This window comes from Chrysemys picta, chromosome 12, assembly GCF_011386835.1.
Source record: "Chrysemys picta bellii isolate R12L10 chromosome 12, ASM1138683v2, whole genome shotgun sequence".
In the NCBI taxonomy this organism is placed as follows: domain Eukaryota; kingdom Metazoa; phylum Chordata; order Testudines; family Emydidae; genus Chrysemys; species Chrysemys picta.
Genome location: NC_088802.1, coordinates 33,066,693 through 33,643,408, shown reverse-complemented (window position 1 = coordinate 33,643,408; position 576,716 = coordinate 33,066,693). Strand labels below are relative to the sequence as shown.

The window sequence follows — 576,716 nt, the reverse complement described above, 5'->3', positions numbered from 1 at the left end:
GGGACCAAGCTAGAATATTCTGACCCTCCCCTGTGCTGGGGGCTGGATCACCTCCACCCTGCCCCCGAGGGTTAGAGCAGCCTTGGGGCTGCCCCAAAGTTGCTCCCTGCACTACCAGAGGTTTTGCAGAAGGGATAATAGCAAGGGTATAGGATTGCACTTGGCCAGCCCTCCGCCTGCCCCTTCCCTTCCCTTCAGTGTCCTGATTGGCACCCTGCAGAGGTGAGACTCACAGACTTTTGGCCTGCCTGCACCAGCATAGTGTGACACGGCCGTGTAGGGATGATGAATTGGGCCATTGTCTTCAACTCCACCATGTCCCAGTGGGCTGCTGCCCAAAAGCTTCTCCATCGTAGCTGAAATCCCGCAGAGAAGGGGAAGCTCAGTTCTCAGGCTCCTGAGCTGACAACATCTTTCCCAAAACATTTAATTGTGTGGACAAACCAGCAGCACCTTGGGCCAGTCTGTTGACAAGAGAGGAGCTATCATTAGATTCCTGCGCTGCTCCCCTTTGGTGCACTTCTCGCCGGAGCTCCCCAGGCACCTTCACGCTTCCAAATCCCATTCTCTGTGGCTGCTCAGAATGGAGACTAAGTCAATTTCAAGGGCTTTCAACGACCATTTGCAATTAATTTGGTGAAGCCTCGCCTGTCAATTAGAGCTTGGAGAGGTTCCCGGCTCCCTGGGCCGCCTGCTCTCCCCGCAATCAGACTTCGGCTCAGTTTAGTTTATTTTCCTTTCATTGGGGCGGGTTGCTGTAAACAAGTAAGTGGCCAAGGCTTTTAATTTAAAGTGAAGTGACATTAAATGTGTGGCTGTAATTAGTTATTACAGTTTGTTAGTGGCTCATCTCCTTTGGCAGAGAGGAGCTTTACTTGGTATTTAGTAGCATTAGTACAGTGGGAAATCAGAGTGTGACATCTAAGCGCTGTGGATGTTTATAGCCAGGGGAGAACAGCTCTCTTCTCTCCTGCTCTTAAAGAGACATTTTCTACCATGCGCTATGCATTCATTTCTACTTTTATAAAAACTATGTATTGGTCGATCAATCAATTGATACAGGCATTCCTAGAGAGACAGGGAGAGGGAGCCTTGATTGCATGGGGGTGGCGTGGCGGACGGAGAGATGGGGACAGATAGACAGAAGGGTTGGGTCCGGGGATAGATATCTAGACTGAGGGGTGTTGTGTCTGGGGATAGATAGATGTTATTGCTATGACCATTTAATTTCTACCTACTCTAATAGGCTATGATTTTCAAATCACCTAGATAATAGAGCCCCCAAATTCAACCAAATTCCCACAGGTTCTTTTGAAAATCCCAACCCCAAACAGTCCCTTAAACTACATTTCTATGAACCATCTATTATCCAGTACATTCTGGGTTCCGCACCCCACTTTGGCTGCTCAGGTGCTCCCTGTAGCCCCACAGTCCTGAGCTTGTTCACATAGGACTCTTAGAAGGGCCACTGCCGTTTGTCCAGGACCCTTTGCTATTAATTTCCCTTTTGGAAGCTTTTTGAGCACCATCATCATTATCCGGATCTCCTTCCCCAGCAATATTCTCAGCTTCACTCTCCATTGCCTGAGTGAACGAGTCACCTGGCATTTCACCACTCTGCTTCATTGCAGCTTGGGAGGTAGAGAAAGGTTTCTTCTGCTCCCCCGTTCCATCAGCTCCTCCAAATACAGGCGGTGGGAAGGGCCGAGCTTTGTCATTTTCTATTCATCTTCTAGGCGTGCGGCAATTCTTCAAAAAGGGCCATATTTTTGGAGTTTAATGTACCCCCCCTCCACACACCCACCTCATACATCACTTGAAAGCTAACTTTATGTATGTTTAAATGAGGTAGGATGTGGAGCTGTCATCTGGTGCCATAAGCCTGTAGGCGAGCTCAAACAATGGTACCCAGAATGAGAGCGTGTGTCATTTCTTGCACAGTTCCAGAAACATTGCGACATGATTATGATTACAGTTTGTATTGTCTAAGTTCAGTTCAACACCTTATTGTGGTGTTTATTGGTCAAAGCTACCGAATGACAATGTTTTAAAAGATGCGTATTGGTTTTGCATAGGCAGGCATTTTTTTTTTCAGATGAAGCTGTTCAGCATGTGGCAACAATGGCAAATATCAACATTTTGCAATATACTAACATCCCATATTCTTAATTGTCAGCCTGCCTCACAAGTGATTATGATAGTTTTCTATATTTTCAATTGAAATTTGCTGACCAGATCAGTCTCCCATGGAAGGTGCACTAGAAACAGTAGATTGCATGCCCACAGTTTCTACTGCATGTCATTAAAGAGCTTGATGATGCATATGCTACCATTACTGGAGGAATTTCATACATGGATGTATGCCCAGCCTCCTACATTCATGTTCAAGGATCATTTTCACCAGGTTATGCAGATACTACTTCTAAATATCCATGCAGAGTGAGAGGCTGATTGGAAACTTCACCTACACATATAACGTGCCATGCTTCCATACTTCTTTACTGCAAACTGACCCAACTATGCCAGGTAGATACCCATCTACATTCTCAATACGTTATATCTCCCCAAAGAAGTACACAGTGCCTTTGAATCTGGGGAATCTATTTTCTGTGCATCAGACTCCTGGGACTTTCAATAGGATTTGGAGTGACATGGGAATAGAGGAAGCTGTCATCAAAGAGTCAAAGTCCAGCATTGGGACGGTAGGGTTGACTAGAAAGAATCCAGCCCTTGTCAGGTGACCCTCACAAGCCATGTCGTGAGTGAATATGCAAAAGCTCTGAGAGAAAGCAGTGGCCTAACAAGAAGTAGTGAAGACAAAGTCCATAAACAAGTCTTGGCCTCTGCATTGAAGAGGGATGAAGAGCATATTATAGCTCTTCCCAACCATGTCATCAACAATCTGGCAAACCCATTCTACCCTGAATTACATCCAGAAGTGTTTATCAACATATCTACTGGACTGCATGTAATATCAGTGTACAAGAGTCTCTGCTGAAAATAGAAAATGGGGGTGAAGAGCAAATGGAGAGATTTGTAAGAGGTACATTTGATTTTGATGGGACATGTAGCTTCTTCAGCCCAGTCAAGAAATCTGGCATTAAAACATTTACTGACATGGCCAAAATGACCAAATTTAGGTCTGGCAAGGGAGGGACAATCACAGCAGCTATCAGCCCAGAAATTGTTTTCCGCAGAGCCCTGTCCTTTTCAAGATGCAGAGATGATGTTTCTATGGCAACTGTTTTTAGTCACCCAATAGGACCTATGCCTATGTCCCTCTTATATGCTGATGGAACAATGAGAAGAACAGACAAAGGTGAATTAGGCCATCAGATGGAAGTTCAAGCTGAAAGAATCTATTAGTTAAGCGCATGCAACAAAGAACCCACAGTAGGCATCAGAGATTTCATGGCTGTCGTACAAATGATGGCTGGAGACAAACTCCACACATTTGATGAATTGGCTGCTGAGTACTTGAGGCAGGTCCTAAAAGGATTTGACAAAGCTAATTTGGTGATTGAAGCCTTTGACAGATGTGACAACAGTAACTGAAAACTGCAGAAAGATAGCACCAGACAGGATCTAAGATTGCATGCAAGAAATACCAGGTGATTAGTGGATGCCCTGTGCCTCCATGGAAAAAGCTTCTAAACGTGGAATCCAACAAGCAGTCACTTAAGTATATGGTTCAAAATGCACCTGAGCATGTCGGAGCACACCCAGCACAGACACTCCTTCTTGCTGGAGGCTTTTCCAGTGGTGAAGTAGCAAAGATCATCAGTACAGGTATTAAAGAAGCCCAAGACTTGTCCAGTACTCAAGAGGAAGCAGCCACAAGGATGCTTTTGCACATGCCGATATGGCTTTGGGTCTCTTGGTGTCAAAGGAACCAGAGTAATTATGTCACCTGATACAGATGTTTTGAACCTTGCTTTCATAGCTTTCCAAAAATGGAACACATAGATAACATGTCAATTGAAACAGGCACCATGACCAGCACAACTGACAGGTGTCGCTTCATACCTGCGCATGCAATTTGTGATGCATTCCCTCCTAACTTCTGCAAGATACTTCCTGCTCTACAGGCACTAACAGGATGTGACTCTGCGTCATCCCTAGTTGATATAGCAGAAAGAATCTGTGTTTAATGTCAGAACAAAGGGATTGCAGTGCATACTAGACTCTCCCATCTAAAGCATGAGAGACCTATTGTGCTAATGCACTGAGAAGATTTCTGCCTCATTTGGGGCCTGATCCTGCTACCACTGAAGGCAGTGGCAAAGGTCCTATGGACTTTCAATGGGAGAAAGAGTGGGAAAGCTTCCAGTCCCTGCCCAGTGATAATAGGGAAGATGGGGACTTGGGACAATTCGGACCATAGAATCATAGAATCATAGATTATAGGACTGGAAGGGACCTCGAGAGGTCATCGAGTCCAGTCCCCTGCCCGCATGGCAGGACCAAATACTGTCTAGACCATCCCTGATAGACATTTATCTAACCTACTCTTAAATATCTCCAGAGACGGAGATTCCACAACCTCCCTAGGCAATTTATTCCAGTGTTTAACCACCCTGACAGTTAGGAACTTTTTCCTAATGTCCAACCTAGACCTCCCTTGCTGCAGTTTAAACCCATTGTTTCTGGTTCTATCCTTAGAGGCTAAGGTGAACAAGTTCTCTCCCTCCTCCTCATGACACCCTTTTAGATACCTGTAAACTGCTATCATGTCCCCTCTCAGTCTTCTCTTCTCCAAACTAAACAAACCCAGTTCTTTCAGCCTTCCTTCATAGGTCATGTTCTCAAGACCTTTAATCATTCTTGTTGCTCTTCTTTGGACCCTTTCCAATTTCTCCACATCTTTTTTAAAATGCGGCGCCCAGAACTGGACACAATACTCCAGCTGAGGCCTAACCAGAGCAGAGTAGAGCGGAAGAATGACTTCTTGTGTCTTGCTCACAACACACCTGTTAATGCATCCCAGAATCATGTTTGCTTTTTTTGCAACAGCATCACACTGTTGACTCATATTTAGCTTGTGGTCCACTATAACCCCTAGATCCCTTTCTGCCGTACTCCTTCCTAGACAGTCTTTTCCCATTCTGTATGTGTGAAATTGATTTTTCCTTCCTAAGTGGAGCACTTTGCATTTGTCTTTGTTAAACTTCATCCTGTTTAACTCAGACCATTTCTCCAATTTGTCCAGATCATTTTGAATTATGACCCTGTCCTCCAAAGTAGTTGCAATCCCTCCCAGTTTGGTATCATCCGCAAACTTACTAAGCGTACTTTCTATGCCAATATCTAAGTCGTTGATGAAGATATTGAACAGAGCCGGTCCCAAAACAGACCCCTGCGGAACCCCACTCGTTACGCCTTTCCAGCAGGATTGGGAACCATTAATAACAACTCTCTGAGTACGGTTATCCAGCCAGTTATGCACCCACCTTATAGTAGCCCCATCTAATTTGTATTTGCCTAGTTTATCGATAAGAATATCATGCAAGACCGTATCAAATGCCTTACTAAAGTCTAGGTATACCACATCCACCGCTTCACCCTTATCCACAAGGCTCGTTATTCTATCAAAGAAAGCTATCAGATTGGTTTGACATGATTTGTTCTTCACAAATCCATGCTGGCTGTTCCCTATCACCTTACCACCTTCCAAGTGTTTGCAGATGATTTCCTTAATTACTTGCTCCATTATCTTCCCTGGCACAGAAGTTAAACTAACTGGTCTGTAGTTACCTGGGTTGTTTTTATTTCCCTTTTTATAGATGGGCACTATATCTGCCCTTTTCCAGTCTTCTGGAATCTCTCCCGTCTCCCATGACTTTCCAAAGATAATAGCTAGAGGCTCAGATACCTCCTCTATTAGCTCCTTGAGTATTCTAGGATGCATTTCATCAGGCCCGGGTGACTTGCAGGCATCTAACTTTTCTAAGTGATTTTTAACTTGTTCTTTTTTTATTTTATCCGCTAAACCTACCCCCTTCCCATTAGCATTCACTATGGGCTGGTCTACACTTAGTCCGGACTTCGGACTAAGGTACGCAAATTCAGCTACGTTAATAACGTAGCTGAATTCGAAGTACCTTAGTCCGGACTTACCGCGGTCCAGACGCGGCCGGAAGTCTCCCCCCGTCGACGCCGCGTACTCCTCTCGGCGAGCTGGAGTACTGGCGTCGATTGTGAGCACTTCCGGGATCGATCCGGGATCGATTTATCGCGTCTTAACCAGACGCGATAAATCGATCCCAGAACATCGATGGCGTGCCTCCGGACCAGCCGGTAAGTGTAGACTAGGCCTATGTTAGGCATTGCTTCAGACTTCTCGGTGAAGACCGAAACAAAGAAGTCATTAAGCATCTCTGCCATTTCCAAGTTTCCTGTTACTGTTTCTCCCTCTTCACTAAGCAGTGGGCCTACCCTGTCTTTGGTCTTCCTCTTGCTTCTAATGTATTGATAAAAAGTCTTCTTGTTTCCTTTTATTCCTGTAGCTAGTTTGAGCTCATTTTGGGCCTTTGCCTTTCTAATCTTGCCCCTGCATTCCTGTGTTGTTTGCCTATATTCCTCCTTTGTAATCTGTCCTAGTTTCCATTTTTTATATGACTCCTTTTTATTTTTTAGATCGTGCAAGATCTCATGGTTAAGCCAAGGTGGTCTTTTGCCACATTTTCTATCTTTCCTAACCAGCGGAATAGCTTGCTTTTGGGCCCTTAATAGGATCAAGTGGGTCCTGATTCAGAGGGCTGCTCAGCTGCTGTATGTGGAGCACTTAAGTTGTCATTTCTCTGTGGATGAACCAGCAGATGCAATCATGTCATGTATCTGGGCAGTAAAGCCTAAGCACTGAAATACATCGGGCCAAACAAACCCCTCAAAGAAAGAGAGAAATAAACAGAAGGAGCGGGAGATAATCAAATGAACAGCGTTTCAGCAATGTTTAAAAAACCAGTCCCCATCTACAGTTTCCCTTCCACAAACCCCTTCTAACGTCTGTGTGCACCTAACCTTCTGCTGGCATAATTCACTGAGGCCAGGCATGAATGGGGTAACAACCTGGGGCTGCAAGGTCTGAATTCTGGTCATTAAAGCTGGAAAGAGCTGTTAGGTCTCATCTAGTCCATTCCCAGGGCCGGTGCATGAACATCTCCAACAGCAGATTGTCTAATGTGTGTTTAAATGATTCCCCTAAGGGAAATTCCAGCACTTCCCAGGGGCAGGGGAGGCTATTGTGTAACCTCTTGGTGAGTGTACATTACAGGATCTTTCTCTGGGCCCAATCCACCGAGGACATGAGTCTGTTACAACGCCAGCTAAGAAGCTTTAGGCCAACTGGAAGTCCCTGGTTTAGTCAGCCAAGATGACAGCCAACGTACTTGCCCAGGATCCTAAAAGTGGGGTGAATTTTTCAGTGATTCCTTTTTTGAAAAAGTTTCCCTCGCTGAAATTGCAAATCATCAGCTATTTAGGGAGGGTTCCAGGGAGCAGCAGGGTGAACCCAGTCCATGGCAAGAGCTGGATGAGAATATTTACCTGCAAAAATTGGTATTTCGTCAGGATTTCTAATTTTATCGAGGGCCTTTATGTTGCTGTTTTCACTGACAAACATGTTTCTGTGGTGAAATCCTGCTTGCTTGACATGACTGTGACTATGCCTCTGGCACAAACGCAGCATGCACAACAAGCAAACTTCTCCCAAATATTTCGGCTGCTACATGGTGATTTTCTAATGGTGGAAACTGCCTTTCAGAATATTTTCCTAAGCCTCTTACTGTGACCGTTCTACCTTCAGACACAAAGAAGCATTTGCTGCTTTCTGGCCTATGGGACTGGAATGCTGCTGTGCCAGAACTCAGGGAGCTGGTGAGCCGTGGTTTGCAATGGCTTTTGAAGAACGTGGGCTGTACTGTGAATCCCTGTCCTCTACTGGATGGAGTCAGACCTGTGCATACGCACGCACAATGCACTCACACATGTACATTCAGACACACACTCCTGCATTCATACACACATGCATTCATGCACACACATATGCTTGTACACACACACACGAGCTGGTTGAATATTAAAAAGGCTAATTCACAAATATTTTCCTGAGTAAAACTGCTGAGTTCAGTTGTCCTGGCTTGTGAGGTCTGAGGAACATAGGAATTGCCAGGTTGAATCAGACCCAAGCACCTGTACTACCCTATAGTGTGTCTCTGACAGTGGCCAGCATCTGGCACTTCAGAGGAAGACATAAGAATGCTATAGCAGACAGAGGTGGGATAACCTGCCCCCCACTTTAGGTCTCATCCTGGTTTCTGATAGCCAGAGTCAGCTTAAACCTTGAAACCCAAGGTTTCAAATATTTGTTAAACCTTGAAACCCAAGGTTTAACATCCCTGCCAAAATTTTTGTTGTCATTAATTATGACAAATCTGAACATTCCTGATATCAATATAAATGTCCAATCCCTAACTGAATCATGGCTTAAATTCTTGGCCTCAATGACTTCCTGTGGCAGTGAGTTCCACAGTCTACCTGCACATTGTCATGCTATAGCAATACACCATGAATGGTGTGCATTAAAAACACTATTGGTCCATATATGGGGGGTGTGTGAGTCTGGGGAATTACATCAAGAGGACACTAATTACTTGGGCATCTTTTCTTGAGTTTCAATTTTATGTCAAGGGTGCTCTGATGTGTACTTTTTGGAGTGGAGTTTGAAATCTAAATAAATAAACTACTCCCTATGCTCTAGCTCATTGCTATCACAGCATGGTACATTCATTTTATGTTTAATTGAAACTTGTTAACCTGTTTTGTGGACCATTATGCACAGTATCTTTCCCCTTGGAAAATGTATTTCCTAGTAAAATAATGAGAGAAAAGTTTAGAAACACCAATTGGTAGAATTATTAATATCTTTTATTGTCTAACACACTTTTGCTTTAAAGATGGCCTGAAATAATGACAAACAGAACATTATTTGTCCAAACTATCCAGAAAATGATCATGAGTAATAAATACATTCAAAGGAAATTGAGTTTGTGAATGATTCGTTAAGCAACAGAGGAGATAAATTCATAATGAATATTATTCAGAAGGGCTAGTTCAGGGGTTCTCAAAGTGGGGGTCGGAACCGCTCAGGGGGGCATGAGGTTATTACATGGGGAGTTGCGAGCTGTCAGCCTCCACCCCAAACCCCACTTTGCCTCCAGCATTTATAATAGTGTTAAAAATGTACAAACATGTTTTTAATTTATAAGGGGGGTTGCACACACAGGCTTGCTGTGTGAAAGGGGTCACCAGTACTAAAGTTTGAGAACCACTGGGTTAGTTTGACCAGCTTGCTTGCACACTTCTGCCCCTTACTGGATGGAACCAGACATGCTCTCATGTTTATAGGATCTTCCTCTAGGAGTATGCTGGGTTTTTTGATGGGTGGTTTTGAGAGCCCCAGCTATGATCGTGATCATTGATACCTTAGGAATGTAGCTCACAGATGACGAAGGGGCAGGAAGTCATGGATGGCTACAAGTGCAAGAAACAGTGTAGATCTCAATAAGAACTGGAACCAGAGTGCATTATTAAATTACAGTCTCAGATTCCACTACACAGAGCAGAGCTCAGTGTTTACGATGCTCCATTAGACTGTCTCTGTGTGATCTGTCAGGGTCAGTTTACAGGGATATTACTTACTGAACAAGGGCAAAGACTTAAATATTTAAAGCCAGTAAACAAGAAAAATATTAGTGTCAGCTTCTGCTTAGCTGACACATTTGCCCTGGTGTGAACTGAGTGCTAAGTCAGGGTGAGTGTCCTGGCAGCTAACTGGGCTGTTCACAGTCCAGTCCAGCAATAATGGAGTGGGCTCTAACTCTCCATTCCTAGCTCTGCCTCGGGCTCAAGGCACCTTCGCTTCCACAGCAGCTGGGTGCCAACACGCGCAACCTGGGGATCAGACCTCAGTGAACTTGGAAACAGTCTAAACTAGTATTAGTCAGCAAGAAGTACTCAGCTAGTAGGAAACATTCCAGGGCAGAGCTGAACTGGGTCATCAGCACAATGGGCGTGGACCTCAGGCTCCGGGGCCGGTCACATAATGACGGGGGAATCCCAGCTCTCTTTTACAAATAACTCCTGTTTCCATCCCATGTGGTCTTGGAGCAAAGCCTGAAAATGAGCTCCAAGTGTAACAGATGCCTGCCTGAATCTGCAGGCAACCTGAAATGCTGGACTGAGAGGGATGAACTGCTCCATGCCTCTTTATGGGTTGTTAACTCTGAAATATGGTGGTCAGTAGGGGCCACCTCAGCAGAGGGATCTGTGTGTGAGGTGGCCCATCATGGCTGCACTGGGACTGTTTATGGTTACTTCTAGATTAATGCAAATACCCCAGATCCAGTAGTCTCTACCCATAAGCTGTCTTGATCTGAGTTCTACTGGCTGCAGTGCGGTTGGCCACAGAACTAAGGGATACTGGTACCTGGTCTGTGGGTGGTGTGTGAATGTTATTGCATATTCTTCTATAAACTGGGAAAACGTGACACTATCGAAACCAGTGAAGAGAAGAGTTTTACTTCAGAGCAGGAATAACTGTTGTGAAAGTTGCTGTAGAGAGCAGCGAAATGCAAATATTGTCCTTGTCTCTGCTAACGCTGCACATTCAGCACACAGTCCTTTTGTGCCCTTCAAATCTCCACCTCGCTGTTTATTTTCACTCTAGGCTCTTAGAAAACTATTTCTTCCTTTTATCGAGTTTCGTTTTTTAAAAAACTATTCTGCTCCCTCAGTCAAATCCCCAAACATCTCCCCACCCTGGTTGCCATGCACTATTTGGAAGCTCGATCCGATCCATAAACACGCACACTCGGTTCAGGTGTAAAGTGCTGCGTGTCTTAAAAACTGTGGGCTCCAAGGACCATTTTATATCAGATTTATGCTCCTCAGACACAGGAGAGATCACTCACAACCTAACAGAAGAGAAACCATGACTTTTGCCTGTGTGAGGTGGATTTCGGTGCAACATCAGCAGAAAGTAAATTAGCTCCCAAGTGACAGTTCCTAGAGCCTCTAGCTGGCATTTTCATAAAGTTTTGGACTGCTCTTGCATCTTTTCTATTAGAGGCAGGGATAGCTGCTCTACGGTCTCTGGTCAGCACCAGATATGTCAGCCACTGGGGTGGGAAATAATATGCGCTCCTGATAAAGTACCTGTTCTCTTTTCCTAGCTCTCATTAAGAGTAAAGAGCCATCTGAGCTCCAGTGCTGAGAATCAGGCATTCAAAGAATTCTTAGGAGTAAGGTCAGCTAAATAAAAGAAAACAGACCAAAAATACCAGCTGCATTTGTCATGGTGGGACACTTCCCGGGGGTACCCAGGACTGGAAGGCACCTCCCTATCACCTGCCTTAGCATGAGGAAGCCTGGTCTGTGCCTGCTAGGGTCAGCTCCCCAAATCCCGCAGCCACAGGCAACACAAGCATTGCCCACCAGGCCTCTGCAGGCCCTGCAATCTCTCTATTGATTAGTGATTGGTGCACCCAAATCCTCTGAGCATCTCCCTGGAGTGTCCAGCCTCTGGGCCACTGGACACTTGCAGAATTCCCAGATCCACGACGACAAAGAAAAGGACACCCCCAGCTTACCAGCTACCCCGCAGATCGCCACTCCGCTTAACACACATACCTGATTTCACTATAACCCAGTCTCGGTCCTGAGTTTATTTAACAAAGCATGGTGGTTCGAAGTAGTAGCAAGTAGAAATATTGAAATAAATGGTTACAAATAAAACAAAATCATAATACACATTCTAGAGCATAGACTTAACTGACAAGATACTCCCATCTCTTATAGAATATTGCTCACCCAAAATCTTTGCTACGTTTTACAGCCAGGCTGGCTATAACCATGCTTTCATAAGACAACCATGTTCTCAGCTTGCCTCCTTGGTAAAGGATTCTGTGTGTTTCTTGTACCCCCAGAGGTACCCTAACAACCCTTTGTCTTTAGTCAGAAACAGGACACCCTTCTGCTGTTTTATTTCTTCCTATAGATTTTCTCTCTTGTAGATTTTGAAATCTTTCAATTGGCTTCTGGCTTACTGTGCAAAGAAGCCTCCATTGTGAGATATACATGGCAAAATACACGCATGACCAGACATGGATAGAGGCATTTGTTATCTCCTGCCTCAAAGGAACGTCTCTAATGTACATCACCTCCTGGTGACCTGCCTGAACACCAAGACCTTAAGAACATAATTTCCAGTATAGATACAGAGCTCCTTACATGATGATGATGACCAGCGGGCAACTGGCTCTTTGCAGAGACCTCAGATGCCACCGTTTGGTGAACTATTATGCATATATCTGGGATGCCTGTGTAAACCAATGCACCCCCTGTGCCTTCTGCCAGTTGGCAGCAAGTGGTCTCTGGATCACACGTGCCCAAAATGGTTTTCAGAGCATAGTAAGGTAAGACAAGAAGTAATGGGCTTAATTTGCAGCAATGGGACTTTAGATTAGATACTAGGGACACTGTTCTAGCTATAAGGGTAGCTAAGCACTGGAACAAGTCATTGAGGGAGGTTGTGGAATCTCTGTCAATGGAGGGTTTTAAGGACAGGATGGACAAGCACCGGTCAGAGACTGACTAGGTATATTTGGTCCTAACTCCTCTCGAGGTCCCTTCTAGCCCTGTGTTTCTCTGATTACAATGACAGCACTAGCTCCTTTTCTTCAAGGGTCTCTGAGTGTTTTACAGGCATTAATGAGCAAAGCCTCACAAGACCACTACATTATCCCCATTTTGCTGACCAGATACTAAGGCACAGAGAGGTTAAGTGATGAGCCCAAGGTCAGACAATGAGTCCATGACAGCAACAGCAAGTGAACCCAGGAGTCCTGACTCCCAAACCTTACCTCACACTACCCAACCATCCTCCCTCATGGTCTCATTTTGTTGTATGTCAAAAAATAGCAAGCACTGTCCCATCATGTCCCCCTTGGGGGCCGAATGCTATCACACTGAGTTGGCAAGAAGCAGTTCCCGGGCAGGAAGACAAGTCAAGCCAAACAGGCAGTACACGCACCAGGCAGGGATGATTTCCATACTTTGGGGTACTGAGTTGAGCAATTTGCAGAGCCATTGAATGGGGATGTCATTCACTTGGTACTGATGGGGCTGCATTCCTATCAGTAAGTAGGGTAAAAGACTTACTATCCCCAGTTCTGACTGGCTGAGAGCCCCATTTCTCTGCTGTTTGTAGCTCAGTGGAAGTTACAACTCCCAGACAAAGGGGGAAGTCAGACACTGCCCTGTGGGGTGGGATTGGGTTTGGTTGTCCCATCGCATCCCCTGGAAGTCACTGCTTCTCATTCTTCTCCAATTAGATCTTGTTCCCAGCCAGCAATAGCTAAAGTGGGAGATGCAGGCTATTTTTCTGTGTCACCAGCCTGGGCTATGAAAACAAAAACAAAAACACAAAACATCTCCCTCCCTCCCTCCCAAATGATGGTCTCTCCAGCAGGCACAACAGCAGGCTAAGCCATCCGGCACCTCTCATCCCAGCTGAGACAACATAGTGGGGAGAAGTCATGTGCTGTTCTATAGGGACCTCTCAGCAAGGGACAGGAAGCCAGATGCTGGAGACCTGGTTTGATGACATTGTCCGTGCTGGGAAGTAAGGATCTCCTTTCTCCTGGCTCTAGCAGTGTGCGTGTCTCCAATCCCATCATCTGGACTCGAAGGAGTGGGTTTAGCACTCTTTTTCCTCCTGACTGTCCCCATCTTCCACCCAGCAGCGATGGATAGCTGAGCATTGAGAAATCTGCCTTCCAGAGCAGCCAGGATTTTGTATTCACTCTCAGTATTCTTTAAAATTTGACTTTTCTAGAGTGAGTGCTGGTTTAAAAAAAGTAATGTATTAGGGCCCATGCCAAAACTCATTGACATCTGGGGGAATAATTCCATTGACTTCTATGGGCTTTGGACCAGGCCAGGAGAGAGGTTATTTTTAAGTTCCGTTTTTATTAGGTTCAATGTGCAGCAGCAGTCAAAAAAGCGAACAGAATGTTAGGAACTATTAGGAACGGGATAGATAATAAGACAGAAAATATCATGCCGCTATATAAATCCATGGTTCACCCACATCTTGAATACTGAGTGCAGTTCTGGTTGCTCCAGCTCAAAAAAGATATATTAGACTTGTAAAAGGTACAGAGAAGGGTGACAAAAACAATTAGGATTCTGGAACAAAGCTTTCTTCTGAGGAGAGATTAAAAAGTCTGGGACTGTTCAGCTTAGAAAAGTGACGACTGAGGGGGGATATGATAGATGTGTATACCATCATGAATGGTGTGGAGAAAGTGAATAAGGAAGTGTTATTTACTCCTTCACAGAACACAAAAACCTGGGGTCAGATGATGAAATTAATAGGCAGCAGGTTTAAAACAAAAGGCAGTACTTCTTCACTCAGTGCACAGTCAACCTGTGGAACTTGTTACTAGGGGATGTTGTGAAGGCCAAAATGTGAGTGGGTTCAAAAAAGAATTAGATAAGTCCATGGAGGACAGGTCCATCAATGGCTATTAGCTAAGGTGGTCAGGACACAACCGCATGCTCTGGGTATCCCTAAGCCTCTCACTGCTAGAAGCTGGGTCTGGACAACAGGGGTGGATCACTCAATAATTGCCCTGTTCTGCTCATTCCCTCTGAAACATCTGGCACTGGCCTTTGTCAGAAGGCAGGATGCTTGGCTAGATGGACCATGGGTCCGACCCAGTACGGCCGTTCTTATATTCAATATTTTAAAGGCTTGTCAGAAAAAGTCAGTTGGCACATTTAACCTCTACTGAACATGTGCATACTGTAGTTTTCAAAGGCTTATAATTTGACCAGATTTGGCCAAATTTGGCCATCCCTGACTCCAAAGTGACCACCCTGCCAAATTTCAAATCCCAGCTCCAACACAGTGAGGTGCTAGAGCTTTTCAACAAAATGATCAATTTAGGTGAAACAATGTATTTTTTCCTAATTTCAATTTTGAAAACAGCAAATCCATTTTAGCAGAAACTTTCTAAATAAAATTCAACTTGAGGAAGACACTGGAAAATTTCAGTCTGGATATTTGAAGTCTGGCAAAATTATAAGGGGCTAAAAACAGGATCTCACAATGGAAAGTGGTGGGCAACCAACTATGGGCTGGTAGTGATGCCTATGATTAAGGTTGCCCAACACTTCCCATTATAAGACCATGTTTTCAGTTGCTGATAGCTTTGCCAAACTTTAATAATTTGGGGAGACCGGGATTGGCTAGGCAAGGAGAGTAGGAACCGATGAGAATAGGGAATTTGGTTTAGGGTGCGGGGTGACTGGAGGCCAGCTGAGTGGAGAGAGGAGCTAAGAGGTGGTAAAGTGGGACTGGTTGGACAAAGAAACTGGGAGTGGGATAAGAACCCTGTGGAGTGGAGTCTGTGTCTGGCCAGGTGAGGTGAATGGGACTGGGACTAGGAGCCAGGACTGGGTTACAGACAGGACTGGGACAGGTTGAATTGGATGGAGCACAAGGGGTAAAGCTTGCGGGGAGTGGAATGGTCAAAAGAGGCTATGCCCACTACAGCATACTCCCCTTCAGAACTTGGAATGGAACCCAAGATTCCTGAATCTCACTATTCCTCTGCTGTCAGCAAAAATCTGTGAAACCCATTGGCAAGGTGTACGTCTCATTCCCCTCAAATACTGGGCCACATGGAGGATGACAAGTTACTACTGAGATCAGTTACTCCCTGCTCAGATGGCAGATGTCTGTGCAGTAGGTCTAAAGTTTCCAACCCTGCTGATGATCCACATGTGTGTCAGCACGTGAGGGAATTTCTGTTTTTACAAAAAGCCTAAGAAATGTTAAACACACACAAACTATATTAAAAGAACATTATTGTTAAGGTTGACAATTCAAGCAATAAAAAGTTAGGAAATGCCAGAATTAAGGATGCCAATATAATCTTAATGTGGCTCCCTTATGCACATGCATCTTGATACAGTCTTTAATTATGTGATCACATTATTTCTTTCTACAGGCTCCCTCATTTTTATCATACATATACTATTGTATATACACTAAGAAACTGAAATCTATTTTCATAACATGAGGGGGAAAGGAGTCACAGAATATCAGGGTTGGAAGGGACCTCAGGAGATAATCTAGTCTAACCCCCTGCTCAAAGCAGGACCACTCCCCAGGCAGACTTTTGCCCCAGATCCCTAAATGGCCCCTCAAGGATTGAACTCACAACCCTGGGTTTAGCAGGCCAATGCTCAAACTACTGAGCTATCCCTCCTACGTCATGGATTATCTGCCCTTCCAGACCCCAGAGGTGTCTCTACCTGGCTGGACAGGAGTCCAACCACACCAGTAGCCTTATAGCAGATTGCTCTAGCATGCTGCAGAAATAATTTCCCTACTGGCTACTGTTTCTGAGTGCCTCAGGTTTTGGGTGATTAACCTGAGACTACTTGAACATGCCCCAAATTGGGCAACCAAAATCAAAGGCACAAAAATCTGTGACCACTTTTGGAAGTTGGGCTGAGAGGTCTTTTTGGAGTTGCACTTACCTATAATGACACCTCACTGTTGGCTATGGTGTTCTTTTTTCCTTCTATGTTCCTTTGCATAGTTTAATAGTTGCCACAGTTGACCACAGAGGTGGCTGCATTTCAGTGGTGACTGACGTGATTTCCCCGTAGAATCTGTGCAACCAGTGAAGACTGTAAAGCACTTTGGAAGCCTGCTGGATGAAAGGCAATGTATGCGCATGCAAAATTATCATCGGCTGATCTTGAAACACTACCATTCTGACCATTCTGTTATAGAAATGGGATTTCATTCTTAGCACTAACGCACTGTATTAATTACAATGATTTAATCCACCATCTTTTCCAGCAAATATCAGCAAGAACAAAGACTGGTCATCCACACAAGAAAGTAATCATGACACTTATTTTACTCAGTCCAACTACACTGTCTGCCATTAAAAAGTCAGTGTTTGCCAATGGTTGTTTCTGATGCCACATTTACAGAGAAACAGTGGAATCTTATGTCCCATTGTACAGTAACTTGGCAAAGCCTATCTTTTCAGCAGGACCACTGTGAATACTAGTGGGGTGAAAAGGATGAAGTGGGGTGTTCTGGGTTTTTTGCAGTTTTTTGGATCTTGTTTGAAAGTCATTCCTAAATCAAGACTTTGATGTGTGAACTTTTGCACTTAGCTGCTGCTGGTAAAGACCCAGTGGAAAAACAGACACAGGGTCTACTGATAGATTGGGAGAGCTCATATCCATGTCCCAGAACCAGCCAAGGACAATTCTGTATGCAGATAAAAGGAAATCAAGGAAGAACATACAAAAAGTGAATTAATCTCTGAAAGTGCCTTGCCTTAGACAGCTTTTCAGTGCCTCCCCCTTTAGATTTAGATGATATCATGTCTAAATTAAGGAAACTAATTAAACACTCATCAGCTAGTTTGCAAACTGCAGGCAATTAACTCCAAATACACAAACATTGCTTGAGTCAATTCCACAGCAGCAGAGAGAGAGAGCGTCTTGGACAATATGAGCATGTCAGATATTCTAAGAGTTACAATTGTGGCTTTTAAGCCCCAGCCTGTAGTTATGGAGGGACTGCATGACTCCTGGGAGATCCCAGAGGAATGTGCTACCCCTAAACTAATGCCCTGCTTCTGCAGACCTGTGTGAAATGGGAAGTAGCCCTCACCTTCCTGCCATCCCCTCCACTCCTTGGGATGAGCTTTGAGTTTTACTGAAAGACAAACCCAGCTGAGTGGCAGAAATAAATGACCTCCCTCATCTCCGCTTGTCAGTGATGCACTTTTGGGAGTCATGAAAGCCCCATGGGAAACTCTTCAGCAGTGTACAGCATGAGGTCAGTTGGTGCTTCAGAGAGAAATTTGTAGAGCAGTAGTTCTCAAATTGTGGGTCGGGACCCCAAAGTGGGTCATGACCCAATTTTAATGGGGTCACCAGGGCTGGAGTTAGACTTGCTGGGGCCCGGGGCCAAAGTCTGAGCCCCACTGCTCGGGGCCGAAGCCCTCAGGCTTCAGCCCTGGGTGGCAGGGCTCAAGTTACAGGCCCCCCACCTGGGGCTGAGCCCTTCGGCTTTGGCTTTGCCTCCCACTCCCCCTCCCAGGGCAGCCAGGCTTGAGCTGGCTCAGGCTTCAGTCCCCACTCCTGCATCATGTAGTAATTTTTGTTGTCAGAAGGGGGGTGCAGTGCAAAGAAGAGAAAGAGTAGCCCGTCGAATGGAGACTCGCTACTCACAACTGGCTATTGCACATCAGAGAAACTAATCCAGGCAGCCAAGAGGAAATTCCGATCATCCCCGTGAAAGACTTGCAACTGACCTTGCAGTGATGGACTGAGGTGGAATTTAGGAATCCACAGTGGCTGGGGTAACCATTCTGAGTTCCAAAACTTCCTATGGTTGTGTTGTTTTTTGAAGGTTTCTTTCCCTTCACTAATTGATAAATAGTTACATCCTAATTCCCTTTAACAGAGTTTTCCTTTTGCCTGGGAAGCAGCTGCAGACACACCCTTGACAACTTTCCTTTTAACCTAATTTCCAGTGCTGTGCTCCTGTTTAACCATAAAGCGCACACATCATTTACTGTTATTCTGTAAGTAACACTCTGTGATTCAACTCAGATTTATTCAATTTCACGCTGGAGCAAGCTATTTATTCCCAACTCTATTTTCTTACACGTATAAATCAAAATGTATCAAGGTTAAGCATTCTTTTAATTTAGAATAAAACACGGGGGGAAACAGTCTGAAAGAAGCATGATCTGGCTACAGAGAATTATCCTCTGAGTTTGGGCTCTAGGTATTTTGTGTAATTTGAAGTACTATTCACCTGGGGACTGGTTGCAAAGGGGGATGTCCTACAGCAGCTCAGGCTTCCCTGGAGTAGTGATCTGAGATGCCGTAGCAGGATCTGAGTTGAAACATTGCAGTTATTATTTACTTTGCTGTGATGACATGGGACTTGAGCTGGGCATGAAAGGCTAAATCCGCCAGACCAAGTAACAGCCACAAAGGGCCCTAATGCAGTGGAATAGGTAGCAGTATGCAGGAACCCTACAGATGGAATCTGCAGCCCATTGGAGCCCAGTTCCCTCTGCCTTAGCATGGAGGAAAACTCTGGCGGCAGTTGGGGGGAAAGCTGGGCCTGGGGGGGTCCACAGCTATATGAATTCACCAGCCAACCCCCCACTCCAGCAAATAAAAACCTCCCAAGTATTTATTTTTAAAATCTTATACTATATTGGGGACTGTGTCATGATTTCAGAGCTGGATTAACTTTTTGTGGGCCCGGCGCCAAACATATTTGTGGGTCCCCCTGGGGAATGAAGGGGCCAGGGGCAAGAGCACAGCGGGCAGGGTGGATTTGATTTAAATCATGATTTAAATCACTAGTCAGGAAGACTCGATTTAATCATGGTTTTCTACATAAAAGTGCATTCTTGTTGGTTGTTATAACCTTAATACATATTCTTCCCAACTCAGAGGTAGATGTAGGTTTAATTTTTAGAAGGTACACACTATACATTTTTAAACAGTGATTTATTTTGAAAACTTTTCAGATGAGTTTTACAGCTATATCAGAAAATGAATGATTGTTTGGTTATTTCATTTACCAAAGATACTTGAAGCAGATATTTATGAAGTCATTGGGAGGTGAACTATCTCCAATTCAACAGGTTAATCATTAATATTTGGAGGATTTTCTTGCCAGACTGTATTAGGAGGAGAATACCACCAGACAGACATTTAAATTGTTTTATTTAACTAAAACAACAACGTTAAGTATTCTGGAATTTTTTCTTCAACAGCAAACATAATATTTTAACAAAAAAGCACATGTCCCTCGTGTCTCACATTTATCTCCACACTTCTTCTCCTTGTCCAGATCTATTCCGCCCCCAACAATCTTCTATTCATTGAACTTTCTGAAACTTTTCACTTTTAAAGAGAGGTAAGGCATTGACTCTGTGTACTCAAATTTGCAGAGGCACAATAGAGCTAAGGTCTGTTATGTCTCATCTGTATATATTATTTATTTATTAAAAACATTTTTGCTATTAACAAGCATGTTACCTCTGGAGACACAAATCCACAGTTTGAGAACTCCAAAACTTTATCTTCTAGACTGAGCACTGAGTCCCATTGGACAGATAGAAAGATTAGCCTAAATAATCTTTACAGAAGCCTGTGGAACCCCATAAGATTGGGTCCCTATCCATGAACTATTAGAACTCATTTTTCTTAAACATTACATGAATATATTGTCTCATACAATAGAATTAGAATGTATAATTCCTATTCCATGATGAGATATAATGCATCTTAGTTAAAACTATCTGATTTAAATACAAAAAATCCAATTTTTAATTTTTTTTTAAAAAGTCATTGATTTTTATCCACCCTGACAGCGAGGCATGGTGTGGGGGAAGGACTGGTCCCCAGCTGGAGTGAGGCAGGGGCCAGGGGCAAGATGAGCACAGTGGGGCATGGGGGGAGGATTAGTCCCTGCTGACTGGAGCAAGGCAGAGGCTGGGGGTAAACTGCAAGCGCAGCAAGACTGGGGAGGGGGTAAACAGGATACCCCCCCCGCCCCTGCCCACATAGAGCAGGTACTTACCTTCTCCCTGGTTCTAGCCCATTCTCTTCATCTCTCTCTGCACCAAGCTGAAGGTGGGGGTGCACTGAGATCAGGGCTGGGGGTGCAGGGTCTGGGAGGGAGTTAGGGTGCAGGACCAGGCTGGGGGATGGGGTGCAGGGTCTGGTCAGAAGCTAGAATGAGGGAGGGGGCTCAGGGTTGGGGCAGGAGGTTGGGGTGTGGAGCGCTTACCTGGGACCACTCTCATTCAGTGCGAGGGATGCAGGTGGGAATGTGTGTGGGGGGTGCAGGAGTCAGGGCATGGGGTGGGGGGGGGCTGGGTATGTGTGGGGGGTGCAGGTGTCAGGACTAGGGTCGTAGGGGTGTGTAGCAGGTGCAGGAGTCAGTGCAGGGAGCTGGAGGTGAGTGAGGCAGTGCAGGAGTCCGGGTAGGGGGCTGAGGGTATGTGTGGAAGGTGCAGGAGTCAGGGCTGGGGTCGTGGGGGTGTATGGGGTGCAGGAGTCAGGGCAGGGGCTGGGGGGGTGGGAGGCAGTGCAGGAGTCCGGGTAGGGGGCTGAGGGAATGTGTGGAGGGTGCAGGAGTCAGGGAAGGGGGCTGGAGGTGTGTGAGGGGAGTGCAGGAGTCAGAGCAGGGGGCTGGGGTGTGGGCTGGGGTTGTGGGGGTGCTCCCAGCCCCCTGCTCTGAGCGGCTCGGGGTAGGGGGTTGGAGAGGGTATGCCCTGATTCCATCCCCTTCCCCAAGGCCCCTCCCCCGCCTCTTCTCCGCTTCCTCCCCGGAGCGGCAAGTGCACTGCGGCTCCGCTCCTCCCCCTCCCTCGCGCCAGCAAGCAGCTGTTCGGTGTCAGGGAGAGGGAGGGAGAGGGGCAGGAACACAGCACACTGGGGGAAGAGGCGGAGTAGGAGCTTTGCTGCAGCAGGACAGAGCCCCAGGAGCTGGTAGCACCGAGCTTCTGCCCCCGCAGGAGAGAGCAGAGGGCAGAGAAGAGCGGGCTGGGCCCGGGCCCCTTTGGAGCGTGGGACTGGTGCCATGGCGCACTGTTCTTGAACACTTGGTATTGGCAACACTCAATGTATTCCAGGCCCTCAGACTGTACAGATGAGATAGCTCATGGGGGCAGTGAATGGTTTAGGGTGAGCACTCAGACAGGGGGAGCCGTTTAAGGTGAGCACTTGAGTAGAGTGAATGGATTAGGGTGAGCACTTCAGGGAGTGATTTAGGGAGAGCACTTGGTGGGTGTAATGGGGTTTACAAGCCCCATACTGAGCATAGGCAGAAGAGAGGGGCACTTACAGGCAATCAGACTGACCACACCCCAGTGCAGCTGACAGAACTGTCAATCATGGAGGCACGCACCCATGGCTGTGACCAGTAAGGAAAACTTAAAGGGTGAGTGGTTCAGGGAGAGCCTACAGGTGGGGAGCATGCTAGGGGGAGCATTTAGGTGGACACACAGTTCAGGGAGAGTACTCAGGTGGATGGAGCGGATTAGTGTGAACAGTAAGGTGAGGCTGTGATTTAGGGTAAGCACTTGGGTAGAGGAGAATTTTAGGGTGAGCATTGAGGTGGGGGAGCTGTTTAGGGAGTGCACTCAGGCTGGCGTGTTTTGGAGGAGCATTTGGGTAGAGTGAGCCGATTAGGGTGAGCACTGGGGTCGGGGAAGCAGGTGAGATGAGGAATGGGCCAGGGTGAGAATTTGTATGGGGGGTAGCGGTTGAGAGGGGCACATAAGTTTGGGAGTGGTTTGAGGGCAGTGCTCAGGCAAGGGAGTGGTTTAGGGTTCACCTTTCATGTATGAGGAGTGGTTTAGGTTGAGTACTCAGGTCAGGGAATCATTCAGGGTGAGAAATCAACTGGGGGGAGCAGTTCAGGGAGAGCCCTGCAGGGAGGGGAACAACAGGGTCTTTGGGAAAAGGTTGGAGTGGGGTGTGACACACATGGCAGAGGCCTCATTGCTTGCTGCAGATGAGGCCCAGCTGTCCAGGCAGGCAGTGGCACCTGCCATTGTCAGCATGTGCTGTAACTCCAGTGCCAGGCATGTGAACCCAACCATGGGGGCGTTGGGTACTTACATTTCCCTGCATTAGCACATGAATGGGATGAGCGATGGCGATGCCTGAAGCAGGCACATTTAATGCTTGCATGTGTTGTTATTATTCATCAATGTTTTCCTTGCAGTGGGTTGGTTTGATCCTATGCGATAGCTCTGGTGATCTCTTTGTCACTGGGCATGTAGTTTTCCGAATGCGCATGACACTGCGGGAGAGTGTCTGGAGAAGAGAGAAGGAGCCCAGAGCCCAGTGGGGTGTAATATGGGAAAGCTGTGAAGGTTAACTGAAGTTTGCTTAATGGAATCTTGCCAAAGAGAGAGAGAGGCCAGAAAAACAACTTTATTTACCGTGAGACATGCAGCTGCAATACAGAACCAAGTGCCACACAAGGAACGACATGCGTCACAGAGGCTGTAGTGATGGGGCATCCATCACCTGTGGGTTCCTGCTCTCTCGTACAAGGCAAAGGTGGTATAGTGTGGGAATGAGGATCCGGGAGCAGATGAAAATGGGAAAGTGCAATAAGCACTGGTCCTGCTCTGTACCGTGCAGGAGCCGGTGGAGGGTCAAACTACAATTTGTCTATGGTTCTGTGGATGCTCCCCTGAGGATTTGTGCTTCCTAAGCCTTCTCTCGCTCTCTCATAACCAATGTTTCCATCATGCTTTTTCTGCCTTCTTGCTGATGGACCCAGCAATAAAACCCAGGGCTCCTGTACTGCAATCCCATGCACTGCCACAAGAGTGCTCCCTCATGGCGACAGTCTTTCTCAGTGAATAACTCTAATGCTTTCAATGAAGGGCCCAACCAGCCTGCTTTGTGACTACAACATTGTGTCCGAACAGGATTGAAATTCAGACACAAATGCTCATTTGAAGCCAGTTCTCCTGAGAAAAGCTGCTGGCAATAGAGGAAGAGCAAAGAAGGGTCTCTGCCTTGTGTAATGGCTATGGACTTGGAGAACAAGCTCCTGAAGTTGAAGATTGCTTTGGTTTTGCATATGATGGTAGGCAAAGCATTAGAACACATTCCCTTTTGAGACTAAGATTGAAAGAAATAGTGTGATGGATACTGCACCCTGAAAAAGAATGGAGCCTAATAAGGGAACCTAAGACAGTCCTTTCCTCGTCTCCAACAACAAGAGGAGACAATAGAATGACATATAACAGTCCTTAAATCTACTAGTGAAATTTGAAGACGGGGAACTGTCACAGTATAAAATGCTCACCTACCGCCCGGTGCCACATACACCTTTGTTATTTATTAATAACTAACAGCAGTTCTGCTGAAAGACAAGATTGTTTCTGCCATCAATAACAACATTGTGAAGGGGCAGTTGTTAAGAGTTATGCAATTGTTAAGCCTTAACATTAACTAATGCCGGAGATATCTGCAGAGCAGCAAATAAAAGTCCTGGTAAATCAGGAGGAGAATAGAGAAGCAGCTGGTGCGGAAGTTATTAAGACAACAACTCCTAGAAAGACTGCATTTCATGAAACATTAGCAGTAACAGTGAGGGAAGGGAAAATGGGCTTGGCAAGATGTGCTACTGAGCAGCCCGGGCATATGAAAAATGACAGAAGCTGCAACAGAAAGAACCCTAGTGTGACGCAATCAGCATGCACATGATCACAGCAATGGGTGATGCAAACATTGCTCTTGGCAAGCTGATTATTAGAACAGGCCCCCAGGTCAGAATTGAGGACATTGAAGAATGAAAAATAACTGGGGAATTGAATAGAGACTGTCCCAACTTAATCTGATACAAGAATCCAAGGCAATATGCTGCCAGAAGATATATACCAGGAAAATCAGAGCGCATCCACTGGATGGGGCCACAGAGGTGAGATGTCGCTCGGGGTAACACCTTGTCTGAGTCTCCTGCCAGGGCTTAGGTGTGAGTGAGGGCTCTGAGCGGCTCGCTAGCTATGGAGTAGCATCATCACTCAGGCAGCCTTGCATGGGCCCGTCAACGGAACCGTAGGCACCAGCAGGTAAGGTGGCAGCTGAGCAGAGGTTTTGTGAATGTCAGTAGTGCCTAAATGGTGCTTATGCAAGGCTCTTGGGAATTGAATCAGTGATTGGAGGGTGTAGCCTCATCTCACCTCACCTACTAGGTTCCACAGCTAAGAGAAGATGTCTCCTGCTGGGATATGTGCACATCCCCTGAGGGGCATGACCAGTTCATGGCCAGAAGGGAAGCCCCTGGGATTAAATAATGGTCTGAGTAAAGCTTCTGGGTGCAGTACTCTGGCATCCACTTCCCCACTTCATCTGACAGTGCCCTGACGTATTGCCCTGCATGGCACATGACAAAGGCTGTTTATTTGGGGGACAAGGGGGTTAAGCTGGGAGGGCCCCTTCCTACATGTCAATGGAGATGTATTTTTGTGTTTTTTATTCTTTTGTGAGTTACAGCGCAAGAGTTGGAGAGAAGCACAACACACATTGAATGCATAACACTAGATTTTATAGAGAATATATAAAGCAAGATCCTGTCTCCATTAAAGAAATGACTGATGTTCGGTTGGAATTATTATCTTGCTTTTCAAAGGGGAGATGCAGAAGAGAAGCATAAAGACGTGGTGTGAGCAGGAGAGCGAGTGGTGACAATGTTCAGTTGCTTGATGGGTAACTCATGCTCACAATACAGCAGCCTCAGCCAGGACTGGACAGGGACATTAACATCCCTACTCTTATGACAAGGGCCACAGCTCCTTAAGGAAGCCATGTGCTCAGGACCTTGCTTTTATGTCTCCTCCCAAAAGGAGCAGGAGCTTTGGAGTAATGTTTTGCCAGCTCCCCCACTGGGCCTGCATTCTCTCTCCCCAATTCAAAGATCTGCTCCTTCTCTAGAGCTTTAGCTTGGTACAAGGAGCCGTCACTGTATATGCCCCAGAGATGTTCTAAGGCATGGCTCCTGCATTCACCCCGGAGCGCATTCAGATGCCATGGTCAGTGAGCACCAGCCCTACACAGCGTTCGTTTTCAGAATCACGGCTCATAAATGATGCAGGCTGTAAGTAGCAGTGGCTCTGATAAGGTGTCTGCATATGACCAAAGGGACAGGATTCTGACCCATCCCGCCCCAAGGCGGGCTCTGTGCTCCTAGGAGATAATGAAGAATGCGTCCTGCATGCGCTCTCACCCCTGCAGGTTGGCCTGTCAGCTCAGGGTGAGGCAAATTGGTAGGAGGTGAAGAAATGCAGGTCCCTGATCTGAGATAAATAAATGCATTCAATTTCCAGAACAGTCCCTGTGGACTCTTAAACCAGCACTGAACTCATCTGATGAATGTGATCGCCAGAAGCTGTGCTCTCTCTTTACACTCAGGGATCAAGTTCCTTTGCTTCTCTGTGGCTCCCATCCCCCTGTGGAATAAAAACAGGGCAGTAATCTCTGTCTGCCTCATAGTAAGTGGTGTACGGTCTTCACCACGGCTAGATTAACGAGTGCCAGATGGTGTAGGGGTGGGATGGAACCCAGGCCCTACTGCCTCACCTCTGTGCTCCTTCCTCAGTGAAAAGGGGGCACTTTGGAGGGATGACAATATTGACAAAGAGGATGTGTTTTACCAGCTCCTGGATTTATCATGCCTGGTTCACGGCAATTCAGTAGCCTGGGCCTGGGGAACTACAAACCTAAAATAGCTTCACAGTACAGACCTTAGCCGTGTTTTCTATTGCACACACCCAGGCAAATGTTCATATAGTCATAACTCCTCTTTTACAGTACAGTATCCTGAAACATGGCAAAGAGGGTTTTTACATTACAGACTATGTTCATGGCAGATTTCACATTCATGACCTCCACAAGTCTTGATCTTGTTCTCTGACATGCCACCACCCCCAAAATTTTAAAAGGCCAAAACATTGAACAGCTGAAGGATCTTTATTTTTCAGCCTGATTACAACACTGTTGGAGGAGATTTTGCTCAAACTTTCCAGATAGAATCACCTTAGCACAGAGACTAAAGGTAGAAAATTTCAGCCGCCAGATGAAAGTTTTAGAAACTTGTATGTGTAAGAAAAAAAGCAGTTATAATGGAAGCTAGTTTTGGACTCTCAGTTCTAGAGGGCACTACTATCAACCAAGAAATCACAATGTAAATTGTATGAATACAGTTGCTCACAATCCTTTTGTTTGCTTTAAAGACACACAACCAATGTAGGAACAACATTTTTGGCCTTTTTTTCCAGACAAAACTTTTGCAAAAAGTTGTCAGTTTTCTTAAAAATCTTCCCATTTTCACTGAAACCATTTTTTAAAAAAATGTTGTTGTTCTGTTTTTTTCCCTTTTTCCTAATTTTTTCTCCTCCAACCCTCTCTTTGCCAATGAATGTGATAGAATGAACCATGTCTAGGTTTAGGGGAAGGGGATTTACTGATATTTTTCCTTTTTCCTTTTTCCTTTTCATTCTCTGTAGCTTTCCCAAAAGTGACGGAGCACTAAAAGGAACGCCGAAGCCTTGTAACTCTGACACTTTTCCAAAGTTGGAGAAGTCTTCAACATAAAAAAAGGAAAAATTAAAAAGTGGGGAACCCCCCTAATACCAAATTGTAGACATTCTTAATTGTATTGTACTTGGAGGGGGACAAAAGGGGGAAACCAAAATTAAAACTGGGGGGAGGTTTTGGAGAAAAAATCATGAAAAATTTTGGAAAAAATAATAATTTGTTCTATTTTAAAACCCGCAAAAGGGAATCAAATTTAAAAAATGTTCACAATATTGTTTTGTCACTTTTTGAAATATCTCTGTGTCATTTCCTGCAGTGCTTTGTCTTCCTGCAAAATACAAGCACTCCTGTTGGAGTCAGTGGGGGATACCCATTGTATCCTGGGAGTGGGATTGTTGCACTGCAGAATGCCTGGGAAAATCAGCCATGTGGGATGTGGTTAATGTGGTTTATTTGTGAATGACTGAAGTCACTGGATGTGTCCCAATAGCTAGTCTAGTAGCAATGATGCATCAGCAGAGGGTTTCTGAAAGACAGGTTTGGCAGGGAGTTATGGTTTAAAAGGTCACCATTTTCAATCAATCTGGTTTAAAGCTTAAAATGGATATTGGAGAAGCACAGATGGATGGAGAGATATTTGTTTAGCACAACTGCCTGGCAAGTCAGTATTTTTCTTGAGCTGCCATGAGATGGGTAGAGACTTCCCTGTTCAAAGCTGTTCCAGCCAGCTGTGGGTTGGGGGGTGCTGGCATTGGGTAGGTAAGCGGCAGGTTCCAGGCACCAGGGCTACCAAGCCAGTGCCTTTCTCCAGCACTCAAGCCACAGCTGAAGTTTATAGCTACAAGCCGATTATTTGGAAATATGAAATAAGCTCATTAAATTATTTGCCTAAAATATCCATGTGGTGCTGCACAAAGCTTGGCAGCACCACTCCTTTGGATCCATCACCTTGTCCTTGGTGCTGAATCAGGAGTAGCCACCCTGCCCCACTGGGAAAATTTGAACGGACTGGGAGAGTTCTCTCTTCATCCGTGACATGACAGTGACCATGTGCAGCTTGCAGTTTCTTTACCTATGCAGAATAATACCCTGGCCTAGTGTGTGAAAGCCGCTCCCAACACCTGTCCAGATTATTAGTTTCCCAGTCCTTAGTGCAGGTAGCTAGGGCTTGGGGCTTTTCTTTTGAAGGTTGTAAGTTCAAATCTTGCTGAGAAGCATAGTGTCTATTTGGCTCCGGTTTGTTTGGAAAGCTGGCGTGGGACCTGTTTGGATTCTGACATTCTAACTAGTCAAGTCACCTAGCAGGAGTTCATTGCTGCTGAAAATTAAGCTACTTACTGAGATGCTAAATGTGGCTTTAGGCACCTCGCTGGAGCCCCCAAGTTCTGAACAGCTTTGTCTCTATATTCAGGTCCACAGTGGAAAATGTTCGACATTTAGCGAAAGGCCCATATGGGATAGAGAGAGAAATCACTGGGAAGAAATCAAAGAACCCAGGATGACGGCAGGCGTCGGAGTTATTTTAAAAGTTGAAAGGGATGTTTGCGGCTCCCTCAGTGAGGGGTCTCTAGCACCATACTTTCAGCATCATTACTCTCATCTCCCGCAATTAAATTTGTTCCTTTTTGATCCACTCTTTCAATGGGATCAGAACAAAAGAGGCAAGTATAAATGATCCAGAAGTATTTAGTCAGCACCCTGTTCAAAGGCTTCGCTTCCTCCCTGAACTGATGCTAAGTGAGCCAATAAAACATGCACAGCAATTAATAAGAAGAAAAATAAGAGCTTAAAACAGCAACAAAATCATGGATGCAGTTCTTGTGCTCTGGCCTGATACCCGTTAGCATTGAAAGGCTAAGAAGATTTAAACCCCAGAAATGGCAGAATTCGGCACTTTAAACAGCAATAGAAAACAAGTACGTTCTCCTTTGAACAAGAAGAAATGCTGAGCCCCCATCAGCTTCCCCGCTTTTTGTGTTAAGCCAGAGAAGTCAAAATTGCCTGCATCCTGCTAATCCCACTGCACTCAACTGGGAGGCAAGACTGGGATAGTTGGGAGACATACAGGTCCTCAAGGAATCCATTTTGAAGCACTTGGAGGAGAAGAAGGTGATCAGGAACAGTCAACATGGATTCACCAAGGGCAAGTCATGCCTGACCAACCCGATTGTCTTCTATGATGAGATAACTGGCTCTGGGGATATGGGGAAAGCGGTGGATGTGATCTATCTTGACTTTAGCAAAGCTTTTGGTACAGTCTCCCACACTATTCTTGCCAGCAAGAATACTGAAGTATGGATTGATGAATGGACTATAAGGTGGATAGAAAGCTGGCTAGATCGCCGGGCTCAACGGGTAGTGATTGATGGCTCAATGCCTAGTTGGCAGCCTGTATCAAACAGGGTGCCCCAGGGGTTGGTCCTGAGCCCAGTTTTGTTCAACATCTTCATTAATGATCTAGATGATGGGATAGATTGCACTCTCAGTAAGTTCGTGGATGACACTAAACTGGGGGAAGAGGTAGATATGCTGGAGGGTAGGGGTAGGGCCCAGAGTGACCTAGACAAATTGGAGGATTGGGCCAAAAGAAATTTGATAAGGTTCAACAAGGACAGGTGCAGAATCCTGCACTTAGGATGGAAGAATCCCATGCACTACTACAGGCTGGGGACTGACTGGCTAGGCAGCAGTTCTGCAGAAAAGGACCTGGGGATTACAGTGGACAAGAAGCTGGATGTGAGTCAACAGTGTGCCCTTGTTGCCAAAAAGACTAAAGTCATATTGGGCTGCATTAGTAGGAACATTGCCAGCAGACTGAGGGAAGCGATTATTCCCCGCTATTCGGCACTGGTGAGGCCATATCTGAAGTATTTCATCCAGTTTTGGGAGCCCCACTACAGAAAGGATGTGGACAAATTCGAGAGAGTCCAGCGGAGGGCAAAGAAAATGATGAGGGGCTGGGGCACATGACTTATGGGGAAAGGCTGAGGGAACTGTCCTTATTTAGTCTGCAGAAGAGAATAGTGAGGGAGGGATTCAATGCAGCCTTCAACCTACCTGAAGGGGGGGTTCTAAAGAGGACGGAGCTAGGCTGTTCTCAGTGGTGGCAGATAACAGAACAAGGAGCAGTGGTCTCAAGTTGCAGTGGGGGAGGTTTAGGCTGGATATTAGGAAGAACTATTTCACTAGGAGGGTGGTGAAGCACTGGAATGGGTTACCTAGGGAGGTGGAGGAATGTCCATCCTTAGAGGTTTCTAAGGCCCAGCTTGACAAAGCCCTGGCTGGGATGATTTAGCTGGGGGTGGTCCTGCATTGAGCAGGGGGTTGGACTAGATGACCTCCCGAGGTTTCTTCCAACCCTAATCTTCTATGATTCTATGAAATCACAAGTGACATACATGTATTTGTTAAATTGCTGTTCAGTTCTACACTGCAGCTGGAAGAGTGCAGTCCAGCTAGGGTAGACACACCATGCTAGTTCCGATTGACCTAGCATGCTAATAACACAATGCAGCAGCAGCTGCACTGGTGGCAGGAAGGGCTGGGCTCCCGATCAGAGTCCTGTGTGAAATCCTAGGTACCTACTCAGGGCAGCTAGCCCCTCTGGTTGCTTGTGCCACCATGGCTACACTTCCAATTTAAGTGGCTCGCTCAGAGCTGTTGCATGCCCATCTGAGGTGGAAATTATATTTGCAGCTCCAGAGCAGACACCTTCTTACTGACAATTAGCCATGACCTGCCTTCCCCTACAGCTGGGCTCAAATGGCCCATGTTACTTGTGATCTGGCAGTGCCCCCAGAAAAGAACAACTATAGAAAATGTTAGCTCTGCCTGGTATGGTTTTGGCATTCCCAGGGCTCAAAGGCCAGCCAAGGATGGGGCTGCTCTGAAATGTACAATGAGGAAGTGTATGAGTCTGTTACTAAGTCTGTTCAAAAGTGCATGAACTAGGGGAAACCAGTGAGAAAAACTATCTGCTATATTACAAGGTGCGAAGAGCCCGGTCCTGAGGGAATGATGGGAGCTTTCTGGGCACCTCTCAGGAATGGGAGGTCATGGCCAGGAGGTATAATCTACAGAGAAGAGGTGGAAAGGTAGTAAGGTGTTTACAAAGCTGGGAGCTAGAATCTGAGAGTGAAGAGGATGGATGAGAACTTTGAATCAGGATAAAAGGAATGAAGGAAGAGAGAAACAGCTATGGGCATTACTGCGGAGCACAGACTTGGGGTGAGGTGCCTATGTTACACTGAATGAAGCAACATATGGGCCATCTAAGAGTACCTGGGCAGTAACAGTAACTTTATGTCCCAGACAGTTGAGACTCCAATGAGAGGAGGATCCATCCCAGACCTACTTATTGCTAAGAGAGGACTGACTGAGATGTGAGACTAATAGGGGGACTTCGGCCCAGTGACTGTGAGCTACTCACATTCAGCATAGCAAGGGACACCGCAGTGCAAGGGCATCAGATTCCAGGGAATCAAATATCAAAGGAGCTAAGAAATCTAGTGAGTCCCAGGCAATGGGTGGGTGAATTAAGACCCCTCGGCAACAAAGAAGGGAGGGGAATCCTGAAAGATGCTATAATTAAGACTTTGATCCTGAGAAAAAGGAGCACCCAAGAAATAAGAAATAACCAACGTGACTGCTGAAAAGACCCAAGAGTGGACCCTCTGAGCAGGAGATGGAAAATGGGGAGACAGACAGAATATTGGTCACTCCCGGCTTGCAGGAAAAAGAGAATGGCTGCAAGCCCGCAGCCTGGCCATGCCACATGGAAATGTGGGCACGACAATCTAAATAACTATCCAGAAGGCACAGACGCCAAGCAGGGAGAGGGGATACCTGGCAGGGCACCAGGGCATCATTCACACCAATGGACTGAAGTTCAGAAAGGGAAATCTCAGGCTGAATCTAGGGTGTTCAGAACTATACTGGCCAAAGCACTCGGTGGTATCCCAGAGGGATCAATCCACAATTGGCGAGGAGAGGCCCTGGAGAAGCTAACTGGTCAGTTCCATCTCTAGCTTCTCTGGACTCTACCCCGATGAGGCTGGGACTGGGAGCACTGGCTGTGCAGTCCTGCAGAGCGTCGACAGGGCAATGCCTGGGAGGGAGGAGAGGAGTCTCAGGAGATGCTAGGAGAGCCCCCATTGTGAACAACCACCAGGCCGAGCATTTGACAATCAGCCCCTCTTGGCTAGTGAGTTACAAGGGGAAGGGCTCACAGTGACACTCACAGGGCTCAAACACAGTCAGATGGGCCAGTGGGCTAATTGCCCAGGAGCCATCAGTTCAGTATTCCAGCTCAGGGGAAAGCCAGAGGCGAGTGTATCTCCGAGAGGGCCCAGGTGTCCCTGTATTTAACAGGCTATTTGGGGGGTGTCTAGCAGCCGCTGTGCACAGGCAGGAGGGAAGGTTTGATTGTAACAGGAGGAGGGCAGGGTGCTGGAGGGAAGAGGCTCATGTGAGATGCTCAGGCATCTGCAACATGTCTGGTCCCAGGCAGGTGATAATTGCCACATACAGCAGATTTCGGACCCGATCCAGAGCCCAGGCACAGAGGTTGCTCGGGCAAAGCCCATTAGTTAGTTGCCCCCCCCCCCCCCCCCCCGGCACAGAGGGGAAGGAGCTGGAGGACATTAATAACATGCAGAGCAGGGACCTGGCAGCTGAAGTTGCAGAACAGCTTTTGCTGTAACCCCGTCCTCAGCCACCTTGCACTTTTGGAACAATGTATCAGAGGGGTAGCCGTGTTAGTCTGGATCTGTACAAAGCAACGGAGAGTCCTGTGGCACCTTTAAGACTAACAGATGTTTTGAACCATAAGCTTTCGTGGGTGAATGCCCACTTCGTCGGATGCATGTCAAGCTGCGAAACGTGAGGAAAGCGAAGCGAAAGGGGGCTGGGGCATGCATCCGACGAAGTGGGCATTCACCCACGAAAGCTTATGCTCCAATACATCTGTTAGTCTTAAAGGTGCCACAGACTCTCTGTTGCTTTTTGGAACAATGTTGTTCTGAGGTGAGATTTGCCAGCTTTGGTCTCTGCCCAGCGGGGAACTTGTGTGGAAGGTCTGAGCAGGAAGGGCTCCACTGGCTGGGAGTGAGAGGAGGGTGGGGAGAATGCATCCTGCCCCGTCTCCGAGCATCCTTGGGATGTTCCATGAGCAGGTTCCTGACGCAGCTGAGAGCTGACAGTCGCAATGTGGCCTGGGAGGAGCCCTTGCTGTGAAGCAGCTCCTCCTTCAGAGCAGACAGAGCCAGGTTGGAATAGGCCAAGTGACCAGCAGGGTGGTGATCCCATGCAGAGGCCAGCACAAGGTCGAGGCAGTGCATAGGCCCTCAAGCAGAGTGTGAATGGGAGCCAAGCAGGGCCTAGGCTGCATGCTGCCCCCTGCCCTGGGAATGGTAACATTAGCCCAAGCTACATACAGTGGCTTCCGGAGCATGCCCGCTAGGGTCTGAATGTCAGTTCCAGGCTGCACAGCTTGGGTCCGACAGGGCTGTCATAGCTGTACATTTGCAAACTCCCTAAGGGAGGACTGCCCAGTGTCCAGGCCCCGCTCCCTGCATGTCCGGGAAGTTCCACACACTACGATTTGCTAGCAGCGGGACTCAGCTAATAGAGGCGCTTCTCTCACATTTTCTTTTCTCTGAGTTGTTTGCGGTTTGTGGAGTCAGCCTCGTTCTCCCCCCTCTCCCGTCTCAGCAGGAGTGTTCCAGAGAGGGAACGGGCACTGGGAGAAGGAGAGCTGAAACTGTGCTAACTGTGACACTTTAGAAAGGAAAGGTTCAAAATTTGTCCCTCATCAGACAGCCGCATGTGATTACAGTGTTTATCCGCCTCTGCCACAGCACCGAGCTGTTGCAGCTTATAAAGAGTGACACACTCAGCGCACAAAATAACAGGGTTGCCAAACATATCTTGGGTGGAAACAATACTCAGAGGCAGCTTGACAAGTGGATTGAGAACACACAAGGAGACCAGGCAGCTGGAGTCCAGTATAATTACTATGGCAGCGTCTGCAAAAGTGTGTTCATTGCTGTGCCAAACCAAGCCACAGCACTCGCTGAATGACAGCTTCCCGTGATATCGGCAACCCCACAATAGTGTGAGCGGCGCTTAGACAGCTCTTAATGATTGAATATGTTGTGGGCAGGGCTGGAGTCTTACCCCATCTACTGGGGGTTGACCTTGCTGAAGAACACAGCCAAGATTCCTCGCTGTTAGTGGTAAGTCCCAGGGACACAGTGTACAATCCCCAGCCCCCTTCCGCTTCGCTTTCCTCACGTTTCATAGCATATAAGGCCAGGAAGAGCCATCTGATCATCTAGTCTGACCTGCTGCCTGTCACAGGCCACCACCACTGCCTAGAGACCCCTGTATTAAGACCCAAAACTTTAGTTAAAGCAGAACATTTCAGTCCTCAGGAAACTAAACAGCGCGCCCCAGGCAGAGCGCGGGAGGTACCCTGCAATGGCAGGGAATTGACCAGGTCAGACATGCCCAGCAGATCCCAGCTGGTGCCTCAGTCCCCTGCTGCAGAGGAAGGTAAAAAAAAAAAAAAAAAAAAAAACCAGCCAAGGTCCTTGCTAATCTGACCTGTGGGGAGATAGGTTGGGGGGCAGGATTCCTTCCCAATTAGCTAACATTTGAAAAGGCGCTAAATGGAACCAGAGCATTCAGCAGAGATGCCCACCGGCCACGTGGCAGGTGACACAAGGCGGATCCCTTGCCTGTTCTGCAGTCTGTGCCCTCCCCATCTGAAGATCTGTTGAGCAATGAGCCAACCCCAGCCTGCTCCTGGCAGGTGCAGAAGCAGGTCTAGCCAGAAGGCAGCCCATTTTCTCCAGGGTCAGCACTAAGACCCTCAGTGATGTGACCGTGTAATGGTGATGCTCTGGGAGAACACTGTCTCCACTCCCATAATATAATAATAAATAGAGATATACCTATCTCATAGAACTGGAAGGGACACTGAAAGGTCATCAAGTCCAGCCCACTGCCTTCACTAGCAGGACCAAGTACTGATTTTGCCCCAGATCCCTAAGTGGCTCCCTCAAGGAGTGTGCTCACAACCCTGGGTTTAGCAAGCCAATGCTCAAACCACTGAGCTATCCCTCCCCCATCTAGCACAGCTGCTCTCCCTTAGACCTGGGATGGGAGATGGTCGGAGGCAGACGCTGCACCCTACACTCCAGCCCCCCCCCCAAAAAAGTGGGAGCCAACCCTCCCCTCAGGCTCAAGAACCATCACTCTAGTTTCACTTGCTTTCCCAGGCGTCTCTGCACAGCCTGATTCTGGCTGGGGCCAGCGAACCAAACCCTCCCCAGAAAGGCTGCTCCCCCTGGGCAAAGGGGACTAGTATTCCTGGGGATCCCCCAGCTCCCCATTCTGTCTGCAGTCTGTGGGTGCAGTCTGACTGCGGTCATACAGCAATATGGGAAGGAGTAAGAGGCCCACATCCCCTGCATGATCTCCAGGCCTCTAACCGCAAGTTCATGGGGGAAGATGAGGCTAGGGTGGGCTACCAAGTGCAGGCTGGCTGGAGTGGGGGGGGAAGGTATCGCCATGGGCTGTGGCAGGAGCAGGTTACTGCCAGCAGGAAGGCAGGGTAGGGATTGTGCCTGCTCTGGGCTCCATGCTGCCAGTGCACAGGCCCCTCTCACACTCAGCTGCTCCTCATTCCCCCCTGCCACGGGCCCGCAGGTGGGCTTTGAGTATGGGCAGGGGGAGCCGCACAGGTCTACATGCAGCCCAGCGACAGACTGGCCTCAGGGGCCACCATTTCCCTCTTCCCTGTCCCCGCTAATCCCCGGGGTAGGACTCTACTACCCTCCCCTGTCCCTAGCTCAGCTGTGCTGCCCAGCCTGCTGGGGAAAGTGAGCTTGGATGGGGAAGGGGAGGGGGTGTCACAGACCCACTCACTGTAGGCCCAGGGGCAATCGGGCCCCAAATGACCAGTGGCTGAGAGCCCCCAGGCTGGGTCCAGTGCAGAGTAAGATGCTAGGCAGTGGCAGGGCAGGGGCCCAAGAGCCCAATTGTGTGACACCTGCTGGTGACTGAAGAGAAGCTGATGAGCCCGCCCAGGGCTCAGCGATGGGGTGATGGATGCATCACTCAGCCTGCAGTGCCCATCACCAGGCAGAGACACTGACAGAGCCCTCTGGGGCCCCAGTCACCACTGCCCCTGGGCCCCCGCTGGTCTCTGGTTTGGGGGAGGGGCCCTGCGAAGTAACCCTTGCCCCAGCTGCAGAGTCACCATAGTGTCATCTCCATGGTGGGGCATGGCCTGGGTCACTATGAGGTTTCTCCCAGGCTCCAAGGGGCACAACACGTCTTTTGGAGGCCAGAGAAACATCATTAATGATACATAACCAGACACAAATGCAGAACCCAACCGAGTCAAACCATCGGCCTTCACCATAGTCGGGCCATGTATATTATGCTGTTGGGTTTGTCAAGCTGTCCTGCAGTGGCTTAGAAGTGTGAGTACAACTTCAGGGCAAACTGTTAAGAAGCAGGGCACCACCCCAATTTGGCTGTGAATTCTCTACTTAGATTTCACCATCCAATTATCAAGTGTAAACTTTCCAGGCTCTATAACAGCCTGACAATGGAGTCACAGACCATCCCCTTGAGTACTCCAATTTATCTTGCCACCCAGGGGCGTGTACCTTGTGATAGATGGTCCCTTACACCAAGGATCACAGCAGTATTCAGTACCAAAGGACCAGGTTCTCACCCCAGGGCATTTGCACCTTAAATCTCACACCAAAGACAATGCTTGTAACCAATCCTATAATAAACTATCTAAAGATTTATTAATTAGGAAAAGGAAGCAAGAGAGTTATTTACAAGGTTAAACCAGGTAAACATATATACACACAAATGAGTTCCAATCTTCAGTTTCAAGAAGTAATAGAAGCTTCTGTAATAAGTAAGCTCCGTATGTCCTTTAGGCCAAGCACTGGGGGTCTTTTGCTTATGCCTAGTAATCCTTGCCCCTCAGAGCCCAAGCAGCATAAAGTTACAGTTCCTTCTTGTTAGGGCTTTGTATTCCCTTCCCCACTTGCATTTTGAGCTGTACACTCAGCTGCTGTTAGGAACTTGCCTGCAGGACTCCTCTGCACTGCATGGTGGAAAGCAATCCACAAAGTCTTTTGTCCTCTTTGATGTTCCACAATAGTTCATCTGGTGTCAATGGGCCTTCTTTGTGGGGCAGGACATAATGCCTTCTCTTGGGGATCAGCCTTTCACACTAATTAATGTCTCTCCTGTCTGATGATTTGCAGATGGTTATAATACAAATACTTAAATATCACCTTACAATATGGGATACAGATGTGATAAGTGTGATTAATGCATGTAGCAATTTACAAGCATTCAATAAAGTCTAAATGCTAAACACATTTTTATAATTCTGACACCTATTTTAACAATACTAACACACAGGTGAGCCAGACTGGTTCCAGCTGTGTATTTGTCAGTGTTCCCCTGAGGCATGGGGGCCTTGATATGAGCTGTCACCTGGTCTGCCAGCATTACAGGGTTGTCCTGCCAGCTGGATTGCAAGCATGGCACGGCTCAGCACAGTGTGGCATGACATGGCTTAGTACGGCATGGCTCGGCACAGCATGGCACGGTGCTATTTCTTACAAGGTCAAAACAATGACCTGCTTCTTCCCAGTTAGAAAGTGTTGTGTACTCTCCATTGCCCTGTGCCCCGCAGCCTGCTCACACTCGGGGCGTAAGACCCTTACTGGAAAACTAGTCACGGCTGGCACTGCCCATTGGCACTTTCTGGCTTGTCACTCTAAACACTGCGGAGGAGCCTTGTCAGACTGCCTCTCTCTGCTGGTCAGCAGCTGCTCCTGGAAGGGCAGATTAAAGGCAGCAACAGGGCTGGAAATGGAGCCAGCCCCAAACCACCAGCCTCCCCCAGCTCCCAAGAGCATCTCACTGGAGCAGACATGAAAAGTCACTGCATTCTGCCCAGCATTACCCACTATCCCCACCCACAACAGAGCCAGAGTCAGACCCCCTCCCTGCTAAGGGGTCCCCTAACTGCCTGTACCGTAGAGACACATAACACCCTGTCTTGTTTCTCTTCACTTGGGTTATTTTCTGCCCCACTGTCTCTTTCCTCCTACGCTATCTCACTCTCTTGGCTTCTCCTTGAGTCCTGAAATCAACTATACTGCACCCATCCAAGTCTGCCTTGGCTAAAGAGAAAGGGTCCAACCAGATCATGTCTCTGACCAGATTGTGACCCCCAAAACTAAGCCCACAGACAGGCCATGCAGCACGCCCCTTCTCTGACACAGACACCCTAGGGTCTCCGGAAGCACCCACCACCACTGCAGGGACCAGCCCAGAGGTCAATGTCACAGAGAGCATTTTGCACAAAGGCTAGTGGAGCACAGGGTCGGGAAAGTTTGCAAGACCCTTGGCCACAGCATTACTGGCTGGGCACTGGGATCTGAGTCCTTTCCATTAATCAGCATCTAATCCCCTCCAAATGTAATAGATAAATAAACAACAAAATCCAGTCCCTGATTTGCTGACAGTAACTCTCGCTCCACCCCCCACTCTGGTATTTGGGAAAGAGAAACAGGTTTTTTTTCAAACTCTGAGGATCACCAAGTGCCTCCCCCCAGCTGCTGAGTACAGTGCAGGGACTTCCCAGCAAACTCCAGCTGCAGAGGCAGAGCAGTGGTTGTGGGATTGCTCTGGCAGCCTCTCTGTACCCAGCACCCTTGGGCCCAATCTGCTGCTGTGGGGAAATGTGCATCCGGTACTGCTGGGATGGTCCCAAGAACTGACCTCATTGTCTCTTCAACAGTTCGAGGAACCCATTGCTGGCGTTCTGGAAGGTTTCTGCCCCACCACACATACACACACACACACCCCACCACAAACACACAATCTGCTGTTTCTCACAGGCCCATGTGGGGATGAGGAACTGCTCCAGGGCAAAGAAGCTCTTCTGAACACAGGGCCTGTCCTGTTAACTCCCATCCCTGCCCTAAGGTTGCCAATTTTGGTTGGATGTATTCCTGGAGATTTCATCACATGACAATCTTTAATTAAGGATTAATCTTTAATTCCTGCAGACTCCAGGCCAATCCTGGAGGGCTGGCAACCCTACCCTGCCCAGCGGTATCTGGAGGTTTGAATCAGCAGCTGGGACAGGCCTGAGCAGTAACTCCCCACCCCCACCCCCACCACCAGGCAGGCCTGGAACTTTGATTCGGATTGTAGCAGGATGCGTGGGACTGGAGACAGAGGGCCAGGTCTCAGGAAGGACCTAATTTGGTGTCATACCAGGGGCTCAGGGCTGCAACCTGGGGCTGGCTTTAGAACCCCAGCTTCCCCTGGTGGTGCAGCAGCACTGTACATTGCCAGGAGCCATGTTTCCCTAGTCCTTTCTACTGGCCTTGGAGCGGGTTTCACAGAACTGTCCCTGCTGAGTGAAGCGTAGCTTCTTCTGAGCTGAGTCCCACGCAGGGGAGTATGCACAGCTCCCCATAAGGTCAGCAGCCATGCATGGGGCACTTACACCACAGGCCGGGAGGTTCAGCAACTTAGGGGAATCAGGCCCTCAGCTCCCACTGAGCTGTGCCCTCACTCCCTTCACTCCTTTGAAAAGGCCAGCCTTTGGCCTCATCCACACCCCCTGCTCCAAAGGTCAGCTTCCCTGGGGCCCAGCCTAGTGTGGACGCTCTGCTTTCAGTCTGGGAGAAGCTTACAGCAATGTAGCTCCAATTGATTTCTTACCAACTGGAGCAAACTGAAAGAAGCTGGCTCAGACCGAAAGGCGAGTGTCCACACAGGCCTTCGCGCTGGTTTCTCTGTACAGATTGCAGTGAAGCTGGTGACTCTTGCTGGCACAGAAAAGGCCTCAAGAGCCCAATTTTCAAAGGTATTTAGGCATCTAAAGATGCAGAGAGGCACCTACGGCACCAAGACATTTCTGACAACCCCACTAGGCTCCTAACTAGGATCCTAATGGGCAGGCACCCCACGGCCTTTGAAAATCCAGTTCTCCAGCCCCTAGGCCACAGAATGCACCTTTTGAGATGGGATCCTGCAGGGAATTGTGGTTTCTTCCTAGAGCAGAAAGAGACCAGAATCCTGTTATAGCTACTCCGGCTGCAGCGAAGCTCAATAACAGCGATTTGTCCTCCTGGCCCAACAAATCAGCATAGAGCAACACTGACTGCTCGTCCACTGTGGCTATGAATGAAGGTTTCTGATTGGCTGGTAGAGTTGAGCAAATAACTGATTTTTTTGGCTTGCCATCTGACCCCACCCCCCAAAAAAAAATCAAAACCAAAACCAATTTCAGTTTAAACAAAATGTTTCATTCAACCCAAAACAAAATGTTTTGTTCCATTTGCGAGGTTTTTAAACCTTTCTTTTTAAATACAATTGAAGTAAATTTTAAAAAGGAAAAGCAGTTTTGAATTTAAAAATCTGACATTTTTCTGATTTTCTCTGATTTTTTTGTTCTGACTCCACCGATTCAGCGAATTCAACATGAATTCAGTCAGTTCGAATCTGCATGTTTTGGTGAAAAGAAGTTTTGACCAAAATAGTTTGCCCAGCTCTATGGCCTGGTTAAAGATGAATTTATGAAGCCAGTCTATCCTGAGGCCAGGTTCCTGGAGCTCTCAGGAAGGTAGCTGGGGCCAAACACTCAACTGAGGAAATTAGTAACAGTTCAGAGATGTAAGCCACACCCGCTCTATGGGGCGCTCTGTCCCCAGCTAGGGGTGGCTGAGCCACACAGAGGCCAATGAGCCTATTACAGCTTAGGTAACAGAGGAGGATATTTTAGCTCAGGTGGTAGCAGCTCCTGCTTTAAGATTCAGAAGTCCCAGGTTTGCTCCCCACTGCTGACAGCACACCCAGTGGCGTTACACAAATTTTAAGGCCAGACGGGACAATTAGATCATCTAGTGTGACACGGGTCTCTGTACTTCAGTCTAAAAACCACAGACAAAAACGTGCAGAAATAGAGTTGTGGCCATATTTATGACTCCTCAAATCATGCAATTGCCGAGAGCTCCCCTGCCGCCTGCTTTCAGTGGAAATTGAAGTACAAGCCGCTGCCTGTTTCCACAGCCTGAGCGTCCGCTGGCATCCAGTGCAGCAAACCCAGCAGCAGGCCGCACTGCCCAGAGGAATGGCAGTCTGAGCTGCAAGGGATGCAGATGTGCACAGGTCTGGCTGTGACTGGTGCTGTGCCCTGTAATTCTTGGGGCTGCTCAGTGCTGGAGAACACCAAGGCCCTAAGGTGCCAGCCAGTAGCATGCCACGTGCACCACGACTCAGACACAAGCACTGTGGGTGCTTCAGCAGCTAGTTCTTGTAGGCGCCAGCCCTGGTGGGTCCCACACCCGCTCAGACACCTGGCTAAGCGGAAGGGTATTTATTAGGGCTGGCAGGAAGGGGAAAGCTGCAGGTACCCTGGCTCCGGAAGCTTAACCAGTTCCAGTTCCAGGTGAGCAATAGTGGCTTCTGTTTGGTCCCTGGGTCGGTCCAAGTGAGAGTCAGGGCTTGTGCCTGGGCACCCTCTCCAGGCCAGTCTCTATTCAAGAAACCAGGCGCTTGCAGGTTTCCAGGCCAGGCTCAGTTAGTGTCTCTCATTTGGCCCCTCTACACTGGCTCCCTGTACAGCTGTGCTCACACAGACCCACCTCCAGCTGTAGTGTCCGGCAGTCACAGCCTGTTGCACACACGGATCTGCACAGTTCCTGGGCATTCCATCCTGCATCAGGCTTCCCTGTAGCTCCTAGCTAGCCATGCAGCTGCTGCTTCCCAACATAGCCTGGCCACTTTCTGGTTCAGGACCCTTCTTACCTGGCCAGGGGTGTGCAGTGGGCTGATGGGAGTTGTAGTTCCCTGCTTAGCAGATCCGTCACAGTCCACTCAGATCTCAGCATGTACGGGGCAGTTTACAAAATGGTGCTTGTGCCATCCCCAGAGGCTTTGCAGTACACACTCGAATAGGCGGGAATGGACTGGGAGTAAAAGTTGAGACCCTCTCAGTGGGCAGTGTGGGACTCCCACCTCAGCTGCGCAGCTCAGAGCCATCAGAACGAACTCCAGGGTGGCAGTCCCTTCCCACGGCCACCTTCCCCGGATACATACAAGCAAGTTTGGCTTCACCAGAAGGCCCAGGCTGCTCTTCATGACCCCAGGGGACCAGCACAGCACCGCAGAATCAGGAAGAGGAAGCCCCTTTCACAACCCATATCTCAGGAGCTGCTTCAGGTGCAAAAAATCTGGACTGCGCCCAGTGCAGCATGTGGCTACATTAATGTCACTGCAGGCCCAGACTTGAATTCCCTGGCTTTGGTGTGTTTAATGCCACAGAAAGATTGACTGTTTGCAGCTGGGTTTGACATTCAGTGAGCTTTATTTATGTATAGAGGAAAAACAGAAACAAAAAAGTTTCAGTCTAAAAGGAAAATCAATCTCATCCATCCATTCATGTCAATGCACATCTCTCTATCTGTCATGTCTCTATGGTATCTCAGTGCCAAAGTGTTCGGAGCCCAGAAATGAGGGACCTAGAATGGAAACGTTTACCTGATCCAGGGCAGTTTGCGAAGCCTGCAGTTCTGCTTTCCAGTCCCTGGACTCCAACCACACACGTCCTCTGCAGACTTTAAACAGACAGTGCTGGGGCCCCACAATGCACTGCATCCTGCACACAGCATAGTGAAAACAATTTGTTAAAGAGTGCTCAGCACAGCACCACCTAATGAGTCATTTAAAAATATGTATTTGGAGTTCTCCCCTGATTAGGTGGCGTTGGTAGTAAACGGTGACACTTGTGTAATTAACATACTATTAGTGCACCTAATGGTTCATTTTGTCTGCTGGATTCTGACGCATCTCAGGATAAAATATGCCCCGCGGTTCTGGAATAGCAAACACCCAGTGCCTGATCCTCTCCCTGTGTACTGCGTGATGACACTGGGGAAACTGTCAGTGACCCCAAGGGAAATGCAGGGTGTGCCACTGGTAGACCAGGTGCCAGCTCATGCTAAGGCCCCAGGCCTCACTGAACACTGACAAATGCATAGCTGGAAACCAGCCTGGCTCACCTGTGAGTTAGTATAGTTAAAACAGGTATTAGTGTGGTAAGAGTGTGTTCAGTGTTTAGACTTGATGTAATGCTTATAGGATGCTGCATGTATTAATTGTATTTATCATATCTGTATACCATGGTATGAAGTTATACTGAGCATTTGCATTTTGAACCATGGTAACTGTGCATCCGAAGAAGTGGGCTGTAGTCCACGAAAGCTTATGCTCTAATAAATTTGTTAGTCTCTAAGGTGCCACAAGTACTCCTGTTCTTCTTTTTGCGGATACAGACTAACACGGCTGCTACTCTGAAACATGGTAACTGTGTAACTCGCCAAATGGGAAAAGCAGCATTAATTAAGGTAAAGTGCTCATCCTGCACACAAGGTGGCCCACTGAAGGCAAATGAGGCATTGTGCAGCATCAAAGGACAGAGACCTTGTTGACTGCATTCCTGGCTCCCTCCAGGAAGGGGAGCCCTATGCATGACCTCATCCCATCAGATGGATTCTGGGGGCAAGGGGATAAAAATCCATGCAAAGGAGAAACTGGGTCTCTTTATGCCATCTGGACTCTGAGGGGCAAAGATTCCTAACCATAAGCAAGAGCTCCCCATGCTACTTGGCCTGGGTCAGCCCTAAAGGACATACCCATCAGCTTATTAGAGAACAGTCTCCTACTTTTTTGGGGGGATAGCTCAGTGGTATGAGCATTGGCTTGCTAAACCCAAGGTTGTGAGTTCAATCCTTGCAAGGGCCATTTAGGGATCTGGGGCAAAAATCTGTCTGGGGATTAGTCCTGCTTTAAGCAGGGGGTTGGATTAAATGACCTCCTGAGGGCCCTTCCAACACTGATATTCTATGATTCTAAATCTGAAACCATAACTCATTTGTGTATGTTTCCCATTTTAACCTTGTACATAATGCTCATTTCTTTTCTTGGTTAATAAATCTTTAGTTAATTACAGGATTAGCTACTGGCATTGTCTTCAGTTTGAGATCTGAGTAGAATTGACTTGGGGTAAGTGACTGGTCCTTTGGGACTGGGCGTATCCTGAATATTGTTGTGATTTTTGGTGTAAAGTGACCATCTATCACATAGTCCAACTTGCCTGGATGGCAAACGAGACCGGAGAGCTCAAGGGGACTATCTGTGATTCCATGGTAAGGCTGTTACAGTGCTTTAGAAGTTTACACTTGTTACAGGGTTGATGAAAACTAACTATAGAACACATCACCAGTTTGGGATGTCTGCCCTGTGTTTGAGAGTCTGCCCTGAGGCTGGCACGCAGGGTCATGCGTCACTTCAGACAATGGGACACAGGGTAATTCCATCGCCTCAGTTGGGTTACACCATGGGAGGGAAGAGCAGAATTTGTCCCTAGGGCTCATAACTCCCACTTCCATGCCCTCTCCACTGCCCCATGCCCCTCCCTGGAATTTGCAGCCATGTGTGAAAGACAGACAGACTTTACCTCTGGGCCTACCTGTTCATCCTCACAATAAACTTCAGCAAGAACCTCTGGGCTCACTCTGCCCTCAGTCTCAGGGTCACTATCTGAACACTGGCAGCCCCCTCCTCATTAATGGGGTAGGGGAGGCGTTTCTGGATGGAGCTGGGCAGGGACAGGCTCTGCCATCAGGGACGTGTCTGGTAGGTGTAAGTCTCACCACCCGCAGCATAGCAAGGAGAGCCATTCCCTGTCCAGCCCATAGATCCGCTGGGTGTTTGCGTGCCAGCTGGCCCCTCTTCCTGCTCTGTGCCTGGTCTGCTCTGAGAATCTCACCTGGGTGTCTCAGCACTTCAGCTGGGCACTGATTGGGAAGACAAGAGCAAAGTGGTGACCTGAACTGGGCGTGAATCAATGCATCAGGCATGGTCCCCTCCTCAGATAGATAAATACCAAATTTACATGAGGCAATGTAGCCTATGGGGGAGGGCTAGTTCTGCCTCTGCCACTGGCCTACCGGGTGGCCTTGGACAAGTCAGTTTAACCACTACATGCCTCAGTTTCCCCATTTGTAAAGTGGCGATAATGATCCTGACCTCCTTTGTGAAGCGCTTGGAGCTCTGTGTGTGAACTGTGCTGGTTCAGAGCTTGGTATTATTAATAAGCAAAGTCCAGTTCAGTATTTCTGATGCAGTCACAGATCATGCATGAGGAGTATTGTGTCCAGTTCTGGGCACCGCATTTTAAAAAAGATGTGGAGAAATTGGAAAGGGTCCAGAGAAGAGCAACAAGAATGATTAAAGGTCTTGAGAACATGACCTATGAAGGAAGGCTGAAAGAATTGGGTTTGTTTAGCTTGGAAAAGAGAAGACTGAGAGGGGACATGATAGCAGTTTTCAGGTATTTAAAAGGGTGTCATAAGGAGGAGGGAGAAAACTTGTTCACCTTAGCCTCTAAGGATAGAACCAGAAGCAATGGGTTTAAACTGCAGCAAGGGAGGTCTAGGTTGGACATTAGGAAAAAGTTCCTAACTGTCAGGGTGGTTAAACACTGGAATAAATTGCCTAGGGAGGTTGTGGAATCTCCATCTCTGGAGATATTTAAGAGTAGGTTAGATAAATGTCTATCAGGGATGGTCTAGACAGTATTTGGTCCTGCCATGCGGGCAGGGGACTGGACTCGATGACCTCTCGAGGTCCCTTCCAGTCCTAGAATCTATGAATCTATGAATCTATAAAACCATCATGTTTCCTCCAAGAGATCATTCCTCTTTGCTGAGCAGAGGCAGAATTCAGGACTTGCAGCTCAGCTTCTCATGTGGAGCAGAAATCGGGGCTCCAAAGCCAGGTTTTTCCTTACTGCTGTTCCTGTATTAACACGATGTGCACATGCCCTGTTCTTTGGACAGCCATGGGAACAGATTGCGCTCAGGCATCTCCCTCATGCAGACACCTCAGGTCAGACATTACTGCCCCGGACCCAGAAGCAGCTGCCGTGGGCCTCTCTCTGTCTCTAGGGTCATACCCATTACTCATACAAATGATAAATCCAACCGCTTGTCAACTCTGCCCTCAGTTCCACCTGTGCAGATAAGGCCAGATTCTGATCTCAGTGACAGTGCTACACATTCACAGTGACCCCACTGAGTTCGATGGATGGGCACCGCTGTACAGTAATGTAGTGCAGAGACAGGGCCTGAGCCACTCCAGTGTTATACCAGAGCAGAGCTGTAATGAATCAGATCTTTGATTTGTACTTCTAAAACCATTTCTCAAAGAGTAGTGGATGTCAGAGACTCCCCATCAGGCAGAAATTCTGTTTGGATACTGACTTGGGAATGGATTTATTTCAACTGAGAAACAACAGGGAACTGTGCGGACACCTGAAAATATAGTCTTTAACAACAGGTGGGTTAAATATTCCAAAGGCTCTTTTCCTCTCCTAGGCAATCTCTGTAGAACTAGACAGAAAAAAACGGAGGCTTTTTTCCTTTAAAAATGAGCTAAAGGATTTGTTTGTTTTTGCTGAAATTTTTAGCAGAAAATTTTGACTTTTCTTTAAAAAGAAAATTACCCCCCCCAATCTGAAACATGTTCAGTTTTAAGAAAGCTGAAATTTGTCATCCAAAAAACTACCCTCCCCCAAAATCAGATTTTGGCCAAATATTTTTGGTTTTCTGGTGAAAAATCAAAAATTTCTGAGGAAAAATTCTGTGAAAATTTTCGTTTTGTCAAAACCCCAGTATTCAATGGGGAAAAAAGCTTTCAACAGAAAACACTGGAGCAGCCCTAGATCAGGGATTGGATTTCCTTGACCAAGGAGATATTGGCAGAATATACCTCACTATGATTCAAAACAATATTTGGAGACCAGCAGTATCTAAGTCTAAATGAATTAGGTGCTTCACCATGGAGGCTTTTGCTCCTGTGCACAGGATTGTACCAATCACTATATTTGGGGTCACAAAGGGATTCTTTCCTTCCAACATGAAATGGACCATGGGAGGGTGGGGGAGGGGAGATTTCCTCTCTAATCAGTTTTGTTCCATTGCAAAGGGGGGCGGCATGCTGGTGGAATTCAGCCCATGCTTTCTCTAATTCTCCGTGCAGTCCAGTGAGCTTTTAAACCAGACTCGTGGATGGTTAATGATGGACTCAGTAATCCTGACGTGGAAGATAATTTGCAGGATAATGGGAATGTGAGTGGCAGGCCTAATAGAACCCCTTCAAAGTCTTTGAAATGCCCACCATGTAGACCTTAAATCTGAAATATCATTCTAGTGTAATATAAAGAGCTATTCTCCAGAAGATGTTTGTTAATGACTTGGCTGTATTACATCTCTGGTCTCCTTTATACTCCTCTGTTAGCTTTGGCTCCAAGAGAAACATGCATCACTTGCACTAATACTGTGCAGCATCTTAGAACAGTTAACTTTGCCTTCTGTTGACTCACGGTCAACATTTTGATTCATGCCAGCAAGCCCGTTCCATTCGGAGAGCAGAATTATAGGACAGCTCGGAATTGGTTTAACATAAGTATTTGCTAGGCAGCTTCAGAAACTATCAAGCTGGTAGCTGAGCTTCATGCTAATTTTCATTTTAATAAAGAACAAAGGTGTGAGAGTACTGCACAAAAGCAAGCAGTCTCTCTGAATTGAGCAGGAACAGGGCTACTAGCCACACAGCCCTGCTGTGCTATTATGTTGCAGGGGAGAACAACTCCTACAAATCATTTGTATACATTGGCTAAAGAGAATGCTCGGGGGATAATTTGGAGCAGGAAAAGCATTAGGGAAGTGAAGGGTGCAGTGCAGAGCTCATTCAGCACAGCTTAGGCTCCTTGCCTTTGTTTGCTGCCCATGTTAGAGAAACGTTGCTTTGGTTAAATTTAAAATATGTGAGTGATTATAAAACCTAAATATAAACCAGCACAGAATAGGAACCACTGTTCATTGCCACCCAGAGCGGGAGCTTTCCGTAATTTCTACAGCCTGCCGTGCATTCATAGGAAGGAACACAGGGTCTTAGAAGGAAACAGCTGATTGGGAAATCATTCTGCTCAGCACCGGGTAGTTTTTCAATGAGGCTAGGGTGACCAGATGACCTGATTTTATAGGGACAGTCGTTTGGGGTCTTTTTCTTACATCAGCTCCTATTACCCCCCACCCCGTCCCAATTTTTCACATTTGCTGTTTGGTCACCCTAAATGAGGCTGATGTTGTTGGAGAAAACGAGCCATGGGGGCAGATTGCCCAGGTATTTGGGCACCTCCTGGTGCAGAGAGGCACCACCTAGGGGGGGTGAGGTGGGGGGTCACAAAAGTGCCACACTGGGACAAAAACTCAAAATTGTTGAGTTTTTTCATAGGAATTAAATTCAAAAAGTTCAGAGAACTGAAATGGCTCTTTGGATTGCCGGCTGCCTGCCTGGCACTGAGCTGCCCTGCTCCCTGGGTCACCGGGCAGGGGAACTGCTGTGCCACCCCACTCTCCTGACTGCCTGGACTGCACAATTCCCTGGACGCTGGGCTCCCTGGCAGCCCAGTAGGCAGATGAGGAGAAGGCAGTCCATGGAACTGGAGAGCTCAGGGAGCAGGGAAGCCCAGCAGATGGGTACATGGGGTGACGGGGAACCCAGCAGGCTGGCAGATGGGGAGCTGAGGAGAAGGGGGGCCCAGGGAGCAGGGCAGCACAGCAGGCAGGTAGATGGGGGAGACGGGGACCAGGGAGTAGGGAAGCCCAGCAGGTAGGTAGATGGGGGAGCTAGGAACTAGGGAGCAGGGCAGCCCTGGGTACATGGGGAGCAGAGGAGAAGAGGGAACCAGGGAGCAGGACAGTCCAACAGATCTGCAGATGTAGAGCTGGGCAGATTGCTACCAGCTGGCTAGAAAGCAGGAGGGCTGGCAGGGCACCAGGCTGGCAGACTGGTCTGTTTTCTCTTGGAAATTTTAGTGGAATCGACATATGCCCGTTGAGCATTCCAATGACATCCAATCAGCACTTTCCACTGGAAAATTTCTGCCAGGTTCTAACTCCTCCCTGGAAACTGTATCTTTGCTCTTCTTCAGCTGCTGCACAGGAAACCCCATTCATTCAAAAGGCCATGGAAATCAGAACCACAAGGGGCTGAAGCAAATTTCGAGCCTTGTAACTTTGAGCCTGTCCTCCCACCTGGCTGTGTCAGAGCCCTCAGGACTGGGAGCTCTGGTCTGGAGCATCTCAGCTCAGGACATGCTGTACTGCAGGTGTTGTATTAGTGACACATCCAGAGACACAGGTGGGGAACTAGCCCTCCTGTTTACTATTGGGGCTAGATTGGTGGTGGGCATGTTCCAGGGTTGGACACAGCAGGCAGGAGGATGTGAGGCCTGTCATTCACACTCCTGCTTCTCAGGAGGGCTTGGAGGCACAAGGAGAGCTGGGAGTATCTGGGTGATGGAAGCCCAGAGTCTGACTGTTCTGACTCCGAATGTTTTATTCCTGACAGTGATTTATTAAAGGCTCACTGAGTCAGTGCCTTGCTTCGGCATTTTATTTCAGATTTATTTCTTAACTTCCCTACTGGAAATTTTATGTACAATTATAATAATAATTTTAATGGTCCCAGAGTAAATATATATTGTCCCCTTTGGTGATTATAAAAAATAATGTCCCAAACCTTACCATGTTATAATCGACTCGGCTTCAGGGGGCGCTATGCTCTAGCCAGTCCCCAAGGCCTGACTGTGTTATAACAGACCCAGCTGTAGAGGGTTGTTTATCTGTCCAACCCCAGGGCTGACAAGGTGGGCGTAAGAAGTTAACATCTTATGTTAACTCCATCAAAAACTCAAAGTTCTTTCTTAGGCAGTGGTTCTCTAAGTAGTTCATTGGGAAGTCCACTTTATAAAAGAAAAATTTCACCAAGACTCCAGCACGTGATTCTCCAAAGTAAATTCGAGATACACATTAAACTAAAATTAATGGTGAGCACATATCAATAACCTAAAAAGGTAAAAATATTTTTCACAGCCAGGTTATCCCAAAACCAAGCACTACAAACGCAGGAAATTCAGAGCTAAGTTTAAACCTGAAAAACTCAAAACATGTTAAAATATGGAAATACAGTTAGGCACCCAAACAACCTTAATTCTGCACTGTAGCAATGCCATGCAATAACCATATTAAGAGCACATTAAAATGTGTGTTCAGCATTACTGAAAACTGACTTTGAAAGGATCTCCCCTCCCCCGTCATTTCCCCCCTGTGAGAACACTAGAGATCAAAATTAAGGTGATTTTTGGGTACCTCAACTACACTTTCCCCTATTAGCCAGGATGGGTAAGGAATGGTGTCCCTAGCCTCTGTTTGTCATAGGATGGAGATGGATGGCAGGAGAGAGATCACTTGATCATTGCCTGTTGGTCCACTCCCTCTGGGGCACCTGGCATTGACCACTGTCGGTAGACAGGATATTGGGCTAGATGGACCTTTGGTCTGACCGGGTACGGCCGGTCTTATGTTCTGTGTTCTTATGTTGGTGTAAAGGTGGCTGATGAGCTAACTTTATAGGGACTGCACCAGCTGGGAGCTGCTTAGCAGCCAACGTTGAGATGTGTGTTCAAAACACGGAGTGGGGGCAACTTATCAACCCCAATAGGGACTGGAAAGTTTTCATGGGTTATAAATAATTCAAGGAGAATGGGGGAGAGAAAGGGGAGGGTGGATTTTCTCCCACAGTGTTGGAAATTCAGACAAAACTCTGTCCTGGGAAGCAGCAAATGAAACTTCTTAGCCTGCCCCTGGAGATTCACTCAGGTCACAGATCCATGGGTTGTATGGCCAGAAGGGACCATTCTGATCATCTAGCCTGGCCTCCTCTGGCGCACAGGGAAGAGACCCCCTCCAAGGATCTCTCAGCTTGGAGCAGCTCGCAGCAGGAATTACAACCACTGCACCTGTAATGCTCAGTCCATCCAATAGCTGAATGAGAAATGGGGGTTGTTTTGTTTTGTTATTTTACGAGGGACCTCTGGATTGATACTGTCCCTTTAAGCAGTTAAAGGCTGGTGGCAGTAAAGAGTTCTCCTGGCTTTCATTAATTAATTCATTGATGCTCCTAACAGATTGAAATGCTAAAAGAATTTCCTCCACTGGCATCATCTGGAGGAATATCAGTCCTTTACATTAATCCCATGCAGGGACCAAAGATGCTGATCGCATGCAATAACTCGAACAGTTCTGAGCCTCAGAGCAGAGTTAACAGTCCAGCCACACACCTCTGTCTTCTGGGGGCAGGTGGAACATGCCCTGCAGCATTTTCCTTTCACTGATTCCTGCATGTCCTGACTCCCAGAGGACCCCATTACCCTCTTGCCTCCCAAACAAGTGACCTTCTTCTGTCTGGGACACACGCTTTTCCATTCAGTGTCTGGCTAGATTTCATGTCAGGTTAATTATAAAGAACATAAGAACGGCTATACTGGGTCAGGCCAAAGGTCCATCTAGCCCAGTATCCTGTCTACCAACAGTGACCAATGCCAGGTGTCCCAGAGGGAGTGAACCTAGCAGATAATGATCAAGTGATCTCTCTCCTGCCATCCATCTCCACACTCTGACAAACAGAGGCTAGGAACACCATTCCTTACCCATCCTGGCTAATAGCCATTAATGGACTTAAGCTCCATGAATTTATCTAGTTCTCTTTTAAATCCGGTTATAGTCCTAGCCGTCACAACCTCCTCAGGCAAGGAGTTCCACAGGTTGACTGTGCGCTGTGTGAAGAAGAACTTCCTTTTATTTGTTTTAAACCTGCCACCCATTAATTTCATTTGGTGGCCCCTAGTTCTTATATTATGGGAACAAGTAAATAACTTTTCCTTATTCACTTGCTCCACACTACTCATAATTTTATATATCTCTATCATATCCCCCCTTAGTCTCCTCTTTTCCAAGCTGAAAAGTCCTAGCCTCTTTAATCTCTCATCATATGGGACCTGTTCCAAATGCCTAATCATTTTAGTTGCCCTTCTCTGAACCTTTTCTAATGCCAGTATATCTTTTTTGAGATGAGGAGACCACATCTGTACGCAGTATTCAAGATGTGGGCGTACCATGGATTTATATAAGGGCAATAAGATATTCTATATTAAATAGCTGTGCTCTTCTTGGCTGTGTTATGGGATACAGATGATGGAGTGTTCGAATACCTGTCCTCAGCCTGTGCTTGCTTAGTAACACAGAGAGCAAGGCACAGGAAGTGAATCCCCCTAATGATTTGTTACATTTTTAGCAGCTAGTTAAAAAAACAAAACAAAAAAACCCAACCCTTTGCTACCAGCCATCCATTTGAGATCGTCAGATGAAAGGCACGAGACATGCAAAGGATCATTAATTTTTAAGTCAGCTTTGGAGAAAGATGAAGTCAAGCACTGTAGAAATTAATTGGATAAAGATACCATTGATACTGATACAATAAAGGGCTTAACTCGTTCAAATACTTTATCACAAAAAACACACACACGTCCTCATATGCCCTCACGTATACATCACTGGAAATCCCGAGTAACTCCTCTGAAGTCATTATACTGGTGTAACTGAGAGCAGAGTGTGGTCTCTGTTGAATACATCTTACACCAGGCTTTGATCTAAGTTACCAGAGTGCTGTTCTGGAGCAACTCCAGTGAGGAAATGCTGAATTTACACCAATGTCTCAAAGACCAGAGTCTAGCCCATGCTGCACATACAGTATTAACTAGCATGGCCTTCTTTCAGAAAGGAAAAGACTGAATCCCCAGACAGCCTGCTGGAGGCCAGGCTACTGAGATAAGGAAGATCCACCTCCTGCTCCGCATGTGTTGATGGTTAGACAGAAACCTGTGGCTGCTCTGGAGTCACTGTCATTGTGAAGTCCTCATGGGGCTGATGGAGGTAGAGAAGCCGCTCTATCATATTGGATGTCACCAACTCCACCACAGGAATACAAATAAATCCCTTCCTTTCTTCGTGGTAATTTGTTTCTGTGCAGAATAAATTGAATATGTAATTTCATTTTCTCTCTCGGAGCATTAACAACCTTGGAATTGTTTGGCTTCACAATGAAGACAACAAACAAGTAATTACTGACAAACTGATATTGCCATTGAGAGGAGAATGCAATTGATTTTAATTTCTCGTCAGCCCTGTTTACACTTCTATTGCATTAGACATAATAAAGAGTTACAGTAGATTATGTTCTGTTGTAAAATAGTTCTTATCAGACACCACAAACTGCTTTCCTTATTAGGGAACACGGCTAACCTATTATACTCCCCGCTGAGCTAGCCACTCGGGGGCAGCGCATTCTGTTTCCAACAGTAAATCTGCTCTGATACTCTGGGCAGGCGGCTCAGCCGTGGGGATGCTCAGGCCCAGGTTCCTCTCCCTCCCAGGGGCAAGCGGTTAGGTCTTTAATAATGGCTGGCTGATGGGGCTCTTGCTCGCACAGGAGAGCAAAATACAAAATGTTGGACAGGCAAGTTGCCTGCATCATGCTGGAAATGTCTAGAATGAGCCTTGATATATTTGGAAGCCAGGCCATTCCATCCAGCTTGTTTATGGGGAGCTTCGCATGCATGGTCATCTGGTGCAGTTCTCTTGAGACAAGTAATGGATAGAGAGATGGGGCCAAAATGTGCTCTCAGTTGAACCCAGGCTACCTTGCTGAAGTTACTGAGAAAAGAATTTAGGACACAGTGGCAGGTTCCAATAAGATATTCTTGGGAGAGCTGATGAAACACTTTGTCAAAACTTTTTTGACTGAAAATGGCTTTTTGGTGCAACAAAAAGTTCCTTATGAATATGTTTGCTTTTCTTGCCATGTTGTGGTTTTTTTATTTTTATTTTTTGGAGGGGGGGTGTAAGGTGGGAATTAAAAAACAGGGGAAAAAATCAGTTTTCAACAATTGAAAAACAAACAAAAAAATCAGTTTTCAGCAAAACCGCCCCAAATTCCATGACAAATCTGGACAAAAAATCACTTCCTTTGAAATATTTTTATGGAAAATAGAATCCATTTTTTCACCAGCTCTCGTGTATGCTGGGTGTTTGAAAGGTGCTGTACCGACAGCTCTGATGTATTCTGGGCGTTTGAAAGGTGCAGTACTGGCAGCTCTGGAACTTGGAGCCGTCAGTTATCTGCAGAATAGGGACACGCAGTGTAACCTTGCTGTGTCCCCTAACCCTCGACTTCCCCACTACTAGACCCTCTCTAAGCATGAGCTGGGAGTCTGGTCTCCATGCCAAGGCCAGCCTGAGCCTCTCTGCTGAGAATAAGGGGTGTCAGCTTGTCCTAGCTGTGGTGCTTGTTTCCATGGGGCGAGCACCTGTTCCTGGGGAATGGGACTGAAATCTCCACATGCATGTCACATAGACCCCCAGGCAACTGTCAGATGGTAACAGCTTTTGGTTCTATCTGGGCAGAGATTGGAATGAGGAATTTAGGGGAGAAAGACTGGACAGCCTGCTACCAGTTCCATGAAAGCCCAGTCCCCCTGCTGGGGATTTAAAGTACACTGTTCTGTACGACACTGCACCTCTAGCAGCTGGGCTTTGAATGCCAGAGCACAGCAGGCAGACTAGGAGGGAGTTTAACAGGGCTTCACTAAGCTCTGTATGAGAGTAGGAACCACGACAAAGGGAGCAAATAGGTATTACTGTCACATCTAGCAAGCAAAGAGCTCTGAGTAGCACAACAAGTACATGTTAGCCCAGCACCCTCTCTCTCTCCCACAGCAGCACCAAAGAAGCTGTTTGCAGACATGTTAAGCATCCTCTCCTATGACACTCCTTCAGGTCACTGCTGCTGTCAGAGAGTCCTGGCCGGATGTCTTGCCTTTGTCTGGGCTCTGGGAAGCAGGAAGGCTGGGACTGTGAGATCTCCCCACACACTTTGCACCGGCTGAGTGGGCAACCTCTCTGCTCCCTTTGCTGGTTTCCAGCAGCAGAGGGGTAAGGAGGACATGGTGCACCTCCCCCAGTGAGGAGTGTGGGAACAGCCAGGCAGTCCACAGCATTCCCTTTAGACTGGCTCTGCCCTGCCATAAACCACACCCCTTAGATTCCCATGATTCCCCTAGGTTTCCCCTCTATAAAGCTGCCTCTACTCCGCTCCACGCTCTCCCACTGCTCTGCCGTGAAGGAGCCAAGGAACAAGGTCCTGCCTCCCCACAACAACTCAGGGGGACCCTCTCTGAACAATCAGTTCAGGGTTTATTAGAGTTGCACTGCACAGTCCTTGTTTGGAGCAACATTAATCCCCTTGGGGGGTTCTGACAGGAGCTCCCCAGGCCTGCGGGGAGGATTCAGTGGAATTTGGGTGTTCCCCTGCTCCAAGCCAAGTCCTGCCAGTGCCATGCTGCAAGGTGGAGATGAAAAGCTTGTGGGCTCAGCTTTCTCGTCCCACACCCCCCAATGGAGGGGAGAATCTGAGCACCAGTCTGGCTGTTTGATGCTTGGGTGAGCTAACCTTTATGAGAGAAGGGACTGTCTCGTCAGTTAAGCTTAGGCTCTAGAAAGTATGTTATGATTTTATTCTACATGTAACCATTTGTTTCCATTAGTTCTATTTGCTTCTTCTCAAACCTCTGTTCTGTGTTAAGTGGCTTGTTTGTACTGTAACCACATCTCAGAGCTGTGTGGAGTGGGGCACTGATCCCATGGTGGCACTGGTAAGCCGGTGCATAGCATTCCTTTGGGAGCAGCAGATGTGTGAATGCTGGGAGTGCCCAGGGGCTGGACGCTCCAGGGGATGCTCGGAGGACTCGGGGGTTGGTGTGTGCCTGTACAGAGATAGCGGGGCCCGCAAGGCCTGGTGGGCAGGGCTTGTATCACCAGAGGCTGGTGGAGGGAGGGAGCTGACCCAGGCAGGCACAGACAGGCTTCCCCACACTAAGGGTGGTAGCAAGGTGCCTCACAAGCCTGGGTACTCCTGGGAAGTGTTACCCCCCCCCCCCCCACACACACACACCAGGCTTGTCTCAAGGGAACTCCCATGGATTGGGGTCCTCCAGCACAGGCCAAGCAGAGGGGCTGACCTGCGCTGCTGCAGGGGTGCTGCTGTAGACTCTGAACTAGAGTGCCACATTCCTGCGGGAGAGAGGGTTGCACCAATGGGGTGACCTGCCTCTCAGAAGTCACAGGGCTAAGCTGCAGGGCTGGAGACTAGCTGGAGCAGCCAGTAGGGCTCTATACTAGGGAGGATGCTAAGAGAGAAAACATGCTTCAGTCTCAAGGTGTCATGAACATGTTGAACAGAGCTGGCGATGAATGTGAAGAGAAGAAATGGAATTGATTATAGACCAATGCTCGGACCAATGCTGGGTAACCAGCAGGAGGGAATAGAAATTCTCACAGATGAGAGGAGATTTGATATATTTGACATGACTGAAAATATTGTGGGATGGTTCACAGGATAGGAATTTAAAATCACGGGTTAAAACATGTTTAGGAAAGACAGAGTAGATAAAACCAGTGGGGAAGTGGCATTTTACATGAAAGACACCATTCTCTATTTTCTAGTTATCAGTTATTCAGAACTCCAGTATCTTGAATGCATGAGGGTCAATGTGCTAATTAATAAAGGCCCAGAGAGGGTGCTGGAGAGTCTCTGTTACAGACCACTGAAAGAAACCAGAGAACAAGATGAGATGCTCCTTAAGCACCTGCATGTAATGAGTGGGAAGAAAACTGTGATATCATGAGGGTCTTCAAGTTAAGAGAGACCTGCTGGAGGCCTCATGCAAGACATTGGCGTTTCTAAACATTGAAGATGATAATTTTCTAACACAAAAGATATTGCACCCAACACAAAGTAACGCTATATTGGAGCTCATTATGATGGATAAAGATAAATTAATTGCTGGACTGGAAATTGCTGGTTGCCTAGGGACGAGTAATGATGACCTGATTAGAGAACTCAGTAAGTTCATGGAGGATAGGTCCATCGATGGCTATTAGCCAGGATAGGTAGGGATGGTGTCCCTAGCCTCTGTTTGCCAGAAGCTGGTGTTGGGCGACAGGGGATGGATCACTTGGTGCTTACCTGTTCTGTTCATTCCCTCTGGGGCACCTGGCACTGGCCACTGTCAGAAGACAGGATCTGGGCTAGATGGACCTTTGGTCTGACCCAGTATGGCCACTCTTATGTTCTTATTCATTATGAGCAAACAGAGGACAGTGCTAACCTGTGATATTTATACTAGGTGCTTCAAAAAGGCTGATTTCCCAAAGGGGCAGCAAATGATCAGTGAAATTGACCAGGAGGAAAAATTTAGACAGAAAATTTTAAATGAAAATTGGACATTGTTTGGATGGCCAAAAACCACACTCCACAATCCAGAATGAGGAGAAGTTGTCTAAAAGCCCATCCTGGTTAAGCGGGGAAGCCAATAGAGATTCACTGCAGTTTATGGGGAATAGGGAACAGCAATATAGAGCAAGCACAGCAGCTAGACTCCCCAGGGCCACTGGGTTTGGGGACCAATTTGTTCTTCAGGCCCCGTGGAGCCGCCAGTGTAACAGTAACCACTAGAAACTGACCCCTGACATGTGACCAAGGTATTTGCCTTAGGAGACTTGATCCCAGGTCATGTGATAGGTCAGGAAATGACCTGGGATCGTTTCTCTGGGTTAAACCAGCAGTGCTGCAGGTCAGACCCTTATTGCACAGCTATGGGATGGGCATTCAGACCCACGGGTCCAGAGCCCGCTGACTCCAGTGATCACTGTTACACCTCCACACACCACAGGCTCCACAGGAGGATCTAGTTTGAGCAATTTCTTTCAGCCTGCGAGTGTCACACTAGGAAGCGAAGATTTGCCCTTAGACTGAAAGACACCAGTGCTGTTAGTAACAGGCTACTTTGCTGATTTGTCACTTCCTTGTGTAGCTATTTTATATATACTACATACAAAACTACATTCAAGGAACACAACTCAGGTTGCTAAGTCAAGTTATCCATAGACAGGAAATGCCAGAATTGAGGTTGCCTGTGCAACCTTAATTCACCTCCTTAGAGGCAGGGAATCATAGAAATGCCAAACTGGAAGGGACCTCGTTAGGTCAGCTTGTCCCATCCCTTGCACTAAGATAGGACTCAGTATCATCTACCATCCCCGACAGTTATTTGTCTAACCTGTTCTTAAAAATCTCCAATGCTGGAGATTTCACAACCCCATAGGAAATTTGTTCCAGTACTTAACTACCCTGACAATTAGGAAGATTTTTCCTAATGTCTAACCTAAATCTCCCTAGGTGCAATTTTAGCCCATTGCTTCTTGTCCTATCCTCAGTGGTTAAGGAGAACAATTTATCACCCTCTTCTTTATAACAACCATTTATGTACTCAAAGACTGCTATCATGTCCCCCATCAGTCTTCCCTTCTCCAGACAAAACAAAACCCAGATTTTTAAAATCTTTCCTCATAGGTCATGTTTACTCATTTTTGTTGCTCTAATCTGGACTTTCTCCAATTTGGCCGCATCTTCCCTGTAATGTGGTGCCCAGAACTGGACACAGTACTGAAGCTGAGGCCTTATCAGTGCTGAGTAGAGTGGAAGAATTACTTCTCCTGTCTTACTTACAACACTACTATTAATACATCCCAGAATGATATCTGCTTTTTTTCCAACAACATTAAATTGTTGACTCATACTTTGTTTGACCTCCTGATCCATTCCTGCAGTACTCAAATTTAGGCAGTCATTTCCAATTTGAATTATTGATTGATTATTCCTTCCTAAGTGTAGTACTTTGCATTTGTCCTCACTGAATTTCATCCTATTTATTTCAGATCACTGCAGTTTGTCAAGATCACTTTCTCCAAAGCACTTGCAACCCCTCCCAGCTTGGTATTGTCCATAAACTTTATAAGTGTACTTTCTAAGGCCGTTATCCAAATAATGTATGAAGCTATTAAATAGAACTGGACCAAGGACAGATCTCTGTGGGACCCCACTCAGTGGGATGCCCTTCCAGGTTGGCTGTGAACCATTGATAACTAATCTCTGAGAGAATCCCTTGTGTATGGGCATTGTGATATAGTCTTTAATTATACAATCCCGTACTATTTTCCCCCAGGACCCCTGCCTCAGTCAGAGGACTGGATGGACATGGTCACTAAATGAGCAGCTATTCAATATTGTTTTATCCTCATTGTTCAGTATGTGGCTGCTGCCTTATTTACAGCACACTGTTCAAACCCTGAAGACAGAATGTTTTATATCCTCATGGGCTTTTCTAAGGCATGAATCACTGTAGAGATCTGCATGGCGAAGGTACCTCTTAACAAGGCAGACACCATCCGGCAGCTGGTGAAGAAGTGGATGTTTCTTCCACAGAGGGCTAGCAATGAACTGGCGTACATCTCGCACAGGCAGGGCGGCACCAACATCCCTCGAATGGGTGATCTGTGCAACATTGCCGTGATCACTCATGCCTTCTGCCTTCTGACGTGCCCGGACGCCACGGTGAGGAACATTGCGGAGAGTGCTCTACAGGATGCCGTCAAGAAGCGAATCGCCAGGACCCCCTCCAACCAAGATGTTGCCACCTACCTGAGCGGCTCGCTGGAAGGTGAATTTGGAAGAGAGGGGGAGACTTTGCTTCGCTCTGGACTCGTGCCCGCAATGGTATGCGATGACTATAGAAGCATATCAGCTGCCACTGGACGTGGTGCGAGGAACGCCAGGAGCTGGGAGCCTTGGTGCCACAGATGAAGAATACAGATCACACTATCATCACTCCGAGAGCTAGAACCATGCTGGAGAGGACCCTGATGGATGCCATCCACTGCCAATAAATGGAAAACATGAAAACGGAAGCTGGATCAAGGCAAGGCGTTTGAGGTGATGTGCAAGTGGGACGCCAGCAACCACTTCCTCCCCGGGGGCAGCTTCACCCAATTTGCCAACTGGAGTTTCATCCCCAGGGTCCAGCTCAACTGTGGCCCACTGAAAGGAGCCGTCCGCCATGGGAATCAGGACAAGCGATGCAGGAAGTGCAGGTACGCCAATGAGATGCTACCCCATATCCTGTGTAGCTGCAAGTCCCATTTGAGAGCCTGGCAGCTGTGACACAAAGCCATCCAAGATCGCCTGGCCAGAGCCATCCCTCCACCTGTGGGGAAGGTGGCCGTGAACTCCACCATCCCCAGAACCGACAGCCAACTGCAACCAGACATTGTCATCACCAGCGAGAACTGGAAGAAGATCATCATGGTGGACGTCACAGTGCCATTCGAGAACAGGACCCTGACCTTCCACGATGCCCAAGCTCGAAAGGTAGAGAAATATGCCCCTCTGGCCGAAACCTTGAGAACTAAGGGTTACCAGATCCAGACACACGCATTAATCGTCAGAGCCTTGGGTGCATGGGACCCCAGTAACGAGCGAGTGCTGAGAGAATATGGAATCGGTCAATGCTATGCTCGGCTGATGCGGCAACTCATGATGTGGGATGCCATCAGGTGGTCAAGGGACATCTACATAAAGCACATCACTGGACATCGGCAATACCAGGAAGGATGAGCTGGAGTCCCGATGAGAAGAGCAGTCAGGAAAGTAACTGAAATACTTTCCTCGTGGATTGTATTTTCTAAATGGACACCTACCTAATTCTCAATTACTGAGGGACAATCTCCGCTCATTGATATATTTTGCTTTCCCCACAACCAAATCTCTGTACAACTTTTCATGAGTGATATACCCGAGTATTTGGATTCTAATATCTAAACTGTATTGTTAAATCTATTCACCTAAATTTGGGTTATTGCTGATTATGTACTCTATGTATCATGTGACTTTTAAAAACAAACTCTGTATTTGTGGATAATCTAAGCACTATACCCAGATGTACAGATACTCTTTTCTCAACCTATGTAATATAATTTTTTTAACATTAGCTTTAATACATTTTTTAAATCTGAGTGCTTCACAAACATCAATGAAATTAGCTTCACCTCTGTGAGGCAAGGGGTGGTATTATCCCCATTCGACAAATCAGGAGTTGAGGCACAAAGAGAATAAGGTCAAAAGTATCCACTAATTTGGGGTGCACCATTTAGGATGTCTAGGACCTGATTTGCACTTTATATGTATGGCCTGGTCTACACTATGACTTTAATTCAGATTTAGCAGCGTTAAATCGAATTAACCCTGCACCCGTCCACACAACGAAGCCATTTATTTCAAAATAAAGGGCTCTTTAAATCGATTTCTGTACTCCACTCCGACGAGCGGAGTAGCGCCAAAATCGATATTGTCATTTCGAATTAGGGTTAGTGTGGCCGCAATTCGATGGTATTGGCCTCCGGGAGCTGTCCCACAGTGCACCATTGTGACCGCTCTGGACAGCAATCTGAACTCGGATGCACTGGCCAGGTAGACAGGAAAAGCCTCGCGAACATTTGAATTTCATTTCCTGTTTGCCCAGCTTGGAGAGCACAGGTGACCACAGAGAGCTCATCAGCACAGGTAACCATGCAGGCCGATAATCGAAAAAGAGCACCAGCATGGACCGTACGGGAGGTACTGGATCTGATCGCAATATCGGGAGAGGATTCAGTGCTAGCAGAACTTCGTTCGAAAAGACGAAATGCCAAAACTTTTGAAAAAATCTCCAAGGGCATGATGGAGAGAGGCCACAATAGGGACTCAGATCAGTGCCGCGTGAAAGTCAAGGAGCTCAGACAAGCCTATCAAAAAACAAAGGAGGCAAACGGTCACTCCGGATCAGAGCCGCAGACATGCCGCTTCTACGCCGAGCTGCATGCAATTCGGGGGGGGGGGGGGCGCCACCACTACCCCGCCTCTGACCGTGGATTCTGAGGCAGGGATAATCTCATCAGCTACACCTGAGGATTCTGCGGACGGGGAAGAGGAGGAGGAGGAGGAGGAGGACGAGCTTGCGGAGAGCACCCAGCACTCCGTTCTCCCCAACAGCCAGGATCTTTTTCTCAGCCTGACTGAAGTACCCTGCCAACCCTCCCAAGCCAGTATCCAAGACCATGACCCCATGGAAGGGCCCTCAGGTGAGTTTACCTTTTAAAATATAAAACTTGTTTTAAAAGCAAGCGTTTTTTAATGATTACTTTGCCCTGAGGACTTGGGATGCATTCGCGGCCAGTACAGCTGGACAGCCCAACCGAAAGGCTATGATTATATTGATTTTTTTCAGTGGCCTTTTACTTCCCTCCTATCCTCCTCCCAATTACCTTGTTGGTTCTCTCCCTATGTTTATAATCAATTAATAAAGAATACATGATTTTTAAATGATAGTGACTTTATTTCCTTTGAAAGCAAGCTGGGGGAAGGGGGAGGGTGGGTTCCTTACAGAGAATAAGTCAATAAAGGGGGTGGGTTTTCATGAAGGAGAAACAAACAGAACTTTCACACTGTAGCCTGGCCAGTCATGAAACTGGTTTTCAAAGCTTCTCTGATGCACAGCGCTTCCTGGTGTGCTCTTCTAATCGCCCTGGTGTCTGGCTGTGCGTAATCAGCAGCCAGGCAATTTGCCTCAGCCTTCCACCCCGCCATAAAGTTCTCCCCCTTACTTTCACAGAGATTGTGGAGCACACAGCAAGCAGAAATAACAATGGGGATATTGGTTTGGCTGAGTTCTGAGTGAGTCAGTAACGATCGCCAGCGACCTTTTAAACTGCCAAATGCACATTCTACCACCATTCTGCACTTGCTCAGCCTGTAGTTGAACAGCTCCTGACTCCTGTCCAGGCTGCCTGTGTATGGCTTCATGAGCCATGGCATTAAGGGGTAGGCTGGGTCCCCAAGAATAACAATTGGCATTTCAACATCCCCAACGGTTATTTTCTGGTCCGGGAAGTAAGTCCCTTGCTGCAGCCGTTTAAACAGATTAGTGTTCCTGAAGACGCGAGTGTCATGAACCCTTCCCGGCCAGCCCACGTTGATGTTGGTGAAATGTCCCTTGTGATCCACAAGTGCTTGCAGCACCACTGAAAAGTACCCCTTGCGGTTTATGTACTGGGTACCCTGGTGGTCCGGTGCCAAGATAGGGATATGGAGTCCATCTATCACCCCACCACAGTTAGGGAATCCCATTGCAGCAAAGCCATCCACTATGACCTGCACATTTCCCAGAGTCACTACCTTTCGTAGCAGCACCTCAGTGATTGCTTTGACTACTTGCATCACAGTAGCCCCCACAGTAGATTTGCCCACTCCAAATTGATTCCTGACTGACTGGTAGCTGTCTGGCGTTGCAAGCTTCCACAGGGCTATCGCCACTCGCTTCTCAACTGTGAGGGCTGCTCTCATCTGGGTATTCTGGTGCTTCAGGGCAGGGGAAAGCAAGTCACAAAGTTCCAAGAAAGTGCCCTTACGCATGCAAAAGTTTCGCAGCTACTGGGAATCGTCCTACACCTGCAACACTATGCGGTCCCACCAGTCTGTGCTTGTTTCCTGGGCCCAGAATCAGCGTTCCACGGCTATAACCTGCCCCATTAACAGTATGATCTCCAAAGCACCGGGTCCCTCGGTTTGATAGAATTCCATGTCCATATCCTCATCACTCTCGCTGCCGCGCTGCCGTAGCCTACTCCTCACCGACTGTTTTGCAGGTTCTGATTCAGCATAAACTGCACGATAACGCGCGAGGTGTTTACAATGTTCATGACTGCTGTCTTGAGCTGAGCGGGCTCCATGCTTGCTGTGGTATGGCGTCTGCACTATTCACCCAGGAAAAAGGCGCGAAATGGTTGTCTGCCATTGCTTCCCTGGAGAGGGGGGAGGATATACCCAGAACCACCCACGACAATGTTTTTGGCCCCATCTGGCATTGGGATCTCAACCCAGAATACCAATGGGTGGAGGAGACTACGGGAACTATGGGATAGCTATGGGATAGCTACCCACAGTGCAGTGCTCCAGAAATCGACGCTAGCCCCGGTACATGGACGCACACCACCGAATTAATGTGCTTAGTGTGGCCGCATACATTCGACTTTATACAATCTGTTTCCAAAATTCGAATTATATAAATTCGGATTAATCCCATAGTGTAGACATACCCTTTGAAGCACTGCTCCCATTGACTTCAATTGCAACTGTGAGTGCTTAGTGCTCCTGTAGATCAGATCCCAGGGCACTCAGAAAATGAGGATCACACAATTTGTGACCACCTGGGAAATGTTTGGTTTAAGCAGCATGCCCAGCATCATACAGGAGCTCTGTGGCAGAGGCAGGGATGGAATCCAGTTCTCCAGGGCAGCGATGAACTGCCGTCACCTGGAAATTATCTTTTTTCTTTCTACAGCCCCCGTCTCATTCACTGCACACCTTCCAGCTTCTCAAACAAATGAGGCAAGGATCCTACAGACAACACCTTCCTTCACACAGCCCCTTTTCCTTTGCAGAGCAGAGCCTCCTGTGCACTGAATGAGGTAGCAGCTGTGTGGAAAAAATAGTATGTGATTTTGTAATTAAAGACGGTGTTATAATGTGTGTGCACAAGGGGGCTGAATTAAGGTTTCACAGACAACCTTAATTCTGGCATTTCCTAATTTTTGAGCGCTTGACTTGTCAACCTTACTAATGTTCTTCCATTGCAGTTTTTTGATTTGTGCAATAACAAACAGCAGCAGCGTGAGGGAGACATTAACTCAGTTACAGTATTTATGGCCATTACTTACAGCAGCTTTATACAGCCTCTAGGAGATCACAGGTGTACCAGATGAATTGTGCTTTCCACTGTGCTTTGTCAATAGTAAACCTACTTTTGAGTTATGTATTTACCTTGGGGGGAGGAGAGTTTTAGATTTGTTTTGCTTTATAATAACTTTCCCCAGCGTCTCCACAGAATGGATGGAGGTCATGCGGCAGCTGGCAATCTCATTCTGTTCCTACAGGGAAGTGTTCATTAATTAGTCCAAAGTTCCCTCCCTGTCCCGCTTTGCAAATGGCATTTATTCCTGGAGTCGCTATTGATGCTGATCTTTTATTCTAGTTAATTTCTTTGCCCCTCACCATGGCCTGCTCCATGCAGCAGGCGTCTATTTGCATGCCATTGCTGGGAGAGAGAGAGAGAGCACAGCTCTCCTGCTGTGACTTCTGTGCAGAAAATGAAAACTCCGTGACTCTCCATCCGTCGCCAACAGCAGACATACTATGAATTGATCTGATTCACTTTCCAGCAGCCCCGGCAGAGCTCTCCTTTGCTATGGAAAGGATTAGAGGTGGTTGGTGTTAATATGCCAGTGATGAGGCAGTGGGAGAAGCAAGCTCAGAGAGAGGACAGATCTATACAAGGTTCTATTTTAACATGAGCGACTACTGCAGAGTAACAGAGCAATGCAAATACCATCAAAGCCAACAGACTCAATGCCAGCAGGTACAGCACTGCATGTGTCTAAGTGCTACCTGAAAACACACAAGTCAGATGCTTCCTAGAGACATTTATAATGACTGTACCTACCCTCTCCCACACCAAATTAGCCCCAGATATAAAATAATAATAATCCCAACTCTTTTCATCCATACATCTCAAAGCATTGTACAAAGGAGGTTAGTGTCATTAACCTCATTTTACAGATGGGGAAACTGAGGCACAGAGTGGACTTGCCCTAGGTCACCCGCAGAGCCAGGAATAAAACCCAGGCCTTCTAACATCTACTCAACTGCTTTACCTACTAGGTAACACTGCCTCATATACAAGGTCTCACCAACAGTTGGCAGCATTATAATGAAGATGAAGATGAAAAGCACAGAAATATGATAGGCGATGAAAGGAGAGAGATTAATGTTCTTCCTCTAAAAGATCCAAACTCCCTGAATCAAACAACTGGTATCTATTTTATGGTCTGCAGATGAACCATTTGCAGCACACACACAGCTCTATATCTCTCTGACACACAGTTCTCTTGGTTTATGTTTGATGGATAGCTAGAATGGTTTTCTTTAACAGGTTGCGAAAGGAAATCTCCCACGAAGCTTGCACACTAGAAGAAAGAGAAAAAGCAACTTTTAAATCAGCTAAAAAGCAGGAGAGAGGTGTGAAGAGAATAGTTTTGTAAATATAGCCACCATTCTTCACTACACTGTGCGTTATGTTTAGTTAAGTAACTGATACATCTTTGTTTTCTGTACCTTTAAATCTCTAAGGACTCTGTTGTGATACTTGTGTATTTGGGAACATGGTGATGCCTGCACAGCTGGTACAGTGTGAGAAGGAGAATCTTCCACAAGATGCCTTCTTGCTAGGGTTACACCCTCATAAACCACAAGTTCTCTGCTTAGCTCTTCCTCATAGTTTTGTGCTCTTCATAATCCTTACTCTGACCCCTGCTGCTGGGGGAAAACAAATATCTCATCTGTTTTACAAGTGTAATAACTGAGCAGTTACACAAGGTCACCTGAGACAGAACAGGGATGAGAACTTGTCTCTCAAACATAACAGACTCACTTCACCACACTGCCTTTCAGAAGGAAGGTGCCAAATTATGTACTTGGCTATGCTGCCTGTAGCCACTGCTCTAACACTAGACCACATCCTGCTCCCAGAGCCAGGAGCAAACCTCAGGATGCCCGATACCCAACATCTCCGTGCTGTCTCACAAATGGTTGTGTAACCAGCTAGCACGGTGCATGTTGTGCTCCTACCATAGAGAATAAGCACCTACTTCTACCAGCTGCTTCTTTAACTCAAAAAAGAAGAGGTTTGTGCCTCAGATCTTCTGCTGGCAATCCACGTAGGGAAAACATTGTATTTTATATGCAATTAAAGATTGTATTCTAATTCATAAGAGGACATAACTGGACATGTACAATCACCTTAATTCTGCCATTTCCCAAGTTTCAAGTGTTCGACTTTGCAATTTTAAAGTTCTTTTAATAGCCTTTTCATATACAATTGTTTACAGACAGGGCAGGTAGCGCTGGTTATTATTAAGATTGCCTGAGACTTCCCATTATACGACCTTGTTTTCAGTAGCTTATAACTTTCCACACTTTAAATGCTTCAGTGAAATTTTCCATGCCAGGTGCCTCCCTCAGGCTGATAGATTGTTTTTTGGGGGGGGAGGGAGAGGGATGGAATTCATCCATTTCCACGATTAAGGGCTTGTCTACACAGTGGGGTAATGAGCTCTACAGGGGTGTGATTTCTTAAGCACACCAACATGTTGTGCATTAATTGGTCCATGCAGATGCTGCTGGTGTGCACTAAAAGTTCCCTAGTGCACTTTGATGTAGTGCTGTTTCAAACAGTACTACGGTAAAGCACGCTAAGGAGCCTTTAGTGTGCACCAAGAGGATCTACACAGACCAATTAATGCACAACCCATTAGTGAGCTTTAGAAATCACACCTCTGCAATGTGCATTGTTGCTCATGTCAACAAACTCTGAGACTAGGGGAAAATACTTTGTTTTGCCCATGCTGAAACATCCGGATGACCTTTTCTTTGAACAGCTCTAGCTCACCCACGCTTTGGAGAGGGACTTTAAATTTGACAGGGGGGTAGCCTTTGCATCAGGGCTGTGCTTTTTGCCATCCTTATGAAAATTCATCCAAATTTGGCCAAGTTATAAGCCTTTGAAAAATCTCAGTTTGCATAAATTCCCTGAAGATTCCATCTGCACTGAGCATGCTCCGACTGGGTCCAAGCCGGGTTATCCCTGCAAATTGCAGCGCTGGTGGGCTGTGAGCCAGGGTGGGTCCAGCAACATGAGGAAGCTGTCTGATTTGAATACACAGGAAACAGGAGCTGGCCCTGCAGGGCTGGGAGGAGAGTAGATTGGGACAAACAGCCTCGGGGTAGGAGACAGGGACTGGAAACTGCGGTCAGAGACTGAGACTAGAAGACGAGGAGAGCGTGTGACTGACTGAGAAAGGAGACCAACTGGGAACCAGTGGTGACTATGACTGTCGGGGTGATAAATCTGGGACTGGGAGCTGGGTAGGGAAATGGGATTGAGGGGACTGGCAGCCTGCAGGTGTGGGAGGAGGTGTGTTGATTCCATGCCAATGCACAGGGGCTCATGGAAATGGGAGAGGCATGGAGATGATCCCACATTGTTCCTATGCCCGGCCCAGGGATGGGGCAGCAAATTAGACAGGATGACTCAAACTCCATCCCTGACTATTCTGAGTCTCAGCTCTGTGCTGGCATCCCCAGGGCATCATCTGGTCCTTCTCCGCCTGCAGCTGGCCCTCTCCCCACTAACTAGATTTCTCTTTGGGGCTGCATCCAATGCCCCCAGAGCTGCCTGGCCTGCTTATCTCTGCATCTACCTGAGCCACTGCAGTGCCTCAGGGGAGCTGTAGTTCCGGATCCCTCAGGCCTCCATCTTCTCCTATAGGCCTTTCTCCCTGGCCAGACTACAGCCCCCAGCAGGCATTGTGGCAGCTCAGCTGGACACAGATATTAATAGCATCCTGACCCTGTGGTTTCCTCTGCAGGGACTCTTCATCTGCTGCCAGATGTTCCCTTTAACACCTCTAGCTACCCCAGGCTGCACTCTGGTGCTTCTCAGCTGTTGGGGACAGAACATTGTGACGGGCTTCCCTGGGGTGCAACCTGGAACTGGGATACCGCTGAGCCCTCTGGCATACCAATATGGGCCCCCTCTCACACAGTGAAGCTGTGACAAGCAGCAGACCCCTCCAGATCCTACACTCACACAAACATTCACACAGGCAGGGACACTCCCAGCTGCTGTTATATGAATGCTTCTCCTCAGCCACTCATGAACTAACAATAGAGAGGCTCCAGCCAGCTTTCCCACCCACCACCCTGCTCCACAGCCTAGGACCCCAGAACTGTACTGTCTTGCCCTGGTCAAAAGTCTGACCAGTGTAAATTTATTACCCAGTCCGCCCCTCCCTCTATGTGGAGAGGACATGCACCAGTTTTTGTTCACTGAGTAGATTTCCCATGCACTTCAAGAAGCACACTGCTTTTGGGGAAAATATATAACAAATGTATTAACTATATAAAGATAGATTTTAAGTGATTATAAGTGACAGCGTAGAGATCAAGGTTGGTTACCTAAGAAATAAACAAAATCACAATCAAAATCCTATAAACTAGATAGGATTTGAATCAAGCAGTGTCTCACCATGATGGTACAAAAAGTCCACCAGTCTTGCATACACAGGCAGGGCTTTCTTCTTTCCTGCCTGGAACCACCTTCCTCAATTAGTCTTCATTCCTCAGGTGTTTTCAGGAGTTGTGTTGTAGGGGAAGTGAAGCCAATTGCTGATGTCACTTCCCCCTTTATTAGCTTCTTTCATGTGGAGGGAACTTCATTGTCCAAAGCAAAGTCCCCAGCACACTTTGTAGAAAAATACAAGCCCAAGATGGAGTCTAGAATCATGTGATCTGGTCACCTGCCCTTGCATGATTCAATGAGTCATAGCAGCCATTACCCATAGATTGGCTGAAGAATCCACAGGAAAGCTCCTCCAGTGAGGATATGCTTTTCTCATGGCCCATGTCTTTTGTTGATGGGCCATTACCTGTGAATAGTCCATTGACAATGTGCTGGCTAGACTGGATGTAAACTAACATATGGGAGTTACCCAGGAACAAACACATTTGAAATACAGATGCAAAGTCAATATTCATAACTCCAGATACAAAAATGATACACACACACAAATAGGATAATCATATTCAGCAAACCACAACTTTTCCATTGACACCTCACATTACATGTTTTGTACAAGATGCATCATAATCATATGGCTATGGTGAGTATGGGGTGCAGAGTGTCACTTTGGAGCACAGAGTGTCACAAACATAAGTTAGAGCAGCCCCGAGGCTGCTGCACTGATGGCACAATGTTCCCTAAACAGCCCCAGATGCACTCAGGGCAGGGACAGACTAACGGAGCTTGGGGGCCTGTACATGTGGCTGAGAATCCCCTTAGTAGCATATCACAAAGGGACTGCACAGGCAGCCCTGGAGCCTCTCTGAAATCTCTCCTTTCCCCCATCCCCTCCTCTTTCCAGCTTCCAAAGATGGCTCATGACAGCTGCTTGCAATGCATCACTCCAGGTTACCTATATTCCTGTGGTCCAAAGCAGGCCGGGTGGGCTCTGAGCCCAGATCAAGGCCACCTGGAATTACTACTACTGGAGCCCCACCATCAGTGGCTTTTCTCGCTCAGGATTCTTGAAGCAAGGGAACAAACTGGCAGGCTCCATTGTGCTGACACCCGCAATGTAGAATGAGCTGCAGCCATTCTTTTTCTTGCTGATGCTGCTTCCTATTGAAACAATTTGGTGCTAATAAGCTCCATTTATAATAGTAAGCAATGGTTTGGGGGAATAATTGTCACTAAATACCATTCAGGGCTTTGTTGCTTTTCCTGCATGCTGCTAATTATTCTGCATCAGAAATAGCACCCAGAAAAACCATTGAATGCCAGTAAATAGGGTTCTCAGCATTCGAGGAGGCTGAGGCAGGGTATGATTAGAAATATCAAGGCCCTAATCCACTGAACAATGCCTCACTTACTGTACATACTCCTCCAAAATCACAGCCTTTGCAAATGCTAGGGGAAAGCAGCCTCCTTCACTAAACTTCAGGCTTTCGGCAATTATTTACAAACAAGATACTCTGAGAGGACTACAGAGCCGCAGGGTGGAAGCAGTGTGAATGAGGCTGCCTGGTGTCTGGAAGCCAGAGCTCCTGGGTCCTTTCACGACTCTGCCTTCAGCTCGGCAAGTCACTTGATGGTGCTGGGCTCTGTCTCTGCTCTTGCAAGATGGGTGCAATGTGGTGATGCTCGGCTGCCTCCCAGGATGGTGTGACGGTTCCTTTCCAGCGTGTATCACAACCCCGGGAGAAGGGAGCTGTGGAGGTGCTAAGCACTGTTGTGGTTTGTCCTGGCTAGGATGTGTACAGAGTCACAGCCAGTAAAGCAGCTGGTCTCCCCACAAAGGCAAACAGGCCGGATTTGAGCTTCTTTCTGCATTGCTCCTGCCTAGGAGCTTCAGTGTCACTCGGACAGCTCCATAGAAAGCACCTAGAACACAGTACACCAGAGAGCTGCAGCATACTATCATGACCCTCAGGGAGTGTGAGGAAGGGCATTGTCCAAGGCACCTCTCCATGGCCACTAGTTGGCTGGGAACCATGCTGGAGCTGGGCTGTCTTTCAAATTCTGCCACTCTCTGTTACTCCCTGCCCCTCTCTTTCACCTGCACTCTCACAGTCTCTCTGTTCCTCCCTTGGTCATTCTCACTCTCCGTCTCCCCCACTCCTAGTCATCATCCTTGGAGTCCCTTGTTCTCCCTTTCTCCCCCCATCACTCTGCACTTCTCTCCTCAGGATGGAACAGGGGCAGATTCCCTATGGTCCCCTCTCAGGGGTCTGGGTTTCTCCTCTCAGACCAGGGGAGAAGAGGGGGACTGTCAGGCTGCACAGCCCAGGTGGCTGGAGGTGAGGTATTAAGGAGCAGGCTATGGTGTCTTACCTAATGGTCAGGGTGGAAGGCAGGCCTAGTGGGTGGAGCAGCGGTGACCAGGCCTAGTGGCCAGAGCCTGAATCAGCACCCAAGTTACCAAGTTCAGGGAGTGAGCCAGAGCTGAGAGCCAGGAATCAGGAGCTGAGGGTCAGAGCCTAAGTATCAGCCACAGCAGAGGTGGGAGCCAGGAGCCTAAACCAGGAGCCAGGGGAAGGAAACCAGGAGGCGTCAGGGGTGAGGGCGAGGAGCCAGGAAGGAGCTGAGCACAGGAGGAGGAGGCAGGACCAGAAAAACAGCTGCAATGTGGGATGCTGTTGAGCAGCCAGGGATCCAGGCCTGCTGAAGGGTTTACGAAGGGGTCAGCTGGAGTCTTCAGCCATTATAGAGGCTGGGTTCATTAGCTGACTCAGCTGAGGGCAATGAGCTGGGTCTGGGTTCAGGTGTGGGTCCCTGACAGGATGCAGAGGCAGGGAGGAGACCCACAGAGAGAGGCAGGACTGCCACCTGTCCAAGTTGTCCCAAGAACATCCGTTTGTTGAGGTTGCTGTCCCGGGAAATCTATAAGGGTGCTCAGTACACACTGCCAGCTGGCCAGGTCTGTGGGCTTGGGATTGTCCTGGATGTCTTGGTTTTTGCACCTCGGAGGTGGCAACCTGTTGCTCATGGGACTTTGCTAGCAGCTGCTAATGGATACGTACTGCTTCCAGCGTAATGACTTTGTACTGACAAGGCATGTCCTAGGAGCCACCCCATCCCCTTGACATATGGGGCAGACACAGCATCAGGGGAACACACGGGCCCGCTGAGCATATCTGCCAGGGGCACAGCGAGTCCCACTGCGGAGGGAATGTCTCACCGCAGGAGATGCCATTCAACAGAGCTGGGCTCGAGGGCTGGTGGGAGGAATGGCTATGAGAGGACCCTTGGTCACAGGCATTGGCTCAAAGCTGGCCCAGGCCAGTGTGGCTAGAAGGTTTTACTATCTGCAGTGAGATTGGTGTCCTGCATAGAAGGAGCGGGAGGACTCAGGGCAGCTGCACATCTTGGGTCTGTGGGGAAAGCTCAGTCTTGCTCGATTTGAACTCCCACTGACCCTGGACTTATCTGTTTCAGTCCAATCCAGTCTAAGGTGGGGGTTTCTCGCAGGATGTCCCTTGCAGACCAGGAGTCTGGGAGCAGAGGCCATTGAAAGCTGAGGGGCAAAACACCACACACTTTGCAGGGCCTGGCCTCCATGTTGTCTCACTGAATAGCCGCCCTGGGCTCTCGGCTGGCATTGCTGGGAAATGAGACAGGTACAACAAAATGAAGTCTCTGAATTAATCAGTTCTGGCTAGTTGAACACAGACTCTGGAAACCCATAAAGAAGAGCTGTGGAGTAATGGGAGGGAAACAGAGCAGGCCCTGGTTAATAGGAGACTCAATGTAAAAAGCAAGCCATCAGGTAGAGATTAGGGGCTGGTGTAACCCATTGGGACAGGTCCCTCTATGTGCTGGATCCACAGAGGATATGAGTCTGTTACAGAGCCCTCTGTTATTTTCTGTCTCTTTAGCTCAAGCTGTAGCAGCTCAGACTTTTAGCTCCCAAAACCATGGCCCCTGAAAGGCAATTCAGAGTGGTCAGGATGGTGCTGATCTGTCATCTGCTTCCACAGTCTAGCCAACAGTGAGCACTCACAGTAGCTAGAATGTGCAAAGGATGTAAAGAAACTGGAAACCAGAGGCAAATGTTTCAGCGTGAGTGTAACTGGCCACTGGAACAGATTAGTGAGGGCTGTAGTGAGACTCCCTTGGAGTCTGTAAATCACAACTGGACACCTCTAGCTCAATCACAAGTTACTGGGTTTGGTGCAGGATCCCCTGGCCAGGGGAGGTTCTCAGCCTTGTGTTATGCAGGAGGACAGGTTAGATGTTCATAATGGTCCCGTCTGGCTTTACACACTATAAAAAGTAAGGTTTCCACATGTGCCAACACTTCTTAGTGGGTGCACACAATGGAAGCTCTGGACTCCTGGCCATTCACCAGCAAAGTCTAGCCAAGCAGCGCAGGTTCCCTCCTTTCTGCCTAGTACCCTTGAAAGTGTCCAGCTGTTGAAAGCAGGAAGTGTTTACTGCACCCAGAGACCCAAGCTTGCCAGGAAGAGTCCTGTGCCTGAGGACTGAGATGAGCTCCTGCCAAGTTTATCACAAGAGGGACATGCCTCATTCCCTGCTTCTATCCCTCCTTCTCCTTCCGCTGTTCCCTCTGCCTCGCCGTTGCCTGTTAAAAATCCTAGTCCACGTATTTTAAGCTCATTGTTAAGTTTGCCCTGCCTGGCTTGCCTGGCTCTGAGGGTTTGTCTGCCTTTCGTCTCCGTTCTCCAGTTGCTTCCTACTTGGCTATTTTGTTCTGCCGATGTTCTACTCCAATAACCCTCTCCTCAGTGGCACCATTCTGCTTTCTGTCAGGTCACTTAGACCCATCCTGGATCCCTCACAGATAGCTGGGTAGCTTTTGCTTCTACCTAGTAGCACAGAAGGGATGAGATGGTGGCTCAGCCAAACTTTTCCAACATTTCCTTCAGAAGAATCCAGCCCTGGTTATCATACACTCAGATCCATCACTGCTCCAGTACAGCAACACCACTTGTGAGATCTGCCAGTGAGTGTCTGGGCTGCACCTAGGCACCTTGACCACATTGTAGCTTGGAAGTTTAGGTTTCCATGTAATAGGCATGATTCCCCTCAGACAGAAAGTTATACACTTTGTCCTTTAATCAAACATATCCTGGTTTTATGGTGCATTAAAATTCTACAACGTAAAATACTGAAATAAGTTGGGTAGCCTGCCAATCCATTGAAACTACTGTGCAATCAAAACAAAGACACATAGAATAGAGCAAGATAAACTTAATAAATTGGATCTGTGCTAGGGCAAGGTACAACTGCCAATTTCTTTCTTAAAATTCCTGCCAGGCAGCTGTATGCTGAAGCCACCTGACTGTGTATAGAAAAATGGGGAAATACCATTCTGTATTATAGTCAGAGTCTACCTCTGCTGAATATGAAATCCCAGGGGATGTGTGTGTGCTTATCCCATAGGTTCAGCACCGCATCATACCCCATATCTGCAGCTCCAGTTATCTGTCACCGTTACGCCCACGATGCTGCATCTCTGTTTTTAATTCCTCTCCATGGGAGCAGGACTTTACCTTTATCAGCATTGAAACCTCCCCTAATCATGTGCAGCCTAGAACAGGGTGAAAAATGGGAGCTTTCCCCACACAGACAATTTCAACAAAATTGAAAACTTTTCTTGGAAATACCCAAGTCCCCCAAACAGAACATTTTTCAGTTTGTGGCAACCAATCCCATGAAAAAAAATTGGCTGAAAATTGCAGTTTTAGATTCTCAGTTTTCTAACAAAGACATTTCTTTAGGAAAACAGACACTTTTTCAGACCATTCTTTCACCAGTTTTCATCCAGCCCGTTCTGTTCATGCTGCAGCTGTGTCCTGGCCTCTTCTCAACCAGCTAGCCAAGGTGCAAGGAGGAGTTTGCTCACTCAGGGTTAGTTCTAAGGGCTTCTGGAAACCAAAGGAGAGAACAAGGCGAGGTCTGATGAACCGAGTGTCATGGCCTAAAGAGCAACAGGTGCGTCCTCATTATTAAGGGGACAGTCATCACAGAGCTCCTGAGAGCGCTGTACCCAGCCCCAGCAGGCCACAGCCTACTCGCTGTCCTGCTAGCATTGTGATCTGGTTCACTGAAATAAAATCCAGTCTAAAGCATCAGTCTGGGCTTGAACCCAGCCTGGTCCCTGTCTGAGGTTATAACAGGGTTTGCCCACAGCTGTGCTTTCCTGCTTTCATCCGGAATCTGGAACATTAATGTGACATCGTGTTCTTGTGGGATTCTGCCTCGTCTGACATTGACAGATGCTACCTTGCCTGCAGGCTCATGTTCTGAGGACATACATGTGCCCAAGGGCTTTATGTGCAGCTGGTAGAGGAGGGTTGAGTTTAAACCTGTGTCAGAGCCCATGTCAGGCCTGCACTGTAGACATACCATTACTCTTCGGGGTTGAGTCTGTTTCTTACTCTATGTTTGTACAGTGCTTAACACAATGGAGCCCTGATCTTGGTTGTGACCCAAAGACCTCTTGATGCCCACTGGCAGAGGGCACAGGGACACATAGGGGTATCAGGATCCCCTGGGATCTCAGGTAAGGTCCGTACTGGAAGGTCACCTAATCTTTGTGAGATGTAAATGCAGATATTGTGCAAGGCGTTATGTGTGTCCACTGAAAATTATGTTCTCAGAATATGTAAATTAAGACAGATCAGCAGAAGATGATACAAAGATTCTCGGCAGGCAGTGGGGAGATATAAATGCTTATATCTTTGACAGACCATTGTGTATTGAATGCCTCCAGGCCAGCTCAATCAGCATAAAAAGCAATGGACATATCTGTAGAAAGATTGTTCGGGCCAAAGATTTACAAAGTCCCAAAGATAAACCTCGGAAGAGGGGACCTCCTGGGGCAGGGGGCCATAGTCTGTAACTACATAGAGAAGTAGAGAGGAGATGCCATTTTATCCTTCAACCTGGGAAGACAAGCTGCTAGGTGACTTTGTGAATGGAAGGTCTCTGCCATCCTGGTTGAAAACTTTGGGAAAAGGACTTGGAATAGCTATCCTGTAGGAGACAGGGGAATGTCTTTTGCTGTGTCCTTGTAGCTGTGTTGGTCTCAGGATATTAGAGAGACAAGGTGAGGGAGGAAATATCTTTACTGGACCAACTTCTGTTGGTGAAGCTTCACACGGAGAAGCTCAAAAACTTGTCTCTTTCACCCACAGAAATCAGTCCAGTGAAAGATATTGTCTCACCCACTTCTATCACTTGAATCTCTGTTCTTTGATAATAAACCGATTCTTGTTTTTAAGCCAAGTAGTGGTCCTGAGTTGAAACTAGTACGCTGGTGTGTGCTATTCCTTTGGGAGTAGTGAATCTGAGAGCTGTGTGAGTGTTCCATGGATCAGTGGCTGGGCACTCCAGAGGGATGCTCGGAAGGCGCAGGGCTTGGTGAGCGCCGGTCACTGACCACTACAGAGAGAGCGGGGAGGCAGTGCTTGTGTTGCCAGAGGCTGGTGGAGTCAGCGAGATGATCCTCAGCCCGCACAGACAAGACCCCCAATGCTAGGGGTAGGTGGCAGTGAGGTGCCCAACAATCCTGGGAAGGGTCACAGTGCTACCGTAATACAAATATTTATTAATAATTATTGGAGCCTCATCTCACTGGATTTACAGTCCCACTTGCAAACCAAAGAGGTAGGAACAAGCTCACATGAGGTGTGAACAGCCAGTCCCAAACTTTCTGATAGTTCCCTGAATTTCCTTTCACACTAATGCACATTAAACATTTCTCTCACTCTTTTTTTTTTTTTAAATTCATCCACCTGCTTGTAAACAAGGAGTGCAGGCCATGTGCTGGTTGGTGCTGGGGATGCATCAATTTCTCAGTAGAGAGTTCCTTCAAGATAAGCGTTGGTGTAAGAGGTTTATCTAATTACCCCCCAATGAAGCCATATATGTTATTGAGGGCTGTGATAAGAGGAAATTAGGAAGGTCACTGTGGATTTAATGATGGTGGGATTTTTAATGGGGGAAGAAATGCTTGATCAGAAGTAATTTAAAATTGCTAGTAAAATGCATAAATCATCTTCAAATGTTCTTAAAAATGGCCTCTAAAAAAAGAGAATAAACAGATTTGTTGCCAAAACTCACCACTCTGCTGTTCTGCTTTGCTGTGATGATGATGATGATAATAATAATTGATTATTATTATTAATTATTATTATTATTATTTATTTTAGTACTGTCTAGCGGTCCCAGTCAGGGACCAGGCCTATTGTGCTAAGTTAGTTATTTGTGAGCATTCTCCCCCTTATCTGCAATTTACTATGCAGGATTATTGTGCACGGATGACACCCAATAAGAATTCAGATGGATGTAACTAAAAAAAAATACAACATTTTGGTGCACTTGGTTGGAAAGAAAAGGGAATGGAATATCTTATGGACCAGACAACATGAAATTCATCATGGCGTGCTTCCTAAAAGCACACGGGCAGCTTGTATAAGGAGCTGCATAAACACCCATGTGACACCCAGATCCTATGAGATCTCACTGGCTATGGCACTTCTACACTGCAGCTGGGGTTGTGAATGGCAGCTTGTGTAGACGTACCTGCTCCATGGTGAGACTGTTATAGTGATCTAGGAGTTCACATTTGTTACTGGGTTGGTGAAATCTAATTATAGAACATAGCACCAGTTTGGGGCGTCTGCCCTGCTTTTCGATAGTCTGCCCTGAGGCTGGCACTCAAGGTTGTGAACCACTCCAGACAGCGTGACACCTTAACAAAACAAATCAAACCTCACAGGTTCTTCCCTCAAAGTCTGTGCAGCCTGCGAAGTCCCTTCCCCAAGTCTGTCCCTCACACCAACATCTTCAGCAGCCCCAAATGCCTGGCTCTTCCCTCAGAGCCTCAGTAACCAAGGAGTTCCCACAATCTCCCTTCTGCCCATTTGCTTTCTGGCACGATGTCTTTCTGCAGTGGCTCCAGTAGCAGTCCATTGGGAGCACAGCCCCTCTGTCGCCTGGTGACCTCTTTTATAAGGATCAGCTAATTAGGTTCCCGTTCTCCTATCAGGCAGGGGCGGCTCTATGTATTTTGCCGCCCCAAGCACGGCAGTCAGGCAGCCGTCGGCGGCACACCTGCGGGAGATCCGCTGGTAACGCCTGCAGGAGGTCCGCTGGTCCCGCGCCTTCGGCATACCCGCCGCCAAATTGCCACCAAAACCACGGGACTGGCAGACCTCCCGCAGGCATGCTGCTGAAGGCAGCCTGACTGCTGCCCTCATGGCGACCGGCAGGCTGCCCCTCATGGCTTGCCGCCCCAGGCACGTGCTTGGTGCGCTGGTACCTGGAGCCTCCCCTGCTCTCAGGGGCAGTGCGTGGGGCTAATCAGTCAGGCCGCCAGCTGTAGGTCTCTGATCCCAAGGAATGGTGTCCCTTATACCTTCACAGAGCTCAAGGAACTGGAGCCGGATGTTCTAGTAGGGAGAGCCAGGACACTGGCATTGGGTTTCAAACTAAGGGACTGAACGCCATTGCCTCCAAGGGCCAATGGTATCTGAGCTCTGGGCTGCCACGCACGAGGGAGCTGAGCCTCAAGTCCATAAGTATCTCCAGAGAAGCTGAATTAGAGGCATGTGGTTATCTCCATCCTCCAGGGAGCAGTGGCTCCTACTCCTGAAACAGGAATGGACACACATGAAGGACGAGAGAGGACTAGACATCTTTCCACAGCTCAGAGAGTCCCTAGGGGTGGGAAGCATCAGAGGAGGTTTGGGGATCCTGAGATTTTCCAGGAGGAGGCCTGTATTGTACATTCACTAGGGGCTGATCCAAAAGCCAATGGGAAGTCAGTGGGAGTCTTTCCATAGATTACCATGGGCTGTGGAGTAGTGCATTGCAGCAGCATCCCAATAGAGAACTCGAGTCAGGCAGCATTCGGACAATCTGAAAAGGCTCCATGCACAGAGCCGCATGCAAAATGCACACACAATGGCACACCTCATTATTTGCCTGTGAAATCCTGGATAGCATTTGTACAATTCAGGCAACTGCTCACACAACTGCATGGTCCTGTCTGGTCCCATGAGTGCACTCACTCTGTCTGTACATGCAGTTGTGATAATGGCAAGCACATTTTCAGTGTACAGCTGAGTTTCTAACTGGTGTGCAAATCAGGCCCACAGTGCCAAAATGTCAGTAATGGGTACTAGACACCAGACTCATACATGGTGGGAGGTGGAAACTTACAGACAATTACACTATTTGAGTGTTTTGAGTGGCTCCACAACTCCCATTGGCTGGGAATCCGTAGCGGGCGTAAATCTGGGGCGCTGCAGCCAATAGGAACTGTGGAACTGGCACTTGGGGTGGTGCCTGTGGGCGCGGGCAGTGTGCGGAGCCCCTCTGGCTGCCCCTCTGTCTAGGAGCGGGAGGACATGCTGCCTCTTCCCAGGAGCCACACACACTTCCTCCGTCCCCAGGAAATGCTGGGGCAGTGCTGGTGCGGCTGCTAAGGAGCCACCTGAGGTCAGTGACCCCGGAGCCCCTGCAAACCGCACCAGCCGGAGCAGCCCAGAGCCCACATGCTAAAGCCCCTCCCAAATCCCAACCCCCTGCCCCAGCTTGGAACCCCCTCCCGCACCCAAACTCCCTCCTGGAGCGTGCATCCTGCACCCCCTCCCGCATCTCAACCCCCTGCCCCAGCGCTGACCTCCCTCCCTCACTCTGAACCCCTCATTTCTGGCCACACCCCTAAGCCCGTGCCTAGCACCCCAACACCCTACCCCAGTCCGGAGCCTCTTCCCACACTCTGAACCCCTCTGCCCCACCCCACAGACTGGAGTCCCTTCCTGCACACCAAACCCCTCATCCCCAGCCCAGAGCCCACACCCCCTGCAGGAGCCCTCATGCCCTCCTGCATCCCAACCCCCTGTCCCAGCCCAGACCCCCCGTCCTACCCTGGACCCCTCATTTCTGGCCCCACCCTGAAACCCACACCCCCAGCCCAGATCTTGTACCCCCTCCTGTACCCCAACCCTCTGTCCCCCAGCCCACATCCCTCTCCCACATCCCTAACCCCCTCCTGTACCCCCAGCCCCAAGCACCCTCCTGCTCTTCCTAACAGCCACCCCAGCTAGGTGGCCCTTCTCCCCACAAGCAGCCGGCAGCTGCTTGGGGAAGAGGGGTCAGGTGGAGATGTTCCGAATTTGCAGCTCCCTTCCCCAGTAGTCCTTACCCGGGAGCTTCCAATTCAGCCCCTCTGAGCAGTCTGGGGTATGTCTACACTGCAATTAAATGCCCTGCTGGCCTGGCTCAGCGGACTGGGGCTGTAACATTACTATGTAGACATTTGGACTCTCTGAGTCGCTCCCCCACTTGTGGGATTCAGAGCTTGGGGTTCAGCTAGCCCAGACACAGCCCCAGAGCAAGCCCCAGTCAGCGGACATGGGGCAGCCAGCTTTCATTGCTATGTAGACACACCCACCCACACAGCTGCTAGCCAAGGTGGCTGTGCAGGCCAGTCCCTCCCTGCAGGAGGTGCATGTAGATTTGTGTGGTTTTGGGCGTGTCCCTGTCAGTGCATCCAGGGGCAGTGCACTGGGGCTGGTCTGGCCTCTGCTGCTGGGGTTGCCACTGCAACCCACTCAGTCAGCGGGGCATATCAGGAGCCACACCAGCGGCCAGACATCTCTGGGTGCAAAGCCTGGCACTTTGCACTGGTGGGTGCCTGCCAGAGTCTGCAAAAAGTAAGTGGGTCATATGGTCTGATGGTGCCAGCACCACAGGCAGCACAAAAGGGGCCTGGCAGCAGGGAATGCATAGCTTCACTAGCACTGATGTTCCTGAAACAGAAGAGCTAGACCTTGGTGATGGTAATCTCCCTCACGCCCATAGGCAGACCCTTTATATTTCAAATAAAAGACAACTTGGAAATTATAGGAGAAAGTTTATTTTTAAGGGCAGCTCCCCAATGTTTTACTTGTGACACACACGCATATACAAATAACACATTGTATGACCGTGTACAATCCTTTGCATGTTTAGTGGTGTTTACAAGACGATATTTATTGATTTGATGTGTAATGTGGAACATTGGGCACCAAACGAAGGACAGGTGGTCACGCTGTGTGTGACATTCTAACATATTGCTTCCCAACCTGCTTTGGGACAAATCTGGGACAGTACAGGTGAAAAAAACTTGAAACGAAGAACACTAGACAAGCTATTGGTTAGCAGGATGGTAAAATAGGGAGGGGTCAGTTTCTGCAGCACAAATTACATTCTATGCAATCTCACCTTAACATTAAAGAGCTATAATGAATTCATAAAATAACATCAATGCAATATTGAGGTTATATATTTAAACAAGTGTCAGGAAATGTTAACATTAATTTGTCCACATTGCATATATTGTCTATTAAAGCATACGTTTAAACAATGTAACCAGTCATTAAACATGGAACAGCATCCCTTTTCCCCCCTGCCATACAGTTCATTGTCAGGTAGGGAAGGCGTCAGTCAGCGGCTGCAGCACTACTGGATACCCTACAGGACAGTTGGCTGAAGGCAAGAAAAATCAAGCTCCTGCAATAGTCTCTTTAGTCTCGCTCATTGCGAGAAAGTGGGACTCTTTTGGGGGGCAATTAATTTTATAATAATGTTTAAAATCTCTCCCTGGTGAGGTAAAGGATATTTGAATCACACATTCCATCTCCCACATTCAAACTGTGGCAGCTCCTGGCCTTCTCCTGGTGCCTGCTTGGGCCTTGCGATGAAAATAAGTCATGGGGTAGAGCGAGTGACGGAGGGATGGAGTGAGGCGGGGGTTGGACCTTGGGAAGGGGCGAAGTGGGGGTGGGGACTCAGGGAAGGGGTGGGGCAGGGGCGGGGCAAGTGTGTTCGGTTTTCTGCAATTAGAAAGTTGGCAACCCAAGAAGACAGACCGGCACCACACCATGTACAGGGTTACAAAGAAGAGCAACAAAAATAACTAGGGGTATGAAACAGCTTCCATATGAGCAGAGATTAAAAAGACTGGGATTGTTCAGCTTAGAAAAGAGTTGACTAAAGAGGGATATGATAGAAGTCTATAAAATCATGACTGGTGTGGAGAAAGTGAATAGGGAAATGTTATTTGCTCCTTCACATAATACAAGAACCATGGATCATCCAAATAAATTAATAGGCAGCAGATTTAAAACAAAAAAAAGGAAGTATTTTTTCACACAATGCCTCATCAACCTGTGGAACTTGTTGCCAGGGGATGTTGTGCAGACCAAAATTAAAACTGGGTTCAAAAAAGAATGAGATAAGTTCATGGAGGACAGGTCCATCAATTGCTATTCTGACTGCCAGAAGCTGGGACTGAAAATGGATCTCTCAATAATTGCCCTGTTCTGTTCATTCCCTCTGAAACATCTGGCACTGGCCATTGTGGGAAGACAGGATACTTGGCTAGCTGGACCATGGGCAGGTATGGTTGTTCTTATGTACTTATGTTTGATTTGTCTGGCAAAGTGCTGAGAACAAGAGCTTTCTACAACCTTTACCAGCAAGGATTCACTGTCAAACCAGGAGCTGACTCCCATCACATCTGCAGCAATGCAGTCAAAGAATTTCCTAGAAGCAGGGTCTTGGGGGATCTGTTGCTTCCTTAATGTTCACACAAGAGCTGTGCAAAGCTCAGAAGTTTCACTTTGCATGGGTGTATATAAATGTTTTCTTTGGTCTCCACCCATGTGGATTCTCCTCCTCTTCCCCATAGGTTCTATTATGTTTTTTGGGTTCAAATAAACTGAGAATCTCAAAGAAGAGCACAGTCAATATAGCAGTCTCAGCAGGATTCTCTGAGGTGGAACCATGAATCCTGCGTGGTTTTAAGGTAAATTCACAAATTACTGTTGTTATTGGTTCTATAGTGGCTTGACTGTACACTTTATAGACATGAAAGGGAGTAAGAGCCTTCCTTTGAGGGGGGTACAGCAAAAACTCCCATCCTACAAGAACCAGAGGACTCTCAACTCTTCTGAACTAGTAACCATTGGGGGCATCTCACCTCTGGCCCTGCCTTGGACACAGACATTGGGAAGGGTTGGGTGGAGGAAGGGCGCAGAGAAGGCCAGATCTGGGCTGGGAACCCCAATAAACTTTGCAACACACCGAGTCTGAGCCTGGGATTTGCAACAATTCATGAAATCAGGCGAGACTCTCTGAGCTCCACTGGGAACATTCTGTGTAGCACTGGTGCACATGCACCTTCAGAACATTGGGAAGAACCAGCTCATTGGCATCCAAACACAGGGCTGAGCAGAGGACCATTTCCAGGTGGCATAGGTTGGTGTAGCCCCTTAGTTGCTCGAATCTGTGCCAGTATCTCCGCAGGTTTAGAAGTGGGCCCAGAATCATGGAGCACAGCTGAGAATCTGGCCCCCTTAGAATCTTCCCCCATTGCCAGGGATTTCTTTTCCAGCTGTCTCTTGAGCAAAGCTGGCTTAGTCCGCATGATTCATATTGTCCATAAATATTTGGCATTGGGGTTGAGATGCTCCCCGATTTAAGGAGCTGAACACCAACTAACAATCTTGTCCAACGTCAGTGCATGCCTATCAGTGAGGAAAACGATTGCTGAGAAGCTGTAACCATCTATTGCTATGGTAACCTTATAATTGACAGTTCTGGGGTATTATACAGCCTGAAAGTCATAAACTTAATGAAAGTATGTTTTTATTGCACTTCAGCTTCATCTCTGATTAAATCAAATTTGCATAATGGAAAGTTATTACATTTCCATGTTTCTAATTTCTTTCTTTCTTTTTTTCTTTTTGCCTGACAATTCTAAGACTTTGTTTATAGCGAAGGCTGCAGAAGGTCACCTAATACATGTCTTTGCTGAAAAATGTTTTTAATCATTTGTGTCAGAGGTGCCTAGGAAGTGAAATGGTTACATTGCAGCTCTTTGATATGCATCTCTTTCCTCCCAATAATGGGAGAACTTTCGTGTTTAGAAGTTATTAAGCGAGTGTTGCAAGAGACTGGAGTCTGCTAGAAGTGCCGTGGAAGGTAATTTATCAGTGAGAGATGAAGCAGTCTGCTCTACCTCAGTCTTTCTCTCTTGCCATCTTTGCAGAGAATTTTAAGCAGCATGCAGGTTTTTATTTTCTATAACTCCTCCCCCCCACCCCCCACCACCACACACACCCACAAAAAACACATCCCTGTCGAAGGGTAAGTGCTAACTTACTCCCTGGCAGGATTCAGTGGTGAGTGGTTTTAATTGCAGGTTAAGCAAAAGACCAAGGATGAGTGTGGTTCTTTTCCCTCATCTCCTTCAATGTATTGAGGCAATTTGTTCTCTTGGCAACAGAAACAACAACAACATTTCCTGGCAGCAGAAGGATGGACTCGCTGGGTAGCTCTTGAGCACATTTTGTTTAATAATAGTTTAATAATAAAACCCACTAGTTAGTGGACGTTACATGGCCCCCTTGCTGTATCTGATACACAGAGGATATGACTCTATTATAGCTGCTAGCTTTAGAGGCTGGATCTTTAGTTCAAGCGATAGCAACTAGTGTGTTTAACTCTGAAGGTCCCCCAGTTCAATCTCTAATCTGGGACAAAATGGTGGCTGTCATAATATATGATCATTCCCAATTTTTTTCATGTAATAATTACTCTCTAATGATATTGTGCCTTCTCGGACCAGCTTTGCATGGGAGTTGAGACCAATCTTACATCTGCACAGACTTTCATCCCAGACGAGGCTGGAAATGTACTTGATGAACTATAAACATGGGCACCTCATTCACCATGGACGTGGTGTGGGGAGGAAGCAGTCACTGAGTACAGCTCCCAGTAACAGCACATCATCGGGTAGGAGAGGACGTGAAGAAGAGCCCCACTGTGACTGGCACTCCAAGGGGTAGGCAGAATGTGGTTGCTCAGGGTAGACATTAACCACCACACCAGAGGGCAGGGCCCTGGACTTGGCTGCAGGTCACTTGAGTCTATTTCCAGCTCTCCCCTGATCTGCTCTGTGACCTTGGTCAAGTTACTTTGCCTCTATTTTCCCCCATGTCATGTCCATTTAGATTACAAGCTCTTTGGGGCACCAATTATCTCTCTCTCTCTCTCTCTCTCTCTGTGGCCTTGTCTACACTACGAGAGTAGTTCGATTTTACTTGCATCGAATTTTTGTAATCGATATTGCAAAGTCGAACGTGTGTGTCCACACTAAGGACAGTAATTCGACTTTGTGCGTCCATACTAACGGTGAAAGCGTCGACATTCGAAGCGGTGCACTGTGGTCAGCTATGCCACAGTTCCCGCAGTCCCCTCTGCCCATTGGAATTCTGGGTGTAGCCGGCAATGCCTTCTGGGTAACAAAATGTGTCGAGGGTGCTTTTGGGTAACTGTCGTCATCCGTCCATCACTCCCGCCCTCCCTCCCTGAAAGCGCCGGCGGGAAATCAGTTCGCGCACTTTTCCAGTCATTGACAGCGCGGACGCCACAGCACTGCGAGCATGGAGCACGCTGCGACCCTCGCTGCAGTTGTGGCCGCTCTCAACGCCTCGCAGCTTATCATACAGGTTTCCCTGAGGCAGATGCAGAAAAGTCAGGCGAGGAGGCTATGGCACCGCGGTGATGTCCTGAAGTCTGAGAGTAGCACGGACCTGTCAGAAAGCAGGGGACCCAGCGCCGAGGACATCGCGGTGGCAATGGGTCATGTTGATGCCGTGGAACGGCGATTCTGGGCACGGGAAACAAGCACTGAGTGGTGGGACCGCATAGTGCTGCAGGTCTGGGATGAATCCCAGTGGCTGCGAAACTTTCGCATGCGGAAGGGAACTTTCCTTGAACTTTGTGAGTTGCTGTCCCCTGCCCTGAAGCGCAGTGACACCCGCTTGCGAGCTGCACTGAGTGTACAGAAGCGAGTGGCCATAGCCCTCTGGAAGCTTGCAACGCCAGACAGCTACCGGTCAGTCGCGAACCAGTTTGGGGTGGGCAAATCTACCGTGGGGGTTGCTGTGATACAAGTAGCCAAGGCAATCGTTGATGTACTGCTGCCAAAGGTAGTGACCCTGGGAAACGTGGAGGCGATCATAGATGGCTTCGCAGCGATGGGATTCCCAAACTGCGGTGGGGCCATAGATGGAACTCACATCCCTATCCTGGCACCGGACCACCAGGCCAGCCAGTACATTAACCGAAAGGGCTACTTTTCCATGGTGCTGCAAGCACTGGTGGACCACAGGGGACGTTTTACCAACATCTACGTGGGATGGCCGGGCAAGGTTCATGACGCTCGTGTTTTCAGGAACTCTGGTCTGTTTAGACGGCTGCAACAAGGTATTTACTTCCCGGACCACAAAATAACTGTTGGGGATGTGGAGATGCCTATAGTCATCCTCGGGGACCCAGCCTACCCGCTAATGCCCTGGCTCATGAAGCCCTATACTGGCGCCCTGGACACTGAAAAAGAACTCTTCAACTACCGGCTGAGCAAGTGCAGAATGGTGGTGGAGTGTGCTTTTGGCCGTCTCAAGGGGAGATGGAGAAGCTTACTGACTCGCTGTGATCTCAGCGAAACCAATATCCCCATTGTTATAGCAGCTTGCTGTGTGCTCCACAATCTCTGTGAGAGCAAGGGGGAGACCTTTATGGCGGGGTGGGAGGTTGAGGAAAATAGCCTGGCTGCTGATTACTCACAGCCAGACAGCCGGGCGATTAGAAGAGACCAGCGGGAAGCGCTGTGCATCCGGGAGGCTTTGAAAGCAAAGTTCCTGAGTGAGCAGGGTAACCTGTGACTTTAAAGTTTGTGTACTGAGAAGCTAAACCTGCCCCCGTTTCTTTACCCAGTTAATGTTGACTATCCTATCCAGTTACATACCCCCTTCACCCCCCTTCCAACACACGTTTCGAAATAAAAATAGTTCAACTTTGTTAATGCACACCGTTTTCTTTAATACTGTTTTCGCGGGAATTTTTTAAAACTGGGACGCAGACTGTGGTGCGGAGCGGGTGTAGTGTAGTGACGCGAATGCAGCTTCTAAACTCAAGGATTGACAGGCTCCGCTGCGGTGGGATGGTTGTTTCAACGGAGCCTGTCACCCCTCCTGATCGGGACTGTGTGTATGGGGGGGTCTATGTGACTTTATGGCAGGGGGAGGACGGTTACAGATCCCCTGCTGTGTGGCTCTGTGATCCTGCCTAAGGACCGCTGCTTAAGATCTGTAACTGCCCTCCCCTGCCACAAAGTCACAGAGCAATCCACCCCCCACCACATAACATGAAAACAACCTCCCAGACTAACCAGGGTAACTAGTCACTGCATCACTGCACTGTGTATGTGCCCTGCTGCTGTGCCTGCCCCCAACTATGTACCCTGCCAAAGGTGACTGTCCTGTCCAATTACCAACCCCCTTTCCCATCCTCCTCCAAAAGAACATGATTGAAACAGTAGTTTACAGAAACGTATTTTTTATTATCAACTACACATGGCATTGGGAGGTGAAACTTGGACGGGGGCTTGTGTCAGGCGGGAAGGAAATAACTTTTCAAATTTTGGGAAATGAGAGCCTTCTGCTACTAGAGCTCTCTGCAGGGGTGGAGTGAGACTTAGCAGGGACTCTGCCGCCTCTCCTTCTTTGCACTTTGGGTGAGGTGGGTATGGGACTTGGTGGCAGGGGAGGGCGGTTAGAGATGGACTGCAGCGGGGCTCTGTCCTCCTGCCTCTGTTCCTGCAGAACATCCACAAGGCGCCGGAGCGTGTCCGTTTGCTCCCTCAGTAGTCCAAGCAGCATTTGAGTCGCCTGCTGGTCTTCCTGCCACCACCTCTCCTCCCGATCCATGTTGGCTTGGTGCATTCGGGTCAAGTTCTCCCGCCACTGGGTCTGCTGCGCTGCCTGGGCTTGGGAACAGGCCATAAGCTCAGAGAACATGTCCTCCCGTGTCCTCCTCTTCCTACGCCTAATCCGCGCTAGCCTCTGGGAGTGTGATTCCAGGCTAGGTTGTGAGACAGTCGCAGATGGGGCTGTGGAAATGGGAAAAAGGGAGTGAATTCCTCAGAAAGAAAAATGTAGTTGTGAACAAAGAACATAGTCTTTCTCTGTGAACAAGACCATGCACAGCACCTATCACATGCGCACTCAGCACAAGGTCGAATTTTCGGCCTTCGCATTCAGTGCCTGGGGTCTTGCACAGCACATTTGAGAAGCGGGGCAGCACAACGGAATTTCTGTTGCAGGCAGACATGGTAAGCCGTACACGTGTGGTAGTTTAAAACTTTTATATTACCACTGGCCTCATTTCACATTTAAAGCTATGTCAGTTCCTGCAGCCAGCAATCCGGCAAGCGGGAACTCTGCCCCTGTCCCACCCCCTCGCGGCTGTCCCCGGGAACGATCCCTTTCGGCTGCCCCTCTCCCGCCTCCACCGCGTGGCTACAAACCAGCGGTTACAGTTCTGTCAAGGAACGGGAAAACAGTCCCAACACTAACATTCCCCTACCTAATTAAAAGCAGGTCACCATGGGCGACATCACCCTGATGAGGATCTCTGAGAGTGACAGACAGAGAATGCTCCGGGAAAGCCTCCAAAGACCAGGGCCGTATGCCGCCCTGCTATGCAGAGCAATGATTCCCGAGTACGTGATAGTCTCGTGGCGCGGCAACGTGTCGTACTTCGGAGGACCCAATAAGGCCGCTCTCCCCAGGAACCTCATGCAACGGCTTTCAAATTACCTCCAGGAGAGCTTCATCGAGATATCCCAGGAGGATTACTGCTCTATCCCCGGACATATAGACCGCATTTTACTGTAGCTGCAGTAGCAGGGAATAAACAGTAGAGCGGCTTGTGCAGGACAATCACTGAAAACCGGACATCGCTAGATTTTTTTTCAAAACTTGCACTGCCCATGACTAAACCGTTAAGCGCATAGGGCACACTAATCATGAACAACCCATTCTTTTAATTGTTAATATTCCTGTTTTGTTAAAAATAAATGTTTAGATGTTTACAACACTTACTGGCTGATCCTTCACCAGATTCTGTGTCCGGGGTAACGGCTGGGGACGCTTCGTAGGGGATCTCTGTAAGGGTGATGAAGAAATCCTGGCTGTCGGGGAAATCAGCGTTGTGAGAGCTGCCGACTGCCTCGCCCTCCTCATCTCCTTCCTCATCTTCCCCGTCCCCTAACATGTCGGAGGAACCGGCCGTGGACACTATCCCATCCTCAGAGTCCACGGTCACTGGTGGGATAGTGGTGGCGGCCGCACCGAGGATGGAATGCAGTGCCTCGTAGAAACGGGATGTCTGGGGATGGGATCCGGAGCGTCCGTTTGCCTCTTTGGTCTTCTGGTAGCCTTGTCTCAGCTCCTTGATTTTCACGCGGCACTGCGTTGCATCCCGGCTGTATCCTCTCTCTGCCATGTCTTTAGAGATCTTCTCGTAGATCTTTGCATTCCGTCTTTTGGATCGCAGCTCAGAAAGCACGGACTCATCGCCCCACACAGCGATGAGATCCAAGACTTCCCGATCAGTCCATGCTGGGGCCCTCTTTCTATTCACAGACTGCACGGCCATCACTGCTGGAGAGCTCTGCATCGTTGCCAGTGCTGCTGTGCTCGCCACGATGTCCAGACAGGAAATGAGATTCAAACTGGCCAGACAGGAAAAGGAATTCCAATTCAAATTTTCCCGGGGCTTTTCCTGTGTGGCTGGTCAGAGCATCCGAGCTCGCACTGCTGTGCAGAGCGTCAACAGAGTGGTGCACTGTGGGATAGCTCCCGGAGCTATTAGCGTCGATTTCCATCCACACCTAGCCTAATTTGACATGGCCATGTCGAATTTAGCGCTACTCCCCTCGTCGGGGAGGAGTACAGAAGTCGAATTAAAGAGACCTCTATGTCGAACTAAATAGCATCGCAGTGTGGACGGGTGCAGGGTTAATTCGATGTAACGGCGCTAACTTCGACATAAACGCCTAGTGTAGACCAGGCCTGTGTGTACAGCACATAGCACAATTGGTCCCCGAGTTCAGCTGGGGCCTCTGGGTGCTACCGTAATCCATGTAATAATAACCTCCCTCACACCCGCACTCCCGAGATTGGCACCAGTGGACTTTTTCATAAGAGGCCAGGGTTGTGATTTCTGATCTCACTTGACAGGCAGCATCTCTCACAGCCCTGTGCCGCCGGGACTCTGGTTCAGAACACATTCCCAAGGCAGAACTGAACCTACTGCGTCGCCAACACCATTTCCTGGGGCAAACTCAGATTCCCTCTGGAGTCTGACATTGAGCTCCTTAGCTAGTCTGAGCTAAAGTATTACAGCCTCAAGTGACAGGAGAGCAGGCCAGGGAACAGCCTATTCCTGTAGTATCCAAGCATCTCACACACTTGTGAGTAGGGCAGCATCTCATTATGGGAACTGAGAGACTAAGGCCTGGTCTACACTACGAGTTTAGGTTGACTTTAGAAGCATTAAATCGAATTAAGCCTGGACACGTTCACACGATGAAGCCCTTTCTTTCGACGTAAAGGGCCCTTTAAACCGGTTTCTTTACTCCACCTCCGATGAGGGGATTAGCGATAAAATCGGCCTTAGCGGGTCGGAATTGGGGTAGTGTGGATGGAATTCGATGTTATTGGCCTCCGGGAGCTAACCCACAGTGCTTCATTGTGACCGCTCTGGACAGCACTCTCAACTCAGATGCACTGACCAGGTAGACAGGAAAAGCCCCGCGAACTTTTGAATTTCATTTCCTGTTTGCCCAGCGTGGAGAGCACAGGTGACCACGCAGAGCTCATCAGTACAGATGGAGTCCCAGGATCGCAAAAGATCTCCATCATGGACCGAACGGGAGGTACGGGATCTGCTCGCCATATGGGGAGATGAATCAGTGCTAGCTGAACTCCGTAGCAGTAAACGAAATGGCAAAATATTAGAAAAGGTCTCCAAGGCCATGAAGGACAGAGGCCATAACAGGGACGCACAGCAGTGCTGCGTGAAAATTAAGGAGCTAAGACAAGCCTACCACAAAGCCAGAGAGGCAAACGGAAGGTCCAGGGCAGAGCCGCAAACATGCCGCTTCTACGCGGAGCTGCATGCCATGCTAGGGGGTGCAGCCACCACTACCCCAACCGTGTGCTATGACTCCTTCACTGGAGAAACACACAGGGAAGCGGGTTCGGGGTACGAGGAAGATGAGGATGAAGATAATGTAGATAGCTCACAGCAGCAAGGAAGCGGAGAAACTGGTTTCCCCAACAGCCAGGATATGTTTATCACCCTGGACCTGGAGCCAGTAACCCCCGAACTCACCCAAGGCGTGCTCCCAGACCCTGAGGGCACACAGGGGACCTCTGGTGAGTGTACCTTTGTAAATATTACACATGGTTTAAAAGCAAGCGTGTTTAATGATTAATGATTAATTTGCCCTGGCAATCGTGGCCAGTACAGCTACTGGAAAAGTCTGTTAATGTGTATGGGGATGGAGCGGAAATCCTCCAGGGACATCTCCAGAAAGCTCTCCTTCATGTACTCCCAAAGCCTTGGCAAAAGGTTTCTGGGGAGGGCTGCCTTATCCCATCCGCCATGGTAGGACACTTTACCACGCCAGGCCAGTAGCATGTAGTCTGGAATCATTGCATAACAAAGCATGGCAGCGTATGGTCCCGGTGTTTGCCGGCATGCAGACAACATCCATTCCTTATCGCTCTTTGTTATCCTCAGGAGAGTGATATCATTCACGGTCACCTGGTTGAAATGGGGCGATTTTATTAAGGGGACATTCAGAGGTGCCCCTTCCTGCTCTGCTGAACAGAAATGTTCCCCGCTGTTAGCCACACGGTGGGGGGAGGGGTGAAGTGATCATCCCCGATAATTGGGTGTGTGGGGGGAGGGGGATTAGTTGGGTTTGTGCTGCATGTTAACCCGGAAACCGCAGCCCCTCCTTTTACATTGCAAACCCATTTTAAATGGCCAACCCAATGGGTGCTTGGTATGGGAAATGAGGGCATTAGTGTTTGAAACCATTCCCACATGTTAAGAAGGTTAAAAAAGCCAAAAGACTGTGGCTTACCATGGCTGCCTGCAAGCCGAAATCTGTTGCCTGGCACTGCATGAGTGATCTCTCACACCAAACCGGCAGGCCCTCAATATAAGAGGAAAAATGCGACCTTGTAACGAAAGCACATGTGCTGTGTAATGTGAACAGCAAAATTTAATGTGAAAGAGTGTACCCATTGTTCTCTAAAATGTGTCTTTTTTAACCACCTCTCCCTTCTCCTCCACCAGCTGCAAATGTTTCTCCTTCACAGAGGCTAGTGAAGATTAGAAAGAGAAAACGGCAGACTCGGGATGATATGTTCACGGAGCTCCAGATGTCCTCCCACGCTGAAAGAGCACAGCAGAATGCGTGGAGGCAGTCAATGTCAGACTACGGAAAAGCACAGTATGAACGAGAGGAGAGGTGGCGGGCTGAATCGCAGGATGAACAGAGCAAGTGGCGGGCTGAAGATGATAGGTGGCGTCAGCTTGCAGACAGAAGGCAAGAGTCGATGCTCCGGCTGCTGGAGCATCAAACTGATATGCTCCAGCGTATGGTTGAACTGCAGGAAAGGCAGCAGGAGCAGAGACCGCCGCTACACCCCCTGTGTAACCAACAGCCCTCCTCCCCAGGTTCCATAGCCTCCTCACCCAGACGCCCAAGAACACGGTGGGGGGCCTCCGGCCACCCAGTCACTCCACCCCAGATGATTGCCCGAGCATCAGAAGGCTGGCCTTCAATAAGAGTTAAAGTTTTAAACTGCAGTGTGTCCTTTTCCTTCCCTCCTCCCCCACCCATCCCGGGCTACCTTGGCAATTATCCCCCTAGTTGTGTGATGAATTAATAAAGAATGCATGAATGTGAAGTAACAATGACTTTATTGCCTCTGCAAGCGGTGCTCGAAGGGGGAGGGGTGAGTGGGGTGGTTGGTTTACAGGGAAGTAGAGTGAACCGGGTGGGGGGGGGGCAGAGGGTTCATCAAGGAGAAACAAACAGACGTTTCACACCATAGCCTGGCCAGTCACAAAACTCATTTTCAAAGCTTCTTGGATGCGCACCATGCCCTGCTGTGCTCTTCTAACTGCCCTGGTGTCTGGCTGCGCGTAATCAGCGGCCAGGCGATTTGCCTCAACCTCCCACCCCGCCATAAATGTCTCCCCCTTACTCTCATAGATATTGTGGAGCGCACAGCAAGCAGCAATAACAATGGGGATATTATTTTCGCTGAGGTCTGAGTGAGTCAGTAAGCTGCGCCAGCGCACTTTTAAATGTCCAAATGCACATTCCACCACCATTCGGCACTTGCTCAGCCTGTAGTTGAACAGGTCCTGTCTACTGTCCAGGCTGCCTGTGTACGGCTTCATGAGCCATGGCATTAAGGGGTAGGCTGGATCCCCAAGGATCACAATAGGCATTTCAACATCCCCAACGGTTATTTTCTGGTCCGGGAAGAAAGTCCCTTCCTTCAGCTTTCGAAACAGACCAGAGTGCCTAAAGACACAAGCATCATGTACCTTTCCCGGCCATCCCACGTTGATGTTGGTGAAACATCCCTTGTGATCCACCAGGGCTTGCAGCAGCATTGAAAAGTACCCCTTGCGGTTTATGTACTCGGTGGGTTGGTGCTCTGGTGCCAAGATAGGGATATGTGTTCCGTCTATCACCCCAACACAGTTTGGGAATCCCATTGCAGCAAAGCCATCCACTATGGCCTGCACGTTTCCCAGAGTCACTACCCTTGATATCACCAGGTCTTTGATTGCCCTGGCAACTTGGATCACAGCAGCCCCCACAGTAGATTTGCCCACTCCAAATTGATTCCCGACTGACCGGTAGCTGTCTGGCATTGCAAGCTTCCACAGGGCTATCACCACTCACTTCTCAACTGTGAGGGCTGCTCTCATCCTGGTATTCTGGTGATTCAGGGCAGGGGAAAGCAAGTCACAAAGTTCCATGAAAGTGCCTTTACGCATGTGAAAGTTTCGCAGCCACTGGGAATCGTCCCACACCTGCAGCACGATGCGGTCCCACCAGTCTGTGCTTGTTTCCCAGGCCCAGAATCGGCGTTCCATGGCATGAACCTGCCCCAGTAACACCATGATTTGCACATTGCTGGGGCCTGTGCCTTGTGAGAGGTCTATGTCCATGTCAATTTCCTTATCACACTCGTTGCCGCGCTGCAATCGCCTCCTTGGCTGGTCCTGGTTTTGCTTTGGCATGTCCTAGCTCTGCATATACTCCAGGAAAATGCGCATGGTGTTCCTAGTGCTCATAATTGCCGTGGTGATCTGAGTGGGCTCCATTATCCCAGTGCTATGGCGTCTGCTCTGAAAAAAGGTGCGAAACTAGTATCTGACGGACGGAGGGAGGGAGGGAGGGGCGAGTGACGACATGGCGTACAGGTACAGGGAATTAAAATAAACAAAGGTGGCTGTGCATCAGGGAGAAACACAAACAACTGTCGCACAGAATGCCCCCCCACACAAGATTGAACTCAAAACCCTGGGTTTAGCAGGCCGTTGATTTCATGGAGGAAGGGGGAAGCAAATGAATACAGAACAAATCTATTTTTTACATCTTAAGCTGGCAGACGACGGTGCAGCATGACTGATAGCCCTCGGCATCTTCTGGGTGCTTGGCAGAAAATACTGGGCGCTTGGCAGAAAATAGCATACTACGACTGATAGCCATCATCATCGAGACAGTTCGATAGGACTGAGCATGTCTGCCCAGGTGCCCATGATTGATAGCCACTGCAGTATGATGATGACGGATACCAGTTGTAATATACCATCTTCTACCAAAAGGCAAGGGGCTGCTGCTGTGTCCAATGCAGCCCCACGTCTGCCAGCACCCAGATCGCCGATGAAGGCTACCAGTCATACTGCACCATCTACTGCCAAAAGACAATTAGCTGCTGCTGTGTAGCAATGCAGTACCATGTCTGCCGGCACCCAGAGGACATATGGTGATGGTGAGCTGAGCTGAGCTGAGCGGGCTCCATGCTTGGCATGGTATGTTGTCTGCACAGGTAACCCAGGTAAAAAGGCGCGAATCGATTGTCTGCCATTGCTCTGACGGAGGGGGAGGTGCCTGACGACATGTACCCAGAACCCCCCGCGACACTGTTTTGCATCATTCAGGCATTGGGATCTCAACCCAGAATTCCAATGGGCGGCGGAGACTGCGGGAACTGTGGGATAGCTACCCACAGTGCAACGCTCCAGAAGTCAATGCTAGCCTTGGTACCGTGGATGCGGTCCGCCGACTTAATGCACTTAGAGCATTTTATGTGGGGACACACACAATCGGCTGTATACAACTGATTTCTATAAAACTGGCTTCTATAAATTTGACCTAATTTCATAGTGTAGACATACCCTAAGCCATTTGCCCAGGCTCACACAGGCAGTCTGTGACAGGGCAGGGACTTGAACCCAGGTATCAGAGATCCTCTGCTAGCACAGTAACCCCTGAACCAGCCTTTTGCTCCATGGAGAGGCTGCCTCTCACCATGGTGCTCTCAGCCATATCTCCTGGATGGTATTTCTGGGAGCTTGTAGGTTGTGTCACAGCACGAGAGGCTTTGCTCCCAAGGGAGGCCCCGTGCTGGGTCACAGGTGGCTTTACGCTGTGCTAGGTGGTGGGCGTTGAGCGCCCCTTGCACTGGTGACTGACTCCCAGCGAGTTTAACTGACGGAGCTCAAACATTTTGATTAACATTGTGGCCAATTAACAGTAGGATGACCACAGGTTCCGTTTTGGCTGGGACAGTCCCTTTTTTAAGCCCTATCCCGGCTGTCCCGACTTTTTTTTTTTTTGGCAAAAGTGGGCGTTTGTCCTGTTTGCTCTTGCCAACTTGATCAGTTGGGCCAAATGGGCCAAATTCCCATTTTTGTCAAAGAAGTGGGGTGCGGAGGAACAAGAGCGATGCCAGCCCTTCTCGGGGGAGGGGCGGGGGGGAGGCAGGGCTCGAGCAAACAGCAATCCCAGCCCCAGCCTTGGGCGAGGGGCAGGCACGGCTCAAGCGAGCAGCAATGCCAGCCCTGCACCAGGAGGGGGTCAGGGCTTGGGTGAGTGGCTTGGGCCAACCCTGCGTGGGGTGGAGGAGCCTCTGGCTAGCCCCACGCGGTGTCCCATTTTCCCCTTGGGAAATATGGTCACCCTAATGAACAGGTAAAATGCTGGGTCACAAGCAGGGAGCCTGTGCTGCCTGGGAGGATGTGGCCAATGGTGGGACCGTCGGTGGCATTGTTATTGTGGAGGGATTCACTGCCAGGTTACTGAGCTCGCTGGGCTCAGGTAGCTCAGCAGGTGTCTCGTGCTCTGTGCCGCGAGCTAGAGCAGCCGTAGTGCAGGCTGGCTGGGGGAACGCTGCTATCCCAGCCAGGACCAAAAGCGCATTCTCTTTAATATCGTGGCAGGGGCTATTTGCCGGCACCGAAAGATCGACAGGGCTGTTTTAATGGGCTCCTGAAGGACAAATGCAATTGCTGAAGGGAAGGCTATAAAAGTCTCCAAATCCCCAGTGGCCTCGCTCCCCTGCAGTTTCATTAACCCAGAGCCCTTTTGGTTTTAGCTTTTGTACAAATACACACTCACTTTGGTCTCATTTATCATCCACAGGGATCAAGGCGTCAGGTGAAAGCTGGCAGAGAGCAAAGCCCTGGGCACTGAGCCGGCTTCTGTTCCTACCTCACGCTGGCGGGCATGGCGGGAGGTTAGGGGGGCTGCCTTCTTTGTGAATGGTCTGTGGGTGTGTCCTTCTCTCACCCTCCCTCACCTCTCTGGCTGTGAGGTGCAGGGGGCAGCAAACTCACCCTGCTCTCCCACTGTGGGAGCCCCGTGGGAAAGGCTGGCTGACCCCTGCTCACTCAGGAGATGGCAGTGGCTGTGGAAGGAGAGGTCTCTGCAGGGAAACCCAGGGACCAGCCAAGCTGAGGGGGGAGCCCGAGCTGAGGTTTTGGCTTTTGTTGAGATCTGACTCCCCAGGAAGGGAAAGTTTTTGATTGAAACAATGCTCAGCCCCTTTCCATGCCCTTCGCACCCTGCTGGCTGTGGAAATGATCGTACTGCCCGGGCAGGGGAGTCCCCAACAGGCAGAGACTGGGCAGAACTGGCCCCTCTACTCCTCTCCCAGGAACCAACAGGGACAGGGAGCAGGAGTGGCTGCATGGTAATGTGTCATGGCTATCCCCAGCTGGCAGATGGACCCTTGAGGGCTGTACCCCGCTGGCAGAGGCTAGAAGAGTCCCCAGGCTGCTCTACCTTGCTCTGGGGCTGGGGGCAGTAACAGGCCCCCTGACAGTCCCTCTCTGGCTCTATGTGCGTTGGTTCTGTTCACAGCAGGTGGGGAACTCTCCCATTCATGCCTCTCCCTCTCCCTGCGCTACTTCTTCTCCCATTCATGCCCCTCTTCCCCTCCCTCATCGCCAGAAATATTCAGCTGAAACATCCATATTGCCTTGGAGGGTCTTCACACATCCTGCCATTTTCTCTCTGAGAACATTGACCCAGGCAATGTTTGGCTCACAAACATGCAAGCAGAGCCTGTCACAGGGAGAGCTGGCCAGAAAGCAGGAGTCCCCCCCCCCAGAAAACGTTGAATTTTTCATTGAGAGCCTGAAAACTTATTTTTGGTTTGGGCAGTTTGACCTGAAACAAACAAGATGTCCATCTAGTCTGGTTTTGTTCCACAAAAAGTCAACATTTATGGAGGAAAACCAACATTTCCTGCTAAAGTTTTCATTTTGAGAAAGGTTTTGATGGAAAGTTTTCAACAGCCCTAGTCATGTCATCTGCAAATATATATCACATTAGACAAGTGCACTGCAGCTGGAGAGCAAAAGATACATTAATGTTGTAGTGTTGTATAGAAAATATTGTTTTTTCATGGGCTGGGACAATTAATGGCACTACCTAGCACTGCACCTGACCTCTGGCTAGATGCTTGTCATGGAGAGACAGAGGTGTTCTGCCCTAATAGCACTGAGCACATATAATGACTGCTAAACGGTTTGGAGCACTGCCTACAGGGAATGGTGACAGGCAACAAAAAATGGAAACCATTGGTATGAGGGAACAATGTACAGCGGAAGCACTGGTCTGAGACGAGGTCCTTATCCGTACGGCAAGAGCAGAAGCAGAATATCTAGTGAGAACCAGGAATATCTTTCCAAACAGTCAAAGCTTTCACAGCAACCTGCTCTGTGGGATTGGGATGGAATACGTAACACAGTCCTTCCCAAACAGCCCTTGGCCAGCACTCCTCAGGGCTGTGATTCATGGCTGCAGCATGCCCTTTTCAAACAGGATACACACATACATGCAAAGACAGTTACTCTGTGTAAATGTGGTAGGAGAAACTTGTAAGGGACCGGGCCATAGGCAGTCCGGCCTAGCGGTCACAGGTGGGCTGCCTCATTCCACTCAACATCAGCCATGAGTCACTGGAAGTGGGCAGTGTATAAGGTAGCTGGCCCTTGTGGGAGCCTTCGTAGTACTGCTTCTGCTGAGCGAGCATGATGAGGGTCACCAAATATTGTGGAAAATGCTCCCAGGAAAGCATTCCAGTCCCTTAGCACTGGGTAGTCCTGCTCCAGTATGGGAGAGGCCAATCCATTCCTTCTCCGGCTAGCAAACTGATCTCTAGTCCCACCCTTGCCTGGGCAGTGGGACAAATTCAAGGGTGGAGCAGGAAAAGGAGACGGCGTTGGTTCAGGAACCTTCTGAACTTCCGGCGGTGCCCATCAAAACGTTCAGGTAGTGGTACCATGGGTCCCTGTTCAGAGAGCAGAGGCCAACCTAAGCCTGGGGCATGAGACTGTGCTAGCTGTTTATGGAACTTTGATTTTCTGCTAGGAGTCACGCCATGTGGGATAAGTTCTAGGTTTGGAATTGCACAACCTACTCCTGCAGATCTGGTACCCAGAAGGGAGGGGTAGACCCTCTTCCATATTCATGGTCAGGGGCTTCCACAGAGGGGGGGGGGGTCAAAAGTGGGTCTGGGCAAACTGTAAAGGACCAGGATGTAGGCAATCTGGCCTAGTGGTCACATCTGGGCTAGTGTCCACAGGTCAAGGAAGGCCACAACATGGTAGTCAGTGAGCAGGGGTCAGAGGAATTACTGCAGCCAGGACCAATAAGCAGAGAGGGGATGTGCTGGGAGATTCAGGGAGGCTCTAGAGATGAAGGGAATGTGATAACTATTCTGAGCTGCAATATGGATGCCGTCAATCATGAGTGGCACTGTCCTTGCAGCCTGTTAGTCATATTCACGGTAATCGCTGTCTAAGATGGACTCTGGAAGGGCAGCTTCCCATTTCTCCAGCTTAATAAACCAAGTCAGCAGACAAAGCGAGTGCCAGGGTGTCCCCAGAACAATTAAGTGGCTATCCACGGGCAATACTTGAGTGCATGAGAATCACAAATCACGGACTGACATTGGCGGCAGCTTCTGGAAACAAGCAGCACTTTGCAACTCTAGCATCACAGAACAGCAGCCAGAGCACCACCCATGTCTGAAACCCCACCCAGAGCATGTGTCCAGAAGCGCTGAGGGCCTTTCCCCTCATTGCCAGGGGAATGGTGAGGGCAGTGCCTGTTGTACTGCATGCACAATAGCCATGTTTAGCTCACTGACCTGGCTCAGCTGGGCCTGGGCTTAGCTTTGGGAATTACCTGCATAAAATGTATTCTGGCTGAGTCTCAGAGCCCCCTTTGCAAGTGTTCGGGAAAGGTCTGCAAGTCTGAAAAGGAAAGGAGGCAATTTCTACCTAAAACAAGATGCACCAACTCCCTCGGGCATGAGTTTCCTCTGCCACTGGGTGACAGAGACCTACAATAAGCTGTGAGAAAGTCCTGCTGTTCTGTGTCTCTAGACGATAAGTCCTGTCTTCTAGTCTCTTCAACGCCATCTGGCTGTGTTTCCTGTTGAAATTACCATTAGCATGGCGTCCCTCCCTTAGCATGACCAGGTGTCCAGTTTTTGACCGGGCTGTTACAAGTCTAGTCGGCGGTGCTGTAGCGCTAAGGAGGCTGGTCCCTACCTGTCCTGGCTCCATGCTGGGTCCCGGAAGTCTGTCTTGCTCCGCTGTGCCGCTGACTGGGAGCTGCCCAAGGTAAGCCACTCCCCAACCCTGAGCCACAACACCCTGCCCCAGCCCTGAGGCCCCCTAAACCCAGAGCCCTCTCCTGCACCCCAAATCCCTCATGCCTGGCCACACCCCAGAGCCAGCACCCCAAGCCCAGAGCTCTCACCCCCACTTCACCTCAACCCCCTGCCCCAGCCCAGAGCCCCCTCCCACACCCTGAACCCTCCTCCCTGGCCCCACCCCAGAGCCCTCACCCCCTCCTACACCTCAACCCCCTGCCTTAACTTGCAGCCCTTCCCACATTCTGAATCCCTCAGCCCCACCCCCCAGCCTGGATCCCCTTCCTGCACCCCAAACCCCTCATCCCCAGCCTCACCCAAGAGCCCACACCCCCAGCCAGAGCCCTCATCCCCTCCCACACCCCAACTACCTCCCCCAGCCTGGAGCCCCCTCCTGCCTCCTGTACCCCTCATTTCTGGCCCCACCCCAGAGCCTGCACCCCATGTAGAGCCCTCACCCCTTCCTGCATCCCAACCCCCTGCCCCAGCCCAGTGAAAGTGAGTGAAGGTGAGGGTGGGGGAGAGCGAGCCACAGAGGGAGGGGGAATGTAGTGAGTGGGGGGAGGGGCGGGGCTAGGGTGTTCGGTTTTGTGCCAATAGAAAGTTGGCAACCCTACACGCGGTGCTAGTTGAGCCAGAAATGGAACCCAGGTTTCCTGAATCTCAGGCCCTAGAGAACTCACCTTCCCTTGTGTCAGAGAAGCGGGAGGAAGGTGCTCTAGCCTAGTGGTCAGTGCAGGCATCTGGAACTAAGAACTAGGGTCAGAGATGGAGTCAGGAGTTGGAAGCCAGAGCCAAGCGGGAGCGAGCAGGGAAGCATGCAAGGAGGGATTCAAGGCAGGGGCAGGACCGAGGCAAGGCTGGGTGCCAAGGCAGGAGCAGCAGGAACAAGGTCAGACAGGAGCAGGCACAGTGGTGGGCATGAGCACTGAGCAGCCAACAAGTTGCTGCTGCTGGCTTAAGAGCCAGCCTGCGGGTCCCTCCAGCCAGTCACGTGGGGTGGCCAATCCAGCCACCTGCTGCAGGCCAGCTGCACTGATGAGGCAGCCTGGAAATGAACTTTGTTGCAGGTGCTGATTCCTGACAGCTTGTTAACCTCCCTTGTGTTTGATTGGCAGTGGGCTTCCCTGGCTAGTCTCTGTGCCCGCCTGGAGTCCAGGGAGTCATTTCGCTGGCACATATCGTTTATTCTTGACCCTGGTCTGTCACCTCAGGGGGCTGATATATGAGAGTTTGTGAGAAGAAGGTTTCAAATTCCTTCTCAATTTCCTTGGGGTTTTTGTGTGGTTAAGGCCAGAAGGGTAACAGCTTCACCTTTGGCAGTTTGGGCCTTCTGTACTGGGGCCTCAGATAGGACCCCCTGCAGATTTGGCTCTAACCTGCTACCAACTTCACAGCCTAAGGATTTGAGGTGCCTCCTCACTGGGCTGATTGGAGGTGCCATATTTGGCTCAGCTCTGTTTTTTCTAGGAATAACTGAGAGGAAGGCTGGTCCCGCAGCTAGGGAATGGCCTGTGCTCTAGGGAGAGCAATAAGAAAATCTTTCTTTTTATCCCCCAAAATGGACTTCTTTATCTAAAACCCTCAACATTTTTGGTTTGGGGTTTTGCAATGAAAAATCAAAAATGTGCATGGAAAGCAGAAGCTTTCCACAAAAATGTCCAATTAGTTAAAAACCCAATTTTCTACCCAAAAATGTTTCTATTGAAAATTTTCAACTGGTCCTATGTCACAGGGTCCGCGCAGGTTTCTGCCTTCTCACCCTGTGCTTAGGCTGGTAAAATAAGAGTTCTCACCCCTTCTTCTGGTGTTTCACCCTTGTGCTTTATTTTACAGTGCTACTGTGCAGTCCCCTTTATCCCCCAACAGTTATCCCCTTTCTAACCCATCCCAGGGTCTCTTGGCCCTTGAGGCTCCCTGCCTGTGGTGAGGAGACAGAGCTGTAGCCTTCTGTCTCCTCCTAGGTTAGCCTCCCAACTGAGTTTTGTTCAAGGCTTTTATAGCCCTCCCAGCCTTCAGCCCAGCTGTCGCTGCTTAGCTCAGTCTATTGCAGTGAGCCAACCCTCGTTAGGGCCCGCAACTAGGCTCTCTGATGTCTGCTTTGAGCCTCTGCCCCAGCCTCTCTGCCCGAAAGCAGGGCTTAGCCAGCATTTTAGCAGGGCATTCAAGGGTTCCTGCTATGCCTCCGACTTCTTGTGTTACCTCGGGAGAGTCACTTAGGCCCAAATCCTCAAAGGGATTTTTAGCCTCCTAACTCCACCGATTTCAACAGGAATAATTCCCTATCTGTACAATGAGGATAGCAGGGGCAGGGCCGGCTCTAGGCACCAGCAAAACAAGCTGATGCTTGGGGCGGCACATTTTTAGGGGCGGCATTCTGGCGCGGGCCATGCTGCCCCTAAAAATGTGCCCTGGCCACCCTAACTCACCTCCGCTGCTGCCACTCGTGCGCCACTGCTCGCCCTCCCTCCCAGGCTCTCAAACCCAGGAGGGAGGGGGAGATCCCGAGCGGCCGCGGCGCGCGAATCAGATGTTTTGCACGCCGCGGCCGCTCGGGATCTCTCCCTCCCTCCCGGGTTTGAGAGCCTGGGAGGGAGGGCGAGCAGCAGCGCGTGAATCAGCTGTTTTGCGCACCGCGGCTGCTCGGGATCTCCCCCTCCCTCCCAGGTTTGAGAGCCTGGGAGGGAGGGGGAGACCCCAAGTGGCCACGGCGCACGCGCTGCTTCTCCCTCTCCCTCCCTCCCTCCTAGGCTTGAGAGCCTGGGGGGAGGAGGCAGGGCTGGGGATTTGGGGAAGGGGCGGAGTTGAGGTGGGGCCGGGGGTGGGGTAAGAAAAAAATGGGGGGCGGCCAAAATTGTTTTTGCTTGGGGCGGCAAAAATCCTAGAGCCAGCCCTGAGCACGGGGGCTGTATGGAGAAATTCACTGGAACAGCAGGCACTCGGACACTGTGGTAACTGGGGTCCTGTAAGAGCCTAAAATAGATGGGTAGCATTAGAGAAGCCCTGTGTGTTCATAGCCAAGACTGGCTGCACAGGGCAAATTGTTGTTTTCCAAAGTGCTGCATTGTTACATGCCCTCACAGAGATATTTACAGTCTTGTGTTTTCCTAAGAAATCTTCAGCTGGGGAGCAGTAGCACAAAGCAGCAGCCGCTGGTATAAATATTGCAAATGCAGTCACCAGCTCTTAGCATTGGACTATGGTCATGCTGCTAAACCCTCACTCCCAGGAAGCCTGCACTGCAGGATGCCAAACTAGAACATCTCCAGTGAGGTATGGAACCTGCTGCAGGCCCCAAAGAGAACATATCCCCTGGCTCTTCTCATGGGGGCTGTGGGGAGGGTGTGTTTGGGGTGGGGAAGGGCATGGAGGGGTGTGTGTGGCCAGAGCGCTCTGCACCACAGCCTCCACAGCTATTGGATGCTGTCTCTATCTGGTGTAAGTTAAATCAGGGTCCAGGCTGTCATTACCTGTGCGGGGGCAGGGAATAGGGAAAAATATCCCCCCCCCCCCCCGCTGAGCCCCACAGACACTGAGCATAGCAGAGAATGGGGCCCTAAAGCCATAAAAGCCCAATCCTGTGAGGAGCTGAGCATGCTGGCCCTGATGCAGTTGAGTAGCCCTGCATTAAAAGAACATTATTAAGATTGCAAAGTCAAGCACTCAAAAGTTAGGAAATGCCAGAATTAAGGTTGCCTGTGTAACCTTAACTCAGCCCCCTTGTGCATTTGCATTATGATACAGACTACATCTGATTATGATTACATGTTCACATACTATTTTTTCCACAGGACCCCTGCCTTATTCAGTGCACAGGATGGATGATGCCTGGGGATGAGAAACACTCCCATTGCTAGTGAGTTTCACAGATATTAGCTGACAGTAGACAGGTGACACTTACAAATCTTGGATTCCATTCCAGGCCTTGCAGGGAAGTGTTCTCTAGTGGTCTGAGACTGTTCTGCCTGTTCCCCCAAGACTTTCCCCTTCTGCTTCACCCTCTCCAAACTGTCTCTGCCCCACGCCTGTCTCTTCCCACATCTGGCTTCTTGTTCCAGTCCCATTCTCCTTGCCTACCCAATCCCAGTGTCCATTCCTCATCTCAGTGCCAATCTCCTTGTCCAGCCGGCCCTAGTCTTCCCCTCCAGGGTCGCTGGCGGTCACTACATGGTGAGTGCAGGCAACTCACAGCACAGAGTCCACGTGGGGGGTGGAAAGGAAGGGGCCGTGTATTTAACTGGAAGGAGGAATCACAAATAGCAAGTAAAAGGCAAGGAGAGGAGAATGAAATGGTCCATTAAGCCCAGTATATTACTGAATACATCACGCCGGGCGTCAGAGCTGTGCAGTCGCTAACAGCATGAGAGGCCAACGCAGCACCTCATCAGCACTGGGACAGAGCAAAATCAGTCATCTCCGGACGCCATGGAGAGAGCCCTGGGGCAAGCGAGGCTCACGTGTCACAGGGACAAAGCTGCAATGCTTCGCTGAGCCCAGAGCCAGCTGGGAGACCCAGTGAGTCATGCCCAGGTGTCCATGGCAGCAGCAGTGTGGGGTGCCAGCCTGGGAGACCACAGGCAGTGTGACAGGGTGAACAGTGATTAGTCACTGGTCAGGCGTGCCGTGATTATGAGCTCCCAATGAGAGGCAGCCACTTGAGAAATGCATGAATGACTCACTGACAGCCCCTGGGGGAGGAAGGAGGTCACTCAAAACAGGAATCTGCCTCCCCAGCCCACGGCTCACTAGGCCCGAGCCAGCACTAGGCCTAGGCACCATTTAGCTCCTGCCCCACTCCGGTCCTGAGGGCCAAGGGGGACATAATGGTGCTGGCTCTCTGCCAAAGGGTGATTTTACCCATTGTGACCTTAGATAGATCCCGTCACCTTTCTTTCTTCCTGAGTTTCCTCCCGTATTTAATGGGGGCAATCCTCCTCACACCCCAGGGATAGCACCCGGGACCTTTGGCTAGAGAGCACAAAGCATTGTCAGAACTCTGCTGCGAGCTCTGAGAGGCCTGGTCTTGGTGCATGTTCTGCACAGTGACCTGGACACTATGCCTGGCCATTCTGAAGCGCATTGGGAACCTGCCCTGAGAGCAATCGAGGAGGAGCAGAAATAAGAACAGGAATAACCATTCCTAAAGGAGAAGGGAAGTCAGTGCTGAGACTCAAGGGTGTGGCACTGGGCAGAGAGGCAGGCAAGGCAGCCAAACTGGTGACAATATTTTGCACAGACTGGTGGTGAGAGACAAAGGGAAAGGAGAGGCCAGGGAGGAGCCTGCAGGACACAAGGAATTCAAGCAGCAGACATCCCTCCCCATTACCCAGAGGAGCAGGGTTACTTTTCTCTTAGCCTGAAACATGGCTATTTCACAAGGCTTTTTAGGCCTTCGGGGCCCCACCATGCACACACCACTCCCTGCAACCAGCGGAGTCCTGAATGCCCAGCTCCTGTGTGCTGCTGCCTTGGGTCTGGAGCCAGGACAAAAAGCCAGCAAGACAGGGAGGCTGGCATTTCAAGTCTTTCCATCATAGGTGCTGGAACTTGGGGTGCGAGGGGTGCTGCAGCACCCCCTTGAATAATAGAATCATAGAAGAATCATAGAAGATTAGGGTTGGAAGAGACCTCAGAAGACAGGGCTGGCTCTACTGTTTTTGCCGCCCCAAGCAGCGCGCCAAATTGCCGCCGCGGATGGTGGGGGCAGTCTGTGTGCCGTTAGGGCGGCACATGCATTTCCGCAGCAGCGGCAATTCGGTGGCAGCTTCTGTCTTCAGCCAGAAGACAGAAGCTGCTGAATTGTCGCCGTGGGCAGCTGAACATAGAAGCTGCCGCCGAATTGCCACCACCGCGGAAATGCATGTGCCGCCCTAACGGCACACGGACTGCCCCCGCCACCCACGGTGGCAATTCAGCGTGCTGCTTGGGACGGCAAAAACACATGGACTGCCGCCCCTTGCAGATTGCCACCCCAAGCACCTGCTTGGAATGCTGGTGCCTGGAGCCGGCCCTGTCAGGAGATCATCTAGTCCAACCATTTGAAATGGTTTCCATTATATCCAGGGTTTACAGTTCGGTTCAATGGCTCTCAGAGCCCCCACTATACAAATTGTTCCAGCAACCCTGCTTTCCACCTGTTATTTCCTTGGGATCAGCATGCCACCTCCCGGCCAGGACTGCAGCCTCCAGTCTGCTGTAAACTGGACGTGACTCGTCTCAGCAGCGGCACAGCAGCAAACTCTATTGAGCACGAGAGATGGCTCAATTCATTTTTGTGGGACATTTGGAAAATATTTGGGTTTTCTTAAAGCATTCTCTCTCCCTCCAGCCCCCCTTCCCTTTTTTTGTTTTGTTTTGTTTTGTTTTCAATGAAATACCAAAACCAGAAGGGAAAAAAAAACCCTGCGTAGTTTATGAAAACTGCTTTTGTGGAAAATGTTTGGTTTGAAGAAAATTTTTTGATAAAAAATGCCTGGTTTTAGTTTTTCATCAGAAAATGAGAACATTTTTATCAGAATGAACCTTTTCAGCAAAAGTGTCATTTGGGTTGGAAAGCTATTTGTTGCTGAAAAAATGTTTTGCGGTAAAAAGTTCAACCAACTGAAGTTAGCACTTCCCATCCTAAAAGCCACCAACCCATTTTACAAGCACAGAAATCACTTCGCCTGTCATTGCAATGCAGCCCCCTCTGGGGTGAAATGTTTAACAGTGCGCAGCAACAGCCTGGCAGTTTAGAGCAGGGAGCGCACATGAAAGCCAATGTATCCATGCAGAGAACTGAAGTGTCCAGAAAGTCTTTTCACCTCAACTACACTTTTGCCACAATTCTGAGGTTACATTTCCTGCCTTATGAAAATGCTCTGGAACCTTAGGGTATGTCTACACTGCACGCTGAGCCCATGCTCTGACTCACCTTTGAATCCCTCTTCCATCCACACACAAATCAGTTGGACTCATGTTATCAAGCACGCAGGACCAGAGTCCTAGGACCCTGCTAGAGCAATGAGTCAGAGCCCAAGTCCCGCTGTGACTCCGGTCCAAGCTTTGCCATTTTGCTGTGTGGACTCAGCTCAAGCCACAGACTTAAATCAGCATGTGTGTTGTGCACTATGGAGACATTAGCACGATTATGAAATCAAGGACCACCAATTGTAAGCCCAGGTTTTCCAAGCAGTAAAGCTCTGGCTTGGAAACACTGAATCCACAAAGCCAGGTCCCAGAGACCTGGGTATACAATGTAGTGTAGACAAACCTTTTCTGTCATTCAGAACATAGCATTCCCAACAGCACAGCACCCCTGAACACCACCTGGAGGCACTGGCTTGTTGCTGACTGAGATGAAGGAGAGCCTTCCCCAGCTATCCTCAGGTCATGAATGGATGAGGTACAGATGTGTTGTCACTCCATGGGGAAAGCTTCCTGGTTATCTGTGTGCTTTCACCACCTTAAATATGTGCCAAGGCCCATGAATCGCTCATAAATAACCCTCCCAGGGCAGGCAGCCAGCGGGGAAGGGCGGGATGAGAATCATTCATAGCAGAGCATAACAGCGCTTCTTTGATTCATAAAAAGGAAAATCAATAATGAGGGGGCAATAAAACTGGGAAACGCACACGTCAGATCAATCAAAGCCCAGGCACTGTGCACAGTCACAGCAGGTGAGCCTTACTGGGCAAGATCTCTGATCCTTCCAGCCCTTGGCACCAATCCAGGGCCTGACCTTGAGTCCCCTGACAGGGCACATGAAGTCATTGGCTAATTATTGGCAATATCTGTCATGTCACATACCGCATCAGGCTTGATTGAGACACAGTTACCTTGACCCAAGGAGCGAGCTGTATGTCTCACCCTGGGCCAACACATGCAACTCAGCTATGAGATTGTTTATTGACCCTTGGTTACTGAGGGATGTTGGTGGTGGGTTGGTGTCTGACAAGTAGGATAATAACCCCTTGCACTTATCTAGTGCTTTTCAGTGGATCTCAAAGTGCTTTACAAAGGACATCAGTGTCATTATCCCCATTTTACAGATGTGAAAACTCAGGCACGGGGAGGGGAAATGACTTATCCAAGGTTCACCCAGCAGGCCAATGGCAGATGTAGGAATAGAACCCAGTTCTCCTGAGGATGCTGGCATCTTTTGCACATTATCTACCATCTCTGTGGAGGGCTGTGATCAGGAAGCTGATTAAGGCAGGCATAAAATCATAGATCCCGAGGCCAGAAGGGATCATTGTGATCATCTAATTTGACCTCCTGTGAAACACAGGCCAGAGCACTTCCCTAAAATAATTCCTAGAGCAGATCTTTTAGAACATATCTAATCTCGATTTAAAAATTGCCAGTGATGGAGAACCCTTCACAACCCTTGGTAAATTGTTCCACTGGTTAATTATTCTATTAACATTTTACACCTTATTTACAGTTGGAATGTGTCTAGCTTCAACTTCGAGCCATTGGATCATGTGATACCTTTGTCTACTAGATTGAAGAATCCATTATTAAATATTTGTTCCCCATGTAGGTACTTATAGACTGTGATCAAGTCACCCCTTAACCTTCTCTTTGTTAAGCTAAATAGATTGAGCTCCTTGAGTCTATCACTATGAGGCTGGTTTTCTAATCCTCTAATCATTCTCGTGATTCTTCTCTGAACCCTCTCCAATTTATCAATGTCCTTCTTCAATTGTAGACACTAGAACTGGACACAGTGTCCCTGCATCAGTCACAGGAGTGCCAAATAGAGAGGCAAAATAATCTCTCTGCTCCTATTTGAAATATCCCGGTTATGCATCCAAGGATCATATTAGCCCTTTTGGCGAAGCATCGCATGGGGAGCTCATGTTCAGCTGATTATCCATCACAAGCACAAAATCTTTTTCAGTCACTGCTTCCTAGAATAGAGCCCCCCCATCCCTGTAAGTGTGGCCTACATTCTTTGTTCCCAGATGTATACATTTACATTTAACTGTGTTAAAATGCATATTGTTTGCTTAGGCTCAGTTTACCAAGAAAGCCAGATAGCTTTATATCAGTGACCTGCCCTCTTCATTATTTACCACTCTTCCAGTTTTTATGTTATTTGCAGATGTTATCAGTGATGATTTTACATTTCCTTCCAGCTCATTGGTAAGTATTAAATAGCATAGGGCTAAGAACCGATCCCTGCGGGACCCAATAGAAACACACCCACTTGATGACAATTCCTTGTTTATAATTACATTTTGAGATCTGTCAGCCAGTTTTTAATCCATTTAATGTGTGCAGCTCCAAGGCAAAGCCTTATAGATGTCTATGTATATTTGTTATATCAACATTTGAATCATACAATCATAGAAGATTAGGGTTGGAAGAGACCTCAGGAGGTCATCTAGTCCAACCCTCTGCTCAAAGTACCACCAACCTCAACTATTAACATTATTACCTGTAGCGTCCAAACTTGCAATACCATCAACAAATTTTCAAGTTAGCTTGACAGAGTCTATTTTCCATAAACCCATGTTAATGGGCATTACTTACAATACCCTCCTTTAATTCTTTATTAATTGAGTCCCGTAATGGCTGCTGCATTATTTTGCCCAGGATCTGTGTCAAGTTGATGGGCCTGTAACTAACCAGGTTATGCTATTTAAACTTTTTTTTTTAAATTTGCATTATATCTCTGCTTTCTTCCAGGCTTCTGACATGGATTTTAGGAGATTGTTTTGGGAAAAGGCATGATGGCAGCATATTATCTGTGTCTATACAGCACCTAGCACAGTGAGTCCCTTATCCATAGCTGGGGTTCTGAGGTCCTACCACAATACATTTAATAGTAGTATTAATAGAGAACTGCAAGCACAGCGTAAACCTGCTGGATCCTGGCATATCTGGGCTTCTACTATCAGCTGCAGGGCCACACTGACTCAGAGCAGACCAGCCTGGAGAGTCCTTGTGGGTCACTTAGTCCATCCCCCTGCCGGGATTGCAGGAATCTCCTTGCAACAGATTCTGTGGAGCTTTAGCCAGCCTCACATTCAGTATAATAATAACCCTTTGCCCTTCTGTTGCACACAGAGCATCACAGAGCACTTCACAAACATTCATGGATTAAGCCTCACCGCCTCATGGGAGGAAAAATGCCATTATCCTGTGACGCTCTGCATCTCGAGGGAACACCCTGCACCCCCATGTTCATCCTTGTAAAATGATTGTGTGGTATCCAATGGAAAGTTTGTCATGTTGGGTGTCTTCAGAAGGCTCATGATGCACCGAGCATGGTTGTTACAGTGATGTTATAGTAATATTATAGGTTATAATTTCCCATATGTAGTTATGAGGCTGAAAATGTATCCTCATGGCTTAAAATAAGCCCAGGCAAAAACTCTCCAAGAGCAGAGAGGCAGTTCACACCTCATCAGGGCATGTATGGGACAAACCCAGCCCAGCCTCACAGGAACAAAGGACGCTGGCCTAGGCAGCAACAAAAGAATATGTTAGACTCTTGAGGGAGTCACCCCCCTTCCTTTGGTCAGTTTGAAACTGCGATGAGGTAATGCTCACCTGACTCTAAAGGGAGGAGGGGGCAAAGGCAAGAGGGAAAAAAGGACATGATAAAAGGGAGAGACGTTTGCCAGGCTCTTCTTCTCTCTTCCACCTACATCTACAGACACCACCACCAAGCGACTGAAGCGCTGATTGAAGGGGAGAGTCTGGCTGAAGAGCAACCAGCCAGCCTGTGGTAAGAAGCATCTAAGTTTGTAAGGGCATTGAAAGTGTTAAGATCAGCTTAGAATGCGTTTTGCTTTTATTTCATTTGACCAAATCTGACTTGTTATGCTTTGACTTATAATCACTTAAAATCTTTCTTTATAGTTAATAAATTTGTTTGTTTATTCTACCTGAATCACTGTGTTTGGTTTGAAGCATTTTGGAGACTCCCCTTGGGATAACAAGCCTGGTATATATCAATTTCTTTGTTAAATTGACCAACTCATATAAGTTTGCAGTGTCCAGCAGAGGTTCCCAGGGTTGTGTCTGGGACTGGAGATATTGGGTAGTGTCATTCGGTTGCACAATCCAAGGAGCTGTGCGTGAACAGCCCAGGAGTGGGGGTTCTCACAGCAGATCAGGGTAAGGCTGGCTCTCAGAGTCAAGGATTAGAATGACCTAGCACATCACCGGTCTGGATAACACCAGAGGGGAATGTCACATATTCCCATTCATTGGAGAGGGAAACTGGGGCACACAGCAATAACATAATTTATCCATGGATAGCAAGTCCAATCCTATCTGGGAGTAGATTCAAAATCTCCCGGTGCCTAGTCCAGTGCTTTAGCCCTGAGGCCATTTTCCCTTGATGACTCCCCAATAATTTCCTACGAATAAGGATGTTGCATTGGCCTTAGCCGGCCTTATGGATCTATACAGCTTTTGTTTGCACTGCGGAGGACAGAGGAAGAACAGGACAGGGCTCTGGTTCTGTGCTGAGGCTGCAGGTTGGCTCTGCTCCCAAGGGTAGAAGGGAGATGCTGAGGGTGCATAACAGCTGTGCTCCTCCTCCTCCTCTGTGACTCTTAGGGCCCCTGAATTCCAATTGGCAAAGGGCTGCTGTTCTGTAACATTGGCACCGACAGGCCTGACAAACTCACTACACTCAGCACATTGCTGTCGTAGCGAATGTCATGGGAGATCTTAAATGAAAGCCTGGATCACCCTGTTCCTCACAATCACTGGGTGATCTATGCGCATGAGATGTAAGCAGTCGTGTGTAGGTACTAACAATATGTCTAAATCAAGGCAAGCGAGACACACACACTTTGGGTCAGATACAGGACATTAATTCACCTGTCTTGTCATTGGCCATGTAAGTTAAGCACCGTAAGCCACTGCAATGGAAGCCAAATCTACATATGGAGAAAATTGGGGGCTGGCAAGACACCAGAGTCTAAACCCCAGGGATTCTCCTAACTGTGGGGACAAAACAATAACCTTTGGGAATATAAGAAGAAGGCAAAAGGACACATCTTTAATTCATCACTGAGGGAGCAAAAAGGCCAGCACTTTGTGCATTCATGAAAGGTGGAGCCCACCCAGGTTGGCTGGTGATGCTGGGAGGTTGCTTTAGGAGAGAAACTACTGTAGACAAAGATTTTAGCCTGTTACAGTTAAAGTTAGACTCTAAGAAGCATGTGATGCTTTTTGTTTTATATGTTTTCATTATTCTTACTCAATATCACTTAAATCCTTACATTTAATGATAAACATATGGCTGTTTTCACTATCACTATCTCTCAGATGTTATAAAGGTGTGATGTTATAAAGGACCTGATCCGGAGTAGTACTAGTGAAGCTGTGCATACACTGTTCCATTGGGAACAGCTAACCTGGCTATTTCTGTGTGTCCAGTGACAGGGGCAAAGAGGAGGCTGGAAGAGCCCAGAGGAGAATGTTGGGGTAGTTGACAGGTTGGAGGTGTCAGTGACCTCACACTCAGCTAAGCACAGGCAAGTCTCCGTCTCGCTGAGGCAGGGGCTAACAAGGCAACTCACAGGTCTGGGCACCCTGAGAAGCCATCTCACCCTCATGCACCTCTCGCTTTGCACCATTCCACTTAGAGCTGCAGCCCTTTGGCAGTGTTTTGGCCACAGAAGTATAAGGAATGGTCAGTGCATGACCTGATGTGCTGCTATTGCTACCCATGGAGACAGGGCATCACTCAGGTAATGCTGGGAGTGCTCCAAGCCCTGTATGTTAGTGCTAGCTAGATGGTTAAGACTAGAAATGCTGTATCTGAAATGAGAGGTAGAAGGAAAATGACATTTCCCCATTGTTTGTGCACAGCTAATAGGCTCACAGAGCTCCCATTTAAACCCAAGAACCCAAACAGCTATGGCCCATTTCTAATCTCCCTGGGCAGCCTGATCCCTTCTCTTGGCAGACAAGCTCTTTTAAAAAAAATAAAACAATAACAAAAAAATTGCTAAAGATTGCCATGCAAATTGCAGGCAATCGAAAACCCCGATGCTTCCAAAATTATCCAGCTCAAGGCAGAGGGGAGAGAAAGGCAGCCAAGGAGATTCTCCACAAGTTAGATGATGATTATGTTGCTTTGTACACAGACTTTGTATTGCTGGCAAGGTCCAAATGAGCAGCTCGGAGATAATGAAATGTGGCAGCTGCTTTTGAGATGCAGAGAGTGGATTGCAAACGTCAACTGCAGAAATTACAGTGTGTTTAACAATTGTGCCTGCCTTTTGCAACGTTATTCTTTTGGGGCATGTCTCTGGCCTGTGTTATACAGGAGTGCAGACTCGATGATCACACTGGTCCCTTCTGGCCCTGGACTCTATGAAAACTTCACAGCTTCTAGGCTAGCAACGGGCAAACCTCAAAAGGGTTGGAGGGGCAGTTCAGCTCAGCATCCGAGTGCTCAATGGTGAGAACGTAGCATTGGGTGTCAGGAGCCTTGGGCTCTAGTCCCCACTCTGCTACTAACTCAATGTGTGTCCTTGGGCAAAGTGCCTGAGGAACTGAGCAGTCACAGCTCCCCTTGAGGTGTCTGAGAAGTGTGGGACAAACCCTTAACTCTCTGTGCCCATCTGTTAAATGGGGACAGGGCTGGTGTTTGCAAGGAAAAGTGTGGTGTGATGGGTAAAGGATGGGCATGACATTCATGGTTGCAAGAAACAATAAAATGTTGGTCCCTATTTCCTTGGGTGCGAGTATAGGACAATGGCACTGAATACTGGCACTAGTGACTTTAGCTGCTATCTCACTCCTAAGGATAACAAAGGTACTGAGAGCACAGCAGCTGCTGGCATCCTGAAACATGTGCTGCCAGCCTGTTTAAGGCAATGGTGCCTGCTGAAGTTACCAACAACTGGTGCGGGAAAGTGTCCTACCATGGAGGAAGAAATAAGGCTGCCATCCCTATAAACTTTTTAGATGGGATTGCAGAATACCTTCATTGAGATCTCAGGGGGATACAAGGGACACCCCTGTGTGCATAAACAGACTGCACTGCAAGCCCCCCACCCCTCCTCTTCTGTCCAAGCTGCCTATGTTTGTCCTGGTCAGCAAGCTTCTGTTGCTCCAGCTCTGCCTCCTCGCCCTGACACCTGGCCTCCAGCTCTATCCATCTTTCCTCCTCTACCAGCTTTTCCACTCTGGCCTACCCAGCTCTGAACCTCTCAGCATTGGTGCTGTCTCTGCTAGATCACCTGGGGATCCATCTGCTGGGTCTACTGCATGCCCTGTACGAGAATAAGGGAGCCCCTCATGGCATATGGGTGCAGCACGGCCACTAGGTCTGACTGGTTCTGATCAGCTGCTGACACACCTCAGTATGTACACAGCTCTGCTAACTGCTTCTTGGAGAGCTCAGCATCTGCTCCTTTGCTCCTCCTGCCTTTGCTGCTGCTTGCTCACCTTTACATTTCCCTTTGTTCTAGTTCTGTGGCCTTTCTTCAACTGTTCCCAGCTTCCTCACGGGAGAATCAGTTAAAACTAATTTACCACTGCTTGAAGTGTAAACCTCAGTCAAAACAGTCAGGTGTAAATCCTGTTTGACTTCGCCAATGTAACACGCTCTGGGATGCGACTCAGACCAGTGAGAAGCTGTGTCACTGCTTGCCCTGTAACCCCGTGTGCAGTGCAGTCTGGTTCAGCACTCTGACCCCAACAGCCTGCTGACAACACAACAGCCCCACCGTGGTCTCCACCAGCCTTGGTTACTACTTGCAAGCTGATCCCAACATACTCCTGGTCCTGAATTTCCCCAAAGCCGTCTGCCCTGTAGTGCCCAACACTGTTGGAATGTGCAGTTCCATTGAACAGAAACACTTCACCAAACCCGGTTGTTTTCACTGGAATTTTGTTTCAGAAGAAAACCAGAAGGAAAAGGTTCAGACAATCTTGAAATGTTTGGTGCAGACACGTTTTGGAATGAAATGTTTCAAGTTTTCCTCTTGAAATGACCGTGGCAATAAGGTGGTATAAGAATCTATACAGAATAGAACCATAATTCTAGCATTTCCTAACTTCAGAGCACTTGACTTTGCAATCTAAATCATGTTTGAATATAACTGTATAGTTTCTAGGTTTTTTAAAAATGAAAAGAAAGATGAAAAACAGAAATTCCATATTGACCCCAACATCAACCACCAGCAGAGTCTGAACCCTCAATCCACAGTGCAGGCCTCTATTGTTTGAGGTAAAGGAGTAACTGGTAGTAGTAGAAGGCTTTATTTCTCTATGTGGTCACAGGAAGGGGGACACAATACATGCTTTACTAATGGCTTACACAAATGTTTGTAGGATAGTAGAGGAATGTTGGGAATCAAGATTTCTTGATTCTATTCTTGGCTGTGAAGGAAAGGTGGGTTTAGTGGTTACAGACAGCACTGCCAAGCACATAGATCTGGCACATTCATTCCGAAAGGCAGTGTGACTAGGTGGTCTGTTGTATTGAAAACAGGGTTCTATTCACAGCTCTGCCAGCGTTGACCTGGTTCAACCTCTCAGCTACTCCAGCTGAAAAATGCAGAGAATGATACTTGCCTGGCTCCTATCATAAGAGCATGAGACTCTTATCCGTAATAAGGGCAGGAAAGTACACACAGTTATTAACATCAGTCAGTGGAAGACCTGGGACTTGAGCACATGAAGGCACACTGGGCTAGGCACCAGGAGTTCACCAACAAGACCAAAGGGGCTACTGCTGCTGCTGTCTGGAACTCAGCCTCTGTGGAAGCTGATAGCACACTCAGGGCAGATGGAATGTTCAAATCATTTAGGCGCAAGCCTCTAACACGGTCTGCGGCATATGTGCAAATGGCAGTTTTCAGAGGTTTATGCCTTGGCCAAATCTGGGTGGATTTTAATGGGAATATCAAAGCACAACTCTCTGACCCCAGAAGAAACCCAAGCCAAATGTTAAATTCTTGCTCCAAAGTATGGAGGTGCTATTGTCTTTCAAAGAAAGAGCTGGATTTTTTATTAACTTTAGCAAAATTACCTATTATCTCACTAATCTTCTTTTTGGTGATGGCTGCACAGTTTTTGCTGAAACTTTCCAGAAAAATTCACCATGAATCAGACAGAAAATATGGAAACTTTCAGCCCAAAGCGGTCAAGTCTCGCAAAGTTATAGGCAACTGGAAATAGAGGTTTATAATGGAAAATATTGGACAAGCTTAACCATAGATATATCTACCAGCTTTGCCTATGGCAAGTACAATGCAGTTCTAAAAACAAACAAACAAACAAACCCAATAGGATTTAGGAGAAACTAAAATGTCAGGTGACGTGTAATTGCAAAGCATGTGGTTTCTTTTCTACACTTTTCCATAAATCTAGGCCAAACGGGAGCAGAAAAGAGTTTGCCATCCCAGCAGATGAGGAGAGCAGTCATGTCTGGTGATGTCCCCAAAAGAGCAACAATACACCTCCCCTGGAAATCTGGTTTGGCTGGTGCACTGTGATATCAACCCAGAAAGGGCTTTTGCTGCTTTGTAAGGACTTGAGGGCGGCCTACAGGGCAGAAATGTCTTGGAGATCATGTGGACAAAGGTCTTTGGAATCTGCTGTTTCCACGCTGCACCCTCTTCTCCTGGCACCTATTTCTCCTCATAGTTCCCCACAGCCCATTGGGAATTAAGAGCACGGGTGGAGTAAGACTAACAAGGGTCCCACTCCACCAAAATGCCACCTCTCCCAGACACCCCCCAAACCAAATCGAGCCATGCTCCCAACAGACTTCCACCACTCTCCGAATGGGCACTTCCTGCCACGCTTCCTGCCAGCCGTCACATGGCCTCCCCTCCTCTCTGGGGGATGGTGGCGGGAGGGCTCTAGGCAGCTCCTTCTCCCTCATGCTGGCAGGTTACGGAGGGCCTCAGTGGACCCCGCTATGGACTCCTCCCTGGGTGTGAGATGACCATTCTTTTCCAATGCACTGCTGGGTATCTGTGGTGAGCGCACAGGTTGGGGCCTGCTCCCTACCCCTGCTTGCAGGCACCAGCCAGGTCTCTCAGCTTTTTAGGAGACAGACTTGAGCGGCTGCTCCCTTGCCATGGATAGCCCCAAGTTCGAGGTCCCCTGCAAAAGGAGGGACCAGATGCTTGTGGCTCAAGGACCGTGCCATACTCCATGTGACGAGTGTGTAACCCTCACCCCACCGCAGCCACTACCGGGCTAATGGGCAGAGTGGCTTTCTCCACACTAACTGGTTGACCAGCACAGCTGGGATAAGAGGCTGCAGCCCAGGAAGAGGGGGCTGGCTGCTAGAGAGGCCAAGGGCTAACCTGCACCAGCTTCAGCCTGGCAGGAAGCCACCCAGGAGCAAGACCTAAAATTCCCTGAAGACTGGGTGAGGCAGTTGGAGGATCCCTGTCTCCTGTTCTCCATGAGCCAGAGGAAGGCTGGCCCCCAAGGGTCCTGGTACCAAGCCTGGGAGGAATAAGGCCTGAGGATTTGAAGACAGTGGCTGAAAGGCTAAGAGAGCCAGCTCTTAAAGGGCCAGTGTAGTTTCCAGGGGCCCGAGGACAGGCGAGAGGGCTGAGCCCCTCATACTGCACCAGGGATCAGAAGGAAACTGCGTCTCTTCTAGCTTTTCCCCTCTGGTTTTAATCTCAGGAAAAGACACACGCAGGCTTGGTATTTATAGGGCTGCATATTCGTAAGACAAGCTGCCTAATTTAGCCATGCTCCTGGGACTTCTCTTCAGTCACTTGCCGCATCTCTGCTTAATGTGCAGCCCCCAATCAGGCATATTAAGGTTATTTATCGGCAATAAGGCAATATCCTCATAAATAAATGAGAAGCTGTTTGTGTTATGTTCCAGACGAGTGTGGGAGTAGCTGTGTCGCAGGCGGCTTGATTTATGTTGGCAGTAACACGTCTCCCTTTTGGGTGTGTGGCCAGTTCTGCTGCAGCCCGAGGTGCCGCTGTGCCAGAGTAGAGCTGCTGAGGCCGCGTCCTTTCAAAGAGAGCGCGATAGGAAAGCTCTGACTGGCTGAGGGGGTAACAGTCACTGCATGCACCGCTGTGCTACAAACGGTGGCATCACTAGCAACTCCTGGCTTCATCACTGCCGGCTGGGCCAGGAGAGCCCTGGTCAGAGACGGGTCTCGGTGCCATGGGCATACTTTGCTTTTCATCTCAGTGGGAACCTGCTTAGCACATACAGGGGCTTGATCCTGACCTTACTTTCCCCAGTTTCATCCTGGTGTAAACTTGCTGACTCCAATGGAGTTACACCTGGTTTAAGGCCTGATTGGACAACCACTAGGGCGATGGAAAGGCTCCCGCTGATTTCTGTGGGCCTCAGTCACATTCCCTCTTCCTGACATTCCTGAGAGCAGAATCAGGTCAGTTCAATGGAGACTCCCCCTGATGGACACTGTGAGGGCAGTGTCAGCCCCAGAGTCCCTGCTGCATGGATGGACAGGGGGCTGACGCAATGCAGGTGTTGCTGGTGTGCCAGGAAAAGGGGGTTCAGAGGGGCAGGGAGCAGCTGGCAAGGAGGGAGAGGCAAGGACAGAGAGAAGGGGGAGGTGCAGGGAAGGCTATGGAGGAGAAAGGGAAAGACGTAGGACTAAGCTGGAATCCATAGAAAGGAGATTCTCTCCAGAGGCTGCAGGACGCACACAGCCCCATAGGTGCTGGAAGTAGGGGTGCTGGGGGTGCTGCTACGCCCCCTGGCTTAAAGTGATTTCCATTATATACAGGGTTACTGTTTGGTTCAATGGCTCTCGGCACCCCCACTATAAAAATTGTTCCAGCGCCCCTGCTCAGCCCCCATGGTCCTCCCTGACGCTAAATCTCAGGTGACTAACCACAGGCTGTGCTGCATGCTGCGTCTCCCTATGACATGGATTTGATGAGCAGTCAGGAAAGGGGTTGCTGCCTGCTCTGCAAGACAGTGGAGCTGGGTTCTGTGCGATGCTGGAATGTGGAAAGGACACCTTCGGGGATTTCTGTGTCCGAGTTGAGAGCAGGAGACAGGCTGCTGCATGCTGGAGAGCTGGGAGCTCCGGAGGGATGGGTGGGAGTTAGAGGGGGCACAAAGGGGGGGGACCAGAGTGGGCCAGAGGAGGGTGGGTGGCTGCTCCCCTTCTGAAGGGATGAAGGTCCAAAGAAAAGCCTTCTCTTGGTGTCAGGGCAACTATGGGGCATGCTGGGCCCTGTGGAGATCTCTGGACTGGGTTTTCTTACTGCAACTGAAGACTGAGGCATTTTGTAGCTTGGTGGCTGTGGCTCAGTGGGGCAGGCCTTGGACGAGGAGTCAGGATTGCTGAATTCTAACTCCAAAGGGGTGCTTCCTTGCGGTGAGTGTCTGGGAGGGTCATCGCATCGCTCTCTGCTTCAGTTTCCCCATCTATAAAATGGAGTCAGTGATATCTTGCAAAGCAGGTAGGCCCAGATTCTCCAAGCTACCTACCTCCAAACATCCTACTGATTTCAATGGAAGTTAGAAGCCTAAATGCCTTTGAGCATCTGGGCCTTTGAGACTTGTGGATGGAAAGCACTGTCAAAGAGTGTCCCCACACACATCCCTCCCAGCCATTTCTGAGCCTGTGCATTGTATGGTTCCCTCAGTACCTATCCCCCTGCTCCCAGCAATGGTCCAGCAATGGCAGAGTGGAGGCTGGCAAGGAGGTGTGAGCCATTGTTCTCTGGGATGAGTACCTGGCAGCACATAGAGGGCAGAGGCTGCAGAGGCTGTAGGGTTTGGGATTCTCCCCACTGCACTCAGCTGCACAATGACTAATTTTATAGCTTATAAAATACAAAGACACCTGCTAATCAAAGTGATCATTTCCTACGGGAATCCTGGAGCTCAATTTCCAGACAATTTAAGTATGCAAATACACCTTATTTGCATGTGCAGTTACTTTGTCTTGCAGCTACTTGATCCGGGTACACAGTCGTGGGAGTTGTGGATGCAGATGTAAGTAGGGTCTGATTGAATTCTCCCCTTACAGCTAGCTGGGAGGGGGAGAGACTTCAGGAGCAAACTGTATTTACATGTACACACCTATTCTGCCTAGATATCCAGCAGATAGAGAGGTGTTGCTCAAAGTGATCAACATTGGCTGGTGTTGGGTTACAAATCACTTTAGTACTGAATGCAGGGGCAGTGAAATGTTGTTATCAATGTTGTTGTCTTTATTGTAGGAGTAAAGGGGAGCACAACTGTGCTTTACGTGTCCCAAATGAGAGGATCACCCTCAGCTGAAAGGACCTCATTAAGCCAGGGTCTCGAATGCCAGGCCCCTGTGAGAGTAAGAGGGGGTGGGAATAGGTGTTCTTGCCAGAAGGTGTGGACTCTCCCCAAAGACCCCCAGTCTGGTTTAACCTGTTCCTCTCCAATGTTCAACAAAAGAGCTAAAGAGGCGCCATTAGGAGTCTTCTGTTATTTTAAGTGCTCAATCAGAGCTGAAAACACTTGTGGTAGGACAGTGTTTCTACCCAGTCTACTAAGAACTGACAAGATCTAAGAGTTGGGTAGAACCTCAAGAAACTGACCTGCAGAGGTCACAGCAGAGAGACAGGTTGCTAGAGGGCTTTCTCTTTTCCCCCTCCCTCCATACCCTGTAACACTTTTAGCTCTATCCCTTATCTTTTCTCATTGTGCTAAAAGCCACATCTGGTTGTGGGAAATTCAATGCATAGTATCTTTGTTCTTCATACATATTAGTAAGGATATGAGTATCGAAAGTAAACCCAAAATTCTATCTCAGGCTGACAAACCAGCCTATATACTAACACAGGTGGCAACAGAAGGTAACCGATGGGAGTGGCTGGTGGAAGTGGCGAGCATTCAGCCGGCAGGACCAGCTGGTGCCCCCACCCCCACCATGGTTGGACGAGAATTCATGCAAATGCACCTCTGAACTCTAGGTCTTCATTGACCAGGGACAACAACTGTGAGTGGGGTGTTAAGGGGGGGAACACTACAGGCACTTTGGTGTTGGATTGCATGCTGTACTTGGCATAGACCCCACCACCACCCTGCACACTACAGCCACTTTGGTGTTGGATTCAAGAATCTGAAGCAAAAGACACGGCCCAGTGTACCCTGGAGTGGGTGTTTTGCTCATACTTTTATGTTCAGGAATCCTGCTTGTGCTGTTTTCCCAAATTAATACTAGGTTACTTTTATTAAAGAAAAACTCTTTCTACACTCAGGCACTGTGCTTGCGAAAGGGGAAAAATTGCCTCTTAGAGGCGCCCAGAGGGTAGCATGAAATTTTCCCAGGTTACTGCGCGTGGGCTTGAGCCAGTTCTGTTATACTGTTGAAAAGAAACCCCCTAGATACTGAACCCGGCTCTTCTTGCTGCCCACTCCAACTGGCATAAGGGTTATACAAATTAGTCAAGTTTGCAGCCACTTGCCACCTGCCCTGGTGGCCTGATTTTGGAAGGGGTAACCCAAGCCCTGTCTAGGAAGGGTTTGTTACACCGATTTTAAATATGTGCCTTAGCAGTGTATACCTCTGAGGAGCCCAAGACATTGACCCCAGGCATGAACAGTGAGGAGGAGGAAGAGGAAGAGGATGGGGACATGCAACCGGGGTGGGGGTCCCAGCTATACCATGAGCCAGGACCTGTTTGAGACTCCACCGCAGTCCCAACAGTCGAGCACAGGCAAACAGGAAAGGAGCTTTGGGTAAGCATGTAAATTTATTTCCCATCAGAGTGATGGTGCCCCCAACATAGCAGGACACAGCTATTGACTTTTCATTAATTTGCTTGTACTAGAAGAGGTAGTAGTACAACCGAGAGAGGTTGCTTTATCATCTGCTTTTCAATCACTTGTAGAGTTAGGCTGAGGGAGGGGGCATGTGGAGCAGTTGATTCGGTATACAGGCATGTCCCTTGTATCCTCCTAAAAAAGCCCATGAAACTCCCATGGAGGTACTCTGCAATCCTCTCCAGACAGTTTCTAGGGATGGCAGCCTTATTTCTTCCTCCATGGTAGATGCTTTCCCACACCAGTTGGCGAGAACTTCGGCAGGCATGCTTGCCTTAAACAGGCTAGCAGCATAACGGCCTGGTTTGGCATCTTTGGGACACCAGCAGCAGCTGTGCTCTCTATGCCTTTGTTCCTCCCAGGAGTGAGAGACCAGCTAACATCACCATTTCCTGTGGGAAATCGTGCCAGCTGAGTGGGGTGGGGGAATGAGGAATGAGAACTCACCATTGCTGGAGCTTGGAATGGCACTGCGCACAATCGCTGCCAAGCAGAAGTGTCAACTAGCAAGTGTTGTTTAAAACTTTAGGGGAGCAAGGGAAGGGAGTTCTGAATCTTTTGATTTCCATTGTGACTATACTGACAATGGTACCTCTGTGTGTTTTATATGTAGCTGCAGCCGTTGTGGCCTGGAAGGGCTCCCTCTCCATGCCTGTGGAACACCTTAGCCAGATAAGGAGAACAAAAAAGAGGACTCAGAATGACATTTTCTGCGAGATCCTGCAAGCCAGTGTTGCATCAGACCATGAACAGAGGGCCTGGTGAATGAATATTACAGAGTGTATGGAAAGGGAAAGAGTGAACAGGCCAAAGGGCCCGGAAGCCCAGCAGGTAAAGGAGAGGGAGATGCACCAAGACATAGTGGAGCTTCTCTGGCAGCACACAGATGCTGCAGACTCTTGTGGATTCGCCTCCCTTTGCAGTCTGGAGAACTGCAACATAGTACCTCCCTACATCCCCCATCAACATTTCATTTGGCATCAGGGGCCGTGGCCCTACCGCTCCACCCTGGGGGACAGTAAGGACAACCACAGCTTCATGTACACTGAGAACTATGGTTGATGTATGTGTAGCTAAAATGGACATGAATATCCCTTCCTCTTCTTTACACTCTGTCATTAATTTACTAAGATTTTAATGTATTTTCACTTAACTGTTTTGAGATGTTTTTGTTAGTCAGTAAACTATTTTGGGGGGGAAATAATTCATTATTATTAGTTCCCAACACATGCTGCATGATGGCTGGTGCCAGTGAAAATAGTGGTATTGTACACTGTGACCCAACCCACTGATTCAGGATCAGTGACAAACAGTGTAATAATCATAAACACCCAGCAAGCGCCACAACATTAATAGGTGCATCGACAGTGTTAGATTCATAGATGTGCACCAAGAACCACACTGTTCCTAACAGGCCCCTGAATGGCTGGGCCAGGTTTCCCACAACCAGATGTGGCTTTTAGCACAATACATTACTGTGGCTCACTGTTAAAGTGCTCTTTCAAAGCCACCCTGAGCCATATAGCTCCGTGCTGAGCTCTTCTGAGAGCCCTTGTGCCTGGCTGTTCAAACTCAGCAGACAGCCACTCCACCGCCACTCTGGCAGCAACTTCCCCCCTTTGCCTCACAGTTATTATGCAGGACAAAACAGGAAGGCATAATCATTGGGATGTTTTTCTCATTGAGATCCAATCTGGTGAGTAAACAACACCAGCGTCCCTTCAATCTACCAAAGGCACATTCCATTGTCATTCTGCACCTGCTGAGCCAGTAGCTAAATCTTTCCTTGGTGCTGTCAAGGTGGCCAGTGTACGGTTTCATGAGCTGGGGGGGTGGGTAAAGGGTAGAGTGGGTACCCAGGGTCACTATTGGCATTTCAACATTGCCAATAGTAATTTACTGGTCAGGAAAGAATGTCCCTGTTTGTAGCTTTCCCAACAGTCCTCTGTTCTGGAAGATCCATGCATCATGCACCTTCCCTGACCAGCCAACACCGATGTCAGCGAATTGTCCCCCGTGATCCACCAGCACTTGCATAACCATAGAAAAATAGCTCTTTTTGTTGATGTACTCTGTGACAAGGTGGTCTGGTGCCAAAATAGGGATATGCACACTGTCTATCATTCCACTGCAGCTCGGGAATCCATTGCTGCAAATCCATCCATTATGTCCTGCACGTTGCTGAGAGTCACAGTCCTGCATAGCAGGAGATGATTAATGACCCTGCAGACTTGGATGACAACATCCCCAATGTGGATTTTCCAACTCCAAAATGATATTGACTGGTAGCAATCCAGCATTACAAGTCTCCGCAGTGCAATCACCACTCACTTTTCGACTGTCAGTGCAGCTCTCATTGTGGTGTCCCTGCACTGAAGAGTTGGGGTGAGCTCAGCAAACAGATCCAGGAATATGACCTTGAGCATCTGAAAGTTCTGCAGCCACTGCTCATCCTCCTAAGCCTGCATTAGGATGTGACCCCACCAGTCATTGCTCCTTTCTCAGGCCCCACAGTTGGTGCTCCAACGTGTGCAGCTGCTCGGTGAACACCACCAATGACCTTGAATTGGTTTTTGTTACATCTCACCTCAACGTGCCCTGCAGGAAATCATCATGTTCCCCACAGCTCTTCTTACTGCTCTGCAAATACCAGAGGACCGCATATCTTCTGCATGCAACGCTCATGATAATAGTGCAGAGCTGTGCAGGCTCCATGCTTCTCTCAGAAATGGCAGCAGTGACAAGGCCCATGTGGGTTCATGGGATTTTCAAAACAGGCATGAAAATTATGGGATGGAAATGACATTGGGTGGAGAAAATTGCATGATGGGAACTTGAGCCTGCAGTCACCCCTGCACTACTCGTTTCTGTCCTACCAGGCATTGCCAACACTTCCCAGAAGAAGTGCTCTTGACGGGGGTGAGCTGCACACTGGGACATCTACCCATGGTGCACTGCACTCTACATCAAAACACACACTCCTGGTGAGCACACACAGCGCTGACACAAGGAGCCAACTGTACACATGCACAAGTGGTGTACTAACTGCGTGATGATGTAACTTGTGGTGGCAAAAGTTTAAAGTGTAGACATGCCTTATGGCTACACACTCTGGGTCAGTGGTGTCCGCTCAGACCCCAGCACCTAGTGTCTGTGCTTTGACTTTACAGTCAAGTGCTTGGCAGTTACATTCTCCCAGTGGGAGAAGGGCTTGAAGGTGTGGCACAGCAGCCTGCAGCCCTCCAGGGATACGCAGAGTGATGTGGGGCTCATCTACCCACCCCTAGCTATTCACAATGGTGACCATGTTTCCAATGAGGCTTTTCCACTGCTGCTGTGCCCCCAGAAGCTGTACACAGTTTAGTCACACTCGGTATTTCTCTCTAGCACCACACGCAGACACTCCCGTTCATCTCCTACACGTAGTGCAGTTTGGGTGCCATTTGGATCCCAGCCAGCCCTAGCAGGATGGCAGGCCATGAATGATTGACACTTGCCGTAAGTACTGTTTCAGTGAAATTTGCACTGCCTGCTTCGCACACCCGCCTTTGAGATCACTGCCTCCCACTAAGACGAGACGTGCCAGCACAAACAGTGAAGTACTCATCTCTGGTGCCCAAAATTAGCATCTCCCCAAACTGCCAGGAATGCTGCTGCTGACCCCCTGAGATGCCCCCACCCTCCATTGTGGGAGTGGCACCCCCTGCACTGCTGAAGATAAGGCCTGCTAAGGCACATATTTAAAATCGGTGTAACAAACCTTTCCTAGACAGGGCTTGGGTTACCCCTTCCAACACCAGGCAGTCAGGGCAAGTGGCAAGTGGCTGCAAACTTGACTCATTTGTGTAACCCTTCTGCCAGTTAGAGTGGGCAGTCAGAAGAGCCGGGTTCAGTATCTAGGGGGTTCCTTTTCAACAATATAACACAGAACCAGCTAGAGCCCCCACCCAGTAACCTGAGAAAATTACATGCTACCCTCTGGGTGCCTCTAAGAGGCAATTCTTCCTCTCTCACAAGCACAGAGTCTGAGTGTAGAAAGAGTTTTTCTACAATAAAAGTAACCCAGCATTAATTTGGGAAAACAGCACAACCAGGATTCCTGAACATAAAAGTATGAGCAAAACACCCACTCCAGGGTACGCTGGGCAGTGTCTTTTGCTTCAGGTTCTTGAATCCCACACCAAAGTGCCTGTAGCGTGCAGGGTAGTGGTGGGGTCAATGCCAAGTACGGCATGCAATTCTTTGTAAAAGCAGCAGGTCTGCAGCTTGGCACCAGAGCTATTGTTGGCTTCTCTGGCCGTGTGGTATGCCTGCCGCAGCTCCTTCACTTTCATGCAGCACTGCTACTGGTCCCTGTTGTACCGCTTCTACTGCATCTCCAGTGTGGTCTGCTCACAGATGTCACATTTCTATGGCTGGTCCATAGCTGTGCTTGCACAGCCTCCTCTCCCCACATGCCCAGGAGGTGCATATCTCCTGCCTACTCCAGGGTGGAGCATGTCTTGTAGCCGGCACAGTCAGCTGGGCAGTTGCACACCACAATGGAGAGTTTCTAGGGGTGTGCTCACCATGGTGGGCAATCGGGAAAAGGCATTTCAGAAATTTGCCGAGTATTAAAGTTTGGGGAGGGGCTTCCAGTCTTTGTGACCCCTGGGCAGTGGAGTTACAATTGAGACCAGAGAGGTCAGTGTCAGACATTGTAGGTCAGCTGCTGGAGGACTGTAAGGGTCAACATAGATAATGCAACATCTACACTCGCGCTGTGTCAACATCAGTACGTTGGCCATGGCTCAGCGCTCCTTGGCGAGGTGGTGTTACTATGTCAGTCTAATAGAGAACATACATTGGTGGGAGACAAATTTTAGTGTAGACACATGCAAAACGAGGGGCTTATGTTGACCTAACTTTGTAGTGTAGACCAGGCCGTAGGCGATTGCATTCATGCAGCTCCACTGACAGCCTCAGAGTTGGCTCAGATGTCCTTACAGAGAGAATTTGACCCTTCCCCCCTTTTCTTAATGAGCCCAGTACAGTTAACTGCCTCTCATTGCTTTGCAGGAGGTTATCAGGAGGAATTAGAGCTGGTTGAAAACATTTTTTCTAGGGCTGTCGATTAATCGCAGTTAACTCACACCATTAACTCAAAAAAATGAATCGCGATTAAAAAAATTAATCATGATTAGTCACGGTTTTAATCGCACTGTTAAACAATAAAAATTGAAATTTATTAAATATTTTTGATGTTTTTCTACATTTTCATATATAGTATTCTGTGTTGTAATTGAAATCAAAGTATATATTATTTTTGATTTAAAATATTTGCACTGTAAAATGATAAACAAAAGAAACAGTATTTTTCGATTCACCTCATACAAGTCCTATAGTCTCTTTGTCGTGAAAGTGCAACTTACAAATGTAGATTTGTTTTGTTACATAACTGCACTTAAAAACAAAACAATGTAAAACTTCAGAGCCTACAAGTCCACTCAGTCCTACTTCTTGTTCAGCCAATCACTAAAACAAACAAGTTTGTTTACATTTACAGGAGATAATGCTGCCCTCTTCTTATTTACAATGTCACCAGAAAGTGAGAACAGGCATTTGCAAGGCATTTTTGTAGCCGGCATTGCAAGGTATTTACATGCCAGATATGCTAAACATTCATATGCCCCTTCATGCTTTGGCCATCATTCCAGAGAACAAAATTTTCTAAACAAAGCATAGCATACATTTGTTTCCATTTAAAATTAAAAAATCATTTTGATTCAATTTGAACTGAAATTTTCTGTTGTAGTTTTGAATTTTCCCATACAAAAATCTAAAAAATGTGATGAAAAATTACATGTTCCTGTGGAAAAATGTCATTTTTGTGGAAACCCTGTTATTTGGAGGGAAATATTTTGGTGAAAACATTTCAACCAGCTCTAGTTGGAAAATAGTTCTCAGACACATTTTTGTTTGTTCATATTTTTCACTTGCACCTACCAAGTTCTCCAGGCAAACTACAACCATTTAAAACACAACTTTATTAATAACACCATGTAACTTCTCTACAGCGCTTTGCATCTGTAGATCTCACAATTCTTCACCAGAGTGGATTAGTAAGTGTCATCGTCATGCTGTCTGGAGTGACTCACAACTGAGTGCCTACCTCAGGGCAGACTGTCAGAAAATAGGCTGGTGTGTTCTATTAGATTTCACCAACCCAATGACAAATGTGAACTCCTGGATCACTATACCAGTCTTACCATGGAGTCACAGACAGTCCCCTTAGACTCTCCAGTCTAGCTTGTCACCCAAACTGGACTTTATGATGAAAGGTTACTTAAACCCCAAATCATCCCCCATCATCTTGCTCCCAGTCCCAAGAGACCAGTCACTCACCCCAAAACAATTGGCACTCTAGATCTTACAATAAAGGCCATGCTGGCAGCCAATTCTATAGTAAACTAACTAAAGGTTTATTAGCTATGATAAGGAAGTGAGAGTTATTGAGAGCTTAAAGCTGGTAAAATATATGCACAGGTGAGTCACAGTCTACAATTCCAAATGGTAGCAGAGATGTAGTAATCTGCCAGTTTCACAAAAGTCTCTCAGGGCTACCCAGAATAAGTCTGGAGATCTCCGTCTTCTCATTTGGTTATTCTGCCCTGTTAGAATCCAAACAGTCCAGAGATGAAGGATTATTCCTTGAATCCATACAAATAGATTCTTCTCCCAGAAAACAAGCGGACAGCGTCACTACCCACATAGCTTTTCATAGACCCATAAGGTTAGAAGGGACCACGAGGGTCATCTAGTCTCACCCCCTGCCAAGATGCAGGATTGGTTGGGTCGGAACCATCCAAGACAGATGGCTATCCAGCCCCCTTTTGGAAACTTTCAGTGAGGGAGCTTCCACAACCTCCTAGGCAGTCTGTTCCTTTGTCTTACTGTTCTTACAGTTGGGAAGTTTTTTCCTGAGATTTAATCTAAATCTGCCATGCTGTAGTTTGAACCTTTTGCCTCTTGTCCTGCCCTCTGTAGCAAGAGAGAACAACTTTTCTCCATCTTTTTTATGTCAACCTTTTAAGTATTTGAAGACCGCTATCATTCCCTCCTTAATCTCCTTTTTTCCAAACTAAACATACCCAGTTCCTTCAGCCTTTGCTCATATGGCTTGCATTCCATCCCTTTGTTCATCTGCGTCACTTACCTCTGGATCCTTTCCAGTTTCTCTACATCCTTTTTATACATTGGTGACCAAAATTGGACACAGTACTCCAGCTGAGCTCTACCTAGAGCCGAGGAAAGTGGTATTACCTCCTGTGACTTGCATGCTATGCCTCTGTTAATGCAACACGAAATTGCATTTGTTTTTTGGCAACAGCATTGCATTGCTGACTCATGTTGAGGTTGTGATCCACTACAACTCCCAAATCATTCTCAGCAGTGCTGCTACCAAGCCAGTTATCCCCCATTCTGTATTTGTACATTTGGTTTTTCTTCCCTAAGTGTACCTTACATTTGTCTTTGTTGAATTTCATTTTTTTGTCTACAGGCCAGATCTCCAATTTATCAAGATCCCTCTGAATTTTAGCCCTATCCTCCAAAGTGCTGGCAACCCCCCAAGCTTTATGTCATCTGCAAATTTGATCAGTATGCTCTCTATACCTACATCCGGGTCATTAATAAAGATGTTAAACAACACTGGACCCAGAACAGATTTCCTTTGATGACGGAGAGTGAGGAATGCATTTTAAGTCTTTGACCTGAGACATGAGATGGTCGAGTTCAGGATCCTGACACAAGGAAGAAAGGAGAGCAGCAGAATACGGACCCTGTACTTCAGAAAAGCAGACTTTGACTCCCTCAGGGAACAGATGGGCAGGATCCCCTGGGAGAATAACATGAAGGGCAAAGGGGTCCAGGAGAGCTGGCTGTATTTTAAAAAATCCTTATTGAGGTTGCAGGAACAAACCATCCCGATGTGTAGAAAGAATAGTAAATATGGCAGGCGACCAGCTTGGCTAAACAGTGAAATCCTTGCTGATCTTAAACGCAAAAAAGAAGCTTACAAGAAGTGGAAGATTGGACAAACGACCAGGGAGGAGTATAAAAATATTGCTCAGGCATGCAGGAGTGAAATCAGGAAGGCCAAATCACACTTGGAGTTGCAGTTAGAAGAGATGTTAAGAGTAACAAGAAGGGTTTCTTCAGGTATGTTAGCAACAAGAAGAAAATCAAGGAAAGTTGTGGGCCCCTTACTGAAGGAGGGAGGTAACCTAGTGACCGAGGATGTGGAAAAAGCTAATGTACTCAATGATTTTTTTGCCTCTGTCTTCACGCACAAGGTCAGCTCCCAGATTGCTGCACTGGGCAGTACAGCATGGAGAGAAGGTGACCAACCCTCTGTGGAGAAAGAAGTGGTTCGGGACTATTTAGAAAAACTGGACGTGCACAAGTCCATGGGGCCGGATGCGCTGCATCCGAGGGTGCTAAAGGAGTTGGCGGGTGAGATTGCAGAGCCATTAGCCATTATTTTTGAAAACTCATGGCGATCGGGGGAGGTCCCAGATGACTGGAAAAAGGCTAATGTAGTGCCCATCTTTAAAAAAGGGAAGAAGGAGGATCCGAGGAACTACAGGCCTGTCAGCCTCACCTCAGTTCCTGGAAAAATCATGGAGCAGGTCCTCAAGGAATCAATTATGAAACATTTAGAGGAGAGGAAAGTGATCAGGAACAGTCAGCATGGATTCACGAAGGGGAAGTCGTGCCTGACTAACCTAATTGCCTTCTATGATGAGATAACTGGCTCTGTGGATGAGGGGAAAGCAGTGGATGTGTTATTCCTTGACTTTAGCAAAGCTTTTGATACGGTCTCCCACAGTATTCTTGCCACCAAGTTAAAGAAGTATGGGCTGGATGAATGGACTGTAAGGTGGATAGAAAGCTGGCTAGATCGTCGGGCTCAACGGGTAGTGATCAATGGCTCCATGTCTAGTTGGCAGCCAGTTTCAAGCGGAGTGCCCCAAGGGTCGGTCCTGGGGCCGGTTTTGTTTAATATCTTTATTAATGATCTGGAGGATGGTGTGGACTGCACTCTCAGCAAGTTTGCAGATGACACTAAAATAGGAGGCATGGTAGATACACTAGAGGGTAGGGATCGGATACAGAGGGACCTAGACAAATTAGAGGATTGGGCCGAAAAAAACCTGATGAGGTTCAACAAGGACAAGTGCAGAGTCCTGCACTTAGGACGGAAGAATCCCATGCACTGCTACAGACTAGGGACCGAATGGCTAGGTAGCAGTTCTGCAGAAAAGGACCTAGGGGTCACAGTGGACCAGAAGCTGGATATGAGTCAACAGTGTGCTCTTGTTGCCAAGAAGGCTAACGGCATTTTGGGCTGTATAAGTAGGGGCATTGCCAGCAGATCGAGGAACGTGATCGTTCCCCTTTATTCGACATTGGTGAGGCCTCATCTGGAATACTGTGTCCAGTTTTGGTCCCCACACTACAAGAAGGATGTGGAAAAATTGGAAAGAGTCCAGCGGAGGGCAACAAAAATGATTAGGGGTCTGGAGCACATGACTTATGAGGAGAGGCTGAGGGAACTGGGATTGTTTAGTCTCCAGAAGAGAAGAATGAGGGGGAATTTGATAGCAGCCTTCAACTACCTGAAGGGGGGTTCCAAAGAGGATGGAGCTTGGCTGTTCTCAGTGGTGGCAGATGACAGAACAAGGAGCAATGATCTCAAGTTGCAGTGGGGGAGGTCCAGGTTGGATATCAGGAAAAACTAATTCACTAGGAGGGTGGTGAAACACTGGAATGCGTTACCTAGGGAGGTGGTGGAGTCTCCTTCCTTGGAGGTTTTTAAGGCCCGGCTTGACAAAGCCCTGGCTGGGATGATTTAGCTGGGAATTGGTCCTGCTTTGAGCAGGGGGTTGGACTAGATGACTTCCTGAGGTCCCTTCCAACCCAGATATTCTATGATTTGCATTTCACAAGGCTTCTTCTGTGTTTGATGGGTTATTTAGTTGCAGGGGTATGTACAATGTAAATGTTTGCTATTATAGTATAACAGGATACAGATAAGTAAAAACAATGCATGTAACATCCCATTCATTTTCATGAAGTCTAAACACCAAATACACTCAACAATCACTTTGCTCTATACTAATACACACATGAATTGACCTGGGGCTTCGACATGAGTTGGCACCTGGTCTGTCAGCCTCACAGTCATTATGCCCATCTTACAGACACAGAACCTGAGACAGACTTATCCACAGAATGTCAATGACAGAACTGGAATGAGAACCCAGCTCTTCTGGCTTGCAGTCTTGTGCCCTAACCACTGAACTACACTGCCTTCCCTTTAAATGCTATGTGTCAAAATTCATACAAGCCTTCCCAACTCCTCCATCCAACTGTGCCCCTCCTCGCCAAAGAGCCCAGGAATTTAGCAGCATGTTACCCAATCTGAGTTTGCAAATCCCCTTGGCTGCAGTGTCCAGGTGGTTGCAAGGTGCAGCCCCCAGCCAAGCACAATGTAGAAATCCAGCCTATTGGTGAGACAAGCTGGGAGGTCCAGTCTTCTGGCCTGTGACAGATAATAAAATAGATACTGTGGCAGCTCTTCCTGGGGCATCCAGAGTCTGAGCGCCCTGGGACCAGATTGCCTCAAGGTGTCATGTCGGGAACTCAGAAACTGAAGGAGCGAGAGTTATGAATCATCTTTGAAAATGGGGGCTTCCCCTCTCTGTGCCTCAGTTTCCCCATTCGGACAGTGATGCTCAGCCACCTTTGTGACACGCCAGGAGATCTGTGGATGGAAGGGCTGTGGAAGCTGTTATTATGCTGATGGTGACCAACATGCTGAACGGTCATAAGGTGTCTCAGAGGAGTCACCAGCAAGGGTGTGTACAAAGGGGCTACATCTCACACCTGCTGACTGATTCACTACCCTCACCTTTCAGAGCAACTTACACGCCCAGCCCTCCCTCCCACCCATTGCCACCTGCCTCCAGCTATATGTCACTTCTCCCCAGGCCTGGGATTCAGGTTCTTGTGCAGCCAGCTCAGCTGCAGGAGTGCAGGCATTGGGGCAGTGTGCACATGGGGCTCACCCACCAACTGAGGGCAAATCCACAGAACGCAGGGCAGAGGTGGCGGCCAGGGGCGGGCGCAGAACAGGCGGGCATGTGCCCACCAGAACTGGTGTTTGAACTCTGGGAAGGGAGGGGCAGTGGGGCTCCCCACAGGGCAAAGGGCCAGCTTTCACAGTGCCACAGGGAGCAGTACACACGGAGTAACCCAAAGCAGGCCGGCATCCTCCCAGTCACAGCTGCTTTAGTCTCTGGAATGCTGGCCCTGTGTAGTCTGCATCTGCCCTCTAGTGGCCAGCCTGACAATGGGTTCTCGGGAAAATGTGCAGAGCTGAGGCACTGGGCCCTCACCTGCACCAGTGGCAGAGATCAGAGGCCTGGGAGTTCAATGCTCCCCGGAGCACCCACCTCTCTCCTCCCTCGTTGGGCAGAGATTGAAACCATGTTTCTCGAAATTGCCTCTCCTCAAGGAAATTGATTTTTACTCTCCTGCATAAGAAGCTGTCTCCTAAGCCCACGTGCAGCAGGGTGGGACCAACCCAAACACAGCCCATATCAACAGACCAGCCAAACCCGGGGCAAGTAGTGATGGGCCAGAGCCAAAGTCTAGATCCAAATACACCAACGCTACATGTCAGAACTCAAACTCCCGACTGCCCCAGATCTCAGCGCCTAATGCAGCCCACCACACAGTGCCGGGTGAGACAACTCCACCTGGAATCTGAGCTGGGAGAGCCTCCGATTTGTGACTACAGGAGAATACTGCAAAGCCAGAGCTTTTCCTCTCAGCTGAGCCTCACCCATGCCTGACCACACTCTGGGGGGACCCCTGCAAATCAGTCTGAATTTATTTTTAAGGATAAAGTAGCCCCGACTTTCACAGACTCCAGGCTCTTCGTGGCACAGCACCGCCTTGTGGACATTGTGCGTCCTCCCTGGGAAGTGAAGAGGCCAGAGGAAATGGGCTGGAGAAAGACTTGGTTAAGGAGTCGTCCGAGGCCGGTGCTGTATCCCATCTCCTCCGTTACGCACCTGATGTAATTTTTAAAGGGCAGCATCTCCCTGGAACATGTGAGAACTCAGGTCTCTCTGCTCTGTGCTCTCCCAGGATGGCGCCCTTCTCCTCTACTCCACCAGGGACTGGTGTGCCACAGCATTCAGAAGGACGTGCAGCACTGGGCCTAAGCTCCTGCAGTGCTGGGAGCGCTAGAAATCCATGGGACAGAGAGGCAGTTCTGGGGGTTGCATGGAGCATTGGCTTGCTGAATGCTCCCCGCCAGTGTAGGGACTAGAGCACTGGGCACAACTTTCCCCACTGGGGTCTCCACACTGACCAGAGTTGTGACTGGAGCAGGTAGAATTTCATCTGCAAAACAGTTCATTGGACAGCTCTGCCCATGAGCTAGCAAAGAAATTGTTAGCAAATAAGCAAGTTCCATTATTTGAGAAGCTCTATAGGGGCAAATAGTAGGCCAGGTTCCCTGGTGCTCTCCGAAGGCATGATCCAAAGCCCTTTGAACTCAATGGAAAGACTTCCTGGGTGCTTTGGAGCAGGCCCCAGATGCTTTGCAGTGCTGCAGGGATACCAAACGGCTGTAAGCTCAGCTGGCCAGAAGCTCAGCAAAGCAGTAGGGTGGAGCTTTTCAGAGCTGCCTGGAGGTTTGGGGCACCCAATTCCACCTTGCAAATCTGCACTTCCTAGCAGCCCAGGGAGTCTGTATTTATTGATCTATTTTAGGGTTCTATCCTGCTGCCCATCACCAGTATAGGGCGTCTTCCACATAAAATCAATAGCAAGAGAGAAGTCCAGAGTGGACTTCATGGAGTTTCTGGCTTTTCTCCCTTTTTGGGGACAAAGTTCCACTTGGGGGAGGGGTTTTGGTCTTTATTTTATTGTATTAATTTTATGGTGGGAAGCCTTTTGGGCTGATGTGGCCTGCTATTTGCCAAACAAACTAGTCGCAATATTATACCTGTCAAGACAGCAAATACAAATAATACAGGAAATATTATTTCCCCAGCTCTGGTCCTCAATGTGACAGTGAAAACCAGGATGAAATGGCTCCTGAACCAAGGCCAGGAGTGTAGCTCAAACTTAAAGAAAGGACTGACAAAAAAGAGTCTCAGGAAATAAACTTTGAACCTGACTTCCAAAGTGCCAGTGATTTCCAGTATTCAGACTATCTCTCATCCCTGCACCTGTCTGGTGAAAGAGATGCTAAAGATACAGAACAAGACACTACACTTAGGAACAAGTAAAACAGCTGAATACTGTAGATCAGTGGTTCTTCACCTGGGGTGCGCGCACCCCCTGGGGGTGTGAGATGCCCTTTCTGGGGGTGCGAGACATGCCAGATTTTTTTAGAAGGTAAATCATCGAAAAGACAAATTAAGCACAGGCACGTAAGTACAACTACTTTGTTTCATCAAACCTAAGCATAAGATAACACTTGACGTGTGTGGATCAATCTGCATCAATGGTGCTTCTGCCATGCTAGGAAAAAATTCAGGATTTGTTTCCTATGTAAAGAAAGAATAATAAATATATAATTCTAAAAAAAGTGTGTAATTTTTCTTGTATTCTTAATTTTACTGCGAAATTAAAGTAAATATATAATTCTATCTCTTTCATTCTATAGTTATGATATATCTAGGTTTAAAGAACTGACCTGCTTCAATGATTTTTGATAAGGGGTGCAAGAACATATTTTGAGAACCAAAGGGGTGCAGGCTGCAGTAAAGGTTAAGAACCACTGGTGTAGATATATCATTTGGGGAGGGGCAAGGTGCTAAGCACAAAGCCAGGCTTCGTCAGTATGTGATTCAAAGCCTAACTTGAAAAAGACTATGGGCTATACGGCACATGAATGTATCTGCACTTGGGTTTACAGGAGTACATAGCTACATTAATGATAGATCTATTAATAAGATAAATGAATATGGCATGGTTAAAATACACAGTGGAATTCAAAAGAGGCTAGAAGTAGATAGAGAATAGGATTATAAAGACAAATAGGAAAGGCTAGAGTAAAGTAAATTAGGTAATTGGAGCAGAATCATAGAATATCAGGGTTGGAAGGGACCTCAGGAGGTCATCTAGTCCATATCCATCATAGACTCATATCCAGCTTCTCGTCCACTGTGACCCCTAGGTCCTTTTCTGCAGAACAGCTACCTAGTCATTCGGTCCCTAGTCTGTAGCAGTACATGGAATTCTTCCGTCCTAAGTGCAGGACTCTGCACTTGTCCTTGTTGAACCTCATCAGGTTTTTTTTGGCCCAATGCTCCAATTTGTCTAGGTCCCTCTGTATCCGATCCCTACCCTCTAGTGTATCTACAACGCCTCCCAGTTTAGTGTCATCTGCAAACTTGCTGAGAGTGCAGTCCACACCATCCTCCAGATCATTAATAAAGATATTAAACAAAACCGGCCCCAGGACCGACCCTTGGGGCACTCCGCTTGAAACCAGCTGCCAACTAGACATGGAGCCATTGATCATTACTTGTTGAGCCCAACGATCTAGCCAGCTTTCTATCCACCTTACAGTCCATTCATCCAGCCCATACTTCTTTAACTTGGTGGCAAGAATACTGTGGGAGACCGTATCAAAAGCTTTGCTAAAGTCAAGGAATAACACATCCACTGCTTTCCCCTCATCCACAGAGCCAGTTATCTCATCATAGAAGGCAATTAGGTTAGTCAGGCATGACTTTCCCTTGGTGAATCCATGCTGACTGTTCCTGATCACTTTCCTCTCCTCTAAGTGTTTCATAATTGATTCCTTGAGGACCTGCTCCATGATTTTTCCAGGGACTGAGGTGAGGCTGACTGGCCTGTAGTTCCCCGGATCCTCCTTCTTCCCTTTTTTAAAGATGGGCACTACATTAGCCTTTTTCCAGTCATCTGGGACCTCCCGCGATTGCCATGAGTTTTCAAAAATAATGGCTAATGGCTCTGCAATCTCATCCGCCAACTCCTTTAGCACCCTTGGATGCAGCGCATCCGGCCCCATGGACTTGTGCACGTCCAGTTTTTCTAAATAGTCCCGAACCACTTCTTTCTCCACAGAGGGCTGGTCACCTTCTCCCCATACTGTGCTGCCCAGTGCAGCAGTGTGGGAGCTGACCCTGTTCGTGAAGACAGAGGCAAAAAAAGCATTGAGTACATTAGCTTTTTCCACATCCTTGGTCACTAGGTTACCTCCCTCATTCAGTAAGGGGCCCACACTTTCCTTGACTTTCTTTTTGTTGCTAACATACCTGAAGAAACCCTTCTTGTTACTCTTAACATCTCTTGCTAGCTGCAACTCCAAATGTGATTTGGCCTTCCTGATTTCACTCCTGCATGCCTGAGCAATATTTTTATACTCCTCCCTGGGCATTTGTTCAATCTTCTACTTCTTGTAAGCTTCTTTTTTGCATTTAAGATCAGCAAGGATTTCACTGTTTAGCCAAGCTAGTCACCTGCCATATTTACTATTCTTTCTACACATCAAGGTGGTTTGTTCCTGCAACGCAATAAGGATTCTTTAAAATACAGCCAGCTCTCCTGGACCCCTTTGCCCTTCATGTTATTCTCCCAGGGGATCCTGCCCATCTGTTCCCCGAGGGAGTCAAAGTCTGCTTTTCTGAAGTCCAGGGTCCGTATTCTGCTGCTCTCCTTTCTTCCTTGAGTCAGGATCCTGAACTCGACCATCTCATGGTCACTGCCTCCCAGGTTCCCATCCACTTTTGCTTCCCCTACTAATTCTTCCCTGTTTGTGAGCAGCAGGTCAAGAAAAGCTCTGCCCCAAGTTGGTTTCCTCCAGCACTTGCACCAGGAAATGTCCCCTACACTTTCCAAAAACTTCCTGGATTGTCTGTGCACCGCTGTATTGCTCTCCCAGCAGATATCAGGGTGATTAAAATCTCCCATGAGAACCAGGGCCTGCGATCTAGCAACTTCTGCTAGTTGCCAGAAGAAAGCCTCGTCCACCTCATCCCCCTGGTCTGGTGGTCTATAGCAGACTCCGACCACGACATCACCCTTGTTGCTCACACTTCTCAACTTTATCCAGAGACTCTCAGGTTTTTCTGCAGTTTCATACCAGAGCTCTGAGCAGTCATACTGCTCTCTTACATACAACGCAACTCCCCCACCTTTTCTGCCCTGCCTGTCCTTCCTGAACAGTTTATATCCATCCATGACAGTACTCCAGTCATGTGAGTTATCCCACCAAGTCTCTGTGTAGCCATTCGTTGACTTCCATGATTCGACAGTCTCTACCCAGGCCTTTTCCTTGCACAGGCTAAGGTGGGTTAGCAGCAAAGCTGGAGGGACTATTCTTAACAAACAATGTATTCTAATCCTTTTTTCTGTTCACAATTTGTCTATGAACTGACTGAGAGTTGAACAAATTTGATAGTTATTCCAAAGTGTCTGATGGATATTTGTGTGGGGATATTTCAGCCTGTGGAGTGCTCACTGCGAGGACCTTGAGTATGTGATGTTCAAGCCGGGTCACTGGGAGAGCCACAGGGCTCAAGTGACAGTGAGGGCAATGTTGCTGCATCCATAGGGAGGATAAAAGACCTACTACTGCTGCTAGGTAAGGGTGTTTTGGTCTTTGGTGCTGACCTATATTTATTTCTAGACCTGAAGAACCAGGGCACCAGGGAATCTATTCCTACATTTTCTAAGGGTTTGAAGTAGATCACAGACTGGTTCCGCGTTCCTGAGACATTTTAGAGGCCTGCTGTCATGGTTACAGGGCTTGTTGCATCTCTATCCCCTTCTGGTCTCTCTAGGGGTTTCTTTCCACTCCTGGGCTGGAATTTCAGAGTTCTCCCACTCTGAGGCCAGGCCATGGTCACAGCATCCTGTGTATCCACTGGGCTTACCCAGCAGGTCCAGCTGGGTTCAGCAGCTGCAGTTCCTCCAGGGGGGTCCAGTGACCAGAAAGCCACCTTCCACCAGAATATTGTTTGTTTTAACAGTTGGAACAAAGCATTTATATTAAAAGGGTTTTAAAACAACGAAGAGTCTACACACGTCTATCGTACCTAGAGTCCTACCATCCTGTGATGATGACCTAGGCAGGCCTAGCTTCTCCAGCTACCCCAGTGGGTGTCTGCCTCAATCTGGTTCCTCCCAACAGCTACCACCTCTCTTGAGAGATGGTCCCATCTAACCGTGCCAGAGTTATTTTGTTTTTCTGTGTTCCTGGACTTTGATCCTCCTGGTCAACACCAGTTTTGGTGCTTGGCTGGAGAGGAAGCCAAATCATCCAGGCTCATCATTCCAGCATTGTCCCCTTACCGCTCTCAATCGATTGCTGAGAGGTGGTGTGGAGGAGGCACTGTGCCGATTTTAACATTGTTCAATATGAGAGGCTGCCATAGGATAAATGTGAAGAAAAACTGTGTGGTGGGGTGTGTTGTGGGACGAATCCCAAAGAGACACAGGAGACTCCTGGATGGAAGTTCCACCCAGGCGGCTCAGGGCTTGGATCTGATAGATTGTCAGTTGGCTCCTGTGAGGAGAGGGAGTCAGACAGCCAGACGGTGGTCATGAGGGCAGCGCTGCTGAGATCTCATCAGATGAGCTTGTCCCTACTGGAGTAAGAAGTAGGAAGGTTACTGAATGTTGTTTTGTTCATGGAATGCTTACTCGAGTTAAATAGCAGCTTAGTGTTTTGTCAAACTCAGGAGCGGGTGGCGTGGTCAGTCAGTAGAAGGGGTTGAAGAGATTTGCAGGGCCCTCAAAATCTAGTTAAGAAAAGTAGCCAAGATTACCTGACATTCCCAGACAAGGTCCTGACAAGAATTGTTGAGGAGTACAAAGACTGGACTGGCGACCCAGTGACACTGGTTTGATGTAAGGCGTGTGCCCAGGAAGGGGCAGGTCGTGAGAGATGGCTAGGTTGGCCATTCCTTTCCTTCCTGCCTGTTTTCCCAGAGCCGCCCTCTACTGAGTTAACCCAATACAGTCCCACAGCAAACAGCCCAACAACCCACCCACCCAGAGGATTAATCAGTTATCACAGAGCAGCTCCAAATCCACGACCCCGGCTCGCCGTGGAAGCAGAAATCTAAGATTTGGAGGAGACACTGGACTGACCCAGTGCATCCAGACTTGTCGGGATGATGCCAGCTGTGAGTTGATGCTTCCTCCCACACTACCCAGGGGATATGTGCACACAGACACCTACTGCTGTATTTGCTGATACCCTCAGTACTTGGCAGCTCCATGCAGAGCGTTACTTGTAACCAAAGTCAGCTTTTCTGTCCATAGGCTTGCTAACCTGAGAGGGCTCCTTTAAAGCTGCCCAGTCACACACATAAAAGGTGGGAAATGAAAAGCTGAGGCACTGGTTGCCCCAATAACCCTCTTGCTTTGCATGGATATTGTCTTTGCACTGATTGGTTAGGCTGCTGGATGTATAACTTGATATCGATAGGCTCAGCCCAGTGGCTAGTCTGAGGTCATAATTTGTGTCTGCAAAGTTACCCTTTCAGTTTTTGCACCCACAAGTGAATTTTGGGTGCAGACATCAGCAGATGGCTGGAGTAGCACCCACAAACTAAGGAGTTAAGCAGCTAACTCCAAGGGAGAAAAACAGGGGTACACTTTTCTGGCTTCCGTTTGAATCCACTGACAGCTTTTGAAAATGTATCTATAGGGTGAGCTCCTCCACTGGTGCAAATCGGCAGGCTTCCTTTGAAGCTAAAGGCATTATGCTGACTTACATCAGATGAGGAGCTCACCCCATCTGTTAAAGTTGCAATGAGAAGTGTAACTGTTTCATTTCCCGGCATGCATTTAAGTTTATAGTTTTTACATTGTGACATGGCATGAAAGTATTTAACTTATCCATTGGATCTCTGTGGCTCTACTGCAGGCTAATTACCTGAATGTATGAATGATTAGAATGATATACAATGGCCACATTCTCAATATAGATCCATTGACTTTGAGGGAACAATACCAATTTATACCAGTCTGGCCGATTTGAAGTAAATATCAGTTAATATAAACAGCATGGAATGAAATAATCAGATACAACTTCCTTTTGTCCCAAAACAGTAGGAACAAATGCGAACCAACAGCTTAGAATAAATACCTTCATTAAACACTTAAGAGGAGCTGTTAGGATTAAAACTAGTCTGTAAACAAAGGAACAAACACACCAATATAATCTTGTAACAGAACAAAGCCGCCGCCATGGGACAAATACATAAATACAAGGGATCTCCTTATTAAAGAGCTGATAAGTAAATAATACTAGGACCAATTAATTAATGTACGAAGATGGAGCCCATCGAGCAATGTAATTACACCATATTTGCACTGAGCACCCAGGCAGGCACTGCTGCACCCAAGGGAGAATCCTCAGGCTCACCCCAGTGACCAGGCTGGGAGCTGGGGACACACACAGAGTGGCAGCCTCCACTCTGGCCAGCAGAGTAGCTGGGCACCAACTCTACAGAGCCTGTTTCTACATCTAAACCTTGCCGGTTCTTTGTGCACAGTGTCTCTAAGATGCTGCCTTTCCAGTCAGCCACACAGCTTGACTTCTCGGCAGCTTGCCTCTTGGTTATTGCAAAACCCTCCTCTCAGGGCTTGACAAAGGCAACCTTGCCCCCTCACATCCATTCAGAATGCTGCTGCAAAGATCATTCTCCAAGCCCATTGCTTGGCCCGTGTCAGCCCTCTCTTGGCCTCCCTCCACTGGCTCCCCCTTCCCTAGCCCGTCAGACAGAAGCTGCTCGCTGTCACTTGCAAGGCCCTTCATGACCTGTCTCCACCCTATCATCTCTCATTTGCTGTCAATCTGTCAGCCCCCGCCTGCGACCGACCCATCATTCCAGCCTTCATCATCCACTTACACTTTCAAACAAGCCCCTTTGTGCTTTCTCCCCGGCTACCCCTCACGCTCGGGAGAAGCTCCCCGCAAACATTCACAAAGCCAACTCATTATCCTCCTTCAGATCCCTCCTTAAAACTCTCTTTTGCCGGGATGCCTACAAACAGACAGTGGTTTGGAGGCTGGTTTGCTGACTCCTGCTGACTGTCTCATTGTTTCCCTGTGCTTCCCCATTTGTCTGTCTCTCTCCATCTCTTGCCTCAGATCATAAGTTCTTTGGAGCAGAGACTGTCTGTTTGTCCTGTATCTGTACAGCGCCTGACACAATGGACCACGACTATGGGGGGCTCCTAGGTACTACCGTAATACACCTAATAAATAGCAATAATAATGGACAGCACCTGGCACAATGGGGTTCTGATCTGTGACTGGGGCTCCTAGGAGCTACCACAATAGACCTAATAATAATAATACTTCAGCCCCATCTCATAGCCCTAGTGCAACCACCCCCTGGGGCAAAGGGGACTGGAGGAACAGGACTGTGTTGTATCCTCTGGCCTCACCCCTCCCCAGACCCACTCATGCCACTCCCACCCCTGTGCACTGTCCCACAGAGAACTCACAGCCAAGGGAGGTGAGGGAGATGTGACTGCAGAGGCCTGTGGCATAGGTGGGATGTGCAAAGGGCCCGGATCCTGCTTCCATTGATGTCCGTGGCAAAGCTCTCTTGGCTCAGGTCTTGTGTACACACAGATGTGAACTAGTGTAATTAAGTGGGTGCAATGAGCAGGGCCGGCTCCAGGCACCAGCCGAGCAAGCTGGTGCTTGGGGCGGCAGCTTGAAGGAGGCGGCATTCTGCCTAATCCTAGGGCGGCACGGCCGCTTTTTGTTTTTGTTGTTGTTGTTCTGCTCCGTCCGCCCTGTAGGGGGCAGCGGCGTGGAGGACGGGAGCGCCCTGCAGCAAGCCCGGCAGGGCAGCCCGTGTCCTTCCCTCCCAGCCGACTGGAGTGGTGCGGAGCCCTCCCGGCAGGGGGCACGGCAGGAGGGGCCGTGTGGCAGTGCCCTGTTGAAGCCCTGTGCGCCCCCCTTCTCTCTCTCCCCCCGCTTCCTCCCCCTCCCCCCGATAGCTGGGGCACATCTGCAGGGCAGGGAGTCCCCCTGCACCCTGGCTCCGGCCGCGCCGCAGTTTTTTTTTTTTTTTTTGCTTTGCTGTTCTGGCCGCCGCAGTTTTTGGGTTTTTTTTGCTTGCAGCTGCCAGAAAGCCAGAGCCAGCCCTGGCAATGAGGTCGGCCTCCCTGCCCCACTCACACCCCCAGCCTCCACACTCAGCACTGGCCTGCACCATCAGCACCCAGCAGTCCTCTCAGGGTTCAGGAGCAAGGCTGCACGGTTTCCTGAACGGTGCAGCTCAGTGGATGACCCTTTGCCTGGTGACGCTGCCTCCTTCCTGGGCTGTGGTTATGAGAGAGCGTCTCTGTTTAAATGGGAAGTTGGCTTAGGTTTCCTGGCCCCGCAGCCCTTCCTCCCTTGAACACAGAATCATAGAATCATAGGACTGATCTCAAGAGGTCAGCTAGTCCAGTCCCCTGCACTCATGGAAGGACTAGGTATTATCTAGACCCTTCCTGACATGAGCTGCCCAGGGATGCAGGCTTATCCCAGGCCCAAAGGGACAATGGGGCTGTGTCTGGTGACTGGGGCCAGGAACTAACCCTCAGTCTCCGAGCAACACTTGTCACAGCCCTGTTACATCACTCCTACAACAGACCAGGATATCTTTCTCTGAGTTGTATCCTTGCAGCTTCCTTATGATGGCCTTAGACGCCAAGGAGGAGTGCAGAGTTTTCTGAGTAGTTTATAAAGTACAAGGGCTAGCAGGATGGCTGTTGCCTGGAAATGAAACCCTGGTGCTTTTCTGGGGTCATTCGCTAGGGTTTAACTATTGTTCAGCCTGTCATCTCCATCAAGAGAGATTCCAGCCCAGGGCTCTTGTGTTTTCACCCCAGCCAGCCACTGCTGACCTGCCCGCTAGGCTGCCTCAAGCGTCCAAGAAGGCTCCGATTCTCCACTCGATGAGCTGTGGCGGGAGTGCTCTGAGCGGCTCCAATGCCCTTGGCTTTTGGCTGAGCCCTCACAGCAGCATACACTTGAATATTTAGTCTCCGCAGCCAGGCAGGAGAAATAGAGTCTCGTGACCGCTAGGTAACATAGAGAAGGTCACAGCAATTGCAGTGCAGAGCAGTGAGCCATGCAGGTAATCTCCAACTGAACAGGGAGTTTGGTAATGAGTAAATAATACAGGCCTGATCCTCCACTGGTGCAAAGTAGCCTGGCTCCAGCTAAGCTAATGACCAAGGCTGACTTGCAGCAGCTGAGGATCTGGCTCCCCAAGCTTTAAAACAACTGAGCAGAGAATTGCAGAACCAAATCTCTGCTCTGATTTCTTCTCCTCTGATCCCGGCCTCCTCTTGTGTCCAAGTTGTGAGGTCAGAGCACTGCAGAGAGTTACTGCCATGTTGCAAATAGTCTTAGTGGCTTGTGTTCATAGGCCCAATACTCGGCTGGTGCAAATTGTCCTTGCTCCATCAATTTCAGTGGAGCGTTGCACATTGACACCAGCTAAGGATCCAACCCCTCTGATTTTGGCTGGGCTGAAAGTGGAAATGCCGCAATGCAACAAAGAGCTGCTGCTCTCATTGCATTTCCACTGCGGCTGAGTCCAGGAAGAACAGAAAATACCAAACCTTCTCTCCTGAGCCTTCCGATTTGCTGGGCCAAGAGGGTGCCCACAGGGAATCTGTCAGTGATGCCAACTCTTGCGCTTTTATTCCAAGTCGTGTGATGTTTTGGTGTATTTCTGAAAGACCATGAGACTGGAATCAGGAGACGGCATGAGAATCTAAGCACTCATTTTAACAAAAGTAAGCTTCTAGCCCACCTGCCTGTAGAGAAAAACCTGAAAACCTGAAGCGAGTTCACCCTAGTGGGTCAGAAGCCAGGAGGGAAGTACAAAGAACCCCAAATGGATTATTTTAAAACAATCTCATCATTTGGGGAGCCCAATTCATGATTAAGCTGGAGGTAGGTGATCTCGGCTAAGCCTCTGAGTGTCTGGGTTCCTACCCTCCCTTCCATACCCTCCCAATGACTCCAGGTTCCCTTGTCACTTCTAGAAGCAACCTTCCCTGCTAGCTCCACAGCAGAGGCCACCAGGCCAGCTCTGCTTATATGACCGCTGGCCAGATAATATTGTTTTCAAACTCTAACGCTGAATTGTTCCTCCTGAAACTTCCCCAGCATGCATGTGGGGCTGAAGCAGCCTCTGTCCGCCCCATGGATCCCAGAGAGAGAGAGAGAGTGTGTGTGTGTGTGTGTGTGTGTGTGACACACATGGTCTGTTTGTCACCTGCCCCGGTCCTGTGGCACCATTTACCCCGTGTAGGGTTGGTGTAGAATGCTGCCATTGCCATCTGGGGGCATCCCTTCTGCTTGTGAGGATGGTGGTGACCGCTGTCCATTGCTGCTGCTGGGGATGCACACAGCAGTGTGGCTGGAGCTTTCCAGACCCAGAAAAGTCATATCTCTGCCCTGTAGGAGTTCAATTCTGTGACGTTCTGAACCTGCGCTCAGTGCAGTGGGGGTTAAAAGTACTCAGTGCTTCATGTACGATGCTTGGCCCCTGCAGAATGAGGCCTCAGATAAACAGCCTGCAGACAACACGGGTCAGGGACGGGCACCACTGGGCATTTTCTTACTGCCCTCCATTCCTATTTCCCCTTTCCTTGTTGTTCAGTCTGGGATTTTCAAAAGGGCATGAGTGAATTAGGCATCCAAATCCTATTGGAAGTCAGTGAGATTTGGGCACCTGACACCTTTACCAAGCCCAACCTTTGCCTGGCTTGATTTCACTCCTCCCTGCTTTCTTTTATTTTTCACAGCCTTTTTGTCTGCCCCCATTTTATTCCTTTTTTTTTTATCAGATCTTGTTTTATCATCACTGCTCAGGGAGCATTCAGGGCTGGGTCCCATAGCCAGTTAACAAAATGGGAAGGGGGACTGGGTCAGGCCCTTGGTGTTTCAAGGCCCTGCTGGGGATGGTTAGTAGTGATTGGCCAGCCAAGACACATGGATTTGTTTCTGTTCCCTGACTGGATGAGCATGACTTTGAAATACCATTATGGTGCCTAAGACTCCCACTTTCCTCTGTAGGCTGGGCTCCCTGGTTGGACTACGTCTCCCATGGTGCACCATGGTCTCATCTCATGGTGAGAGGAGCTTATACATCATGGCAGTAACATGGCCATGGTGCATCAAGTGAGGTACAGTCCACTAAGGAGTCCAGCCCATAGAAGTGAATGGGGGCATCCGGTACCTGAACTACAGTTCCCATGAGGCACCAGTTCAGAACTGAAATATTTCAGTTTTTGAGCATTTGTTTGTTTGTTTTCAACAAAAAATCAAAATGTCCAAGGGAAGCATCCACTTTTCTGAAAAAAATCATTTTGCTCAAACCCCTCTTTTTCTTTGAAAAAACAGCATTGATAGAAAAATTTTGAGCAGCCTTATATCATCTTGGTTACCCAATATTCTATGCAGCCAAGCCCAGCTAACGTTTTCTGAAGTGATCATTCAGGTCTGCTTATAGCCTGCTGAAGTGTCTTTATTTACTTGTGATTGTCTTTTTATGTTCATCCTATGGCAGTAAACATGGCTTTTCTCTAGGATAATGGATCTGTGGGCAGCCAGGGTGCTACCTGCTCTGAGAAGGACCCTGAACTCTGGTCTCAGCAGAGGATGAGGCAGAAATAGTGAATGACCCGAGCATGCAGCCAAAGGCGAGGGGATTGTGATTTCCTGCCAGGAACTTTTCTGGAAAGGGCCACTGATGCGATCGGTGTCTGCACAGGATTGCTGTGCCTGAAGGAGCCATCTTGGCTTCCAGTGACATTTGAGTTCAGTCTGTCCAGTCACATGATCTGTCCTGTCAGCTCCTTTAAAGTGTTGTGAGTTGAATATAATGGGCTGTTGTTAGCTCTGGGGATGCATTCAAGCCCATGGAGTTGCATCTGCTTAAACCAGACCTGAATTTATCCCTGTGTCTGAATAAGCACCTAGTACTTCACAGCAGCGACTGCACCTGTCACATTGTCTGGTAGAATCCATCCCTGTGCAGCAGGTTAGCAGAAGACTAAGGCCGCATGTAAGCCTTCTAAATAGGGTTTAAATGGTGAATGCATAAACCATGCTACCTGAGCCAACAGTGGGGTTTGAACCAGGGACTAACATAAGAACGATCATACTGGGTCAGATCAATGGTCCATCTAGCCCCAAGTCCTGTCTTCCAACAATGGCCAATGCCAGATGTTTGAAAGGGAATGAACAGAACAGGGCATCATCAAGTGATCCATCCCCTGCCATCCAGTTCCAGCATCTGGAAGTCAGAGGCTTAGGGCACCCAGAGCATGCGGTTATATCCTTCACCATCTTGGCTAATAGCCATAGATGGACCCATCCTCCATGTACTTATCTAATTCTTTTTTGAATCCAGTTATAGTTTCAGCCTTCACAACATTCCCTGGCAACAAGTTCCACACGTTGATGGGGCGTTGTGTGAAAAAGTACTTTCATATGTTTGTTTTAAATCTGCTGCCTATTCATTTCATTATGTGACCCTGGGTTCTTGTTATGTGAAGGGGTAAATAACACTTCCTTATTCACCTTCTCCACCTCATTATGATTTTATATCCCTCTATCATATCCCCCACCCCCAGAGTCATCCCTTTTCCAAGCTGAATAGTCCAAGTCATTTTAATCTCTCCTCATATAAACACTGTTCCACACCCTTAATCATCTTTGTTGCCCTTCTGTGACTATAATAATGAGCCTCTACAGCTTGAGCTAATGGAGAGATTTTCAAACCCACAAAGAGCAGCTTGGCACCTAACACACACTTGTGCTCAAAATCTCTGCTAAGAGTTACCCTTTGTTGAAAACAGAAGTCGGCTCATAAATGTCCATATGTTGGCCAGCCATTAGAGGGAGACAGAGAGCCAGGCTGGCCTAGGATGGGTTACAGGGCATGAATTCCACTTGTGTTCTGACAAATTAATTTAAATTCCTTCCATCTTCTGGAATGATTCTGAAAAATCAGTTTATCCCCCTATGAAAAAAAGGGCAGGGAAAGATTTGGGGACAAGACTGAAATGTGGACTCAAGCCAGATGACACTGTCTTCCCTTAGCAAAGTCCAGCCACAAGATATCTGTTCCTAGCAAGCTCTGCCTTAGCAACATTTTATATGGATTTTTTTTAGCTCAGTTTTGCCCTTGGTTGGAAGGACTTTTCTGCTCAGCCTCTTGGGACTTCGAAGCACAACATTTTACAAACATTTTTGTTAGTTTTACTGGAGGAAAACAAGAAAAATCACAGGTAATGAAAAGAACATAATTATCTGACAATTAGTAATACCCGAAAGGACCATCTTGATCTCGCTTCATGGGGAGTCTAGCTGGATATTCCCCTTGAGAGGCTCTTGAGTTTGTTCTTGTCATCAGGAGGCAAGAAAATAAATATGTTGGTCATTTTGATTGCTTTTGGTTGACAGGACCTGTTGCTAAAGCTAATAGATGTGGTGTGGTAACAGCTTTACTCCAGAAGATTTTATATTTTAAGGCATGCACCCACATCCACAACCTGTGTGCCCAAATATGATGTGCTTTCACTAAACATTGATCTGAACTTCTATCTGTTGTGACAACTGGATTTACAAATTAACCCTAGCTATAAAAACTGAGGGAAGGTCCATGAAGTGTAATGATAACCTATAACAAGAAATATTGATGGGCAAAATTGCAAAAGGGAGACAACAAAACTCAATTAGTACAAACAGAAAGGACTTCTAATACAATTTTTGATCTGTGTTAAGATCATGTCTGGTAGCCAAAAACAGTGTCAGGCCAAAAATTAATAAACCAAAAGTGGTCTGTCATAAAGTGGGCCTACTGGTGGACCAGATAATAGGAGGATGGGCTATTCCACTCATCACTCCCTTTTGGGGCTCTAAAAAAAGAGATGGGGGAGGCGAGAGTATGCACAAACAAACAGAGGCAACTGGAAGGAGTGAGCTTCACTGTTGTGACTGTCCACTATCTCCTGGGACCCCAGGCCATCTTTATCCTGAATCAGAAAGATGTCCTGACAAGACTGGGCTAAACAGAGGGACCCAAATGATATCACAGCCTCCACCAGCTCCCTATCTTATTTCTTCCCCTTATCTTTTTCCTTTTTCTTCTGGCTAGGAAGAGTCTGGCTTAGCCAACCAAATCTGTATATATCGCAGCATTGCTGGAAGCCTGCTACCAAAGAGGCAGCTAAATGCAATGCCCTGAACAGCCCGATGCTGGTACAAGTTTGCCAGGTCTGGGAGTGGCTGATGAGACCATGTGTTGGGCCAGTATTTTTCCAGCAGTGAGGCTGCAAGTGAGAGTCAAGACCAGAGACAGAAGCTGCATTCTCTAGCTTTGCTGTTCTTCCCTCTCCCCTTGTGTGTGTTCATCATTTAGGACACAGGATCCAACTTTAACAACAACAGCCCCTCCAGTCCATCTCAGCTTACTTCTCTTTTCCTCAAAATGGACAGTTACCACCATCTTTGACCTCATCTGAAAGACTGTCAAACAAAGGGAGTTTTCCTTTAAAAACTCCCAGCTAAAGGGAATGGGAGCAAGGGCTGTTGTTACAATGAAAACCTCACTAATACTTTACATTTCAAATGTCTTAACTGTTTTTCCTTCTTTTCTGTAACTTTAATAGAAGTTTAAAATTATGTTTGAGGGGGTGTTTGCTGTGGTACTGAGCAGGCTGAGACCTCTGTAGACCAAACCCCTAATCTTGTTTAACACTGTTTAATGTTGGACAGCGACAGGGGCTTGTTAACACCTTTGACCCTTTGGAACATATGATCCATCTACATTAATACAACAGATCCTTCTGAGACATTGCATAAAGTTATATTACTAATTTTTGTAATGATTTATCATGTGATTCTGCCCTCACTCGTTTTGGCTGATGTGAAAAATACTGAAATGCCACAAGCAAAACTTCTCATGCTGTCTCTCTGGCCTGGAGCAAACCAGGAAGTATAATATTCCCAGCTCTGGGATCTCAGAGGTTCATGTCATGTGATCTGCTCTCCCCCTTCCCCATGTCAGGACTATTTATGAAACTCAGGAAATTCTTAGACAAAAAAAAGTTAGTTTAGATGGCATTATGGTCTCATACTTAGTCCTGCCTTGAGTGCAGGCGACTGGACTAGAAGACCTCTTGAGGTCCCTTTCAGTCCTACACTTCCATGATTCTATGGTTATGAGCACATAGAAGTAATTTAAGGATAAGAGCTGCTAGATGCTGAGCACTTCTGAAAATCTGGCCTCTTCTCTTAGACACCTGAACGGGAGATGAGCTCTTCGCAAATCTGGCCCTTAAGTAATAAAGATTGATAGAGGAGGGACAGAAAGATTAGCTGGGGTGGATGTAGCTATCAACCTGATCTGCTCAGGGTAGTCTGGTTGGAACCCATAACCCCTGGAAGGATGACAATCCAGCTATAAATGAGTGAGCACCTGCTGTGGTGTGAATCCCCACCTTCCAGAATAATGGGTCTCAATGTGATGCTCAATCTATTCTGGTGCTTTCTGTACTAGTGCTTGAATATCTAGGGAGTAGCCTTTTAAATAGTTAGTGTATAGGAAGAGGGGCATATCCCTTTAAATAGTTTGTGAGCCCTCTATTGGTGCCCACTGTGACCTGAGCTACCAAAACCCAGCCACAGCAATGCATGTAGCTAGGTCTGGCATATTGTGTGTATTCAATAAACACAGTTAATTTGCCCCCGGCATGCCCTTGTGGTTTTGTCATAGCATGTTTATTGTGTACAGTGCAGAAGATGCAACACTTCTTGTTAACTGTTTTGATGCAAAGCATTCACCTTTCCCCTACTACCTGATGGGTGGTAACTAGGCAAGCCCTTGCTGACTAACTAAACATGAAGGTGTCTGCGTAACTGGGAAGTTTGTCTCCTGCAGCGTGGGCATGGGGGCTGTTATTTCACCCAGAGTTAATAGCTTGTCATGTTCCAGGCTGTCTCCCATCAGTGCTGTCATGCCAAACCAGTTACAAGAAAATTAGTTTTTAATAAATTTTAGGCTAGCGTTTGTGCCCTCTGAAAGCCGATTTTGCTGGTGATAGTTTGCACATGGATTATTGATGCAAGGCTAATTCGGTGTGTGAGAGGGCTTGTCTGAATGGGTGTGCTGGCTAATATAAGTGAGGGGAACCAATTCAGGCTCATTTGACAGGTTAAACACATTCACTTCAGTGCATTCTGAGTTACAATCCATGAAATTTAGAATCATTCCAGTTGGCAATGGCCAATAATAATAGGGCACATCTAGCCGAGCCCATTGGCCAAGGAAGGACTTCACCATTCAGACCCTCATTCAGTTCCCTTTGACGTGTTCTATGAAATGGGGTTTCCATTTCCCTGGGAAGGCTCTAGCACTGTCTCATAAGGCAGGGCTCCTGGTCAGACGCTGCCTCCCATATTCACACACTGTAAATGGGTTCTCATGTCTTACTCCAAACCCCCGACTCTGCTGCCGTTGCAATCCATGGGAGTTTTGCCAACATTTCATAGAAAGCAGGATGAGTCCCTTAGCCAAGTAATATATATTTTAGAGACAATTTTCAGCTGGACTAGCTCTACAGACTTCAGCACAGCTCCACCAATTTACACGAGCTGAAGAACTGACCCATCTTCTGTTAATCTTTCTTCATGAATGTAATCATCTAGCCTATATATAATTTCTGCTGCAATTGTTTACTGTCCACAGTGGTTGACTGGAGCAAGGAATCCTGACTGCAGAGATGGGTGTGTAAGAAATGAAGTAGCAAGGAGTGGGGAGATCTCCTGAAATCTATTATGGCTTCCCAGCTCCACCCACTTTATTTGTGAATCATCAAAATGTTTGGAAAGTTTCTACACTGATTTACAACTTAGATCTTCCTCTGGCAGAAAATAGGACCTTGGGTTGAGATAAAGGAAAGCTGAGGGCTAGGAAGAGAACCTGACTAGAATTGGGTGATTTTTTTTTCAGCAAATACACCTCTACCTCGATATAACGCGACCCGATATAACACAAATTCGGATATAACGCGGTAAAGCAGTGCTCCGTGGGGGCGGGACTGCGCACTCCAGTGGATCAAAGCAAGTTCAATATAACACGGTTTCACCTATAACGCAGTAAGATTTTTTGGCTCCCAACAGCGTTATATCGAGGTAGAGGTGTAGTAAATTCACCGAAAAATACCTTTTGGGGGGCACAGACCACACTTGTGAATTAGGGTCAAATGGAGCAAATAGTTTTGGCTGAAAAAACAAAACAAAAAGATCGGAAATGTCAAAATGGTTCACACAAAACAGTTTCAGCATTTCAAATCAACATTCAAAATGTTTCCCTCGACCCAAACAAAGTGTTCTATTTTTTTTTGTTAGAAAAAAAAGACTAAAACACCCCTAAATTTTGGTTCAAAACTTACCAAATTTGTTTTAAGATTTTTCAGTTCAGACACTGAACTGACAAACTAGCGATTCACTCAGCAATAACCTTGACCCCTTTTCTTAGGAGACAAAATGCTTCTGAAACCTGCCAAAGGAGAACAAGGTTTTCTTTTTTGATTTCACACTCAAGTTTCATAATGTTCATAAGAGGAAGGGTGTTAATCCAGGTGCTTGGCTAAATCCCAACATAGGTAATTACATTGCGCTGACCTAAATTCCTCCTGCAGTATCAATTAGATACACTCGTCTTTTTCACTTCCTATCCTAAGGGAAGTGAAAGCGTGCTGCGTAGTGTGTGCCATTAAATAGCTGCTGCATTTCACCCCAGGGCAGCGACATTTCGCTGATGGGTGAAGCGATCTCTCTAGATCCCGGCATGGTGAGGCTGCACTGGTTAGTGTTTGCAGAGCACGCTGTGATCTTTCAATGGAATACACTGTAGCAGGGCTAGCTATTGTTATGGGATTAGATTGGAGCAGCAGGAGCCCACCCAAACCTTCACCCAGATCATGTACTGAACCTGAATCCCTCCTCATCCCTCTAAGTGGAGCCTGTCACAGCGCAGAGCAACTGCACCTGCATCCCCCTCATGGTCCAGCCCAGGGCACCCAGCCTCGACTCCCGGTCGTCCCCATTCTTGGGCAGAGAAATACTCGTGTCTCTCTCCTTCCTGAGGGGGTATTTCCAGGCTGCACAGCCCCCTGCCTACACTGTGCTATTCCCAGCAAGACAGGCTGCCTTTGATCTTCAGATTCTGGGAACAGGAATCAGCAGCCCATGGTTCTCTCCTCAGGGCCTAGCTTCAAAAGGAGGATCCAGTCACTTCTCCCCAGGTATTTACTAGGAAACCCACTTCACTTTGTCCCAAAAGTTGCTCCTTGTCTGGCACATTGTTTCAAATAGTCCTTTGTAGCTCTTAACACTTCCTAAGGTTTTCATTGGCCACGTCTCCCCTCTAGTGATGTTACAGCCATAGGTGCTGACTCTGTGGGTGCTCCGGGGCTGGCACACCCACAGGGAAAAATTAGTGGGTGCCCTGCACCCACCAGCAGCCAAGCTCCCCTCCCCCCCGGCCCCACCTTCTCCTCCCCAGCTGAGCAGGCCACATCCCCGCTCCTCTGCTTACCGCCCAGCGTTTCCCACCTGGCCAGCGCCAAACAGCTGGCTCCAGGAGGGGGGGAGGGGCAGGAACGTGGCATGCTCAGGGGAGGAGGTGGGGCCAGGGTGGGGATTTGAGGAAGGAGTTGGAATATTGGCAGGGAGGGGGCGGAGTTGGGGCAGGGACTTTGGGGAAGGAGTTGGAATGGGGGCAGGGAAGGGGTGGGAAGAGGTGGGGTCTCATGGAAGGGGTGGAGTGGGGGCAGGGCCAGGAGAAGGGGTCGGTCAAGCACCCAAGTGAAAGGGGAAGTCGGCGCCTATGGTTACAGCCAGTGCCACAGTAAGTCATATACTTTGCATTCAATCCCATGCACTCCAAAGAGACTTGAATAGAATTCAGTAAGGTTTTTCAAGGATATTGCAGGAAATTGTCCTGTCACAGCCATCACCCAACATTTACACTGAATCTGTATTGAGGATGTGCTGAGTGTCCACCCCACACTTGTCCTGAAAGAGCTGAGTTAGGCCAGACAGGCCCAATCAGCCAATTAAGCTGCAAATGGGGGAGATTTAGGCTGGGCAGAGGGCACTAATTAGATGGAAACTCACCTGTGAGGGAATGGGCAGTGCTTCTATAAAGCCAGGAGCCTGGACCAGTGGAGAGGATGGCAGGGAGGAAACCTGCAGTGTCTTGCCCTGAGATAAGGAATAGGAACCCCTGAGAAAAGGGACAGGAACCCATGAGGAAGGGTTTACCTAGTAGACCTAATGGCTTGTCTACACTCACTGGGGGATAGACGCACGGCGATTGATACATCGGCAGTTGATTTAATGGGTCATTCCACTAAATCGACCGCCAATCGCTCTCCCGTTGACTCATGTACTCCACTGGATCAAGAACAGTAGGGGGAGTTGACGGGAGAGCATCTCCCATCGACATCATGTAGTGTGGACCCTGCAGTAAGTAGACCTAAGCTACATTAACTTGAGTTACACTATTCATGTAACTCAATTTGTGCAGTTTAGATTGAATTTCCCCTGTAGTGTAGACAGGGCCTAGAGGGGTCTGACTAGGAAGGCTGGTGAAGGAGAAGCTTAAAGCAGCATGGCAGGAAGTAGTCCAGTAGGGTTGGTGAAGACCCAGACCTTAACTGCTCGCTGTAGGGCCCTGACTGGAACCCAGAGTAGAGGGTGGGGCTAGGTTCCCCTGCCATCCACTGCTAGGGGCAGTGAATGGGAAGACTGTCTGAGTCACTGCAGGCATGGGCAGTGAGTGACCCTCCCCTTTGGGGAAGCTAGCCCCCTGGCCCCACCCCTTCTGCCCAAGCCCCCCCTACCCTCCTGTGATCAGAGCCACAAGGCCACCCCCAACCCTGCAGCTGGAGGAGCCCTGGCTGGCCTGCTCCAGCCGGCCTGATCCCTGGGACACTGGTCCGACCACCTGGCTGGCCTAAGACATCCTGGGCCGCTCCAGTCTCTGGCCACCGGCCCGAACCCCAAGCTCCAGTCCGCAGGTAAGGCCCTGCCAGCTTCAAGGGAGAGGGGATTGAGGCCAGGGTCTCAGGGCAGAGTGTAGGTGGGGCAACAGCCTAGGTATGGGGAGGCTTAGCCTCCCCAGCCTTCACTACCCACCGTCCATGACTGCGGGAGTGACAATCAGTGCAGCAGGCGTGAGGACTGCCTGATACTGCTTGTGTGGAGAGACTTGGAAAGAAGCCCATGGAAAGGGAATCACCGAATGACCTGGCAAAAAGGAGAGTCATGAAGCAACGGTGCTGCTACTCTCTGTGTGGGGATAGAGCTGCAATGGTGGAAGAGAAGAAAGGGGGCACCGAACCAGGTGGTGCTAACCTACCATCTGGTAGCTTTGCCAGCACGCAGCAGAAATGTCCTTGCTCTCAGGGGACGGGGACCTGTTATTTCAGAGTGGTGGAAACCTCCGGAGCAGAAAATGAATCTGCCTCAATGAAGGAATATGCCTGGCAGTGACCTGTTAGCTCACCCCTGTACTCACTGTCACAGAGCTGGAGATGGATAGAGATTCCTTGAGAGGCCCCTGATTAGCCCTCCTGTCTCATCAAGCTCCCTGGAGGTTATCTGGCATGTTACCAGGGATAGCCCAGATCCCAAGGGTTCCATACACAAAAGGTGCCTCCAGACTTTTAAAAGAGGAATACTGCAAGTTCCACCCCAGCAATGCCCTATGCACAGGTTCCAGAACACTTTGCCAAAGGGCCCTGAAACAGTGCAGCTTTCTTGTCTGTGTGACACTGAGCTTCTGTGCTAAACGGAGCAGCCCCCCAGAAAGCATGCCAGGTGGAAAGACTCTGCCCCTCTTATCTGTCCCCAACCTAAGGGTCAGGAAGAAGGAGCTGGGGACTTGGGGGCTCATGAATTATGGAAAACAAGCTATAGACGAGGGAGCCCCTTTGGGGCCAGGATAGTGTTTGGGCAGTTCTGAGGGGAGCCAGAAAGGGTCTGGTCACAGGAAAGGAAGGGTGGAGTCAGAACAAGGGATAAAGGCTACTGGCATGAGGGGCAGAGTGAGAGAGGGTGCCACTTTTGACATGGTGATGGTGACTGACACCTGTCACTGCCTGGTGGCAGTACAGCAGCCCATGTGAAATGGGTTTGATGGGCAGGTGTCCACCACACCAAAACCACCACCAGAGCTGGCACAAACAGGCCCCTTTATTGAAAATGATATAGGGAGGCCAAGGAGCGGGCAGGCCATGGAGAAGGGTCCATCCAGGTCAGGAGGGGAGTAATAGGGGTGAGGTGGCTACTTGCGCTGCCTGGGCTGACATTGTATGGATACGCAGAAGCCTGCCCATCTATAGCCACCAGTCTGGCAATTTCCAGCAGCCCCAGATTCACCTGGGCAGAGAAGGGGAGGTTCTGGTGTGACACACTGTACCTCAGAGTAGCTCCCTGTAACCCTTGTTGTAAGCGTGTGGGACTTACCCCTGCAGCGCCTCCTGCTGGTCATCTCAGGGAATTAGCTCTCCAGCCTCCTGAGAGCCCTCTGCAGGCCTGTGTCCTGCTGCCCTGGGGCCCCCACATCCCTCCCAGGACCCCCATGCCCTTTTCTCTGGGGTGCTGCCCCTCTGGCAGTAACCCCTCAGTCTCAGTCTCCCCACCCAGGGAAACCCCCACCCCCTATCCCCACCTTGCCTAAGTGTAAGGCTACTGCCAGTCACCAACAAGCCCCCATTCCCTGGGGCAGACTGCAGCATATGCCACTCATCACTGACAAGGGGGGGGGGGTTGACCTGCTGCCTTCTTCTACCACCCAGTATCTCTATGGGCCTGGAACCAGGCCCTACAGCCTGGGGAGTCACCAGCCTGGAGCTCCCCTACTCCTCTGGCTTTTCCCCAGCCCTGCCTCACTCCCAGGTACCTTCCAGCAACCAGGCCTGTCTCCCTCTACAGCTAGAGAAGAGACTGCTGAACTTCTGCTGCCCTGGCCTTCTTAAAAGGCCCGGTTAGTCTGTTTGGGGCGGGGCTCCAGCTTCACCCACTTCCCCCAATCAGCCGGGGTTTTGCTCCCTTCCCCAGCCCCAGCTCTCTGCAGGGCTTTTCCAACCCCTTCTGGCTGGAGCCGGTGCTCACCCCGCTACACCTGTATTCATCATTCGTATATGGCTGTAATATTTCATACGAAGTGTGCCATGTAAAATATCATACCTGCTGAGACCCACTGTTCTGTCAAAATGTGTATATTGTTAGTGTGTATGAAGTTATGAGATTTTGCTGTATGGTTGTTATTGAAATATGTTGTGAGTTTGGGAGTTACCCACTGCTAGTTCTTCAGTGACAACAAAGGGTTAAATGACCATTAACCAGCAGGGCCCAGGGCATTATAAACAAGGGATTTCATTAATTTCATTAATGATTTGGAGGATGATGTGGACTGCACTCTCAGCAAGTTTGCAGATGACACTAAACTGGGAGGAGTGGTAGAAATGCTGGAGGGTAGAGATAGGATACAGAGGGACCTAGACAAATTAGAGGATCGGGCCAAAAGAAACCTGATGAAGTTCAACAAGGACAAGTGCAGAGTCCTGCACTTAGGACTGAAAAATCCCATTCACTGTTACAGACTAGGGACCGAATGGCTAGGAAGCAGTTCTGCAGAAAAGGACCTAGGGGTTACAGTGGATGAGAAGCTGGATATGAGTCAACAGTGTGCCCTTGTTGCCAAGAAGGCTAACGGCATTTTGGGCTGTATAGTAGGGGCATTGCCAGCAGATCGAGGGACGTGATCGTTCCCCTCTATTCGACATTGGTGAGGCCTCATCTGGAATACTGTGTCCAGTTCTGGGCCCCACACTACAAGAAGGATGTGGAAAAATTGGAAAGAGTCCAGCAGAGGGCAACAGAAATGATTAGGGGTCTGGAGCACATGACTTATGAGGAGAGGCTGAGGGAACTGGGATTGTTTAGTCTGCAGAAGAGAAGAATGAGGGGGGATTTGATAGCTGCTTTCAACTACCTGAAAGGGGGTTCCAAAGAGGATGGATCTAGACTGTTCTCAGTGGTAGCAGATGACAGAACAAGGAATAATGGTCTCAAGTTGCAGTGGGGGAGGTTTAGGTTGGATATTAGGAAAAACTTTTTCACTAGGAGGGTGGTGAAGCACTGGAATGGGTTACCTAGGGAGGTGGTGGAATCTCCTTCCTTAGAGGTTTTTAAGGTCAGGCTTGACAAAGCCGTGGCTGGGATGATTTAGTTGGGAATTGGTCCTGCTTTGAGCAGGGGGTTGGACTAGATGACCTCCTGAGGTCCCTTCCAACCCTGATATTCTATGATTCTATGATTTACAGTACTGTGAGAGACAGTTGCTCAAGCACCACACAATGGGGATTGCTCAACTCTTTGACTCAGCAAGGCCCATCAGGATATGCCTGGGCCAATATCTTTCCTGGGACATAGATTGAGGGTATAAAATAAGGGACAGTGGCATCATGTGATTACCTCTCTCTTCCCCCACCTACATTGAAGGCAACAAGAACCCTGGGAAGAAAAAGACTTGAACTGCGAAGACTGGTACCAGGCTGAGAAGGAAAGTCAGCCTGTGTAGTCAGAACTGTAACCTGTCTGCAACATCCAGTGAGGTGAGAAAAGCTGTTTGATTCAACACTTGCTTAGTCTAAAAGTTTAGGATTTAGAATGCATGTTTACTTTTTATTTTTGTAAGGTAACTATCTCTGACTTTTAAGCCTACAACTTATAATCACTTAAACTCTCTCTTTCTGTAGTTAATAAACTTATTTTAATGGTTTATCTAAAGTGCTTGGGGAATCTGCTCAGATTACAAAGGCGGGTGCATGTCCACTATCCTTTGACGAAGTGGAGAACTAATTAATAAGTTTGCACTGTTCAAAAGAAGGTCTTGAGCCGTGGAAGACAGTACATTTCTGGAGTGGAAGGCCGGGGCTTAAGAGATTTGCTGGTATTTACCTGTGTATGGTTCATGAGTGGCTTGTGGAGCTTTCATGCAATTTAGCTGTGTCCATGCATGTTGTTGACTGAGTGATTACAGCACCTGGAGGGGTTTGCTGCTTGTCACCAGCAAAGCACTGTGAGAGACTGCCCAGGCTGGAGAATTAAGGGGGCACAATGGTCCAACAGGTCCAGATTGTACCCTGGGGGTCCTGTCACATCTGGTACAGCAGGACACACTGCCCTCTGGTGTGCTCAGAACCTTTTGCCTGGCACTAGGTGCCCAGACACCACAGTGATGGACATTGTATAAGAACTCACATAGCATCGCTCCATTCAGCTCTAGTGCTATCTGTGCTTCCCAAGGTGTTGGCTTCAGGGCTGCCACCGAACCCTTCGTCCCAGGCTGGCTTGGGGCTGTTTCCTGCCTTGCCCATCCCAGATGGGTGGCTTTATTTCCTGCTGGTTTGGTTCAGCAAGCCTTCTCTCACTGACCCCTTACGTGCACGCGCACACTCACACACACACACACACACCCCTCACGTTAATTGAGATCAAGGTGTCAGGGGACTATCTGGAGAGCACAGAAGGCAGTGCTCTCCCCCTTTGATGTGCACATGGAGTAATTGCTTCTGCTTTGCTGTGCAAGAGGGCAGGACCTCAGTCAAAGGCTTCCTGCCATTGACATTGTAATTGGAGGGTATGTCTACACTGAGATCAAAGCCCGTGGCTCCCACTCTCAGATCCCGAGTCAGCTGACTTTGGTTCGCAGGGCTTGAGCTGCAGGGCTAAAAAGCATAGTGTAGACATTTGGGCTCGGATTGGAGCCCAGGCTCTGAGACCCTCCCCCTTCATGGGGTCTCCGGGTACATCTACATTGCGATAAAAACCCCATGGTCCCGAGCCTCAGCTGGAGAGAGATGGTGTTACAGTCTCTTCACAGGCCTCATCATCCAGGGCTGTTCAGAAGAGTCATCCTGGGAACCCTGTGAGGCCACCATCTCTCTGTACCCTGAACGGGTTTGCCAAGTGGGCAGCCACAGAGTCTCAACAGCTGTCTGCAGTGTCCTCAAATGCCTCGAAGACGCGGAGCCAGGTGAAAATACTGAGGGGTTTTTGCAGGACATTTTTTAAACTTCACACAGACATTTTCAGTGAAAAATGGAAAACCAACCCCTCAAACAATAGCTCCAGCTTCTAAAAACTGCTGTTGTGTTTAAAAAAAAAAAAAAGAAAAAAAGAAGAAGAAGAATGGTTTATGAAAACTGAAAAAAAAAACCCCAACCAGTGGCTGGTTTTCTGTTTAAAAAAAACCCTAAGAAAATGAAAAATTTCCACAAAAACTTTTTTTTTTGGGGGGGGGGGGGAGGCGATGGAGGCTGCACCCTGCACCTACCCAGACCCCTTTCCCACAGGGTGGGCCCCATGCATGTGCGCAAGGGGACACCACTAAGCCCCATTCTGCCTTGTGCACACACACCCCGTGCTGGCCCAGGTAGCAGTGGCACCGCAGTGGTTGCTCTGGCTCCACCTGCTGCTTCAGCTGTCAAAAAAGTCACAAGCCACCATTGATCTCGAGGCCCCAGCCAAGATCCTGGTGCCACTGTGCCAGGTGCTGCACCGGCATATAACAAGAGACAGTGCCCAGTCCTAAGGAGCTGCCCAGACACACAGGCAAAGGGGCGGAGGGGAAACAGAGAGATGAGATGACTTGCTCAAGATTACCCTGCAGGTCAGTGGCAGTGCTAGGGTTAGATCTCCTGGCTGCCAGTCCCTGCCCTGCCCACTAAACCATACTGCAGAGATCTGTGGCTGGGCGCCGCTGTCTACCTGCTGTTTGGTTACTGCTGGCAGGACTGCACCCTCCCAAAGTGTTACTTAGGAAACCCCTGGATTCTCTATCAGTCCCTTTTAAAATAAATGGGGATCAGAGGACAATCAAATCTCCCAGGAAATCCTCTTCCAACCATCCATTGATGACCTGCTGATGCACCAGATAGGAAGCTGAGCTCAGTGTGTTTGAGATGCAAAGGAGAGAGGAAAGGAGGACAGTGATGAAAAGAAGTTATTAGCTAGGCTGTGGACGCTTTCCTCTAATGCAATCGCCTCCCAGCCACTCTCAGGTAGCACAATGGCTGTGCTGACAGATCTGCTGCTAATGACTCACTCTAGGCCAAAGCTGGAGTGGCGCAGAGACCGCCGCTCGCAGAGGTTTGAATTTTGAAAGGCTGGCTTTGCAGAGGGCCCATACACGTGCTAGGTGCCACTTATGTCCTGCTGCAGCCCAGCAGGAGTGGAGCAGTGGTGCCTAGTGGAGTATGGATCCTGTGCCCCCTGCAGAGAGGTGAATTTTACCCTACCTGAGCTATGGAGTTTGATAAGTCAATGTTGGTTCTGGTCTCTGATTGTATGAATGCACAGGCACTCTGTGTGTGAAGAGTCAGGATTCTGCAGGCATGGGAGCTGCAAAAGTACCCAGAGAAAGTGGGTGGAAAGTTCAGCTTCTGCAAATAGTTCCACACATAAATCATAGTATCAGAGGGGTAGCCGTGTTAGTCTGAATCTGTAAAAAGCAACAGAGGGTCCTGTGGCACCTTTGAGACTAACAGAAGTATAGGGAGCATAAGCTTTCGTGGGTAAGAACCTCACTTCTTCAGATGCAAGAAGTGAGGTTCTTACCCATGAAAGCTTATGCTCCCTATACTTCTGTTAGTCTCAAAGGTGCCACAGGACCCTCTGTTGCTTTTTACATAAATCATAGGATCCCAGCTGAGGGGCCAGTGCAAAGCATTGGCTCTAGGGGGTGTTGGAGCCTCCTAGTGGTGGGCCCACAGGAAAGGGAAGGGGCTTACTACTGCCAGCAGTAGTGGTCTCCTTTCGTGCAGGGCTTCTCAAATTTTTCCATCTTAATGTTGACATTGTCTCGGGGACACCTCCCTTCCCACCCCCCATCACCCAGCCCCCACTTCTCCTCCCATTTCAATTCAGTCAGAGTGTCTCCCCCTCCCATCCACAGTCACCCAGCCCCACCTCCTGGCCCGTTCTCTGTCATGTAACCTCAGCAGTTATTCCCTTGCAGCTTCCTGTAATGCTCCTTAGCAGCTGGGAACAAGGAGGAGAGTTCACCCCCGCAACCAGCCAGCTCTCAGGAGACCACCAGCAAGTGCTCAAACACAGGCAGCTTCCCCGTTGCTGCTTTAGCTCAGGGGGTAGAAGCCTCATGGCTCCACTGGCCCTAGCCCAGTGCTCAGTCTGGCTAGGCCTAGTTTGTCCCCTCAGAGAATGAGAGCCCAGGCATGGCCATCAGCTTTTAGGCTAAATAAAAGGAGTGTTTTACCTAGTGATTGCTTGTGGAGGGTCTCCCCTGCCAACCTCATGTGACCCAGTAAGGTCTCAGCCCCTGTACAGATGGGACAGAATTTATCTCCTTGTCTTCATGTTAATCTGTGAAGTAGCACTTAAGCCCAACAGCAGACTGGGAGTCCTTTCCTCACTTGGGCCCAGACTGTGGCTTTGTCCAAGCCTGGGTATGGGGCAGCGTGCCCACGAGCAACAGGGAGAGAATCAGACCTCCTGCGCCACAGGGATAGGAATTTGATTCTGGCCTAGATTGTGATACTCCTTGTGCCAGCTCAGATGCACTTGGCAGCACTCTGTGAAGGTGGAGCTAAGACTGTGCCCATTCCCTGGCCAAGAGGTAAGGGGCAGGGTCTTACTTACTCTCCTGCCCACGGACTAAGGGGAACTCGAGCCCTTGATGCCCTCTGCTGCATGTGAATTGTTGTGGAACAGATGTTCCAATCTTTCTTTCTTTCTTTCTTTCTTTCTTTCTTTCTTTCTTTCTAATTATTCTGTAATTGCACCAATAGAAAAAATGTAAACAGAAATTTTAATAAAAGTCCAACCTTAACCAGATTTAATCTCTAACCCTTTGAAATATGAGGCAGCTGCTTTATCCGCCAGGCTGCACAATCTTTCCCTGGCAGCTCTGGGAATTTATCGAAGTTAAATTAGCTGAGGGAGGGTTCTCCTCTTGCTCTTTGAATGCAAGAGAAACATATTGAGAATTATTACAAAGAGAACATTAATAACAAGTTGAGTGGGAGAGCTGCAGAATTCAAACAAAGTTTGTTCCCCAGTTCACATCCAGAGATAACCACCTCTGGAACATTATAGAAATGTACATCTGGAACAGACCTCAAAAGGTTGTCTAGTTCATTCCCCCAGGATGAGGCAGATTTAACTTAGGGTTGCCACCTTTCTAATTGATGGAAACTGGACCATACCCCCTGCACCACCTCTTCCCTTAAGGCCAGGCCCCTGTCTCTCATTCCTCTCTCTCCCCTCCCCGCGTCTCTTGCCAGATCCTCTCAAGGAGCCAGCCTATAGGTAGGATGTGGCGCTGGCATGGGTTAATAACACAGCACCTCCTCCTGCCCAGTAGTAACCAGACTTTTGGTTCGGGTGTCATTTAGGGTTGCCAAGTCCCCTTTTCAACTTGACTTTCCGGTCGAAAACTGGGTACCTGGCAACTGTAAATGGCACCTGGACACAGAAGCCAAAGGACCAGAGTGTCCAGGTAAAACCCAGACAGGTGGCAACCCTGAAGTATACTTAGACTATCCCAGACAGATATTTGTCTAATCCGTTCTTAAAAAACAGGTGTGTACATTTTATGTACATCGACCCTGCCTGCTCCATGTGGTTTGCATCTTTAATTAAAAACCAGTGAGAAGAAGCAGTTTGCTACATTTTAGAAGCACATTTCTCTCTACACAGGACACCTAGCCAAGTAATTATTCTGTGTGATCTCAGAGTGATTAGATCAGTGACAAGCACAACAACTAACAACATCCCAGGGCTCAGGACTGTTGGCCCAGTACCCCAGCTACACAAGGCAGTTTGGTGCAGGTAGACATGACAGTGACTGTCTCCCAAACTTGCCTTGTCTCTTAGTCTAAAACACCATTCAAACTCCTAAGCACAGGAAGGCGGCTCTGGTATCTAGTGTAGGGAAGGGTGTGGGAATTGCAGTAGCAGGTTAGGATCCTGGATTTTCACAGGCCTTAACTCACTGTTTGGAAAGTGTGCTCCAAATACCTTGGGCTGGTTTCGGCTGTCACCCCAGTGTATATCCAGGTAATGTCACTGACTTCTGGGGAATTACCTCTATGTGAATGAAAGGAGAAGCTGAGACCCACAGTGTTTGAACTGTACATTTACCGAGCACTGAGCTCTGTGGAAGTGCACAGGGCATTAATAGCAAACAAGTTCCTAATCCTGCTCAATCCTATTGCAATTAGCAATGTGCCGGCTGTGTGATGGGTTAAACGGTGCTACCAACCCCAAGTGTTCAAAAAGCCACGTGTCAGGCTGGCCAGAAATCAGGAGACTGGCTTAAAAATCACAAGAATTAAAAATAAATAAAAGTCTGGTTCTTTTGATTTGTTGTCTGGTGTCGGAGCATTTAGGGGTCATGATCTCTAGACTTTCTCTGCAGCTGTAACAGTGAGAACTGTCATTTTAAAAAAGAGACAGCTGCGCTTCTCGGGTGATAATCTCATCCTGCAGCTGGAGCTTTAGGAACAACAATAAATGTCATGGGACTCATGATAAAATCATGAGAATTGGCAGCACAGTACCTAGCTCACTGCCTATGCCTGGGATCCATCCTCACAAAGACCTACTCACCCTGCACTTCAGGTAGTGGGGCTGCCTGTTCTGGGGCCTGTGTTACTGTGAGTGCTGCCCTCCATGGCGACATTCTCATCGAGTCATAAAGTTTAAGGACAGAAGGGACCATTAGATCATCCCTGCATGTCACAGGCAGGCCATCGCCACCCAGCCCCTGCACACTAAACCCAGCAACCGAAAGGAGACCAAGGCAATTGAGACCAACAGGAGACTCAACTATTACGTGCCCCAGGCAGAGACTAGGAAGGACTGGGGTGCACCAGTGCCCAAGGTCCCTGCAAGGAAATAATTAAATGAGATCTATACAGATAATCCTGCCAAGCCTCCCTGTCGTGCTTGCTCCCAGCAGGAATGGGCTCAGAATCAGCACTTCTGGGAGGGCCATTGCTGAAAATAATGCTAATGATACCACCTTGTTCGTATCTAGCACTTTTCAGCCATAGATCTCCAAGTGCTTTGCAAAGGGGCTCAGTATCATTATCCCCATTTTATAAGTGGGGAAACTGAGGCACTGGGAGGGGAAAGTGACCGCCCAAGCTCCAAGATACGAATTGAACCCAGGCCTAGAATGGCACCTGGATGCTAGTTGGAGGGTCAGGGTGAAGTCAGGTAATTAATGTAAATAGTCGTGTTGCCTGTGAGTGGAGGCAGGGTATCTGCCCCAGAAGTCTTCTGAACCAGGTTGGGCCATGCTGCTCCCCAGCAAGGGCCAGATCACAATGGAGCAATAACAAATGATCCCAGAGCCATATGCATCTTTCTCTGAGCAGTGAAATTGCTATTTGAATAGCCAGGAGCCTCAAGCCTTCCCTGCTGGCAGCAGTTGCATTTTCAGCATGACGGTGGGGTGTTGTATTTATGCCACCATCATGCTCATGTTGTGTAACTGGGCTCCAGTCACCAGGGATCCAAAGTTCACATTTTGCACAACACTGCCACAAATGCTCCTTGTGGGCCACATGCAGAAGCCAACCCTGACCATTCCTGGTCTATTCGGCATTGGTGAGGCCTCACCTGGAGTACTGTGTCCAGTTTTGGGCTCCACACTACAAGAAGGATGTGGAAAAATTGGAAAGAGTCCAGTGGAGGGCAACAGAAATGATTAGGGGGCTGGAACACATGACTTATGAGGAGAGGCTGAGGGAACTGGGATTATTTAGTCTGCAGAAGAGAAGAATGAGGGGGAATTTGATAGCTGCTTTCAACTACCTGAAAGGGGGTTCCAAAGAGGATGGATCTAGACTGTTCTCAGTGGTAGCAGATGATGGAGTAATGGTCTCAAGTTGCAGTGTGGGAGGTTTAGGTTGGATATTAGGAAAAACTTTTTCACTAGGAGGGTGGTGAAGCACTGGAATGGGTTACCTAGGGAGGTGGTGGAATCTTCTTCCTTGGAGGTTTTTAAGATCAGGCTTGACAAAGCCCTGGCTGGGATGATTTAGTTGGGGATTGGTCCTGCTTTGAGCAGGGGGTTGGACTAGATGACCTCCTGAGGTCCCTTCCAACCCTGCTATTCTATGATTGTATAAAAGGGGGGCTTAACTAGAAAAGATAGAACCAAAGAGACCCCTGCATTACACTGGAAAATCCAGCAAGTAGACAAACCGAGAGAGGCTGACATGCATGACCAGGAGAGGGGAATAGCTGGCTTAGCAGAGCAATCACACTTCAGTTAGTGGAGCTACTCAAGGTAAATTCAGACACCTGAATGACAAGGGCAGAGTCCTTCCTTCTTGGGGCAGGGCTTTCTACTAGATCAGGGGCTCTCAAACTTCACTGCACTGCGACCCCCTTCTGACAACAAAAATTACTACACAACCCCAGGAGGGGGGATCAAAGCCTGAGCCCTGCCGCCCCAGAGAGGGGGGCCCAAGCCCAAGGCAGGGAAGCCTCACAGGTTGGGGGCCTATAACCTGAGCTTTGCCACCAGGGCTGAAGCCCTCGGTCCCAGCAAATCTAACACCAGCCCTGGTGACCCCATTAAAATTGGGTCGCAACCCACGTTGGGGTCCCGACCCACAGTTTGAGAACTGCTGTACTAGACAATCCATTTATGTCTCCCCAGCCCTTGCTCTGTGAAAGCATCTTGGGGAAGCTCACATTCAGCTCATGCTGTAACTATTTTTTACTCTAGTTTCCAGAACTATGCAAAAATATTGTCAAGTTTACAGCACAGAAAACAGCATTTGCTGTCAGACATGGCAAACCTCCTCACAGACCCAATTCACAAATTCTACCTTTGAAAAGATATATGTACTATTTCTTTAAATCTCTAGTGGGAATCCAGACAGTAGTGGGCTGGGAAGGTTCGAGCAAAGGCTTTGAAAAAGCAGAACAAGAAAAAGAAAGAGCATTTTGGATGATACCATTTTCCTTATTCCAATAAAGTTCCTTGTTGAGTGCTAGAAGAAAGCACCTCTTTCAGTGACTTTTACCATTTTCATGACACTATCAGGTCTCTGGTTTCACGTGAGAAGATCTGCACAGTGCAAGCTGGTCATTTTGTGATGTTCCAGAGAGAAAGAACTCAAGAGTAATGAATTTTCAGAGGGGAGAGCTGCCAGTATTACTTTAAATAGCAAGTTGTCTCCTGAACAGGAAGCTCTGGATGAAAGGTTGGCTTCCAGTAGTGAGGCTCCAACTGCAAATGGATTGCATTTGAGTCAGGACGATGCTGACCCTTTGCTGATTTTCCCTGTTTCTCTATTTGCATATATCACACCTAGCTTTGGAAGAGCTGCAGAAATCTGCTTGCCACACTACAGTGAACAAGTCTGTTTAAATTCAGGTGTACAAAATCTGTTGCATTTTTCTTCATCCAGTTCTTGCCATCGTACACACTCAGAAATCCATTTATCTAATATTGTGCTCAAAGATCCATTCACCTAATCCTAGGCAGTCCACGTCCCCAGAGTCCCAGTCTCCTGACACCGAGTGCCCCATTTCCCCACAATTCCTTTCACCTGACACTGGGCATGTGCATTCCGAGAGATCCATACGGCTAATTCTCAGAAGCCCACTGTCACAGTTCACAGCAACTGCATCTGTATTCCTCCCTTGTAGTCCAGCAAGGGCACTCCCTTGCAGGCTTCTGGCTCCCCAGACATCACCTCTCTTGGGTGGACTCACTGGGGAATTTCCAGACTGCACAGCTCCCTGCTTGCACAGGGAATTCCCCAGAAAGCCAGACTGCTTGAGCAAACCAGTATCTCTGCTTTGCTTTCTCTTCAATTGCCCACACAACTCTTTTTAAGCAAGCACATTTATTCTTAAGCTAAGAGCATAACAGAGAAAACACATTAAAACAATAAGTGAACCTACACACATGCTAATAAGCTTACCAGAGATCATCCCAACTCCATACAATGAAATCCCCAAATACTTCAACCTAATTTGATATGATTTGTCCAGGATATTGCAGGAAATTTCCCTATCCATCACACTCACGTCCCCAGAACCACATGTACCCCAAAATGAGCACCCACATCCCCAGAGCTCCATTCACCTGATTCTGGACAGCTCATGTTACCAGACTCTATTCACCTGATAATTGACAGGCCACATCCCCAGAACCCCTTTCAGCCAATTCTCACCAGCCCATATTTAGAGATCAATTCACCTGGTACTGGGAACCCATATCCTCAGACCTCCATTTACCTCACACATGGTAGGATATGTACCCAGAGCTCCATTCACCTTATACTGGGCAGCCCATATACCCAGAGCTTCACTCACCTAATACTGGGCAGCCCATGTACCCAGATCTCTAGTCACCTGATACTGGTACTCTCAAATCCCCTTAGCTTCACCTCCGTTCACCTGATATCTGGTGGTCCATGCCCCAGAGCTCCCTTCACTTAATACTGGGCAGCCAATATTTTCAAAGCTTGATTCACTCAGTATTAGGCTGCCCAGTTTCCCACAGTTCCATTCACCTGATACTGGGAGATCCATATCCCCAGACCTCCATTCACCCAATTCAGGGCAGCCTACATACTGGTTCTACATTCACCTAATTTAGGGCAGCTAATGTCCCTAGAGTTCCATTAATCTAATACTGGGCAGCCAACTTCCCCACGCCTCCATTCACCTTATATTGGGCACCCCAGACACACAGAGTTCCATTAATCTAATACCGGGCAGCCCATATCCCCAGACCTCCAATCACCTGATACTGGAAATCTCAGGTTCCCTTAGCTCCATTCACCTTATTTGGGAGCCCACATATTTATAACTGCATTTCTTAGTCCATGTGTCCAGAGCTCCATTCAGTTAATAATGGGCAGCCCACATCCCCAGTATTCCAGTCACTTAATACTGGGGAGCCCACCTCCCCAATACTCAATCTAATACTGGGCATCCCAGTCTGCCAGAGCTACATTGACCATCACTGGATAGCCCATGTCCCTAGACTCCAATCACTTAATACTGGGCACCCTATATCCCTAGAGCCAATTCACTTGATACTAGGCAGCCCATATGACCAGAGCTCCAGTCACCTATTACGGGTGCAGCTGATATGCCAAAAACTCCTGTTACCTAATTCATGGTCACAATTATCCCCAGAACTCCTTTTGATGAATACTGGGCATCCCACATATTCAGGGCTTCATTGACCTGACATTTGAAGCCCATGTGCACAGATCTCCATTCTCCTCAGCAGCCCACAACCTTGGGGCTCCAGTTACCTGACATTAGGTTCCCATAGAGCCCTAACTTAACTCATAAGACATTGTCATGTCATCTAGAGCCAAAGCTCACCCCAAATCCTTCCAGTGTGTTACTGCCAAGCTTGGCTGTGATCTTCTGGTCATGAGATAAATCATACTCTCCTCTAGCCTCCTCAGTGGAAAGATGCACAGTCTGTCTTTTTCTCTGCAATGATACTCCAATAATCCATTGATACAAACAAGATAAACCTGCTGCTAGTGTTTTCCTGTCTAGAAACCCCCCTGGAGACTTTGCAATCACTTGATTAGAATTTGGCTCAGAATTTAAATAGGTGTTCAGTGTGAAGTACACAACACTCAATTTACATGTAGGCAGAGCAATAGATAAACATCTTCAGCCTGACAGAAACTTGTTTATCAACTTCTGGTGACTGGCCACAACTCACAGACCTTAAGAACATAATTTTCAGTAGCTATACGTATCTCCTTCAATATTATCCTTACATACATCTCACAATGATTATGATGATCACTGTGGCACAGGCTTTCAGTAGAAACTTTACATAACACCCTTTGGCAAACTAGTATGCAGATGCCAGACCCACAGGATCCCTGTACCCCTTATGCACCCCGTGCCTTCTGCCAGTTGGCACAAAGAGATCCCTTAATCACACTGGGCAGCCCATGCCCCTCGACTCCAGTCAACTAATACCAGGAAGCCTACATCCCTAGAGCTCCACTGACCTGACACTGGGCAGCCCATATCTTTTGTTCCCAGTTCTCCTAATACTGGGCAGGCCGTATGCCCAGAGCTCCAACCACTAATTTAGTGTAGCCCATATCCACAGAGTCCCATTCACCTGATTAAATTAAATTAAAATTAAATTAAATAATGGAGATATCCCATCTCCTAGAACTGGAAGGGACCTTGAAAGGTCATTGAGTCCAGCCCCCTGCCTTCACTAGCAGGACCAAGTACTGATTTTGCCCCAGATCCCCAAGTGGCCCCCTCAAGGATTGAACTCACAACCCTGGGTTTAGCAGGTCAATGCTCAAACCACTGAGCTATCCCTCCCCCCCAATACTGAGCAACCCATGTCACCAGAGGTCCATTCACCTGGAACTGGTCAACCAAGGTCACCAGAGTTCCATTAATCTAATACTTAGCAGACCACATTCCGGGAGCTGCATTGACCTGATACTGGGGAGCCTGCATGCCCATAGTTCTGTGTATCCAATGCTGGGAAGCCCATGTTCCCATCAGAAACTAGGTCCCTCTAAGTTAAAAGCGATGTTGCGAAAGCGGAGCAGTTTCACCCATCATGCTCTCTTGTCTCCACCCCAGTCAGTAATTCCTCCTGCAGTCCCTGTCACCTTGGATGTCTAATCCAACTCCTTTCCTCTCCTCTTCCTGTACTCCTGGGCTCTCATCAAATGCCATTTCCTCCTCCAAACCTTCCCATTCCTCTCCATTCTTACTGCTGAACCCTTGGCTTGGTGAACACTCTGTGTGCTCCTGGCTGATTAAAGGGGGAGATTGGCAGCAGCACCAGGGTTTAGTGATGGCTCTTAGAAGCCATGGGGATGTGGAACAGGTCCGTGCCTGCAGGTATCCTGGACGTCAATTCAGCACTCTGCTGTTCCACACAAAGGTACCATGTCTCTGTATGCTGCCGCCCCTACATAGGTGAAGCAAAGGTGATCTGGCTGGGCAATGCAGCAAGTGTTCCGTTACCTGCACATTTCCTGGGTTTCAGAAGTCTGCCGTTTGTTTTGTTATTTTTGAAAGCATCTGCAATTCTAGAGTGCTCTCTCCTGGGAACCTCTTCATCAGAGGACTTCAGAATTCCTCCACAAACTTCCCTCCCCCATTCCTACCCGTCACCTGCCCTATCAATTCTTAAGATGATCTGACTATTCTTGTGGTTTTGAGAGAAGGTGCAAAATTTGCAAAATTCAGCTTTAAATAGCAATGTAGCTGCAGCCCTCATGGTAGAAAGGGCAGTGCCTCTCATTTGCACCAGTGTCCCACCAGTCTGACTCAATGGATTTACGTAGAACCACTCCTGATTCACACTAGCATAACTGAGTGGGGAAGCAGTCAGGTCTTACATGAAGGAGGGGTTATTTTTTTCAATAGCCTCATTATCTGTCATCAGATCAGAATGACAGGTTGCTGCATCTGTATTTGTTGTGGTAAACAGTTACAAGGTGTTACCCTCACCGGGGTGAAGTCAGAACTGTCCCTTTAGGCCCAGCTGCTTCCCCAACCCATCTGTCTTGCTGTCTCATTTGCCTGCAGCGGGCATATTGCTTCCAGATTGCAGTGACGGGCCGGAGTCTCTGTAAAGCAGAAGTTGCTCCACTACAGTCAATAGATCCCACTGGTGTAGGTGGGAGGAGAGTCAAGCCCAGATTTGCATTGTTTCTCCCAGAGGTTGAAATATTCCTCTTTGGTAGCAGCGCTCTTTCCCAGTCCCCACTCTGTTACTCTTTCTGGGAGCACTCAGGGCTAGTTCTCACCATGGCTGCTCCACCCCCGTAATGTGTGCAGAAGGGAGCCAGATGGGGTGCAGGAGCAGCTGCTACATAGCCTATCCCATTTGGCCCTGGGCCCGCATAGGTTTGGGGCTCCAAGGGGTGGGGCGGGGGGTGAATCCTGTGAGCAGCCTCACTCCACAGCATACTACCCTCCAAAGCCTGCAGACACCTCCAGAGATGGAATTGCTCCAAACAGCATTGTCTTCTGCAGGATCCCCTCTACGGCTGGTACTGTGCAGCTGCAGGGAAAGCAGCTAATGGATACCATGGTGATGGGCACAATAGGTAGACTGGCTAGGTAGCCATGTGGCTCTCTAGGAGTCATACTGCCAAGGCGGTGGCAGGGACTGCAAATCATCACCAAGATGCAGCCTCCCCTTGTGGTGGCCCCAGGCACTGTTCCTTGTGGGTCATCAGACTCTGTAGGCTTGGGGACCCAGAATCGCTGCTCCTTCCATATCCTTCCCAGGCCCATTTCTGTCTCCCCCCCTCAGTGAGGGAATGGGAAGGCAGCCCCTTGGGCTGGTCCTTGCCGTGTCTCCAGGGCCTTCAGTCCCCTCCTCTTGGGCTTTCTCATGGAGAGTATGACTTGGACTGCTGGGAAGGGTTTGGTTTCCAGATTGGGAGGTTAGGCAGATTCCTCTCACCAGCAGAGTAAAGAGAGCAGGGGAAGGCTCCCTGGGGCAGGGGATTCCTGGAAGGCTTTATCACAGCCAGTAAAAATGAGGAATAATACAGGGGAGCAAGGTGTTCTCCCAGCAAAGCAGGTTGGCAAGTTAAGGGGGGCAGCTGGAATAAGGCACCAAGACCCAGATCCCAACAGGTGTGAATGAAGTCATTGAGCTAGACCGATTTACACCCACTGAGCAGCAGGACTCACATTTCTCGACTATCTTGGCCTGGCCCCTCCAAACACACTCTCCGTTTAACAAGCGGGCTGCTGGAACACACACAGAGCCATGCATCTTGGGCACCATGCAATTTTCTGTTCTCAAGCTAGCCAGAAAGAAAGGTGCAATCCACTGGCCCTACTCCCTCCCTGACAATCAACTCTGAGGTTAGGCCGACATATCTGTCTCTTCTGCTGTGGCTCTGAGTCACTCTGCATTTTCTGCCTTACTCCACCGCTGGGGGATGAGGGGGAGGCCGGAGCAAGACGGTTACAGGCTGTAATGCTGCACTGCACGACACCTGTTGCAAGCACTTTCGATCTCATTATTTCTGGGACAAAACAGATTTAGGACTTTTATATTTTTTTAAAGCGCCATTGTAGGTCGATGCAGCACAGTCTCCCATCTGCACCACTGAGTCCTGACCGCAAAGCAAGCCTGGTAGCCTGAACCAAAAATCCATTTCTTCTGACAAGTTACAGCCTCCATTCTACCAACCTCTGACCCCCTTGTGCCAAGTTCCTGGCCCTTTTTCTTGTTAAATAACAGTTTTCCTCATATGTTCCCGTTCAGTTTTTCCCTGTACACTTACAGGAGTGTGAAGAAAACCAGCATTCAATATCTAATGCATGGGCCAGCCATTGTAATCATTCATCTGCTAATATTTGCCTGGCAGATTTCCAATGACAGGCTAAAATATGCCTAGTTATAGTTAAGACTCAATTTGTTACTTCCTTTTGTGCGGTTACAGACCAACAAAGCCAAGAAGAGAAGTTAGACTGGCAGGTATTGTGTGGCTCACAGAGAGAGTGGACAGAGCTCTGAAATAATAATTCTACAATAGGTATAAGGGAGGAAGATGACTCTATGCAGAGTATTTTTATATTTCCCTTATGCTCTGCTTAGTTCACCAAGAGCTGCCATGTCCTGACATGAGGAGCAGAAGGCTCTCCTTTGATGGTAGCATAATTTTCCAATTCTGGAGAGTCACAGACTTCCGCAACACATTTGCTGATGCAGACAGCACTGGGAGATTTCTGTCATGTTCATAGTATACACATAGAGACGTTAGATAAAAACATAAAAATCCTCTTGCTGAAAGGCTGCAATATAACACAACGTTCTTTCTTAGAATTCAGAACGATAACACACAAGAACCCCAGAACAGAGAGAGACAAAGCAGGCTGCTCCCTAAAGCAGAGAGGCACAACTTACTCCACCTTGTTGTAAGTTGGCTCTTTCCACACTGATGCTGCTCACACACTTTCCTTACAGAGCCTCCCACCCTGCAAGCAGATCAAGAAATCCCCCACTCTTAAAATGTTGGCTTGCAATCCCAACACAGTCTTCAATACATCACAATTTCCACTCAGGGAGAGTATGGCTTTTGCTGCTAAAGGAAGGGAGGAGTAGAGCTTGGATCATCACCCCAAGATCTGTGCACAGAGGGGCCCTCTGCATGTAGATCTTCCCCTCCCCTGCATAGAAGGGGGCTCAATTATTCCCACAGCACCACCCCCTTCTCCTCTGGATACCTCCCTGGTGCTCTGAGGGTCACACTGCAGAAGGGGAAGGAAACTGGGTGGGGCAGCAGAGGCATGTATGAGCCACTGGGGGAAGTACATTGTCCTTCCTCCAGTCCCACAGACTTTAGTCAGAAAAGCTGATACACCTGGGGCTGGATGCATCTTTGCCCCAGAACCCCTTCCTCATCCAGGGGAAATGTGATGCCACTGCACTCTCTGCATGTGGTCCTGGCTTCCTAGGGATCCGATGAGCTGCACAGGTGTCTGAAGGGGTGTGTCAGCTTTGGTCTGGGCTCCTCAACCTTCTCTGCAAACAGAGCCGGGTGAATAACAGGCAATCAATCACTATTTGGATGAGTTTCCCCTTGTTCTGTTTGTGAATGGCCCACAAAGAGAGTGTGGTGACTTATTCTAAGCAAGTTGCTGTTTAATTGCAGTGACTAATTCTCTCTAGATTAAAGCATCCCTGCTGCAACTTCAACTACATTGCTGAACCTCCAGCCAGGACACTGACCACTCTCTGAGACAGGACATCAGACTAGAAGGTCTGATCCAGTCTGGCAATTTCTATGTTACTATGTTTCTCCATAGGTGAGCTGAGAGCACTGTCTCATTGTTTCCTTGTACTCCCTTGTTGGTCTGCCCATAGCCAGCTGCTGTCTCTTGTATTATACTTTCATTGTCAGTTCTTTGGGGCATGGACCATCTTTTGTTTTGTGTTTGTACGGTGCCTAGCACCGTGGGGTCCTGGTCTATGATGGGAGCTTGTAAGTGCTACCACAATCACACCCATCCTTTCTCTACAACTTACAAAACAAGCCCACATCTATGCAAACAAGAGGGTGCTCAGTTTAGTCACAATTACCCTAAATAACCATAATCTTGGTGTCTTATGGATACATTCATTTTTGAAGAAAAATTTATGTCCAAAGTGCTGTGCTCATTTTAGTAAAAATCCATGGTTCCAGTTTAATCCTTTGGCAGGAAAGAATCAGCCTGGGAGCACATTGTGATCCTTACAAATTCCTTACAAGTCATCAAGTTCCAACAGGTGGCAGGAAGATACGCAGGCAAAAAGTAAACTATTTTGATTTGCTAATTTGCATAGCTGACAAATGATTAAATAGAAGTTACTGAACATGAAGTTCCTTCTAGCCATCTGGCCTTCATCACCATAGCATCTGAGTGACTTAAGACAGTTAATCTTCACACCAGCCCGGTGAAGTAGGAGGATATTCCCCCATTTTACAGATGAGAAACTGAGGCACAAGGTAGCTGCAGTGACTTGCCCAAAGGCACATTGAACCAAGAACTGAACCCAGATGTCTTGCAGCCAATTCAGGGCCTGATACACCAGACCATACTTCTCTTGCCTGTTTGACCTAGAGTCTTGCTCAGTCTCAAAGGATGCTCTCTGCACATTGCATGTCAAATAAGGATTTATTGTCATCATCTGAACAACCATCTAACTCCAGCCATGATCCCTTCCTGGTATTGGATGTAAGATGAGCAGAGAGGCTCCTTTATCTGTTCATTGTTTTTCTGAATTCATTGTTTTTCTGAATTCATATTCTATAGCAGTGGTTTTCAACCTTTTTTCATTCATGGACCTCAAAAAATTTTGAATGGAGGTGCAGACCCCTTTGGAAATCTTAGCCATACTCTGTGGGCCCCCAGGAGTCCACGGACCACAGGTTGAAAACCACTGTTCTATGGTAATGACAACCTTCCATGGATCCCTTATACAGAGTCTGTGGACCCTCAGGGGTCACAGGTTCAAAACCATTGTTCTATTGTATTGTTAGTGAGTAGTCTTAGAGAGAGCAGGAAATAAAGGCATGTCCTAGCCTTGCTAGGCTACATTTTAAATGTTTCACCTTGGAAATGATGGGCTCTTTGTGAGGAATGGCATCTCTTGTTCCTTGAATCTGCACTTTCCTTTGCTCTAGGACTCAGAAGGGCTGAGAAAGGCCCTATCAGGAAGAAGTTACAGCTCCCTAATTTGCACCAACAAGAGGTTTCCTGCCTCAGCCTCAGTGAGAGTCTTCAAACAGTGACAGGTATGGTTCCTGACATTCCAAAGTTCACGGAGGCAAGGAAACACCCAAGCGAAAGCAATGCCAGCTGTTACTTACAGACGGAGTCTAATGTGCAGCCAGACCTTTGAACAAGAACAGAACACTGAAGTTCCCTGGGTAGGAAACAAAATAAAACAAACAAAATACTTGCAAACAGCTGAGGCTGGGACCTGACCAAAAGGTCCTGCTTTTCCATAGGCTTTGGATCAGGGCCCTGGAGCTTGGAGGAGCTAGGAGCAATGGAGCTTGTTGGAGCAATGGAGCTCCATGAAGTAGGAATGGCAGCCTGGCATTAGGTTTCAACCCTTAAAAAATGACAATCTGGGGTGGAGGAGGCTCCAAGTGGGAGAGGAAGTGCTGGTCCAGCTGCAGATCCTGTATCGAACCCCAAGTAGCAATGGCTGCAGGAAAGCAGAGCTACAGCCATGATTATCTTACCTAAACCATTCCTTTCACAGCAGAGCCTGTTCTGGGCTCCAGGACCCTGATCGTAGGGTCATTTCCTCTTATGAGCACATCAGCCATTTCCCTTGTAATCTGCAGGCTCTGGTGGGTACTGCTGTGAGTCTGAGGGAAAGGCCCAAGCTATGGAATCTGATATTCGCTTTGGGAAACCAATGCTAGGTAAGGATCTCCCAGTCCCACTCTGGGAATGTTTCACCAGACCCTGTTCCTTAGGGGAACTGTGTCCTTGCCACAGAAAATGTTTATCCAGCTCCTTCCCTGCTCAGACCCTCTAGTGCAAGATTCAGAGCCTGATTCTCCATGGCCTTATATCCCGTATAAATCTTTACAACTGTGCAACGTGGATGTAAAATGCTATCCCCCGATCCGTGGATGCTACACACCCATGATGCCCAGGGGACATGACATATAAATTGGGATCTACCAAATTCACAGTCCATTTTGGTCAATTTCATGGTCATAGGACTTTAAAAATCATAAATTTCATGATTTCAGATATTTCAATCTGAAATGTCATGTTGTTGTAACTGTAGGAGTCCTGACCCAAAAGGGTGTTGTGGAGGGTTGTTACAAGGTTATTGTAGGGGTGTCGTGCCTACTGCCACCCTTACTTCAGTGCTGCTGCTGGCAGTGCTCCCTTCAGAGCTGGGTGGCTGGAGAGCAGCGACTGCTGACTGGGCGCCCAGCTCTGAAGGCAGTGCTGCCACCAGCAGAAGTGCAGAAGTAAGGATGGCATGATATGGTATTACCACCCTTACTTCTGTGCTGTTGCCTTCAGAACTGGGCCCTCAGCCAGCAGCCACTGCTCTCCAGCTGTCCAGCTCTGAAGGCAACAATGCAGAAGTATGGATGGCACAGTATAGTATTGCCAACCTTACTTCTGCGCTGCTGCTGGCAGGGCGCTGCCTTCAGAGCTGGGCACCTGGCCAGCAGATGCCACTCTCTGACCACCCAACTCTGAAGGCAGTGCCAAAGTAAGGTTGGTAACACCATGACCCCCTTACAATAACTGTGTGACTCCTCCATGACCCCCTTTTGGCTCAGGACCCCCAGTGTGAGAAACACCAGTCTCTGTATAGTATAGGGTAAAAGTACACAAAAGACCAGATTTCACGGCCGTGAATTTGGTAGGGCCCTGCCTATAAAGTATGAGGCCATGGCGAATGAATCTTCTGGACCTTTTCTAAGCATCCTCCCCTCTCTCTCACCATTCTCTTCCTCCTTCTCTCCAACAGAGGACAGCTCTCTGTTGCTTGTGTACAGCTCTCAGGATAGCACTTCAGTTCCACTATACACTGTGTTTCTCTTTGTTATGATCCTCTCCAGTGTCCTCTGAGTGTCCTTAAAGCTGCTGATTTCTTTTGCATCTTAAGAAAATATTTTAAAGGTGTTTGAGTTAGTTTTCAATGGGGGGAGAGGTCAACTTTTGGTACAGGCACAATGTCAGTGACCTAGTCAGAGCAAATTCTGAGGAGGGGACTGGATGGCTCCTGGGGATGGAAATAGGATACAAACCCTCTCACCTCTAAGTATCTGCCTTGGTCACAGTAATGATTGCTGTGCAATGGCCTGTATGGACACAGTTGGGGATTCAATTCACATTCCCCAAGGGCAGATTTCTCCAGTACAAAACCATAGTTGGGGCCCTTCTTAAATCTCAGAGGGCAAGTCAAGCACAGAAGGGCACCACATTCCAGTGTCACATCACACATAAACACCACCCCCTCCCCTGCCCCTCTCTCGCCAGGATGACACAAACTGATGGGTGGAGGTGGGGAAGCTTGAATTGTTGCTGCTGCCCATGTCACACCTATTCTGAGGCCATTGGTATCCTGAGCTGTCAATCCAGCATTTCCACTGGCACTAAAGGCTCTCTCACTATGATGGATAAATCCAGTAATACAGGTTGGCTTGGGAAGACTCCCACTAGACCAGTAACGACATTGGCTCCTGTCAGAACAGAAATCCATAGGGTCAATAATGGTTTGCAATGAAAGGAGTTTAGTGCTGGCGAACCCCCAGCAGGTGCCCTCACAGAACAAGGTGAGGAGCAAACTGAGTTTCTCCCAGCAGCCCCCCCAGCTGCACCATGACTAGGAGAAGCCCATAGCACAGTCCCCACCTCCACTCAACCCATGGGCTTTCAGCTGAGGTTGCCAACACATTGCAGTGAGGGGGCCTGCCCATCGGGAACCAAACCAGCAAAGGGCGGAGGGTCCCACCCAGCCCCAATGGGGAATGACCTCCAGTAACTGGTAACCGTCAGCCACCCTTCCCCTCACAGCTACCTGTCAGCGCTGTGCTCACAGCCTCCCTGCTCTGGTTGGCTGGGCACGGGTGTGCAAGACCCTGTCCTGTGCAGAGTGGCTGGGTCCCGGGACAGTCTCTCCAGTCCGGGGGTCACTGCGGGCTCCAGCCCAGCCCCGGCCGCTCCTCCCATGCCCAGATGGTCAGGGCAAGCCCCGGGTGCGCGTGGATGTCTCTCCCCACCTGCCCTCTCCAGCGTTCCCAGCGCTGCACAGCCCGGACCCCGGGACAACCCCTCGGGCCAGGCAGCCCCAGCCGCACACCGGGAGCCTGTGGCTGCCCTGACACCGCTCTGCCGGGACGGGTGCCGCTCGCCCGCCTCCGCCCCCCGGGGGAGCCCAGAGCCCGGGCAGGGGACCCCCGGGGCGCACGCTGCCCCGGCCCGGCCACCGCACCTGGGCCCATGTTTATTAAGCAGCGCCCCGTGTGCCGGTGACGCGGGCCCGGAGTGATGTCAGGAGCGAGCCTGGCAGCGGTGGGCGGACCTAAGGCTGGGCGCTCGGCTCCGCTCCCGCCTGTAGCGCAGGCAGCCGCCCGCTCCCCCCGCCACTCGCCGCCGAGCCGAGCCCGCTGCAGTCCTCTCCGGGCGGCATGGTAAGCGGGACGCGGGCTCTGCCCGGGCGGGCTGCAGGGGGACTGGGGGAGCCGAGCCTGCCTCTGCGGCTGGTAGGGGCAATGCGGAGCGCCCGGGGGCAGCGAGTCAGGGGATCCCCCAGTCGGGCATCCTCCACCCCGCGCTGCCGAGCCCAGCGCCTCAGGCACCGGTCTCTGCCGCCTGCCCCAACCACCCCCAGCTACCGCTAACTACCCCGTCTCCCTGCCCTACCCTGCCTCCCTCCGCCTTCTGCCCCAGCTCACCCTCCCCTACCCACCACAGCACCCTCGTGCCCCGCACACCCCGCCTGCCTTTGGCCCCGGCCCCTGCCTCCCCGAGTCTCTGCACCCAGCAGCTCCCCGTGCATCTAGCGCCCCTCTGCCCCATCTGCTCCCCTTCCGCTCTGACTCCCCCCCATCCCGCAAACCCTTCTCCTTAGTGCGGAGTCCTCCCTGGGGCAGGGCTGGGTCCCCTCATCCCCTGGGTGCTCGGTGGTGCAGCTCTTGTTCTCTGCCCTCTTTCCCCCTTGTAGCTTCCCAGATCCTCAACCGGCTCCACTGGTCCCCGGCTCCCCAACTCCCCAGCTCCCTCCCCCCCCCGGACCCGCAGATCCCGCTCTCTGACCATCCCCTCTCCCCCCCCCCGCACTCCCCAGGCTCTGACTTTCCACCTCCCCCCGTCTGACCCCCCGTCTCTGACCCCCCTCTTCCGTCTCTCCCCAGCCCGTGGCCCGAGGAGCAGCGGCTGGAACTGGACGCGCCGATCTCCGCCGAGCAGCCGGCCAGGGCTCCGGTCAGAACCTCTCGCTTCCTGTCGGGATGAAGGGGCTTCTCCAGAGCGGGGTGTCGGAGCCTGGCGCCCGCCCGTGAAGCGCCGAGGCCGGGCGGCGGCACCTGCTGTGCCCGGGGCCCCCCATGGGGCGGCGGCGCCGGGGCCCCTGATCGCTCCGCCCGCTCCGCCAGCCGACCGGCCCGCGCCGCCCAGTTCCCCGCCATGGGCCGCCTGCCGCTGCTGCTGCTGGCCCTGCAGCTGCTGGCCCTGCTGCTGGCCGCGCCCGCCGCCGGGCCCCCCCGAGCCAAGGGCAACCGGACGCAGGGCGCGGCCCGCCGGCCGCCCCGCCCGCCCAAGGAGCTGAACCAGACGCTGGCCGGGCCCGGGGCGGCGGCAGCGCCCGTGGCGGTGAGCGGGGGCGGCGGCGGGACGGCCCCGGGCCCGGCTTACGAGACGTGCTGGGGCTACTACGACGTGAGCGGGCAGTGGGACAAGGAGTTCGAGTGCAACAACAGCCAGAGCGGGTTCCGCTACTGCTGCGGCACCTGCTACTACCGCTTCTGCTGCAACAAGCGCGCCGAGAAGCTCGACCAGGGCCAGTGCCGCAACTACCAGAGCCCCGGCTGGATCACCACGCCCGGCCTGCGCCCCGCGCCGCCCGACGGCAATCAGCCCGACAAGTACGACCCGGCCAAGGACAGCACCAACGCCACGGTCTACATCTCCTGCGGCGCCGTGGCCTTCGTGCTGGTGGCCGGCGTCTTCGCCAAGGTGGCCTACGACAAGGCGCGGCGCCCGCCCCGGGAGATGAACATCCACAGGTGAGAGCTCCCCTGCAGCCCGCCCCCTCCAGGACACCCCCAGTCCCCACATAGCCCGCCCCGGGAGATGAATATCCATCCACAGGGGAGAGCCTTCCTCCCGCCCTGTCAGGGACACCCTCTGCCCCCTTCTCCCCCCAGCCTGCCTTCTATGGAATACCCCCAGTCCCCACACAGTCTGCCCCCGGAGATGAATATCTGCCGCTGAGAGGTCTCCGGGACATCCCCTCCCACGCTGGGACATCCTTCCAGGACACCCTCTGGCATTCATGCAGCCCACCCTGGGAGATGAACATCCACAGGTGAGATCCCATCTGGGATACCTCACCTACCCCTCCAGGACAGTGCCACACAGCCCACCCTGGGTGATGAACATCCAGAGGTGAGACCCTTATGGGACACTCCCCTAACCCCCCAAACAGCCAGCCCCCCCTCTGGGACAGCCCCCAACCTCCAACACAGTCCACTCCCTCTAGGACACCCTGTAGCTCCCCACATAGTCCACCCTGGGAGATGAACATCCACAGGGGAGTGCCCTCCCTCACAGCCTGGCTCCTCCAGAATGCCCCCCTCTGGGACACCACTAATACACACACACACACACACACCCTGCTCCCTCCAGGACACCCCTCCCTCAACCTCACCCTGGAGATGATCCTCCACAGTTCAGAACCCCCTCACCAGCTATATGGGGAACCCACCCCAACCCTCCCTCCACAAAGCATACCCCAGAGATGATCAACCAGAGGTGAGACCCCAGGCCAAAGGAACCTCTCCTCTTCGCCCCCTCTGGGATACCCACCAGCTGGGATACACTTACCCTAAGCCCCCAGCCTGCCCTGGGGTTGAACATCTGCAGCTCAGAGACACCTCCCCCCTTCCCACTGATGCACACACACTCACCTGCCCCCACCAGGACTCCCTGCCCTCTCTGGTGAATGAACATGCACAGGTGAGAGAGGCAGTGAGTCAGCCATGGGGAGGGGGAGACCTCCCACTCCCCACCTCCCACCCTTCCATGTGCCCCAGCAGATGAACACACTCAGGTGTGGGGCACTCTTCGTCCTTCGAGGGACCCACAGCCCCGCACCCTAGGGCACTCTCCTCTCTGCTGCCACTCATCCCACTCCCCTCTGCTTGTCATTCAGCACCCGGGCTGCTGGACAGTTCCCCCCACATAATACTCAGCCAGGCTCCGGAATGCAAAGTCCAGTGCCCTGGCCCGGGAACACAGGCTCAGCCTCTCCTGTCCTCTCCACCCTGCAGGTCTCTCCACGGCGCCCACCTTTGAAGAGCTGTCTTCTCTCCCTCTGGCCCTCTCCCTGTGCTTTTCTCTGCACCCTCTCACCCCCATGTCCTAGGGTACACTAGGCTCCAAACAACTAAGCCCAAATTCTCTGTCTGGGCCACTGAAAAATTCTCCCCTTGGCCCCTATACTGTCCCGAGCCTGCTGTCAGGTACACTGTCAGGACATTGAAGTGAGAAGTTACAAAAGCAACAACTGGCCTGTTCCCACTTTGCCTCTTAGTAAATGCCCCTGACAGAGATGCCAAAATAGCATGTGGGGGCAAACAATGTCAGGGTATTTTCCAAATAACTCAAGCTACAGGTCCTGTCCTGTGTGTGTCGGGGGGGGGGGGGGGGGGAGGATGTTAGGGAGGTATCTTAGTGTCATTTTTATTTTAAAATATGACATGCTTAATGCTTTTAATAGAGAAACTGTAGGAGACAAATTTAATACGTTGGGGTGGTGCTTAATATGAGTCCATTTGGAAATATAAAGGTCAGATTTCCATGTCACTTTTCCTTATGGAATGTCCCTAGCTGATTTCAATTTCTGGTGAGCTAGTACCTTAGAACGTTGTCTAGTGCTGGAATGTTGCGTGTTCCTAGAGTTCTCAAATATAAACTTGAAAACAATGGGACACTACTTCTGAAAAATGCATTGGAACATACTCTCATGGGAAGAAGCAAGTGTCTTTGGCAGATAATGCTTAATTTCAATCATCTTAATTAAAAATTCATTTACTGTGTTTATCAAAAAACCCTGACCGCATTTTAAACCTTGAAATAAAAATGTGAACCACATAGTTTGGGGAGTGGAAATTTTAGCTTCTTATGCAGAGAAAAAAATGTAAAGCGGCACAAAGAGGAGTTCTGTATTTGATAGGAGTTTAAAATAAAATATATCTTCTGTCTCTAACTGCCTCTCATACATAAATTCTGAGATCCAAATTCTCAGCTGGCGCACATTGCTATAGCTCCAGTGAAGTCAACAGAGCTATCCTGATTCACACCTGCTGAGGAGCCCCCAACCAAAAACTTGACTGCTGAAAGGAAAAGCTTTGCATTATTAAGTAAGTTGCAGTGTCTGAATTTGAGCACAGATCCTTTGGTTCTAATTGTTGAACTTTGGTCATTTGTGTCTGTACAATACAGGGTTCCAAAAGCAGTCGCATCAGGAATAGATTCTTGTACTGTATATTTGTTTCTAGGAGGACTAGATTATCAACTGCAGTAAATTGCATAGCTCCATTGGCTTCAGCACAGCTATACCCGTTTATGCCAGCTAAAGCAATCTGTAATTTATAAGTGTAGGGCATGATCCAACTCCCATTAATGAGTCCCCTTTACTTTAGGGGATGTGGACTTGGGCCCCAATAATGGTCTATCTTCCCACTAACTGGAGGTGTTTTGAAATCCAACGCTTCCCCCGACGTTATTTTTGCTAGTGTACTCCTGTACCCATTGGAATAATAGGCAGTGTTGCTAGACTTGTCTAAGTTATTCTTGTCATTTCCATTCCTTTGATGCCTCCTTTGCTTTATTTAGATAAGTACTGGTAAAAATGAATCACCTGCGTGTGGATGAGGGGTATGAATGGCAGATTGAGTGCTTGAAAAGCTTGATTTCCAGTGCATTTTAAAGAACTGTTTGACTTTTATTATTATAATGTGGTAGCTGATAAAGATTATACCTCTCATAGATGTTTAACCTAAATTTGATCAACATGGCACACAGGTTTAAATATTATGAAGCATATCTCCAACTGATAGGGGGATGCATGGTCTATGGAATTTTGCTGTTTGCATCCTAAACATAATGTAAATTTATAGAATAGAACTGTGCACCTTTTGTCCCTGAGAACTACAGCTGAATGATGGAATAGTGAGGAAAAAACAGTGTAGTCAGGTATATACATACATTTGGGGCCATGTCAATCTAAGTTGTGTTTAACATCTGGAATAATGCACTGGACAGATGTCAGTTTACATTAAATATTAGGGTGTGCATCCCACCAAAATCTTCCGAGTGAGGTGAATGACAGTTTAAACAGAAATCAGAACATTCCCAGAAATAGCTCAAGATGGGCCCAATTCTGCCCCACTGAAGTCTATGACAAGATTCCCATTGACTTCAACAGGAGCAGGATCAAACCCTAAAATACAATTTGCAATGAAAAGCTACAGAGGGTGGTTTAACAGAGCAGTGTACAGATGCCATGTGAGAACTGAGAAAGTTCTCAGCTATCTTTTCCAGCAGCAGCATTAGCCCATTTAGAAGAAGCTTTTCTGTACGTAACAGGCTCATGTGTGGCTTTGGATAGAATGGCTGGTTTATGCATGCAGCACTACCATAGGAAACAAGCGGCTGACTCTTCATTGGGCTATATGCATGTGCATCTCACAACTGAAAATTTGATCTTGGTTTTCTTATAAGGCCCCAGGATGATACCTGTAAAGTAATTAGTGGTGCCTCTGTGGTTTTCAAATAAGCAAACACAATGACAATATTATGGTTGATTTGTAAAAATAACATGTCTGGATAAGCAGAAGCTAAAATACACCCAAAACTGTGGAAGCAGTTGGACTATTTCAAATGAGTTGACTTTTAGAATTTTTAAAAAATCTTTCTACCTAACTATGAACAACTGACTCGTGGCTTGGTCTCACCTCACCACTCTGGAGTTATGCAGTCATCACTAATGCATGGTGTGCTCTAGATATAAACTGCTGCTGATTTCTAACATTTTTGTCTAACCAGTGTTTTCTCTTGGATTTCCCTGCAAACACATGTGCAGGGATGATGGCAATTTTTTTCTGTTTTAAATTACATATGGCCGTGTCTTCATTTAAATGAAGAGAGCCAGTTACAGGATCCTTGATGACAACAAAATAGGAAGCTCAGTTGTTGTTTTTAAAAGCCAGAATCTGTTTCTGGAGCATATATGGATGACCCAGAATCTCCTCTTCTCAGAGTCATGACCTCAAATTCCCATGTTGCAGTACATAAATAATTCAGTACTAGTAGTATTGCCCCATGACTCTTATTTAGCGTTCAGCAGAAGTAACTGCTCCACTCATTGCTTCAGGGACAGTGCAAAAACTCTTTATATTTCTGTGGCCAGGTCTGAGAAATTTACCAGACTGGTATCCTGAGGACTAAAGCACCTCCTCCACTAGCCAGAGCCGGATAAGAAAGACAAGGGTGGTTATGGTTGCACTGGGATACCAGCAAGGTCCATACCTTGGTAAGAAGCTCAGATCTGCTCTCCCTGCCTCCCCCAACTGCTGAGAAGAAGGGAGACTTCTTGGACTCTACCAGGGTGCTAGCCCTGGATCCTGCTTGGAGGCTCCATCTTTCATATCCACCTCTGGCTGTTACATGTCTGATAAATTTGAAGCTCTATTCTATTTTAGCTGCACACATTGAATAGTAACTCAAGAGCCTGCTGCTACTGGGAGAGTATAGGGTTGCCACTACTCTACCTATCTTCCATGTCATCTTGGCTGGTACAAGGAGGGAAGAGGGGAGATGTTTCTGCTACTCTACCTCTCCCCACCTCTGGTTTTTACATCCTCCTTTCCATGGATAAATCCAGTGGCTGTTTTTATAACTGCTCATTGCTGTCCCAAGTAGCAGCAGCAGTAACCGCAGTGAAATGAACCACTCTCTTGTCAATTTAACTCGCCTGCTTTGAGGCAAAGCTCTGAGCAACATCAGAGGCACTGGAGCTTTCTGTCTGCAGATTCAGGAAGACTGCACTGTATCATATCAGAGTTGGTTCACATTTGGAAGGTTTTCTTCATGAGTAAATAATGGGTTAGAGAATTCTCCTAATTCTTACATCCTGCTTGATGGCTTAAGCCTCCACGCTTGTCAGGGAAACCACTAGTGCGTAGGCAGATGGATTTTTCAAGGCCTCTAGCTCACCTATTGATTAGATGGGTAAAAGTATTCACAGGGTTGGTTTTGCAAAACCCAAGCCAGGACTGGTTCAGATCCAATGTCCAGTTATCTGTACCCTGACAGTTGAAGTTTTGTATATGGTTCTTTAGTCAACATCAGGGGAGCAGCACGTCAAGCCAAGCACCTCCCCGGAACAATGAAAGAGAGTTAAGAACACACATCTTTTCAGGTGGATTTTCCAGCTGATTTTATTTCTCTGTCACTTCTGCTCTTTTCTTCCTCTTTCTGCTGAGTTCTTTTTATGCTCTGCTCATCCCACATTCTCCTCTACTGTGTCTCATTTATCTGACTCACCTAACTGTCTCTTATGCACACTCTGTCCCACTTCCTACTAACTGTTTCTCACTGATGGTGCCTGGTTCCCTTCTTCTCCAAAGGGTCCTGCTGCCCTCACTACACTTAGTCCAGTCCTCTCATTCTCCAACTGCCTATTCAGAATTGCCTATTCCCAGCTGCTCACTCCAAAGCCCCACCCGTAAAGGAACATTATGGTTTCAGTATCCCATCCTTTTTCTAAAGAAAATGGTATATCAACCAGAAATCACTGCTTAACTAGCAAAGAAAGGTAAAGTTTGTCACTCAATGTGAACCATGTTACATTTCACTTTAGTAAATATAACTTTCCTCTCTCACACTTGCACAGTAGTAGATGAAATGAAGCTATAGGCCTAATTTTGATCTCCAGGAAAGTCAGTGGAATTAAGTGTTTTGTAAAAAAAACCACTTGAAATCAGAATCAGGCCCCCATATGTGTGTTTGTGCATGTGTCCATGTATGAGTAGTTTTTCATTCTGCATCCAGGAGACTTTAAACAGCTGCCCACAATCTCTGGTCACAGTTTGCACAGTCCAATGATTACTGTTTGCCATGGTTTCTCCTCTGCTGCTGCATTTTGAAGAATCGGGCTCTGGTTCCGTAGTGGAAGTTGGTTAACTGCAGCCTCCCTTCCTGAACTTCTCCCAGATGTAGCATGATTTTCTGTAGTCATTCTCAAAGGCCAAGTTCCTGACTCCAGTATTATTCATGACCCTGATGCCACTTTGTTTTCTTCAGCGATAAACCTGTATGAGGGCTTTGAATGTGCTGTTTCTCCTGTTCTTGACTGCTATATAAGCCTTTGAATCCAATTTAGTTCATAAATTACCTGCTTTCTAATTACCATTCTCTACTGCTAATAGCTGATCACCAGGTAGCAATGGATTCAAGTTCAGCTTTGGTTTCCAATCATGATGTTTCCTTTGGTATACTGGACTCCTCAAGTTTTTAACTACTAATTGATCTCTGACCCTTTGAAGACCAGAAGCCTTTTAAAATATCTTTTCTAATTCTGGGTGACTTTTGAATCTTCTCTTAGCTATCATGGCAGCATAAGAAATAGTTTTCTTTTGAATAAGCCTAGTTTTCTTTGCCATGATAGGTCCTATTTTCACACCCCTAAGTTGTGTACACAAAATATCCAAGCAGATAATTGTGCAAACATATGTTCATCCATGCAAATACCTTCTGAGTCATGGAGCTGCATATTTTGCATGCACAGTTACTATTATGCCCTAGCAGGTCTACTGTACGAGCACAGTATAGACACCTGTCTTCTGAACATTCAATCAGGTATGTGCTTAGGTCCAGATCCACAAAGGTATTTAGGCTCCTAACCTCCATTGGTTTCAGTGGAGGTAAGGAGCCTAAATACCTTTGTGGATCTGGGCCTAAGTGTAATTTATGCAGTTTTCATAACCCTGAAGTTCCTTGGAAAGCCTCCTATTCCCTTTCTCCTCCTCCTCTTGGTTTATCTCTCATACTTAGTTGCTCTTCTGTGGAGGGACACTGTTTTTCAGTTGCTTTGAATCTTATCTTTTCTAGACATCTGTCACTTCCTTCAGCCATGCCACCTTGTGCCGTGTTCCTTTTGGCTCTCCCAAGCTAGGTAGGGATCTGGTGGATTAATATTTTGACAGGTGTATTCCAAGGAAAAGGTAGGTACTGCAGGAAGTAGTGTTGCTGATACAGTAGGTGGCAGTGTTCTCTCTGACTCAGCACACACATACTACTCCAGAATGCTGCTAGGGAACTGTGCTGCTGGAGGCACTATTTTGCTGATGCAAATCCAAAGTCTTGTGGCCATCTGTGGTCATTAAGTAGCCCAGGGCATTTTTCTGTGAGAGAGAGGCTATTAACCCTGGTATCCTGGCCATGTTCCATCCAAAGTAATTGCACTCTGCTGACAAACTCCACCAATAGTTTCAATTTTCACTTCCTTTCTTAAATTGTTATATAAATGGTGTTGGTCACTGTTACACAGCTGTTTGTGTTCCACCTCAGGGCTAGTAGCATTTTAGTTGAGAGTTTAGTTGTCCTTACCTACTTCACAGTGGTCTCTGGAGGCTTACTGTACTACTTACTATGTATAACACACTTTGAGCTTCTTGGATTGAAGGTGCTATATGTGTTGGCACTATGTCTTGCTTTGCACAGTCGTGCCAGATAGCAGCAGCTGTCCTCATATGAGGAGTGTTTTCCTACCACTGTCCAGTGTAGTCATGAACAAGCCTGGTCTGTGATGATCTCACAGAGACTCTCTTCATTTCTCTGTTGATTTGCCAGTTTAACTCATTTGCATGTTCACTGCTTCATAATATACAAGAATATTAGTTAGCTATAACCTTACCTAAATGCTTTGTTCTGAGCTCTACCACACCAGTGTAAATTGTGAGTCACTTCCAAATCACATTGGTGTAAAACCAAGGTAAATGAGATCAGGATCTGGCCCTTAGAGGGCCTAAAGTTAAGATTTCATTGAGATTTATACTTAAAGCAGGGCTAAAATTCTGGAGTTTCACAGTAAATGATTGAATTTGGCAAAGTGACTCTTCAAAGGACAATTGAATTTCTCATGTAAGTTTTTCAAAGAAAAATATTTACTAACTTTTGCATTGGAAATAGTGAAAACTTCTCCCTTTTGAGAATATTTCCACTTTCCTCTAGCTAAACAAACTACAGAACCCACAGACTTCATACACGTGCTCACACATTAACAACATCTCAAACGTAGTCCACTTTTTCAATTTCAAATACAACACGCAGAGCTCTTTATGTCATTCAGGAGATCCTAACTGAGCTACACCAAGGAAAGATGAAAAGACTGCTCAGATGGACCAGCTGTTTCTGTTTTCTGATGCTGCAGGGGGCAGCCGTCTCTGGAGCAGAGTTGCAGATTGGGGGTCTCTGACAAGGTGGACTCCAGCTTTCCTCCTCTCTGTTCATTTCCATTCGACCCCAGCCCCTGCTGGTAACCAGGGCTAATGGAGAAGGCATGCAGAAGGGGGATTGGAGTCCAAGTTGTCAGCGATTCACAGCTTGGCTATGGAGGCAGCTGCTCCCTCTGACCAGTCTCCTGTGTTCATTAGATGGGGGCCTCAGTCTGATACAATGCCCGCAGGAAGCTTGTTGGACTGGGACTCAGCTGCCAGGCTTCAAAGGGGTGAGAGAGGGACCTATGTGGTGAGAGCATGGTCAAGGGGAGATTCAGTTAATGTGTGAAATGAGTAGGGTGGGGGAAGTACAGAGGTCGGAGTGGAGTTGGGAAACAGGTCTAGAGAGAAGGACAAAGCTGGAAGATCCTGGGCCACCTCCATTGCTGTAGAGCCTGGGTCCCTGGCGCCAATGGGCAGCCAAGCGCCATAACCTCTCATAACCATTGCAGAGAGATGGTTCATTTTTATGCTGGTTTGTTGTGATCCATGAAAACGAACAATCATAAAACTGAATTCTAAACATTATAGAGGGCATCTCCCAGCCATCATTGGCAATCTGATCCCATAGGTCACTTCTGCCGTACACCAGTACAAATCTGTGTACAGAACTGTGTACTGTGTGATCTCTGAAAGTCCTCTTCGAATCACATGATCATATAATCACAAAACATGGTCAAATGGGGTAGAAGGGAGGGAGCTGAGACCAAGAAAGGGAGCTGATGAGAGGAGTGTAGATGTGGTGTTGAATGACTGATTTGCTCATCCCCTTGCTTTTCATGGTGTGCACTGCCGAGCCATGAAGTCTGGCAGCCTTAGCACTAAGCTAGCAGAGCTTGCTGTGTGGGAAATGTATGCACCAGAGTATGATATAGGCCAAATTCTGCTCAGCTGAGGGCAGCACGTGGCTGTCGCATTTGAAATTTCCCATGGCACCCAGATGGTCTGGAGATGGATGACAAATCAATCTAGGACTAATATATGAGCATCATCCAAATGACTTCCTCCTTGGTCATGCGTCCCACTGTCTCCGGAGGGGGCCATCCTCTCCAGGGGGCTGCCCTGTTGTCTGTGAATGGTCTCGGAGGCAGCTAGGCTGTCAATCTTCATAACCAATCAAGTAAGTGTAGGGGATCTTAAGCTCCCTTGGGGTGAAATCCTTGCCCCATTAAAGTCCCTGGGAGTTTGACTCCTGTGGTTTTTTTCCCTTTAGCTCAGCCATGCACTGCTTATTCAATATTTATTTCACTCTTCCCCGAGCTCTTAGCTGTTCCTTCTCGGTCTCCCCAGATGTTCTTTGAACCTGGGACAGGTGGCTGTGTGCTCTGAAGCTCCCCCTGTCTGTAACTGAAGAAGCCAGCCCCTGAAGGCTCTGGGAATCTAATCAGGTAGTGGAGGTGAAAGAATGTCCATGGCAGTGCAGCCTGAACAGCAAGTGACAGAACCAAGATCTCTCACCAGCATTTAGAAAAATATTCGCTCTTCTTCAGTGTGGGTCAAATCCTGACCCTATTGAACCATTGGCAAAACTCCCATTGATATGTGGCCTGTCTGAAATGCATTCGCTGCAGGGCAGCAGACAGCTGGCCAACTGGCATTATGCAGTTCCCTGCACAATAGCAGGAGGGAGGGCCTGGGATGCCTATGCAAACCCAAGGAGAGACAAAGGCTCATTAGTGCCCATGGCAAGCAGAGAGGACATCGGTTCTGAAGAGCTCTCATCTGAAGAAGCCATGCAGAGGAAGGTCTCTGGGTTCCTCGGGTCTGGCTCTGCTCTCAGTCTGCAGGAACTTCACTGAAATCACTGCTTCAGTCAGGCCTGTAGTACCTACAGCCTGTGTGGAGGAGGAAGGGCTCCTATGACTCTGCCGAGTTTCAAGCCATGGAGCCAGATCCTCGGGTGGTATAAATTTGTGTTGCTGCTGATGTCAGTGTTGCTATGATGACATACCGTCTCCCTAACTGGCCCACCGAGCAGCCCCACCCCCAAACAAATGCAGAGAGCTAAGGATCCACTCCGCCTCTTGTGTGGATTTCACCCCCTGTGCTCTTTCTGTTGTCATGTTTGAGTCAGTTTCTTCTCTTCCAGCCTCTGCGCCTTGTATTTTCCTTTTGTTCTGTTTTTCCCTTCCTTCAGCTCAGGGCACTTCCTCTCCGTGGTTCTCGCCTTCCCCTGCCTCAGTTGACACTTTAGCACTGTCTGTTCCTTGCTTTTCTCCTCCTCAGGGGATCGCTGCAGGGTCATTATAGTTTTTCCACTTCACTGCTCTCCTGCGCATTCCCACCCTACTTGGGATTGGGCAGTTCCGACATCCTTTCCTTTTCCTTCTTAAAGGGACAGGCTCCAACAGCTATAGTCATCTTTGTTCATCCTCTCCCCCCCCCCCCCCCCCACACACACACCCCTGGGTTTCCTTCCAAAGAAGCTCTCAGCTACACCAGTCTAAATCGAAAGTAACTCCAGTGACTTGGGTGCTCTTGTTCTTATTCTGGAATTATGCTGGTGTAACTGACAGCAGGATCTAACCTGTGCTTTCTTTAAGGAATTTGGACAATTCTGTACTAGACCTACCAATACTAGGTTTGGATCCTGCTCTTGGTTACACCAGTGTAAATCCAGAATCATTCTCTTGATGACAGTAGAGTCAGGCTGGATTTACATGGGGGGTAGCTGAGAGCAGAATTTGGTCCCTAATGATCTCACTTCAATCGAGTGCTAATAAAAGCTGTATCATAGACCATCCTCTCAGGATATGATTGTGCAGTTACGCAACTCTGACTATCCCATCTGCTGCACTAAAGGTAAAGCATCCTGCTGAGCAAGACTTGTTGTTCTGATATCAGACGGCATTGGCATGAAAAGCCTTTTACGATGCTTCATACCCCGATTCTGCATCCCTCACTCAGATGAGAAGGATGCATTTGATTATAGTGGGACTAATCACATGATAAGGGCAGTAAGAGCAAGTATTTACAGCTCCTTCCATTACCCTTCTTGTAGCTTTTACAGTGGGAAAGTATACAGATAAAATAGAGCTATTTACATGGTGCCAAATTCATCCTCAGTCTGACTGCACTAGAGATACAACAGGGAGAAGCTTAGCCCATGGTGCGGTTTATGAGGAATAATTTTGATCACACACAACATTACAGATGAATTAAAAAGCAACTAATCAGCACATCCAGAGGTTGCACTTGTAGCTCTGCCTATTTAATTCTGGTTTGATGGTATCAAGAGCTTTCCCTCATCCTCCCAGGAGGTAAGGAAGAGCAATGAGTGGTAAACACTTAGAGCAGCCCGTTTTGTATGGAGCAGGCACTTTTTGGCAGGTTGCTTTTTCATTCATGTTTATCCAAGATCATTTTAGTCCCAATGCGCTTCGGATCCCAGGTGTCTTCCGATGGTTGTGTTCAGCTTCTCTAACATAGACTTTGAAGGTGCAACCAAATGAAAAGAAGACCTCCTTTCCCTGACTGGAATTTCCAGTTTCTTCATTTCTTTTCAGTGTAACAGCCTCTGTTTTTCTACCCTGAGGCTGACTGCATTGTACTGTACAGGTTTCCCCCGTTTTGCTGCGACTGTTTTGCTCATTCACTGTTACCTTCAGGATGGAAACTAATAAAGGATTACAGCTGAATGCTCTTCCTCGCATAGCATGTGAGTTTGCTTTATACTTAGAATCAGGATTAGGGATTTCAGCTCCTGGTTGGAGCAGAGGAATAGCTACGCATGGCTTTCTTGGAAACGATTCACACACCAGACTAGATTCCCAACACGTGGCTTAGCGCTCACCCAGAGGAGCTGACGTAGTCTTCTGGTTCAGGTAGACAGTGACTGAGAGGGTCAGGCGCTTCTTACTGACTCAGATCCCTTTGGAGAATATTCACTTTAATTGCCTCAATTAGTTTAAGGGAATCAAAGCAAACTCTCCATCTTGGAGGTTGGGCAGCCCCATTCCTAGCGCTCAGTCGAACACCGAATACCAGCTCTGAGTAAGAATATCACCAGCAACAAGAGCATTGAGAGAAACAACGTGTCCTGTACTGTGATAGAGCATCACCTCTGCCCCCCTCCACTGCGCCAGATTCTGCTCCCTGCTTGTCGTCTTCTCACACTCTGTGCCTTCTCCCACATGGCCCCCTCTGAGCTCCTTTGCAAGCCCCTCTTCTGCTGTGTCACCTTCAGAGAATCGATCTGACCTGTATGCACCTTGCCTCCTGGGGTTCATAGGTGCTGGAACTAGAGGTGCTGCCACGCCCCCGGCTTGAAGTAGTAATAACCCAAATACGTGATTACAGCCTTCAGCACCCCACTATAAAAATTGTTCCAGCACCACTGCTGGTGTTTCCCATCTCCTGACCTCTGTCTGTCCTGGGACCATCAGCTCACTCAGAGCAGGGACCATCCTCCCTGAGTTTTTGGGGAGCGCCTAGCCCAGGGTGGGGGTCACTGCAAATAAATAGCAATAATGTCAAAATCTCTGTGATTGAAAAGCGACTCCTGGCATTTCCGGAGCACAGATGCTTTTCCCTAACCAACCCCTGAATAATCCTCAGAAACGTGTGCCCGAGGCCCAGTCCTGTGATGCTAGTCAGCGTGGAACAGCTATTGACTTTAGGGGGAGCTTCCCCTGCCCTGGACTTGCAGGATTGGTCCCGAAAGGACAAATCTGGCTCCAGGTCCCCCTGCCCGCCAGCATGCAGGATTGCAAATGCAGTGGGAAGAAATGTTTGCATTGTGCAGCAACAAGGGATCACCAGTGGGAGGAACGAATCCACCCATCAGGAAGGACTCGTGCACTAATGTTTAAGGCAGGGCAGGGCCTGGGGTCCTGGCTCCTGTTCCCAGTTCTGTCACTGGCTTGCTGGGTGACCTTGGGCCAGTCACCAAAGGCCATATTGCAATTCATTGTGTATCAGGATTTGGGTGGCCAGTTTGAGTCTCCTCAGTCCTGGTTTTGAGAGGCAATGAGCACCCACAACTCAGCGTGCAGTCGATGGCAGCCATCAGGGCCGGCTCCAGGGTTTTTGCCGCCCCCAAGCAGCAAAAAGAAAAAAAAAAAAAGCCGTGATCGCTATTTGCTCTACCGCTGCCACTTCAGTCTTCGGCGGCGATTCGGCGGCTGGTCCTTCCCTCTGAGAGGGAGCGAGGGACCTGCCGCCAAAGTGTCGGACGTGCCGCCCCTCTCTGTTGGTCGCCCCAAGCACCTGCTTGTGGGACTGGTGCCTGGAGCCAGCCCTGGCAGACGTGTGGGTACACAGAGCCTTTGAGAAATCAGGCCGTTGGTGTCTGGAGTTGGGCACTCAAACCGTTAGACACCCAAGATTAAGGGGCACACTTGAAAACATGGGGCTTAAGTGCTCTGGGCCTGATTCTCTTCCCCTGTTCTGGCCTCTTTGCCATGCTCAGGCCCTAACTAGTTTTCCCTTGCCATGGGGAAGCTCTTAGCTAGTGTGATTGGCTCCTACGCTGGCTACTTACAGTTCTAGTGCAGGGGGTGAGGCAGAGTGCACCCCCAGCTGTTGTAAATTGGTGTAACTCCCAAGGCTGCTCTAATTCAGGCTAGGGCCAAGAGGATTAGGGAGCTGTAACTGAGTCATGAATGGGTGCCACCCTCCACTGAGCATATCTTACTCTCCCCTCTCTGTGTCTGTGTCATGCTGCGTGTGTATGCCTACAGCTCCCTGCACAATGGGGACCTAGTCTTCGGGGGGGAGGGGGGGCTCTACATGTGATCAGTCATAACTAAACATAGCTAAAAATACTTCCTGTCACAATGAGGCCTGGGGGAGGCCCGGGGCTGACCAGCCCTGCTCAGTTAGCCCTGCCCCGCCACACCTGGGCAGGGTGTGGGCGTTAGAAGGGAGAAAGCGTGGCAGGGAGAGGATGACAGGGGAGGGGTGTGGACTGACTGTTCCTTCCTGAGAGCCAGAGCTTGCTGTAGAGGGGAGGGGAGAGTAGGGAGTCTCTCTGCTGGAAGCCCTGAGGGAGAACAGGCATGGATATTAGAGCTCTTTTTGGCAGGGGCCTGGGGAAGAAGCCTGAATAAACCTAGGGCCAGAGGCCAGTGAGAGGGCCAGGGTTTGCTTGGAGCTAAAGAGGAGTGAAGCGGACTGTTCACAGACCCTAAGAGTGAGCTGCAGAGGACACCCAGCATCAAGAGCAGAAGGTGCATGGTGGGCCCTGAGACAGGGGAGAAGAAATTTTTCCAGGCCTCAGTGCAAGGCCTGTGGACACTGGTATCCTGGAAGGGGTGAGACTCAGTGTTTCTTAGCTTGAAGCAAGAGTGAAAGTAATTTAAGGGACTTACCGGTAAGCAGGGCCAGGGTCCTGAGCAAGGGCCTTTAAATCCCCGGGCCCTTTAAATTGCCTCTGGAGCCCAAGGGCTCCCGGCCACCGCCACCTCCCCTGGGGTCCGGCGGCGATTTAAAGGCCCTGAGGCTCCGGCTGCGGTAGCGACGGCTGGGAGCCCTGGGCCCTTTAAATTGCTGCCGGAGCCCCAGGGCTCCTGGCCGCCGTCGCTACCCCAGGCCTCTGGCAGCGGGGCTCTGGTGGTGATTTAAAGGACCCAGGGCTCCAGCCGCTGCCGGGAGCCTAGAACCCTTTTAAATTGGCGGCCTGGGGAAGCTGCCTCCTGCCGGTACAGTTGCTGTGTACTGACTCTTGCCAGTATGCCGTACCAGACCAGATCGGTTTACTTTCACCTCTGGCTGGAGGGCTCAATGGAAGGCAGTGGCAGCTGGGTGCAGTTGTGGAAGACCAAGGGGAAACTGAGGCAAAGCTGCTGCAGGGCTCCACTGGGCTGCGAGGGGGTGCTCTGGGACATTGAGTTTTGTAGCACTTCCCTTCCTCACAGGGATGTTGTGAACTAAAGTGCTTTGAAAGCCTCAGGTGGGTTCTTTGACAGAAGGAATCAAAGAACCGACTCCATAAAGAGGGACTGAGCCTAGAAGAAGAGCATTTCTTGTATAGTGCAAATTATTCCTGCAATGCATTGTGCACATGTATGGCATAGACTGAAATATTTTCAAAATGGAACAGACTCAGGTTCTAAACTCTGTCTTATATCGGACAATAGATAAGGCGTTCCAGTAAAGACAGCAAATGTGAGCAACACCAATCTTATGCATATGCAATGGAGGAATTTCTTTGTTGGTACCCGAGGTGATTTTAGGCATGTTCCCTCTGTCTGAGAGAATTGAACCTTTCAATCTCAATCAGCTTTAAAACTCCGCCATCCCTTACAACCAAAACAGTCCTGCCCTTTCTCCTGCCGGTCGGGAGATAGCTGTTGGCTGCACTAAAAAATCAGTGTGTTTCATGCTATAGTTATTCCACTGTGTGTATGATACTCACAGATTAAATATCTTTCGAGTGTTCCTGCTTGCATGGGGAAATCACTAGATGCAATTTAGTACTACGGTGTTGAATGCAGATATTTTTTCCCCACAGAGAACCTTGTTCAATCTTGATGCCATCAGACAAGTCTCTAATGGGGAAGATGCCACAGATAAGCTTGCAGCTCTGATAGCTATAGCCCATGTGAAATATCTCAGCACTGGCCCTAATTCAAATCCCAACACCACCATGAACGCTTATTGGTCCCCCTGTGGACAGAAAAAGCCAGGATTAAATGAGCAATGAGACTGAACTCCCCTTCGCACCTCCAGGAGGTACCTCCAGGATCAGGGTTGAGGAACATTGGCTTGGGGCTGGGTGGGGGCAGATCGAGGGAAACCTGCACTCCTGCTTCTCATGTTGCACCTGGCCTGGGGATCCCGTCTGCCCAGTAATCATTTTTATGAAAGCAGGGCTTTCTGCTACAGAAAGCAATTCAACAGCAATAGCAACGACAGCAAGGGCAGTGATGGAGAGAGAACACAACCTCAGGGTTAAGTGAATTAGTGGAAGCATGTGAAAGATTAAACAATAGCCAAACTCTCCGGTGAACAAATGGAGCTTTGTCCGGTAACGTACCCATGAAAAGACACGTAGCTCTTAAGCCACAAGGTTTTTTGTTGCCTTTGTATTTTTCCTTAACAAATCAAAGCACCAGAGGGTTCAAATAGAGACTGTAGATGAACAAGTGAAACCTTTGAATGTCAGCCTTGCTGCTTTGTGAACATGTTGTGTCCTCTTTCTGCATTCCAGGGCTCTGGCAGACATCCTAAGGCAGCAGGGGCCAATCCCAATAGCACACTGTGAAAGAGAGACTATCTCGGCCATAGATACCCCTCCCAAAGAAAACACGCCTGTCCGAACATCCTCCAAAAACCACTACACCCCTGTGCGCACCTCTAAAAGCAATCCAGGTAAGTGTCACCATTCCACTTGGTTCTTACCCAGTCCATTGCTCCAATGTCATGTTGAATATGAGCAGAAGAGAAGCGGTAAAGTACATTACACTGCTCCACTTATTGGCAACAGCATCGAACGTGCTGGGTAAAAACTGTCTCTAAGAGGCAATCAGATCAGAACTGTATCGCAAGAAGCAGTTGTGATGGTTCTGTAAGTCATCCAGCTGCATTTGCTAAATTAGTTTGTCATGCTATGCAGGTATTTTAGAAATGTCAGAATCAGCAGCAAGTACATGAGAGGTTTGCTGAGAATTTACAATTGTCCCCTGGTCCCCAACTCAACACACAGAGTGTGAAATATTGCCCAGGCTCCATGAATACTGTGGCTGGAAAGGAAGGAATCCACACAAGCTAGGATACCTCATCCAGTCAGAGAAAAGCCACATGTGGAAAGTGTGGCTGTGACCCAGATCTTCATATTAGGAAGGAGCATACAGGCACATGACAGATCCCAGGGAGGAGCATGGCCTAGAGGGTAGAGCACTGGACTGGCACTCAAGAGATCTGGGTTCTGTGCTGGGCCTGCAAGGTGTGCTTGAGCAAGTCACTTCAGCTTCCCCATCAGTAGAGTGCGCTGGGGTCTCAGGATAAAAAGCACTGTGTAAGAGTGAGGGATTGGTTAGTCATTTCGTTACCTGCAGATAATCACAATGAAGATTTTTAAATATCATCATGGCTGCTAAGCACCTGTTGTGAAGTGAGATGTGGAGGATTCTCCATCGCTTAAAGTCTTTAAATTGAGTTTGGATGTCTTCCCACAAGATACGCTCTCATTCAATCAGGAGTTGTTAAGTTTGATGCGGGAGTTACTGGGTGACATTCTCTAGCCTGTTATACAGGAGATCACATCAGATGATCATAATGGTTCCTTCTGGGACCTTCACATGGAAGCCAATAGGAGCCGAGGGTGCTCAGTAATGTGTGAGATTGGGCCCATACTGCTGTTGATTGTATTAAGTGTTGGTTTCAATGATCTAAGGACTTTCTTTTAATCTACCTTGATGCTCCTTCTGCTACATGAAGAAGACCACTAGGAAAGCTGGATGGGAGTTGCATCACTGTCATACAAAAGACCATACAGTCTTCACATGGTATTCACATACAGTACAACCCTAACTGATTGAAACTTGTGGATACAATGTTGCCCCACTGGTGATAATACTGGTAAGGGCTTCTTCAATGAACCCTGGGTGCCCCAGACTTGAATATAGCCCAGAGTCAGCCAGGCCCAGAGTATAACCCCATTGCGTCTGGCTGACATTTGGGAAGCCAGCCACCTGGAGAATAAATTCACTTTACTCTGTATTCCTTCAGCTTTAAATGCACCTGCCCAAAGTCTGTACTTCTGCAGTTGTGTCATTTTTTTAAACAGAAATAGTTGCAAGAATTTCACATGCATCCCACATTGCTGTTTCCATTTTGTTGCCAGTTTCTCACTTTTGTATTTTCCCTATATGTGCTGTTGAATTTTTGTTGTTGTTGCTTATTTTATATATGGGAAGAAGATTTCTGGTAGTAGAGGACTCTTTAAACCAGCAGATCCAGTGCCTGGAAGTTGAAACTTGACAAATTCAAACAAGAAATAAGGTGCAAAGTTTTAAGGATAATTAACCATTGGCACAATTTGCCAAAGCATGTGGTGGATTCGCCATTATATGAATTATTTAAATGAAGATTGGGATGTCTTTCTAAAAGATACACTCTAGTTCAACCAAAATTTGGGGGCTTTATACAGGAATCACTGGGTGAAATTCTATGGCCTATGTTACGCAGGAGGCCAGATCAGATTATCATAATTGTCCCTTCTGGTGGTAGCATCCATGAATCAATTATTAGGTTTCCATGGCTGTGTCGTGGTGACTGTTAGAGAGACGCTGTGCACAGCAATGTCGTGATCCTGAGGAGACTGGATCAGTCGACCATGAGCTCTAGAGTTCCCAAACGTTGCTAAGAACAAAGGGCCCGAGAGGTCCCAGGAGAAAGGACTTTTTTTCTCTCCTCTGTTTAATTGATCAGAGACCAAAGAACCCTGCAGAGCTAGCCAGTGGAATCTTACCTGTGAAATAAACTGAGTAATAACGATTCAAGGTGGAGAATGGGACTGCACACTGAATCATCTATAGGAGGCAGGGTGTGCTTTGGTGGCCAGGGCTCTGGCACTTAAAGGACTTTGTAACTCTTTTGGGGTGATACAACCACAAGAATTAAAGAGGACATGGTGCTCTGGTTTTGTACACAGGGTCTTCAGTTGGCTTGAGCTTTTTTGGGGCTTGGCAGGATGGTCTATTGCTTTCCTTTCAGGCTAGTGAACTAAATGTGTTGTCCCCAGAAGAAGATAATTTGGCAGGGAACTTGTTTGGTAGGAAGTGCCAGGCCAACAAAAAATCAGAAAGAGAAACAAGGAACTCCAGTCTGCATGCAGAAGAGACCAGTTGGACTTAGTGAGCCTGGGTTAGATGCAATACTAAGGCTCTATCACAGATGGAAAGTACCAGAGGGGAAAAAGGGAAGATTTGCAAGGGAATTAGCTGATTCCAGTGTTTTCAGCTTCTGGAGTCTCCTCAAGAGCTGACAGGTCAGGTGGGTGCTCCAAGGAGTGACTAGGAGGTCAGGAGAGGTACAGTAGGAGGTCAGGATCAGAAGCACAGACACTAGCTTCATGTGTCCCTAAAGATGACAGGCTGGTAGGGTTTCATGGCTCTCTGATTGGTTATTTTGGTTATGTCTCTGCTAGTGCAACATCAGGCTACACACTAAAGTGCAACATCCAGTGCTGGGTCTAATGCGATTCTTGCAGGAGGAGTGGGGCAGAGCGGGAACCAGGGATCAGAAATGGGTGCAAAGGAGGGGAAGAGGGTGACTGTTGATTCAGATTCTGTTCATGTTTTAGCAAATGCCATTGGAAAAGAGCTTGCTGAGAAAAGCTCCTGCTACACAGATGGGGCTGAAAGAGGCCTTGGCAATGGTGGGATGGGATATGGAGAATGCCCACAAACCTCTCAAGGAAGTGGTGGAACTGACCATAAAGAAATGCAATTCAGATAAAGCTTGCTGAGGACATGAACAGGTGCAATGGCTGATGGGAACTATTGCCATCTCTATGTGGGGCAAGCCACCGAGAGCAAACAGAAGCCACAGGGTACCCACCATCCCAATGGGAGAGGTGAGGGCCTTGGATCTAAGGAGGTGGCACTAGGTTTCCAATGGTTTCTCCCACCTTTGGTTTCTTTTTTCTTTGGGTCTTTGAGGCACACTGGGCCCAAGCCTGATGTAATTCTTGGGAGAAAAGGTGGCCTGGGGAGAAAAACCCTATGTCCGTTTTGTAAGGAAGGAAACCTTCATTCTCAACTAAACCTCCCTGTGCAACATTGCTTCTGTCACACTCTCCAGGAACGGTGAATGCAGGCTATCTTGCTAGAGCCAGGATTTATTTTCCCCTCTGAATTCTCGACAGGCCTGGGGCCATGAGTGTGTAAAGGACATCTCCATGGCCTAGCAATTGGGGAGCAGCAAAAGAGCTGATAATGTTGCTACTTCTCTTTTCCTCCTCCTCCTGTCAAGTTCGTTGCAGATTGGATTGGCAGGGAAGTGGCTTATGCCCTTTCCCTGCAGCTGTGGTTTCTGTTTCGCATGCTGTAACCCACCACTGCCATTTTTGGTGATGTTAGGAGCCGTGCTGCCAAGAGGTGAAAGCTGGGCCTGAGACTGGTTGGGCAGGCGCACACCTCTCCAGCTGTGCACCATCTGATCAGTATGAGCTACAGCACCCACTGCAGCCAGAAGTGTTTCTCCTTCCCTCCCACCCAGACGTCTTCTTCTTTCACTGTGTGCTGTTGTAAACAACAGGTAACACCCACGTCTTCACTACCCACCGTATCGGCAAGTAGCAATCGATTTATCTGGGATCGATATATCGCATCTCGTTAGGACGCGATATATTGATCCCCGAACGCGCTCACTGTCGACTCCGGAACTCCACCAGAGCGAGCGGCGGTAGCGCAGTCGACGGGGGAGCCGCAGCCGTCGATCCAGCGCCGTGTGGACCCAGGTAATTCGATCCAAGATACTTCGACTTCAGCTACGCTATTTGCGTAGCTGAAGTTGCGTATCTTGGATCGATTTCCCCCCCCCCCCCCCCCAGTGTAGACCAGCCCAATAGAGCATCTATCTAATCCAGCTAGCTACTGGCATTCCTAATGCATCCATCACTGTGGCACCTGGAGACATGTCAAACAGACAATCCTGTGTAATTGTCAACTTCTTTCTCCTCAGCCATGGTCTTTGCTTGTTGCCAGTATTCTGACACCTGTTTAATAGTCAGTTGTATACATTTGGGCCTTCGTAGCTGAGAATCATGGACGGGAATAAGGAAGAATGAGTGAACAGTGGGAAATCTGCTGGGCCACCGGGTGTTTGAAGAACATAGTATATGAATAGCAACATGATGAGAGCATCTCCGAGCTCCATAGGAGAGGCCCTACACTGTTTGGTGCTAGACATCAGTGACACGTTAGAAGCAACATCAGAGAAGTGGGTAGGGGAAGAGACTATGAAAGCTCCTGTGACAATGGTGCTGATGCTCAGGAGAACTAATGGAGAAAATGAGGCCCAGATTCTCAAATCAGCTTCACCAGCGGAGACACCGCAGAGGGCAGAATGGAGAGAATTGGTTGGCGTGGCAGATTACCTTCCCAAAGAGTGGGTGACCAAACCACAGGCTAGGCTAGAACTGCCAAGATGCTGCCAGCCAGGAGCTTTCTGAACAGAGCTTCTCCTTCGGAGAGGACCAGCACAGGTCTCCCACTGGTGGGGGAGGGTTTCACAGCAGTGGTGTGGACAGACTCTCCATTCCTAAACCAAACCCACACAACCACCCCCAAAATAAAAGTCCAAAAGGTGCCTTGGGCCAGAGCTGCAGCTGGTGCAAATCAGCGGAGCGCCAGCGAGGTCAGTGGGCCTGATCCGCAGCTGGTGTAAATCAGCGTAGCTCCAGTGATGTTAGTGACCTGTGCCAATTTGCACACAGTCTTTTCTCTGTGGGCCATATTCTTCATACACCAGCATTTCCCACTGACTGCAGTGCTGTAAGGGAGTGGAGACTCAGACCCCCTGGAGTTACATTTGTGTAATATTCACATAAGAGGACAATCCGTAAGTGCTAAGGGGTCCTCTCTGCCTGCTTTACACCACTGCAGCCCTGGGAGTTCCCCCTATGTAAGGAGAATGCCCAGGGAGGTTCCACGCTGACTGCTAGCACATGGGGACGTGGCTGCTGGGTATAACTGTTGCAGGGGACCAAACAGGCCTCTGACTGGCCTCACAATCAGGCAGCCACCTTTGTCTCCCAGCGCCCAGGCCTGTGCTGGATGGAGCTTGGCGGGAGAAGAGAATGTGGCCCAGGGAGTCAGAGCTTTACATCCTGTGGGCTCCAGAATCCTGAAGATACCAATTGTTCTCACAAAACAAACCCAGTGAACTCAGTTTGAACCCAGCACCGGCACACAGGTGGGGAGCTCGACCTCTGGAACAGGAGGTGCTGGTTCATCTAGCCAGAGACCATTTCATAGTGTTAAAAATCTCCTGTGCCAGCCTCCACATTAGGCCTTTTGGCACCTGCATATCTGAAGAGCAACCTATTGATGGGATTACCACTTTGAATGCAGCAAACAACACAGGTCAAAGCTCTGATTAGCCTGGTATATCTGGGAAAGGCTTTTAATAATCCATCTGAGTCAGGCTATTCCAGAAACGCACACATTCAAAGTGCTGTTTTCAGCAGCTCCTTCCACTTAAGGGCATATTCTGAGCTTGCTCTGCATGCGAAGGAGTGCCGGAGACGCTCTCCGTCCTTCCAGAAATTGTAACTAACGTGTCTAGCCAAACCCAGGCAGAGCAGCACAGGACACTTGCCATTGCAATCATTGCACAGATGAGGCAATAATTGCTATTGAATCCTAGCTGTGTGTGGGATGGCAGTCCAGAGTGCACACTGGCTGTATAGGAAGGGATAATGGTGGGCAGGGCAGAGAACCCCTCAAAGTCTGAATGCTTCTTTGGAGGTTCTCTGATCTCATCCAAACTTTGGAGATAGTCTTCTTCCCTCTTCCCCTTCTCCCGCTCTCCTCTGCTCTGTCTCCCAAGTCTCCAGCTGGGTCCCTGCCTCTGATTTCCTTCCCTAGCCTGTACAATCAACTCTCTGGCTTCTCCCCACAACCTGGAGCTGATAATGCACCCTGTGACTTTGTTCTAATGAAGTATCAGAGGGGTAGCCGTGTTAGTCCGAATCTGTAAAAAGCAACAGAGGGTCCTGTGGCACCTTTGAGACTAACAGAAGTACTGGGAGCATAAGCTTTCGTGGGTAAGAACCTCACTTCTTCAGATGCAAGTAATGGAAATCTCCAGAGGCAGGTATATATCAGTGTGGAGATAACGAGGTTAGTTCAATCAGGAAGGGTGAGGTGCTCTGCTAGCAGTTGAGGTGTGAACACCAAGGGAGGAGAAACTGTTTCTGTAGTTGGATAGCCATTCACAGTCTTTGTTTAATCCTGATCTGATGGTGTCAAATTTGCAAATGAACTGGAGCTCAGCAGTTTCTCTTACTTCTAATGAAGTTTCCAAGGATCAATCCAGAAATGTGCATCAGAGACGTGGGGCCGATTCTCTGCTGCTTTGCAGTTTGTGTCATCATTCAGAGTGAGTTCAAGGTGGGTAGAAAACGATACGCAGTCCAAGTGCTAGCACTTTACAGCCACTTTGCTTAATGTAAGTGATGACTCAAGAATCAGGCCCGTGGTATGGAAAACCCCCAGGGAGCTCCAGTAACACAACATTTCATTTCACTTCACTTTATTAGTGTCTCAATTTTCATTCATTTGAAATGGAAAGAAATAAGCCCAGTCTGCCTTGACACCTGGGGGATCTGAACAAGGCTGATTCTGTTCAAAGCCACTCCACGCTGCTTTACATTCCTCCAATCACAGCTCTCTTGCTCCAAGCCCCAAGTGTCTCTTGCAGCCTGCCCCCCAGCCCTCCTCAGGAAAGCCCCAAATTCCCACTGAAGAGTTTCCACAGCTTTGGCAGATTCTCTGGGGCAAGATCTGGTTTGCATTTCAGCCTCTTTGTATTTCCTGAGCAGCAAAGAGCAGAAAGCAGCCAGATCTGCCCAGCTGAGAGTTGCCCTGGGTGGGAATCATTGGCCTATATATCGAAAGTTCTTATTCTCTCTGAAGTTCCAAGCTCGTGCCCTAACCACTAGGCCATCCATGTTTTCCATTCAGATTGCCTGATGGGGCGACGTTAAGTACCAACTATGGAGTTTGGTTCTGTGCTATAGATACTGGACCCAGACCACAAACTCATTGCACACAGACCACCAAACACCCAGATGACAATGCCTCCTCCTCCTTTATCAACATAAACCTGCCTGCTATTTCATCAGCAGCACAGGAAGGCAAGGTCTCTTCCCCAAGGAGAGTGCCATCCAAACTGAAAATACACAGCTAGGGATGGACCAGAAAGGTGCATGAATGAACAATGAGGTTATCTTGCATCATGGGAATTCTATTATTTCAGTTAGACTTTTAAAAAAGATTTAAATTACTTCATTTCTCTTTACTTTTCCCTTTCCTAGCCTCAGGCTTCTGCTCTTGGGGCTAGCCTGCTCTGCATTTAAAAGCTTTACAAGCATAGCTGTGTCAGTTAGGAGTGTGGAAATATTACAGGACCCTTAACCAGCATAGCTGTGCCAGCAAAATCTGTAGTGTAGGTGCAGTTATACATGGAAAAAAAGTCCTTTTCCTGGTATAGGTTATTTCATTCAGGGAACTGGTATAAGCTGTACCAGTAAACACTCACGTTTATACCACTCATGTCTTTTACAGTACTCATGTCTACACTAGTGTGGTTTGCCAGTATAGCTCAGGGTGTACAAATAAACCCTTTCTAGTGTAGACAAGGCCTGAGACTCGGGCCTCTGCCACTGTCATCAAAATCTCAGAGCTTTTGGTGTTATCACAGGAGTATTTGCTGAAAAGGCCCTGGCTTTGGGTGCTAAAACCATGAAAATGACATGGAAGTACAGCTGATCAACAGTTTTCATTCAAAACTTTCTTTTATTTTTTTGACAGAAACAAACTTTTTGTTTTCTGACTGCACACTTCCATGATAACCTTCTGTTTTATTTCAAAAAATTCCTGTTTTTCGTTGGAACGGAGCATTTCAAAATTTTAAATTTTGGGGGGTTTACCGCTTTTCTCTCCTTTCCCCCCCCCCTTTATTCCTTGTTACCAGTGAATGCAACATAATCAGTGATGTTGAGAGGTTTGGTTGGGTTTTGGGGTTTGGTTGTTTTTCACTTTCCTGTTTTTCCTTTTCCCACTTTGGAACTTTTCAAACTTCTTCAACTTGGAAAGATGACAGAACAGCAAAAGGAAAGATGGAACTCTAACTGCTGCCATGTCATTTTTCCAGAGTTGGAGAAGCCTGGAAAGTCACAGAGCAGCAGAGTTTGGGTTGCATTTTCCCTTTGCTACTTTGTAATAGAAAAAACAGAGGGATGGGGAATAAAATCCTGGCTATTACTCATTTTGTTGCATGCAGTGGCAAAAGGTGCGGGAGGAAAACAAAAAGAGGGAAAAAGCCTAAAATTCACAATTTTAAAAACTTAACATTTTTTGAAGGAAAAAAAAAAAAAAAACACAAATCTGTGTTTTGACTTCAAGCCACTAAGATGACCCACCAGGTGGCAAAAGCTCCCTGCTAAGGATGTATTCTCCAGTGACATTATGTAATAAAGCATGACAAATAACCACAGATTCTCAAAGTTACCTGTCAGGCAACGAGAGTGCTCTGGCACAGCCCGGTGCCTGGGTTGCAAGGTGGAACCTCACTCAAGGGTGAGGCAAGCATTTCATCAATCAAAATGGATAATATGTGAAATAATCCAAAACTGTTTGACTGCTCCAGAAAAGTGACACTTCTGTAGTAATAAGTGTGGCTCTGAATACATTAATGAGCCATGGACCCAATGTAAAGGATGAAGCTAAGGGATGAATGATCATGCCACTGGTGAAGAGACTGTGAAGGAATTTAACATTCCCTCCACAGAGGGCAGTCCTCAAGCCACAAGGCCAGGCTCTGCAGCTCTTATCAGGAGCAAGGATAGCTAGAAATGGTGGGTTACTATGGCAACAATATCTGTTTGAAAAAGAGAGACTAATAAAAGTAGTGAGAGGGCGAGTGGCTGAAGAATATAGATTTACTTTGAAACAGAGTATCACAGTGAGACGTGACTTGTTCCAGACAACAGAACAAACCATGAGGAGAACATGGGAAATGAATTGAACCAGGTGTTCCTGGTAGCAGGAGCCCGTATAGGAGAGAGCTGGTTGTGATGGAAAGGTGCACCTGACAACCTGGTGGGTGCTCGGTGTTATGTGAGTGTCCCGGGAGCACCACAATGGAGGGGTGTGTGTCCCACACATGGAGTGCCCCCACAGACATGGGTCGCATTGCTTCTTGCCCACTGCACAAGGGCATCTGGCCTTACAGTCACAGGAGGCACGTATGTGTGTGCCCTCCTGTCTGAACCAGGCCAGGAGTAAGAGCAAACGGGCACGTTGGAGGCGTGAGCAGAAGGAAGAAAACTGATCAAACTCCCAGTGAATGTGTGGGGTGAGGAGGGGGCACAGAGCTCCATCTGTCTGCACAGTCAGAGGGGTCACCCTAAGAGTCTGGGTACTTATCCCAACAACTCAGATCTCTGCGTCTCCAGAGCTGGGCGTCTCTGAGGCTTCCTCTGTTTGCCACTGCCATGGGGAGTGTTTTCTCCTCATGTTTCACCACATCTGCTACTTGTTGGAACCAGGAAACACTGTTGGGATGGGGAGTGGAGCAGTTACCTGCATGGGATTTGAACCCGAAAAGATTTGAGCAAAGGTTCAGGTCAGACTGTCTATCTCTCCTGCACGAAGCAGCAGGGCTCTGCCCCATCTCATAGCCCATCCCCCCAGATCGAGGGGCAGAAGGCACAAGTACGACACTGTAGTGTGGGGGTCTGGCCCAGCTCTAACCTAGAGGATCTCTTAGTGACACCATGGGATGAAGCATGGTAGGAACAAAGGCTGGAGTTCAGTACCCCTGGGTGTGAGAGGGAAAGACAGGGCAGTGAAGGAAGGAATTCCCTCCCCCAGGAAATGCTGGGGTCCTCGGTTAAAATTAGCAGCAGGTCCCCCCAGCACTCAATGCCTTGGAAGGTGCAGTCAGCCTGAGACAGCCTGTTATCCCGACATTCAAGGAACTAGTGGGCAGTAGATCACCCCAAGTTGCAATGAGGGGAGGGGTAGTAGGTTACCTGCAGCTCAAAGACTTTGGGGGCAGGAGGATCACCCTTGGACTCAGATGCTGGTGGACAGGGAGGTCACCCTAAGCTTGGGAAACTGATGGGAAAGGGAGGTCACCCCGGGACTGGGGGGGCTGGCAGGAAGGGGGAGGTCACCCTGGGACTGGGGGGGCTAATGGGCAGGGGGAGGTGGGCAGGCTTGTGGGTGGGGTGGGTCCATTCTTCCCAATTCTCCCCAGCCACACGGCCAACATGTGTCATGCCTTGGGGCCCCACCGCCCTCTCTGATAATCATGTCAAAAGGAAGCCACCCCTTCTCCATGGGAGAGGCAGAGCAACTAGTTCTTCCTGCTGTTACTGAGGCCTGATCTACGCTGTGGAGTTAGGTTGACCTAACTCTGTAAGCATCTACACCAGGGATCTCAAACTCAAATCACCACGAGGGCCACATGAGGACTAGTACATTGGCCCGAGGGCCGCATCACTGAAACCTTTTCATACAACGATACAAAAGTATAGTAAAAAATGAAGAGTAATATAGTATGCTATTAAAAGCCCATGTGTTAACTTTTTAAAACTGTAATGCGAAGAGGGGTTTTAATAAAATATAAACACCTGTAACTATTCCTTATGTGGTCAGTAACACTGATGATGATCTACACTAACAGTCTATCAACATACCTGTAATGGCAGGAACTTTTAAAAGTTACTATTCATACAAGATACATTGTCACTTTTAACAAACATTCTCCCCAACTACTCACAGCAAAGAATTATACATGCTGAACTTCATACCTCCTACTGCTCTTCTAGTCCATGAGGCCCTGCCCATGCCCTGCCTCTTCCCACCCCTTCCCCGCCCTTATTCCACCCCCTTCCCCATATCCCCACCCCGGCCCCGCCTCTTCTCTGCCTCCTCCCCTGAGCATGCTGCATGCCCTCTCCTCCCCCCTCCCTCCTGAAAAGTCCTAAGCTGTTTGGCAGCAGGAACTGCTGGGATGGAGGCGGAGGAGCAGGGACGTGGCGCCCTCGGGGGGTGGGGGAGAAGGAGGGACGGGGGGTGAGGGGAGCTTGGCTGTCAATGGAGCTGGCGCATATGGTGGGCCGCAGGAAATAACTCTGTGGGCCACATGCAGCCCGCGTGTTTGAGACCCCTGATCTACACTAACATGTCGCTCCCGCCAACGTAAGTTGCCCAGTACACTGACCTAATAACTCCACCTCTATGAGAGGTGTAGTGCTTAGGTCGATGTAGTTAGGTCGACGCAGTGTCCATGTAGACACTCTGAGCTGTCAGCCCCGGCAGTAGGGCTGCAGTCTGTCAGTGCCTGGTGAGGATGTTCATCACCGACAGAAGCAGCGTAGTGTGGACATGAAAAATCGATTCAATTACTGCATGGGCTCTATGTTGATGTAACTTACGTTGACTTAATTTTACTGTGTAGACTGGCACAGAGTGCTTGGTGTTCTGGGCCTGTGATTCTCCACACCAGAGCAGCACACACCATTTCTACAACATCATTTGTGCCAGAGCTTTTCCCTCTTTCTCTGTGTGCGCATTGTCTGCACAAAGACAGCCAGTGTTGCCAACTCTCCGATTTTGTTGCAACTCACACAATATTTGGGGGGTTTCGTCAAGCTCCTGGAATCAGGTGATCGTGAGAGAATCTCAGCTTTCATATAATAAAAAAGAGGAAGTTTCTAGCCCTCAAGCTTGTGAAAAAAGGCTTAAAAACTTGACCTGAGTGCACCCTAACGGGTCAAGCACCAGAAAGCAAATGGAAACGCTGTCTAGTATTTAGAAAACCTCATGATTTTGAAGCCAGTCTCATGGTTTTGGGGATCCCGGCTCCTGACGTGACTGCGATGCTGCAGTCATTTCCTCACAGCGATTAGCTTTCCAGAATTCCCCCTCGTGTCGTGGCAAAGGCCTGCTCTTGGCCGGAGCTGTTCAGCAGTTGGTTGTGAGCAGTTGGATGCGAGCTGGTTCGGTCAGTCCCATGACGTGTTCCCGTCCCTTCCCTGGAAATGCGCAGTTCCCACATGCGGGAGTCATGCTCCCCAGCCAGCAGTTCCCTCCCCATGAATGACGCCAGGCCCTAGCTTCACCCAGCTGGGCCCAAGAACATCCCTGCTAGACAACGCCTTGCCTGTGTGTCTGCAGGAGGGTCGCACAGCCAGGTGCCAGCATGGGCTGGCCAATTCAATAACCATTCAACTGGGTGGCCTTGGGCCTGTCTGTTACTACAGGTTTCAGAGTAGCAGCCATGTTAGTCTGTGTTACTACAGTGCAGGGCGGGTCTGTGTTAAGCCCTGGGGGTGGGGGCAGGACAGGGTGGGTCCATGTAAAGCCCTGGGGGTGGGGGCAGGACAGGGTGGGTCTTTCAATTCAATTGAATCAACATTTTCTAACAGAAAATGCTTCTCTTAGACACTTCTAACCAGCTCTAGTAAATCGTGCAGCAAGGAGGTAAGGGAAAGTGGGGATAAGACAAAATGGAGAGATAAATGTCCACCACTGGGAAGAGATAAATGTCCACCACTGGGGCAAGTGCTCAGCTCCTATTTAGACCCCTGATCTGAGTGGCTGGATTTTCCAAAATGGCCAGCACCCAGCGCCTTCCTCTGGAAACAGTGAATACCCTGCCCCTGAGAACAGTGGAGAGACCTGGAAATCTGGGCCAAACAGGAAACAGGTAGGCTCTGGAGAAAAGGAGATCTGGGAACTAGGAACGAGGGTGCATCATGGGAGATGTGGTCTGACCAGGAAGTCCAGCCTATAGACGAGAATAAGAGCCTGAGACACCCAAATTACAATTCCCATGAGGCACTGGAGCAGCATATCAAAATCAAAATATTTCAGTTTTCAATTTTTCACCAAAAAGTTAACATTTTCCAAGGAAAAGTCCCATTTGCCAACCAACTCCGGTTCTTCCTGTAGCTTTGTTGTGCGGCATTGAACAAGAATGCTTTTCAGTGCTGGGTGAACATTTCCCTATCTACCTTGCAAAGTTTCCACGAGTTTAATCATCGATTGTTAGAACAAGTTGAGGTCTTTAATTGAAAGGCAAACCCCCAGGTTTTCTTCCATTAATCAGAGCAATTTACAGAAAACAACACTTTGAAAGGTTATTAAAGACAGTTTGTAACCTCTGTTGACTATAGTTAAATTGAAAAATAATAGGACAAATTGCGTCTGATACTATGAAAAATTAAATCTTACTAAGAATCCTCTGTTTGGTGATTTGTCCCCCATTCCATGACTGCTAGTCCCATCACACGCCATACTGTCTCAAACACAATGATGGGGAATTGGCAGCAACATCGCATTCTGGCTGTGTGGATGGATGTTTTCAGCCTTGCCACAAAGTCTGTCACTGCTCTGTCAGCCCCCCCATGAACTGTGCTAGCACCATATCTCTTGGTCTTAAAATGCCTCTGCAGATAGCCATCTCTGTCTAAAATACTCCTGTGGGGATGTTGGAAAAGGCCTCCCTCGCTGTCCTCACAGAATGAGGCCTCCACACTCGGCGTGGGAACAATCACACTGACAGATGACAAGCGAAATATAATTTCTCAGCCCTGGGACTTTCTACCAGGCATTCCTTCTGCCCCACAGCCCAGCAAACCAGCCCACCCTGCAACACCACTGCAGCTTTCGCCCCGTAGCAGCCATCTTCCTTTTCTGTCCCCACAGTACCTGCGCCACCTCCCGGCTCCTCGGAGCAAGCTCTCAGGGTTGTGCCATTGCCTCTCAGGATACAGACCTGATTAAATCCCTTCTGCACGGACTGGGTCCAGCTTCATTTCCTTCACACTTTTAAAGTTCATTATGAGCAAAAGGCTGATGTTCATTGAAAAGGCACAGCCTGCCCTGCCTGGAACTGGCTAGCCCCAACTAATTAGCCTGCCTGCCACATCTCAGAAGAGGTGTGGGACTTAATTAGCTACCTGCAGAGGGGCTGATGCCCTATAAAAGAGCAGCAGGCAGCTGCTACCTGCAAGGTCAGTGAGTGGGATTACAGAGCTCTCTAGGCAGGGAGGCCCTGAATTAGCTGGGGAAGGGCTGCAGGACCATACAGGCAGCGGAGAGGCCTGATGCCTTGCAGAGGAAGGAGCTGATGCTAGAATCCAGAGACTTTTGTTTAGGGACTTTTAAGTTTTGTCAGGGCTTTGAGGTAAGAGCCTTGAAACCATTGTGCAAGTGCTCCTTTTGGAATGTTTCAGTAAATGGAGATACACTGCAGTTAAGTAGCGAGTTCAGCTTCTCCTTGACTGGGCTGTTAAAGTGACCTCATTGTTGAGGGGGAAACTGAGGCAGGCCACAGCAGGGCCACAGTTACAAGGGAATGCCTGGGAATTGGGCATGCCCCTTTCACAATCATATGAGCATTACTGCTGGGAGAGAAAACTGGTTACAGGGTGATCAATATACAAGAGTATGAATATGATGGGCTAGCAGGGTGTCCTTGCATCCATTTGCTGTGAGTCTGTTCTCAGGTGAATTTATCCGTCCCATCCCAGGTGAGTTAATCTGTGGGGCTGGGCATCAAGGCACCTTGGAGGCTTTCAGGTTTCTGATTTTGCTGTGTTTTCTACTTCAGAAGCTATAATAAACTACTTCACCTAAGAGCTGCCTACTATCAAAGCCACACAGTGTGGGCAAATAGAACATGTTCTATCCATTCTTATGGATGCAGTCCCAGAAGAAGCATTTCCTTTCCTGGATTGGCACATAAGGAAGTGGTGACGGTTGTAGAGGGCTTCTTAGACGTAGGGTTGATTGGCTCTGATGAGCCTCAAGTGGAACAGGGGCTCTGAGAGTTCTGTCTTGTCCTCCTGTACTTTTTTTATCACTAGACTCTTGTGGCATTATTGAGAGTAGTCCTAGGAGACAACAAATTGATGATACTGTGGGACTCCGCTCACCTAACGTAGTTATATCAGTGCTTATCTATCACAGAGCTCTGATAGATAAGAGAGGCTTGTGAATAATGGTTGCTATTCTCCTGATTTAGACAGGGGAATAGCGCGTGGTGGAAGGTAAATTGTCAGGAGCTGCTGTTAGCCCCTGGCTGACAGGTTTGAGAATTACTATACAGGCTATGAATGGTCACAAACATGGACTACATCACAGCAATGTGGGACGTGACTTCTAGTGTGTCAGAGACCCTGCCCTCAAAAGCTCACATCAAGGGGCTGTTCCAGTGCATCAGCTGGCTTAGCCTTTGTCCTTTCGGGGCCTAGTAGCCTTTCAGCTTTGGTGTGGAACAACATTGCCAAGGGAGGGTTGTAGGATGTTGACAATCAGGAAATTGTAATGGCTCACTCACCCATCCATTGCATAATGTTCTACTTAGCTCCTTTCTCCTGGTGCGGGTGGCCACGGGGCATCTCTAAGGCAGCAGGATTCCTCTGAGGGCAATTGACATAGAGACAGATGCTTGGAGAGAGTCTGCGATTGCTCCTCCTTGTGAATGAAGAAAGCAGTTTAGTTCTCGGCTCCGGCATAGTGCTTGGATCCCACAGTGGGGGAAGAGAGAGCGAGGGACTGCCAGTTTTAATATTACAAATACACATCACATTGCGAGGGTGGATTTCAGACTCTGTGAATGCTGTGCAGCTCGCTGTTCCCCTGTCTGAGCACTGGAGGGCATGGCATCTGCTGCAGTTTCTTATCTCCCACTCCTCCCTTCAGCGCTGAATGATTTCTGTTGTATGGGCTCGTCCCTGCTTCCCTTGTGAATAGAGCTGTTCAGGGAGATCGTGCTGTCTCCACTCAAACCTGGGAGAGTCTTTTCCCTGGAAGGGCAGGGCTGGCTAGCCCAGTGCATTGCTGCTGGGCTTGAGGCATGTCCTAGACTGCCCATCCTGCTTTGAAAGAGACGCTCTTCCCCAAACACACTCCTTGTATGTGTGTGCCGGGGTCACTTGAGCTGTGAGACTGAGGAGAAAATGATCCCCTGCAGTATCACACCTCCCCCCACAGAGTCACACCTCCTGTTCCCTGGCAGTGTTATTTCCACTAAATGCTCCTGCTCACAGCTTTGCCTCTTCTCCAGCCATCACCTTTATTTACACCAATGGCAGGCCTTAATGGTCAGAAGGCCCAGAGCAGCCTCTGCCTGTGTATTTGTGGACACGGCTTGTCCTGTTAGAGGGCTCTGCATATAGCATCTACAGCGATGAGCTCTCTTCTGACACCTGGGCAGTTGAATTCTGTTCTCCGTTACCTCTGGGGAAGCCAGTGGGGTTGCATGGGGTGTAATTGAGAACAGAACAGACTCCCTAATTCTAACATCTCAGGGGCTCTTGTGGGCAATTCAGTGGGTACCAAATGCTGACCATTTACCCGGGGTACAAAAGGCAAACTTGGTAGGAGGCTTCGCGTAAGCCTTGGAATGGGTCTTCCCTCCTGACACACTGCTGGGCCCTCTGCAGTTTGCCCTGGTATGTACGAGTGCTGAGAGGGACCCTCCTGGGGCTGGATTGCCTCACAGAGAAAAATGTTACTCAGGGTTAGTTGGTTCCAGACATAGCACACAGGGCTTGAGAGGAAGGGTCTGATGATGTCCTAAGGGCTGAGTGCCATGGGGCAGTGCCAGTGGGCCCTTCCCTGGCTCTGTGAAGCCTGCACAAGTCTCTGTGTACCATGCCAGTGGACCATAAATTTTGCACAGGCCCAGAAGTCATTTCGGGAAGGGCAGATGCTGAAGTGGGATTGTTTCCTCATTGACTTTGACTCCAATTCATCGGCTCCCTCTAGGCAAGTGGAATTGGTGGGCAAGGCCCCAGCTCCTGACTGCGCACAGCACTGCAACTGCCCCACGCAGCACCAGGCACGCCATGTTTGCATACAGCCAGCCTCTCTGAGGCTCCTGGCAGCTTCCACCACCAGCAGCAGCCAAGGCCAGTGGGGCGCTACCTGCTTGTGGGGCCTTGCATGTCCCAGGCTCCCCAGTTGCTTTACAAATAGAAATGTAGTTGCTGTACCAGGCAGCTTCCCCACTGCCATGCAGCCCCGTCCAGCATGGCACAGGGCAACCAGAGAGTTGTAAGCTGGGGACACTAGGACAAGCGCTGCTTTTCCAGAGAGTGCCCAGGGAACAGCACTGCTTGCACAGGACAGACAGGGCCTTGGCAGTTTGGTCTCCTCCCAGCGACTCCCCTCCTGTCACAGAGTGGGGCTGCATCCAGCTGCTCTAGGCCCCTCCTCCTCCTGGGCACCTGCCTGATCGCTGGGTAGGCTGTGTTCCCGCACTCCTCTGTGTGCAGTGACTGCACTCTCTTAGGCACTCCACTGGGGCAGGAGGAGGGGGGCCAGGGCCCTCGCTGCAGTGCACCAATCAGACATGGAGCAGGGGTGTGATCTCCCCACCAGGGACTAGCAGTGCGGAGCTCCAGGAGGCCTTGTGCCTGCTGAGAGTGTATTCCTGCTGGAGGTCCCTGCTGGCCCCAGTGCAGGGCTGGAGCTAGAAGGCACAATCAGCTCCTACAAAGGTGCATGGAGCTCAGGGAAGGGAATTCAAAAGGTGCCATCTCAGACACCACTGCCCAGACTGGCTCTGTTGGCTTGGGGAGGGGAGCATGCCCAGGGGAAATGGGCACTATCAGGAGCTTCCTGGGCTCTGCAGAGACATCGCAGGATTCTGCCCCTTATCTCCTGCCCCCCAAGTTTGCCCCTGCTTGCAGGGTCTTTTCTCCCCCAAACCCTCCTTGTCCTGGGGTGGGGGGGTGAGCTAGGAGCTTCTGCCCAGTTAAAGACAAGGTGCTGAAGCCAGTTTCCAGTGCCTGATGCAGCTTGGCTGGAGCAGCCTGACCCAGTCCTAGGATCACCCTCAGCAGTCAGCATGGGTGAGGGCAGGGACAGAAGAGATCAGCTGGAAGCAAGTCCCCTGAGTGTTGGTTGATCCACAGCCAAATGGTGTTGTTGGCCCTGAACTCTGCAATGGGCCCAACCAAACCTGGAGATCCAAGCACCTCAGAAGTTGGACCTGAGCCTGGCCTCTGTGCTCAGGCCCATCTCTAACTGAACTTAGCAGTCTGCACCACAGGCAATGGTGCTTGCACAGCCATCTGGGCTCAGCCCATTGTTCCTGGGCAAACTCACAGCCCCAAATGCCTGACACTTCACTCCTGCAGAAACCTGGGACCTGCATTGTTCTGGCCCAAGGAGAGCACTTTAGCTCTGTGTAGGAAGGGAAACAGGTGGTTTCTCCTTGCAGGCTGGAGGAGGAAGTGGATGTAGACTCAGGAGATATAACTGTGGGTTTGGGGATGCAGCTATCTCAGTCTCACAGCTGTGCTAGCCCAAGAGCAGGGGATTTGGTGCGCTGCTGAGGCTTCCAGAACTGATTCTGGGGCAATTGTACAAAGTGTGTAAGTGACGTGGGTCCAGTCTGGGAAAGGAAGAATGAGCTTCTGGGCTTAATGTGCAGGCCCCTTTACCAGGAGCTTCCTGTGGTGTAAAGGTTATCCTCAGATCCAGGTCCCAGTCCTTGCCTGGGGGTTAGCTGGGCTCGGCTGCTTAGGCTCAGTAAAATGGGTCACTTCTCCTTTGAGCTTCCAGGGACAGCAGGGAACACTGTGCTTTCACTGCTACTCTCAGCCTAGTAGAGATGTTTACAGAGGGGCGCTCTCCGATTCAGCCGTGCACATACCCCTCCTGCCAGTGACATGCAATCAATACTCGCCAGCTACAGGCATTTGGTGTTATCAGTTAATACTGCTTGTGCAGTAACACAGAGAGGACTCAGCCAGGTGAGGCCTCCATAGTGCCGGGTGCTGCACACGCATACAGTAAGAGATGGTCCCTGCCCCAGAGAGCTTGCAGGCTAAAGGACAAGACACAACACAAAGAAGCCAGCTGGAGTGGCAGAGGTGGGGTATCATAGAAGATTAGGGTTAGAAGAGACCTCAGGAGGTCATCTAGTCCAACCCCCTGCTCAAAGCAGGACCAACCCCAACTAAATCATCCCACCCAGGGCTTTGTCAAGCCGGGCCTTAAAAACCTCTAAGGATGGAGATTCCACCACCTCCCTACGTAACCCATTCCAGTGCTTCACCACCCTCCTAGTGAAATAGTTTTTCCTAATATCCAATCTAGACATCCCCCACTGCAACTTGAGATCATTGCTCCTTGTTCGGTCATCTGCCACCACTGAGAACAGCTGAGCTCCATCCTCTTTGGAACCCCCCTTCAGCTAGTTGAAGACTGCTATCAAATCCCCCCTCACTTTTCTCTTCTGCAGACTAAATAAGCCCAGTTCCCTCAGGCTCTCCTCATAAGTCAGGTGCCCCAGCCCCCTAATCATTTTCATTGCCCTCCCGATGGACTCTCTCAAATTTGTCTACATTCTTTCTGTAATGGGGGGACCCAAACTGGACACAGTACTCCAGATGTGGCCTCACGAGTGCCAAATAGAGGGGAATAATCACTTCCCTCAGTCTGCTGGCAATGCTCCTATTAATGCAGCCCAATATGCTGTTAGCCTTCTTGGCAACAAGGGCACACTGCTGACTCATATACAGATTCTCGTCCACTGTACTCCCCAGGTCCTTTTCTGGAGAACTGCTGCTTAGCCAGTCAGTCCCCAGCCTGAAGCAGTGCATGGGAGTCTTTCATCCTAAGTGCAGGACTCTGCACTTGTCCTTGTTGAACCTCATCCGATTTCTTTTGGCCCAATCCTCCAATTGGTCTAGGTCACTCTGGACCCTATCCCTACCCTCCAGCATATCTACCTCTTCCCCCAACTTGCTGAAGGTGCAATCCATCCCATCATCCAGACCATTAATTAAGATGTTGAACAAAACTGGCCCGAGGGCCGACCCCTGGGGCACTCCACTTGATACCAGCGGCCAACTAGACATTGAGACGTTGATCACTATGCGTTAGATCCAACGATCTAGCCACCTTATAGTCCATTAATCCAATCCATACTTCTTTAACTTGCTGGCACGAATACTGTGGGAGACCATATCAAAAGCTTTGCTAAAGTCAAGGTATATCATATCCACCACTTTCCCCATATCCACAGAGCCAGTTATCTCATCATAGAAGGCAATCAGGTTGGTCAGGCATGACTTGCCCTTGGTGAATCTATATTGACTGTTCCTGATTACCTTCCTCTCCTCCAAGTACTTCAAAATGGATTCCTTGAGGACCTGCTCCATGATTTTTCCAGGGATTGAGGTGAGGCTGACCGGTTGGCAGTTCCCTGTATTCTTCTTCCCTTTTTTAAGGGATATGTGCACTATATTTGCCTTTTTCCAATTGTCCAAGACCTCCCCCGATCGCCACAAGTTTTCAAAGATAATGGCCAATGGCTCTGCAATCACATTAGCCAACTCCCTCAGCACCCTCGGATGCATTGCATCCGGCCCCATGGACTTGTGCATGTCCCACTTTTCTAAATAGTCCTTAACCTGTTCTTTCACCATTGAGGGCTGCTCACCTCCTCCCCATACTCTGCTGCCCAGTATAGCAGTCTGGGAGATGACCTTGACTGTGAAGACCAAGGGGAAAAAAAAAAGTATTTCAGCTTTTTCACATCATCTGTCACTAGGTTGCCTCCCCCATTCAGTAAGGGTCCCACACTTTCCCTGACTTTCTTCTTGTTGCTAACATACCTGTAGAAACCCTTCTTGTTATCCTGAACATCTCTTGCTAGCTGCAACTCCAATTGTGCTTTGGCCTTCCTGATTACATCCCTGTATGCTCTAGCAATATTATTATACTCCTCCCTAGTCATCTGTCCAAGTTTCCATTCTTGTAAGCTTCCTTTTTGTGATTAAGCTCACCGAAGATTTCTCTGTTAAGCCAAGCTGGTTGCCTGCCATATTTTCTATTCTTTCTGCATATTGGGATGGTTTGTTCCTGCGCCTTCAATAAGGCTTCTTTAAAATACATCCAGCTCTCCTGGATTCGTTTCCCCCTTATATTAGCCTCCCAGGGGATACTGCCCATCAGTTCCCCGAGGGAGTCAAAGTCTGCTTTTCTGATGTCCAGGGTCCATATTCTGCTGCGCTCCTTTCTTCCTTTTGTCCGGATCCTGAACTCGACCATCCCATGGTCACTGCTGTCCGGGTTGCCACCCACTTCTGCTTGCCCTAAGAATTCTTCCCTGTTTGAAGCAGCAGGTCAAGAGGAGCCCCTAGTTGGTTCTTCCAGCACTTGTACCGGGAAGTTGTCTCCAACATCTCCAAAAACTTCCTGGGTTGTCTGTGCACTGCTATATTGCTCTCCCAGCAGATGTCAGGGTGATTGAAGTCCCCCATGAGAACCAAGGCCTGTGATCTGGAAACTTCTGTTAGTTGTCCAAAGTAAGCCTCATCTACCTCATCCTCTGGGTCTGGTGGTATATAGCAGACGCCCATCATGACATCACTCTTGTTGCTCTCATCTCTAAACTTAACCAAAAGACTCTCAACAGGCTTTTCTCCAGTTTCATACTAGAGATCTGAGCAATCATACTGCTCTCTTACATACAGTGCAACTCCTCCACCTTTTCTCCCCCACCTGTCATTCCTGAACAGTTTATACCTATCCACGACAGTACTCCAGTCATGTGAGTTACCTCACTGAGTCTCTGTTATTCCAATCACATCATAGTTCCTTGACTGTGCCAGGACTTCCAGATCTTCCTGCTTGTTTCCCAGGCTTCTTGCGTTCATATACAGGCACCTAACATAACTAGCTGATTGCCCTACTTTCTCGGTATGAATCAGGAGGCCTCCCCTGTTGCTCCTCCTCCTTGTGCTTCCTACCAGTATCCCGCTTCCCCACTTACCTCCGGGCTTAGGTCTCCATCCCCCGGAGAACCTAGTTTAAAGCCCTCCTCAGTAGGTTAGCAAGCCTGCCTGCGAAGATGCTCTTCCCTCTCTTTGTTAGTGGACCCCATCTCTTCTTAGCCATCCTTCTTCCTGGAACAACATCCCATGGTCGAAGAATCCAAAGCCCTCTTGGTAACAATATACTCAGCTGTGTGGTATTCTTAGTCAATCAGGAGCAGTGACCTGGAGATGTCACCTGGTTTGTTCAGTTCTGCAGAGTGCGATGAGTTTAACAGGCCTAATCCAGTCTGCTCATGTTTTGATGGCATGTAGGAATTCTATGTTAACAGCTGATTTAATGATCCTGGCTACTGGGGAAAGATGTATGGTGGGTCTGACTTTCCTGTGTGCGTTCATTTGGGCTCTTCTGTGGCACAGGTACCCAGATGATCAAAGATACTGAGCTGTCAAAGTTCTCTGAAGGTTTTAAAAAAAAAGTAAAACTCAGAAAACTTGATAAGAACTAGAGTTTGCCTTCCTGAGAGACATAGGGAAGAAAAGAAATAGGTTTCTAAACTAGAGTTTGCATACACATCCTTAGTGCTGTGCTTTCGCACGCATACATGCACTCTCATCCAGGCACACACACACACACACACACACACACACACACACACACACACACCTGTCTACACTCATGCACCCCCATGCACACTCAGATTCTCAGTAGTGGAAACCCAGGCTGTCTGTTCATTTTGGGCCTTGCTTCATTCCAGTTGTACATACACGGCCCCAGTTTTGTTGTAAGTTTCCACACGACACTTGTGAACACTGGTTTAACATAAATGTTAGAGTGGTACTTGATGAAGCTAATGAAATATTTACCTTTGAGCAGCTGTAAGATCATTAATGTTTCACTGTCGGCTGCCAGCCGGCCCTTTCCCAATTTATGCACTTGAAGTGTTTCTGAGACTGATTGCACTGGTCCCTTGTAAATCTGGATCCCCTGCTTCTTTGGGATACCTTTGCATTGGCAAATGGCACCCCCATGCTGTAGGCACCAGAGCCCCATGTGGGGCAGAGATGATGGTGAATGGGAATGTTAAGTTGTGAACTCCAGACTTATTTGTTTGGCACCAAATGGTGATCTGTGTCTGCCCTGAGGGGCAGAACCCTCAGCCTGAACTGCAGAGGAAAAGTGGAATCATGAGGAGCAGATCCCCTCAGAAGCATCTGCATGGCCACTGTGCAGTCATCTACCCCAGCGGGGGGGTGGGGGGAGGAGGTGAGTGGCAGAAGGGGAGATTATTAAGCCACCAATACCAGCACCATATAATCCAATAACAGAGCTGTCAGGAGGGAATGATGGGCCAGCCATCTCGATTTCGAGATGCATGTTTTCACTTTGATTTGCTTGCAACCCTTTCTAATTGTATTCCTTTTACTTGGCCTTACTTGACTTATGTCCTACTGTTAATACTTTTGTTTTATTTTTACTATAACTCAACTCAGTGCTGTGTTTGAAGGGAAGGACATATTTACCCCAGTGAAGTGAATAAGCTGTGATGTGCTTTTGTGTCTTCAGAGGAACAAACCAACCATATTATTTCTCTGAACTGTCCAGGAGAGGACTGGACATTACAGAGCACACAGTTTTAGGAACATTTGGGCCTGGGAGTGTGTTGGGGTCACCCTGCAAGTGGTAACCCAGGCTGGTGGAGGCCAGGGTGTCTGACTGGTGCATTGCTGGTAGGCTGCTGGAGTCCGACATGCTGGACCAGGGCTGCAGTTATACAGGGACATTCAGGGTGTGGCCTGTGTGCTTGTTTCTGACTGTGAAAATTCCAGGCAGGGAACTGCTGTAGCAAAGCCTTTCAGGCACCCAGGGTTACAGGGCAGGCAGTGACTCAAACCCTGACTGGGGTCTGGATTGCACACCAAGACAGTCACCTCCCGGAGAGTGAAGAGATGAGTAAGATCTCAGATGACCAGTGGGCCTAAAAGCAGTATGTGGGGTGCTAAGGACTCAGGAGACGTGGTGAGATGTAAATCACTGTAGAACAGGCTTCCACCTTCTACATCAAATCCCTCCGCAGAGCAGGTGCTGACAGGGCAGCCTATCAATCGGAGTCTGCCACCTGGAACATGGTTACTCCTCAATCATTAAAAACAGAACCCACACCTGGGGACTCTCAGTTCAGCCAAACCCCACTGAGTCCATGGCTGGGAGCCCAGGCAGAAGCTCGCTCATGGGCTTGATTTGTTGGCTGTTGCTCGTCTTACTGGACTGTAAGCTCCCGAAGGCTGACGTGTTCTGCTCCTTGTGTGCTGCTCTGAGAATTCTGCAGTGCTCACTAAATATCTTATAATAATAACGAGATTGAAAGAATGATTGCGAACTGTCTAAAAGGCTCAAGTGCAGATAGGGCAATCAGAGGATCCCAGAGAACTTCAGGTGACAGGCACAGCCAAGAAAGGAGAAGTCAAACTAAAACACAGGCAGGATACAGAGAGCAAATTCCCTGGCTGGAGTTGAAACAGGCTATTTTGGGTTTGGGATGGGTCAGCAGGTAAATTTGTATTCATAGAATCATAGAATATCAGGGTTGGAAGGGACCTCAAGAGGTCATCTAGTCCAACCCCTGGCTCAAAGCAGGACCAATTCCCAACTAAATCATCCCAGCCAGGGCTTTGTCAATAGAATCATAGAATATCAGGGTTGGAAAAGTTTACAGGTATTGCTGTAAACTTGGCACAAGGGCCTTTTGGGGACACGGCACAGGAAAAAGAAGAGGAGTTTGGGGATGACGATAGGAAGAATGTTTGCTGGAAGAGATGCTTCTAATAACCAAGGGAAGGGGCATACATTAGGATGGGGATGAACAGGGAGAGAAGCAGTGACACAGAGAGTGGTTGGCTGGGAATATAAGGCCCAATGACGCCCCGTCCATCTTTAGTTTTAGGTAGTTAGATTAAAAGGAATTGATGAAAATGTTGTGCTGTGTGGTCATCACCTCCTGCACTCACACGGCTCCTATGGTCCTGATTTGCTAGACACAGGATCCAGGGGAGGCTTCTTACTGTCACATTGGCAAGCAGGCTTCACCTGGGAAACCCCCTCAGGCACCAAGACCATCCGATTCATTCAGGGAAGGAGGGAAATATCTACTTCAAATCTATGAGCTTTTGATATTGTGTGTGTGTCAGGACTGTGCTGGCTAGCACCCTAAAGGGCTGTGTGCATTGCGGAGATCCCACGGAGCCCCCAGAGGGATCCTTTAGTCGCATTTAATTGTTGCTTTCTCCGGTCAAATGCTCAGAGAAGCTGCACAAACACTTTTCTCTCCAGTTCTGGCCTGAGAGTGACATTCTTCTCCTTGACCTATTTGCTCATTACCTCTGCAAATATGACTGTGATTAAGGAATTTTCCTGAGTAATTACTATGACATTAGCAATTCAGCCAGAAAACATCCTTAAAAGCAACTTGGCAAGGAATCTGCCCCAGAACCCAGCTTGTTGTTCAGCTGTGGGCTGTGAGGGTGGGTGCATGGTCCCCTCCACTTTCAGGCAGATAAGGAGTGACTCCCAGCCTTGGCAAGTGCACACGGCTTCTTCAGGGCCAGCCAGGGAGAGGGACCCCTGGGGTTCAGCTGGCAGAACTCTGCTGCCACTGGCTCATGTTACTGCTACAATGGTGCCCGTGAGTGAGTCTGGCGTGAATGCCCGACAAATGGGTTAAATCCTCTCTTCTTGATGAAAAGCGCCTACTAAGCCCTGGAGTTGTGCAGCAGGAAAGAACAATGACACGTTCCTTACAAGGGGATTCAGGGGAGCTGCTCTCCCTGGGTCAGCCCCTCCCTGCACTGGCATGGCCGTGTCCACTGCATGGAAAAGTGACTCAGGTGAGGTCAGGTGATGGCTTTACTTCACCTGGTCTCTATTGGGGGGCACCTTTCAGCCCCACTGCTGCTTTACAGAAGGTGCCTCAGAGAGAAGCTACAGCAGCAGCCGCTCTTTGGGTGAGCTGGACTCAGCATCTTCATACAATTGGAGATGCAACCACTTTGCTTTGGCACAGGCTACTTCCCCATAGAGGGCTCATCACAGGCAGTGGATTGGGCTACCCGCTCAAATACAAACTTGCCTTGACCCTTGGGTGCATACTCAGGTGGCTGGCCCAAGCCACAGCCTATGCGACCCAGCTGCACTGCTACTTGAGCAGAGGTAGCGCTGGTACATCTACAAAAGCTGGCAGTCACACCTCCGAGCTCAAATGTGGACATGACCTCAGACTACGGGAGTTGTAAAAGGCTGGGAAGTGGCTCTGAAATTGTACACATGTGATATTCTTTCTGGAGTTGGCTAAGCATGTGAGTGTACACCACCACCTGGAACTTGCTGAATCTTACAGTGCAAATTGAAGCATTCCTTGAAGAGGGCAGAGAGAAGGTGGCATGGGCAACCTTTTTTTTAAAATCCTTTTTGTCCTTTAATAGTGTTCAATGGAATTCTGCGGTGACAAAGAATGGGTTAGAAAAGGAGAAGAGCTTGTACATTTCATCAACTCTGGGGTTGGCAGAGGAAAGGTATGTGTGTTAACAAGCCATATTAGGGCATTGCTGAGAGAGAGGGTAGAGTCTAGGTTGCACAGGCAATCTTAACTGTGTATCTCCTGGCTTTCAGAAATTTGAGTTATGCTCGACTAGGCATTCTACAAGGGGAAGACATATCAGCAAGCAACCTTACTTCTGTGTTAACAAAGTTTGTTGCTATTGAATTGCCTAATTTTTTTTTAAATAGGAGAAGATATGTGGTTGGTAAAAGTCTGTAGTCATTTAGTCACTTGTACATATCACATCTTGCAATTAGCACACCTAGTGAGCTCCCCTGCCATGCACATCAGCTGTACTGGTTATTTCAGTCCTCCTTAACGTAATCCTTTGGTTGTCCACTTCCAGTTAGTTACAGTGCTGCTGCCATTCTGTTGGCATCTCTGTTCAGATTCTGTGAAAGTATCTCGTGAGGACCTCCCTGGTGTACTCAGTGTTTGTAGGGGAATTCTACCTGGTGCGCCTGCCTGGTGTTGTAGCAGAGAAGCAGCATTGTGTCTCTGTACCTGGCATTGAGGGTTCAATTCTTTATTAATAAGATGTCAAATAACTCTGCTCAATCAGTTTATTAAACATAGAAAATCAGCACAAATAGAGAGTTTCAGACACTGCCAATCTCTGGGGAGCCATCTTGCAGCAGTTAATCCATCCCAAAAGTGTGAGTTTACTTCTGCTCATATTTATAACCGCTTTGTTTACAACAGAGAATTTCCCAGATTCTCCTTGGCTTAGCACAGACCTTTCATCCCATTTTCTTATCTAGTTCTGTACCTGTTTTTTCAGGTTACAGAGACCATCTGCACCAATTATTTCTAGCATCTTAACTAGTTAAAGACACCTGTACCAATTATCCCTAAAAGCCAACCAGCCCTTCCTAGCATACTGGTTCTGTTTGGCATGCTTCTGACAGGTTCAGCATACACAAACAACAAAGGTTAGATACCGTTCACCTGCTCATACATTTCCACAATAAAGCTTAGCATGAATACAAAGTATGCTGGGACTGCAGGTCACAGTTAGGCCAAAGCTTTCTAGGCATTAGAACTATATGATAGTGGCAAACACTGGAGAGTGCAGGAGAGCACCAGGTGTATTTGCTAGAGAGTGCAGGAGAGCACCAGGTGTATTTGCTGGAGAGTGCAGGAGAGCACCAGGCGTATGCACCCTACTGGCTCCTGGAGCATTCAGCAGCAGAGAACAGGAACGCAGGATTTGCCAGGCTAAGTCAGGTCAATAGTGCATCTAATCCGGGATCCTGTATCGGACAGTGGCTTGTTCCAGGTGCTTCAGCAGGAACGATAACTCCCGCCCTCCCCACACACACACTCAGTCCCCCACAGCATGATTCATAGCCGGCTGTTGGGTTTTTATTGACAATGTACCTATTGTTATGCAAATCCTTTATATGGGACTCTATTGGACCTACCTCAATCTGTCCTTCCTCCAGCTGCAGCTATGAGTTCAGCGCTATCCTGGGCTACTGGACATGTGGTTTCTCTTGTGTTGATGCCATTCCTAGTGGATGGTTTTGTCTGGTCCAAATGCTCTCATCCCTCACCTCCTGCCTTTAAATACCTCTTAGCCCCAACTCTCTCCAGTCTCTTTGCCTAGCAGTCTGCTTCCACTCTGGTAAACACAGAGCGCGTCACTTCTACCATATATAACATAAAAGGCTCCTTAGTGGCAGGTCCCTTCTCCCAATGCCACCTTCTCACCCATGCATTGAGAGCCTGTATTTCCCTAATCCATCATAGAATCATAGACTATCAGGGTTGGAAAGGACCTCAGGAGGTCATCTAGTCCAAGCCCCTGCTCAAAGCAGGACCAATCCACAACTAATTGGCTGGTGCTTTATGTTGAATTGGAAGCATTTCACAGAAGACTAGTGTAGGCTTCTTCCTAATCTGAGTTGAATTTCCAGAGCTTCTCCCTTGTATGCTGCTAGGCTTTGGTTTCTGTGTTGTAATGAAACAAACAGGTCCATTCCATGTGGACTCAGCAGTAGCAGCACAGGAAGTACTTTCCTGGAGTGTTAGAGAGCGATTCAGACCACCTGGAATGGGTATGTCTACACGGCAATCAAAACCTATGGGATCAAGTCTCAGAGCCCAGTGTGATGTTACACATCACAGTCTTCATAGAAATATGGTTATGATATGAATATGACATAACTAAGATATGATGCAAGAAGGGTCATATGAGAGAATTGGAAAGCTTATGATTTACTGAATGTGATTATCCAATTTGTATGCATGTATCACTTTGGTATCTGGAGTTAGGAATATTATCTATGTAACAATGACAACTGTGTGTATACTTGGAAAATGCCCACCAGACAGTAAGCAATCAGCCTTGATGGGTAATTAGAAAAATACAATGAGTCTTTAAAGATGTGAATCTCCCATCTTCCTAGAGTTCCTTCCTGTGGACATTGCAAATAAACCTGGTTTCATGGTTGCTTCAACACTTCAAAGTTAGGTGATAATATCTGATGCAAAATACCACCTTGAACACTGCTAGTCCTTTTTCTACTAGACACAAAGGCTTCCCACCTTCTGTAAATTCTATTAAAGGCTGGGAGGCAAGGCCATCAGGACTCTCCATTCACTGCTTTCCTGACAAAGAAGGAAAGACTGCTGAAAGTACCTGAAGAGACAAAGGAACTGAGCTGTGGGAAAGGCAAGGGCTGAGTCCAGACTGAGACAGAGGAGTCTAGTCTGTAAAGAGAAATATCTGGAACTCTAAGGTACAGAAACTCTTCAATTTGCCTAAAATAACATTTAGGGTGAGAAATTACTGCTTGAAACCTGTCTTTTTGAGATCTTAAGATGAGTATGCGTGTTTTGTTTTATTTGCTTGGTAATATGCTTTATAATGTTTGCTATCCCTTATAATCACGTAAAATTTGCCTTTATAGTTAATAAACTTGTTTTTGTTTATTATTAAACTCAGTTTGTGCTTTCTAACAGGGGGAGGGGGGAAGAGAAGCTGTGCACATCTTCCTCCACATTGAGGGAGGGGGCAAATTTATGAACTTACGTTGTATAGATTTTTCTATAGTGCAAGACAATATTATTTTGGGTGTACTTTCCAGAGAGGAGCTGCACTTGAGTGCTGGGTGATTTCCTAGCTGAGTCTTCTCATAGAGAGCTGTTTGCAGCCTCTGTGTGAGTCTACAGCTGTGTGAGTCTACAGCTGGTGCGTCCCTACCCGTGTGTGTGTGCTGCCAAAGGCCGGAGAGCCTAATTCAGCAAAACAGGGAGAGGGAGCCCAGACTAGTGGAGCAGGCAGACTCAGTGATATCACAGTACATCAGGTGGCATCCCAGAATGGGGGGTCCAGTCCGTCACATCTGGGTCAGTTGACTCAAGCTTGCAGGGCTTAAGCTGTGGAGCTAAAAATTGCAGTGCAGATGTTTGGGCTTGGGCTGGAGACCAGGCTCTGAGACTCTTCCCCCTCGTGGATTTCAGAGCCCTGCCTCCAGCCCCTATCTGCACTGCAATTGTTAGCCCTGCAGCCTGAGCCCAAGTCAGCTGACCTGGGCTAGCAGCGGCCAGGCCACGTGTCGTCTATTGCATTATAGATGTACCCACTGCAGCAGGGCCCCTCCTCATAAGCAAACTTGGGGTGTTTTAGGAGCACATTCTACCCAAACACTTCTGGATTGCTCCTGAGCAGCAGAGCAAATGCATTCTACCCTGGGGGAGCCTGCAACATCTGGCAGCTGTCAAGCAAGGACATTGATTTTAAAATGATAACATGGCTCTGGTTTTGTTAAGCTCTAGCCCATTAGTATACAGATGTTTGCTCAGAGAGATCCCTGCATTCCCACTACTCCTTGTGTAGCAAGGGGCTTGGAGAAATGGCAATGTAGTGCTTCCTAGCCACCCGATTACCTCCTTTAGTGCCAATCTCCTTATGGACAGGCCTGGGTTCTTCAGTATCCTGCCACCCACTCAGCAGGGTGTAGCTTCTTTTTCTTCTGATATGAATTTATATGGGGGTGCCTTCACCCCCCTGGCTCCTTTCTGGCAAGGTCACCGGGACAGCTTGGGAGGAAAATTCTAATCAGCATAATCCCACTTACTTGCTAGATAGAGACTTCCAAGAAATAACACAGACACACACAATATCATTAATGCAGTTCTGACTGGGTTCAGTACAGCCCAAAGGACTCACAAGTGGGATAAGGTGGGAAGTCCCTCTGCAGGTTTAACAGGCAGCAGGTAACAAAATCCCCAAACCCCGACCCCCCTGGCTTGAGGACACAGTTCAGGGAGCAGGGGGTCTTCCAAACAATTTCCATACCTAGCTAACTAAAAGATGGTGACTCTCAACTCCATGGTGCATCCTCAGGTCCAGAGATGGTTCTGGACTCCGCAGTCGCTGCAGAGGGGCTGATGATCGCTGCTGGCATGCAGGAGTCACGCTGCTTCTGGTGCCAGGATTTCCCCTCACCACAAAGGGTGCAGGGCCCCAGGTGCAGATTACAAAACCATACTAAATGCCAAACTTTGGTCTCCCACCCCAGTGCTCAGACACACTCATATCAGGGGTCAGCCTTTGACTAGCAGCCAGAGCAGAGCTGGACATGGGATGACTGATCTCACCTAGGGCGCTGGAGGGCTAACTCAGCCTGGCTGGGGGAAGTTTTCCCAACAACGTTTTCTCTACACATTGGGAGTCACCTTGGAATGGGAAATGCTCAAGCTAGGGGATCTTGCTTTCAGGTCCCCAGGGGCCAGTTCTCAGGGGGAAACCCTGCATGCAGGCCTGGGACTCACCAGCTCCTCACACAGCCAGTCCTACCCTTTTCCTGGCTGGCTCCAGCCTGCTCCAGAATGGCTTCTCCCCTCTGCTGAGCTCCCTGGGAATGGCATCTCACTCCCTCTTGATAGCCGAGCAGACTCTGAGTCTGCCCTTGGCTCCCCCTTTCTACCAAAGACAGTGTGCCTCTCCCTAAGCCACCAGCACACAGAGCCCCAGGAATCTAGGCAATCTCCTTGGGGGGGTCACAGCAAGATTCTCTTCAGTGCCGAGTCAGATCATTCACCTCTGCAAGTGATGGTGGAAGAAGGTTATTAATGGAGATTTTGCCCCCTTCTAATGCCTAGGCCAGAATATAAGTAGCACATCAGGAAAGAAATAGAAGCTATGAATATACTTCAGAGCAGAGCGTTTGAGATTGCTGGAAAGCTGTCAGTTCTCTTTCCGGACTTCAGAAGAAAAGCATGTCAAATTTCAAAAGGTTCAGACAAAGCACACACGATCCAGAGAAACAAAACTGCCAACTCAGACAGTCAGCGTCCACATTATCATCTGTGTGAGACACCTATGGCGCTCAATATGCTAACCATGTGTAGGCCTAAAAAGGCAGCAAAGAAATAATTGCACAGGCTGCAGCTGGTAGCAGGTGTGAAACTGAGGGAGGTGCTGCCACAGAACTGATTGCTTTAGAGTAGCTGTCTGCACGCTGTTAGCAAACCCATCCCAGCTGAGAGAGAAAGAGAAAGGAGGCCATCAATATTTGATTAGGAAAGGCTGGCTAAGTAACAGCACGGGAGAGATTTAATCCTGGGACCGTCCATAGGGGCAGGAGAACAGTTTTTGATGAACTGGTCCAAATCTCTGCCCAAAGCAACCCCTGCCAAAGCCTATAGTCAGGGTTAAAAACTCCACACCCTGTTCTCTTTTCTGCATTCGCAGTGGCAGCATCACAATTCCAGGAGGAAGGAGGTTCTCAGGCTGCTTCCTACCTGACTGAGACTGGGACCCTGATCTACAAAAATACCCAACCCGATTTCTCAGCCAAAGAGTTAGGGATCGGTTCAGCTCAGCACCATCAGGCAGCCCCACTCCAGGATAACGTGCACCTTCTCAGTCAGGCAATGGGATTCCCTGGCCTCTGATTGGGGTGCACAGTGCATCTCTTGATCTATTGCCCTTGTCCTGTCCTCTGATCCAGAGCACCTTCCAGGGCAATGATGTAGTGCAGGGATCAGCGCGGCCCATCGGAAATCCGCTGGCGGGCCGGGTCGGTTTGTTTACCTGCAGCATCCGCAGGTTCTGCCAATCGCAGCTCCCACTGGCCGAGGTTCGCCGTTCCAGGCCAATGGGGGCTGCGGGAAGCAGCATGGACCGAGGGATGTGGTGGCTGCCACTTCCTGCAGCCCCCATTGGCCTGGAACAGTCTACATGATGCGTTGAGGAGCTATCCTATCCCATCCCATGATCTAGTTCAGCTGGAGAGGTCTGGTTCCTGATGTTTAGCTTGGGTTTGCCAAACCTACCAGCTGCACCTCTCTTTCTTGTCATTCCTGGTTTTGGCTTCCCTTTTCCCAAAATGTTCCTCCTCCTTCCCGTTCCCTTATCTCCCCTTTCTCCTCTCCTTCCCATATCCCTTTCCTCCCCTCCTCTCTTTCTCTGGGCTCCTTTCTTCTCCATCTCCCCACCTCTGTTCCTGGGCAATAATCTGGTGGTTCAATCTGCAGCTGTGATTGTGGGGAAGGACAGTGCAGATCTGGGGAGTCTCTGATGTTCTTAGTCTCGAGCTCAAACTGTTTTCTGAGTCTGAAAAGCATTCGAGCCCTACAATTTAAGGGTAATCTGGATCAGTGGGCTATTAATCAGGGGCCTGGCAAGAGGAGAGGTTAGGCGAGAATGCAAGTAAATGCATTTAGCTAAATTGAAATGTGAGAGAGAAATGCTGGGAACAGGGACAGAATTTTTACGATGTGATTCCCAGTACAGACTATGGGGCGGATTTGGATGTCACTGGTGTAACTACACCGATACCAGTGGAGTGACTCTGCATCCGAATCAAGCGCTGTGTCTTTCTGATCAGGAACATGTTGCTGAGGGCTCTTTAATGGGTTTGAAATAAATGAATTCGTAGACTCAGCGTGGCCAAGGAGTGCAGAGAGCTTTCAGCTGGAGAGAGCACATTGAGTCATTAGTCCAGCTGAGTAGCATGCTTTGTTACTGGGTGATTTTCATTAATGGCCCAAGGCTGGGTAAGGACCCCTTTCCTCCCTGCTGCAGTGTCCTGGGAGTGAGAGGGCACCAGTGTGGAGGGATCCCCACACAGAAAAGTGGCTATAGCTGTGAGGGTACTACCCGGGGGTGTTTAATAATCCTGTTGTGCTAACATGCAGTTATAACTTTTCTGACCGGTTTAGTGTTCCAGTTACACCACGCTGCCATGCAGTGGGCAGCCCCTGTGAATGAGGCAGGTCCAGTGCCCCATGCCAGAACAGGTGCTCCCATTTTGGTCAATTAAGGGGACAGGACAGCGTCTGAGAGCTCTGCAGGATCAGGGAGGAGGTCTCTGAAGGAAGCCAAAAGAGGGAGTCCTATTGGGTCAGAACAGACTGGTTCAGTCAGGAGGAGCAAGTGAAAGCTGCTAGGGACCGGTGAAGTCCTGGTAGGAAGGAGGAGGTGGTTCTGGGAGAGGGCTGAAGGCAGGGGAGCAGCAAGAGGGGTTTGCTGGCTGACATCCCTGAGGACAGAGCTAGAGACAGAAGGCAACAGGGGAGCAGTAGTGGAGCTTTCCCAGTGACATTTCCAGGACCAGAAAGCTGGATCCAGAGGAACTATGAGAGGGTCAGGGGAGTGAGGGATGCTCTCCTGGCAGGGCCACTGGGAACATGCTGGAGAAGCCGGGGCACGGCCAGAGCCATCAGGACTGTATGTTCCATGTATTGTGGCAGAATTCTGGGCTGTGGTGCTGGGGCCTGTTTTGTTATGATTTATGTGCCCAGCACTTCAGAACTAGATTAACTCCTCAAGGGTTGCCCTCAGAAAGACTCTGGGGAGTCTCAGGAGGGAAACGGGGGCAGGTCCTGTGGGCCTTCCAGGTGGGGCTGCCCTATGATCCCTGTGTTTTGGGACTGACCTATTGTCTGCTGCCACTTCACAGCAGTGATTTGGGGCCTGGGCCTGTAAAGGGCACTGATCCCAGCCTGGAGAAAGGAGGGATGAAGGCAAGAGAAAATAAAAAGGATTCAAATGGAGAAGCTGGGTTATACTACACCTAAAGGATATATGTGCACGCCTGAGCAGCAGCCAAGGGGTAAAAGCAACAGCTAAAACAGCAGGAGCTAAAGAGCCAAGCTTGCCTAGGCTGGCCTGTAGCAGTACATACACTGCAATAAACACCCGTGGCTAGCCCAGGTCAGCTGACTCGCTCTTGAGGTGCTCAGGCTGCAGGGCTATACAATTTCAGTGTAGACATTTGGGCTCAGGTGGGAGCCTGGGTTCTGGGACCCTCCCTCTCTGCAAGGTCTCAGATCCTGGGCTCCAGGCCAAGCCATTTTATAGCCCCACAGCCCAAGTCAGCTGAGGTGGGCCAGCCACAGGTAATTTATTGCAGTGTAGACATCCCCTAACAGACCCATATCCTCTGCAGGTCAGGCAGAGAGTGGGCCCTGTAACATACTGCTCAGGGGTTACACTAGCATGAGTCTCCAGAAGTCCTGCATTTTCTTTTGACTCATGCATGTGGCTTCCACAACACTCCATAATGCTGGTGAAAGATTTTCTGGCATCAATCATACCCTGAATCCTCTCTCCTCTTTGTAGCCTGTCCTTGCTATTACATTCTTTTTTACTACAATCTGCCTTTTTTGAAACGTTCAACAAAGCAAACCATGCTCCCACACCAGAGTGGCTGGTTACATTAATGGAGAGAAATCAGTCCACAGTCATAGTCAAGTATCAGAGGGTCAGCCGTGTTAGTCTGGATCTGTAAAAAGCAACAGAGAGTCCTGTGGCACCGTTAAGACTAACAGATGTATTGGAGCATAAGCTTCCGTGGGTGAATACCCACTTTGTCAGACGCATAGTCATAGTCAGTTAGCTGGGTCACTGCCATAGGAACAGTATCCGAACTGGCGTGCACATTGGGTCACCATCAGTTAGGACTCCTGCACAGGGAAAGAGCTGGAAAAACCAGCAAAGCAAATGTACAGCTTGTGCTAAACAGCACAGTGCATCAGGCCCATGTCTCTGGCAACATCCCTCTAAGGCCCACTTGTGCCTTGCTGTACGGACACAGACCTTCATCCTATGCAGCTGTTTACCTCATTCACTTGTCTCTTTCCTTCCTTAATCCACATTATTGCTTTTCTTTTATAACTTGCCAGCATGACAAATTCAGGCCCCAGAACAAAGGAGCTGATTTCATTATGGGTAAATACATCTTCTAGAATCCTCGTAAATCACAAGGAGAAAGCAGAGCGGGAGGTCACCTGGGGTGAAAATAAGAGAAAATTCCTGTACCAATTAAAAGAACTTGAAAGCCAACAACCCCGGGATTGATTACCTGAGTGCAGTGAAGGAAGGTGCCAGATGTGCTTTGCTAGGTGACAATCATTGCACAAGGGTGTCATTCTGGTGTCATAGTGAGTGATGTACCATTGGTTAACACATACATAGATGTAATGGGGGGTGGCAGGGGGGATGGTGTGTGCTTATGACCAAATTGTGATGAAAAAAATCCAGAGTTGTGTGTTATATTGTCTCCTTTCAGTGTTCAAATGGAGCCACATTCTCACAGGGGCCTTGAACCAGCTTCCCAGACAATGCAAGGGTCAGTTCCTTGCACAAGCAGCATGGAGAGTCAGGCATCCAGACACTCATTATGCATCTGATGATGCAGTAGTGCGTTTACATGGGAACTGAAACACTAAGAACCAGATCCTCCCTTGGGGTCAATCAGCAAAGCGCCACTGACTTCAGTGGATCTGCACCTGGTGAGGACCTGACCCTAAACATTTTGGACACGGTTTTAAGGAGATCTTTGGAGAACAGGGCCTTATAGTGTATGTAACTCACTAGGGCTAAAACTGAGCTGCCATCTGGCTGTATTCCACAGCTCTGGTTTCATTAGAAAGTTGTGTTTTCTCACTAGAACAAAATACAGCCTTCAGAGTGCACCTGGGACATTCAAGAGCATTTTGGGGCTAGCAATTAATCTACAGTCCCATGGATCATGTGCCTTCGTACTGTCCTTTCCCTACTGCACATGCACAGAACTCCCTAGAGGAGAATAGGCCATCAGAGCCAAGATCTGCTGTGCCCTGCTGGGAGTGGAATACAATCCGGGATTGTGTCTAGAAGACATCTGAAAAGCTCTAACAATACTGAGTCAACCCCTTGGAAGGCATGTGAATATCAAGGAGTGTTTGTTTATAACCTGAATGTCCCTGTGTTCTAGATATAGACAAGTATGCCTTCCTTTCCTCCTTTCTGCTGCAGAAACCAGCCCTTTCCTTCCCTTCTTCTAATACCCTTTAAGTATGTGCAGTGTGATTAGCCTCCTCTTTGCCCTTAATCACTTCCTCCCAGCCTATATAATTAAATTCCATCAGGTATTGCATCTAATTTTTGAGGGGCTCCCAGAGAACAAAGGTACAGGCACACAGAACAAATTAATTAGAAGCAGAATATTAAATCCTCTCTGAATTAGATCATCGGCAAATCTCTGAGAGAACAAAGTTAGTCTCCCAAGTTATTATCCTGCTCAGCTCCTGATGGAAGATGTTACATACAGCTTTCCTACACAAAGCATCACTGGAGAGCAGACTAGGTTTGCAGCATCACAAGCTGAAAGTCAGTTGGGGGCACACTTTCAAAGCATGGCACCAGAAATTAGCTGCTGCATGTCTCTCATTAACAGCCGCACAAGCTGTTCGGCTGAATCGCTGCTTAGCATTTTGGAAATGTCCCCCTCCATGTCCCGGCAGATCTAACCTCCCCTGAAAGGGAGCATTGGAGGAGTGTGGAGTTCTGCATGCTGCGGAGTTGTGTTTACCAACATCCCTTCCGGCAGTGGAGATCTCTGTGAGTAAGCACTGGAATTATCATATAAAACCAGATCAAATACCCAGAAGTCACTTTTTAAAAGCATTTAAACAAGTAAACAGACAGCATCAGCACAATTTGCTGCTACTTCTACCATCTTAAGATGCAAGCTCGATGATGGGTCCTGAGGTTATATATCAAAACAAACAAGTTAGAAACTACTGCGTATACAAACCATGTTGGAATGTGAAAATATCCCAGTTTCCTGATACAGCCCCGGGAACAGCAGCACAGGGAATAGTTCAATAGCTTATAGATACGCTTGCAGTACAGAATACTGTCTCTTTAGGGCTCAGAGCCACTAGAAAGAAACAGAAAGCTGGGAGACTAGGTGCTTCAGATGAGATTGAGACTGTTTAAACTCTGCTTTGTTAATTAATTTAAAAGACTGTTTTCACACCAGCTTAATGTGTCCTGCCTCCATACGTGGCACAGACATCCAGGTAGAATGCACCTGCTACTATGCCAAACATCCCTCCAGGGAGAATGCCCCTGCTGTGCTTATGAACTTCCCACATACATCCAAATGGGATGTGCTAGTTGTGCTGCTGGCTACTCCAGATCTGTCCATGTGAACACCCCTTGTGCTGCGGGATGTACCAGCTCTACCCATGATTTCAAAGGACCATTATTGATGATGGCACTGCAGCAGGTGTGGCAGAGGACCAGCAATGGAGAGATTAATAAAGAGACAACTTTATATTGCAGTGTTTGACTTTGTTTCTCCTCGGGAGGGGAAGAGAGGCTGTGGGGAGGAGACATAGATTTTAGTTGGTTATTCGGTGTCACTGCACAGGTGCAGAGAGCTAGGCGGGACAACTCAGCTAGAAGGACCCAGAAACATCCAGAACAGGGTGTGGCAGTTACTAGACATGCTCAATAGCTGTTTCTGAGGCTGTGTAGGAAGTTTGCATTGCGGGCAACCCACGTGGCAAGTCATATTCGAGCCACCCTCTGAGAGCTGAGCCAATCAGAACATGGGAGGGGAGGGAAGGAAGGTTATAAATAAAGAGTTGGAAACAGACCAGTGGACTTAGCAGCTGATCAACTCAGGAGCAAGAATTGTGTTTGCTGTGAGGTCTGGATCCCAATCCCTGCACCATTTTGGACACCGGCTACAGATTTCTGTTTCAACAACAACTGTGGTGACCAGCCATCTGTTAACCCAAGGGCTGGAATGCTGCTAGCTGGGGAGATCCCCAGACTTTGCTGGCAGGGTTCTGAAGGACTGGAACACTACTATTTCTCAAGCTCTGGAGAATCCAGGTGACAGACTACATACTATGACCACTCTATAGAGAAAGAGAAACCATCTCAGAGAGAAGATCAGAAGGGAATGAATTTTGGTGTGTGAGCTGAAGTATAGAAAATGTTATGTTGAAACCCTGTGTGAATGTTTGTAACAGAAACAGAAGGGGAAACGTTTGATTAAGGAACACCAATGGATTTACTGTCAAATATTTTGGTGTAGAAGTTATTCACAGTGTTCAATACTGTGTACTATTTACAATGTGTGTTGTGTGCATTAAATGTTTGCTTGACTGAGAAAGTGTATAGTGTTCTCTCTTTGAAAAGTTGGGAGCTATTACCATCCATTTATCAGGATTTGACACACAATAGCCCTGAGATTTAACTCTGTGCCATGTTTTTTGGAAAGCCCTGGAAAGACAGAACTCAGGCCTGTGCTTCGGCAAAGAGTGATGCTGAGATGCAGGAAGAAGGGGAATGTAGAGTTATACAGGATATTGCCTGAGCGTCGTCCCCCTCCCCACACATTACTTTAACGTGGCATAAAGATCCAAGAACTAGGGAGAAAGACACTAAGATCGTAAATGAGATAATCAGCTGTAGGATTCCAGATGGGGAGGCAATGTGGAGCTCAGAGACATAGCTGCCCACATCCATTCTGAGTGCCAAAGAGTTATTTGAATGGCAGTGCATCTAAAATTCTTCTACTATAATCGTCTCCCTGCCCACTTAGAATTGCTGGTTTAAAGTGTATCGAAGACATGCACAAAGCTAGTTTTCACTTAGTTCTTTTTTGCGAGATGTCAAGACATGGAAGTAAAGGTCCGAAGTGCACGTTCAGTCCATGAGATGCTCAACCCGAATTCCATACCATAAAGGTTGGCTCATTTGAAGATCAACCAACCCACTGACCCTTTGGAGGTTTCCCAGCCTCACGGGAATTAGTAACTAGTGTGTTCAGCTCCTTTTTGCAAAGGACGTTCCCAATGACTGATGGAGACCTTGCTGATAACAGGGTGCTTGGCTCCTCCTTGCTTCTAGCTGCTACACCTGTGTATGTATAGTGAATACTTTCCTAATGTTACTTTGCTGTGTAAGCAGTTGCTGCAGTTGGCATAGGGGATGTTATGAGATTGTTCACAGGAGTTGAGGTACTCTCATGACAAACAGGATGGGAAGTGACTGCATGGCTGTGAATGGGAGGGTTAGTATCCATTGGACACCCTCTGTAGTAAAGTGTGCTCCATGCTATAAAAAACATTGAGCGCCCCAGCACATTCCTACAACCGGTCACTTGCCGGCATTACAATGTCAATAGGAGTTTGCATAGCCCCCGAAAAACCTTAATAGCATTGGGTCAGTAGCCCTGGTGAGTTCACCTTTCCTAACTAGAAGGCCATCTAGGTATGTGTTTAACTTTGAGCTAATGCTTATGTCCCATTAACGTCTTCCTTTCCTAGCAACACAGTATGGGCCAAAACTTGATGAGAATGGAAAATCAGTAATCATAGAATCATAGAAGATTAGGGTTGGAAGACACCTCAGGAGGTCATCTAGACCAACCCCCTGCTCAAAGCAGGACCAACCCCAAATAAATCATCCCAGCCAGGGGGTTGTCAAGCTGGGCCTTAAAAACCTGTAAGGATGGAGATGCTATCACCTCCCTAGGTAACCCATTCCAGTGCTTCACCACCCTCCTAGTGAAATAGTTTTTCCTAATATCCAATCTAGACCTCCCGCACTGCAACTTGGGGCCATTGCTCCTTGTTCTGTCATCTAATCAGGATGGGGAAGAACAGAACAAGATGAGGAGGACATGTAAGTGGTGAATGGAGATGTAAGGATAGTGTGTCACTTGTATGCGGTGACTGTACCTTTAAGGTCTGGAATATGTGGTGTATGAGAGCTCAAGAAACTTACCTATGGCCAGCAGTTTCAGTTGGAATGACCAAACTAAACCCAAGAATGAAGTGAGACTGGATGGAGCTTTTAAATAAGAGACTTGCTCACTGGGCTACCTCAGTTTATTGTTGCTTTATTTTTCTGTTGTTATTGTGATCCAGTTAACATCATTGTATTTAATTAAAGGTCTATTTGGCTTATTGGATTTCCAGGGACCTAAGAGACAGATTTATAGACAAACTGATCCCAAACAAATGTGGTTGGCCGTGATTTTTTAAGTTAAAGTTGGGGTCCTAGGAGGTAAATTTAGATTCTGTCATTGACTCCCTGCTGGATTTGGTATACAAGTCTGGGTAGAAGCAGCATTTAAACCACCTTGCTCTGGGAATGAACCCTTCGATAGGATTACTTGCTTTGTCCCAATGTTAATCACGTACATTGATTGTGCAAAGAGGAGTGGTGGCAAGGATGGATCAGTGATCAATGGATCCAGAGATGAGCACGCAGAGGATCGCCTTGCTGTTTTACCAACATGAACGAGTATGGGACTGACGTAAAAGGGAGCATTGCCAGCCACTGTTTCCCTGCTTGGTGTTCTGAACAGAAAGTGTGCGCCTTGGAGATGTACAATTCCCCCCCAGGAAGGTGGGAGAGAAGGAAGTAATAGAACCGGTTAAGCTGGTTCCTATAGGTGCCTGAGGGAGCACCTGTCTTGTGGAGGAGAAGCTCCTTCCTCCCAGAGCCAGTAATTGTTTTGGCACAAATGCCCGAGGATAAAATGTGTGGAATTTATGAAAATGAAATAAATACATCAGCAAAGGGACTTTTCTTTTGGTGGCTCTACACCAGATTTTTCTCTGACTGAAATCTTTACTGACCTGTCCGCCCGGCAGCGCAGGATGTTCTTCAGCACTGGCTTGGAAATCATGGCTGGGAGAATTTAAATGTATTTGTGACCAGGCTGCCAATACTAGATACCACAGGGCAGATCCCCAGCCAGTGATAACATTTCATGAGCCCTACATCTGAAACTTAAATGAATTTTAACCATAATGACCAAAATGTTCACACTGGGATGGTAAATCACAATCAGGTAAATGAGGCCTGGCTCATTCTGTGTCTTCCTCTGACACACCAGTAGATGGCAGTAGAGAGCTTCTTCCCCTATGGAACTTGTGGCAGTATGGAGTTTTGACACTGCTCTGGGCTTCCTCCTGTTTACCAACAGGTGGGAGCAGTGAGCTGCCTTCCCTCTATCCCTAGCGCTTCAGACCACAATACAGATAGATAGATAGATGATGGGGTGTATATGAGGACAGATAGATGTATGGGGATAGATGGGTGTGTATGGGGTAGGGTGACCAGATAGGAAGTGTGAAAAATCGGGATGGGGGTGGGGGGTAATAGGCACCTATAGAAGAAAATGCCCCAAATATCGGGACTGGCCCTATAAAATCACCCTAGTATGGGGATAGATAGGATGATGGGTGTGCGGGGGGATGGATAGATAGGGAGAGAGAGAGAGAGAGAGAGAGAGAGACGGGGTGGATGGGGATACATAGATAGATAGATAGATAGATGATGATTGTGTATGGGGATAGATGGGTGTGTATGAGGATAGATAGGATGTTGACTGTGGAGGGGGATGGGTGGTTGGATAGATGATAGGTGTGTATGTGGATAGATAGATGAATGGATGATGAGTTTGTATAGGAATGGCTAGACAGATAAATAGATGGGTGTGTATGGGGATGGATAGATGGATGAATGGATGCCGGGTGTGTACAGGGATGGATGGATGGATGGATGAATGGATGCCGGGTGTGCATGGGGATAGATAGATGATGGATGTGTACGGGGATGGATACAATGGATGGATGGATCATCATCGGCATATGCACTATGTGCCCAGCCAGGTGGAGAGCCAGTAGCCCGCTGTGAAAATAAGTCAGTGGGCACTCGACAATGATATGTGACGCAGTCTGAAGTTGACCGCAGCTGGATCGTGGGTCATTAGAAAAAAAAACATTTAAAGAGATTGGCCACACAGTTGTCATTTCCGGTTCAGAGATGACCACAGGTGCCTTGGCAGATCAAAACCTGGTGGACGGATGGTTGGGTCAGTGACTAGAGAGTGATTAACGCCAGTCGTCATTGACCATGTGTTGTGCCAAGCAGATTCCACTGGCATGTCCTGTGGTGACATAAATGACCATAAAGGGCACCCAGAAGACAGGTGAGCTGGTGGGTAGTCAAAGAGGTCTGTATGGGGATAGATGATGGGTGTATATGGGGATTAAAAGTCATGAGCTTGGGCCAAAAGATCCTGAGATTTTTAAAGAAGATGATGCTGTGTTTCCTGTCTGTTATTTGGCTGCTGAACTCCCACCCCCAGTGTGTGAGTCACCGTTAGTGTTGCACTTTCCTACCTGCAAAATTTGCAGATGATACAAAACTACTCAAGATAGTTTTAGTTCCAGGCAGACTGCAAAGAGCTACAAAAGGATTTCACAAAACTGGGTGACTGGGCAACGAAATGGCAGATGAAATTCAGTGTTGATAAATGCAAAGTAATGCACATTGGAAAACATAATCCCAACTATTCATATAAAATGATGGTGTCTAAATTAGCTGATACCGCTCAAGAAAGAGATCTTGGAGTCATTGTGGATAGTTCTCTGAAAACATCCATTCAATGTGGGATAGATAATAAGACAGAAAATATCATATTGCCTCTATATAAATCCATGGTACACCCACATCTTGAATACTGTGTGCAGATGTGGTTGCCCTATCTCAAAAAAAGATATATTGGAATTGGAAAAGGTACAGAAAAGGGCAACAAAATGATTAGGGGTATGGAATAGCTTCCATATGAGGAGAGATTAATAAGACTGAGACTTTTCAGCTTGGAAAAGAGATGACTAAGGGGGGATATGATTGAAGTCTATAAAATCATGACTGGTGTGGAGAAAATAAATACGGAAGTGTTATTTAGTCCTTCTCATAACACAAGAACTAGGAGTCACCAAATGAAATTAATAGGCAGCAGGTTTAAAACAAACAAAAAGAAGTATTTCTTCAGAGCGCACAATCAACCTGTGGAACTCTTTGCCAGAGGATGTTGTGAAGGCCAAAACTATAACAGGGTTCAAAAAGAACTAGATAAATTCATGAAGAATAGGCCCATCAATGGCTATTAGCTAGGGTGGGTAGGGATGGTGTCCCTAGCCCAGGTGTGAGCAAACTATGGCCATGGGCCACATCCGGCCCACCAGCCGATTTAATCCGGCCCTCAAGCTCCCGCTGCGGAATGGAGTCTGGGGCTTGCCCCACTCCCGCATTCCAGCTGGGAAGCGGGGTCAGGGGCCACTCTGCGCGCGTGTGTTGCAGCTCCTGGTAGCTGTGGCATGTCTCTCCTCTGACTCCTACGTCTAGGGGCTGCCAGGGAGCTCCGCGCGCTGCCCCATCTGCAGGGGCTGCCCCTGCAGCTCCCATTGGCCGGGAACTGCGGCCAATGGGAGCTGCAGGGACGGCGCCTGTGGATGGGTCAGCACACAGAGCCGCCTGGCCGCACCTCTGCATAGAAGCTGGAGAGGGGACATGCTGCTGCTTCCAGGAGCTGTTTGAGGTAAGCGCCGCCTAGAGCCTGTACCCTTACCCTCTCCCATGCCTCAATCCCCTGCCCTAGCCCTGATCCCCCTCCCATCCTCTGAACTCCTCAATCCCAGCCTGCAGCACCCTCCTGCACCACAAACCCCTCATTCCCAGCCCCACCCCCAGCCGGAGCCCTCATCCCCACCCCCCAATCCCCTGCCCCAGCCCAGATCCTCCACCCACACCCTGAGCTCCTCATTTCTGGCCCAACCCCGTAGCCTGCACCCACAGCCAGAGGCCCCCCCCCGTACCCCTGCTCCAGCCCTGATCCCCCTCCTGCCCTCTGAACCCCTCATTCCCAGCCTAGAGCACCCTCCTACACCCCAAATCCTTCATCCCTAGCCCCACCCCAGAGCCCGCACCTCCAGCCAGAGCCTTACCCGCTCCTATACCCCAACCCCAATTTCGTGAGCATTCATGGCCCGCCATACAATTTCCATACCTAGATGTGGCCCTTGAGCCAAAAAGTTTGTCCACCCCTGCCCTAGCCTCTGTTTGCCAGATGACGACCTTTGGTCCGACCTAGTATGACCGTTCTTATTTTTTTATGATGGCTGTGTATGGTTATAGATGGACAGATAGATGATAATGGGTGTGCATGAGGATGGATGGATAGATACTTTTCTCACGTACAAATTTCTTTCATTGTAAGAGATATTAATGGTTCCAAAAGTATTTCCCATTTGTAATACAGGGATGCTCTCTTGCACCAGGTCTCTTTCAAAAAGGAAAGATGGATAAATAAGCCACTTATGCAACTGTTGTTTTCCACTTTTAGCAGCTTACCATTCGTACATAACATAGACAATGTTTAATTGATATCTTTTGTTTATCACTAGAGATAACCTTTGTTGAGCCAGAGTTTAAGAAAGTCAAGCTTCTCCTTTGCAGATACACACTGCAGCCACAAAATTTGTGGTCCCATTTTCCATGAGGAATTCAATTACGTGTGCATTTGACATCTGCAGTTCAGCTGCAGGCACAGATCAGACTACTTTTGCATAATTACGCAGATTTGTGCCTGTAATTCATGTCTGCAGAACAGGGGTTGGACCTTAAGAAAAATCATAGCTCTAGAAAACGTAGCCATATCTGAGTAAAGAACAGGACTCATTTTGATCACATTTTAATATAATACAGCGTTCCTAGATGTTCAGTCAAGTTTACATAAGTGGTGGAAGGATTTTTTTTCCTGCAGTGGTATTTCGCTTGAAGTTATTAAAAGCTAAGAACAGCTGTTTTGACCTAGGAAACTTTTTAGTGGGACAAACAAGCACGGGTGAAGCAACTCATGACAAAATTGAGGTGAGCAGCTTGGACAGTTGCATTGATTTGAGTTTTACCTTCCAACCTCTTCTTGGTGGCATAATTGATGAATGTTTTTACCACGGAGGCCCTCTAAGTACAAATTGCACTCTATATAGAATTTCAGTAGGAGTTAGCCACCTAATTCCATTAGGCGCCTTTGAAAATCCTAGCCTAGAAAATCCGATAGAACGTGACGTGGATGATACCAATTGGGCGCTAGAGGAAATAAACAGGGATCTATAGACATCACTGTAAAACCTATAGAATGTAATTGTGAATGAGATCTTTGCTATAGCACTTGTAAACCAACATGTGGATACTTTTATCCAAAATTCTCTGGACTAGTATAAAACTGTTCTCAATCTCTATTAAATGTCCACATGGGGATATTGTACAGTAAATGTGAAGGTGTGATTATTACAAGACCTGTCCAGACCATTGGTGATTCAGAAGTCTCCCCTGCCACATTGGAGGCTTGGGTTCAGTTTCTGGCCAATTCAGAGAGAGGGAGACATGAATTGAGTTATGCCAAATAAGGACACGAACTTTGACTCAAACATCTGGGGTTCTCTGAGCGAGTCTGATGGGAAGGAAAATGCAGAGACAGATAGTAATTTTACAAATAAACCAGGCACTGCTTGAAATACAAACTAACCGTACAGTCTGAGCCGCCTCCATGTGAACTTACTTTGGAATTTGATGCACTGAGGGTTGCATAAGAATGATTGGGGATTTATGCATCATTAGTGTTTGTACAACTTAGTGCTCCAGGATTGGTCTTGATACACGACCTCCCTACCCTGCCGCTCAGCAAGTTGTGCATGCTCTATAACCCAGTACTAGACTGCAGCAGGGAAGGGGCCATAGTGCCACGCTTGCAATTGGCAGAGGCACTCAAGCCAGCTCCCCCTCGAATTAAAAGGGAATTATTGAGTTTCAGGCCAACTCAGGCTCCTAAGTCACACAGGCACCTTTGAACATTTTACCCCAAGTCTATTGACCTTCAGAGTGTGCTGCAAGACACATCTGCATAGGTCAGGGGCTGCAGAGGCAGGCTTTTGGGAGATACAGGCCTGGTGGGGAAGACGAGCTGGTTGTTCTGCAGGCCATCTCATGTGGTTTTCACAAGGTACAGCAGGAGCCCCTGTAGATGACCCTTATTATTTTTGGTATAAATCTAATACTAATTAGATACGTTTACTTAGGGTATGTCTACACTACAGGATTAATCCGAATTTATATAATTCGAATTTTGGAAACAGATTGTATAAAGTCGAATGTATGCGGCCACACTAAGCACATTAATTCGGCGGTGTGCGTCCATGTACCAGGGCTAGCATCAATTTCCGGAGTGTTGCACTGTGGGTAGTTATCCCATAGCTATCCCATAGTTCCCGCAGTCTCCCCCGCCCATTGGAATTCTGGGTAGAGATCCCAGTGCCTGATGGGGCAAAAAACATTGTCGCAGGTGGTTCTGGGTGCAGCCTCACCCCTTCCTCCATGAAAGCAATGGCAGACAACCATTTTGCACCTTTTTTCCTGGGTGAAAACTGCAGACTCCATACCGCGGCAAGCATGAAGACCGCTCAGCTCAAAACAGCAGTCATGAACATTGTAAACACCTCGCGCATTCTCGTGCAGTTTATGCTGAGCCGGGACCAGAAAAATGAGGCGAAGAGGAGGCGGCGATGGCAGTGCAGCGACAAGCGTGATGAGGGCATGGACATGGACACAGAATTCTCTCAAACCGCGGGCCCCAGTGCTTTGGAGATCATGTTGTTAATGGGGCAGGTTCTATCCATGGAACGCCGATTCTGGGCCCAGGAAACAAGCACAGACTGGTGGGACCGCATAGTGTCGCAGGTGTGGGACGATTCCCAGTGGCTGTGAAACTTTCGCATGCATAAGGGCACTTTCATGGAACTTTGTGACTTGCTGTCCCCTGCCCTGAAGCGCCAGAATACCAAGATGAGAGCAGCCCTCACAGTTGAGAAGCGAGTGGCAATAGCCCTGTGGAAGCTTGCAACGCCAGACAGCTACTGGTCAGTCGGGAATCAATTTGGAGTGGGCAAATCTACTATGGGGGCTGCTGTGATGCAAGTAGCCAAAGCAATCACTGAGGTGCTGCTACGAAAGGTAGTGACTCTGGGAAATATGCAGGTCATAGTGGATGGCTTTGCTGCAATGGGATTCCCTAACTTTGGTGGGGCGATAGATGGAACCCACATCCCTATCTTGGCACCGGAGCACCAGGGTACCCAGTACATAAACCGCAAGGGGTACTTTTCAATGGTGCTGCAAGCACTTGTGGATCACAAGGGACGTTTCACCAACATCAACGTGGGCTGGCCGGGAAGGGTTCATGACGCTCGCGTTTTCAGGAACACTAATCTGTTTAAACGGCTGCAGCAAGGGACTTACTTCCCGGACCAGAAAATAACCGTTGGGGATATTGAAATGCCAATTGTTATTCTTGGGGACCCAGCCTACCCCTTAATGCCATGGCTCATGAAGCCATACACAGGCAGCCTGGACAGGAGTCAGGAGCTGTTCAACTACAGGCTGAGCAAGTGCAGAATGGTGGTAGAATGTGCTTTTGGCCGTTTAAAAGGTCGCTGGTGATCGTTACTGACTCGCTCAGACCTCAGCCAAACCAATATCCCCATTGTTATTTCTGCTTGCTGTGTGCTCCACAATCTCTGTGAAAGTAAGGGGGAGACATTTATGGCGGGGTGGGAGGCTGAGGCAAATTGCCTGGCTGCTGATTACGCGCAGCCAGACACCAGGGTGATTAGAAGAGCACACCAGGAAGCGCTGTGCATCAGAGACGCTTTGAAAACCAGTTTCATGACTGGCCAGGCTACAGTGTGAAATTTCTTTTTGTTTCTCCTTCATGAAAACCCGCCCCCTTTATTGACTCATTCTCTGTAAGGAACCCACCCTCCCCCTTCCCCCACCTTGCTTTCAAAGGAAATAAAGTCACTATTGTTTAAAAATCATTTATTCTTTATTAATTGATTATAAAAAGAGAGAAAGAACCCGGGTGGGGTTTGGGAGGAGGATCGGCAGGAAGGAAAAGGCCACTAAAAAAAGGTTAAAAAAATGACAGCCTTTTGCTTGGGCTGTCCACTGGGGTGGAATGGGAGGGTGTACGGAGCCTCCCCCTCCCCCTCCCCGCGTTCTTACACGTCTGGGTGAGGAGGCTATGGAACATGGTGAGGGGGGAGAGGGGTTATACAGGGGCTGTAGCAGCACTCTGTTATCCTGCTGCCATTCCTGAAGTTCCACCAGATGCCGGAGCATGTCTGTTTGCTCACGCAGCAGCCCCAGTGTTGCATCCTGCCTCCTCTGATCTTCCTGCCGCCACCTCTCATCTTAAGCATCTCTCCTCTCCTCATGTTCACTGGCTTCTTTCCTATATTTTGAAACCATATCCTTCCACTCATTCAGATGAGCTCTTTTACTGCGGGTGGATTCCATGATTTCTGCAAACATCTCGTCTCGCGTCTTCTTTTTCCGACGCCTTATCTGAGATAGCGTTCGGGACAGAGGAGGGAGGCTTGAAAAATTTGCAGCTGCTGGAGGGAGGGAAAAAAGGAGAGAAGTTTTTTAAAAAGATACATTTTGCAGAACAATGCTTATACTCTTCCACGGTGACCAACACTATTCACATTACATAGCACATGTGATTTCAGTACAAGGTCGCATTTTGCCTCTTAATATTGAGTGCCTGTGGCTTTGCTGCTAGAGATCACAGACGCAGGTCCGGGCAACAGAATTCGGCTTGCATGCGGCCATGGTAAGCCATTGTCTTTCAGCTTCTGCGCCCTCCTTTCCCACATACCAAGCAAAGCCTGTTGAGTGCTGCGGTTTTCCTGTTAACCTTCAGCAGCAGAAAACAAACTAAACCCTCCCATCCAATTCTTTGGATGATCGCTTTATCCCTCCCCCCACCACGTGGCTGGTATCAGGGAAGATCCCTGCTAGCCAAACGCGAAAAGCTCTGGGCCAATTCCCCCCCCCATCCCCGCGCTTGGCTAACTGCAGGGAAGGATTTCTTTTCAGCCACAGGCAAACAGCCCAGTAGGAACGGCCACCTCTGTCCCCTTAATTAAATTCCTGTATTTCAACCAGGTTACCATGAGCGATATCACTCTCCTGAGGATTACACAGCGAGATAAAGAACGGATGTTGCTTGCCAGCAAACACCGGGACCATACGCTGCCAGGCTTTGTCATGCAATGATACCAGATTACTTGCTGCAAGCATGGCATGGTCAAGTGTCCTACCATGGAGGACGGAATAAGGCTGCACTGCCCAGAAACCTTGTGGCAAGGCTTTTGGAGTACCTCCAGGAGAGCTTCATGGAGATGTCCCTGGAGGATTTCCGCTCCATCCCCAGACACGTTAACAGACTTTTCCAGTAGCTGTACTGGCCGTGAATGCATCCCAAGTCCTCAGGGCAAAGTAATCATTAAAAAACGCTTGCTTTTAAAACAAGTTTTATATTTTAAAAGGTAAACTCACCTGAGGGCCCTTCCATGGGGTCATGGTCTTGGATACTGGGTTGGGAGGGTACTTCAGTCAGGCTGAGAAAAAGATCCTAGCTGTTGGGGAGAACGGAGTGCTGGGTGCTCTCCGCAAGCTCGTCGTCCTCCTCCTCCTCCTCTTCCCCGTCTGCAGAATCCTCAGGTGTAGCTGATGAGATTATCCCGGCCTTGGAATCCACGGTCAGAGGTGGGGTAGTGGTGGCGGCCCCCCCTAGAACTGCATGCAGCTCGGCGTAGAAGCGGCATGTCTGCGGCTCTGACCCGGAGTGACCGTTTGCCTCCTTTGTTTTTTGATAGGCTTGTCTGAGCTCCTTGACTTTCACGCGGCCCTGATCTGAGTCCCTATTGTGGCCTCTCTCCATCATGCACTTGGAGATTTTTTCAAAAGTTTTGGCATTTCGTCTTTTCGAACAAAGTTCTGCTAGCACTGAATCCTCTCCCCATATAGCGATCAGATCCAGTACCTCCCGTACGGTCCATGCTGGTGCTCTTTTTCGATTATCGGCCTGCATGGTTACCTGTGCTGATGAGCTATCTGTGGTCATCTGTGCTCTCCACGCTGGGCAAACAGGAAATAAAATTCAAATGTTCGCGGGGCATTTCCTGTCTACCTGGCCAGTGCATCTGAGTTCAGATTGCTGTCCACACTAACCCTAATTCGAAATGACAATATCGATTTTGGCGCTACTCCGCTCGTCGGGGTGGAGTACAGAAATCGATTTTAAGAGCCCTTTATTTTGAAATAAACGGCTTTGTTGTGTGGACGGGTGCAGGGTTAATTCGATTTAACGCTCATAAATCTGACTTATGAGGAGAGGCTGAGAGAACTGGGATTGTTTAGTCTCCAGAAGAGAAGAATGAGGGGGGATTTGATAGCAGCCTTCAACTACCTGAAGGGGGGTTCCAAAGAGGATGGAGCTCGGCTGTTCTCAGTGGTGGCAGATGACAGAACAAGGAGCAATGGTCTCAAGTTGCGGTGGGGGAGGTCCAGGTTGGATATCAGGAAAAACTATTTCACTAGGAGGGTGGTGAAACACTGGAATGCGTTACCTAGGGAGGTGGTGGAGTCTCCTTCCTTGGAGGTCTTTAAGGCCCGGCTTGACAAAGCCCTGGCTGGCATGATTTAGTTGGGAATTGGTCCTGCTTTGAGCAGGGGGTTGGACTAGATGACCTCTTGAGGTCCCTTCCAACTCTGATATTCTATGATTCTATGATTCTATGAATTAAAGTGATAGTGTAGACCAGGCCACAGATACTTAATCTGATTATGAATCTCCCTTGTATCTAATGAGAGGAACAATAGCCTAAGGGAAATGTTACTAAGATCCTGACCCGGTTTGATTTTACTTTCCACGTTTTTTTCTGGCTTGCAACAAAATCTCACTGGTGTCAGGAATGTTTACAAGCACTGCACTGGCTCACATAACCCATTGCAGTGAATCTGGCTTGCGCTGGGTGTGCTGCATGTGGCTGTGGCTTTGGCACTGGTTCTAGCTTGGACCTTTTGTCACAAAACCCGGTGCCAGGGACGAGCCATGTTGCCATCGCATTTGACTTTCTCATGAATCTGGCAATATTTGGCTTTTTTCGTAATACCCAGGTGATGTGCGTATCCCAGCTTTCAGTGAAAGCAAGCAGCTGGCTGTAGAGAAATGCTAGCATGCTCTCTAAATGTTCAGAAAACAGCAGGCAAATACTTCCCCCACCTCACCCCTAAAAAAAAAGGCATTATCAAAAACAACAGCTCTCCTGATTTCCAGGTCAGTCTCATGATTGTGGGGACCTGACACAAGCTTTTGGCTGTGGCTAGCAGTGCTGGAGAGCTCCCTGCCTTCAGGCTCTGTGCTGAACCCAAAGCTAAGTTCAGGTCAGGGAGTTTGTGGTGAGCCTGTGCTGAGTTTGAGCCAAGTTACAGGCCTGATTTTCAGAGGCATTAGGCACCTACAACTCCAGGTTAAGTCAGTGCTAGATACAGGTCCTCAGCACCTCTGAAAATCAGGGCCTTGGATCACTGTTTCTGCTGAGCCCTGCACCCCTACTCCAGCCAGGCCAAGCCCCTGGACACAGTTCCTGTTGGCAGTCCATGGGAGAGGCCAGCCTGGCAGGGCTGCTCGGTCTCTCCAGCTCAGACCCCGGATTCTGTCTTCTGTTTCATGAGAATCACAAAGGCCTTGAACCATCAGGATCTGTGCCTATAGGACAGCCCCCCACATGCCCATAGCCAGAAAGCTAGGGCTGGAGCACTGGGCAGGGGGTGCTGTGCAGGTGGCGGTCCAAGCCCCATCTCTATGGCCACAGGTGGGCTGAGGTTGGAGACGATGCTCTAGCAGGGTCTTTATGGTCAGGGAACACGTGAGGGGAGAACTCTGGGATGTGGTGGGGTAGATGGGAAGTGGGGACTTGAGAGAGGAAAGGAGAGGCAGAGGGGGGTGGGCAGAAACTCAAGGTTCTAGGGAGGAGGCAGCCAGCTGGAGGCAGGAGAGGGAAGCTCAAGGGGGAGGCAAAGATGGAAGAAATTGTTGAGAGAATTTATGCAGATATGGTCATTCATATTCACAGAGTATGTGAATTAGGGCAGACACTCTATTCCTCAAGCTGCCTTGCAGCTTTACCAGTGTAATTTAGATTAGGGAACAACTCCAGCACCTCCAGCTCTGTGCACTGGGAAGTGAGTGTTGACAATAGCATCCCCAGTATCCAGGGCAGGGATATGAAGTGTTGCCAAGCTCCCTAGCCTACCCTGAATTCTCCTTGGTTCTTTGTTGCTGCATTTCCACACGTGGGATCCGCACAGCAATCTCGGAACAAATGCTGTTAAACCTGGAGAAATACCCTAACTGTGCCTTTCTGATAGAAAATTTTAGAAATGCACAGCTGCCTTCTGTATGATCCCTCTGGGGCACCTTGTTATCATTGTAATCTCTGGTAATCTACCTCCCATGCTGTGGTAAAATAGCAAGATGTCTGACCTGACTATAAACAAGTCCCTGCCGGAGGGTAGCCTTCAGCCAGGAGCCCTGTCTAATGCTGGCCAATTACTGCAGCTACTTTCCACAAACAGGGGTGATTATTGGTGGTCAGCTGCAATAACTGTTTTGCCTGGGTGCTCCATGCTCTTCAGCAGCTCTGTGCTAGCCCAGATAATTATTTTATTTTGCTCTGTGAGTTGCACCTTTCCTTAACTTCAGAGATCATTACGTTTGATTGACAAGATAAACAGATGTCATTTCTCAGTTCCAAGGGAATGCATAGCATTTTTCTGTGCATCTAACACACACCTTAGAATTGTCTGTGCTGTTGACATACTTTGTCTCCGGTCGCTGAAATGTTTAAAATTGCCCAGTGAGAAGACTCCAGCAGAAATGAGATGCACCATGGATGGGCTTCATCTTTATTCCCTAAACCACCCCCCCCCCCCCAACATTTTGCTCTTCTAAGATGTATGTGAGAATGTTTTCATTGAGCAATTTGGAGCCTGACCTCTCATTCCTAGTTTTATAATTTTTTTAGGGAATCCTATAAGCAGTGGGATGTAATTCCAACATTTTTCACCCAGGTGCCTCTCTTCTATACATGAAAGCCCTTATCCCCCTCTCCTGAGTAATGTAATCCTTATTTAGTAATAACATTTCTGAAAGGTAGATAACAGCATTTTAGTTCAGCTCTAATAATTCTGTTGTCCCAGAGCTGGAGTTGTAATTGCTATTCATAACCAAGTTCGTTCCATATGCAATTTACTTAGGATGCAGTTGCAAAGAAATGTTCTGTATGCCCTAAAGAGTCTGCCTTTGTTGTGTGATGAGCAAACCCCCCCATCTGCTCTGCATTTCCTGGGTCCTACATCTTATGGGACGGAGTCATTCTCCTCTGTGCTTGAACTCCATCTATTGAAGATTGCAGTAACATAAGGGTTAACCTCCTCTCTCTCTCTAGTGCCACAGCCTGGCCTTCCCAAGCTTGTGTGTGTGTGATGGAGAGAGAGGGGAGAGTGAGCCAGAGTCGAACATGGTAATCAAAAGCAGCATTGTTAGATTTTACATGAAATGAAAGAACTAGAACTTAAAGACTCAGTCTGGCTAGAGGAGTACTGTGTAATAAAGTACTGTACTCCCTGTAAGGAGATCAAGATATGTGGGTGACTGCTTTGAGTTGGAAGAAAAATGTGCTGTAGGATTTAATAATAATAAAACCTAGCTCTTCTTCAGCATAGACCCCACAGTGCTTTACAAGTGAGGTAACCCATTTTTAAGATGGGGAACTGAGGCACAGAGTGGTGCTATGACTTGCCCCAGGTCACCCAGCTGCAGTATCAGAAATAGAACCTGTATCTTCATGAGTCCTACTGAACTGCCCTGTCCACTGGAATGCACTGCCCGCTGCTTGGGGGCAGGGGGACAACACAGGGGGTGGCTTTCTGTGTGGAAGCTTGCTGTAGGATACAATAATTTAAAGTTTAACTAATTAATTTTCTTGCGGTGGAGATGAAAAGGGCAAAATGTCCTGTGAGCAGCCCAAGGAGGCCCAGCATGCCAGACCAGAGGAACCCCACACAGCACCTGCAAACAAGGCAGCCAAAAACTTTAGTGACGATTAGAAGTCTTTTTCAAAGAGACGCTCTAGTGGTGACTGAGCTTGATGCAGGAGTCCCTGGGTTAAGTCTCTGGCTGGTGTTATGCAGGAGATCAGAACAGCCAATCACAATGGTCATTTATGGCCTAACGCTGGATTTGGTTCAACTCAAACCAAACATGTTTCCCGTTTCTTTGGAACTGCCAGTGAGCTGAACAACCAGTTATTTGCCCAGTTCTAGTGCTCAGCTTACCTACAAAGCTGTGATTTTGTTAAAAGAATGTCCCCAGCCACCCAAAGAAAGACAGACTGACAACAGAGAGAGGACAGACCGAGGTAAAGGGACAGGCTCACTCGGTTCTGGTCAGAGGGGATGGGAGCGGGGTAGTTGTGTCAGGCCTATGCTCTGCCCTCTCTTGGGCGGGTCAGATGCCCACATCTGGGCAGGCTTATGGGTGGGGAGCTGGAGGGGAGGACAGTTTGACAAGCAAAGATTCACTCCTTCCCAGCACCCAGAACAAGAAGCGATCACGCCCAGGACAGCTGGGAGATGAACCCAAGAGACACCATGGCCCCAGACTCAAAAACCTAAGAACCCCTTAGACCAGGGGGTCTCACAACCAATTTTTTGGTGGCCACAGTGTGTGGCCAGCAACTCTTGCTGGTGGCCGCTCTGACAAATTTTCCTAAAATACTTCATTAATTTTAGGAAAAACAAACAAATACGCACACAGACATGTCAAAATCATTTAAATTTATTTATGTAAGACTCAATAATAAAAATAATGTACATTTGTATTTTGGTGCCCCTGGTCCCCGCTGCCTCCCCCCATCCCCAGGGACCCCCACACACACACACACACCACTGGGATCCCCAGCACCACCCGGGCCCTGACGATCCTCTGCCATTACCCTAAGCGGCCTCACACCCCAGGCTCATCCCGCTCCTTGCCTCTTGACCACAGCACCTGGTAAGATCGGCTCTGCTGAAGCCCACCCCTGGAGTCCCGTGGCTGAAGAAGGGAGGGGTGGAGGGTCTGAAGCCTGACCCCAGAGTCCTTGGATGAAGACATGTGGGGGTTGCTGAAGTCTGCCCCTGGAGCCGGTGGGCAGTGCAGGAAAATCCCCTGGTCACCGCATTTGAGAAATAGACCCACAGCTTATAGCAGAAGATATGAAAAGTGAAAGAAAAGGGACAGATACCAACAGTAGGCAGGGAGGGCAGGCTGTCTGGTTGCTAAAACCAAAGATGAGGAACATCTTGGCTTTGACAGGGAAGAAATTGCAGAAATCATAAAATATACAGAGAAAAGGGCAAGAAGTCCCAGGGTCAGCCCGTGCTTAAAAAAAACAAACCTCTTTATTTTCCAATGAAGATTACTTAACACAATTTAAAAACCCACCTCACTCTGTCACTCCACACCACTGGAGCTGTGCAGACAGACACATCGTAATCATTTCTGGAGGAGTCTTACCCAGCAATTGCCTGTTCATGGCTGCAAACCCATAGGAGAATCTCAGAATTGCATTTTGGTTCAAGAATACCATGGCTCTGACAAAGATGGAGCTTTAATCCTGGGAGTGCTGTACCTGGGGGTGATGCTTCCAGGCAGTGCTTCTCCATATTTCCAACCCCTTCTGATGCCAGCTGATGAGAGTGGTATCACACACTATGCAACTTGCTGGGTGACCAGGAGAGCTGGGAAAAATCCAACATCTTGCGGGATTTGGCATGAACATTTCTGCCCTCTTGCTGTGCCTAGCACATCAATGGAATGGCTACTTTTGTATTTCCAGTCATTGGATAATTCCTGCAATGGTGAGACACAAAATCATATTTTGTTCAGAACTGGCCCTTTTGCATTTGGAAAAATACATGTTTGTAAACAACATATTTTTTTCAGAAAAGCAGCTATTTGTGAGTAGATAACGAAATATGAAATAAGCCAGGATTTTGCCTGGTTTTTCATTTCCCTGAGTGTTTCACATACCTCTGTTTTCTTCACACTCCTCATGGGTACTTCCTCGAGCTCTTGGGCTTGCAGAGAAGGGATGGAGTGGGAATGGCATTCTGTTTCAGTGTGAACCATTCCAATCAAGTGGTGATTATAAAAATGTCTGTGTGAATAATAGCTGCTATGATTGTCCCGCTAGCTCTCCTCTAGGCACTTTTGAAAGTGAGAACTCATATATCAGTAATTTTACATTAGGAGGCCATGAGAAATGACAAGAAGTGAGTGGGAATAAAGGAATACATTAAATAGACACATCATCCCATAATATATATGTAAAGAGAAAAACTACTGGTATTTGAACTGTCCTGAGACAGGCTGCTCTTGGGGAAACATGATTTCTGTTCAAATGATGTTGTTCTGTTACCATGGGAAACTCTTAATTTAACTCTTATATTGCACTAAAGAGGGGATGGCAAGGGTCAGAGAACAAACTAGCAAACAATCTTTTAATCTTCCAGTCAGTCTGCGCTGTTTCATACTCTTTCACTGCCTGATCTCTGACTCCAGCAGTTTCTCAGAGGCGATGTATAAATCACAGCTATCAGTTAGATGTGATAGCATATGTGCATATTTCTTTTTTATCCCTATTTACATGAAAAAATATCTGCCTGTCTTAGGCACTGATAAAGTGTCAGTCATTGTTGTAGCTAGACTCCAAGGCATCACGAAAATGCAGACAAAAAAGAAAACTGCTGTGTCCCTCTGAAACCCGCCTCCCTCCCTTCCCACTGGCTCCAGTCTCATTTGCAACTCTGTTCAAGAAGAGGAACAGAAGAATTAATAACGTGGAAAAGGGAGGCATTCACAAGCAGCTGATTTTGCTCTTGTGTCAGAGCGACACATGGTCTCGGGGATGCACAGGCAGGATCTCTTGGTATTAAAGAGGCAGCGAATGTCAGGGTGTGCTATTCCTGTGTGTTAACTGTCACAACTGGGTGGCAGCACCAAGGGAGTGCTTTTCTGCCAGCAACAGCAGTAAGAGGGTGTCTGGGGACCCCCACCTCCAATGGATGTATCATTGTCTCAGCTAGAATGAGTCAAAGCTAAGAAGCAGGTTCTCCAACCATATCTCTAATAGGGACAGGGAAACCAATTTGGATAGTGTAGGGAGATACCTGCACTTTTATAGTGAACTCTAACTAAACTCAGACTAATTCTGAGGCAATGTCTACATTACAAAGGCACAGCTGCTGTTGCTTTAGCACTTCAGTACAGACGCTTACTGCAGTGTCGGGAGGGATTTACCCCATTGCTGTAGATAAGCCACCTCCCCGAAAGGCAGTAGCTAGGCTGGTGGAAGAATTTTACCATTGACCTAACACTGTCTACACCAGGGGTTAGGTCATGCTGGATTTTTCACATCCTGGAGAAACATAGCTATACCAATGTCACTTTTCAGTGTAGACAAGCCTGGAAGCTCAAAATATTTGAGACCAGAAGCAGAAGCACTGATACTCATCAGGAATGGCATATTTAGGGTTCCCCCAGCCTAGATGGCATCAGGAAGAATCAGAGCTGTTTCTCACATGATTTCCAGCCCAGTTTCTCAGTCTCAAAGGTCTGGATAGTTCTGATCACTTTGGGATACCTGTCCTAATGCTGCTGAATCTTTGATCTAAAGATGGGCCTACTTCCCTAAAGTGTGGGGTGTTTGAGTCCATGGTTTTGGTTTTTGAACCTCTTCTGAGGTTCCCCTATCAGTAATTCATAAGTGTTTGTAACTCCTGGGAGCTCCAGGCATGCTGTTTTTTTCCCTCTGCAATTCACACTCTATTTGTGTTGTGTTTAGATATTCCTGCTCTCTGAACTCTCTATGCCTCTCACGTCCTCGCTTTCCTTTTATTGTCTCACTATATGACGGGGCTTTGGCTCTCATTGAATTGGGGCTAATGTGGATGCATGGCGTAATGGATATGTTGAGTAATGCCTTGCTTGTTGTCATTTGCCTTGGCAGGTCACTATGGGAAGGATATTTATCGAAGTGGAGGGCCAGATCTCCATAATTTCATCTCCTCCGGGTTTGTCACATTAGGAAGAGGACACGTGAAGGGTACAGTGGAAACAATTTTTTGCTAAATAAAAAGATTGTTTTAAATAAAAAGCTATAACTCAGAAGCTGGGTTCTAAGTGATAGGAGATAACAGTCCTGGACTGCAGTCAGTAGATTTATTCTAGCACATCTTGTTGCAGGTTAAATATTGTGCCGCTGGCAGAGTCTCTTACACCCTAGTGAGGGAAAGAGGGGGAGTGCAGAATTAGGGAATACAGACACCACTCTGAGTTTGCAATCCGACAACTTGTATTGCTTTGTGTTTTCTGGGAGCATGGATGCAAACTGACCCTCTTGCTGCTGCTTTTATCTTGGGAACAGAAAGGTCTGTAATGCCACCCAAGGGGGTAGGTGGCACCATTTCAAGAGTGGGGATTTTTGTTTATTCAACTGATTTCCGGGTTGTGGGAATTTTGTTTTTGTTGTTGTTGTTGTTGTTTTGGTTTGGTATTACAAATATTTTATAAAATGATTTCTTACAGGTCCACGTCCATATATTCTGTGTTCACATAATCTGTGATATACTGTACAAACATGAAAACACATAAATATACATATTGTGTGCTGTGTATGTTCTGTGTATATGTACTGTATATACAATCTATGTTGAAAGATAGTTGTAGCTATATTAGATAAGCAAACATATAATCCTGTTTAGGAGTTATGGTGATAACAAAACTGCAGGAGCTGGTGTTGAGTAACTTGTCACCAGAACCCCAAGGTGAATGTTCCTTTTATAATATTGTTGCATATGTCAGGGGTTTCTATAGTAGATGGTGCGAATGTTTGTTTGAACCAGTTTTGTGTTTACATTCCATATTCTAACAAAGTCACATTGGTATGTGGACAGTGGATCATATCGCTGGGAGTGCAAAGGTGTGCCACGTCCATACTAATCTGATTTTGTTCCTTGCTGACTTATGAGACTGTTGTACATTTATATAGACACAATGTATGTGGAGATGCTTATACAGAGCCAATGTACTATGTGTGGAGCCGTGTCCATGTGTCCGCCTGGTTGAACGTACATCTATTGTTGTTTCCGTGGATGACCACCATTAAAAGAGTTTTATTTTTCATACATTTGCTGCACTTTTTAAAATTCTCCATGAGTGTCATCCAAAGCGGTGTCAGTCCTGTAGAACTTTCAGAGAAGAAACAAATATCTGTATATTGTCTGTGTATGTCTGTGTGTATTTAAATAAAGTTTATTGAGGCTGAGGCAGCACCCATGGGACGTGTAATGCACTTCCATCCTGGGTAGAGCACTGGCCAGGAGGAAGCAGAGGGACACACCACTAACCTTCTAGGGGAGAGGGGGCTAAAAAGGGGCAAGGAAGGAGATGTGGATGGTGGGACACATAAGGCCTCCTTCAGAAATGGGGGTTTATTGTTATTTCATATCCTATCAGGGCCTGAGCTCACACTGAGCATGATGGGATACGTGTTTAGGCTGAGATGATGAGCATGGGGAGTGCACTCAGGCTGGGGTGCAGAGCACAGAATGGTGTGTCCAGAGCACTTGGGACTAACTGCTGGGATCCCCTGGGCAGGGCCTGGCAACATGCTCCTCCCTCTCAGACATTTTAGTTGATCTTTAATCAATTTACTGTACAATATTGTTCAGTTACTTCTATGTGTAAAATAAAATCTACCTTCCTTCCTTAACTGAAGAGGCTCAGGGGGGTCTATTCTTCCTTAGATGTGCAGATAGATGATTTATACACACCAGCTGTTGGCTTTCCTGGGAGTTCCACACCATACATTCCCCATCAATAAGAAGATGGGAGAATAGATGATCTATATGTAAACTATAACTGATAGTCACGAAGATAGGAACATACTTTTCAAAGTGGACAACTAACTTTTGTTGCTTGAAGAAAATTGCCTGCCTTAGTTGTGTATGAAGTCAATCATCTCAGTGTTCTCTATCGGTTTGCCTTGGCCTTTGGGATTCAATTTAAACTGTCTACAGGTTTATATCACATTTAAATGGTATTTCAGTGTGGTTAACTTTTAAGGGCAAATTTTCAAGTTTGCACACCACTGATGTGTCTTAAAAAGTGCATGCACTGATTGCACATGCAAACTGCCATATTTGCATGTATAAATCAATAAGTGGGCACATAAGTGTCTGTGTCACATTATCTATTTGCAGCCATAATTGTCTGTCTGTGCTCTGAATACAGGATTTTTTTGGATGCAACAGGTAGGTGTGACTTAGGAGCATTTTCAGTGGTACTTGTGCTCAAGTCACTTAGGAGCTTTTGAAAATCCTTCCAGGCATATCTGCTGCACTCTTGCTTGAAATTTTCCTGTTGGCTCTAATTGTCAGAATAATTGTACTTGTAGACAAAAGAGACTATGTCCCAGCAAGCATTCTGTAGCTTTGAGAGACTTGCTTCCAAATTTGAAAGTGTCCGATACAATTCTTCTTTGTAGAAATACAGCTTCATGTTGAGGCTTCGTCATGGGTGATTTCCAATGTGTGAGGTGACTGCACTATCTCACCCCCTATTAACCCGACAGCTTTCTCCTGCCCCATTTATTACGGTATCATGCCAGTAGCTTCTGTCTCTGGTTTGAACAGAGCCTCGGGAAGTGCATCTTAATATTTCTTTGCACTAGGAGACACATTTTCTCTGTTTTCTCAACTGTCTCCTGTGCTATGGCAGCACTCCAAGTGCTGACTAATATTTTAGAATTAGGCTATTTTGGGAAGGAGATGGGGATGTGAGACGTGGCAAAGCACCATGGATACCACATCAGTGAATTCAAGTGCCTGACATTCACAAGTTCCTGGGAGATTGTGATTTATGATTCTTGTATGACACTCTGCCGGGTGATGCATCACTGCCTGACACTAAAGTCTATAAAATCACTATACAATGTATTCTCCAAACCAGGGGAAAGGCCTCTACTCTCAGTCATGTGCAGAGGATCGGGGGACACATCCAAAGTTTTCAAACCACAGAACTTCTTATTGGTGAGGTATAGTCTCTTCTTTGATCTCCCTCCTCAGTCAACTACCCAATGAAATAAAGAAACGGTCACTGAGTACTAGAACTTCTCAGATCTCAACTAATGTATTATACGAATGTTCTTTTGCTTACATTTTCTCCCTTGAATCGGGAGCTCTGTGGTTTTGATTGTACCAGATAATAGCTGCTTGAGGATATCCCAATTCCCAGGACAAATTCCATTCATCCTGCTCTGCTGAGGTATGGCAGGTCTTTGCTTTACCGGATGTGTTGAGCCATGGGTAGGCAAAGTATTGACTGATAACCTCAGAGAATGGACACACCCTGAAAAGTAGCCCTGCAAACCTGTCAAAGTGGGTTCCAATATTCACTGATTCTCAATGACGCCAAATCAGATTTTCTCAGTTTGCAGGTAAAAGCGTGTTATTTCCAGCCCCACAAACTCAGCCTGGGCTTTTCTGATCTCGCTGATCATTGCTTGAAATAAAGATTCTGCACCCCAAATTATAACTTCAGTTTACACCAGAGCAATACCTTTCTCCCCTTTGGCACCTGCGTACCGTAATTAGTTTTAAGTGGGTTTATGCAGGTGTCACTGGTTACATCATCTGAAGACACTAGGACTTCACAGAGATAGCTGATGAAATTTGACCTCCAGAACATCTGAGAAATAAAGAACTCAGCTTGCCTCTCAGATCCCAGAATGAGTTTGTGGGGCTGATACTTTTAAACTGAGCACAACAGATCTGGGAGCAATGAGACACAGTGGATATGGAAAAAGAAGAACAGGAGGACTTGTGGCACCTTAGAGACTAACAAATTTATTAGAGCATAAGCTTTCGTGGACTACAGCCCACTTCTTCGGATGCATATGGATATGGAGTCCTACGATGACATTATCACATTTTAGGTTAGAAGTGTACTTTTACTGGAGTTTTCTTTGACCTTGTCAGTTCAAGCCAGACCCTCAATGGGATACAATGCCTGGTACAAAATCAGAAAATCACACACAGACATGTATTTTACAAACCTGGATGATTCAGCTGTCCGCACACAAAACTCTGCCCCAGGCTATTTCCAGTAATTCTGCAGACATCTCTCATGCCTCTTACAGATCCGACAAAACTGAGCTCTTCCAGAAATCACTATGTGAAATATTTTGCTCTGGTTTTGGGTGGCTGTAGATCACTAATGTTACAAGCTTTGTAGCTCATTGCTGGCTGTGTCTATGCAAGCCGTTTTTCTGCAAGTCTTCCACCTTCACACTGGCACCGGTGCCTGCTCCCGTCCTGAGGCAATAGGTGGGAATGCTAGTGCATAACCCCATGAGTCTACACAGTGCTGGTCTGGATGACGTGATTGTAAAACTTCTGGCAGCCTGCCTGCAATAGTCCGTGTGGGGCTGCACCAGTGGCTGTGCAATGGTGAAACATTTTAAAAGTATCGGTGCAGGCAAAGTCAGTATGGTATCTGAGCACCTGACTATGCTTCAGGTCTCAATATGACATAGAAAACAATACTCTGCTATTACCTGCATGCACCCAGTGGTACCGTCTGGTGGCCCTATATTCCACATTTGCCCTGTGGTACTGGCCGGGTGCCTCTATCCCACATTTGCCCTGTGGTACTGGCCAGTTGCCTCTATCCCACATTTGCCCTGTGGTACTGGCCGGTTGCCTCTATCCCACATTTGCCCTGTAGTACCAGCTGGTTGCCTTTATCCCAGATGCTCCCTGTTGTACCGGCAGGTGGCCTCTATCTCAGATTCCCCCTGTAATACTGGTCAGTGGCCTCTGTTTCAGATTCTCACTGTGGTTCTGGCTGGTGGCCCCTTGTTGTGGGTTCCCCCTGTGGTTCTGGCTGGCGGTCCGTTGTTGTGGGTTCCCCCTGTGGTTATGGCTGGTGGCCCCTTGCTATAGGTTTCCCCTGTGGTTATAGCTGGTGGCCCACTGGCCTAGGGACTTCTTTTCTCATATCCAAGACTATTGATTTATTCCTTTAGCTGGCAATTTCTGAACTGACCACTGGCCATTTCTGTGCTCTGTATCTGCAATTAAAATAAATCCCTTCCATCAATGAAAAGGTATTTTGCTCCAATGTGCTCCAGGGCTTACATTTGGCACCCCCAGCACAGCATGGATACAAAACACCAAACTGAACACCTCCGAGATGGAGGTTACCAACCCTCCCATTGTATCCTTTCATCAGTAATCTGTGTGTGCAGCATGCCTGAGACTCCTTAAACAGGGAGGAAAATAACTCATATGCTGCCAGTTAAATGTGACTGAGGATGACTCTGGAAGGGTCAGTTTTCCATGAAAACATCCAGAATGCACTATGAATAGGCTATGCAAAAATTGCAGTTTAGGTATGTCGAGTCCCTGTGCTCATTAAACACTTGTTAGATCAGATCAATGGTGGGATGTCAAACAGCAGCCAGCTGCATCCCAATGAATCATTTTCTTTCCATCCTGGATAATAACTAATCACTTTGATGGCATCTTGTTGTTTGTGCGCTGAAGATTGCTTGCATTCTGATTCCAGATTAATTTGAACCATTGCGTAGCTGCTGCTAATTGTATTGACTTGGAAATGGGCTCGTTAGGATGTTGAAACCCCTTCCCAGCGTCGTAGAAAGATTTCGTGTATACAATAGGGCATTTCAATCCACTCCCTGAATTATTTAACCAACTTCAGGCGTGACAAACTATTTATCAGTGAAGTCTGGGCAGCATCTCTGCTTTAGCCCCGTGACTGGCCCGGTGGGAGGAGAGCTGGAGGGGAATGTCTCAGAGGCAGTCATAGGTCAGGAGCTGGCATCGACACCACAAGACTGCCTGAAGCATTAGTGCAGCCTGTCATTGCCAGCAGATTGCTGTAGGCACTGAAGGAGGTGAATGTGGAAGTAAGGAAATGTATCCATATGGAACAGCCTTTGGCCGGGGGCTTTGGGCAGCAAAATAGGCTGGGTTCAGGTATCCTGATCTTCTCCCCTTGGTCACCCAGGAGGAGCGCTTCCCAATTAGATAACAAAATGTGGCCCTAGCCCCCGTCTAGATAGATTTCAAAAGACCCTGGCCTTCCAAACTGGTGCTTCCCACCTCAACAAGTGATGGGCAGAGGGGCAAAGGAGTTTGTAAAGCCTGAGGAGACCCTCTCTGACTTTATTGAGTAAACAGCAGGGAAATGAGTAGTGGTAGTAACCAGGAACAATAGGCAGTGGGGCGCATGGGGTGAAGCAGGACTCAGTGAAACTTACGTAGAGCTGTGTGCCCTCAGTCACTGTACCGCGGGATCTGACCAGAGCCTGCTCCCTGTAACAAGGGAAAATGTCATCCTCAGGTTGCCCTGGTGATGCATGTGATGAGACACGGCCTTCAAGGAGCCCCTCACCACTCCCTGTTGGCTGCCCCCTAATTAGGCCTAATTATGAGCAAAAGGTGCACCCCCCCGACACAGATAGGATTTGGGAGATCATCAATGGGGACTGGGGAACACTGTATGAATTGGCTCATCACTTGTGCCTCAGCCAAGAAACAGTTAACAACCTGCTCTTGTGCTGGAGCTGCCCACTATCAGCTCCAAATATAAACTGCAAGTCACACCCTGGGTGTGCACATATTCGTACATGGCCGTGTGGCATGGAGTTTTTCCAGCTCCTGTTTGGGACGGGCACATTACCCATGGGTGAGTTCTGCAGCTTATCCCAGATGAGTGCCGGTAAAGCCATCGCACCACCCACTGCACCAGGTATCATGTGGATGTCACCAAAACAGATTTAGGCCCAACGCAGTTTAGCGCTTGTATCTAAAGTAGCTGTTGACATAGATTTTACACATAATGTGCACGTATCCAATTTATGTAATATTAAATGCTCTGTTAATGTGAGTGAATTGGGATTTTCACCCAGTCTGTGGGATATACCATGCCAAACTCGTGCTGATGGTAGCCCACTGCCTACTGCATTTTAGTCAGGATTGTATTCACTAACCTACACCTGCTGGACACTGGCTGACACCACCCTACTTGCTGAGAAAGCAGAGATTCAATTCCTGTTGAAATCACCTGTGCAATCTCAGCCAGCCAGCGCTATTTCTGTGGTTAGAGAATCGCCTTGCTTTAGGATGTGTCTACACATGAAAATTAATCTGAATAAGGGAAGGTGTGAATTAAAGCAGATTTGCTATTCCTGCTTATCTCCATATCTGGGTGTTCTTATTCCAGAATAAGAGTGCTCTGTTCTGAATTAGCTTAATAAAATAGATTAAACTAATTTGGAATAAGGCACTTTTATTACAGAATAAGGCCTGGTCTACACTAGGGGGAGGAATCGATCTAAGATATGCAACTTCAGCTACGAGAATAGCGTAGCTGAAGTCAACATATCTTAGATCGACTTAGAATCACTTACTTTGCGTCCTTGCAGCGCGGGATCGATGGCCGCCACTCCCCCATCGACTCCGCTTCCGCCTCTCGCTGTGGTGGAGTTTCGGAGTCGACGGCAGAGCGATCAGGGATCGATTTATCGCATCTACACTAGACACGATAAATCGATCCCCGATAGATTGATCACTACCCGTCGATCCGGGTAGTGACCCGATCCGGTGGGTAGTGTAGACGTACCCTAAGTGTCCAAACACAGAGTTCCAGAATAACTCTGGTGTAGGCAAGCCCCTAAACACCTTTGTCCTGGAAACTCCATTTTTACCCAGTGTAATCCTCACTAGGGCTTCACAGCTGTGTTTTCGGTGGATAGTTACAGTAATCTAGCTCACTAGAATGGATTTCTTTTCCTCTGCATTGTGTGTGTTATGTCAAAATAAATTACAGCACCTGAAAAGAAATGACTGCTTACTACTAAATGCCCTTCTGCAGGAGGGATTCTGTCAACTATTCAGTGCTGTTTTGGCACTTAGCTTTAAATGTGGAACTGTAGACTCCTGAAAGCCTGCCTAGTTATGCTCCCAATACATGCACCTAGGGAGCTACTTACTCTAGTTTTTTCTTTGGAAGAGTTTATTTTTCTGTATTTATCAGCTAAAATTTGGTCACAAAAATGGGCCTGTTGTTTCCAGCATTGACATCATTTAACAGCTGAGGTTGGTTGCTTGCCTACAAAGGATTGTTAAGTAAAATTAAAAATTCTCAACTGGAACTGGCATCCAGGGCTTCTTCAGCATTAAAACAATTTGTAAAGCACAAAAACCGGATCTATTGTTGAATGTTTGACATTCAGGGCCCAGAATGAGAGAATCTGTGATTCTAAGCATCAGTCCAACACACCTAGAACCCTGAAATAGTGTAAGAGGACCTAGGAGATCCTTTCATAGGCACCAGCAAACTTTGTACTAACAAATCATTGTCTATCGTCCAAATGAGCCAATACTGTTTTTCCATTCTTCTTTGGGATTGTTTTAAAGTCTGTTGGGAGAGAATATTGTCTAGTGATCTAAGCAGAGTACTTGGAGCCGTGAGGCCTGGACTCTTTTCCTAGCTATGCCACTCACTCGTGGGAAAATGATTTGACTGCTCTGTGCCTCAGTTCAACCAGCTGTAAAGTTGGTACAATAAAGCAAAGGTTACAGAGGTGTGAGTAGAGCTGTGCAGACAGCTGGCAATAGGCTGTTCATTCAACAAATTTAGCCCTGTTACCTGATTGCAAATTTTCTGCCAACAGACAGATTTTTGCTGATTTGTTCACTCTTTGTAACTGTTTGTGCAGGTGGCCTTTTTTCTTTTTTTATTGTCCAGGAACCCGTGGCTGTGAATACTTTGTTGTTTATTTATTTGTATCATGATAGTGCCTAGGGCCCAATCAAGAATCAGGACCAAATTGTGCTACGTGGGATACAAACACATCAGGAGATGGTCCATGCCCCAAAAAGCTTATGATCTGAGTATTCCTTCATGTCATCAATATATACGAGTCAGTAGTGGAGCATATACTGCCTGGTGGAAAGTCAATCCAGGCACATGCTAAGTTACTGAGTTAATGCTGTTTTACTAGGTGGGCTCAAGAGGTCAGCTCCATATTCCACTGCCCAGCAGTGTTGCTAGGTGTTTCACATTACAACTAGATGTTGGCTTTAAGGGACATAGTGTTACGGAGCTGTGGTCCGCTAAACCACATGGGATTATTTCTGTTCCCCAGTTGGGTGATTTACTTTCATAAACTACTTTCACATCTTACCCAAACAAATTTTGGTTAAATGACTTCGCTACATTCTCCACCAACATCCACAGCAGCAAAACTTCACTGCACAAATGTTTGCAAAGAGCAGTCACTCTGCAAATGGGGCAGTCTGTAAATTACAGAAGAATTTTTTAGTGATTTTCAAGAAAGACCCACTCACCCTTGTAACATTGAAACATACAGGATCCAGGACTCACCCAGCCAACCCACAATGTGTTATGTTATTTCTGGACAGTCCCGATCAGGAATGTGAAGAGATTTGATAGGGGAATTGATGGCCGTTCAGATTATAGACCCAGCGCTGTCTCACAAATTGTTTCCAAGTTAGCACATGGGATGGGATGTTGAACACCTTCTCAGAGAGCCTCCTTTCCTGCTGAAGCTTAGATTCTGTGGTCATGAATATGCGGCTGAGTCCTTACTCCATTCCTAGCCGTGGACACGGGGCCTGAGTTAGTGTCTAAACTCATCCCCTTCCCGGGGCTTGACCCTCAAATGATAACACACCATAAACCTCAGCCTAAGCTCCCTCCCTGAACTTGCCTGCTCATAGAGATTTCCTTCTGCCCTAGTTCTAGCCTAAAATGTCACAGCAACTCCCTTTTTCCTGGTGGGAGCTAAGAGGACCCATGTACAGCATGACCTGGCAGTAATTAGCCTGAAGATTAAAGTAGGGTATTCGTGCCTGAACCTATGGTGACTCAATAGAACAGCCCCATATTCCGGGTCTGAGGGCCTGATTCTCGCTGCCTTGCACTCAGGCAAAGTGAGTGCATATTTCAAACACCACCAGATCACAAGGAGCAAGGTTGAGATGAATCGGGCCCTTGGAGTCTGACCCCTTGTTGCTGCTGCTGGTGGCAGGACTCCCCAACGGGACAGGGGAGCCAGGAAGAGCAAACTGCTACTGCTCTCCACACTTGCCTGACAGCTAGGGCCCTGTGGGGTGCTGGGAATTTCAACTGCCATTGGAGTCAGCACGTTTCAGGACTGGGCCCAAAGTGTCCAGTAAGGGGCCATAGCACCTTGCATTGTTTTTACCTGCTCCCTCAGGCTGTGTTACTCCTTTGGCCACCACTCCAGACTCTCTGGCTGTGCCAGGCCAGGCCGAATCCCACAGGCTGTGAATCTTTTCATGCTCTCTGTCTTCAGTGTCCTCGGCTGTGACTGAGTAGGGATGCCCTATTCAGAGGCTGGCTGTGAGCTGCTTGTTTTAGGGCTTGCAGAACATTATTTTGACCAAAGGACACCTTCTTCCTGCTCCCTCTTCTGCCTTGGTGTCTGATCTTCTTCCTGATCCTCCGGCTACTCTCTGACTATCTGGTCCTTTTGTCCATCTCACCTGGATTCCCTGCTAAGAACAGTGAACAGGTACCTCAGGACGTGTCAGCTTCTCTGGGGAAGTAACTAACCTCAGCTCAGATTCACCCAGGTTCTGCTAGCCCACTGGTTGCCACCGATTGTTCTGTGTGTACCTTGGACTGTAGGCTCCAAATCCTGCCATAGTGATGGGGCCTGGCATTACAACACCACTGTGGTTGTCCAGCTGCCATTTAGCTGTGCCTGCTCCAACCTGCGATGGAACTCGGGCTGCTGGCGGTTGAAAGCCTGTGCCCACAAGTGAATGGGAGGCAGCCCTGGCTGGGACAGCGAGGTTGTAGACTGCTAACAGGTGGACAGCACTAGGCCCAGCTCAGATAGACCAGGAAGTTTCTCCTTCTAATGGGACACTGGCCCACATCCTCCAAGGTATTTAGGTGCCTAACACCTATTGAAATCAGGAGCCTAAATACCTCTGAGTATCTGGGCCACTATTCCCAGGTGAAAAGGGGCTGCACTCTGGGGCAGACAAAGAAGCATTAGAGATTTTGCATAAGCCATTTCAAAGAGTTTTGATCAAGTTCTGATGGTGTGTTAAGGGGAATAGAGCTCAGCCTTCTTCCACCCACCAAAATAGATGATGCAGTGCTAGAGGCTGGATTCTGAAGTGGGGTCGAGGGGTGTGTGTGCACATATGATTATTCCCCTCTATTCAGCATGGGTGAGGACACATCTGGAGTATTGTGTCCAGTTTTGGGCCCCCCACTACAGAAATGATGAGGACAAATTGGAGAGAGTCCAGCGGAGGGCAACAAAAGTGATTAGTGGACTGGGGCACATGACTTACGAGGAAAGGCTGAGGGAAGTGGGCTTATTTAGTCTGCAGAATAGAAGAATGTGGGGTGGGGATTTGATTGCAGCCTTCAACTACTGTACCTGAAGGTGTTTCCAAAGAGGATGGAGCTCGGCTGCTCTCAGTGGTGGCAGATGACCAAACGAGGAGCAATTGTCTCAAGTTGCAGTAGGGAAGGTCTAGGTTGGATATTAGGAAACACTATTTCACTAGGAGGGTGGTGAAGCACTGCAATGGGTTACCAAGGGAGGTGGTGGAATCTCCATCCTTAGAGGCTTTTAAGGTCAGGCTTGACAAAGCCCTGGCTGGGATGATTTAGTTGGGAATTGCTCCTGCTTTGAGCAGGGGGTTGGACTAGATGACCTCCTGAGGTTTCTTCCAGCCCTAATCTTCTATGATTCTATGATGTATGCACCCATGTCTGAGTATGAGCACCAGTGTGTATGCGCCTGTGTATGTGCAAGCACCCGTGTGTGTGCATGTGTGCACCCATGTGTGTGCACGCAAGTGGGGAACTGGTATTACCATTCCTTCCTCCCAAGACAAACTTACATGGCTATCAGATGATTGCTGTTTTAACAGACAGCAACATAGGAAGTTGAGGGAGGTCTCTGCTATGAACAGGGCAATCTGTAACCCTTGCTCTGAAGCTAGACCTTATGAGGGGCTGACCACCCTTGATTTTAGTGTGGACTGGGGGCAGCAGTACTGTCTGGTGGGAAATTGGATCAAGCCACTCCCTGGGACCCAAGGATGCCTTCAGGGCTTGGAGGCAGGAGGGGCAATGGCCCTACCTGGCAACCCCCCGAAGACAGAGGATATCTGCCACCTGCAGCCCCTCTCAATTTCCAATGTAGGAGTCCCTCAGGAGATGGGAGTTGGGGAGAGGCCAGCAGATTCCCTGAAGGCACTACTAGTAAGTGGCCAGATGTTGGTGGGGAGAGAGGGAGGGCTGTAGAGGTCCCGTAGAGGTCTGTTGACTTCTCTGTTGCAGGACCTTCCACTCACAGTCCTCACTGCTCCTCCTCAGCCTGTCTCTGATAGACACTCTGTGCAGGCTGAGCCCCCTGGGTCCTACAGGGTGTGGGGCTGGGACAAAGCCGGGTGGAGGTGGAGGAGCTGGATAATTTGCAGGAACTCCCAGCCCAGCCTGTTTGTCTGAACTGATCTCTCTGTAAAGCCGTCGCCTTTCTGGTTTACCTGCAGGCTCCTCAGTACTGCTCCAGGCCCCTGGGGAGCGATAGCGGGAGGGGTTTGATTTGGTTCAATAGGAGAGTGCTGAGGAAGGGATACTGAGAGAAGGAAGAGGGGTGATGGGCACTAATGACGGTGCCAATGAGAACAGGCTGGAGAATGAAATTTCCCTCCCACGGAAATTTCAAATTTGGGGGGCAAAAAATCCTCTTGAATCAGGACAAAAATCGAAATTGTTTGTCGGACAAAAAATTCTGAATTTGTTTCCAAGGAGAACTGAGACTGAATTTTTCAGCTTGCTCCTGGTGGGGCAAGTCCTCCAGCAGCCGCTTCCCTGTGCTGACTGACTGCAGAGAGTAGGAGGCCCGCAGAGCCAGCTGCCATAAGGGTCCAGGGGCTCGGGGAGCCCAGGCTGGCAGGCGCTCTGGCCTGGATACTTGCACCAACAGGGGTGGAGCTAAGGGAACAGGCTGCACCAATCCATTCAGCCAGCTCCATGGTCACCTCCCCTGGGGTTCGAGATCCAGGGTTCTCTGCAAGGGGAAGGACGATGGGCATGTGGCTGCTTTTCAGCATAGAGCCTCTGTAGATGTTCCTCCTGTCTGTCTGTCTAGGCACCTCTAGCACCTTCCTCTGCATCCTATGTGAGCGCCCCGTGCCCCATGACAGTGGGGTAAATGAGCAGTGTGAAAATCCAGCCTGGCCTTTTACTTTTCCATCCAGGAAGGTAAAACTAGGTAAGAATTCCTTTTGGTGATAGCAAATGTTCTCCTTCCGCTACATGCTATGGCTGGCACCGCTGGGATATGCAGACCTGACTGACTGCAAGGCCCGGAACAAAGGAGATAAAAACAGTGGGAATTTGAGCAGCAGCTGCCCAAGGTCCCTCTTTCAGCAGGAAGGAGTTCAGCTATGGATGCCCCCTGTAATAGGGGTCGTTGTGGGGCCGCAGAGAGTAAAGCCAGCAGGGTGAAGGGAGACTGCTGCTGAGTGTACGCAGCCCCATCCCTTCTACCTCTAGTGCTGGGACAGGAAGTTGCTCCTGTTTTTCTCCCAACGCTTTGGAGTGGGCTGCTGCTGAGTAGCCTTCCCTGCCAGCTGTTTGCACAGTGCAGAGGTGGAGGGCGCGGAGACCAGTCAGTTACCAGGAGGTAGAATTCATCAGGTATGTTAGCAACAAGAAGAAAATCAAGGAAAGTGTGGGCCCCTTACTGAATGAGGGAGGCAACCTAATGACCGAGGATGTGGAAAAAGCTAATGTACTCAATGATTTTTTTGCCTCTGTCTTCATGCACAAGGTCAGCTCCCAGATTGCTGCACTGGGCAGTACAGCATGGGGAGAAGGTTACCAAGCCTCTGTGGAGAAAGAAGTGGTTCGGGACTATTTAGAAAAACTGGACGTGCACAAGTCCATGGGGCCGGATGCGCTGCATCCAAGGGTGCTAAAGGAGTTGGCGGGTGAGATTGCAGAGCCATTAGCCATTATTTTTGAAAACTCATGGCGATCGGGGGAGGTCCCAGATGACTGGAAAAAGGCTAATGTAGTGCCCATCTTTAAAAAAGGGAAGAAGGAGGATCCGGGGAACTACAGGCCAGTCAGCCTCACCTCAGTCCCTGGAAAAATCATGGAGCAGGTCCTCAAGGAATCAATTATGAAACATTTAGAGGAGAGGAACAGTCAGCATGGATTCACGAAGGGGAAGTCGTGCCTGACTAACCTAATTGCCTTCTATGATGAGATAACTGGCTCTGTGGATGAGGGGAAAGCAGTGGATGTGTTATTCCTTGACTTTAGCAAAGCTTTTGATACGGTCTCCCACAGTATTCTTGCCGCCAAGTTAAAGAAGTATGGGCTGGATGAATGGACTGTAAGGTGGATAGAAAGCTGGCTAGATCGTCGGGCTCAACGGGTAGTGATCAATGGCTCCATGTCTAGTTGGCAGCCGGTTTCAAGCGGAGTGCTCCAAGGGTCGGTCCTGGGGCCGGTTTTGTTTAATATCTTTATTAATGATCTGGAGGATGGTGTGGAATGCACTCTCAGCAAGTTTGCAGATGACACTAAACTAGGAGGCATGGTAGATACACTAGAGGGTAGGGATCAGATACAGAGGGACCTAGACAAATTAGAGGATTGGGCCGAAAAAAACCTGACGAGGTTCAACAAGGACAAGTGCAGAGTCCTGCACTTAGGACGGAAGAATCCCATGCACTGCTACAGACTAGGGACCGAATGGCTAGGTAGCAGTTCTGCAGAAAAGGACCTAGGGGTCACAGTGGACGAGAAGCTGGATATGAGTCAACAGTGTGCTCTTGTTGCCAAGAAGGCTAACGGCATTTTGGGCTGTATAAGTAGGGGCATTGCCAGCAGATCGAGGAACGTGATCGTTCCCCTTTATTCGACATTGGTGAGGCCTCATCTGGAATACTGTGTCCAGTTTTGGGCCCCACACTACCAGAAGGATGTGGAAAAATTGGAAAGAGTCCAGTGGAGGGCAACAAAAATGATTAGGGGTCTGGAGCACATGACTTATGAGGAGAGGCTGAGGGAACTGGGATTGTTTAGTCTCCAGAAGAGAAGAATGAGGGGGGATTTGATAGCAGCCTTCAACTACCTGAAGGGGGGTTCCAAAGAGGATGGAGCTCGGCTGTTCTCAGTGGTGGCAGATGACAGAACAAGGAGCAATGGTCTCAAGTTGCAGTGGGGAAGTCCAGGTTGGATATCAGGAAAAACTATTTCACTAGGAGGGTGGTGAAACACTGGAATGCGTTACCTAGGGAGGTGGTGGAGTTTCCTTCCTTGGAGGTTTTTAAGGCCCGGCTTGACAAAGCCCTGGCTGGGATGATTTAGCTGGGAATTGGTCCTGCTTTGAGCAGGGGGTTGGACTAGATGACCTCTTGAGGTCCCTTCCAGCTCTGATATTCTATGATTCTATGATTCTATGATTCTGTGAGGACAGTATAAATGCAGGAGTGTTGTGACACAGAACGAGCCGTGCAGTGCTTCCTGGGTCTGTCAGAATGCTTGAATGGGGGAGCATTTGACGCACAGTGGCTTTTGCTGGTGGTTATTTATGTTGCTCTCAAATGGCTGGAGTTTGAATTGTTAAAAGCAGAGCATCTTCTGCTGTGGGAGTCCGCCTCCCACTGGCAGGGGCCCGCTAGACTCATGGATCTTCCTACCACACACAAGGGAGCCTTAGCAGGAAATGCCTAGGAGACCCCGCCCCTTCACCTCAAAAGCAGAGTGTTCCATGGTGATCCATACCATTGTCACGACAGCCCCCTTCAAGGGAGTGATTGTGAGGCAAGATGCAAGATGCAGCAGCCCCAACAACACCACCTACTGAGTGCAACAGATGGGTGGGAGCACAGCATGCCACCATCCACACACTACACGTGCCCCAGCCCCTTCCATATCCATGCCAATGCTTTGGTGCTGATCTCTAAAGCCCGCAATGGACCAGGGCTTCATTTTTGTAGGTGCCTTCAGAGATGCTGTAGTTACCTTCTCAAGGTAGAAGTGAGATGAATCAGGGTCGTCCTTCAAAGCAGGTCCCCCTGTGCGGGGGATTCTCTGCTGCTGGAGGTCAGGCCGAGTTTGCATCTTGCTGCTATCCAGCCACAATGGAAGATACGTCACTTTGCACAGGCCTTTGCTCCATATCGACAGCTGCAGAACAGACAGCAGTACTTCTGCTCGAGGCAGACAATGGAGACCCATCCCGCTTAAAACGCCACACAAACAGTGGAGTATGATGCTTTCAGATGGGAACAGTTCTCTTTGTAACTGTGCATCTGACACTTGGCTATTATTGGGATGGGTGCAATAAAAGGCATGGATAGAAAGAACCTGGGGCTTGTCAGTAATTCATAATACCTGAAATATGCAGGCAACCAGATTCTGCAGCACAACTGGGATTCGAATTATGGGCCTGATCCCAAAGCCTCTGACATTGAGTTCAATGGGCCTGGTACCTATGTTGAAAATTCACTTGTGCATTTCAGTAGCTGGCCATCCCCCCAGACCTGCCTACTTTTCTGTCTTGGTGGAACATGCAATAGGTTTTGCTTTGTTCAGATATGTCCCTGCTCTGATCAGTGACTGTAAAATGGTAGATTTCCCTGGTCTTGTGCCGCAGTGGCTCTGTAATAAAAGTGCTTACTTTATAATTAAAAAGGTGTTTTATCTAATGACCAGCCTTGAAACTGACCATGGAACCTGAGAGTCAAACTGGGTTCTCTGGCTGTGCATCATCACTATTAATAAGTGCCCTAATCCTAATTGAGGTCTCTAGATGCTACTGTAATACAAATAATAATAAAGATTTTCCAATTGCAAATTTAGTTCAAATTCTACTGAGAATGCATGAGATGGAATAGACTCCAGCTCCTACTCCCAAAGCTGGGTTGGCTCTGTGGGGCTAAGAGGAGCAAAAGACTTTACAAATGTTAGCCAGTAAAGTCAGCAGGGAGGACTCTGCACACAGCGAGTGGATCTGCTGAATAAGAACATCTGAGTTTTGCATAGTCACATTTCTAAGCAGATCTGTACTTTAAATGAGGCCATTTCTGTGCACGCAACTCAGAGGCATCTCTTTGGAAATGAGTTGTTTCAGTACAGTTTTATCTGAATTTTGTAAGGACATATTTGAGTAAATCTTATAACATCACATGTAACTCGGCTTTACTGTCTACAAAAGCTGCACATTTTAGTTTAAACTATTATTAGTAATTCTTATTTATTGAAGATGTGCTCAGTGCTGTACAAAGCAGAGATACTAAGATACATAAATCAATGGAATGTCACCATTTGGAATACTGGGCTAAATTCTAGTCACCCCAGCTCAAAAAGAGCAGAAATAGAAATGGGTTCAGAAGCAGGTGATGAGAATAATTAGGGGCCTGAATTAGGGACTTCATATGAAACGGATTGAAAAAGCTCCCTAGAAAGGAAACAAAGAAGAAGGGACAAGATCAAAGTCTGTAAAATAATGAAGGGGATAGAAAGGATAGATCAGCAATTCCTGTTCTCTATCTCCTGTGATACAGGAAGTAGTGGACATTCAATTACATTAAAATTGGGAAATTTAAAATTGAGCAAAGGAAATACTTTTTCATGCAGTGCACAAATTATTCTGTGGACCTCTCTGCCACAAGAAATAACTGAGGTCAAAAATTCAGTGGGATTTAAAAAAAGATTGGACATTTATATGGGTAGCAAGATTATCCAGAGTGTTCATAGGACACATTAAAATTAGAGCTTTTGAAGGGATAGAAACCTTCCTCCTTCAGGCATAAGCCAGCCAACCTCTAACTGTTTGGGAATTTACCTGGGGAGAAGTAATCCCATAACTTCCCACTGCAGGGTTTCTTCCTCTGAAGCAGCCGGTACTGGACAAGTCATGGGACTAGATGGGCCCCAGTTTGGCCCCATCTAACAACCCCTATGTTGGAAGCAAAGGGAGAGTGATGTCACCCAACCACTTCCACTGCAGAAAACATGAGTTTGATCTACGAGTGCAGTCAGGGAAATTCAGTCCTACTGAAAGTGCTGCTTACTGTGTCAGACTGGAGCTGGGCACTCTGCAAGCTGGGGTGGGGGAGTCAAGCTCTTGGCATTTCCAGTTCCTAGTGAGTGCCCCTGAGGACTGGTGTCTGAGTTCTGGGCAGGAACAGAAGGGTGGATGGTTGGGTTACTGACTTCATGACCGTTCTGCTGTGTGTTAAAATCCATGGATTCTAAAGCCTGTTCATAGCTCAGCAGGCAGCCATGGGCCTGCCCAGCTTTGGAGACCCAGCCAGTTGTGTTCTGCCTCTCAGTGGCAGGCAGGATCTTCTAGCTTTTCCCGCTGTGGCAGAAAGTGAACACAAGCAAAACACAGCCCCAAAGGGATGGTTTTAGTCTTGTTACTGCAGAGTGCCGACAGTGGGCTTCGGGGATTGGAACTGCTGATTTGTAACTGTGCGGTGACTTTGCAAGTCAAATTCTAGGCATGCTTGGGCTCTGCAGGGAAGTGATAAACGATGGGGCAGGAGGATGGGCTGCAGGGTTTGTGCCCAGCTTCCGTCAGCACCCTGCCAGGGCCCGTCCATGCAGACTTGTACTGGCCCCACGCTCTGCACAGTCTCTATGTCCTCTGCTCTGCCTATGAAGAGTTTAATCACTGCAAAGGCGAGGCCCCACTCCATGCTCACATACTGCATGGGGGTGAAGCACAGTAAAGGAGGTGGGACATCCGTGTTCTATTGTGCTGCTCTTCCTGCAGCCAAACAGAGACCCTGATACTTGGTCGTTGTTGGTAGGTGGGCAGATCTGTGCCCCGGCTGTTCCCAGCCTCTCTCTGTGTTTTAAGCCCAGTGGCACATCCTGACACAGAACTTGCCACGTACAATCCACACATGGCCTATTGACTCCATATCTGCCTGCTGATACACCCTCTCTGTGCACAACTTAGCAACGCCTCTAGCCAAGCAGTGTCAGTTCCAACTTGTCTGTTGGTGAGGGATAGTAAAAGGCAGTGCAAAATAATCATACCTCTCTCCCTGCCCCCCTAGGAATCTCTCCCACAATCCCTGTAGCTCCTCTCTTTCCAGGTACATGCGGAGCTGCAGCTGCTCCTGCTGCACTCTGAGCGTGCTCTGATATCATCCATTGACTGAGCCGCATACTCCGCATATTCCAGGGTGATGGTGTCAGATCCCCAGCAATGCTTCCCTCATCTCCTGCCCACAGGGGGACCATTCTGAACAGCAACAAGCCTCTTGTCTTATTTTGCAGGATCCCCAAAGTGGCTGGCAGTCCATTGTAATTCTTCACATGTGTGTGGCTAGGATGCAGTGTCTGACACTGCGTGAGGGATGCAGACAGTAAGAGCCAGCAGAGCAGGGAAAGCCACCAGGACAATGTGTCCTCAGCTTCCGTCATTTTATGGTTTTAGAAAAAAACCCGAGCATGTCTCATGCATTCCCTGCGAGATCTCTCTCTTCACCTCCCTTGTGCCATTCACCCTCATGTTCACTGTGGAGTTTTCGCCTGAATAACGGAGGGGAAATGCAAGAGCTGCCGTGCTGCTGGTTTCGCTAAACAAACACTGATGGGCTGCTGACTTCTTTCTCTTTTGCAGATAAGATGGCAGCATCTTTAAATATTTACACCGAGTTACTGAAAAAGATGCTTAACCAAGAATGGCAATAACACTGATCATTCTTTATCAGTTTATCCAGTGTGCTATTCTCCCAAAACTCCTCCCAGCAGGGGGGTGAATACTGTTACCCTCATTTTTCAGAGCGGGAAATGGAGATGGAGTGGGGAAGTGGCCTGCCTCAGGCCTGTGGCAGGATTAGAACTCAGGACTGACTGTGGTACAAGGACCTAGATATAAAGACAGGCAGAAGTAGTAAAAACATGGGGATAGAATCAACAGAGAGCCTCAAAAGCAGAAAACGAAAAAGAGGGAGAGGAAAGAGAAGGATGGAGGGAAAGAGGGAATTGTAAAAAGAAAGTGAGGAGGAAGAGAGCAATAGAGATAGGCTGGGGTGGGGTGGGGGGCTGGGGACTGAGTGAAAAGGGAGGGGCAACAAGACCCAAAGGAGACACAGTGAGTAAGTGTCTTTCCCTGGGGATGGGTGCTTACAGGTGATTCCTCTCCTTCAGGCTGCAGGGCGATTGCAGCTGAAACCCCTCTTGTCACATGCTCCTGGCTCCTGCCTACGGGAAGCAGTCCTTGTGGAGCTGAGATGTGCCTGCAGGGGAGTTTTGTTTCAGATACTTGATCAAATCAGAAGGGACCAGGCCTGTGAGGTTAATGGTGCCTGCGAGGGAATCCCCACAGGCTGTCTCTCAATCAGCAGGGCTGGCTGTGGCTCTAGATGGTAAAAACCCACCCAGGAGCTATATAGGCTTACCTGGCTGTGGCTTTTCTATCAGATCCATGAAGAGGTGGCTACAGAAATAGCACAGTGTGAGAAGCTACTTCGCAGTCTGCCGGTCTCCAGGCTATTAGCAACTGGGCCATGAGTTTCCTTCCCCTTCAGTCTGTAGGGTGGAGTGGGACTCAGACCCTTCCTACCTTCTCTGGCTCTACTGCTGGCAGGGAGAGAGGCCTCCGGGGCACTGCCCACCCCAAAGCACTGCACCAGGAGGAAGGCACTCATTTTGCTTGTGTTCAGGACCCACACTGGGCAGGAGTTAAAGCTGAAGCTTTACTTTGTTACATGAAGTTTTGAAAAATTCTTAGCAGTCAGTATGACATCAGGGCTGCTCCCTGCCCCACTGCAGGTTGTCTCTAAGCAGCACAACCCTGCTCTCAAGGACTTCAAAGGGCTGGTCTATACTTGGAGTTATTCTGGATTAGGGATTCAGATTAACTCCATGTATAACCACTCTTATTCTGGAATTTTAGTGATGTGGTCCCGATTGTCTTAACCCATACAGGTTTCAGAGGGGTAGTCAGTATCAGCAAAAACAACAAGGAGTCCTTGTGGAACCTTAGAGACTAACAAATTTATTTGGGCATAAGCTTTTGTGGGCTAAAACCCACTTCATCAGATGCATGGAGTGAAAAATACAGTAGGCAGGTATAATTATACAGCACATGAAAAGCTGGGAGTTGCCTTACCAAGTGGGGGGGTCAGTGCTAACGAGGCCAATTCAATCATGGTAGGTGTGGCCCATTCCCAACAGTTGACAAGAAGGTGTGAGTATCAACAGATATCACACACAACAGATATCCCACCTTCTTGTCAACTGTTGGGAATGGGCCACATCCACCATGACTGAATTGAGTTACTGTCTTATCCTTTTGAAATAGCAAAGTGATAACATAAAGTTCCAGAGCTGCTGAATGACTTCCTGTTTGGATTTTATGGCAACACTATGCAGAAGGGTTTGGCGAACAGCTGGGGGCTGACTCTGCTGCAGGACCTGTACCAGATGACCAGAGACCTGATGGGGATAGACTAAGGAGGAACATTTGAAGAGAAGTGGGTAACTACAGGATTGATCCTCTGAGCCTTCTGAGTTTTGTGCTGACTGAGAGGATAGATAATTTATCCTAAGAAAGATTTGCTACATCTTTGAGTAAATAAACTTAAACCCTCCCTGACTTTTCTCTGTGAGAACCATCTCTGTTCCAAGCTGCAGTAACTATATACACTGTAAATACAGCAGACTAGGGTAATGTGTTCATCCTGCATCTATCCACTCATTTCACTCCTCCACAAGAAATAATCCAGGACTTGAGTCCCAGGCTTCCTGACGATGGAATGCTGCTCTTTGGGCCTCTTTTGGAGGTAGCCCTAGTGCTCTATCTAGGGCGGCTCCCTATCCCATGTTATTCCATAGCCATGCCTATTTTGTCAGATAGCCCCCTTCTTTGTAAGCCGCATGTGGGCCTCACACTAGCTTTTGAGGCCCCCAAAATGTGATACATAGGAACATTTCTATACATTGCCATCACGTTGCATCGCAATGCAAACCTCACATTACTATGATGCACAAGACTATCCCAACCCTATGACTGGCGTTGTACTTAAAGCTTTCTAATATTACTGACCAGAGGCTGCAAAGCCAGCCCTAGGAAGGGTGTTGCTTTACTCACACTTTGTGCAAAGTATGTTTATTCTGCTTGCATTGATCCCTTACCTGCTTCAGTAACTTCTGATCTTTCAGAATTCCAGGTCTTCTGAGTAGAAATCTTCAAGGGGAGGAAAACAATTCTAAATTCCCAAGTTGACATGGGGAAATAGGAGCTTTGGAGACTTTGGAGGCAGTGTTCTGAACACACACACATACGCACGCACGCGCACACACACACACACGTTTGCAGGGGCATTGCCGCCAGAGCAGACAGGTTAAGATTCCATCAGCCAGATGTGTCAACACAAACCTCCTCACAAAGGGAGACTGCGGGCAACGTTACCTGAAAGTGTTCTTTCTTGCTGTACATCACTGTGATTCCTTTCTGCAAGGAGTGAGGGCTGAAGCACTGCAAACCAGCAGCCCACAGTACAAAGCAAGCTGTGGATTGCCAGGCCTGCGTTAGCAGCTTGGGGGAACATGCTTGTTAGCAATCTCTATTGCACCACTTCCCTAATGGAAGAAGACAGTGGGGACATGCCCAGAGGTTGGTGTTTCTGAACTGTAAGGATTTTAGCACTAGCAAGCAAGGTATTGATATTGTGCAGGGGCTACATACAGATTTAGAAAGCATATGCTGCTAAATTAGTCTCACCACCCAGCGTGATGGAAGTTCAAAAGAATCCCAGGCTTCTGTTTTGCATATAGAACACAAGAGCCTCTCTTTGCTGAGGTCCTTTGATGGCTCCTCTGATGTACAGTAACTGCAAATGATGAAGAATTAGACACCAAAATGAAGATGGGGAAGCAGAGGAAACCAGCAGTCAAGATGTCACATTGTCACAGTCCCAGAGCAAGGGATGTACCTTCCCTGGCAAGGGCTGACATGGGACCCAAACATAAAGATCACTTTCTGAATGTGATGTGACCTGCACAGACATTTATCCTATTGCAAACAGTTTTGACACGTGCAGCAGGCTCAGCTCACCTTAGGCTTGACCTCTTCTGATACAGCTGCTGCCTGTGTGCCATGGTTGTCCTGCTTTGAGTGTTGGGGCAGTAATTAAGCTATCAGGACATTCTTCCCAACAGTGCGATTTATCTGGCTGCAGAATAGCGATAGTTGGAAAATGTTTGTATTTTTTTCATCATGGAAAGTTTTGACTAAAATGACGGAGTTTCAGCTCTTTTCCATGGATATTTTTGACTTTTTGTTGAAAGCTGGAAAGCTCAACATTTTAGGGCAAAAAGTTTCAGTTTAAAACCAAAAGCATTGATTTGGAAATTCTGCAGCAATGCCTCATGGGAGTTGGAGTTTGGGTGAAACGTGCCCCCGCTGTCATCTGTGGGCCAAGTGCCCTGGCTGAACTACAACTCCCATGATGCAGTATGATATCCTTTCTTGCTGAGCTGCCATGGCACATCATGGGAGATGTCTGGCTGGGGAACCTAGCTCATAGAGCAGAGTGGGAGCATGAAATACCTAAACTACAAGTCCCATGCGGCACCAAGGCAGCATTTCCCAGTAAAATGTTTTTGGTTTTCAGCTGACACTTGACAGGTTTGGAGTAGTTTTTCGACAAAAGGCTAATGTTTCTGTTTAAAGCAGACATTTTTCATAAACATTTTGTTTAGTCAAAACTGAAATTTTCCATTGAAAAATTTTTTAGACCCACCTGCTGTGGAATAACCTCTGGAGGAAACAATGGAGGATTTGGGCTTTTAAAAGTAGTCTGGACAAAAAGAGCAGTAATGTTTTGGGACAGAGTGGATGATCTGCTAGGACTTTTCCATCCCTGACTCCCCTGGCTCAAGGGTTTGTGTTCTGCTGAATTGTTATACCCTGCCTGAGTAGGTGAGGGATTCTTGTGTTCTGTGGTAGGCAGCTAGCTGAACGAGGCCCCAGACTTGCTTTAGAGTCCAGTCACTATTTGCCAGATGCCAATAGCCATGGAGAAATTCTTTCCAGTCATCAGAAGTCAGCATTTTCTCTCTCTATTTGATGTGTGGGTAGAAAATAGCCCTGTGTAGCATGCTGATTTCTTTGAAGCTATACCTTTCGGGGTCCCAGGGTGACGTAAGAGGTCTAGGCTGACTCATTCTATTTAAGAGTTTCTCCCTCCAGCCAGAAATAGCTTTGTGTGCAGCCATAAAAAATGAATCAATTAATGTCTTTTATTAAATGGAAATGCAGATAAATCAGGGGAATGCAAATCACTCACTGTGACTTCTCCTCCCTCCCAGCTCTCTTTGAGTCTGTGTTGTTGGTTTTTAGGAACCCTTTTTGCAAGTTGCTTCCAAGTTCACATAGATTTTTTTTCCTGATGATTCCCAAACACTCTGGTTTGGGAAAAAGAAGTGTCAAGAAGATACTGCAGCAAGCACGGGGAGATAATTATTTTGCTAGGAGAATGAGAAATGAACAAGGTGTCTCAGGCCAAAGAGAGCAGAGTTAAATAAGACAGTGCGTAGGTGGCAGTGAGGGAATGAGGAAGCAGCGGTGGAGGCCCCATGTTGATTGTGTGGGTGGGTGCATGGTATGTGGGGAGCTTATCCAAAGTTTATCCTTCACACAGGTCTTAGCAGAATTTATGTTACAAACACACAGTACAGCCCCTTTCGCCCTGGCTCAGCTCTTAGTGTGAATTCAAGTCCTGAATAGTCTCGGCTGCTGATGTCCTCTATCTCTTTGTCTCTCTCTCTGTGATCTTCATGATCTGATCAGTATTATTAAAGCCCCCAACTCTGAAAAACACTCAAGCGCACGCTGAACTTTAAGCACATGCAAAATTCCCCTATTTAAGTCAATGAACTTAAAGTTCAGCACATGCTCAAGTGCTTTGCTGAACTGGGCGTATGTCTCTTCAGTTTCCTGTTCAGCTTCTAAAGGTTACACTAGGCCCTGCAAATACCCTAATCGGGGTCCATATTTTAGTTTCAGCCTCTTAGCTGATGAGCAAGACACATTTCAGCTCACATTAGCATGGCTATTCTCTTCACCCTTCGCTTAGTTCAACCGGGTACTATAGATTTTCCATAAACACAAATTGGGTTTCGCTGAAAAACCTTTCATTGATGTTTTTAAAGAAAAAAATACCTTCCATAAATACGCTATGTGTGCAAATAGATGTGCGACTCAGAATGGATGCTAAGGAGAGAAATAAAGGCTTAAATAATGGGATTTGTTCAACTAAAGCATCTAATCACTCCTGAAAACTTAAGATTAGTTAAAGCAAAACCATTATTATCTGGGAAAAAGCCTGTTAACAGAGAGGGACTGTGAGTTTATTTGTTTCCCCACAATGTGAGTATAGTTTTTGCATCTTGCACTCCATTATGCTCCATCTGAAGGGCTGCAGTAGTCCCAATGGTGCAAATAGAAATAAGGCAGTTTAATAAAACCTCTTTAAATATCTCCCCGTGCTGCTGCTTTATTTGAAGCTTGTATTCCAGAAGCCCTGATTGTTGGAGGAAGCAATGGTGAAAGATCTATTCAGGATTTTGTCTGCAGTGTCCGGGAGCATCTGAAGAATTAGTGCATCACAAAGAATGTCTTTGTGTGAGAGTATTTTAAATAAAATTCAAACAGGCTTCAATCCACTGCATACACAGTGGGTAGTGATGGATGCTCTGGGGGACAGGAAACTTACAAAAGTTTTATTTTACTCCTTGAAAAAACCTGCTGTGAAATGACAGTCCAATAAATTGCTTTCAGTTAAAAACAAAAATCAAACCTGGATATTCCCAACAACTCACTGTAGCTTTAACAGCTTAGGGTTTTTGGTTTTTTTTGTGACCTACCTGCTCTCTCAAACTTTGTTTACTTTGTCCTACCCTTTCAAACAGCAAATATGAGTGACTTGAGCTTCTGCTGAACTCCCTGTTAACTTACCATCAGGGAAGGCTGAAGCCATTACTGCAACCTCCTGTCTGTGCAGAGAGAGGCCTTGGTTAGGAGAGCCAATGCTTTCCAAAGGTCTGATGCTTTACATGGTGAGATACTGGGTGCCTGGTAGAATGAAGACAATGCAGTGATTATTTATATATAATATCAATACCTTGCATTGTACTTTTCATCTGAAGATTTCAGAGTACTTTGAAATGGTGGGTCTGATTATTCCTCTTTTTGAGATGGGGAAACTAAGGCACGGAGAGTGAAGTGACATATCCATGGTCACACGTGTCAGTGTCAGGGCTAGGAGCAGAATGTTGGTTTCTTGACTCCCATGCACAAATACTGCATGAGGCCCTGGCGAAAGAGTGATCAAAGGGCTCTAGAGTGTAGCTCATGGGTGTCATTCTGATCTTTGACTCAGGGTGCACTCCCATAGAGTGCATTCTTTTGGGGAGAAAATAACTAAGAATCCGCATGGTATCTCATCAGCGGCTCTGGATGACATGCATTCATTCCAATGTGTCAATGGCGCTAGCTAGTAAACTGTCCAGACCTCCAACAACGATTTCTGAAAAGCCCTGGAGAGGTAGCGGAAGACTGGAACAATCAAAGGTGGGACCGACGATCAAGAAAGGAATGACGAGTGTTCCTGGCAATGGCTGTCTTATAAGTCTGACTCACATCCTTAGTAATATGGCACTAATATTAATAAAAGGATGGGGGTGGGGTTCTGTAAACAATTAGGGCCACGCAACCCATGCACTCACTGGAGACAGTGGGCATTTGTAGTTTGCAAGTAATGCAGGACAATGGAAGTATGAGCCACAAAGAACAAATCATGCATCGTAAACAAGAGGGATTCTTCAGACAGAATGATAAAACTAGTGCCCAAAGCCTGATATTGCTCCGAGTTACAGCAATGCAAGGCAGCAAGCAACCTCATCGCAGTGAATGCAGCCACACCAGCGGAAACCAGTGTGACATCTGAGTCAGATCCATTTCATACAGACTCTCACGCAACCTTTCACATAAAATTAATTCAAATGGTCTTAGATATTAGCACTGTCACATAGCCTGAAAACTTGCCAAAAGGCTGCAATCAAAGGGTAATGATATACTGCCGTGTAGCAGCTAACAAGGAGGGCTGTAATGGAGTTCTACGAGGGGTCAGCATCAGCTCCCATCTCACTTCACATCTTTATTAATGGTCTGGAAAAGAGAGTAGTTAATTACACTCACAGGAGGGGCCTGCCTTGCATTGGTCCCCAGGGTGGGGGAAGAGAACACAAGAAGCCTCCACACCTCCCCCCACCAATCCTTACAGGAACGTGGCAGACTCAGGACATACAACTGCCTTGAGTATTCAGTCAGGAGGCTTGGTAACACCTGCTGATGGAACACTGCCCCTTGCCAGCTGGAGGGACAGATGCTGGTGGTGGAGGGGGCTGAATGTTGCTAATCTTGGAGCTTTGGCTCCTTTAGGCCATCCTACTCTGCACAGGGAGGATGACTCAAGGACTGTGATCTCAGCTGCTGCTGATTTGCTTCTCACACCCCTTTGCGATCACTGTGGAGGACAGAGAAATTGTAGGCAGGGCTTGTAACAACACTTACAGCTAAGGCTGCCTAACACTTCCCATTATAAGACCATCTTTTCAGTTGCTTATAATTTTACTTAACGTAAACCATTCGGGCTGAAATTCCCCATGCTGGGTGTCTGCCTCAGGCTGACTGTTTTTGGAAAGTTTCAGCTAAAATGGTTCAGCAATTCTGAGAGTGAAATTGGGGGGAAATACATTGTTTAGCCCATTAAAACATTCTTACAGCCATGTCATTGAGAAACTCCAGCACCTCCATGCTTTGATGCCGGGACCTGAAACTTGGTGTCAGGGATGCACCCTGTGCCACTCCATGAAAAAAACATCACATTTGGCAAAGTTACAAGCATCTGACAAATCTCAGTTTGCACACGCTCAGTAGAGATTTGTTAGCCTTTGACAGCTAAATTCCCTGACCATTCCATCTGCACTGCATATCCACCATCCCCACAGAGCGACCCAGTTTGCTCCAGCCCAGAGCTACAGGGCTGAGCAGGGCTTTCTCTATAATTGCTCCTCTTGGCAGCCAGGGGCTGGATTGGCAACAAAAGTGAGAGCAGGGAGACTGTCTCTCCTGTGCTGTCTGTGCTTCCCCTGCCGTGGCCCAGGCAGTGAAGAGAAGGAGCAGTTTGACTAGGACACTGAGGGGATGAGGAGCTGGTGGGGGGACAGGGCAGAGGGGAGTAGGAGTAAGTGGGGCAGGGACAGAAGAGAGGAGGTTGAGGAGTTGTAGAATGTTGTGGGATAGCCTCTGAGAGCAAATCTGATCTCTGGAGACATTTCAATGGCCATTTTCCAAGCTGCCTAAGGAATCTGGATGTTCATTTCCCATTAAATTTAAAGGGATTTGGGCATTTCAATCCCTATAATAACTAGAAATCCCTAGAAATACCAATTCCATCCTTAAACTAGACCAGGTAAGACACTACAGAGTATGTTGTTGGGGCTACCCTGTGCTATCATCAACATGAGCATCATGGCAAATTCCACAGGGACATACGCTCCTTGCAAATCGAGTGTCACTGAGATTGATTTCTAGCTAGGTCCTTAAGGTGATCTGGCTGGATATTTAGTTTATGTCCATCATTGCCACATCCTGTGCTACCAAAAGGGGAAATAGATTCTGTGATACTGTCATTATAAGGAACTTGGGGATTTGCTTGCACAAAAGGTGCCATGTCAATTCAAAATCATTCTTACTTAGCACCATCTGTTCCAGGAAAACAAAAGTATTGGTTACTGAATACGGCTGTTTGTTTTCAGCTATTGTCTCAATTCTCTGCTGAGAGATTTTGCAAATTTCTAACTGAATTTTCTTAAAGCAACCAAACTTTTCTCTGTATCCCAAGTTATCTTGCTCTGTCTATTGAGCAAACCAGTTACAAGGTCTCCCAGAAGACTTACCATAGATCAAACATCTCTTTTGCCTAATAGAGCCTATTGGACCCTGTCTATGTAGTTACAGAACGTTCCGCTAGCAGCTTCACCTCATTATGAAGTTGATTTATTGCCAGCTTCAGCAGACCAAGGTTTACACTAAAATGAGCATTGTCCACATGGAACTGTTGGAGCACCTCTGTGACTGGCAATATGAATGATGAGTCTGAGCCCTGGTCTCGGAGCAGCAGCCAAAATGCCACACACCAGCTTTTGCTGACATCATATATCTAGTCCTTTTCCATGGGGTTTTGCCCTAATTGGCACGAATAAGAGCTAAAGATGACATTAACACTTCCTGGAGATGGATAGCAAAGGCATTCTTTGTTATAGATTTTTCAACTCAATGTCACTTAGCTATATGGTCACTTCAGACGACATATGAGAGACAGCGCAGCCTGAGCTGTAGAGGTGCTGTAATAGATACCCTCAGGCTTCCGACAGAACCATTAGTGCATGGAGTTACCTAGCAAACACTGTGAACTCTTCTCTGCAGGCCGTTGGCCAAATTTGTGCAGAGGCATCCAAGTGAGTGTGTGCAGGCCAACCATATAAACCTGTGTGACAACCCAATTTCCCCAATGGGGTCCTGCAGTGCTGGCAGAGGGCACCAGTGCACTGAGAGAAGTGCTGTCCTTCAAAGGAGAAGTTCAACTCAGATAATTGCTGCCCATCTCTGGGGACAGCATCACATGGAAGGTAAACCTCTCATGGTTCTTCAGTAAAGGGACGGACCTGGGGCTCTCACCAAGGTTCCGTCCCCTATTAAAACATGGGTTCAAGCCTACATGAGTGCAGCCACCAAATGAAGAATGGCTGCTTCATTCACCTGCACAGGCATTGGAGTTCAGTCACAGTAGCTACCACATTGCTTTGTAAAGTACTTTGGGATACCTGGAATATTTAACTAAAAGCAAATACCTCACCGGTGAGCTGGTTTTGAAGCTTGATATTTGGCACACACTGGATAAGTGAGTGTTAATTTGGAGTGGTCAGTGTGGTGTAGTGCTCAGCACAAGCACTGGAGATCACAGTAATGCCAAATTGATGGGCATGTCCTTGGACTTTGCCATACAGCCCTCCTTGGTCTGTAGCCTTGACCTATCCTGAGATGAAGGAACTTCTTCTCCACCCTTCAGCAATGACAGATATTGGCCAGGTTAGCAAAGGTTTTTAATGAATCGCTAAGCTCGGGGGTCAGACCCTATGACTGTAGAATTGCTAACATTGTACCTATTTTCAAGAAAGGGGAAAAAAGGGATCCAGGAAACTACAGGCCTGTTAGTTTGACCTCAATTGTATGCAAAGGCTTGGATCAAATTTTGAAAGGGAAAGTAGTTAAGGACAGAGAGGTAAGCGGTAAATGGGATAAAATACAACATGGTTTTACAAAAGATAGATCATGCTAGACCAACTTGGTCTCTTTCTTTGAGAAGAAAACTGATTTTTTAAACAAAGGAACTATTGTAGATCTAATCTATATGGATTTTAGCAAGGCATTTGATACAGTTCCACATGGGAAATTATTAGTTAAATTGGAGAATATGGGGATTAATATGAGAGTTGGAAGGTGGATAAGGAACTGGTTAAAGAGGAGACTACAATGAGCCATACTGGCAGATGAACTGGCAGACTGGAGGGAGATAACTAGTGGAGTTCCGCAGGGCTCAGTCTTGGGACCTGTCTTATTTAACATTGTCATTAATGACCTTGGCACAATAAAGTGGGAGTGTGCTAATAAAATTTTTGGATGACACAAAATTGGGAGATATTGCCAATGCGGAGGAGGACACGAATATCATACAAGGAGATCTGGATGACTGAAAACTGGAGTAATAGAAAGGGGATGAAGTTTAATAGTACAAAGTGTAAGGTCATGCACTTAGAAACTAACACGATTTTTTTTGCTATAACCTGGTTATTTATCAGTTGGAAGAGACAGAGGAGGAGAAAGATCTGGGGGTACTGGTTGATCACAGGATGACTGTGAGCTGCCAATGTAATTCAACCATGAAAATGGCTAATGAAATCCTAGGATACATCCGGCGAGGTATTTCCAGTAGAGAAAAGGAAGTTTAGTACCATTATACAAGGCACTGGTGAGACCTCATCTGGAATACAGTGTGAAATTCTGGTCTCCCATGCTTAATAAAGATTAATTCAAACTGGAACAGGTGCAGAGAAGGGCTACTAGGAAAATCCGAGGAATGGGAAAGCCTATCTTATGAGAGGAGACTCAAGGAGCTTGGCTTGTTTAGTCTAACCAAAAGAAGGCTGAGGGGAGATATGATTGCTCTCTATAAATACATCAGAAGGATAAATACCAGGGAGGAAGAGGAGTTATTTAATGTTGGCATGAAGAACAAATGGGTATAAACTGGCCATCAACAAGTTTAGGCTTGAAATTAGACAAAGGTTTCTAACCATCAGAGGAGTGAAGTTCTGGAGCAGCCTCTAAAGGGGAGCAGTGAGCGCAGAAAATCTAACTGGCTTCAAGACTGAGGTTGATAAGTTTATGGTGGGGATGGTATGATGAGATTGCCTACAATGACATGTAGCCGATTTGCAACTGCTAGTAGCAAATATTCCCCAACAGCTGGAGACGGGACATTAGAAGGGGAGGACCCTGAGTTACTACAGAGAATTCTTTCCCAGGTTTCCGGCTGGTGGGTCTTGCCCACATGCTTAGTGTCTAACTTTCCACCATATTTGGAGAGACCCTGGGTTTTTTCTCCTTCCTCTGCAGTGTGGGGCACGGGTCACTTGCATCTTTAAAGGAGTGTAAATGGTAGATTCTCTGTAACTTGAAGTCTTTAAATCATGATTTGAGGACTTCAGTAACTCCGTTAGGGATTATGGGTCTGTTACAGGAGTGGGAGGGTGAGGTTCTGTGGCCTGTGATGTGCAGGATGTCAGACTAGATGGTCATGATGGTTCCTTCTAGCCTTAAAGTCTATGAGTCTATGTGATTTCACCCTAGGAAATCAAAGTGTTATCAGTCAGGATCCTAGATTCAGAGTTATAGTTGAATAGGATCCTGCAGTCTGCGAAAGAAAAACAAGCCCAGAAATTGCTGGGTTCATTTAGCAAGATCCAGCTCTCCATGCTTAACTTTACTGTGGGCTAGTCTATACTGCAAAGTGAAGCCAGCTTAACTACATCACTCAGGGATGTGAAAAATGTCATGCCCTGTGCAATGTAATTAAACCAACCTAAGCCCAGAGTAGACACTGCTAAGTCAGAAGAGTTTCTGGGGCGGCTGCACCTTCTTCTGGGGTGTGTGCAGCGTGTGTTTGTATAGGAAGCGGCAGTGTGCAGGGCATGCCCCTGGGGTGGCTCTGTCTCTCTGGTGCAGGTATTTGTGTGGAGTGTGGTTGTCCATGGTATGTATGGGTGTGGCTCTCCTGCTGTCTGGGGGGGGGAGGAGACGAAGTGCCATCACATACAGTAATTCCCATCTGGATGGGGAAGGTGATGCTAGATAAATGCTAATTCTCTTCTAAGCTTGTGCATCCAGCCACAGCCCTTGGAATCTGTCCTGATCCCAGAGGGTTTGCTCAGTTGGGATACTGCACTTCCAATAAAGGTTTTTTGCACAATCCTCTATTTACACCAGAGATAATAAGATAGGACAGCTTTCAGTGTGTCAACTAGCTGCTCAATTTAAGCACACAGTCTTAGTCCGCTACCATACCTCTCACATTCCTCTTTTTAGTCACCAAGTTAACCATCTTCCATGCTCATTTGGGGTCCTCACACTTTTATTGTTGGAAAAATAATTATTTACATGAAAAATGTAGGATCATAAAAGCTATAGGCAAAGCTACTGACACTAAGGGACAGAACCCCACAGCTAGAGCTGTCCAGAAAATGGCTTTTTTTTTTTCAACAGAAATTTTCAACTTTTAAATGAAAAACCAAAACCAAAACCAAAAATTTGAGTAAAAAAACTGCTAAAATTTGGGGGGAGCGGGGAATTGATTGGGGGCAGGTGTCAGTTTCCAAATGAAAAATTGAAAATTTTCAAAGAAAGGAGACACTTTCTGCCAACTATATATATATATTGGTTCCACTGAAAAAAGTTTTGACAATAATGTTTTGCCCAGCCCTCCCCAGAGCATTTTCAGTGTCCTACAGGAATCATTTCTGTGTCGCTCGTTTTCAGCCGTTCTCACACATTGAGTGTGCCACATTGTGGCCTCTTGAGAGGCATGCTCATTGGTACCCTGAAGCTCCAGGAGAGGCCACTCACTTTATCTGTGATCTCTGGTCTCCTGCACAGCCCTGGAGAAAAGGCACTGGCAGAAACCAGCACATCTTTAGAAATCTGAACTGTTAACGGCCTTCAAAGAACAGCAGACAACCCTGCTGCACCAGCCTAACCTCATTGAAACCCACTTCACTCAAGAACAGAAGAAGGAAGGAAGCTATGCACTTGTGTGTTCAGATACTCTACAATAAACACCGCTCAAAGAGCTATTTAATGGAAGAAACAGATGTTGTATGAGGAAGTAGAATTATACCTGCCTTGGTCTCATCATCTCAAGTCTCGATTACTGCAACATCCTTCTCTCTGACCTTGACAAAGGCAATGTTGCCTTACTCGTATCCATTCAGAATGCTGCTTTAAAGCTCATTCTCCTAGCCCATCACTTTGACCCTGACACTCCTCTCTTTGTATCCCTCCTCTGGCTCCCCCTTCCCTATGCTACCAAAGCTACTTGTCTTCACTGTCAAGAAACTTAATGACCTATCCCCATCCTACCTATCATGTGTCCCTGTGCTCCCCCATTGGTCTGCCTGTCTCCATCTGTTTTCTCTTGTCTTATTGTGAGCTCTCTGGGGCAGGGAGCGTATTTTTGTTCAGTGCCTGGCACAATGGGTCCTGATCCAGGAGTGAGGCTCTTAGGTGCTACCACAATACAAATAAATAATCATCATAATCAGTTATTAAAATCAACTGCTATTTTTACTCCTAAAGGGCCAAAAGCTGAGGTCCTTGTTGATATTGTATCCCTCCCCTGCTCAGCCAGCTACCCCACTGACTGCAGGGGCTTTTCCCTGGGGAGTGCTGGCCCCAAGGAAATAACCCTACCAAAGGAATATATTGGTGACCACAGAGCTAGTTTTATCACCAGTGATAGTGCGATTTGTACGGTGAGTCTGCTTAAGAGGGTAGCTCTGCAGTTAAGGCCAAGAGGCTTCCATTCGTGCAAAGCCTTCTCCATTGCTGTAGCCTTCTCCATTTACTGATGCACTGCAATAAATATCACTCCTGCAAGCCCCCTGTACTCTGCTGTGGAGCATCAGTGCAGGCAGAGGCAGGATCCCAGACTGGTCAGCTTCGTGATGTGATCCAATCAGGCAAGTCCGGTGTCTCTCTGCCAAGCTATAGATACCAAGGCTGCGTGAGAGGCTGGGTGGGTGCTGGATCAATTTAGCATTGCCATGAGGGATGGCAGGGCAGATGCTGGCCTAACCTGGTTATTTCCACTCTCTGTGCCCAGACCCTCAGTTAAGCAAATAGTCCCAACAAAGGGAGCAGAGATTTTGCTCTCCAAGAACAAAACTGCGGCGGGCTGAGGCCCTGCTCTAGAGGGATATTCCCAGGGGACGTCTCGGTGTTTGAAATGGCTCAGCATGAATTAGCGGTTGCGTCTCAGAGGGACTGAGCCTGATGTTCGCCTCTGCCCACTCCTACTCACAGCCCCTGCTTTCAGTTCTTCAGAAAAGGGAAACTGATGAGAACTGCAGCAGCTGCTTCCTTGGGAGCTGCTCCACTCCCTTGGCCGAGAGCTGCCTGTGCTGACACAGGTGCAGAGGGGGGATGGTTATCATTACAGGCTGCAGGGAAGCAGCTTGGGGATACTTCCCCCACCTACCAATCTCCCAGCCATATCTGGTGGGTTTTACATCTTTATTCCCAGCAGGTAAGATGCAGCATCCCAAACTGACAGCAGCATTGATGTAAATGGAAGGAACCCTGGCCTGTCTGCAGATGCCACCCACCAACTTGCAAATTAGAAGCGGAATATATGATCAGCCTTCCTCATAAAACCCTGGGGAAAGATTCTGCTAATAGAGGCCAAGCACAGAATTATTCAGTGGCTCTCGCCTAAGGAAGGTTCCATTTGTACTTATCATTATTATTATTATTAACTATTTGCATTTCAGTAGCAGCTAGAGGCCCCAGCCAGGATCTATTGTGCAAGGTGCTGTATGCACACATAAGACGAAACAGTCCCTGCCTCCAAAGAGTTTACAATCTAAGGCTGTGTCTACACTGCCACTTTCAGCGCTAAAACTTTTGCCGTTCAGGGGTGTGAAAAAACATCCCCCTGAATGACAAAAGTTTTAGTGCTGAAAGACTGGGTGCTTTATCGCTGGGAGAGCTCTCCCCTGGCAATAAAGAGTGTCTACTCTGCCCACGTCGCAGCGCTACCGCGGCTGCGCTGTAACGTGGGTAGTGTACACATAGCCTTTATAAACATGACAGACAAAGGCAGGAATACCATGCCCAGTTTGGAGCTGGGTACTTGAGGCACAGAGTCATTAAGTAACCTGCCCAAGGCCACACAGAGAATCTATTACAGAAACAGGAATCGTACCCAGGTCTCCTGAGTCCCACTCCAGTACATTAACAGCAACACCATCCGTAAAGCACAGGGCCACTTCGAAAACTGACCTTGTGATCACAGCACCTTTCTACCCAATAGCTCCACTCCCTCACATGCCTTCCATGTTTTGCAACACGGGAAGGGATGGTTTGGCCCTAGATTCCAATTGCAAATTCTGCCCTTTGTTACCTCCGTGCAAGCCCACTGAATGCAGTGAGGCAAAAGTGGGGGCAGAATCTAGCCCACAGAATGAATTATTATTTATGATAGTAGCAGAACAGGTTCCAATCAGGAGCAGGGCCCCAATGTGCTGGGTGCTGTACAAACACAGAGGAAGACACAGCCCCTGCTCTTGAAGAGCTTACAGTCTAAATAGACAAGACAGACATCTTCTCATCCCAGTAGCTGCTGCACTATTCAGCACTATTCAGGAAATTCAAGGTCATTTTACTAGACTCCCTTAGAGAATTTCCTTTAGCTCTCCCAGTTTTCTCAGTACCAGTGCCAAAGCTGGCTCCTGTCTAATGCTGAGCCAGAGCAGACTGAGGTTGGGCTGGGAGAAGAGGGATGCGATTTGAAAAATGTGCCTCCTTTGCAACATCCCCTAATATTGATGATATCTCCGCTCAGATCAGTTAACCATTCCACAGCCTTTGGCTCCTTTTCAACTCCTCATTGCTGTCAGATGTCCAAATAGCCACGGCAACACAAAACACTTCCACCTGCAACTGGCCGGGAGGTCGCACCGCACCCTATCAGACAAAGACCTCGCTTGATAAAGCTTCCCAAAGCACAGCAACCTGTCTGCTGAACCACACGCCATCACCCCATGCACTGCACTCTGCCAATGCACCTCACTCCAAGATCTCTGTCCTGATATTTGATGCCCTCTATGGGATTAGCCTTAGCTGTCTCCATTGCTCTGAACAGCTATATTCTGCCAAAACCATGGAACCACTGCCCTACGGAGGAGACAGTCTTCACAGCAGCTGGATTTAAACTATGGAGCTCAGTCTCACAAAAGATAAGAACAACCACGGTACTAAACATTTTCAGAATGCAAACACATTTCTTTGACTTCGCTTTCCCTCAATAATGTCTTCACACAGTACTACTCCCAATCATTCACTCATTCATATGCTCAGTGCCATCCCAGACACAAACCACTGGTTCACACACAGACACACACATTCACTTGTGGTGACACACGCTCATTCATTTTTACACACACACACAAATAAAAAAGCAAATACACAAGAATCTATAAACTGATCGCGCTCTTTCTCCTGTAGGTTGGGAAGGAAAAGATAACAAATATTATTGTTCTTTCTCTTTATAAATACTTGGCAGGCACTCAGGTACTACGATGATGAGGCAATATAAATACCTGGATATACAGAGATAGAACAATAGGCAGATAGGTCTTGCAACAGAACTTACTGGTGGCCGTAACAGTAACCTTGTTTGAGCTTGGGTTGAAGTACAGGCACTTGTGACCGTGGCCCCGCTACATAATACACTGACTTTCATCCTAAAAGCACCTCACAATCAGTAGGGTATTTAGATACAGCAATCATCCTACCTACCTGAAGTGCAGCCACCTGTGGGGTGGGAAACAGCGACTGCTTAACAGTGCACACTGATACTACAGTTTAAGACAAACAGTGAAGAAGGGCTCTATCCAACTGAAAGTGCCAAGGGAATTTAGTTTGGCAGATAGTAACTGCTTAGACTGTCAAGTATCAGGGGGTAGCCGTGTTAGTCTGTATCTACAAAAACAACAAGGAGTCTGGTGGCACCTTAAAGACTAACAGATTTATTTGGGCATGAGCTTTCGTGAGTAAGTGAGGTTTTTACTCACGAAAGCTCATGCCCAAATAAATCTGTTAGTCTTTAAGGTGCCACCAGACTCCTTGTTGCTTAGACTGGAAATAACCCATGTTCTGGCTAAATATTCCAGATCCCTTGTTTGTTTGTTCTTTATATATATATACAATATATTTAATAACTCAAACGCAGTTAAAAAATAGAATCAAAGGCAAAAGGTGGGTCTCCATTTTCCATTTCCTCCAAAAGATGAATGTCTGAAATGATGTGTGATCTGACACCTCTCCCCAAACTGTAACTTCACATCTCTTGCAAAGTCTGCACAAGGAATGGAGAGCAATTGGCATCACAGTCAATAGGACCCTGTGCTCATAAAACATTGTCCCAGTTTCATTTAGATGTTGTCACAAGGTTATTCCAGTAAAGTTCCAGCAAACAAGCCGAGTGGCAATTGTTTTGAATATGTTGCAGGCTGACATGGCAATTTTGCAGAGCTGATTTACTGCAAAGATTAATCTCACCTCAATATTAAATTGTGTCATGTGGGAAGACTGCTGAACATTGATTAGGAACAGAGCTGTAATTACTGCGTAACAGTGTTATGCATAAATATATATTAGATGGATTTCCAATATAATTAACTGATTGGCAGCTTTAAAAAGGGTAACCTCCAGGTGTGATGTCACTTACAAATTGTGACTGTGGATGAATGATGCAGGTTCGGGATCGCCGAGTCTGGTGTGAGACTCCAAAGAAACCAAGTACACGTTCGAGTGGGGGAGGTTGGCTGAACATTAGCCTAATGTTTCTCCCATTGAGGCGAATGGTAAAATTCCCACTGATGTCACTGGGAGCAGAGTTAGGCCAGTGCTGAGCACTTTGGAAATCCCCTGCAGAGCATCTACCCCTTGGTAGTGTGAGCTAATAGCCATGGATGGCTGCATGCGTGCTGGTAAAGCACAGACAGAATCATCCCTCCTAATTTGCAGAGGTCTCCAAAACGTCACAGCAATACTCTGTGGGATCTCCATAAGGCCAAAGAGCAAAGACTGAATTGCCACTTATGGCACCATGGGTGGGGAATCAAATGGAAGACAAGGGAAGATGGGTTCAAAGGCCAGGGTTGGGGTTCCAGATTGGTCAGATTCTGTCATTATTCGTCTGAGGTGACCCATTTCACAACACAGGGTTCCACGGGACTCACTGGCTGGGGCAGTTTGATGTTCCAGTGTAAAGTTTGACCTGGCAGCGAAGCACTCTTTCTTTAGGCTTGGAATGGCCTTTTTGCTTTGCTTTTCGCTTATAAGAATTGCAGTATTGAATCACAGCAGGGATCCAGATAATCCAGTTTACTGTCTCTAAGATTGGCCAGTACTAGCTGCTTTTGGGGAAGGGGCAAGAAACCTCCAAACTGGCAGTTATAGAATAACCTGAAGGAGATGTTTCCAGGGGATGTTTGTTCCTAAATTCCAGCAGTTACAACCTGAAGCATGACTGTTTACAAGGTTTATTTTCTGTAACTGTGGATGTTCTGTGAATGGATGGTCTTAGCTTGTCCTTCATGCGGATGGCCAGAATTCCTCCTTAGAGCAGCAAATGTTGAGACATAACATATTTGGTCTTGTAGGATTCCCTCCCCTTTCTTCCCAGGAGAGTTAGTTGTTTGTGCGTTGATGAGTAGGTTGAGGCCAGGCTAACAGCCACGTTCACACTGTAGTTATGGGAGGCAGGATTCATTCCTCCTATCTTGGACTCTTTATTTCTTGAATGCATTTTAACAGTGTGACTGATGCAAATTGGAAATGATTTTTCCACGTGAACACCGCTCTGTGTCAGACAGCAGAGCCCTGGGTTTGGGATTGACATGCCATTCAGTCTGCCTTTGGCTTTGCTTGCTATACAGGCCTGATCACTTTGGATGGCTTTTGCTCCTCCAGATAGGATGATATTCCATATTAAAAGGTGAAGATAATGAAAGCCCTGATGCCTGCACATGCCTGATGCCTCCATCCCTGCCCCTTTTACTTGCTAACTGACCTCATCTGTCCATCTGTGGGGTCGCTGCCTTCTCAAGGAAGGAACTGACAATTCAGTCAAAGCAAAAACTAGTTTCTGGAAGCAGTGTCTGCTCATGGGCTAAGGACAGCCAGACATTTTGGGATGAGAATCTATATTTCACGGAAGTGGGGTTCCACCATTATGGATAGTCTGCTCTACAGTTGTTCTCGGGAGCTCTGCAGTGAGGATATTTAAAGTCACTTTAGGGACCTGCAAGCCAAATCTGGGTACAATACGAGCTCCAATGGGTAGAAGTGTGATAAGACAGTGATCTGTTAATTCCATAAACTCTTCTGGGTAGCTGTGCTACTGTGGTTAGTGATGAACATGGATTCTTCTGTCTACCCAGGAGCTAATGGCACAGTCTAGCTGGGACTGAATTCACGCAGATATTTCTCTCAGTTTCTCCATTCAGCATCTTTCCCTGAGGATTAGATCATCTAACCCTGCCTCTCCCTCAGAGCTAGCACTGCCCTCTGCCCTTGAGTTATGCTGGTATCATCTGGCCTCAGAGGAGAAGCTACTTTATTAAAATAAACAGATTTTGGAAAATGAGCACAAAGAGGAGGCTGGCCAGCTTGTTGGTACGTAGTGATGTATGAACGACTTGAGAACTGCCCTCCTCATGGTACTTCAGCCTCCCCAGGCCCAGCTATACCAGGAAGGGGAGGAGTGAGATGCAAAAATTGAAGCTATTTTAATAAAATGATTGTATCTAACTTTTTACAACCTCAGAAAGAGTGTTGGGCTTATTTAAGTTCAAGGTTTGACTCAGTCCACAGAGAATAAACAGAGTGTATATATGTGTGTGTGTGTGTGTGTGTCTGTGTGTGTCTGTGTGTGTGTGTGTGTGTACACGCCTAGCAAGGTGCATGGAGGGCTATCTGCAGAACATCTGAGGTGGTAGCGTTACAGGGAGATTGGCACAGACCAATGAATAAGATGCTCTTGGCCTCCCCTCAGTTACCAAGGGTGAAATCCTGCTCCATTAAAGTCAGTGGGAGTTTTGCTATTGACTTCAGTTGGACTCAAAGTCTCCAGAGTGGTTTGGCAAACCCTGATAGCAAACCCTCTTACAAACCCAAAGAGAATCTAGACCAACCCTTTCTACGTGCTGAGTGTGTTTGTTAGGTTAATTTCCATTCATGTTTATAAATCTCACTACGCAAGATTTAGGCCCTCTTGCTTCTTATATTTTCAGTGCATAGCTAGTGGTGAATCATAGAAATGTAAGACTGGAAGGGACCTCAAGTGCTAATCCAGTCCATGACCCCATGCTGATGTAGGATCAAGTAAACCTAGACAATCCCTGACAGATGTTTAACCTCCAGTGATGGAGATTCCACAGCCTCCCTTGGTAACCTATTCCAGTACTTCGCTATCCTTATAGTTAAAAAGTTTCTCCTAATTTCTAACCTAAATCTTCTTTACTAGGGATTAAGCCAATTACTTAGTGTCCTAGTGGGGGTGCTGAGACCCATTAAACCAAACTGTAAACCCTGTATATGATGGAAACTACTTCAACTTGGGATGCAGTAGCACCCCCAGTACTCCTAGTTCCAGCACTGACGTTCAGTGGACATGGAAGAAAATTGATCACTGTCCTCTTTATAACAGCTGTTAATATATTGAAGACCGTCATCAGGTCTCCCTTCAGTCTTCTTTTCTAAAGACTAAACAGGACCAGGGTTTTTTTGCCTTTCTTCATAGGTCAGGATTTCTAAACCTTTTATCATTTTATCTCCCCTGGACTCTCTCTAGTTTGTTCACATCTTTCCTAAAGTGTGACACCCAGAACTGGACACAGTCCTCCAGCTGAGGCCTCACCAGTGCCAAGCAGAGCAGGACAATTACCTCCCATATTTTACACACAACACTCCTGTTAATACACCCCAGAACGATCTTAGCCTTTTTCGCCACTGCATCACTTTGTTGGTTCATATTCAATTTGTGATCCACTATAATCCCCAGATCCTTTTCTGCACTACTACCTCCTAGCCAGTTATTCCCCAATTTGTAGCTGTGCATTTGATTTTCAGTGTCTTTGCATCATCTGTCACAAATGTTCTAACATTATGTGTCTGTTTTCCCCTCACATCTGTAACCCTCTCCTCGTCTATCTTCTACCTCCCATGTGCAGGGGACTGTAGGACAAAACTGTGACAGTCACTATGGTTGTTTGCTAAATGCTGTGACACGCCACAAATTTACACCCACCCCAAATGGGTAGCAAACCATGAAGCTTTAGGGAGAAATTATATTCATGGCCAGGTCACAGCATTTCTTATATGCGTTATGGCAAATCAAAATTAATGATGGTCCTGTCAAAGTCAGCACTGTGATTCTGACAGATGTGGCCACACAACACAGCCCTCACACAGTGAATGCTGCCCCATGTGTTTGTTCTGGTTAATAGGTCTTGACAGGGAAATCAGAGATGCCCTGGAGCTACAGGCCAGATCTCCCAGCTGTGCCAAGGCACATGCCCTCTCTGTCCATTTCCTCCTCCCTAGCACTCAGTCCTGCTCTCCAGTATGCACTGATTATCAGATGCTTACTAAATAATCCGCACACAACAGCAGTTTATGTAAGACCATTGGTGTCAGTGATCATCCAAGCAAAGCCAGTAACTAGAGAAACCCCTGAATAATTGAACATTGAACCTTTACCCAGACAGATGCCTATCTAGGGGCATTTTGGGGTGGGTGCAGAAACCTTTAGCACTCCTAAATAAAAAAAAAAAAATGGGTAGAGTTGGAAAAGCCACCACAAGAGTAAGGTGCTCTTGGTGTCCCCTCTGTTTGCAAAATTTACTCCAGCCGGAATAGTCTTGGTTGCATCATGGAGACCCTGAGTTTAGCTCTCAGGACAGGTAATTGGCCTCAAAATAACCTTAAAATTTGTTAGTCTCTAAGGTGCCACAAGTACTCCTGTTCTTTTTGTGGATACAGACTAACACGGCTGCTACTCTGAAACCTGTCAAAATAACCTTGCCACCCACAAAATGGCAGCACATAATATTACTACCTCCAAGCATCATGGTACAGTATTTTGGTGCCATATGATGGGGATGAGCCTGTGATATTGGGACATAGATGTGACAAAGCAAATATTTAGACAAATGTAACCACAAACCATGCAATTATACAGCTGTAACCATCTCTTGGTGTAATTACTTCAGAGACAGACAGTCTGTTCTTCCCCTTTTTGCCTTTAAAAAAAGAACTGCCATTTGATAGCCCGTCCACTTCCTTGTGCTGCTCCTGTCTGTGCTCCATTGTATGGTTTACACAGCAGCGCTCTGTGTGAACATACCGTGGGCCAAATTCTCCTCCCTGGTGAAAGCCTGGCCTCCTTCTGAGGTCAATGAACTGCATGCTGACCCTGGTCTGAATCTGACCATCTTAGCTGTCAACCATGTCACCTTGTGTCCTAACCTGATGACTCTCAAATTGCTTTGCACCTTTTACCATCTGACAAGCGATGAAGAGATCACTGAAGCCACCTCGGGGTGCTAATACTATTGTACACTCCTAACATTGCTTAGATCCTGAAGACCCCAACGCACCTCACGCATTATGTATACGGCACCTCTAAAATACTGCCCTGGAGTGGAGGGCTGCACCCAACTGCTGCACAGTACCCATCACAATAGTATGTGTAGGGAAGGCTTGGGGCCAGGACATTGCTTATACCAGATGTGCCACTAAATGATAAACAACCCGAGGTGAGCTCTGTTCTTATGGGCTCATCAGAGGAGCCCCCACAGAATAAACTGCTCAGTGCTTATTTTGTCTGCCTGCGAAGTATTTGTCTTACTGGGAACAGAACCTCTGATGTCAGAGTGTTCACAACCTGCTGCTCTCTAAGTAACATAGCAGAGGGAGTTGGACATAGGCCAGGACACTTGGCACTCCTTACCTTTGGTTGGTGTGTCACCCACTGAGTCCCCAACACCCCTTCCTGTAGCATGCAGGTCCCTTGGCATTCTGAGGAGCATGTCTCTGCGTAGCATGCTAGATCTGGTGCGAATACAGAGCAAAGTGCTACAGTAAATCTCTGTCATGATTTGGAGTCAGGTTCCAGCTCACAAATCTCCCTGTCACAAAAAACACCCCCACAGCTGGCTGGAGTGAATGATGAGATGAGCGGCCCCCAGCCTTGCAGGGATTCAAGGCAGCCCCTTCAAGGCGTGCTTCCCACCCACCCTCTTCTCTGCTATTCCCACTACACAGAACAAGTCCCTGACTGCCTTCTGTCACTGCAGAGAGGTAGGAGGCAGGCCAGGGAGCCCTCTGCAACAGCTGGGAGTGGAGGCTGAAGGAGCACAACTGAGGAGGAACTTGCAGCCTGAAGGAGAGGTTGGAACCCCCATAGAGTGGAGGGGGGGGTCCTTTCCCCATCTGCCTGGAGGAAGAGAATGATCTTGCCATTCCATAATTCCTCTTCTCTCAAAGCCTGGTACCCATCACCGTTTGGCAGGTTGGAGGGCCAGCACTGGAACGCCTCATTCAGGACACCCCTGCAATGATGGTAGCAGAGAACCCAGCTTTAATTTGCTTCTGATGTCATCACCGTTTGGCAGACTTGCCAGAGAGGCCAAGGACTAGGGTTATTTGGGGAAGTCTCGTGGCCTGTGCTAGACAGGTCATACAGCTGATCACAATGGTCCCTTCTGGCCTTGGAATCTATTAACTGACCTCCCCATCACCCACAAAGGTGGCCCCTTCCGGAATTTCCATGTGAAATATCAACTTTCAACAACATTTCTAAGGCTATTAGAAAAACTGAACCCCCCAAGTCACTCATATTTTGGGGGTTTCAGTGACCAAAAGTGAAAAATTTCAGCCAATTGGGCAAACATTTTCAGTCAAACCAAAACCTTTTACCCAACCAGATGAAGCTTTTTGACTTGCAGTTGCCAAAAACTGAAACATTTTCAAAATGTTTCAATTTTTGACAGCTGAAAATTTAAAAAAAAAGTTCATTTTCAGGTTTTGGGGTATTTTTATGAAAATTCAAAAATAGCTATAGAAAAATTTTGATGCAAACAAAAAATGTTTCATTTTCATCACAATTTACAGGGGGCAGATAAAGAATATTTCTGACCAGCCCCTGCGAATATACCCAATGTCAGCTTCCACGGATGTCAGTCCAGTGCCCTTAAACCTTCCCCTGGAGCAGTAATTGTTGTCTGGGGTTCTCTGCTCAGTGTCCCCCTTCTGTGCCTAGAACTGTGAGAATAATTGATAGTTTGGTTCACTGGCTGAACCAAAAAAGTTGAAACAAAAAGTTGTTTGGGGTCAAACAAAATGTTTTGTTTTGTTTTTTACTCTTTTAGGCTTTTTTAAAAAAACTTTCATATGAAATTGAAATAAATTTCAAAACAAAAGTGGTTTTCAATCCAAATGTCAAATATCAAAAATAAATGTTTTGATTTTTCTGCATTTCCTTGGTTTTTATTATTTTTGATAATTTGGCAAATTTGACACAAATTTATGAAATGTTTTGGTCGACCTGAATCTGCATTTTTCAGCAAAATAAATTTCCAGCTGAAAACTGTCCCCCAGCTCTGCTGGTACCTCACTCCTGTCCCTGTTTCAGGGTCATTTGTTGTCCGAGGGAATCTTGTTTTCTGGGCTCAGTGGCCCTTCCTTCATTTGAAGAGGTGGATCTGTCCTAGGTGGGCAGAATGCAAATAGGCGAATGCCCTTAAACAACAATGAATAGATATGTGTGTGTGTGTGGGGGGGGGTGATGGGGGGGGGGAATCAGAACTTGTCTAGTGAGTAAAATACCTCTCTTCTGATCAACGTTAGGGCATCGTACCTCTATTCTTGCTGGATATTGCAGCCTAGTCCCAGAGAAGTGGCCAGGAGTCCCTGCAAATCCTGCATCTTGGCAGGGGGTTAGTCTAGACTAACCGGTCCCTTCTAACCCTATGCTTCTACGACGCTTTGCATTTCATAAGGTTATTACAATAGGCCCTTTTTTTAGTTTGGTTGACCAAAAGAAAAAAAATTGTTGACACCATCTCCCCTGCTGCTCTTCTTTAGTTTAGAATAAGGGCATCAATGAAAGCAACAGTGTCATGTGGCTTTGGCTTTATTTGCTGTTATTGCTGCTTTCAAATGGAAAATTGATATAACAGACCTCTCTCAACACACAGCAGTCTGCACATTTGTACAGTGTTCTTTGAGGATGATCAGCACCCACTGGCATAAAAAAAAGTGACAGATGCTGTCTGCAAATAATGAGCTGAACCAGTTTCCTTTGGAAGGGAACCTTAGAACAATTCCTTTGAGCTCGAAAAGCCACTGAAGTTCTCATGCGTATCCGGAGCGGCTTGTGTGTGTGTTTGCTGGAATGGTCATAGCCCATTTCATCACATTGCATAAATATTTCTAAAGCACTTCCATTATAGAGACTTCTCTGAAGACAGGAAATGGCAGATTATTCACTGAGAATTTTATATCAAGGAGCAATGCTGTATAAGGAAGAACTTACAAAGCACTCTTTATTGATCCCTCTCTACATACCTAATGTATATGTCACATATGTGACACATGTATTTATCATGTCCCTTCGCCTGCCTCACCTGCACTCTATACACTAATCCAGGGGTTGGCAACGTTCGGCACGCGGCTCGCCAAGGTGCTTACCCTGGCGGGCCGGGCCAGTTTTATTTACCTGCTGATGCGGCAGGTTTGGTTGATCGTGGCCCCCACTGGCCGCAGTTCGCCATCCCGGGCCAATGGGGGCGGCGAGAAGCCGCGGCCAGCACATCGCTCGACCGCGCCATTTCTCGCCGCTCTCATTGGCCCGGAATGGTGAACCGTGGCCAGTGGAGGCCGCGATCGGCTGAACCTGCCACGTCAGCAGGTAAATAAAACTGGCCCGGCCCGCCAGGGTGCTTACCCTGGCGAGCCGTGTGCCGAACGTTGCCGACCTCTGTTCTAGTAACTAATTGTACCTTTCTCAGATGGGTACCCAATCCAGCGAGCTTTCTTACTGTAAAGTAAGCTCTTGCATTCTCATGGGTGGACTTGGAAAAGTCTTTGGGGACTTATTTCTTCCAACATGACTTGTTCTGTAGACCTCATTTAGACTTAAAAGACAAAGCAAGACTAAAAGCTGTATGGTACAGTACTCTAACTTACTGTACACGAGGTAGAATAAGAAATTAAAGTTTGTATTATCTGATGCATTTACTGACATAATTTTATTGATTTTTTTTTATTGCTATAATGTGAGACCCTATATTAAGGCCTAAGCACAAGGGAGCAGAGTTAAGGCTGAGCTTTCATGACAGTGAGAAGTACTTTAGAAATATGTGTAAGTACATGGTAAAATAATGACAGTTAATAAATATATAGATATTATACATAGAAAATATATACCAGATGGAGTCCTTATCAAAATATGGGATCATTGGATCCTTTTGGAGTAAATGGCTCTCGGTGGGCCATACTCTGTCTTTTTAAAGCCCATGGAACCCCACTGATATCAATGGGACTGAATAGCTGTAACTGGGAGCAGAATTTGGCCTATACCATTTGTTGTGGAAGACACAGGTGAGACAGATACAGTGAGAGTTTGTTCCAGTGGGACCACTCACTCCAGCATCGGCCACTCCACTTTCCCTTTAAACTCCTCACATTCCTAAAGGCCAGTATATAACATATTTGCAAAACAGAGAATAGCTGTTGATAAATCCAGTTCTAACATGCAGTACTTTAATTACATTTGCATGACATTTCATTTCACATGAGCTACAGTTCTGTTGCCTTTAAAATTCCTCCTGTTCTGCTAGGACTGAGTATCTGTTTGACAGGATCTAAGTATTATTCAATTGACTACACCTTGCTAGACAGATCATCCCCTTTTAAAGGGACAAGAAAGAATGGTAAGGTTGCAAAGTCAGGCACACAAGTTAAAAAGTGCCAGAATTAAGGTTGAGATATGTAGGGACTGATTTTTCAGAGAGCCTAGTATTTTATATCACTTTATAAGTTCAAAACTCAGCCTCAGTCAACTTAACTACTAGTAAAAGTTCTTGCCTAACATCACATAGGTGCTCTGTAGCAAGGGTAGGGATAAAACCCATCACTGCAGAGTAGCATTCAACTGCCTTAACAATGAAACCATCCTTTCTTTTCCTGCAATCCTCTGCCTCATCTACTCACACATTCTAGTTTCTGCGATAAATGAAGCAGGGGTCTTACGGACAACAGCCTCCTTATCTACACAGCCAAACCTGCTTCATCCCCAGAGGACCACCCGTCCTGTGCACTGAATAAGGCAGGGGTCCTGTAGAAAATATACTATGTGATCATGTAATCAAGGACTGTTTAATAATGTGTATACACACAGCCCTTTAAAACTGGGAGCTGTCATTGCAAGTCACAAGCCTTCTTCCAGTCATGTGTCCTAAAGGATGCCAGAGGAATGTAGCAACTGCCAGACAGGCTCAAACTCAGGGTCCATCTAGCCCAGTATCCTGGCTCTGACAGTGGCCAGCTAGATGCTTCAGTGGAAGATGCAAGAATCTCTGAAGTAAGTGGATAGCCACAGCTACATCTTCCTACATAAGCAGAGGGGCAGAGAACAGAGACATGGGACAGGAAAGGACCTGGGAGAGGATAGCTGTAGGGAAGAGCTGGCTGTGAAACTCTGGAAGAAGGGCTTTGTGGACCACGAAGTCCTGGAGATGAGGACTAAGGCAAGATCCCCCGGGCGATAACACTGGATTGCATTACTTTGCTTTGATTCTTGGTTTCTATGTTAATAAGCAATGGCCTGTCTGGCTGGCAGCTCTGCTCAATGGCTACCAGGCCCCTCCCCATATCACTGTCAGGAGGAGAGACCAATGGCGGGGTTGGGTCAAGAGGGAGGCGAGGGAGACCGGGAGGCCAGGGGTTCTGGAAGAAGCCAGGGAGAAGGGGATGGGTCAGTGCTGGGAGGGCTGGCTCTGGCCCCACTCCCCTCCCCCTCTCCCTCTAGGCACACAGCAAGCAGGGAAACTCTCCATGGCTTTGTTTGGGGTGGGTGCCATTGACAACCAGTAGGCCTGAGCGCCTCTTTGCTGGCAGGTCTCTGCATGTGGGGACTGCTCCTATTGTTCCCTTAATGGGAGGGGGGGGAGCTAGTGCTCCTCGTGGGGCGGGGTCCATCGGCAGGCCTCATGCACCACAAGAGACTTCAATTGACAGGTTTGTTTGGGCGCTTGGTCTCCCCCAGCCCTGGGGTTAGGGTGACAGAAGGTAGGGGGCAGAGGCGGGGGCGGTGCGGCAGAGTCTGGGTAGGCTGTAGAATTCGGGGATGGCTGGGTTTGGAGAAGATGGGGAGCCTGTGGGGTCTTGGGGAGGGAGAGGATGAGGGGGGCCCTGGGGAAAGTGGAGAGAGACTGATGAGACAGAAGACTAGTAATGGCATGAAGCTCCAAACACAACAATGCTGCATTGGGGCTCAGAGACTAATCTGGCTGGGACTCCCCAGACTCCTTAAACCAGCCCTGCCCATCTCACTCACTCCCTAAATACCTAAACTGTAGCCAGCCCAGTGCCTTTGCTGCAGTCTGTCCTGGATGCTTTGAGGCCACTGCTTTCACCCACACCGAAGCTGCCTTGCCCTGCCTGGCTAATTGCACATAGCAGTATTAATCCGAAATGTATCTCTTACCTTGTATGCCACATGTTTTGCAAATCGTGGAGCAAAGCCCAAGTGAAGCAGAGATTATGTAACTGTGGGCCCTTCCGTCAGTGCGGCTCTGAACTCCTGATGCTTCATGCTGCACTGACACTCCTTGACTGGCTCTATGCAGCAGGTTGGGGTAGTCACACAGCAATCGTTTACTAGACAGAGTCAGCCATTTAAAACCACAATCACTATTAGCCTCGGCGAACCATCTTAGCTGGAGCTGGGACAAGCAGGAATTCTCCCTAGGAACAAAGCCCACTTGGTCTAGGAGTCAGTGTTTCTTCCTCATTATCTCATGTCTGACTGCAGCACAGCCCTTGTACGTCTGCTGCCAGCACAGCTGGTTGCCAGAGATTTATTAGGTGATCAATATGCTTGGTTTTCATGTTTCTCCGTGGTGTGAGCCTGCTCCCATGTTCTCATTATGTGAATGAGATGTGAAGGCAGCTCTGCACTATTGATCTCATGTTGTCGACTGGCTCCTGCCTGAGTCTAGAGTCTCTGCAGTGCTCCCTTACTGCTAGAAGGCAGGGTTAATTCCACCTTCTACTCCTTTCCATGTCAAACGTGCCAGCTTTAGGACCGGAGAAATCTGCCCCATTCAGCTGTATACTCTCCTCCACAGACAGACCACGCTTTGGCATGATAGCCAGAGGAAAAACAGAGCTTCCAGTTTGTTCTCGGAGCTGCAGCAAATGGCATGCCATTCACTACTATTATTCCTTGTTGGGCCACTGGGGCCCCATTGTGTTGGGTGCTGCATGGCTGCGTGTCCAGCTGGTGTTTGTAAAAAATAGCTCCAGTCTATGAGTGTTTTGCAGAGATGCTTTCTATCCAGGTTGCATTTTAAAGGTTTTTGTGTGACACTGTGAGTACAGCATGCTGGGATGGGCAGGACAGAGGAATACAATCGGAGCAGGTATCCCTGGAGAGTGATGCCTCAGAGATTCTGGGGGAGCATTCTCTGTTGCCAATACTTCCGATTTTATCTGGAGTTTCACAGTACAGTATTCGGTGGTTTGCCTAAAGCCCCAGCACCTGGAGTCCTCTGACTCTGGAAGAATCTCATCTGTCAATTAAAAATAGAAGCACACTGGGGGCAGAGGAAAGCTGGAAATGTGACCCCTAATGACTCCACAAACAGCACATTTTTTAAAAAAAATTGTAATTTTAAACTAATTCATGAACGTTGTGCCAATCTCGTGATTTGGGGGGACCTCACTCCTGGTTTTGGAAGGTGTGCTGTCAGCCATGCTGAACACAGTAATTGCTGCAGGTCAACCTGCCCTCCACATGGCCATAGGCCAGCAGGTGGAAGGTGAGGGTGTGGCTGCACCCCTGCCATCCCATGACATCTCCACCCTGAAGTGTAAGTGTTGCACTTGGCAGCCCTCCATCCAAGCAGCCTCTAGGTAGCCCTCCCAGAGCACTTCTAGCCACATGGGTCTGCTTAATTCTTGGAGGCACTAGAGGAGTGAGAAGGCTCCCTGCATCCGCTCCCACACTGGGCAGTCATTACTTAACCCTAAGTGCTCTCTCTGCTAAATCGCAGTCTGTGCCTTTTCATTACTTCTCAGTGGCTTGCACTCCGTTAACTTGCTCCTGAATGGAATCTAAAACTGGTCAGTGCCATCTATAGGTGAGAAGTGAAAACTGCAAGCGATCCTTGCTAATTTGCATAATGCCACAGAAGACTTGATGAAAATAATGACTAGGACTTATTATTGTACAGTTTGTGCTAATTATTTCAAGTCAAGATGTTAAAAATATAAAATTGTATGTTGGACTTTTTAATTGGGCCATGATTTGGGTTAACGAGGTAACTTTTAAATCACTCTCCATAATAAGCAGAAAGCACAAGCAAAAAGGGGGTTGACTGGAAACAAAGCTAATTAAAATAATCAACTTGAGTTTGATGGGAGCTGGCTTAGATCCTAAAGCACTCAGTGAGACTAGATGAATGTAGGCACTGTTGTGGATCTGAATTGCTTTAGTCTTAGCACTGCAAGGATCTCTGAGGAGCAATACACGTTTACATGTTGGCTGATCTTTTGCATGGTTTGCTCTTGCCTGCCTTTGTTTCTTTAATAGACAAGAAAAATCCTGCATGAGATCATTTCTAGGGAGACCCAGAGGCCTTTGCAGCTGCCCCTCAACAGTATATTGCAAAATAACCTGTATAACATCTGTTAAAATGTTATTAATGCATCGTACTATGGAGGTGATTATTACAAGAGCAATAGATAATGATTTTTAAGTATCATTCTGCAAAAATATTAACACATTTATAAGCAACGTCCTAATTTGAAGTGATATCATGTTCTCTTAGCTGTAAGTAGTTATTAATTACAATGCAACAGTAAAACTCATTAGGGAATAGATTCAAACTTTCAATTACTGTCACTTTTATTCAGGAAGATTAGATGAGTTTTTTTTTGCCTTCGACAAAGATCTGGAAACATTTGCTAATTTCTTAGTACTGTAGTTATTTCTATGAAATAGTGTGATCCCTCATTTACATATAAGAAAGCATTTTCTGTGTTCAGTCTGACCTATCCTGTTAGTACCAGGAAATTGAGCTGCAGACACTCTCTATAAAAAAGAAGTCCTCTCTTATGCAAACTAGCAGCACTTTTTGCAGTCACATGGTGAACATCTAAGATTAGTTCTGGGACTTATTTAACCTGTTCTCTAATGTTGTGCCCTGCATGGCTCTTAGACAGTAATGGGGGATGAGCAAAGCTCATTAGTTTCTTCTGGGTTCATAGGGTTATGCAAACATTTCCTTTAGTTTCACACTATTTGGAGTTCACACACACACACCCCTTCTTACCACCTGAAGTTTGCTTTCTGTTTCATGTTCAACCTCCAAGCAAAACCCATTTGAAACAATTGAGGTTCTCCTGGTTGCATACCACAACCGTGAATTTTATTTCATTTCAAAGCAAAGCCATAAGGCAATCCCAGGATCATTTGAAACTGGGCCTGGGTTTGTCCAAATTCTATGTGATCTGCAGAAAATTTTGTCTGAGTTTTACAGGCGAATTTTGTCCTGTGGCATATTTCAAAGCAAACAGTCCACATGATTTTACGCATGAAACATAGTTAAACGTGCAATTATAAGCTACCCACATTGTGACGCTCTGCCTCTCTGTCCTGGCTCTGAGTAAATGTTATTGGTTCCATAAATGCTGCTTTGATGAATCACATGTAATAGTGCTAAAAAACATCTTACAAAGCTCCATCTGTCCTCTCTGTGGCATCCAGCTTGAGAGAAAGGGAATCTCACGCAAATCCATTCATATCTCATGTTTGCAGGTTTGTGTTGTTAGAATCATCAGATAAATTGGCCCCATGGAAAAACACAGAAATAGCAACCATTGAGATTTAGTTAGTGATCTCGGCCAGGTAATATACCTGCCAGCATGGAAAACACAGGCTGAAAATCTCGGGAATCTAGAGCTCTCTGAGAACTGGATTGAATGATGGTGGGAAAACAGCTATTTCACCACCTCTGAAATCACACTGTCCACTGGCAATGCAGTACCCTGCAAATACTAGTTGCCTCCCGAATCCCTTTGCTTTTCCCCAGCAGGACCCTCAAGTCTTCCTTTGACATTCCTTCGACAATAACAACACTGGGCTCTTCTGAAGCACTGTCCATCTGAGGGTGCTGAAATAAATGATCAGCTCAGGAACTTAGGGGGAGAATTTTCAAAGGCAAAAATGGAACTTAGGTGCCCAACTCCCTTGATGGAAACCGGGCACCTAACTGCTCTTCATGCCTTGGAAATCTCTCCTTTAGAGCCTGATCCAAAGCCAGACGAAGTCAATGGGAGTCATTCTGACAACATGTGGCATTTACAGGATAGTCATTAGGGCCACTTATCTGTATGCAAATGTACATTTTGTACGGCTGGCCCATCAAAATGCCAAGCAAAGGTCGTTACTGACCATATGTGCTCTTCTGAGCCCATGGAGAAAAGAGTTTAATGAAGCACTGGACAGCTTCTGACCTCTGTTACATGTCCCCAACTCATGCCGGCCACATTCTGTAACATAAATATAGGCTAGATGAACCTACTGTTGGAAAACCATACTCAGAGGGTAAGTTATCAATGGTTCACAGTCAAGCTGAAAGGGCATATCGAGTATGGTCTTGCAGGGGTCTGTCCTGGATCCGGTTCTGTTCAATATCTTCAAAAATGATTTAGATAATGGCCTTAGAGAGTACACGTATAGAGGTTGTGGATGATATCAAGCTGGGAAGGGTTGCAAGCACTTTGGAGGACAGGATTAGAATTCAAATGATCTTGACAAACTGGAGAAATGATCTGAAATAAATGGGATGATATTCAGTAAGGACAAATGCAAAGTTCTACACTTAGGAAGGAATAATTAATTGCACACATAAAAAATGGGAAATGACTGCCTAGGAAGGACTACTGCAGAAAAGGATCTGGGAGCTATAGTGCAGTGGTTCTCAACCAGGGGCCCGAGGCCCCCTGAAGGGCCATGAGCAGGTTTCAGGGGGCCGCTAAGCAGGACCAGAATCAGATTCACTGGACCCAGGGCAGAAAGCTGAAGCCCCACTGCATGGGGCTGAAGTCTGGGGCCCTGCGCTCAGCCACCTGGGGCTGAAGCCGAAACCTGAGCAACTTAGCTTCGCAAGGCCCCCTGTGGTGTGGGGCCCCAGGCAATTGCCCTGCTTGCTACCCCCTAATGCCAGCCCTGGCTTTTACATGCAGAAAAGCAGTTATTGTGGCACAGGTGAGCCATGGCGTTTTTATAGCATGTTGGGGGGTGGGAGGGCTCAGAAAGAAAAAGGTTGAGAACCCTTGCGATAGTGGATCACAAACTAAATATGAATCAACAATGTAATACTTTTGCACACACACACACACACACACACACAAAAAGCAAACATCATTCTGGGATGTATTAGCAGGAGTGCTTTAAGCAAAACACAAGAAGTAATTCTTCCACTCCACTCCATGCTGATTAGGCCTCAACTGGAGTATTGTGTCCAGTTCTGGGTGCCACATTTTAGGAAAGATGTGGACAAATTGGAGAAAGTCTTGAGAAGAGCAACAAAAATGATTAAAGATCTAGAAAACATGACCTACAAGGAAAGACTGAAAAAAATGGGTTTGTTTCCGCTGGAAGAGAGAAGACGATGGGGGACATGGTAACAGTCTTCAAGTACATAAAGGCTGTTATAAAGAGAAGGGTGATAAATTGTTCTCCTTAACCACTAAGAACGGGACAAGAAGCAATGGGCTTAAATTGCAGAAAGGAAGGTTTAGTTTGGACATTAGAAAAAACTTCATAACTGTCAGGGGGTTAAGCACTGGAACAAATTACCTAGGGAGGTTGTGAAATCACCATCATTAGAGGCTTTTATGAACAGGTTAGACAGACACCTGCCAGGGATGGTCTAGATAATACTTAGTCTGCCTTAGTGCAGGGGACTGGACTAGATGACCTATCAAGGTCCCTTCCAGTTCCACATTTCTATGATTTCGATGATCACTATGTTTAATATGGTCGAGCGGTTAGTTTAATAGGGAGACTGGGCTCCCGGGAACTATCCTGAGCCCTGCCTGTGACTCACTGTGTGACCTTGGGGAAGTCAGAGTAACTCCTTGCTTCTCTTCACTGTTGTTATTTATTAATTATTTATTATTATTATCACCATGATTAGTATTACTATTGCCCTTTATTCTTATTCTTATTGTTGTTGTGGAAGTGCCAAAATACACAAGGCCTCCCACTTTCAAACACTGAGGCAAGCAGTCCATGCCCGAGAGTGCTGGGTCTAGAAGGGACAAGACAGAGGGGAGTAGGATGCAATGTAGGGATCAGCTTATCAAGGCTATAATGGGATAACTGGTTGTTAATGTTTTAAAGTTATATATACTAAGAGCCGAGTCCAAAGCCCGCTGAAGTCAGTGGAAAGATTCTCAGTGACTTTACTGGGCTTTGGATCAGGTCTAAGTTCCCTCCACTGAGTTCCCATTCTATTCCTGATTTGCCCCTCACACCTAGAGCCAGGGCCGTCCAGAGGATTCAGGGGGCCTGGGGCAAAGCAATTTCAGGGGCCCCTTCCATTAAAAAAAGTTGCAATACTATAGAATACTATATTCTCGTGGGGGCCCCTGTGGGGCCCAGGGCCTGGGGCAAATTGCCCCACTTGTTCCCCCCTCGCCCCCCCGGGCGGCCCTGCCTAGAGCAGGTTGGATATTTTTCAACAATTTTTTTTTTGCAATACAAAATGGCTTTCCCAAGGAAACAAACATTTTACTGAAAAGGCACAATTTCCTTTAACAAAAATCTGTTTTGTTTTGTTTTGACAAAAAAAATGGTTTTCAGTTTTTGAAAACCTGAAATATAGTCAGTTTTCAGAACTTTTTTTTTTCCTTTTCATTGAAAACCCAATACATTTCCACAGGTAACTCAGAAAAAAAATTGGACTTAAAACAATTGGCATTTTTGACATGATCTGCAGAACATTCCCCAGCATCAATTCCAGCACCTGGCATTCATCACTCATCTGGAAGATGCTAGCAGTGTCACTGAGCCTACCATGCCCCACAGAGGTTTGTTTAAGACTCTCATAATTACTGCTAATTAAGCTCCTTGAGCTCCATGGATAACAGGGGATACCATACAAGAGCATTCAACCCCAGCTGCATTCTGCCCCTGGACAGACCTTGAGCAAACAAACGTTTTTAAGAAACCAACATCCTTCCTTTCTGGTTAAGGTCAATTTCTGTTTGTTTCTCTGCAAGTCAATATATAGTTGAGTAAAGAGTACAGTGGAGTGTGACATATATTAGTGGGAGGTGTTATTATTATGTATATTAAACTGACAAAGAAAATACAGAGCTAAGAGACATTCTGTAGTGCAATTTTGAATCTTATCAAGAAAAATAAGCTCATGACACCCTCTGTTTTGACCCAAGACTCTGCAATGTACATCCCCCAGAGTGTCAAGCAGAGATAAAGTCCATTTGTTAAAAATGGCCAGAGAGAGAAGTCTTCTTGGGTCTGAGGATTCATGGAGCAACTGGTGGCCTGCAGAGAAGTCAGATTTAGGTTTGTTGTGAAGAAGCAGCTGCACATTTAGATACTTCTTAGAAAAATCTTGAGTCAGTCACAGCAGATGCACGTGTGAGAGCATGCAAGGGAAATGGCCAGACAACTCTGCATTCTAAAATGTGATCTTATTTTGATATAAACCATTTAGGTTCATTTTTATTAATAAACCCACAAAAATTATCCCGAGACCCTTGCCCCCAGAAGCTGCCACACCAGGGCCCCAATTTTAAGGCAACACCACAGCTGGAGAGGCAGTGAGGTTTGTACTGGAACGAGCACTGCACTGTTTTTTTCAGGACAACCGGCTTGTGAACAGCAGAGGCAGAATTTGAAATTCTCTCTCTTTCAACAAATAATATAAGGATCACATGAAACAAAGAGTCCTCCACCTTGATTTCTTCACCCTGCTCCTGCCATCACTGGAGTTTCTCTTGGTATATTATTTGTATTACGTTTATCATTCATATTTTATAGGAAATAGTAATAAACCAGTAATGTTCAGCACATCAACGGTATTTTCCATCCTGGGATCTCAAAATCCTTTACAAATGTTCAGAAACTCCCACCGCATTCTTGTGGGGCAGATGATAATAATTCTCCGCATTTTAAAGATAGGGGAACTGAGGCACAGAGGAGATGTGGTTTGCCCAGGGTCACACACTGGGTAGAGTTGGGAAGAAAATCCCCAACACCTGACTCCTCCTCCTGTGCTTTTCCCATGTTCCCAGCCCACTAAGTGCTAGTCATGTGTAGTTACAATGGTGTGCAACTTGCATTCCCTGTGCATAGCGATAGCTTAGTTGGAAAGTGGACTCTGTAACCATAACTTATGAACATGGACTGTTAACAATCTCTGTCACTTCTTATTGCACCATCTCTCCACAAAAATGAAACAAGGAGACATCTCATTGTCTTTCACTAATGGGGCTGATAAGATTTTCCCAATGTAATAACAATTGGGTTTCACCATGCAGTTTTCATCTCCTCCTGGTTTTGATAGTGACAGTGATGAGTTCATGACAGATGGAGTCCAGACTATTTTAAAGATCAAGAGGTTTCTTCAAAAGAGGAAGGCTGGCCAAGAAAGAGGAAGAATGGTCCAGAGGATATGATCCTGGCCTAGGACTCATGAGACCCCAGTTACCTTCTCTCCTGGCCTTCCACAGACTTCCCATGTCATCTGGGTCAAGTCAGTTAGCCTCTCTCTGCCTTAGTTACCCATCTCTAAAATGTGGCTGATGACAGTAATCCCTAATGGGTGTGTGTGTGTGACAATTAGATCAGTTCCTTCATCCTGTGGGCTACTCAATAAGACCAAAGATTACCTCCCAGTCCTTCTGTAAACCTCCTGTTCTGCACACCTGCCCATGAAAAGCTCCACAGAGAGACCCACTCAGTAATGTTTGCACAGCAGTAGGATTTCTCCCAAAGTCTGCAGACATTACAGAAATAATGCTACACTATGATCAAAGGATGCTAAATAACATGTGCATCACTTTTTGCTAGGACAAACTATACACCAGTCAAGTTATATAGCAGCGCTGCAATCAGATTTCTGTACTTACAAGTGAACTAGAAATCAATCCAAAGCCCATTGCCTGGCTTGTTTCCTTGTTTGCCAAGGGTCAGACAACCTTGATGTATGAAATAATGTAATAAAACACAAAGGATAAGCCAGAACAGTGATTTCTATTGAGATGATCATGCAGGTAGATGTGGAGAGAGAGGGAATCGGGAAGTCTGTTTTCATTGTTATGTACCTTCTGAATGTCTTCAGTGTCTAGTCTTCCAGGGTCTACAGCAGGGGTCAGCAACCTTTCATAAGTGGTGTGCTGTCTCTTCATTTATTCACTCTAATTTAAGGTTTCGCATGCCAGTAATACATTTTAACGTTTTTAGAAGGTCTCTTTCTACAAGTCTATAATATATAACTAAACTATTGTTGTATGTAAAGTAAATAAGGTTTTAAAAATGTTTAAGAAGCTTCATTTAAAATTAAATTAAAATGCAGAGCCCCCCAGATCAGTGGTCAGGACCCGGGCATCGTGAGTGCCACTGAAAATCAGCTCACGTGCCACCCTCGGCACGCGTGCCATAGGTTGCCTACCTCTGGTCTACAGGTTGCACCATTGTGGCAGATGGTAAATCCTAATAATGCTATGAGCCTTGTGGGGAGTACCTCCCTCAGATTCCACCGTATGCACTCCCCCAGCACCAACAAAGGCATTGTGACTTCAGCTCTTCTACAGGCAGGCGGCTTCCAGCCACTGCTGCTAGCCCAGCCTGCCTTCGCCCTGCCCCCATTTCCCACAATGAGTACCTTTACGCTGCAGCTGGGAGAGTGCTTCCCACCAGGAGTAGACAGCTACGCACTAGCTCTGCAAATAGCAGGGTAGCGGAGGGCTGCCTGGGCAGCAGCTCAGGCCAGCCTGAGTACAGACTCAGGGGGGACCAGCCAGGTTTGTATTCAAGCAGCGAGCCTGAGCCGCTGCCAGTGCTACCCCTGGCCACACTGCTATTTTTAGTGCACAAGCTTGAGCAGCGCTAGAGCGTGTCTGTCTACCCGCGGTGGGAACACCCTCCCTGCTCTAGACATGCCCAATGTGACAGCTACAATCTAGTCACAGGACCAGATTTTCAAAAGAACTCAGGGCGGGACTCTCAAGCACTCAGCAGCCAGCAGCTCCCAGTGTGATACCTATGGCAGGTCTTCCAAAGAACATTGGGACGGGCTCCTCACTTTGAAGGTTTCCTAACTGGGAGCTGCAGTCTTCTGGTGCTTGCGGTTGTAGTGGTGAGCATATTGTCTATCTGACCCTTCCTGTATACAAACACCCGCGGCAGTTCCACCAGCAGAGAATACAGGCCAGCCAGAGACAGAGAGACTATCTGAGACAATGCAGGTCGGTGTCCAGCTCCTGAATGGAAACAACAAAGATTCCAGTCCAGATTTACTAGGGGACTTTGAGAGCAGAGCCTGTGCTTTGTACCGTATGTAGATGCCATTGCTGCACTAAAGTGCAGTGAGACAGAGCCGTTTGTCCAATGCGGAGCTGTGCCTGTGTGCTATGCATGCGGAACAAGTAGTCTCCTCTGTCATTGGACGTAAAAGATTTATCTAAGAGGGAAGATGGCCCTAAAACACCATCACTGTGTTTAACGTGGAGTGATTAATTGACTAGTGCTGTGAAGGACAGTGGCAACATTTTGAGAGACATTATCTGCTATCCTGTTTGAATTAAGAATTCATAATGACACAAATCATTCAGGGGGCTTGTTTTGCTTTAAGTTATACTGTACACAGATTATCTGGCCAGAGAAGCTGATTAATGTGATGGAAGCTGAGAGCACAGCAGACAATACATCTCCCTCGCTATCGAATCTATTGTGCCTTCCTACTTACCTGCATGCCTAAAGCATGGTCTGCCGGATCAACCACACCAGTGAGGCAGTCAGGCAATTGGATTCTATCACTGCCTCTTTCCTTGCTGTGCAAGCTTGTTCTATCCCTATGTTTCCCAGCCTATCACACAGGGAAATGATATTTACCCCCCTCTGTAAAATGCTTTGAGATTGAAGAATGAAAAGCCAAGGTATTATTATCCATGGCACATCTAATGTGCCCATTATCATAGTATTGAGGCACCCTAACCAATGTCAGTGTTGAGGACTTTGCTTTGTAGTTTCCTGGCAATGTAACTAGCTTGTTCTTACCCTGCAGACCATTCGAAATTTGATTCCTTCTCTTTGCAACCACATGTGGAAGGTCCACTTCCTCCACAAGCTTTGCCCAGTGTGAGGATGGGATTGGTGCCAGTTATTTATTGGAGTGGGTGGAGAATTGACGTGTGACATTCCCAGGTATGCTAGATTCTTCAGGAGGGAGCTGTCTGCAAGTGTTTCTGGAGCCAGACCTATCTACCTAGGCTTATTGAAAAGACTGAGCTGCACCTTGTGTTATATTTTCATAAAATCTTCATTGCCCACCTAGAGCGAGCACTGTATAACACCGATGCGGCGCTGTACCCTGAACCGCAGCTTGGCATCCGAGCACCAGACGCTGAAGTGAGCAAGCTGGGACTGAGGAATTGGACAGGGCAAAATGTGATGCTGGGCTTCCCAGAAGGAACAAATATAGTGGGCCTAATTCTGACCTGGGACTGGTTTTATTCTGGTGAACTCCATCAAACTCAGCAGAGTGATTCTTGATTTACACCAGAGTCAATGAGGTTAGAATCACGTTTGAAGAGAGCTGGTAAGTGAGAAGAGGAAAGCTTACTGCTAACCAGCCTGAAACGCCACTTCTACCTAATGCCTATCTAATTCTAACCAAGGCATTTGCCTGCTCCGTGCTGGAGAAGGAGAGACTCCAGTCTGGAGCAGCAGTGAAAACTCAGGCATGTGGGCCTGGTGGGAAGGTTATTGTCACTATCACTGACCCCTTGGAGCTCTAACGACCACAGGTGCTCAAGACCACAGTTTTACATGTTGTCCAAAAGACAGCCCCTCCAGTAGCACACTGGGGGAATAGCTCAGAGCTTACTCAGGCTATGTCTACACTAAGCACCTTTTAGCAGCACAGTTGTGCCGCTAAAGCCGTGCCGCTCAAAGGCGCGCAGTGTAGCTGCTGTTTGTCGGCAGGAGATTGCTCTCCCGCCAACAAAAAACTTCCACCCCCAACAAGCAGCAGTAACTTTGTCAGCAGGAGAGCTCTGTCGGCAAGAGAGCTCTGTCTGCTTTTTGTCAGCAAAACTTTTGTCGTTCGGGGTATGTGTGTATTTTTCACACCCCTGAATGACAAAACTTTTGTTGTTCAGGTTCCAGTGTAGACAAATCCTCAGTCTATCATTCCACCTCCTGAATTAACACCAGTTGCTGTAGCAACTAAGTGCACCTTGATGACCTCATATGCCATGTTCTGACCCAGTCTGACTCTGCTTAGCTTGTGAGCTTCATCAGGATCACACAGTACCACATGCTATGGCCTCAAGCTATGGTGCATCAACTCAAGTCAAATTAGGTTAACAAAGTCGGAGCATAGCTTCCTGATTGGAATGTAGGGGAGCTGCAGGGCTTGGAATGAGACCAGACCAAAAGTGTCAAGGGAAAAGTCAGGCTGAGCATTTTGAGCTCTTGCGAAGCTTAAAATGAAAACTCAGTGCACCTCCTCCCTCAAAGGCCATCAGGTCCTGAGATGGAGCCTCTGATATAAGAATGTAAGAACCGCCATACTGGGTTAGATCAAAGGTCCATCTAGCCCAGTATCCTGTCTTCTGACAGTGGCCAATGCCTGGTGCTTCTGAGGGAATGAACAGAACAGGTAATCATCAAGTGATCCATTCCCGGTCGCCCATTCCCAGCTTCTGGCGAACAGAGGCTAGGGACACCATCCCTGCCCATCCTGGCTATTAGCCATTGATGAACTTATCCTCAATGAATTTATCTACTTCTATTTTGAACCATGTTATAGTCTTGGCCTTTGCAACATCCTCTGGCAAAGAGTTCCACAGGTTAACTATGTGTTGTGTGAAGAAATGCTTCCTTTTGTTTTAAACCTGCTGCCTATTAATTTCATTTGGTGACCCCTAGTTCTTGTGTTATGAGAAGGAGTAAATAACACGTTATTATTTACTTTCTCCACCCCAGTCATGATTTTATAGACTTCAATCATATCCCCCCTTAGTCATCTCTTTTCCAAGCTGAAAAGTCCCAGGCTTATTAATCTGTCCTCATACGGAAGCTGTTCCATACTCCTAGTCATTTTGTTTCCCTTTTCTGAACCTTTTACAATTCCAATATATCTTTTTTTTTAAATGGGCTGACCACATCTGCACGCAGTATTCAAGATGTGGGCATACCATGGATTTATATAGAGGCAATATGATATTTTCTGTCTTATTATCTATCCCTTTCCTAAAGATTCCCAACATTCTGTTAGCTTTTTTGACTGCTGCTGCACATTGAGTGGATGTTTTCAGAGAATTATCCACAATGACTCCAAGATTTTTTTTTTGAGTGGTAACAGCTAATTTAGACCCCATCATTTTATATGTATAGTTGGGATTATGTTTTCCAGTGTGCATACTTTGCATTTATCAACATTGAATTTCATCCACCATTTTGTTGCCCAGTCACCCAGTTTTGAGATCCTTTTGTAGCTATTCGTAGTCGGTCTGGGCCTTAATAATCTTGAGTAGTTTCATATCATCTGCAAATTTTTCCACCTCACTATTTACCCCTTTTTCCAGATCATTTATGAATATGTTGAATAGGACTGGTACCAGTACAGCCCCCTGGGGAACACCACTATTTACCTCCCTCCATTCTGAAAACTGACCATGTATTCCTATCCTTTGTTTCCTATCTTTTAACCAGTTACTGACCCATGAGAGGACCTTCCCTCTTATCCCATGACAGCTTACTTTGCTTAAAATCTGTTGGAGAGGGATGTTGTCAAAGGCTTTCTGAAAATCTGAGTACACTATATCCACGGGATCCCCCTTGTCCACATGCTTGTTGAGCCCCCTCAAAGAATTCTAGTAGATTGGTGAGGCATGATTTCCCTTTACGAAAACCATGTTGACTCTTCCCCAACAAATTATGTTCATCTATTTGTCTGACAATTTTGTTCTTTACTATAGTTTCAACCAGTTTTCCTGGTATTGAAGACAGGCTTACCAACCTGTAATTGCCGGGATCACCTCTGGAGCCGTTTTTAAAAATTGGCGTCACATTAGCTATCCTCCAATCATCTGGTACAGAAGCTGATTTAAATGATAGGTTACAGACTACAGTTAGTAGTTCTGCAATTTCACATTTGAGTTCCTTCAGAATTCTTGGGTAAATACCATCTGGTCCTGGTGACTTATTACTGTTTAATTTATCAATTTGTTCAAAAACCTCCTCTAATGACACCTCAATCTGGGACAGTTCCTCAGATTTGTCACTTAAAAAGAATTGCTCAGGTTTAGGAATCTCCCTCACATCCTCAGCCATGAAAACTGATGCAAAGAATTCATTTTGTTTTTTTTGCAATGGCCTTATCGTCCTTGAGTGCTCCTTTAGCATCTTGATTGTCCAGTGGTCCCACTAGTTGTTTAGCAGGCTTCCTGCTTCTGATGTACTTTAAAAAAAATTACTATTACTTTTTAGCTGTTGTTCAAATTCTTTTTTGGCATTCCTAAATATATTTTTACACTTCATTTGCCAGAGTTTATGCTCCTTTCTATTTTCCTCACTAGGATTTAACTTCCACTTTTTAAAGGATGTCTTTTTGCCTCTCACTGCTTCTTTTACTTTGTTGTTTAGCCACAGTGGCACTTTTTTGGTTCTCTTACTATGTGGTGTTGTTTTTTTAATTTGGGGTATACATTTAAGCTGAGCCTCTGTTATGGTGTCTTTAAAAAGTTTCCATGCATCTTGCAGGGATTTCACTGTTGGCGCTGTATCTTTTAATGTCTGTTTAACTAACCTCCTCATTTTTGTGTAGGTCCCCTGTCTGAAATTAAATGCTATAGTGTTGGGCTGCTGTGATGTTTTCCTTGCCACAGGGATGTTAAATTTAATTATATTATGGTCACTAATACCAAGCAGTCCAGCTATATTCACCTCTTAGACAAGATCCTGTGCTCCACTTAGCACTAAATCAAGAATTGACTCTCTTCTTGTGGATTCCAGACTAGCTGCTCCAAGAAGCAGTCATTTAAGATGTCAAGAAACTTTCTCTCTGCATCCCATCCTGAGGTGACATATACCCAGTCAATATGGGAATAGTTTATATCCCCCATTATTATTGAGGTTTTTTTACTTTAATAGCTTCTCTAATCTCCCTGAGTATTTCACAGTCACTATCACCATCCTGGTCAGGTGGTGGATAATATATCCTACTGCTATATTCTTATTATTAGAGCATGGAATTACTATCCATACAGATTCTATGGTACATTTTGGTTCATTTAAGATTTTTAATTCATTTGATTCTATGCTTTCTTTTACATATAGTGCCACTCCCACACCAGCACGACCTGTTCTGTCCTTCTGATATATTTCGTACCCTGGTATTACTATGTCCCATTGATTAGTCTCATTCCACCAAGTTTCTGTGATGCCTATTATATCAATATCCACATTTAATATGAGGCACTCTAGTTCACCCATCTTATGATTTAGACTTCTAGCACTGGTATATAAGCACTTTAAAAACTTGTCACTTTTTAGCTGTCTGCCATTACATGATGTAATTGAATGGGACTTTTTTTCATTTGACTGTTTCTCATCAGGTTCTACCTGTATTTTATCATCTTACATCCTCTCCTCCTTTCTAGGACATAGGGAATCTCCATTAATAGATCCTCCCATAAGGGATGTCTCTGTCCAAACCACATGCTGTTGGCTCCACACCTGTTGGTTTCCCCCCAGCCCTTAGTTTAAAAACTGCTCTATGACCTTTTTAATGCTAAGTGCCAGCAATCTGGTTCCATTTTGGTTTAGGTGGAGCCCATTCTTCCTGTATAGGCTCCCCCATTCCCAAAATTTCCCCAGTTCCTAATAAATCTAAACCTCTCCTCCCTACACCATCATCTCTCATCCACGCATTGAAACCTGTCAGTTCTGCCTGTCTTAACTGGCCCTGCGTGTGGAGCTGGAAGCATTTCAGAGAATGCTACCATAAGTCTATCTAGATGTCTCAAGAGATCTGCAACCTTCGCACCAGGCAGGCAAGTCACCATGCGCTTCTCCTGGTCATTGCAAACCCAGATATCTATGTTTCCAATGATCGAATCGCTCATTACTAATACCTGTCTCTTCCTAATAACTGGAGTTCCCTCCCCTGAGAGGTATCCTCAGTGTGAGAGGATACCACGACATCATCTGGAAGGAGGGTCCCAACTATGTGATCGTTTCCCTCTGCTCCAGTTGGATGTTCTCCTTCCCTGAGACTTTCATCCTCCTCAACAACACAGAGGCTGTCAGAGGCTGGTACCATTCTACCATGTCCCAGAAAGTCTTATCTATGTACCTCTCTGTCTCCCTTAGCTCCTCCAATCCAGCCACCCTGGTCTCCAAAGCCCGTACACAATCTCTGAGCGTCAGGAGCACCTTGTATCGAATGCACACATATGCCACCTGCCCACAAAGAGCAACCAGAATTTCCTACGACTACAGACATTTGGCGAGAGCAGAGGTGGGAACATTGGTACAAGATAAGAAATCAACATAGTAAATCTGATAACAAATGAAATAGCAAGAATGATCGTCTATACCAAGGAAATGGTCAGTACAATAGGGGGTGATCACAGCAAAGACAGACACAATTCAATACCATGTGTCTGTATGCAGGATGCTTAACAGGCAGCATCAGAGGCAATTCCCAGAGCGGAACTCTTGGAGGTTAATGGGAAAAGGAGGGTGATTTTCAAGTGAGGATGTGAGTTTATTTCTCAGAGATAGCTGCAGAAAGATAGGGCTACATGTGTGAGAATAACCTTCCCTCTCAGTGTAGTGAGTCACCAAGGGACAGTGAGCTGATCACATTGGGATGAAGAGAACATGCAGGTGCAAGGGAGTGGGAACAGATGGAGCAAGACCATGGAGAGATCCAAAACCATGGAAGGCAAGTTTGCAATGGACTCTGGGATAGAAAGCCAAGGAAGAGAGGGAGGGTGGATTGGAAGCTGGGAGGGTGACTGAGGATGCGGGCAATGTGTTGCGGCTCATGCCGGTGAACTCTTATTCCCACAGCTATGGTGATGTCATGGATGTTGCTTGTAGAAACAACATGGTAATAGCTTGATTGTCAGTGTGATAGATACAGCAGTTTCCTGGACAAACCTTATAGAATTAAGTTTAAGCATTGTAGGAGAGCATTGCATTAAAAATTCAAATGTTTCAGTATTATTGTGGGATTGTCTGTAACATCTTTGGGGGGCGGAGACATGACTAATATAAACCCTGGGAAGATTTATAAGCTTCAGAGGAGTGTTTGAAACAATGGGCCAGACAAGAATGAACTATTCAAGTTAAGTGGGTTTCCCAGGAAATTTCTAAGGGGAGGTATATGCAAATAACTCCCTTTAAGTTATACAAGCCTATTGAAGCTTTGCCCTGAGGGTGGGACCTTTGATCACCTGTTACGTGAGGACAAGATCAGAGATCCAAACTGTATGAAGGATGACTCACAGATTCATGCAGGGGAGTGTTCTGAGCCAAGATGGTTATGAACTTTTAACCCCTGTGTGGTGTTTGAAGGACTGATTGCTACCAGAGCCCGTACTAAAGTGGGGTGATCTCTGGTAAGCTTATTAGCATGCATGTAGGTTCCTTTGTTGTTTTAATATGTTCTCACTGTAATGCTTTCACCTTAAGAATAAATGTGCTTGCTTAGAAAGGGCTGTGTGATACCTTATAATTTTGGGCAATTACACTGTTTATAGCCTCTGAGGAGAAAAGCAAAGCGGGCCAGCTTAGACAGTCTGAATTGCTGGGGATCCACAGTGTAGGCAGAGAATTGTGCAGCCTGGAAATACCCTGATCAGCAGGGAGAGAGACGCGGGTGTCTGCCCAAGAGAGGTGATGGCTGGGGAGCTGGATGCTAAGAGGGGGTCCCCTCGGTGGACTCTAGAGCTGTAGGTGCAGTTTCCCTGAACTGTGAAAGGCAGGTTAGCTTGAGTTAGGGAGAGAACCAGTGTCCTCATAAATGCAAAAGAGTTTGGAAAGAAACATGATCACTAAACTTCTACAAGCAAAAGCAGACATAGAGAGAAGAACCCCAATCAAACCTATTAAGGAGCACAATTGGCCAGTCCAATTGCGTCGCTCTGTTGACTCATACTTGCTGACAAACTGATCCTTGATGTTAACAAATTGTCATTCTTTGCTTCTCCTCTTACATGAGAAAACACTATGCAGTGCCAGCTATGAAGTCAACTTTGAACTGGAGATGTGATTGATAGCTAGGGGAAAGTTTTCCCTGTGAGAGTAATGGATATTCACGCAGATCTGTTTAATGTTTGTTGCAGAAAAATTCCTTCACTTTTGTCCTAAACATACAGCTACGGGTCGCATAAAATCCCTCCTTTACCTGTAAAGGGTTAAGAAGCTCAAATAACCTGGTTGGCACCTGACCAAAAGGACCAATAAGGAGAGAAGATACTTTCAAATCTGTGGGGGAAGGTTTTTGTTTTGTCTCTCTCTGTGTGTTCTCTCCGGGTCAGCGAGGAATCAGGGCAGGGAAAATACATCTCCCAAATCCAGACCTGAACTAAGCATCTAAGATTACAAATTGGAAGTAATAGGAAGGAAACATGTTAGATTACCTTTTGTTTTAGTTTGTGAATTGTCCCTATGCTAAGAGGGAGGTTTATTCTTGTTTTTTTGTAACTTTAAAGTTTTGTCTAGAGGGGAATCCTCTGTGTTTTGAATCTTATTATCCTGTAAAATTACTTTCCATCCTGATTTTACAGAGGTGCTTCTTTTACTTTTTTCTTTACACTTCCCCAAGCCACAAATTCTTCCTTGCCCTTGGATGGTATGCTGCCACCACCAAGTGAGTTAGACAAAGATTCAGGAAAAGGACCACTTGGAGTTCCTTTTTCCCCAAAATATCCCCCCAAGACCCTTCACCTCTTTTCCTGAGGAGGCTTGAGAATAACATACCAACCGAATAGGTAACCAAGGTGAGCACAGACCAGACCCTTAGGTTTTTAGGGGGGGTCTTTCATGTGGGTCCCCACATCTGTACCCCAGAGTTCAGTGTGGGGAGGGAACCCTGACAACTTTACCATGACTGGTGATCATATAATGATAGGAGGCAACTTGTTACTGCATATTAATTCAAGACAACGTTGCATCAATCCAGGAAGCAGAGAAAGTGTTTATTGTCTATCTACTCTTGAATGTAAAGGGGTGAGGGGAATTGAAAAAGAGTAGATTTTCTGAATTTTAACTTAGTTGCTGCTTTTAACTCCAAGGTCCCTTGTTATATGTGGTTAGAGATGATCGAGCTCCTGGGTGTGATGAATATGGAACTCCTGTGGTCTGGAGTTTGAACTACTGCATTTTTTTGTTTTTGTTTTTTGTTTTTGTTCGTTTTCCCCTGAAATGGCACAGGCTTTTAAAAATGAAAGTAACTGGAATTCCTGCTTTTTTTTGTCATGTCCAATAAATGATGCATTCCAGCTCCATAGCTGGGAGCTCACAGGCCCTGATTATCTCTTCTGGATTTGAAACTGTGGTACCAATGGACATAGTCCTAAGAGGTTCGAGTTCTAGGGCATGACCCTGCTAATGTTTCTCTGAGGAGCAGTCCCACTGGGCCTTTGCTCTGTTATTCTTTCCGAACGTAAATAAACTACTAAGAATCTGATCAAATCCAAGCTGCCTGCTATTGATGCTTGCCTGAAATGCCTGCAGCTCCGAGAACAGAAAGGAAACCGCAATGTAAGGTTTGGGTTCAGTAAAACATGAGCAGCAGTGTGTGTCTGCAAAGCTTTTCAGTGAAGCTAGAGAAAAAGGAATTAATGATCCAGAACCAGTCATATTCCATTGTCCCACCTTATTTATTGCTCAGTACAATTTCACAATTGTGTTAATCTCTTCTCGGACACTGCTCCATTCTCAAAGGCTGTGACTGTGAACAGGGCATGTGTTAACAGTTAACAGTTCCATTGTGGCTGTCAGAGATGCAGGTGCTGCTTGTCAGTTAGCCTCTTCTTGGGCTCCCTTCAGGAGAAATGTTTCTGAGACTTTAGAATATTAATGCAAGTGCCCCTCACTTCTGCCATTACAGCTCCTCCCCTCTCTGGGCCTTGCCAGGCTGCCACATCAAACAGTGGAGCTCAGTGCAAAGTCATTTTAGCCAGCAGGACTTTGTGCAGCCGTAAAGGTCCATGCAGGCAGATTCCACTGCTCCCAGGAGCTGTTCTGTGATTCAGGGAACTGATCCAGCAATCGGACCCAGGGTCACCTTTTCAAATCCCGTTTTCTGCACATTGCGCCTTTATCCCCAGAAGCCTTCAGAGCCCTTATTAAAGCCCAGAGGGTTTCTCCCCTCCCCATTTGCTGCTGTTAACCCCTTCTTCTTTGAGTGCTGAGTGACCAAGGCTGGAAGATTCTTCACTAGCAGTATCCATCAGTTCGTGCTTGCACCCTGCACCTTCCTGGGCTCCAAATTGAGGGCATAAGGGGTGGCACAAACGGATCGTCCCCAGTTCCTTTCTGCCACTCATGGTCAGAGACAGAATTCTGACAGTGCCCTCAGCTTTGCAGCATTCCTGACCATCTGCTCAGGTTTCTTGTGCATAGTTTTAGTCTTTATAGTTAATTAGCCAGCTTAATAGTATTAGTTCAATTAGTGTTTGGGGTTCTCCCCCCACCCCTTGCCACCCCCTCTGTCTGGGGCATCTATTATGCCCAAGATTCCTGGCTTTGAGACCTGTGTGGCCTGCCTCTGGGTAGTCCTGGTTAGCGATCCCCAAGCCTCCTGCCTCGATGAGTCGCCTATCCCGACCAATGCGAGATTTGTCACTCTTTCCCACCTCATACTGGACAATCCTGTGAACTGCGTCTCGGTAGGCAGCTGACAGAGCTCCCCCTCCTTCCCATTTGCTGCTGCTAACCTCTTATTTCCCCACTCCTTTCCACGCATCTCTGCAAAACCACTTTTTCATGACTCTTTATGGTCACATCAACCTGTTTTTTTCAGATCTGCAGTTGCTCCCATCCTGTCAGCAGATGTACGAGACACTTGGACTCCCTCAGATCATTGCAGCTGGCTCAAATGAGTGACCTACGCCATTGGAAGGGTCATTCTTGCAGCAGTGTATATGAGGAGTAACTCCATAGAAATCAATGTGTTACACTGGTGGTGTAAAACTTGTGGAAGTGAGAGTACAACTGGCCTCAATGAGTGGTTTTTAAAGGGATACTACTCATCAGCATTTCCTCCTGTGAAATGGAGGAAAGTAAGAATAGTGCTGAATAATGTTAAGGATAAAGCATGCTTAAGAGCATTCTGCTCTTTCAGGGTAAAAGCTATTACTGTATCCCATCGTGTCTCCTCCTATCATTGGGGAAAGGGGCTCCATCCAAATGGGCAGGTTGAAGACCCAATGAGACAAACTGTGTTGCAGCATCTTTGAGATCCATGGCTTCTCTGAGACAGAAATGCCCAGGCAGCCACTTAGAGATGCTGGGGTGTATTCTCCTCTCACAGCAGTGCAAATCAGGGCTAGCTCAATGGAGTGGATCGAGATACCCTGGCATAAAATTGGTGAGAGAGGAGAATCCAGACCCTTATTATTTTTAAAGCCCACTCCCAGTGTTCAGGGAGAGCAGGTTAAAATAAGCCAAATATTTTGAAGCTACACAAGCTCCTCCCAGACACAAGGCTCTAGTCAGAATCGGCAGACCCATCATCCCAGGAAGAATATGTGGGTCAGCTTTTCAAGGTGCTGAGTATTTGCATTAACTTCAAGTGAAGTTGTGGCTGGTCAGCATCTGAACATCTGTGATGATTCATAGTTTTTGTGGCCAATAGAGCCCATTATGCTCATCTACTCTGAGCTCTAGCATAACACAGGCCCAAGAACCAGATCCATCAATTCCTGCCTCCAGCCCATAATCTCTGTTTGGGCTAAAAGACACCCAGGGTTGACTTAAAGACTTCAAGTAAGGAAGGCTCCTCCATGTCCTTAGGTAAGTTGTTCCAATGGTTGATTACCTCACTGTTAAAGATTTGCACCTTGTTTCTAGTCTGAATTTGTCTAGCTTCACCTTCCAACCACAGGATCTCATTATCCCTTTTCCTACTAGGTTAAAGAGCTGTCTATTATCGGATCTAGGTACTTGTAGACTATGATCAAGTCACCACTGGATCCTCTTTTCTATAAACACAGTGATGATCAAGCTTCTTAAGTCTCTCCCTATAAAGCATGAATTCCACACCTTGAATCACTGTGGTGCTCTCAGGGCAGGGGTCCTGTCATATATGCTGCAATGCCCTGGCCCTTTGAGCTGCAGACAGAATGGAGCAGAAGCCAATAAGATGACTTTTCTTTTTCTCTAGTCAGCATGTGTCTCAGCCTTCCCGGTATTTTAGCAGTTTGTTCTGTGTCTCTCAGCATGTATCTCTTCTGCCATCAAGGACACTCCCTGGAGACAGTTAAAGGATCATTTGATAGTTGTAACTTCTTGGGCTAGTAAGTGGGAATTATGAGGGGGATCAAATAAATGGCTTTCTGGTATGAAATACCCAGAGAATGGAATGATGCAAAACCATCATGCCTTGCTGTAGCTTGCCTAAATAGAAAAGAATTATATATTATACAGCATCTTTCAAACTCCAGGTGTCTCAAAGCACCTCACAGAGCAAGGTGTTCATTACTAGTGATGTTCTGTGTGAGGCAACTGTAGCAGTCTTTTTGAACATGGCAAAATAACATATTTTCCTCTAATCCCATTTTTGGAAACAGCTAAATTTTGTATGAATTTAAATAAATAAAAAAAAAATCAGCCTGAGACAGACACCAGGCATGAAAATTTTATTAGCATAGAGGGACGTGTTGGGCAACCATACCAAAAGGGTGCTGCCTGTCCTGCCTATAATAACGTAGAGCCAGTGGTCAGAACATTTCTGGCAATTCAATTTTCCTGAAAACATTTGAAAACTATTAGTTTTGTTCCAAGAAGGAATCTTTGAACAAATTTTTAAACCTCAACAATTGCTGCAAAATTGAAATAGTTTCTCTTCCAGCACCTCCACTGCTGTGTACCCATTGAAAGGGACAGTATCAGACTTGTCTCAATGGAAGAGGACATGTTGGCCAAGACGCAGGGGAATTAGGCCCTATTCTTTACAAAATAGAACAAAATTGTAATAAATTCCACCAACAAAACTGCCATCAAGTCCTCCTCACCAGCCTCCCCCATCTCCCAGCTCCTTACTGGCCTTGCAACATGCACTGAAGGTAACCAGCTTGGGCTGTTACAGCCTGTCATAACTATAAAGGGAAGGGTAACAGCCCTCCTGTGTACAGTACTATAAAATCCCTCCTGGTCAGAGACTCCAAAATCCTTTTACCTGTAAAGGGTTAAGAAGCTCAGGTAACCTGGCTGACACCTGACCCAAAGGACCAATAAGGGGACAAGATACTTTCAAATCTTGGTGGGGGGAAGGCTTTTGTTTGTGCTGTTTGTTTTGGGGGTTGTTCGCTCTTGGGACTGAGAGGGACCAGACATCAATCCAGGCTCTCCAAATCTTTCTGAACAAGTCTCTCATATTTCAAACTTGTAAGTAAACAGCCAGGCAAGGCGTGTTAGTTTTTATCTTTGTTTTCTCAACTTGTAAATGTACCTTTTTGCTAGAGTGTTTATCTCTGTTTGCTGTAACTTTGAACCTAAGGCTAGAGGGGATTCCTCTGGGCTCTTTAAGTTTGATTACCCTGTAAAGTTATTTTCCCTCCTGATTTTACAGAGATGATTTTTACCCTTTTCTTTAATTAAAAGCCTTCTTTTTAAGAACCTGATTGATTTTTCCTTGTTTTTAAGATCCAAGGGGGTTGGATCTTGATCCACCAGGAGTTGGTGGGAGAAAGGAGGGGGATGGTTAATTTCTCCTTGTTTTAAGATCCAAGGGGTTTGGATCTGTATTCACCAGGGAATTGGTGAAGAGTCTCTCAAGGCTACCCAGGGAAGGGAATTAGCATTTTGGGAGTGGTGGCAGCGGACCAGATCTAAGCTGGTAGTTAAGCTTAGAAGTTTTCATGCAGGCCCCCACATTTGTACCCTAAAGTTCAAAGTGGGGAAGCAGCCTTGACACAGCCCATGGTGATAAATGAGTTCCCAGTATGTGGGCCCTAATGGAGGATGCCCTGCCAGCAGCCCCTTTGAGAGAACCCTCCTCCAAGAGGTGTTGACAATCTGTACCAGAAATAGGTCTGTTTTTTTCCCTGTGAACCTTCACTAGTCAGACAGGATGTGGGTCTCCTTTGATTTCAGATTAGGGCTCCCCTCTTCCGTTGGGCATGAGGCCTGTTGTTGGTCTATCCTGGGAAAATGATAGAACCAGAGAGTTTTCAGTGGACTCTGAGGGAAATTACTGTTTCTTGAAATCATTCCCTTTTTGGCCCCCAGCAAGGGAATAATTTCAAGATTCCCCTCCTCAGCTCTCGTCCCAAGCACTAGATCAAGCTACATGAGTCAAGCTGGCAGTCTCCTGGGATAGCCCTATAGCTGTCATGGTAGCCATGAAATCCTGGACTGCTTCAGAAGACTTGTGATCCATGTGGACTTTGAAGTCACTGAGCACCATCCACTTCAGTGACTGCAATGCTACTATGATGTGGAATCTCCATAGCTCCTGGAGGGACTTTGCTGGGCAAGAGGCAGGAAGCATTTCTCAAGGACAAGCCCTAGCTTAACCTTGTCCCGGGACTCACATATCCAGGGCAGTGAAGGGAGAGCATTTAGGTTTTAGACTGCACCACATGTGACTACATTTACATGGAAAGGGAATACAGTGTGTCACCTTTGTGTGCTACTTCATCACGGAGCCTTGCTGTGCAGCCAGACCTCACAACCTTCCAGCCTGCAGATGGCCATGCTGCCTGTGGCTGGCAAAGTTTGCCTTGTTCTACAGGGCTGTTTTGCTGCTTTCATAAGCCAGTAAGTGCATGTATTTCCTTGTATTTCAGAAGACTTGTGGGAATTATTTGGCATTCACTTGATGTGCTTCTATCCTACTCTCCTTTGGGACACCTACTGTAAATAAAATGTTGCTTTTCCATTTGTAGGGAGTGGAAGTTAAATAATAAAAACAGCAGCCTAGATTTCTAGATGAGAAGATTTTGCAAAGGCATAATTGCAATGAATTGAAACACTGCGGGGGTTGTAGAACAACCTGAGAATCTGGCAGAGAGCTGGATTTACAGCTGTGTATTAAATTCCTGAGCCTCAGGTAACATCTCTGTGAATAACTTGTATTGGTGAGCTTAGGGCAGCTATGCACAAAGGTTTGCCCGGTGAACATGCCCAAATGCATGTAACCAAAGGTGCAGAGGGAGCTGGAACAAAGAGCCAGCTCAAGGACGTTATGCATGATTTTTATGTCTAGTGGCTACATGCATGGAAAGGGTCAGAGATTCATAGGCCAGAAGGAACCATCATGATCATCTGCTGTGATGTTCTGTATAAAACAGGCCATAGAACTTCTGCAAAGAATTCCTAGAGCAGATCTTCCAGAATAACATCCAGTCTTGATTTAGAATTTGTCAGTGATGGAGACTCCACCACAACCCTTAGTAAATTGGTCCAGTGGTTAATTATTCTCATTGTTAACAATGTACACCTTATGTCCATTCTACATTTGTCTAGCTTCAACCTTTTGATGCTAAATTGAGAGCCCATTATGAAATATTTGTCCCCCAGGTACATAATTATAGACTGTGATCAAGTCCCCCCTTAACCTTCTCTTTGATAAGCTAAATAGATTGAGCTCCTTGAGTCTAATACTATAAGGCAAGTTTCCTTTAATCTTTCTCATGGCTCTTCTCTGAACCAGTGTATTGCCATAGACCTGCTAGGAAATGGTGCAGCAGCCCCCAGTGGGTTTGGCAAGATGACATAATTGATAGCTGGACTCCTTGGATACCAGAGGTGTGTGTGTATCGGGTGGGAGGGGGTAAGGTTGGGTAATAAGACCCACCCTGGATGAGAGAGACTTCTGGGTCTACACACACACCTGTCTGGGACCCAGAGATGTGACAGATGGATCAGTAGTGGCAGGACAAGAAAAATAATTCTCTAATATGTTAGGGTTTCATCTTACAGAACCAATATTGTCTGTAGTTGAGCTTAGAGCCAAGCCAGCTCTGCTTTCTGCAGAGGTTGCTCTAGCTGTGCTTATGTTCTATTAAACAGGCATTTTGAGGTATGATTTCCTCTATATTTTCCACCCAGTGCCAACTAAGCTCTGTTGTGATGTAAGATACCTGGACTTGCTCCTGTGGGTTGTGAGAGGGGCACTTGCAGGCGGATAGGCCAAAGAGACTGAAGGTGTCTGAACAGGAGGCACAAGCAGGAGTAGAGGAAGGCAGTGGTGGCACCTCAGTCCCTCCTGTTCCCTGCTTGTGGTACACAGTAGTTTAGTCTCCTGAGGGCTGTAGTGCATTGGTTCAGCTCTGATTGTTGGGCCTGCTGTGAAGGTGGCTGTGAAATGTTTAATTGCCTGTGACATACAAAAGGACCTACAAGATTATCTAATTGTCTGAGATCTTAAACTCTGTGACTTGAGTCCTCAGTTAAATGGGGTGGAGTTGCATTCCCCCTCCCCTAATAGTGCTGAAAAGAGACTGTTATGGTTATGGGCCAGCGTGGGCTTGGGGAGACCTGAGCAAACTGATGGGTGCAAAGCTAGTCTCAGTATGGTTACCTCCTGGCAGGGTGTAGAAGCTGCCATCTATGATAATTAAATGACCTCCCAAAACCTCTATGACTCAAGCCCCATTTTTCAATTCTGTCTCTCACTCTCTGTCACACACACACAACACTCCCAGCTCCCATGTGCTGGTGTATTTGCTGTACCAGATCACAGAGTGAGGGAATGAGCTCTGCTACTAACTGAGCTGACAGTGTGTCACGAGAGAGGGAAACACAGAGGAGGCTTGAAAGACCAGGCTTGTGTTTAACTGGCTAAGGAGTTTTTGGTGACTCTGGATTCCCTAGACACTTAGCAAGGACTTTTCTTCTTAGGAGCTAGGCAGCCTTAGATCCTGATGGTCATGCCATAGCACCTCATGTGGCTTGCAAACTCCCTGGATCTGCTGGATGTACTGCTGGCTCTGTCTGAATTCCAGGCACTGAGGAAAGAACTTATCACAGGAGGAATGGGAGTGTGGGGGTGGGAGTAGTGAAGGGCCACCAGCATCACCATCCCGGTGATCAGACAGGACAGAGAGAGGAGAAACATCCCCTCTTTCTGAAGAAACAGTAATTGGAGGAAACAGGGAGGGAGACAGGAGCTGCTGAATCACATGGAGGTGGAGAGAGACACACTAATGCTGATGTTCTGTTGTTAGCCTCGGTACAACTCAGCGGCAAAAGTGCAAGGATTGTGCATGGACAAAGTAAGGATCTGTTATTCCAGGTGGAATGCAAGGATCACCTCTTGTTCAGGGCATTCATGCACCATCTGCACTAGGCCTGTGTCATCCTTGCATTTTTTCTGGGAATGGTGTGAGGAGGGCACTGAGCTGTGATGCATCGAAGCATGGAGACTTGACAGCATGACGAAAACATGGCAGGGCAACCCCTGTGCATTGTGCTGTGACTATTGTGGGGCTCTCGGACACCATGAAATGGTGAACGGGCTCCAGCTTGTTAGGCTGAGGTACCATTCACCTACAAGGGTCTTTTTATGTCAATGTCTATGTACCATTTCCTCTGGAGGCTGGGCTCCAAATAGGGGGCCATTCCCAACCCTGGCTGTCACCCACCTTGGAAGTGTGGCGTGTTACTCCCTCTATCCCTCAATGCCGCCCTCTTGCCATGAGTATGACATTGCACCTGGCCATTTGATTATTCTGGATGCCTCTGATATTGTAATGCCATTTTTAAACACTAGGGAGCCATGCACTGTACAGGGGCCACCTCTTTACGGTCTCTGCAATGAAATGACACAGGCTGAAAGAAGTTCTTCAGAGTCAGATCACCAGGGTCTGCCCTGCAGTCCTGGGACAAACTGTCTGTCTGGTCACAAGCCTGTGGAGACTGATTTAAAATCTGATTGATTGCCCATGTCAGATAGAACTGTCAGTCTAGCAAGTTTGAGTGAGTGTATTTAGGTTAATTCGGGGGGTTGGCCAATAAGTGAATGCAGTACAGAGATGGTAAATATTTGCTACTCTGTTTGCTGCGTGAATAATGAAATTGGTTTGGATTCCTTCACATCCTCCAGCTTCATCCATAAACATTTCATACTGTTCAATGCCGCAAGAAATGGAGGCATTTTGTCTTCATCATGCTGAAGGGCGAGAAGCAGGGGAGGGTTATTCCTGAAGAATATTGAGCCCAATTTTGCAGATCCTGGAGGATCTAATAACTTAGGTTAGATTCTGAGAAGCATCTGTTAGATGGAGCTCTTGCCTGGGTTGAAACTCCCAAGTATGTGAGTTTGCTCCTAAGGCATCATAGGAATGCCCTGTTTGCTGACACCTACACTTACCCCCAGACCCACAAATCAATCTATCTGGCTGCTGTGGTTTTACTATGGCCCCTCACACCATGGAATCTACACAGAACCAAGGAGCCCAACAGCCCAACACTCCAGGTGTTTGTCTGGCTCCATTCCCATGGGCTAGGCAAGTGCGACTTTGTGCATTCCTTTGGACATTGTGTTATCTCACCATCGGTGTTGTGAATTACTCAGAAATGCTGTGTTGTGACAGATGAGAAACAAGGGGACTGATCATAAGTAAAAAAAAAAATCCAAGTTATTTGCCAATCGGGTTTGGATAGGTTCGGAGGTAAGATGGGGCTAGGGAAAGGGCTTTTCGGTTACCCAGAATCAAGCCTTATTAAATGTCAACATATTACATTGTGCCATATAAGTATCTGGCTGCAGCATCGTATGAGCCTGATTCTACTCTCCCACTGCTCTAGCCCAATGATGGCAGTGGGCTTACTCACACACCAGTGAGAGAGGAGAATCAGGCCCCATATGTAGAAAGTACAAAGGACAAGTCAATTTCACAGTGTAGTGTTTATTTGCTCTTTAGTGGCCATTTTTTTATTGCCTGATCTAACTTATTTCTGAATCTCTGTGGCTCCATCTCCTCCCCTCGGCATCTCTTCCACTGCCCAATGATTCAATGTCTCCCATTTCCTCTGATGCAACTTGGGGTGGGTAAAATACACAGGTACATTGGCATGGGATAGCCCAACCCACTACTGCTACCTATAGCCAGGCAAAATTCTTTGGCTAAATTTCTTCAGCAAAATATGCACAATTCAGCGACACCAAAACATCTTGTGAATTCTTGTAAGTTTTGCCAAATTGTTTTAATTAAAAAAACATCTGAAAAAACCCAAACATTTCATATCTACATCTTCAAACAGAAATTTTATTTTTGTTGTTTGAAACATCTTTTTATTTCAAAATGTCCTTTACTTTTATTAAAGAACAATGAAAAAGTTTTAAAATGGTCAAAATTGAAACAAAACATTTTGATTTTATCAAAACAAAATGTTTTGTTCAACCTAAATTTTTTTTTGCTTTTCAATTCACATATAAGAAAGAAAGAAAGAAAGAAAGAAAGAAAGAAAGAAAGAAAGAAAGAAAGAAAGAAAGAAAATGTCATTTATGGTTTGACTGATTTTTTTATTATTCTTTTTGAATTGCTAGAGAACTAAAAAAACATTATGTGCCCAGATTTAGTGCTAATGCTTCAAGGGAGGTTTTCTTTACCATCTCATCTTTGTACTCACAGCACTGAGATGTGGCCATTAGAAATGTCGATGGAGAACCGCAGTTTGTATGGATGGATGGTTCATTTTATCCATGCAAGTTGCTGAAAGCAATTCGCATTTTCATACTGATTTAAGGAAATCTAAATATATAACAGGTTGCGTAACACAGAGTCATGTTAATGCATGTGCTGTCACTGATGAGCATCTTGCGATTGGTTCCTAAATTGGCAGGTTATTGGAAATGGTGGCCTTCCAATGATGAGAACAGTCAATCTTGACAAACATGCAAAACTCATTAAAATATGCGCTTCTCACTAACCAGGGCAGGCAAAGCCATCTTAACCTGCTCTGATTTTTTAGGAGGCCATCCTGCTGTTCCCTAATTACCTGACTCTTGTTTTTATAACCATCCATTCAAGGCCTGCTTCAACACTCAGATTGCCAAGCAGTTTGGGGGCTCTTTTTCGTATCCACTTATAATCTTTTCCTTCTGTGATCGACTTTCCAATCTGGAGACTTTCATTAATGGGACGTTTCATTAGAATGTGTAGCTATTTCATCATTGTCGCTACCAAAAGGGCACTGTATGTGCTGATTTATACAGCACTAATAACAAGTGGATTGACAGGATCTTGTGTATTGCTTTTGTGACCGATTGATTAGCTGGCTATCAATCAGTCACAAAAGCTGTTTATTGTGAGGCTCTTACAGAGTGACAGAGATCATTCTTATCATACAATGAGCCATCATGTGGAAAAGCTACCTGACTATATCATTTTCCTTCATCCTGCTCTTGGTGTGTTGGTCTGAACAGCCCTGTTTTGGGGAACTTGGCTGGGAGGAACAGCAGGGTTCTGCACAGACACAATGGTGGTTTCAGAAATGTGGACGAGCATTTGAGGGAAGTCTCAGATTTGTTGGGGGAAGAGAAAGGAGAGATGAGACTGGATAGTGTCATCAAGGTTTTCAATATTATTTGTTAGGGGATAATGTTCAGCTTCTCTGAGATGTGATTGCCTGAAATTCTTGTGCTGTCAAATTGGCTAGCCACAGTTGTTCTTTGTAAGTCCAATAGGGATAATTTAGTGACCTTAGTGGATTGATAACACCATTAATTTCAGTTCATTTTTGATGGGACTGTTTTGTCTCTATGCTAGTAGCACTCTGTGAGATTCGGCCTGGTAGCCAGACAGTGCTAGGATTTCTTCTGGTTATCTCTAGTTAGCTACTGCTTACCGACTGCACATATAATACACCAGCACAGGCACATGTGAAGATTTCAGATCTGTGAGTTCTACACAGAAACTATCCCTATCAGCACAGCCCACCCATTGACATCAGCTTTCCTCAATGACACAGGAAGCATCTCAGAGCTACCAATTGCAATCTGACCCTACACCCCACTTCTTGACACGTTCCAATACTAACCCAGGTATAGAACTGCTTACTCCGGGAAACCTCACCATCTAAATGCATGACCCAATAAACATGGTTGGAGGTGATGGGTTGTGCTGAGGATGAAGCTGGAGATCTGTGGGTGGTGGATGGTGGAGGGGAGTTAGCTGGGGTTGAGAAAGGGAACAGCTGAGTAGAGTATAGCTGAGCTGTAGAATGACTGGCATGCTCAGTTCCTTGCTGTGCAGCCTGGCAGCCTTAGCTCTAAGTCCAGTGCTTTGTACTGGAGTAAGCCCACCGGAATGACTGTGGCCTGAGCTCCTGGAGCTCAGGGACCTTTCTGGCATGTCTGGACAGAAAGGGCTCTAAGAGACTTTGGCAATGGACAAGGCCTTTATCTTAGGTTGATAAAGAGCCCCCACCATGACCTATTTACCTAGGAGTCCAGTGGCAGCATAAATCCTTGTTGAATGAGATGCTGAGCACTCCTGGAGGTGCTGTGGTTTCAGTGGAAATTGAGGATGTTCAGCGCCACTCAAGATCAGGCCCATAACATGCTGCCATTTTAGACATGAGACCAGGCCTCTCACTCCATGGGCTGGCAGTGCTCTAGCCTCCTGGGGGTGCCTCCCATTGATCCTGAGTAACCCCTCCTGGTCGGATGAGGAAATGGCATTGCCTAGGTGCATTATTCAGCTCCCCTTGAAGATGGTGGATGGGTCTGGTGCTGGATCAGTCCTTAGCCCTGGAGGAAGCTGCTCAGAGCTGCAGGGATGGTGACTGAGATGTGGATCTCTGAAGGTAGAAGCAGAATATAAAATAGGAAGAACGCTGGGGGATCACAAGGGATTCCCAGGGAAACTTTCTCCCTCTGAGATGTCTCCGCAGCTGGAGTCACACCCTCCAGGGATGTCTCAGGGAATGAGCAGGGACAGAATCATTCTCCATCTGCCCCACTGCCCATTGTAATGGGTTGGGTCACAGAGACCACCTTGGGATTGCCACCTGATGTGCTGAGACTACCTCTGAGTCCGTTTTCCCTGGCAGCTTGGGACTTCAGTACCCTGCCTTGTTGAGCCAGACATGCTAGCCAGCTACAAAAACAGACTGAGGTCTGAACCACGTCCCCCACAAGCTGCAGGCTTAACTGAAAACAGCTTAAGAAGTGCTCCTGTCTCTAGCACCCAGACACCCAGTTTCCAATGGATTCCAAACCCCAAATAAATTCGTTTTACTCTGTATAAAGCTTACACGAGGTAAACTCATAAATTATTCACCCTCTATAACACTGATAGAGAGATATGTACAGTTGTTTGCTCCCCCAGGTATTAATACTTGCTCTGGGTTAATTAATAAGCAAAACATGATTTTATTAAATATAAAAAGTAGAATTTAAGTGGTTCCAAGTAATAACAGACAGAACAAAGTGAGTTACCAAGCAAAATAAAATAAAAACACACAAGTCTAAGCCTAATACATTCAGAAACGGATTACAGATTAAATCTCACCCCCAGAGATGTTCTAATAAGCTTCTTTCACAGACTAGACTCCTTTCTAGTCTGGGCCCAATCCTTTCTCCAGTACAGTCCTTGTTCCAGCTCAGGTGGTAGCTAGGGGATTTCTCATGACTGCAGCCCCCTTTGTTCTGTTCCTCTCCCTTATATTGGGGGACAAGGTGGGAATCTTTTGTTTCTCTGGGTCCTTCTTATAAATGGAAAAGCCCCAGGTTTAAGATGGATTCCAATACCAGGTGACATGGTCACATGTCCTGGGAGACCCCCAGCCTTCATTTTTCCTGGCCTGACTCACAGGAAGGCTTGCAAGTAAACAGAGCCATCTACAGTCAATTGCCCTGGTTAATGGGAGCCATCAAGATTCGAAACCACCATTAATGGCCCACACTTTGCATAATTACAATAGGACCTCAGAGTTATATTTCATATTTCTAGTTTCAGATACAAGAATGATACATTCATACAAATGAACACACTCAGTAGATTATAAGCTTTGTAATGATACCTTACAAGAGACCTTTTGCATGAAGCATATTCCAGTTACATTATATTCACACTTATTAGCATATTTTCATAAAATCATATGGAGCGCAACATTATTGTCTAACACACTGTGGACTTCCACAGCAGAACTCTTCCTCAACCTTCTGGTCATCCCTTCCAAGGGTCCCCATGTAACTCAAGTAACACTACACGGCACAGTCCAGGCTGACTTCGATGCCTCTCTTTGTATCTCAATCTGCAAAAAAATTGCATTAATCAGAATTCCAGGATTGTGCTGTTCAGGGGAATATGGTTCCAAGTGCAATTCAGGCGAAACACGCTGAGAACAGCAAAGCCCCAACTGTCCATTTTGCACAAACGCACCCTTTGGGAGTGGTGGGGGAAAGCAGCTCTACTCTCCTTTTCAGAATCCCCCCAGCCTCTCTGCACACAATCCCTAAGGGCATCGGTACCTTGGCATCGTGCCAGGCAAGGCAGCATCTCCGGCAGGCGCAGCCAGCTCCAGGGAACAGTGTCTGCTCACACATGAGCAGCATTCGAGTATTTCCGAAAGCACAGGCAATGGAAAACGTTTTCTCTTTGGGGAGCGGGAAGCACGGCGCGTGTGTCAGCCGGCGCCTGTGGCTCTCTAGCATGGACATTCCTCGATAGAAGCCGTGCTCTCTTAGAGGGCTGAGTAACTCTGGCTCTGCGAATGAAAGCAGTTTAGAGAGCTGCACACCTCCGAGCAGGCCGACTGAGTCTGCCGAGGGATTTGCTTGGTCCCCACGGTTCTGAAATGTGTGTGTGGGGGCGGGGGTGGGGGAGGTGAAAGCCACATGACAGAGAGGGAGCAGATGCAGCTGTGGGCTGACATATGGCACCCATAATACAGACGTCATGGGAACTAAATGGCCTGGCCAGCGAGGTTCCTTTAAGCAAGTCCCACTCAGCACATGCTGGCAGGAAATCCCAGAGCCAGCCCGCAGCCGTAGGAGCTGGCCTGGACCCTCATGATTTCCACAGAGTAAGGAGCAATGCAAGGGAGGAGCCTGCATTTGCTGAGGTGTCATGAGAAGTTGAGGGGAAAGGAGAAGTCGCTCTTCTCCATGTGCTGCTGTTCACCGAGACCGCAGAGCCACTGACTCCAGTGGAGCAGGATTGGGCTCTGTCGGTAACCTACGTTATAGTTCCCCAGTGGAATGAGGCAGGACAGCATTCACATGGCTGTGCCTGGCCTGCTTCTGCTTTATGTTCACTGTTACCATCCTGAGCTGCCATTGTTCTAGATAATCAGAGCTAAGGACTTGCTTGAAATGAGCTTGGGGAGGGTGCTGACATCTCCTATTTTGCCTTTTCCAGTGTTCCTGCGCTCTCTCCTCCCCATCTTTTCTCTGCACTCAGTTATCCCTCCCTTAAACTCACCCAGTTTCCATCACCCTATGGGCTGGGGCTGGGGAACTGAAAAGTCGTCCTGGCTCCTTGTCCTCTGAGTGGAAGATCTCCTCATTTGCCACCTAGCCTGCTCAGCGAGGGCAGTAAGTCATGTAGATAATAGCACAATTTAACAGTGAATGGCTTGTTCTTGGCTTTCTACATACACTCCCTTACATACCACCCTGGCCTTGTGACTCTGAAATGCTGGGGCTATACTAGGAGATTCAGAAAATTGTACATGAGGAACCTACAAAATGTTTAATTAATTCCCTGAGATATTGCAATGGAGTCCCTAGAATCACACAAAGAGATAACACCCTGCTTTATAACAGAGAAAGAGGGATCTGATCTGTTCAGTCATGTCTTTATCCTTTTTAAATTGCTGCTTTTGTTTTTAAACAAAAAAAATAAGCATGAAAGGAAGCCGAGAACGCTATATATTTACATAAAAGTAATTCAGATATCTGAATGAAAGCAAATGAACCAATTGAACAGGCAGGAGAGGTTAAAGAAGATTAAATGCCCTGTAATCTATGCAATCTCTTTGGAACGCTGCTTCCTCCATTCAGTGGTTACTGTAACATAAATAGTCCCATATTTCAGACTATCACATTCCTTTTAAGTTGCTTAAAAGGTTCTTTTTATGCATTAGGGAGGGATTGATGCATTTAAAGAAGTGGTTTGGCACTTAGGAACTACACACATGGGGCTGTGCGGCTTTCCTGCTGGGAGATGGCCAGAGCTACTTAGGAGAGGCTGACCATTCTGTGGCGAGCTCAGGCCGAAGGGAATGCAGCATGTGGAATGGAGATCCTGGCTGACCAAGGGAGGTGCCCCATCTGCTTTCTGCACAACCTATGGGAGAGGAAAATCCTTCCAGAACCAAAATGCCAAATGGGGGTGTATTGAGCCTGTGAGAAATCCCATGCAGGCCTCCTCCAAATGCACTGGGCCAGGCGAGCCAGGCTGAAGCTGGGCAATGGTAGCGATCAATATTGCAGTAGCATCCAGGGGCCCAAGTAGTGATTGGGACCCCATTGAGCTAGGTGCTGCTCATAGACATGGGAGAGACCCTCCCTGCCCAGAAGAGCTTACAATCTAACGAGACAAAACAGAGGCACAGAGAGAGCTGCAGTGACTTGCTCCAGGTAACACAGCATAGAGCTCAGCTCTCCTGACTGCCAGGCCACTGCCCCACTCACTAGAGCACTCGGTGTCCCAGCCCCCTCTGCCCCTCTCTGCCCCCCAGCCTACACTCTCCCATGCCTCCCTCCTCATCGCTCAGTTTGTTTTTTCCCACTGGGGCCTTAAGCGTTCTTTCATGCTGCCCTTCATGGCTCTCTTGTATCATGTGCCAAGCGACCTCCCATTCCTCCTGCAACCCTGTCCTTGAAGCCATTTCCTCTGGGAGCCCTCCTGCCCATGTGTACTTAACCTTCCCTCTAATGCCTGGTACGCAGCGCGTGCCGGAGTTGGGGATGGTTCGTGCAGCCCCTGCTCACAAGAGCAATCCCAGTAGAGTTAATGGGCCAGACTCAGGCACTCCGAGGAACTGAGCTGTTTTGAAAAGCTGGCCCTCATTGCTCTCCATAAACCAGAATGATATTTGCAGAGAAACTGAGGTTTCCTTTCTTGAGAGGTTCTTGAGAGACTCTGTGTTACTGGGAGTTTCTGTACTGTCATGCAGCACCTCCTGAGTTAGGACAGGTAACAGCAGCTGGGATGGATGGATATGTTATGTGTAATAAGTGCCATTATTCACGACCATTGGTGCTTCTCAGAACCATCGTGAGAAATGGATTCTCTTCAGAGATGTCTGTGCCCAAAGTCTGCATCGTGCCCAGCCCTGCTGCCAGTACACTTAGAACCCAACTCATGGCTGGGGTCAAAGGGAGTAACCTGAGCATGGGGAACGTAGAATTGTGAGTTGGAATTTCCTTCCCCTGAACAGTTGGAAAGCTATATGTAACCCTTCTGCAAGGTGGAGCTGGCAGCAACCAGGGCCAGGTTCAATATCTAGGGGTTCCTCTTCAACAGTACCACACAGAACTGGCTCGAGCCCCCACCCAGTAACCTGGGATAATTTACACTCAACCCCTGGACACCTCTGAGAGGCAATACTTCCCCAATCACAAGCACAGAGTCTGAGTGTAGAAAAGAAACTTTTAATGAAAGGAGGGAAGTCACCTGACATTAATTAGGGAAAATGCCATAAGCAGGATTCATAATCATAAAACTGTGAGCAGGACACCAACCCCAGAGTCCATGGGGTAGAGCCTTCTGCCTCATGTTCTTGAGTTCTACAACCAAAAGTTCCTTTTCTGTGCCCATCTCGGCTCCCTCACCATAGCACACTCACAGTGGTTGCCCTTGGTCAGTGAGGAGCCAGGGTTCAGAGGTGCATCTGTGTGAGTTACACCTCCCACAGGGAAAAAGGTATCTTGCTTGCTCTGCCATCTGAGCATTTCCTCTGGCTGGCTCCCTCACCACTGGCCGCCCTGCCAGCCACCATTTCTCTCCAGTAGCCACCCTGCCAGCCAGTCACCTTCTGCCACCTGATTCTCTGCTGGAACCTCTGCTGGTAAGTCTGTTGAGGTTCTACCCAACTCTTTAGGTTGGGCAGAGAGCTGTCCCACCACAAGTGATTGTCAGCTCTTTTGAGCACTTAAAATAACAAAAGGCTCCTAATGGAGCCTATTTAGCTCTATCTTTTAACAGTGGGGAGGAACAGGTTAAACCAGACTGGGGACCTATAGGGAGAGTCCACACTTCCTGGCTGAGATACCTGTCCCCACCCCTCTTACTTTTCCAGGGGTCTGGCATTTGAGCCCCTGGAAAAGTAAGCCCCCTCAGCTGAGGGTCACCCCCTCATTTGAGACACAATAAGCATACTTCTGCTCCCCTTTATTCATACGATAAAGCAACTACATTGGTAACAGCATTTCACTACCCCTGAATTCAATACTAAAGTGATTTGTAACCCAACACCAGCTAAAGCTGATCTCTTTGAGCAGTACTGCTGAGGGCCATCCCATAACATTTTGGCACCTGAGCTGGGGAGCTCAAATGCCCCCTTGCTTGGGCCAAAATTTTGTCTTCTTCCTGTTCTACTCCTTTCATGGTACTGCTCTGCTACCTACCCCAATAAAGGAGAACTAACAACTTAAAATGCCTTGGGCAAAAATTTTAAGTAACACGTAACTTTCAAACGCCTGAACAGCAAATGTAACTTTTCTTGTCTGCATAGTAAACACTGGCATTTTTATCTGTTTGAATAATCAAAGTGGTGCTTTCCGAGCCATCTTGGTTGCAAAGATTTGAACTGCTTCCTGAAGGTCCACAGTCTGGGCCAGCTCATGCTCTACTGAGATGGTTGCAAGGCCGACCAGCTTCTCCTGTGTCATCGTGGAGTGTAGATGTGTTTTTATTAACTTCAGCTTGGAGAAGTTGCATTCTCCACTGGCAACTGTTATAGGAAGTGTTAGAAGTATGTGTAGAGCAACAAAAGCATTTGGAAAGAGGGTGGTCATCTTATTTGTCCACATATATTCCAGAACAGCCTTTGGAGTTGATCCTGCTGAAATTTATCTTGAAAGGGCTTTCAGTTCATCACCTAAATCACTTGCATCAATATTGTGCATGTCATCATGTGTCAACACTGTCTCTAGTGCCCTGCATTGCTGGTGTAGGTCTTCTTCAGGTATAGTGAGGAGTTTTGGAATATCATACAACATCCCAAATATACTGCTGTGTTCCTTGAGCTGCATGAAATGTTCTTCAACTGACTGTATTGCACAATCTAGCACCTGGTTAAAGAATTCAACTTTGAATTGTTGCTTGGGGTCTCTTATTGGGTTATCCCATGCCTCATAATCAAAATGTCTTCTTCTTTGGTGACACTTGTATTTTTGAATGGGTGGGAAAATAGCTTCGGTGTGAAGTTCCTCTGCCAAGTTCTGTGCACTCTTCAGAACGTTTTGAAATCCCTCACCTGACCGGTAAGACTGTAAGTATGACTTTGCTTTGTCCAGTTGTTCCATTGCTCCAGATATATCAAGGTCAACACCTTGGAGTCGCTTGCTTACAACATTTATTTCAAACAGTATGTCAGGCCACAACACTAAGCTACACAAAGATTTGAAGTTATGTATGTTTCTGGTGATTCCATTTCCCTCTGCCACTGTTCTCCCCCTGTCATAGCATTATCCTCCATAATGGCAACTATGGCATCATCTATCTTCCCAATTTGGTCTTTGATAGGCTTTATTGCATCCACTCAACTTTCCCATTGTGTGGCACTCAATGGTTTCAGTGTCAGAGAGGATATTCCCAGATGTTGCTTCAAAATTTACCATCAATGAGTTGATACAGAGAAAAATACATAGTTGCTTTGAATTACATTAAAAAATTCAGCAGCCTCACTAGAAGCTGATGCTGCATCACTGACCAGCAAGTTCAATGAATGAGAACTGCATGGGACAAAAAAAGCTCAAGGGTTTAACTCTCAGATCCGTGTCTGCACTCCTCTGTTCTTTCCTTTCATGTTGGCACCATTATTGTAGCCCTAACCTCTCATGTCAGCTATCACAATTCCCGTATCTTCCATCTTTTTAAGAAAGCACATTTGTCATACCAGCTCCTTTAGTATCATCAATGTCAATAAATTCTAGAAAATGTTCTCTGACAGTCATCATTGCAGGGACATTTTCACTAGGTTCTGTTGTTGTTACAAAACACGCCATTAAAGTCATTTGTTCCATATGGGTGATGTCAGGTGTGCAGTCCAGAATAACAGAGTAATATCTTGCTGACTTCAGATCTGCCACAATCTTCTGTTTGACTTTTGTTGCCAGTAACTGTATGATCTCATTTTGAATTGTTTTTCCAAGATAGTGGTGTGTGTACGTTTCTTGGGTGGTGATTCTCCTTAGATGCTCCACAATTTTAAGGAAGTTTCCATTGTTTGGCACATACAGCTGATCTGAACTGCCATGCAGTGCTAGGTTTTGGGTAGCAAGCATTCTCACAATGGCAATGAGCTTTTTCAGAACATTTTGACAGTAAAGAGACTCTGATGCAATCTTCTCTTGATGCTGATCATCTATGTTGGCCTTTAACCTTAGTCTCACCTCTTTCCACCTATGCAATGCTCTCTGGCGATTTGCTGCCTTCTCATGGCTTGCCAGATATCTAGCCAGATTCTTCCAATCCTTTGTTCCTGTAGAACCCAATGTGGCTGAAACATTAGACTGGAAGAGTTTGAAACAAAAACAGTATGCGGCATTTTGGGTTTTTGAGTACATAAGCCATGGCCTCTCCACTTTGTCACCATTGGGGATTTCACGCCAGTAATGTGTTGGATGGAAACTTCTATTTTCATTCTCTTTGGGGAACATGAAGTTTTTCACTTGCTGAGGCCCATACAGTACAAGGAAGTCCCTCAGGCTACTGCTCAAGTGGGTCCACAGTCCTGGATCATCTAGACTTAAGGAACTAAACTCAGCAGCAGATGTTTCTTGCGCCTCCACCACACTCTTCTCTGATCTACACTTTTCTTCAGGAATGTGCATGGTTACATCCATTTGAGATGGAGATATGGATGCTGCAGTAGCTGCCTGGTCACCTGCACTCTAACTAGAAGATCAGGCATCTCCTCACCACTCACATCCTCACTGGGGCCAGAAGGCTCACCGTGAACATTTGTGTCTATGTATCTCAGGAGAGCTCCTTCCTGCTTAGATAGAAAAGCTTCCTTTGCTTTCTTTCTTTTTCTGAATGCTACCCCAGAAGAGCGTTTTCTTCTTTCACTCATGACTGCTGTTCTGTGCCAGCTATAGTGGCTCTCAACACTCAGTTGAAGGGGACAAATAAGCAGGCTGGTAGTAGGACCTGAGTGAGGGAAGATATCAGCGTCTTAAGGGCCTAACTGTCTCCTACTACTTCAGCTGACTGCCTGTTTTCCTCATGTGTGTTCAGGGAAGCAGCAGGAAACAGGAAGCTCCCTGAGAAGCTGGTATCAGTGCAAGCTCCTGGGGGTGCTAGAGAGGTACATAAGTGGCTCCTCTTCCTCTCTCTCCCTGCAGCTCCTGCTGCTTTCTGTTATGTCTCTTGTGCCCTCCTTCCTCCAGCACAGCACTCCACCATCTCTGTGCATCTAGAGCAGAGAGAATACATATGCACCAGCAGCAGACACAATTTTCTACACTCTGGGTCCTAGTGGTGCCCCCCCCACCCCAAAGTCTGGCACCTGAGACAGCCGCCTCAGTTCGCCTCATGGTAAGGCCACCCCTGGCACTGCTCTATTTGCTGGATATCTAGGCAGGGTAAGTGTGTTCATGTAAATACAGTTTGCTCCTGAAGTCTTCTCCCCCTCTCCAACTAGCTGTCAGGGGAGACTTCATTCAGATCCTACTTACATATAAACTGTTCCCTCTCCTCTCCAGGGAAGCCAGCAGTACTGGGAAGGAAATTCAGAAACCTTGGCACCAGACAGTCGGAAATTTCATTTGGAGTTAATGAAATTTCTTCTGTTTTGTGAAAAACCTATGATATTTCCTGAGTTTTTCTCCCCAAAACTAGGACCAAAGGGACCAGTCGTGTTCTTGAGTCTTTTGAAATGCAAAATTTCATTCTAGCAAAGATCGGTTTTCAGATTTCAGTGAGAAATTTCAGAACTGTGCATGTTTCAGTGGGGGGAGGGGGAGAAGCTCATTTACAGAAAACGAAGGGAAAGCAACATTTTGTGGCTTCGAAATGACCTGGAACAATATTTTTAGTTGAGGGTTCTTTTTTGTTTTTTGGTGGGAACAAATAAACGTTGTTATACACATTCCTAGTCATACCCCTGTGCTTGTGATGTCAGAACAGATCGAGAGGGAACAAAACCAGGGGGCAGAAGGAGGGTCACTTGTAAAACAAGTAGAAGGCAAATGGATCTGAGTTTGTATGTCCCATTTGAACCAATCTCCCTGTGAAGACTGCGTCCAGGACCCTTACCTGTTCTAATGCCATGCAAGCTGCCCCGCTCTGTTAGTTTACAAGGCACCAGTTCAATCAACAGGAATTAAGAATGTCATTAACTGATACCACCTAGTCCAGAAAAATGCCCAGACTGCAGCAGGGTCCTTTAACCAGAGAGGAGGTGAGAGCAGCAGAATGAACCTACAAGTGGTTATAGGACAGTCTGAAGCGCCGATCAATCTATCTAGGAGCATCCAGTGGCTATGAAACAAACACAGACACAAACACCTCCTCCCCTGGGCTTTATCTCCAAGAGCTCAAAAGTGTCTGGGCTGCTGTGAAGTGGAAGGGTGGTTGGTATGCAGCTGGCACAGTGGAAGAGCTAGAAATCTATTCAGAGCACCTTCCCATACTGCAGGCCTGCTCCGGAAAAGCTGCGCCATGTCTGGAGATGGGTGCTCAGACTCCTTTTGGCATCGCACGTTGGCCCAAAGGCTGTAGCTCGGAATTATTAAAGCATCAGTGACTTCAGTGGGAAGGTGGAGTGGGGGATGCCATCCTCCAGGGCGGCTCTATTTGGGAATCCTGTTACTTGCTGTCACCAGGGACACATTCAATAGCTTAGTGAAAAGAGACATTTTAATACTTAGAGGAATAAGTAGGTGACATTCCCATTGCCTGAACTCCACTGCCTCTGCACTGGTCAGAGCCTTCCTGAGCGGGCAGCTCTCAGAGACCTCCCCTCAGCGCTGCCCAGTGTGTTTCTCTGCTAAGTATCACCCTTTAAACGACAAGTGAGGACAGGAATCCTGGCATGTCTGTCCCCGGCCTGCTGTCCCCAGCACTCCACTTCGCACACCCGCCAGCTGGTGGGCAGACATGAGAGAGGATGGCACCAATTAGGACAGCTCCAGATAAATTATTCCAGCAGAGAAATCTCTCTTGGACCATTAATGCTGAATGACAGTGGAATCCCATTGTAAATACATGTATCATCTAAGCGATCATCTGGAAAGACTGATTGCAATAATACCCTTGATGCCAAATGAATAAAAGCTGCTGATGTGAGGGCACAGACCTGCATGTTATGACATTTTCATAAGTACCAGGTCTGCCCTTCCTGATGAGTCAGACCTGAGAGGAAAAACACAGTGAACCCACTCTTTATTTCCCAGTCACGCACATGCCGTGATCCCAGCAAATGCCAGACAGATTGATGTCTACATGCCACCTCTTGCTGGGCATCACCAAAAAGTGTGTGTGGGGGGAGAGAGGAATGAGTTTTGGGACAGTGTTGAACTGAGATAGTGCAGGTTTGCCGGGTGCCTCCTCCTCGAGTTCCTGAGAAGCTCTCTCATTTGTGAATATCTTTTTTCTCCTCTCTCCTGTTTTTATGTACATCCTTTATAATTTTGCTGATGATGAAGAAGAAGAAGAGGAAGAAATAGTAATAATACCTAGCTCTTATCTAGCACTTTTCATCAGTAGATCTCAACCCACTTTACAAAGAAAGTCAGTATCATTGTCCCTCTTTTACAGATGGGGAAACTGAGGCAAAGAGAGCCGCTACTTGCCCAAAGGCACCCAACAGGCCAGTGGTAGAGCTGGGACTAGAACCCCCATCTCCTGAGTCCCAGTCCATGCTCTGTCTGCAAAACACCCTCTGCACGTGCAGACACCTTGCTCCAAATCATCATTCGGGGTATTGTAACCAGAGACAGGCAGAATACCAACTGGGGCTGAGCTCCCAAGGTATCTGTGTCAATCTTGCCATGTTCAGCCTCTGCGACGGGGCTACACAGTCCATCGCTCTTCTGTTGCCACCTCATTTTTTCGCTTATGGAAGCAAGTTCTCTGCAGGTTCATTGCCCTCCTATAAATGCTCCATTCCTCCAGGCCTTACTCTTTGCCTCCTCAGGTTCCAGATGCTGGTGCCGGAACTACAGCTTACCTTTATGAAATAAGTAATTTTTTAATTTGATCTTGCTAATTATTACCTTTATTACAGCTTAGTCCTGGGGGAGCGCCTGAGGTTCTGAGAACCTTCTAATCAACTTGTTCCCAATCTCATTGTGAGGTTCATTAAAGCATGCAAGGATCTTTCATCTTTATGGATTTTTTTTTTCAAATCTTTAACGCTCTTAAATACAAGAAAAGCCTAATGTCACAATGTGGCATGGTACCAAATGCACTAGGTGGGCTTGCCAAGAAAGAGATGAAGAGGGTGGTAATTTAGAGGTTTTTATTAAGAAAGAGAATACCTCAGCCACTTAGGGGAGTGAACTGAATGAGGCAGTATGGGTTTAGCGGAGAGCAGATTTTGGTTCCTTGACTATGTTTTGATCTGAGGCCCTTTAGAACTGATTTCACTGAGTAACCATAAAATCCTAAGGACTCTTGTGCATGTTATAGCTTAGCAGAGTCACTGATATTTGCCTCAAGTAGCCCCCGGCACAGACAGATCTTTTATCCCAGCTCCTATGGGATCCGAGGAGGAGCACATCCAATTAGTGGAGGGGAAATGTCATGAAAGGAGAATGCTGTCTGCTTCTCAGTGTGCACGCCCTTCAGAAAAATGCCGTGTCCCCTGTGTGTGCCAGGTGGGATGGGGTGAAATAGCTTTGTTTTCCCCACATGGATTCCACATCTACCAAGTGTCTTACTAGATTGTGCTTCTACAGCCATTATGGAAAGGTGACCATATGTTCTCGCCTAATTTATGAGCTTATTTGCATGCTAGTGTGCTGGATGGTTCTGGGGTGGGAGGTAATAAAGTCAAATACCAGCCCCTTGTCCTGAGAGAAGCAGAAGGAATCTCTTTGACTCCGCCCCTCTCTGCTCAGCTGTTCTGGTAGCAGGCTTTGTGCAGGGCGGGCAGCAGAGACAGTGGGGTGGCTATGACACAGACAGGCTAGAATGCCTTTCCATAGCTGCAGTCCCTCTGCACCTCCTCCACAGTGCTAGGGCCACTGGAGCCACAGATGCAGATGCCACAGCTCTTCTTCCGGCCGGTCCCAAATGTCTCATAGGTACTTGCATAGGGTTACCATATTTCAGCAAGCAAAAAAGAGGACGGGAGGAGCCCCGCCCTAGCCCCGCCCCTCCCACTTCCCCCCTTAGAATCCCTAACCCTCCCCCCGCTCCTTGTCCCCTGACTGCCCCCTCCTGGGACCCCTGCCCCTAACTGCCCCCCAGGACTCCACCCCCTACTTAAGCCTCCCTGCCTCTTGTCCCCTGACTGCCCCCTCCTGAGACCCTCCCGCCATCCTAACTGGCCCCCTAGGACCCTACCCCCTACCTATACCCTGAGTGCCCCAACCCTTATCCACACCCCCACCCCCAGACAGACCCCTGGGACTCCCATGCCCCATCCAACCACTCTCCACCCCCAGACAGACCCCCCCAGAACTCCCAACCCATCTAAATCCCTCTGCTCTCTGTCCCCTGACTGCTCCGATCCCTCTCCCCACCCCTGCCATCTGATAGCCCCGCCCCCAGAACTCCCAACCCTGCCCCCCGCTCCTTGTCCCCTGACTGCCCCCTCATGGGACCCCTGCTCCTAACTGCCCTCCAGAACCCCACCCCCTACCTAAGCCTCCCTGTTCCTTGTCCCCTAACTGCCCCCTCCTAAGACCCCCCCCCACTGCCCCCCAGGACCCTACCCCCTACCTGTACCCTGACTGCCCAAAACCTTATCCACACCCCCACCCCCAGAAAGCCCCCCCGAACTCCCGACCTCTCCCCCCCCATCTCTTGACTGCCCCCTCCAAAACCTCCCTGTCCCTTCTCCAACCCCCTGGCCCCCTTGTTGTTGGCCTTCGCCTAATGTCTCTGTGAACTTGCTCAGGAATGGCCTGAGCCCTTCGTCCCGTCCCGGCACGCTGGGCAGCAGCGGGGGAGGCGCTCCAGACTGCCGGAGGTGAATGCAGGGAGGGAGTGAGCTCTGCTGCAGGGGAGGAGGAGGGGCTCTCTCTAGCTGTCGGAGCCCCATGTAAGTGGCACCATCAGGCCGGCTGCCCTGTTAGCCACGCGTGCTCTGCATGGGGGGGGGAAGTCCGGACATTTACAAATTCCCCCCGGACGCTATTTTTAGCTCAAAAAGTCGGACATGTCCGGGGGAATCCGGACGAATGGTAACCCTATACTTGCATGTTTGGGAGCAGCACGCAGACCCCCTAGGATGCAGAGATGCAGAACCCTCTGTGGCCAGTCTGCCTATCCCACCTAGGCAGCCCCCAGATGGCTGCAGTGGTGCAGAAGGGCCTGCGTGGTGCCTCCATGCAAGTGTGGGCTCTGCACTGAATCGCAGTAAGAGTGGGGTGACAAAGTGCGACCATACGGGTCTGTGTTCACTGCACATTTTGATCAGTGCCTAGCCCATGGGTTATGTGCTTAATTTCTCAGATGGGTGCTAGACAAAGGGGTGAGAAGGCCCCACCTACTCAGACAGGTCTTACACTCTTCCCCACAGGGGCAATCCAGCTATCAGGCCAGAGATTGCAGCCGCTTGAGACTGAATGGGTCTGTGTGTCCAAGCAACAGCACAACCATCGGGGCATTCTCCTGGCTAGGCCCACTAGTTGCTCTGGCTGTCAGGAAAACCCCAGTCTCAGGGCGCAGGAGACTTCGCACCTGGGGCCTTGAAACAAAGGCATTCTGGAGCAACTGGGCCTGGATCCTCACAGGGAAGGGCAGGGGGGACTCGCGACTGGGAGCCTCACTGACACGCAGGCGCTGGCTAGGAGACTGTGCACTGGGTCAGTTTGGTTCCTGTGGCTCGAGGAAAGCTGAGCTTAGGACGCTGGCAGTGAAGTGTAGGATTAAATGTGACAATGTGTAGGGGGCTCTGTGTTCCTTTCCAACCTTTTATTTCTCTACTGGTTTGTTCTAACTGCTACATAAAAACAGTGTTTCCAGATGGCTGCTGGGCCCAGGTTCCCCTAGGAGAACACATGGGAGCCTGAGCTTAGTCAGATCTGCAGGGTGCTAAGCATTGGGCTCCACAGCACAGTGCCCCCCCGGGTCCCAGTGTAAGAGTGGGAGAATTATGATCCCAGGTAAGAGGAAGGGGCTCTAGGCCCAGCTGGGCACAATCAGGGACCAGAGAGGGGACCGAGGGGCACTAGCCCTGTGAGCATGACAAGCAGCCTTCTCTGACTCGGCAGTGAAGTGTGCCGTGCTTGTCACTACACCCCGCTCTGCATAGCAACCTGCTAGCAATTTCTCAGCCCGTGCCAACAGATTCAGCACAAGGCTTGGACAAGCCTCCCACATCCTGTCAGCAGGAAAAGTGTCAGTCAGAGCATCATGCCACGCTGCTTGCAGGGCACAGTCTGGGGAATGCTATGGCAGGGCAGACAGCACAGCACAGCTCGGTCCAGACGGGCTAAGAGCTCTAGTCACATAGCCCCCACCCCTGCAGCATGTGAGTGCCTCACCGCCACCAGTGCATTTATCCCCACCACACCCCTGCCAGGGGCGCAAGCCTCATCCCCAGTTAAAGGCTGGCGAAGGGAGGCACATACAGAGTCCATGGCAGAGCCAGGAATTGAAGCCAAGTCTCCCAAGTCCCAGACCCTTGTCTCAGCCACAAGGAGCTGTGTTGTGTGACTGCCTGGAGTCAGCTCTGGAGCGTTTGGAGCCATTGTAGGCTGGTGCCAGGGGGCCTTTTCAGGGACATCAGTGGGCTTTAGTTCAGCCCTTGAGCGACTGGCATGACTACTCAGGGTGTGGGAGGAGCTACAGGCTGCTGCATGTTTACTTGTACTATTGTGGTTTGATTTCTCACTGCTCCCTGGGGGGATGCAGTTGGTGCTAATTGATAAAACACTTTCATTTACTTAGTGGCAGGATTATTAGATGCTGGTAATTGATGGAATGAGATCACATGGCCTTTGCCAATTTTCCTATTACTTACACGCCCCCATCATTTGGCACATTATTTCTGTTTGTATTAACTGGATTGTGCATTTCATTAGAAAACAATAAAATATAATTATATAAAAAAGAAAATGTTTGGCCATGATTAATGGCCTGAGCTTCAGCGTTTGACATGAGGAAGGAAATTATTTTTCAAAATATGTTCTGGAGAAGGAGTGGGTGTCAGGGCCTGAGTCAGTGGGACTATTTCCACTGACTTCAACATGTTTTGGATGAGGCCATAAATTAGGCCCATCATATTTTCAGTAGGTGGCACTGTTACATACATTCTTCCAAGTTGTTTTCTAAGTGTTGTGAGCAAGTGTTCAGTCTTGGGGGGGAGCTGCTGTGACATTGTTAGTTTTTGGATTATGCACGGTTTTGCATAGAAGAAGTGGTCCTGGGAGAGAAAGTTCTGGTGAGTTTGTTCAGGGTTTTGATTAGACTCACTTCTTGGGCCAGAGTTATTCCCTGGGAACCAGACACTGATTCTGGGCTAAGATTTCCTGCATGCCATTTGTGACCACCACTGTTCCAGGCCTGGTGTATTTGTATTAATAAAACAAGTTATATTAACAGTGAATCCAGACTCCATGTCACTAATTCCTCCTCCACTGGGAAGCCAGCTCACTGGGAAGCCACTCAGCAGAGGGGGCACTGTTGTCAGACAGAGAGGGAACAGCATTCATGCCTATGTCATCCACACTAAGGATGTAGACCTTTGTGTCCCTCTAGTGGCTATTCCTCGTAAAAGGTTTATGAGTTGCTGCAGCTCCCGGCTGATGTTATTAATTCTTTAGCCCAAACAGTAGCAGTTTGTGCTTGTAGCACTGAAGATCCCAGATTCAAACTGCACTATTGCCCCTCGGGAGGCAGTTATCCACCGCTGTTACATATTTCCTATTTTCTGAGTGCAGAATGGCAGTCTGGTAACGTCACACTCTGTTTTCATTGGTTGGGGCACACTAGAAAATCCATATCTGAGCCAGCCAGGTTGGTGCAAGGCTGCTAGAATCGATTCGGCTGAGGCACCTTCCATGATACTGCGTGAAACACCTGAGCCCTGCTTATGCTAGCACCGATGACTACTCCCTGCTAGCTTGGCTGCTGTGCTGTTGCCACCAGTGGATGTCCAATGGGGACCCTTTTTCCTCTGTAGCCCAGTGTGTGTGTTAAGGGTTTAGGTGTGCATATCCCCCTCGTGTTAACTGGAGAGTCGAGCCCCTCACATATCCATGGAGCAGGCAGAGCTCTGCAGGGAAATTCCTCCTCCCCAAGCAGGAGGGAAAGGAGTGTCCCGCCCTCAGTCACTAGGAGGCATGTGCTGCTATGTTAGTCTTTGATCCCCAACTGCAGCTGCTGCTTGCTGTCTCTGAGGGGGTCGCCCCAACTCCATTCCATTGCCCCATAATGAGGACAGGCTCCATCATTTGCATTCCAGATCCAGCCCTGCCAGTCCCAGACGTTCCCTCTCGACAGCTCAGTCACCTTCCACTCCAGATGTGGAGAACAAAACAAGCTCTCAAGGAGAGTCACAATGTGGAGGCACTTTGGTTTCTGCAAACAGAGACCGCAGGACAACTCTGAACTGCCATGCAGCACATGTGCACAGCAACCTATGGGGGTGAACCTCTCAACAGAGCCAAGTTCAAAGTGCCATGGAGAGTGGGACTGGAGTTAGAAATCCAGGTTCGGTGTTTCCCTTGCAGAACATACTGTGGGGCTCTCTGGAAAGTCAGTTTCTTTAGCAAAATGAGCAAAGACTAGAGTGCAGGAGGCGTTCTGCTTTGACCGGGGGAGGGATGGCAAAATGGCGGTCTGGGCCTCTCCCAGGCCTCTTGTGCATCAGGCTCTGATTTGACAGTGATATGTATTGAACTATATCCATGTGTACTACGCTCTGGAGTGCTGCGCCAAAAGGGAATCATAGCAACCAATCAGCGTGCAGGAATTTGCTTCAGTTAGTGACATGTGAGGGCACAAGTCCCTGAAAGACGATTGCCTCTGTGTGTCTAATTTACATATTCATAGTATTGTTATTTTATAATAACTTCTCTGCAAATATGCAAATCCCTCTTCTGCGATTGGCTTCTCTGCGCAGATTAGCCAGTAAAGGAAACACCCCTTCGGCTTTCCACTCCCTCCAGCTGGAGCAGAAACCCCCCTTCCCAAATGTATCAAGAGGGGAGAAAACGGAGCTGCAGGAAGGGATAAGTGCTTCAGACCCTCCTGCTGAGCTCCCCTCCTGCAGTCCGGAGGCTGCTCGCATTGACGTCAACTTCAGTCATGCCAGCTCTTGTGATTTTAGTGCAAGTCGGGTGATATTTGGTGATTTCCTCAGAGTCCCAGCTCCTGGAGTGCTGTGATCACAGCTTTCACCTCTCACCTCCTGAGCGCTTGGGGCTGGCACCACTCTCTGTGGGAACTTTGCTGTTGACCTCAATGGTAGCCAGGTCAGGCCCCTCCTCTACTCACAAGCCCCCTCCTTGCCTGTCGGCTGCAGCCACCCCATGTCCTCTGCCCTACTTTGTTACTGCCTGGTGTGTTAAAGTGGCCTCAGCCCCTTGCTTGTGGCTCAAGCTGACAAGCGGGGTGAAAGAGCCGCCTCTGCCATGTGGGGAAAGTCGCCTGGTGGGGCAGGGAAGGCGCTTGGCAGGGGAGGGGGAAGGGTGTAAGATGGCAGGAAGAGGGAAGTGCAGTGGAAGTGGGAAATAATGGGCGAGGCCGGGCTCTGGCTGCTGGTGAGCTTTTCCAGCTGGCAGGCTCATGGCCTATTTGAGTTTTATTGTCATTTCAATGTGAAAATGCCATTAAAAATCCCTGCTTGATAGTACGGCCCTGTGGGGCGTAACTCCGCAATGGTCCCCTCCCACCATAATGCACCCCTGGGAGGCTGCCTACAAATCTTGTAAACCGGGAGCCCCCTGGGTCAGCACAACACCCCACTCTGTGACTCACGTTCTCTTTGAACAGCCAGATAGTCAATGGCTTTGAATGGGTGAATCCCTGCCCTTCCCCAGCCCACCAGCCCCTGCAGCCTTGGCACTGCACTGCCTCCCCAGGCCTTGCCCCTCTAACATGGGCAAGGAGTGTGTCACAATCCAATGTTAAGCTCAGAAAGACACCCGGCTGCCATTGCACTGGGGGTCTTTGAGCCACTTCCACAGAATTTAAGACCAGACGGACCCTTCCGCTCATCTAGCCTGAGCGCCTGTGATACACTGGCCAAGGATAACTCCCATTCGCTAAGACGGGGAATGTAGACTAAGCGTAAGGATCTGCAGGACTAGAACCTGGGCCTGTAGTGCCTGATGTTCCCACAGCACCACCAAGAGGCTTCGCAGGGCTCTATCCCAGGAGCACTGTGGAGATTAGGTGTCACAGGATGTACCATCCGAAGAATCGAGAGCAACAGCACCCTGTGACCTTCTGGCTGGCCCATGCTCCCCATTCAACCCTGGAGAGAGCCCCAGGAAGTTTTCTGGGCTGCCGTGCAGACTTCTAGCCTGCTGTGACCCCAGAACTCACCTCAGTTGCTGATTGCCAGACTCTGACCCTGACTCTTGCCTATTGATTCTGGCCCTAGTGATTGCTCAGATCCCTCCTCGCTGACTGCCGCCTCGTGACCTCTTTGATACCACCCCAGTTGTGACCACTAGGCCAAACTGCCTATGCCCTTAAAGCTTGCCCAAACTCTTTCAACCCCTTCCATGGAAGCCCCTAAGCAGGGATATGGAGGGACCAGGTCTATCACCACGCACTGGACACTATGGGATACTGGATCTGCAGGAGCACGTTGCTCAACTCCAAACTGAGAAACATTTCTCAGGTGGAGGGATAGCTCAGTGGTTTGAGCATTGGCTTGCTAAACCCAGGGTTGAGTTCAATCCTTGAGGGGGCCACTTAGGGATCTGGAGCAAAATTGGTCCTGCTAGTGAAGGCAGGGGGCTGGACTCGATACCCTTTGAGGTCCCTTCCAGTTCTATGAGATAGGTATATCTCCATATATTATTATTATTATTATTTCATAGACTCATAGACTTTAAGGTCAGAAGGGACCATCGTGATCATCTAGTCTGACCTCCTGCACATTGCAGGCCACAAAACCTCACCCACCCACTCCATAACCTCTGGCTGAGTTACTGAAATCCTCCAATCATGATGTGAAGACTTCAAGTTACAGAGAATCCACCATTTTCTCTAGTTCAAACCAGCAAGTGACCCATGCTGCAGAGGAAGGCAAAATCCCCCATAAGGGCTCTTCCAATCTAACCTGGGGGGAAATTCCTTCCCAACTTCAATTAGACTCTGAGCATGTGGGTGAGACCCAGCAGCCAGACAGCTGTGACAGAATTCTCTGTAGTATCTCAGAGCCCTCCCCATCAGTATCCCATCTTTGGCCTTTAGAGTCATATGCCATTGTAGGCAACCTCATCATACCAGCCCCTTCATAAATTTATCTCTTAATCTAACTTTCCCTGGCAAGGGCAGGCCCAGGCCTTTGTCGTAGGAGCCTCCTTGCTGCTGAATTCTGAGACTCACCTTCAAATCCTTGCTGTGCAAGGTGGAACGTCTCCATTTATTTATGTATCTGAATGCTGCGTAATTTGCTGGGTTTGATAGGCATGCTCACAAATGATTCTAGCATCGCTAATTCATTTAGTGCTTGCTGCTGCACCAAGACTAACGCTTCATTAGAGGCAAGGAGCAAAACAAGAAGCCTAATAGGAAGTCCCTCCAAACAGTACTGATTTTGCACACACTACTGTATTATGTGTGCCATGCTGCTGACTTGTTTTAGCATAAATAAAAAGGTTGGATGAGGCATAAATTAAACCCAAGTCAAAGTAGCAAGTATTTGTCCTTTCAGCTGTGTAGAATCCACATCCTTTTTGAACGCACTTGGCCATTCTGCAACTTCCTCACCTTGGCTGCTTTTCATACCCACTGGTTTTCTTTGGGCAGGCTAACACCCTGCAGCTTGGCAGAAATGTTGGATTTCTGTGTTTCAAAACTAATGAGACAAGTTCAGCAGCTACAGTGGAGATGAAGAAAGGCCATGCTGTGCCTTTAAACTACAGAGCAACACTGCTGAGTCAGCACTGCCCTCATACAGGGATCGTAGAAATGCTATACATCATGTAGAGATGCTGCCAGCTCCTGGCGGGACCAACTAGCAAGCATTTACTAGTGGGGTTATCTTGGGGGGTGAAGAACGTGGGGCATCTGTAAAGTAAAAGGCAAGCACGCTACTGTGCACATGGCATCCCAGACACTGTGTCTGTGTCATGTGATAGGAGAGTAGCTGAGTCACTGAAGTGGGAATCGGGACATTGGGATTCAATTTTCCCCTGTGCCACAGCCTCACTGTGGGTAAGTCACTTAGTCTATCTGTGCCCCAGTTCCCATCTCTGTAAAATAGGGGCACTAACTCTTCATTCTCTCACCTTCTGACTGTTTAGAAGATAAGTTCTTTGAGGCAGCAGCTGCCACTAGGTGTATGTGCAACCCTAGCAAAATGGAGCCTCAAGGGGCTACGGTAACAATAATAAAGTGGTTCCAATGTGGTTCCCAAGTCAGATGATGACTTTTCTGTCAGCTGTGGCAGTCATTTCAACAGGGGGATGAGTCATCAGCTGTGCGCTTTCTCCCTGTGCCAGCACGAGCAATACAGATGTTTCTAGTTGCCCACAGCTGACAATGCAGTTGGTGAGGCATAAAGGAGGAGCGAACCCAGCTCTCTCTGCCCTGGCTGTATCAGCTCTGCAGGCCTAACAAGAGTGAGCTGCTGCATTCCCTGGCGATGAAAACATTGGGCTGGGGTATGATAGCCAGAAAGTCACTAGGTGTGTGGAGGAGAAGGAGGTGGTTGCATCAAGCTCTGTTCAGGGATAAACACATAGAACATAAGATTGGCCATACTGGGTCAGATAAAAGATCCCTCTAGCCCAGTATCCTGTCTTCTGACAGTAGCTAATGCCAGATGCTTCAGAGGGAATGAACAGAACAGGTAATCATCAAGTGATCCATCCTCTGTTGCCCATTCCCAGCTTCTGGCAAGTAAAGATGTGGTGACTGAACTGAAGCACAAGAACTTCTCCACTGGAAGAAGTGGTAAAAGAGTTACAGGGTCAGGTAGGGGTCTGGAGAACAGGAGTAAGAAGGCACTGCGCATACATTGGAGCATGTAGACTTTTCCTGAGAGGGTGATTCCAAATCTGTTAACTGTCTCTGCTGTTTAGGAGAAATACCAGGACATACTTGTTAGGAAAGTATGTTGATCTAAGGTACGTTGACTTAAGTTACATTACTTATGTAACTTAGATTGATTTACTTGTTAGTGTAGACCAGGCATAAGTGTGAGACAACAGGTGGAGACAGACGGCTAGAGGGGGGAAGGCCTATGAGTTGTAGAGAACTATTTGACCTAACCACACATGAGGCAGAGATTCTGATATGGCTTTTGGATGTTAGGATGAATCTAAAATGTAGGGCCCTGACCTGGCTATCCTAGAAGATCTGACCTGTCATTTATATATGGTAGTCCACAAAGGCTGTGAAGTAAGTGATAGGGTCTCTATCAGAAGATGAGACATCCCTACATCATCCTTAGTCTTTGAAAGATTGATTTAAATTATTAGAATATCCTGATTTCCTTAACTATTACTGTATTAGAGTATAAAGTGCTACACTAGCAGATTGGTAAAGGGAGGCAGTGTTACCTGGTAGTTAAAGCCCTGAACTTAGTCATGGGAGACCAGGGTTTTAGTTCCAGCTCTGCCACTAACCCACTGGGTGACCTTGGGCAAGTCACTTTCTCTCTGTACCTCAGTTTCCCCATCTGTAAAATGTGGGTAACGATCCTGACCTCCTTTGTGAAGTTCTCCTTTGAGATATGCCAATGAAAAGAGCTTTATAAGATACATTATATTGTAAATACCTATTGTTGTTATTATTATTACTATTAATTATTATTGTTATTATTATTTTATTATATTAAAAACGGGAAACATTTCTGTTTAAACTCGTGATGTAATGGGATTTTGCTATTGATAATGTAAATCTCTTCTATCATTAAAAGGTTTTGTCAAACTCAAAAAGGTAAGAAAATGAAAGTGAAATGCAAAAAATAAACAAACAGCACAAACACTTTTCAATATTGCCAACCCAAGAAATCATGAGTCAGACTTCAAAAAATCATGAGATTTAAAAAAAAATTAATCCTTTCCGCTTTCTGACTTTTATGGTTCACTTGTTTCCTATTTTAAAGCTTTTCCCCACCCATCAATGAATGCTAGCAATGTATTTATTTTGTAAATTAAAGCTGAGATTCTCATGCATTCAATGGACTCCATGAACTTGGACTTCAAGAAGAACACCAAATATCACTGGACTTGTAGTAAAATCGCAAGAGATGGTACCACTGATTTCTGCTTGGTGAGCCACATTAATGTAGTAAATGCCACATGCTAATGAGATGGAATGCACCAAGCTGGGGTTACCAAAGAGCAAAAAAAAACATTTAACAACTCAGTGCCCAAAACTGTCTGTACACACTTCTATTGAAACTTTTGTCTTCTCAATAACAAGAGACATGAGAGAGTCATTTCATGAGGTAATTTTTAAGTGCTTGCAAACTGGGACTTAAAATGAAAGTTTCTCCTTCCACTAAATAGCAACAGTATTGCAACATTATCACATAATGTATATTACTTTTTTGAAAAATCAATAAATAATTAAATATACAAAAGAAAATTGGTCCCATGCTGATGCCAAGTCCCAGAATTAAATGTTATAGCTGTTATAAAAATGGAGTTTATATGATGACATCTTAATTAGAACTTCGCTTCCAACACTGCTGTATATTGTTTTTGTTATGTGACTGGAGGCTAGTTGGAATGGGCATTCTGGACTCTCTACAGCCACTGGAGAGTAATGCACAGTAAATAATTTCCCTGCAGGCTTGACCACCTCAGAAAAGATGGAGCAGGAAAGGTACTAGGTAGGATTTACATACTGTTATCGCCTGGTAAACTGCATTGAATACAATAAGAACAGGTTCAAAACTTTATACAGGATGCAAATCAATACTTTATAATTACTTGAAAACATGTTATGGAAAATTAAGTTCCATTTCCCATGAAAACTACATTTCCTGACTCTAGTCCTCAGATAGGGACCCAGTCCCAGATACTACTTTGCTAATGGGGTCAGAAGAAAGAAAGAAAGAAAGAAAGAAAGAAAGAGTCTATGCATGGAGATAGATGTCAGTACCAAGAGCAGGTTTCTTCTAGTGCTATTGGGAACAGCCATGAATCTAACAAGAGATTACCCTATTGTGGCAAACCCAAGAGGTCTGAATAGTTCAGAGAAGCATCCTTACTTTTGGGTTCTCTACCAATGTGGCCATTTTAACTCTCTCCTTCCTGCAGTCATTGAGCTAGGGACACTAACTTAGTTATTAGAGTGTGTAGCGGGGTAGTCACCCCACTCCTGCCTGCAGGAGCTAAAAACAGCCCAGGAAAGGGCTGTGGCTGGGGCAAGCAGCTCCCTGCTAGGGCCATGCCCCAATTAAGGCTCAGCTGGTCCTATAAAGGCTAGGGCAGCCAGAAGCCCAGACAGTTCTCTCTCTACTTGAGAGAGAAGGGTCTGGCTGCCTGGAGCTGAGAGGTACCTGAGGGAAGCAGGGCTGGAGGAGCTGGGGAGCTCTGGCCTGGGAAAAACCCCAGGCTGCAGGCCTAGAGTAAGGCCAGATAGGTACTGGGGTTGCAAAGGGACAGACCTGGTAGACAGAGACAGCAGGTCCAAACCCCCCTTGCCAGTGGTGAGTGGTTGATACTGCAGTCTGCCACAGGGAGTGGGGGCTTGATAGTGACTGGCAGTGACCTGGTACTGAGGTGAAGTGGGGGTAGTGGGTGGGGGTTCACCAGGGAGGAGAGACCCTAAGACTGAGGGGTTGCTGCCAGGGGGCAGCACCCCAGGTACAAGGGCACCAGGGTTCTGGGAGGGACATGGGGCCACAGGTAAGGTGGATCACCAGCCTGCAGAGGGCGCTCTGGATGCTGGAAGAGCTAATTCGTGGAAGTCACCATCAGGAGGCTGAGTCTGCTCTTCTACAGAGAGGAAGAAAGTTGGAGGGGACCCAGCAGTGGGGTCATTTTTATGAACAGGAATCATTTCTCCAGCTCTGCAGGCTTGGATAGTTACAAGGCAGATCAGACATGATGTTTTCAGGCATGCAGGTATTGGGCTGGACGATCTCCTCCAGTGGTGACACTTTGAGTAGGCACACTAGTGTACGGGTGCTTTCCTCTGAGAGCCTCTGCTTGATGCAGGATGGACTGACAGTTTGGTCCAGAAAGATAATTCTGATGTTCCCTGTCTATGAAAATAGTCCAGCAGTGCTACTTGCCCATCATAATGTTTGGATCTGGACTCTGCATATCCCAAAGATCAGGACTGTTTACTGCACTCTTAGAGTATAAAATTCAGATTCTCAGAGTTTGGAGGGTTCAATGCATGGCTTTGGTTTGTTTGGGTTTCCACCCCTGCCTCTCCTTTTGCTTTTACATTCAAGGTCACATTGCATTCAAGGGGCAATGCATGCTGAGGCAAGGGGCAAGGCTGTGAATTTCCAATACAGTCATTGCCATGTTTTCTTTTCACCAGAGCCATTGGGCCCTTGGTGGCAGCTCTTCCACTTAGGGTATGTCTACACTGCAATTAAAAACTCATGGCTGGCCCATGCTGGCTGACCCAGGCTTGGACTGTGAAGCTGCTTAATTGAAGTTTAGACTTCTGGGCTCAGGCTGTAGCCCGAGCTCTGGGACTTCCCCACCTCACAGAGCCAGTTAAACAGGCAGAACTGCAGGGCTCAATGCATGGATAAGACTATGGTGTAGGGAGGAGCGGTTTAGATTGATTAGGAACTGGAGAACTTTTGGGGAAAGGAGGAATCTAAACACAAAGGATGGGCTTCACCTAAACCAAAATGGAACTAGATTGCTGGCTCTTAAAATTTAAAAGGTCGTAGAGGAGTTTTTAAACTAAGAGCTGGGGAAAGCTGAGAGGTACAGAGTAACACACAGTTTGGACTGAGACATCCCTTACAGGAGGATCTATTAATGGGGATACTTCATATACTAGTAGGGAGGAGAGGATGGAAGATAATAAAGTACAGGTAGGAACTTATGAGAAAAATTCAAATGAGAAAGACTCCCATTCATTTACATCACATAATGGCAGACAGCTAAAAAGTGACAAATGTCACATATACAAATGCTAGAAGTCTAAATACTGAAATGGATGACCTTGAGTGCCTTGGATTAAATGAGGATATTGATGTAATAGGCACCACAGAAACTTGGTGGAATGATGGTAATCAATGGGACACAGTAATATAGGGATACAAAATATATTGGAATGACAGACTAGGTTGTGCTGGTGGGGGAGTGGCACTATATGTGAAAGAAAGCATAGAGTCAAATATAGTAAGAAAATCATCTTAAATGTATCAAATAGTACTATAGAATCTCTGTGGATAGAAATTCCATGCTTGACTAATAACAATATAGCAGTAGGGATATACTACCGACCACCTGACCAGGATGGTGATGGTGACTGTGAAATGCTCAGGGATACTAGAGGGGATACAAAATAGAAAACTCAATAATAATGGGGGATTTCAACTATCCCAATATTGACATGTCACCTCACAAGGGGATGCCGAGAGAAAGTTTCTTGACATCTTAAATGACTGCTTCTTGGAGCAGCTAGTCCTGGAACCCACAAGAGGAGAGGCAATTTTTGATTTAGTGCTAAGTGGAGCACAGGATCTTGTCCAAGAGGTGAATATAGCTGGACTGCTTGGTATTAGTGACCATAATATAATTAAATTTAACATCCCTGTTCGGGGGGTACACACACCAAAAAGCCCATATGAGGAGAGATTAAGAAGATTGGGACTTTTCAGCTTGGAAAAGAGACGACTAAGGGGAGATATGATAGGTCTATAAAATCTTGACTGGTGTGGAGAAAGTGAATAAGGAAGTGTTATTTACTCCTCATAACACAAGAACTAAGGGTCACCCAGTGAAATTAATAGGCAGCAGGTTTAAAACAAACAAAATGAGGTACCTCTTCACACAACACACAATTGTGGAATTCCTTGCCGGAGGATGTTGTGAAGGACAAGACTATAATAGGGTTCAAAAAGAACTAGATAAGTTCAATGGTTATTAGCCAAGATGGGCAGGGAATGACAGAACAAGGAACAATGGTCTCAAATGGCAGTGGAGGAGATTTAGGTTGGATATTAGGAAATTCTTTTTCACTAGGAAGGTGGTGAAGCACTGGGATGGGTTACTTAGGGAGGTGGTAGAATCTCCTTCCTTAGAGGTTTTTATGGTTAGGCTTGACAAAGCCCTGGCTGGGATGATTTAGTTGGGGACTGGTCCTGCTTTGAGCAGAAGGTTGGACTAGATGACCTCTTGAGGTCCCTTCCAACCCTAATCTTCTATGATTCTATAATTCTGTGTCCCTAGCCTCTGCTTGGCAGAAGCTGAGAATGGACAACAGGGGATGGATCACTTGATGATTACCTGTTCTGTTCATTCCCTGTGAAGTAGCTGGCATTGGCTACTGTCGGAAGACAGGATACTGGGCAAGGTGGACTAATGGTCTGACCCAGTATGGCCATTATGTGCTTGGACCCAGTGACTCTGGGGATGTGGCTGGGTTTGGAGCATCCCTATGCTGGGGACAGGGTTGACATTGCTGATCAGGTGTGAATGTTGCTGTGTCCTCCTGCCTGCAGACAGGACCATGTGAGCTAGGGAGGGCAAAGGGGACAGCAGCAGCTGTGGCTGGCCAGGGTTCAGATTTCCCCCGGCAAATGCCTCCTTGTGACTTGTGAGGGACCTACCTGTCTGTCAGCAAACTCTGCAACAGCCAGTGGAGCTGAAGGAACATCTCCTGAGCACGTGGGTCTAAATCCTGAGATCCACTGGGCACCTGCAGCTCCCAGTGGCTTCTGTGGGCATTGGATATGTCCAGCACCTGTCAGGATTGGGCCTGTCCATTCCCACATTCTGTGTGGCAAGAGCTCTCCTGATGGGATTCTGTGGTATCCTTTACTGAATTGTGGGTTTGCACTAAACAGCCCTAAATAACCTTCACATCTGCCAAATCCATCTCCCTGAGTCTTGCAATAAAATTTTTCATTAGACCATTTGCATGGCAGTCAGAGCACAGCTCTAAATGTATAAATTGGCAAAGCAGGAATCTCACAATATTTGATTAATCTGAATTATTTGCTTTTGTAAACAGTCAGTTTTGAAGATCTCTCCAGGACTGCAAATGATTTTGGCAATTATCTCAGGCAGATAATTAGACATTTCAAAGGAGGCTGCTCTAAAGCAAGGTGACCTAATGCAGTAATCCGCCATGGAAAGCAGAGAGGGACACATCAAAGGGAGGGTGGTTGGTTTATTGATGTGATTTCTATTAACAGGATTAGCGTGAAAGTGGAAGGGAAGTGCCCAAGACAAGAGACTTTCTATATACAGATATAACACCAATTCTAGTCACATTCCTAGGACCACTTTAAGGATCCATTCTGATCCTTCACACCCAGGGCTGGATCCAGTGTTTCTGCCACCCCAAGCGGCCGGGGGGAGGGAAGCTGCGATCGGCGGCACTTCGGTGGCAGCTCCACTGCGCCACTTCGTTCTTCTGCCGAATTGCCATCGAAGAGCCGGACGTGCCGCCCCTTTCTGTTGGCCACCCCAAGCACCTGCTTGCTGCGCTGGTGCCTGGAGCCAGCCCTGTTCACACCCTTTCCTCTACCAAAAAAGTGTCCACATTATGAGTGGAATGTTGTGGGCAGTTCTGGGCTCCTTAGTACCAGAAAGTTGTCAGGAAATTTGCAGTTTGCAATGGTGTTGTAGCCGTGTTGGTCCCAGCACACTAGAGAGACAAGGTGAGTGAAGTAATAGCTTTTATTGGCTCAATCTGTGCTGGTGAGAAAGACATGCTTTCGAACTACAGGGAAGTGGAGAGCATTCAGAGAAAGATGGTTTGTTACTAAAGCACTGAAAAAATAGAAGAGTGGCATGAAGGATTGAGAAGAGGGAGGGAATGGCTTATAAGGGCAGATGGCCCAGGCCAGGGCTGATTTGCTTTTTCTTTTGCAACATCTAAACGGTCACGGTTTAGTTTTGCAAGGGCAAACCCACTCCTTGGTTTTTGGGTTTCTAATAATGGCCTGAGGAGTTCAGAGTATTTGACACTCCTCAGGTTTCCACTTGTGACCCATCAACTAGAATAACAAAGTCTTTTTTCCCCTCTACCTCTTGCTTGCTCCGAGAATAATATAATCATAACCATGCCAACCCAGGAGCAGAATTGAAAGAGCGAGCTGGTAATGCCAGATAAATTGGCAGATGTCAATGCGCTGTCCTCACAATAGCAGAGAAATGCAGGGCGGCCACCCGGATACATACCCAGGGTCCCAGGCTGGTACTGAGGAAACAGTGTCCTCACTATCACTGTAGCCTGCACCTGCTAGAATAAAGCTAGTGCAGTATGCCTATCCACGCTCCCACTCACACCTTCCTTTGCTGTGTGGATGTACCCTCAGGGTGTGCCTTCACTGCAGGGTTAGCCTAACTGATCAGCACCTGGTTAGCCTAGCCCAGCTGTGAGCATCTCCCCCCCCACACCCAAAAAGCTTACCTGTGGTGATCCTCGCTGGCATTGCCTTCCCCCATGTGTGTCGCTAAGATATCTGGGGGTATCTCCCATGGTTCTTAGTGCTGCAGTGAGCTCAGCTGCTCTACTTCTTTCCCATTGAATTGTGGGAGAACTTGTCCGTCCTTCTGCACGGGAGGATTGTGGGAAGGCTATGGAGGACAGTCAGCACTGAGTGATTTAGCCTGTGTCCTTACTGCAAAGTGGGTGGGTTACCAACCTGAGTGAAGGCAGCACCAAGGCTCTCCCCACCCCCAGCCAGACCAGCTAATTCAGGTTAAAGCATCACTAATCTTGGATTGGAGGGTTTCCTGTGTGGACAGGAGCCAAGTTAAGGGCAACACTCAGGTAGGGTGACAGATGTCCCGATTTTATAGGGACAGTCCTGATATTTGGGGCTTTGTCTTATATAAGCGCCTATTATCCCCCACCCCCTGTCCCGATTTTTCACACTTGCTGTCTGGTCACCCTATAATCAGGTAACATGCCCTCTGAGCCCTGCTGCAGTGGTGGCTGGTTGTATTAATGCCTGGTTCCCACTTACCCAGACACCTTCCCACAGGCTCCTGCAACTGATGTTCTGTCTTCCTCTGGGATTCATACAGCCTGGCTGTCAGGAAAGAATCTGAAAGGTGCTCCTGCCCTCCCCTTACATCTCTTTCCCCTCTTCTGGGCACATGGCTCTCCTCCCTCCCCTACCCCAGAAGGATTGATGTCACCTGAATTCCAGGATCAAGAGTCCAGCTGCTGCGTAAGGGAGCCATCATATCCTGCTACCTCTTTAGCTTTATTTACATAGAAATGTGCAATTAGCCAGCCCTAAATGAGATCAGGCGAGTGCCCCAGCTTGTTAATAATATGTTTGCTGCGGCAACTTTGACTCGTCTGCATACATAAGTTATCTTCATTTTAATGCCAAGCTGTTTTTTTTAAAAAGGCAGCAGTTCCCATTAGAACTCTGGCTGTGCAATCTATGAACTGTCACATGCTGAACTATGCACAGTGGAGTTTCTGCTAAGCCTTGACTTTCTGATGCATATTTAATGCTAAAAACCCACACAAGCACTGATTGGAACTGTCATTTCTTCAGTCTAGGATGGGTAAACTTTTACCACCTCATTAAAATTCTGTTCCCGCTGGAATATTTGCCACCACTTGACATAACAGGCAAAACACACTCCGTTTTGGGGTGTATTCCCCAAATATTAGCATCTTTGTGGTAGGGGTTAAAATATTGAGTGCAACATTCACTGGAAGCCTAACACGAAAATTACAGGTCACAGGCTCAGAGTTCGATCTGAAATATGAATTCTGACCAAATCACAAAGATCATGTACATAAAGTCTAAGGGACGATGGTTACAGGGAAAAAGAGGTTGAAGTTAGGGCTGTACAAAAATTGTTCATCTACACTTTTTTTCTCATGACAGTTGGTGTTCTCAACTAAACGAAAATGTTTGTAGAAAATGTCCACTTTCCTCCATAAAATAGTGTTTTGTTTCTTAGTGGCAAATTGCAAATGTGCTTGGTTGGTTTGTGGGTTTTGGGGCCAGTTTTGGCTGAAATTTTAAAGTTTTTGCTTTTGATGGAAAATTCAAATTTTCTACATTGAAAACCCCCATTTTCCAGCCAGCTGAAGGGTAATACACCAGGGGTGCGGGTGGGTATCTCCCTTTAGTGGCTGGCTTCAGTTTGCCAAGAGCCTGCTGCTCGTTCACAGCTCACTCATTAAATACTAAACATGTTTTGGCAAAAAGCTTCAAACATTTGGAAATAACTTCCATTCCGCAGGTTGCAGAAGGTCCCTGATTTTTGCTTCTTCAAACCGTTTGTTCCAGAGCAAGACCTTCATGTTCTGGCCTCCAACACAAAGCCATTACAGTCCAGCAGAGACTCAGAGCCCCAGCCTTCCTCAGCTCCTTTTGTAGCCTCTCCATGGCTGCCATAATCAGGCCCTGGACCATTGGCAGGCTCAGGGAACATCAACAGGACCATTCAGGAGCTACCCTGCTGGATTGCACCCAAATGGCCCTGCCTTCCTGAATTCTGGGGCCAGTATTCAGCACAGCTAAAGTCTGTTCCCAATCCAGTATTTCCAGAGCAGAATTCCTCCCCTTGCCTTTCACTGTAGCCAAATCCGGGGAGCACAAATGGCAAAATCGGTTGGAAGCCACATATCCAGCAAAGGCTCTGACGGCTGCAGGCTTTCATTGTAATCGGCTGCAATGTGTTTGTGCTCTTACCCCAGCCTGGCTCTGAGGAACGCCTAATTGAAATCAATAGCAAATGCGCCTGTCGGCGGCCCTGCTTCACTTGCTGCACAGAAGGAGGGAGCCAGTGCCTTCTGAGGGTTAACACTGCTTCAGACATGAATTCTGGGGACACACGGGGATTGTAAGGGAGGCAGAACTAAGCCGTTGCAGTGCAGGGAGTCATGGGTGGTATGCTGGTTGGAGCAGCAGCCTGCCCCAGCTTTCCCTCCCTCGTTAATTGTCTAAAGAGGGAAATTAATTACACTCCCTCAGTAAGGAAAGATTCTCATGTATTATTTCTTCAAGGTCACAGAAGCCCAAGAAAGCCTTATAAGCGAACAACAGAGGCAGCTCCACAGAGACTCAGCTGCTGCACACTGGCCCCTCTCCCTCTCCGGGGAGTTAGTGACTGAGAATTACAGACTGCTCTGGCATTGCACAGGGGGCTGGGCCCACAGGGAGGCAGGTCGCTCTCCCTGCCCCCACCGGGCTTCGTGCCAGCACCGCTGGGCTCACAGGGGTTGGCAGGGTTCTTGCTCATGGTCAGACAAGGCAGCAGGATCAAGATCTGGTTACTGGCTTCCTGTGCCCTGCCAAGCAGGAGTGACAACCCAAGAAGGGGGCAGAAATGGGCCCGGGGAGAGAATAGATCAAAGCAGCCCATTGGGAGGGGGCTTGCCCTGAAGATCAGAGCATGTCACTGAGTAGACCCTTATGCCCTGTTGTGGCTGTTTGGATGGGCAGGACAGGTCTTGGCCTCTCCAGGAGCTCTCCAAGCAGAGCCCACTCTGCCCCTCTCTCCCCTGGGCACCAGGGAGAGTCTGAAGCAGGAGGTGGGGATTCGAAGAGGCGTTTGGCAGATTAGACTGGGGTGGCTGTGTGTCTGGCCGCAGCTGCTGATCTGTTTCTCCAGCCTGCATCAGATGCTGCCCAATGCTGGTGCCTCCATGGCTCTCAGGCCATAGTGTTGGGCCTTGGCACTTTATAAGCAGTGTCTAGCTGCCATAGCTGTGCTAACTAACCACAGAGAATGGGTAACAGCTATAATGAAGATATGGGGGGATGGTCTGTGCCGATGCTCATGAGTTAATGGTGTGATCCCCTGCTGTCCAGCCCCTGGTCCAAGTTCCTAAGGACTCCATTGCAAGAGCGGAGGGAGGGAACACCTGGTAGCAGTTAGGTGGGGCTGGGTGGCTTCCCTGAGATGTGGAGGAATGGGATAGTATCCCTTGAAATAGTTTGTGATGCTCTCTTGGTGCTCGCTGTGTTCTGTGGTGTAGAAGCCGTCAGAAACAGCCAGAGCAGCAGCGTGCATGGGGCTAGGCTGGCGTGCTGTGCATAGTGAGTCAGCACAGTTATTTGGGACCCACGTTGCCTGTGTGGCTCCTTCGGATTGCTTTTGTTGTGTAAAGAGTAAGACACACAATGCCTGAGGGAGGGGGAAACTGCCCTTCCCCACTCAAAACAACCCGGAGCAGAGCAAGCTCCACCAGCCATCACCCAGGCTTCTCCTGCACGGTGGGGCACAGATCAGGGAGCGTAAGGCCCACACAGCAGGTGCTGTTAGTGACTGTTCTCATAACAAGCAACTCATTAGCCTCCCCTAGGCCACTCTGCCAGCGTCGTGGGCCTAGAGGAAGCATTCAGGCAGCACCTCCCCACGTCCCACTAACTACTGCCCTGCTGTTATGCTTACAAAAAGTACACAAGATTTTTTTACAGGGGAAAAGGCAATATGCTGCATTTATTGAGAATACAACAGTTAGCATATGCTTTTTAGTTATATAATGCACACAGTTTTACTAGTTGATGTTTATAGTTATTAGTTTAGAGTTTGGATTAATTTAATGGCTAGCCAGGTTGGTTGCAGAGGGGAGCTGGGTTTTGTTGGTTGTGATTTGAAGCTTTTGGAGTTGTTGGCAAGACAAACCCAAAGCTTTATGGCAAAGCACCCCATTTTTATAGTCCTTTTTTTGTTGTTGAAGTCTATGGATTTTGCTGTGTTCGTTTATGACCGGTTACTTTTCAGTGGGTGTTATTTTTTAATAGCCCAAAACACTTCCAATAGGGTTAATTGGTTTTAATTTAATTATTTTTTGTGTTAAGAATGCTAGTTTTTATCTCAAAGCTGTTAATTTACCCCTCATCAACCATAAATGCACTTAATAATTCTGTAGCATTTTTAAGTTTCTTTTAGTCTTTTTACTTTTTCTTCCTTGGCCATCTGGCTTTAACAGTGGCCTTCACACCTTATTTTTCCCTAATGCATATATTCCTCATTCACACAAACAGTTTTTTGCAAAAACTTTCAAAAAGTAACAAATAGCAGTGTTTTATATTAAACACAAAAAGCATCATAAATTAAACCTTACTAAATTTTATAACTTTTTTTTCCCCACATCGGGACCGAAGCCTCCAAAATTCCTTAAATTTAATTAACATAAACACAGACAAAATTTTGTCTATTACTTACAAAACATACATAAAAAAAACCCAACCTAATACTAGCATCCACTATCCTATTTATTTACTTTACTACCTTAATTCTTACTATAAAACATACAATATATATAACCAAAACATATCAAAGTACCCATAGTACAACACTGCTGCATTGCTCTGTTGCATTTACACCTGTGACAGGGGTTATGTAGCAAAACAACACCCTGCCCCAGGGCATGATCAGCCACTGTGAGCTTGTTTGGACAATGCCCCATTGGCTGAGTGTCCTGCGGCTTGAGATCTCACTAGGTAATTGTGGGGCGCAGCTATGGGGAAGGGTCACCTGTATTTAGTGGGCTTCCTGGGTCACCAGCATCTGTCTGGGATCCAGTGGGAATGTGACTTCTTTGGCCCTGCTGGGATTCTGAACAGGGAGAAGCCATGCCCACGCGTAGAGCAAGTGCAGGTGCACAGACCTACGTTTTCATAAGCAACTGATGTTTGGATGCCTCAGTCTTAGGGACCCCAAACAGACAACTTAAAGGGAGGAAGAGTTGTCTAGTGGATAAAGCGCTGGACCTCAGCAACCTGGGTTCTGTTCCCAGCTTGGCGACTGGAGATCTTGGGCAAGTCATGTCGCCCTCTGTGCCTCTGTTTCCCCATCTGTAAAATGGAGATAACAATACTTACCATCTCTGTGCAGTGCTGAGCTCTGTGGATGGGACCTGGTTTCCAGAAAGTGCTGAATGCTTGCCCTCTTCAAGGTGTCTCTGTTGGACACCAAAAATGGACACATCCCAGATAAACTCGTCACTTGTGATTGTTGACCTCTGACAATGACTGGTTTCAACAGGAGCCTATTTCAATAGCCAGAGCAGCAACAAAATGAACTGTTCCTCTGTGATCAAATCAGGTCATAATATAGGCACAAGAATTCACACATGCCGCATCCCTCGCACCTACCATCTGGCCCAGGAGAGAAGATATGAAGCAGTCAAAAATACTTCCTCAGCAGAGTACCACGAGGCACTCGGCAGGGTAGTTCAATTCGAGGGGCTGTCTCTTCACCTTGCCACGCTCACTGGCCTTATGCTCCTCTCCAAAGCCAGTGAAGTACTGGCTGCCTGGAAGCCATAGCGGTGCACGGCCCTTTTTCTCTTTCACTGACCATTAGAAGCCAGATATATACCTAAAGATGCAGCTAGGTGGGGCACTATAAGGAGACCTGAAAGCCCCCAGGCCACAGCTTCTCTGGTTCACACCAGGCCATTTGCACCAGTTTGTTCCATACTGTATTGACCAGAGTTTTCTGTCAAGCTGCTTGGAAAAAGGGGGGTGGTGAAGGGCAGAGGTTCCCCAGAACAAAATTTGGATTTTTCATGGAAAAATTGAAAACCACACATTTTTGGCAGAAAACCAAAAGTTTTTCTTCTTTTTTTTTTTTTCAATGAAAAGTCACAATTTCCCAAGGAAAGCAGACACTTCCTTAAAAAAATATATATATATATATATATATAAATATATCATTTAGTCATTTTCCTCACAAAAATTCCAGTTTCAACAGATGTTGTTTTCTACCAGGCCTAGTCGGGTGCATACCGCTTCAAAGGGCCTTTCTGCCACCTTTCACCCAGGCTGGGCAATTTAAGGCATGAACCCAAGGGGCTGTTCTCCATTTGCAAGAAGGACACTGAGCAAAGAGCCGGAGGGCTGCATACAGCTGGTGCCTGCTTGACCGGCTCCCGTTCTGCAGAGCCAGCCTTAAAGCTTGTTGTTCACTTCAAGCTCTAATTTATCAGCTGTGAGGCAGGCAGTAGGTGCCTCTCTCTTCTGTCTCTCTGTAACATGAGTTCTCTATTCTCCAGCCCTCTATGAAAAGCATTCACGCTCCTTGTCTGTCAAGGAAGAAGCAATGCTCACCCTTTCTGTGACGAAAACAAGTCCTTTTGTCTCTGCTTTGAGGAAAGCTGGACAGGGACACCACAGAGTTTGTAATGGATTTATAATGCCTGCATATACTATCATCATTATACCTGTGGGATGAACGTTTCTTCTAAAAAGCTCTCCACACACTAGCATTCAGGCCAGTAAAACATCAGCTCCTTGTAAGACCCATGAGCTTCCATTGCAGGTTCAGGAGAAGTATGAACCATTAAATTTAAGCTGATAAAAAATGAAAGGCTGCTTACAGCCAGTGCAGGGAGAGAATGCCTTACATGCTCTGTTTGTTATTTAGGACTAAATCCAAAAAAGGGACTTCAGGCCCTGGCTCCTATGCAAGACATGGGGAGACTTGGGCAGAATGGGATTCACATAGCCAGCAAGCTGAGCCAGGAGCTGCCAAAGTTAGCCCATAGGCAATGCAGAAGAGAGGGACCCAGGCCCCACCCATCAAAGGCACTTAGGTAGGTACCTTCCTCCGTCCCGCAGTTAGACACCTGTCTTCCCTTTGTTCATGGCTGTGAGTCCCCTTGGCTGGATTGTGGCACCAAAGCCAGCCCAGTCCTCCCCTTGTCCCAGTGATTAAAGCACTCCCACCCTGGTGTACGACAGCTGTGTTCAAAGCCCCATTTTGCCTCATTCAGAGCAGAGCCTTGATGCCAGGTCTCCCAGGACAAGGCCCTAACCACTGGGTCAAGAGTAGCCTGGGCTGGGGGGGCTCTCTAAATCTCTCTTGTTGAAGCTTTGTATAAAATACTTAACTATGCTCTGAAGCAGGGGGTGGACACTGGGTCTCCCAGGTGAGGATCCCAACTACTAGTCACAGAGTCAGCATCTCTCTGTCTATGAAAACTGAAACGGCGTCACTGACAGGAATACCTGGAGTCAAGGCCCTGCTCCATGTCAGACAATGGGGATTTGAGCTAGCACTGCCCCTGGGTGAGGGAATTAACCCCTGGACTATTGGGATGTTTTGTAAGGGGCCTGATGTAGTGAGTGGCCTCTGAGAACACCCTTGGGTCCGGGCACTGCAGGCTACAGAGGCAGGAAAATGCCTCATTTGAGGATCACAGCTCAGCAGCAGCATGTGCACGCAGGCATTGGCAGAAACTTAGGAGCTGCGGGGATTTTACTGAGGCGAGGTCTATGCTACCGATTTAGGCTGGCATAACTATGTCGCTCAGGGGTGTGGAACCTCTGGTGTAGACAGCGCTATGTCAGTGGGACAGCTTCTCCCATCAACACAGCTACCGCCTCTCAGGGAGGTGGATTAACTACGCCAATGAGAGATGCTCTCCCATCAACGTACAGAGCGTCTTCACTAAGCGCTACACTAGCGCAGCTGCACCACTTCAGTGCTGTAAGTGTAGACAAGCCCTGAAACTTAAGTGCCTGAGTACTTAGGCAGCCACAGGGTTGGATGGCAGATACGGTGCAGTCTGAGGAGCTGCATTTTGTACTTAGGAGCCAAAAGGGGCAGGTAGGTGCATAAACTCCGTTGTGAATAGATTCCAGCGTTACTTGGGGTATTTCTACACTGTGTCTTAAAACGCACAGCTGCGAGTCTCTGAGCCTGGGTCTGCAGACTTGAGCACATGCTACAGCATTAAAGAGCGTTGTGGATATTCCAGCTTGGGCCGGAGCTCAGCCTCTGCAACCCATCCTCTTCCCCAGGCTTCACAGCCTGAGGCTGAACCTCCGAGTCTGCAGGCCCGGGCTCTGAGACTCGCTGCCACGGGTTTTAAAGTTCAGTGTAGACGTACTCTCAGGGTGTGTCTACACTGCAGTTGTGTACCCACAGCTAGCCCGTGTCAGCTGATTCTGGTTCAGGGGCTGTAAATCTGCAGTGTAGACATTTGGGCTCGGGGAGCCTGGGCTCTGGGACCCTACTGCCTGTGGGCCGGAGCCTGAATGCCCACACCTCATTTTACAGTCCCGCAGCCCAAGCACTTCAAGACAAGTCACTGATGCAGGCCAGCTATGGGTGTTTAATTGCAGAGTAGATGGATCCTTAGAGGTCCCAACTGAGCCAGGTGCAGTCCAAGCTTGTTGTGAAAGATTGCTGTGCCCCCAAAGGGCTTACAATCGAGATAGACCAGACAGACACCAGGAGAGAGGGGAAACAGAAGGTCCTGGAGGGGACCTGACTTGCCCCCAGCACGTGAATGGCAGAACTGGTGATAGAAGCCTGCTCTCCAACCTCCTCAGCCCTGTCCAGTAGAAACTCTGCCTCCAACCTCTGACCTGCAGTTATTACTGCAGGAATTCCTAAAGGAGGCTTCATTTGATCGGAGATATGACAGGTCCATATTGCACCAGAGTTCAGGGTTATTGGACCCTCTACCAACACAGCAATAAGCTATAAGTATTGACTACACCTGAGGTGCACATCAGGGTTATTGACCCAGGTGCCGGGGATGTCAGTATTTACAGAGCTACAAGGAAACACAAATCATAATGATTTGCCAAAACAGGATGTCGATATATATTTTATTACATACCTTCTGAGAGGCTTTGTGTCTGGCACTTCATATTGTGCCTCAGTTTAATCTGTTGATATGTCTTCCTCCTTCCAAGGAGGGATGTAGTGAGGGGTCTAAAAAGCCCCTATTATTCACTTCCGAGGAGCCAGTTGGGCCGCTGCTGCACAGACATGATTTGACAGATTAGTGACACAATCTGTGCACAATGCAACATTACTCTAGAAAATTCCTCTCTGAAGAACTTCAGAGGGGTCTGAGTAAGCCAGATGAATGGGCAGCACGAGAGTCACTGTTGACATATGCAAGGTGATGCTCATTAGAAGAAGTGATGAACTATAACCCTGCAGGGAAAAGACCTGGGTGGACAGTTCAGTTCTCAATTCTATCCATCTATCATGACATAAACCCTCATTTATTGGAGCATAAGCCAGCCACTAACTGGTGAGGTTAAGAGGAAACTTCTCTTCTGGGCAGGTGATTCAATATTATCTGCTATGTGGTTTCTCATCTGGTGCTGGCCACTATCAGAAGCAGGATACTGGGGTGGATGGACTCCTGGCATCATCCAGTCCAGTAATTCTGTTACCCTAGGGCCCATGTGAGTAATGTCGCTCCAGTCTTCACTTTTTTGAGCAGACTGCAAACAGATGTTCTCACTTGTCATGCGACTTTTTTTCAGTTAATCATGAGTTGGGATTTTCCTGAACTGTGTAACAGCAGGACTCACCTTACAATACATCTGAATGCCTCTAGCCTCTCTCCTTCACTTGGATGTTCAGCTGTGTTTCCTGAGCCTCAAAACATCAGACTTTTGAGTGATGGCTTCCTGTCTGATTATTCGTTTCTATAGAGATGGGCGTGAACCAACAGCTCTTTGTTCACTATATTGCAGCGCAAAGTGAAGCAATCTCTTTTATATTGCACAGCAGTTTTCCTCTGACACGCGGTATTGGATCTACCTAAATGCATGTGTAGCTAAGTGAGAGTCTAAAGCCGGGAAAGTCTCACAATGTCAGTTATTTCATTTCCACCCACAGCCTCTGATGATGGACTAGTCACCATGGAAACCCACCCAGCTGCCTTCCTTCACTTTCTGTTGATTGTCATTATCTGTTTGCCACCAGTGGCAGAGATCCTATGCAGAAAGTTTCAGGAGGACGTAGTTCAGGAGCATGGCAGCTGCTGAAATGGGAGTGCAGAGGATGTTTAAATAAATGCTGGGCTTCCTGAGGCTCCTCCATTGTCTCACTGTCACTCCTGTCTCTGTAGTGACACATTGTCAAGTTCCTTGTTGGCACTTAGAGAGTTTCCAGAAGCATCATTGTCTATTTCTGCTGCTACTCAAACACCAGGGATGCAACGAGTTGTTTAGGATGTTCTGAAAGGGAGCAGGAATAAGGGGATGGATGGGAAATTTAAGACTGCATATAAGGAAATAATTGCTAATAATTAAAACAGGACTTAGTGAATTTAAGAACAGACAATTGTGGTTAGATGTTGATAGATATTTGGTTGCATGTGTGTGTGTTCTCTGTGTGCCACCCCATCCCTGCTCAGACAGCTGGCACGGCAGACCTCGAGCGAACCACCCAATGACCACAAGATCTGTTAAGAGACGAAGGCACCCAGCCAGGTTTATTGTCAAGGTAGCATGGTACTAGTATCTCACAGACTCTACTGGACCATTAATACATGTATGCCCATAACAATGGACCAGCTCAGTGAACAGTGGGACTTTCCATTCCTCCCTAAGGGCAGACAAAGATACTCCCTCTGAAATACATCTTTATACCCCTATACAAACAAGTTAGTATTGCCCCTTTTACATAGTTAGTTACTGTCCCCTGATGTCTCTAGTTATCACCCATCATTTTGTACATATTGGTTTAATTAAAACATCTCTATTATGTACTGTCATCCTGACCTTATCTTTTAGCAGGGGTCAGTGTATTCCTGTTATCCTTGGGGAATGTTTTTGTACCATCCTTGATATTGGGATGTTCTGGTACCACTTGATATCGGGATGTGTTTGCATGAGTACTCTGTGACTAGCACTTCTTAGGAATGTGTATTTCTGCAATATCAGCCCTGTTTTTGCCAAATTCTATGAGCAGGTCCTGCCTCATACCAGGCCTCTGATACAAGGGCTTACGTTTTAGGCTTTCTTCCTACTACAACAATAATATTTCCTGGTTAGGTGAGACCTAGTGCATATTTGCCATCTCTAATTTCTGTGGGTCAAACAGTGATTGAACTGTGCAATACCCCAGCTGAACCTGCAGTATCCAAGGAGGTCATTTGAATTTAAAATATATTAAACCCATTGTGCAGCAGGTGACGCATGTTGTTTGACTGCTGCTAGCATCCACATTTGGAGAGACATTGTCTTGTTTAAGCAGAAATGCCCCCAGACTCTCTTTGTTATTGGTCCCCAGTATGCAACACTGCTTGGCCTGTTCACCTTCCATCTTTTGTGATTCATTTCTTTCTGGTATGATGCTGCAGATATGAATTTGACAAACAACCAGGTCGTTCCCTACAATCATTGACCTTATTCCCAGCAGATCCTACTAACAGTGAATCAAGGCTTGCCCCAGGCCCCAGTTCAGCAAAGCACCAGCTGGGACTTGAGCATGTGTTTTAAGCACCAGATGGGGTTTAAGCTTGTATTTTAAGTACTTTGCTGAATTGGGGCCTTAAGTAAAGGGAGTGGCAAAATCTCCATTGATATCAATGTGATCAGGCTTTGGCCCTTTGTGTTTCTTACTCCTGTGCACTGAGCAACAAGCAGTGCTCAGACGCAGAGGGGGTCTCAGTTCAGAAGCTGAGAAGTTAATGCTGTTAGACCCTCCACCCATGAATAGCCTGTTGGACAATAAATCTATTTGGCACCTTGGTCCTAGTATGAAATCCCCTCCAGGGGATAAAATCTGCCTTAGAAGTCTTGGCTGAATGAAGTCTTTTATAGTCCTTCCTTCCCACAATGGCTCACTATGTGTCTTTGTGCATGGAACAAACTCGACAGTGAGAGATTAGATCAAAACATCACACTCCTTGGTTGTTGGCATTTTTCAATCAATACTGACAAATGTGTAGAAGGCAAACATTCTGCAGGGTAGTAGATGTGTCATTCACAATGGCATTGTTATGGCCTCCCAATAATGCTACCATGATGTCAGCTGAGAACTCACTCACACTTGGAAGGCCTGTTTCAGTTGCTTTTAACTTTTGGAAAACAACATTTTATAGAGTGTAGTAGTAGCAGCTGTGTTGGTCCCAGGATATTAGAGAGACAAGGTGGATGATGTAATATCTCACCTCACCCACCTTGTCTCTCCATTATAGAGAGAGGGGTTTGTCAGGCCAGAAGCCCATATTTATAGGATGCTATTCAGCCACTTCGTTTTTTCAAGTGTCTGAATAACTCATTTTCAGTTAAAGAATTTACAATGTTTCTCTGGTGTCTGGATAATTTAAAACTACAATAACTTCTTTTTAGAAGGTTTCAGAGTAACAGCCGTGTTAGTCTGTATCCGCAAAAAGAAGAACAGGAGTACTTGTGGCACCTTAGAGACTAACAAATTTATTAGAGCATAAGCTTTCGTGGACTACAGCCCACTTCTTCGGATGTTCTTTTTAGAACTTCAGACTTGCCATGGAGCCAGCATTCAGGGTGAAATTGGCCACTGTGCAGAGACCCCAGGCAACACCTCCTCACAAACAAGCCACCTTCACCAGTGCAGATTCAGGTAGGCTATTGCCCAGGTTAATCAGTGTTTGAATCGTAGAAATGAGAAGTGGCAAAAGAAGCATCAGGTACCAGCCATCTGGTCCTATGCAGGCCTGTTTCCTACAGCCTGCATGACTGGGTTAAAGTGAAACCTAGGTAGTGCTGAGTCCCTTTGTGGGATTTCTGCACTGGGATGGATTTCACCCTCAGTGAGGACTAGTGCTGGGATAGGTTAAATCTGTGTAAATTCCACACTCCAGCCTTCTTGAATGTAGCATGAGAAAGGGCCGGCGAGGTCTGGTAGATTCCATGCTGATCTAGGGCTCAGATCCCCATAGGGGGTTTCCCTTCCTATGGGTATGTGATCAGCCAGACTGTCTGAAACACCTGCACTTTTCTTGTCCTTTTTCCGGAAAGCAAGGAAATTAAATACCAAAACTACCATCATTGCAGTGGTCTGGCTGAGAATTTGCACTCATCTGAGCCAGGACATTCAAAATCAACCATATAGAATCATAAAATCGTAGGACTGGAAGGGACCTCAAGAGGTCATCTGGTCCAGTCACCTGCACTCATGACAGGACTAAGTATTATCTAGACCATCTCTGACCATCCCCGACTCCGCCCCTCCTCCCCCCATTGGCTCCCTCCCCAAATCCCCGCCTCTTCCCCAGGCTCACCTTTCCTCCTACCTCCACAAGCACTGGAGGGAGGCCCCGGAGACGCAGGGGGAGCACGGGGCTGGGGTGAGTGAGAGTCCGGCCTGGCCCCAGTGCAGGCAGGACTCAGTCGGGCGGTAGGGAGAGTAGGGGGGTGGCCCACAGGGCCAAGCGGCGGCTGTTCTCCACCCCGGGCAGCGGGACTCGGGAGCAGCTGATGCTGCAGCTCCCACTGCCGTGGGGGGAGGAAGCAGCAGCCCAGGCCCGTTCGTTCCCCACGGGACCTGAACAGGACGGGGGGCCTGGGGCCTGATGCCCCCACTCCGGGGCCGCCGCGGGATAGCACCAGCTGGGCAGCAGCCCAGACACAACTGGCCAGAGGCTGGGCGCAGCGTGCACGCTGCTAGGTCCCCGCAGCAGGCCCAGGCTCGGGGGGTTCGGGCCCGGGCGCCAGAGCCGCAGCTGCAGCCGCCACGCTTGGCCATCGGCCGCTGCCCCTACTCTCCCTACCACCCGACTGAGTCCTGCCTGCACTGGGACCAGGCCAGACTCTCACTCACCCCGGCCTCGCGCTTCTCCTGCGTTTCTGGGGCCTCCCTCCAGCGCTTGTGGAGGAAGGGCTTTTTTTTTTGTTTTTTGTTTTTTTGCCCCCTCCCCCCCCCCCCCCCCCCGTCCCGATATTTGACTTGGGTGATCTGGTCACCCTACCTAGTTTCCACTTTTGTAGGACTCTACAAAAGTGGCACGTTCTGTACCATTACTATGGAGGGTTTGCTTTCGATTGCTCTGCAGCTTGTGGAGTTATTTACATCCACCTGTGCAAAGTGAGCATAAAATGCTATCAAAGCTGAATGATCAACCATAGCCAGCTAACACATTGTTAAAGGTGTTAAACCCTGCCTACATTAGTGTCTTAACTAAAGCCAGTGGGAAATTTTTCATCTTTTTTTTTTTTGACAGAAAATGTCATTTTTGTTGAAACCGACCCATCGTGAAAACCACATCAATTTCAACAAAATTTTGTTCTGAAAATAAATAAAGCATTTCAATAATGTCAAAACATCTAGTTTCAACATTTTTGGAATGGAACATTTTGATTTTTCATTTTGCAATGATTTTGGAAATGAAATTATTATATATTAAAAACATCTTTAAAAGTTAAAGGATGAAATTGGAATGAAATGTTTTTTATTTTTATCAAAATGGAATGTTTCAAATGACCTAAGATGGTGGGATTTTTAAAAAAATTAATTTTGCAGGAAATTTCAAATTTTTATTTGCATTTTTTTGCTCCTCGGAATGCAAAACCATTTGAAATTGCAGAATTTCCTGTAAACTGGAAAATCCAGGTCCCACCCTGTTCTAGTTTTAGCATGTTAGTTAAAAGGGATCGACACTAGATCTCATTGCACAAAAATGTTTCTATTGGAGAATGTGGTTTAATCAATATCAAACTGTGTTCTGTGTAATAATGCTGATTTCAACTAAAGTTCCAATTTTCCAACTGGGAGAATTAGAATGAAAATTATTCTGACATATAGTGTGCTTTGAATCTAAAGCATAATTTTTTTTCCATTTTGACATTTCCTTTGAAAGTGCTTGGAATTCTCCATTTCATGAAAATGTTGGTTGTTTTGACTTATCATCCCGATTTGGAAGAGAGAGCCATTGTGAAATGTTTAATTCCTGTGAGAGACAACCCTGTTTTTCAAAGTGATATGTTTAACCTATTTTTAAACACAACACATTTCCCTAGTCTAGACTTGTCTTTGCATTGCCTGGCCCAGTTCCCTGGAACCTCATTTCTACCATGTTAGAGCTGTCCTATGGCATATGGAAGGAGCTGGCAGTACATTCACACAGAGTTGTTTTGTGCTCTCCGATCACAATGGCCTCTCCAAATGCTTCTGCTTGGCCTTTTCTCTGGAGCCATGACTGCCACCTATATCTGCCTCAGATGTATTTCAGCACTGGCCCCCTGATGGTCCCGCCCCATAAGTTTACCTGACATGGCTCTTCCCTGCTTTAGTGTCACTCACTCTGTGGAATGAGCCCAACCTCTTAAAGCACTTTCATTAAAAACAAATACTCTTCCTTATCAAATTGCTATGCCTGGCGTAGGCATTGCAGCTGTGCCTCACCAATTTGTGTAGAACTTCAGAAGAACCCGCTGTGACGGGTTGGATCACAGAAACCCCCTTGGGAATTGCCAACTGATGTGCCAAGACTACTTCTGCCCCTGCTTTCCCTGCCAGCTTGGAACTTCAGCACCCTGTCTTGCTGAGACAGACACATCAGTCTGCTCCAACACAAACCCAGGGTCTGAACCATGTGCCCCAAACCTGCAGACTTAACTGAAAGCAACTTAAGAAGTGTTCCTGTCTTTAACACTCAGATGCCCAACTCCCAATGGGGTCCAAACCCCAATTAAATCCATTTTACCCTGTATAATACAGGGTAAACTCATAAATTGTTCGCCCTCTATAACACTGATAGAGAGATATGCACAGCTGTTTGCCCCTCCCCCCCAGGTATTAATACATAGTCTGGGTTAATTAATAAGTAAAAAGTGATTTTATTAAATACAATAAGTAGGATTTAAGTGGTTCCAAGTAGTAACAGACAGAACAAAGTGAATTACCAAGCAAAATAAAATAAAACACACAAGTCTAAGCCTAGTACAGTAATCAAACTGAATACAGATAAAATCTCACCCTCAGAGATGTTTCAATAAGTTTCCTTCACAGATTGGATGCCTTCCTAGTCTGGGCACAATCCTTTCCCCTGGTACAGCCCTTGTTCCAGCTCAGGTGGTGGCTAGGGGATTTCTCATGATAGCCACCCCATTTGTTCTGTTCCACCCACTTATATATCTTTTGCATAAGGCGGGAATTCTTTGTCCCTCTCTGGGTTCCCACCCCTCCTTCTAAATGGAAAAGCACCAGGTTAAAGATGGATTCCAGTTTAGGTGACATGATCACATGTCACTGTAAGACTTCATTACCCACTTGCCAGCACACACATATACAGGAAGACTTACAAGTAAAACAGAGCCATCTACAGGCAATTGTGCTGGTTAATAGGGGCCATCAAGATTCCAAACCACTATTAATGGCTCACACTTTGCATAATTACAATAGGCCCTCAGAGTTATATTTAATATTTCTAGTTTCAGATACAAGAGTGATACATTTATACAAATAGGATGACCAAACTCAGTAGATTATAAACTTTGTAATGATACCTTACAAAAGACCTTTTGCATGAAGCATATTTTAGTTAGATTATGTTCACACTCATCAGCATACTTTCATAAAATCATATAGAGTGCAACGTCACAGCCGCTCAGCTCAAATTAAACAAAGCTCTGTCTGTAGGTGCTCCAGTTCAGACTAATCAAATCACATCTTACCAAGCAATTTCTGCAGGGAGAACAGCTTCTGCTGTCACAGCTTGCTAAAAGATATATGTCCAGCCCCAGAATTAGCCTGCTGCAACTCCCACTCAGAGTGAGAAAGTGAGGCATCATGGTAGCTTCTGTGAGTTGGCTGAGATCAAAGAAAGGCTCTTGCATAAATCATAATGCATCTAGGATGCTAAACTGGAATAAAATGAAGGGGATGTTGTAAATGCAGGGAAATGTAAATGAGAGGAGTCGAACAATTTTCCCTAATGGAACTGACTTAAGCTCACTGACCTCAGCCAGCGAAAGGTGATCAAATGCCGGTTCTCACTTACAGAACAAATGACTGGTAAGGAGGAGCCCATGTTGGGGATGAGCTCTTGTTTGCTGTGAGCACAGGTGGGGATTGAGGTCTGTGATGGTACTGGCAAGGTTTCTCACTGGAGCTTGCTGCCTGGCAACATCGTCCTCCTCCTCTGTCTACACTACGAGCGAGGGGTGTTATTCACCAAGCAAACTTTTACTGAGTATGAGAGACTCGTTGGAGCTAATGTAGCACCTTCTTCCCCATCCATTGGGTTCAGGTCCATTGTGTAATGCACTGGGTCTCCCCGGGATTTGAGAAAACCAACCAACGATTTTGTGGATCCTCACTCAGGACGTCATTTCAGAATCAAAGCCGAGACAAATGTATTTGGCTCTTGATTCCAGCCAGAGATAAAACCCAGCCAGTGAAATGCAAATGCAGCTGCCTGGCTATGGAGCAGCAGTGCTGGCTCCAACAGGTGGTGGTGCTAATGCCAAGCAGACGTGTAACATGACGACCCACAGTTCCACCAGCCTTTGTGGTCTGGAAAGCTGCGAGGACAGATTAATCCTGGGATCTGCCCTGCTCTCTGGCTCCAGCTGAGTTGGAAATAGACAAGAAAAACATTTCTCAACAACATAATTTAGATTGGCTGCTCTTTGCGGTAGGGTCCGTCTCTTGGTTCTGTGGTTGTGCAGCGCCTGGCACAATGGGGTTTTCTGGTCCATGAGAGCTCCTAGGTGCTACAGAATTATAAATAATAATTTATTGCAGTATTTTGATGCTTCCATTTCTCAAGCAAGACAGAATTAGGAAGGAGATGGGAAGAATAAAAATTCATTTTAAAAAGAAAATTAACGGACCCAGAATGGTTCTATATCAACTGGCTCCTTGGCCAGCTGTTTGGGACACTTATTACTGTTATTGATGCTGAACTAATCCAGACATCCTTATGCATACATTACAACATGGGCTCTCTTTTTTTGTAAAGTACTTTATAATAATAATGTAAGTATATGCATTAATATTTGTGAGATTGGGGCTTAAATTATTATTATTTTATTAACAATAATAATAGCCTTTTTACATAACTGCAGATTTATACTAGAACCAGTTCTTCAGAGCAAGTTATTTACCCCTCCAATATTCTCTTTTTCCACAAAGGTAACCCCCACAAACACAGTTGTTTCTTCTCAGATTTGCTCCTTATATACTCCACATCAAACTCTGGCAGCATCCAAGGCCAGATCTTAGAGTCACATGTAGAAAAAAACAAAACTTGGACAATACTAGAGTTAATATATAGAGATATACCTATTTCATAGAGCTGGAAGGGACCCTGAAAGGTCATGGAGTCCAGCCCCCTGCCTTCACTAGCAGGACCAAGTACTGATTTTTGCCCCAACAAGGATTGAACTCAGAACTCTGGGTTTAGCAGGCCAATGCTCAAACCACTGAGCTATCCCTTCCCCCCCTTAAACAGTCTCCTTCAGGGCTATACTTGCCTCATCACATTGATTAATCAATCCACTGATAAGGTATGAGGCCAGAAAGGACCACTGGGATCATCTTGTCTTACTTCTTGAGCACTGGGTTACAGTGTCAGTTAGCATCAGGGACTGTCCTTGCTAATTTAGGTCCCAAGCCTGCAAATACTAATTCAAAACACTTAACTTTACTTGGCCCCACTGACATCAATGGGAATTTTGCCATTGACTTCACTGGGCCAGGATTTCACCTGTTAAGTAACCCCACTGACATCAATGGGACGTGTTGGCTAAGCACAGGTGTAAATCTTTGCAGGCTGAGGCCCCTAATCTGTCATCTACAATCCCCAATCAAACTAAGGCTCAATCCTGAACAATGCTGAGCTCTATCTGGGTGAAATTCCTGCTGTGCCAGGACCAGCAAAAGGCCTATGTTCCACTCAGCTGTATGTTGAGTGCATAGGCCGTGTGCTGGTGCTGTGCATGGTAGGAACTTCATCCTTTGCAAGGTATGGAGCACCCTCAGTTCTCACTGCAGTTAAGGGGACTTGAGGGTGCCCTGCACCTTGGTAGAGCAACTTGACCTGACACTTCATCCTCCATTATCTTACCAGTAACTACATGCAGCCAAAGATTCCTTTTCAAGCCTACATATGATTTGTAAGGAAATGAGACCAGAATTGCTCCCTGCTTGGTGCATCTGTATATGGCGTTAGATAATTTTACTGTTTATTTAAATTCCTGCCGGAGACATGTATGTATCTGCAGAAATGCAAATATATTCATTTTTCTGCAGTGATGACTTTGCAAACTGAAAGCATCCAAGAGCAAATATTAATACTGTGACAATTAGACAGCAAGGCAGAGCTATTTGAATGGAATAGTGATTTTCCAAAAAGTGAAATACACCTTCCCTTTTGGTTAGAAGGGCAGAGAGTAGTTAAAAACAGCCAGACGTTCAAAAAACAACAACCCAGATCTGTAGAGCGAAATCGTCCACTGAGATGCAGCATCTTGTTTGTGCCTTAAGGGACTCTCTCTGGCAAGGGCTCCACAGATTCACTGAACACATTAACAATTTACACATTACTGCATTTCTAAATGACTCTGTAATTAAGGCAAATCAGACTAAAAATTCCACTGAAATAGAAGATGCAAGGAGGAAACAGCAGCATTCAAGGCTCTTTAGAACAGTAATAACAACGCATGAGAGTTAACATCTAAGTAGGATGGATAAGTTCTCACTTCTGTGAGGGGCTCATTCTCTGCATGGGGCAGGGGGGTTTGTAATGGGTTACCGTTATCCCTGGCATGCAGTGACTCCATTGATTGAAACAGGTGATGCCAGTGATGATTTTGGTCAGTGGGTCCAGGAAGGATAAAAGAGGTGGCAGGTACTAAAGGAATTTATACAAGCTTTGAGCTTTAGAACAGTGGTTTTCAACCTGTGGTCCACACAAACCCTCAGGGGTCCACAGATAGCATCTAGGATTTCCAAAGGGATCCGCACCTCCATTTGAAAATTTTTAGGTGTCCAGAAATGAAAAAGGTTGAAAATCGCTGCTATAGAGGAATGGGTGAATGAAAATGTTTTGTTCACCTTGACTATAGCTATGGCAGGACTTGCCCAGTTGACAACTCTTGCAATTTTAGTTTGAGTTATGATAATTGGTGTTTTTCTTAAAGCCCCAGCTCCTGGAGTCCTGTGAATTCACAGGAATCTCAGCTTTCATTTTTTAAAAAGTAAGTTTCTAGGCCTCATGGTTGTGTAGAAAAGCTTGAACATGTGACTCCCAGTACGATCTTAAGCAAATAAAAAGAACAGAAAATATATTAGTTTTAAGAATCTTATGATGGAGGGGGCTTGTTTCATGATTTTGAGTGTTATTCTCAATACTGCAGCACTGCAGCGTGGTGCAGTGCAAGTCTTTTCCCATCAATGCTCCAGCCATTCCCCCCTTCCATTTCCTCTGCATCTGCCCAGTAGCAGGCTCCTCCCTGGCAATGGGAGACGTGTTACAGAAGGTGGAGACTGAAAAGCAACTTAGTCAGATCAATGTTCCTCTGGGGGAGATGTAGGGAGGCAAACGTTCTCATCGCTCTCATTCTCTAGGTCTGCTGGAGTGGGAGAGACCAGGCAGTTGGCCTTTGTATGTAGAGGAATGTGCAGCCCCTGCCATGTGTGAAATACATGTCATGAACCTGGACAGAACTGAATTACAGTAATTGAATCACTAAAGAGAGGGCTGGGCAGGAGTCACTTACACACCAGTGCCAAGCCGAGGGAGGGCTGTGTCATATCATATGCAGAAATGGCTGCAAGAACAAACTCCCCACTGGGCTCTGGCTGGACTGCATGACAGCCCAGCCCTTCTGCTTTGCAGCCATACCAAGGAGTTGTTTACAGGCTTTAATGGATGTAGGGCTAGTGAATGGGCCATTGCGAGCTATACAATTCATTATTGTGCGTAAAAGTTCCAAAAATAGCAGTATCCATTTGTCAGGCTTTTCTCGTGACAGCACAATTTGCATGAATTAGCTTTTTAGTAGCCAAGGCCAAAGTCTGAATTACAGGCTTGACCATGCTCTGGACCCAAAAGTCATTCTTTCCATCCAGACGCAACATTAGATTGTGCAGTCGTCCCCCATGGCCCCCAAGAGGGTTTTCCTCTGCAGGACATTTCCCAGGAGTTTGACTAGCTTGTGATGGTCCTTTGGGTAAGGCACTAGCCTAGGGCTTGGAAGTCCCTGCTCTGCTGCCAGCTTCCCATATGACCTTGAAGAAGTTACGCTTTGTCGTCGTTCCCCATCTGTGCAATGGGCGAAGGGCCCTGCCCAACCTCAAAGGGGTGTTGTGAGGATACGTATGTTAGAGGATTAGCTGTACAGATATGATGGCCACATAAATACCCTTGCTACGTAGCATTTTCTTCAACCTAGTTTTGACTGTTGCAACAAATGATTCATCTTAACTTCCTATGGTATAGTTATCCCAGCACAAACACACAGCCAGTATGGATGGGACCTATGCTGGTTATCCTTTCCAAAAAATTAACTTTGCTTGGCATTGATTTATTTTTGACAGAACCATGTCACCCACACTGTTTATCAAGTTATTTTCCTCTAGGTACTTACAATGGATTGATTCTGTGCTTCTAGCAATTAATGAGGCACTGAAGTCAGATTTACTGGTCTGTAATTTCCTGGGGCCTCATTTTTGTCTTTCATAATAATATTGCAGATACTGGTGCTCTGCTGCTGTCTTCCTGGTGAGACACTGGGATAAGGGCCAACAATCCCAATATTGCTCCGGCATTTAGCCATTGTGATTTGTCAGGGTTTCATTTTCTACCTCTCTCGGCTTCAGGGTCCCCCATTTCTCACCTCATTCTGAAACAGGGTTTCATAAGGATATTGAAAGTGAGCATCAGAGCTGTTTGAAAAATGTTCCTAATGCAGGAAATTGGACATTTCAAGATTAGTGTCCGTTCCAAATCAGAACAAAAAGTTGAGCTATCAAAATATTTTTGTGACATGAGGGATTCCTAAAAGTTCTCATCGGAGATGCCAGGAAACTTTGATAGTTTCATTCAAAATTAAATTATTCAACATGTCAAACAGACGATTGTTGTTTTGAAATGACGTCTCCAAACTAAAAATATTCTTTTTAGTCTCCTGATCAGAAAATGTAAAAAAGTAATCAAAATCCCCATATTTTCCTGGGGAGAATTTCCATTTTGATGGAGCCACATTTTCCAACACAAATTTTTTTTATGCAAAAAGTTTTAGTTGTCTCCTGAGAAGATAGCCTTTTTCCTTCCCCCAGCCCTGGGTCTGGCCAGCGACTCTTACTCCGGCCATCACTGAGCATTTATGTGGACATTTCCTGCCTTCTCCCAATAGCACCTTACTTTTCTAGACCCCATTTGCAGCTGCCGTTCCTCAAGACACTTCAGGGGAAACCCCAGGCATTTCTCATTGCTGTTTTGGGCCTGCTACTGCTCCGGTTAAAGTCAGTGGACTTTGACTTTGATGATAACTGCATGTCCTTAGCACCAACTATCACCTCCATTGGGCACCAGGGGGATGGGACGGCCGGTTGCACTGGGCTGGAGTTCAGAGAAGAACAATGACGATGGTTATGCTCTAATAAATTTGTTAGTCTCTAAGGTGCCACAAGTACTCCTGTTCTTCTTTTTGAGGAACAGGAAGGGGTGAGTCATGGGGGAAGAGCTAAATATGGAGAGCTGGGGCAAACAGCAGCGAAGGCCAGACTAAGGGGCCCATTCATGGGTGGGGAGGGCACCATACATGGAGCATCCCCCAGTGCTTTTGCCACATGCATGAGGGCCTGTGGGCGGGTGGCCGGCTGAGGCAGGAGCAGATGCAGGCTGTGGGGCAGGAGGCTGGGGTGGAAACAGGCTCAGCACAGGCTGGAGTAGGCGCAGGAGCAAGGGCAGTCTGCTGAGACCACTGGCAAAGGGGGTGGTCCCACCTGGCAGTGTCGAGCAGACTGGAGAGTCTGCTTCTCTTAGGAGCCTATATACCTGCCTCGGGATCACCTGGGTGGCACCGAGCCTGTGGATTGGCTGAACTCTGCAAGTAACAGATGACTCATGCTCCAGCAGGCTCAGGCTCAGAGGTAACCCAGGGATGAGACATCATAGCCTGTCTGCTCTGCAGTCCCTGTGAGCACTGCTCCCTGGGGCACAGGACTGCAAATGGAGCAAGGAGGGGCAGGATGGGAATGCACCTGTCTCCCCCCACACCTCCCTCAGAGCTGGCTAATACATCAGCAGGCCAGAAAGGGATTGGGCCTTCCTGAGCTAAGAACCCTCCTTGAGCTCCCCATAGCGCAGGGCTGCTTCATACCCCCTACTCACACCAGGGGCTAAATGCCAGTTTGACCCTAATGGGGTGAAACCTGTGTAGGTGTAAATGGCAATAATTAAGAGCAGGGTCTGGGACGTAAATAGCGAGGGAAGCAAGGAGAGGGCAATCTAGGCTGACTACCAGGGATATTCCGTAGTGGTGAGATAGATAGATATTGTCAGACACATTGTAGCTGGAATCTCCCAGGAGAAATGGGGGACCCTGTATCTCTTGAGCCATTTGCTGTCAATCTGGTTTTGCAGAAGCACTGGGGAGTATAGTGCAGGCATCAGCCCTTCTCCAGGACTGAATGTGACCTTTTCCATCTCCAGTCTCTGATTCAAAGGGGCAGGGCCTGACGGGGGAAGGAGATGCCCCCTGCTCTTGAGGCGTCTGCTGGCTGGGTTTGGAGCCCTGGCCCAACAACCCACGCCCCTCTCTGATTAGCATGTAGCAGAGCTGCTAATGACATCAGACATGCCTGCTTCCCAGAGGGGCCAGGACAGGCTTTAATCAGAAGGTTTTTAATATGGAAATTGGCAGAGACTGGTGCCATAGTTCATTTAGCAGCGTGGGCCACACCAGCTTTCGGGAGGAAAATATTTGCATTTTGTGCCCTTGACAGGCCATGCCAGTGGAGAGGAGGAATCGCGAACGAGGGAGTGATCGATGCAGAGGGGACACCATGTTCCCTGCCTTTATGGGAAGGGAGAAACAATTGCGGGAAATCATTTCCCAGCAATGCTGGCCTGGGCTTGCCTGCAATTTTCTAAATGTCCTTAAAAATAGGTCCCTTTCTTCTAATTATTGTTCTCAGTTAATGTGCCTAGCTCCACGGACATGAGCCATTTAGCATTGAGTTATGAGTATTGGAAAGGCTGCTGGGTCCCTCTCTGGGTGCTTCACCAGTGATTCATTTTCAGTACGGAAACCCACGGCCTCCCCCGGTGAAAACCCCTTCTCAAAGGAAACCCACCGAGTCCTCCCCGAGAAATCAGGGCTCTCACACAGTGTTTCCATGGAGTCTATTCGTTTACACCACTCCTGTCCTTTTAGCCCTAGGAGCTGCTATCCCAGCTGATAACGAGGAGGGATCTTTATTTTGCAAATGGCACTTTCTCCATGGGATTGTACATGGTGTCAGTCTTCTCAGTCAAATCCTGGGTGTTCCAGCCGGCTGGCCCAAAAGGCTGGTGATAGGATTCAGTGTATTTTACCTACACTTTCAAATCTGGCTCAGATTGGTAGTTCCTGGGCGTCAGTAGTAGTAGATTGGATTTTTTTTTTTTTTTAAAGATCTGCTCTAGTTCAAACAGGAGTTATTTTTGGAGTTATTTTATTTTCCTGTGTTATTCTGTAGTCAGATTAGATTATCACAATGGTCCCTTCTGGTCTTGAAATCTATGAATGGATCCATACTGGGATCAGGTACCTTTCATATTGTTATAACTGAATCACACTGGAAGGGTGGGTGGGAGGCTCTGTGTGTGGGAGGGGCAGATGCTGTGCTCTAACTATCTTGGTCTAGTTAAAGTGATAGAGCTTTTGTGTGTAGACAAGGCCTAAAGGACTTTCTGGGGGGCCAGACTGGATGCTTTTAATATGTTATTTTATAAACCATAGTCATGTCTTTCTCCAGTCACAGTCTTCATCCCCTGTGACCGAGGGGATTTGGTGCTTTATTGAGAGATTTCTTGCTAACAGTTCTGATCTTTTTCAGCTACATCCTGTGGTAGAATCAGAATCCTGTATTTGTGGCACTGGTTTTCTGGTTCTCAGATCCTGCCCGTAACCAAAGCATTGGAACTGCAGTGGTGTCCTCAAACTAAACATTGCTCCCAGCCCAGAAGAGAAAGCTTTGGGCTTGTTGTTTTGAATCTTGATTCTTTTCAGCACTTTACTACAACACCACTTATGGAGGGTGGAGATTGTGGCTGGTATTTCTCCCTTTATGGCCTGCACTCCCATATGCATATGTGATATACTGCCTCAGTTTCCCAAGCTGCTCCTATATTTAACTACAATTGTGAATGGCAAAGCTTGCTGTGTAGTGACTAGGAGCATAATACTTATTTCAGATCCCCATAGTAGTGCCTCAGATCCCCTGCCATTTGCCCTCAGTTGTGAGACATTCCCCAGTTAGGACAGCAAGGTGCCAGAATTTGTGTGCTAAGGTGCAGTTCTGAGAGGAGAGTTTTGCCCAGGGTCTCCAATGCACTCTCGTATTAGAAGCTCAGCAGATACCTTTGCCGTGTCCCAGCTGCTTAGAACTTGTGAGGGGAGGTTAATCTTTTAATGCGATTTTAGAAGGCTTTATTGCTGGTTTTATGTAAGAAGCCTAGAATCCCAGTGTCAGGCACTTAATAAGTATGGCTGGTTATTAGTATGATCTGGGGAATTCCAGAGATTTGGAGCAAAATTGCCTGAGAATTCATTAGTATATGTTGCAGGCTTCTGTGGCCCTGCAGTTATGACATGATTTCATACAATCATAAGCTGTGAACTCCATGCAGGCAGACATTCTATGCTCAGGCCTCATTGCTGTTTCAGGGGGTTATATACACACATATTATATGTATACATTAACAGAAAAAAGCTGGTACAACCCTTTCTATGGCGCTTCCTGTGCATGCACAGTAACTAGTAACTATGTTTTAAAAAAAACAGGAGTACTTGTGGCACCTTAGAGACTAACAAATTTATTAGAGCATAAGCTTTCGTGGACTAGTCCATGAAAGCTTATGCTCTAATAAATTTGTTAGTCTCTAAGGTGCCACAAGTACTCCTGTTCTTTTTGCGGATACAGACTAACACGGCTGCTACTCTGAAACCTATGTTTTAAAAGTCACGAGAGCATGGAAATTACTTTGTAATCTTAACTACGGAACAAACTACCAGCAGAAATTGTTTGGTAGTATAAGATAGAGATGTCAGAAGGACAAACAATATGTAAGTTTCTTGAAAAATGAGTTCCATACATAATATGAGTTGTGCTGGTCAAATACTATTAATCAAATAACATGCTCCATAGCTGGTAAATAATATCTGTGGAATGATGAGTTACCCTTTGATGTTGCATTGGTTGGATATATTTATTATTTGCCAAGCAATTTGACAAGCTCTATATAGGAGGTAACTCCTTGAGGTGTCATCAGTTCAGAATTCTTCATCATTCACCTGAAATCTTTGCATTGCCCAGATTGTTTGGCTGCAGTTTCATATTTGTAGGGTCAAATGGGAATTGTGTGAAAAGGCAATGGATTCCTGTTCCAGTGGGAGAGATTTAAGAGTTGTCAGCAATGGAAAACCCTCTTTTACAAGAGAGAAGACATTTCTCTTTCAGGAGCTCAGGTGAGAGGGAATCACACTGAGATTTTAACCATTGTTGTAATTTTTTACAGTAAATTATTTATTGAAACCAGGCCTAGAATGGCTCCTGCATAGCATGCAGACTCACAGCTATTAGCTCTCAGGAGGAGTTGAGTAACATGCAGTGGTTCCATGTTTCTCAAGCATGGCTTCGTTGGGAAGACAGGACTGAATTGTGAGGGCAGAGACATTTGCCTAGCTCAGCAGGGTTCCAACCTGCTCAGTCGGGAACAGGCTGTTGTCACCTCCCTACACGCCAACTCTATAGTCTGTTCTTGTCCTTTTTGCACGTTCTAGGAATCCCCTCCCAAAGGAGTGATTGACTCCATCAGTAGCACAGGCTTTCAGTGTACCTGCAAATGAAAAAAATAGGGATGTGCAGCATGCGGTATGTGCATAATACAGTGAGCTTTCCATATCGGCAGTCCTTGCTGGACTTCAGCTTCTGTAGTTCTGCGATTTCAGTTCTTTTTAGAAAATCTTCCTTTTTAGACCTCAGTTCAGCAATGTATTCCAGCACATGCCAAACTTTAAGCACCTGAGCAGTCCCATTGATTTATTTGCCATAGTACCGCACAGAGTGCATGGAGTGTAAGATATTCATGGTCTAAGCTGCCCATTGCTGTTCCTAGTAGAACCTCAAGTGAGCAGTTTATATGAGCTGTCTGAAGAGCAGCCTTTGGAGAGACTGTTTGGAGACGATCTGTGCCCATTATTTCTAAACTCTCTAGATCCTTTGTTTGTTTTTCTACCTTCTCTGGTGTTTGTGTCACTTTCCAATTTGGTATAATCTGTGAATATAATGAACAGGTTGTTGTGATAAAGAAAACTCTAGATACAATCTGACCTATCACACACCTCCCACTCCACCATGCACACACATACACATAGACAATACATTACTTTTTCTCGTTACCTTTTGTTTACAGACCTTGATCTGGTATTCAGTCCATGTGACGCTGCTGCTGAAGTTTTCTAGTAAGATGTCGCATTCTGCACTGAAAGCTCCAATTAAGTCAGCTGCTAGTTTATTACCTCTGCCTCCTTCCCTTCAGCCGGTACACTGGGAATTTGATCTTTAGTCTGACATGTGATGTTTATTGCTCTTGTTTCCACTTCTCCAGCTAACTACAGGTTTTCTCCCTTGATGTTTGTTCTACTATTGTACAGTACTGGCGACTGACATTAGACTCACTGCCAGGACTGCCTTTCCCCCCCCTTTTTAAAGACTGGTATCATATTCGTTGTTGTCTGATATAGTCCAAGTTCTGTGTAGCTTTTCAAAGATGACTGACAGCATCTCAGTAATTGCATTGGCTAATTCCCTCATCCTCATGGGAGGCACAGCATCCCAGGCAGGCCTCTGAGTGGCATATGTTTGCAATGCATTCATGTTTCCCTCCACTGGGTTTCTGTCAATATTGACAAGGGGTGACATTTCCAAAGGCACCTAAATCCCAATTTTAAAAGTGATTTTGGGCCAGATTTTCAAAGGCGTTTAGGCACCTAATGATGCAGATAGGTGCCTAGTGGGATTTTCAACAGTGCCTAGGTACCTAAATTCCATGGGAGTTGTGCGCCTTAGGTGCTTTTGACTTTTCAAAATCTGGTCCCTAGTTGTTAACCTTCAAATGTGAAATTCCCCATTGTGCCACAGTCCCTTAGGACTTAGATGGCACTTAGACAGTGTCTAGGCCTTGCTCTGTCCTTCAGCACAGGGCTAAATTTCACCCCACAAGGATATATGCTCAGTGCAGAAGAAGTGCAGGCAGAAGAGTCAGGCTCAGAGCCACTCCCCACAACCATCACCAACCATCTCCTGAGTCAGCAAGTCCTGACGTGGGTCATGTTTGTTCTCTAGCTGAGCAACCGATCAGACACGCAAGAAAGCAGGTGCCGCTTCAGCCACAAGAAGCAGCAGCTTTTCCTGTTTCTTGCTGTTTAATGGCATCCATTCACAAGTGCGCATCACCTTCCCTCAAAGCTCATTTATTGTTGGCTCTTCAGCCAGGTTCAGGCTATAACTGAGTGAAAAAGACTGTGGAGGGCTTGTCGGCTGGTCTCGTCTAACTGTCTGTATTTTGGGGCAGATTTTCAAAAGGGCTGAGCACCCAGCAGCTCCCAGCTAAGCACCTCCACAAGTTCTGGGTGCTGAAGTGGGAAGAAGGTGATCATCGTGTTAAATATTCTTTTTGGAGAGAGTGTGTAAATGCTTTAAAACAAATCCTCATAGCTTGGCTTCCTGGAGGGCTTTTCTGGAGATTATTGCAGAGGTTGTGAAAGTGCTAATTTTGCTGAGGATTACGCACATGGAATCTCTATTGATTTCCTTTTTGCTTTTGCAGAAATAATAGAAGTCTGCATTGCAGGCTTTCAGGAGCTGGTGGGTGTGATAAGGCACTCGCCACAAACATGAACTTTAAGGTTTTGCATGCATAAAATATTGATTTATTCAAGAATATCTAAATAACGTTCTTACTAGAGAGCACACTGTGTTTACATAACCTCAAATCCTGGGTAGTAGATTCATTAGCTGGGAAATGATAATATGGGGAGAGGAGGAATGGTAAAATAGATGATGATGTGTTTGTAGGTGTATGCAGTTCTGTGTAAATTTAGAGTGAAATCCTAAAAATACTTACTATCTGGTGTGGCACTTTACTACTGGAGCCAACTGGGCCAGATTCTGATCCCTTTTTTTCCGGCAGCAGTCCAAAGTCCACTGAAGTCAGTGGAGTTTCTCCAGGCTTATACCATTTGGGGAGGAGAATTTGAACCCATGGGACTATTCACTGGGTAGGAACACTGTGCCTGCTTAGAAAGTTTTGCAGGCCTGGAACCCTGGGTAAAACAGTGTCTCTGCCCTAAGAAACTAGCAAGTGTTAGGTTGAGCTACAGCCTCTGTCTCTCATCTTGCACTGTTCATAGGATTGAATTACTCATGGTTCTGTCATCCTGACTCCTTTAAAGGAAGAAATGAAAACCTACTGCTTAGTCAAACTCCTGGGACACCAGCTTTGCCAAACTGAGCCAGACGGTTGGTCCATCTGTTCTCACAGCCAGCTCAAGGGAGTAGCTCACACGTGATGCATTGGCAAGGTGTGAAAATGTGTACAGTGCCCAGCCCAATGCCATTCCTGGGGTGAGCAGATTCCTTCCTAACTCTCTTCCCCTTCCTTCTCTGACTCTCACCTGCCTTGCACAGTCACTTACACCTATGTAAAGTGAGGGCAAAATACTACTGGCAGCATTTTTGGATCCACTGTGCCTTCCTTTCCCTGGGTGTGGGAGGTACAAGGCAGTAGAGAACCACACCCCCAAGTCGGGAAACAAAGAAATTCAGAGAAAATGTTGAACGTTCAAAGTTGTTCCATCCCTGCATTTGTCACCATTGGAGAATCAGTTTTTTCCAGTGGGTAACCACCCCACAAGCAAAGAGGTGGCAGTTTCTGAATGGGTGTGTCCTGGGGTTCAGGGTGCAATCCAGGCCCAGGAGGGGTTGTCACCCTGGGTGCCATACAATGCTTTGCTGCTGCAGTTCCCAGCCTAGGATGCTCCCAGCCAGCCTACCAGCATGCAGGTCACACCCTGAGTGACTGTGCACTGACTAGACAACCCTGGTTCATCAGCTCTGACCCCAGCAGCCTGTCTATAGCCCCACTCTGGTTTCCACCAGCCTTGGTTACAACCAGCAAGGGGACCCCAACACACACCCAGGCCCATTTTCCCCCCAAAACCATGTGCTCTGCAATGTCCAGTCCTCTCCTGGACAGGTCAGAGAAATATTGGGGTCTGTTTGTTACTCTGAAGACACAAAAACAGTATATTAACTTCACTGGGATAAATACACCCTTTTGTGCAAACACAGCACGCAGTTGGGGTAAAGTGATACCCAGTAAAAGAAATAAAGTTAGAAAGGGTTACAGGCAAATCAACATGGAAATACACAGCTAAAAGTCTAAAACTGAATCTAGCAAGGTACAGGCTTTGTTCAAGATGTTTTTTCTCATGAATAATCAGTTCCCAGAGACTTCAACCCCCCTTTGGTTGAAGGACTCATCTTTCTTAGCTTGCAAGAGCTCTGTTCCATTGTGTGTGTCCAACTGTGCCAAAGATGGTTTCTGACTTTGCTTATACCTTCCAGAGTTCAGTGACTTTGTTTCAGGAGGCAGGATGACCTCATGCTGTTCTCTTCCTATGGACTTCCCATCCCCTGCTGACTGCTATGTAAATAGGGCTTCCATTGTTTTTGGTCACACCTTATTTAATCTCATAGGAGATGGGTAGATATCTGCCTTCTCTCCTGTCTGGGGGGTACCTCTGTCTGTGGCTAAACAGGGAGACTTTAAATCATAATATCAAGTATACACATTTCCTCACATAGCTTTAATATATACATCTCACAAGGAATTAATCACCAGTGTGTCATTAGCTTTCAGATAAGACCTCACTCTATACACTCCTATCATACAGTAATATCAGTTAATTCAGTTGCTTATAGACCAGTAAACCTTTGCAATGGATTCTCTGAAAAGGAAAAGCCAGACCAGGCTTCTCTCTCCTGCTGGGTGTAGAGGCCAGGCTGGCTCATCCCCCGCTTGTCAGCTTGTTATTTGTGTTTACCTCATATGTAAACGTATATTCATTGTTTCTGCCTCATGACCAGCCTGCTGATTAGAGAAGCAAACACATTCCTTTGTCTAGAGAAGACCTGTTTAGCAGTTCTCCCCCTCCTCCACCGTGCCTAGTTTGAACACACTTTAGTCATAATTCTAGAGCATACCCATAACTCTTCATACCCATCGTGTACATATATCACAGTAGAATATTAACGATCAGTGAGTTGTTAGTTTTCAAATGACGCCTCGGGAGGCATATTTTGTACAAAGATTGTTACAATAGTGTGTACAGTGTGAATACAGGGATGCTTGGATCACAGTGCAATTGTGGTATCTGTGCTCACATCAACAATGACCATGATGGTATCAGATGTTCATGTTGGGTTTGGGGGGATCTCCCTTCTCCTACACTAGGCTGAGCGGTATTGGGTGAAGGGCTCTGAAGCAAGAGAGTGAGGTGCCATTTACCATCTAGGTCTCCGAAGCAGTTCCCACTGCACATGATGTAATGATACAGTTCCTGCTGACAGCATGAAGAGCAGCGGTGGGTGGCTAGGAGTGAGGGATTCATTAGTTATCCAGCCACAAAAAGAGCTCAGTAAGGTCAGGGGAGAGTCATGTGCCCCTCGACCCCTCCTGTTTCCCCATACACACACACATAGTGGCCACATAATGGGACAAACACAGACGAGCCCATTGTACAATCCCATGCTGTGGGTGGGTGAGGAGAGGGGTTGGGTGAGATGGGCCTTTGTGGCCCTTTTTCATCTCTCACTTGCTTTTCTTCACTTCTCTTTGCTTGTGGCCATTACTCAGCAGGTCCCTGGGAAGGAGGGATGGCAGGAGCTGAGGAAGACAGACTGGGAGAGCTGTGGCCCCCATCCAGCCAAACCCGTCTGCAGGCGCTGACCTTTACACATGTATGTCATGCCAGCTGATTTAACGGGCTGCTGAGAGGCTTGAAGTGAAGCATTTGCTTGTGTGCTCTGCTGGCTGAGCCCCTAAGGAGTAACAGCCTCTTACGGACGATGCTCCTGGGGTCTCGTCTTCTCTCATTGCCTGGCGTCTGCTTGCCTGGGAGCAGGGGGACTCATGAGGTGATGGCACTGCAGACACCCTGGGTGCCATTTGGGGAGAAGACAGAGAGGTATTGGTGGAAGCCATGTGACTTACACATGCTACTGCATGTCACCCATTGCCTTCCCCAGGGTGGCACAGATACCAGTGAGAGCAGAGTTGGGTGTGTCAGTACAATAAGGTTCCAGGAGTGTCCCTCTGTCTGGGGTCACTCTGAACCTAGAATGCCTGTGGAGTCAGCATCAGTGTGAAGCAATAGATTCAGCTACAAGCAGGCTGAGAGCTCTTTTTGTTCAGAATAGCACCCAGTTCAATCCCCTCTGGATTTCACGGTCTGTTACTTTGCATTTGTTAAGTTCTCAGCCATTTGGGGCCTTTTTACACATGTGGTTTTATGAATTACACATGTGCACCAGCAGGGGCTTTCAGCTGCTACTTTAGTGATAACTTCCCCAGCAGAGCACCAGGCAGCAGGGCCACCACCTAGCTCCTGGTGTTGTTCCGTTCAGGGGTTCATTGAGAGTAAAGAGCAAAGGCCACAAATATTGCTTCCCGTTCTGTGAATTCATCCATCCAGATGGCACTGGGTCTGTAGTCAGTGCCTGTTATTGATTTATTTATATTTATACAGAATAACAACAAGCGCCCTGCGTTCGCTGCAGGTGCCCTTGACGTCTTCTAAAATACCATCGGCCGGTTCAGCTGCCCCTCAAACAGGCCCCCTGCCTCAACCACCCACCTCCCTCACGACTCGCCTCCCACCTCAGCAGCTAGGGTGGCTTGCCAGAGCGCCTGCTGGGCTATTTGTGACCGAAAAGGGCCTCTCATGGAGAAATGCCTAGTTGCCAGTTCCCTCTTGTCTCTAGCAGGGCAGCTGCAGCTGGAGCTGGAGCATCTCTGCTGAGCACCATAGCTCTCCTCTTCCCACTCCGGCTTCACTGTCAGGGAAGGACCAAGAGAGCGCTCGGGCTGCACATGGGAAGTCTGGCACAAGGAGGTCAGGTAGCCACACCACACACCCATGCCAGGAGCAGGGGAGGAGACCCACCTAGGGCTGGGTGAATGACAAAGCAACTTATTGGTTTGTGATAGTCATTACATGGGAGGACAAGAGCTCTCATCTGCTTTTCCAGGAAGGGCTCTAGATTTAGGCTCTGACTCTCTCACTGCCCCACACAAGTGAGTCCCTTGTTCCTATTGGGATCCAAGAAGTGGCGGGCAGAGACTGCCAACTGCTAAAGGACCTCCCCCAGCCGAAGGGGAGGATCCACAGGACCTGGAAGCCAAGTGATTCCAGGGGACAACTAATGAAATAACAGGGATAGGAGTGTGGTCAAAGGGTCAAACAAAGGAAACCTGAGGGGATCACCGAGCAGAGAACCCCGGACAGTGCCCACTGCTCCTCGAAGCCGTCAAGGGAGCCAGTGGATGCCGCCCAGAGGAACTCTGCCTGGATGCGTGAATGGACGGAGGATCAGAAGTAGGCCCCACAGTCACAGGAGACCCTGTCGGCCAATCTCATCTCCCTGGTTTTATAAATGGCCATTTTAGCCAGGGCCAGGAGGAGGTTGACTAGGAGGTCCCGTGACTTTGTGGGGCCATGGATAGGGAGTGCGTAGATAAGAAGGTGAGGGGAAAAGTGCAACCAAAAACGTAACAGGATATCTAAGAGGAGCCGGTATAGGGGCTACAACCTGGTACACTCCAGGTAAACGTGCGCCAGAGTCTCCCTAACGCCACAGAAGGGGCAGGTGTCCTGGACGGGGGTGAACCACGCCAAGTACACGCCGGTGCTCATGGCCCCAGGAAGGAGCTGCCAACTGATATCCCCGGCGGGCCTCGGGACTAGGGTGGAATATAGGCTGGGCCACGGGGGCTCCTCACCCTCCAGAAGTGGCAGGAGGTCCCGCCACTTTGTGTTGGGGCAGGACACGAGGGTGAGGAAGTGAAGGGTGTGGAGCACAAGCGTGTATAGATGTTTCCTTGGCGTGGTTGGGAAACTAATCGGCTGCAAATCGTCACCCAATCGTGCGAGTCCCTTGTTATCGGGCTGTGAGTCTAGACCTGATCCGAGGGAGATTTCCACGGGTGGATGGGGAGGAGGCAGTGGACTGATGGAAGAGTTGTGTCGTGGTCTGTGGCTGTAGCTCTTCAGGAAGCTGCGTGCAACATCTTAAATGATAGTAAAGCCCCCTGTCATCTCCAGGAGGCCTCCTTTGGGAGCTGCTCACGGTGTGTTTAGAGAGAGGAGAGTTACACGGATCGTGGAAGGGTAGTGCCAGGCTGGGGACTTGACCTGGCTGTCCTCTGTAAAGGGTGCTCCAGGGACAGCTGTCCTTGCCTCCAGGGCACCAGGCCACACTCCACTCCTCTCAATGTAGCTTGTTTTGCTGTTCATCGCTCTCCATCAGCACTCAGCCTCCCTGTGCCTTTGCTTCCACTCCCTCTGCCTGCTCTAGTCCCCAGCCAGATCTTTTGTTAATCACCACAAGTTCATTGCATGAGCAGTCCCATGCCAGGGGGTGAGAATCAGCCTCTGGGCATCCTCACACGGCTCTCAGGTGCTCTGGACATGAGCACCAAAAGTTCACACTCTGGGGCTCAAAATGTTTTGGAGGGGCCATCCGGCTGGAAATCCCAGACCAGGTCTGCCATGGAGATCTCCTGGGTTCCAGCTGGGTCTGAAAGACAAGAGGAGCAGCATTTCCTGTGATCCATCCTCAGGCACCCAGAGCCGGCATACAGACAAAAAGGGAACAAGCAAAAGGTTTTTGTAACCCTGTGCACCAGTGTAGGGCTCATTTCCAATTTCAAACAAAGCTGTAGGTCCCTTCTTATTTTAGCACAGCAGACCCACCCATCCCTAATGGTAATTTAATCTGGACAGCAGCTCCTGAGTGAGTCACCAAAAGGGGGACAGAGCCAGTCTGCAGCAGGGTGCAGCCACTGGTCAGACAATACGCTATAAATGGGGTCCCCAATTCTGCCTCTAGTTACCTCCTGGAAACCCCACTGAAGCATAGCAAAGTTGCACAGGGTATATGAGGGCAGAATTGGCCCCCTCGCCACCCCTGCTCCCCTGAACTCACTGGAGTCTCCAAGTATGTGACACTGCATTTCATATTCTGGTTTCAGGGCAGAGCGATTTGAAGCTAAGCGCTATATAAGTGCAAAGTAATTACATATTTATTAAACTGGGGAAATAACTTCACAGAGGAGTTTTGAAATATCCATGTCATTAGAGTTATTTTAAAGTGAGGTTCCAACCTGAAAAGTGACTGTGTAAAATGGCACCTTCCTCCTCAAGAGTTCTGCTTCCCAAGTGTATCAGAGTCATTGTGCCGTGCAAATCTGCCCCTGTGCAATGACCAGTGAAAGGTCCAGCCTGCTTAAACCCTCAGACTAGGTCTTTTTCACAGCCACATCACACTGATGGCTCATAGTCATCTTGTGATCATCCCACATGCCCAGGTCTCTCTCCTCCTCTGTGGCTTCCAGCAATGAGCCCCCAGCTTGAAGCAAGTATCAGGAGGTAGCCGTGTTCGTCTGTATCCACAAAAACAAGGAGTCCGGTGGCACCTTAAAGACTAACAGATTTATTTGGGCATAAGCTTTCGTGGGTAAAAAACCTCACTTCTTTAGATGCATGGAAGAATGTCAGCTTGAAGCAGACATTCTTATTATTAGTCACTCTGTGCATGACCTTGCACTTTGTACTATTGCATTTCATCCCATTCTGCCACTCCAGTCTTCAAGGTCATCCAGATTTCTCTGTATAATATTCTGGTCCTTCTCTGTAGTGACGATACCTCCCAAATTGGTATAATCAGCAAATTTCATTTGCATGCTCCATTGGTGCCAAGGTCATTAATAAAAACAGTGACTAAGGCTGGTCCCAAGACCGATCCTTGAGGAACTCCACTAATAACCTCCCTCCAGTCCAATAATTCACCTTTCAGCACCGCATGTTTCATTCTCCCCTTTAGCCCATTTCCTCTCCACCTTACAATTTCAATACTATTCCCTATCATTTCTAATGTAGTAATTTCCTATGTGGTGCCATGTTTCAAATGCTTTACTGAATTCCAAGTATATCAGATCTATTGCATTTCCTTTATCTAAATATCAGTTATTTTCTCAAAGAAGGAAATCAGGTTAGTCTGGTGTGATCTGCCTTTGGTAAGCCCATGTTGCATTACATCCCCTTTACTGTTTAACTCCATGAATGTAATTATTCTTTCTTTCACAGTTTGTTGTAAAGCCTTGCATGCTACCTAGGTCAGACTAACATATCATGTTTCCCCCGCTTTCTTAAACATAGGTATGATATTAGCTATTCTCCAGTCATATGGTGCTAACCCCAAATAGATAGATTTATTAAAAATCCTTGCTACCAGACTATCAATCTCATGTACCAATTGCTTCCGTATTCTGCGATGGAAATTAGCCAGTTCCCCCTATTTGAATGCATTAAGCTCTTTAAAGTTCTTCTTCCAACTCAGATGTGGTAATTTCCATTTCTAGACATTCATTTCCATCAGCCATTCTGCCTTCATGCACATGTTCCATATTATCATCCTTACTGAAAACCAAGGCAGACTATTCATTTAGTTTTGGGCAATACCTGAATTACCTTTATTCTCCTTCCCATCCACACCACACAACAGTCCAACCTCAGCCTTCCATTGCCTGTTTATAGTTATATAACTAAAAACCTTTTATTTATTTTAATTTCCTTGGCAAGAGCTAAATCAACATAACTTTACCAATTCTCACTCTATTCCAACATTTTCTAACCTCCATGATGTAGCTTTCTTTGCTGACCATGCACTTCTTTCATTCCTTGTATGCTCTCTGCTTACTCCTAATAACCTTTTTGAAGTGGTGTTTCATCCAGCTGGGTCTGGAACCTTTCCCCACAGGTTTTTTCCCTTGCTTGGAATGCACATCTCAGATAGTTTTTGTCTAGTTGATTTGAATGTTAAGAAGGGTGTTCCTGGAACTGAGTATAGTTTCAAGGAGACTTTCCCAATAGGTGTAGCAGAAAAAGAGCCAATGGGAGTGATTATTCTCAGCTGTTAGGGGGAATCAGCAGCCCCATGTTTATTGCTGGAATTGCATGTTGCTTTCAGGACTAATAAACAATTCTGATAACTAACAGTACATGTATGATGCAATTGTAGTGTTAAGCCCCACAGAACTGTCCATCAAAATTATTTCTGTAGCAATCAGACAAGAGATTGCCAAGTTCTGTGAAGACAGAGGCACTTTGGGGGATTAATAACAGCATCTCCTTCCATGTCTACATGTGGATTTTTCTTTAAACTGAGCCTCAATGTTAGCAATTTCTAATTTAAATAAAGAGATAGGAGCTATTTCCTAACATTCCGTGGATTCAGATGCATTTCAAGTACAATAAGTTAATAAAAGGCACAAATATACCGATGGAGGTTCAAGAGATACATTCCTGGTCTCGTTCTTTGCAGATAGGAACTTTGTCACGAATCCAAGAGGTACATGTATCCATTGTCTCTGTTATTTTGGAAACCCTACAGATCTTTTCCCCGATGAAATGGCCAGCCATTCTTTGCTCCATTGCATGTGACCCAGGAGATCATGGAACTTGGCCCAGAAATGTATTATACCTACAGCTGCAGGTAGATATTGTCTTGAAGCCAATGGTGCTCCACCCACTTACACCCACTGAGAACCTGTCCCCTCGATCTATAACAAACTTCCCAATGTGTGTTTGCTTTCCACATAGGAGAACTGAGTTGCTGACGTGGACCAGCGCTATGGGAAAATCATAGGTATGATATTAGCTATTCTGATGATTTTGATCATTCCTCACGCTTGCCACAAACTCAGACTCAAAATCATTTTAGTTACTCCATGTTTTCCCAAAGCACATTTTTGCTTCAAGAGATGAAAGTGAATCTAAGTATAAAATATTCATCATCTGCTTTAGGGAAGGATGTGAAATGAAGTTACATCTTCACATTAGAGTTTACTTTTGAAATAAAATCCATTTATTGGAGCAAATGACATAATGGGTGTCATATATAAATTAAACACAGAGAAAATCCAGAGACTGTAGATAATGTACACACTGCCCTTTTAACCTGTTATTAAGGCCCAGCTTGTTCAATCCATGCTCATATTTTTGATCACTTCTTTCCATTGATGTCAATAGGACAATTTCTGTAGTCAGTATTCACCAACATGTATAAGAGTGAAAGATGGGCTTTGGGCTGGCTCTGTTTTACTTGGGACCTAGTCTATGTTCTGACAGGACAATGAAGTTCTGAAGCCCTATGAAGATAACAGTATTCTGAAGGCATATCTCAGAAAAGGAAGGTGAGATAGAACTGTATCACATAAACCTTTCTCACCTTTTCAGGTTCTATGTTGTTACTCTATCTATAGATAGATCAAGAAGAAAAAACAGACAGCAACAGATTCCTTGGCTTTATTAGCTGAGGGTGGATTTGGCACAAATCCACCAATAAATGGATTTTTTTTAAAGTAAACTCTATAGATGGTTACATAATGTTACTGACATTTAAGGAGATTTGGTGTTTGCTGTTCTCTAATAATGTTAGGGAACCCATTCTCACATTTAATATCCTCTAACAGACGGCATAAACTGATTTACTTTTCTAATGAATGCTATTAGCAAACGTCAACACATCAGCATTTTCTCCCAAGTCAATCAATACATTGGAGGAGAAAGCTTTCCAGATAATTGATGGCATTCCATAAAAGCCATTATGCAGAAGTGGACAGAGTGCAGACACACTGGGACAGACTAAAAGTATTTATTCTGGACACATTTCTAGGGAGTACTGGGCAATGTATCCAAAAGGGACTCCTCAGTTTGTACCTGCCAGATGTTTCCCTACTAAACCTTGTTTCCCTGTCATTTCATCTCCAATTTGATACCATCTGTTTGAAAGTACAGGAGAACCCCCTTAACCTGCACATCCTGTAACTCACCAGCAGGACCAGCTGTCACTCCTCATTTCTCCACAAAGATTTAATAGCAGATATATGCATGACACACCAATCTCTATGCACATCTATCCCCTTCAGCCAGTGTTCTGTGGCTTTTATTCACTGTGTGGTGTATAATTCTGTTGGGAGCATGTTCAGTAGCTTTACTCATGGAGGATGTTAGAGGAGCCATTATCTTTGTGTGTTGGAGATCTAAACAAATCGCCCTTCTAGCAGTAGTCGGCCAGCTGCTATCAACAGCTGCTAGACGCTGTGCACTTGAAAATAACAAACCAGGAGAGGAAGAGGAGGATGTTGGCAAAGGGCTGGGGTACAGAAAGAGAGTGGCCAAAGGGGAGGGGGTAGTGGGAAAGGCTTGGAACCGGGGCTGAGTGACAATGGGAGGATGGGGAAGGCAGAGAAGAACAGGGAACACTGGTCCATGTCTGCTGTAGCTGCTCAGAGCAAATTCACTGGCTCAGGACTAAACCACAGGGCAGATGAAGGCACTCAGCTCTCACATGATCAAGCGCTTAAGGATAGGTTTCCATTCTACAGTGTGAAGCTGGGGCATTAGACAGAGTTGTGTGACCTCGCTGCCCAGGATAGGAGCAAAAGTGGCCACTGAGTCTGCTCTATTATTTATCCTTCGTATTGTGGTAGTGCTAGAGGCCTCATGCAGGCCAGGGCACCATTGTGCTAGGTGCTGTACATTTCAAGGCCAGAAGGGACCACTATGATCACCTAATCTGACTTCCTGACTAGCACAGGCCAGAGAATTCCACCCAGAGATTCCTGCATCCAGCTCATAACATAAGAACATAAGAACGGCCTTACTGGGTCAGACCAATGGTCCATCTAGCCCAGTGTCCTGTCTTCCAACAGTGGCCAATGCCAGGTGCTCCAGAGGGAATGAACAGAACAGGTAATCATCAAGTGCTCCATCCCCTGTCACCCATTCCCAGCTTCTAGCAAACAGAGACTAGGGACACCATCCCTGCGCATCCTGGCTAATAGGCATTGATGGGGCTATCCTCCAGGAACTTATCTAGCTCTTTTTTGAACCCTGTTATAGTCTTGGCCTTCACAACAACTTCTGGCCAAGAGTTCTCCAGGTTGACTGTGTGTTGTATGAAGAAATACTTCCTTTTGTTTGTTTTAAACCTGCTGCCTATTAATTTCATTTGGTGACCCCTAGCTCTTGTGTTATGAAAATGGGTAAATAACACTTCCTTATTTACTTTCTCCACACCAGTCAGGATTTTTAGACCTCTATCATATCCCCCTTACTCATCTCTTTTCCAAGCTAAAAAGTCAGTCTTATTAAACTCTCCTCATATGAAAGCTGTTCCATACCCCTGATCATTTTTGTTGCCCTTTTCTGAACCTTTTACAATTCCAATATATCTTTTTTGAGAGGGGTGACCACATCTTCACGCAGTATTCAAGATGTGGGCATACCATGGATTTATATAGAGACAATATGATATTTTCTGTCTTATTATCTATCCCTTAATGATTCCCAAAATTATGTTAGCTTTTTTGACTGCCGCTGCACATTGAGTGGATGTTTTCAGAAAACTATCCACAATGACTCCAAGATCTCTTTCTTGACTGGTGACAGCTAATTTATACCCCATCATTTTATATGAATAGTTGGGATTATATTTTCTAATGTGCATTACTTCACATTTATTGACATTGAATTTCATCTGCCATTTTGTTGCCCAGTCACCCGGTATTGTGAGATCCCTTTGTAGCTCTTTGCAGTCTGCTTTGGACTTAACTGTCTTGAGTACTTTTGTGTCATCTGCAAATTTCGCCACATCAATGTTAACCCCTTTTTCCAGATCATTTAGAATATGTTGAAAAGACTGGGCCCAGTACAGACCCCTGGGGGACAACACTATTTACCTCCCTTCATTCTGAAAACTGACCATTTATTCCTACCCTTTGTTTCTAATCTTTTAACCAGTTACTGATCCATGAGAGGACCTTCCCTCTTATACCATGACAGCTTACTTTGCTTAAGTTTGCTTATGGTTGAGCTAGAGTGTATTTTTTTAGAAAGTAACACAATTTTGGTTTTAAGTCTTCAAATGATGGCAACTCCACCATGCCCCTAGGCACATTTTTCTGTTCGTTAATTACCCTCACTCTTAAAAAAACATTGCATCTTAACTGGGAGCTAGTAAGTAGAGAGTAAGTCTGCTTGCTTTAATTTTCACTTCCATCATCCCAGACCCAGGGTGCGGGATAGCTCTCGAGTCCAGAACAAGGGGGTGAGTGTAGCGATTCAGAGCGACTTGCCTCGTGAGGACTGGCTATGTAGCATATTAAGGGAAGCATATCGTTCTAATGAGCCTGAGCGTGGAGATATGCCTTTGGGCCTCAGTAATAATAAAGTAATTTTACAAAGTGCTATTTCCTCACTCTTGAACTGTTACAATTAGAGAGGGGCTAGAGCTGTGAATTTCAGATGCAGATTCCATTTTCCCCCACGGCTGCAGCAGTGGTGCCAGTTCAGATGTTTCTTCAGGCTGGGCAAATTCCAGTCATGGTGTACTTGTCCCCCCAGGCAGGGGCCCATTCCAGTCCCTGGTTGTATTCCCTCCCCCAGGAACCCCAGGTCTCTCTCAGCTGGGGATTCTTTTATTGACACAATGCATGAGCCAGTTCCTCATGGAGTCGAGTCCTCAGAGGACTCCCTTGTGCCCCACATAGAGGAACAGACTCCCCAGGCACAGCACCGTTTGGCCCAGCCACACTTCTGTCTGAGTAAATTTCAGTGGGGTTGCAACCAGGTAGCTGGAACAACGCTCTGCACTGCTCCAGCAGCAGCCGTACTGATTTAGTACAAAACCACTGCTTAAAACCAGTTGAGCCATTCCCCCTTCTACCTCCCTCCCCAGCTCCAGGGTCTATGGAACTTTGAGCAAGTGCCAAAAACTTGTCCTTCCAACCCCCCCAGTTAGTGCCACTGAGCTGCAGGTGTCCAGAGGTGGGGCTCTGATCCGGCTGGCTGTGAAGTGCTGGATCAGAACTTTCCCAAAGGTGGAGGGAGTTTGGATGCAGCGGTTCAGTTCAGCCCCATCTCTAGCTACATGATGCTGATCTGGGACGGGCTGGGGTCCGTTCCAGGAAGGATCGAGTTGAGAAATGAGTGACTCCGCTTTCGCATTTCTTTACAGTGGTGCTAAGTGACAACGACAACATCAGCTGATAAAGCTGGTGATTGCAAGGCCAGACAGAACCTGCATGTGGATATCTTTAGTGTGATGAGGAGCAAACCTGCCCTGTTGTGGCTGGTCCTCTCACCAGCCAGGACTCTGGCTGTGCCTGGCTGTTTATTGTCACTTTCAGGTTTCCTGCACATGGTTGGTTTGTTCCATGCAAAGGGTTCCAGACTCTGAGAGGAAACAAGTTTCCTTCTTCATGGAAAACTTTGTATCCCACTAATTCTGGTAATAACCCAATAGCTGGGACTATTTGGAGCGACTAAGAAATCCTTTTGTGATGGAAATGTTGCCTCTGTCAACAGAGTGATAGTTCGATGCTTCCAGAAATAACTGCGGACCAAGTGGCATGTGTCAGTCGTCTTCAAATCAAAGGTGTTTGGTGCCGCTCTGTCCTAGCCAGTTTCCCTGTGGTTCTCATTACAGGATCTCATACAAAGGTCACATTTAACATCTAAAAATAAATCCATAGCCCCCAAAAGGTTCTATCCTCAGCAAACAGCTTGAGAAAATATAGGCTACTACTGTATTAGAAGTACAGATCCGGGGCATGGCTCTGACCTACTTAGGGGATATTTTAGGGCTTCCCAAAAGATTTCATGTCCTCCAAATATCAGTCTGTTTTCAGTTCATGCATCAGCATAAGTCTGCTTACTTTAGAGGAGATTGTTATTTAGATGTAGGTTTTATCAAAGTTTAACCAGCTTAAAATTTATCATGAGGGACTCACAAAAAGTTGGAATGAACTTCACTCCAGTGAATAGCAGAAAGAGGGGGATGTAACACTTTGCATTTTGTCCTAAATAACATAGCCCTGCTTCTGCTCTCTGCTCCACCAGAGTAAATCAGGAGAAACTTTCCCAAAGCCAGTGGAGTTACTACACCGGTATGAGAGCAGAATCTAAATACAATGTAAGTGATGTAAGATCGGAGGGCTTCTCTGCATTTAGGCAAGGGACATTCCTGAAGGAGCAATCTGATTGGCCCGCAGAGGTTCTAGCCCATAGTATGATGCATTGGCATTCACAGGCCCTGCTTAGCCTTTATCCTTCATTCGAACAGGCAGCCTGGCATGTTCTACCAGGAATGAATTAGGGAAGGGCAGCCTGCTGCTTGAGATAAACGAGTTATGGCAAATTCAAACTTGGTGCAAATGGTGCGACTTTCGTCCCCTTTTTGCTGATGGAGCCACTTGCCCTTCAGCCACATATTTAGGTACTTCATTATTGATCCCGGTGCCATGTGCACCCAAGTGTGTAAATGTTGGTCCAGTTATTCAAGCTTTCTCTGCTGTGCTTTAGCAGTCAGATGACAGATTATTTGTAACCAAATCCCTCTCTGTGCCTCAGTTTCCATTTCTTTAAATGGGTATAATAATCCTTCAGGCCATGCAGGGGAGTCATGCTGATTCATTAATGATTTTTCCCAACGTGCTTTCAGATTCTTGGATAAAAGCTGTGGTAGCAAAGGGCCAAATTACTCTTAGGTAGAATGTGGGGAAGGATGGTCCAGTGGCCTGGGCTGGATTTCCAATTAGGCACAGTAGGCACATGCCTAGGGGTGCCGGCGTTCTAGGGGCACCTTACCTCTCTAAAACTGTGCAACATGAGAGTCAGCTGTAGGCAGGGCGGGTGCTGAAGATGCTGTGCCTAGGGCTTATAAGGTGTAAATCCGGTCCTGAGCGTAGACAGACCCTGACTTTACTAAGACTCCAGGGTCTTAGTAAAAAATGTAACTGAGAGGCACTTCTCCTTCTTAGTGTATGCACAATGTGCCTCAGGTGACCAGGATTCACCACTGAATTTGGCCGCTGGTTGGATCATTAGCTTCCCTGGCCTGGGCTGGGTACTGATGGGGAGCGTGATGTGAACGTTGATTCATGCCCCCCTGAGAGGAACTGAAACTGCACGAGCAGGTGAGGTCCTGCAGCACTCCGCCCACCCAGTCTCTCCTGGCAGGATCACCGAGGGCTGCCAACTTTCTACTTGGACAAAATCCTTGCCCTGCCCCGCCCCTCCCTCCCTGGAGGCCCCGCCGCTGTCCTACCCTTTCTCTGAGGTCCTACTTGCTCATTTGGGCTGGGGTGCAGGAGGGGGTGCAGGCTCCAGGGTGGGGCCAGAAATGAGGAGTTCCTCTGCCCTTTTGCTGATCAGACCTGGAGGCCACAATGCTGTTTGTATTTGCCTCACAAAGTGATCAATTCAAGGGCACCCCACTCCATGTTCTCCCTGCTAACCCCACCTTTTCCTTGTCAGTGGGCAAAGCCACTTTCTACTCAAGTGTTTAAGAGCAGAACACACAATGGAGAGTCAAAAAACTAAACTGAAAACTCAATGTGTGATGCGACCATGCCCTTTTAGGAGACAGTCAGCCTGAGCTGAAATCCTTATTGGAAGAGAGCACTATTTCCAGCGCAGCGCTCCAAATGTGAATACAATCAGACAGCAGTTTAAAGCGTGACAGAAAAGTCACTGGTGTGCAGATTGCTTCAAAGTTAGTTTAATAGCAGGCTCCCTTAAACTGTTGGTCTGAAGAGAAGTACAGCACAGCAGTGATATCACAAGGCATCCTAATCAGCTAGTGACATTGCTAAGCAAGACCGTTAAAACCAGCTTTGTGCGTTTGAATATAATCGCATCTTCAGCTAGAATAATACTTTAATAAGCCCTTAGCTGGAATTGATTTTTTTTTTCATATACCAGAAATTAGAATCAAAGCAAAGTTGGCTGGAAATTATTTAGCAGTTACTAGAACTAAGATGAATCCTGTATTGTTAATCAGAGTGGATTATCCCTCTTTTAATATTCAAGAGCTATAGGACATTTTATCCATTTTATTAACCAAGCACAATTCAAAATCAATCGAGCTAGATTGGTTGTCATCTGGACTGACTGTTTTTCACTGTCTGATTGTCCTTGGCCCTCTTGTATATCTAGACAGCCCTCTTTTGTAAAAATCGCCTTCCAGTGCTTTCAATTTCTATAACAGCATGGTGCAACTATGTGCCATTAACACTGAACAAAAGAAATAGAGGGGAGCTGACTGGCAAATAACTCCCCAGCAGGGTTTCACAATGAGCTCTCAGGATGCCCTCCCAAGGTGCAGGTTCATTCACCCCCTGGGATTCCTGCTGGTTAGGTCAGAGAGCCACTCCCTCAATAGTAGTTCCCTAAACAATAGCATTTATTCCTGGTTGGAGAGTGGCTTTTGGAAACCAGGGCCTCTGTGAATGGCCAGTGCAGACCATGGAGGCTCCCCTGCAGCCATCTATCTGTCCATTTATGTTTTATCCATGGCATAAGATCCAAGCACTGCGATATTGTCCAGACACTCTCCAGCCTGCTCACTGCACTCTGCCAGGCTGGGCCACCTGTCGGATCAGAGGACAGAGAGATGGAAGAATCTTCCTGGACTCTGTTCAGCCTATCTCCAGTCAGTGCAGGATTGTTCCTGCAGTCTGTTCTCCAGCCCCCTGCCCAGTCTAGTTCTAACTATTCCAAGTGATGGGGCTTCTTCCCTGTCCCTCGGGAATCCATTCCATAGCCCAGTACATCACACCAGCAGGACCTGCAGCATTCAGCCCAATGGCTCCTTTTTTCATTTCCACCCTAGATTGCTAGTGACATCCCCTTCGGCCTCCCTTAATAATTCTGATGTTTTTCTTTAACTGTCCTGGGTGTGTGTTGATGTAGCTGGCCCCACAACCTTTCCAATAAAACGTTGCTCCAGCCCCCTGATTTTCTTCAATCACCAATTTCCAATTTGTAGCCCCCTGTCTGGTTGCAAGCGGTGCAGTTACCTAGGTGTGGGCTTTCCAAGGGCAGGTTCACCCTTTCATTCATGCTACCCAGCTCCATCCGCAACATGGCCAGAACTATTTTGTTCTTTCCTGTCTGGCTCCATGACTATTGCCTTAAAATCTCCATTTCCTCTCTAGTCCACGATCGCCTGTTTCCACAAGTGGTAGTGCGTATTTTAAAGGCTTTGTATCACTGTCAGGCAGTGAAATGTGGACCTGTCCAAAGCTGACTCTGAGCATTTGCCTCATCAATGCCATAAAACACTTGACTTCTTTCCTGGGTTGGTAGTATTGGTGCATTCTACCTGAGAAGAGGGTTTGTTGTGGATTCACATGCCTGGTCTGTTCCACATCATTCTGCACACAATACTGCATGCAGCAATAATCATTTAACCCTTCAAGCTGTTTGATGTTGTGCCCTATCATGGGATTTGTCTGATTGATGCTCCTTGTAAATGTTTCCTGGTGGTAAATGGGTGTGAGTGGGGCAAACGGCATCTGTAATGGTGCCACCTACATGCAGGGACTGTGCGCTGTCACCGTGGCCTTCTCTGTTGAGAGTCACGTGGGACAGCTGGCACTGGTGAGACTGTAATTGTAATCAGCTAAAAATGATAAAGCTCCCCTCCTGCTGTCACACCAGTCTGGTAATTCATCTCCATTAGCAATTAGGGCTGAGGAGATTTCAGACCTGCAAAGCCAGTGTTCACTGTCACTTTAACAATGGGGGATTCCAAAGCATCTAGCAACCTGGCTTCCCCTAGATGGTCTGGGACTCACCACAGACCCTGTTGGAATGAAAAACAGCCTCACGGGAGGGCTGATGTGCCCAGACTGGCTCTGGCTCTGGGGCCAGACTCCCAGGAATACTCGCACCCACTGACATTTGGTTTGGGTTCATCTCTGGTGAGTGACTTTTTGTAGTCATATTATTTATTTGACATCCTTGGGAGCCCTGTAACCTTGTGGTTTGTGGTACCATGGGGCCGTGGAAACCAAATAATTGCAAAATGCATCTTTCATCCCCAAGGCACCCTTTGCCAAGGGCTCTCTGACAACCCCCTGGGTCTGAGAAGGACTCTGGTACCATCAAAGCTGTTAATTACGGTTCAGGTGTTATCATTTGTATGGGGATCTCTCATCTCATCATCCCAGTTCTCATGGTGGTCCAGTCATTAATCATAAATAACAATACTTTGCAGGTATATGGTGCTTTTCAGCAGCACATCAATGGCAATACTATGAGGGGGGGAATGAAAAAAATAATTGAATGTGAGTAAAACTTTTAAAAGCACATAAGTCCCATTTTCAAAAGGGACTTAGAGCCAGACTGTTTAAAGGCATTTAGGTGCTTAAAGATGCAGCGAGGGGACTAGGCTGAGAGTCTCAAAGGTATGTAGGCACCTAAAATAACTGGGAGTTAGATGCCTAAATACCTTGGAGGATCTGTACTCTAGGGGGATTTTCAAAAGCATCTAGCTCCTATTGAAAACAATGGTTTTGAAAATCTCACCAGGTGACTCGCTGCATCTGTAGGCACCTACATACCCTTGAAAATCTGGGTCTTAGAAGTAGACTTTAAGTCATTTAGATGCTTTTGAAAATATTACCCAGCGCCTTTAAACATCATAGAATCATGGAAATGTAGGGCTGGAAGGGACCTTGAGAAGTCAGCCCTGACAGGGGTTTTTCTGACCTGTCCTTAAAAACCTCCAGTGATCGGGATTCCACAACCTTCCTCAGTGACCTGTTCCAGAGCTTAACAATACTTATAGGCAGAAAGGGTTTCGTAATATCTAACCTAACTCTCCCTTGGAGCACATGAAGCCCATTACTTCTTGTCCTACACTTAGAGGGCATGGAAAACAATTGATCACCCTCTTTTTTATAACACTCCACATATTTGAAGACTGGTCTCAGGTCCCCACTCAGGCTCCTTTTCTCAAGACTAAACATGCCAGTTTTTTTAACTTTTCCTCATAGCTCAGGTTTTCTGAACCTTTTATCATTTTTGCTGCTCTCCTCTGGACTTTCCCTGTTTCATCAAATCTGAAATTACAAGCACTAACATGCATTAATCATAATCCTATAGCTAATTCATCATCATCTTCAGTCTGTGTCTGTCTTTGGTGATCTTATCACACCACTGAAGTTTTGGCAACAAGGTGATCACCAACTGTGTAGTAGCATTCCTTAGTAAACCATACTTTTTGCATGGTATCATTCCAAGGCAGAGTTGAGGTTGTCTGGATGCTTTAAACTGTGCATTTCCATATCTTTACAGGTTTGGATTTTTCTTAAGTTTAAACCTGCTTGTGGGGTAATGTGTAATGTGTTTCACCGTAATTTATTATGTTGATTTACTCTCAGCTTTATCTTCATCTTCACATAGTTCTTGGTCTGGGAATAATAATGAACATCTTAGAATGTTATGATGTCCACCCTATTAGCCACTTAGCAAGTTACATGGGATATAATTACTGTCGTTCATTCAGTGTTTCCCCATGATTCAGTCCCTCCAGCACCCTGATCATAGTTGCTTTTGTTCCCTTAATTCCCTCCAGTTTGTCTTTATCCCAAGAATAAATACAGTATTCCAAGGAGTTTCTCACAAGAGCCATTGAAAGGTATCAGCCTCTATGATGATGTCTCTGTATGTGCTGCTAAAAATCACATTTCTCTCTTTCAATTGTCACATTGCAAACTTTAATGCAAACTTCATCAAACACTTAGCAAAAGCTCAGTGCTGTGTAAATAGAGTATGGCTGAAAAATAGAGCAGCTAGAAAAATAGCGTTTTAGACTTTGTGACAATGCCAGCCTTGCAAGGTGGAGAATTCCACCAAAACAGAGCGACAGGGGCAAATAACCCATATTTAGAACATTGACAGTAGAAAGAGAAACCAGAACGTGAGTGCAAAATCCAAGCGGGTGTATAGACCAAATCCAGGGGACGCAGACAGAATGGGATAAAACCTGCCCAGTGAAGGACTTTATGACCTGTTCAATGTGCTGCTCAGCTTAAGCAAAGAAACAGAAGATAAATGTGTTGAGTGCACACAGGCCTATTTTTATGGCTACCATAAGGTCTCTTTAAGCATTACCGCTGCTCAGGTTTATCTCATCCTGTTATATCTGGGAGCCCAATAAAGCAAGTCAGCTTCACTATGGCTTGGTGTGTGACCCACATGGAGACAGGACAGAGTTGGCAGTAGAATTGTTCCTGAGAGTGTCATCACACAGAGCCTCACGCTGGCCTAATGGCAGCACACTGCCTGTCCTACGGAAGGTGGGGGATCACCTTGGACTCCCTGGTGCAGCTGGAGCACTTCTAGCTCCTGGGGGAGGAGGGAGAGAGGGAGCACCCCTCCCCTTCTTGTTCTCATGGGACCTTCCATCTCCTGGCCAGCACTCAGTGGTACTGGCGGCTTCCATCAGTGGCTAATTCCATCCCTTGGAGGTTAGGAGAAGCTTGTCATGAAATGACGTTCCCCAGGGGATGGGAAGGGAAAGGAAATGTGGAGACCCTGGGGGATCCTCTTTTTCCTCTTACACCTCCTTCATTAGGAACCTAATTAACATCAATTAGCTAAATCGATAATTCTGAGTGAAGGTAATTGAGCCCACCCACGATGTGTGATTTTCTCTCTCCTATAACACATTCTGAGGAGTTATTGTGACAAAGTAGAGGCACTGAAAGGACCAGGACCAGGACGGGAACAGGACCTTCTCTCCAGCATGGAGTTTTCTGCATAGATTTGAATCGGGACTCAGGCAAGAGCAGCTGGGCCAGGCCACAGGAGAGAAACCTCCTGTTACAGTTCTTGGGGGACCTAGGACTGTCCTTGTTACCCTCCCTCCCCCATCATCAGTGAGAGGGAGACGTGCTAGTGCCTACCTGGGTGTCAGCCCCTGACACCACCAGCCTGTCAGCTACCCCAGCAATCACCCTGGGGCTCTGCCAGCCCGCCCTTTGCCTGGCAGGTGCCCCCTTCCCTGAGCTCCTTGAAACCTTCCCCCTGCAGCGTTCAGCCCCCTATCCACTGACAGAAATACCAGGTCTGCTGTCCCCAAAGAAACAGTATGTACATCAGCTAGAATGACTCAACCCAGGAGCAGCTACTTGTCAATATCACATCACTGAGTTACATTTATGGAGAAAACAACAATACCTTTATTATCAATGACTCAGGTTTTTAAGAGTGAGTGAGTCAGGATAATGGAAACAGAAGGGTTACATACAAAGCAATATCATAACAGGGTTCCTACAGACTGAACTTAACTTTAACAGGCTAAGTTTCCATCTCAAGCAGTTTATCTCACCCCAACTGTCCTTTGCAGCATTTCCACCCAAGGCTAGTTGGGATCCCATTTTCATGAGTGTAAACATGCTTTCCCTTTACTTCCTAGGTTCAAGGGGTGCTTTTTTGCCTTCCCTTTATATTCCCCAAAGTTCATTGTCTGTCCATGAAGACAGGACAACCCCCTGTGGTTCAATCTGTGAAGTCTTGTCTACCTGTTGACTCCCCATCCTACACCCTCTCAAATGCAAATCAAATTTTGCTCCTTCTGAGTGCCCAGTGCATCAGAGAATCTCTGCCATTCTACTGGCTCTCAGTTCCATGTGGGTTAGGGTGGGTAAAGTGGCTCACCGAGTCCATAATTACACCCCATACAAACCAGCAGGATGCAGAAATTAACACTGGGCTTCCCCTGGCCTGGCCCAGTCAGCCACCTAGAGTTCCGATCTTTCTCTGTGTCCTATGTGCCAATTGAATCGTGCTGGGACTCCGTTTCTCAACAGGTGGCCAGTCATGCTTCAACACTGTAGCCACATGTAATGTCACTGATCTGCATTGTGACACAATGTCAGCAAAAAGAGATGCATCATCCCAGAGGTGACAATGCCATGTTATTAGCACAGCCAACATTGGCTGTTTTTCCCAAAGATCTACTGTAATTCAAACAGGAATTATTTCGGGGAAGTTTTCTAGCCTGTGTAATTCAGGAGGTCAGACTAATTGATCACTGAGGTCCTTTCTGGCCTTAGACACTATGTCTCTGTGAACCATTTCTCAAGTTATTGCGCACAATATAGGGTTCACTGGGTGAAATTTAATGGCCTGTGATATACAGGGGGTCAGAATAGAGGATCTAATGATCCTGTATGGTCTTAAATTCTACTAAACTAATTTGGGGACTATCGCCATGTAACCGGTGTTGCAGCAATGCTGTGATACAAATACATGATGCTCCATATAAATGTAGGAGTCTTTAATTATCTCACAGATGAGGTTCACAGGACTAGCCTAGGAGCATCAGAATTGTCTGTTATTCTCAGGACAAATGGCAACCCTACTATCATAACCAGCATCAGGGGCCCTCTGGCTAGCCCAGAGCGCAGTATCTTTGGAGAGCTCACCTGGTCCAAGAATGGTTTTGCAATTCCATGACCAAGAAATCTAGCTCGCTATAATGACTACAACCGACAAAAATCCAATCTCGTTTCTGGAGGAACCAGAGGACAATGTTGCTGGGCCCACAGCTGCTATGGAAATCAATGAGAACTGTGGGTGTTGTGAACATCTCAGCATCAGGACCGGTGTTTCTGAGGGTTCAGAAGATGGAAAACTCTCAAGACTCAAAACTCTCTGATGCGAATTCCTGGGATTCCAAAGGACTTCCCTTTAGCTACCTGTGGAGATGGCAATATTTATTGGGGATTAAATTTCCTTATATCGAAACCAAGAAAAAACCTTCGCTGGTGGCATCAACACTCAGGTCTCTAACCTCTGTGTCTTGCAGGACACTAAGAAATAGGATCTGGATGGGCTGATGGAGTGTGAGCCAATCAATGGTCTGCCCAGGACAGAACAATTGTTTCATCTACGATATTACCCAGGGCTTTGGAATTTACCTGAAGTCACAACATCCTGTCCTTTAAATGAAACTTTCTGTTCATAAATATTTTATTACATTTCCACATCACAACTACACATCTATAGCCAATTAAAGAAATGTGCCTTTCTTTCTTTCTTTCTTTCTTTCTTTCTTTCTTTCTTTCTTTCTTTCTTTCTTTCTTTCTAGAAAGAAGCTAGAAGTGCAGTGCAAATTAATCAAGCACACTGTGCTAGATCCCTTCATGTTTTGTTCTGTAGCTTTTCAGTGTCAGTTGAATTACAGCCTCTTAGTTGAAAAAGGAGTGAGCAGTAGTTGGGTGTTTCTAACTGTCCATCTTATTGTATGTAGCTCTTCCAGGGCAGCTGGGAAGCTTTACCCCTCATTCAGTGGTGTTTGGCTGCACAGAGGATCCTTCAGGTCCTTCTCTCCTGGCACTGGGTAACTGAGAGTGTCAGAGACAAGTGAAGAACGCAGTAGGCCGCACACTGATTGTTAATTGGATAAAGGAAGGAGTTCATGCCTGAGCATCAAAAGATGACTAGGTTCTGATGCATGACACTGAGCAGATTGCCAGGGATCTGAAGGCAGAGCACATCTTCATCCCTCCCTAGTACTGTGAGGAATCTGTGAGCTCTTTCCTGTCCACCATGTGCCTTGAGGAGTTCATGTCACAGGGCTGGAGCACGGGGAGGTGGCTCTCAGTGACACAGGTGTCATGGTTACCAAATCTCTGAGTTGGTTCCTCTCTCGTTCTGAGTCACAGAGACAAAGCTGGACCTGGTTCCCTTCCTGAAGTTGTCCTTCCCATGGAACCCTTCCAGCAGATGGCCAGCACCTCTTTCAGGGGAAAACTAAGCTATCCTAAAAGTGAATCTGTGTCATTACGTAGAGCAGCTAGCGGAGATCAGCAAGGAATAGGTCAAGCCTTTTTGTCATGTCAGGGCTGAGTGCTCTGTGGTCCCTCACTGGTCCAAGGAGCCAGAGCTTGGATAGACTGACACCAGGTCTCTCTCAAGGCCCCAGCTGCTAGCCGCTCTGGGAGACCTGCACCAATACACTGTAGAAAGCCAGAGGGAGGCCTGGATTTACAAGGGGAGTGATGCCTCCACAATTACCCAGTTTTTCTCTCTCTCGTAAAGCACCTGCATCATTCTGGCACTTTGTAGAGTCCCTGGCAATGGAGGAGTGGCAGAGCTCAAGTATAGCAAGGACCAAGGCGTTCTTTACAAGGGAGCTGGACTCACTTGAAATCTGTAGCTGCCTGGTTCTCCAGCTCACAGACTGGAAGACAGGCTGGAGTCAGTGGGAGCTTTGTTCTTGACTTCAGTGTGAAGATCAGGCCTGAGTACAGCACCGTGTCCTGGAGCAGCCAGTGCAATTCTCCCTGCTGGCTCCTTTGCCTCCTAGGTGCTCAGATACTGAGCAGGATAGATAGACAGACAGCTGGATGGAGAGCTGTTCATTCCTGTTGTTTAGCTAAGAGTGTGATGAGTGATCACAAATGTGTACTAGCCCAGGGCTAAACTCAGCCATTGCCACCAGCAAACCTAGCTTAATGGCAGCAGACCTGGGGAACCCATCTGCACCATGGGCAAAGCACTGAATTCTCCCTGAGCAGGAATTTACCATTTCCCCAGCTGTCTCCACTGTCCTAGCAATAAGACTTTTCTGCAGTCAAAGTATCAATAACCTCCCCGCTTTTCCAACAGCCCCACCTTCCCAGCTAACTCAGTGGTATGGCCCAGTTCCCCACCCGGTGCTGGCTCCATGGCATCCCAGCTCTGCCTTGCAGGGAAGTCTGTTTATGTGTCCATTGTGTTAGGAAAGAGCAGCCACCATCTCAGAGCAATAATGCCAGCCCCAGCCTCTGCCCTGTGCCCCACTGAAGAACTGCTGGACTCGTATAAGGATTCTCCTGCTTAAAGAACAGACATCCAGGTGCGGGCACAGCCAGAGGGGCGTGGGTGTTGGCAACATAGGAGAGAGAGCAGGGCCTGCAGTTACAGGTTGGGAGGGGACCCCCCAGGGGACCGAGAGTGAGAACCCTGACCATGCTGGCTCCTTCCCCATGCCACAGGAACAGGAAGGGAGTATCCTCAGATGCCATTGTGGAGATAGTGATCCCCCTCCCCCGTTCCCCCAGCCCACTGCCCCTGCCCTCCCAGTCCATCCTGCTCACACTTTCGGTGACACAGAGCTGTGAGTCTCTCCTTGGCAGGATGCACTTGTACAGTCACCAAGGCCAGGGAATCCTCTGCTTGACTTAACTCAGCAGCACCAAGTCCTCATTAACACTTCGCTCTTATCAGGCTGACATTTGAGAAGCACATTGATTGTCTGATAAGGTGGAGACGGGAACCAGTTCCACACCAGTGCCTGGCTGGGGTTATCTGGGTGCAATCTGACAGCTGCAGATAGAGCCTGGCTTGACTGCATTTCTTTATTTAACACACTACCCCATACACTTCCCCCCCCACACACACAGATCTGTAGAGCCCTGCAAATCTGAGGATATCCACTTTAATCTGCAGACCACGTTTGTGGATCGCAGATGGATGCGGATCCAAATTTTGTATCTGTGCAGGGCTCTACCGATCTGAGCAGGAGTTCACAGAGCCGGCAGTTCTAACAGAACCACAGAGACTGCACCGTCTTCCCCACACCAGCCCCTGGGGTTGGGCAACCGTCAAGGAGGCACTAGAGTCAAAAGGAAGCAGAGAGCAGCAATCCTCAGGCAAGAGAGACCCCAAACCTGATGATGATGGGTCTCCCTAAGCCACACACAGCCAGAGCAGTGGCCATGCTGCCATAGCCATTGTGCCCCTGAGCTGGCAGCAGAAGCTAAAGATGATTCAAGCTTGGAGGTGAAGGTGGAGCCTGCTGCCCTTCTCTGCCCCAACTCCTGCTCCCACCCGAGGGGCCATGTGGGATTATGTGGAGGAAGGAACTAGCCAATGGGGCACCAGCTGGCATCACAGCTTTTCCCTTCCACAACCCCATCTTGTTCCCTTCCCTCCATCAGATGGGGCCCCAGGGCTCCGTCTTGCCAACTCATCTCCTACTTGGACTGCATGAGACTGTGTTGCTGTCCTGCATGTGGGACGTCCTGGGACCTTCGTACTAAGTGAAGCTGCAGCACAAGTTATGCTGTGTCACACAGAGCACCTGCTCAGGTCTCTTCTGCCCAATGACAACGATGCCAGGAACACTGTGCTGTTCCTCTGCCCTTAACGCACGATGCTATCCATGTCCTGGGGGGAATTGGACTCCGCCATTCTGAGGCCATCGCTATTGATTTCTGGGGACATGGGCCAGGCTGTCCCCAGTTGCTAAGGGGGGGTCGAGTGGGTTATTGTCATGGCTAGATACAAGCTGCTGTTCTCTCCAAAGCCAGCTATGTCCCAGCGCGGGCTCAGTATATCAAAAACCATGTTAAAATCAAAAAGCACCACTTTAATTTGCAAGGGGTTGCCTGGTCCTACGTGCAGGCAAGGGGGCTCTGTAAGACAATGTGTGTGTGGGGGCATGCGGGGGTCATGTGCCCCACCCCCAGATTTCTGCTTGGCCTGCCAGTGGGGAGAAGAGAGGCTCTGTCCTTCTCCCGCTGTGCCTGCCCCTGGGCCCTGGCACACTTGGCCTCTGTCCCTGGCAGCCACTCCTGGGTGGGGAGCGGAATGGGTGGGACCAGTGACTTCTCATGCCGGCCACTCCAGGTCACTGCTCTGTGCAGTGCGCTGGCTGCCTGAGAGAGATCTTGGCTGGGACGGCAGCAGCTCACCCCCTCTGCTCCCTGCCTGGGTCTGGCTGCCGGGGACAAGGGTCGATGAGCCAGAAACGTCCTGGGGGGAAGGGGGATTCCAGCTCTCTCAGCCCCTGTTCCTGGCAGCTGGGCCTGTGTGGGGAGCAGAGGGGGCCGGGTGGGCTGCCACCTAAGCCAGGTTCTCTCTCAGACAACTGCCGTGCTGCACAGAGCAGTGACCAGAGTGGCCAGCTTCAGCTGGCATGAGAAGTGGCTCCCTCCCACTCCCTACCCAGGCCTGTCTGCCAGGTTAAACAGCCAAACGTGTCAGGGGACAGGTGCAGTGAGAGAAGAACAGGTAACTTTGATGAGGCAGGGAGAGCGCGGCGGCCCCGGGCTGGGCGCAGGGCGGGGAGGGTCGCTGGTGAGAGGAGACACTTGGGGCAGTCACATGTCCTCCCCTTTAGATGGTGCCCCTCCCCCCCCCCAGTATGGGAAGGCACAAGTCGTCTATGGAAGCATGCGATCAGAGTCAGTCTGGAGATAGCTAGCCTGAAACAAGGTGGGGTGAGTTGTGCCTCTGCCTCAGCCTGCTTTGTCTCTCTCTGCTTTGGGGTTCTCGTGGGTTAATTCTGAGAAGGGAAGTCGTGTTACATTGCTAGAGTATTTTATGTTTTTAACTAACTTCTCTGTGCGTTTGCTCTCACCAGAACAGGACTCTGTTACACCAACGTCTGACTAAGGGAACAAACTGCAGGATTGATTTTTTCCCTCTTCAGTAATACTTCTTATTGACCCATTTTAATAAACTGTGATATGTAGACAGAAATCCGCTGTGCCAGGCCTGTGACTCGCTGTAATAGACACCAGGATAAAGGATGTTATTGACCATTAAGCATTGAGCCCAAATTAATAGTCAAATTATCCACTTGAAAGCAGACTAATAGCACTAGACAGTGTCCCGGGGCCCCTCTTTATCTCAGCGGCTTTCCAAGTAAGGATTATATAATAATCTGACAAGATGAATGGGATTCCAACGGCATTTCCAGATGGTAAGAAAATGGGGCTCACCATGGTGGGCTAGTCGAGCTGCTCCGTCACTGGCGAACGAGGAGATACTGAATTGCTAACTAAAATAGCACAAGGAGGAAAACGTGATATCGGGGGTGCCACATTTTCCCTGAACAACACTCACTATGGGCTGCCACGTCTCTGTCCACGTCCCTGGCCTTGGTTGGCTCACAGCTTTGGTTGCTGGTACCAATGGATGAGCTTCAGGTGCTTTGACTGTTGTACTTGGAGATGCCCCACAAACGCTCAATCTGCTTATCTGACGCTTCCCCTTCCCCACCTCACCTCCATCTCTTTCTGGCTCAACCCCCTCGGGCTCAGCCTTCCAGCCACAGCTACATGGGAAGGTTCTCTCGGCATAATCTAAGGTGTGAATTTAAACCGCTATAGTTACACTGCTAGAAGCACCCCAGCATATAGTCCCCTTGGTTTGCTTTAGCTTCTGTCACTTGGGAAGGGATTAAACTAAACCGAGACAAGACACTCTTCTACCAGAACAAGACTTCCCCCGGGAAGCAGGGAGTCCCAGCATCCCTCTATGGATATAGCGGATAAAACAGTCCCATGTAGACAAGGCCTTACTGTACCTGGAGTCTATATCTGGAGGGGTTCAGGAGCGAGTCCAGCATTCCAGGCTTTGTCTACACTAGGGGTGACACACAACCCTCTGCTTCTCCAGAGCCAGCTGTGCTCTCTGCTCGTTCCTCAAAGCTGCTGCAATCTGGAGAAGGAGTTTTCAAAGCCATAATGGTCTTCCCCTCCCCCCATGGCTTTAAAATGAAATATTTTAATCCATTCCTACCCCCAGGGATACAGTGTCTGTAACAAAACATGCAGCTCTCAGACCAGCAGTAGATTGGAGCACTTTGCCATTAAACTGTTTATAATTGTAGCCAGTAATTTGTTTGAAGGAGGATAAATTGACTCATCAGTGATTTCCACAGTCCCTCTCACATTTTCCTTCCTGTATGTTTTATTTCAAAGTACTTCCAAGCACAGCTCCCAAACAGACACTCCTCTCTGGTTGGAAACAGGGCAGACACCCCTCTCAGGGAGGAAACAGGGCAAACACCCTTCTGAGGGAGGAAACAGGACAGACACTTCTCTCTGGTAGGAAACAGGGCAGACACCCCTCTCTGGTAGGAAACAGAGCAGACACCCTTCTGAGGGAGGAAACAGGGCAGACACTCCTCTCTGGTAGGAAACAGGGCAGACACCCCTCTCAGGGAGGAAACTTAGTCCCCCAAACAGAACCGGGCAACATTTTTTGATCAAATATTTTCTCAATGGGTCAGGGAGTTGTCAAAAATGAATTTTTTCACTGAAAATTTTTGTTTTTGGCAAAATTTTCCTGCGTTTGGACAGGCATTCGGAACTTTTCATTTGAAACTGTCATGTCGAAAATGTCACCTTGTCAAAACTAAATGTTTCATTTTAATCAAAAATTTTGACCTCTTTTGTTTCAACATTGGTGACTCAAAACTGTTCTGAACTTTTACTTCCATTAACATTTTTGATATTTTGACTTTTTTTTTCCTGCTTGGGGGTCAAGCCAAATGTCAAAATATTAGAATTTCCCATGGATGGAGATTCCATTTCTCAACTATTTTTACCACCAAAGAATGGGATATTTTTTCTATATAATAGGTTTTTTGGGGGGGAACAACAATGCACACCCAATTGTACCTCTTCCAAAGATGGGTAAACTGGTTTAGATGGAATAAGGGTTCACACAACTTGCGCCATCTCTCAAAACAAAACCTGAACCTTCTCAGATGACTGTGAAACTTTAGATTTTTTTGCCTCCCCTCCTCCCTCCGTCCCCCTCATATATCTATGCACTTCCTGGCTCCAAAGTCCTTGAACAAAGCTCTTCTCAAAACACGGAGCAACAAAAATCTTTCCAGAAGGGCTGATCCCAGGCAATTGCTCTCCTGATTTCTTGAATAAAGGAAGGATGGAAAGTTTCTCAGCTAAGTATCCACATTGCGGGGTATTTCTATGAACTGCTGATCATCAGCCCATCAGTAACTTATATTAACACCCCGTTGAAATTTACCTTGCTGCTTTCTTCTGCTGCCTTATTTCTTCAGTCTCCATCCCTATGTCTCTCATATAGGTCCTGATTGAAGTCAGTGTCCAAAGACCCACTGACAAAAGGGCTGCAGGATTGGGAAGCTCATACTGTCACAACTTCATCCTCTTGGATTGGGTTAGAAAGCACAGGCGACTCAGTAAGGAAGCTGCACATCTCCATTGGAACCTCACCCCACTTCTTTTCAGACAGAATAAACACAAAAAAGCCAGAAGCTCAGGGTAGAGCCCAAGAGACATTTGGACATGTGCAGCTCCCATTCAGCAGCACAATCTGGATTCTTCAGGCCAGAATGGGAAATGGAAACTGCCTTAATGGCACTGATGGATGATCTCCTGACAATGGAGAGAGGACACATCTATTCTCATCCTTCTGGTCTTCTCTGCAGCATTCAACACTGTTGACCATGAGATTCTGCTGTCGCACCTGAGAGAGGTGGCAGGGGCCAGGGGAGTACACTAAAATGGTTTGATCCTTCCTGGAGGGATGCTCAGTGAGTAGGGAGAGGGAAACTGCATCTCCACTGCTAGACTCCTCACTTGTGGATCAATTCTCTCTCCAATCCTTTTCAACATCTACATGCAGCCACTAGATGAACCAGTCAGACATGGAGTCAAGTGCCAGCAATATGCAGATGACACACAGTTCTAGTTGTCCTTAACCACATCACGGCCCAGAGAGTCTGGACAAGATCATCTTGTGGATAAGGAACACCTGGCCCAAACCCAAGAAAGCTACAGGTGATGCAGGTGGGCAGAGGAAAGCATTTCCAAGAGTTCACAGCCAAAGTGCATTTATTGTTATTATGTGTTGTTTTGCCTTTGGCTGCAGGTTGGTCATAGTTGGTCAACTCAGTCCATAGTTTAGCTGCACCCTTGGAGTCCTCACAGATGCTGAGCTTTCACATAACAATCTCTCTGAATAATGCTTTCTAATTGGCTAGGAAACTCCATCCCATCCTGGCAGACGATGACATCAACTATTCAGACCTTTGTCACCTCATGGCTGTTCTACAGCCATGTGATATACCTGGGCAGGAAACCTTCAGCACTTAAAAATTCCAACAAATACAAAATGCTGCAGCTCGTCTCCTCCACAACACAGGCTACTGAGAGCACAACACACTTCTCCTCTGCTCCCTGCACTGGCTGCATATTAGTCCTGCACTTGGGACGGAAGAATCCCATGCACTGCTACAGAATAGGGACCGAGTGGTTAGGCACTAGTTCTGCAGAAAAGGACCTAGGGGTTACAGTGGACAAGAAGCTGGATATGAGTCAACAGTGTACATTTGTTGCCAAGAAGGCTAACGGCATTTTGGGCTGTATAAGTAGGAACATTGGCAGCAAATCGAGGGACGTGATCATTCCCCTCTATTTGGCATTGGTGAGGTCTCATCTGGAGTACTGTGGCAAGTTTTGGGCACCACACTACAAGAAGGATGTGGAAAAATTGGAAAGAGTCCAGTGGAAGGCAACAAAAATGATTAGGGGGCTGGAGCACATGATTTATGAGGAGAGGCTGTGGGAACTGGGATTATTTAGTCTGCAGAAGAGAAGAATGAAGGGGGGCCGTTTTTGATAGCTGCTTTCAACTACCTGAAAGAGGGTTCCAAAGAAGATGTATCTAGACTGTTCTCAGTTGTACCAGATGACAGAACAAACAGTAATGGTCTCAAGTTGCAGTGGGGGAGGTTTAGGGTGGATACTAGGAAAAACTTTTTCACTAGGAGGGTGGTGAAGCACTGGAATGGGTTACAAGGGAGGTGATGGAATCTCCTTCCCTTAGAGGTTTTTAAGGTCAGGCTTGACAAAGCCCTGGCTGGGATGATTTAGTTGGGGATTGGTCCTGCTTTGAGCAGGGGATTGGACTAGATGACCTTTTAAGGTCCCTTCCAACCCTGATATTCTATGATTCTATGATTGCAGCAAGTTCAAGATCTTGGTCCTTATGTTCAAGGCATCCATGGCTTTGGCCCAGGGTTCCTAAAATAGCCAAAAGCTCTGGACTGAAGACCATGGTCAACAATTTCTAGAGCAATGGAACTCTCGACAATAAAGATAAATCTCATCTGTGCATCAGACAGAGCTTTCTGATCTAAGACTGGGATGAATGCCCCCCAGGAGCTAGCGACCATCCCAAACCTCCCCAATCCTGCTGGAAAGTTATAATAAGTGGGGTTCCGCAGGGGTCTGTTTTGGGACTAGCTCTGTTCAATATCTTCATCAACGACTTAGATATTGGCATAGAAAGTATGCTTATTAAGTTTGCAGATGATACCAAACTGGGAGGGATTGCAACTGCTTTGGAGGACAGGGTCATAATTCAAAATGATCTGGACAAATTGGAGAAATGGTCTGAGGTAAACAGGATGAAGTTTAATAAAGACAAATGCAAAATACTCCACTTAGGAAGGAACAATCAGTTTCACATATACAGAATGGGAAGAGACTGTCTAGGAAAGAGTATGGCAGAAAGGGATCTAGGGGTTATAGTGGGCCACAAGCTAAATATGAGTCAACAGTGTGATGCTGTTGCAAAAAAAGCAAACATGATTCTGGGATGCATTAACAGGTGTGTTGTGAGTAAGACACGAGAAGTCATTCTTCTGCTCTACTCTGCTCTGATTAGGCCTCAGCTGGAGTATTGTGTCCAGTTCTGGGCACCGCATTTCAAGAAAAAATGTGGAGAAATTGGAGAGGGTCCAGAGAAGAGCAACAAGAATAATTAAAGGTCTAGAGAACATGACCTATGAAGGAAGGCTGAAAGAATTGGGTTTGTTTAGTTTGGAAAAGAGAAGAATGAGAGGGGACATGATAGCAGTTTTCAGGTATCTAAAAGGGTGTCATAAGGAGGAGGGAGAAAACTTGTTCATCTTAGCCTCTAAGGCTAGAACAAGAAGCAATGGGCTTAAACTGCAGTAAGGGAGGTTTAGGTTGGACATTAGGAAAAAGTTCCTAACTGTCAGGGTGGTTAAACACTGGAATAAATTGCCTAGGGAGGTTGTGAAATCTCCATCTCTGGATATATTTAAGAGTAGGTTAGATAAATGTCTATCAGGAATGGTCTAGACAGTATTTGGTCCTGCCATGAGGGCAGGGGACTGGACTTGATGACCTCTCGAGGTCCCTTCCAGTCCTAGAATCTATGAATCTATGAATACCTTCCACTCCACATGCTAGGGGTGCTTCTCTGGCCTTCCTTCCCTAACATAAATACAGAGCAACATTGTATATGAGAAAGAAAATCCTACACTGCACACACTTCTCCCTTTGGGGAGAGGATACGAGAACAAACACATGGCAGCTGTTTAGTCATGTTGTTAATGCACAGCTGAAAGGTGCTCAGCTGCTATGGAAAGGGGCTATGTGAGTACCTAACACAGCATAACAGAGTGGCGCACCAGGCTCATTGTTAAAAAAGAAAGAAAGGGGCACTGTGGAACATCACCCAGTGTTCAGTGAGTTGCAGGAAAGGGGAGATTCTCTACCCTGCACCATGGTCACAGCCAAAGTGAGATTTTACATAAATTCCTGGATAACGGTTAGCACAGAAATGTACAGTTCAGCTCAGCATCTCACACATTTCACCCAGCTGCACTGGCAAGCGAGATAGTAAGTGGTGAAATAATGGATTTCAATTCACAATTGCAATGTCTACTGAGGGGCTTTTTGTGTGTGGGTGTTTTTTTTATTGTTATCTGGAATTTTGCAAAACGGCTTGGGTGGAAAAAAAAGGGTTTTACACAAAAGTGCCAAATCTGCACAAAGGCCAAGTGGACGTGTCTGATTGCTGGGGAGCATGTCCAAACAGTTCCAGCAAGAAATAAAGAAATAACAGGTTTAGCAAGAAATCCAGGTTTAGCAAGAAATAAAGAAATAACAAAGTTGGCTCTATGCTTCCTTCTTCTCCCCTTGCCAATGACAGGCAGGCTTGGGAAGGAGCTTGCTACTTGATCTGTGCTTAGTGCAGTGGGAGTGCCCTCGGCAGTGAACATCTGGCCTGTGTTCGGCGTGGGACGGTGCTGCTGGTTTGATTCGTGGTGTTAACACACAGCCTGGGCTGAAGGTGACCTGCACACACAGCCTGTTAAATGTTTCTAGTCCGCAGGGCCTTGTTGCTGTATGAGGCAGCTCAGATAGGTTCATGAGTCGGTGGCTTCAGAGGCAGCCTGCCTTGGAAATTAACTCTTTCTTTCTAGATGTGCTTCCTCCGGGGTAGTGAAGGGGCTTACTTCAATTTCCTGCTATGCTTTTATGAGCCATAGCAAGCAAGGATGGCCCCTTAGCTAGGCTGCAAGCCGCAGACCTGGTCTCTGCTCTGCCGCAGACACCCTGTGTGATCATAGGCTGCAGGGGATATCCAGACTGCAGTTATTGGGGGTGCTCACACCTCGAGCTGACAGACCAGAGCTTGCTTGGCTCCAGGAGCAGCAAAGCTGTGGCAGTGTGGGCTGTACACCCTGGGTAATTGCTCCTGGGGCTAGTCAATGCTGGTGTGGCTTCACTGCTCTGGGACCTGAGCTGGTGAGAGTAAAGCTAGCTCAGGTGTATCTACTCAAACTGCAATTGTGCCCTGTGATTGCAGTCTAGACTCGCCCTCTCCCACTGTGCCTCACTTTCCCATCTGTGCAGTGGGGCTAACATCCTTGCCCTACATCCCAGGGTGGTTGTGAGGGTGAACACTTTAAAGATCCTGAGGTGCTCAGACACAGTGGTGCTGGGAGCCAGCTAAGTACCTTAGACAGATCGATGGACTGAGGCAGACTCAGCAAGCTCTGTTGGTTACAAACCTAGAAAATAAAAGCCCCTTTGGAACATATAACATCAGCGAGCAGAAAGTGTCACCTCGTGTCTGCGGAGATGAAGGAAGAAGGGGACAAGCATCAGGGCCCTAGTTGTGCCCTGGGTGATCGCTACTTCCCACCACCCAACACAGATGTAATGAGGTTGAGTAGTGCCCCTATAAGAGAAATTAAAACTACTAATTATTCCTCAAAAAAAGGTTTTTAATGATTTTCGACTATAAAGGCAACACAGACAAAATAAGAAAAGCAAGATTAAAGACCAGCACTGAATAAGGATTAATTATTAATTTAAAAGGCAAGTTATACTGAAGACAAGCACAAGTGCATGCAAAGTTATTATTCATTAGCTATTACTACTAGTCTTAATACTATAGAGCAGTGGTCTCCAAAGTGGGGTGCGCAAGAGGATCCTTGGGGGTGCACAGCAGGAGAAGCACTTTTTTTTCTTCATCCGAGCGGCTTTTTTTTATTATTATTATTTTTTTGCTTCAGCAAAAATGGTAGAGCCGGCGCGGCAGGGGGTGCGTGCTCAAAAATTTTTACTGATAGGGGTGCGCGATCAAAAAAGTTTGGAGACCACTGCTATAGAGTACATGTAAAGTTATTATTCATCAGCTACTTACTATTATTCTTAACACTATAGTATCGATACAACTTGAGATCAATTCAGCTCGAGCAACCAGACTTCTTTACTCCATAATCTTACCCTGCGTTCGTCCGAGAATACGTTACCCTTCAGTCGGCCATTTTCCGCACTGGCCAGGTACAGACAGTCGAAAAGTGCATGTTCCTTCGGTTCAGGGGGTGTGGGTCAGGTTTCCCTTATGACCGAAACACACACACAGTCCAGTGCCTTCGACTTTTTATCTTATCTGTCGGCTATGTTTTAAAACAGACCAACCAATTAGAGTAGTCCAAGTCTTTAATGTGGTTAGATTGTATAATTTAGGCTTACTTATCTCCTTGTAGCCAGTTATTTTATAGATTATTTTACCACATAGGAGTCAGCATAGATCGTTATCTGGTTGCAGCGCATTTTGACCACAAGTTTTAGCTTGCTTCTACAAAGCTTCCCCTTTTTACCTCTGCAAAGCGTGCCCTTTTTACCTCTGCAAAGTGGAAGTTTGAGGCCTAACATTGACAATACCTTTGTTCATTTCAAGCTTGGCGATAATTTTGTTCAGAGATTAATCACAGTGTCCACAGTTTCCATTTCCCTGCCAAACCTGCGTGCGGTAACATGGACTCCAAGCATAGATTTATTAGTGTCAATTAGTTCAAGTGGTTCGAATGCATGTGTTAAAAAAGCACCATCAGCGTATCTCATAGCGATGTGTTTCCCCGGGGCGACTCCGAATAAGACCAGAGATGTGGTCCTGCTGGGGCTGCAAAGAGATCTGTATTATTCTAATGCTAATCAGGGCCACGAAGAACATTTTACATTCATATGGATTCATTATTCTCAAAGGATCACCAAATGCCTCACAATCATCGCAATTTCTGCAGTACAACTGCAAAGATCAGGGACTGATACTGGAGGGTGCCTCCCACAGTGAAAAAGACCCAGAACCGGGTGAAGCAGCCCAAATAACTTTGCAGCCAACCTGCAACAGCCTGGGTAGTCTCCGCCATTATGGGTTTGACAGCAGAGGATTGCACTCTCCAGTTCTGTTCATTTGTTGCCTGTGTCCTTCCCCCGATACATGATTTATACATTTATTGAGTAATTTGAGTCAAATCTTTTGAGAAGAATGATTCTCCCCATTTGATTGAAATCCTTCATTCCCTCCTTGAGACTCACTCCCGAGCTCTCGCTTTCTCCAGTTGCACACTGCTATCTGTTGGGGAGTGAAACAAGCAAGACAAATGTTTGGGAGGGGGAGGCTGATTGTGTGGTTGAGTCACTGAGCTCGGGCTCAGGTGATCTGCCTCACTTTCTGACTCTCCCCCAGATTTCTGGCATGACCTTGGACAAGTCGTTTGATGTCTCTGGGCCTCAGTTTCCCACCTGTAAAATGGGGCTAGTAGCACTTCCCTTTCTGAGCCTTTTCAGATGCAGCCAGCCCCTTTGCACAAAGCATATCTAACCAGTATTCCTCCTAACATGATCAGCAGCCGTACTGTCAGCGATGAGGGAGCCATCTTACACTGCCATCATTTCAGAGCTAGTGCTGTATTCCTTGAGCAATGTCCTCTTGTTCATAGGCGCCAACTCTGGGGGTGCTCCAGGGGTCAAGCACCCAAGGAAAAAAAATAGTGGGTGCTCAGCACCCACCAGACAAAGCTGTTCAGAGGCGCCGCCAATCATCTGTTTGGTGGCTGGGGGAGGCACTTGGGGGAGGGCAGAGAGCAGCGAGTGGGCGGGCGGGGACATTGGGAGAGGGGTTGAGTGGGGGCAGGAAAAGGCAAAGCGAGGGTAGGGCCTTGTGGGAGGGGGCGGAGCACAGGCAGGAAGAGGTGGAACAGGTGTGGGGCCTTGGGGAAGGGGCAGAGTGGGGGTGTGGCCTCGGACGGAGTGGGGATGGAGCACCCCCAGGGAAAACTAAAATTGAGCGCCTCTGTCTTGTTCCCTACAGCCTATTGTCCAGAACTTAGTCACATCCCTCTTTAAAGGTAGGGGTCCCACCAATGCCCTTTGGTGGGAGGCTGATTGTTCTGCAGTCTATGTGCAGTGCACATTTTCTGCTATCAGTGAGATCTGGTCATTGCAGGTTGTCCCACCTTGGAGCACTCTAAACAATTCCACTCCTTGGCTGGTAGTTAATCGCTCTTTGCAGCATATACCTGATTATCCAAATAGCAATGGGGACAGACTGGATAGTCCAGAGTTGGGATAATTGAGAGGACAGGAGCCTTTCAGCCATTCAGCAGTGGGGTGGCCTCCCCCACGGTAGGGGGCTTGTCGTCATCCTCACGGTCTTGGCTGGGGGATCTCTGTCGCTCACTTCCATGACGGCGGGGCTACAGAGGCTCCCTGCACTGCCACAGGGCCAGTGACACCGACCCCTAGAGGTACAGGGTACGGAGCAGAGCAGAGACCCCCAGGCAGGACTCTGCTCTGCCCCCTCAGGACTGCAGCCTTCCCTGCACCTCGTGCCTGCAGGGATCGGGTGTCACTAGCCCTGGAGCAGCCCAGGGAGCCCTCTTCAGCCCTGCTATCACTGCCCCGCTCACTCATTCTCATGACAGTGGGGCTGTTGAGAAGGACAGAAGCCATTCAGCAGCAGGGTGGCCTCCCCATGGCAGGGGGCTTGTCCTCCTCCTCATGGTCCTGGCCGGGGGTCTCTGTTCTACTATCCAAAGTGCCGCTTTATCCGAATCCCTTCCTTGTCTCCCAGCATGGGACCCCTGAGGACAGGGAAGAGATCTGCCTGCTGCGGAGGTTCAGATCAGCAGGAGTGTGCTGTGTCTGTGTTTCGGGTTATTTTCTCCTAGGGGAGTTGGCTGCATTTCCCTAAACTGAGGCGCCCGGTATTGTATTTAACCTCTCTAGGCCCCTTGGCTTTATTTCTCTGCCCTCCCAGGGCCGTAGCATCTCTCAGGTTAGTCACTGATGTGCTGCTCAGGCTTTTCTCACAGTGAGCTCCACTAGAGGGGCAATAGGGCAGTGGGTGACTGGGGGTGCTCAGCGGCTGTCTGTGATTTGAGGGGAAGGATGGGCCGTAGCCTGGAATTTGGGAGACCTGGGTTCAAAATCCTGCTCTGTGACAGCCTTCTTGAGTGACCTGCCCATCAGTTGTCTCTCCGTGCATCAGTCTCCCATCTGTCAAATGGGGGAAGTACACCTGTCCTGCCTCCCCGGGGTGCCAACAATGACTCTGAGGCGTTCCGAACTGGGGTGGTCGGGCCAGGTAACGTATCTAGGGTAGAGAGAGTGGAGGCGGGATGGTGCACACCAATGCAGATGCAGGCATTGGGGTGACTGAGCTATGGGAGGCAGCAGGATACTGGGCATCAGAGCAGTACTGAGAGAGGCAGGCATTGCCCGGGCAGGGGGAGCGAGCACCTCTGGCTGGCAAGAGGGTGGGTAGCCATAGGAAAGGTGGATCAGAGGGGAGGGTCTTCCTGACATTCATTGCAAGGGTAGAAAGAGCTCTCCACAGTAGGAGGGTCTCCTTGAGCATGGCTGCCCATTGTGCTAAAGTCCAGTTTGCTGGGGGGGTAGGGTGCTGTGTGGAAAAGGCTGAGAACCACTGTTCTGATCATGCAGGGGGAAGGAAAGGGTTCCCGGCTGGGCCTTCACCCCAACAACCCCCCACACACACAGACACACACACTCTGACTCTAAGAGAGCCCTTAGCTAGAACAACCCCAGAACCGAGGCCTTGGTGCTGCAGGGGGTGGAGCAGGAGACTGATTACCTCCCTGGACAGATCAGCAGACAAAGCCCATGGTCCCTTAGGCTGTCTCTGTGCTGGGGCAGCATGTGCCTCAACCATGCACAGCAGTCCCACACCCTTACAGCACCAACCAGGCCTCTGAGCTGACTGATTACTAGGTGGTTTGTACGTGCAGATTCCCATCAGCCTCAGGGGAAGCCCCCTTGGCACACAGACTTTCAGCTGGGAGCCGGTCTCAGGTGTGACCTTAATTGCTTCCTTGACATGGGTCACGACTGGGCACTGCTTTGTCAGGGCAAGTGAGACCTGTCACGAAATCATCTCCTCTGAGAGCACGGCAGGGCCTCAGAACTGCAGGGAGCACACCAGCCGGACAGCGGCCGTGAGAGCGCTCGGACCAAGGGTTGTGTTGCACTTACTCATGCTGGCCATGTGGGGGCAAGTGCGGGGCAGGTTGGAGGAGTGGGGATTGTTAAGCTTGAAGCCAAAAGGAACAGACTTTTTGAGACAGGGACTGGCTGTGTGCAGGTGCAGCACCGAGCACTATGCAGCCTTGCTCTCAGTTGGGGCTGCCAGGTTACTGGAATCTTCCTACCACCACTGCTAGGCAAATAAATCTTAGTAAATCCCTAGAGCCCCAGGGAGGAGGAGGGGAGAGCACCAGAATGTCCAGCCCCTTTCCAGTCCAGTTCTGTCTCTCCTCCCATCAGCACACAGAGGTAACTCCCATTGGCCTGAGCTTGGAGTTGAAGCAATATAATGCCCACAGCACAAGCCTCTCACCCACCATGCGCCTCCCCACAAATGGTATCAACCCTTTGCCCCACAAAGGCTCCTGAGCCAGATGAAGACATCACACATCTCCCTGGCAGAGCGCACCCAGCCCTCTCAGCAAGCCCCCCAACCCCACCCCCATGCAAAGCATGATAACAGCTTTTCAGTAAACACAAACATTTAACGGCACTTAATTACCATCTGCTGCGTTCAGAGGCGACACATCTGAATGATCAGTTGGGAAATGACTGCAGCCGGCAGTTCCCCAGCGCAAGGGGCTCAGCTTCCAGACTTCATTACTCCCCAGGTCTTCACTAACCAACGAGTTCGGGTGCAGGAGCAGACGGCCGCTGCACCTTCATTATCTTTAATTACATGCATGAAACAACAGGGGTGCTTCTTAGAACCAGTCAGTGACGGAATCCCTGCTCTTCAGGCTCAGCTAATCATTCCTGTTCATGCCAGGGGACTTCTCCTCCATCTTTTCAAAGCAGTTCACATGTAGACATTGCTGTTCTACCAACAGGTCCAGGTTCACATAGGTCAGCAGTCTTCAGCCTGCAAGATAAGCCATGAGGAACGGCAGCGTCTTGCAAATCTGGCTCATCCTGTTCTCTGTCTCCAGCTTTCTCCTGAGGTGATTTGCTTAGTCACTTCAGGATCCTCCATGGACCTGAGGGTGTCTCACAAATCACAGATTCCCAAGACAGTGAGCCCCAGTTCAATCAGGATACATGCAGGGCCGGCTCCAGGCACCAGCTTTTCAAGCAGGTGCTTAGGGCGGCCGTTCCGGACAGGGATGGCAGTTCCAGGTATTCGGCGGCAATTCGGCGGAGGGTCTGTCACTCCGCCTGGGAGTGAAGGACCTCCCGCCGAATTGCCGCCGCAGATCGCGATCGCGGCTTTTTTTAGATCGCGATCGGGCTTTTTTTTTTTTTTTGGTTTTGGCTGCTTGGGGTGGCCAAAACCCTGGAGCCGGCCCTGGATACATATGAGGGTGACTGGCTGCCAGTGGTTGAATGCGGGGCACTAGGCCGAGAACCACCTGTGTAATGAACATGTAATTGCATTAAAATGACTCCCTGAGTTTTGTCTTCTCTATGACTTAAACTTTTTTTGTCCTGGCAGCAAGCCCTGCTAGCTCCCTGCCAGCCAGTGCAATAGCATTACATGCATAGAGGCATTCATCTTTCTCACTGGCTTCATGGAATCAGAGTCATTTGAGTCAGAAAGGACCTCTCATCGGGCGATTAGCACCTCCCACAGCAGTATGGCAGAATCAATTTCATGATGCTGGAGCCATCCCTAATAGCTGGCTGTATACCAAAGGGAGGTGGAGGGAGCAGTTTGTGATCTGCGCCCTGATAGCGGAATGATTTGAGACCTGACTCAAAATTTCTCTCTTCCTTGGCTGCGAGCTTCACTAACCTGGAGATAAGGTTGTAAATCTCCCTCGGTTACTTGCAGTGTGAGGAAAAGCCCCCAAAGGACTATACTTTTCTGACGCAAGCACCTATGTAAGCCTTGGGATTCACAGGCAAAGGTGCACTAGGCAATAGCTCACTGGTCACTGGAAAGTATATCATTCTCAAGGAGGCTTCCCCAAAATCTTTAGGATGGACACTTTGCTCTTGGTCGTTCACTCACCCTAGACGTCCCAGTACCTGCAACCCCTTCACCAACAATAAGCTTGCACACTTGGGCCCTTTACTTTGCCCCAACCTCTGCACATTATGCACCCATGCGGGTGAGGGGTGCATTGCCTCGTCCTATGGGTGTGGGATGAAGGCCCTTTAAACAAAGAAGTCTTAGAAAAGGACATTGGGAAGTCCACTGTCTTTGCAGTTTGACTGAGGAGGTGAGGAATTCTGGAGTACGTGGCTTTGGTTTGGAATATATGTTCTTATGATACAGATATGTGATTCCTCCATCACCTTCACCCCTGGTGTACAAGCTACCTAATATCAGATCCAGCCCTTAAGATCTACAGTAGCTCCATTGAAGCCTTGTCTGCTGTGGGGAATTGTCCTCAATACAGCTGCTGGCAGTGAATGGCTATACAATTTGGTCTGTTTCTGGGGACTGAATTGCCTGAGAGAAGGCCGGGGTTGTTTATTGCAGTGATGTAAAGACAGGGCACTTCCGTTTAAATGCTTCAGCAGTGCCTAATCAGTTCATCGCAGTGAGGCCCAGTTAAATTGCTTCTCTACGTCCACAGTCAGTCATGTGGTGATGATGTGCTTTGCCTGAGGCAGTGACATGGGGCAGAGTGAAGGGTATTTGCATGACGTTAACAACACATTTCCACTTCCATGGTTTCATCTGTAACATTAACTGAATGGCCAGCCCTTCTCCGTCACTTCTCAGGGCTTTGCTAAACACGTGTTTGCGTTTGAACAGCTACAACATTCTCATGAGGGATTTTAGCCCAGGCACTGTCTGTAGGTATGTAGAGTCTTGGCAGCAGGTTTATTAGCTTTGTTGCCCAGAAGATTACTTAGATTTTTTTAAAGGTTTGCTAAGAATGATTGTGATTTCTTTATGTCCACCTTGGCTTTCTAAAAGGCCTGGACATTTGTTCAGGACTGATGCGGTGGGAACAACAGGAGTATGGGTCAGTGAGCAGCACACTGCAAAATCTTCGACTGAATGGAGAACCCCTTGGGTGAGGACTTGCCAAAGTCCACCTGGCCCAGTGGCTCTGACCCAGCCCTTGGCTTAGGTGTTGGCTGCTCAGGAGCTCATCAGATATTATAGTGCAGAAAGAGGGTGGTTGGAAAATGTGTGCACAGAGCCATGCGTGTGCCTGTTATGCCTGAGGAAATCCCCAGGTCTTGGAAACTTGCCTGATTTTCCTCCAGTTTCCCAGAAAGCCACTGGCAGAGGCTCTCGCAGGCCAGTTGTCAGGGGGATTGATTAATGGGTCATCAAGTTGGAGAAGTCAGAGCAAAATCAGCCTAACAGTGGAACAGGAGATTCAGCCTCTACGCTGTTATTGCTACTGCCTCACCATAACAACCATGTGACTCAGCAGCTCCCTAATGAGAGAAACTATAAATGCTTTTAAGACATGTCAAAATGAACAGACTCTTCATTAACAGACCTGAAAGGCATCTTGGCAGGTTTTCCCTTTGCCATCCCCCACCCATGGAGAAGTTTGTCTCCTCGGCATCTGGGTTTGATACAGCGTGGGAGGTACAATTGTACTAAGGAATTACCAAGGTAAAAAACCTTCTGGGATTGTCTCTGCATTCCTTTCATTTACAGAAGGTAGCATGCTTACAATCTGTGGGGACAGGCAAATAGCCTGGATGTAACTGCTAGTGCGGGAGGATCATTTGATCCATGTTACTATAGTATGAGTCAATCCCTGTTAGTATTTTTGATCCCTGTTTACAATCATTCAGTCGCTGTTACTGGAGTATTGTAAACACAAGTCCTCACCTCTAGGGCACCACTTCCTGCCTGGACATGCATTGCAAGGGACTTTGCCTCTTGCATCCCCTCTGGTGGCCATTTTCTCACAGTGACCGCTTGCAGCTGGTCTTTTCCCCAGGGTCACCCACTGGGTCTTCTGTGACTCAGTTCAATCCCCTTCCGGGGTTCAGCTCTAAACAGAAAAGGTCCTTCATGCATCCTGGGCTTGACTTCCACTCCCCCCTGTCAGGGTACTCAACCCACACACACCCTGGTTTTTCCCTGCTGAGAGTCCAAGGACCACTTAAACTAGCCTTTGGCCTCTCCTGGGCTTCTCTCTCATTCCCTGGTCCTCGCAGGGCTTAGCTCAGGGCTCCTCTCCACTCTAGGGGCCCACCGCAGGAGCTAACCCTGCTCTTAGAGCTCTACTTGCTGGCCTCAGCCAACCCCATCTATTGGCACTTCCTCCAGCCCCTTCCCATGGAGAGGGAACTCTCCCAAGCTCCTCTCTCCTGGGTGCCCCTCACCACTGTGCTCCCTCTGCTCCTTACACAGCCTAGCTCCTCTTCCTCTGGCCAGGAGGCAATCCGTTACTCCCCTCCCAGGGGCGGAGCATAACTAGCTGTTCCTCTCCCTTGCCTGACAGGTGATGGGGATTAAGTCACATCGCAGCTATCATTCAGTCCCTGGTATTTGTTCCCAATTATTTGGGTGTTATTTGAATATTGAAAAAAAGAAACACATGGAGAAAAAAGAAACCAACTGAAAGAAATTAACAATATGCACAACATGCCCATGTGAAATCGAATTGGAGACCTCAATTCCTCTTGCTCATCCTGTTTATTAGAGATCGGTCCAAGCATTGAGATCGGATCCTGATCCCAGCTTTCACATACTTTGGGGGGCATAGATGCAGAGGGATGCATGCAAGTTATCGGTCCACAGAACAGGCACAGCATTAGCAGCCCGACACTGCCTGCTTCCAATCGGCTTTGAGTGGGACTCGGTGGGACCATCCCCAGGGATGAGAGAGGAGCTGACTCTCCATGGTCCATTCAGCTCATGCCCTCTGCTTTGAGATTCCTGATGCTGGTGCTGCTTTCAAAGATGGGGACTTATGTACTAGGAGCTGGGCTGAGAGACCACTGATGGTAGGGACTCATCCCAAGCCTGCTGTAGTGAATGGAAAGACTCCCATTAACTAGACCAAAATTTGATTCAGACCCGTAGGGCACTAAGCACCAGTCACATAGTAATGAATAGAGCTGACTGAAAAAATTTAAATAAACATTTTTCCATACAACAATGGGGGTTCATCAAAATTAATTTTTTCTGTGGGAAAAGATCAATTTCTGCAAAATGTCCTGCCAGGAAAATTGAGAAGGAACATTTTATTCACAGTGCCTTATGTGAGTTGTAGTTCTGTGTCTCTCATGCCCTCATTTTCACCTATGTTCCCTATGCCCTGGCCAGACTACATCTTCCATGATGCACCACAGCCTCTACCAGTGGCTGAGCTGCCACAATTCAGTTTGGGCATCCCAAAAATCAAAATGTTTTGATTCCTAAAAATGTTTTGATATTTTGAATTTTCATCCCAATTTCAGGATGAAAACAAAGGTTGAAATTTAGGATTTTCCCATGGCATGGGAATTCTGTGTGTCTATCATCTCGAGTAATGGCTTTCATTCACTCCTGGCTTTGGCCACGTGCAGACCAGTGACCTAGAGGTGAAAGGCTTTATAGGTCATTCTCAAACCTCTGAGTTTCACAGTCCCAAAACTGTAGGTTACGTCTACATGGCCCTGCAGCCCAAGCTAGGGAAGTGTGAATTGCAGTGTGTGCTAGCGTGCTGCACCATAACTCCTCTATGTGGATGCTGCTGGTGCAAACTAAAAAGTACCTAACTTGTGTTAACGTAGTGCTCTTTAAACAGGACTAAGTTAACGTGAAGTAGGTACCTTTTAGTTCATGCTTGCAGTGTCCACACAGGGGAATTACAGTGCAGCACACTAGCATGCTGCAATTCTGAACTCTGGAGCTGTGTAGACAAGCCCTTAGAATAGACCTGCCTCTGGTGGGTTTCTGCTGTTATAAACAGAAATATTTGCTCTTTGCAAGGAAAAAAAAGAGCCCGGTTCCCTTTCTTCCTGTTTTCCTTGGCCTTTCATTATCCTTTCATATCTATTTAACATCATCTATTTGAAAAGCTTTTATTCCAGCATGTTTAGCACTGAAATGGATGAAGTGCTCTGCTCCCCTCTCACTGTGACCCCCGTGATGGTTGTGAATAAAAACTAATGACAATAAATTATAGAGGTGTTGCTGGATATTACCAGAGGAGTGATGAAAATGTGACAGTAGTTAATAGAGCATGGTTAAGAGACACAAGGCAGCTGTTGTCTGCTCAGAGACACTGGGAACACATTTGTAAATAGAGAAAACTGGCATTATGGGGCTTTGGGGCTATGTCATTAAAAACACCCCAGTGGCCATTAGCACTAACCTCTTCAGTGCTGGGTCCTTTTTGGCACCTGCTGCAGAGCACTCGTTCTGCTATTCGTATCCTGAACTCAACCAACCATGAGGGTGGGACTGTGCAGACATGAAGCTGCACAGCAGGTGCGTTCTACCTGAGCCCACCTGCACTTGGCAGCGCCAGGACAGGTGTGCTTTACCAGGCATTGTTATATATCATACATCTTATATACAGGGTATTACACCCATTTTAACAGAGCAGCAGCCAAAGCAGTGGGTTTTGTTCTGCGAAAAATATTTCCACTGGTTTTGATTATTTTTCTGTAGTAAGAAAAAACAGAATAAGCCCTCTGCAGACAGGCAGTCTGTCTGGCAAAGTGCAGCCCCACAGCTGAGCTGCTTCAAGTGCTATACACCAGGGTTTAGCATCACCATGCTGATTGATTTCTAACCTGCTGTATGGCATAATCTGCATGCGCCGTGCTGCTTAAAGGCCCCATTATTATAAAGAGAATATAACTATCAGAGGTGTATCGTGACTGCTGCCTCTCTAATGCTATTAACTCCATGCCATGAAAACTCAACTAGCTATATTCTGGCTAACTTACCACCACGGTAACCTGATCAGCACGCACCAGTATCATCACTAGCCCCTTCCTCAATAACAGCCCTGTGCCTGGCCCTTGTGGTCCAGCGACTGTGCTGCCTGATTCCCCAGCAGCCCTCTGCCGCCGTACCCTCTGTTTTGACAAATCAGCATTTTAAAGAAAAAATTCCCAGCAAGCGCTACCCACAGTTCCATACCCCAGCAAACTGTGCCCTCCTCCCCATCAACCCACTGGCTCTGTACCCATAAAGAACCCTACCCCAACTAATCTGCTGCCCCCTGCCCTGCCTCACCCACTGCCTGATACTCCAGATGACTCGCAGGCTCCTTAGCCCAGTAAACAACTTCCCCCATTCTCCAACTCTCTGTTTCCAGATTCAAGCTAACCCACCACTTCAATAGCACCGGGTAACCTGCTGCCCCCCATCCTCCAGTGAACCCATTGCCCCAATTTCCCCGCTGACCTGCTCTCACCAACCATACCCCCCTACCCACTGCTTCCATACCACATGATCCTCCTACCCATGTATCCTGGTTAAACGGCTGCCCCCAGGCTTCAGCGGACTAAAATCCTCTATATTCTGGCTAGCCTGCTACCTCCATTCCCCATCTAACTAGCTGTATACCAAGATTTTTGCTAACTTATGTCTTGATAACTCACCTCATCTCCTCCCTCTCTATCCTGGATGAATGGCTGCATCCTTTACATGTTAAACTACTGCACTCATTCTGTATAAACTAACTGCCTCCATCAACACCCAAGTCACTAACACAGCTGCTACTCACTGAAAAACAGAGCTAACTGCATAACTGCATAACCAAGCTAACCCTGTGCTCCATAACCCAGCTAACCCAGTTCCTCCATGATCCAGCTATCACAGTGCTTCCATAATCAAGTGCCTCCATAACCCCAGCTAACCCAGTGCCTCTGTGACTACAGCTAAGCCAGTGCCTCCATAACCCCAGGTAATACAGTGCCTCCATAACACAGCTACCCCAGTGCTTTCATAACACCAGCTAACTCAGTGCTCCCATTATCCCAGCTAACCCGGTGCCTCCATAACCCAACTAACCTAGTGCCTCCATAACCCCAGCTAACTCAGTTACTCCATAACTCCAGCTAACCCAGTGCCTCCATAACCAAGTGCCTCCATAATTCAGCTAACCAAGAGCCTCCATAACCCCAGGTAATACAGTGCCTCCATAACACAGCTACCCCAGTGCTTTCATAATACCAGCTAACTCAGTGCTCCCATTACCCCAGCTAACCCGGTGCATCCATAACCCAGCTAACCCAGTGCCTTCATAACCCAACTAACCTAGTGCCTCCATAACCCCAGCTAACCCAGTGGCTCCATAACCCCAGCTAACCCAGTGCTTCCATAACCTAGCTCACACAGGGCCCTCATAACCCAGCTAACCCAGTGCCTCCCTAACCCCAGCTAACGCTGTTCATTCATAACCTCATCTAACCCATGGCCATCCCTAATCCCAGCTAACGCTGTTCCTTCATGACTTCACCTAACCCAGTGCATCCATAAGCCAAGCCTACCCAGTGCCTCCATAACCCCAGCTCACCCAGTTCCTCCATAAACCAGCTAATTCAGTGCCTCCATAACCCCAGCTAAACCAGTACCTCCAAAACCCAGTGCATCCCATAACCCCAACTAATCCAGTGCCTCTATAATCCAGCTAACCCATTGCCTCCATACCCCATGGCCTCCATAACCCAGGTAACCCAGTGCCTTCATAATGCCAGCTATCCCAGTGCCTCCATAACCCCAGCTAACGTAGTGCCTCCATAACCCTGCTAACCCAGTGCCTCCATAGCCCCAGCTAACCTACAGCTTCCAATACTCCAGCTAACACATTTCCTCCATAACACAGTGCCTCCATAACCCAGCTAACCCAGTTCCTCTATAACCAAGCGCCTCCATAACCCAGTTAACCCAGTGCCTCCATAACCCCAGCTAACCCAGTTCCTCTATAACCGAGTGCCTCCATAATCCATCTAACCGAGTGCCTCCATAATCCATCTAACCCAGTGCCTCCATAACCCAGATAACCAAGTGCCTCCAAATCCCAGCTAACCAATGCCTCCATAACGCCACATAACCCAATGCTTCCATTACCCTAGTTTACCCAGTGCCTTCGTAACCCAGCTAACCCAGTGCCTCCATAACCCAGCTAACCCAGTGCTTCTATAACCTAGCTCACACAGCGCCTCCCTAACCCAGTGCCTCCCTAACCCCAGCTAATGCTGTTCCTTCATAACTTCATCTAACCCAGTGCCTCCATAACGCCAAATAAACCAGTGCCTCCATAACCCCACCTAAACCAGTACCTCCAAAACCCAGAACCTCCATAACCCCAGCTAATCCAGTGCCTCCATAACCTAGCTAACCCAGTGCCTTCATACCCCATGGCCTCCATAACCCAGATAACCCAGTGCCTTCATAACGCCAGCTATCCCAGTGCCTCCATAACCCCAGCTAATCTAGTGCCTCCATAGCCCAGCTAACCCAGTGCTTCCATAACCCCAGCTAACCCAGTGCCTTCATAACCCCAGCTAACAGAGTACCTCCATAAGCCCAATTAACTCAGTGCTTCCGTAAAACCAGTGAGCCCACTGCCTCCATAACCCAGCTAACCCAGTGCCTCCATAACCCAGCTAAACCATTACCTCCATAACCCAGTGCCTCCATAACCCAGTTAACCAAGCGCCTCCATAATCCAGCTAACCCAGTTCCTCTATAACCAAGCACCTCCATAATCCAGCTAACCGAGTGCCTCATAACCAGCTAACCCAGTGCCTCCATAACCCAGATAACCCAGTGCCCCCATCACCCCAAATAACCCAGTACCTCCATAACCCAGTGCTTCCATAACTCAGCTAAACCATTGCCTCCATAACCCAGTTAACCCAGTGCCTCCATAATCCAGCTAACCCAGTTCCTCTATAACAAAGCGCCTCCATAATCCAGCTAACCGAGTGCCTCCATAACCCAGCTAATCCAGTGCGTCCATAACCCAGTACCTCCATAACCCAGATAACCCAGTGCCTCCATAATCCATCTAATCCAGTGCCTCCAAAACGCAGCTAACCCAGTACCTCCATAACCCAGTGCCTCCATAACCCCAGCTAACCAAGTACCTCCATAACCCAGTGCCTCCATAACTCCAGCTAACCCAGTATCTCCATAACCCAGTTAACCCACTGCCTCCATTACCCCAGCTAACCCAGTGCCTCCAAAACCCAGCTAACCAGTGCCTCCATAACGCCACATAACCCAATGCTTCCATTACCCTAGTTTACCCAGTGTCTTCATAACCCAACTAACCCAGTGCCTCCATAACCCAGCTAACACAGTGCTTCCATAACCTAGCTCACACAGCGCCTCCCTAACCCAGCTAACACAGTGCCTCCCTAACCTCAGCTAACGCCGTTCCTCCATAACCTCACCTAATCCATGGCCATCCCTAACCCAAGATAACACTGTTCCTTCATAACTTCACCTAACCCAGTGCCTCCATAACCCCGGCTGACCCAGTGCCTCCATAACGCCAAATAAACCAGTGCCTCCATAACCCCAGCTAAACCAGTGCCTCCATAACCCAGTGCCTCCATAACACTGCTAACCCATTGCCTTCATACCCCATGGCCGCCATAAACCAGATAACCTAGTGCCTTCATAACGCCAGCTATCCCAGTGCCTCCATACCCCAGCTAATCTAGTGCCTCCATAGCCCAGCTAACCCAGTGGCTCCATAATCCAGCTAACCCAGTGCCTGCGTAATCCCAACTAACCCAATGCTTCCATAACCCAGCTAACCCAGTGCCTCCATAACCCCAGCTAACCCAGTTCCTCTATAACCCAGTGCCTCCATAACCCAGCTAAACCATTACCTCCATAACCCAGTGCCTCCATAACCCAGTGCCTCCATAACCCCAGCTAACCCAGTTCCTCTATAACCCAGTGCCTCCATAACCCAGCTAAACCATTACCTCCATAACCCAGTGCCTCCATAACCCAGTGCCTCCATAACCCCAGCTAACCCAGTTCCTCTATAACCAAGCACCTCCATAATCCAGCTAACCGAGTGCCTCATAACCCAGCTAACCCAGTGGCTCCACAACCCCAAATAACCCAGTGCGTCCGTAGCCCCAGCTAACCTAGCACTTCCAATACTCTAGCTAACTCATTTCCTACAAAACCCAGTGCCTCCATAACCCTGCTAACCCAGTGCCTCCATAACCCTGTGCCTCCATAACCCAGCTAACCCAGTGCCTCCATAACCCAGTCCCTCTATAACCCAGCTAACTCAGCACCTCCCTAACCCCAGCTAACCTAGTACCTCCATAACCCAGCTATCCCAGTGCCTCCATAACCCCAGTTAACCCAGTGACCCCATACTCCATGTATACCATGCCTAACAGATGACATCAAGAACACTGAAGTGTTTAACGCCCATTTTGCTTCAGTCTTCACTAAAGAGATTAATATCTTAGGGTCACACTGATCACATTATTACCGCAATTAATATTAACAAGAAGGGGCAAGGACAGAAGCCAGATTAGGGAAAGAACAGGTTAAAGAATATTTAGTTAAATTAGAAGTATTTAGGTCAGCAGGGCCTCATGAAATTCATACTAGCGATGGCACTGAAGGAAGTAGCTGAAGCAATCTTGGAACCATTAGCGATTATCTTTGAGAATTCTTGGTGGACAGGTGAGGTCGCAGAGGACTGGGGAAGGGAAAGGATAGTACCTATCTTTAAAAAGAGAAACAAAGGACCTGGGGAATTATAGGCCAGTCAGCCTAACTCTGATATCTGGAAAGATACTGGAACAGATTATTAAACAATCAATTTGTAAGCACCTAGCTGATAATAGGGTGATAAAGAATAGCCAGCATAGATTTGTTAAGAATAAATTGTGCCAAACCAACCTAATTTCCTTCTTTGACAGGGGTACTGGCCAAGTGGAGAGGGAGGAAGCTATAGATGTGATGTGTCTTGATTTTAGTAAGGCACAGTTCCACATGACATAAGCAAACTAGGGGGCAGTGTGGTCTAGAGGAAGTAACCATAAGGTGAATGCACAACTGGTTGAAAGACTGTACTCAAAAAGTAGTCGGCAATGGTTTGCTGTCAAACTGGAAGGATGTATCTAGCAGGGTCCCACAGGGGTCGGTCCTGGGTCTGGTACTATTCAACATTTTCATTAATGACTTGGCTAATGGAGTGGAGAGTATGCTTATGCAATGCGTGGATGACACCAAGCTGGGAGGGTTTGCAGACACTTTGCAGGGCAGGATTAGAATTCAAAACAACCTTGACAAATTGGAGAATTCATCTGAAATCAATACAATGAAATTCAATAAAGACAAGTGCAAAGTACTACACTGAGGAAGGACAAATCAAATGCACAACTATAGACTGGGAAATAACTGGCTAGGTGGTAGTACTGCTGAAAGGGGTCTGGGAGTAATAGTGGATCACAAACTGAATATGAGTCAACAATGTGGTGTAGTTACGAAAAAAGTTAGCATCATTCTGTGGTGTATAACAGAAGTATTATATGCAAGGGATGAGAGGGCTATTCTCCACTTGGGAGGCCTCAGCTGGAGTACTCTGTCCAGTTTTGGGTGCCACACTTTAGGAAGGATGTGGAAAAATTTTAGTCCAGAGGAGAGCAACAAAAATGATAAAAGATCTAGAGAACCTGACCTGAGGAAAGGTTAAAAAATTGGGTATGTTTACTCTTCAGAAAAGAAGACTGAGGAATGACCTGATAAAAGTTTTCAAATATGTTAAGGGCTGTTATAAAGAGGAGAGTGATTAATAGTTCTCCATGTCCACTGAGGGTAAGACAACAAATAATTGGCTCAATTTGCAGCAAGAGTGATTTAAGTTAAATATTAGCAAGGCTACAAGTTGGTCATGGATTTCATGATTTTATGTGACCTCCACGACTTCAGCCCCAGGCAGAGCGGCTCCAGCTCTCAACCCCAGGCGGTGGCACTTCTGCTGTCAGCCCCGAGCAGCAGGACTCTGGCTGTGAGCCCCGGGTGGCGGGACTTGGGCTGTCAGTCCTGGGGCAGTGGGGCTATGGCTTCCATGTCCTGTCTGTGACTTTTACTAAAAATACCTGTGACAAAACCTTAGATATTAGGAATAACTCTCTAACTATAGAGGTGGGTAAGCTCTGGAACAGGCTTCCAAGGGAGGTTCTGGAATCCTGTCATTGGAGGTTTTTAAGAACAGTTTGGGCAAACAGCTGTCAGGGATGGTCTAGATATTACCTAGTTCAGGCTCATTGCAGGAGAGTGGACTAGATGACCTATCAAAGTCCCTTCAAGTCCTACATTTCTATGATTATATAATTCTATATAAACCCAGCTAACCTGCTACCTCCACACCTTGGCTAACGTGCTGCCTCCATATTCTATTTTATTCTATTCTGTTCTGTACAGGATCTTATCCCACCCTCAAAACCATAATCTCCAATAGCCTTCCCCAAGTGCATAAACAACATGACTACCTCTTTCCTGTGTGGGCCATTCGCTCTCTCATCTTCTCCACAGGGGAGAATTATGTGCAGCGGAGGGTTTGGTTTTTATGTCCCTGTTACTCTGTGCTGAAGTCAGAGAAGACAGGTAGAAGTGCTCCTTGCACTTGGAGCGGGAGGTGGGGAGGTTTAGGATGGGCCGTGGTTTCTGGGGAGTTCAATCCACAGCCTGGGACCAGGCCCTGAGAAAGCTCTGTCTCCTGCACAGACGAGCTGTAGCCTAATGGTGGAAGGTCCATTGTGCCATGGGAGCAGAGCTGTTGACCATAGTCCTCATCCTGGTGCTTTAGACTCTTTTAGATACATTGAGACAAGACTCTTGAGTGCCTTGAAGGTGGGGACTGAACCCTTGAGTGTGGCTGGCTGTTCTGTGGGAAGCCCATGTAGCAAGCAGAGGACAGATACGATACCCTGGTGATACCCTGTATTGCCAAGGAAATATGTTGTATTCTGTACTAGTTACACCAGCTAACCAGCTTGCTTCCATAACCCAGCTAACTAACTGCCCCTTATATGGGCGAGGTCATGCCTCGCACACCACTGACAAAAGAGGAGTCATGGCTGAACCTTGGCATGAAAAGAGGTGCTGGACTGAGCCCCAGAATACACCAGCTCTGCTGCTAACCTTCTGCTTCTTTACACCAATTAACCAGCTACCTTCATACTCTGCCGACCTCCAAACCCCAGCTACACACATGTGCGTAACCTGGCTAACCCAATGGTTTAACATCCCAGCCAACTGGCTGCCTCTGATCCCCAGTGAAACTGCTTCCTTCATAGCCATAGCTAACTCACTGCATAATTAACCAGGATAGTTTCCTCCTACCTACCACACTTAGGTAGTGGCCTCCAACCAGTAGATAAGCTGCTGCTTCTAAACTCTAGGCTGAGCCAGTGTCCCCAGAACCTGGCTAAACCCCCGCTTGTATAGCTCAGAAAACCTGTTGCTCCAGTGACTTGCCTAACCTGCTGCCCCGTTTTCCTGGTTAAATTCTTGCCCCAATAACCGAGCTACCCCTCTGCCTCCATAACCCCAGCCAACCCATTGCCTCCATAACCCCAGTTACTCCTCTGCCTACATAACCCCAACTAACCCACTGCTTCCATAACCCTAACCAACCCACTGCCTCCATAACCCCAGTTACCCCTCTGCCTACATAACCCCAACTAACCCACTGCTTCCATAACCCCAGCCAACCCACTGCCTCCATAACCCCAGCTACCCCTCTGCCTCCATAACCCCAGCCAATCCACTGCCTCCATAACCCAACTAACCCTCTGCCTCCATAACCCCAGCTACCCCTCTGCCTCCATAACCCCAGCTAACATGCTGCCTCTATAACCAGGTTACCCCACTGCTCTAATATCCCCAGGTATCCCTCTGCCTCCATGTCTTGCATAACCGACTTCCTCTATAACCCAGCTATCTTGCTGCCTCCTTAACCCCAGCTAACCCTCAGCCTTCAGAATACATCTAACTTTTCCTCAATAAACTCAGCTAATCAGCTCCCTCTATAACACCAGCTAACCCACTACCTACGTAATCTCAACCATCCCGCTGCCTTCATCACCCATTATCATTCTCCACCTGCATAACCCAAGCGAACCTCCTAACTCAAAAATGCAGCTATCCTCTGCTTCCATGACCCCACCTAATCTAGAACCTCTGTAACCCCACTAACCCGCTGCCTCTATATCCCAGCTAGCCCACTGTCCTGAGAACCCCAGCTAACCCTCTGCCTCCATATCCCAGCTAGCCCACTGTCCCGAGAACCCCAGCTAACCCTCTGCCTCCATATCCCAGCTACCCCACTGTCCCGAGAACCCCAGCTAACCCGCTGCCTCCATATCCCAGCTAGCCCACTGTCCCGAGAACCCCAGCTAACCCGCTGCCTCCATATCCCAGCTAGCTCACTGTCCCGAGAACCCCAGCTAACCCGCTGCCTCCATATCCCAGCTAGCCCACTGTCCCGAGAACCCCAGCTAACCCGCTGCCTCCATATCCCAGCTAGCCCACTGTCCCGAGAACCCCAGCTAACCCTCTGCCTCCATATCCCAGCTAGCCCACTGTCCTGAGAACCCCAGCTAACCCTCTGCCTCCATATCCCAGCTAGCCCACTGTCCTGAGAACCCCAGCTAACCCTCTGCCTCCATATCCCAGCTAGCCCACTGTCCCGAGAACCCCAGCTAACCCTCTGCCTCCATATCCCAGCTAGCCCACTGTCCCAAGAACCCCAGCTAACCCTCTGCCTCCATATCCTAGCTAGCCTACTGTCCTGAGAACCCCAGCTAAGCCACTGCCTCCATGTCCCAGCTAACCCACTGCCTCCATAATCTTAGAATCATAGAAAAGTAGGACTGGAAGGGACCTCAAGCCCCCTGCACCGAGGCAAGACCAAGTAAACCTAAACGCTATGTAACACTGGAAGATAATCAGAGCAGTGATCCAATACAAATAAGGCCACTCCCAAAAGAATAGCAGAAGGAAATAAATCTTTTGGGCCACTACATGTCAAAGCTGATGGACCCAGGGCCATTCGAGGTACTAATGGCCTGTGGGGAAGAGTCGCAGATAGAGAGAGCCAGAGAGAGGTTGGGAAGGAATTGTTGGTTTTCCTGGCTATTCCCCTCTGGATGAGTGAATTTACCAGGAATGCAGATTCTCTCCTTTGTAGTAACTGTGTCTTAGGCTTGGTCTACACTACCCCCCCTAATTCGAACTAAGGTACGCAACTTCAGCTACGTGAATAACGTAGCTGAAGTTCGAAGTACCTTATTTCGAATTAGTTGAAACTTACCTTGGTCCACACTCGGCAGGCAGGCTCCCCCGTCGACTCCGCGGTACTCCTCTCGGCGAGCTGGAGTACCGCAGTCGACGGCGAGCACTTCCGGGTTCGACTTATCGCGTCCAGACTAGACGCGATAAGTCGAACCCAGAAGTTCGATTTCCAGCCGTCGAACTTGCCGGTAAGTGTAGCCAAGGCCTAAGTGATTTCAGAAATGAGTCATCACTCTCCTGATCCCCGGGGTAGGCATTGGCCTCTCCAGGCAGGGCACATGTACAATCAAAGGGCTGCCCTTGCCGGTCAGATTCACCCCCCTGGGTTCATCCAAACAGGTCACAGAACTCTGCTTGGCACATGACTGATAATGGATCTGTGGACAGTCGGCCCCTCATGCTGGACACTGCCAGCCCGGAAGCTATGGAGTTATTGGAGCAATTCTGAGCTCTTGCAGGCCCTGGGAATGTGCCACCTGTGTGTGTTTAAACAAGTGCATTTGTGAACAGAACAAGTGTGACTGAGTGGGGCCTCTGACCTAGCAGCAGGTAGGAACCAAATTAGTCTGGGCCCAGGCTTTGCCGTGCTGGGAGCATAGGTGGCTTGGCTGCACATCACAATGCAGATGGCAGACTTCCTAACTAGAAATCCTGGCTGCAGGCAGAAAGGCCTCTGCAAATCAGGTCAGCGCTTCAGCACTGAGGCAGAACTAGAGCAGCAAGTGTGGTCTTCCTGACACCCAGTTCTGCTGATTCCTGCCTAATGGCTAACAGAGATTCTGGGCCAGATTCTTACGGCTGGTGTTGGCATGGCCAGAAGCAGAAACGTTTGGACCCAGCAAGGGCCCTTCCCCTGAGCATGGAAGGGCAATCGACAAGGAAAGAGAAGCAGAGAGATAGGAACAGGCAAGCTAGTGCTCTTTGCACTCACAGCGTTCCACCTGCTTTGAGTGACCTGCTCAGACCTGTGGCTGTGGCACTGGCCCAGGATTGGGGAACTGGGCTCAGGGATCCCATATGACCACAGCCACACCTCCCTGCAGCCTAGCTCCTCATGTATGAGATTCTGCCCTCCCCCCGAGGGGCGCTGTGAGCGTACATTTATTAATGGCTTTCAGCCACAGGCTGCATCCAGGTAGACAGACACATTCTACATATCTGTACAGAGCTCTGAGACCTCTGCCTGCTGCCAGACTAGTGAGGAGTTACGCTAGGTGTAGCTGTCGCAGTAGCTGCCGTGTGGCAGTGTACGTCTCCTGCACTGAAATCTCTGCACTCTCATCTGAGCAGCAAGAAGTGCAGGAAACCCAGCCTCGCGCAGCAGAGTCCTGCTGACAGATTATCACTCAGGAGTTTGGTTTGTCAGAGCATATAATTCAAACCAGAAACCTGGCAGAACCTGGCTGGCTGCAGAGACGAGATAATCACAGGCTGCTTCTTTAGGTGCTGTGAGGGAGCTAAGTAGGCCGGAGGCTGTTGACAGACTTCAGGAAGCACCAAGCCTGGGTGTTGGGAGGGAGACCCGTGGGCAGGGCAGATGCACTGCTGACCCCATCTGACATTGCACAGCTAAGCACTCATGACATTGTGATGTCCCTGTTCATGGCCATCCCACCCATAATAGCTGGCCACCCAGCAATGACCCTGCTATCACCTGAGTTGTGCTAGCATATGACTGAAAGCTCCACTTTGCGACTCTTGGGAAGGTGCTCCAGTGGTTAGAGCCCTAACCTAGGACCCTGGGGGACCACACTCTGCCCCAGACTCCCAGGGTTCCTTTGGCCCTGTCACAGTCTCTCTGGGCCCCACTTCCTCTCTGCACTAATCATTCTCAGGAGGCTGTATTAGTACCTGGGAGCTGGTCATGCCCTCAGAGTTAGGCAGGAGACCTGCCATGGGATCAGGGAAAGGTGGAGCCACCTCCACAGGTACTAGCTGGGGCCCAGACCTTCAGGGGGAGGGAAAGACTGGTAAGGACAAGGAAGGAAGGCTGGAGGAAGGCTGACAAAGGGTTCACTCAGCACTTGCTCCTCATGTAGCCCTCACCACTCAGAGTCATAGATAATATTCCTGAGTGCTGGGTTTGTGTAGTTAGAACCTAAAAAGCTTTGTCTCCTTCCAAACACACCAGGCCTGTGTCCTGGGCTGGCTCACAGGGAGGGGAGCCTGTCAGCACCTGGGAAAACTGCTCTCATTCCCATAAGTGGCTAAAACATTCAGAGTGGGCCAGGATGGAGCAGGATTTGCACATAACTCCAGGTTCTAGCTGAGCATGACCCTGAAGATCAGAGCTCCTCAGAGCCTCTTGAGTGTTTACCTTCTGGGGGAGGGGGAGAGGCAACGTTGCACTCCATGTGTTTTATGGAAATACATTTATAAGTGCGAATATGATGAAACTGGAATATGCTTTATGCAAAAGTTCTCTTGTAAGGTATCATTACAAAGCTTATAATCCACTGAGTGTGATCATCCTATTTGTTTGCATGTGTTATTTCTACGTCTGGAATTAGGAGAATAAGATATAAACTTGTATTACTGATGTAAACATATTAATTGGAAGCCATTAAGGGTGCTTCAGAATCAATGACCTGTAAATGGCTCTGTTTACTTGCAAACCTTGCTGGGTACCTGTGGGCCAGCCCTGGAAGAATGGAGGCTGGGGTCTCACAGGACATGTGAACATGTCACCTGATACTGGAATCCATCTTAAACCTGGTGCTTTTCCATTTAGAAGGCAGGGTGGGGACCCAGAGAGACAAAGGATTCCCGCCTTGTGCCAAATCTATAAAAGGGGGTGGATCAGGACAAAGGAGGTCCCAGCCATGAGAAAGCCCCTGCTTGCCACCTAAAATGTCTTCTGGAACTAACAAGGACTGTACCAGGGGAAAGGATTGGGCCCAGAGTAGACGGGAGTCTAGTCGGTGAAAGAAGCTTATTGGAACATCTCTGAGGGTGAGATATTACCGGTAATCAGTTTCTTAATGTATTAGGCTTAGACTTGAGTGGTTTTGCTTTATTTTGCTTGGTAACTCACTTTGTTCTGCCTATTATTACTTGAAACCACTTACATGCTACTTTTATACTTAATAAAATCACTTTTGTTCATTAATAAATCCAGAGTAAGTGATTAATACCTGGGGGAGAAAACAGCTGTGCATATCTATCAGTGTTATAGAGGGTGGACAATTTATGAATTTATACTGTATAAGCTTTATACAGAGTAAAATGGATTTATTTGGGGTCTGGATCCCATTGGGAACTGGGTGTCTGGGTGCTGAAGATAGGCAAGCTGCTGAGCTGTTTTTACTTAAAGCCTGCAGTTTTGGGGGCGTGTTGCAGCAGGCTAGCATGTCTGGCTCAACAAGGCAGGGTTCTGGAAGTCACAAGCTGGCAGGGAAAATGGGCTCAGAGGTAATTTCAGCACATCAGGTGACAGTCCCAAGGGGTCTCTGTGACCGAACCCGTTATAGGGGAAAAGTCTTTTTCCTTCTCGTCTTGTCTTGTGTTCTCGCGGGTGTGTCTTTAGAGTGGAAGCGATTGGAGAATCATCATCTGGTGCAATCATCTGGGACCTCCCCCGATTGCCACAAGTTTTCAAAGATAATGGCCAATCGCTCCGCAATCACATCAGCCAATTCCCTCAGCATCCTTGGATGCATTGCATCTGGCCCCATGGACTTGTGCATGTCCAGCTTTTCTAAATAGTCCATAACCTGTTCTTTCACCACTGAGGGCTGCTCACTTCCTCCCCATACTGTGCTGCCCAGTGCAGCAGTCTGGAAGCTGACCTTATCTGTGAAGACGGAGGCAAAAAAAGCATTGAGTACTTCAGCTTTTTCCACATCATCTGTCACTAGGTTGCCTCTCCCATTCAGTAAGGGGCCCACACTTTCCCTGACATTCTTCTTGTTGTTAACATACCTGTAGAAACCCTTCTTGTTACCCTTCACATCCCTTGCTAGCTGCAACTCCAGTTGTGCTTTGGCCTTCCTGATTACAACCCTGCATGCTCAAGCAATATTTTTATACTCCTCCCTAGTCATCTGTCCAAGTTTTCACTTCTTGTAAGCTTCCTTTTTGTGTTTAAGCTCACCAGCCAAGCTGGTTGCCTGCCATATTTGCTATTCTTTCTGTACATCGGGATGGTTTGTTCCTGCGCCCTCAATAAAGCCTCTTTAAAATACAGCCAGTTTTCCTGGACTCCTTTCCCCCTCATATTATCCATCCAGGGGATCCTGCCCATCTGTTCCCTGAGGGAGTCAAAGTCTGTTTTTCTGAAGTCCAGGGTCCGTATTTTGCTGCTCTCCTTTCTTCCTTTTGTCAGGATCTTGAACTCAACCATCTCATGGTCATTGCTGCCCGGGTTGCCACTCACTTCTACTTCACCTACCAATTCTTCCCTGTTTGTGAGCAGCATGTTAAGAGGAGCACAGCCCCTAATTGGTTCCTCCAGCACTTGTATAACCCTCACACCTTCTGGGTGTGGTGTTCTGTCCCATCTAGTGGCACCAAGACCACTTTTAGAGAGTGAGATTAAGCAGTCTGCTCTACAGCCTTAGCTAACAGTCATGTAGCTTTTACCTCATGCAGTAGAGGCTCATGCATTTAGCTCCAGAGGTCCCAGGTTCGATCCTGCCCACTGACGACTGGCATCTGGGATCAAAGCCACATTACCCTGTAGAGTAGACTCATTTCTCTAAGTGGTCTCAGTGCCACTACATGGGACAGAGCCCCACACCCAGGAGGTGTGTGGGTTACACTTGCAACAGGAATTTGTCCCCAACACTCTCCAAAAACTTCCTGGATTATCTGTGCACTGCTGTATTGCTCTCCCAGCAGATGTCAAGGTGATTGAAGTCTCCCATGAGAACCAGGGCCTGTGATCTGGAAACTTCTGTTCGTTGTCCAAAGAAAGCCTCGTCTACCTCATCCTCCTGGTCTGGTGGTCAATAGCAGATGCCCATCACGACATCTCCCTTGTTGCTCTTGCCTCTAAACTTAACCCAAAGACACTCAACGGGCTTTTCTCCAGTTTCATACTGGAGCTCTGAGCAATCCTACTGCACTCTTACATACAGTGGGCATGATTAAGGAAGTTTTTCTGAAGCTAAAAGAGCAGGGGATGGGTGTGCTGGAAGGCACTTAAAGAGTTAGTAGTTACTGCAGGTCCTAGGAGGCCTAGTCGCAGTGCTAGCTGTCTAGCTCACGCAGGTGTTGAGCAGATTTCTTGAGCAGCACTGAATTTTGTAGCCTATGTACATTTTTTACAAAGAACAGATCCCAAGGTGAGGGTATGTTGAGGCAGCTGCCACGATTCATGTGACTGGGAGTAACCGAGGCTGATCTTGGCATGGCCCTCACACCAGCATGAGGATTATATACAGCAGAATGACTGGGAGGGGCACATCCCACCCAGCAGAACTCTCCTCCCATTCGCAACAGAACAAGCCCCAAGGCTGTGACTGCTAATTAAACAGCATCTCCCATGCAGTGCAGGCCAAGCGGGTGACATTTACCACTTGCTGACTGTGAAGAGCCAGCCACAAGCCAGCATTTCTAATCAGTGATTACCGGGGAGATTATCTTGCCTTCCATTATAAATGATCGTTGGTTTGTTCAGAGTTAATTGGTAAAATCACACTGGGGTATCTGGCAGAGGATCCAGACCTAGTGCTGAGTGGAACTGAGGGTGCATTGCATGCGCATCATGCTGGATATGCATCAGCAGGCTAGCAAAGATGACCCCGTCACATGCCGGGAGATACAGGTTAGGCTCCATTTTGGACTCCACCCTCCCACATCTCAGAGCCCTGTGGGCCTAGGAGTAAAGCCCAGGTGGAATGGACGCGGAGAGCAATAGAGTGTGTATGTGATGAATGAGCCACTCGGTCTCAGAAGTGGCTGCAGAGGGAAAGCAGGAAGAGACACTGAGTTAGTCTTTTTGCTGTGTGGTCCCCACAGCACCCATCATGCTCCACAATCCCTGGAATCGCTGGAATGGCAAGGGGCACCTAGGGCGCTCTGCCAACACGTTGTGGGGGCGCTCTGCCTGGATGTAGCAGGGTGTGCTCGGTGGCCCAGCAGGGGCGCTCTGCCCGGACGTAGCTGGGGCAATTGGTGGCCCAGCAGGGGCGCTCTGCTGGATGTAGTGGGGGGGCATTCGGTGGCCCAGCAGGAGCGCTCTGCCTGGATGTAGCAGGGTGTGCTTGGTGGCCCAGCAGGGGCGCTCTGCCCGGACGTAGCTGGGGCAATTGGTGGCCCAGCAGGAGCGCTCTGCCTGGATGTAGCAGGGTGTGCTTGGTGGCCCAGTAGGGGTGCTCTTCCCAGACGTAGCTGGGGCGATTGGCAGCACAGCAGGGGTGCTCTACCTGGATGTAGTGGAGGCACTCGGTGGCCCAGCAGGGGCATTCTGCCTGGACGTAGTGTGGGGCATTCGGTGGCCCAGCAGGAGCACTCTGCCTGGATGTAGCAGGGTATGCTCGGTGGCCCAGCAGGGGCGCTCTGCCCGGACGTAGTGGGGATGCTTGCTGGCCCAGCAGGGGCGCTCTGCCTGGATGTAGTGGGGGGCATTCGGTGGCCCAGCAGGGCGCTCTGCCTAGATGTAGTGGGGGGCATTCGGTGGCCCAGCAGGGCGCTCTGCCTAGATGTAGTGGGGGGCATTCGGTGGCCCAGCAGGGCGCTCTGCCTAGATGTAGTGGGGGGCATTCGGTGGCCCAGTAGGGGCACTCTGCCTGGATGTAACTGGAGCATTTGACAGCAACAGGGACATCCAGCCTCACAGCATGTGAATTTCATCTTGAGGAGTTCAGAGTGTGGCTGGGTGTGCTCCTCAGGCAGCTGCATAGTGACAGTTGCAAAAGCCCCTGGAGGAATGCAGGGATATCCCAAAAGTGCCCTGTGCCATAACTCCCTGGGACAGGTCCCTTCCTACTCCTGGCAGCCAATATTAAACATGGGGAAGTAACTCCACAATCAGAGCTGGGAGAGACGGGCACCGAGCGGAGGTAGGTCCGCTGCTCTGCAAACCGCCTGTGCTTGTGTCACTGTGGTTTATTCAGTCAGCTTGTGCTGGGCAGGCTGGAGTCCTAGTGCCATAGGGACAGAGACAACCGTTCTCATCTGGAGGCAGGAGAATGCAGCCAGCATCTCCTGGGGCAGCAGCGCAGGCCGACTGGAATGGCTGTTTTTCCAGCTCTCACTTCCTAACGCCTGCTGACTTCTCTCACTTAGACTCCAGCCTAGCAAGACCATGTGCCTAGCTCGAAGGCCACAACCAGTCGCACTGAGGTCAGTGCGATAACTCACGAGCTGAAAGCTAAGCTACTCTTTGCCTGTCTCGTTTGTTTAGGCCATTCATGGCAGGGACGGCCGCTCCCTCTGTGTCTGTACAGCACCCAGCGCAATAGGGCCCTCGTCTTGGCTAGGGTGCTACTGTCACACCGGTAAATCTTATAATGTGCTGAAGTGCACTGTCGGGAGCAGAGGTAGGTAATACAGAAGCCTGCGGAGTTGTGTGCAAGCCACCAGTGACCCAGAAAACTAAGGACTAGATTCTGATCTTACCGCCTCTGATGTAAATCCTGGGTAAGGCCACTGAGTTCAGCATTACACCAACATGAGATCGGAATCAGGCCCTAATTGCATGTGGGCCTTTGATACCATGAGTTAGATTATTTGAGCATGACACAGCATCCCCATGCCACACATGACTGCACAGTAGCACTGATGTTGGGCACTCCAGGCTGGTTGGCAAGCACCTAGCGGTCACTCTGTAGCCTTTCACACCTGGGAGTGCCAGTTCTCGGTCCTCCCCACAGTGACATGACTGCGTGTATGGCCCTGAGCTTCCCCATCATGTCAGAGCACACAGCCATTGTGTGTGTGGGGGGAATCATCCACCGTTTTATTAGCGCTGACAAACGGGATGTGTCTGCAGGCTCCTGGACAGTGCGTGAGCCGCAGTCCACCAAAAAGGCCTGGGTTTTGTTGGTTTTTTTTTTTTTCAATTCTGGGCATCTCAGTCTACGAAGAACCTTAATTCTGGTATCAAACCCCCAACTCAAAGGAGAGGCTTGGAGCTGGGATATGGCTATTCATCTCCAGACTATTGGTTTGCATTTAGCTGAAAACTCATTCCCTCAGAAGGCAGCGTGGTGGAACGATGTGGAACGAACCAGCAGCCCTATTTGAGCTTGGAGCAGACAACTGTCCACCTGACAACCTACCATTACATTGGCACTGACTGGCACCAGGACTGGTCACAACTGTTTTTGAACTGTTTGCACCAAATCTGTCTGCTTTCCATAGGAAACTTCAATATTTCAGCTAAAAGCCGAATGCCCCCAAACTGAGCAGTTTTGAAATATTCGGATTCCAAATGGTGCTGCGGTGCCTGAAAAGAATTGTAGTTTAGACGCCTGAGGCTCCCATTCTGCTCTATGGGCCAATCTCTTTAGCTGGACTACATCTCCCATAACACACCATAGCCAGGGACCTATGACGCACCCATCCCTTTACCATGGGGGAGAAAGTGGTGCAACATGAGAGATGTAGTCCAGCCAGAAAGCCCAGCCATGGAGGAGAATGGGTGCACCAGGCACCTGAACTAGAACTCCCACGAGGCAGCACAGCACCATTTTGAACCAAAATATTTCAGTTTTCAGCCAGATATTCTGGTTTTCAGTATTTCACCAAAAAGTTGAAAATTTCCATGGGAAAACCCCTCTATTTTCAACCCGCTCTAATTGACTCCCATGTTGGAGGGCTCAGCTGGGAAGGCAGATGCTGACTGGGCATGAGGTACCATCCCATCCCCCAAGCTGGCACACATGGCTATGGTTGTACACACATGTGAGGAAGATTGCCCTGCTACTACACATGCTATATAAAAAAAACAGAGGTCAACCCAGCACCTCTGATCAGCACCAAATCCACGGTGTACCTTTTACATGATACTTGGCCTGGTCCTTGTGCTTTCACTTTTCTCTCTTGGGTAGTTAAACAGATCATTATAAGCCAATCAAAACTTCATAACCCTCCCTTAGTTGAATAGTAGTGATTACTAATAACTATCCATACCCAGATGTCATGGTGATGGGCAGGTTAGAGCTATCCAGACAGATTTGATTCAGTTAGATTTAAATAAATATAAAATATATGGAGATATACCTATCTCATAGAGCTGAAAGGTCATTGAGTCCAGCCCCCTGCCTTTGCTAGCAGGACCAAGTACTGATTTTGCCCCAGATCCCTCAGTGGCTACCTCAAGGATTGAACTCACAACCCTGGGTTTAGCAGGCCAATGCTCAAACCACTGAGCTATCCCTCCCCCCTTAAGCATTATATCAGACACAAGTTAACAATTCAGTGTAAACCCATGATTTCCTTATTATCCCCTGTTCCAGACATGGAGTTAGTTCTTCTGGCCATTGTCATTTAGGATTGGGTCATCAGCCACATGCTTCCTTCTGTTGCTAAGCTATCATCATCTGACATTCCTCTTCCAGGCTCTGTTATTCAGCCCCCAGGCAGTGTCTGAGGAGCCGTGTTCTGAGATGTCCTTGCAGATTGCAGGATAACTCTGGGGTGGATCGCACTTTTGTCTTTGCACACCCTGCAGTTTCCCATTAGTATTTAATAGCCCAATTGTTCCTATTATTAATGATATTGAAGTGGTAGCAGCAGGTAGGAACCCACTCAAGGATCAGGGCTCCATTGCACTAAGCCTTGTCCAGAGAAATTAACAAAGACAGTCCATTCTCCAGAGAGCTTGTTCTGAGCAAATACCCAGAAATCCTCGGCATTAGCGCTCCTTTAAACAAAGTCCTCTGCCTGCCCATGGGAAGGAGGGAGCCCTAAACCGGTAAAGGGGCTGGGCTGCTCCAGGGGAACTCACTTGACTCGGGGTTAGGAGATGCCTCTAAGCAAAAGCAAGTGAAATGTTCCCTAAGCTAACAGGTCTGATCCAAGGTCCATTAAATCAATGGGCGACTTTCCATTGAGTTGAGTGGGCCCAACTGGAGGTGCTGAGCACCTTCAAATCCCACTGCTGCTGTTGGGAGCTTGGGATGGTGTTCGAACCTTCTAGGATCCATTGTTAAGAGGTGTCGTTGCCTTGCTCGGGCAGCTAACGCGAGTTCTGCAGGGTTTGGCCCTATTATGTTTTTGGTTGGAACCTCTATATTGCAGTGGCCTGCTTGCTGTGATGATAGGAAACACTGTGATCACCATAGGACCATCCTTTGCACTTGGCTAGCACCTCGGAACATGTCAGACTCACAGGAGCTTTCTCCAAGGGGAGTTGTGAACCGGCTCCCCCTTCAGCTCCCACAAATCTGGGCTGGTCCATTCTCCTGATACAGCACACACAGTCCACCGGGGAACCAGCACCAAATGTTTATTATTGTTTCTTTCTTTTGTCCCGATATTCCACAACAATTAATCTAGTGTTGATGGGCCTCATTTGCTGGGTATTTCACACGGGTTAATGCTTCTCTCCTGTCTGGTAAGTCACAGAGCAAAAAATTATATTATAATAGAGGATACAGATATTGTAAATGAGGTTAATGCAGGCAACAACTTACAAGCATTTTATTAAGTCTCAACACTAAACACATTCTTATAATTCTGATACCTATTTTAACAACATCAACATGCAGGTGAGCCAGACTGGTTCCAGCTGTGAGTTTGTCAGTGCTCAGTTGATAACTAGGGGTCATGGCTTGAGCTGGCACCTGGTCACAGAGGGAAAGGGGAGAGAGGAATGAAAGAGAGTAGTTTTCATCCTGTGCACCATCACTGGTGCTGGAGGGAGTGTGCACCAATATTTTCTCCACTCTTTTCCCTCTAAGGAAGTGGGGATGTGGTATTCCCACCTGCCTCCAGGGAGGGGAGGTGTCCCGGGGTCCCATGGGTACCTGCGCTGCGTTGTCCTCACTGGCTGGCTGCCACATCTACCCTGGGGGTGTGAAATTGCTCACAGGATCTGAAATAACTGTCACTTGGTGCAGCTTCACTTTCAGCAGGGTCTAGGGATCAAACTGAACAGTGAAATGGGGCCGCCAGGGAGCCAGCGTTCATGCTGGGAGGGGGAGGTTTGCTTTCAGTTAGCTTCACTAAAATTTAGACTCTGATTCAGGGCTCACTCAGTTATGCCTGGGGAGCAAAGTCACCCAGGTCCATGGAATCCCCTCCCCCTACCCCCAGTCCACGAATGTGTTCCCAGCCCAACCCAAAACACAGCCACCGAGCTGAGAAATTCACCCAGATAAATGTAAAACAGTGGGAAGACTGTTGGAAGATCTGCCTTCCCCTCAGCCTGGCAGCAACTCTTCAGCCAACAGAATGCTGTTCTACGCACTGCAATTCCCAGGCTTCCTTCGGGGCAGAGAGAGGCAGATTTTCGTCATCTGGAGGCATCTAGTGTTGTTATTATTACATCCTCCCTCCTCTGTCATTTACTCCTCCTTGCCTCTGCTCTATTGGGGTTCAGATTGACAGGTCTGCCCTGCTGGCTCAGGGTTTTTCACCCTCTTCCTCAGCCCAGTTGGTTTCCAGTTGTGACCTTCATGTGGGACTCTGTGCTGGCATCCGGAGTGTGTACCTGAACATGTCCAGTGCTTCCTACTGAGTCCATAGGTGCCAACTCCGTTACGTGCTCCGGGGCTAGAGCACCCATGGAAAATAATTGGTGCTCAGCACCCACCAGCAGCTCCCCGTGGCCCCGCCCCGCCCCCCTGCTCCAGCTTACCTCCACCTCTGCCTCCTCTGCGAGCACACTGCCACATCCTGCTTCTCCTCTCTCCCTCCCAGCACTTGCGACACAGCTGATTCATGGGGCAGGGAGGGAGGGGGGACAAGGAGGAATGCGGCGCGCTGGGGGAAGAGGCAGGACTGGGGTGGGGATTTGGGGAAGGGATCCAATAGGGGCAGAGAGGGGGCAGAGTTAGGGCGGGGACTTTGGGGATGGGGTTGGAATGGGAGTAGAGCCAGGGGCGAGGATGGGGTGGAGTCGGCGTTAGGAAAGGGGCGGGGGGGCACGGGCACCCACCGGCACCGAGAAACAAGCTGGTTTCTCAGCTCTCTTAATTGGGATGACATCTTTCCAACCCATGCTCAGACTCTTTCAAAGGCACTTATGTTCGGAGGTGTCTAGTTTTCTGTCTAGCATGTTGGTAGCTCTCCAGCTGTCACAGATGTATGTTAGCACTGAAATTATGTTTGAACTGAAAATTCTCAGTTTGGTTGTGATGCTGTATATCTTTGATTGCCATATGTTGTTGAGTTTAGTAACTGCTGTAGCTGCCTTTTCTATCCTTGAGGTCACTTCCTTCTTGAGGTCTCCATTGGCCAATATGGTGCAGCCTAGGTAGATGAACTGTTCCACTTTCTTGAACTTTTTGCCTTCTAATGTAATGTTACTGCTTGATGTCTGGGTTTTAAGGATGTTTGTTTGAGCATAACAAATGTTGAGCCCTGCTGGGCCTGCTGGATTTGCCAAGTTTGTCTTTGTTTGTACATTTTCAGGGGTGTCACTCAGAAGTGCAAAATAGTCAACAACATCTAGGTCTTCTTGGCATTTGCCATCTACCCAGGCTATACCAGTGTTTGTGTTGCTAACACACTTCTTCATGATCCTATCTGTGCCAAGCAATAGTGGAGATAAAATGCAACCCTGTTTCACACCATTCTGCTGTCTAGCTGTTCGCAACTGTGTACATGGCATTGAGGATGTTGATGACTTTAGCGGGCATTCTGTAGACCCGAAGAATATCCCACAGCATATGCCTGTGCAGGCTGTCAGATGCCTTTTGGAAGTCAATGACAATGATGATTAGGAGAACTTGCTGTTCTAAACATTCTTCTGTGTTGGTCCTTAGTGAGCATATCTGGTCTACACAGGATCTCTTGGGCCTGACGCGCCAGCCAGTTTTTCTCCAAGCTTTGCATGCATTGCTGTTTATTTGGGAAGAAAGCAAAGCATAGCAGCTTCTGCTTTTCTCTGGGGGGCGGGGGCGGGCGCGCAGGGGGTGATCAGGGAGACGTGCATTAGAGCTGGTGTCAAGTCACCTCTGAGCAGCAGGAGACTGGGCCGATCGATTGTGGTGCTAATGTGTGTGGAGCTTCCATTTAAACCAATTACCAAACCCCCTTGGACATAAATGAGAGCAGGACTGGAGCCTTCAAAATTCAGCTCCCAGAACTGCATGAGCTCCCAGACCCCTGTGATCTCTACATTTCCCAGGGACCAGAGGTGTGGCTGCAAGAGCACAATTTTGCCCTTAGTCTGGTGAATCGAGATGGGTGCAGCAGCCGGTGTTTCGTGATCTAGTTGGCTGCACTCAGGGCTGGGAGTCAGGAATCCTGGGGTTCTGGTCTCTGACAGGTTCTTTCCCGTGATGAGGTAAGTGAGAGACTCCTGGGAAGAGACACAGCCAGCAGGCAGGCAGGCACATAACAAAGTCGTATGTTGTATGTCTGCTTTATCTGGGGCCGGGCGATTGTAATTAGACTCTGGTCAGCCCCACTGATCTATCTGAGCTGCACAACAAGTGGGAATCTGGATGCTCTACCTGTTCTTAGCACCATCAGAGTCTAACACTGAGACACGTGTGTGGCTGTGCAGACCAGGACTGCATGTGTCTGGAGCAAAGCAGGGGGCTATTTTAGGGTGACAGACGTTGAGACCTTTAGCTCCTCCAGCCAACCTGCTGCTACTCCCTCTGAGGCTGGCAGGGTGAGTCGGGAACAACTTCATTATGCTGGGTGTCTGCATTGGGGGAGTCTGGAGAGAGACCCCATCTGCCCTTCCCCCTTGTGTCGTCCACACATGACCCAGCACAATCCCATCCTACGCCAACATGAGCAGAAGAGCAATATAACATATATATGGAGATATACCTATCTCACAGAGCTGGAAGGGACTCTGAAAGGTCACCAGGTCCAGCCCCCTGCCTTCACTAGCAGGACCAAGTGCTGATTTTGCCCCAGATTCCTAAGTGGCCTCCTCAAGGATTGAACTCACAACCCTGGTTTTATCAGGCCAATGCTGAAACCACTGAGCTATCCCTCCCCCAAACCACCCTTGTAAGCCCACCAGCCAAGGAACAACTGGAGAGGTGCTAAAACTGCAGTAAAGGGATGCTGAGGTTACACATCGACAATGGCAACTTACTTAATCAGGTCAGTAAGTCGCCATTGTCCTCTACTGGATAGAATCGGGATTATTTGTCTGTGTGTCATTGGCCCAATACAGCTAACAGAGATTCTTCTTCTGCTCGGGTGGCAGGAGTCTGTATTTAGGACCATGCTAAAGATGAGTAAATAGTGTAACACTATTGCAAAAAAAGCAAACATCATTCTGGGATGCATTAGCAGGAGTGTTGTAAGCAAGACATGAGAAGCAATTCTTCCTCTCTACTCCACACTGATTAGGCTTCAACTGGAGTATTGTGTCCAGTTCTGGGTGCCACATTTCATGAAAGATGTTGACAAATTGGAGAAAGTCCAGAGAAGAGCAACAAAAATGATTATTAAAGGTCTAGAAAACATGACCTGTGAGGGAAGATTGAAAAAACTGGGTTTGTTTAGTCTGGAGAAGAGAAGACTGAGAGGGGACATGATAACAATTTTCAAGTACATAAAAGGTTGTTACAAGGAGAAGAGAGAAAAATTGTTCTCCTTAGCCTCCGAGGATAGGACAAGAAGAGATGGGCTTAAACTGCAGCAAGGGTGGTTTAGGCTGGACATTAAAAAAAACTTCCTGTCAGGGTGGTTAAGCACTTGAATAAATTGCCCAGGGAGGTTGTGGAATCTCCTTCACTGGAGATTTTTAATAGCAGGTTGGACAAACACCTGTCAGGGATGGTCTTGATAATACTTAGTCCTACTAGGAGTGCAGGGGACTGGACTAGATGACCTCTCAGGTCCCTTCCAGTCCTACAGTTCTATGATTCTATGAACTCTGTATCCACTGTGCCTGTGGGAGTTGCCAGTGGCCATGGCTCAGAGTACAACAGTCCCTAGATCCCCATGGCTTTGGTCACATTGCAGACTGAGCTCCTGCGAGCCAGCCGTTGGATTTCTGCTCCCCAAGGCACTTGGTTAGTGTGACAAAAATAGGCTGCAAACGATTTAAGCATATAATTGCTGGCCAAATTCCTGCCATGGACACCAATGTCACCCACCCACATTACCCCCCATGCTCTCCTTTACATCGGCTTCCAGAGTCAGACTGTCAGAACAAGAGATCAGCAAGCCCGTTACGCCTCCTCGCAGTTCTGCTGCCTGCCCTGGAGAGTGAGGGAGGGCAAGACCAGCCCCGTCACCAACCAGATTAGATTTGATATCAGCACATTCCCTAAGGACAGCAAGCCCCAGGTTCATGCTCTCACTGTCAAGTGCCTTGAACAATTTCTCTTCTAGTCAATGAGTTTTCAAGGAAAATGACTCCAGTGAGGGAGACATTGGCTTTGAAAACAAAGCAGGAAGTAAAGCTGCCTTGCTGGAATATATATGCTAAATTGCCATAGTCAGCACCTGGCAGCACTTGGAAGGGACCGGGAGGTGGCTCTCGCTGTCTGGTGAGCTGTTAGAGAAGCGATGGGTATTTCTCCTTGGCCCCTCTGCTGTCACCTGGCAAGCAGCTGGCCTGTCCCGGATCACAGCCTGGTTGGTGAGAGAGGGTAGAAAACAGCTGGCTGGAGATAAGTGCCGTCATGGAAGAACCTGTGCTGTCCAATGTGCCATGTTTTGTCAGGACATATCGGAGGAGCCATGGTTAGCATGGCCTTTGCCCAGACAGCTCTTCTGTGCCCCGCCAGCATCTCCAACTGGCCTCGCCTAGTCAGCCAACAGCAGCTCTTGATTTCTTCCTACGGCCAATCGTTTCCCAGCCTTGAGATGAAGGTGAGGCAGCTGCCTTCCCCTGCAGGAGCCGGGGGCAAGGCTGGCCTGGCATCCACAGGCCCTCCTGCAAAGACAAATGCCCAGGCAAATGCAGTGGCCTGCTCTGCCTGTGGGTGTGGTGGGGCCTACAGCAAGCCCTGTAGGGTCCTCACTCCATCCTGCTACTCGATCTGGCTGGAGCTGGGATTGCTCAGTAAGGGCAGGAATGCAAGGGCCCCCAGCAGCTGAGCTCCTGGGCCCAAGCCCCAGACAGGCCAGCAGCAATCACATTGTTGCATATTGCACATATACTGGACATTCCTGGGGGAGCAAGCCAGAGTCTTAACTGGGGGCACACAACTCTAATGGCAGGGATTCCGCCCAAGCAGTGCCCCAACACAGGGCAGGCACATGCCGCCCTCTTTGTTCTTCTCCTGGGGAGCACAGTGTTCCTGGCAAAGCCCAAGGGGTGAGATGGGCTCCAGACCAGCCTGCCAACTATCCTGGCATGCCTGGCTAGATGCTGGAGCCAAAGGAGGACTGCTCGAACTCCTGGGCCCTGTGCTGATTCTGCCACTGACTTGGGCCTCCTCTCCATTCCCTATGTGTAGGAAGGGGATCATGATGGGGCGCTGTGGGGCTGACTGTAGCAATGCTGGTGAAGTGCTCTGAAACTTTTGCTAAATGGTGCTAGAGACGTGCAGAGGTGTACAGGGTTACTGTCCATGGGCAGGGACCACCGTCAGGGTGCGGGTGTGTACGTGTGTTTGTGTGTACATGTGTGTGTGTGTTTGTGTGTGTGCATGTTCATGGGTGGCGTGCACATTTGTGTGTTTGCACTGGCCGTCCCAGTGAGGGTGATCCAGAGCTTGCAGCATCTTCCTGACTATGCGGGAGGCCTGGTGGCACCAGGCACTAAAGTCCAACGGGAAGGGATGGTCAATTCCGTATCTGACTTCAATCAGAAAAACTACTGCAAAGAGTGAATCAAAAGAACATTGCTACCCAACAAGCCAGAAACCTCAGCAGCCCTTTACTGCAGTTTTAGCACCTCTCCAGTTGTTCCTTGGGTGAGTGGTTTTGGGGAGGGATAGCTCAGTGGTTTGAACATTGGCCTGATAAACCCAGGGTTGTGAGTTCAATCCTTGAGGAGGCCACTTAGGAATCTTGGGCAAAATCAGTACTTGGTCCTGCTAGTAAGTCAGCCTCTCGAGGAGTGATCTCCTGCCCAGCTGGGGCCCATGTCTGGGTACTGAGGTGGGAGGCTGTACATGGAGGAAGTGGCAGGACAGGTTTGGCAAATGAAAAGGGAAGAGAACCTGGCCTGGGTTTGTGTGGGGCAGGGCACATATAGGAGGTGTGAGGAGAGGTAACTGCATTCAGGCTTGTGTTAAGGGTCTGAAACAGGAGGGGAGCTCTCACTGCACCAGCCCAGCAGGAGGGGGAACTGGGGGGGTCATTGCTTAATTACCCCGGCAAGGGAGTGTGTGGGCACGGGGAGGGAAGGGGAAGCTCTGCTCCCCTTACTTGACCCTTCACTCAGCAATCTAGAGCGCTGTGCAAATCCTACAGGGCCATGCGCCAAGTGCTGTACAACTCCCCATGGCCCCTTCCTGGCCATGGCTTACAACATCCACTGGGCAGAGCGGGTGGGTGGGAGCATTTGTCAGACAGTGCTGCAGCATTTCCAACCCCTGCTCCAGCTCCGCAGAGCCAAGTAAGTTAGCTGGACGCAGTCCTTTAAAACCAGCCACGGCAGAGTCCTGCCCACGTTCCCCAGCAAAGGGCACGCATGGAAGGGCTACAGAAGCTGCATTAGATGCTTTGAAATATTGACGTCGCTCCATAAACAGTGATCTGCAAAAGCTGCCCCTTCCCTTGCTGGGCCCAGGGCCGTTCTCTGGGGCGCGAGTCCTGGGCAAGCCCTGCTCCCAGAACCAGAAGCCAAAAGGACTGGCAGGGCGTTTTCTGCTAGCTCCTCTCCTCCCTGACTCCTGTGCTGGCAGGACATGGGCGGAACACAGGAGGGGCCAGGCAGTGCCAAGGCTGTGCTGGGAGGTTGTGAGCGTGGAAAGGCTAGTGCTTATTGATGGTAGGGCTGTGAAACGTGCAGCGCCTGCATCCCATACTCCAGCCTTTACAGGTGAGGGCAGGAGGGAGTTGAGCAGGGAGCTTCCTACACCGGGACAGAGCTAATAATGCCGAAGTCCTGGGCAAGGGCAAGGAAGGGAGCTCAGGCATACAGCAATGCATTGCAGCCCAAGGGGAGGAGAAGCCTTTTCGCCCCCTAGTGCCATCTGAGCAGCTCTGCACTGCATTTGGGAAAGGAATATTTCACATAGGGCTTCTCTGCACTTAAATCACAGCACTTCAGTGTAGACACTGTCTGCGCTGATAGGAGGGGTGCCCCACGCCCCGGGATCTGGTGTTCCCTGCTGCACTCTGCACACTGGGGACTGGCAATACCTGCTGTGCCCCACACCCTGGAGTCTGGCGTTCCCCGCTGCCCCCCACAAACTGGGTCTGGCATTCCCCACTGTGCCCTGTGGTGCAGGGTGGTGTTCAGGGTTAAGCCACTGAGAGCTGATTGGGCACACAGTGCCAACTCCCTTCTGTGTCCAGGAAGAAACTTCTATTAATGACGGCAAAAAAAATACATGAAGCTCTTCCCCCTAATGCTGCTTACTGTGTTGGCAATCGCTGCCCCAGCATGGCTGTGATGGGAGGGGAAGGGGGGGCTGTAACATCACTAAGAGGGTATGTGGGGGGTCTATGCCATCACTAGTGGGCCATTGGGGGGGCTGTGCCATTGCTAAGGGGCTGTGGGAGGCTGTGCCATTGCTAAGGAGTAGTATGGAGATGTGCCATCACTAAGGGGCAGTGGGAGGCTGTGCCATCACTGAGGAGCAGTGGGGGGTCTGTGCCATCGCTGGTGGGCAGTGGGAGGTTGTGCCATCACTATGGGGCATTGTGGGGTCTGTGTCATCACTAAGGGACAGTGGGGGGTTGCCATCGCTAAGGGGAAGTGCGGGGGCGGGGTCTGTGCCGTCACTAAGGGGCCACAGGCAGGCTGTGCCATCACTAATGGGCAGTGGGGGGGCTGTTCCATCACTAAGGGACCATAAGGGGGCTGTGCTATCGCTAAGGGGCATTGTGGGGGCTGTGCCATTGCTTAACTTACTGCAGCTGCTATTGGCCCGAGCTCGGTGTCTCCGCTGGAGAGAGGGGACTGAGTGCTGGGGCAGAGAGCTGCATGCCCATTCAGTCTCCGGCCCACTGGCAGGGCACGGGCTGAGTGTCTAGAGAACTGGCCAAGCTATCTGATGCCAAGACTATCAAGGAAGGATTCAGCCCCTCGTCCTGAGAGAGGATGATTTGGGGCCCCTCCAGCATTTATTTGTGGGGGGTTGACCCAACAGCCTGGGTAGTGGTGTGGCCTAATGAGTAGAGCTCTGTGACTCAGGAGTCCTGGATTCTATTCCCCAGCTCTGCCACTGGCCTGCTGGGTCACTTTCCTGCTCTGTGCCTCAGTTTCTCCACTGTAAAATGAATGGGGATGATGCATTTGAGCAGCCTTTGTTAAGCTCTTTGAGCTCTACCGATGAATCATAGAATATCAGGGTTGGAAGGGACCTCAGGAGGTCATCTAGTCCAACCCCCTGCTCAAAGCAGGACCAATCCCTAACTAAATCATCCCAGCCAGGGCTTTGTCAAGCCTGGCCTTAAAAACCTCTAAGGAAGGAGATTCCACCACCTCCCTACGTAACCCATTCCAGTGCTTCACCTCCCTCCTAATGAAATAGTGTTTCCTAATATCCAACCTAAACCTCCCCCACTGCAACTTGAGACCATTACTCCTTGTTCTGCCATCTGCTACCACTGAGAACAGTCTAGATCCATCCTCTTTGGAACCCCCTTTCAGGTAGTTGAAAGCAGCTATCAAATCCCCCCTCATTCATCTCTTCTGCAGACTAAACAATCCCAGTTCCCTCAGCCTCTCCTCATAAGTCACGTGCTCCAGCCCCCTAATCATTTTTGTTGCTCTCCGCTGGACTCTTTCCAATTTTTCCACATCCTTCTTGTAGTGTGGGGCCCAAAACTGAACACAGTACTCCAGATGAGGCCTCACCAATGCCGAATAGAGGGGAATGATCACGTCCCTTGATCTGCTGCAAATGCTCCTACTTGCCCAAAATGCCATTAGCCTTCTTGGCAATAAGGGCACACTGTTGACTCATATCCAGCTTCTCATCCACTGTAACCCCTAGGTCCTTTTCTGCAGAACTGCTTCCTAGCCATTCGGTCCCTAGTCTGTAGCAGTGCATAGAATTCTTCCATCATAAGTGCAGGACTCTGCACTCAGGACCGGCTCTAGGCACCAGCAAAACAAGCTGGTGCTTGGGGCGGCACATTTTTAGGGGCGGCATTCTGGCACGGGCCATGCTGCCCCTAAAAATGTGCCCTGGCCGCCCTAACTCACCTCCACTGCTGCTGCTCGCGCGCTGCTGCTCGCCCTCCCTCCCAGGCTCTCAAACCCGGGAGGGAGGGGGAGACCCCGAGCGGCTGCGGCGTGCGAAACAGCTGATTCGCGTGCCGCGGCCACTCGGGATCTCCCCCTCCCTCCCGGGTTTGAGAGCCCGGGAGGGAGGGCGAGCAGTGGCGTGTGAATCAGCTGTTTCACGCACCGCGGCTGCTCAGGATCTCCCCCTCCCTCCCTCCCTCCCTCCTAGGCTTGAGAGCCTGGGGGGAGGATGCAGGGCTGGGGATTTGGGGAAGGGGTGGAGTTGAGGCGGGGCCGGGGGTGGGGTAAGAAAAAAACGGCGGTGGGGGTGCAAAATTGTTTTTGCTTGGGGCGGCAAAAATCCTAGAGCCGGCCCTGTCTGCACTTGTCCTTGTTGAACCTCATCAGATTTCTTTTGGCCCAAACCTCTAATTTGTCTAGGTCCCTCTGTATCCTATCCCTACTCTCCAGCATGTCTACCACTCCTCCCAGTTTAGTGTCATCTGCAAACTTGCTGAGAGTGCAGTCCATGCCATCCTCCAGAACCAGATCATTAATGAAGATTTTGAACAAAACCAGCTCCCAGACCGACCCTTGGGGCACTCCGCTTGATACCGGCTGCCAACTAGACACGGAGCCATTGATTACTACCTGTTGAGCCCGATGATCTAGCCAGCTTTCTATCCACCTTATAGTCCATTCATCCAGACCATACTTCTTTAACTTGCTGGCAAGAATACTGTGGGAGACTGTATCAAAAGCTTTGCTAAAGTCAAGGAATAAGACGTCCACTGCTTTCCCCTCATCCACAGAGCAAGTTATCTCATCATAGAAGGCAATTAGGTTAGTCAGGCATGACTTGCCCTTGGTGATCCATGCTGACTGTGCCTGATCACTTTCCTCTCCTCAAAGTGCTTCATAATTGATTCCTTGAGGACCTGCTCCATGATTTTTCCAGGGACTGAGGTGAGGCTGACTGGCCTGTAGTTCCCCGGATTCTCCTTCTTTCCTTTTTTAAAGATAGGCACTACATTAGCCTTTTTCCAGTCATCCGGGACCTCCCCCGATCACCATGAGTTTTCAAAGATAATGGCAAATGGCTCTGCAATCACATCAGCCAACTCCTTTAGCATCCTCGGATGCAGCACATCCAGCCCCATGGACTTGTGCTCGTCCAGTTTTTCTAAATAGTCCTGAACCACTTCTTTTTCCACAGAGGGCTGGTCACCTCCTTCCCATGCTGTGCCACCCAGTTCAGTAGTCTGGGAGCTGACCTTGTTCATGAAGACAGAGGCAAAAAAAGCATTGAGTACATTAGCTTTTTCCACATCCTATGTCACTAAGTTGCCTCCCCCATTCAGTAAGGGGCCCACACTTTCCCTGACCTTCTTCTTGTTGCTAACATACCTGTAGAAACCCTTCTTGTTATTCTTAACATTCCTTGCTAGCTGCAACTCCAATTGTAATTTGGCCTTCCTGATTTCAGTCCTGCATGCCTGAACAATATTTTTATACGCCTCCCTGGTCATTTGTCCAAGCTTCCACTTCTTGTAAGCTTCTTTTTTGTGCTTAAGATCAGCAAGGATTTCACGGTTAAGACAAGGTGGTCACCTGCCATATTTACTATTCTTTCTACACATCGGGATGGTTTGTTCCTGCAACCTCAATAAGGATTCTTTAAAATACAGCCAGCTCTCAGCTTAAAATATAGCTAGAGCAGATCTGGGGATTATTGTTTGATCCTAATCTGACACTAAGGGGCTCGCAAATGTTTGCTTCACCTGTTCCATGCTCAGCTGTGTGATTGGTCACCCAAGTCACTTGCTGGTGTTTCTGCCCTTCGATTGGATGCCTGAAACAGGGAAAGCGAATCATATGCTTTCCTATGCAGATTTCTGGATAAATCGTTTGTCCAGTAATCCATGAAAGGGGCAGTGCTGGTGAGCACCTGTCAGGGATGGTCTCAGCGCAAGGGGCTGGACTTGATGTCCCCATGAGGGCCCTTCCAGCCCCACATTTCTGTGAGTCTATGGTTTGCACGAGGGCAAATGGGGCAGGGCTGGTGAGCACTTGTCCCAGTGTGCAGCTGCCATTCGAACCCTGTTGAATGATGAATCATTCGGCCCCCAGGATCTGAACGCACGTGAGGTGTTTTACTGGTCAGACAGATCTAGTGATAACAACAGGCCTCAGGCATGGAATCAACGGCCTATAGTGGTCTGTGATAACCGCTCAGCAAGCCCCAGAACTGCAAGGCTCTCACGTACCACAGTACTCACTAACCGAAAGGCTAACTTGCCTTTCGGACTCTGGTCTCATTTTGAGCTGTGGGAAAAGTGACATTTTGCCAACAGTTTCCAGCCACGTGTCTCCGCAAGGCTACGTTCTCCTAGGGCCAGGATTAGCAGAGAATGTGCATCACTCATAGCCAGGGCCGGCTCCAGCATTTCTGTCGCCCCAAGCAAAAAAAAAAGCTGCGATTGCGATCGGCGGCGACAATTGGGAAAAAAAAAAATAAAGCCACGATCGGTGGCAGCAGTTCAGCGGCAGGTCTTTCGCTCCTAGAGGGAATGAGGGACCTGCCGCCCCCGAATTGCCGCAGGTGCTGCCCCTCTCCCTTGGCCGCCCCAAGCACCTGCTTGTTAAGCTGGTGCCTGGAGCCGGCCCTGCTCATAGCTGTGGCTGTTTTGGGGCCTTCTCCGGCCCCCGCAGATCCCAAGGGCTGCGTTCCCCCATGGCAGCTCAGTGTTGAGCATTTGCTGGACATAGCTGTGGCGGCTGGGGAAAGCCTCCCTGCTGCATGGTGAGGATGCTCTGTTCCTTGAACGCTGCCGCAGAGGAGAATTTATGCTCCTCCTGAAGTCTCCGCTGGGGCATGTTCATGCACAGCCGAGCTTTGGCTCTGAATCCAGACAGCTCACTTCACACCTCTGCCACTACTCCTGCCCAGTGGAGAGTGCAAATGGGGCCTAGCTGCTGCAGAAAACCAAGCGCTGAGCAGCCAGTATTCACACCTCAGGCTGCTCCAGGGAGCCAGTTGTGCTCTTCAGAGCCTGTCCCCTCACTGGCATGTTCCTGCGTCTGGCTGCTCTCCCTCGGCAGGGGCAGGGGAGGGGTAGTTCCTGCCCACGGAGTAGCCAGTGCTCACTGCGGCCGCAGGGCTCCTGTTAGCAGAGCACTGAGGTACATGTGGCATCCCATTGGCAGCAGAGCCTAACTGCAAACCCGTCTCAGACCAGCCTGTGACTGGAGGGGGCCATCTAAATATGGTACAGCAAGCAGATGGGTCCCCTTGCCCAAGATTCATCTGTGCCTGTCATGCCCTGGGCCCAGCTGAGCAGGTGCCCCCCGCACAGCTATTGGCGAGCCCTCAGGTGTGGCTGATGCTCATTGAGGCTTTCTGAAGAGCATGCAGCCCCTGGCCAAGGGCTGGGCTGGAGCAGAGGGGCAGGAAGCCATCCAGCACCTGGGGTCTGTTTCAGGCAGAAGGGCAGTTCCTCTCTGCCCTGGCAGCATGGAGCAGGCCACGCTTCCTGACAGAGCCGGACACTCACAGATCGGCCCTTGCTACTCTGACGATGTGAACACTGCCCCTCCCTGGCCCCAGAGCCCAGGCTGCCTCTGCTACAGGATCACACATTGGCACTAGTGAGACACACCACCTGTTGGGTGGCTGCTCCCACCCTGCCCTGCAGACGGCGCTCTCTTTGTAGGGAGACAGACCGTGTTGCACAGAACTGCCCCAGGCTGCAGGGTGCTACACAGCAATTCGTAGGGATCCCAACAACTGGGCCGACTGGGGACAATCCTACAGCCCCGAGTGGGATGGCATGGGGGTCAGAGGGCTAGTGCTGCACACCCCACTCAGCCATGCACCCCGGGCTGGTAGCCCACTGGGTCGTGTGACACTGCTGGTGCATTGCCACACTCGGGGACATGCCAGGCTGGCTCACATGCACATGCGTGTAGGTCTGGCTTGTCAGTATAGCTGCTAATGCTGCACACGGTGGGCTGCAGTGTCACTAGTTCTCATGAGTTTGTCTCCTTGGCTGCAGGGAGGAGCAAAGGGGCGGGGTCATCCCCAAACTGGGGTCCGCCCGGGAGCACTGATGCTGTGTGAACTGGTCCTGGTGTGTGTGTGTGCACCATGGAACCAGAGCGGCTCGTCCTCGTCCTCCTGGAGCAGGGTCTGAGTTCCCTTAGCCCACACTGACAGCCACGCCATGCTGTGAGCAGCGGAAAAGCCCACCCCTCCCCTCCCAGCCTGCCAGTGGGGCAGCTAAACAGAGACAGCCCAGCTCTGCGGCGTCTGGGGCCTGAATCCTTCTGACTGGCCCTGACCCGGCCCTGTGCTCAGCCCAGCCCCCTGAAAGCTCCTGACCCTCACCGCGTGGCTACCCAGTCCCCTGACCAATCCCCAGCCAGGATTTACAGCTCTCTAGCCCACAGCTCGAATGCAGCTGGGGCTTCCCTTGTGCATTGCTGGGCTGAGGGAGAGTAGCCCAGGGACATGGCCACAGGACAGTGTCAGAAGAGCCCCTGCACCAGCAAATTGGGGCTGCAGGAGGTTGCCTGAGCTGGGGACACTAACGGTGTCTCCTGCCTCAGAGGAGCATGTCAGCATCCCGCGGAGGTTGATTTTCTCTAAACGCTGCGACATTATCCTGCAGCAGGGGATCATTATTCAGCCCCTGCCTGCACTTCCCTGACATGCTCCCCTAAGTCAGGGCCTTCATTGGTACCAGCTGGAAGCAGAGTTAGCGTCTCGCTGAGCGGTGACTCCTGCCACTTCTGCTTCATTTGCGGCTTCAGGTTTTTCTTCTGTCTGAAAGGATTTAATAAAACAATTCCTGGCATCTGAGCGGCTGGCAGCCCGCGCTCACTGCAGGACCGATCAGTCAGACGCCACCGGCCACCCAGCCTGAGCCATGGCTTTCTGCAGGCTCTGCCCTGGGTAGTCCCTCCCCTCCCCCAATCTGCCATGACCCCCCGGCTTCAGGCCATCAGGGTATGCTGCAGTCAGCGCAAACTGGGGGTGCTGGGGCTGACCATGGCCATGGTTTGTTTGCCACATGCTGTTCTTTCCCACGCTGCATGCTTTAACAGCCCAGAGCCTCCTCCTTTACACTGCCATGGCACCACTCTAGGTACAGTTAACCCAGACAATGCCCCAGGGCAGCATCTGAGTTAACCGTTTGCGTAGCTCTGGATGTTTGGAAGCTGCTCGTTCCTTATTTCATCTGATTCTCCTTTATGGATGGAAGGTGGACCCCAACCAGGATCCAAACACCTCCTGGGTTTAGGTGAATTCCGATCTAGATCCAAACTTGGCAGCCTGGGCCCAGCACTGGCTTCCAGGAGCCCTGTTCTGAAGATAATGCAGCACCCGTCTCCACTGCACCCCAGGGAAGCCTGCAATAGGCACAGAGGGGCAGGCTGGGATCCAGGCAAGAGAGCTGGATGTCAGTGCAGAGAAGGGCTGGATCCTGTCGGGGCTCAGCCTGCTGCCTTCGCGATGGCAAAGCCTATCTTCCCTGCTAAGGGCCAAGCGCGGGAAAGTGGCTCCCTCAGCAGAGCACTGGGGTTTCCGGTGTGGGAGTGAGCAGTGCTGCATAACAGGCAAGGAGCAGTAGCTGTGTGAAGGGGAGAGATGCCTCCAGGATGAGAGAGATTTCAGCAGGGGCAGCTGAGGAAGGAGCTAGTGGCAGCAGAAGGCCTGGGGGAGTTGGGGGACTCTTGCTTTACAGACCGCGTAGGATCAGTGAAGCAGCTGAATATTTTCAGTGAAGTGGCTGGAGAGCTCCATTCCCCTCACGCTCCTACCAGTGTGACTCTAGAGTGCCTCCACTGAGGGTAATGGGCTCATTCATCCCTGGTGGAACCCCTCTGGAGTGAATGGAGTTGCACCAGGGGATGCTCTGGCCTGGAGAAGTTACTCTAAGGAGAGAGGAGACCCAATGTGGCTAAGGCACGGGACTGGCAGAGGCGGCAGAGGGCACAGGGTCTCCCGAGAGCCAGGCAGGAAATGGTTTTCCCATCCAAGGAACATTCTGAAATTTCAGAAAGTTTCCTGCTCTGCATTGGGACAAACTCGTGACCTTTCCATGTGTTTCTGGAAACCCAGAGAGAGAATGAGCCTCCCTCTGGAACAGCCAATAGCCAGGCACTTGGGAACCCCACCTCCACATCCAGCAGAGCAAGGACCTGGCCACAGCCTCCACTGAGTGCCATGACCAATGGGCTGCTCTGGACTGGGTCTCTGACTCTCCTGTACTGTGAAACATTGTGAAAGGTCTTGGGTTTGTTCCGCATCAGAACTAAAACCACTATCAACCCCTCCCCATTAGTCGTGAAAAGGAAGTCTCTGGCCAGCCCCTGTCCCGGTGTGGTCAGACGGCTCAGCGCGGCATGGTTCTGTAGCTCAGGCCCAGCCCGCTCAGCGATATTGCCCAGCGGCACTTTGAAGACCGACATACACGTTATTGCCGTGTCCTCTGAGCACACGGCACAGCAACGTGGGTTCCTCCTGGCGACCTGATTGCACAGCTGAGCTGAGTGAGCCCAGCAGCCTGGGCAGGCCAGCATGTGAGGTTGTCACAAGGAGCGACCTGGCTGGAGAGCGTCCCACGTCCAGGCAGGGAGGGCGTGCACAAGCTTTCAGTTCAGGCAGAGCTTTTCCAAATGCTTGCTGGGAATGATCCTGACTCCTCCTGCTAGAGTTATTTGAGCACTGTTGCCTGGTGGCCTCCTGACTGGAGGCTGTGTCCAGCGCTCTGCAATGGAGGGCAGAGGTCACGTCTCAGCACGTGTGCTGGGCTACTCTACGGTGAATGTGTGGCACAGAGAGACCAACAGCGGAGGGGTGTTTTCAAGGAGCAGGTTCTGGGTGTTTGCCAGCTAGATTGACATTCCAAGTGGAGACAAATTTGGCAGATGTAACAATGAGAGAGAAGCTCAAAGGCCTGGCCCACCCATGGAACAGAGCTCTCCTAAACTGGGCACCGCTGGCTGGATAGTGAGGGGAACATTTCCAGGGAGATCAATGCAATAGTCATGGAAGAACAAAATTAGGTGTGCATGGCACTGTGGAGAACTATAGGCACCGCGGGGTGCTACAGGTGTGCGTGGCACCGTGTGGTGCTATAGGCATGCGTGACACCATGGGGCGCTATTGGTATGTGTTGCACTATGGTGTATTATTGGTGTGCATGGCACAGTGCAGCGCTATAGGCATGCGTGGCACCATGGGACACTACCAGCGTGCATGGCACTGTGGGATGCTATCGGGATGCATGGCACTGTGCAGCACTAATGGTATGCATGGCACTGTGGAGCTCTCTAGGTATGTGCAGCGCTATAGGTGGGCGTGGCACCATGTGGCACTAGAGGGACTCAGACATGTGACCCGACTAGCTGTTCTGTGGGAAGCCATGTAGGGAGTGGAGAACAGGTTTGAAGAGCTCGCTATAGCCCATATTGCTGAGGAGATGTGCTGCTGCAGTCTGTACTAGCTGGAGTTGATGATTTCATGCCCAGGTACATTGTATTGCTGGTGTCCAGACGGGAGGTCGGAAAGCCAGGTGGCCATCCACAAGGATAGCTCGCAGACACCACCTTGTAGGTGGTGGTGATGGGGGCGGGGTGCTCTTGGCTCTAAGTCAGGGCTGAGCCAATCCTCTGGCATGGAGCATCTGACAGTGCTGTATTGACCAGATGTACAGCTGAGAGCCTGACCCCATTGTAGAGCCCATGAAAGCTCATTTGCACTCTTACTGCATATTGTGCCCATGGATCCCAGATCTGTTATTTCACAGGGTCTTAGCAATGGCGTCCTAGGCCAAATTACAGCCTGGGTCACTGTAATTTCACCACTTCCACTTAGCTCTTGTGTAGCATTTTTCTGAATAGCTGCCATGTTCCACCTCAGAGCTAGCTGCATTTCAGTGGTGGGTGAAAGTGTTTACAAAGCTATACCTTATAAAGTGCCTTGGGTTCCTTTGGAATGAAAGATTCTGTGTAAATGTGGGCTCAGAATCCTGGCACACCAGCAGGTCGGATCTGCTAGTTTTGGAATCGCATTATGCTGCTGGATTGCTGAGATCTGTCATAGCCCAGAGCTGGAGTGGACAGGACACAGTCCCTGAAGGAAGGGAGTGTAATTGTTCAGAGCTGTGCCGCATTCTGTGCTTCCATCACCATTTTTTTCTGAATTTTAGATGCAGAACATGCATCCTGGTCAGAAACTAATGAATCACAATTCATTATTTCCCTGCCACTGGCTAAGAATGCAGAATAGCCAGAGGAGAAAGAACCATGCAGCAGGAAAAATCAATAGTCTGGAGGTAAAAGGGGGGGTTCTTTCCACCCTGCCCTCTGTGATGTACTATCGCATTTCAGGGTGCAATCCACACCAGTGAGGGGTTGTGTCACCACTTGCCCTGCAACCTGGGGTACCTCACACCCTGACTGTCTGTGTATAGCCACAGCCCTGGTCCAGCAACTCTGATCCCGCAGCCTGTTAGCAACACCAGCCACATTCTGGCTGCCTCCTGCCTTGATTACTACTTGCAGGGTGACCCCAACACACTCCCAGTCCTGGATCGTGTGTTCTGCACTGTCCCACCCTCTCCTGGGCAGTTCAGATACTAAATGTCCATTACCCCTACAAAGGCTCAATGTACAACAGTTTGCTACTTTAAATGGAGTTGTCAAACAATTCAGTTTAAACACAGCACTGGGTTAATTTTGATTAAAGAATAAAGCAAGTTTATTTAACTACAAAGAGATAGCTGTGGAGTGAGTACAAGTACAAGGTATTACAGTCAGAAATGGTTACAAGAGAATTAAAGATAAAATGCTGCCTAGTAACTTAAACTAGACTTGGTTCGGGGTAAAACCCTTACCACAGGATCCCAACAACAGGGCTGACCAGATTCTCAAATCAGAATCTGCCCTCCAAGTCCAAAGGGCTGGGTCCTTTATCGTCTTAGGTGAAAGGGCAAGAGAGAGAGAGACAGAGAGAGAGAAAGAATCCCAGGGCTGGTTTTGTTCCTCACTTGTATATTCCACTCACCCTTGGAAATGCATGTTCCTGAAGGTTTCCCTTAGGGAAAGTTACTTCCAACTGAGACATGGAGTCTCATGGTGAAGGAGGTTCCATCTTGTTGCTAAACTGCAGATCGATCTGTTCCTACCCCCTTCCTGCCAAAGAACGGCCACTTGACAGGTGATGACCAATCAGCTTTGATGACACCTGGCTAGAGGCATCAGCTTGTCCTTTGTCTTTGAGGAACAGGTTTATCCTCTCCCCAGACTTGCCGGGTAAAGACATTTCAGTCATAATTTTAGTTTATGTTCATAACTATATAACTACATATATAACTATAGTTATAGTTATAGTTATATATAATTTTCAAATGATACCTCACAAGGCATATTTTGTACAAAGATTATTACACTGGTGTGCAGGGTGTGACTACAGTGGTGCATTTAGTCACACTTACACTGTACTGCAGCACATCTCACACCGAGACCGCCTTGCAGTTTGGAACTAGTATAAGCCACGGCTGCAAGTCCAATCTATTCTCCCTGTGCATTGCCTTTAGAGTAAAGACAAATAATCCTGATTAAAGTCTGAAACCACAAGAACAGAGAGGCTGAAGGGACGGGGCCTGGGCTCTGAAAATGTAGAGGGAGGGATCTGACCCTGCTTCAGCTGCTGTCCTTTCTGGGAGGTGCCTCCCAAGAACCTGTGGCTGCCCTACTGTCCTGCCTTTCATCCTGAGGCTTGCGGAGCAGTGGCCAGGAATTGTGCGCGTGCCGGGCTGCTCTGCCTTTAGGAACCCTGTATGGAGCCGAGCGCTTCGTCCCTGCTAATCGTCCTGCTGTGGAATCAGGCTGCAGGATCAGCTCACCTGTCAGACAGTTCTAATTTGTGCTATGGCCTCAAGGCCAGACAGCAGAGTCTCTGCTGCCACCCACATGACAGACTGCAAAGCCCCGTAGTCAGGGAGGTTTACAGCCATTTACAGATGGGCAAACTGAGGCACAGAGAGGGCAAGAGAGCACCTCGAGCTGACACTCTGAACCAGCTGCAGTGCCTGTGATAGCACCCAGGTCTGCTTCTTCCCAGTCCATTGCCCAACCGAATGCAGAAGGGGCTGGTGCTACTACTCCGCTCTCCTGCCCCCCTTGAGGGACGGATGGCTCCCCAGCAGCAATAGCTCAGGAGAGCACAGGGACTGTGATGGCACCAGGTGTCAAGACAGGCTGTGGGGATGGAGAGGGCAGAGGCCAGGCACATGCTACTGCTTTGCTGCTGCCCCTGAAACGTTCCACAAGAAATGTTCCTTTCTCCATTCAGAAAGATCCCAGCCTCATTGCTGCAATTCGTGTCCGGCTGATGCAGAGATTGCACTGGGGGCTGAGAGCCAAGAGAACCTTGTGTGTCCCTTCAGCTCTTCCTAGATAATCCAGCCTGTCCCCCACCTCCTCCAGCAGGGGCCTCCAGGAACCCTTTGCTGTTGGCACTAGGAGCATAAATATCAGTGATTTGAGCATTGGCCTCCTAAACCTAGGGTTGTGAGTTCAATCCTTGACGGGGCCACTTAGGGATCTGGGGCAAAATCAGTACTTGGTCCTCCTAGTGAAGGCAGGGGGCTGGAATCAATGACTTTTCAAGGTCCCTTCCAGCTCTATGAGATGGACTATCTCCATTAATTTATATTTATAGCATAGCCTGAAGGAGGGATGGTCAGTTACTAGGGTGATAATCTGGAGCTCAAATTCCTACTCTGGCACTGACTTCCTGGGCAACATTAGGTGAGTCACTTAGTCTTGGGGTACCTTGATTCCGACCTGCACAATAGACCCGCTCCTTCTCCCAGGGAGCTGTGTGGATAAATATAGTGAAGATTCAGAGCCACTCAAATACTGTGAGGGGGGCCAGAGAAGGACCATAGCTATGGAGTGGGAGCAGGAAACATTTTCTCTCTCTCACGTTTTTCCAAGGGAAACAATGTGGAGACATGAGATCATAAAACACGAGGCCGATTTTGTGGCGTCTCATATTGACCTGGACTGAGAGATACAGACTGAATCTGGGATGCCCCTTCCCAGGCGCTTAGAAAGCAAAGCTGGTTTGGGAGGCGCTGGAAGGCTGGTGCCTTGATTTCCCCTTACAACAGACAATCTGGAGTAGCAAAGTTGCTGTCCCCAGCTGAGGCCATGTGCTTCATGGCTAATGTGCAGTGAAAACTCCTCTGTCCAACAAGACCTCTGAATAACGCTAGTGCTGTGGACGGGGGCACTGGGAGAGTAGCTCAGCATGAGGCATTGGGGAGCACAGGCCATTGGCTGCACAGAGGTGGGAGATCACGGTTTAGCTCCCCCCACTCCAGAACATGGACTCAGTGGTGAGGCTGCACCAGGCCTGCCCCAGAAACACCCCAGGGCCCTGCCCCTCTGTGCCAGGTGCATCAGGTGTGGGAAGGCAGGCTCAGCAAGGCAGGATACAAGTGTGGAGGGGCTTAGTGTGGGGGGATCCAGGTGTGGGTTGAGAGGGTTCCGTGTGGGGCAATCTGGGTGCGGGTGGCTCAGTGGGGGGTCTGGGTGTCGGGGGGATCTGGATGCATAGAGGCTTGCTGGGGGGTTCTGGGTGCAACAGTAATGGGACTATGCAGGGGGGTCCACGTGAAAGTGGTTGGGCCTCAGCAGCGGGGGGTCCAGATGCTGGGGGAGTGGGACTCAGTGGGGTAGGGATCCAGGTCCAGCTATTCAGGGCTTGGTAGGCTGGGGATCCGGGTGTGGGTGGCTCATCAGGGTGCTCCAGATGTAGAGGGCGTGGGGCTTGTTGGGGGGGGTCTGGGTGCAGGGGGGTGAGGCTCAGTGGGAGGGTCTGGGTATGAGGGGATCTGGATGTACGGGAGTTGGGCAGATGGGGGAGCAGCTCCCTGTACAATGATCCCTCCCCCTGCAGCTAGCGATGGGTGCAGGAAGTGTGGTAGGGGAAGTTTACAGAACTTCCTACAGCTGGGGGAGAAATATAGGGATGGGTCTGACATGGCCTTGGATGCTGTGCAGGGGAAGAGGAAGTCTGTCCTCCCCAGTCCAGCCAGGACTAGCAGCTGAGGCCGGCGCAGGGTAGCAGCCAGGTCTTCCCTAGTCCCACCCCCTGCCTCACAGTGATTTCCTCTCTGCTGGCTGCCCTGTGCACATACCGCTGGGGAGGGTCGAATGACTGCTGTTGTGGCTTCCCTTTGCTTCCCCGTCAGAAAGTCACTTTTCTGCAGGGAAGCAAAGAAATCTGCAGGGGACATAAATTCTGTGCATGTGTCGTGGCGGAAAATTCCCCCAGGAGTAACAGCTAGAACCTCGTACAAACAAGACCAAGCCTGGGGAGACAGACTGCATAAAGTGCAGGAGGAAGGAAGTGGCATGTGCAGAGGCATGCCTTGTGTGAAAACTTGGAAGGTCTCTGAAGCACAGAGTTGCTGATTTCTTGGGGACACATTCTGGTGCAAATACAAAACACACAGCTCTCATCGGCCTTGTCTATGCTAGGGAAATGCACCATGTTAGCATGACGTGCTTTAACCGGCCTGATGTTAAACCTGACTTTATCCCTGGATGACATGCTTAGAAACACGTTAGCCCAAGGAGTTTGGACTCCAAATACAAATGGGAACACAATGGCCCCACTGCACAAAGGCTCCTGTCCCCTTCACCCAAAAATGCAGCTTCCTGGTGACTGTGCTGTATTGAAAACTGTGTAAAAATTACAAACTGTCACTTTAATTCTTAAGGGTTTCCTGGTCCTGCTTGCAGGCTAGGGGCTCTGTAGGGAAGCATGTGTCTTTCAGCACTGCTGCAGTCAGTCTGCAAAGAGCCAGCCTAGAGTAAGGTGGGGTGAGTTGTGCTGCTCTGTTTTGGGGAGCCGCCTGCTTTGTCTCTCTCTGGTTCTTGTATGTTAAGGTTCTGGATTCTAAGAAATAATGTAGTTCAGGTTAGTTCTGACTCAACTGGTCCGTCCATCACAAAGGGCTTTCAAACTGAGTCTTGAGTGTCCCATTGGTGACCTAGCCAGCTGTGCCCAGAAGCAGGTACAGCTGTGAGGGCAGAGGCAGGAGGGGCAAGGAATGGGGCTCTTGATTCTGCAAAGTCCTACAGAATCACTGCAGCTGGCATCCATGGAGGGGCCTAGTTGAAAAGGCCACAGAGCTAAGCAATAGCAATTGTCAGCAGCCACAGCAACAGCAGTGAAGGGCCAGACCCAAAGGACCTGGTGTCACACTCAGTAGACAAAACTACTTAAACTCGGGTGAGTGTCCCCTGTGCCAGCATGCTGCTTGGCATGAGGGACCGCTCCAGCCCTGATGACGCATAGTACTGCTGCCAGGCAGCTCTGCGTTCTGTCACTGGCATAAGATCCTCTATAGTGGATGGAGGGTTGCTCCATTCTGCCCCACCCCATCCCAGTCCCCAGCATGCCTTGCTCCCCCAACATGTCCTTGCTCCCCCGTCCTGCCTCGGTCTCATGGCTTTAAGTCATGCGGTCCTAGGAGGCGTGGTAGATACACTAGAGGGTAGGGATCGGATACAGAGGGACCTAGACAAATTAGAGGATTGGGCAGAAAAAAACCTGATGAGGTTCAACAAGGACAAGTGCAGAGTCCTGCACTTAGGACGGAAGAATCCCATGCACTGCTACAGACTAGGGGCCGAATGGCTAGGTAGCAGTTCTGCAGAAAAGGACCTAGGGGTCATAGTGGACGAGAAGCTGGATATGAGTCAACAGTGTGCTCTTGTTGCCAAGAAGGCTAACGGCATTTTGGGCTGTATAAGTAGGGGCATTGCCAGCAGATCGAGGAATGTGATCGTTCCCCTTTATTCGACATTGGTGAGGCCTCATCTGGAATACTGTGTCCAGTTTTGGGCCCCACACTACAAGAAGGATGTGGAAAAATTGGAAAGAGTCCAGCGGAGGGCAACAAAAATGATTAGGGGTCTGGAGCATATGACTTATGAGGAGAGGCTGAGAGAACTGGGATTGTTTAGTCTCCAGAAGAGAAGAATGAGGGGGGATTTGATAGCAGCCTTCAACTACCTGAAGGGGGGTTCCAAAGAGGATGGAGCTCGGCTGTTCTCAGTGGTGGCAGATGACAGAACAAGGAGCAATGGTCTCAAGTTGCGGTGGGGGAAGTCCAGGTTGGATATCAGGAAAAACTATTTCACTAGGAGGGTGGTGAAACACTGGAATGCATTACCTAGGGAGGTGGTGGAGTCTCCTTCCTTGGAGGTTTTTAAGGCCCGGCTTGACAAAGCCCTGGCTGGGATGATTTAGCTGGGAATTGGTCCTGCTTTGAGCAGGGGGTTGGACTAGATGACCTCTTGAGGTCCCTTCCAACTCTGATATTCTATGATTCTATGATTCTATGTCCCCACGGCAGGGAGGATGGGTGGATGCACAGGGCCGGTTGTGGTTCCCCTCTAATAGAAGCATTCTCTCCTGGGCATTTGTAGCTGGATTTGTGCCCCATGGATTAGGGCCTCTTTGCACCATGATGGCACTAAGGGGCTGTGACTCAGTTGGAGAATCTGTCCCAATAATTGTGGAATAAGAGTGTGACGGGTTGGATCACAGAAACCCCCTTGGGAATTGCCAACTGATGTGCCAAGACTACTTCTGCCCCTGCTTTCCCTGCCAGCCTGGGAATCCAGCACCCTGTCTTGCTGAGCCAGACACACCAGTGTGCTCCAACACAGACCCAGGGTCTGAACCACATGCCCCAAAGCTGCAGACTTAACTGAAAGCAGCTTACAGAAGTGTTCCTGTCTTTAATACTCAGATGCTCAACTCCCAATGGGGTCTAAACCCCAAATAAATCCATTTTACCCTGTATACGGCTTATACAGGGTAAACGCATAAATTGTTCACCCTCTATAACACTGATAGAGAGATAAGCACAGCTGTTTGCCCCCCCCCCCCCCGCAGGCATTAATACATACTCTGGGTTAATTAATAAGTAAAAAGTGATTTTATTAAATACAGAAAGTAGGATTTAAGTGGTTCCAAGTAGCAGCAGACAGAACAAAGTGAATTACCAAGCAAAATAAAATAGAACACGCAAGTCTAAGCCTAGTACAGTAATCAAACTGAATACAGATAAAATCTCACCCTCAGAGATGTTTCAATAAGTTTCTTTCACAGACTGGACGCCTTCCTAGTCTGAGCACAATCCTTTCCCCTGGTACAGACCTTGTTCCAGCTCAGGTGGTAGCTAGGGGATTTCTCATGATGACCGCCCTCTTTGTTCTGTTCCACCCATTTATATATCTTTTGCATAAGGCGGGAATCCTTTGTCCCTCTGGGTTCCCACCCCTCCTTCTCAATGGAAATGCACCACGTTAAAGATGGATTCCAGTTTAGGTGACATGATCACATGTCACTGTAAGACTTCATTACCCACTTGCCAGCACACACATATACAGGAAGACTTACAAGTAAAACAGAGCTATTTACAGTCAATTGTCCTGGTTAATGGGAGCCATCAAGATTCCAAACCACCATTAATGGCTCACACTTTGCATAATTACAATAGGCCCTCAGAGTTATATTTCATATTTCTAGTTTCAGATACAAGAATGATACATTAATACAAATAGGATGACCACACTCAGTATATTATAAGCTTTGTAATGATACCTTACAAGAGACCTTTTGCATGAAGCATATTTTAGTTACATTATATTCACACTCATCAGCATACTTTCATAAAATCATATAGAGTGCAACGTCACAAAAAGGATGGCAAAAATATTCCTATTTGCTAGAGCTAATCAAATAGCAAAATCCACTGGAAATTGATTAATGTTATTGATTGATTGGCTTCCACCCTATGCACCTTTGTGCCGCAGAGCTCTGTTCAGTCAATGAAGATGGGGAGAATCCATACTGCCCATCTGGCTGCCATTCATTCATCTCTGGAGCTTGCTGCCTGGCTTTTACCAACTGCCTGGCTTTTTACCAGCAATGTCACCTGGTTTGTCAGCTGGGCCATGGCGGCTTGTCCCTTTGTGGACTGCAGAAGCTCTGGAGTTCCTCTGATGAGCTGCCCATCCATGTTTCTCCGGTACATCTGTTTGTCACACATCTTGAACTGGTGGTACAGATTTGAGGAAATGAGATCAAGATAAATGCTTGTTGGGCTGAATAAAATATGGTGTCCCTGAAGAGGAGTCACCGTTGGGCTGGGTTTGCAACATGATCAAATGAAATGAGATTGTCATAGGGCTCCGATGGAACTGCCCACAATCTGTTTTTAGACAGATCTATTTCCCCAAAGAGAACAGCTCGGAAGGAGGCTGGGAAGGGAAACTAAAAAGAAGGAAGATGATGTATGCACTCCGCAGTTACACAGCTCAGTTAGCAGGGCTTGAGTGGCAGGCACTTTACACTTTGTTATCCGAGTTTACAAAATGCTTTTGACAGTATAAAATTGGTGTTAAAAACTGCAGGTCTGAGACTCCTAGGTGTCTGGTGATAAGGTCAGGGTAAGTGACATTCACCCAGGACATGCTGATTTTCAAGCTGCTTGCAGAAGGAAGGCAGCTGGAGTCACAGAAAGGGAGAATACACTCCCCAGCAATGCTTCTGGAGAAACACAGGGACCAGGGAATTGTGCAGAGTAGGGAAAACGGGCTAAAAGTGGTGATGATAGGTACTGAGGGTATGTGACACATAATAGACACCTAGCAGGCCAGACTGGTGTGAGTTATAGAGGTGTAAAAGTGGGCTAACCCACTCATGTCACCGGAGTTATACCACTGGGACCATAATAGTAGAATTTAGCAGCTGTGCAAAGGAGGGTAGGATTTTGCTCTGTCTGTACTGAAGGCATCTAGGAAATTGTGTATAAATAGAGATGGCTGAAAAACTTTAACCAGAACTGTCTCACGGAAATCAAAAAATTTCTCAGGAACTTACTGATTTTGACAAAAATGGATGGGAAAAAGTTGAAGCAAACTCTTTCAATTTGATAATGTCAAACTGTTGTTTCAATAAAGTAAAAAAAGATTTGTTTTGACTTTATCATTTCAATTAATTTCATGTAGATACATATTAAATATTAATTTGATTGTTCTAGGATCTATTATATTAACATTTAAGTTATACTACAGTTTTGACATTATTGAAATTAAACTTTTTTACCTCATCAAACAAAACAAGTGGACATTATCAAAACCAAATGTATTGCTGGATCCAAATTGAACTTGGTTTTTTGAATTTTCATTCCGTGGGAAATTTCAAAATTTCAACTTTTTGTTCCAATTCCAAACCAAATGTGAAAATGTCGGCATTTCCTGTGGAATGGATATTCCATTTCCCAGCCAACTCCATGTTCAATGTTCCAACCAGTTGAAAAATCCTGAAGTCCATCACACGAACCCTGATGCTTCCCAACCTATGGTGTTGCCTACAGATATATTGGAGATTGCTGAGTTTCTGTTGCATTTATTGAGAACACCAAGCTCTCCCCATGGTGATAGCTCTGTTTCCATTTGGCCCCTTTCTTCTGCCCCAGCTGACCACAGTGCATACCCTGCTTTTCCCTCTGCCATAAATTACTGACTAGGCTTCAGTGCAGAAACAGTAATAAACCCTGTATAAACGATCATCAAAGTTTCTGTTTATACCAACCACGAACATTCCAAAATCATGAGTCAAGCATGAAAAAATCATGAGATTGGATTAAAAATCATGAGATTTTAATAAATAATGATGATACCTATTGCTTTTCATTAGTAGATCTCGGAGAACATTACAAAAGAGGTAATAAATGTTGGTTCTTGTTATTTGTCTCTGGTTTCTGACTCTTGGGGGTGTACTTGTGTCACATTTTCAACTCTAAGGGCTAGAAACTTCCTTTTGTTTTTAAAAAAAGCAGAGGGTCTCACCTAATAATATGACTCCAGCAGCTGGGGCTATAAGAAGAATACCAAATATTGTGAGACTTGTGATAAAATTGAGAGTTGGCAGCACTGTCGTTTGTTTTATGTTACATATTTCAGTGGACAGTTGAAAATATTATCATACTAGGAGCTATAGTAGATATTACCCTACATCTGTAAATCCTATAACGTGTTTGAACACTCGTAAATCACACAATGATAAATTAGTGTAACTGATTGGCATTATCTATTTATGTATTATTTACAATGACTTTACTGCCCTAAGCTGGCACTACAGGTAATAGTAATGTGTGTTCCCTAGGTTATCTGGACTCTGCACATTTTCCTAATGTGCTCTAAAGAGAAGTCAGTTCCCTGCTCTATACACATGTGGCAGGCCTGCACTGTATGTGGAGAAAAATGGGCCCCACTTTGTGATGCTCTGCAGCAGTGCCAAAACTTCTCCAAAAGTCACTGTGCAGACTCGAGTCTGGCCCGTGGCCTGTGAACGTTAGTATTTTGTTTACTGCTGGTAAGTGGGAATTTCCAAAGGACTCAGCACTGACCTAACTCTGCTCCCAGTGAAGTCAGTGACAATGCTGAGTCAGGGGCCTTTAAGAAATCCCACCCGATATGTAGATGTTAGTTAACAGTTTTTGACATCTCCCGGCACAGCTGGGTATTAGCGCAAGTAGTTAAAACCATAAACAGCTGGCAAAGCACACTAGATGCAATGAAATTAAATGTGACACATCAGCCTTTATTCAACAAGGTAGAGAACTCAAACGCTGAAATGTTCCACACCCTATAATTTTTAGGGCCTATATTACAAACATAAAAATATGATAGTCATATTTCTAGTTCAGAAGGAAAAGAGGGGTAGAAAACTGCACAGAAAGCAGGGCCGGCTCCAGGCACCAGCCAAGCAAGCTCGTGCCTGGGGGTGGCAGATTCTACGGGGTGGCATTTCGCCCAATCCTAGGGCGGCATGGCCACTTTTGGGGGTGGGGGGTTCGCCGATCCGGCCGCCCTGTAGGGTGCGGCGGCGCAGAGGAGGGGAGCGCCCTGCTGGGAGGGGGCTGAGCACGCCATCTGCCCCAGCCGGTGCCAGGTTTGTAGCAAGCCCGGCAGGGCAGCCCACATCCTTCCCTCCCCACCGACCGGAGTGGCGCGGAGCCCTCCCGGCAGGCAGCACGGCGGTTGGGGCCACGTGGTGAGTGCCCCGCTAAAGCTCTGGCTGCCCCCTTTCTCTCTCTCCCCCTGCTCCCTCCCCCCCCACCACCCCCCGCTGTCCGGGGCACATCTGCTGCGCCAGGAGTCCCCCTGCACCCTGGCTCCGGATGCGCCGCAGGTTGGTTTTTTTTTTTTTTTGCTTGGGGCAGCAAAAAAGCCAGAGACAGCCCTGACAGAAAGAAGGAATCCAATCTGAGACTGCAGCAGCAATTTAACTCCGGAATTTCCTGAGTTTTGATTGCTTGATTGCTACAGTTGCATCATTATAGTTGTTTTCATTTTATGTCCCTGAGCTTTTGGAAATAAAGGCAGAAAGAAGAAAACTCGAATCTAGCAATCTGGCTGGAGGAACTTAGCAGTTTCCCTGCTGCTGATCGTAGCCACATTCAGTGGAAGTTTTCACAGCCCAGCTAAGCTTTAGTTTAATGGGGAAGCTAAACAAAGGCACTGTTAAGCATCCCACAGCACTGTGCATCAACAGCCGCCCCCGACCCCCCGGGAAACAAAGCTCTACTGAGCGTGTGTAAAACTTCCCATAAAACTTGCAACTGTGAATTCTCAGCCAGTTTCCCTGATATTTACATCTCCATGAGCTTTACACACAAATCAGCTTCCCAGCTTCAGCCCTTTTGGAATTAGCTGAGCAGAAAAATTCTAATGAGAACATATGGGAAAAGTTGTTTTTCTTTAATTAAATATTTATTCATGTTTTAAAAAATAACAAGCCTGCATAAAGCATCCCTAGATCAGTGTCTGATGTGAGGAAGGCAGTGCTGTTTTGCAGTCAGAGGTAACAGGCCTCTGTTCCTTAGGGAACATTTCCTAAAGCCTTCTAATAGCATGCATTCAATTCTCCATCAATGGATTAACTCAGTGGAGTGGAAGCACCCAGAGTGTGTGATACTAGACAAACAAGACAGGCAGTTACTAACCCTGGGCAATAGTCTGATATCCTTGCTCTCAATGAGTGATAGCAATGATTTCAGGGGGATTGCTGGTGGAGTAAAGCACTACCCACTCTGACTTAACTGGACTTAAGCACCTGCTTAAGTACTGTCCTGAATAGGGATGGGCATAAACTTTCATGTTTCAGTACCTCACGTAGGGCTCAATCTTGCATGACGCTGGCTGAGCCCTCTGTCCCTGTCCCAATACAGCACTTAAGCACAGGATTAACAAGCACATGAGTAGCCCTATTGACTTCACTAACTTCAAGTTAAGCATTTGCTTAAGTGCTTTGATGGAGCAGGGCTAGAGAACTCAGCCCACTGCTGGCTCAAGCCCATATTGAACACGTAACGGATACAATGGACGGACATACAGGCAAGGCACCCAGTACTGGGTAGAAAGTACCATAAATCAGCTAACGGGGGGAAATAAAACAAAATTCACCCTGCAGGAGCATTTATTTGCCTATAAATTAGCAGAAGGTGGCATGATGTGACGAGAAGTCCTAATTCTTGTTCAAATACCTTCAGGCTGGCTGTAACCTCACTAACAAATAAGGAGCAAGTGTATTTTTCTCTCACTTGCAAAGTTCAAAAAGATCAAATAAAGATTGATCACACTTAAAAGCAATCGTTTTAGGCTGGGGCCAAGGTTGGAACAATTCTGCCCAAATTCTACTCTATATTGGTTCATAAACTCCCTTGATCACTGTAGTATGAGTACCTTCCAGTCATGCATCAAGTGACGTAACTAACACTGTCACAAGCAACTGAGAAAGGAGGCATTGGAAACCAAGCTGGAACTCAGCCTTGTGCCCTTCGTTCCTTGCTGCCCGGTCTTGCTACTGTGCATTTCAGAAAGTCCCCTGCTCTTGATTTTCTTATGAAGATCACCTTTGTTAAAGTTTTGTATCACAGAAACCCCGTGGTCCAAGGACTGGCAACATTCCATTAACTCTCCAAGATGTGGGGAACATGCAGGCCGGGCAGATTTCATTTTTAAGGAAGTTGCTGGATTAGGGTTAACCTTGGACTTCTAATGGAAAGAGGAGTTAGAACCGTTTATCTATGGAGTTGCAACCAGGCACTGTAATTTACCTTATCTGCTAACATCATGTTGTAGCAGAGGTGATGGGATGTGCTGGAACCAGTTATCACACTTATTGGGCCATGGGAACATTTGGGTGCGACAGGTTGGTTTTACTTGCTATAAAGAAAATAACTCCCTGATAATAAAATGAATGCCGGTTGGAGTTTCCCTTCCCATAGTGTGCAGTATGGAGTCTTTCCCCACCATGTTAGAGGAAGGCATTGCATTGTCTATATTGAGCAACAGAGGGTCCTGTGGCACCTTTAAGACTAACAGAAGTATTGGGAGCATAAGCTTTCGTGGGTAAGAACCTCACTTCTTCAGATGCCACTTGATTAATTTAAATTAGCTGAGATCCTTGCATCTTACAGATTCAGACTAACATGGCTACCCCTCTGATACATCGTCTATATTGTTTCTCTCTCTGGATGCTGGCCACCCATCCCCTCTCATGGGCTCCTCCTTCCCTTTCTGAGTCTCTTGAGGAATTTATTCTTGTTTACCCTAGAAAAAAGCAGGCCAGCTGAATGCCTGTTGTGGCCAGGCCCAAATGCTCACAAACACCTACAGAGAGGCCTTGATTAATTTAAATTAGTTGAGATCCTCTCAGGGGACAGATCTGTCCATCAGCAAATGTTCCAAGGTGCTTCAGGGATTAAAAGCCCTTGAAACTTTAGCTGGCAAACGTGAATGCTTGCCAGTTGTTCTTGAGAGCAAAATTTTCTACTCAGCCTGGATCCAGAATCCTGCTTGCCTTAATCTTCAACGGGATCCCATCCTTGTCACCAAAAAAACGTTCCTGCTGGTTTGTGTGATGAGGAATACATGGAGTCACAATATAGTCTTATTGGGGAGGCAAGGGGGTTGGGAACAGGAAAATGAAGGACGGCTGCCCATTAGCATGGAAGCGGAGCCACAGGGACTAATCCCAGTGAATCTTTTTTTTTTTCCCCCAGATAACTCATGACTACTCACAGCATTGACCTTGATGAGCACTTTCACCCCCATAGAAACTACAGTGCCCCCTATGCATACATAACAGAGTTACAGCCAAAGCATAATATAGAATCTGGCCTGGAGGATCTCACCATATGCCCTTGTGGCTGGATTTTGCTACAATGCCTCGCTTGCACACCTGCATTTCTGACCTTGAGCTCTGTGTGCTGCCCCTGCTTCTGTTATTGTCACTACACTAGCCATGGTCAAGACTGCCCTCCTGTTTTCTTGTGGGCAAGTCTTGTATCAGTTTTGTACTGCTGTGGATCTTCTGAAGTCTGGCATTCTTAAAAGGGGTTTGATGTTTAACGTTGACACAATTGGGAAATATTTTCTCTGTATGATTTTTCCTTTAGCTGCAAAGTTTTTAGTGCTGGTTGATGCAGAATATGTGAGCCTTATACTTTAGCCTCAGCAAACACTTCCAATAAACTTTATTCTTTGCTGTTCAATGGTGCATGGGCCACAGGCACTGAGAAGGTGGCCCTGTGGCTTAGGCAGTTTACTCTCGCCCAGGAGAAGTGTGACCTATTCCCACCTCTGTCACAGTGTTCTGTGTGATGCTGGGCAGGTCAAGTCATCCACACTTTTCACAGGTGTTATTCTCATTTTCTGGGGCCCAGATTAAGAGACCTGCACCAGGATTTTCCAAAGTGCTGAGCACTCATAACTTCAATGCAGGCAATGGATGAGAGTTGTGGATTCTCAATATCTTCACCGGTAAGATGTAGGCTGGAGTAATGAGCACTGGGTTGACTATCAGGGGGCCGGCTGGTCTAATCCTAGGTGTGCTATGAAGAGGCCTTAGGCAAATGACTTCACCTTTATTCATTGCCTTTCCTACATGTAGCATGGGGATAATTATATTTATCCTATGTACCTCACAGGATTGTGAGGATTAATTAGTTAATGTCTGAACTGCGCTTTGTGCAGATAAAGAGCTATTAAAAAATCTAAGTGCTCTGAAAAATCAGGCTCTAGAGGTCTTATGTTGAGTACTCAACAATAATAAGGACTTTTGCAAATTTTGGCCTTAATCGCTCTGTGGCTCCGTTGCCCATTTAAAATATGGGGATAGTAATACCTTCCTAACACAGAGCGGAGTTGTGTAAATAAACTTGTGTATGCGTGTGAGACTCAGGTACCAGAGTGAAGAGAGTCAAAGAAAATCTCATGAGAAATTTAACAATTCCATATTCAGTGCAGGGTTTGGATGGTGTGTAATAAAGTATGGGCCATACATTGATTAATAAGGCTAAAACGAAATGTTGAATAGGTGCCCCGTTCCCAGAGTTTCCTGTGCAATGAATGAGACAGCAGTCCTATTGAAAAAATAGCATGTGATAATGGCATTAAAGGCTGTCATAATGCATATGTAAAAGGGGTTTGAATTAAGGTTGTATGAGCAACTTAAATCTGCCATTTCCTAACTTTTAAGAGATTGTCATTGCAATTTTGCTAATATTCTTTTAATTCATTTTTTGTATTTTTCACTGTATATTGTTACATATGGTATAAGCATTCTATAGCACAAGCAATGAAGATGTAAATGTAGATGTAGATGAAGATGTAACAGCCCAGCTGTCCTGCTCCTGATTGCCTCGCCGTGATTAGGATTTGAAGGTGTGATGTTCGAACATATTGGCTAATCCACCCTAACCAACACGTTGGAAAGCTCTAGTGTAGCTAAGGCAATGTGAATTTTAATACATGCTTAACTGATCAAGTTAAACCCCAGGCTTCCTCTTGGGCTTTAACTTGATGTAGTGAAGCAACTACTCACCGGCACGGCGCCGCCTGCTGGTCGTCCTGGGAATTTGCTCTCCAGCTCCAAAGCACCCTCTGTTGGCCGATGTCCCACATGCCTTAGGCCCCATGTCCTTCCTGGACTCCTTACCTCAGGGGTCTGTCCTCTGCAGTACCCCCGCAGTCTCTGGGTCTCCCCACCCAGGGGAACCCCCAACCCTCTATCCCCACCTTGCCTCAGTGACTACTGCCAGTCATCATCTAGCCCCCACTCACTGGGGCAGACTGCAGTCTGTAAACCACTCATCATCGGCAAGGGGGGGGGTTAGGACCTGCTGCCTTTGCCTAACCCTGGGCTGTACTTCTGCCACCCTAGGACTTGCTTTAGGCCTTCACCAAGGCCTGCAGCCTGGGGAGTTGCCAGGCTGGAGCTCCGTGGCCCCTCTTGCCTTTCCCCAGCCCTGCTCAGCCTCAGGTACCTTGCTCAGCTCCCAGGCAGGCTGGTCCTTCTCTCTCTAGCAAGAGAGAGACTCTCTCAGCAGCTGCCTGACAGCCCTTTTTATAGGGCCCGGCGTGGCCTGATTGGGACATGGCCCCAGCCGTGGCTGCTTCCCCAATCAGCCTAACTCTATTGGCTCCCCGGTGCAGCCCTTTCCCAGGGCTGTTTTAACCCCTTCAGGGCTGGAGTGAGCTAACTGCCCCGCTACACTTGACAAACTAACACATGTTCAAGGCAGCATGCCTTGTCCATGCTAGATGTTTCACATGTCAGCTTGTTATTCTAGTCTGGGTAAGGCCTTGTTTAACAAAGTCTTCCTTGCTTCCTGGTCTGCAGCATTTATTTAAGCCCTAAACTGCACAATAGCAACAACAAAATAAGACACACCATGAACTTCTCTGCCTAGTGACTCAGACGAGGTGTTTCTGTTACAGTCCTTGGACATCAGTAATTTTTAAGAAAGAGATATATGAATGGCCTAAGTCATGAAAAATCACCCCTCTCTATCTGGAGCAGAGTCCTTAATGCAAGATCTCTTAATGCTTCACCTGCCAAGAAAACTCACTGCTGGACTTAATATATCCACTGCAGTGGAGACAGAGAGAATAGATTTTCTATCCAGGGCCCAGGGTTCCTTGCCCTGAATTCCAAAACACAAATGCACATTGTTACAATAGGGTGGATAAAAATATTATTACTAGGTTATACCAGTGCAGATAAGTAGATGTTATATTTTTCAGCCGTGGCTCTTCTTTCTGATCTTCTGAGGCTGCTTTGCTTTCTGTCCCTGACTCTTGGTTTAATTCCTCTTCAAGGCAGCTTTCTTACACTTAAGCACTGTGGAATCTTAGCACTTGAAGGGAATTCACTATCGGTCTATGCTGGTGCCAAACAGCTATCTTGTCATAAACCACTTGTTAATTTTTTCTCTGACTCTTCGATAAAAATTGGGTGATGGGAGGATGTGGAGATTATTGGAAAGAGCAGATCATCAGGAAAGGAGATAGGTGGGAAAACAAGGAAGCGAAAGCTGTTTCATAGGTGGATTGAGTCTGTTTATTATATCTCTTTCTCCCCACTGGACTAACGATTCCAGAGGAGTTACCTGCATTAAATGCTATAAAATGAACGTAAAAATATTGTATGACTTACAGAAACATCATATATCTGTAGGATACTTGAGATATATTACAATATTTTAGTACTCCGCTTTTTATAAGGAACTTATTAGCAAAGACAGACCAGAAAATTTACTCTTTTCTCTGCAGAATCTATTTTTTCCATTGCAGAACAAAATTAATCCATTTTTATTGACAATAAACACGTGGGAAGAATTAACTGCATAACCATGCCCTAGTGTAAAGAGAGACAAACATTCTCCAAAGAAAGGTTGACTGCCTGCACAGGAATATCTCTCTTCAATGGAAAGTACAATGAGGCCTCTTTGGGGGCTATTTAAAGTTTTCTTCATCAATTACCAGAGGTTCAAGACCTTGAATCAGGAGACTCAATGAGTGATTTATGCTGCAAATTAGAACTGTCAGTCCCAGCCCTTGGAAGAACAGCTCCTTTCTAAGTTCAGATCAATACATCAGTAGCTGAGAAGATCCTCTTCTGTCAAGAATCGGGATGAAAGGCTGTCAGACACCTTCAGATCCCAGAAAGCTTACTGAAATGTTCTGATCTGAGTTGCTTATTAAGGGCTCCATCCTTAATGCTGTGGACTCTCAGTTCCTACTGGGCCTAATCCTGAGAGGTACTGAGCATCTGCAATGTCCACTGATGTCAGCAGGCGTGCAGGTACTCCATCGCGCTCAGAATTTGGTCCAGTGACTTCCATGGGATTAAGGGTGCTCAGGCACCTGACTGAGGAGTTGCTCAGTCCTTGGCAGGATGAGGCCCTCAAACACTGATGTGTCCTGTAAGATGGAAATGGATGATTTTATGAGGCATTTGAAAGGGGACTCACCCATTTTTAAATCACTTGTTTGTCACCAACCAGACCAGCCAAGTCTTTCCCAAAAGTCACTTGTACCCTGTCCAAAACTGGGGGAATCAGTAATTTGAATGGTTTAGGCGGCTTTACCCTGCTCCTTCTGAAGTACAGCTGTGAATTCCTCAGTCGGGGGAGTTCAGAGGAGCACCCAGCCCATGGATGTCTCTCCGCAGTCTCTTTCCCAAATCAGCATTTCCTTTTGAAGCCCAGCTCCACAAACTTCCCAAACCTCCACTCCCCAGCAAAGGCCCAGTCTCCCTCTGCCTGGCCACAGGGCTCCTTCAGGGTGGTTCCCCCAGCATGTGTGGGGAGAGGAGAGAGTGTGGAAGGAGGAGGGAAAGGGGGGACAAGGTGAGGGAAGGTTAAGGTGCTGGCTCACTGGACTCTAGACCCAGCTGCTACAACAGCAAGGATGCTGTGTTCATTTCCTCTGCAGAAGAGACTCCCGTCCGCACTTCCCCTGTAAGGTAACCCAGGCTCGGGCGTGGCTGAGCTAGCCACTAGCAGGGGAGAGCTGCTAGAATGCTGCACCCGCACGTGCTTGGGAGCTGTAATGTGTGCAAATGACAGCTCCACCCAGGCATAGCCGGCAAAGACCATGCATCCATCTAGTCTGATAGCCTGCCTCCAGCACTGGCCCTTACTTGGTGTCTCTCCTTGCACAGACAGCCTCCCCACCTTGGCAGCCTCTCCCCCTCCCCCACATTGACACTGCCCCCCACCCCCCCAAAAAAACGAGACTGCTGAGCGATAGCAGGATGCGCTCTCCTGTGTGCTAAGTCTTGTTTCCTGGGGCAGCAGTTACTGGCTTTATGTATGACTCGGCCTCTTGTTTAATCTCTTGGGCTGCTGCATTTGGCTCTATTCTAATTACATGAATTTGCTTCCTTTGCAAAGACGTGAAAAGTCCTTAAAAGCTCCTGTCTGTCCACATGGCTTCTCCTGAGGTTTGAAGTAGCTCAGAACACAGTGTTTTTTAGGGCTCTCTGGCTGTCAAACAACCCCCATTCTAGCCATTTAGTCTTGCTCTCTCTCGCTTAGTTATTGTTAGTTAATGTCTGCTCCAGCTGTGCCCAGAGAATTCATATTGTTAGCTGACAGTCAAGAACGCTGTTAATCTTTCATTTCCTTAATGGAGCATCCCAGTAACTAGACGTGAGCTCAGGGCTCATCTCTAGGGCTGTACATCCATCCACTAGACATCATCCCTCTGCTGAGCCAGCATTTCACCATGAACATCAGCACAGTAAAGCTGGACAGGTGCAGGAAACTCTCCCATCTTTATTAAAGTCGTTTATTTTTTTTTAAGTGGGTTCGGCACAGCGTCCAAGAGAGTGAAACTGAGGCCAGTATTGCATTCAGATACCTGAGCAGCCCAGACATATTGGGTACTGTAATTAAACACCTGCAGCTGGACCAGGTCAGCTGACTCAGGTTCGAGGGGCTCAGGCTGCAGGTCTGTAAAACTGCAGTGTAGACGTTCAGCTCGGGCGGGAGCCCAGGCTCTGGGACCCCCACAATGGGAGAGGGTCTGTCTATCCTTCAATGCAAGCCCAAGGTTAGTAGAATTAGAGTCAGCAGACCCAGCGTTTGTTAACCTAGGGCGTGAGCATCTACACTCACTTGTAACCCCAATTTAGGAAGTGTTGGACCCTGGATCACAACCTGGGGCTCCAGCATCTGCATTATTCAAGCCCAAGTTTAACCACCCGTGCCCCAAACTCCCTAGCACCCGCCCAAAATGTGGCCATTCTAGCCCTCTGTTCATGGTGCAGTGAGGAAAAACTTGACTGTCCAGACAACAAAGAAAGTCAGACCGGGGGATTATGGGATACTTTTGGAGGATTCCCAGAGCACCATTCCAGTGGGGCTGCATCTACATTGCACAGCAGTAGTGCTTGAATGACACCAAAAAAATTAAAATTTCTGCGCACGATATTTTAAAATTCTGCAAAATTCTGCATATTTTATTTGTCAAAATAACACAATATAATCACACAATTTTCAATTATTTTGGTCATTTACTTCAACGTACTTTGAAATAAATGACTAAAATAATTGAAAATGGTGTGATTATATTGTTATTGTGTTTCTGTTTTATTTTGATAATTCAAATATGCAGAACTTTGCAGAATTTTAATTTAAAAAAAAATGTGCAAAATTCCCTCAAGAGTATCAGGGTTCTGTGTGACACAATCTTTGTGTGGGCAGCTCAGTGTGGGGTCTGGGTGCAGAGGGGAATGGGACTCTGCAGGGGAGTCCAGGTAAAGGACGTTAGGGCTCAGAAGGGGCTGGGGCTCGGTGGGGTGGGAGGTCAGAGTTTTGCTGGTTGAGGCTCAATGGGATAGGGGTCTGGGTGTGGGGGGTTCCTGATGCAGGGGATGAGGCTCTGTGGGGTGGAGATTTGGGGGGGCTCAGGGTGTGCAGGTGGGGGGAGTGGTCACTGTACAGGGAGCTGCTCCCCCTGTTCACCCAACCCCATGCATCCAGACCCCCCTGCATCCAACCTCCCCACTGAGCCTCACCACCCCCTGCACCTGGAACCCCCACCCTGAGCCTCACCACTCACTCATACACCCAGACCCCCATGCAAAGGCTCCACCCCTGTGGTGCAGAGCTCCCTGCAGCCAGGGGAAGTTTTTGGGGCTTGATCTGACCCAACCCAGCTGCTGCTCCATTCAGAGAAGAGGGAGGGGGAACTCTCCCTCTGTTCTCCTCCCCTCCCCCTGCCCAGATGGGACTAATGTCCCTGGGCGGATGGAGCATCATAAGAACATAAAAACGGCCATACTGGGTCAGATCAAAGGTCCATCTAGCCCAGTATCCTGTCTTCCGACAGTGGCCAATGCCAGGTGCCCCAGAGGGAATGAACAGAACAGATAATCATCAAGTAATCAATTCCCTGGTGCTCATTCCCAGCTCCTGGCAAACAGAGGCTAGGGACACCATCCCGGCCCATCCTGGCTAATAGCCATCAATGGACGTATCCTCCATGAATTTATCTAGTACTTTTTTGAATCCTCTTATAGCATTGGCCTTCACAACATCCTCTGGCAAAGCGTTCCCCAGGTTGACTATGCATTGTGTGAAGAAATACTTCCTTTTTTTTGTTTTAAACCTGCTGCCTATTAATTTCATTGGGTGACCCCTAGCTCTTGTGTTATGAAAAGGAGTAAATAGCACTTCCTTATTTACTTTCTCTACACAAGTCATGATTTTATAGACCTCAATCATATCCCCCCTTAGTCATCTCTTTTCCAAGCTGAAAAGTCCCAGTCTCACTAATATCTCCTCATATGGCAGCCGTTCTATACCCCTAATCATTTTTGTTGCCCTTTTCTGAACCCTTTCCACTTCCAATATTTTTTTTTAAATGGGGCAACCACATCTGCAGGCAGTATTCAAGATGTGGGTGTACCATGGATTTATATAGGGGCAATATGATATTTTCTGTCTTATTTTCTATCCCTTTCTTAATGATTCCCAACATGTTGTTCGCTTTTTTGACTGCCGCTGCATATTGACCGCCCTCCCCTCAGTGATTTACCTCTCTGCCCAGCTGCCGGAACAGATGCATCTGAGCTACCGGGGAGAGGTGAGTGAGTACTGGTGCCGCTTCTCTTTACTTCCCCACAGAAATCATTTTCTGCAAGGAAACAAAGAAAATCTGCAGGGGGGCACTTTTCTGCCACGCCACAGTGGTGCAGAACTTCCCCAGGTGTATTGAACACTGGGTCCCACCTTATCTCAGGCTCAGACCCTCCACCCAGGGCTCAGCCCTGAGTTATGTGATTTGTGTGTAGATAGAAGGGGGGTTAGGCTTGTGCCTGGGCTTACATTGCAGTGGAAAGGAAGCTAGTTCAGTGTCTCCCCGCCACTAACTATTCTAGGTCCAAGCTCCAAACTAATAGCTACACAGAAGTGAACATGGCTGTAAAATGACCCCAGAGCTTGAGTCACATTAGGGTTCAGAAGAGAAAAAAAATGACCAATGAGGAGACTTGAGGTGGAAGGGGCATTTGGGCAGAATGATTTAATGCAAAGAGGAATAAACACCTGGGGTGAAGTCCTGGCTCATTAAAGACTATTGACTTAAGTGAAGCCAGGATTTCACCCAGGGGTAAGTTCCCAGAGTAGGTGACTGCATTGTAGTGTTCTTTGTGGACGCTGCAGGAGAGGGTAGTCTCTGCTGCTTCTCTCTTGGCACATTTTAGATATGAAAGTTTTGTTGACTACAGTTTTAAATGTGGGTTTTTCATATACAAAACTCTATCCAACCTCCATTCGTAAACCATTATCCATTTGCTGCTGAGGAATAAATGGAACCAGTTGTGAATACAGGTAACAGCTAGATCGTTGTGTAACCCACACACCTCCTGAGTGTGGTGCTCTGTCCCCTTTAGTGAGTCTGCTCTACACCTTTAGCTAAGGGCCACATGGCTTTTAGAGCATGCGGTAGAAGCTCATGCACTAAGCTTCAGAGGTCCCAGGTTCCATCACACCCACCAACGATTGGGGTCTGTTGGCATTACAATTGCTTTGATGTCTAAATTAGCCCGAGCTGGTCTCTTAGATTCTGATTTTGCAAACTGATCCTCCATCAGTGTGCAACCCAGTGGAGCTTAGAGCAGGTGTCAGGGTCCCCTGCACAGCACAGCTGCAGAATGGAGGCCTAACTGTGGAAATGCTGATGTTCTCCAATGAGGAGATGGGAGTGGGGTGGGGAAGTTTGTAAAGACACATTTCAAAGAAGGGTCATTTTAAAATGCACCAGGATTGGTGTGGATTTACTTGCAACTTTAAAAAAAAAAATGAACGCAACCAGCAAAGTAATTGGTTTGAGACGGAGACTGATGCTCAGCCTAAGGCAATCTGACGGGCTCCTGAGAACCTACAACAGCTCTTGAAGTCAATAACAGTTGCAAGTGCTGAGCAGGGGTCTGACCCAAAGCCCGTTGAAGTCAGGCCCCATGTGCTCCTCCCCTTGCAAGATCAGGCCTAAAAGGATTTGACTCCACTTTCACTACAGAACTCAATACACACCTCTGCATGGATTTGTCAGAAATCACATCTGACTGAATTGTATGGCCCAGATGGTGGATTTTTCACTTTTAAGGAGATCGGTCTGTTTAGTTTATCCAAGAAAAGTCACAGAAGTCCCGATGTGGGGAAGAGATTTCTGATTGGGGAAAGCTCTTTAATCTAGTAGGAAAAGGTAGAATGAGATTCAGTTGTTGGAAGCTGAAGCTAGACAGATCCAGATTAGAAATAAGGTGCAATTTTTTGAACAGTGAGGGTGACTAACAAACTTACCTAGAGATGGGATGGCTTCTCCATCACTTGAAATCTTTTAAGACTGGGTATCTTTGTAAAAGATCTGCTCTAGCTCAGACAAGAGTGATGGGCTTAATGCAGAAATTGCTGGGGAAGGTCTCTGACCTGTCTTATACAGCAGGTCAGACCAGCTTATCACAATGCTCTGTGGTCTAGGTCCTTCTGGCCTTAGAATCTGCGAACCGGTGAAAGCCATCTAGGCTTTTTGTGAGATTCCAGAACGTTTAGTGTGTTTTATTTTATACTTTTGATTATCACACATCTGCCACTTCCTGTCGTCTGTCAGGATCTGATGGGATGAACAGAAATGCTGTAGGGAAAACTATTCTTGCAGCATTTCCAAACCCACAGAAATCCATCAGCATTGGAGGGTCTCAGGAGAATGGTGCATTTGAGGAGATTTCCAGGCCATTGGCTCACTCTAAAAGGTTTGGCGAGGTTCAGAATATTTGGATGCTTGTCTGAATCGAACCTCCACACTTTTGAGGCTTGTTCGCCACTTGCTGAAGGTTGGGTTAATATTCTTGGTCTCCTTGATGGAATCTCAGTTGAGTTAGGTATCTGGTATACCACCACCTAAATAAATCACCTCTGACCACATAATCTGTCTGCAGCAAGAAATTCTGCATTTTAAAACAGCAGGATTAGACTCCCCAATAAGACGATATATCTGATGGTGATGATTCAACCTAAGCATGTACGCTACTTAATAAGGGCTTGCCTGGAAACGTATGCAAACATATGGTAGGGATTAGTGGCTACTTGCCTAGTGCTATGCTGCTGTTTATTACAGTGGGAAAGAGGGAAAGATGCTTTGCAGTTCATAGAGGATTTACTATTACTATATTAGTAGTAGTGGTGGTGGTGATACTGCTGTTAATCTTTTTTTGTCTCTTTGCAGCAAAATGTGTTTAGTACTGAATGCAAAGAAGCCTGTGGTCATTCTCATCTCTTGCAGAAGGGAGCTCTGTTGTCTAGGTCCAGCTCCTATGAAAACTTGGCCTCCGGCACATCTGAGTCTTGCTGGTTGCTATCTTCATTGTTCCCAGGGAATGTAGCTAGTGACAGAGGGAACATGTTTTTCAGATAGCCAGGAACAATCCCAGATGAGGTTCTGAATGTCAGGACACAGACCAGGAACTCTATTCAGTGGGCATGGATCACTCTAGTGGCTTCAGAGGGAGTTACTGGAACCCAGGATCTCTCAGGGTCCCACCCTGGATGTTGAAATCCATGTCATGGTGTATTCCTACTTAAAAGTGCTTTTTACCTTGCAGATGTTCCATTCTGCAGGCTCAACAGAATGGAGGCAGTTTTCCATTATCATGTTCCTCTAGCATCTGGAATGTTAAGTGAATAACATGAAAGACTCTTCTGCTTTCTTAAGCATTTTCTTCTCTTTTCTTTAATCATGCTGAGATTTCCTGTGAATAATGTGAACTGTAATTATCGTCTGCAGATCAGTGGATTCGCTGAGCTGTTTCTTAAAAGGATTTTTTTCTGTGAATTTCAGATGACCAAGAACAAAATTATAACCACCTGATACTAAACAGTGCAACCCAGACACCTACAAATGGTAAGAGAAAATGGCACATATTGTAACTTTCCTCTGACAGCCAGTAACACTTACTGGCATTAAAATTATGTTTAATGTGAATAGAATAGTTCATATGTCAATGAATGATTTATTCTATTTGCATTAAATGTAGGACCATATTTCTAATAATGGATGCGTTTAAATATGGCCCAATTTCATAGCTTCAATTAAATACCAGCTTTGTGTTTCCTCCTGTCTGGAGGTTCTGTACTCATTTCCATGTCCACCATGTGCTGTCGCAGATCCTGCTGCCTGGGACAGCACCAGAGAGGAGCCCCTCCCAAACCTTCACCAGCAGGCAGATGGCACCACTTCACAATTGCTAAGATAGACTAGCAATGCATATTAAACACAGGGACACCAGGGCCTGAACCAGCAGGCTGTTGGTATCCGATGGGGGGGAGGGGGGCGCAAGATTGAGTTCAGAGTGCTCCCAAACTGACCAGACCCTCAGGGCCCAGGGATGTGCAGAGACCTGCCCTTCTGTCACTGGCCAGTATCCCCTCTACTTTCTCTCTTCAGGCCCACAGGCTGGGAGCACTTCCAAGGCAGCACGCTCAGCCCCTAGAGTAGGGATGGCCTCACCTCGCTCTGCAGTGACCCAGCCTGGCCAGCACTGGAAGTGGTATTGATGGGAGTTCATGGGCTGTTGGGGTGGGGGAGGGTGTCACTGTGATGTGGGGTCACTGAGGGAGCAGGGAAGAAATGGAGAGAAAGTGAGGGGATCCAGAAGGACTCTTTTTCCCACCCTGCACAAGGACGAGAGCCTGTTTCCATGCTTTGATCTTTGCTACCCTTCCAGCCATGTGAAAACTGGGCACTTCACCAGCTGTAGGAATGAAAGGGCAACAAACAGCAGTGATCACTCACTTTGTTCCCTTGCTGAGTCATCTCCACAACCCTAGTACTGATCCCTCTGTATATGGTCTGGGCAGCTTATCACCCCATGGCTGTATAAAACGTACTGTCACCTCTCATATAGGCCTAGTGCTGCCCTTCCAGTGTATCTATGAAGCTTCCCTTGATTCAGTCTTCCATCAGTCTGGACAGTCCTTCGAGGGCTGCCTTTGATAGCCTTTCCACAAGAACGCCCTCAGTGAGCCCTGGATTTCCTTTCTCTCTGCTGTCTGTGTCTTTGAGTACCTTTAGTAGCCCTTTCCTGTCCAACCACTGTGTCCTCTTGGCCAAGTAAACTGGTGGTTTCATCTCAGCTTCCTTCAGCAAACTGTCTCTGTGGCCAAAGTGCTTCTCTTGGGGAGGCCTCAACCTCTACTCAGACTTCCTCTTTGAGTCAGAGCTTCCACGTGACTCCACTGTTCATAACCTGCATCATCCAAATGGTGCCCATGTCCATATATCCACCGCTCTGCCTGTCCATGCCAGGCCTCACTTCCACCTCTGCTGAAAACTCCTTTTGTTTATTCATCTCCTCTCACCTGGTCTACTGCAGCTTCCTTTTCCCTCTGGCTTCCCAAGCCCCAGCTCCCCAGATTCCAGCATGTGCAGAATGCTGCTGCCTACATTCCCTCAATACAAAATATTCTAATCAAATCACACCCTGCCGATGCCCAGTTCACTTCACCATCCAGTTCAGAATTATCCTCCCTGTTTCCACATGCCTCCTTGGACTTGTTCCACCTGCTTCCCCTGCTCACTTTGCTCTCTCCTTCCTCGTAATCTCCCTGCTGGGGTTGTGAGAAACATCTGCTGCCTGAACCATCCCTCTCATTACACCAGCTTTCCACCTCTGTGTAAATCCCATCTGAATACAGATCAGTTCTCCCTTTCCTGTATCTCTGAATTTCTCTCTCTGCTGTATGTAATATCTAGCTCTGTAGCTATGCTGTGGTTAAAATATTCTGGGATACATTTATTATGAAAGTTGTCTTGTGTTTGATCTGAAGCTTCCACATCTCCACATCTTAAGAGAGGATGGGAGAATAATTTGTCTGGAAAAAAGTTACCTTGAACCTTTGTTTGGCCCACTCCTATTCCAGAGAGGTAGTAGCCACTTCATCATTCAGGTTACAGGTAATTTTTCATTATTAGTCTGAATTTTATCCTGTCCTCCGAAAACCGCAAAAGAAGTTATGTCTATTTCAAAATTGGTAAGTTAGGTCCAGCAGCAAGATGGACTACACATATTAAAACTGAGGTAAACGGGACAAGGAGTTCCTGAATTAATGACACCCTAAAAACATAGGTGTTAACTAGAATTCAAAATCCTGACACATTTTTGTTTTGTTTTGTAGCAAAAAAGAGAAAGAAGAATAGGGATAAAGGAATAGGGAGAGCACTCAGCATGTCCCACTCAAAGCAGTTCCAATCTGCTTCCAGAGCAGCACAGGCTTTATAAAGCCCTGGCCTGTATGAATGCCCCGCCCACTGATTAAGGCTCAGCCACTTACCAAAGGCTTCTAGCTTTCAAACCATCCTTAGAAAAGTTAGATGCCTGAAAGTCACCAGGGCCTGATGAAATGCATCCTAGAATACTCAAGGAGCTAATAGAGGAGGTATCTGAGCCTCTACCTATTATCTTTGGAAAATCATAGGAGACGGGAGAGATTCCAGAAGACTGGAAAAGGGCAAATATAGTGCCTATCTATAAAAAGGGAAATAAAAACAACCCAGGAAACTACAGACCAGTTAGTTTAACTTCTGTGCCAGGGAAGATAATGGAGCAAGTAATTAAGGAAATCATCTGCAAACACTTGGAAGGTGGTAAGGTGATAGGGAATAGCCAGCATGGATTTGTAAAGAACAAATAGTGTCAAACCAATCTGATAGCTTTCTTTGATAGGATAGTATCAGGGGGTAGCTGTGTTAGTCTGTATCTGTCAATTCCAGGAGAGGAAAAGCTGCTTCTGTAATGAGCCAGCCACTCCCAGTCCCTATTCAAGCCCAGATTAATGGTGTTAAATTTGCAAATGAATTTTAGTTCTGCTGTTTCTCTTTGAAGTCTGTTTCTGAAGTTTTTTTGTTCAATGATAGTGACTTTTAAATCTGTAATAGAATGACCAGGGAGATTGAAGTGTTCACTTACTGGCTTGTGTATGTTACCATTCCTGATGTCTGATTTGTGTCCATTTATTCATTTGCGGAGGGACTGTCCGGTTTGGCCAATGTACATGGCAGAGGGGCATTGCTGGCACATGATGACATATATAACATTAGAGGATGTGCAGGTGAATGAGCCATTGATGGTGTGGCTGATGTGGTTGGGTCCTCTGATGGTGTCGCCAGAGTAGATATGGGGACAGAGTAGGCAATGAGGTTTGCTACAGGGATTGGTTCCTGGGTTGTGTTTCACACATACAGAATGGGAAGAGACTGTCTAGGAAGGAGTATGGCAGAAAGGGATCTAGGGGTTACAGTGGGCCACATGCTAAATATGAGTCAACAGTGTGATGCTGTTGCAAAAAAAGCAAACATGATTCTGGGATGCATTAACAGGTGTGTTGTGAGCAAGACATGAGAAGTCATTCTTCTGCTCTACCCTGCGCTGGTTAGGCCTCAACTGGAGTATTGTGTCCAGTTCTGGGCACCGCATTTCAAGAAAGATGTGGAGAAATTGGAGAGGGTCCAGAGAAGAGCAACAAGAATAATTAAAGGTCTAGAGAACATGACCTACGAAGGAAGGCTGAAAGAATTGGGTTTGTTTAGTTTGGAAAAGAGAAGACTGAGAGGGGACATGATAGCAGTTTTCAGGTAACTAAAAGGGTGTCATAAGGAGGAGGGAGAAAACTTGTTCACCTTAGCCTCTAAGGATAGAACAAGAAGCAATGGGCTTAAACTGCAGCAAGGGAGGTTTAGGTTGGACATTAGGAAAAAGTTCCTAACTGTCAGGGTGGTTAAACACTGGAATAAATTGCCTAGGGAGGTTGTGGAATCTCCATCTCTGGAGATATTTAAGAGTAGGTTAGATAAATGTCTATCAGGGATGGTCTAGACAGTATTTGGTCCTGCCATGCAGGCAGGGGACTGGACTCGATGACCTCTTGAGGTCCCTTCCAGTCCTAGAATCTGTGAAAATCCACTGCCCTTCAGAGTGCTCATGGCAAAGCCATGATTGAGCCCTAAATATTTTTGCGCTGCATTTCCATAATACTATGTAAAAAATAGAAAAGAAAATTGTGCTGCTCATTATAATCCCAATACATATCTGCAAATCACCTGGGAGAGAATGAGAGTAGGGGTAATTAGCTGAGAGAGAGCCATTGTCTTGTTCCAGGAGTCCAACCTTATCCCCCAATTGTTTGGTTTTCTAAGGTGTGTGTGTGTGTGTGTGTGTGTGTGTGTGTGTGTGTGCGCGCGCTTTTGTTGTTGATTTAAACACAAATATTCTTGAAAGGCAGCGCACACTTAAATCTGCACTTGCTGCATCGATTCCAGTTTACCTACTTTTTCTGCTTGTGAATTGCGCATTAACTCCATCACCTTTAGTTACTTAGACAGCCAGGTTCTCTGTTGCATTTAATAATTTTAGGTAACAACATGTGCCAAGATAGTTAAACTCCTCTCTTGATCTGACAGATGCCTTCTTTTTCTGTGTAGTTGGGAGAGAGAAAGAGGATCAAAGCAGACATATTCATGATCTTGGGTTGCAGATTTTGAAGTACTTTTCTTCCCTTAGCTCTCTTATCTACTGGGTATCTTTGTGACACTCATCTATAGAGCAGGTTGAACTATTTAATTGCAAACAGTATGTTCATTTGATTTGTCCCTTTATTCTGCTCACAAATTGTCCACGAATACTTTGTGATCATGATGAATGTTTGTGATGGGTAATCCATCAACACATCATTTGGACCTTTTTCAGTGCGGGCTCCAATAAGTGTTCAATATTCAGAATCCGCTCTTCAAGCTGTGTGTTTGGTCAGCTAAGCATATGGTGTGGTCTTAGTGCCTGACTGGATGGGATAAAGTAAGCATGTCCACTGTGACTATGCAAATTGACATATGCCTATCTCACTTGTCCATGAACAAAAGCTCCCGCCAAGCGTGTATGAGACAAAATACCACCCAACACACATTTACATAAAAGTGACTAAAAAGGCACCTGAGGAAGATCTGCGCAGAAAGTGACATGGATTCCAGGACTAGGTTTTGAATATTTTCCCGAGGAGTACAAGGTAACCAGGAGACAATTCTGGTTGGTGTAGCTCTCAGTCATTACAAATCTCAGAGGGGAAATCACTAGCTTTTAATATTTTCTAGGTTGGCCCCAAAACTCCTGATCCATGTGAGTTCTTGAGTGCTGTCTCCATAACCTTTGTCTCATATATGCAGGCCTGTGGCTAGCCTGGCTCCAAAACCTGGGTTTTAAAAAGGAGCTCACTTCAGTTTGTGGTGCGAGTGTGAGGAGCTGGGAGCAAGAGGCACAAGGAGCTGAGAGTGAGAGGGTGTGCTGCTGGAGGACTGAGGAGCACAAGCGTTATCAGACACCAGGAGGAAGGTCCTGTGGCAAGAATAAGGAAGGTGTTTGGAGGAGGCCATGGGGAAGTAGCCCAGGGAGTTGTAGCTGTCATGCAGCAGTTACAGGAGGCACTATAGACAGCTGCAGTCCACAGGGCCCTGGGCTGGAACCTGGAGTAGAGGGCGGGCCCGGGTTCCCCCCAAACCTCCCAATTGACTTGGACTGTGGGTTCTTCCAGAGGGGAAGGTCTCTGGGTTGTTCCCCAACCCACATGGTGAATCTCGGAGGCAGGAAAATCCGCCAATAAGCGCAGGACCCACCAAGATAGAGGAGGAACTTTGTCACAACTGGTGTTAGAGGTGGGATCTTGGGGTGTACAGCGCGGCGGAAGAAGGAGGGTGATTTAATAAAAAACAACAAACAAACAAAACAAAAGGAAAGGGTTTATTTTTTTTCAGTCATCCATACTTAGTGCAGGCACTGATACAAGCTACAGCGGCCCAGCAGGAGGCTACCCATGTCCAGGCAGCCGCCCAACAGGAGGCAGTGTGGTTGCAGCAAGAGACTAATCGCCTGCTGATGGACGAGGCTGCTCAAGACCGAGCTATGTTGTGGGAACTGGTAAACCAGGTAAAGTCCCTTACAGAGCTGAATCGCGGCCATGATGGGACGCGGCTCATACAGGCCAGCCATTGGCTGCAGAAAATGACACGGGAGGATGATGTAGAGGCATACCTTCTGGCCTTTGAGAGGACAGCCCTACGGAAGGCCTGGCCTTGAGATCAGTGGTCTGGCATCCTTGCCCCATTCCTGTGTGGGGAGGCCCAGAAGGCCTACCATGATCTGCCTGAAGAGACTGCAGCAAACTACCCCCAGCTGAAAGCAGAGATCCTGGCCAGATCTGGGGTAACAACAGCAGTGCGGACCCAGCAGTATCACGGTTGGAGGTACCAGGAAGACAAAACCCCACGGTCCCAATTGTATGACCTTGTCCATCTCACACAAAAGTGGTTGCAAACAGAGTTCCGGAGTCCGGAAGAGATACTAGCGGTACTGGTCATCGACCGATACATGAGGGGACTACCACCAGACCTTCATGCCTGGGTAAGCCAGAACGAACCCTCCACCTATGACGAGGTTGTTGCCCTGGTAGAGAGGCGAAGGACAGCAAGGGAGCTGACCCGACCAGTTAAGGAAGAGGCACCCCAGGTTAAACTAGCAGCACCAAGCCCTAAAGTTTGGGTGACTGGGCCACCAGGAGGGCCCAGGTGGAAAAAGAGAGAGGCTGAAGGCCTATCAGAGGTCACAAAGAGTCGGAGCACTGAGGGAGAAGAGGATCGTGATGTTAGACTGCCCAAACCAAGAGACCGGGGAACACCTAGGGCTCCATACAGATGTTATGCCTGCGGGGAGTGGGGACACATAGCTGCACAGTGTCCCAATGCTGAGGAGCCTATGCAGTGTAACCTGGGGAACTGGGCAGATCCATGCTCCCTAATCCACCTTGTGGGGGTCTCACTAACCCCACATATGTATACCAGCCCAGTGAAACTAAATGGGGTAGGGACCCCGGCACTGGTTGATTCGGGCAGTGCTATCACGCTTATCTCAGGGAAGCTCGTGAAGCGTAGTCAGCTGCTGCAGGCTAAACATATGGGGATAACATGTATCCATGGGACAGTTAGTTACTACCCCACCATCCCAGTAAAAATCAAGATCCAAGGGAACACTACTGAGGTAGCAGCAGGTGTAGTCCCTAAACTCCCATACCCGGTGCTCATAGGGAGGGACTTCCCAGGGTTTGGAAACTTACTCCCAGTAGGGGGATTGGAGAAAGATGGGGACCCTAAAATTGGTGAGGCATCCACAGCAGACTGTCAACCCCCAATTTTCTCTGAAATATCCCCAGATTTGTTCTGCACTCCCAGACAGGGTAGAAAGACAAAAAGGGAAAGAAGGGCAGCTAAGGCCTTGGGAACCCGAATACTGACCCAAAGCCAGAGGGTCGCTCTTGTAGGTAGGCGGACCCCGCGCAGCTGAAAAGGAGGCCACGCAGGAGGGAGAAGCACCTGAGTCTGACCTCCACCCTAATGCTTCTGAACCAGTAGAGGCAATAGAGACTGGGCCCCTAGATCTTGGGCAGATTAGCCCCGGGAGAGGAAATTTTGGACAGGACCAGGCAGAAGACCGAAGGTATGACAACACTAGGAAGGAGGTGACTGAAATAGATGGGGTCCCCGTGGAAGGAAAAACCCACGGACCAGGACCCTACTTCATAATGAAGAAGGATCTCTTATACCGGGTTACACCAGTACAGGGGCAGAAGGTACAGTAGATCCTAGTACCTCAAAAACACCAGAACACTGTATTAAGTCTTGCTCATAGTAATCTTTTTGGGGGGCATTTGGGGGTAGAGAAGACCCAGGCATGAGTCCTACGACGGTTCTTCTGGCCCGGAGTACATGAACAAGTGCGGAAGTACTGTGCCTCCTGCCCGGAGTGTCAGCTGCACAGTCCCTGTCCCCACTTGAGGGCACCTTTAGTACCCCTTCCCATCATAGAGGTCCCCTTCAAGCGAATAGCCATGGACCTAGTGGGACCCTTGGAGAAGACGGCTCGGGGCCACCAATATATACTTGTTGTTTTGGACTATGCCACTCGCTACCCAGAAGCCGTCCCCCTGCGGAACACGGCCTCTAAAACTATAGCCAAAGAGCTGGTGGGGATCTTTGCCCGAATGGGGCTACCTAAAGAAATATTAACTGACCAAGGAACCCCATTTATGTCGAAGCTAATGAAGGACCTCTGTACGCTGCTCCATATACATACCCTGAGAACTTCGGTCTACCATCCGCAGACTGATGGGTTGGTAGAAAGGTTTAGCCAAACCCTCAAGGCTATGATAAGGAAGGTGGTAAGTCGGGACAGGAAGGATTGGGACACCCTACTACCCTACCTTATGTTCGCTATCCGGGAGGTACCTCAGGCCTCAACTGGGTTTTCCCCCTTCGAGTTATTATACGGGAGTCACCCCCGTGGCATACTAGATATCGCCAAAGAGATCTGGCAAGAGGAACCCAAAGAGGGGAGAAATATAATAGAGCATGTAATGCAGATGTGAGACCGGATAGCCCAGGTTACCCCTATTGTACAGGAACATTTGGAGAAGGCACAGGAGGCCCAGCGAACCCATTACAATCGCCAGGCAAAAGTGCGACAGTTCCAACCAGGGGATTGGGTTCTGGTGTTGGTACCCATGGCAGAAAGCAAGCTTCTGGCCCAATGGCAGGGGCCCTATGAGGTGGTTGAACCCGTGGGGGAAGTAACCTACAAGGTGCGGCAGCCAGGACGGAGAAAACAAGAACAGATTTATCACGTTAACCTTCTGAAACCCTGGCATGCACAAGAGGCATGCACAACAGTCCAAAAAGACCTAACCCAGGAAAACAAGCCTTCCAAACAGGTGAGAGTGTCTCCCGATTTAACACCAAACCAGAAGAATGAGGTGTCTGAGATGATCTTTCGGAACCAAGATGTATTCTCAACAAAACCGGGTCGAACAACCGAGACATCACCACATCGTCATGAACCCTGGGGCCAGAGTAATAATGAGGCCCTATCGGGTGCCAGCAGCAAAAAGGGAGGAAATAAAAGCAGAAGTAAAAAAAAATGCTGAAGTTGGGGATCATCGAAGAATCCCACAGTCAGTGGTCCAACCCAATCGTGCTGGTGCCCAAACCTGATGGCACCACAAGATTTTGCAACGACTTCCGGTGACTAAACAAAGTATCCCAGTTCAACGCATACCCCATACCTCGCATAGATGAGCTAGTGGACCGTCTGGGTAATGCCCGGTACTTGACTACCCTAGACTTGACAAAGGGGTACTGGCAGATTCCCCTTGCGGAAGATGCAAAGGAAAAGACTGCGTTCTCTATACCAGAGGGTCTTTTTCAATATACTGTCCTCCCTTTTGGACTACATGGGGCCCCAGCTACTTTCCAGCACCTCATGGACAAGCTATTACGCCCGCATAACAGTTATGCTGCTGCCTACTTGGACGATGTGGTCATTCATACCCCAGACTGGGAAACCCACCTGGAGAAGGTGGAGGCAGTCCTCAATACCTTCAGGCAAGCTGGCCTTACAGCAAATCCTGCCAAGTGCGCTGTAGGGTTTACAGAGACCAAATATCTTGGCTACATTGTGGGAAAAGGTCTGGTAAAACCCCAAGTGAACAAGTTAGAGGCCATCCAAAATTGGCCCCGACCAAGTCGCAAGAAACAAGTCCGGGCGTTCCTAGGTGTGGTGGGGTATTACCGATGATTTATCCCCCACTTTGCCACAAGGGCAAGCCCCCTGACAGACCTAGTGAAAGCCCGTGGACCTAATCTGGTGAGATGGTCTGACGCAGCAGAGGAAGCATTCACAGACCTACGGACTGCCCTCTGCAGTAACCCCATACTGATAGCCCCTGATTTCACCAAGGAGTTTATCCTGCAGACGGATGCATCGGAAGTAGGGCCGTTCTATCACAGATGGTCAGGGAGGAGGAACACCCTATTCTATACCTCAGTCGGAAACTCCTTCCAAGGGAACAAAAATATGCAGTGGTGGAGAGAGAATGCCTTGCTGTAAAATGGACCATGGAAACATTGCGCTACTACCTGCTCCGGCACAGATTTGCCCTCGTGACAGACCATGCCCCTCTTCAATGGATGCAGTGGAACAAGGAGAAGAACACAAGGGTGACCAGATGGTTCTTATCCCTCCAACCTTTCCAGTTCCGTGTGCAACAAAGAGCAGGGAGCCGTCATGGCAACGCCGATGGCTTGTCACGTGTGCACTGTCTGTTGTCCCAAGCTGCCCAACCCCTTGGCGTTCAGCAGGGGGGAGGGATATGTGACAGACCCAGACCAGTGGGGTACAGGAGTCTGGTAAAGGGCAAATATACTGGTCACTGGATGAGTAGTTTTCTGTTCCCTGAGTGACCAGAGCAGGGGCTGCACTAGAGTAATCAGGAACCTGCTAGAACCAGTTAAGGCAGGCAGGCTAATTAGGACACCTGGAGCCAATTAAGAAGAAGCTGCTAGAATCAATTAAGGCAGGCTAATCAAGGCACCTGGGTTTTAAAAAGGAGCTCACTTCAGTTTGTGGTGTGAGTGTGAGGAGCTGGGAGCAAGAGGCGCAAGGAGCTGAGAGTGAGAGGGTGTGCTGCTGGAGGACTGAGGAGCACAAGCGTTATCAGACACCAGGAGGAAGGTCCTGTGGTGAGAATAAGGAAGGTGTTTGGAGGAGGCCATGGGGAAGTAGCCCAGGGAGTTGTAGCTGTCATGCAGCTGTTACAGGAGGCACTATAGACAGCTACAGTCCACAGGGCCCTGGGCTGGAACCCGGAGTAGAGGGCGGGCCCGGGTTCCCCCCAAACCTCCCAATTGACCTGAACTGTGAGTTCTTCCAGAGGGGAAGGTCTCTGGGCTGTTCCCCAACCCACATGGTGAATCTCTGAGGCAGGAAAATCCGCCAATAAGCGCAGGACCCACCAAGATAGAGGAGGAACTTTGTCACAGATGACTATTAATGATGGGATTGTGGGTTGTGTTCTGCCAGGTTGCCATTCCTTAATTACAGTTGCATTATTTGCATTAACGGCTGCTGAAGCAGAGTTCAAAGGAAAGTGTCCCTGTTCTGTTCTGCCTGGCAAAGTGGGAAAGCGCACAGGAGGGTGAGGGTGTTGGGGAACGTTTTCAGGGACAACTCTGCGGAGAGGCACAGCTTCAAAGGAGTGGGGTTTTCCACCCCCTAATCTCCGTCATCTAGTCCCTCTGTTCTGACAGGGATGGGGTGGTGTTAGGAGCTGCCCTAGTCCACGTCTAATGCTGGTTTGGGAGCTAGATCAAGACACTTTCCTGCAGGGAGACGAACACAGGAGAAAAGCAGACCACTACCTGGCAAGCACTCTGTTCTAGGGAATGGCAACAGAGACCCACAGGTTTGTTACAGGCTTTGGACAAAGGTGTGTATGGTGCGTAGACACCAAAGTCATAGTCACCCAAGAAATACCATAGAGTAGATTTGGGATACAATTTTCAAAAGTGCCTACGTGCTTTAGGAGATGAAGGGTCTTATGCCTCTCAGGGGGGAATGGGTCATGAGTGGGGGACTGGAGAGTGAAACCACCCTGCGCCCACCCCACAGCAGTGGCCCCTGTCCTGTGCAGCTCTGGAAGTGGTGCTGAGCCCCCATTTACCATGTTACAACACTCAGAGTGGGGAGCTGAGCCCACCCCTGTGGGACATGAGCTGCCACTCCTAGGTGAGCATGGGGCAGGTTTTCCCTCCAATCGCATGTGAAAGGTGCCACACATACACATTAAGGCCGCTGGAGAGGCAGTCGATCCCCCTGCGCACACTGCACTACTGTCCACACTGCCACCAGAGCTGTGACTGCAGCCCTTGTATCTAGCTAGCTGGAAGAACAATAGCTGTGAATCTGCAGCAGCACCAGCAGCAAATCAAGTATGTAACCCAGGTCCTAGGGGAGCTTATACAGCCCATGCTGCTGCCAGGCTGCCACAGCTTACTGCTGTGGTCACTGGAGCATGCTAGATTGCAGCTAGTGCAGTCATGTCTACATGTGCTGTGATCACATCTCTGGTGACAGTGTAGACAGACTCATGAATCCCAGTGAAAGTCAATGGGACTTAGGCTCCTATGTTACTAAGGACAGATGTTTAAAGGTATTTAGGTGTCTAAATACCTTTGAAAACCTAGTCCTCAGACACTTTTGGAAATTGTGCTCCAGATCTTGGTCCCACTGAAGACAATGGAAGTTTTGATATTGACCTCACTGGGACCAGAATTTAGCCCAACCTGACTAAAAGAAGAACTTTAGGTCTAGATTTTGAGAAAGATCAATCTAAGCTTTGCCTATACAACTTGCATGTAAAATTACAGTGCAACTGAGTGGTCAAGTATAGGCTTTGCACGCACAATTCCACATTTTTTCACATGCAACTCAGCTTCATCTTTTGATAATATAACTGTTAATGTTTAGTTACTAACTTTTTACACAAGATAAAACAGAATTATTGAAAATACAAGTGATTCTCTTACATAAATATTAAAAGAGAGTGTGACACATAACAGATAAGGGTATACAGTGGAGTTGAGGCAGCATAGGGTCCATTACACTAGATGCACATACTGGCTGGTTGGCTGTATTTCTGTGCAACCAATTTTAGTGCTGCTGACTTTTAATTAAAGTTTATTTATTGTATAATTAATTATGTCAGGGCACCAGGGTCAGCATAATGATTATTTTAAATCTAAATACATAATTAATAAATAAAATAAATGATGTTAGTAGGAAAGTTAGTCATAATTTTTTTATCCACTCATTGCATTTGGCTAATTGTCCTACTACTGGTTTAGTTGTTAATCTAATACGGGCAGTAACTTGATCCATTTCTCAGTTGTTTTATTCTGTTCAACCGCTTTTCTATAGACGCTTTTGGTTTTGCAGGGATGATGGTAAGATTCACTTAATGGCTGCAGCCACTAGAATTCTAAGCAGGTATCTGTCTTTGTTTAATTTCAGTAAATCAGGGCATTTTTCTAACGGCACAGTAATAGGACTTTGGGGGATATAGCCCTGAAATAACTCTTGCATCTATTTTCTAACATCAGGCCAGAAGCATTCAATTTGGGACAATCCCAGAAGATATGAAAATGATTCCCAGTACCATGGCATCCACTCCAACAATTTGCAGTGGATTTTGTGTCTATTTTGTTTAAGACACTTCTTACAAAATCATAAGAATTAAGGACAGTTTAAATGAGCTTTACTCCCAGTAGAGCAGTGTGTAAGGAAATTACAAGATAATCAGATTTCCAGTATAAGAAACGCCAGACAAATAGATATGTTCACTTTTTTCTATACAACTGCCAAGCAATACTGACAATATGAAGCTGGGGGCGAGGAAGGGACATGAACTGGCCAGTCTCTGCTTTGGCTTGTAGAATATAGTGCTAGCCCTTTGTGAAGAGCAGACCAGTGGAAAATCATGATTCAATACTTTTGTGATGCTCTGGGGTTCAACCCTGACCAGTAGGGGGTTCTGTCCCAACCTGCCCTGTAACCCTGGGTACTTCTGTGCTGTGCATGTTTGGCACAGAGCCCAGATAATCAGCCTGTTCACAGTACAATGACATCACCCTGGCTTCCACCATCCTGGTCCCGCCTTGCAGGGTGGCACCTAAAGCCCTTCAGTCCCAAGTCCACCCAAAACCATCTCCCCTGTGGTGTCCAGTCCCTTGCACTGGTCCCTCATACAAATTACTAAGCCTACTGCCTCCAAAGAGACAGCGCACACACCGGCCTGGTAGTTTAGCTGCAGACACACACTTCAGCTTAATACACAGCACTCAGGTGGCTTTGTAAGATGCTAAGTCACAGGCAGGGAGAGTAGCTGAAATGCAATCTGTTCCAGCAGTCCCCAGCTGGCAGATGGTCCCCTAGAGGACTGTAGCCAGCTGACACAGTGTAGAGCAGCTCTCAAGTTAAAAACATAAGTACATAAGGACGGCCATACTAGGTCAGACCAAAGGTCAATCTAGCCCAGTATCCTGTCTACCAACAATGGCCAATGCCAGGTGCCCCAGAGGGAATGAACAGAACAGGTAATCAAGTGATCCATCCCCTGTCACCCATCCCTAGCACCTGCAAACAGAGGCTAGGGACACCACCCCTGCCCATCCTGGCTAATAGCCACTGATGGACCTATCCTCCATGAAATTATCTAGGTCTTTTTTGAACCCTGTTATACTCTTAGACTTCACAACATCCTCTGGCAAGAAGTTCCACAGGTTGACTGTGCGTTGTGTGGAAAAAATTACTTCCTTTTGTTTGTTTTAAACCTGCTGACTATTAATTTCATTTGGTGACCCCTAGTTCTTGTGTTATGAAAAGGAGTAAATAACACTTCCTTATTTACTTTCTCCACACCAGTCATGATTTTATAGGCCTCTATCATATCCCACCTTAATAGTCTCTTTTCCAAGCTGAAAAGTCCCAGTCTCACTAATCTCTCCTCCTATGGAAGCCGTTCCATTCTCCTAATCATTTGTGTTTCCCTTTCTGAACCTTTTCCAATTCCAATATGTCTTTTTTGAGATGGGGCGACCACATCTGAACTCAGTATTCAAGATGTGGGTGTACTGTTTACCCCTTTTTCCAGATCCTTTATGAATATGTTGAATAGGACTGGTCCCAGTATAGACCCCTGGGAGACACCACTATTAACCTCTCTCCATTCTGAAAACTGACAATTTATTCCTATCTTTTGTTTCCTATCTTTTAACCAGTTACTAATCCACGAGAGGACCTTCCTCTCATCCCATGACAGCTTATTTTGCTTAAGAGGCTTTGGTGAGAGATCTTGTCAATGGCTTTCTGAAAATCTAAGTACTCTATATATCCACTGGATCCCCCTTGTCCACATGCTTGTTGGCCCCTCAAAGAATTCTAGTAGATTGGTGAGGCATGATTTCCCTTTATGAAAACCATGTTGACTCTTCCCCAAAGATGGTATTAATCTAGGTGTCTGACAATTCTGTTCTTTACTATAATTTCAACCAGTTTGCACAGTACTGAAGTCAGGCTTACCAGACCATAATTGTCAGGATCATCTCTAGAGCCCTTTTTAAAAATTGGCATCACATTAGCTATCCTCCTCCACTCATTTGGTACAGAAGCTGATTTAAATGATAGTTACAAACTACAGTTAGTAGTTCTGCAATTTCACATTTCAGTTCCTTACAAACTCTTGGGTGAATACCATCTGGTCCTGGTGACTTATTACTGTTTAGTTTATTAATTTGTTCCCTAACCTCCTCTAATGACACCTCAATCTGGGACATTTCCTCAGATCTGTCACCTAAAAGGAATGTCTCAGGTTTGGGAATCTCCCTCTCATCCTCAGCCATAAAGACCAAAGAATTCACTTAGTTTCTCTGCAATGGCCTTATCATCCTTGAGTGCTTTTTTAGCATCTCGATCATCCAGTGGCACCACTGGTTGTTTAGCAGGCTTCCTGCTTCTGATGTACTTAAAAAATTCTTTGCTATTAGTTTGTGTCTTTGGCTAGCTCTTCTTCAAATTCTTTTTTTGGCCTTCCTAATTATATTTTTATACTTCATTTGTCAGAGTTTATGTTCCTTTCTATTTTCCTCACTAGGATTTAACTTCCACTTTTTAAAGGATACCTTTTTGCCTCTCACTGCTTCTTTTACTTTGCTGTTTAACCACAGTGGCATTTTTTTGGTTCTCTTACTATGTTTGTTAATTTGGGGTATAGATTTAAGTTGAGCCTCTATTATGGTGTCTATTATGGTGTCTTTAAAAAGTTTCCATGCAGCTTGCAGGGATTTCACTTTTAGCACTGTACCTTTTAATTTCTGTTTATCTAACTTCCTCATTTTTGTTTAGTCCCCCTTTCTGAAAGAAATGCTACAGTGTTGGGCTGCTGTGGTGTTTTTCCCGCCACAGGGATGTTAAATTTCATTATATTATGATCACTATTACCAAGAGGTCCAGCTTCTTGGACCAGATCCTGTGCTCCACTTAGGACTAAATAAAGAATTGCCTCTCCTCTTGTGAGTTCCAGGACTAGCTGCTCCAAGAAGCAGTCATTAATGGTGCCAAGAAACTTTCTTTGCATCCCTTTCTGAGGTGACATGTACCCAGTCAATATGGGGATAGTTGAAATCCCCCATTATTGTTGAGTTTTTTATTTTTATAACCTCTCTAATCTCCCTGAGCATTTCACAGTCACTATCACCATCCTGCTCAGGTGATCAGTAAAATATTCCTACTGCTATATTATTATTAGAGCACAGAATTACATAGAGATTCTATGGTACAGTTTGGTTCATTTAAGATTTTTACTTCATTTAATTCTGTTTCCTTTCACATGTAGTGCCACTCCCCGACCAGCACAACCTGTTCTGTCCTTCAGATATATTTTGTAGCCTGGTATTACTGTGTCCCATTGATTATCCTCATTCCACCAAGTTTCTCTGCTGCCTTTTATATCAATATCCTCATTTAATATACGGCACTCTAGTTCACCCACCTTATTATTTAGACTTCTAGCATTTGCATATAAGCACTTTAAAAACTTTTTAGTCACTTTTTAGCTGTCTGCCATTACATGATGTAATTGAATGGGACTTTTTTTTTTTTCCATTTGGCTGTTTCTAATCACATCCTACCCATATGTTATCATCATCCATCCTCTCCTCCTTACTAGGACATAGAGGAGGATCTCCATTAATAGATCCTCCCCTAAGGGATGTTTCTGTCCAAACCATGTGCTCGTCCACACCTGTTGGCTCTCACAGCCCTTAGTTTAAAAACTGCTCTACGACCTTTTTAATTTTAAGTGCCAGCAATCTGGTTCCATTTTGGTTTAGGTGGAGCCCATCCTTCCTATGTAGGCTTCCCCTTTCCCAAAAGTTTCCACAGTTCCTAATAAATCTACACCCCTCGTCCCTACACCATCGTCTCATCCATGCATTGAGACCCTTCAGTTCTGCATGTCTAACTAGCCCTGCACGTGGAACTGAAAGCATTTCAGAGAATGCTACCATGGAGGTCCTGGACTTGAATCTCTTACCTACCAACCTAATTTTGAACTCCAGCACCTCTCTTCTATCCTTCCCAGGCAGGCAAGTCACCATGCACTTCTCCCGGTCATCACAAACCCAGCTATGTATGATTCTAATGATTGAATCCCCCATAACTATAATCTGTCTCTTCCTAATAACTGGAGTTCCCTCCCCTGGAGAGGTAGCCTCAGTTCAAGAGGATACCACAACATAAACTAGGGAAATGCAACCTAGATGGATCTACTATAAGGTGGGTGCAAAACTGGTTGGAAAACCATTCCCAGAGAGTAGTTATCAGTGGTTCACAACCATGCTGGAAGGGCATAATGAGTGGGGTCCTGCAGGGATCAGTTCTGGGTCTGGTTCTGTTCAATATCTTCATCAATGATTTAGATAATGGCATACAGAGTACACTTATAAAGTTTGCAGATGATACCAAGTTGGGAGGGGTTGCAAGTGCTTTGGTGAATAGGATTAAAATTCAAAATTATCTGGACAAACTGGAGAAATGGTCTGAAGTAAATAGGATGACATTCAATAAGGACAAATGCAAAGTACTTCACTTAGGAAGGAACAATCAGTTGCACACCTACAAAATGGGAAAGAGTACTGCAGAAAGGGATCTGGGGGTCATAGTGGACCACAAGCTAAATATGAGTCAACAGTGTAACACTGTTGCAAAAAAAGCCAACATCATTCTGGGATGTATTAGCAGGAGTGTTGTAAGCAAGACACAAGAGGTAATTCTTCTGCCCTACTCTGCACTGATTAGGCCTCAACTGGAATAGTGTCCAGTTCTGGGAGCCACATTTCAGGAAAGATGTGGACAAATTGGAGAAAATCCAGAAAAGAGCAACAAAAATGATTAAAGGTCTAGAAAACATGACCTACAGGGGAAGATTGAAAACATTGGGTTTGTTTAGTCTAGAAAAGAGAAGACTGAGAGGGGACAAGTACATAAACTAATGTTACAAGGAGGAGGGAGAAGAATAGTTCTTCTTGACCTCTGAGGATAGGACAAGAAGCAATGGGCTTAAATTGCAGCAAGGAAGGTTTAGGTTGGACATTAGGAAAAACTTCCTAACTGTCAGGGTGGTGAAGCACTGGAATAACTTGCCTAGGGAGGTTGTGGAATCTCCATCATTGGAGATTTTTTAGAGCAGGTTGGACAACCACCTGTCAGGGATGGTCTAGATAATACTTAGTCCTGCCATGAGTGCAGGGGACTGGACTAGATGACCTCTCGAGGTCCCTTCCAGCCCTATGATTCTATGGCATCATCTGGAAGGAGGTGTAACAGGATGCCCCCCCTTCCGGGGTGCCCCCTGATGTACTGGGGTACCACTGACCCCACCTTTTCCACCAACCTGGGCTCCCTCATAGTGTCCTGCTGAGCCAGGGCCTCAAGCCTCCTCTAGCGCACACACACAGGTAAGGACACACCCAGCTGCAGAAAGACACAGACACTGAAATCAGTACTGCCTGGGAAGGCTTTCAGCCAATGAATTGCCCAGCACTCAAGTGCACACCTCCTTTGGAGCATAAACCCAAAATTATGTTGTCTTGCGCTGCACAGAAAACTGTACAGCATAAGCTAATTTAAAATTTGTCTCCTCCCTCAATGTGGAGGAAGATATGCACAGGGTTTTGCCCCCTCCCAGTTATGAATTTCAAAAACTGGTTTAGAGAAAACCAAACAAAGATTTTAAGTGATTATAATGGATAGCAAACAGATCAAGGCAGATTACTGAGCAAAGAAAACAACCATGCAAACTAAGCTTAATACACCAAGGGAACTGGTTACAAGGAGTAATTTCTCACCCTAAATGTTGTTTTGCTCTTGCTTGCAGCTTAAAACTCCAGATATTCCTTTCATGGGCCAGGCACCTTTTCCAGCCTGGGCTCAGTCCTCCCCCCCCCGCTTTTGTCTTTGTTTCTTAGATGTTTCCAGCAGTCATCCTGGGTGGGGATTCAGTGAAGAATTGAACCAAGATTAACTCACTTTCCTGCCTTAAATAGGAATCCTTTTTTTCCCAGCTTGATGGTGGGAATCCTTTGTTTCCCAGCTTGATCCCCACCCCCATTAGTGGAAAAATACTAGTAGTCCAAGATGGAATCCAGTACCAGGTGACATGAGCACATGACCCTGCAGTGTCAAAGCAGCCAGGAGTCAAAGGTGGTTTGCAGCATACCAGGAAGTTTCTTAGGAAGGTGGGAGATTTGCATCTTCAAATTCCTATTTTTCTCCCTAATGGCCCATTCAGGCTGATTGCATTCTGTCTGGTGGGCATTCCCCAGGTATAAGCCCACTTGTAATAGTTACATAGTCAATATTCCTAACTTCAGATATAGAAATGATACATGCATACAAATAGGATAATCATTCAGTAAATCATAACCTTTCCAATGATACCTCATATGACTCATCTGGCATAAAGCACATCTTAGTTATGCCATATTCATATCATAACAGTATCTCTATGAAGAATATGGGGCATAGTGTCACAGGAGGGTCCCAGGTTGCTATAGTCTATGCCCATGGCTGTGCAAAATACTAGGGGGCTGTCACCAATTCCCTGACAGCATACCTGCTCTGCTGCCCCTAGCATAAACTGGATGCAGCAGACAATTGAGCATGTATCTTAAGAGGAATACAGGCAGGGCTGGCTTTAGGCAGATTCCCCAGAATTGGGCCCCGCACCTTAGGTGCCTTTTAAATTTTTTTTTACTCACCTGGTGGGGGGTCCGCTCCGGGTCTTCGGCAGCATTTGGGTAGCAGGGGGGTCCTTAAGTGCTGCGGAAGACTCAGAGTGGACCCCCCGCCGGCGAAATGCTGGCGAAGACCCGGAGCAGACCCCATGCCGCCGAAGTGCCGCCGAAGACCCGGACCGCTACCGGGTATTCAAATCGGGCCCTGCAGTTCATAAAGCCGGCCCTGAATATAGGCCCTTTAATTGTTAATACAGATTCTCATGAGAAATAACAACAAGTAGAGCAGGCAGCCACAATGACTTTTGTGACTCTAGTTAAATATATAATTGTTTACTTTTTTCTTATGCTTTACTTTGAAAGCACTACGGGTTAGCTTTGTAACAGGGTCTCTTGCCTGGCAGTGTCCATGGAAACTGCTCTAGCTCAAAATACAGATGTCAAGTGACCATCCAGTGTAGTAGTACCTCTAATACTGGCATCTAATATTCCTGAAGCTAAGTAGTAATTTGAACTCTGCTTTTAACAGGAGAACATCCCCTTTGAACCATATACAAGGGGAAGCAATTTTTCTAAAGTGAATTCTAAATCTTAAAGTGAAGGTAATGCTGATGAAGAATGCCAGATTAAAAGCTCCAGAGACTGAATCACAGCAGCATAAAAACCAGATATAAAACTGATGTGAAGTCAGAAGATGCACAAGGTGTCACTGCTGAGGAATGTGTCTAAGCTGGCTCTGCCTCTTACTGTCTTCAGTGCTGACTGTAGCAGGTGGCTCTGGAGTTGTGCAATATCACTTTTAGGAGCATGCTGGCCATCATTCTAAACAGCTCCTTTTATTAAGGCTAATTTTGGTTGTAAGAGCACGTTTCAGGAATGAGCAGATTTCTTCCTGAACCTTGAAATGGCTGAGCAGAAGGAAGTGCTAAGGGAACGGGAAGTGCTTTGACAGAAGCCTGAAGTTGTGATGAGCAGACGCTGAGCAGCAGAAGGTTGGGCTGCATCACTTCTCATAGGTGACACTATTTGCTTTCACTGGGTGAAAGTTGTAAAAAGGCATCTGTTGATGTGTCACACAAAATATGTGCAGACTCTTCATTTAAATAAAGCTCACGTCTCCGTGCCCACCTGAGCTTAGCATATGCCTGGCCAAACTCATCACTCCAGCTTTGGGGTGCATTGGCACCCCTCCTTGTACACAAGCTGTACCAGGCCCTATATAAGCGCTCTCCTTGTAACAGAGGTAGGGGGCAGAGAATGGTGGCAGAGCCATGGGTTTGCCCAGATTTTCCTGCACTCTTCGGAAGCTAAGCCTTGATCATTACAAATAAAGGAATTTCCCCTTGTCCTTCTGGTTGCAAAGAGCCGCAGTGCAGCCGATGGTGGACAGTGCCCAGGCTGCATGCAGCACTGGCACTGCGTAATGGGAGGAGAGCTTGGAGCCAGCTTCAGTGCAGAGAACCAAGGGGGCTTCCATGCAGGGACCAGATAACACTGCAGTCTCTGTGCACAGAGCACAAGGGCTGCTCCCCACCAGCTTCCGCATGGGTGTTAGCCACACACAGGGTATAGCTTCCCTTGGAGCTAGGGCTGTCATTCCCAGCTCGAGGAACCAGACTCCCACAAGTGCTCCTCGAGCAAGCATGCTAAAAGTAGCAGACTAGCCAGAGGAGCATGAGGAGCAGCAGTGGCAAAACAGGCTAGCCACACTGAGTAAACCCGCCCTGAACTCGTGAGCATGTACTCGGGGCAGCTAGCTCACGCCACTGCCTGGGCTATCACAGCTACACAAATGGGCCGCTGAGGCCATGGCCCTGAGGGGTGTAGCAGCACGCATACTCCCTTGGCAGCCTACTAGCTCCAGGAGGCATTGTGGCTCCCTTAGGCACCGGGCCCCTGGAGCAGTTATTGAAGTAGTTCTGCTCCTTCCCCCAGCCCCAGTGTTGGCCTGGGCCTAACAGGCACAGCACAGCCCTACATTGGCAGGGCCAGCAGCCCCTGGTGGGCACGGAAACGCAGCTGAAGCTGAGCTATCTGACGGGGCCCTGTGGGCTCTGACCTGGGCCCCAGTAAAAACACTGGTCGGTTCCTGGCGAGGGAGAGAGATCAGAGCAGCACGACTGAGCCACTCGCTGCCAAAAGCAGCTTCACACCCAGACCCCGGCTCCCTCGCAGTGCCCAGCCTGCTGTGCTGCATGCAGCCTCGGGTCCTTTGTGCCCCCATGGTGCCATGCCAGACACGATGCCACCTTGCCCACTACATGGAGCCGATGCAGCCCTACACCCAGGGAACACCACAGCAGGCAGTGCCCAGCAGAGCTGGACGTTCTCCAGACTTCAGCCCCCTCCCATTGAAGTCAATGGAAAACCCTGGCATTGCCCAGGTGGAAGAGAAACCCGGCTGCAGGGAAGGGGCTGGCAGAAGGGGGATGGTGGCACTGCACTGGGAGCCAGGAGCCCTGGGTGCCACCCCCAGCTCTTCCGCTGCCCTCTGTGCGAGCTCGGCAGGGCGCACTGCCCCTGTGTGCCTTCGTATGGTGCTTTGCTTCTTCTAGCTGGGCAGAGTGATACGGCTGCATTACTGTGGGAGTGTAACTACCGGGGTGCCTAGCACACCGAGCCCCTAGGGTGCCAGTATAGCACCAGGTGCACCTCAACTCAGACACAAGCACTGTGGGTGCTTCAGCAGTTAGTTCTTGTAGGCGCCAGCCCTGGTAGGTCCCACACCGACATTTACGAGGGCTGGCAGGAAGGGGAAGGGTGCAGGTACCCTAGCTCTGGAGGCTGAACCAGTTCCAGGTGAGCAATAACAGCTCCTGTCTGGGTCCCTGGAAAGTCCGGTTGCGAGTCAGGGCTAGTGCCTGGGGTATCCTCTCCAGTCCAGTCTCTATTCAAGCAACCAGGTGCTTGCAGGTTTTCAGGCCAGGCTGAAGAGAAACCAGGCCACAAGGGAAGGGTTGGCAGAAACTGGACGGTGGCAGTGGGCTGGGAGTCAGGAGTCCTGAACGCCACCCCTAGTTCTGCCGCGAGTGTCTCTCATTTGGCCTCTCTGCACTGGCTCTCTGCCCAGTGGCTGCAGGATCCCCATAAGCACCACAGAGACCCACACCAGGGCCGGCTCCAGGGTTTTGGCCACCCCAAGCAGCCAAAAAAAAAAAAAAAAAAAAAAAGCCGCGATCCTGATCTAAAAAAAGCCACGATCGCGATCTGCGGCAGCAATTCGGCGGGAGCTCATTCACTCCCAGGCGGAGTGAGGGACCTTCCGCCGAATTGCCGCCGCATACCTGGACCTGCCGCCCCTCTCCAGAGCGGCCGCCCCAAGCACCTGCTTGAGAAGCTGGTGCCTGGAGCCGGCCCTGACCCACACCCAGCTTTAGCATCCATCAGTCACAGCTTCTTCTGCACACGGCTCTGCAGCTGGTTCCTGGGGATTCCTCTCTGCATCCAGTTTCTCTGCAACTCCTGGCTAGCCATGCAGCTGCCACTGCCCAGCACAGACCAGCCACTTCCTGGTGGAGGACCTCCCCACTCCCTGGCCAGGGGAAAGGGATGTGCAGTGGGAGGGCACTGATGGGAGTTGCAGTCCCCTGGTTGGCAGATCCATCACAGCAGTATTACTCAGAGGCCCCGCCCGGCTCAGGGCCCTGTTGTGCTGGATGTTGTACCAACACAAGAAAATATGGTCCCTGCTTATAGTAAAAAAAAAAAACCAAAAAACAAAAACAAAAAAAGAGCCTTCCCATGTAGTTAGAATCAGAAATGACTGCAGTATCTCAGCTGCCAAGGTGTGGGAACGGTGAGTAAAGGCTGGCTGTTTAGTGGCAGTCACTCGCAGTAACCTTGAGCATTCCTTCTATCCCCTAAAGCATCCCAAAGGGCTGTTCACTCTGGGCATTTTCTCTGTGTTTGGGGGAAGTGTGCGGGGGGGGGGGGCAGGGGAGATTTAATTCTGGCTGTGCCGAAGTGGGGAGGGACTGTGTTCTCCCAGCCTGCACCTGGCTCACAGAAGCCAACAGGTGATGTGAACAAAAAAAAAAAAAAAAAAAAAAAAATCAATGTCTGAGAAGAACCTAGCTCATGAACTGAATAAATATGAGGGAGGGAAATTCTAACACTTCCCAAGCAGAAAGAAACTGCCACTTAATTAGTGATGGTGTATAAATTGCACACACAATTCCTACTGACTGGAACCCATCAGTTCCCTGACTTTGAGTCTTAAATACATTATGCAAAAGTCAGCTCAAGTAGTCTGCACCCATCTCAGTTTATTCTTTAGTTTTGCTGAAAGATAGACAGTAGTTTTCAAGGTGACCTCTCATTTGCCAGATTCATTATATGCTATTCCTGATTGACTGGATGAAAAACAGATGGTAAGCGGACATACTGATTCTGTGCAAGCCTATTAGAAAAGTGTGGCACTTAATTTCACACACCTCATGCAAGCAGTCAATTAACTCTCTTGCTTTGACACTAAACACAAATCCCATACATATGACTGGGCTTATTTTAGCTTATCCAAGCCTCCATGCAAAATGTAGATTGTATGCAGGTTCTTGCTGACAGATTTGCAAAGGGATGTTACCCTAATTCTTCGCTACACAAGCGCAAACAGAGGAGTGGGGGCATTGTCTCAGTGCTGATGAAGTCGCTGCTTACAGTATAATATCTAATCAATTGTTTCCACTGCCACAGTGAGTGCAAATGCACTTCCTAATCCTGGGATCAGGCCATTAGACATGGACTGAAGACATCACCCAGACAAATCGATCTCAAAGCAATAACGCATTCGCTAGATAACTTCAGGTTAGGTTTTGTTTACCAGAGAACAACCCCAGCCAGGGGAGCTATAGACATGCCTCGGCTGAAGAGGAGAGGTGTTTATTAATCCAGATTTGGTTACTACTGAGCTAACAGGAAAATGGCCCAAATTCCTAGTGTTGCTGTGAAATGGCTAATGATTTCTCAGAGAATTGGGATAAAAAAATCAGACTCTTATAGAGTCATAGGCTTTTCTTCTGTCCAGCGGATGAAAATGGCTGTTTGGTGTTGGTAGAGGGATGGTGAGTCCTGAGGACAGCAGCAAATCATAGTGCATGGTTCCTGAAAGCTGCCATGCAGCTCTGGGTGCCTGCACTCACCCCACGGCACTATAACTAGACTGTAATGTGCAGTTGAGACGAGTGGAGCTCCCACCTTGCCTCATCAACAGGCAGCCTGGCGATTTCCCGGGGGAAGCTGCGCCCTGACGTCGGTTATCCTGCAGGAGGCCCCATTACAAGTGAACTTGTGTAGCTGTAGCAACTGCAGCACTGTTAGTGAGGACAGCAGCTGAAAGGGGGAACGGGGGAGGCTGGGCTGGGCTTGAAGTGCTGAGCATAGTTCTGCCTGGAGCCAGTGGGGTGCTGTCGGAGTGATCCAGCTGCAGGGAGCTGTCAGTGTGTGAGGACTGGGGGAGGAAGCTATTTCCTTCGGGGATGTAGGGCTGTCTGCTCAGCTTCTCTCCCCGACTGTGTGTCTGAGCTGTGGGAGGGAAGACTTGCTGGTGACAGAGAGGTTTAAATTAAGCACAGGGAACACACAGTGGGAGGGAGGTTGCAACGGCAGCCCTGCATTTCCCTAGAAGTGCCATGTGCTCAGAGAACTGGGAAGAGTGTCAGTGTGAGCGCTGTGCTAAGGGACACAGTGCAAAGGGCGGGGGGGGGGGGGGGAGGTCTCGGTGCTAAGAATTCACTAGGTACCAGAAGACACAGAAACCTCCTAGATATTCACATCCTACAGGAATGGAGCTGCCTGCCTGTCTCCATCCCGTCTGACATTAGAATGGAAATGCTCCAAAGGAGGAATAGGACAAAGCGGAGAGCAATTGCTAGGGACAAGAGCAATACAACCGTGGGTTTTTGAAGTGCCTTTCTTTCCCACAGCCTTTACCTCAGTTTCTAGGGTCACTAGTGCAACTGTATCTGTGCCATATGCAAAGGATGTGTGTGTTGGCTCCGGTCAGCACTGCTGACAGAGCCATTAAAAGTCTGCTCAGCGGTGCAGGGGGCCTGCCCTAGCTCTTCGCAGCTCCCGGGAAGCAGCTGGCATGTGCAGCTCCTAGACACAGGGGTGAGGGGGCTCTGCATGCTGGCCCCACCCCGAGCACCAGCTCCGCAGCAGGGGTGGCACCTGTGGATGGGGCAGCAAACGGCACCCCCTGGTCCCTCCGCCCTAGCAGCCAGAGGGGGGACATGCCTGTGGTCAGCGCCACCTGGAACCCACACTCTGAACTCCCTCCTGCACTCCAACCCCCTGCCCTACCCCTGAACCCCCTCCAACTCTCTGAACCCCTCATTTCTGGCCCCATCCCGGAGCCTGCACCCCAAGCCAGAGCCCTCATCTCCTCCCTCACCCCAACCTCCTGCCCCAGCCTGGAGCCCCCTCCTGCACCCCAATCCCTCATCCCCAGCCCCATCCCAGAGCCCACAATCCCAGCCAGAGCCCTCATCCCCTCTTGTAGCCCAACCTCCTGCCCCAGCCTGGGTGGGGAAGAGTGAGTGATGGGGGAGGAGGGATGGAGTGAGTGGGGGTGGGACCTTGGAGAAGGGGTGGGGCAGGAGTAGGGCCTTGGGGAAGGGAGTGGGGTAAGGGTGTTTGGTTTTCTGCAATCAGAAAGTTGGCAACCCTACCTGTGGGGGAACTGTCCAGGTATGCTTTGAACTCAGGTATGAAAAGCTGTGTTTACAAATTGCATCCCATTTTTTGTAAATTGTGTTGAAAGTTTTGCTGCAGAGGAAAAGCAAATTTCTGCCAGGAACAAATGTATGAGAAGTGATGGTTTTTGGTGAGGGGGTAAAAGGTCCCTATTTCTCAGTGTGCAGGGGAATTTGTTTGAAGAAATTGTGCCTTAGTCCACTGGGCAATGGGATTAGATCCAGAGGTCAGATTCAGCCTGCAGCGGACAGCATAATGCCACTGATTTACAGCAGGACTGAATTTGACCCAGACCTGTGGAAAGAGCAAGAAGACTGCGAACGCACGGAGCCATGCAGACTGGATTCTGGGTTGTAATGAGGAAGTATCTGCTCCCTAGGGAAAAGGAGAATGTCTGAAGATCCCATGGGAGAGAACCCATTGCTGGAACTGAGCCAGGAGACCCAGCCCCTGCTACTTTTGCCATTAAGTCCCGTCTCGGTTCAAAGTACTCGCAGCAGAGCCTGTGTATTTGCAGATTAGGATAATGGCTTAATTCTGTGTCTGCTGGACACACACGTTGGGCCCAGTCCTGCTTCCATTGAACTGAAAGGCAAAACTGCCATTAGTTTCAGTGAGCAGAGGATCGGGCCCTTTCGTCCTCAAAGCAAAAAAGAGGGCTAAAGATGCTGGAGGCGCCGAGATGTTACCGTCGTTTGCCTCATGGCAGCAGTAATGATGAAGAGTTGCTAGTGCAGGAGTCTAGAAGTGCAGGAAGAGGCAAGCCCTCTGCATCCCTCTGTGTGCTCCTCCAATGCCCATCTGCCCGTCAGTGAGGCAGGACGACTGAGGCAAATGCAGATGAGCCTGACGGGGTGTCGGGACGCAGCGCGCTCTCATGGGGCTGGTACCACTCTCTGGTAACAGAGTCACTGGGGTGATGGGACCCCACAAAGACCTTGATTAGAGGTGGGATGTTCAAAGGTATCTAAGTGAGATTGGAGCACAAATACCACTGGCTTTCAATGAGCTGACTTTCAATGGGACTGCTGCTCCCAAGTCATTACACACTTCAGAATCCCACCACAGGGTCTGTTACTTGTGCTGGTTTATATCCAGACTCTGGCTGCCCATGCGCCAGGGCAAAAAGTCCCCTTCTCCCCCCCCCACACACCTTGCAGAAGTGAGGCCTCTCCTGCACAATGCCATGCATAGAGCTACTTCTGCACTGCCTCCATAGCAGTCCTGGGTGCCAGGGGCATTTTGGTGTGTGTGTGTGTGTGTGTGTGTGTGTGTGTGTGTGTGTGTGTGTGTCATGGGGAGAGCAGAGGTAGAGGGAGGCACAAGGGGATATATTGGGGTCAGGAGAAGATGTGGCCAGGGCAGTCCCATGCCCCCCATTTGATGCCTATGCAAAGCTCCCTGGGGCCAAAGAGCTGTCCTAGCCTGCACAGCCCTAGCAGCTCCGGGATAAGGGCCATGCCAGCTGGCTCCCCTGTGTCCCTGGGCTGGTGCTGGGCTGCAGGCTGAGGTGTGCAGGCCCTTCTCCCTGAGAGTGCTCCTTGGGGAGGTAGTTGCAGAGAGCTGTGCCACCAGCTGTGCTGCCGGTGTGAGAGCTCCGAGGAAGGACTGTGGCTGAGTCAGGACTAGGAGTCTGGTTACCCCTACGCCATCCTTGGACTGTCTCACCTAGCCTGCTGGGAATGCTCAGACAAAAGCAAAGCCCGGACAGTGGTGCCTCTGGGGGCTCCTCAGGCAGCACGAGCAGCCTGAGTGGAGCCAGGCCCTGTTGCTGCATGAGGCTGATGCAGGGATGAAGGAGCTCAGCTCTCGGAGCAGGCTGGCTGGCTGGCTGGCAGTGTCTCCTAGTGACATCAGAATTTTGCGCTCTTGTCATATCTGTCAGACCCAGCCGCTACCTGAATCCCTTCAGACTAGGTCACATGACCCAGGCCTACTGCACACTCGGCCAGGACCCTGTCCCTCCCACAGCCTGACACTAGGCTCCCTCCCACAGCCTGACACTAGGCTCCCAGCAGTTGTGATCACTGCTATTTTGAATGGCCTGATCTCTGCCTACTTTAAAACCCGTACACCGGAGAGATATCAATGTCATCATTCGACAGGCCTTTGGCTGGGCTGATGAAAGACTATTTTAAACTCCGGCTTCAGTCACTCCACCTGACTTTCGGCAAAGAGATGTGCTTTCAATATCAAGCAAACTCCGCAGACTGCCTGGACCGAGTGGCTTGGCCTCTTTTCTCCACTAGCATTTTAAAATACAGATGCACCCATCATCATCGCTGGAGGCATGCTCAGTGCTAGCAAGCAGGCAGAGGGCTCTGTTTCAAGATGCTGACCCATGACCTCCCTCTGTGACAAATAACAAAGCAATATGCAAGTGAGGAGCCTGAACTCTGCTGGAGGCTGCCCCTCGTTCCTGCACCAGAAATTGCTGCAGAAATCTATACATCTTTTAGTGAAAGGAGTTTTATGAATGCAGGCCTGATTCTGCAAGCTCACATGCCCAAACGGACCCTGCACCAATGAGAAGTCCTGTTAGGGCCCATTGTGGGTGCAGGGCTCTAGGAGCTTGTGGGATCAGAGCTTTGGGCAGAAATAGTTTGGCAGGCAGGCTATAAGTGGCCCTTGGGGAAACACCTGAGTGCTATCTACAGTGTCACACTGTAACCCTAAACACTTTACACCCCAAGGCCAGAGAGCAGGATACCTAGGGTTTCCATATGTTAACAAGGGACACACAAAACCTGGGAGCTGACACTGGAGAGAATGGTGCAAATTTCATGTCTCCTGCAGCCCGGGAGGGCAGTAATGCAGAGGCCGGTGTGCACAACAGCACTTCCTTTAGGGAGTTCACAGCGATCGGCATGAACCCTCCTTCCCGGAGTCCCATCACACTGTCTTCCTATCACAATCACTCTCGGCAGCCTGCATCACAAAAGTCTCCTTACACAAGACTGGTTTTAAACCAACTCCTATTTCTGGAGTGACAAGGAAAGCCCACAATTAGAATAAAAATCATGCCAAGCTTGAAAAAACGATATTTCTGACAAGAACTATAGGCTGAGCCTTTTTCTGTTACAATACTAATTGTCATCATTACGCTGCGTGAGAACTAGCACTTCCGTAGTGCAGTGCAGCTGAGGATTTCAAAGCACTTTACAAAGGTGGGTAAGTGTCACGAACCCCATTTATCAGATGGGGAAAATTCAGCACCGAGGGGTACAGTGACTTGCCCAGGGTCAGCTAGTGAGTCAGTCACAGAGCTGCAGTAGCCCCTAACTCCAGCTCTCACTGACATCAAAGGGAGCGTCTCCATGCCTGTCTGTGGGAGCTGGGGGTTGTGCTTGACATGACATTTGGGGCCAGGGATTCCCTCCGTGACTCATCGCCTATGAGCAATGCTGGGAGCAGAGCCACCTGCCGACAGAGGAAGCCATATCGAGCTCTGCTCCCAGGGCCGGCTCTAACTTTTTTTTGCTGCCCCGCCGTAACACCACTCCCCCCCAGCGCTGCACCGCCGCCCCTCCCCCCAGCGCCTTGCCGGGCCACCCAATCCCCCAAGCGCCGGGCTGTCCAAACCCCTGGAGCGCCCCGCCGCCCAAACCCCCCACCCCCAGCACTGCTCCGCCGAAACACCTCCCACCCCCCAGCGCCGCGCCGCCGAAACACCCCCCATGCTGCATGGCTGAAACAAAAACAATAGCCCTTGAGCGCCGCCCCGCCAAACAAAAAAACAAAAACACCACGAGCACCCCCCCCCCCCCCCGCCACCCCAACATTGGCTGCCCCTTCTAAGGTGCCGCCCCAAGCACGTGCTTGGTCGGCTGGTGCTGGAGCCGGCCCGGTCTGCTCCCTGTAGGCAGAGTCACCAGGAAGCAGGATGCTGGGGAGGGGGCTGCCATCATGACTGGTGTTCTATAAAAACCATGGACAGATCAGCCAGCAGGACGGAGTGTTGTGGTTTCCTGACCGAGAGCCAGACCTTGTCATCCTCACTCACTGGGCACTAACTTCCCCCATATGCCGCAGCACGACTGAACCCAGTGAGGCCTCAAACACCTGTGCGGGATGGTCTAGATAATAGTCCCAGGGGCGGAGGGTAAGTATCATAGGGCAGGGAAGGCTAAGGCCGAGGCTGTGGTCCCACCCACGCTCTGTCCACCCATCCTGAAGCTGGTGGGGGCTCAACTTCAGCTGCAGCCTGAAGCTCTGGGATCATCCGGTGGCCAGGGGCGGCTCAGGCTGGTGCTCAGGCCAGCCCAGGGATTGGGCCAGCTGGGGCAGCTCAGACTGGCCCCAGGGTCAGCGTGGCTGGCTGGGGTTGGGGCGGCCAGTGTGGCCCGGGGACATGTGACTGGGGTCGCTCAGGCTGGCCCGGGCCAGGCCAGCACAGCTTGGGCTGTGGGGGGCTTGGGGCTCTAGGTGTAGTGAGGGAGGAGGGATTGGGGAGGAGGGAGCTGGGGGGTGGAGCTTCAGGTGGAAGGGGCGGGGCTGGTGGGCTAGCCTCCCCGAAAGTGGGGTTCACCTGCTGCCCATGCTTAGTCCTGCCATGAGTGCAGGGGCCTGGACTAGATGACCTCTCAAGGTCCCTTCCAGTCCTGTGATTCTATAGACATGCAGTCTCTGAGCCCCATGCACAACAGGTGATGGGGCCTGTAGCCATTCCTGCCACTTCAGGCCCTAGCACATGGCCCCTTTCTCCAGAGCAACCCACTCACTCCTGAGGGGTGGACGGTTAGGTCAAGAGACCATCCTGGGTTGTCTGATGGGACAGAGTTCCACTGTGCCCTGTTGACAGCTCCAGCAGAGGCAGGAGCTCAGCTCGAAGACTATCTAGGATGTGTTGTTAGGTTTGAGAAACACGATGGTCTGAAGTTCAGCCGTGCGCTTTAGACCGTGACGCAGAAAGGTCAGTCACTGAAAGCAAACGCCCCCCATCTCCCTGAGAGACACTCCCGTCTGTTTTTAGTGCACTGTTTTTAGACACTCCCGTCTGTTTATTGCTGTTTTTAGTGCACTAGCTTGAGCAGCGCTAATGTGTCTGTCTACCCAGGCTGGGAAGCACTCTTCCAGCTGCTCTGTGGAAATACCCTTCAACAGAGCTACCTTAAGGCAGCTCAGAAACATCAGCAAAAACCCAGTTCTCAAAACAAAAGTTCCCAACATACATCTGACCCTTCCTAGAATTATTTTGGCTTGGGACATCAGCTTTTTCTAGGATGCCAGGATGAAAGTTCAATTGTGCATGGGCCTTAAACCCTTTACAGTCTCTGTCCTGTAGGTTTCCTGTCATGACAGGAGTCAGGCTGGCATCAGACAACACAGGAGGCTTCAGGAACCATCACTATTTCTCCTCAATCCAACCCTTAAAACAATAGTCTCCTCCCAAAGAGAGAATGGGATGATACCGGAACTCAGACAGTGAATTCTTAGGGCTAGTAGCCAGTCTGAATGGCACATAGCAATAGTAGACTCCATCTAGTGCAGGGGGGAGGAGAAATGAAGAGCCCCCATCCCCAAAAGGGGCAGTGTTTGAAATTGTGGCTGACTTAAAAGGAGGGTGTATTGTATTTTACAGTAAACATGAGACACTAGTGCAGAATGCAAAAAATCATTGTCCCCACATGGCGGGTTTGGTTGCTCGTACATAGATGTTAATGGCATCTGTGCTAACTCTGTCCTTAGAGATGAGAAATTGGAGCCCCTGGGGAATAGGCAGGAGTGTAGCATTCTCTGTCCATAACTAGATGACTCTCTTTACCATTGACTTAGCAAAGATGTCTATGCTCTGCACTTCACCGCAGCGTGCATTTGTTAATAGTTGCAGTGGAGAATAAAGGCAGCAAAGTCTTGGGTTTCATTTCCCATGGCTTGGCTGGTGTCAGTTTGAATTATATTGTAGTGCCTAGCTGTCAGATTTGGTTCAGATATATGGGAGCGGCTTTGCTACCCGGCAGGTGGATGGGAATGGCTCACCTCTCTCTTCCCTGACCCCTGGTGCATTGTGTGGACATGTTTTTATTCTTTCTTGCAGAAAAACCACGGATGAACAATATCCTCACTTCCGCCACGGAGCCCTATGATCTCTCCTTTTCCAGGTCCTTCCAGAACCTCTCCCATCTCCCGCCATCCTATGAGGCTGCAGTCAAGACTAACCCAAGTAAATATTCTTCTCTGAAGAGATTAAGTAGGTGTCAGCTCATTTCATTTTTTTTTTGTATCTCATTAGCCTGTGAGCTGCAAGGGCATAATGACAAGGCAGTAATTCCACTTCCTTTCCTATTGCACTTGCTGCACTGACATCTCTGGTCTGCAACGCTGTTCCCTGTCACTTTCTATTGAGGCAGAGCTGCAGCGGAAAAGTCACTTCATTACCCCAAGCGAGTGATGATACATGTGGCTGTTTCCTCACTGACTTCTCTGCTGCGCTGCCTCTGATTACTCATCACAACACGCTCCCTCATCCTTACAGAGCCATCCGGTTTTCCACCTACTTTATACCAGAGATGGGGAAAGCCTGCGTGGCTCTCTCTGAACCTCCGATTGTCTCCCCAATCTGCAGTTAGAGCAGATAACTCTCTGTCTGGCTGCCCTAGGGCAGGTACTTCAGACTAAATATCAACCAAACACCAATCTCAAAAAGCTCATGAAATGATTGGAAACATTCATGTCAGTGAGGGAGGGACGCGTGCCTCCTGTATCTGGGCTGTAATCTGATCCATTTCATGGAGCTGGTGGTGGTCTATTCTATGGATTATCCCTAATACATTTCTATGTCCCTTGGAGTGTCAGTCTGTCTTTGTTCCATACTATGGATCCATTTTCACTCTGGCTAGTATCAGCAGCTTGCTGCTGATTTCTACCATGTGTTGTGTTCTGCTACCACCCTCCAGCAGGGTCCAATTCCAAACTCTTACTGATGTTGAGTACACACTTGTACACACATAGTCTCATCAGCTTCAATTGGATTACTCAGGTGAGTGCATTTGGGTATTTCCACCACAGAAAGTGCAATACAGATCTGCTTTAGGAGAAATCCCTCTCCTTGGCTCAGCACAGCAGTTGAGCATGTGCTTGACTTTAAAGCAGGTAGGAACTACTTTACCTGGTTAAGTTAAACACATGCTTTAAATGCCATGCTGCATAGGGCTGGTTTGCTGAATTAGGTCTGATTTCCTATGGTGCTGGGTACATCACTCTGAGCAGGACACCCCATCTTCTCTTGGAAGCCTTTTACCCTTTATAATCTACGGGATAAAGTCGTCATATGCCTGCTTATTGTAAATATCTCCAACGTGCCCATTCACCCCCCCTCCAATGCTCTTTGTCTCTTCATAGACAGCTTTTCTGATATAAACTGGTATGCCAGTGAAGCCAATGGATTATAATTTCAGTTTTTGAATTTCTGCTTTCTTGAGATGGTAAATGTTTTCATTTCACAGTGGAAGTCATGTAAATATATGTCTGTTTATTGATTACCAATTGAAAATACTGCCTTTTGTTCTGTAACTGATTTGCATGTGTGAGGCTCCCTGAAATGTGTCATTTGCTTTATATACTATGCCTAGGTACTGGATAAAAATGTTCTTTAGCACAGAACTAAGGATGTCGATATACCTCACTGAAACATAAAATATAGTGTATTTTAAAAAGCCAAAAAGAAAAATTTGAAAGTCTGGAAATGTAACAAAATTTGACAACAAACTGTAAGCCCTCTCCCTAGGACTTGCTCCTGTTCCCCCTACTCACACTGAGCAATCCCATTGAACTTTGTCCCGCTGCACTCTCCAGACATTAGGGGCTTGTAAAGATGTTCACTGAACTCTGCCCAGCTGCCCTACACATCTCTGATGCGGACACATTCTTGAGAACACATCACTGAAACTGCCGCTGCCCGGTGAAATGGGCCTTGATATGGTTAAATGTAGGGAGAGCAGCCAAATGATAGCACTGAGTACAAACTCCTATCTACTTAGCTTTTGGCCAGGATGACCTGTGCCAAAGACTTTTCCCAAAAGACTACCAATAATTGATTACATTTCCTGTAAGGCTTAGTTCTATCTCAGTAATCAAGTAAGTAACAGCTCTCAAGAAGTCTGTTGTGTGTGACATGGCCTGTGCTGGACAGCTCTGTTTCTTTGATACAGACACAGGAGTGCCCCTTTCACAGGGACCTGGTAGTCACAGAGTACAAGTCTGAAGTCATAAACAAGAGAAAGCCCAATATCACAGTGACACAGGCTACAGTCCAGACTAATGAGCAGCCGTGTCACCCCTGCCCTGCAACCTTGGGTGCCTTACAATGCCTTGCTGAAGTAGCTCCCACCTGGGCCACTCACAAACAGCCTTCCAGCAGGCAAACCGCACCCCGAGTATTTGTGTGTAACTGCAGCCTGCCAGCCATGCATGGGTTACACTCTGGCTCTCACCAGCCTGGGTTATACTGCAAGGTGACCCCAACACACCCCAAGTCTCAGATTTTCCCCAGGAAATGTATGTCCTCTTCTGCCCAGCCCTCTCCTGGACAATACAAGTTATACCAAGTCCATTATTTCTTTAAAAAGAATAATAAGCCCACATCCTGTCACCCTAAATGGAGTTTCCTAGACACTTACACTGGATTAGATAAAACAAAAAGGTTTTAACTACAAAGAGAGAGATTTCAAATGAGTCCAAGTAATAAGGCATAAAGGTCAGAGATTGTTACAATAAAAATAAAAAGATGATATTTACTAATACCTAATTTAACAAACTATATAAGATTCAAGCAGTTTCTCACCAAATGTCTTACTGATCAAATCCTAGAGATCAGGACCCCTCTTCCAGAGTCCAGAGAATGCTTCCTTTGTCACTTCAAGTGCAGTGAATGCAATGGGCAAGGGGAGAGTGGGAGGGTGCCTTGGGGTGTTTTTCCCTCCTTTTATAGTTTCAGTCTCCCTCTTGAAAAAATATTCCCAGCTGGGCACGAGTAGACAAAAAGTCTGTGTGGAAGGATGTTCCCGCTGCTTGTCTTCACGTGTTTGAGCTTCCCTAGTTTCCCTTCCTGCTTGGTGACTCTATTTACTGCTTAAATGAAAATTAAGCAGCGCGCCTATTCCTTTGTGTAGGACAGACCTGTTTGCCAACCTGTTTGGGCAGGACTGTGAGGTTGGGAACATGTGTTACTAACACCATACAGGGGCATCCTAAAACGTCACTGTAACGGTGCGTAGACTCACCACCGTGGTACCTCCTGATGGTCGTCTCGGGGAATTAGCTTCCAGCCTCCGGAGCGCCCTCTGTCGGCCAGTGCCTCACTTTGCCGCTGGCCCCCGTGTCCCTCCCAGACCCCGGGCAACCCTTTCACTGGGTGCTGCCCCCTGACAGTACCCCCACTGTTTCTCCAGGTCTCCCCACTCAGGGGAAGCCACACCCACTACTCCCACCTCACCTCAGTCAGAGGCTACTGCCAGTCACCAACTTGCCCCGCACACTGGGCAGACCACAGTGTAAGCCATTCATCATAGGCAAGGTTGGGTCTGGACCTGCTGCCTCTACCTATTGCTGGGCTGCCCCTTTGCACCCCCAGTACTTGTCTTGGGCCCTCAGCTAGGCCCGCAGCCTGGAGCTCCTCAACTCCTCTAGCCTTCCCCCAGCCCTGCTCCACTCCCAGTACCCTGCTCTGCTCCCTAGCAGCCAGGCCCTTCTCTCTCTACAAGCAGAGAGAGAGTGTTTGGGCTTCTGGCTCGCAGCCTCTTATAGGGACCAGTTGGGCCTGATTGGGGCATGGCCTCAGCTGTTCCTGCCTTCCTAATCAGCCCAGGCTTTGCTTCACAGCCTCAGCCCTCTCCCAGGGCTGGCTTTAACCCTTCCAGGGCTGGAGCAGGTGACCACCCCAACTACAGTCACATACACTGTCGCTACGCATATTTTACCAGGACAATAATGACCAACAAATTATGAGTTTTCAGATACCACACAAGGAATACTTTGTACAAAAATATTACAATAATGTATAGGGTGTGAATACAAGGGTATAATGTCACAATCACAGGGACTGGGTCAGGTCAAGACCTTCAGCTCTGAAACTGTGGAGATGTTTGTGCACCCTACAGCTAAACCAAACAAATCCATGCCTGTGAGAATCAGACATGGGCCTAAGGGCTGCAGTGTTTATTGTGCCTACCAGCGGCAATGCAGACAGGGTCACTCTATTACAAATGCACGCTCCTGACCCAGCCCTGCCTCTCCCCCAGTCCAGCTAATACATGGCAGCCATATTCTGGGTAAGAAGCTGCACTGGTTACCTTGGATCTAAGGAAGAGAGGATTTGAGATCTAGTCTGTGGCCCTCAGCTGTGGAAGATATATGGGACCCTTAATTCATGAGGATTCCAAAGACCGTGAACAACAGAGGTTCATAGATGAGCCCTGTCCCCCAGTGCAGAGGAATGTGTGCATTCATATATTTTCTGGCAACATTCACCACAGCAGGGAATCTTTGCCCTGTGAAATGGGAACACCACCATGTCCCAATATGCATTACAGATCTGTTCACTAGGGACTCATCCATAGACTTACATCATCCGCTGCTTTGCATACCCAACAGTGGAATCATCTGGACCTTCCAGTGCCAGGCCAGCAAAAGACCCTGACTGTCCCATCAGCCCAAGAAGGTTCCTTGGCTATGCAGCCAAACACACGCCTCTAAAGTGTGGCTCTGTGGAAACGTCTTGAATTAGGCCAAATTAGGCTCCAAAACTGGATGCCTCAAATTAGGCTCCTAAATGCATATTTAAACATATCTAAATAATTGGGCTGATTTTTCAAAAGTGCAGAAAGCCCAGCATCTCCCCCTGATGTCAGAAGGAGCTGTAGATGCTCAGCACCTCTGGAAATCATCGATTTACATGTTTGAGGCTAGAATTTTCAAAGCAGTATAAAGGGAGTTAGTGCCCAGCTTTCACTGAGTTGTGGGCTCCTTTGACAATCCCAGCCCAAATATGGACTTTGAAGCCCAATATGAGCACCCAGTTTCAGAAAATCTTGGCCTAGGTGTCTTACATTGGACTCCCAATAGCTGAGATCCAGAATATTAACCAGTACTCTTGAAAATGTAACCCTTGACCTCTCTGTGCCTGAGTAGTTCTATCTGAAAATAAAGATAGTAACACTTCCCATAGAGGAGCTAAATTCGTCAAAATCTATCATCTATCTATCTATCTATCCAGGCTCTTGTATTGACACCCAAGACTATGGTATCTGAGCACCGTACAAAGGCTTATAAATACATACAGGTTATAATAATCTCCCATCTCCTGAAATTGCTCCACTGTCCAACAAAGCTGTAGGAGGATATGTTTAAATATATCACATAGGGATACAAGGTAAAGTTTAGGGTTAAACCTTAACCTAAAAAGTGAGTATTTGAAAGCCTGGAAGTTTTCATTAACTATGACATCTTTTGATGTTCTCTAGTGTTTAAGTGCGGTATATCTGCAACCTGAACTCTCTTAATGACTTTTTCTTTTGACAGGTAATTTCACTGTTTTTTTCAAAGGGCCATCAATCTGAAGTATATGAACACGGCCTCTTTCTTTCTGACTTTCTATAACTGTCAAACTCTGTATTTGTCAGGTGATGCTGTCGTGTTTTCTGAGAAGGTTTCTCTTCTAGCAATCATCAAAACCATTAGCATCATTACAGCAGATTGAACATCTGTGGCCCAAGTTGTGAAATCCTCACTCACATTCTTTTCAGGCAAATCCCTCCTGGCTTCACTTGGATTTAAGGACTGAGACCCTGTCTACACAGAAGTTGTATCACTTCAACTAGACCAGGATAGTTTAAGCAGTGCACCTCCTAGCGTGGATGCAAGTATACCAGTATAAATGTGTTTATACAATACAGCTAGTCCCAAACAGGAAGGAGCATGAGCTATAATTGTATAATACACTTTGAAACAGATATAATGGCATCCACAGTAGGGCTTGCGATGGTATAACCTCCTCAGTAAAAAACCACCCGGCATAGCTACACTGGGACAAGCCCTGTGTGTAATGCAGGCCTGAGTAAGGCAGGGTTTGGCCATAGTCACCTAGAGCTCCACCCTGCCGGGTGAGGATGAGGGTGGAGGTGGCAGCATTAGGCTATCAAGATGGCTTGTGCCCAAGGTGCTGATTGGTCACTGTCCCAGTGGGTGAAGTGGGCTGAGGATTGGGGGCTGGCAGGAACATGGCCTCTGTCAGGATAATAAAAGGCCCCTGTGGTGCCTCTCTCAGCCTGGGTCTCCCCTCCACCCAGACAAAGGGAAGTGACTGAGAGCTGGAGAAGTAATCCCACAGAAAGCTGGGCAGGTCACGAAGTTCAACTGGCTCCTGTACAAAGGGGCAACACCAGTGCACTGCTCAATCCCCACTTTAGCACTATCCTTAGTGCCTAAGTGGTGCATAATCCATTGCACTGGCCCTCAGAGAATAACCCTCATCCGCCCTCAGGGCATAACGAGCCCCGGCTGGTCGCTAGCTAGCTAATCAGTGGGATATTTCTGCACATACAGTTCCACCTCCCTCTCCAGACACACGGTACTACTAGCTACAGTGTGCAGAGCCTGTCTGTCTGTGGAACTGCTCCTAGCAGCAATTCCTGGAACAGCTTTCAGATTTTTCTATGTTGCTGTTCGTTGGTTATTATAGGCAAGATGCTGCCTGCAAAACCCAGAATGAACCAGCAAAGCACAGACCTTCTGTGCCATGTCTAGCTACTGTAGTATGATGATTGATTTGGGCTGGGATTTCCCAAGGTGTTGAAGGGAGAGAGCTTGCCTTAGTCCCCTGGAAAACCCCAACTTTATTTATCCCTTTATTTCCAGTAGGTATTTCTGGGTAAATTATACGAAAGTCAGTCACACCCCAGTGGGAAATCCAGTTCTTCCACTGACCCAGCACTTAACCCATCAGGGCTCCAGCACAGTGGCATTAACTAAGAGGGCTGGGGGAGGCGAACGACCCCCAAAGTTGTTTTCACCTGCTCAGAGTTCCATAGGCCGCGGAGCCGGGGGCCATGGCCTGCCCACTTTCAGGCAGTGGTCCCACACTAAATCAATACAGCTACTGCTGGAGCGGTTCAGAGTGTTGCTCCAGCTGCGTGGTTGCAACACTGCTAAAATTTGACCCAGCTGCCGCTCTGCACGGAAAACTCAACTCCTGGCAGCACCAGCTCATGCACTGTGGTGGTCGTTTGGGGAGACTCCCCAGCCGAAGAACACTCTGTGGGACAAGAGGCAGGGGACAAGCAGGGCTGGAACAGGGTCCCTGCTAGGGGTGGGGGCAGGGACTAGATTTGTCCCCCATGACACTTTTTTGGGGAGCCCAGAGCTATGGGTGGCCTTATTACCCCCCCCCCCCCCCCGCCTCAGCAAGAGAAAAACCTCCTGGAACCAGACTTTGTGTCTGTGCTCAGCCAGTCACTCAGTTAGCCAGCCAGACAAACTGCGTTTTGTGACACCTGATTTGAGCTAGACAGGGCTGAAACTGCCATGCTGGCCTGTATTATTATTATTATTGATAATCATTTGCATTATACTGCTGGCTAGAGGCCCCGGCAGACCAGGGCCCCATTGTGCTGTTTGCCAGAAGCTGGGAATGGGCAAAAGGGCAAATCACTTGATGATTACCTGTTCTGTCCATTCCCTTTGGGGCACCTGGCATTGGCCACTGTCAGAAGACAGGATACTGGGCTAGATGGCCCTTTGGTCTGACCCAGTATGGCCGTTCTTATGTTCTTATGTAGAGGCTGCACAGCCCCATGGTAAGAGAGTCCCTGCACCAAAGAGCTTACAGTCGAAATGGAGAGTATGAGCACAGGAAGGATGGGGAACTGAGGTCCAGAGCAAGTCAGCGACTCACCCAAGATCATACCTGGTGCCTCTAAAAGATCCTTCCTTTCCTTCCCCTCCCTGATGCCTCCCAGGCTTCTTCAATGTACCTGTAGCTACCCATGGTGTAGTTCATTGGTTATTATGGGCTAGATGGTGCCTGCTACACCCAGCCCTTCATGGCACTGCCATGGCTGAGCACTCACCTCATCTCCCTGGGGGTGGGGTCTGCAGCTCTGCAGACTGGTGAGTGGGGAAGCAGAGCTGTGGGCAAACCTCCTCCCAGCTCCGTCCAGAGGACAGGATCTGGGACTCGTCCAGGCCATACATAGCTGCACATGGAAGGAAGCCGGGTCTCACCCATGCGAGAGCCCAGTGGAACGGGACCCTAAAGCTGCAGTGATGCTGTTTATCCACCCAGCTCTCACATGGGTTCTGAGCTCTCTTGAGACCCATTTGCTACACCTACCTGCAAACAGCTGTGGAGTAAAGGCTGCTGGCTGCGAGGCAGCATCCCCATGGCAGACCCCATCCCCGATCTGCATTGACATCCCCAATGAGGCTGGCATGTGGTGCCCTGACAAGGGGTGGGGTTATATCACAAGTATTGTTGAACAAGAGCAGCTGTGCAAATTCCATCTCTGTGCAAAACTCTGGGGGAAAATCACTGTTTATTGCTAACTGGGAAAGGTCAAAATCAGACAGGGAGCTATTATTGCCAGACTCATTAACCAACTCTGTGTTAGCTAAGGGAGGCATTACAAGGATTAGGCAGTTTAAAAAATATATTATGGAGAAACCAAAATAGAGAGATCAGTTGGAATAGGCTGAATACATGTGTGCTTAACAAAAACAGAGAATTCATAGTGATTTCTGTATGTTAGCTTATTAAGCTTGGGAGGGGGAATAACCCACAACCCAAAAAAGAAAAAAATAACAACAAAACACAAAACGATCTGGTGATCGAATATCCCTAATAACTGTATCAGGAGGTTCCTTCCAATCTACAAACTGTATTGGTCTAAAACAACAGAAAGCCAAGAGGAAATAAACCAACTATCCTGAAAATGAAGATTCCAGGATTGCCAATCCCATGCATTCAGAAATCAAGAGTTCAGGCCCTCCAAAATCATGAGAGTTTAAAAAATAATACATTTAAGGTTCTTTTTATTTGCCTTCTAGTGTCTCACCCGGTAGGGTGTACTCAGGGCACATTTCAATCTCTTCTCCCCAACCCTGAGGGCTCGAAACATATATATATATATATTTTAATGAAAGCTGAGACTCTCACCCGCTCAGCTGACTCGGGGCGCTGGCACTTTAAGTATCACACCAATATCATGAGACTTAGGATAAAATCACGAAAGTTGGCAACATTATCTCAACGCTCAGACTTACTGGCCATCCCTAAGGCTTTAGACAGGTTTGCACTCTGCACAGCTCAGCCATGCCTCTGTTGCCACTACTACAGCTACACTGCTATTTATACTCGAGCTAGAGCAAGTCTGGGTGCACAAGCAGGAGAATCATGTTCCTAGCTTGTCGCATAGATGTAGCCTACAGTTGAGAGAGTACTTCCCACCGTGGGTAGACAGTGCTAGCTTTGATCTAGACATACCCTGAGAGGCTATCAGTATCAAATTGGTCATCTCAGATCCCAGAACAATGAAGAGTTAGCCAGACTTCACCAGTTTTCACCCTCATGTCTGTTGGGAGGAATGCAGGGTTCTGAGCCTCTGTGCTCGAATTCCTTTTTCAATAAATCATTTCCCTCAATGCAGACATTGGGAAGAGACTTGGCAAACCACACTCCACCTATTGTCGAGTTACGTCTCCCCTTAGGTTCTCCATCACTGGTTCAGTATCACTCATTGAACTGACACTACCTTTCAAAGGCAACAGGTGGTTAAATGTGCTGTGTGCTGCTTGCTTAAACCAACTTGTTTTTCAGATCAGACTGTCACTTTGGTTTTGACCCCTTTGAGACGGAAGACTGAGGGCTTGTCTACAGGCATAAAGATCAATTTGAAATCACTTTAGTTAAATGGATGCACCACCTTAACGTAGATGATCCAATTGCTTTACCCCTCACCTGTATCATTTCAATTTCTGTTGGTAAATTATGCATTAAGACAACCCCATTTAAACAGAGCTTAAGTAAGTCTACATAAGGGGGTTGCACCAGTTTAACTAGATTGATGTAAAGCTAGTTTGGCTCACCTCATGCAATTCTTCTAATGTAGGCCAGTGCCCAGATAGAGCAGTGCCAGGTGCCTGGACCCTGTTCTCCATACAGACTTGCACATTAAAACCAAGTTAGTTCTGCTGAGGCTAATTTGTCTGTGAACATTCTTATTATGGAATAAAAATGGCTAAAGTTGATTTAGCTAAAGTTAGTTTGTTACCATAAGAACATAAAAACATAGAACGGCCATACGGGTCAGAACAATCATCTATCTAGTACAGTATCTTGTCTTCCAACAGTGGCCAATACCATATACTTCCAAGGAAATGAACAGGATAGGGCAATCATCAAGTGATCCATCTCCTGTTATCCAGTCCCAACATCTGGCAGTCAGAGATTTAGGGACACTCGGAGCATGGGGTTACATCCCTGACAATCTTGGCTAATAACCACTGATGGACCTATCCTCCATTAACTTATCTAATTCTATAATTTTGACCTTCACAACATCCCCTGGCAACGAGTTCCACAGGTTTGATTGTGCATTGTGTGAAGAAGTACCTCCTTTTTTTTTTGTTTTAAACTTGCTACCTATTAATTTCATTGGGTGAGCCCTTGTTCTTCTGTTATTAGAAGGGGTAAATAACACTTCCTTATTCACTTTCTCCACACCCAGTCATGATTCTATAGACCTCTATCATATACCCCTTTAGTCATCTCTTTTCCAAGCTGAACAGTCCCAGTCTTCTTAATTTCTCCTCATATGGTAGCTGTTCTATATCCCTAATCATTTCTGTTGCCTTTTTCTGTATCTTCTCCAATTCCAATATATCTTTTTTGAGATGGGCCAACCACGTCTGCACACAGTATTCAAGATGTGGGCATACCATGGATTTATATAGTGGCATTATGATATTTACTGTCTTATTATCTGTCCCTTTCCTAATGCTTCCTAATATTGATGGCTTTTTGACTGCTGCTGCATGTTGAGTGGATGGTTTCAGGGAACTGTCCATGATGACTCCAAGATCTCTTTCTTGAGTAGTAACAGCCAATTTAGGCCCATCTTTTTAAAGATATTATTGGGATTATGTTTTCCAGTATGCATTATATTATCAGCACTGAATTTCATCTGCCATTTTCTTGCCCAGTCACCCACGTTTGTGAGATCCAAAGTGTGCTATGACCTAACTATCTTGAATAATTTTGTATTATCTACAAATTTTGCCACCTCACCATTTACCCCTTCTTCCAGATCATTTATGAATATGTTGAACAACACTGGTCCCAGTATAGATCCCTGGGGGACACTGCTATTTACTCTCTTCTTAAAAAATGACCATTTCTTCCAAACCTGTTTCCTCTCTTTTAACCAGTTCCTGATGAAAGGACCTTCCCTCTTATCCCATGACTGCTTAGTTTGCTGAAGAAGCTTTCATGAGAGACCTTGTCAAAGGCTTCTGAAAGTCCAAGTACACTATATCCACTGGGTCAATCCTCGTCCACATGTATATTGATTCTAAAAGATTTGTGAGGCAAGATTTCCCTTTTCAAAAGCCATGTTGACTCTTCCCCAACAAATTGTGTTCATTTATGCATCTGACAATTCTTTTCTTTACTATGTAATGAAAGATGGAATGGATCAGCAAGGAATGCTACCTCTTGGAGGTCAGAAAGTGTACGGAAAATGTGAGAACTGCCAAAAGCCAAACAGAGCTGGACCTTGCAAAGGAGATTGAATCAAATTAATATCAGTAGTAAAAGGTTCTATAGCCATATAAAGAAAAAGAAAACAAGGAAAGAAGGAAGTGGGACAACTAAGCACTGGGGATGGGGTGGAGATTAACGATAACGAGGAGGGATAGCTCAGTGGTTTGAACATTGGACTGCTAAACCCACCATTGTGAGTTCAGTCCTTGAGGGGGCCACTTAGGGATCTGGGGCAAAATCAGTACTTAGTCCTGCTAGTGAAAGCAGGGGGCTGGACTCGATGACCTTTTGGGGTCCCTTCCAGTTCTATGAGATAGGTATATCTCCATACCTATATAATATAGGTATGGCCAAACACCTACACAAATATTTTGCCATAGTTTTTAGTAAGAGTATTGAGGAGCTTTGGGGTAACAGTAAGGTGTCTAATGGAAATGAGGATATGGAAGTAGAAATTACCACATCCGAGGTGGAAGTCAAACTCAAACAGTTTAATGGGACCAAACTGGAGGGCCTGGATAATCTCCATCCATGAATATTAAATGAACTGGCACATGAAATCGCAAGCCCAATAGCAAGGATTTTTAATGAATCCATAAATTTGGGAGTCATACTCTAGGACTGGAGAATTGCTAACATGGTACCTATTTTTAAGAAAGGTAAAAAGAAATGATCCAGGAAACTACAGGCATGTAAGTTTGACTCAATTGTATGCAGGGTCTTGGAACAAATTTTGAAAGAGAAAGTAGTTAAGGACAGAGGTAATTAGTAATTGGGATAAAATACAACATGGTTTTACAAATGGTAGATTGTGCCAGACCAACCTGATCTCATTCTTTGAGAAGATAACCCATTCTCTAGACAAGGGAAATGCAGCAGATTTCATCTACCTGGGTTTCAGTAAGCCATTTGATACAGTTCCACATGGGAAATTATTAGTTAAATTGGAGAAGATGCTGATTAATATGATAATTGAAAGGTAGATAAGGAATTGGTTAAAGGGAAGGATATAACTGATGATACTGAAAGGTGAACTGTCAAGCTGCAGTTCCGCAGGGATCTGTCTTGGGATCAGTCTTATTTAACATTTTTTAAATGATCTTGGCACAAAAAGTGGTAGTGTGCTAATAAAATTTGCAAATGACAAAGTTGGGAGATATTTCCAATATGGAAGAGGACTGGAATATCATACAAGAAGATCTAGATGACCATGAAAACTGGAGTAATAGAAATGGGATGAAATTTAATGGTGTAAAATGCAAAGTCATGCACTTGGGGACTAACAACAAGAATTTTTGCTATAAGCTGGGGACTTATCAGTTGAAAGAGACAGAGGAGGAGAAAGATCTTGGTGCACTGGTTGATCACAGGATGACTATGAGCTGCCAATGGGAACTGGCCATGAAAAAAGGCTAATGTGATACTAGGGTGCATCAGTCAAAGTATTTCCAGTAGAGATAGGGAAGTGTTCGTACTATTAGACAAAGCACTGGTGAGACCTCATCTAGAATATTATGTACAATTCTTGTCTCCTATGTTTAAGAAAGATTAATTCAAACTGGAATGGGTTCAGAGAAGGGCTACTAGGATGATCAGAGGAATGAAAAATCTGCCCTCTGAGAGGAGACTTAAGCAGCTTGGCTTGTTTAGCTTAACCAAAAGAAGGCTGAGGGGAGATATGATTGCTCTCTATAAATACGTCAGAGGGATAAATACGAGGGAGTGGGAGGGGTTATTTAAGTTAAGTGCCAATGTTCACACAAGAACAAATGGATATAAACTGGCCATCAACAAGTTTAGGCTTGAAATTAGACAAAGGTTTCTAACCATCAGAGAAGTGAAGTTCTGGAACAGCCTTCCAAGGGGAGCAGTGGGGGGCAAAAAAAACTAACTGGCTTCAAGACTGAACTTGATAAGTTTATGGAGGGGATGGTATGATGAGACTGGTACATGCCATTGTAGGCAGACTCTGACTGCTAGTAGCAAATAAGCCCAATGGCCAGTGATGGGACACTAGATGGGGAGGGCTCTGAGTTACTACAGAGAATTCTGTCCCAGGTGTCTGGCTCTTGCTGAAATGCTCAGGGTACAACTGACTACCATATTTAGAATCAGGAAAGAATTTTCTCTCAGGCCAGATTGGAAGAGCCCCTGGGGAGTTTTCGCCTTCCTCTGCAGCATAGGACATTGGTCACTTACAGGTTTAAATTAGAGTCAATGGTGGGGTCTCTGAAACTTGAAATCTTTAAATTATGATTTGTAGACTTCAGTAACTCAGCCAGATGTTATGGATCTGTTACAGAGGTCCGGGGGTGAGGTTCGGTGGCCTGCAATTTGCGGGTCAAAAGAGATGATCATGATGGTTCCTTCTGACCTTAAATTCTATGAGTCTATAGTTTCAACCAATTTGCTGGTACTGAAGTTAGGCTTACCAGCCTGTGATTGCCAGGATCACTTCTGGAGCCTTTTTAAAAAATTGGTATCACATTAGCTATCTTATAGTCCTCTAGTACAGAGGCTGATTTAAAGGTATAAGTAACGTAGTACAATTAGTAGTGCTGCAGTTTCATATCTGAGTTCCTTCAGAGTTCTTGGATGAATCCCATCTGGTCCCAAGGACTTATTACTGTTTGATTTATCTTTTTTTTCCCCAAAAAACTTCCCCTATTCATACTTCAATCGTGGACAGTTCCTCAGATTTGTCACCTAAAAAGAATGGCTCAGGTGCGGGAATCTCCCTCACATCCTCAGCTGTGAAGACCAATGCAAAAAAAAAAAAAAAAATCATGTAGCTTCTACACAATGGCCTTGTCTTCCTTGAGTGCTTCTTTAGCACCTCAGTCACCCAGTGGCCCTGCTGATTGTTTGGCAGGCTTCCTGCTTCTGATAGACTTTAAAAAAAAAAAAAAGTCTGTTAGTTTGAATGTTTGGCTAGTTGCTCTTCATATTCTTTTTTCGGCCTGCCTGGTTATACTTTTACACTTGACTTGCCAGAGTTTATGCTCCTTTCTGTTTTCCCCAGGAGGAGCTGACTTCCAACTTTAGCTAAATTGACTTTAGCCATTTTTATTCCCTAAGAAGAATGTTAACACAGACTTACACCAAAAATAGTCAAATCAGTTTGAGGACACTCTGATGTAGTTAAATGGGTGCAATTTTGTGTGAAGAACAATTCCTGAGATAGATGAGAGATTAGATTAGATTTATCTCAAATATAAAGCATTTGATGGAAAATTCTTTTCAGTCTTTGGTGAAATACTTCTCCCTGTCCCTACCCACCACCCCCCAGTCCAGTCCAGTCCAGTATTCCTTGTGTTACTTGTTTTTAAAATCACGTTGCATTTATTTTGCATTCCCAAAAATTTCCAGAGTCTTCAGGGTGCTGCCAATGTTTATACTGCCAGTGAGGTTCCACTGCAAAACCTGTTGAAGGAAAGTCGGGTGCATTTTTCAGCTGGGCTGGCAACATTTGGGCTTCTTAGCCTGGAGGAAGCTGTGGCAGAGGGTTGGGGCCTAGCATACAAGCCTAAAGCCATGTTTCATGAGAGTTCTGCATGTTTCATGAGAGATCTCCAACCCCCTCCAAAAAAATAATAATAAAATAAAAATCCAGGTCACCTTTAAAAAGTCTGAAAATGCCCAGGGAAGCTGTAAGGGGTTCTGTCATGGCTTGCACTGTAACTTTGGGGGCTTTTATGCTGTGCAGCTATGGTTTAGATCCCTGACACCAGTAGCCAGCCCACAAGCAAAAGATCTCAGCCTGGCTCTCACCCACCTAGCTACTCTTTGCAGGGTGACATCAACGGTCCTTCCAGTCCCTCCCCACAACCATCTTCCCTGCGTTCTTAATTACCAGACACTTGGACCATTCCCTGCTGGCTTCTCAGCCCTGAAGGGGTGAAACCAGCCCCCAGTTATCAGGTCATTTTGGCACACACAGTTTGCACACTGGAAACCTGCTTGGGAAAAAAATAAAACAAAGTTTATTTAATAGGAAAACCACAGATTCAAAGATGAACTAGTAAGGGGAAAGCAAACAGATACAAGCTACATAGAAAACAAAGATGCCACTACAAGTTTTATACTTTCATATTAGAAAAAATCCCTTTTTAAATAAGAGTTACCTAGTGGCTTAAAACAGTTTGCCAGCGTACCCCCTAACTATAGAAGGGATCCAGCACTCATGGCTAGCCTCCTTCTTTGGGACTGTCCTATCAAGTTCTGGATGATCTTCAGTTCAAACCTCCTCCATTTTAAAAGGGTTTGCAGATTTTTTTCCTTCAGCCACTATAGATATTCAAAGTGGGGGAAAACTCCCTCCTTTCTGAAGTATCAGAGGGGTAGCCGTGTTAGTCTGGATCTATTAAAAGCAACAAAGGGTCCTGTGGCACCTTATAGACTAACAGACGTATTGGAACATAAGCTTTCGTGGGTGAATACCCACTTTGTCGGATGCATGTAGTGGATATTTCCAGAGGCAGGTATAAATATGCAGGCAAGAATCAGTCTAGAGATAACGAGGTTAGTTCAATCAGGGAGGATGAGGCCCTCGTCTAGCAGTTGAGGTGTGAACTCCAAGGGAGGAGAAAGTGCTTTTGTAGTTGGCTAGCCATTCACAGTCTTTGTTTAATCCTGAGCTGATGGTATCAAATTTGCAAATGAACTGAAGCTCAGCAGTTTCTCTTTGAAGTCTGGTCCTGAAGTTTTTTTGCTGCAGGATGGCTACCTTTAAATCTGCTATTGTGCATCCAGGGAGATGAAAGTGTTCTCCTTTCTGAGTTTCTGAAGCTGGGTTTTCTATTGAGTTTCAGGCTGTTCCCATTAGCTTTGATAGTTCCTCTTGTTCTGGGCTGGACAATGATTAGATGCTTGAGCTAGCCCTTCCTCCCTGATTACTTCACTGCCCTGTTGCGAGGTAAAGCTGAAGTCACACTACAGTTATAATTTTCAATGTCTACATATATTCATAACCATAAGCTGTATACATATCTCATGACTATTAAATTATGTGCATTACAAAGCTTCATAAACGATCTTACTCGGTATAATCTTACAGTAAAACATAGTATGCGATCAGTTGGTTAACTCGTCATTGCCTTAATTGACACCACACTAGAGTAGGCTGCTAGAGAGGTGATGATCAAGTGGGGCTACACCACCTGTGGCTGCGCAGAGAGCCTCAAAATATGAAACATCTCCTACAGTGCCAGCTGGTTGAACATGAATGCTCTTCCAGTGACCTGGCAGAGTGCAATGATCGGGCAATTGTCTCTGCATGGATGTGGTGGGAAGCAGTATGAGAACACATAAAAAAGAAGCTGGTTTTACTGCTTATTTTGGGAGGTTTAAACCAAACCTTCTGTTCTCCCCTTGGGGTGTCTTGACTCTGAATGTCACAAAGACAATTCCCCAGTGTTCTGTGATCACTCACTCACTCACTCTCACACAAATGATTTACAGCAACTACCCAAAAGTCACTCTCCCCACCTCCACCCCCCGCCTGAAAATTTTGAAAAATATCTATGCGATGTTTACGGCAAACAAAGAAGTTAGATAAAAATTAAAATACTCTTGTTGGAAGGTCACAGTGTAACATGATTTTATTTCTTAGGAACCAGAAGATCTATTCAGGACAAGATCTCTTCAGGTGTGGTGGGTCTTTAACAACCATCTGTGACCGGAGTCCCAGGGGAGCCAACTGAGGTCACTCAATTAGAGTAAACTGGAAAGAACGGGTCAGACAATCCCCAAAGCTGGTGGATATTCCAATACTTAGATATACCAAACCAGCACAAAACAGCTTCTATCATACCTCACTGGTTACCCAGAAGCCAACAATACAGTTCCCTTAAAGCAACCCAGCCAGAAACCCAAGTCAAATATGATGAGGATTACTGAAAATCTTATTCATCGTATTAAAAAGTTCTACCAATCCCAAAGGATCGGACACATTACCTCCCAGGTTACACACTTATAGCCAATTCTTATTAACTAAACTAAAATGTATTAAAAAAGAAAAGAGAAAGAGTATTAGTTAAAAGATCAGTATACATATAGACATGAGTACAATTCTTGAGGTTCAGATTCATAGCAGAGCTGGTGAGCTTTGTAGTTGCAAAGAGTTCTTCAGAATTAGTTCATAGGTTATAGTCAAATGTGTATATTCAGGGTGGTCCAGTCAGGATTGGGATTTCGGCATGAAGCCTCAAGCAGATCTGAGATGACAGGATCAGGACTCAAGAGTCTTTTATACAGTTTTCTAGCAGCCACTTGACCATACAGTCCTGGGTGAACATTAGGCTTTTGGTGTAATCTTCTGTTTCCTAAACCTCACCGGTAATTAACTATATGGATTAACATAAGATATCTATTAAGCAATTTATCACAAACTTTAAAGAGCCATAAAGACAATGACATTATTGCACCCAAGATTCACTGAAATGTTAATATTCCCTTTTGATCTGTGAATCAATAGCTATAGTGACAGACAGGAACTGTCTGTTTACATGGCAAACATTTAACAAGCTATAATTAAACACATACAATTAGTATCACCTCAAATTCTCTAACAATACAGGTTTCATTTCAAAGTTCTAGTTTATCTACCATGGAGTGTCCCTAATTACCATTCACATATTCTTCTAACATGTCTCTAATGGTTGAATCTGGGTCAATTAGCCTGCAGGATGCTTAACCCTTTCTGGTCATGTGTCACACTTTGTATAAGATTCATTGCAATTATAGAACAGTGATAGCAATAATGATTTGCATGATTATATTTTAATTAGATATGTCACACCATCCTATGCAGAGACTGACACTCAGGCACTCTTCCCTACCTCCTTATCACAAGGAAAATAAGGTGAAAATACAGCAAAGATAATCCTAAAGACTCAGACATACCAGAGTTCATAATCTCAAACAGACTTCATAAACTGTACATAGACAGATTTCCCAAATTGTCACAACATCTAAAGTTACAAGTATGCTATCTTTTAAAGGACAAAGTTCAGGTTGAGTGTGTTTCAGCTGATTTGGGTGACAGTGAATGATTCTGGATTCTGTGAAGTGGGGAATTTAGCCATTCATTCCCAGGTGTTTTAAAGGTGCAGAAGTTTTTTAAACAAAGAGTAGCTGTGTGACACTGCACCCTATATTCTTCACATCGATATTATTATGATATGATTATGGCATAGTATTGATGTCTTTTATGCAAGATAGGTCATATGAGATATCATTGAAAAGGTTATGATTTACTGAATATGATTATCCTATTTGTATGCATGTATCATTTCTGTATCTGAAGTTAGGAATATTGACTATATATCTGTATGACAAATGTGTTTACACCTGGGGAACGCCCATTAGTCAGAATGCACTCAGCCTAGATGGTTCACTGGGGAGGGTCATTAGAGAAACAATAGGCCTTAGAAGAAGTTTATCTCCCACCGGGGTGCCACCTGGAATTGGGGTACCACTGAACCCCCCTGACCCACCAGCCTGGGCTCCCTTTACATTGTACTTCAGTGACCAGCACACATACAGATAGGCACACACCCAGCTGCAGTATATACAGAGCTGTGATCAGCGCTGCATGGGGAGGCTACAGCTAAGGAACTGCCCAACTACTCAAGTGCACATCCCCCCTTTGGAGTATAAACCCAAAATTATACCATCTTGTGCTGCACAGAGATCTATACTGCATAAGCTCATGAAGTTTGCCCCCACCCTCAATATGGAGAAAGATATGTAACTGCTTTCTGCCCCAAGTTATGTTTCCCACACACTGGTTTTAGACAAAGCAAAAATAAGTTTATTAACAACAAAATATAGATTTTAAGTGATTATAAGGGACAGTAAACAGATCAAAGCAGATTACCTAGCAAACAAACAAAACATGCAAACTAAGTTTAATATACTAAAGAGATTGGATATGAGTACCAAATCCTCACCCTAAATGATGATTCAAGCAGGCTGCAGTGATTCTTAAGGGGCCAACTGCACTTGCTTACAGCTTAAAAAGCCCAGGTGTTCCTTTCACAGGCTAAAAATCCCTTTAGCCTGGGTCCAGCACTTCCCTCAGTTCAGTCCTTGTTCCACAGGTGATTCCCAGAGTCTTTTTGGGGCAGGGAGTCAGTGAAGAACCAAGATGATGTCACTCCCCTGTCTTAAATAGCTTTTGCAGATAGCAGGAACTCTTTATCTCAAAGCTTGGCTCCCATGCCAGTCAGTGGAAAAACACTGGTATTCCAAGATGGAGTCCAGTACCAGGTGACCTGATTACATGTCCCTGTAGTGCCACAGCAACCATGAGTCAGAGGCTGTTTGTAGGATCCTCAGGTTGCTCTCCCCACCCCACAACCCCACCCTCCATCTTCCCAGTGGGAGATAAACTTCTTCTAAGGCCTATTGTTTCCTCTACTAGCCTTTCCCAGCCAGTCATCTAGACTTAGTGCATTCTGCCTAATGGGCATTCCCCAGGTGTAAACACATTTGTCATACAGATATATAATCAATATTCCTAGCTTCAGATACAAAAATGATACATGCATACAAATAGGATAATCATATTCAGTAAATCATAATTTTTTCAATGGTTGGTTTCAGAGTAGCAGCCGTGTTAGTCTGTATCCGCAAAAAGAAGAACAGGAGTACTTGTGGCACCTTAGAGACTAACAAATTTATTAGAGCATAAGCTTTCGTGGACTACAGCCCACTTCTTCGGATGCATATCAATTTTTTCAATGATATCTTACATGACCTATCTTGCATATAATACATCAGAATTATGTCATAATCATATAATAATATCACTGTGATGAGTATGGGGTGCAGTGTCACAAGCTGAACTCCACTAAAACACTCTTGCAACAGTTGCTTTTTTCAAATAATAGTTTAGTGGGAGAGACAAAAAATGTCTCCCAAAATACTCCCTAGAACAAAATCCTGCAAATACAGAACAAGATGATAGAGACAGAAATGTAGGTATAACCCAGACCCTATCCATGTGGTGCTCTGTCCCCATCTAGCGGCTGGACCACATATAAAGGGGGATGAGGTTGCTGCGGTCTTGGGCCCTGTAGATCAGGTAATAGTGGCTCATGCTTGGAGATTCAGAGGCCCTAGATTCAATCCCTGCAGATGACAACACACGCAGGAGCATGGTGCAATATAGGCAAACTAGAAATCAGAGGCTTTCCCACCCATGGTACTGAGAATGTGGGTCAGGACAGAGTGGAAGCCAAGCCAGTGTTAGTGATAACTCACTGACATTCACTCCTGTACAGAAGACTGGCCCAGGCACTGCTTAAGTCTCATATCAGGCTTTGGTCCATGGTCTCAAGCTGCTGTTCATAGAAATAATAGAATATCAGGGATGGAAGGGACCTCAGGAGGTCATCTACTCCAACCCCCTGTTCAAAGCAGGACTGATCCCCTGACAGATTTTTGACCCAGATACCTAAATGACCCCCTCAAGAATTGAACTCACAACCCTGGGTTTAGCAGGCCAATACTCAAACCACTGAGCTATCCCTCCCCCAATGGTTAACTTGCTAAGAAACTGCTGACATCCCACTGGCCACGGCCTAGGTTTTTAGCGCTGACCAGCAGCACCAGGAATGTTTAACTGTTCTTGTGTCTAGTGGGCTTCTGCTGACACTGGCCACAATCAGGCAGCTGGGCCAAGTGGGAGTGCTGGTATTCTCTAAGGAAATAGACTATCTGGTGGGGAGAATCAGCCGGGCTTCTCTGTCGAGCCTCTCCTCGTTTCTTCCATCCTGTAGAGACTTCAGGGGCCATATCTTCTGGCATTGCTGCGATATTTTTCCAGCTGACTTCATATCTCTTCCACGAGGGCATTTCAGCCTTACATTTTTGTGGCTGTATCAGACAGAGAGGGAGCATTTGGGTTGCGTTTCTGTGTAATTGCCCCCTTAGCGAGGATAGATTCAAAGGCATCTATGTTGTGCCCCACTTGCCTTGAGACTGCTTCGACTGGCCTGTGAGCAGTTTTGCTCTTTCCATCATCTGAACACGAAAAGAGGCTTCCACGAGCTGAAGCTTTTCATCCCCCACCCCTACTGTTCTCTTTAATATGCTCTTGTTCAGCTTGAGTGAGAATAAGAGGCTGGAGAAACCAGTGTTTTGCATTGTCCTTAACATATTCTCAGGTGTGCAGCCTTCACAAAGCAATTCACTGACAAGCTTGTGCCATCCAAGGAAGCTAGGGAAAGGGAAACAGCAAAGGACCGATATTCCTGCATGCACTTCTCAGCCCTTGCTATCCCATGCAGTTGCAGGAGAGGTTCATTTTGATGAACCTGTCTGTTCTGCATGGACAAATATTGCACAGGCATTAGCCTCAATGTCTGTGGACACAGCCACCACCACACACACTTTTGCAGCATGCTGAGAGCTAGTGGAGTGCTGCCCTCCACGGAGGTGACTTCGTGTCAGGGGTGCTGTATGTGTTTCATTCTGGGGTGAAGACTACTGACAAGTCCTGGGGTGTTGGGACCCCCTGGCCTGGTTGTGTTGGATGTTTCTGGACACGCTGTGAGCAGTCACTGAAAGCCTTGCAGTGAAAGGAATGCAGAAGAGGCAATTTACTGACCCTTAATCCTGGCCATTAAACAGTCCCCCAGCCCAATGACACAAGAATTACATTGAATTCTGCTGTTAGGGCATGGTGTGCAATAAGACTAGATGCTCCCTTACATATCATCACAGAGGTGTCAATATTAACTTAAGGTCACCATGGCAGTATGCAAGCAGGCCAGTGTTCAAGGGCCAAAGACACTGCACAACTCTAAACAGGTGGTCATATTTCCCCAGGATTAGGGCAAAGGTAAGATCCAGAAGGTGCCACAGAAACTGCTTCCTTGGAATAATTGTGGGGTTGTTTCTTCAGGCTGTAACCTAGTTTTGGCAGGTTGTTCTACCTGCTCAGGGTCAGGTACTGTGGTGGTACCAATGAGTCAGACAGACATCTCAAGGCCAATATACCTCCACTCCAAGCCTTATGTGGCTTAAAATCCAACAAAAAGGGAAGATGTGCTGAGTCCCCATTTATGTAACAGAGCATCTAAGACAAAAGAATGACAGGCAGACCAGTTCACTTTTCATGGAACAAACAGCACCGCACAGAGCTGAATGGTTTGTATGTCAGCCTCTGTTTCCCTGAGCTTCTCAGAGACTTTGGGATGAACCTCATATTTCTGCACTGATATCCAGTGCCCTTAGGAAACTAAACACCAAACAGAAAATACAGTGTCCCACAGGAGCACCCCACGCCCCTCAGAACGAGTTCGCAGCTGAATTTACAAAAAAAAAAAAAAAGTTTTTTTTGAAAAAATACAGAGAGAGCGACTCTGATTGAAACCAACATCTATGGGACATTCATGGCCAGTCACTGACAAACAACAAAATCACTTTATAATATAATATAATATAATATAATATAATATAAAAGTCAGGATGATACCGTTGAAAGGAAACATCTCGACCTTCGAAATGAAATGTTTTTATAAGGATGCTTCAGTGTTTCTGAAACAAATTTTTTGTTATTTTTGTTTCATGCTAAATTTGGAAATTTCAGCTTTTTGTTCCAATTTGGGACAAAAGGAAATTTCTAAATGTCAGAATTTCCCACAGACTGGAAATTTTGTTTTCCAACCATCTCGAATTCTCAGTAACCTGGTAATACTACAAATCACACAATATTGTGACATGGACTCAGTACATGGGGTTCATTGTGTGACATGTTACAATTGCGATATAGCACACAGTCACTCATGTACGAACTGGCACCATGGGACCCAGAGTGCCTCAGAATACTAGGGGGAAGGGGCATTTATGGGGTATGAGGGTTATGAGGAGAAGCAGCAGTTACTGGGTATGTGGGGCTAGTGGGGGAGGGTCTGCGATATAGCACACAGTCCCCACTGTACCTGTATGGCTGTGTGTGCATATACATGATGTACACTGTGTCCATGTGTAATATATACATATTCACACAGTGCAAGTAGACCTTTGAGTTCCATGATTGATAGCACAGTGCTATGGCTGTCTCTGGCAATGGCTAAACCTCTGAAGGATAAGGTGAAAGGCCTGATGGGTCTCCATGTTTGTGCTGCTTCAGACATTATCCAGTGCACCAGGAGGCCTTGTTCCAGAGCGCTGTTCTCTGCACACCATCCCTACTCTCCCTCCTGTGCCAACACCCTCAGCTGCTCCTAACACTGTTTCCCTTTCTTTTCCCCTCCCAGCTGACAAAGAAGCTGATGAATATTACATGAAGAGGAGACATCTTCCTGATCTGGCAGCACGAGGGACCCTCCCTCTCAATGTCATCCAAATGTCTCAGAAACAGACCAACCACAGAGAACGGCCCCGCCGACCCATACGGGCTATGTCCCAGGACAGGGTGCTGTCCCCTGAGAGGGTCATGCCCGAGGAGTTCAGCATGTCCTATGAACGGATCCTCTCTGATGAACAGCTTTTGTCCGCAGAGCGCCTCCATTCCCAAGACCCCCTGCTCTCCCCGGAGCGCACAGGTTTCGCAGACCAGTCCATGTCGCGCGCATTGTCACACACAGACGTCTTTGTTTCTACGCCTGTCTTGGATCGCTACAGGATGACAAAGATGCACTCCCATCCCAGTGCCTCAAATAACTTGTACAATACCTTATGTATGAACCAAACTTCCGCCAAGCGCCAAGCATTCGCCTCCCGACGGCACAACACAGTGGAACAACTGCATTATATCCCAGGACACCACCACCATTACCGCACAGCGAGCAAAACAGAGGTGACTGTTTGATATGACACAGTGCATTGTAGATAATCAGTAAGGACTGGTGTGACCCCAGCACCCCAAACTGCAGTGGCCTTACAGGCCAAGATAACCTCTAACTGAGTGTCTGAAAAAACTTTTCTGACAGTCACATCTGCATTGTTTTTAAAACCATTCTCATGTTGTTGACATAAGAAGAAAAAACGGGCAATTGGAGAGAATCCCCAACATGCGCCAGTTTCTGTCAAAGAAAGCCATAGCAGTTGGTGGCACCTTCCAAGGGCTTATCTGCTGTAACTCATTCGTTTTTATGAATTTAGGACTTTTAAACTTCAATTGCTCCAAGTCTCACAGAGCCCACAGTAGGTTTGCAGCATCCTAGCCTGGCAGGGTGGGGCCCTGTCACCATCTCTCACACCAGCCCTTTTGGCCAGTACTGAATTTTTCAGTGACTACTTATATTGCTCTTGGCTGCTAATAGTCACAGTCAAGCATTAGCTGTTAGGATGTCCCCCAGGTAGCTGTTGTTCTTCCTAATTTAAAAATCAAAGCTTACTAGGGGACTGTCAGTTCTAGTGACACAATTAGCCTAGCTAATAAATGAAGTCTTGTTTATATTAAATATACTCATAAACCAGAAATATAATAGTGCCTAAAAATCGCCTGCTCTCTCAGTGTAGGAAGTAGTGGGGTTGACATGTCAATAAGCACAATTATGCTGAAATGCTCGTTAGGCCCTTTCTGCACTCATCCTAATTTCTGCAGTCTGTAAATAGAAAACAGGGGTGGGATTTCATTGTTTCAGCTTCTTGCCAACATGATGCCAGAGGCACCAAAACTCACCCATCATTACATTGCTAAAAAGCACTTTGGGTGAAACACTGGCTCTGTTGAAATAGTAAAACTCCCATTGACTTCACTGGAGCCACGATTTCACCATCCTATTAACATCTCATCCCAGTCCAATTCCTCAGCTCTGTTTCTGAGCCTAATTATTCCTCTCAGGGACAACTGAGGACTCACCATTTCAGAGGAATGGAAAACTCTCTGCTAAATCTGTTTGAACAGAGACAGACAGAAAAGTTTGTCTATTAACCCAAAACTAGATGGATATTTTCCAATCGTCATATGAGCAGACAGTTACATTTCATGTGCATAAATTATATATCCAACATAATTATACTAAATGGGCATGTTGTATATCTGATGTATAATACTAATTAGATACAGAGTATTTGTAAATTCTTTCAAAAATAGACTCATGGGTCCAAAAGTTGTGAGGTGTTTTGTATTTCAGTCTGTATTTACATTCTGTAGAAATAATTCAAACTAGGACATACCTCTGTGCACTGGGAAGAATCTCAGAGCTTTCAAAAGGCAGGTCAGCATCCCAGACCAAGTCTGTGGCCATGTTAATAACCCTTCAACAGTTGCTCAATATGTCACACATTCAGTTCCCATCACATGAGCACAGGTTTTCCCAACTGGCAGAATGGAGCCCCCTGCCTGGATAAGATCATGAATGACTTCAGATTTTAAATACACGTCTTAATAATTGCTAATTTAACTGGCCCATCTCTCTGTCTCTCCCCCACATACTCAGTAACTGCCCTTCCCATCATATCCCATAAATGGCCCCTCCTCTCTTACCCTGTAACTAGGTGTCTTTGCCCCTCCCACACACTCCCCTTAAATGGCCCCTCTCTGCCTCTCCCCCACAGACCCTCCCCCACTAGCCCCACATACCCAGTAACTGCTGCTTCTCCTCATAACCCTCATACCCCATAAATGCCCCTTCCCCCTAGTATTCTGAGGCACTCTGGGTCCCATGGTGCCAGGCTGGCAGTGGGAAGGTGTTCTCCTGGGGTAGGCTGTTAAAGGCAGACCCTAGTGAGGAACCTGTTCCCATTTGACACTCATCATGCTGCAGTGCTCAAGGGCCCCGTTCTGGGCTGTGCTTGACCCAGTCTCTAGGTCCCGGGGCTCAGTACGTTGGGAAGGGAATCAAGCTACGAGGAGTACAGGGCTTTGTTTGACAGAAACTGTGCTGGGATGGAACAAAAGAGGGTCACCCTGGTCTAGGTGCCCGTATTATGTTCCCTCGGGGCTAAAACCTCTCTGGGCCATGTGATCAGAATGAATCCTCTCCCTGCTTGTATAGCGTTCTGCCATGGCCCCCACGGGGGACAGAGGAACAGCCTCTCTGAGCAGCTCCTGGCTCCTTTCGCTCCACTGTCGTTCCACTCCCACCTCCTCAGCCCAGTCCCAGCCCTTCAGATGTGGACGCTTCTCAGAAAGAAACCAAGCCCCTGAGCCTTCACCCAGATTCCCCACATCTTGAAGGGTGGGGCTAATTCCAAACAGAATGGAGCTGTTTGCAGCTGCTGCCATCTTTGATAGGGAGACGCTGATCGCAGAGTCTGTGGAGCTCTGCGTTATGGACCAGGATGTAGGCGGTCTGGCCTAGTAGTCAGAGCAGAAGTCAGGACTAGTGAGTGGAGCAGGTATGCAGGTTGGGGAAATGAGACAAGAGTCAGCGCCAGAGTCAATGGCTAGTTACCAGAGCCAGGGATTGAAGCTGAGAGTCAGAGCCAAGGTCAGATTCCAAATGCCAGAGCGAAGGGTCAAGCCAGTCAGAAGTCAGAGGCCAGGGAAGGAGCCAAGACTGTTAACTGATGATTGGAGGTGAGGCACAAGGGTAGGAACTGGAGGAAAGGCAAGGATCAAGCACAGAGCAGACCACGGTGGGAATGGGAGCGAAGGTGGCCATGAGGCAGGAGCGGAGCAGGAATAGGGTTGGGTGCAAGAGGCAGGCACAAGTAGGGGCCAATGCAGCCACAACAGGAAATCACCTTGCTGCTCAGACAAACTTCCTGTTCCTCCTCCTGCCTTAAATAGCATGATTGGACCAATCAGTGGAGCTGGGCAATCCACCAATCAGGGTGCCCATGGTGGTGCCTTGGCTGAGGCTATATAGTCCTACTAGCTTCTTGGCCCACCAGGTTTTGGCAGACATTGGGTAGAAGCCAGGATACAGCAGCTGTCTGGGAAATCCCAGGACTTGGTTCAAGACCCAGGACACCACACTCTGATTCCCTTCTCACTCCAGTGTAAACCAAGAGCCATTCCACTGTGAACAGAGTGTGAGAAGAGATACAGGCCTGGTTTCCAGCAGTTTCGGGGGAAGAGCAGGGCTCAGTTTGGGATGCTCAGGCACAGGGTTAGGACACTCATCTCTCTTCTTCTATGGCCACGCACAGCTCTCTGGGATGGCTCTTTTCCCACAAACTCCATTCTTTGCTTCCATTTTCAGTTCATGAGTTAAGGAGCTACTGGAGTAGGTGTAGCTACCAAACCTCTTTTCCTAAGTACTCTGCGCAGATGCTGTGTTGTGCTCCAGACCATTTGATTGCAGAGCTTCACCTGTCCTGTTTCACAAAGGTTGCAGGCCCTCTGCCAGCCTGTCCTACTTGGGCAATAATCTTCCAAAGAAATTCTGGCCCCTCTCTCCCTGTCTCTTTCACCCATGCAGCTGGGTGAAGCTGATGTATCCCACAGGAGCAATCAACAGACCCTTCAATGCACACCCTCTTCAGGGAAGCAGTCGCCATCAAAGCGAGGTTTGGCAGTTTCTCTTGAGAATGCTTCTTGCACTGGATGCTGCATCTCTCTTCTGGACACCGCTCTGTTGTGTGACTTGCCTTGTGTGGCATGATAGGCAGGTAACTGGCACAGCAATGATCAGCACAAGCCACTGTGTTTGATTGGATTGAGTTCCTCCTTGTTCCTCTTTCTGAGGGCTTGTCACTCAGAGGATGCATGGCCTGGGGCTGGGAGTCATGATGATGCTGGAAGACTAGTCCCAGCTTTGCCAGTGACTGGCAGGGCGACCTCGCTGTGCTTTGTTCAGCTCCCCTTTACCCAAAGGAGAATAATAATAATACTGGGGTGTGGTGGGGTTAATTCACTAATGTCTGTAAAGTGCATTGAGAGCTGCCGAGTACACCGCAGAAGAGCAAAGTATTATAATTAGTACTAGCATTGTTATTTGTTGGTTGGAAGATCATGTGCTACATTACTGTGTCTGGGCTGCCAAGAGTCCACATATGGTCACCCTATTCAGAGGGAGAGTGTGCTGGTTGGGGCAGCTTCACAGAATAACCCGCTGGTTTACTTCTCTCCTTCCTGTAACCTGTCCATTGTCTCTCTAGCCAGCTGCAGTCCCCATGGCAGTTCTCACACATCCTTCAACTTCCTTACTTCATCCTGCCCAGGTCTGAGCCACCTTATGACCCTCTCCTCAGGAGAAAAGCACCACGTAGTCCAGATTCCTCAGTACGGTAGTTCTGGCTTACACTGACTCTTCGGGGGGTGGGATAGCTCAGTGGTTTGAGCATTAGCCTGCTAAAGTCAGAGTTGTGAGTTCAATCCTTGAAGGGGCCATTTAGGGAACTGGGGTAAAAAACTGTCTAGGGATTGGTCCTGCTTTGAGCAGAGGGTTAGACTAGATGATCTCCTGAGGTCCCTTCCGATTCTATGATCTTCTGTCCTAGCTGTGGGTGGCTATAAGCAGAGTGCCAAGTTCCCAAAATACATGGGGGGAGGAGAGAAGAGGAAGGTCCAGCACCATATGTCCCAGGTTTATAGCATTGTCCTACAAGCTGGTATTGACTTTGCATGCCCCAGGCAGTGTTATACAACAGTGGGTTCATTGAGGAACCCCAGAATTCAGACTGACCCTGTAGCAATCTTATCTCCTGAGATCTACAGACACAGTCTTTGAAATATGGAAACTATTTTTAAAGGAACCACATATCACATAAAAACTTCATCACAGCTGATGGAAATGTTATCAGTTATGTTTTAAAGGCATCAAATTGTGTTTTAATGAAAAATGACAATATTTTCCAATGTTTTGATGTTCCTTTTTTAAACGACACTCTGATTCAGGGATGTGGAGAAGCGTGAGGTGGGAAATGGTTACCGAGATACAAGATGTCCTTTCCTTGCCCAGAGTTAATTTCTACTTTCTGCTCTGCATTCCTGACCACATGCAATGACAGGCCCATGAAGCTAGGCTTCGCAGCTGCAGATACATGGTATTATATCAAAACAATCCACATCCAAAATGTGCAACATGATGGGATTTGGGCGCTGACTCTATACAAGCAGAAGCATCCCAGGGAAAAGGGGGAGAGTTCCCAGCAGTTGGGAAAAGTTCTTCATAACAAACAAAGCTTCATGAAACAGGGTAACATTTAACTGTAATGGAAGTATATGTTCTAATTTGTGACTGATTAGCCATTTTCAGTTTATGTAGCAGAGGACTAGCTCGTTTTAGCTTTAGTTTCAGATTTATTCTATAGAGTTGGAAGGAGGAACTACACTGAAAGCTGGTTAATATATGTAGATTTCATGTCCTGGGGAGGTAAAACTATGGGAAAGTTTTGAAAAGTTGGATTAAATATTTTCATTAAAAAAGTGTTGTTAGCAATAATTGTGTCCGGCTGTTTCTTAGAAAATAGCCACTTGTATGTTGTTTTATTCACAAGCTGATCATAAAGATGTAATTAGCAGGCTGTCTTTAGCTGGCTTAGGCTTACAACTGAGATATCCTTGTTAGTTCTAAGTCTGACTGGCTAAAAAAAATAAAAATCTACATTTGACCCGCTGAAAGCCCGTAGGCTAGAACGGAGATGGGATTATTGTGTTCCAATATATTTATGTAAATCTGAAAGTGATCTACTATCTCAATAGTTAGAGAAATGACATTTTGTGTCTCTTTTGTGCTCTTCATTATGCGTGAAAATTCTCACTGTCGGTGCCATTCACGACAGCAGTGAAATGTGAGAGCCATGACATTCTGAAGTTCTGCCCATGTGCTTTGTAATAGCTTCTTACAATCTTCATTCCGTAAATCAGTTAGAAATTTTGTAGCGAGAATTTCTTGGCTCCAAGAAAGACATTTCTTACTGTAATATTTTTAGTTTGGGGGACAATATTTCCTAAGAGGGGGTAGGTGGACATTTTTGTGCTTTAGCCCAATTTATGGATTCCGTGTTTATTATACAGTAGTCCTGATGAGAAAGTACATTTGTATCTGTAACTTTGCACAGACTCTTGGTTAACCATTAAATAAGCTTCAAGATGAGCAGTATTTGACTGTTTCTCTGTATTATTCTTGTTGTTATACTTACCAGTAAAAGCACATTCTATATGTACTGTAAACAAAAATATTATCAGTTTAGTAAAATTTAGAGTCTTAAGGATTTTTCCACTTTTGTCAGTAACAAATATTTATGGATTCCAAAATAAAGCAATTTAAACATATCAATTGTTTCCTTTTTTATATCTATTGGGGGGAAATCAAAGGCCATTCTGTTGACAGCTTTTGCAACCTTTGTAAGCAGAGTTTGAAAGGTGCATATCTCTATTTCCATCAGTGTGCTTAAATAGCAACTATTAAAATGAATACTATGAGGTCTGGAGAGTCTTTATTTTTTATGTATTTACTTATTGCTTTTCATCATCATGCTAGGAAATAGAAAGGAGGTATGAAATCATGCCATTTGCTGTAGAAGTTCTGTCCTAGATAACAGTAAATCATTTACCATTTTTAAGACTATTTTTTAAATTTGTCCTATTTAATTTAGTATTAGAAAAGAGTGCTCTACTTTGCATTCAGAGTTTTACCTCTGCCCATTCATCACAACACTCTAGTACAGGGATGGCCAACCTGTGGCTCCAGAGTCACATGCGGCTCTTCAGAGGTTAATATGCGGCTCTTTGCATAGGTGCCAACTCCAGGACTAGAGCAACAGGCACCAATTTTCCAATGTGCTACAGGGTGCTTACTGCTCAACCCCCTGCTCTGCCCCAGGCCCCGCTCCACTCCTTCCCCCAAGGCCCCCGCCCCTTCCCCCTGAGTCTGCCGTGCCCTTGCTCTTCCTCCTCCCCCGCCCCCAAGCTTCCTGCACACCACAAAACAGATGATCGCAGCAGACGGGAGGCGCAGGGATGGAGGGTTAGGTGCTGATCAGCAGTGCTGCTGGTGAGTGGGAGACACTGGGGAGCTGACGGGGGGCTGCTGACGTGTTACTCAGCTCTTTGCCAATGCACATTGGTAAATTCTGGCTCCTTCTCAGGCTCGGGTTGGCCATCCCTGCTCTAGTACACTGCAAGTGAACTGTGTGACAAACCTCCGAGCCGGTATTGGTGGGTCCCGTGCTTCCAGGTAGATTCATGGCCTCAGAAGCTTGCTAAGGCCCTCAATGTGACCTCCCTTTCTCAGTGTAGTGGCAATGGTCACAGCCTATCGAGCAACTTTCATCACAGGCCAGTATGGGAGGTGGAAAGGGGGAATACCCCACAGTCTCTGTTGCTCCCTTGAGCTAGTAGGTGCAATTCGGCCTCCTGCCTGGACCAAGGCCTGCTTCCCCTCTCAAGGGGATCTCTGTAGAGCAGGGGGGCGGGGGGAGACACCCTGGCACCCTCTACTCCAGGTTCCAGCCCAGGGACCCTAATGGTAGCAACTGTTGATGGTTTCCCCTTTGCCACTGGAGCTGCTTTGATTCCTTGGGCCACTTCCCCATGGTCCCCTTTTCCTAGCTTCACCCTTACCTCAGGCTTCAGCAATGCTTCCTCTCCTCTAGCTCCTTTCACTGGGGCTTTCCTGAGGGAACTGGAAGGAGAGCTTTTAAGCAGTATGAGTGGGACCTTGATTGGTTCCAACTGTCTTCATTAACCCAACGGCCTTAACTGGTTAATTGGCATCAGGTGTCCCAATTGGCCTGGAGCAGCCCCTGTTTGGCTATCCAGGGAACAGGTACCTGCTCATCCTGAGGCTGATACACCTGCCTTCCCCCACACTCTTATCTCCTTCTGGTCTGAGTCCATCACAACTGTTACAGAAATTCTACACCTCTTGTATTCTTCACTAGGTTATTAGTAGAACTTTGCATATAACATGTGCGCGCACACACACAATTCCACAAATATTCGTTTGTGGTTTTAGTCAAATTTGTTTTGGCAGCCTTTGTGACATGTTTGTAGTCATTCTCTGCAAATAGAATGTTCACAGAAACAGAGAATGTCAAGAGAATATTAGAGAAAAGCCATGGAAACAAATTTTTAATTCATAAGGGCTTGTCTACATGAAAATTTAGTTCAAGGCAAGCTGGGGTGTAGATTTACCCTGCACCAACCTGCCATGCACAGAGGCTTAGTCCACACTAGGAGTTTAAGTCCGAATAAATATGTAATTCTTGGACGTGAATAATCCACACCCTTGAGCGACACATTTAACTGACCTAACCCCCAGTGTAGACAGTGCTAGGTTGGCAGGAGAATTCTCCCGTTGGTCTAGCTGCTGACTCTCAGGGAGGTGGAGTACCTATGCCAGTGGGAGAACCCTTCCCATCAGCACAGGTAGCATCTTCACTGAAGCTACAGCTGCGCCACTGCAGTGTTTTAAGTGTAGACAAGCCCCGAGTGTCTATGTGGACGTTGCTGAAGCACACTAACAGTTCCTTAGTGCACTTGGATCTACCTCACTATGAAGTGGGAGTGGATCAAAGAGCACCGAGGAGCTATTAGGGCATGTCAGCAGGATCCACCAGGACAGTTAGTGCACAGCAGGCTGGTATGGGGTAGATTTACACCCCAGTCTGCTGCAAACTAAATGTTCATGTAGACACGTACTCCCATTCACAGCAGGAATCTGAACCAAAGTGTCAGGCTCCTCCGGTCAAGGGCAAGAAACGCACAACATGGTCTGTTTGCCCAAGTGAAACTGAATAGCACAGCTTGAATTCGGCTGTAGGAGCCTTGCAGAGAAGTGGTTGGAAGGCTGGTCTGGTGGACAGAGCGCTGGCCAGGGATACAAGAGACAGGGCGGGAGGTAAAATTTTCAAAAGCGTCTAAAGCCTGGAATCTACACCAGGTGTCTACACTACATGGTTAGGCTGGCGTAAGCTGCCTTACATCGATCTAGCTGTGGAAGTGTCATCACTTAAATTTGGCTCCCCCTGACATAAGTGCCTCTCTATGCTGATTTAGTAACACACCTCCCTGAGTGGTGTATGTAATTAGGTCGACTCAGTGTCAGTGCAGACACTGCGTTGCTTACGTTGACTGTTCCTGGCTTTCAGGAACCATCCCACAATGCCCCACACTGACAGTACAATCAATATAAGCACTCCTGGTGAGGACATGCACTGCTGACACAAGGAGCCAACTGTGCGCCCACACAAGCGATATAATAACTGCGGTGGCTAATGTAAATTAGGGAGACATAACTTTAGTGTGGACATGGCCTGAATGACTTGGAAGCCTTAGTCTCACTGACTTTCACTTTTGAAAATGGGGCATAGGCACTGTGACAGGTTCGGTCACAGAGACTCCCCTCGAGACCGTCACTCGATGAGCTGGGATACCACTGAGAACAACCTTCTGCCAGAACAGATGCCCCTCCACTCCTGTCTTGCTGAGTTAGACACTTCAGTCAGCTCCAGTACAGACCAGAGGTTGGACCACTTTCCCCTGCAGTTCACTGAAACTGAGATTTACTCAGCCCAGGGGCTTCCCAGTTAACAGGGACTTTCCCAGTGCCCAATGTTCAGCCTTTCTGGGAGCCTGAACCCCAAATACATCCGTTTATTCTGTATAAAGCTTATACAGGGTAAACTCATAAATTGTCCACCCTCTATAACACTGATAGAGAGAGATGCACAGCTGTTTGGTTCCCCTTACTCTGGGTATATTAATAAACAAAAGTGATTTTATTAAGTGTAAAAAGTAGGATTTAAGTGGCTTCAAGTAATGACAGTCAGAACAAAGTAAGTCACCAAGCAAAATAAAGCAAAAACACACAAGTCTAAGCCTAATACATTAAGAAACTGATTACAGATAATATCTCACCCTCAGAGATGTTCCAATAAGCTTCTTTCACAAACTAGACTCCTTCCTAGTCTGGGCCCAATCCTTTCCCCTGGTACAGTCCTCGTTAGTTCCAGCAGACATCTCAGGTGGTAAACAGAGGTTTTCTCCTGACTGGCAGTTGCTTTTGTCCTGCTCCACCCCCTTTTATAGCTTTGGCACAAGGCAGGAATATTTTGACTCTCTAGGTCCCCACCCCTCCTTCTAAATGGAAAAGTACCAGATTTAAGATGGATTTCATTATCATGTTACTGTAAGACCCCCTAGTCTCCATTCCCCATGGGCAGGCCCACAGTTACACAGGAAGGCTTTCAGGTAACTAAGGTCATTTACAACTGATTGTCCTAGTTAATGGAAGCCATCAAAATTCTAAACCACCATTAAAGGCCCACCCTTTGCATAATTACAATAGGACCTCAGAGTTATACTTCATATTTCTAGCTTCAGATACCAGAATGATACATGCATACAAATAGGAGGAATATATTCAGTAGGTTATAATCTTTGTTATGATACCTTACAAGAGACCTTTTGCAGAAAGCATATTCCATTTACATCATATTCACACTCATAAGCGTATTTCCATAAAACATATGGAGTGCAACGTCACAAGCACCTAAGTCATTTTAGCACACTGGAAAGTGTTACCCCTGGATCTATCCCTGGCTCAGCCACAAGCTCCCTGTGAGAGCTGTGGCAAGCCATGTAATCTACCATTTGTCTCCGTGCCCATCTGTACCAGGGTGTGACAGGGTCGGTAGCTCACCGCTGTGGCGCCTCCTCCTGGCCGCTTCGGGGAATTAGTTTTGCGCCAGTAGAGCGCCCTCTGTGGGCAGCGTTCCGCCTGTCGTCTCGCCTTTGTGGGGTGCACGGACTTGCGTTGCTCCCGACGTTGGCGTCCTCTTCCGGAGCACTGCCCTCCGACAGTGTCCCTTTGTCCAATCACACCCCCTTTCGGGGGGGGGGGGTAAACAACAGCCCCACACCTTCAAGTCCAATCCCCACAGTCTAGGATGTGGTGTGGTTCTGACCGGCCGTTCCCTGCGGCCTGTGGCTGTGCGTGGGGTAGCACAGCAAACAAAGGGGGAAAAAGGGGGGGGGGACTCAGGCCCGCCCACTACTCTGAGTCCCGGTCCAGAGGCCCTTGTGTGACAGTCTCACTGTCTTCCTTCTCCTTCCTCCTCTGACTATTCCTCTGGACCGCTTCCCCAACAGCCCTTAGCTACGCTAGGCCTCCTCCTCCCAGGCCTGCCGCCTAGCAGGCTATGGAGTAGGGCCTTCTCCCTCTCTCTCAGGCTGGCCTGCACTGCGCTGTCCGTGGTGCTGGCCTCCCAGCTCTGGAGATAGACCTTCCCCTCTGAAGGTCTGGGACAGACTGACTGCTCCTGCTCTGGGCAGCCTTTTATATGGCTAAGCTGGGCCCTGATTGGCTGGCTCCACTCTGCCTTCTTATTGGCTCCCAGTAAGCCCTCTCCTGATTGGCCGCGCGTCTACGCAGGCGCCTAGGCCTGCCGCAGCCCAGTCTCTCTAGGTGGGGGGTTAATCGCCCCACCACACACCCTCCCCCTTAAGAACCCCCCCGGGGGGGGGGTATCCTAACCGGTCTAATGGCCTAGAGCTCGGAAAGCGACCTTTGTCCCGCAGTGGCTCGGCTTACCGGCTCAAAGTCTAGAAACTTAGCCCTTGTCACTGGGCCCTATGGCCTACTGGCCCCAAAGTCCCGGAAATTAGTCTTTGCCAACGGGTAACCCGGCTTATCCACCGTCTCAGCGGGGGGGTCCCACCGAAACACGCTGAGGCTTACCGGGTCCGACGTACCAGTCCGTCTCTCCCCTTAAGCTGCCTCCTATCGGTTCCGCTGCCAGAGTGTCCCACGGATCTCCTGATTCTCCACGGGTCTCGTGGTCCACTGCCTCGGCTGGTCCCTCCCACAGCGAGGCTCCCTCTCGACTTGGAGAAATCGCAGTCCTCGGCGGTCCCAGGAGTGTGGGCTGGTCCTCCGCCGGGGCTTCCCGCAAGGGTTCTCCTCCCACGGCCGTCTGTCTAGGCTGGGGTATGCTCCCTCCTCTCGCACTCTCTGTGCATTTGGGACACACCCCGTACAAGCGTGGCGAATCCTCTGCCGTCAGGGCTAACTGTTCAGGGCCTCGGCAGTTGGATGGGAGCTTGACTGCCCCCTTGCAGACCACCCCCTGCGCTAAGGATCCCCCTCCTTGACCCGATTCTTCACCCTCCTCCCCTAGCCTGGAGAAGAAATCGGCGTTAGTATGGGCCTTACCCGGTCGGTGGAGCACCTGGAAGTCGTAAGGCTGGAGGGCAAGGTACCACCGCATAATTCTCGCGTTCGTGTCTTTCATGCTGTGGATCCATCGCAAAGGGGCGTGATCTGTGATTAATTTAAAACTATTCCCGAGCAGATAGTAACGGAGGGCGTCGATAGCCCACCGTACCGCCAGGGCCTCTTTCTCTATTGTTGAGAAGTGTCTCTCGGGGGAACAGCTTCCGACTTAAATACAGTACTGGGTGTTCCTCCCCGTCTGCTTCCTGGGAGAGTACTGCGCCTAGGCCGACTTCCGAAGCGTCGGTTTGTAGTATAAATTCCTTCGTGAAGTCGGGATGTCGTAGTACTGGTTCTTGAGTGAGCCGTTCCTTGAGTGTGTTAAAGGCTCGCTCGCATTGCGTAGTCCACTGTACCTGTTAGGTCTGACAGGGGGGCAGCTATAGATGCGAAGTCCGGTACAAAACGACGATAGTACCCAGCTAATCCCAAAAACTGACGCACTTGCTTCTTCGTCGTAGGGGTGGGTACATCTCTGAGGGCTTGTACCTTGCTAATCAGGGGTGTTAGTTTCCCCCCTCCTACCGTGTATCCCAGGTAGGTCACTTCTTCTTGGCCTAAATGACATTTCGCCGGGTTAGCTGTTAGGCCGGCCGCTCTGAGGGCTTGTAGTACTGCAGCCAGGTGGTGTAAATGGCTCTCCCAGTCAAGGC

The 576,716-nt window shown here is 47.7% G+C and overlaps 2 protein-coding genes across 4 annotated transcripts; one reads left to right on the top strand and one right to left on the bottom strand.

Annotated features, from left to right (window-relative positions):
* Positions 1-87,703: 87,703 nt before the first annotated feature.
* Positions 87,704-90,337, bottom strand: LOC135974770 (uncharacterized). The gene is made up of 2 exons (XM_065563312.1): positions 89,362-90,337; positions 87,704-88,367 (listed from the first exon to the last, which is right to left on the bottom strand). Exons 1-2 carry the CDS (start codon positions 89,936-89,938, stop codon positions 87,892-87,894), a joined length of 1,053 nt encoding a protein of 350 aa, XP_065419384.1. The 5' UTR covers positions 89,939-90,337; the 3' UTR covers positions 87,704-87,891.
* An 89,653-nt stretch (positions 90,338-179,990) lies between these two features.
* SHISA6 (shisa family member 6) lies at positions 179,991-570,117 on the top strand. 3 transcript variants are annotated; one of them, XM_042841226.2, is made up of 7 exons: positions 179,991-180,133; positions 180,857-181,726; positions 198,378-198,538; positions 257,372-257,467; positions 506,671-506,733; positions 539,279-539,404; positions 563,263-570,117. In XM_042841226.2, exons 2-7 carry the CDS (start codon positions 181,128-181,130, stop codon positions 563,814-563,816), a joined length of 1,599 nt encoding a protein of 532 aa, XP_042697160.1. In that variant the 5' UTR covers positions 179,991-180,133; positions 180,857-181,127; the 3' UTR covers positions 563,817-570,117. The 3 variants fall into 3 exon arrangements, with proteins under 3 accessions (XP_042697160.1, XP_042697159.1, XP_042697161.1); XM_042841225.2 differs by having other exon boundaries at positions 539,279-539,431; XM_042841227.2 differs by lacking the exon at positions 506,671-506,733 and having other exon boundaries at positions 539,279-539,431.
* The last annotated feature ends 6,599 nt before the right edge of the window (positions 570,118-576,716 follow it).

What these genes read in the sequence shown, in the direction of transcription:
- LOC135974770 (XM_065563312.1), bottom strand. Translation starts at nt 89,938, where the DNA reads ATGCAGAGCTCTCCAGCAGTGATGGCCGTGCAGTCTGTGAATAGAAAG. An exon ending in ATCTGGTGAAGGATCAGCCA is followed by an intron (nt 88,368 to 89,361) that starts GTAAGTGTTGTA and finishes CCATTTCCACAG; the next exon opens with CCCCATCTGCGACTGTCTCA.
- SHISA6 (XM_042841225.2), top strand. Translation starts at nt 181,128, where the DNA reads ATGGGCCGCCTGCCGCTGCTGCTGCTGGCCCTGCAGCTGCTGGCCCTG. An exon ending in AGGAAGAGGACACGTGAAGG is followed by an intron (nt 257,468 to 506,670) that starts GTACAGTGGAAA and finishes TGTGAATTTCAG; the next exon opens with ATGACCAAGAACAAAATTAT. An exon ending in TTCTTCTCTGAAGAGATTAA is followed by an intron (nt 539,432 to 563,262) that starts GTAGGTGTCAGC and finishes TTCCCCTCCCAG; the next exon opens with CTGACAAAGAAGCTGATGAA.